Source organism: Dunckerocampus dactyliophorus, chromosome 8, assembly GCF_027744805.1.
Source record: "Dunckerocampus dactyliophorus isolate RoL2022-P2 chromosome 8, RoL_Ddac_1.1, whole genome shotgun sequence".
Taxonomy (NCBI): domain Eukaryota; kingdom Metazoa; phylum Chordata; class Actinopteri; order Syngnathiformes; family Syngnathidae; genus Dunckerocampus; species Dunckerocampus dactyliophorus.
The window spans coordinates 7,659,176-8,235,891 of NC_072826.1; the positions used below are offsets into that span (position 1 = coordinate 7,659,176).

Genomic DNA, 576,716 nt, shown 5'->3' on the forward strand with positions numbered 1-576,716 from the left:
CAAACCGAGACACTAATGTGTACTGCATTTCTGGTCAGACATTCTGTTGCAGTCCATCCAAATGAGTGGGAACCACACACAAAGATGCATGAGTATTCTACAGTATAGTGATAGAATGTCAAGTTAGGAATTCATTAGCTTCATGTTGATGTCACAACTAAGTTTGTCATCCAGACTTTGATATTTTAGGTCTATTGAAGCTGGGTTAGTAGGACTCCACTGAGTTCGAGGTTATGCACCTGAGACCACACTACTGCAAGCTGCTGCTACGTCAAAACGCAACTTTTGTGTTTTTTGACATCCAGCACCACGTCGGATCTGCTGAGCTGTTTCTCTTGAGCCTTGTGATAGTTCACTCTTTCAGTGGTATCCTCTACTGAACTGTATCTATCTTTCTGTGAATTGCCTGCATGTCAGACGGGAAAACACAACATTAGGTACACCTGCACCGGCACAGTATACTACAAAAAAAAGTCAGTTTACAATATGTCTTTACAATACCTGTCAACCCTCCATTTGTCCCTAGGAAAGTCCCGTATATTGCCCTTCTTTCCCGTCTTACTCCTGTACAAAGTGTCCTGTAGATTTCCTATATTTTAACTTTTCATCAAATATTTGTTAGAAATCCTCTCCGGCACTGCAGATGACAATGGTGACTGTATCCACGCTCCCCCTCCGGCTGGAGAATTGATCTTGTATCTCTGGGGGAGGAATTTTCCAGAAAATGTATTGTATTTTCAAATGCAAACGCTAATAGGTACCCAACTGTAGTAATACTGACTAATATTTTTGAAATTATGGGGCTTTACTGAACCCATGACACGAAAATGTGCAAGGAGAACAAAACAAAATTGCAGAATATCATTATGTACACAAAAAGTATTTTTACCTCATTAGAGAGTATGTAAAATGTGTCATTTTTATTATTGCAATTTTAGTTTGCCGTGTAGAACTGCCCAGCTACAAAATGAGATGCATTTCTAATAAATGCAAACAACAACCAGGCATCGTTACAAACATTGTAAAACTAAAGCAACTGTCGTTTCTGCAAATTTGCTTCATGTTTAATCCACAAATGTGCTTTCTGTACAAACCTTTCTGATAGGTCATGTGTGTCACAGCAGAGTGTTACCATGACGACTTAAGGCCCTGGCACATTGAACCCTCCCATCATGTCTGAGTGTAAGACAGCAGGAAAATAAATGATCAGCACTGCTCTTCAACCTCCACTCAAGATCAACGAAGATGCGAACCCTTGCACCTGAAGCGATCCTGCTGGCTTGGATCCTTCTCATGGCATATCTTTGGACATCAGGTGTGCACATCACTGTTGTCGTCATATACTCTTACATTTCTCTGTGTTACCGCATTCAGGAACCTTAGCGTGGGAGCTATCATGCTAAACGGATGTTCAGATATTACAGATACTGCAATGTGGTGTCCTTATGACAAGCCTGAACACAGTCAAGTGCAGTTTGATCTAGGACAATACAGCCTTGGTTTTATGTGGTCAGACTATAACAGGTTATTAACTGGTCATTTTAAAACTGTTTGTTAACAGGATGGCACAAATTGCCAGGAAACTTTGTAGAGGAGTGGTGCACGGGCCATAGTAGAATCTATCATTCATATACATTCTCCTTAATTTCTAATTTATGTATGAATTTTAATGATAAAATGCAACCACATGTATGAAATGTGTATTTGTGAAGGTCTACAGCGAGGCTATACAACAAGTAGCTGGGTTTTGTGTAGCAAAGGGTCAAAGAATGTGTATTTCTTATGACAGTTTACCGCAAAAAGTTGTTACGTTTAGTGTTTGAGTGGAGATCAGCTATGTAAATATAGTAAATGTTAGCAGTCATCCCTCAAGGCTTCATTTCATCATTCAGTAAGAGGTTAGAAACCCCGCTCGGCAGTTTGGTGCAAATCCAAATTTGGATGCCCAGCTTTGAAGAAAGTCTGGACTCTACTGAGTGCCTTTCAAGGTGATACTTTTTCAGTTAGTATCATGTATAAAACATTGATAGCTGAATATGTGGTTACCAAGACTCAGCTGTGCTCAAACTGGTGTGTTTTCAAAGAGAATAAACTTGTATCAGTGCATCCAAATTATAGTTATCAGTTATCTATTTGTGTATAATTAAATATCACTGATTCATATATGAAAATATGTGAACCCAGCCACTTAATACACATGTGCTGCAATGTTCAAGCTTGTGTCCTATTATCTTGTCTTATAGGTTCAGGACAGATCCTGCAACATAAAGAAGCTGAATTCCTCTACCCAGAGCTCCACAGTACACAGATTATTCAGTGTGACTGCGTTAACATCTCCTGCGGTGCTATCTTCTGGTTCCGTACTCTTCTCAGCAATAACAAGGTCCAGTTTCTGGGCAGGATAAACAGCGCCAACCGTGATTTTTACGGAGACGATGTGGAAATTACACGGTTCAAACTGAGCAAAAAGAACAACGAGGCTTTCACGCTGCAAATCATCAATGTGACAAAAGATGACGCAGGAAGTTATTCTTGTATTTTAACAAATAGGAGAGGCCAAGAGTTGTGGATGCCCGGTGTCTTTTTTCTCCCAGGAGGTTTGTATCCTTCCTCAACTTACGTTAATGACTCCATGTTATTTATTAGCTGGCCGTGAAATTCGAATAATGGAGGAACACTCATACACCTCCTGGTTATGACTTTAGTTACACCTGCATGGGAACTCTAACAATATGTTCATTACTTATACAAGGTGATGAGTAACTGCTAATTTTCAAATATTTTATTAACTATCCTGTATATACACACTTATCTCTCGCCACTTCGCAGTTAGAATTTCGTGGCTTCATTCTATAATGGTTTTCCAAAAATACGGGGTGGACCCAAAGTAGGGTTGCAGTTACTTCATTATCTGTTTCACCTTAACAATGTATATTAAATAAATATATTAACTTTTATGGTTGAATGGCCTACTAGTAAAAAAATATACATATTTAAGCAAATGTTATGTATTTTTTTCTTAGATCATGCATTTTCGAGGATGAAAATGGCTAAATGAATTAAAATACAAATATATTAAAAAGATGCATTCAAAGACGTTGAAGATATGCAGTATTTTACAGTGGTCACTAGTTGTCAGTAATGTTACTGTAATGTTTTGGTGAGACACACACATACCAAACTCGATCGCCGAAACAACAGGCTTTTATTGCAGGTTTGCAACACATTTATAGCAACACACGGGAGCATGAGTCTTATTTATGTCGTACATGGCTCATTTTCTCTTATGTCTACTATACTGGGTAATACAGGTGCAAAAGGTGACGATCAAGGTGTTAGTTCCTGTCCAGGGGGCTCTAATGATATTAAAAACCCGTATTTAGAAGATCGTAAACAGGTTTTCTATGCTCTAACTACGAAAATATTTGATTTATAAATAAGGAATCCTACTTTGTGGAAATCCACTTATCACAGTTGGGTCTGGAACCAAATAATCACAGTAAATGAGAAATTACTGTACATATATACACACATAAATATATATATACTGTATACTGTATGTATATATTATTATTTTTTGTTTGTTTGGGGTTTTTTTAGGTTTGATTTGAAATTTGATTTGGGCAACAGCTTCCTTAGCCACCCAGCAATCATGCCAACTGATTCAATCACTAACTCTTGTGAGATGGAAGACATGACTTCTCATATTCGTGCTTCGAGTTCCTCCAAAGTCTTTGGTTTGGTACAGTGGACTTTCTCTGTTAACACCCCCCTCACCCCCCTAAAAAAGTAACAAAATGTCATAATAGTTCAAGGACAAACACAAATTTTAGAGAAAATTACAAGTATTTTAAAGTAGAGAATTGCTTTTCAGTCACCCTGTAGTTTGCACTGGTGTAGATTTGTGTATCTAATCTGCTGCCGTGCTCATGTAGCTCCAGTATGTATGGTCATTTATAACTGCAGCAACCAAATTAACTGTTAGATTAATCAAACGTGAGCACTATTAACTTTGTAAAGGCCTTGCGTTTAGGGATGGGCACCGAACCTCTTGTGATGTTGCACAAGTAATGTCTTGTAAGCCTCGACAGAGGAACACTGACGCAACTTTTAGACTTTATTGCCGAATCTTAATACGCCAACAGTAGTGCTCAGTTCCAACACCGCACGCACGCTTCACTGTAGCATTCTTCACTATAGCAACACGATACTTCCAAATTACCCACCAATAACTATCAGTTTGTTGTGGTATTATATTTCATATTGGTGAATTTACTTAGTTATCATTTTATTCATATTATTGAAGTATTTAAATGACTATTCTGTGGACATAATTGATGCGTTTTCTTTTTTAAACCAGCTAAAATGGAATTGATACCCATTCCTACTCATTTTTGATATCGCTCTATAGCAAGTGTCCCCCCTCTTCTGCCAAGTATTGGCTCCACTTTGTTGTAAAAGCAAAAAAAGAAGAAGAATGCTCCTCAGTTGCTTGTATTCGTCCAGAGCAAAGCTTGTTGATGATGTAATGGGTAGACTGATTCATTCCTCAATGAACTCTTCTTAAAATGCTTATTCCAGCATTGCTTGTGTTAAGTCGTCTTTAAAGTTGTTGTTTATGTGACAGTAACCCTTCCAACGCCTGAAGCTAAATCGGATTCACCACCAAGTCCTGACTGTAGCTGCACTTTCCAAGGTAAATCGCATTTTGTATTATTTTATAGTTCATTTATATTATAACGCGCTGTAAAATATATGTGGTGATGTGATGGCAGGTTCTAATGAATATAAGGTCATGAAATCATTTGTTTACAATAAGGTACACATAAATACAGTAGTTAATGAGGAACTAATGACTAAGGCACATAAATGTATACTAGTTAGGGTTAGGATTGGTAGGTTCGTTCCTCATTAACTACTGTCATTTTGTGTACCTTACAGTAAAGTGTTACCTTGTTTAGTAGTGTAGTTGGAGCACAACAAGATTAACTAAAATATTGTATATTTCTGTGCATTGTGCGCCAGGTGTTTGTGACTCACTCATCTTGTGGTCATTGGCTGGACTCACCGGCGTCATGATGTTAGCACTGATCTTCACTTTGTACTATTTCAGCCGTGAGTATTCCCTCATTTTCAGGTTCCAATATGTTGCTCACAACCGACAATCATCTCCTTGAAAATGCTATATTGATGTCACGTGTTTCTGCACATTCTTGCTCGCAGGACTTCCCAAAAAATGTCGCCACCACTTGGTGAAGTAAGTATATCACGATACAGCCTTTTATCATTTTAATTGAGAGTTTGATTTCATTCTAATCATGTGTTAAAGGAGGAGGTAGAAGACACAAAGCGCTCCATGAATAAATATGCCTGACCAAGTATGTGCCGTATACTGTATGTGCATGTGTGTGTTATGTAATATTCATAAATATCCATGTATCTATGCAGGCTTTTCCCCAATTACATTGTAGAACAAGCACTGATCACATGCATAAGTTCAACCTTATTTGTTTTTGATATCATTTCATATTGAATATAACCTTTTTTGAAGTGAAATTTGGCATTTTTAGCATAGCATGTCTGCATTTTTGGAGTCCTTTCATGTTCGGGCATAATACGGTGCTTAACTCATTCATTCAGTGATGTGTGGTGAGGATTTTTTTTTAACTTGTGCTCAAATCAATGTTGGCCCATCACATACAGGTTGCTCATCACGAGGACAATAAAGAAAACAGACAATAATTCACTTTAGGTAAAAACGATGTTTTCAAATACTTAATCCGATTTATTTATTTATAAAACTGAAAACCATTTGTGGGCTTAACTTTATGTGTATGTTCAGCGGTGCCTTGGTTAACATTATTAATCCGTTACAGAAGGTCCGACTCAAACCAAAATGAACTTTAACCAAGAAATAACAATATAAATCCAATTAATCTGTCCAGACACCCAAAAATGCTAACAGAAAACACATTTTATTGACAATAATTATTGTTTTACTTCCAGAAAATGATGCAATTATAATTACAAATGACAAATGAATGGACAACCGAACATTTAACATCACTTTTACCTAATTTTGTTGGAACCCCCCCCCACAAAACCATCAATTAACAAAATAACAACAAATAAACACATTATTCTGCTGCTTACAAAAATGCATGATCACATGCAAGTATCTCAAGATTTCGTCTCGCGCACCTCTCAGCCGCTTTTCCTCTCAGTAGGAGGACAACAGTGACAAGCACCTGCCAGCTCACGTACACCCCAGAGTCCTGTGTGCCGTCTCTTTGCAGTTTATTGTCCGATTAGCAAGAAAGACATTACACAGGCTGTCAAAAGTCATGGTGTATAATAAATGTTTCTGCAACATTATATTATTGGCAAAATGCTGAGAAACAGAAACAGGCACAATGGTATGCAAAGGTTTGCGCCCTGAGAGGTTTGGCTCGGCTCGCCTCATCCCAAATTTTGCTCTGTATTTGACCAGGAAATGTGGCAAATTCAGCAATTTTTACCTCAAAAAATGTTAAGAAATTCACAGCACAGTTCAAAGGACAAATTCACACTTCATTTTTTGATTTTGATGCTCTGCCTCCCCTGACCGCTCGTCACTAGTATGATTTCTACTCAATTTTCCCAAGAACCCATCGATCTATGTAACCAGAGAAAAATGCTTTTGGGTTCAAACAATCTAAACAGTAAATACTGTGTATTCTGGAAATACTGTATATGTAAATGTATCTATGTTCAAATGTTCCTATAAGAAAGATCTTTCACTTTGGCATGTGCCGTTTCTGTGACTACAATGTTGAAAGTGTACCGGAGCAGCACAAAATGTACACGATGTAAATTGTATGGATGACAGATTCAGAATAACGTACCTTTCATAATAAAGCTTCAGGGATCCACTGTGTTGACAAGGGCTTTATTAAACATCGCATCTGTGATATACATTATATACTTTGTACTTAGTAAGCTTTGTTTTTAACCTACATTAAAATAAACCACCTTTCTAGTTCAGCAGATTTTAAAAGCACAGTTTAGACCAAGGATGTCCAAAGTCTGGCCTGGGGCGCATTTGTGGCCCGCGGCACAATTTAGAAATAAAATTAAACAACAAAAAATGGAGAAATAGAGCAAAAAGGCAGAATGTGAAGACAAAAAGCTGCAATGTTGATGGTAATAACTAATAATAACATTAAATATATACAGGGTGGGCCAGAAGTAGGGTTACTGTTACCTCATTGTTAAGGTGAAAAAGATAATGAGGTAACTGTAACCTTGTACATACCTGTATATCATTTTTAGGGCTGTGACAAATAGCACGTTAATGGTGGTAACTAATTCATTTAATTAATTCTGGATTTTATTGGCGTAATTAACGCATGCGCACCATGTCAAGCCACACCTTCACATTCCATCACACAGAGGCACAAAGGTTTCCCCACAGAGTGTAACACTCTTTTAAAACTTTATTCTGACCCGAACACATCAACAGCAGTGCAATTCCAACACCGTATACTCACAAACACATCTCTAGTCCTCCTCGGAGCGACACTTTCTCATTGTCACAAGGCAACAGCGAGGTGCATTCAGGGACACTCGGAACGTCACCATAACGTCTTCATGATGCATGTACGGTTTGTGTGGTCTAAATAAATAGAATGACAAATTAAAACAGTAAGTGGATATTGTTACCACTGCCTATTGTAACTCCGTGGAAGTATTTTTTTGCATTTAAGTATGCTAGGAAACCCCAGAAAATACATCTACACTCAAAACAATGAATTCAAGGTAAAAGATTCCTTGATATCTTTGAACGCAACCCATCATGGCCCATAATAACACGGTTAAAGTGTGATGCAAATGTAGCGCTAGTATTAAAGAAACTGGCGTTTTAGATTTTCAGACATGTATCGTTTCTTTAAGCATGATTTAAATGTTCAGTTTATTTGGAGCTGTTAATGGATAGAAGTATATAAAATTGTGTCCTGTGATTTACTTTTTGTTCAGAAAATACGGTAAAAAGGGCATGTTTCACACATAGTTGCAAGTGGTGATTCATCATGATGAATTAATTTGTAAACTCTGATTAATTTGATTCAAATTGTTAATAATTTGACAGCCCTATTAATTTTCATTATCCTTTTTATATATCAATATATCAAAGTGGCCCTCGGTGGAAAGAGTTTGGACACCCCCGGTTTACACAGACGAGCCAAAGGAACCCACTTGAACACACCCCTCAGTAAAAGAAAATGGTATTAGCTCATTGACGTTTTATGCACTGTAATTTTAATATATCTAATAAAGTCTGTTTTTGAAGCATTCTGATGATATCCCTGTAGTGTACAACAGAATTAAAAATGTCTAAAAATGATTCAAATGTTTCCAATCCAGTTACGGCTGACTTGTCAATATTTATGTGCGTTTGAACAAAAGTATGCACTATTTAAATAACCAATTTCTTTTACTCATAACCTCATTGTTTGTATTACTTGTAAATAAGAACTGCTAGATCACTGGAAGTGTTTTAATGTGCAGAAATAACCGACTGACTAAATGATGCGTATGTTCCAGGATGTACATTTAAAGTATTGTTTCATTTTCATCAGTAAACTATTGTGGCGGATCACACACATGGTTTATTGTGTGTGTTGGCTCTCTGTGGCTCCCCTCACACACACAGACACACACAGCTGTATGAAGAGCATAGAATATATATAAAAAAAAAAACAAAAAACAGTGAACGAGTGAACTGGTGGTTGCACGAGGCGTGTGTGCGTCTCTTTCCTGTGTGCAGGATGGAGCTGTGTTCACCCTTTGAGCTCCTCATCTCTGGAACAAAAAGACCACAAAAATACCACAGAGTCAACCACAAGCGCTAGGAGGGCAAAGAAAGAGCGTTACAATTTTGAAAAGAAGGCTTTGACAAAACAAAACGATCATGACTTCTAGTATTTAAAAGGTTTATTTTGGTACACGTGCTGTATGGATGCATGTTTATTACGAATAATGCATGTATTTCAATACAATATAATGACTGGTAAGTAAACCACGTACTATAATTCAGATGTTTTCTATACCGCTCGTCCTCATGGGAGTCATGCGTGAGCTGGAGCCTATCCCAGCTGACTTTGGGCGCCAGCCAATCACAGGGCACATGAAGACAAACAGTCACACTAACTTTCACACCTATGGACAATTCCAAAGCCAGAGCACCTGGAGAAAACCCACACAAGCACGGGGAGAACATGCAGACTCCACACAGGCAGAGATTCAAACCAACATGAGGCCAACATGCTAGCCCAGCGGTGTCCATGCTTTTTCCACCGAAGGCCGCATAGTGAAAAAAAAAATATAAATATATTTTTTATAATTTTGTAATAAAACAATATTACATATTTAGAGTGTTCCCTCGTTTATCGCGCACCCACAATGTAGGTTCCCAAAATAGCCTGCAATAAGTCAAATCCGCAAAGAAGCCGACTTTTCTATTTTTGTACAATGATCATATACTGTACGTGTGTTTTAAGGCTAAAACCCCTCACCATACACTTAATACACTTTCCTCAGACAGACGTTGACATTTGATCACATGTCTCTCGTGTTTGAACACTCTCAAAGTTCAAATTTTGTTTGAATTTCATGATCAACTCACAAGATCGGACACAAGAAACTAAGTGACTCGCTTCTCTGATCGGGGCTTGTCCTGGCGCCCTTAGGCTGTAGCGTTTTTGTATCCTTGTCAAAACACATTCCTCCTCCTCCTCATCCTCCATGAACCGAAGATTCATTTACAGCACGTGTGTCAAACTCGTGCCCTGGAGGGCCGAGACGCTGCAGGTGTTCTCTCCAACCAGTTTCTCCAGCAGGTGATTTAATTGATGAGCTCCTTCCCTCAAACTGAAGGTGTTGATCATTAAAATCACCTGCTTTAGTGACTGGCTGGAAAGAAAACCTGCAGTGAAACTGAAAATGAAAAGTAAATGAGCAGAAGGCAAACACATAAAAACAAAAGAATATTTTTTCTTCTTTGGTCTTTGAGCACAAACACTTCGCAGTCATTAAAAACAATAAGAGCAAAATAAAATGTTATCTCCGTTCAATGTCTGATGCTGGGTGGAAGGCCAGGTTTAAGAATGGATAATAATGGATAATAATGGATAATAATGGGTAATAATGGATAATAATGGGTAATAATGCATCTCCTCTGCAGAAGTAGCAACATCGTGTCATAAATTGTTGTCTATTGTTTTTGGCTTCCTGTAACTTACTTAAGGAGGAGCTAAACTTCATCTTGTTACTGCACAAAGAATGCATCATCAGTCTCTGAATTCCCCGTTGTACTTACGCCATGTTGTCCTCTCCTGGTGTCCCGTCCACAACTTTCTCCCATCATGCCATGCCAGGACAGCTTCATTAAACATATTCGAGGACCTTGCCGTGTTAGTCTCTTATCGAGGCGATGCACAGATTTGAGATTGGGTATCGGGCATCCTCACTGTGACTAAGACAGGGAAGCCCATGGAGGTGTTTGCAAGTGACTCACAGAGGAAACATGTCGTGGGCTAAGTGAAATCGATTTCACTTTGGGTCTTCCCTCCAGCAATGAAGCAACGAAGCCTGCAGAAAAAGCCAACGATGATTAGTTGCTTTGTAATTTATTTGAAAGCAGACTAAAGTGAAGGTGGTTTAAAGTGAACGCCACTCTCTGCTGACGCTACAATGCTGAATATATTACACTCGTGTAATCGCTTTCCTTCCGCGCATGGAACAGATCAAAAACCACAGCGCTGCCCACTGCTGAACTCATGCGTTTACTTTCCATCAATGAAGAGGAAATATGCGCCCTGCTGATATAAAGACGCAATGCTTCACATGCAATGGAACGTTGACGTTTGCTCCTCGGATCTGCACTTATCGTATTTGATGTGTCAGTTGATGACGAGGCAGGGTCACCGTCTAAAATAAGACCTTGTCATCCGTTACATGCTTGGCTGATTTATTGCAACAAGCGTCCACTAGCACACTTTGTCACTGACGCAAAAGTCTCTTTTAAGTCCTCGTCTGTCTTACGCTGTGAATCAGGTGCTCCAAACGCCTGACCTTATACGACTAAAAATGCTCCACAGTGCGGGTCTCCACAGTCGCCCTCCAAACGATGCGACCCCTAATAAATTCCAAGTAGCAATTTGTTATGTTCTTTTCTATTTATTAATTGTATTTATTTTGATTGTATTTACTCTCAATACATTTTCTATTTCTTATTGATTATTTCGTTTGTATTCTTCTTTTAACATGGCACAAGATATAAAGTAATCCTTCATTTATTGCGGTTTACTGCTTCCACACCCGACCGTGATACGTGAATTTTTTTTATTTATACATGGAATTCTTTTGTGTTTAGTAGAGATGTGCAGATCGAGACTGAAATATCGACACTTCCCATACCAGCTCTTCATGCGCTACAATCGATTCTCACTTTTGGTCCTTCAGTCATTTGAGGCAATGTAAGTCACGTTTTGTTACGTTTGTCTGTTGAAGTGATGACCAATTGTAAACGGAGCCATGTGTGAATGAATCGTTTATTTTAATGTTTTTTTTTTATTTTATTTGACTTATTTCCCTTTTTTATTGTTTAAAATACAATTTTCACAAATTTTATATGATTTTGTCCTTGGTTTTTCACCCCGCTACCGCAATGCAGCACTGCAGTACTAAAATGAATAAATAACTTAAGATCAACATGAATTAAATTATTATTCTAATTTAATTTCTTGCATTCTTTATGCTATGAAATGAAATACGCAACTTTTTCAAATTCGGTATCGGATCAATATTGTGAGGCACACTGATCCCTCGTTTGTCGTGGTTAATTCGTTCCAGACGCGAAGTAGGATTCAATATTTTTGTAGTTAGAGCATAGAAAAGGTGTTTGATTTTCTAAAAACGATTTTACCATCATTAGAGCCCTGTAGACATGAAATAACACCCCTACAGTGACCTTTACACTCCTATCATGCTTAATTTAGGCCAAGAATACATAACATTTGCTTAAATATGCATTTTTTGCACTAATAATAGGCCGTAGTCAACCACGAAACAGCGATCATTTATTAATATTTTCAGAAGTTCTTCAAAATAGAGCAAGGGAGCGATGTTCGAACCGCGCTGTAGAAAGTGATGACGGTAATTCAAACCTGCAATAAAAGTCTGTTGTTCCGGCGATCAAGTCTAGTGCTTGCGTGTCTCACCAAGCATTACAGTAACATTACTGACACCTAGCGACCAGTGTAGAATACTACATGTCATTCACAGAATGCGTCTTCTGAATGCCTTGTGTTTGTATTTTACTTCATTTAGCTATTTTTATGCTTGAAAAGGCATAATTGAATAAAAAAGGATGCAACATTTGCATACATATGCATATGTTTTGCCTAATAATAGACCATATTCAACCACAAAACAGCATGATATGTTAATTCATACATTTTGGATCAACTGTGATAAAGTGCAGTTCCACAATGGTGGCAATGTGACTGACTGGTGACCAGTGCAGGGTGTACCCCAACTCTTTCCCGAGAAGACTCCAGCCCCACGACCCTGAACAGGACAAGCAGTATGGAAAAAGAATGGATGGATGTTTTTAAATGTGATTTTTTCCCGTATTTTCTGCAACAAAATGACGTACATTGAAACAATATTTTCCCCTTCAGTGTTATGTTGCTTTTTTTGGATTTGGTTGTGACAAAAACTGGCATTTTAGTCAAATGGTGTTCGGTATGAAGAAGCCCCTCACGCTCTCACAATCAGCGTGACTCACTATAGCCTCTTGTGGTGGAAAATGGTATTACAAGCACGAATTCTGCTAATGCTCAGATGAACACCGGCCAATGCTTGGCTGAAAAAAGTCATATTCCACAAGGACTTTTACCAAGAAACCCAAAGTAAATGTTTTTTTAAATATAATTAGACACTATGTGTCATTTGCGTCAAGCCAGTCAGTTTGAATATTTGGGGGCTGCAGATAACGATACAGTCGGTAATAATGAGGCTACAGCAGGCAGGTTATTCACTTCCTGCCGCCATGTGGTGCAGTGTGTTTGTGTGTCAGTGCATGGAGGATAAAGTCGTACAGAGATGTGACATGCAGATCAGCGAGCCCATCCTCAAACACTTTGTAGTGCGCAACCTCGATGCAGGAGGCGTTTGCAGCATATGCGCTGCAATGAGGCTCTTTTAAGCTTCGGGGGGGGGAAGGGCGTAGACACATGACGAGCGGACCCCCTGTGCCACACAGACAGCATCGCTTCAAAATGGATCAGCAGTGGATTCACGTTCTGGCAACGCTGTTGTTGTATCACAGTAAGTTCTTTGTGCATCTGACAGGAGGCCTTTGCGCTGCCAAGTGGCAACTTTTGTGTCATCTTTTAGGATTAACCCAAGGCGCTGTTAGGGTGCACACGGTCAAGGAAGGCCAGCCGTTTGACATAACGTGCAAGCCCTCCGAGATGGGCTCCATGACCATCTGGTTTCGAGTGCGGGACACATCAGGCGTGGAGTTCATCGCGTCTTTCTCCAACCATGGCATGATAAAGGCAGAGGGCGTCTCCTACACGTCCACCTTCAGCGGCAGTAAAATGCCAGACAACATCATGACCCTGACGTCCTTCAGTAAAGGTCGTGACAGCGGCCTCTACGGCTGCGCGTCTCTCAAAAACAACCAACTGTTGTTTGGTGACGTGACCCGACTGGCGGGGGGTGAGTTTTGATTCAATTGATTCCAGCGCGCGCGGTACGACGGGACGCCGTTGAACTGCTTTTTCTTTTCCTGAGAAAAAGTTGAGGCGGCGACAAAAGCAGCCGTGGCCCCCACCGTCAAAGTGCATCCGTCCATGACCTCCTTGCCGTGTGTTTGTGAGCGAGTAGCCAGGAAAGGTAAAGCCTCTTCTTCCTAACTCACAACCTGCGGGCCGAGAAAATCATCGACACCTTTTCCGTCAGGCGACGCCCTGCCTTGCAGTCCCATCATACTCATTCCACTGGCAGGCAGCTGCGGCCTTCTTCTCCTAATCGTCCTCATCGTCATCGTGTACTGCAACCGTAAGGCCCTTTTCAATACGTCCGCCCTACGTGTGTCATTTTCATTTCATCTTCTATTTGAATGTTCGGTTGCAGAGGTGAGGACTCGCAGATGCCCGCATCACTACAAAAGGAGGTGTGTTGTTTCACTTCTTCCACTGGCATGTCGTTAAATACGGAGAATTATGAAATACATACCATCACATCACATTTGAAAAAATGTATTTGTCATAAAAATCTAAATTGGAGTTAATAGCTTCCTGTCGTCGTTAAAAAAAAGGACTTCAAGACAATAAAGCATGTGTTGTACTTCAAAAGCTTCATAAACACAATATGGTTGTGTAGCAAATATTGTAATATTTTAAACTAGTGGTTCCCAACCGAAGTGGGCCACGGGTCCATTCATTCAGCAAGTCAAAAATGATGTTAAAATATCTAATATACAACTGATTTGTTCCAATTTTTTAAAAATTTTATTTTAAGTAAAATTGAGCAATATTTTAGTCATGGGCCTCGTTGGTATGCCTTATTTAACCATTATTTCCTCGTCATTTCCTTAGTAAATGCCTTTAAAATGCAAGCTGGACATGTAATCACACGTGTTAATGTTTAAAAAGATGACATAGTGAATTTAAAAATGACCTTTGTGTTCATTTCAAAGTGGATGGTGACTTAAAGGAAAACTGTACTTTTTGGGGTTGGAATTTTGCCCGTCATCCACAATTCTTACGTGACACACGAACACATATGTCTTTCTCGTTTCTGTGCATTCTAAAGATATAAAAACAGATAAAAAGAGACAGCTCGAGCTGCACGTATTGCCGCCGAGGAAAGCCCGCTATTAAAACACTCCGACAAGGTTATATGATTTTATTTCCATGTAATACAGTATTTTCCGTTTTTTGACCGTTACCGGAATGTCCTTTCTCGGTGCATTGATTTCACGTAGCGGCAGAGAAACAAACACCTTCACCTAGCGTTAACTTAACAAACTCAAAAATAAAAACACAACAGCACTGGCGGCATCTGGAATATGCGGCCTTACCTTTGGGTGGTGTCCTGAGGCGTTGCGAGTGCGCCGCCGCCGACACGCTGTGATGAAGCTCGTCGCTACACGGTTAGTAGCGACTCGGTGTGGTATGGTGAAGTGTAAAAGCGCCAGTAATATAGTTTGATTGGCGTAACAATGTTAATAATAATAATAATAATAATGTTGCTGTAGCTTGGTTAATATGCACGTCACATTATATGCAAATGGAGCGTTGTCGGCACTTTATAGGCGGAATAAGTAAGCCCCATACGTGCAGTTACCTGTTTACCTGTTTCTATATCGATACAACACACAGAAAAGAGAACACGTGTTCATGTCTCACATAAGGATTGTGGATGATGGACAAAATTCCAAGAAAAGTACAGTTTTCCTTCAATGGGTATTGGAAAATGTGGGTCCCAGGTTGAGACTTTGCCTTTTTTTTTGTCTTATTCAGGCCGCGGAAGGTGGCACCTGGAAAACAACAACAGCACACTTGATAATTGGATAAACTGGAATAGGACACACAAAAACGATTCAACACCTCCCTTTTTATGAGTCTTTGGTCTTTCCTGCAAATTTGCAGCCATTTTGTTTTGCAGTTTGTGAATTTTTTTTTTTTTTACCAAACGCAAATTGTCATTTATCACAACGAATGTTGATAGTTTCCAGCTAAAGACAAGTGTACTTGGATGTGGCTTTTTAAAAGGATATATATAAATATATTTTTTATTTTATTTTAGTACCATGTGTGCATGTGCATTTCCTAGTTATTAAACATTGCTTTGAACTTGGGCAACTTTTAATGCGGATTTTAGAAGATTATTGCTCCTTAGTCTGTTTTTGCGCAGACATTTCTACAGCTACAGAATTAGCACTGAATGTTAAAAATTGTTTTTCCAGAAAATAATTTTCACTTGTTGGCTGTCACAAAAATATATACATACACTGTATGTAACGGATGCCAGCCTGTACGTTGGAAACATCTCACTCCCTCTGCATCAAGAGCTGCACTGACACGCGCTCGACAGTCCGGGTTTTTAGCCGTGTGGTCAGCGCTCTCGCCTCCCGTTACGTAGGTCGAACGTTCGAAACCCAGTGCGGGCGATGCGAATCAGAACCGATCACACTTACAAATGTTGCATTTAATCATTTTGTAGTCAATGCAATATTATGCCGAGCATTTTAAATTTTCCACGTTGATACAACTGACATTCAGTATGATCAGTATGTAAAATAAAAAAAATACTCAAATGCCATGAAATAAATTTGTCTTTATTTATATGCTCATTGTTTTGTCACTTGATGAACCGAGCACATCAAACCCGCTCATTTGCGTCCCCCCCCATCAGTCATTCAGGATGTTGGCTAAATGGTAGAAAACATTCAAACGTTTTAGCAAAATAAATGATGTCGTTGCGAAGCCCCCCCCCTCCAAGTCAACAGGAAGTGGGCTGCTGCGCCTTTTTGCAGCGTGAAAAACCACCAAGTCAGGAGTTTTTTGTTCCTGTTCAGGTTTGACACACACACATACAGATCCCCCTGCACCTTTAAGAAAAAAAGTGTTCCCAGAAGCCTTTCCCCACACATCAGTTCATGTTTGAATCATTTTTAGGCACAAGCGGTGAGGCACGTCGGCTTATTAGACTTTTCATTCAATTAGTATTAGTCAAATATCTCCCATCTCGTGATGCACGCCCACACGCGCACAGCATCCAGGAGGGAAATCATCACAACGTCTTTGTATTTACTTTACATATCAAAGCCCTTTCTAAGTCATACAGTGTTTCCTTATGCAGAGTAGAATCTTCTTTTGTGTGTGTTTTTTTTTTTTTTTTTACAGTTTCTCGTAAACGCCACATTGGTTTACTAAGTGCAATTGTACTTTTTACAAATATATATATATTCCAAAGAGCCTCCTGGTGACAGATATTTTTCGAATTGCAGGAAAAGTTGAAAGGATACTGTCCAAAAAAAGCAACAAAACAAAGTGACCAAAGCTGTACACTAGTGTAATCATGGCACGTCATGATAGAAAACTCATTGGATTTCAGCATTGCACAACATCTTAATACTATACACTCCTGCGAGCTGCCGTTGTGTTACGAGTGCGTCGCCTGCAGATGTAAAACTCCAACATGATGGACAACATCTTTCTTCTCTCGCTTCACTCAACACAGCGACCGGCAACTCATTTGAACTCGTTGTGTCTCCAGCATGTCTCTCCGCAAACAGAAACAGAAAGCTCCTCATCTTTGACTGCAAGTGAAACCAAGCAAGAATGGCATGGTTTGATGTGTGTGTGTGTGTGTGTGTGTGTGTGTGTGTGTGTTTTATGGGTATGTTGAACTAGTGTACATCATTGATGATTTAGAAAAGTAGAATCTCAACGCAGAGAACGGGTTCCTCACTGGTGCTTCGTCCTCCCTGGCGTCTGAAGGTCAGACTGCACCACACAACAACCTGCAACACAAACGTGCATTCACAGCATTGTGCAATCTGACGCTCCTGTACGCAATGCATCGCTATAATGCCCCCCTGCTTCCCACAATGTGACTGGACTGCGATTGGTCGGCATTTCATGGATGGTCTGTAGACTGTGATATCAGGTCCTCTCGCTTTTAATCACTACTGTCTTGACCTGATCTGAAGCTACTGCACACCCGCTCACAACTACACCGACTACGACGACGCTTACAGTGCAGTGAAAAAAGTGTTTGCCCCCTTCCTGATTTCTTATTTGTTTGCATGTTTGTCACACTTAAATGTTTCAGCTCATCGAGACGAATTGAAATCTTCGTCAACGACAACACAACTGAACAGAAAATGCAGTTTTTACATGAAACTTTTTATTGTTAAGGGAGCAAAACACATCCAAAGCTACATGGCCCTGTGTGGAAAAGTGATTGCCCTCCCCCCCACGTTAAAACAACAAAAATGACCCCCAGAGCGCAGCGACGACTCATCCAAGAAGTCACAAAAGACCCCACAACGACATCCGAAGAACTGCAGGCCTCACTTGCCTCAGTTAAGTTCAGTGTTCTTTTTTTTCTCTTAATAATAAAAAGTTTCTTTTAAAAACTGCATTTTGTGTTCAGTTGCGTTGTCACTGACTAATATTTACATCAGTTTGATGATATGAAACATTCACGTGTGACAAACACGCAAAACAATATGAAATTAGGAAAATATATTTTTTCACATTACTGTATATGCTGTATGTACGTATTTTAATAATATTATAATTATAGATATTAATAATGAAAAGTTTCACTTAAAAACTGCATTTTGTGTTCAGTTGTGTCGCCATGGACTAATATTTACATTTTTTTGATGATCAGAAACATTCAAGTGTGACAAACATGCAAAAAAGAAAGAAATCAGGAAAGGGGCAAACACTTTTCCACACCGCCGTATTTCCTCCTCGTTACGTGAAAGAGTGGATAGGATGCCACAAACCTGACGTGCAGCTTTAGCTCTTCCTTCCCTGCTGTGTCGCCACGACGTCTGAGCTTTTCTTATGAGAGAGCAGGTCGGCAGCAGGAGGCCCTCCAGGATGTTGTTTCTGGAAGACAAGTCAGTAATTGAGAACGTCTCCATGCAATAATGAAAGCCAGTGAATGTGCTTGTGTGTATGAGTGAAGCATAGATGGGAGGGTGCAGCTGAGTCATGCATACACAGGCCAGCGCGTGGTTTTATCTGACTTCATTACAGCACTGATGAATTTTGCGCATTATATTGCACAACGTGCTCTTCATGCAGCAGGCACTTTGCTTACTTTAGACCTTGACTTGGACTTGCTCTTGCTCTGGAACAAAGTTGACACCTAAGTTAGGCTACGCAACCTCGGCTTCATAGTTAGACTTAGTCTCGTTCTCATAGACCCGGGTCTTGCGTATCGTCTCGTTTCGTGAGCCGAGTGTCTCATGACACCCCTGATAAACACTGATACAGTACATTTGTTTTCACCGTCATGAATGATTGATGGAGAGTGGGAGTGAGGGATGTTACTTTAGCAACTGTTGAAGGTAAATGATGGCTCCTACCTTCAGGCGCTCCGAGTCCAGCACAGGAGGTGTCAGCTCGGTTGAAGCAGCAGCAGCAGCAGCGGCAGCAGCAGCAGCAGCGGCAGCAGCGGCAGCAGCGGCGGCTGATGGGACGGGTGTGGTGAAATCACTGGAGAGCAAGTCCAAGGCTGTCTTATCGTCCATAGACTTCAACAGCGGAGCAAAAAAAATAAAAATAAAAAACCCCAAAAAGCAAATGAACTCCAACAGGCACATGTTATCCATCCATTATCATCATCATCATCATCATTGTAATGTGCGAAGGACTCACCTTCTTTGGTGTGGCAGCTGCGTTGGCCTTAGCTTCAGCCATTTTCTTCAAAATAAAGACATTGTATTATAGACTCTGTTGTTCTACATTATGTTATGCTATTTCTTCACACTGTTGCCAGGAGGCTTTTACTTTATAAAAAATGTCTTATAATGATAGTTATTATAATTTTGTATTATTTTAAGTTATGATCCCACAAATAAACAATTCAAAATAATACTGATATAATACTATATCCAGTATATATGTAAATAAATTATGAATAATAAAACAATTACATAATCCATCACGTTTGATTGTTTTTAGCAGCTTTTGTTCAGGAACGCTCCACACATTTCTCTTGAAACACCGCCGTAAACTTCAGCTTTACAGATGCCATGTCTAGTGCATGTTTCGTCAAAAACACCCACCTCAACGTATCGAAAGGTAATTACAGCCCCCTAGTGGCAGAACCTGTTTTTTTTTTCTTCCAGAGGAAATTGCGGCGTGTATCACCATAAATAAACACTATTTGAGGAAATAGTGAAGTATGTCTCCATGGATTGCTAACTGAAGGAAACCATGATGGCGTAAAACACCTTGAGATCCTCCTCGGTGGGTCTGTACTCCGGTGGCAGTGAGTCGTCTCTCTCCCCCATCTTAATTAGCCTCTCCTCAACAGCCTTCTTCTCCTGCACAGCAAACACACACATCAACACTCGTGGGAATGACAGACAGACGAGGGATGGCTTCATTTCTTTTTTTCTTTCAGATGCATACAAAAAGGATTTATAAATATATTTGAGAATATAATACATTTGAAACATGTATGCACAAAATGTGCTTTCTGGGTGCTTTTTTCAGTGCAACCCACCTTTACAATGTCTTTCGGAGGAACGGGAGCAGGCTGAGGGGCGGGGGTGATATCCTTCAGAGTGTCTGACAGAGCGTCCAGAGCGTTGTCCGCCCCTGCTGACAGCTGAGCGCACAAAGACGCACAATGACGAGAAGTTGATATATAAGAAGACTTTGCGAAGAGTTGAAATGTGTTGTTGTTACCTGTGCTGCTGTTTCTGTGGGGGGGCAAGCAGAAGATTTCACTGTGGGGGCAGCAGAGGATGAAACTAAGTCTCCTGCCAAGGCATCCAGAGCAAAGTCTGCAGAAGACTGAAGGGGAGACATCAACTTAGGACGCTTCCGTGAGGATTTAGATCAGGGGTGTCCAAAGTGCGGCCCGGCGGCCATTTGCATTACATTCTAAAATATGATTGAACCAAAAAACATCAACAACAAAAAACAGCAGCAGCAGCAAAAATGGAAAAATCAGCAGTAAATTTACAAGAATAAAGTCAAAATATTAAGAAAAAAAAGTTGTGATCTAATGAGAAAAAAATATTGTTTTACCAGAATAACATTGTAATATTATGAGGAAAAATAAGAACATTTTAGTGGCATAAAGTAAAATATTAAAGAAAAACATTATTTTTTTTAAAAACAAGTCGGAATATTATGGAAAAACAAACAAAATAGCAAATAAAGTTGTAATTTTTGCAAAATTAGGCTGCGGAAAAAGTTATTATGTTACAAGAATAAAGTCAAAATATAGTGGGAATTATTATGGGATTTTTAAAAAATGAAATAATTGGAAATAAAAAACAAAAACAATAGCAGAAAAGAAAAAACAGTTGTAGTTTTATGAAAATAAGAAAAAAAATAATTTAAAAAAGTTATAGTCTCACAAGAAAAATGTTGAGCCTTAGGAAAATAACTTGTAATATTATGAGGAAATATAATGTCATTTTGGTAGCATAGAGTTGAAATATTAAAGAAAAAAAAATCCAGTTTAATGTTAATATAATAATAAATAATAATATAACACAACATAACAAAATAAAGTATTGACTTTTGGAACATTGGGTTGGGGGGAAAAAAATCAAAATACTATGGGAATAAAGTCATAACATGGCAAGAAGAACATTTCCGAAGACTATTTAAAAAGAAGTTTAAATATTTGGAAAATTAAAGACAAAAACGACAGCAAAAATGGTGAAAAAAAGAGCAAAGTGAAGTTGAAACTAATAATAGTCTTTTTCACCACAAAGATGAGATGCTTGAAACACGTGCATACAGTGTATACAGTCATGTGAAAAAGGATTCTTTTCCTGATTTCTTATGTTTTTGCACTTTTGCCACACTTCAATGTTTCAGATCATCAAACAAATGTAAATATTATTCAATGACAACACAACTGAACACAAAATGCCATTTTTAAATGAAATGTTTTATTATTAAGGGAGAAAAAAAAATCCAAACCTTCATGGCCCTGTGTGACAAGGTGATTGCCCCCCCGTTAAAACAACCAAAATGACCCCAAGAGCACAGCGACGACTCATCCCAGAGGTCACAAAAGACCCCACAACAACATCCAAAGAACTGCAGGCCTCACTTGCCTCAGTTAAGTGCTCATGACTCCACCATAAGAAAGCAAAAACGAGTTCCAAGACGAAAACCACAGCTGAGCAAAAAGAACATTAAGGCTCGTATCAATGTTTCTCCCTTAATAATACAAAGTTTCATTTCAAAACGGCATTTTGTGTTCAGTTGTGCTGTCATTGACTAATATTTCAATTTGTTTGATGATCTGAAACATTTAAGTGTGACAAACATGCAAAAAAAACAAGAAATCAGGAAAGGGCGAACATTTTTCACACCAGTGTAACATCCTACCACGGCTTTACAAAATTCTTCCTTTTTCACCATGTGCCACCCCGTGGAAAACATTTGATTTAGATGTTTTCTGCATCGCAATGCACCAGGAGCCCAGGCGCAACAGAACAAAACTTACGTGTGCGGGGGCAGCTGAGGAAGAGACCACAGGAGCCTGCACAGCAGGAGCAGCAGAGGAGGTCAACAAGTCTCCAGATAGAATGTCCAGGGCATCATTGGTATTCATTTTGGGCTGCAGGTATGGATTATGATGACAATTAGAATGAAGACAAGATGTCCGTGTATTAAAGTGAGTGTTTTCCAGCCTCTGACCAGATCCAAACACATAGAAAGCAAAGGAAGGTAGTTGAGAGTGAAATCAGGTGACGCTGATTCAGTCTCACCTCAGGTTTAGGAGCAGGCAATTTCTTAAGTTCCTCCTCATTAAACCTGTGCTCTGGAGGGAGGGTGTCATCCCTCTCTCCTACAAGCACACCTTCCTCCTCCTTGTGCTTTTCCTCCTATTAAGAGGCACGTACATGCAAAGAGCACATTAGTAACAGGTGGATTCACACTCACATAGAAACAAGTAGATACAATAGTTTCTTTGCGACCAATGAAGCAATGGGACATTAACGTGTGTCTCTTACTGAGACTATGTCCTCAGGTCTGAGTTTGGGGGGTTCCGGACTTGGTTCTGGTGCTGCCAATGTGTCACCAAGAGCACGGAGAGCATCCAGAGATATGGAGTCACGCTGAAGAGAGAGAACTTCATCATCACCTCAGACTTAAAAAAAAAAAAGCTCAGAAAATGATGCAAGGTCAGAGAGTTAATAATTATTAAAATAAGAATCAGGTTTCGTCTTCTAGCTCACCTCATCTTTTGTAGGCGCTCCTTGTGGCGGTAACACTGGAGGACAAGCAGATACCTGCAGGCAGACATGCAACACAGTCACTGAAAACTTAGCCAGCAAGTAAGCATTAGAAGGCACACATTAGTTTTACCTGCGGTGTCTTGTTGGTCAAAGGAGGAAGAGGTGCGTGAAGTCCGGACGATTTAGTTGAAGACAAAACATCCTGAGCGGACACATTCTCAACTTTGGTCTGGAAAGATGACCGACAGCATTCAGTGGACGTGGGCGTTAGTTCCCGTTAAGTCTAATACCAGGTTACACTGCTTGCACAATATACATATTAACATATACTGTATCACCCCACCCCATCAATATGGGTGGCAGCATGTCCAGCTATCCCCAGCTCGCTAAAACAGGGCACCTCCTGCTCTCTAAGCCTGTCTGTCTGGTTCCAATGTGACGCGGGAAGAATATTATCTGGACCAGTCCGTGAGAATCCAATCTGTGAACGATCATCATCCAGTGTGACGGCGTGACGCCCGAAACAAGATTTTATAAAGCACCCCGCTTCATCTGCGATTTACATACCCTTACAAAACAAATACAATTTTATTTTGTAAAAGAACGTGTCACCCAATTTACATGGTTAACAAATAAATACCAAAAAAATATGAAAAACAACATAAATATCCTTAACACAAAATAAAAATCCTGTAAATAAGTGAATACATTATAATAACAGTAATAAATTCTAAATACCACAGTAACCATAATACAATTTAAATAACCACCCAGTTTGTACACAATAACTCCATATATAAGATACGTTTACACTATGTAATAACTATATGGAAAAACAAAATAAAATACATATATACAACTATATGCAAAACTATGTACGCAATGACACTTATTTGTTATCATTTGTAGTAATATTAATTAGGAATTGCTTTACATTTGAATCAATGTTAGTTTTTCCATTTCAAGAGTTAATGGCAATAACTAGTTTTAGTATAATTATATTGAAGTGAATTTTTTCTCATTTTTCTGGCACCCCCTGGAGGCCACGCCACACTTAGCATCCGCCTAGAACAGGGGTGTCAAACTCCAGGCTAAATAATAAATAATCCAGGCTAAAGAAATAGTCGTTAGTATGGTCAGATTTTGAGAAAATGTCTCATCGGCACTGACGACTAGATACGTAAGCAGCCTACACACCTTTTATCCCGGTTCCCCGCGCATGCAATGCCAGGATTGGAACATACCAATATAATGCACCCCTCTGGCTGCGTTTTCAGGTTGGGGCAAAATGTGCATGAAAGCTGGTGAATGTTACTTTATGTGGACGTACTTTTTTTTTTTAACTTCACTTCTGTGTTTGTGTCGGTGTTTTTTTGTTGTTGTTTTTACATCAGAGTAGGGGACATGTGTGTTTTTTTTCATGTCCGTTCATTCCTGCTTGAAATTTCTACTTTCCGTTCGTCTGCGGATGTACGACTATGGTTGTTTTGGCGTGCTTGTGATCGTTGCTCAACCACCTTTTGGTCATTCTCTCAATGTCCGGGCAAAAACTACAGTATTTTATGGGAACACAAAAACATCACAATCGGTGAGATGTGTAACCTGGAAGAGTTTGCAGCTGTGGAATGGGCAGATCAATGCATTTCCCAGCATGCTTTGCTGTAGTTAAAATGCTCACTTTTGACTGTCTTATGCCTCTTTAAGGTGTTATTTTGTACAGACAGGGTGTAATAGTTAAAAGTGACGCTGTTTTTAATCATGTACAGTTAAATTATTTCGACTTTTGGTCCGAATCTGGCACACTTATTAAGAATGGTTGTGCATTTTGTACTATATAGAATATTGCTTCCATTTTTAAAATGCAAATGCTTGAGGAGTAGTTTATACCGAAGGAATCACTTAACTACGCAGGTCGCTGTAAGCGCTTTGTTTGATAAAGTCCGTGAGGCGGGCTAACTCAATGATATTCGTGCCTATGGACAATTTAGAGTCGCCGATTAACCTAACATGCATGTTTTTGGAATGTGGGCGGAAACCAGAGTACCCGGAGAAAACACATGCACTCACGGGGAGAACATGCAAACTCCACACAGAAGGAGATTCAAACCCAGGTCTTCCCGATCTCCTGACTGTGACTGTGTGGCCAGCATGCTAACCACTAGACCACCGTGCGGCTGGCCTGGACCAATTAGACCAATTTACATTTCTTCAGTAACATCTACTAGATATCCTCCTTAAAATAAGCAAAATAATCTGAAATCTATTAATAAAATGTCTGTACAACAAAAAGCAATAAAGTAATTAAAAAACAAAAAAAAACCTCAAACCAGAAATATCACTTTAAAAAAAAAAAGGCGTGTTTGCTTTGACATTTTAGACAACGCCTAAATTAACCGTGATAAACGAGGGATTACTGTATGTTTTTTTTTGGCCTTTGGTCCCACGGCTAATTTTGTTGAACTTTAAAGCTAAAACATGCTGCAATATTTACAAAATATGATAAATTAGATATGTGATTTTTGAAAATATGACTTAAAAAAATATGAATTAATAGGACGATGTTGAAAAGAGGAGACGTTTTATAATCAGTGTTGTATTCAAAGACAATTCAACAAATACATTTAGAAACCATCCTGTGCGCCCTCATCTTCTGCAGCGTACCTGTACTGGGGCAGCTGAGGAGCTGCTGAAGTCTCCAGACAAAAGCTCCAAAGCCTCGTTAGTATTCAAGGTGGGCTGCATGAAGTACAACAAGGACGTGTGATGAAAACATCAAGTCTTCATTTTAAAATTGCTTGAACGTGTTTTAAACCTGATGCAGGCCCAGTCCTACCTCGGGTTTAGGAGCGGGTAGTTTCTTAAGTTCCTCCTCATTAAACCTGTACTCCGGAGGAATGGTGTCCTCCCTCTCCCCGACAAGCACACCCTCCTCCTCTTTGTGTTTTTCCTCCTTTTTCACACAGAAAAGGCGGAAAGTACGTCAATTACACTCTTGTGAGCGTCCACTGGAGATGTGGTGATGGTTGGGAGCCTACGGAGACAATGTCCTCAGGTCTGAGTTTGGGGGGTTCAGGATTTAGTTCTGGTGCTGGTAGAGTGTCGCTAAGAGCACTGAGAGCATCCAGAGGCAGGGGATCAGCCTGAGCAGGGAACAAGAAATGGACTTTCACCAATCAATCAATCAATCAGAGGATTCTGACCAACAAACCTACGGAAATAATATCATTTAGTGATGTTATGAAAAGAAAGAAATAGTCCAAATACGGACCTGAGCAGACTTGGGTGTGGCAGGAGACACAGACACAGTTGGGACAAATGCCGGGACTTCAGCTTTCTACAACAACAGCAGAGAACAAAAGTGTTTTAAAACACGGTTTGCTCTTTTTGGTCCGCTGTTGTTGTGAGGTCTACCGTGTACCTGTGTCGGAGCAGCTGAGGAGGTCATCAAGTCCCCACACAGAAGGTCCAGCGCCTCGCCTGTATTCATGGTGGGCTGGAGGAGGACAGGAGCAACAATAACATTTGGCTGCGTCTACGTGCAACAAAGCAGCATTTAGGCCGCCATGTGACGCAATTTCACCTCAGGTTTCGGTGCAGGCAGTTTCTTGAGTTCCTCCTCGTTAAACCTGTACTCTGGAGGAATTGTGTCCTCCCGCTCTCCTACAAGCACACCCTCCTCCTCCTTGTGTTTGTCCTCCTGTCATACACCAAAGGAATACGGACGTGGGTACCAGCATAGTCACCGTCCAGCCTGGATACTTGTGAACGTGACACATTTAGATGTTTTCCTACCGACACAATGTCTTCAGGTCGGAGTTTGGGTTCAGGTTTTGGTTCTGGTGCTGCCAATGTGTCCCCAAGAGCATTGAGAGCATCCAGCGACATGGAACCCCCCTGAGGAGAAAACAGTGAATGGGGGTCCCCAACTTTCATCACTATTAAAGCTACGTGGACACAAAGAAAGGAGAGGTGAGCCATTTGTGTTTTACTGATATGACCGGCAACATTTCAACTGTACTTTATTTACAGCAGATCTTGACTCAAATAGTGTGGTCGTTGACGTTTTGCTATTTTGTAGTAATTTGTCCTTACATAGCGGCATCGTGTCTGAATTGAACAGTTCTAAAAATACCAAAGAGTCATCAATCTGGTGGCGAGCTGCCTGTTGGAGAGCCGTGTACTAATGTATCCTACCAGGTTTGGAATTTTTGTATTTGTAAATGCACCACAAATCGTAAAGTGTAGAAAATGTTAACAGTCTTTTGCATGACATGGGATCTATGAGACTTTGCATTTTTGAGACCAAAAGTACTGCTAGAAAGGCGCGAACTGTGTTCTGTGCAGCAAATTTCCAATGCATCGTGGGAAACAATAAGTCAAGGTACAGTGAATGCATGGAATGACATGAAACGAAAGCGGCCACTGACCTGATCCGTCTTGGGCTTTGTGTCCAGTCCAGCCTTCAGAGAGAAGTTAGTAGAGGCTTTTTCCATCTTAGTTTCTTGATCAAGTGGAGGAACACATACGGCTTTCTACACCAAGAAACACCAGACAATGTTTGAAGCTCGGGTGGGTGGGTTACACTCGCATGAGGTAATTGTCATTATCACCACCACGGAGTGTAACAATTATTTTGGGAATGTATTTTTATGATTCGCGATCAACAACATTATTAACACATGAACTAAAACAACATTTTGGGGCATATCTAAAGGAAGGTGAGTTTATTTATGATTGATGGAAGCCTGAATTCTGCGGAAAACAAAAAATCTTCTCCATTTGCTTTGGCTGTCGGCAACCATTTTGTAATGTGCATTACTGCCACCTACAGGAGTAAAGCGAAACTGATTTGTTATCAGACACGATACAGTAAAGGACTTGTACGTTCAAATTAACAATGGGAAACTCGGTTCCTTTTACTGACTCGAGTTCTTATGAGTCACTCACTGAAGTGAATCAGGTACTCGCAAAAACATGCGCAACAAGTTCCACCCCCCATCCCTGACTTGTTCCACATTTATCATCATTTATCATCTGGCTCCTCTCAATGCACAGGAGCAGCCACCCTGCAGAGGAAACTCGGCAGAAATTTTGGCCGCTTGTACTCGCAGTCTTGTCCTTTCAGTCACTACCCAAAGCTCATGACCATAGGTGAGAGTAAGAAAGTACATGGACTGGTAAACTGAGAGCTTTGCCTTTCGGCTCGGCTCCCTCCTCACCACAAGTCCACAACCGACCAACGCAGAATCTGCATCACTGCAGACGCCGCACAAATCCGCCTGTCCATCTCGCGTTCTATCCTTCCCCCGCTCGTGAGCAAGACCCCAAGGTACTTAAACTCCTCCGCTTGGAGCAGGATCTCATCCACGAGAGATGGAGATGATGGACGGCACGCCACCCTTTTCTGAGTGAGAACCATGGACTCTCATCCCAGCTGATTCACACTCTGCTGCCGACCAATCCAGTGAAAGCCGAAGCCAGCAGGACCACATCATCTGCAAAAAGCCCAGACCCCAGTCCTGCAGGCAGCACACCGGATCCCCTCGACACCTTGGCTGTGCCTTGAAATTCTGTCCATAAAAGTAATGAACACAATCGATGACAAAGGGCAGCCCTGGCAGAGCCCTCACCCTCTCTGAAAATGGGTGAGGCAATGCGGACCGAGCTCTGACACCAGTCATACGGGGAGCAAACTCCTGGAGTACTCCCAACAGGATCCCTCGACAAACACGGTCGAATACATAACATATTCAAGTTACAGTGGTATTGTCCTACCTTGAAAGGAGCAGTGGGAATTCCAGTTGCCAAGGAGAAATTATCAACCTCCATCTTGGCTTTTTTATCAGCTGGCGGACGCACTGCTACACAGGGATCAGCCGCAGGAGCGTCAATGTTCTGCAAACACCAGATCAGATGAAGATGTGAGGCAGGATGCAAAACAAGCATAATAGCAAATCTATTATTTATCTGTCTTTACAAGTGGAGGTACAACGTGACAAGGGGCAACAGATGAGATGCTGTCCTTTGTCTGCGTGCAAGAAAAGTTTGTCTAAAAAAAGTTAACATACGGAACCTGCTGCATACTGCTAGGCTCAGCATGTTTAAAAGGTACCCTTGTTATGGATGCTGATCTCGCAGCTGAGGACTATGTGCTATACTACATTCCTGACTGCAGTGCTACAGCATAAAGACTGACCTCCTGCATTTTGGGTGCGGATGGAACAGTCGACGTCATGAAACCTTCTGAAAGGGAATCCAGGGCCTCGTCTGTGGTCAACGGTTTCTGAGGAGAAATACACCACGTCACCATCAGCTAACCAAGACACCAAACTACACAACTCTTTCCTCAAATAACAGCCTTCACTTGCCTAATTTGAGGAGAAGCCCTCAAAACGCTCCTCAATCAGAGCAATACAACCCTCCACTAGAGGGCATGTCAGACCAATTCCTCACAGCAAACAAAAAAACAAAGAATAACCCAAACCAGACCAACAGAGAACGAAAGTACAGACACACCCATTAAATTCCATCAAGAGGCATGAAATACCTGGAATTACACATGTAACATAAAATTGCTGAGGCCGACATATTAAAACCACTAAAATCAGAACTCACATCGAAGAAGGAGGAACGGAGAAGGAGCGGAAAAGAAAAGAGGACTTGCAACACAAGATGACAATGACAGAGTGTGCTGCACTGGAAATGGAAGGCGTGATGACGAGGCGTAGTTAGCTACGTAGAAGGTGAGCAACAGAGTGCATATGTGGACAAAAGTACTTGGACATTTGGCCAGTACTACTCTAGGATGTAGACATGGGAGAATATTGGAAAGTTCTGGTTTAGTTCATCCTAACGATGCGTGACGGGTCTGGCCCAGTCAACTTTTTCCACACCAAACTGCGCTGAGGCACACGCATGATGGAACAGAAATGTGGCATCCCCAAAAAGTTTCATAACATGCATAAAAACATAACGGGCATGCTTTTAACACGATGAGACTTCAAGGAGCGTATGAAGGAGTCTTCCCCAACCGCTGATGGGTTAATGAGTTGATTACAACACCTGAAGTCTGACTATTTTTGTTCTTATAGTGCATGTTTATGTTGGACAAGAGCCAACGAGATACAGTACAGCAACAAAAGGCGGGTCCTGCCCTGCCTGCTTAAACATCCAACACTGTAATGCAACATTCCTCACACTATGAGTGAGTCCTTGAGTAGCAAAGATCAACAAATAGGCAGTAAGTAAAGTTCACTTACAGGAACATCTTTGGGTTTGCCATCTGCAGGAAGTGGAGCCTACAAAAAAAAAAAAGATATTAGGTGAACAAATAGAGCCTGTATATTATGGTGCGACACAAAAACTGATGAGCGTCATCTTTCAATATTAAAGTAAATACGTGATTTGTGCTCATGTAGAGATTAAGGAAGGCATTATACAACTGTGCAGTCATCCCTCGTTTAGTAGCCCGCGTTATTAAAGTGATTATTATCATTACATTATTAGATAGATTATATTATTATATTGTGCCTGTTGTCAGAAAATTCAAACCTGCAATAAAATGCTGTTGTTCTGGCGTATGACAAGCGACACATATTTTAGTTCACTTAGCCATTTTTATGCTTGAAAATGCTAATTTAGGCCAAGAATAGGTAAAATATGGACCATGAAACAGCGATCATTTATCAATTAATACATCTCTTAAAAAACGCGATATAGTGAGGGCACAATGTTCAAACTGCGAAGCGGCGAGGGATGACTGTATATTTGGCTTTAAATCTTCGTCCAGTAACAAACACTGACGACTGTTCAACACACTTTGTGTTGTGTTTAAAGGATTACAGGATTACACATGCAGACATAAACAGTACACGTTGTGCATTATTCTGTACATAGAACTGACCATAGCGTCAAATCTGTATTCTGGTGGCAGCGTGTCGTCTCTTTCTCCGCACTTGTTAGCCTCCTCGGATGTGACGTCATGCTGTGACGTGCAACACACAACAACTCACACCACAGCCATGCAATCACATACAGGATCTGATCCCTTTGGAGCGTGTCTTTCTATAGAAAATATAACATTGTACCTCTTTGACCTCTGGACCAGTAAATACAGGCTCTTTTGGGGTGAGAGGATCAACTGATGGGAGTGTATCGGCCAAAGCGGCAAATGGATCTGCTGGAGGTGCCTGAACATGCCACACGGGTAAGCACAACGGAGCAAGCAGCACGCTGTCATGCCTTCCACAGCAGAATAACACATCTCTACCTCTTTGGCTCCCGTTGATGCTGCCTGGGGAGGAACTTCCACTTTCACCTTCAAGAATAAAAATGCGTCAGAAAAAAGCATAAAAACTCAAACCCAAAGTCATGACTATGTTGCTCCATGCATGCTGCATAAAAGTTATTTTATTATTTAATGATGTCGTCACAGTGCTATACAACACTGAAGCATGTGTGCGTTGTATTGCAAGGGGTCAGAGGTGAACTCCTCACAAATACAACAAGTCCAAGTGTGTTTTGAGCTCCAAAGGTCCATTTTACGTCTGCCTTTCACAACCCAACAAGCGAGAGTAAGGAGAAGAAGACAATTTAACTAAACAGAGAGCATCAGAGGCAGAAAAGAAAGAAGCAGTTGATGTGAGAGGTCTACCTTGGCTGGTGCTTTTGGTGACTCTTTAGATGTCGACATGGCAACATTAGCAGATGCTAGTGAGGTCGCCGCCGTTCCAGAGGCGGGAGCAGAAGGCGTTCTACTGGGGACAGGTGAGGTCTACAAACCAAACCCACATAATTACTCAAACGCACACGTCATCATAAACTCAGTCAAAACAGAAAAATGCTTTTGAAAGACATTGGATGCCTAAAGCAACAAAACATGAAGCCTTCCATCCCCTGCTGAGCTCTGTGACGAAACGGTTACCTTTGACATCACTGTGGGAACGCCCCTCGTCCCAGTTGATGTCATGTTGACAACAGTAGACCCAGCGGATGACATGTCAATAACAGTGGGCTTGGTGTTAGTCTACAAACCAAGGAGCAAGTGTTTAAGGGATGTTTTGAAATTATTTGTATGGTTAGAGCAAAAACTTTGGTGAAAGGTCAGGACACGGCGATAGTTGAGGCGACACACATGAAAAGGAGTGGTAGTGAACAATGAATAGCCTCCAAACGAGCGAGCAACACTGCCACCGGAAAGAGGAAGCAGGAAGTTCCCGTCACACCAAAGCCAAGCCCCTCCACTTTCACTGTCAATAGCCGGCGTCGGTCTACCTCAAGTTGAGCTTTAGAAGCCCCTTTTCCTGCTGTCCCGATGGAAGTACTTCCAGTGGTGCCACCCGTTGCTGTGCTAACCCCCTTCAGCTTTGTATCCATGGTAGAATCTGACTGTGTCTTCTATAAAGTACCAGGAGGGAAGATGTTCATCATGTGCCTGTGTCATCTGTCCATTATCTATTGTGGATGGTTCTGAGCTGTGATTCAGGGGTTAGGCTATAGGGGGCAGTGGCACTTGCCTGCTGGTTAGCTGTAAGTTGACCTGAAGGGGCATTAAGGGGGATGCAAAGGTCACCACCCAATAAGAGTCACTTGTAGCATCAAGTTAATGAGCATGTCTATAAATAACAAACTACGTTTCAACCTTCGTTGGCAAGCCACGCACCAAAAATATGTCATCGTTATTTAAAAGGAAAGGAGGCTACCGATGTCCAACACGTGAATTCTAGCGGTGCAACGATACATGTATCTGTATCTGTTTGATACAGTGGCCTCGATTCGATACCACTATGAATTGAACGATACTGTAACCCAAGTCAAAAACGTCACATGACATCAGCCAGCTGACATTAAAGTCCCCTCACTTGTTATTGTCGCTATTCTTTTATGAATTGAAAACATCTTCTAATTACTTATGTATTTTTATGTTTTGCCTTGACTTTGTCTGTATTGTCATTTTGATAATTGCTTTCGTTTTATATTTATTGATGTTTATGAATTTATAATGTTTAATAGCAAAGTGGATGTGTACATGGACTGTGGAAATAATGAACACTACTGTATGTAGTTTGATTGAAATATTATTGAATCTATTGATGAATTATGTGCAATCATCCTTGTTGCCATGTTGAACTGAATTGTGAATTACTTCTTTTTTTCATTTTATGATGCTTTTTACAGGGTGCTGATTGTGTTTTATATGGTTCTAACTTCTAAGTGTGCACAGTAGAAAATGAGGCAGATGTCTCTGCACCAGATACATTTCATTTCAAAACTGTACTTTGGAGATGACACATGGAGATTTGTTTTTTGCACCAAAAGATATCAAACAATGACACTAAAGTATCATTATTTTGTATTGTTGCACCCAAAATGAATACATATGAAAATCTAAAAAAAATTATAAAAAGTATACAAAATATTATACCCTTCTGTTGCAAGTGTATGAATATATTAGGCCACCCAAGGCCATTCATTTATTTAAAAACAAGTAATAAAGGGTCTGTGTAGGCTCTCAGTCGTACAGGAGTTGTCCATCGAGGAAAAGACTTCTTGAGACGTCATCTGTACTTCTGTGTAGAAGGTGTCGGACGTTTCGCTCCTCATCCGAAGAGCTTCGTCAGCAAACTAATAAGTGCTGGTAGCTTAGGCCTTAAATACAGTAAGAGTGGGCGGAATTGGTGTGCCAACACCAACTAGTGCTGAGGGAAAGAAAAAGGAGACACAACATGTCCAGAGAGCGCTCTCAACCTGTGGGTACCCACGGTGGGCTTTTAACAAATGTCAAAAGAAGAGAGTAGGGAAAGAAACCCAAAAGCCCACAGAAGCAAAAAGGAGAGGAGTGGTAGTCCCTTATGTAGCGGGGGTCTCCGAAAAACTCCAGAGGATCTTATGGCAACACAAAATTCCTACCTATTTCAAACCAGTAAATACCCTGAGACAAAAATTAGTGCATCCTAAAGACAAGGCTCCAAACCAGAAACAGAGCAATGTGGTCTATTCCATCCACTGTAAAGATGAGGAATGCAAAGAGCACTACATTGGGGAAACTAAGCAAATGCTCCAAAAAAGGCTTTATCAACATCGCAGGGACAATGCTAGTGGTCCTCAATCAGCAGTACATCTACACCTGAAAGCTACCAATCACTCTTTTCAGGACAGCGAGGTAAAGATTTTGGCCAAAGAAAACAGATGGTTTGAAAGAGGAGTAAAGGAAGCTATTTTTGTCAAACAACAGAACCCATCATTGAATCGGAATGGTGGTTTGAGGTTTAATTTGGACCCTGTGTTCAGCAGGTTACTGAGACCAAAACCCACAGCTCTTAGTCTTGCAAATGAGGTGAAGGCAGGGCCGAGCCAGAACAATAGATGCTAACAAGCCAGTATCAGAGTCGTTCATACCCAATTCAGGGAGCGACACTTCCCTTTTATCGTAGGTGTGAATAACAGGATAGGATTATACCACTGCTCCGCCCAGGCTTAGTGTAACGAACCAATAGGAGGAGGGTGTTGGCACACCAATTCCGCCCACTCTTACTGTATTTAAGGCCTAAGCTACCAGCACTTATTAGTTTGCTGACGAAGCTCTTCGGATGAGGAGCGAAACGTCCGACACCTTCTACACAGAAGTACAGATGACGTCTCAAGAAGTCTTTTCCTCAAGTAATAAAGGGTTAAATCACTCCCCACTGGCTGGGAAACTGGGCGTCATTCAGGCTTAACTATGAAAAAAAAGAACATCTCAGCTAAACGTCTTCCTTCTTTCAGCTCTGCTAACAAAACATCTCGTGCTGGAACAGGAAAAGCAGTAACAGCACCACTCATAGTCCACCCAACTCAGGGGTTAGAGGTTGTCAAGACAACAGAGACAAAACATGGGGGAGGGGGCCTCTTGAGATAAGAGGCTCATGGTTAATAAAGACAAACGGTTCATACTGTACCTCGCACGGCACAGCGGAGACCTGGGCTGCTGGTTTGGGCGTGGTCTGTCTGTGCTGCGACTGCAAAGACACACGACACACAGGCAAGTTAGACAGACGAAAACCCACTAACAAACAAAACAGTTTTAGGATTCTGAGAAAATAAACATTCAACGCAGTTCACCTTTGGAGCAGGTGGACAATATTCCCATGATTTTAATGTGAAATATGATGCAATGCAACAAATCACAAGTATGCACAAAGACATAAATCATACAGCAGGCAGTTATGGTTGATAGTAAGACATTCTCACAAGAGGTGTGACTGTTGTTTGAGAGGTAAAGGAAACGCAGTTCGCTCTGTGGTGATGCCATAGCAAGCAGTCATTGTGTGTCTATACACTGTAGTCTGAACTGGGTGCATATTGAGGAGCAAGGGACGTATCACTGTCATTCAGATGAGTGCGGTATGGGTGTAACATCAATGCAATGCAATCGCTGTGTCATTGTCATTTAAAAAGGTCAGATGCAATCACATCTTAGCTCACTTACGGTTTGGAGAAATGTCTAGTTTTTGTAAGTCTTGATACCGGTTTTTAGTTTTGCTGCAAAAGTGCCAAGTTTGCTGCAGAAAGGTTACAGCCCGTATGGTAGCGTCCACACACATTTCAAAGAAACAACAATTGGTGACAGCAGTAGAACGCAAACAAGCAGGCTTTCACAAACTTTGCCTTTGAAGACATGAAATCATTTTTGCGGTGAGACCTTGAAGCAATATATCCTCTATATTATTGTAGTTTTACTATGACTACAGTATATATAGTCATTTGATTGACAGCATTGCCATCCTCGATCACACACCCAACACAAATTAACTCGTCCTTTTGCCCACATATCATTTCATGAAAAAGAGTGCCCAAGCAAACAATCCCACGTTGTTAGCGTTGTTGCACATTAGCTGCCCTCAACTCCCACCCACAAGTCATTGTCCCCCAGCTCTGTCACCCCTCTATGACATCATCACCAGCTGACTCTGTAGTTCCTTGCTAACTAACACAGTTAAACCACAAGTCTCTGCTTTAAAAAAAATAAAAATGATTGAGTACGTCTGCAAAATAACCCACCGTGGTGCCAAAGAAGGTTGCAAGTGCCATCATTTTGATAAGGAAGGTGAGAAACACTATTGAATTCAAGAAAGAAGTTGTAGCAAAACACAAAAGGTGGTGTCTGTGTGGCTCACCTTTCCTACGATCCTACGGTTTTCCTACGATTAGGTTTTTGGCGAACGGATTAACAACAAACACCGAGGTACCACTGTACTTATAAAATAGTGTCTGGTTGGTCATTAATCAGATTTTTACTATCAATTACAGGGTCTCAATTTCAACACAATGAGCTGTACGCATGGAAATAATTGACAACAGGATCCAAAAACGGTTCATGAAATGTCATCTGTTCAGTTGTCTACATACAACACATGAACACTTGTCATGGGTGGGTTATGTAATATTAATAATTAGAATTTCTACCATGATTTATTTAATATTAACAGGTGTAAAGCTCAGTCTCTAGGTGGAGCCCAGTAAGAGTGCGCGGCCCGGCCCAGTTCTTTCACCCTGCGGACGCCATAACAGTATCGGTGCAGTCCAACCCAGTGTATTGTCAAAAGACCTAACCCAGCCAGTTAGTGAACATTATTACACTGTTGTCTCAGCTCTTTGCAGAACTTGTTGCTAAGCTTTGCCAGGTGCTCTTTTGTGCCTTGCAAAACAAACAGACTGTCAATCATATGCTGTACTTAACAATTAAAGATGAAAATACTGTTTTTGGAAGATGGTACTGCATATGAAGAATTTTCTTTCCAAAATTGCATCACTTACTCAGCTGTAAGTCCTCGAGTAAACGTGCTGAGGACTTTTGCGTGTTTTGTTGATAAATGTAACCTGTGTGGGCAGGTGCGAGAGACAACAGGGAACTTCCACATACAGTAGGTGCAAGACAAGTGCCAATTAGGGACCGTAAATATGAGCAGTTCTTGCAAAAATAATTAGAATTGTACACCTTTCAGATATGCTGAACTGTGCAAGTCTTTATGTGATGTATCAGGCTTCACGAAATATTAGGAATGGGCTTTATAATCAATTAATTAATTGTAAAAAACTGCCAATAGTGTCAACTGCTCTATTGATTTTTGTTTAATGATTTCTTGACTCGAGTGCACCATCTTGTCTGCAACAAGCAGAGGTGCTGTTGATGCAGACGCTACTCGTTTGCAGTCTAAAGAAGAACAACATGACGTCAGCTACGGGAAGTTGCGCAACATCCATGCAGACCTCCGCTATGACACAAGCATTAGTCTGCTCATTGGCATAGAAACAGGAGTTAAGAACATTCAGATAGAGATTTCTCCCAGCCATTATGAATACTATTTTAAAAAACAACAAACGATCGATTAATCGATTGTTAATTTTCTCCCATTTCCAATTTCAATCTCTTTTTTTGTTTGTGTATGACAGTCCATGACTGGAAAGTTTAACCTTTCAGGCTTTCTGTTGCAATATCGCAGACATCTCAGGGAGTTTTCGGTTGGTACAGTGTCACACTGTCAGTGATTGCCTCACAGAATAGCGCTGCATGCAATACAAAATGGGTCACAAGTCGGATCAGAGCATACAAATCACATGCAATGTTTGCCTCACACACAAAAAAAAAAATCAGTATTGTTTGTCACCGTTATATTTATCAAGAGACAAAAGCAATGCTGTTAAAAGAAGTAAGCCAACGAGAAGTGAGGTCACTGTTGCCTAGGGTATGACCCTGCCACATGGTTAGTCATGTGGTTCTGGTTACAGCAATAATATTGTTGCTAAGTTAACAAAAATGTGCTGACGAAATTTGAATGCGAGTCTCAACAGGCTGTGATGTTTTCATTATGATGAGTTAATGCTGAAGAAAAACAAATCCCATTACGAGTACCTCAAGTGGATATTTAATACTTCAGTGCTATTCATTTATTTTCTTTATGCTTTTTGGTGCATGCAACCATTTTCTATGATGGGTAATTTTTGAGAGTGTCCCAATAATTATCGCAAAAACATTTTGTAATGGGCATAACTTTAAAAACCTCAACAGTTGTATATACTTGATTATGTGTATGCAGGGCAATGAAATAGATGTGCATGGAAAACCCCATAAAAATCCCTTGCATTTAAGTCTGAACAGAGGTCTTCACTCTGCAACAGTGTAACAAAGTGTTAAGGTAGTTCTAAACACTTGCATCAAGATTCACTAAATGTCAGCAGAGCACATGAAATTGTACTTTCAATGCCTTGCTAAAAAGGCACCTCGGCATTCTGGGAGGTGTCCTGGTTTGTGCACTTCGGACCATAGCAGGAAGCTTGCAGGTTTGACATCATCACTGTGTGCTATATACTGGACGTTCCCTTTCCAACAAACGCACATCAAAATGAAAGCCCACTAAAACCACTTGAAACTTTCTTGTATTGGTCCCACTCAAACCAATGGGAAGTTGGCCAACAGGATTTGGTGATTCATATCTTAGTCATATGAGTGTAGTGTACAAATAAGGAACTCTGCTAATGCGTGGAAGGATGAGACCAATGCTACCATCTCAAGCTGCTATGACAGTCCTCCGTGCGTGCTCTTCTGTTAGAAGTAGTTGCGTACAAAAAAAGTGTGCATGCAAGCAATACCTGTACATGCAAACAGAACATTCATTACATTACATTTGCTATGTCATGAAATAAAATGAGCACAGTCCAGTGGAATCACGGTTCAACATGAAACACGCATACAGTAAATGCTGGAGGTGTAACGATTCATTTGAATAACGATTCGATTCGTGTCACGATTCATGGCTGCCGATACGATTCAAGGATGGTATTGGTTCATTTAGAACGATACGATCCGAAACAATTCAGTAACCTTTTAGCCAAAAATTCAACCAGTATGACCGTGAAATAAATATCAGGATAATGGACATCTTCCTAGATTCCCATTTCCTAGATTCCCGTTGTTTTTTGTTAGGGAGTCAGGTATAAATGATTAATAATGGTGACATACTTAAGAATAAATTATCAATGAGTACAAAAAATGTGTTAAAAATGCAATACAAAATCAGATCAGGATGAAACAGAGGGTGGTATAGCTTCCCATGATTATTTACTTTAAAAAGTGCAATGCAAACCTGCACCTTGCGTAAAACGTAAGGGACATTATGCAAGTTTCTCAGCAAATGAATGTGGTATGGTATCTTCAATTACCTGTACGGGCCAATGGAAGCAGGGGCTTTTTTGTGCTGATAATCCTCCGGATCAGAGCAGCCATTTGAAAGAATGGTGCAACAACTAGAAAGTAATGTGGCCTCCTTGTACTTTTTGCCGTTGAGAGGGCCGGGATGGGTCATCCGTCTTCATGACGAGCTTAACAGAGACACTGAACAGGATATCGTGGTGTGGTGGGTTTATGATTGTAAATTTTGATAATGATGAGACCAAACCGGGAGAGCAAACAGATACTTTGCATGTGAAGTGATGGCCGATGGCGTGCAGCAGTGTAAGAAAACATGGCAATGCAAAAGAAGAATACATAAGAAAGCGTAAATGTGTGACAAAAGCAATAAACGGGCAACAAACCAGCCTTTCCTCTCTCCTCCTTCCTCCCCGGCACAAGCAAGTGCGTGGCATTTATTGCTTCCGCGTATGTAAGCATATGTTTTGACCTGGACACGCCGCGCTGGATGATGACATCCGTAAACGACCGTCTATAGGCGTACAAAACGTGCCTACTTTGCATATTGTCCCCACAAATGTCACTTAAAACGAGTTTCAAATCAGGACAGATGAGTTCAATATGAATACTGAATCAACTGACCTGACCAAAAGTACAAAAATCGAGGTCCACGACAACTGCCATGGCGACCGCATACCCGAAAGACAATGACGTCGCTGACAAGCAGACTGTAACGTTTAACCTCTTGATCATTAAAAGTGCTAAAAAAAAGCACATCCATATAAAGCCTGCTGCGCTTAAATCCAATGCTTCATTTCCTAGTATCGATTCAATAGATTGATTACCTTTTAAACGACGTTAGATCGATACATCCTGAATGGAACCTTGAGAATGTACATGAACAACCACAGACATGTGCGCGGCATTCACCGATACACATTAAAATCATGCTTCAGCTCTATACACAAGAAAATGTATACCCTCCAGGCTCAGTCTGATATGGAAAATGTTGAAAAAGTCCACGTGCACCCCAGCTGTCACTGCGCGTGCGTGTATGAGTAATGCCAGCTCACAAAAACCAGTTGGACAACATCCACAGTCAACCTCTAAAATATCTGCAAACAGAGAAACAAACAAGCTGATTTCGTTTACAGTCCAAGTGGACAAGAGTGGGATTTGTTTTCACCAGTTTCACTTCAAAAACATCACCTAGGGTCACCATGAAGACAAATTAGTATATGTTTTATCTGTAAGTCACTAACAATACAAGATGAACTGACTGGCTTTACCAAGTTGCTGAAATGAAAAGAAAACATCAAATATATCTGCAATTTCCCATTAAAATCCCACAATCCCAGTACATTTATATGAGAATCTTATAGGAAATCTCGAGAGTCTGTCAATGCGCTTCACACTGAACAAGACCATGGCAGAGATGGTGAATGGCGAGTGCAGATGACCTGGAAGTACAAACTTCATCAGGGAGCTTCATCACTGTTGTGGTCATGCAAAAGACAGGACACGCTGCAGACCATGAAATGCTATATTTTGCCGTAATCCATTTAATTTCTTTTAGAACTGAAGCTTGCCCACTAAAGACTTGTAGTCTAGCCAATCCCACTAAATTTACGTGTGAACAGGCTCACACACTGAACATTATCGCTTGAGTTGGTTGCGTTCTGTATAATAACATCAATGTCATTTGCTCAGATAGGTCAAATATCAGCCGTTCTCCTCTTGAGATAACATCTGTGTTATGCACGGGTGTGTTGCGCTCACCTTAGACACAAATAATATGCTTCATGGAGTGGCGCAACTCCACCTGCAGCGGTCCTACATTCCTATTCTTTTGCACAGAAATATATTACCATGTAAAGGAGCATGCTGACCATCCATGCACTCTCTTGCAGCACACACATTCCTTGTTCAGAATGCAGTTCTGCCTGCAGCTACGGCCAACTGAGCTCGGTCACTGACCAGTTATGCTCCCAGTGAGTTACACAGAAGCAAAGCCTCGCAACAGGTCAAACCAAGTCCACCAAAAGGACATTATGGTAGATCAACTAGGATGCAACAGCTATACAATCATGCAGCGAGCAACTACTACATGGTCAAACTAACCAGAGAATTCAGCTGTGCTCTACTTGCTCTAAATAAAAGATATAGCAAAGCTACATCTTAACGGCTACATTATTCAAATGTATGGCGTTCCTGTTAATCTGACCATGCCCCTGTGCACAGACAGACTAGCAACAGACATTTGTACCTGGTAGAAATTTTGTATGGGCAGAGGGAGGGGCCGAGAGTGTCCATGTATCTGTTTCACCAGGAAAATATTTTGATAGTTAGACCACAAAGTTCTCATCGGGCTGTCGGAATGTAGAACCTCGGAACTACGCTACATAGCAACTCTTATCCACAAAAAAACATAAAATGCACACAGTAAACAATTCCAGCAGTAAATAGTCTGATAACATACACTTACTGGCTACAAGGTAAGGTATGTACAGCAAACGAGATCCAGAGAAGTATTGATATAAACATTGTTTATTATTGTGGCTGTAGTTTGTAGTGTTATATACTGCTCTGTATCTTACTGAGACACACCTTTAATGTACTGGATTGTCCACAACTTTATTACAAAAGCAAATGAACAGACAAATGGGTGAAAATTATTATAAAATGAGAAGTATATATTGATATTTTTTTTGCCTCATTCAATATGCCCCTACAGTAGATCCCTACTTTTCGCGGGGGTTACATTCCACCGGGACCAGCAGTGAATGGCAAAAAACCATGAGTAACTGACACACATACATTTTACAAGTATTAGCACGCTTTTTAAAAAATTGCTCTATAAATATTTACAGACTTAAGGTGAATGAGATGTGTTTTCTGCGGAAACACTGCCTATTTTTGTAGAAAAACTACAACATTTTAACCAAAAATCCTCAAATTTGCTGGGCCGTGAATGCTGAATCGCAAATGTACGGCGATCCACCGCATACGTGCACAGGTAGCTGCAAGAAGAGCATCAAGACGGCACTCGGTTTCTTGCCATGTCTGCTGCATCATCGTCGCATCAATGGTGGCAATGGCATCAGTGATCTTTTGCTTCAGGTCGCCGATGTCTCATTCAATACATGATACCGTATCTTTAACATAACCCCAAAGAAAGAAGTCCTGGGGAATGATATCTGGTGAACGAGGTGGCCAGAGAAAGGGGTCATCCCTTCCGATCCACTGGTCTGGAAATGATTGATTTAGGAGCCTGGTCCCTCATGCTCCATTGTAGATGGGTGTGATGCACATACTGTATGACGCCAAATGTCACCTTATCCCAGTGCGAGCCATCACATGCATAACAGCAACATGACATCAAAAACAATGCAGCAGTCCCAGGCCTTACACAGCTATGCAGTTTAAGCTGGAGCCTGTTTTGAAAACTGATGACTAATCTTAGACCCCACCTTTCAAACCACAGACTGACACATGTGAATTTGCATGGCAGCAGCTGCTTCTCGAGCTCCTGCTATGACTTTAAAATAGAGCTGGCGGCGCAACCTGATGGTCAGCAATCCGCCGAAATGGTGGAAGTGAGGAATGCAGCAATAAGAACAGCAAAAGCGTGAGAGCAATAGAGTTATCGATGCAGTATCTGTGTGCCGGGGTGGGGAATAAATACACTGCAGCTGGATTGCACTTGTATCATCTTCTCGCTGAGGACACTACAGTGCACCCTGCCTTGCTGTGCACAAGGTAAATGTGAAAGAGCTCAATGTCTATACTGTACAGCACTGCAATCCACTTTACATGTTCAAATCTCTAAATCTCTAAAGTTGAACGCCCCGAGTTGAATGTACAGATCAGACAAAACTTCAGAGGTCAAACTGCTGTTAAGCATGACATCACGCAAGACTTCTAATAAAAGGATTACGGTAACTCCAGAAGTGTGTTTTGCTTTTTCTTTGGCTTCTGAGGTGAGTGGTGACACTGCAGAACATAACCAGTGTAGCAAAAATGTGAAAATGATGACCATAGAGGTAGGATTTTACTGCAAAGTAGGAAAAGTGCACACACGTCTCTGTCCCGGCTGCACACTCAACTGTGACTAAAGCAATAAGAGGGTTAAAAGATGCTGCATGTCGTTGGCTCCAAATTACAATTTCCATTTCACCACCACCAGCTAGCATATGTTACCAACAGTGGCTTAAAAAGTCGTCGGCCCGAAAAACACGACTGGTCTCTCATCGCTGCCCTGTATTCATGTTCATGTCCGTCGTGAGTGCAAACTCACAAAAGCAGCCCCAGGAAGGCGATCAACAATTTGAAGGCATGCTGTTGTTAATAATAATAACAACAATAGCTAACATTAGGAGCCAAACTTGGTCAAATCGCTACCATGGTGCTATGTTGGGCGTAGCTTACGTACGCAAAACAAGAAGTGGGAGGGATACAATGCTTGCCAAACATTTGAAGGTGGGCGCCTGTGGGCAGCCGCCTAATCAAGGGTTAATGTGTGTTTTGGTTAATGTACAAAATTTATGCCAAAATTTTGCCTCGGTTTGCTGGCGCTTGCAACTTTCTTTAGCTCCATTTTGGATTACTGAGGTGAGAAACATGATTGAATTCTAGAAATAACTCATGACAAAACAGGAAGGTGTTGATGTCGCTGCCACATTGCGTCTTCGGGAACAGTCGTGTCAAGAATCACGTCTTCAGTGAAGGTAAAAGTAACCTTAAATGTTCATTTATCCCTTTCATTCATCATTTGTATGTACTTATATGCATTTCAAAATGCTTTCCGCAATAATAAAAAAAGAATGCAACGTACACCACAGAGCCAGCTGTGTTTAGTCTTTATGTGAGGAGGCTTACATCATCATTTTCTTAAAAGATGCATTGTTTCTATTCGACAGCAGTTAACTTTCTCTTACTTTGAAATTTCTGTGCACTTTCACCCTGGAACAGATGCAGTGTTTCATTTATTTTCTATGAAAAAAAAATCTTTTGTCCCCGCAAAGGGCGCGTCTGTACAGCAGTGGATTTCTATCCAAGGAGTTTTCATTACCATTGTGTTAGTTAGCTAGTAGGATTACTCAGTAGATAGTATTCCATATTCAGAGAAAAAGATAACTTTCTTTTAATGGTGTCCAAATAATTATTTTCTCATTTTAGGATTGCTCAGCTTTTGTTGATATCTGCACTTGTCATTATGGACGTGCAGTATTAGATTGACGCCAATGACACTCATTAAAAGTGTTGTGTGATACATTTTGTGAGCTGCTTGATGACACATGCATCATATTAATAGAACAGTAGTGTTGTTTACTTCAACAACAACTCCACAAAAGCCTCTTTTTTCACTCCTTATAGCTCAATATACCGCAAACTTCACTGCATAGAAAGCAACAGGCTGCTCAAGCACACAAGCGATCCTCCATACGACAACCACAGAAGTGTTGACAGGTAGCAGTCAGGAAGTCCTTCCACGCACACGTCGACAAAAGAGTCAGTAGTGCAGTTCTCATACATACCATAGGTTTGCTTGTGTGATAGTATCCTCTATATATGTTGTTCAATGCACTCCTGAGATGTTATCTTCAGGCTGGGTCACCTTAGATCCTTGCTAAGCCAAACACTTTTTAATCCACATGCATGCATATGCACATATACACACATGAACACGTCTAGAAACACACGCCCAGCCGTGCACAACTTGCTGCTCCGCCCTTTAGGAAGTGCACAACAAGCTGGCATGTCTCAAGCACCTCCCCTTCCCCCTGAAGCCAGCTGAGCAGGCTCAGTCAGATTGGACGGTGGGGTCAACGCAGAACAGCCCACTTTTCATTGCCTGCCTGGAAAATAAATAAATAAATCACCCTGGGCTGGTTGGGGGACACTTTGGGCTGGGCCTGGGCAAGTTATATAAATAGGGATGTGGCAGTAGCAGTAGCAGACATGGCGGCCTACATGCAGGGGGAGGTTTTGTGTCGGCAGATGAGAGAGAAGAAGTGGACAGGGATAAAGATGAAGAAATTGGTCTGGGTGTGACTGATAGACTCACTGCTCTGGAATCTAGACTGCACAGCCACTCCAACAGAGACAGAGTGTGTGCGGTTGGAAGGAAAAGAAGAGAAGGAGGCGGAACACATCACATGTTGTCCCTACCCCACCCAAACACAACACGCTGAGAACAAAAAGCTTCGTTTAAAGACACCAAAAAGGACATAACGCGACCGAGGACGTACACACAAGTTCAGACATGTTTCCTCCGGCCTTTGCATATCTTTAAAGCGGAATGTACAGGAAACACAACATCTGGACGGCAGCCAGATGTTACGTAAGAATGACCAGCAGGGAAAAAACACAGTTTGGGAGGCTTTCTCTGTCTCTGCACGCTGCCTGCTTTTAGAAGCTAATCCTTTTAGCGACTTTCAAGACATGTCCTGTGTTAGCAAGTGTGCTCAATTGAAATGGAGCAGCACCTCCTTGTGTCTATTAATACTCACAACACTTAAGTGACAATGAAGCTGCACTCTCCAGTGAGAGCTTAGTGTGTCTGTCAGCTCACACTTTAGTGCTATTTTCTGCTTCATAACAAACACTTTACGCTAGTTCAAATGTGGCTCGCTGTTGTTGTGTCTGACAGGCTTTAAGAGACATTATCTGTCAGTGTGTATCAGTATACACTCACAGTACCAGAAATATGCATACGCTTGCCAAATTTGGGTTAGTCTCTTACAATTGGAAATGATCCAAAAAAGTGGCAAACGACTGTGAGAATTTGTGTTCTAAATATTAGTTAAATATACAGTGGCACCTCGGTTCGCGTCCGCCCTGGTTAGCATGTTTTCCTTTTACATTTTTGCTTCAGTTTGCACACATTTTTTGGTTAGCATTCAATGTGACCCTCGTCTTGTCATGTTAGTAACACACAGCGTGAGTCCAACTGTGTTCTTCATGTATTTTTATCACAAAACTTCCTGTTAGCATCCTTAGCTTGCTAACAAAATGGCAACCAGAACAGGAAGTCAGCTACGTCGCCCACATATGATGTCATCAACAGTTGACGCTCAAAAATTGTTAACACATAACATTTTTATAGTTTTACATGCATACAACTATTCTGAATGAATATAGATGGCAAATGAAACGGATAAATGAACATTTAAGATTACTTTTACCTTCATTGAAGACTGTTGACCGTTACCAAAGACAAGATGTGGCAGAAAGATCAACACATTTCCTCTTTAATACCACCTTCCTGTTTTGTCATGAGTTATTTCTTGAATTCAATAGTGTTTTTCCAATTCTTCATCAAAATCGTAGCACCTGCAAGTTTCTTTGGGTTTTTGAGGTGAGAAACATTACTGAATTAAAAAAATAACACAAAACAGGATGGTGGTGTTGAAGAGGAAGGTGTTCATCTCGCTGCCACATCATGTATTTGGGAACAGTCACGTCAAGAATCACGTCTTCAGTGAAGGTAAACGTAACCTTCAATGTTCATGTATCCCCTTCATTAATTATTTATATCGATTGTTAATTCTTTTCTGCATGTAAAACTATAAAAACCTGTTTTGTGATAACATTTTTGGCCTTTTGGAACGGATTAATTGGATTAACATTATTTCTTACTGAGAAAATTGATTTGGTTAGTGTCTGTTTCAGTTAGAGCCGGATCTTCTGGAATGAATTAATGACGCTATCCAAGGTTCCACTATTTTTTCTGTATTTGGTTACCTAAAAATCATTCATATTCCAGTGTTTCCCTGCCACAAATACATTTAGACTGCCCTCGCTCACATACAGTCTGTAGCTTGTCATTAAAACTCCGGACAGTAGATATAGTAATAATTCTGCTTCTTAATACAACTCATACGCACTTATAATAAAATTGAATAAGAAAAATAGAATAAAAAGACGTAGCAGGAGGGATCAGCGAGTATTCAGACCCCTCTAGATTGTCATTTTCAAAAAAGCGACAAATCTAGCAACTTTTTCGCTTTTTCTAACTACATTGTGCCTTTTCACTCAATTTCTTTTTCTCCCAGCTCTCCAAGCCACGTTGCACAGATGGCCCCTGGGCCACACTTTGGCCACCAAAGCGTGTTTCGCCAGGAAAGCAAGGTGCTGCCATGCGATGGAGGAATGTGTCCAAGCTCTGCCTTCTTGGCTCTGTCGCTGGTCAGGGGCTGGGTTGCATTGTGGAAGGGTTTATGCCGCATTCAGACCTGCATTGCACGGCGGTACAGAGGTGGAGCTCCACTCACGCTCACCTGTGCGGCAGATACTTCATCATTGTTGACCGCTGGTATTTAATTACCGAATAAATGCATGACGCGAGAAACATTTCCGGCTTTTCACTTTTAAAGCGCATCCTTTCTCGCTAAATATAGCGACCATGTCGCTAAATTGTCAACGTGGATCTCTTTTACATATGAGGTATGGTTTTGTGTTTTACGGTCACCACAGTGCCATTATTAATGAAGCAAGACATCCACTTAACCCTTAACCCCTGCACCTGACTTTCATTTGAGCTACTAACTTGGAGCATTGATGCTGGGAACACCGAGGTAGGTTGGATTGCAAGGTTAATGGTGTGAGTAAAGCCCCGGTCACAACCCACAGTGCGTGTTTTTAGTCCGTAGGTTTTTTGGGAGGCCACAGCCACCACGTTTTTTCTGAAAACGTGGGGAGGGAGTGGCAAGCAGGGAGGGAGTACGTCACTCACACAGTTGCGCACGGTGTAAGTATGCGCCCCGCACGCCACGCCTGGCCGTGAGCAGTTGCGTGCATCGTACGTTGCGCACGTGGTAAGCGAGTTGTACGTACTTACATCGTGCTTGCAACGTACGATCTCCGTGCGATTGCAATGGAATTGTATGGAGGCCATACTTGCTGCTTGCTGCTTACACGTGTTGCTCACTCGGTGTCCTTACTCACTCTCAGGCCCTCTCATCTTCCGTGGTCCGTTTCTGTTGGGCCTCTCTGACCCCTTCTTCAAAATGTCGGCACTCGTCCTTTACTAAGTATGAAATCAGTGCGCACAGCGTGTGCTGTAAGTGCGGAGCACGTGCTTACTCGGTAAAGTCCGCAAGTTCTGCGTGCTCGAGACAGTTTTTCTCGTCAATTTCGTCAAGTTTTAATCTTAACACCCCTATTAATTAATATACTTTACAAAACCTTGACAGAGCGAAGCCGCAAAATGGAAGCGTGATGTGGCGGGGGGACGACTGTATCCCTAATCGGCAAGTTTGCACTTCTATGTGAGCCACACAGAGAACTCCTGTCTACTCCTTCAAAGCATCACATGAACAGACTTGCCCCAAAAACAGCAAGCAGATGATTATAAAACTCAAAATTATAACCTTGATTATGGTTACATGAAACGTGGAAAGGAGTGTGACTCCACCAGAGAGGCTCCACTTAGTGTCCTAGCATTAATTATCCTAGCCTTTTTATCTCCAAATCCCCTTAAAAGGACAGAGATAGATGGGCCAGCCCCGTCAGGGATGAAATATTTGGGTCTGTTTTTGGACCTTTCTGTGTAAATCTTCTTTAACAACTTGGCACCACTAACAGAGCATCTCATTCTACTTGACGGTGACAAAGGGCAAATGCAGCATTGCATGCTCGTACTGGATCCAAATGCCTTACTTGGTAACCCCTGGCAACACTTATCTGTGTTGTCAAATACTGAGCCAAAGCAGACCTTGTTTCTTCTTCATGTGGGAGGCTTGTTTGTGTAAAATGTTACTTGCATGCTCTTTCAAATAGCTTCGCTGGAAAGTTTATGCACTGATCTACAATTTGAACAACCAAAAGGGATTGTGTGTTGAAATTGCAAATAGCCTGCTGCTGATATGTTGATAGTCTGTGCTGAGTGAACAGGAAAAACTGCAATAATCTTCTGAAGATCGGGAGAAACATGGAAAAAGTGACACATGCAGGCTTTGGTAACTAACAATCGAAACCCCAGCAAATACATAGCAGATGCCACCAAGTGGCTTTATAAAAAAACACTGCAATTTCCTGTCAGGAAGACCTAACTTGAGGTGAACAGGAAGGGAATATTTGATACGAGTGCGCCTGCTGTCATGTATTGCCAACCTCTGCAGTCACGGCTGGCATAGTAACATCCAACGTTGTCATGTTTTACATTCAAACCTGAGCAGAAATCATTTGTCCTTTTTAATTCATTTTTATTCATACGGTGCCAAATCCAACAGAAACCGGTTTCAAACCTCATCTAATTTACTTAACGAGACAAACAAATTGCCGTGAGCAAATCATCTCTTTCAACTGGATGTGCTGGACTACTACAGCAAGCTGATAATATAAAAAAACATGTCATTTTGTCTGTTTAGAGCCTCACTGACTCATTTCGACAGAATATTAAGCAACACATTCTAGTGCACCTGCCAGGGAATAAGAAGACAGAGCAGGTGGGATCAGCATTGCTATCATAGTGACTTTGTCACTATATTTACCAAGCCATCAGCCCCTCTAGATATTAGCGACAAGTCTAGTGAAGAGACTTTTCTGACAAGAAAATACATATTGCTCTTCTCAACAAGCAGCAACTGCTGCTGAGGGCCCCCTCCCCCATGTAACCACTCCCCCCCATGTAACCACCGCGATTCCTCGAGGCAGAAAAAAATCCTTGATTATTTTTTGCAATCGAGGTACTCGAAGTATTCGAGGAATTGTTGCACCCCGAAGTCATTCATTCACTTTCTATGCCGCTTGTCGTCATTATGGTCGCTAGGATATGCTGGAGCCTACCCCAGCTGACTTCGGGCAAGAGGCGGGGTACACCCTGGACTGGTCGCCAGCCAATCGCAGGGCACATATAGACAATCAACCATTCATACCTATGGACAATTTAGAGTCGCCAAGTAACCTAACATGCATGTTTTTGGAATGTGGGAGGAAGGCGGAGTACTCGGAGAAACCCCACGCACGGGGAGAACATGCAAACTCTGCCCAACGGAGATTCGATTCGAGATTCTTCCCGATCTCCTGACTCTGTGGCAAACATGCTAACCACTAGCATGCGGCACAAAATATCATATGAAAACAAAATAATCCAAATAAAATCGCAAAAATGGAGGAAAGCAATGTCAATAAAAGTGCGGCAGGCTCAAAAATCATTTATAATCGCCGATTCTCACGTGTGGGCGAAAGTCACAAGCAAATGTGCAAGCAATTGCACATGGAATAAAAATAGACAACCATTCATGCCTATACTCACACCTACGGGCAATTTAATTCCATACAGATAAGTGCAACCATACATTTTTAATCATCAACATAACTTCTCCAGTTTCAGTGTGCATCCATGTCCTTGTGCTTTAGGTGTCCTTTGCTCTGCCATCTCTAAATTTAGCCCTGTACATCCCCCTTAGTTTGTTGCCCTTCGCTTCAACTAACCCTCAGTTTCTCACCCTCTACTACACCAACTTTAGCAACATCGCATTCTCAAGTTAGAACTTTGTCAGATGCGTGTGTTCATGGGAAAAAGCGATACCAAGAATCTTCCTGGTTATAGAGAAGGATTGCTGGCTGGTCTTCATTTCCTCCCTTTTCATATGAAGAAAAACAGCTGCCTCACATCAAGCATGGCAGATGTACACAGACAGGAGGAACAAAAACAGCATCGCATCAGTGAAGCACACTGACAGGTGAGCCCTCCAGCCTGTCAACCTGATTTTACAAGACAGACAGACAGACAATATTTGCAGTCACACTGAAGTCCTAATTATACACAACCACATCCGAAACACGGAATTACAATCATTGACTCCGTAAGAAAATGTATGTACACCAGCGTGCTTACCATTACATAATATGCTGACTATTCAGCAGATTCTTTTGCCTATTTTAAGCATTGCATAACAAACATGCTCGTTTGACATATGTAGCTCCAAATAGCAGGTTATTGATGACTTCAGTGCTCGGGTATTACGTGACAAATGTTCAGTGACCCGCACATGAGGCACTCGAACCAAGCTGAGCTAAAAACACAGAATAAAACACAGAATAATGGGATTTCCTAGCATACATAGTGAATTTATATTTGTATTTATGACTTATGAGTCATTTTAATACATTTGTTCACGCTATGATGCACAATCAGTATTTAAGTGCACCAGTGTTATTATACCATGTACCATATATACTGTATTATACAACATATTCATATGGCAAACTAGCATATCGCCATTGCTTGTGATGCAATATATAAATACACTTGAATCAAATATATGGGGCTCAAAAACGATTCCATTGCAAGACCAATCCAATTGATTAAGACCAGCTCATGTGCACAACAGAGAAACATTTGAATATTTATATTAGATTTTTTTGTGTCAGGTAGCGCAGCAATCGACAACAAATTTTTAAAAATATGTAGAATTTTTTAATATATCATATATTTAAAACAATTAGCACATTGGTTGACCGTGAAACATTGGTCAGTTTGAGCTTCTGAGTGTTTTTGATGGTTTTATAAATACTGTGATAATAAAACAACATAAATAGTAGCTGGTCGTGCGAGAATGTCATCCGTGATTCCCACCTCTAAAATATTATGTACTAAAAAAAAATAGTCGTTATTAAAATATTTAGACATTTAAAACACTAACCAAAAAAAGTTATTGCAATACATAACAATCCTTTTTTTTTTTTTTTACATTTTGTAAGTATTTTGAAATATATTATTTCAATATTGCTTACCAGTTTTATATACCGTACATTCCTTTTATTATATTTCAATATATTTAACAGTGCTATTACTATCATCAGCAGCATCATTAGCTTTCTTTGCTGACTGGCTGTTGCCTTATAGTTTGACTAAAGTTACCAAATATGGCTTCCTGACCTTTTAAGTGTTTGGGGCATGTGCGACGTATAACTGTTTCCTCTTATCATCTGTGGACTTTGTTCTGATTCTTGTCCATGTGATATCGAGATATGTCTTCCTAAGCATGCCCGTAATGCAGCAGGGCCGCTGCTCTTTTTGGTCAATGAAAACAATTAAAAACTCTAATCCCACATCAGAACATTAAAAAAAAGGTTTAAAAAAAAGTATTGTGTATGTACAGTATGTACTGCAAACCACGCAATATAAAAAAAATGATGATACTGCTGGGCCTGCGAGCGACAGAACTGACCCCTTCCAGTAAAAATCCTAAACACGGCGGTCCCAGTGTGCATGTAACCTGCCAAACACCAAGCAAACAAACACAGCCCCGATAAGAAAGCACTGACAGCTAAACAGCCAAAAGTGGATGCTAACATTATCCCAGCACAGTCACAAAAACACAATAAGAGAATTGCACCGAGGTAAAGTGTGTAGAATTCTAGACTGGACAAACAAAAAGTAGTTGAGTCCAGCAACACACCCTTTCAGATTGCTCCATCGCAGCTCACATTATCACATGAGAATGCTATTTGGGCGAGACGCAGGAAGTCTCTTAAGACTCGAAGCCCTTTTCCTGAGTATCAACAATCTGTGCAAAATGGACGAAAACAAAACACACACCTGCTTGTGTGCCTTTAACACTGTAGCGAGCACTGTAGCAAACACTGAAGGCCTTGTCCCGGGCTTGGTTTAATATCTCACTGCTTGCGCACACACACACACACACACACACGCACACACACACACACACTGAGCTCACAAGGGCTGACCAGGAGCTCCAAATTCCGCAAGCAGGGAGAGAGGTCTGCCTTGGAGCGGTGCCAGCACAGTTTTCCTCCGTGAGAGAGTTTCTCTTAGTGGGCTAGTACAAGACAAACGGCAATGCCTTTCTTTTTACACGGTGATTTACAGTAACAAAACAAAACACACGTGGATACTTTCACTCGGTTGCTCAGCACATTTCATCGCACTCACACGCACACACGCTTTAACACACACCTGCTCCTCCACGGCAACATCCTGCAGGGTTGGGGTCTCACGGGGGCCTCGGATCCAGCTCAGTATCTGGCCCATGTTGGCTGATGGTGCCTCTCTGTGTGTGCGTGTGTGTGTGTGTGTGTGTGTGAGTGTTTGTCTGTCAGCTGCTGGCGTGTCTGTCGGCTCGCAGCAGCATGTTTCCAGCACGCAGAGAGAGAAATGGGGAGGTTTCAGCGAGGAGGGTGTGGTCTGGGAGCACAGTACAGTCAGGGGGGAAGGCTCACATGCACATAAGTCAAACTGGGCTTTAACTCTTAGGGATTAAAAGAGAAGCGAGCGGAGCCACCTGAGGAGCCTGCACGCAATCTATCTCATGCATACACACCCACGCATAAATACGTGGATGACGTTTTTTTCAAACATTCTCATGACCTGGGAGAGCATTTTAAGACTATAAATAAATAGAACTGGTAGTGCACACCCGTTTTTATGATCATATTCATGCCTTAAGCACACACACACACACACACACACACACACACACACACACACACAGGTAAATCAACAAACTTAGGTGCTCTCAAAGAGAGCTTATGTAACTTCAAAACTAACAAAACAATAGAGAGTAATTCCACCTGCATCCTTTATGGTGACATTAAATCTATTATCCTACGTGCAATAAAAAGCTACTTCTGCAAAATTGAGTTTTGAAATGTTTCAAGCGTTAACAATGGGAAGTTCTTTATCTCTACTGTTTTTCAGCTTATTTTCCAAGTTAAAAGAGGGCGGGTTCATAGTTTGTAAACACTTGTGCTCCAACATCTAATGCAAACAGTAACGGACAAAAAAAAGAGAAGAATTTTCAAGCTATTGTTTTTTACTTGTCACCGTAAAGCGCAAAGTCTGCATTCCTGTCCGCTGCACCTCACCCACAGCTCGCAAGCAGCGTGCGTCTCTTCGGGCCGTACTTGGGTGGAGCGTGTGCAGACAATACGGCCTTTGAGTGAGTCACTGTGATAGAATCAGCATGTTAAAGATGTTAGCTTGCACCATTAATGTCTTTAAAAACTTGCTACTCCTGTTTGTGCAGGCAGCACAGAGGCTGACTGAAACTTTGAGACCAGGACTTGCTTTCCATATATCGTATAATATTTTATGGATGCCATATATGAACGAGTGTTATTGCACTTTGTGATCTGTGGAACATGCGCCAAGAGTCGCTAATTAAAGATAAAATGTTAAAACAATCACTAAACCTTTCCTAGATGTTGTATATTTGATATTATCTTTGAATGTTACACTTCCAGCAAAGAAGAACTTGTCATACTTTGATAGAAGGACAATGCATGTTTTACACATGTCTACATGCATGTTACAACCAATTTGTCTTCCGTTCCTGTCACGCAGACACACTACTGACAGCGTGAAGTCCCAACTAACCCAGCTCGTCCAACTAGCTGGTGCGCCATGGGAAACAACACTACGCCTGTAGTTAGTGTCTGTGTCGTCAACTGTGATGATAGACGCTCCAGTCAAGAAGATTTAATGAGGTCAGCGTTGCATGAGAAGACACAATTAGATGTATTGTTAGAATAAAAGATAATTGTGTTCTTGTACCACAGATGCATGTGCCAGGACTCTCTTACTGCTGCTGCTCATCTTTATATTTAACGTGAAGTCACTGCGTGTGTACCTCCAGTCCATCAACAACCTCAGACATCACTGTGTGGCATTGTTAGCAGCACTTAGCAAACATTCATTTCACTCATTGGACATAAACATTGTGGTGCGTGAAGAGCTACGCTGAGAGAGCTAAAAATAAAAGGGCAGACACGTCATAAATAGCGTCGGGCATCGTTTCCATACTAGCCGATAGCAAGTCGGTACTTTTGAAAGGGTAGATAGTGAGAAAGTGTTGTGTTGCTGGTGTGGAGAGCGACGGAGAAACTTGTGCAGGCTCAACTGTTCGAACTGAGCACCGCTGTTGGCGTGTTAAGGTCGGCACCAGGGGTGTAGCGATTCGTTGTGATAATGATTCGATTCATATCACGATTTGCGGTTGCCGATTCAAGGACGATATTGGGTCATTTAGAACGATACGAACTTTGCATTGATTCAGTAACTTTTTAGCCAAAAATTCCACCAGTGTAACTGCGAAATAAATACCTGGATACTGGACAGTGCAGGTGAAGTTTCCTAGATTCCCGTTGTTTTTTGTAAGGGAATCCGGTTTAAATGAATAATAGCGCTGACATACTTAAGAATAAATTACCAATAAGTACAAAATCAGGATGAACAGAGGGTGGTATAGCTTGCCATGATTCATTATTTACTTTAAATAGTGCAATCCAAACCTGCACTTTGCACCCAAAGGTGGGGGACATGCAAATGAATGGTATGGTGTCTTCAATTAGGTCTTCAAACTTGTACGGGCCGATGGCAGCAGGGGCTTTTGTTGTGTGATAATAATCCTCCTGATCAGAGCAGTCATTTGAAAGAACGGTGCCGCAACTAGCAAGAATACACAAATGACAGTTTTGCAGCGCACACGTGTTTTGACTTGGTCGCGCCGCGCTGGATGATGACGTCACTAAGCGTCACTGCTACGAGATCGCAAACTGCCGCCTGGAAATGTACAAAAGGTCCACACTTTGCGTATTGTCCGCATAAATGTCACTTCAAAGGAGTTTCAAATAAGGACATATGAGTTAAATATGAATACTGAATGAAGTGAATCAACTGGCCAAATGAAGACCATCTTTATCATTAAATGTGCTAAAAAAAACCACGCATCCATATAAAGCCTGCCATGCTTGATTACCTTTAAAACGATGTTAGATCAAGATATGTCGTACGGAATGGAAACTTGCTAAACACAGATCGATGTAGTTGAATCATAGGAATATAAATCGATGTAGTGGATGAATTGTCACACCCCAAGTCGGCACTAAAGTTTAAAAAGAGCGTCAGACTCTGTGCTTCTGTCGGGATGCTAGGTTACTTCCAAGACGTTACTTGCTAAATATCACCTTCAAGCACTTGTTACAGGTGCCTGAGTCTGCGTCTTTTGCAGTACAACCAAACTTTTGAGCGTTTCGGCCTGAGCATTTTAGCTGGAGGCTCACTGTCATCTGTGCAGGTGGAAAAACAAACGTCAGGCGTAACGTTGTCACGGCAGTGCGCATTTAGCAATAACTATACAGTCGTCCCTCATTTATCGCAGGCAATTGGTCCCAGACCCGACCGCCATTGGTGTATTTCCGCTAAGTAGAAGATTGTTTTTTTCTGGACAGTGCTGTGGAACGCATACGTAAACAAGATGGCCGAGGCGCTGCGTCGCGGAAGTAGATGTCTGTATGTGTCTTCGTCACATACACATGAACGCACAGGCGACAGTACGCAGGGATACGGCGGGAGACAAATATATAACACTGAGCGTTTTGTGAGGTCTGATTTTTTTGAGAAGGCATTTTTGTGATGCAAATGTATCAATCTTTTGAACGCATATTGTTTTGAGAAGCCAAAGTCTGTACTTAATTGTCCCCAGCAACTAAGTGGAACTACGTTCTTCATCACGGAAATCTGACCAGAACTGGACTTCGGAGACCAAGTGGGGGTAAGTGTCTGTTATTGGACTGCAATGCTGATGGGGATGTCATACAACTTCATGTCAAAAAATCCAAACTATCCCTTTAAAACCCATGTAGAGTAAGTACTGAACCGTGATAATGGCGTACTGTTACACCCCTAGTGTAGAGGATTTAATAAGAATGTGAGGGTTCTAGTCACTTTTGTGAGATACTGTACACTTCCTCTCTCTTTCTGAAGGGAAACACCTTCTGGAGAGGCGGGTGTGTCCTTCCCACATTGTGCATTTGATTCTTGTGGTATCTGCATAGTTACGGGCGTCACAATAGCTAATGACTCAGTCTACTTCGCCGTGGACTTCATTTGAACCGTGCAGAAAAGCCTAATATGCTCAAAACTGCCATTTTCCATGTTTTAGCGTTGTCTCCCTCTATTCAAGGCCACACACACACACACACGCGACACAATCTGTCATTTGAGGAAGCAGCCATTATCAGCCTGATCTTAAGCATGTGTGCAATCGGCAGAGGGAGACAAACACCAACTGAAGAAGACGCATGGCTGACTCAGTCAGTGATTTAGACATTTATGACATTTGACACATAGATAGATCATCTTAGATAGCGTACACAAATGTGTTTTGCTGGTTTTCACTCATTTTCAACAATATCATTACCAGTATATTTAAACCATTTCATCTCCGGGGAATAAATGTGATGGTTGTATTAGTCCGTTGGATACATTTTGCATAAATATTGCTTTTAAAACAAACATTGCTTTTAACTGTAAAATGTTTTACAAGAGGAAGGAAAGCTAAAACATTAAAAACTCCCATCACACACGCACGCTATGGTTGTTTGGCTACCGACTGGGAGAATATAACAGTAAATTCAGGGGAAGTCAACAGGATGAGGGAGGTGTGCCTAACCTATTGTTTTCCCTTAGTTATTCATGTAACATCAGAAGAATAATTGATTGAACACGTTTACAGGCTAAACACCTCAAAACAAACTCTTAACATATAAATGCTACATGGTGGACTGAGCAAGTCAAGACTTAGCAGGGTGTTATCCATCCTCGAGGAAGCCCTTTATCTATAAATATGGTACCCTGCCTGGCAGAATTTCCAATAATTCACACAAATGCAACGTTTTCTTGTAAAGTAGGCACGTTTCAGTCTGGTTCTGATGGTTTCCAACTGTGAAAAAGCACTTCCAGCTTCAACATATGAGCCAATGAGTGAACAAAACGTGCTATTGCCAAGATTGTCAAGCAGAGCGTGAACTCAAAAGTACTTACAATGTAGTAGTGGTAGGCTGCATACGCCATGAGTGAAGAGGAGGAGAACACACGGCTGGAAAGAAAGAATCACTGGCAACTGGAGCTTCTTTTTCTTACATGAATTAACTCTGTCGTGCCACTCCCCAGCACACTTGGGCAATTAACACACACGGCTGTCTGTGCTGTTGCCTTTTGACTCCCTCACTGACTTGCATCAAATTCTTTCGTTTCCAGCAGCCTCTTCCGCTCCCAGTAAACAATAGTAGAGAATTGACCTCTGTGTGTGTGTGTGTGTGTGTGTGTGTGTGTGTGTGTGTGTGTGTGTGTGTGTGTGTGTGTGTTTTATGCACCACCCCTCACTTTCATCACAGTGCATACTTCCAAAGAAGTGGCTTGCACATGTCTTGGCTCACATCTTGTCAGTCAATGTATGAACAATACTTGATGGAAAGAGTTGTGCAATGCCTCAGGATGTACAGACCACTGTTATTATTAGTGTACTCCACATACACTGTGTATACACAAAAAAACATTTAAACGTCATCCATGCAGCAAGACACACTTTACGCAGAGGACAAAGTTTGAAGTTTTGCTCGCTTGAGGAATTCCTGTCATTGTGATAATTGAGTCTTTAGCGTAAAAAAAAAAAATAATAAAAGCTCTCACCTCTTTTGTGACCGCTGTGTGTTTCTGATGACCGTGGTTTCTCCTTTTATGTGGCATTTTGATGAGAGTGGATCGACTTTTTCACTTCGCCGCTCGCCCAAAGTCAAAAATGCGTACGAGTGAGTCCCTTGAAGCGGAATAAGTTCGCCCCTCCCGCTGGCACCACTTTCAGCCTTCAATAGTTTAAAGATGTTGGCACAATAGCAGCGTGTTACTGTGTTACTATGTCACTGTGTGTGCGTGTTACATTCTAAAAACACATTAACACTATTATTAATCAATATTTCTCACATTTCATTTCGGTTGAAACCACTTGCACAAGCAGCGAAGTCAAAGCCAACGTTAGGGGACACGCCCACATCCTTGTGTTTGGATTTTTTCTCCCCAATCAACTTCAGCAAAAAAAACGAAAGGACAAGGTGACTCATCAATGACGTCACCATGCGGCCATAAGTAAATCTGCATTAACTCAATGCTGCCCTCTAGTGGGCTAAATAGTTAATTCTGTTCCATCAACCCTCATTGTAATCGTAATTTTACATTTTTTTGCAAAAAGCATAAACTTGCAGTCGTAAAAATAAAACAAAAAACTTTTAAAATAGATCAGTTAATTTAATATCGTTTTTTATTTTTTTTATTGGCCATCCATTGATAGTTAGTACAGTTTCATTACATTTGCAGTGGAGGTTGGATTAAATGTACATGGTCAGATATTTTTTCACACAAACATGTTGTGCCCTCTACAGTGCACCTTGACGAACTGACAGCAATATTTACATTCCATGCCATGACAATAAATTGAATATAAAACTAAGAAGACTTAATAAGAATGAATTAATGTTTTTTTTTCATTCCCACTATATTCAACTATATTATTGTTTTTTATTTGTATGTAATAAAAACAAATTAGACATGTGTACATATAAATTCTAATAATTTAAAGAAAATGTTTAGGTTTGTGTCGATAGTAAGAACAATGAATGATACAAATATTTTTTTCTAAAATGTGGATTTCTTAACCATGCTGCATAAGCGTGACAACCTGTTGAAAGAGCTCTTTAAATACTGCGGTGAATAAAAAAATAAAAAAAGAAATAATAATAATAATAATAAAATAAATAAATAAATAGATAAGTAAATACTGCGGTGTAGTTGTATACTCCAAAGTACAGCTACAAAATGAAACATTTTGTAAAATGAATACCTCGTTGACAGTGTTAATAAAAACTGTGCAGAATTTGAAATACGTCTCTTTTGTGATTTCATTACGTTGTCTAATTCTGTGACTGGTAACTCTATGTTTATCTTATCCAGTAAAGTATACATGGGTCTAATGCCAGTTGATGCAGTGGGATACAGTCAACACATGGATACACTAACGCTTACTGACTCACACACACACGCAATCTAAATCCTGCTATCAGATGCACACAGCATCCGAGTGGAAACAAAACCGTCACCCACAAAAATCAACCTGGTTGGTCCAACTGACCTTCACGCTTCTCGATAACGTACACGTCGCGTCATATCAATCATTCGTCTCCTCCTCCTTTGTGCAGCGAGATGCCAGTCCGAATGACATCTGCTTGACATTTGCTGCTACATCCTTTGATGACGCATGACATTTGTACAACATTCAGCAGCTTTAGTGACACAAGAGATTGAAACCTGTGCGTAACCTTTGTTCAATTTCCCCAGCACCGTCCTATTTGTCACAAGTGAGACAGAAATGTAGAGAATAAGCCACTGATATTTACGTTGGTGTCTTGTTAGCTACAAAAAAGTCAACAGGGGTTGGATAGATGGTGTTTAGTCATCACAGACAATACCTCATGTTGTTGTAAGGCCCCAGTTGATGTCAAAGGCTTTATTTTCACATTCACATGGCTTCACAACATTTTCTTGTGTCTGCACATAAGCACATGGGCATTTTCACCTCTGAACTCTCCTTTGTAGTCATGATATATCAGCCAAATGTGTGAATGCGTACATCCATATGTCAGGATGGTGACTGATAAGTGATGACATTCAGTTTGTATACATGCACAAAAAAACAAATGATTGCATGAACTGGTTTAAAACTAGCTTTTAAACATGCATGTAAACACTTTAATTAGATCGTGTTTGGCTTTTTAAAAGTCCAATTACCGTACCTTGATTATGAAATTGTCTCTTGCATGTCTGTGCTGCTGGAGTGGAGTCGGCGTTCTGTGCACACGCCAGTCTCCGCAGTGGGATGTAACCTGGAATGAATTGGGGCCGAGTGGGTCATGATTGCGCAGCAATTGCTAAATGTTTGCTTTATGCACATTGCTAGTAGTGTTTCAAGCTGTTATGTGTCACTGTTCAGTGGTCGTTGCTTGTAGCTTTAAACGCTAATATGTGTCCACGTTGGGTGGATGTAACCTTAGCTACAATCTAAATTGCTGCCCGGTCGCTTGTGAACGTGGAGAAAAACAGACAGCTGTGTCTACCGTTATTAAAGACATGGCTATTAAAGACATAAAGTGCAGTACGTATGAACGAAGGATGCAGAATGGTTGTACTTTGTGATGTAAAAAAGTAACCATCACACTGCTGCGACCGGTACTGCTTCTGTGCAAATTGCTACCCATCTAGGTCAAGATGCTCGTCATAAATTAAATGGAGGCTGGCAGGTAACTGTTTTGTATAATCACTTCAAGTGAGACATAATCGATTCAGTAGCACAGCCTAACGTAGCTCGTAGAATTCCTTCTCGTGCACATTTGCCGCAGAGACACGGCTGTCAGCTCTCGCAAGAGAAACAAGTGACGAGCACTCTGAAAACAAGCCCAAAACAACAAAAAACAACAAAAATTCGCAAGCGACTTTCAATCGCAAGTTCAAAAGAAAAAGAAACTTGAAAATTTGCCAGCATCTTTACAAAAAACAAGCCCAAAGTCACTTCCCGAGATGCTTTGTTTACAGTATATGTGACGTAACAGGTCAACCGGAAAAGCCAAACTTCTATCCACATTGAAAGGAGCGTAAGCGCCATTTAGTGTTTTGGAGAGTTCATGTAAACAGGGACGTCATTCTGAGGTTTGAAAACTGGAGAAACCAAATTATTTCTGTAATCTGAATAATTTATTGCATGGAAACGTACTGAGTGTAATGGCTGACAGACAGCTCAAGAAGTCAGTTGTGATCAATATAGCGGCCCCTATAGCGACAGAAAAATCAAGAGGAAGGAACATAAGATGACAAAATAACAGGGGGTGAAAACAGGAGCTTCAGAAGGTAAAGAAATTAAAGGCAACAGTCAGATCCCAAAATTGGGTACTTTGCTCCAGCAAATACTGGGAAAAATACTGGAGATGTAGTGTAAGTGCCGAGGACTGTGCAGTAATCCCCCCTTTATCGTGGTTAAGTGGTTCCAGACCTGACCATGATGAGTGAATTTCCACAAAGTAGGATTCCTTATTCATAAATCAAATATTTTCATAAGTAAGGTTTACGACCTTCTAAATACAGTTTTTAACATTATTAGAGCCTTCTAGACATGAACTAACATCCCTATAGTCACCTTTACACTTGTATTACCCAATATGGTAGACATATAAAGAATAAATAAGCCATTTAAGACATAAATAAGACCATGTGTGTTGCTATAAATGTGTTCCCGATGTGAGATGAGTGGCGGGCAGACAGGAAATAACGCTGGAGTTCAGAGTTGAGTTGGGTTACTGCAGCAACAGTATCCTGAGTTCATGTTAGGGCTTTTTATTAGGTATTATTTTCCCTGTTGTGAGATCATTCAAACCTGCAATTAAAAGCCTGTCAAGTCTGTGCCTAGTGTCTCATCGAACATCACAGTAACATTACTGACACCTAGTGGCCGGTGTAGAATACTACATATCATTCACAGCATCTTGGAATGCTTCTTCTGAATGCCTTAGATTGGTATTTTAGTTCATTTATCCATTTTTATGCTTGAAAATGATTAATTTATGCAAAATATAAATACATAAAACTTGCTTCAATATGCACATTTATTGACTCATAATAAGCTGCATTCAAACAAAAACAGCGTGATTTATTAATCCATGTATTTTTGACAAACATAGAGTGAAGCCATTTAACTGTAAAGTGGTGAGGTACGACTGTAGCTCTTTTGCCAAGAGGCCGTGCAGAAACCTAAGGGTCAAAGGTCTCTCTCTAGTAGAAGACCACACCTTGGAAGAGGAAAACACCCACGTAAAACGTGCTACATTTTTCACAGCATGCCACAGCTTATTCTGCTGTTGCTTTTGACTCTTGTCTGGTCTTCTCTGATAGACTGGATGATTTAAAAAGAATCAATAACAAGGAAGAAACAAGATACATTAGACATGTTGGCACCATCTGCATTTTTATGGAAAAAAAATAATGAACCTGTCCTATCCAGCAGCTCAGTCATGTATTACAGGGTGACTGTATGTTTTCCCAGAACAGGAAGTGTGCCTGAAGTCTTCACTCGCATTTTAATTGATGTTGTGAGCATCACAGTCTGCTGAGGTGACTCCTGAGTCCCTGCAGCTTCATGTGCGTCATCCCCATTCACTCAGAGCCTCAGAGCTGGAAAAATAATTAGCGGACCGAATGCAGCTGCACCTCTGACCTCGTCTGATGTTTTTTGTTCTGTGGGTGGTCAGGGGAAAGCCACATGAGCGCATTACTGTGAAAGGCGCACTCGCTCATCAGGCAGGAGGGTGAGGCCGCAATCAATGAGAAAGACACACAGCTCAGTGAGGAAACCACAAACTGCCGCAAACACCGGTGTCCATTGTGCTGTTGCTTTCTGCTGCTCCTCTGTGTGTGTGTGTGTGTGTGTGTGTGTGTGTGTGTGTGCCGCCTCTTCACAAAGCAAACAGTTGTTGCTAGGTAAGGGTGGATTATACTGCTGATCTGGTGCCGAGCTGTTTGCTCAAGACCAGATGACCAAAGCTAATCAGTCAGTATGAGTGTAAAGACGTAATTGAAAATGATGGAGAAACTCACTCTATTTGAACCACATCTTCCTCCTTTGTCTTGTGTCGTTCATGTAAATTACAACAAGAGACCTTTTTGTGTAACCGTGCCCATGTCAGCCATGTTTGTTTGCTCTCACTACACAGTTTGTCTGATTTGGACCACTCATCCACATCCTCCATCGCGTACAGCATCCACGCCCACAATTGCATTCTCGTCAGTGAAGCGCACTGCCTCTCCTTCACCTGAACAACGTCACAAACGGACAATGATATCGGAAGGCTAAAATAGCACATTTTTATACCATGTTTTAATGGATTCCACTGGTTAAATGAATACAGATGTTGGTTTGAATAGACTATTTCACATCATATTAGATGCTATGTATGTTAAATCTTTAATGACACTGATTTAAATTGCCCATTTTATTACAGATCTAGATCATTTGTTTCAAAATTGCACTGTTACACAATAATGTCATTTATATCCAGTTGTGGTTAACTTGCTGTGAGTCTACGCTTCACATTGTGGCGTATAAAGGCATAATCCTAAAAAGTCAGCATGTCATTGCCCAGATATCTAACTATATAACACATACTGAGTCAATGTTTGGCCATATAGCATGTCAGCCTCACAGTACAGCGATCGAGTGGCTTTCTCCCACATTCCAAAAGCATACAAAAGCATAGTACAAGTTAAGTGGAGGCTCTAAATCAGGGGTCACCAACGTGGTGCCCGTGGGCCCCACGACCGCATGAGGTGCCCGCAAGCCTGCTTTTCATTCAGGTTTTCAGTTAATAATGACAGAACAGTAGAAAGAAATGCATTCTGAAATACAAAAGCATTTTGTTAATGTTCTGATAAAACAAGCATATTCGCTTTGTTTGGGTTTAAAATAAGCTCTGAAAATAAATGTTACAAAAATGAGTACCTCTTGGCCATTTTCATTTTGTAAAAGTAGCTCTCACAAGGAAAAACGTTGGTGACCCCTGCTCTAAATTGTCCATAGGCATGAATGTGGGCGTGAATGGTTGTCTATATGTTCCCTGAGCTTGACTGGGGACCAGTCCAAGATGCACCCCACCTCTCATCCGAGAGTCAGCGGGCTGCAGCTCACCTGTGACCCTAATGAGTATAAGTGTTATAGAAGATGAATAGAGGGATGGAGTCAATGTTTGCATGACCGTGAAACTTGTTTTCACCGTGGGCCACATCGCAATACAATTGCATGCAATACAAATTTTCTGTTGAAATTGACAGAACAAATACATTTAGAGGAAAGATGGAGTGTCTTTTTAACGTGCATTATTTCCTGGCTTTTGTGGGCCCCATAAAACCCCATAGCAGGCCTTGACACCTGTGTTTTATAGCCATTCAATTCAACAAGCAGAAAACCGACCATCATTCAAAACACTTCTGTTATTGGTAGCATATGACTAGCATGATGTTTTAAGGTAATTGCTGTTTGAATTAATTGCTTCTTAATTATAGATTTCGCCGACACTTAAATGAAAGGTTTTGAATATTACTACAGTATGTGTTAAATGTCTTATTTCTTTCCTCTAAATAATATTTGTCTGACATGTTCGTTTTCTCATCATCCCTCCGTGATGTTACTGAAAACAAGGAACTGTCCTCGCTGCTGAACCATAAACTGGTGGGGGAAAATAAGATAGAATATATTCATTATATGATGTATTATTTATCCATACATGCATAAAACACACCCATGTTACTGTCATAGGGTTTATCTGAGCAGATGAGCGAGGATTTGTATTTCATTACTTGACGTATTCCTTTCCTGCTCCTCCGTTGGGATATTTTTATCTCACCCCCACCCCCCACTTTCTTCCTCGAGGGACAAAAAACTCACCTATTTGACTGAAGGTAGACGCCGGATTGACGTCATAGCAACCGTAATTTGACGTGTGAACGTCCACCAGTCGTGACCGCACACACACGCGTGCACGCACACAACCCTCAACCACCAAGTGTTTCCTTGACGGAGCAAAAAAGGCGACTTTTGTTCCCCACCGGGAAAGAGGAATTGTTTATTATCACTAATAAGAAGTGATTTGCAGTAGTAGATAGTTGAGGAGCTTCCAAGCTGCTGTGGGTGTATTTTTTTTTCTCATTTGGTTGAATTTCCTCTGCGATGGAAGTGAGATGTCGTCCCGCGGTGATGTGCTGTTTTCTCGCCGTACTCTCCTCCGTGGTTTCCCGCTCCTTGGGCTCGCCTTACGTGGACAGACAGTATCTGAACGAGTGGGCCGTCGAGATACCGGGTGGGCAGGATGCTGCAGCCGAGATCGCCCGGGAGCTGGACTACCAGCTGGTCCGACAGGTAGGGACCAGTCCCATGGCTGATGGTTTAAGACTTAGATTTTGTCTTTAGTAATAGTATAATGGGGTGGGATGTCACTTTTCCCATAAAAACACGTATTGGAAAACGTTAATAAGCTGCAGCATTTAATAACATTTGGAGAGGAAAAGCACGAGCAGTATCAATAATTCTGCTTTATCACATTAGATAAGTGGAAAATAATATATTTAATCGTAGCCCAGCTGCTAAATGAAGGATTTTCATCAATCTATGACTCACATGAGCACCGTTGCCTTGTCTTGTCCAGTATTTCCTCTCCCATGCAAACACATTACAGTACTTGCATGGGAAGGACGTGGTTGGCCTATGGATTTGTATAGCAGTGACATCTTAATGTTCTTACATATTCTGCTTTGTTTAGTTTGTCTGTTCCATGTGACAGGGTCCTAAGGTTTAAATTCCCCCCAAATGCTGCCTTTTCTTGTCCGTTAGGTATACACAGTATGGAATAATAATAATTTGTGACTATTGCTGTTGAGGTACATGAGGTACACCTGGACAGTGGGATCAAACACAATTGTTCCAAAGATAATAGCGGTAGTTTATTTGTTTCTAACATGCTCAACAAGTTACATTGAGGGACATCACAGTTACCCTTGCACAATTCAACATGTTTGAAAAGCAGTAGGAAGAGGCAGAGCTCAATTAAAAAAAAAAATAAAAAAAGGTCATTATTTCACATATTGTGATTATAATATGTAGCGCATCACACTGAGAAGTGCTTCTAATATTTTGCACACCACATGGATTCATTCATTTTATATGCCTCGGGGGTATGCTGGAGCCTATCCCAGCTGACTTTGGGCGAGGGGCGGGGTACACCCTGGACTGGTCGCCAGCCAATCGCAGGGCACATACAAACAACCATTAAAGTGACAAATAAAAGTTAAGAGAGTTATTAGTGAAAAATATTCTCCTTGTTCATTCTTTGTTTATTGAGAAAATGTTACATTTCGCACCATTCACGAGTAACATCTGGCATAGAACAATCTAATCCACTCTAAAAGGGGAATACTGAATATGCATGTATTTCTATCTGTGTGAATAATTATGGTCGTCTTTTTATTAGTAGTTTCAAGATAATGATTTTTTCTTTCAATATAAAGATCATCTTTTGCCACTTTCTTGTGCCATTTCAGGATTAAAGACAAGGTAACCATAATATTAGAAATAGTCTGATGCAGTACAGCTCTACGCCATCACTGCAAACTGCGACCACATAATTAAGATATTGTTAAATGAATACCTCCCAAGGTCAAAACAAGCATTATTATCTTTGCCGTGTACTGGATCTTATTCAACTGGGCCTTTAGCCGTGGCCAGTATGTTTTGCTTTTGTCTGTGTATGAATAATTCGTTATGTTTTTACCTCTGAATGCTCCACTTGAGATACATTGGTTGATATTAGGCAGATTTCCACTACCCGGTCTCTCTTATCTCTGCAGATTGGCGCCCTGAAGGACCATTTTTTGTTCAGACATCGAAAACATCCACGCAGAATGAAGCGAGGTGCAGAACACATCACCAGGCGGCTGTCGGAGGATGATCGGGTGAGTGGCTTCTTTAGTTTTCATTTCGTCCTGGTGCACCTCGAACACAAAGTAATCCCACCGTTCTGTGCAGGTGCTTTGGGCAGAGCAACAGTACGAGAAACGGCGCAACAAGCGCGCATCCCTCGGGGAGTGCAGGGACTGCCCGGTGGACAAGTTGTTTGACGACCCCATGTGGAACCAGCAGTGGTATTTGGTGAGTCCGCAAGAAAGCTGGAAAACACTCAAATGTCATCTGTGCAACTAAAAAGAATGATTGATACAGTTTATTACTAAATATTTAAAGAAAATATGTTTTTCTGCTGCTCTCGTCACCTAGTATGGGCCTTCTGTTTGCTTCCTCCTTTCTTTTCCCCTGAGGTGGTTATGAAACCTGTCATGTTGATCCCAGTTTTGTTCTCATTGTGCTAACAATGGCACTAAAATGGAAAAATACAAACAAACAATAATAGAACAGCATACAATGAAGCAATTCTGGCCAAAAGAGCCATTAGCTTAATTGGTTACAGAGTCCGAGTCGGGATGAGAGTAGTGGAGAGACTCTAATCCAGCAGGATGGAACAGAGCAGAGCACAATTCATTAAGTCCCAATTTATCCCAAATGAGATTTTTTTTAGTCCATTGAGGCCAAGTTGGAGCAGAGAACTGTCAGTTTTTACAGCTGTGCAGAATTAGATTTTCCTTAGGGCCACGCCTTCTATCTTAAAAGGCAGCAGCTGTACCATTACACCACCAAGGACTGACAAGTGAAATGGTGAATTCTGCCATTTTGTGTTCTTATTCTGCTGCGTGCTGTCAATCATTGTGGCAACGAGTGTGGTGTCAGATTACTCATCTCTCTTTTTTTTTCTCTCTCCTGCCTCGGGCTGACGTAGCGATGTGCGTCCTTTGTGCATTTGCTGAGAATGCGCCACCTTGCACAAAATGGGTTCCCCAATGGATCGTGGGGCACTGCATTTAGGGAGGGGCAGCCCTGAAGGCTTGATCCCTTTAATGTTGTTATGCAGGTCAGGGGAAGTGATGGTGATTGGGCCCATGACTTACAGAGGCCATTCGAAAATAGTAAATCATGAATATTTTTTTAGATGGGGCCCAAAATAATATTTTTTTTTTACACGGCCACATATACTTTAGCTTCCCGTTCTGGGAAACAAAAACAATGAACTTATTAGTTGCGTAATGTTTAAATGTGTATTGCCTTAGAGTGGTTTTGTGAAAGATGGAGCGGGAGTCCATTTATCTCCCGCTTGTCCACACCTGCGGTGACCAAACATGAGTCACACACACAGTTTGTGTAGAATGAGAAAACAAAATTTCCCAATCATTTTGTCTAAGAAGGGATGATGACTACCTTAAAGTGGCACTTAATGTATTTCCACATCAGTCCACCACTCTAAAGCATCATGAGTCATTCATCAAGGATAAAAGCTGTGCGGAATGAAGTACAATATCACCTGATAAAAACCTAATTTGTCAATTTTGTGATGTGTGCATATGTGAATGAAGAGAAATGGCGAAGAGGGTGGCGTGACGGGTTAGAGGACGATGACGTCGGTTGATGTTTGCTTACATTGGAGAGGGCTACATGTGTGACGGAGCCGGATGAGCAATGCTGCAAAGCGACAGAGTGGAGAGTTGAAGAAGATGACTGCCGTTATCTAACATGAGTGGCTGGATGCATGAAAATTACACCAGGGCGTGACTCATCGCCTGCACGGCTGTGTTTGCATGCGTGCATGAGGGTATGCTTGTGTCAGATGTGCATATTGTTTTTCTAACACTATGGAAAAAAATATGAGAATATGTCAAATGCTGCCGACGTTAATAAGTCAGTCATTACAATCACTGCTGCGCATTTGCATCGACAACTGGGATGCAACTGCATTCTCAGGAGGTGGGGTTGCACAAAGAGAACCTGAGGAAAAAAAGATAGACAAGTATGAGTCACATGTTGAGGTGGCATTCTGCAGTGTCCGTGAATACTGCACAAAGAGCAAGAAAAACACGAGGGCTTTGGTGTCATTTTCTTCTCCATTTCCATGTAATTTCCCAGATTATATCATATCAGTTTTATACAGGGGGGAATTAACATGACAACACGTCTTTATGCAGTGCTTTGACTGGAACTTGAGGGTTAAAAGCATCACACATCCCAGCAAGTGGCTGCAGGAGTGGGCTTATCCCTGACAAAACAGTCATGAATTTCTGTGAAGGTCACTGGATGAAGCTGAGAGACTCTTAATGGCCTAACCTTTTACAATACGCGATAACATTTAAAGAGCCTATTTAGATGCATATTGTATTCTCAACAAGTCATCATTGACTTTTCTTCTGGTCTTGCAGCAAGACACAAGGACGTCGTCCTCGCTGCCCAAACTGGACTTGCACGTCATCCCCGTGTGGCAGAAGGGCATCACTGGGAAAGGAGTGGTCATCACTGTTCTAGATGACGGACTGGAGTGGAACCACACAGACATCTACTCAAACTACGTAAGATACTGTTTCCATGGAGACAGCCCCGTCGTCTCAGTCTGCTGTTGCCATAGCAACACTGGTGGTGACACTTCCCAAGGCAAAGTCATCTTCTGCCTTGATTTTGGTCCCTTATTTTTCTTTTTCGCTCCAATGGTGGCTTAGCTATAGTAATTATACTTCGGCCTCTTTAGGAAGAGATTTGTTTTTTGTTTCTGTGACGTTTCGACAGGAAAGACTGATGATAATTACATGCTTGTGAATTAAACGGCATCCAGGAATTTTCAAAGGTTGATAAGTTGTAGTGTTGCCGCTTTTACCACCCTCATAAATTAAAACAAGCAGCCTATATTTTCAACTTTAAGTCAATACAGTCACCATTCTCAAATTGTATTCTTGGTGCTTATAACACTGTACATATTGTAAAGTTTTGTTGTGTCTTTGTAAGCATTTTTGATTATCCAGACAAGCATTACATTGCAACATAAAGGTTCTCATCGTTCAAACACCCTTCCAGACAAATATGCATGTGTTGTTTTTGTCTCAAACTGACATCCTACCAGCTTTTGTAAAGAAACGGCTACTCAAATTCTGTATTTTTTTCCTTTAAAGGATGCAGCAGCCAGCTACGACTTCAACGACAATGACCCAGATCCATTCCCCAGATACGATGCCACCAATGAAAACAAGTGAGCTGACCGTGCCGATTAACCCTAATCGCTGCCCATTCTATGATTTTAGAAATGTAGGCGTGCCATTGCGCTTAAAGACACGTGCAAGCATCATATTACATGGTACAGGTGCCATACAGCTGTGGGGGGGTCTAGTCTTTATTTTTTATCCCAGTAAAAAGTACTTTGAGACATATAAGAAACACAAACTGGCAGCGCTTCAGCGCTAATAACGTATGCCCAGGTCATAGTATATACAATAAGTTCATGCTATAACTCGACTGCATATGTTCAGTGTTGTTGTGTTAAAGACCTCAGTGACAGTTCTGATTTAGCAGTTGTGATTGAAACACGTGATGGTTATTGTTTTTTAGGCATGGGACCAGGTGTGCTGGTGAGATCGCCATGCAAGCAGACAACAATAAATGTGGCGTTGGGGTGGCCTTTAACTCCAAGGTTGGAGGTAAGAGCCTTTTTTGTTTTAGTTTATCTTGAATGAAAAATAAGAAATCATATTGCATGTATGTAAAAGGACTCACTCTATGTTGTACAATGAGAAAATACGTATTCTTCTAAAAGTGAGAGGTTAGATTATGAGATTAGATTTAAAAAAGGTTTGCGTCCACCCACAAAACATACACGTGTTGTCTACTCTGGTTGTAAAACTGTTTTATCTTCTATATTGACAATTAGAATGGAAGGGATGGAGGCCCTATGCACTATGTTACATAATGTCACTCTCCCAAATGACACAGATCCAATGTTGTACATGCAGTATTAGTGCTGCAACACCTGAATGGACAGGGTGACTAGCCAACTTGTTCGGACAATGAGCATATTAAAAAAATCTGTTACACTTTTAATTACATTTACCGTAATGCTCTTGGCTCTTTTGTATTCAGGCATTCGCATGCTAGATGGGATTGTAACGGATGCCATCGAGGCTAGCTCCATTGGCTTCAATCCAGAACATGTGGACATCTACAGTGCCAGCTGGGGACCCAATGATGATGGCAAGACGGTGGAAGGCCCCGGTCGTCTGGCTCAGAAAGCATTTGAGTACGGCATCCAGAAGGTAAATTATACATCTGGCAGCTTTTACTCAACTGGCTGAGCTTCCTTAAGGGATGCATTTTTTGCCTCTGTTGGGATTCAGACAGAACACAATCAATAAGGACAATGCACTTAGCTTCCGGGAATAATGCTCCTAATTACAATTGAAATTAACTCTTACTGAACTCTTACTGTCGTAACTGTGAAAGCAAATACATGTATTCACTGCATGCACAATTATTATGCAATTGAGCATTTTTTTCTCATCCTTAAATGTGTGCACGTTTTCTATCTGCAGCCAGAACGCTTATTTTATTGAACCATTCTTAAGTGCTACGATTTGTCAGCTGAGTACACAGTGTGCCTATTACATATTCCGTGCTTTCGAAGGCCATGTAAAATGACGTTGTGGCCTGCAGGTTTGAGTTTGAAACATGTGATTTAAGCAACATCAGTAATAACGACTGTACGCACGGGTTTAAATGTGTTTTCAGCATTAGCAATATACTGTACCAGTATTTGACACAGAAACAGATGTCTCATTTCATGCTTCACTGCTTTCTATCACGCCTTTGTGCAGGGCCGAGGCGGGAAGGGCTCAATCTTTGTTTGGGCATCAGGTAACGGTGGCCGCCAGGGGGATAACTGTGACTGCGATGGCTACACAGACAGCATCTACACTATCTCAATCAGCAGCGCCTCCCAGCAGGGCTTGTCTCCATGGTACGCTGAGAAGTGTTCCTCTACTCTGGCTACAGCGTACAGTAGTGGAGACTACACCGATCAGAGGATTGTAAGTCGATATACGCTACATGAACATTTTCCTTTTCTATTGAAAACTCCAATCATTTTCTGACACGTGCTTAAAATGTTGGATTTAAATTGACAAGGATAGACGTTTCATATGTTTTCATGTCATTGTTGCCTGCTTTTCTCCAGACCAGTGCTGATCTCCACAATGAGTGCACTCAGACTCACACCGGAACGTCGGCCTCAGCCCCGCTAGCTGCTGGAATATTTGCCCTGGCACTGGAGCAAAAGTATGCAAGCGTGCAATTGAAAGACCATTCAAACTGACACAAATTTTAATAGGTACTCACCGACTTGCCTCCTTATCCACTTCTCCTCTGCAGTCCAGACCTAACATGGAGAGACCTGCAGCACATTGTGGTTTGGACTTCAGAGTTCGATCCCTTGGCTAATAATCCAGGTTGGAAGCGGAACGGAGCAACACTGATGGTTAACAGTCGCTTCGGTTTCGGACTGCTCAATGCCAAAGCCTTAGTTGACCTTGCTGACCCTGCCACCTGGAAGCACGTGCCTGAAAAGAAGCAATGTATAGTGAGGGATGACTCCTTCCAGCCTAGGTAAGTGAATGGAATAAAGCTGCACTACTTGCACAATACTTGTAGCTGCCGCCTCGTGGGGCCCGTGCAGCTACGCAACGGCGTCATTTTAGACATTTTAAGAGTCTGACCCAAAGCGAGAGAACACGAGAAAGAGTTTAAGGGTGAACAAAGCTCAGCGATAAATCCATCTGCATTGTCAAAGACACATCTGTTGCTTTCTGAGGGGAGTCGTGACAATAACAATGAGCGCATTACTGCCATGAAAATGATTTTGAAAGCTTATTTTTAAGCCAGGACATGTGGGATCATTTTAATTCTAGGTCATTTTGCTAATTGCTAATATCCAAACATGATTTTATTATTGATGGGAAATGCAAAGCTGCCATGCCGCTATATCATTGTCTACATAGACGTTACATCAACTGCTCTGCTTGGAATTGTTTTTGGATTAGAGACTCAAATCTTGCAGCCTTAACCTTTTTCCTTGCAACAATCTGCGCATTTTCTTCGTACCATCAACAAGGAGCATCTTTGACCAACCACATCCAATAGCCCACACTGCATGGCCATTTTGTCTAGTTTGTTTTGGATTATGGGACTCAATAGCACCAACAACTAGTTGCCCCATTACCTTGCTACATGTTTAATCCGGAGGATTTGGGTCTAAATTTCCGTCGATGGTTAGTGGTCTACACCCCCCTCCTGCTGTACGCCAGCTTGAACACGGAAATCCTTTCATTCTTGGCGGGGAGAGTTCAGGATTAACTGGTTTTGCAACTGAATGAAAGGCTGGCAGACAGTGGGATTTCGGGTTTTCCTTTCTAATACGAATTTATACTTAATAAAGAGCAGTAATTTAACTCCAAAATTAATCTACATTGAGAAACTGACTCTCTCTACTGCTCCCGTCAGTCCAACTTTTCATCAGTCCATCGAGCAGTTACGCTAGACATCTTGAAACAAGTGGCCGTGCAGTCATATAACCAGGAAAAAGAATGTGAATATCCAAAAAAAAGTGATTTTTTTTTTGCATGTTTGTCACACTTAAATGTTTCAGATCATCAAACAAATTTAAATATCAGTCAATGACAACACAACTGAACACAAAATGCAGTTTTTAAATAAAACTTTTTATTATTAAGGGAGAAAAAATATCTAAATTTACATGCCCCTGTGTGAAAAAAGCCCCCTCAACCTAATAACTGGTTGAGCCATCCTGAGCAGCAACAACTGGTTGGCCGGCCACTCGTGACCACTGTTCCATGTTTTTGTCATTTGTGGATAATAGCTTTCACTGTGGTTCGCTGGAGTCCCAAAGCTTTAGAAATAGCTTTATAACATTTTCCAGACTGATAGGCCTCGATTACTTTATTTATTTACTTCACTGTTGTTTTCACAAGATTGTTCTTGCTAATTAGAACGCATCAGGACACAACGGAACAGATATGAGAGCCTTTTGTCATCATGGTGAGGTGTTTGTGAGTAACTTTCCCTGCTATTTTTAATGCATCCCACAGGGAGCTGAAAGCCGCAGGGGAGACCACTATAGAGATTCCAACTAAAGCCTGTGCAGGGCAGGAGAACGCCATCGGCTCACTGGAGCACGTGCAGGTGGAGGCCAGCATTGAATACACTAGGAGAGGAGATCTGCACATCACACTCACCTCGCCGGCTGGTGAGGCATACACACACACACACACACGCATCCACACGCAAAAATGGATGTGAGTGTAATAACTAAATTCAAAGTTTCTTCCTTAGGCACCAGCACAGTGCTGCTCGCTGAACGTGAGCGGGACACTTCGTCCAATGGTTTCAGAAACTGGGATTTTATGTCAGTCCATACATGGGGAGAAGACCCTTCTGGTACCTGGACCATCACAATCACTGACACTGTGAGTTGATGACAAAATATCCTCATGTGGCATTTACATCTTGGAGAATAATTGATGTTGAAGACCTCAAACACTGGGCACATGCATCAAAATGTCATCTCTGATAGTGTTCCTTTCACAAACGATTATCCAATAATGTGCTTCCTTCTTCCTGAGTCTAATCCATGTGTTATCGTGGCAGTCCGGACGCATGGAGAATGAGGGTCGAATCTTGAACTGGAAGTTGATTCTTCACGGAACATCGGAGAAGCCAGAGCACATGAAGAAGCCTCGGGTGTACATTCCCTACAATGCTGTGCAGAATGATCGCCGTGGTGTGGAACATATGGATGACATGATGGAGGTGAGCGTGAGTGCATTATGACTTTGAGTGTGTTGCTGCAGGACTTTACTTTGCAAGCATCAACTGCTTGTATTGTTGGTTGAAATCGCTCATCTTAGTGCACTGTTTGAGTTCCTTGCTCAACCCGGTCCATAACTTGATTCCACATACTGAAATGCTGGAGGTTTTTAGCGTTTTTCTCGCATGTAGGTGTTTTAAGTTTTTCCCTGAGGTTTTATTTCTCCTCTCTCGTTGAGAAGAATTGCATGACATTTTTGAGTAGCAGATTATCGTATGCTTTATGCGTAATTTTAGCAACTTTTAATAATTGTCATTTTAGAAATAGAGGATTTGTATGTTCTCTATACGCGGCATTATGGATTATCCTAACTGATCTTTTTTGTAGTACATTTAGCGAGTGTAGTGTGCTTTTACAGTTATTTACCCATATCTCCACGCAATAAGTTAGATATGGTCATGAAATAGAGTGTATGGAGTGATTTTTGATCGAGGACGAATTTTACTTTAGTCAGTATTGATGTATTTCTCACCACATCATTTTAGTAGCATAAAGTGGAAATATTAAAGTAAAAAGATGTTATTTTTTCATAATATTTGAATATTAATACCTCGTAATATTATAAGAAATGAACAAACAATTTTTTTTTATTTTTTGAAAATTGCGGACAAAGTTATCATATTATGGGAATAAATTGAAAATATTATGGAAATAAAGTCATAATATGAGAAGAAAATTTAAACAAAGTTGAAATATTTGGATATTAAAAAAAAGAACATAAAAATGGAAAACAGTAATTTTACGACAATAAAGTCAAAATATTAAGAGAAAAAAGTTGTATTCTCACAAGAAAAAAAGTTTAAATTTTTACGAGAATAAACTAAAATAGAATAGAACTACTAAAAAAAAAAGAAAAAGCTATAATATTATGGGAATAAATTCAAAATATTATGGTAATAAAGTGATAATATTACAAGGAGAAAATTTACCAGAAGAAAGTTGAAATATTTAGACATTTTTTTTTTAAAAACACAGCAAAAATGAGGAAAAAAAGAGCAAAGTTCATACTAATAATACACTTTTCACCTATATCACAAAGCTGAGATGTGTTTTTTTTCTTGAAATATATTTTACTTCTTAGCATATCTTAATGTGTTGCTGTGGCCATCCTTTCATTTTTCAGTATGTGGTCCTTGCTGGAAAAAGTTTGGACACCTCTGTCTTAAATGAGTAAAATGTATAAAAAGCAAACACAGCAAATGTATTATGTTAATATTATACACCATATGTTCTTTACATAGAAATGTAATCTACTAGTCATGTGGCTTCTCTGTATTCTGCTAATATTGTGTTCTATAATTCTGGTACATACTATGTCATATGTTCTCCATCTGTTTGGTGACACAGGAGCCCACTGAGGCCCATCCACCTCTAAAGACAAAAACACAAGCCTCAGCTCCTTCTAACACAGAGAAAGAACCCCGAAAACCAGCAAACACCCCCACACAGGCCTTGCTGCGTCTCCTGCAGACAGCTTTCAACAGGCAAAGCTCCGCCTCCCAGGAGCCTAGGTCAGCCTGGAGGAAACAGCAAACTGGAAGAATGTCCTCCCTCCCGGCAACACGAACCCCACCGCAGAAGCTGTACCAAGCTCTGGACATGATCAACAAGTATGGTGGCCCAGAGGATAGCGTCTACAGTGACTATAGCGACGGCTTCTACAGCACCAAGCCTTACAGGCATAGGGATGACCGCCTGCTGCAAGCTCTGTTCCAGATGATAGATGGTGAGGAGCGGAAGTGAGAGAAGAGAGAACAGTGTGATTTTGTGTTGGTTGGGAAGCAGAGGAACAAGGCAAAAGAAGAAAGAAGGAGAAAATTGGCAATGCGAGAAAGTGACATCTAAACTCTCATTCAGTTCTGTGTTGTCCCCCAAAATGCTGCATAGCTGATCTCCTTATTTTCATTTCAAAACTTACTTATTTTTTATGCAGATTGATTTGGTTCGTTGGTTTGAATCCAAGTGGAACATCTTTGCTCTCGGTGGTCACTCACCTCTTTACTGCCTGCTCAAGCACGCCGTCATTAGAATATATATTTTCTCAATACATACAAAGACAATGATTGTAGCATGGATTTGTCAACAATAATCCCTAGTTTAGATGCTGATAGTCCTGTTTTGAGTCATATGCCAGTACTGTGCAAAAATCTCGGGCCACCATTAGCTTTGTTGCTTTAATGACTTTTTTCACAGCGTCCACTCCGACGTAGTAAAACAGTTAACAGATACAGTTAGCAGCGATCTCATACTGTGTTCATTCTAAAACGTTGCAGCGGAATTATAATTTAGTGTTTTCCTTGTTTGAGTCACTATGAATGTGAATCGTCCATCACTTTTGCACAGTATTGTAGCTCTCGAGTGCATCTCACACTAACATATTAACTTTAGAGGGAAAAATCATCTTCAAATAGTGAATATCAACATTACTTTAAATCAAGTGAGCTTACACTTAAACCTCGGAAAACATTTTTTCACAGATGATTGATTCTCAGGGTGTCTGCAAACCACGCTCTACAAAAAATAAAATACAGTGTGGAAGATCATACAGTGACAAACTATAAACAGTGACGTGCGGTGAGGTTCATGGCTGGTGCGGCACTGACTCCTTTGGAGGGTTTTTTTACGTTAATGCAGGTGTCTCATTAAAAGGATAACAACAAAAAGAAGCGCATAATTCACTTTTGTTTAAAAAACATGTTTTCAAATACTATTTTTTTATTAACTGAAAAACATTTGTACTCTTACCTTTTATTTGTAGCCTATATTAAGTACTTGCAACCTATCCTTCTCCAGGAAAAGCTCTGATACTTTGTTGTAAAACTCTGATCACCTCCTGGTGTGTTTAGATGTATGATGCTACGTCTTGGCAGTCAAATACATTCTTTCATTCAGCAGAACATAAATACAGGCAGCTTTCTGGCTCTATGGTGCAAAAAAACACCCCAGCTTTTCCTTTCTATGGAAGTACACAGCAGTGACAAGCACCTTCCAGCTCAAGCATGCCCGCACACCTTCAGGATGAGGCATGTACTGCAGCGCCTCAGCGTATGACATTTGACATGTATTTTACTGTCCGATTAGCAAGAATAATGATGCCACGCTTACATTAAAGAAATCACACAGGCTGCAGAAAGTCATGGTGTGTAATAAATGTTTCTGCAACATATTATAAGCGACATGCTGACAAACACAAACTGGCAGGTGCCATGTCTACTCAGATGGCAGGCTGGTCTTGTAGCTGAGAAGAGGCGCTCGTGGCAGCCTCATCTTAGCTTTCTGCCCTGGAAATTTTCACACAGGAAATACCCTTAGAATATAGTTCAATGGGCATATTAATATTTACTTTGCGTTATCATTATTTTGTTATTTTGATGCCCTACCTCACCTACCTCCCCTGACCGCACGTCACTGAGTGTAAAGATAATCCAACTGTACTGTCACGCTCTAAGAATATCTTTCTGCATGATAAGAAAAAGTACTGTGAGAGAAGCTACATGTTTAAGTTAAGAAAAACACAAAAACAAAGTGATCTTTTTATTTTGCAATTTTGTTTGATTTTGTATAAGTACTATGCTGCATTAAAGGAAATATTTTTCTAAGAATCCTCATAGTTTATGAAATAATATATGAATCCCTCAAAGAGTTTATTCTTTCATTTGATTACTGCAACAGAACACTGCCAGTTTGTTGTCAAGCTTCTGTGCGTTTCAATGAAAAGTATTGGTTCTTTACCTGTCCCATGTCAAATGTAAGCCGTTCCTTTAAACGTTGCAGTATTGATTTAGTGAAATAACTATTCTGCTCTTAATGGATGTGTTAAACAAAGGCTCTGCATGACAACCTGCAGTCACATTTGTGTTAGATGATACAACAGCATACTTACGTCCACATATTTCAAAGCAAGTTTGTACGTAACGAATGATCATAAAGCCTCTATGCAGAGCCCCTGTAGTTCAGTGTGAAACTGCCAGCCCCGCTTCTCTGCCAACAAGAAGACAGGATAAGGATGATGTTTTGAAAAATGCTGCACCTTGTAATTTATTCATAGCGTAGCCTATATTATAATCTTTTACCTTTCTTTGTTTTGGCTGATGCTTCAGTTCCGAATTGTTTAAACAAGCCAAAATTATGTTGCAAATTCTGTATGGTTGTACAAAAATTAGAGATTTGTCGTAATAAACTGCAAAGTGACCTCTTGAGTCTGTGGATTCTCTTGCTGCTTGTACATGTGCAATAACAACCACAGTGGCGGTGGAAGCTTTGGGCAGTTATGATTTGTTATTATTACAGTCAATTAAACTTGAAAAGCACAGGTTTAATGATTAAGGCCTAAATATCGACACAAACACTTCCTTTTTCACTTTCACGTTCTATATCCAGTCCTAAACTAGGCCTACTTCATGATTTCTAAATATCGACACAAACACTTCCTTTTTCACTTTCACGTTCTATATCCAGTCCTAAACTAGGCCTACTTCATCATTTGGCTTTCCTTTGATCATTATTTTGGACATACAGATTACACCATGTCAGCAAATAATATTTTCAACAATGATATTTAATTCATGGAGACCCGGGGTGTGTAAATGTGTGTTTTCTAATTATTTGTAAGTCTCCAGTAAGAGGACCTGTCATACTGGCCATTGAAAATCCGTGATGTCATCTACCACCTAGTGGTCAGAAAAAATATTACACGCTGAAGGCGTGGGGGCAGCATGGCTCAGGTGTTAGAGCGGTCGTCTCCCAACCTGAAGGTTAGGAGCTCCATCCTCAGTCTAAGTGTCCTTGGGCAAGATACTGAACCCCCAGTTTCTCCTGATGCTGCGTCATCTGTAGGTAAATGTGCTAGCAGTGTCAAGAGAAATTCCTTGCGTATTTTATATATTTTACTAGTCTTCCTTTATCATTTTAACATCTGGTTCTGGTTGGTGTACAGCTTGTCATTGCCCAGATTGCACACATCGGGTTGCTTTGGTTTCGCCCCAGAAGTGGAGAAGAACTGAGGGGAGGAGAATATACGCAAAGGGGGGAGTGGAAGAGTAAAAGAAGAGGAAAAAGAGACACAAAGACGGGGTGAAAGTTGAAGAAAATAACCCGACATCTGTGAGTTTTACAGCACCTACCATCCAAAGTGAGAGTTTGACACCGAGAGTGAGGGAGTGAGAGACATTTGGGCAAATTGTTTGTGTGTTTATCCAGCAGCAGCTCACAGCATGGCGCTGTTCCCGTTCTGCAAGACACCAACAGGTCAGTACAACATGAGCCACTGTGGGGCTCCACCTCCTCTCCTGCTGTCTTTGTGCATGCAAGAATGCACAAACACGTCATTTGACACTGAAACATGCCAATGAATGTAATTAGAATCACTGTGCATCTTGTTAAATAATTTGCCTGGTGAAGTACTGTACACGTGCCTTCACTTCATTGTGCTTTTACTTATGTGTTCTTGTGCACTCCGCAACAACTGAAACATTAACCCTTAACCAAAATGAAAACGTCAATAAAATATATGGTAATTAAGCTGTTTCATAGCATCATGCATTGCAGTCTAATGCAAAATAACGTATATTTATGTGTAGAAACCGCAGACTGAAGCACATAAGGAGAACATGTGCTGTGATGGTTATATCATTTGATGCAGCGTGCCACAGTTTCAAGAGGAGAAATATCTTGAGAAGCACATTCTGTGCATTCCATTGAAGACCAGAGTGAATCCCAGCAACTATCACTGTTTTCATTGCAGGAAGCTCTGAGTATAAGTTGTGTTTATCGTCCATACAGGAGCAGTCAGAGTGTCCAGGATACATCTACTCCTGTACTTCTTTCTACTGTCTCTTATCATATGTAAGTGTACACTGTACAGGGAAGTTTGTCCTTGTCTGATACTGTGCCAGCTCACTAAATGATTAATTAAAAATACATTTTAAGGTCTAAATTAATCATTAACATCTCTTTTTGGGACATAAGTATAATTCAATTATTTAGCTCCAGCCCTTTATCAGCCATGGAGCAAGTTGTAATGGAGTCAAATGCTACGCAAGTAAAAAAATATGCCAAACAAAAGCTGGCGTTGAAGCTATACCATCGTGCGTGATGACATGTTACTGTAGACGCAAGAAAATCCTGTCAGTCTCAGGTCAATGCACATGTGTTTTGTATTATCTATAGCTTTTTGTGTTTTGTGTCATGCCACCACAAAGAAAGGTATGATGACAACATTAGACCCGGAAATGGAGCTCACTGCCACGTAGAAAAGGGTCTGGCTGCTCGGTGCAATATGAGACAGTTACATTTTATTTTACAGTAGTTGACTTTCCTTTATATTGTATTTCTTCCTAGTGTAGGGGTTTGCAGCTTTCATCATGTTTAGAGCTACTTTGACAAAGCTATTGAGCTCATTGTGTTTTATTTATGTGACTGGCAATATTTAATTGTACTTTATTCACAAAGCAGATGTCAACTCAAACGGTGTGATCTTTGTGTATTCTATTTTGTGGTCATTTGTCTTTAATTAGAGGAACAATGTCTGAATTGAACACATAAAAATACAAAGAGTTTAAGCAAATATGGCAAATATTCTTTGACTCTTTAGTGAGCTACTCAAAATCAACATGCGAGTTACTGGTAGCTCCTGAGCTGCTGAGACGCCCGCTTTAAAGTATTTCTAATGGGAACATTTGTTTTGAAACATGTCAACTTACGTGATGGAACATATTGTTGTGTTCAAAGTTACCTACAGTCTTGTAATGTACTGCAGTCATTTTCAAATATTTAAATGAGTTAAGGGCAGCGGTTTGCACATCTGCCACACAGCCAGGTGGTTCTGGGTCAGAATCCGTCTCAAACCACCGTGTGTGGAGTGTGCATCTTCTCTCTATGCTTGCAATAAAAAAACATGCATGTTTGGGTATGCATGTCCTATGTTGTCCATAAGAGTGAATGTGAGTGTGAACGGTTGTCTGTATGTACCCTGTGATTGGCTGGAGGCCAGCCTAAAATGTACCCCGCCTCTCACCCATAGTCATCTGACGTAGTCTCCAGTCCATGTGACCTTAAGCCAAATAAGAGGTAGTAAATGAATGAACCCTATAATGGTTAAAGATGTTATATGATTAAGTGTGAGTTGTAAAACAGATGTTTTATTTTGTCAGACTTCCTCCATGGGCGTAAGGCCAGCACCAACATGAGGTCCCCTCATCCTTACTTTCACTCCATGGAAGCAGCCATCGGAAGAGGAGAGACAGACATGATCAACGCCAAGGCAGGATCACTGCAAACGTCTTGGGGTGCTCCTTTAGTTTGGGGTGACACCCGCAACTCAGTCAAGCGAAGAACTGAACTTGCACAACGAGAAATTCGAATAGGCCTGCTGGCCCTCGTGGTGGGAAAGTATGCCCAATTTGTGAGACGTTTTATCTCATCAGCCGAAGAGTACTTCCTTCCCAGTCAGATGGTCACTTACTACATTCTCACAGATAATCCTCACACATTTGATCCTCCTATGAAGTTGGGGCATGGGCGACAGCTGACAGTGGTTTCTGTTGCAGAGTTCCCAGGCTGGGACAAGTTAGTCTATCGCCGTATGACCCTGTTGGCCGACACCATCAAAGATCAAATTGGCAGGAACGTTGAGTACATTTTCTGTGCTGACATTGACCAGGAGTTTGTGTCTCCTGTCGGAGAAGAAATCCTTGGTGACCTGGTGGCCACCTTGCACCCGGAACTCTATGGCAAGCCACGGGAGACATTTCCTTATGAAACAGATGAGGTGTCGTCAGCTCACGTGGAGAACACCGAAGGTGACTACTACTACACCTCAGAGTTGTATGGTGGGCTGGTTCCACAGATGTACAGACTGGCTCGAGGTTGTTCTATGCTGATTCAGAAGGACCAGGCGAACGGCGTAATGGCTCGCGGCCGTGAGGAGAGCTACTTGAACCGATACTTGATCACTCACCGACCAAGCTGCGTGCTCTCACCGGAGTACAGCTGGTGGGACTCGGGCCTGGCTGTGGACGTGCCTGTGAAGAGGCTGGTGTCGTTGGGAAGGCAATGTGAGGCTTTTGACGCTGAGAAGAGAGAAAAGCACCGATGTTGAATTAATGTGTGTTAATAATTCATATCTTCCTGTTGCAATTTATGCTGCATTGGAAACTGCTGGGGAGAAGGAAATATCCAACTTGGAGCTTACAACCTTAGAGTGTTCCAGTCATATGTAAACCAATAACACGGAAGACAACTGTGATATGATGGTATTTGTTTTGTTTGGGAAGTGGCCGCCCGTAGTCAGACGACAATCCTTGGCAGTTACAATCTTTTCTTTTTTAGTTTACCAAATAACGTGATTAAAAAGATGATATAGGAATATATCTACTAGGGCTGCAACTAACAATCATTTTCTTAGTCGATTAATCTGATTGTTTTCATTAATTGAGATAATCTCATCATCAAAGCTGATGTTTGTGAATAGGGTTGGGCATCGGGTCTCGAGCATCGTTGGAAACCGGAACTCACATTGCGATTCTCCCCGGATCGTTCAAATATTTTAATTTCGACTCCTAGTTCTGATACCCAGTTCGGCGACCGGAAGAAATGCACCATAAGAAGCACCAATGAAGAAGAAGCAGCTCAAAAGTTTAGCTCAATCTCATAAAAAAGAGCAGTGAGCTCAGTGCAACATTTGCAACACAGTTATATCACGCAAACGAGGCCGCACGACCAACATGATAAACACCTCCAGATTCACGGTGTGGAAATAACAGTGCCCCATCTTTGATGTGCTACATCGGACCTCCTCTAAGCGGCCAGAATCAGGGAAATCAAACAATAAATGATGTAGGTCTCATGCCAATTTAACAGAGGCTTTTAGGATGCTCGCTCATGTCGTGGAAGTTCAGTGTAAATAAAGGACAGGAGTTACGGTTAGGCAAGTTTATTCATGTGCACAGTCTGTCTCTATTAGCAACAGGCAAGATACCTTCTCAACCCACACAACACACTTCTGGCTTTCAAAATAAGAGCCCTTTAGGCTACATCCTGTTTACTTGTGGTAACAAAATAAGGGTGTCATAAAAAATAGCTTACACCAAAACTGAGGCAGCAAACAAAGTATACTGCTGAAAGTAAACATCTTTTGTGAAAGTGTACTCCTGTAAAAATAAGTAACATTTATATTCAAGTTGAATGGTTTGATATACAGTATATACTGGTTCATAGTAAAGTTGATCAGTTCATTTTATGAACATATTCATGGAGAAGTTCAGACATTTCATCCAAACAGAATTCTGGTTAGCGCCCTCATTTAAACCAATGCAAACTTTGATGACCCTGCCTCTTAAAAGCATCAGAATTGAGAATCGAAACGAGGAATCTGAATCATTCAAATTGAAACGATGCCCCACCCTATTTGTGAATATCTTATTACGCAAATAGGTCTGATTTGATGGATGACTAAGGAAATAGAAAAACATTCACCTCTCAGAGGCTGAAATCACAGGATATTTATATTTTTTTATTTAAAAAAAAAAAGATCAAATTCCAAAATAGCTGTCAATGAACTGGATAATCAACTAATCGTCAGTTTGATTAATTGCTGCAAATCTAATATCTACACATACATTTCCACAAAGAACAGTAAATATTGTTTTTTGGTTATAGTTTTTTTTTGGTGAGTCTTTGTGGGCGCCAGCAGTCCTGTGTGACATCTCGGTGAAGTCGGGTTTCATTGATTTGCCCAACTTAGCAAAAACTCCACTGCACTTTTCCTAGTGGGAGGTCTGAAGTTCCCAACGTCCCAGCATGCAAATAGAAAAGAAAATCACACATTTGTTTTGTCTTTATTCAACTCCTCCTTGTATTTTTCTATCCACTAGTCAATAAATAAAGTAGCCTGAAACTGACTCTCAATTATAGACCCATCTATGTGGACCGTGTCGGCACAAGTCTGTTCTTATCAAGCCCAAGAGGAAAAAAGAAGAGAAATTGGCCTGTCTCTTTAAAAGAAGCACTGGGCTCTCCATTAATGTCAGCCTCACAGATACTCTTCGAGCGGCTTTGTGGTCAGCAGCGATAAGAGTCAACAATTTCAGTGCACACTTTCCCCCTCAGCGGACAATCATTAACTGGAAGCACTGCTGTTTCAAGGTCTTTAAATACCAAGTGTGGAGGGGGGGTGCACACAACATGGTGCTGATTCTCCAGAGGAACACGTGTTTATCAGCTGCTATGTTTTGATTGAAGCAAAAACAATAATACTTCTGATGGTGATACTGCAATGCTAAGTCAAAACTAAATGGCTGTCAATGACTAATATAAATGTGCTCCTCTTTCGTTCACACACATACACACACACACGCACTCCCACATCCATGTGCGCGATGGTCATAATGGGAGGGTTGAAACACAGCAGATGGCTCCTTCTCACTGCCAAGAGAATGTGTCCTCAGGGCCAGATCGCCACGTGGAGTGAAGTTGGAGGTGAACTTCAGATCACTCCAAGAACCTGATTCTCATTTGTCACACACAGCATTTTATTCGTGTTTCAGGCTGTTGCTAGCGCTACCCAAGCCATACTGAGTACACCCTTTCATCGTATAACACAAAGCAGGTTTAATAATTATTGGTTTAATCTGTCATGTGGTTTCCTGAGGCTTCAAGTAACCTATAGGCAAGTAATGCCAGACAGTATGGTGCATTCAGTACCTAGTGGGGACTTAACCGACACAATCCACCTCTTAATACCACCACTGTCGTGATGCAATTATACAAACCATCAATAACATTACAAGGCGTGGAATTATAGTGAGCGAGGCATTTCACGTGTTGGGATTGAACACCATTATTAATAAAGCACAAAACGATGCCGATGAAATCCAGTTGCGATCGATTGAATGCCCTGAGAATACAATGACCGGGATGAATGAGAATATTCACAGGCATCGATGCCGATGCGCTTGAGTTACATTTCTGCTAGTAACAAGCATTACGTAACTTACACTGGTGATCACAGGTGGAAGCTGCCAGACAACTCCAAACCGCTACACTACAAAATCAGAATCAGTATTTAACTAATAACATAAAAACTCACCAGAGTATGCTCTGTCTGTAAGCCAATTGTACCGTTCCTAAGCACTGGTCTAGAAGTCTTGAACAAACCCTTTCTCAGGCTCAGACAAGCTAGCTAGCTTCCGGGTTGGCCAACCTATCCTTATGATGTGTGGCTTTTTTGGAAAAGTCTGCCTTAAATTTCCTCCTCCATCAGCCATTGTGGGTGTTATTGTGTTCTAATCACTACAGACTGTTCATCTTATGAAACTTGGCTTTGTTTTGCTCTGATCAACCAATCAGAGGACAGAAAAATGCTGATGTTATTATGGTGTGAGGTGGATCTGGAATCTGATTGGTCAAAGAAACTGCCACATAACAGAATTTAAGTGACATCCTGCCAGCACTAGTGATTCTGAAGGCCCTGGGCAACACACACAAAAATATAACATACACATACACGTGCTAGAAGCAGTGCAGCCAAAAAACACATTACAACATAACAATTAAATAAACAGAATTTAAGTTGTACATGTAGGTCAGTGCTTCTGATAGTGTTTAGGCCAGCAGAGAAGGCTTTGCTGGCCCTGATGGCACAATACTATATATATCTATATATATATATATATATAGCCTCCGTATAATCACTATTCCATTCATCCATCTCCTATGCCGCTTATCCTCAGTAGGGTCGCGACTGTATGCTGGAGCCTATCCCAGCTGACTATGGGAGAGAGGTGGGATACACCCTGGACTGGTCGATCGCCGGGCATATATAAATAAACAATCATTCACACTCACACACACACCTATGGACAATTTAGAGTGGCCAATAACATGTAACATCACGATTCCAAATAAACAATAAATAATGCCAATTAATGACAAATGCTGTGTTGAGGGGAGGGAATATTGTTATGTACACTAGCCAAGTTGAAAACATTGCAATAGCACTCATTTTGATATTGTGCAATAATGTCCTCCCCCGTGTGTACACAAATCTCAAAGCCTACCAACTATTACAACTATTTATTATCACACTGCCAAATAATGAGCTGAGTGTTTTTGTGGTCAGACAACACATCTTGGCTACGATAAATAATTTAAAGGGGACAGTTATTTCTGTGCAGATATTGAAACTGCTAGCTGTTGAAAATGTGGCCAACGACAGAATGGGTTTTGAATGTTTCCTCCATGTCTGTCATGCAGTAATTTTAAAAAGAATTCCACTCACCCAGTGGCCTTAATAAATCACCCAAATTTTCAGAATTCTCCTTCCTTACTTACTGCTTTGTAACAAGTTTCAAGTCATTGTTTACCTGCCCAACTGGTTCAGTCTCACGGCTAAGGTCACAGCAGGTTGTGTCTGTCATCATAGATAAGGCCCTAGGAATCTTTTTGTTGACCACCACCTGGGCATCAAATGGCAAAAGAGTAACTTGTAATTAGAGACTGAAGAAAAGACACATTTTTGCTTTAACGTGTTTGCAATTGGAACTGCACTGTAGCATACTGAGAGGTGGTTCTTAAATTTCTGTTTTCCTTTAACTAGAACTACCAAGAAGGGGGCCATGGTAGGGGCCATGGTAGTTCTAGTGTTAAATATTTTCAGTCAAAACTGAGCCTTATTCATTCGTAAATGCAAAATGCTTCTTGTACAGTAATGGCCAAAATCTTTGAGAGTGAATACATTTTGTGTCTCAATAACTTTGCTGCTTCAGCATTAAAATGCCTATTTACTGTAAAAAAAATAAAAAAAAAAGTTTATGTGAATCACGAACATGGAAATTGTTAAGTTATTCAAACACAAAATTTAAGCTATCTTATTCATTTAATATTTACATTTATTTAAGTAACCTTTGGCCATTACTGTAGGTCTTGTATCAGATCTGATTACAGTAGCTAGTGCAGGGGCACACCATGTTATAACTTTTGATAAACTTCAACCCACGTAAAAACTAATACTGGTATTGGTATTTTTGTTAACGTCTATTTTCTAAAAAGATAAGGTTAGCTATAAACCTTATTGGTGTCCATTCATGCTCATTAAACAAAATTGTAATGTGTGAAAATCTGTCCCTTTGCATATGATTCATTTCTTAATTGGCCAGATGTCAAAACACTTTATACTTTATGGCACTGCATAGTACAAGGGTGTCCAAACCTTTTCCACTGAGGGCCACAAACTGAACTTCGAAAGATCCGGGGGACCACTTCGATATTTTTATGTATTTTTTAATTTAGCAAAAAGGTTTAAAAAACTAAATTTTTTGCTTATTTTTTTGGTTTAATTTTAATTCTACAATGTGCGGTGGGCCAATAAAAAACAAGCAGCGGGCCACAAATGGTCCTAATACCCCTGATATAGTACAGCCAAACAGTAGGTTTACAATTGATTTGCCCACAGCCTTCCTGTGCTTAATTCTTAACCTTAAACAAAGAGTGTGTCAATTTAACGTCTGCTGTTAAGCTTCCATCAGGTGACACCTTAGGGCTCCTTTAAATACAAAAGCTCTAAAATCAATGAGACCTATATAATTGTTTACACAGCAAGCAGCCTGTCAGACAAACCGGAGGACCCCTGGTATTAAACAACTCGAGTTTTCCAAATTAGCATGTATTCAAACAAAGACCAAGCGCACAACAGGACATGCACTGCTCTCAGGCTATGCTGCCAACACAAGGAGCTGAACATCACCCGGCATTTATTATTTACTAACAACTCACATCTGTTAACACAACCACACAGTCTTTAGGAACAGAATAATGTAAGTCCCCGTAGCCTAATGTAAATCCTCACATATCAGAGTGAATGGGATTACGTTGTAGTAGGTGTAAGTCTTCAGGAAATAAATGTAAGTCACTTCCCTCAAGCGATGGAATGGGTGGGGTGAAGATCCATGTTAATCTGTTGGATTCACAGAGGTCTTTACACACCCAGTTTGAGGCTCTGCCACACCAAAACATGCTGGCCTAATCTCCAGCAAAGGGGGGCTGCTACTTGAAGATAGTGAAGGTGCAACTCACTGGATGGGGGGCTGGTATCCATTGTGCTTACTGCGGCGGATCGATCCATATATTATCAATGCCAGCGTAGTATCAGTAGCAGATCTTTTTTGTTTATTTTCACGAATATATGTGTGTTTTTTGTTGTGTTGTTCAAATATATTGGTTGCAAATGCAGACGAAATAAGTCCTTGGACACAATAGAGCTTTGGTGGCAAAATGGCAAAGGATTTAGCCAATAGTAGTTTCTGTTTTTGTTTAGTTATTCTGACTTTATTTTGGGGAAAACAGTTGCATGTGATAAATAATGTCATGTAAGTAATGAAGCACTTTGACAGATGCACACAGAGTCTGATGCTTTAAACTTTAATGCCGACCTTAACACGCCAACAGCAGTGCTCAGTACCAACGCCGCGCACACATTTCGCCTTAGCACTCTCCACAACAGCAACACTTCCTCAATGTCCACCAATCACGATCACGGCGAGCCAGGTGCATTCACTCAACATTACAACACAAGCAGGCCGAATCAGACGCCGACGAATCGAATAGTCAAATAGCAGACCATTCTAAGACACCCCTAGCTGTCACACAGAGTTATTTGGCATTGCCTCAAATTCAAACAGCACTTAAAGGGACGTTTTGAAACTGACGCTAAATTACACTGCCATGGCTTACCCAAGGCTCCTGCGCAAGTACGTATGTTACCTGTTGCAAACAGTCTTTTTACATTTCAAATTTAAATGCATAAATGCAATTCATTAAATAAATAAGATGTTTGAAAAGTTTACGTTACACAATTTCGGTCGCCGCTTGTGATTTGGTGGGTCCCGCAGCCAAACCAGTTTTGAAGCACTGATGTAGAAGAAACTTAAACATGTATACAATATTTGTAGTGTCGCATACCTCTAGTGCTTACCTCATGTTGACATCTATGTCACTAAAGGAAAGCACATCATATCGCATCATCTGTCATGCTCACACAATTTAGTGGGTGTACAAATATGACAATGGAATGCATAGGTGCGTGACTTGGCTATAGGGGAAAAACAGATCAAGTTCAATTACCTCATGCTATAGCAACTTACATGTGAGGTGATTCATTTATAAAGCTTGCTTAACAAACTAAAAGTGTAGTTAGCGAGGCCTATGATGAGCAAAGGCATCCCTAAGCAGCCCCACTAGGCTAGAATTAGTTCTACCATGTCAGCAAAACTCAGCGGGCAGAGACAGGTTTACCAAGAGGTATATTTGGGAATGAGTATTTAAACTCGCACTATAGGGAACTACTTCTTATCAATTCAAAAGTGTTTGAAATAGCTGAAAAAGACAGATGACGCTCCCTCATGAATAAAATCACTTAGCAGTGTTAATGTAGCCACTGTAGCAGGGTGAAAAGTGAAAAAGTAACAAGCTAGCACGTCAGGACCAATCGAGAGGAGCCAGGCCTGTCAGGAGCAGCTGTAGTCCCTCCCCGGGCCGCTGAGGGCTGAGAGGGGAGCAGGCCTGCTAAATGCTCCTGCCTCAGAGCGACGATGGTGGAGGGCTGCTAAACATGGCGGCGCTCTCTGAGGATGGGAGGTACGGATTACATTGTGGCCAACAGAGCGCAGACAGAGTCACCGTTTTGCACGTCAAATTGACCGAGACCGCACTGAGAGCCATCGAGAGGTACCAAAACAGCACGGTGAGTCGTCTCTTTCTACTTCAAAAATCAGACTAAAATCACCACCGGGCTGACATGACACTTAGCTGGGAAGCCCAACTGCGACGCACTGCTAAAGCTACCCAGTTAGCTGAGCTGTTGGAAGCGAGAATAAACAATTTCTAACATTTTACTCGTGTGTCGTTCAATTCATCAGCATGGAACGAAAAAACAGGCTTCACACTTTTGTGGAAGACCTGTTTTAAGAACTGACAAACTGTTTAACCGAGAAACTCCTGTTAACCAGACTCTCTGAACACCTTTCGTTAGCATTCTGAGAAGCTTTGCTGCTTTGTTGGACAGACAAGTTACATTTTATTTTCTTTCACTATTTCCCCCTTCTCGTAGCGACTCAGGGAAGTCTCAATTTCATTAACAGGGTGACACCAGTTTATGTTAATACAAACTTGGGTCCAAAAGAATACTGACACAGAGTGTTTACCTATGTTTATGTATTTTGCTCTGGGTATAAATAGGTTCATTATGAGGTAGGAATATGCTCATAAAGTATGCTAAATGTTATTACAAGTGCAACTGGTGTATCGATTGACCATTTTGCCATATGGTTATTGATAGGGAACACTTGCATATACATTTTTTAAAAAACTTTTCAGCATGGAGGGGCTTAAAACCAGACTGCTCGTTTCCAACTCATGTCAAAGGGTGAAGTCTGTCATTTTTATGAAGCTGTATGAGCAAGAGCCTCCAGAGTTTACTTACGCAGGACAGCTTCATTTTGCAGTGTTTGCTGAATTATTGAAATTCTGTCGCATGTCAGGGGAAGAGAAGGCTCTTTACTTGCAGCTCCCTTTTTGAAATTTGAGCAAAGTCAGTGTCTCCACCAAGCTTGAAACCTTTAAAACTTAGTGTGCTATTAAGGCACTGCATAAGTATGTGTGTGTGTGTGTGTGTGTGTGTGTGTGTGTGTGTGTGTGTGTGTGTGTGTGTGTGTGTGTGTGTGTGTATATATAACTTGTTAATCTTGAACTGTACGCCCATAGAGGTGCGACGCAGGTAAACTAATCTTGAGAGACAGGAGAGTGACTGGTGAAGGCCTGAAGTCAAGTTACCTGACCTCAACTTTGCCAACAACAATGCTGTTACATAACACTGAGTGAGCCTCGGCTCGTGTCAGGACCAATGGACCCAAGCTGAGCACGGAGTGTTCCGAGGTCTAAAAGTGTGCTTTGTGGCACATAATGTGTGTCACGGATGACATGCACACTGGCTTTTGCCTCCAGGGTCTAACAATTCAACATTCCATTCATTTAGACGTGACTAAATGTCAACTGGCAATTCGGGTCATTGCTAAATTGAAGGAATTCTTTTGTGGCTGCTACTGCTACAACCTAATTGGACGTGGTGATGTTGGTGTGCACGCCGCGTTGGAGCAGCTTGCCATCTCTTGCTGACTGAGCAGCCAAAACTGCCTGCTTTTTGTTTCTCGCCCCCCCGTCCGAACCAGTCATCGTGCTACGGAGGCTGGCTATCTTTGTCTTTCTGTGGTGATCTGAAATGTGATCAGAACTGTGCGTGCGTGTGCGTGCGTGTGCGTGTGTGTGAACTGGTTGGTGTGTGTGTGTGTGTGTGTAAAAGTGGGGGAGGGAGTCAGTCAGTGGCTTGGGAGTAGTCAACTTTTAACAACCATAACATGGTTCGTTCTGTCCTATTTAAGGTGTACATTTTATCTTTGCTTATCTCCACGTATGAGTTGGCAAGTCATGTGGAAATGCTGTTGTATAATAAAATACAGATTCCACTCAAAATATGTTGACGTAACGGTTTTAGAAGTCCTTTCTCCAGCTGTGAGGGAGCTGGAAGTTGAATGCTTCTCTGCCCTAACGTTATGTATAATGCAGCAGTCAAGCCTCTGCATATTTTGCGGTAGTCAGCACCAGCTCAATTACACATGCAGCCCAACACGAAACAACAATCATTTCAAAAATAGCCATTATGAAAGTTAAAGTTCAACTGCATACTATAATGATATATGGTAGAGTCATGTAAAACAATAAACGTAAGGCTTTTCTTGATTTAATTTTTAACAGCAGAATATTTCTAAATATGGTTGGTTGCTATTTGTCCAGTCCACAAGGTCTTCCTGGTGCAACAGGTCACTAAGGCAAACAGTGTGGCATGGTTTGCAGGTTTTTAACAGTGGTTTGTAACGCTGGTCCATGACTAACGTGACTCTCTCAGTAATCTTGAACATTTGCGTAGTATTAAACTGTGGTTTCCCTTCATTTGCAGAATGTACCTTCTTTGCAGCCAACAATACAATTCAAGGGACTACAAGGGGTAAGAATCATTTTCCCCTCATTTTTATGACAAACTCGGGTGATGGCTGTTTATATTATTGACTGTTCCTGCCATTTATTTTTTTAAATACCTTGTAGGGCCAAAACATCACTTGTTTATTATTCCCCTCCATAGTCAACCTAGGCTATGTTCACACTGAGGTCAATTCTGATTTTTTTTTTTTTTGCTCATATGTGACCTGTATCTGATTTTATTCATGTCAGTGTGAACAGCACAATTCAGATTTTTTTTCAAATGCAACTCAGGCCTTATTCGTATGTGGATATAAATCTGATATGTATGTGATGCAACTGCAGTATGAACGATCAGGTCACAAACACGACCAGGAGCGTCAACACACTGCAGTAATCATTACATCCGTAAACACACGGAAAATAGTGTGACGTAGTGCTCTTGCGCATGCACGTCACTTCCCAGCCGCTTTGCGTTCACATTGACAAGTCTCATTTTTTGGTAATATGAACGACCACAAAAAGTTCTGAAAAAAATCTGAATTGGGCATCATACCCTGCAGTGTGAATGTAGCCAAAATCAGCTACATAACTCAGGGCTCCAGACTGCGACTAGATGGACGCATTTTGCGACTAAAATATGAGACATTGCAAGTGAATTTTTAATTTACTCTCGCATGTGCGACCAGATTAAAGTACGTGCCCCTTATTGAGTTGAAAAGGGACGTGCCTTATAACCGTGAGATTGCAAAATAGTCTGAAATGCGTAGTCAATTGACGACAGCCTGTCACAGTATAATGGGCGCCACACACGGGAGGCGACATCGCCTCGACTCCATTCATTTTAAATGGAACATGCGCGATAGGGCGATTATCGCGTGTAACCATCCAGCCAAGCGACACACGAAATTCGTGCGTGTGAAAGTTTGTGCTCGGGCGTGTCTTGCGACGCGATCCCAGAAACTTTTCATCGCTGTTGTCCAGACGAGGACCAATCAGCGGGAGTTTCATTGATCGACCAATGAGCTGACAGGATGCTAATCGGTACGCTATACTTGCCGTGTCAGATTTCCCGGAGCTATTTGACATTTCTAAAAAAAAGAATATAGAGGTATAAAGAAAAAAGCAGCGGCTTGGGAACTCTGGAATTTACACGGACATTTATGTCAGTTTGTCGCCTCCCGTGTCATGGTTTCGTACACGATGGCGATGAATTTCGCCAATCGCGGTAGGAGAACATTTGTTTCACACAATTAAAGGCAAAAAAACCCAAACAGTTGGTTGGCCATGCCAACAAGGTGTCCCTAATTTATTTTTCCAGAAGTAGGCAACCTTACTAGTTAATTTGCTGATTTTATTATGAGTGAATATTTTTTGTTGCTAACAAACTTGTGCTCCACACTTCAGCCCAGTAGTTGACAGTAAACGCGCAAGTGAGCTAGTTTGCCAACCCAAATTAACTCCTAAAGAGGAAGAAAAACACTAAAAAGAAGGAAAGACGGCAAAATTGGAGTTCTAATGTATATGATGCCACCTATGAGGCCTTCCAGAAGCTAAGGACAGAAAGAGGGTGGATAAAGAAGACAGTTGTCATTTATTGTTTTGAGTATTTATCCATAATACATTGAAAATGAGAGAAAATGTGAATATTTACTCTGTCGATTTCGGTGTGCGCCCCTAAATTTTCAGCTTGTGCTCCTAAAATTTTAAGTTAATTTTAAGGGACCACTGTGCCCTGTAACCGTTTCTCTTTTACCACTAATCTATTCTATTAGGAGCGAGTGACTAAAATAGCGGGAGTTGTGCGTATTATGGAGTAATTATACAACATGTGGTCTCATGAGAGTGCTCGGGGAGGTGGGGGGAAATCAAAAATCAAAAAGGCATAAACTTGGGGGATATCACTGAAGTACATGAAGGCATGAACATCACCTGAATGTTTTTTTTTTTTTTTTTTTAAATTAAGGGCCAGATGTAATCAAATTCATATGTCATGATGTGAGAATTTGATTTAGAAAGGACATTTTGCATCCCGCCAAAAGTTTTGATGGAGAGCGACGAGGGCACTTAGCCCCACAAGTAATTTTAAATAATCTGTCAATATTGTGGATAAAATTGGGTTTAAATCAGACACTTGTTAACAAGTGTAAAGGCTGAGCCGAACATGCGTCTACAGGGCTTTAAATTCTCAGATTATGACTATTCTGTATTCAACTACCGGACAGGGAGGGGGAAGGATGCTTAAGCATGGCACTGCATGGATGTGCCTTTAATTTATGAATGGAGATGACCAATAAAATAGCCTGGAAGAAGCAGCCATTCTGTCTCCTTTTTCAACAAAGCTATTCTTTGTTTTTTTTTTTTTTTTTAATTATTCATATTTTTTTTTTATGCAATTCTCAATGGGATTTTCTGAAATAATAATTTATCGCTCCTCGTGATTTATTTTTTTTCAGCGCATTAAAATACCTAAGACAGATTCCTCCTCAGACGCCGCCCACAATTTTGATTTCTACCTGTCTAATGTTGGCAAAGACAACCCTCAGGGAAGCTTTGAGTGCATCCGTCAGTATGTTTCGAGGTAATGGTTGAATCAACTCTTTGTGATCTCGTTGTCTACCTTTACCTCACATGGCTCATTGTCTCCAGCTCAGGGGCCTCTCACCTGGCTTTGTTGGCGACGGTACAGGACAAGGTCACAATATGCGCCACTAATGACTCCTACCAGGTGACCCGGGAGCGTATGACCCAGGCTGTGGAGGACACGCGTGAACGTGGGACCAAAGTCATCAAGCCTGGGGGCCAGTACAGAGGCAAGGCTATACTTACCCTTTATCGCACTCTCTAAAAACCATCAGGCCTTTGCAGCTCCCATAGTTGGATGTCAGATAGGCCAAACATCTGCTATCGTCTGTTCAAATGCTGCCCCTTTTCAGGGACTGAATAGGTTAAAGCTGACCTGACTGACTCCATTTGAAGCCATTATGGCTACTGACTAAGCCATTCTGCCAGTTTGGTCTTTTCCAGATTACCAGTTTGACTGATAATGGCCCAAGGTAGATTGTGATTCAGTGACACACCTGTCACATGTTGCTTGTTTTAAGCACTTATCGCTCACTACGTTTACATGCAGTCAATTTTCGAGTTAAGGTCAATATTCCGGTTTCTGAAACATTCGGAATAACCCGTTTACATGCGCGACATGAAAAAAAACCTGCACGGACAAGGTCTCCACGGAAAACGTCATGACACAATGCGCGTCATTTCCGCTTCTTCTTCCTGTTTCCAAAAACAACAATACCGGCACAGCGGATAATGAACGCTTTTGTTTGCGTTTTGGTGCGAGTACTGACCCACCACCAGTACTTGACACTATTCTGTCTCACTTTCTTCATTAATTGAAGGCGAGAATGTGAAGAAATAGGAAATGGAGCCGATGCTGTGCCATCCACATCCATGCTATATCCCCAGAGACACCTGGACACTTTTGAAGATGCGTTCGTACAAACCCTGCTTTGCGTAACTGCTTGCTCACCTTCTGATAGATTTCGCTTTTGCGGTACATAATGTTCCTGTCTTTCACCACACTAACGAGGTGGCTTTTTTCCCTCTCGCTCCGAAAGTGTGGAGTTTTGCGTGTCGTCCTGTTTACAAGTAGTTCGTGCCAAAGACAAAAGATTCCTTTCGAATAGAGAACATGCGCAGAACACATTAATGTTCCTTTTGATCGGGATTTCCCGATAGAGTTAGAAAAAGAGTAACCCAGGGGTAATATTCGGGTTTTTAAAAAACGGAATATGAGTATATTCCGTTTTTTCAAAAGGGTTATTGGTGTTTACATGCGCAACCGGGTTATTGCTAATATTCCGGTTATGATAGGGTTATTTGACTGCATGTAAACGTAGCCACTTACAGTCATCAGGAATGGTCTTTGTGGTACCCTCCCACTTTATACACGTCTAGACAAGTTTTCTGTTCACCTCATCTGGGAGTAATAAACACCTTTGATAATCGTATTTTGCTTGTTGCACTTATCAAATTCAGCACAGGTAGGTCAATAAAACAAATTGCTTATGTCATTTTACAGGCGAAGTGTGTGTGCGCACCTTTCTAGCTTTACACCCTTATTTTTATTTAGCATGTGCTTTTTTTCCCTTTAATGTCTTGACACATGATGTTGACCTTAATCCAGTGATGAGAAGTTATATATATATACAGTTGTCCCTCCCCACTTTGCGATACTTCCTTGACGGCATTCCATACATGACATGAAAATCATTCTTCAAATGGAGTAGAGAATTTCTATGCAGTCTTTATCGGACTGTGTTGAACCACAGGATTTTTGAACAGAGAAAATGCCTACAGATTGTAACAAAGTTGATCACACATATGGTAAGGATAAAGCTCATTATTTACAGCCACTTCATGGTGAAACCCGTAACCCTGGCTCATAAAATCTGTTCCACAAGCTTGAAAACCTCTCTGGCTTGTTTGTCAGGGCCCCGGGGATAGATTTGCATAAACTATGTTAGATAGAAACGAGCGGAACCGCAGACAAAACGGGTTGTAAAAAAAAAAAAAAAAAAAACCTTGTTAGCAGCCAGTTGTGCCGTGTGAGCATTTAATTAACAATTAAAATAGAATTTATGTTGTATTTTCTGGATACATCTTAAGACAAACAGAAGCTTATATTTTTCATTTGGTCATTTTTTTTCATTACAAAAATTTGTGGTAATGAGCTATCTTGGGGACGCAATGGGTTTCATTCTGTTATATTTATTTTTGATAATCTAACAAAACACATGTTACAGGGGCTTATGCTCCCACATGTTGCTCAGGGTATGTGCTTTTTGACACGGAGTGTTTCCTTGCACAACCTTAATCTTATAAAGAGCTTTAAAATTTCATAATGCCCAAGAAGCTGTAAGGGGACATGTGCAAACACTTACTTAGCACATGGCTCAGCAACATCACCTTGACCTTTTTATTCCAATCACTTTTCTTGACCAAGTCACTGCAGTCTATGTGATGGTGTTTGACTTATTTGTGTCAAATGCTAGCGAAAAATAGTTTGCATAAAAAGGCAAACTGCTGATAAAAGCCACCTTCATCTAACCTCAAGTGTCGTCTTTTTTTGTTATTGCAGGGCTTGGGTATGATAGGAGCTGATGCATTTGCAGCTTTGGATTTGTAGGTGGCTCTGTTGCCTACAGTGATAGGAGCAAATTAATCGCAACTCAGAGTTGAGAAAGACCCTACATAACTCTACTGAACATACAATAATGGCCGTGAGAAGACCACCGTGCTAATGTCATGCTAGGTGATTCATGTGACACTCCTTATGTCTCTAGGAAAGCAAGTCCATGTCCGTAAGCCGGCGCTGTCAGCTCCTGAGGTTGTCCCAGAGCGCAAGCGATCCACACCCATCAACCCAGCCAACACTATACGCAAGTGCCTTTCCAACAACCCTGTATCCCAGCGGCCATTCCGGGACCGTATCGTTCACCTTTTGGCACTGAGGTCCTACAAGAAACTGGAATTACTTGCCCGTTTGCAGAGGGATGGAATCAACCAGAAGGACCGCAACTCCTTGGGGACCACACTGCAACAGGTATCTTAAGTGTCAGCAGTTGAATAGCTTTCTTTGGCTTTTGCCACAGTTAATCGTTGAACACTATTTGCATGCACAGCTGCAGTTTCTTAACATTTTGCACACTTCTTGTGCAGTCATAGTAGAAATTGAAACTGTTTTTTGTGTGTTCGAAACAGGTGGCAAACCTTAACCCCAAAGACAACACATTTTCACTGAAAGACTTTGTTTATCGTGACGTCCAGAGAGACTGGCCTGGTTACTCTGACGACGAGAAGACCCAGGTGGAGCGGGTCCTGGCTCGGTAATTTATCTACATGAACTGTTCTTCTGGTCTTGAAGCATTTCTATTTCATAAAGTGGAGCTACACTTTGACAACTAGTTTAAAGACTACTGGCAAAATAATGTAGCACATAATTCCTGTTGTTTTCCTTTCTTCAACAGCAAACTAGGTCTTCCCGCAGAGGCGCTCTCATCAAACAGCTCTCCTAAAGATGGTGTACCTTCCTCCCCTCTGGTAACTTTGCATGTCACATATACATATACACAGACACAAAGCCAGGATGCTATGTAAATCTTCAATTTGTTTTATCACAGAAGCGCCAGCCAGATTTTGATTTCATAGATCCTTTGGCGCCAAAGAAAGCCCGCATCTCCCACCTCAGCAATCGAGGACCAGCCGCGTCATTATCCGCGTCCTCCTCAGACCGCCGTGAAGATGAGGAAAGTCCCAGCAATAAATGCTCGTCCCTTCCCTCCCACGTCATCTTGGGCCCTCCCAGCCATCTCCCAATTTCATCTCACCCGCCAGCACCCTCTCACCAGCAGCCCAGTCCAGCCTCCACCTCCAACTCCCCCAGCACCCCTGAGGGCTGCGGCACCCAGGACCTGCCTGTGGACCAGAGTTCCTCCTGCAGGGACCCTTCCCCAAGCTCTTTGTCTTCTGATAGAACCCTTCAGGAGCGTTACCAGACTCCCATCCCAGTCACCAGACCAGCTGTCTCCCCAAGCCCTCCTCCTCGTACCTCACTTACTGTTACCTCTACTGTGATCAGCAGCCCTCCCTTGTCCAGCAGTGACAACAAGAAGTTCAAGAAGAAGTCCAAAAAGCACAAAGACAAGGATCGCCAACGAGACAAAGGGAAACTGACAGAAAGAGGTAGCAACAGTTCTCCAAGCGTAGCCGAACAGACTGTGGAGAGTCTCAAATCTAAAAAGAGGCACAATATTGAGGACGATAAAAGAGAAGTTCATGACAAGAATGCTGACACGTATCAAGGTGCGTTTTTAATGTTATCATCAGTGAGCCAGACTTCTTACTGTTTTTCATTGCATATTTAATTCAATTCCATACCTGCTACATTCATCAGCCCTTTTCCTTTCCATTTGTCCCTGCCTCTTTGCGAGAAATGTCCTCACATTTTGTTTGAACGTATTGTTCTCTTACTTTCAGTACTGTACGGTACATTTAATGATTAACTTTTGAACTTGAGTTCAAATTTCCTCATGTAACACCAGAGACAAGTGGCTCAATGTTGTCTCACAATGTTGGAATAACACTTAACGTGTGACAGTTTTCAATTTCAGACATATGTCAAAAAAAAAAAAATCTTACTTTAGGGGGGTAGGTCACTGTTGCCGTAGTACACTGCTGATGGGAATGTCATACAATTTCATGTCAAAGTCTGAAGTATCCCTTTAATTTAATATAAAGGGCTGTACACAACAGGTTTGACACGGAAATGGAACATTCTACACACCTATTGGTATATACAACACATCCCACAACTTTCCGACATAATCTATTGTTCATTCTTATACTTTAGATAGATTCGTACGGTATTTCAGGGTAAATGTGGTGTATACTTGCGATTCAGCAAATACAGCATGATTAATTTGTACCTGAACATGATGAGGAATTAATATAAAGCTCCTCTTGTTGTAGTCTTTATTTAGATACAGTTTCTCAGGCTGATTAAGAAAAAAAAGTAAACAGAAAGGATGTTATAGCAGTAATGTTGTATTGATTGAATTACATCCAGGTATGCCTGTGGTGCATTTGGTGCCTAGGCCTTCAGTAGGCCGGCCAAATTTTTTTCCGCCAGACACAACGTGAGAGCTACTATAAAAAAAACAAACAAAAAATGATAGTAAATATTCGCCATCACGGGGTTTCAAACCACGGTGTCCCATGTAGAGAAATAGTGCTGCGCCATACAGGCATTTTGTGTGAACGGCAATCCAACACACATAAGTACCCTTATCTTCGAATACATAGTCACCAATACACCTGACTTACATTACTGCTAGTAACTTGAAGTTGGTGACTAATTTCCACCGGTGATCTGCGGTACACCGGTGCTTGTAAAGTTGGTGCTCAGCCAAATGTGACGATTGTAACTAGAAAGGCTTGGTGATTAAAGTTCAGACAACTCTAAACATCTACACTACAACATCATCTGAAGTAGTTCACTGTCAACGTTTATCTAATAACGTGACAAAAATATAACACCTTTTAAATAAAATACATGTAGGGTCGTCCCTCTCAATATCGCCGTTCAGTTATCGCCTCCTCGCTAAATCGCCGTTTTACAGAAATGAATTAAATGACCGCTGTTTCATGATAGACTATAGTCTATTATTAATCAAAACATGTTGAAATACAAGTAATGTGTAGTATTCTGGTTACGAGGTGGCAGTAATGACATAAAACATTCATTGACATTACTTTACATTACATTACCTTAACATTGAATGAAGTCAGTCACGGCATGGCCGACATGATAGCGTGAAAAAAAAGTTCTCCTCCCATTCCGTGTGGAAGTGGTAAGTTTTTGGCTTCTTAAGTTTAGAAGAAATAAAGGATTACTGATTAACTTGCTAGCTTCGTAGCTCGCTAGCTAGCAGCTGTCTCGAGTGCCTGCAGCATAAGGGTTGCGCAATGTGGTGTAAACAATGAATAATAGGGGTGTAGAGGTGACTATAGGGGTGTTACAGTATTTCATATCTGCAGGGCTCTAATGTTAAATAACGTATTTAGAAAGTCAAAAGATTTTCTATGCTGTCACTATGAAAATATTGCATTTATTAACATTAAATTCTATAGCGCGGAAATTCCGCGGTCGGGTCTGGAACTAATTAACTGCTACAAACGAGGGACGACTGTACTCACCAGAGATGTTTAATTCCACCCCACCGGTCAGCAATTGTGGGCGTGACTTTGCTTGTTGAACAGTTTTGCTCTGATAAACCAATCAAAGGACTGAAAAGTGCTGATGTCACTGTGGGCCAGCTAGCTGGCCCTGAGGTGCGATTCTGAAGTCTGGCTCATTTAAAAAAAAAAAAACAGCCCCATTGCTAATAGTGTGCATGTGACATAGGCTAGCACTCCTGATTCTGAAGGCCCTGGGCAGGTTACACTGATATGGCAACACGTACAAACTGAAATCTGATTGGACAAAAAAAATCTTGCATACAAACATACTGGAAGCAGTGCATCCAAGAGCTACTAAATGAAAATAACTGACTATTAGAATAAATTAATACAATTTCATGGAACAAATACTACAATTTAAGTTGTAAATGTAGATCAGTATTTCTGATCGTGTTTGGGCCAGCAGAGAAGGTTTTGCTGGCCCTGACGTCACGCCACTACTCCATTGTAATTGATTGGCCACAGTTCTAGGTGTGAGACTGAGTATATAAAAAGGTTTTTAAGAAGTACATCTGATTTTGTATCATGATAATCAGCTAATTCCCCAAGTCTTAATTGTATAGCTTTCCCCAAAAATATTCTACTGCGAGGCTTCATCATTTTCGAATCTTCATTGGCGTAGAGTGATCACTTAGTCAGTTATGATCCCAAATAAAAAAACAATTCATTTAGGTAAGGGTTTTTAAAACATATTTATATGAGGTTGCTTCCATAGAAACCAATCAATCAAATGGGAGCAATAACAATGAATATTCAGGAAAACCTGTTAACAATTTGCTCTATGTTCTCAGACTGCCCAGAGAAAGAGAAGAAGCCGGGCCAGTCTACTGTATTCTCAACCACAATTGAGGTGCCTGACTATGAAACGTAAGTTACCAAGATTAACATTACTTTTAAGTGTATCCTCCAGTCAAAGTAAAGCTTGTGTTTTCAGTGTGCAGTGGAGGGACTAAGTACTAAACAAGCTAGGACAAAGTGCACAGAGATCAGGAAAATGAGGAGTGCAGTGAGAGAGAGAGAGAGAGGTTCCATTCCTCCTCTAACCATCAGGGAACCGCTAACAAAAGCAAACTGCTCTCAAACTGCACATTTTAAATTGTAAAAACACATCTGTTTTTAATCTGTGCAATCTGGTTTTTAATGTCAACCAGGACTGTCCTCCACGTCAACGTCACAGCATTAAACCGCACCGTTTATTCCATATTGCTTTGTATGTAAAACAGTCCTTTCTCGTCATTGTAATTAGGGATGTCCCGATCCACATTCTTTGGCTTCCGATCCAATTTATTTATTTTTATAGTCTTGCCGATCCCATCCGGCACCAATCCTTTTATTTATTTATTTATTTAATTAATTAATAAATAATAATCTTTTGTTACAAACATGAATTTGTGGAATTGAATATGGTTATGTAAAAATAGCTCTTTATAAATAATGCAACCAAAGTATTGCTGAATTTACATTTTTGTTACACAGCATGACCAACAATATTGTTTGGCTTTTGTAACAAACCTCTGGACGTCAGGTCCCTAATCCAATAAAAGATCCAAAAGTCCATCCAATAAAAGATAAAATAGGAAAAAAAGGACATGCAAAATACTTTTAGGTAGGACTAATCATTCCACATGGTTATAGATCAATTTGTGGTGTTTTTTTAACAAACTCCCTTCAGCGCAATAGTAATTTGATGATCCCTAGTATCCAACAACCAGCAGTTAGAGCAGCACTTCCTGTGCAAGCAGTGGCACAGCCAGAAATTTTTCATTTGGGTGGCCAAGGTGAGACTATTACTCACATAGGGGTGGAAATAAGTTGATACCTGAAATGTCTAAATGGCCAGTGGGGTGGCCGGAGAGTGACTAAGGGTGGCCACGGCCACCACGTAGCTCCGCCACTGTGCGCGAGCTCCACGCACCATGACACGCAGGTCCGGGCACAGTGAGGGGGAACTATCGCTGTAGCTACGGAGACGAATATCCAACGTCCATCGTGAAACTAACTTCACCACGTTATACCGCAGACACGTCTGCATGGATGTATTGCGTTTTCTTCTTCCTGCGGGTGGTGGGAGTTGAGTGGCAGCCAGTTTTGAGGCGCATTACTGCATCTACCACGTTGGAGTGTGGCCCAGAGTTACGAACATGATAACGGCCCGATCTCGTGGCGGAAGTCTATATTATTCGATCTTCAAAATACAGCGGATTGGCAGCCGATCCCGATCCTGAAGATCGGATCGGGACATCCCTAATTGTAATCTCTGCGTTCACTAAGCATGTAAACTTTGCATCAGACACCATCATTTCACGTGTGAAACCACTTCCAGTGAATAATCAGTCTTTTTTTTTTGTTTGTTTGTTTCTAGGAAGTACACGCCGTTGGTGTCCATGGACCAGCGACAGAGCTACAAGAACGACTTCAACGCAGAGTATGATGAGTACCGTCTGCTGCACGCACGTGTAGAGAACATCACTCGCCGCTTCACACAGCTGGATTCACAGTGCCGGAAGCTGACTCCTGGCACCAAAGAGCATCAGGTCTCTCTCTCTCTCTTTTTTTTAAACTGAGTATAACACCCACAACTCACTAGAACACATGAGAAGTCAAGGTGTTTTCTTTACATTATTTTCTAGAAGGTGCAAGAAGAAGTCTTGAAAGAGTACAAAAAGATGAAACAAGTAAGTACCCTCACTGACCACTCTTTCCTCAAAAGAGTGGCCTCCACTCTTAATACTGTAGATGTCATGCCTCTGAGTGAATAAACACCTTACCTCCAAAATCCCTCTCAGTAAAGCTAATTACAGTGACCTGTTTGTCCCTATGAATTATACCCCGTACAATGACTGCAATCACTAGGCACTTCATAGACGCTGATGTTCTCACACACACACACACACACACACACACACATTAAAGTAAATGGTCATTTAAACTGTTGCTAATCAAAACAGCAGCACGTACTGAAGCATGTCAATTGTATTGATCAGCTTATCCAGTTTAACTTGTCATTTATTGTAGTTTATTATTTTAATGGGTGTCATTATTTGTTGAAAATATTTTTTCCAATATATAACATGAAATATATTTATTTAATATTACTCAAATTCGGATGACTGACAAACTGTAAATTAAACTTTTTACCTCAACATTTAAAAATGTTTGTACAGAAAGGCCTGCCGCCTAAAAAAAAAAACAAAAAAACTTACCCCTAATTGATACCTGATTCTCTGTGAAGTTGAATAAACAACCGCCATTTTGTGTGCCACTGAATCGGTGTTTTAACTTGTGCATCCTAGCAGTGGTTGTGGCCTGACAATTTTACGTACATGTTGTGATTCCAGCACAGCCCCAACTACCACGGGGACAAACAGCGCTGTGAGTACCTGCACAACAAGCTGGCGCACATCAAGCGGCTGATAGCAGATTTTGACCAGCGGCGCGCCCAAACCTGGTGCTGAGTTGCCACGTCACTGATCAGTATTGCGAATGGAGTGTCGAAAATTGCTGCCTCGCTCTCCCTTCCTTCGCTCTCCCTTCCTTTGCCCTCCTCCCACTCTTTTTTTTTTCTTTCATTCCTTCCTTTTCCAAGCTTTGATTCCACCGGCTGCATTATGGCCTGAGATATTCTGACTCCTTTCCCCCCCCCCACCTTTTTTTTTTTTTTTCCCCTCTCTCTCGCTCTGAGGTCCTGTGGATATTTCCACCAGTGGGGGGGGGGCTGCATGAGGAGTGAATGGCTTTTGGGGAAAACATTTCCTATGTTTGAAGGACTTCATCTTGCAGGAAAAAAACAACAAAAAAGTATTTTTGAGCTTAAGAGAAACTATTGTATTTAAGAAAAATAAGAGGGAGATCTATTTATTTTGGGACTCGTAGTGAAAAGGGGTCCAGGATTTATTCACTTTTGTTAAACAATGCAAAAAAAACAAACAAAAAAAAAACACCAACAATTTACCGTGGGCCTTATGTGTTTCGACATTGTGAAGCCATTTTGCACATAAGATGCAGATGTCATCTCATTTGGCAAAGATGTCTTCTGCCTCATTGCAGACTTCTCATGCTGCTGGATGTCACATGACAAGGGGCCGAGCATGAGAACCAACTGCAAGGGTGTGAGACGACGATATTAGTGAGCTGATGTGTGCATGGATTGTAAACAGTTATAATGGCCATGTGGGGTGTTGAGGCAGGGGGAACTAAAGGTAAACTATTCCCTGCTTCAACAGTGTCGTGTCCATGGTGCATTATGGGTGCCTTAAGGAGTTTACACTCAATGTTGGCGTAGGTTGACCCTTATGGCGCATAGTCTATACAAAGGAACTACAACTGCCTGGAAACAGGTTGTGTTTAAATGTTGCGTGTGTGTGTGTGTGTATCAGAAGTGGGAAAGAAGGGATGTGAAGCATGGAAGGTGTGTTACAAATCGTATGAGTGTCTGCCTCAATGGTCGTGCTCCATGTGGTGTGCAAGATTAAGAAAACAACTGAAAATGTGGATGGGGGGGAAAAAAAGCAACGTGAAAAAATGAAAGGGGTGGGGGGGCTGCAATAGTGTCTGGCCAGCCAGAGCACTCAGGATCAACCTGGCTGGAGTAACAAAGACGTTTGACGGTCCAGACTCGCCTCTTCTCTTGTGTGTTTATGGTTATTTACCAAGGTCATCCACCACAGGCAATTGTATCATGATGTCAAATGTATTTGATCAGTTTGAGTTCTGCAGAGCATTGAAAGACTTCAGAGTAGATTTTTTTTTTTCTTCCAACATTGATGCTTATTGGTAGTATGCAAAGAATGCATTCTGAGAAATGACAAGGAACATTTGAGTCTTTATGTTAACAAGGGAAAAGTTGTTTACAAAGCCTGTGTCAGAATCTCGGCAATTAAATTCTACTCTGGTAAACTTCCCTGGAGTAGGATTTCTGATTGGTGACTGGACTGACTTAGGAGAGGTTATACCTGAACACACATCTCATTTTAATCACTCGGTTCTTAAAACGAGCACCAGTATGCATTCACCAGTGATGAGTGGTCAGAGATGCACCACGGCTAGTAAACAAATGTGAGTCTGGACAAACGCAAATACACCATTTCACAGTTCTTCACTTTACATTACCTTTCCCCAGGTTTCGGAGACACAATCACTGTCCAGGATCCACTCAATGAGCTCAGTATTTTGGTTCATTGATGCCGCCGATATTAGCCATTGCTGATATAGTACTGGGTCCCATTGTACCATCTCTAATGCAGGAGTGAAGGTGTATTACATTCTGAACATGAAGTACACCTGTGTCACCACCGAGCCAAAGATGGAGCCTGTAGTTGAATTTGTCTCATGACTGGGGTTAATCAGACGTCTTAAATTAGATAGTGGAGAAAAGGAAATACAAATAACCTGCCAGTATTCAGCCACTGACTTAAAAAAGGAGAGAGAATCCAATTAATATGAAACTGTACAAAACATTTCAATAAAAATCCACTTGGCTTAAACTACATGAATTCTGTCTTCTGTCGAGTACTTGCAAGCTATTTGAAAATGGTCTAATGTGGATGTGTTTCTTCTTCAGCTGTATGTATATAATATTTTACATAATACGATACGCTTTTAAAAAGAATAGCGTACCAGTGAAAGATGCCTTCAGGTTCCATGTAATTCAGAAGTGTTTATTGAGACAGCATCCATATTAATTGCTCCGAGAATACCGAGGTAGTCAAGAAAATTCTATAGAAATGCTCTAATGCAGTGCTTCTTAATATTTTGGGGTCATGACCCCGAAATATGTTGGTGTTGGCAACCCATATGCCACTTTATATGAAGCTTCTGAGGCTTTAGCAAGGATAAATCACAAATAGAAAACAAGTAAAACTACTCCGTACTAAAAAAAAAAGTATTTTAATAGCCTTTCATCCATTTTCTACCCTAATATTTTGTGAATTCAAATTTCAACAATATCCCTGGTGGTGCTGAGGCCTTTCCAGCTGATTGCAGTGTTAAGTGTACAGTGCTGGTCCCAAGACCAGACAAATGGGAAGGTTGTGTCAGGAAGGGCATTTGGTGTAAAAGCCAAGCCAAATGAAAACATGTTTGACTCAATGTGGCGACCTCTAATGAGAAAATGCCAAAAGACAAAACAAAAAACAGTTTTCACAATCTGGCGACACCCTCAAATTATCTTGTGACTCCCACGAGGGGATGAGCCCCTTATTGAGAAAGGCTCTTGTAACGCCCTCTTAATACTGCCCACAAGCACCCTACATGCCTATCTGGAGGACTTCTATTATATGCTATGAGGTACTAACAAATAATTTTTAAAATGTCCACTCTGACTCTACAACAGCATTTATAGGGCCTGTGGTGGAATGTATGTTAATGCAGCAATGCTTTTGTTTTGGAGCTTATTTTGCACTGAATAGGAAGTCGTCTGTACGTTTTCATGCTATGTAGCTTGACACGTGTTATGTTGCTGCTCCTCTTGATAGTGGGAAAGTAAAAAGCCACCAAGCTTCATCTACCGTCTCAGTTATTCAGAACCCATACACGACTGAACAAGTAAGCGGAATAATGTTTACTTTGGTGTACACGAACACCAGTGGGGCCAGCAGAATGGGTAATATAAAGATATTAATAAAACATACCCTCGCTCCTCCTCCTCATTCTCTCCCCACTCCAGCATTGTGTCTCGCCTAGTTCAAGATGGCGCAGCAGTTCGTTCAGGCCAAAATCAAAGGCGACAAAGTGGTTGTCTTCATTAAGCCCACATGTTCGTACTGCATCATGGCCAAGGATGTTTTGTCCAAGTACCAGTTCAAGCCGGGACATTTGGAGTGTGTTGATATCAGCACGCACCGAGACATGGGCAGCATGCAGGACTACTTCCTGGAACTGACCGGAGCTCGCACCGTGAGTCTGGAAAGCTTCCCAATTCTCTTTTTCAAATGATTATTGTTGATCGAATGTGGCGGCGGAGTCAATGAAAGAAGAAGTGTCTTACGTTTAGTGTGTGTTGTCGTTGAACACAAGTTATAATACGCCGAACAAGAGCATAACAATGAACTTGTAGTTGGCTACTTCATGTTGCAGTATTGTCACACAATTATTGCTATTGCGCATGCTAAGTGTGACGCAGCCTTTTGACGATAAACGCTTCAGCAATTTCATGACTGTACAATGTGACGTCACAAATTGAAGTCTTTATTGGTGTACAATATGAGTGCATGTTTGTACTTATATTTTGTCCTCCTAATATAAATTATAGGGCTATAATTTATTAAATTAACCCACCAAATGAGAGTAAGAAATGTATGTGCCGTAAACTGGCTGCCGTATTTACGTCGTACTGTCGCAAAATGCTGCGGTTACTATTAATCACTTTTTTTTTTTTTTACCCACAACCGTGCTCGTCATAGAAATTCCTCTTTCAGTAGAGCCAGTTCTTATGGCTCGGCTGGCTTTTAGTTGTTGCTTAAATCAGTTTATTCCTCCAGATCATGTAAACTTACATAATGTACATTGTATCAGATGTTGAATATTTATTGGAAAGGAGTCCTACAAAAATTAAGTTTATAGTACAAATTCTCAATTTCACAAGAATATCCATTTAATGATTGTATAATATTTATTTGCAAGAGAATCAAAAGTTATGAAGGGTAGCTCTTTTTCTCTCTGTGCTTGTATTGTGTCTGTGTCCCCCTCCCCTCCTGCTCAGTGCAGTACAAACGAATGCTGGTTTTGTAATTGAGCATCTGCCCCAATGCTTGCGCACATCAGCCACACAGCTTTCATTATTGGCAAATAAGGGAGTATTATTATTTATTCACCAAAGTCATTTCCTCGTTGGATTGTAGGTCCCACGCGTGTTCATCGGGGAGGAGTGTGTTGGAGGTGGCAGTGATGTGGAAGCGCTACATGACAGTGGAAAACTGAAGGGAATGCTGCAATCCATTGGGGCCCTGCAGTGACCTTTGCTGGACCTGCAGGTAACACACAAGTTTAAGACGGAAAAACAGTCGTTCATGGGAGTAGAATCTGTACAAATCTGTAAAAACGTTTGTGCTGAAAGCGTAAGTAATGCTTGGTGTGAATCAGCTTTGTGTTTTCTGCGTTGTCCCACGGCAGCCGTGGTGACGTTGCTTCATCAAAAATCCATGACGAATGAAGACACACCCAAACGGCGTGGAATAAAGGAAAAAAAAAAGCAACTTAGCAACTTTTTTCACATGACCACACCCCAAAAATTATAGCCAGTACCAAATCAAACCTTTTTTATGAAGCACTTTTCATATAAAATGCAACCCAAAGTGCTTTACAAAGTTAAAAACTGTGCCTCGATAACCCCCTCTCCCATACCCCCGTAGTAGTCAAGTATGTGCACAAAAAATGGAAAAAATAAATTAGATTGCCATTTACACAAAATGCACACTCATTTTGAAATATCAATTTTTGTTTTTTTGCATCACAAACGCTGCCATTTCACTCATTAGCATGAGCGCCAACCCTTCCTCATCACTCTCCGCGACCCCCAGCGAGCCTCGTCAGTTGGGGTGAGTTGGCTCCCCTGCCCTGGCCTTCGAGACTCGCTATCATTCATCAACTCGTGGAAGAAGAGATCACATTAATTATTAAGAATGGACTTTTCTTTTGACTTGCCTATTATGCCCGTGGATGTAATGTGGAATGAGCGAGCATGCCATGTTTTTTACTTAATGGATTATTTTCTCTTTTTATTCCTTTTTAATAAAAAAAAATAATAAATCGACTGTCCATTCAGGGCCTCCCAACCATTGGAAGTTTCCTTAAAGCAGAACCTGAATGTTGATAATGAATATTTTGTGCAAATTCACCTAATGTGTCTGGAACGCGAGATCCACAGGCGCATCGGTGCAGCTCCTGCAGTGATGCGGACTCTGCGTCGGTCCACTGTGGTGAAGAGGGAGCTGAGCCAAAAGGCAAAGCCCTCAATTTACGGGTCAATCTACCGTACGTTCCTACCCTCACCTATTAAGAGCTCACACTACTGTAAGAATGAAAACGATTCAGTTCAGAGTTCCCACATGGCTCCGTTTACCATCGATCATCCTTTCAACAGACAACAAATGACCGACGTATCGATATTTCGATTTGAGAATGTATTTTAGAACATGAAGAGCTGGTATCGGCAGTATCGATGTTTCCGCATCGATCCACACATCACTAATCAATACAAGACTACTACAATGTTGTAGTTTTCAGGGATGCACACAATACCCTCTTCTCACATTCTTAATGAATATACAGTAAGAGCTCATCCAATCGAGACCGGATCCTCATCCGCATCGATGTCAGAGCGTGATGTTAATTCAAAAACAACTTTATTTAAAGTGGGAAGGTTATCTGCAGTGTGTACAGCTGGTCCCACACAGCCGCAGGTGGAGTCAGCATTATGATGCAGTTGGTTTCACAGTCCAGTGTTTCAGCTGCTGTTTGCTGATTGACTTTTCTTTCGCGAAAAAAGATCTGGCTACGACAATCCTTCTTCCCAGACACACACACACACACAGACAGACACACAACTAATCAATTCTATGGTGAACCAGCATCGTCTTCACTGTGGTTAAAGGTGCTATGTAAAAGCAACTCCTGTAGTTGTACTCCTTATAAGGAGCGCTTTATTATTACCAAATGGGGAATGTGGAAAACTGTTTGCCCCCTTCCTCATTTCTTCTTTTTTTTGCACGCTTGTCACACTTAAATGTTTCAGATCATCAAACAAATGTAAGTATTAGTCAATGGCAACACAAATAAACATAAAATGCAGTTTTTAAATGAACTTATGATTTAGGGAGAAAAAAATCCACAACTACATGGCCCTGTGTGAAAGTGATAAGAAAAGTGATATCATACCAACAGTTAACTATTGTGGTGGTAGTGTGATGGTCTGGGGTGGTTTTGCAGCTTCAGGACCTGGAAGACTTGCTTTGACAAATGGAACCATGAATTCTGCTGTCTACCGAAAATTCCTGAAGGCGAATGTCCGGCCATCTGTTCGTGACCTCAAGCTGCAACCAACTCAAGTTCTGCAGCAGGACAATGATCCAAAACACACCAGCAATTCCACCTCTGGATGGCTGAAGAAAAACAAAATGAAGACTTTGGAGTGGCCTAGTCAAAGTCCTGACCTGAATCCTATTGAGATGCTGTGGCATGACCTTAAAAGGCGCTTCATGCTGGAAAACCCTCCAATGTGGCTGGATGACAACAATTCTGCAAAGATGAGTGGGCCAAAATTCCTCCACAGCGCTGTAAGAGACTCATTGCAAGTTATGGGTGGCCCATCCAGTTATTAGGTCCCTTTTTAATAATAAGTTTAATTTAAAAACTGCATTTTGTGTTCAGTTGTGCTGTCATTGAGTAATATTTATATTTGTTTGATGATCTGAAACATTAAGTATGACAAACATCCAAAATAAAAAGAAAAACTTTTGTCACACCACTGTATGTTTATCTAAGCCATTGTACTACCATTACGTTGTTCATTGACTTCCTGGACTCACTATTGCCTCATGAGGCAAAAAGCAGTAATTACACCCAAAGGTGAGCTAGCATTAGCTGGCTAGCCTGCTAATCCGAAACAAACTCATTTACTTCCTGCTGTTTTTGTCAATTTAATACTGTCATGCTTGAACATAGCACCTTTTTCATGAACAGCAAACAGCTATTATAATCGCTCTTAGGAAAATTTCAGTGAAACAGTACAGTTAAACAAAACCAAAAACGTACTCTTGTTGAAATATAAAATAATCATGTATGTGTAAATACAGTATATATATTACAAAAATAATTGCAGCACCAATTAATCATAAGTTATGGTAGAAACAGATCAATAAATTGAGGATCTATCCAGAGGCATTGTGGTTTTACCAAAATATTCAGGAAAATGATGGGATGTTTGTTGTGTGTGAAAAAGCTACAGCCTTTTTACATTTACCGTATTATTTGCAGTCTTCTTCACATCCTGATTATTATTATTTTAGATTTGGTATGTATCGCACCTGGTTTTATTCATTTTATGATTTATAATGCAATGACCACATCAGAGACAGACTACAAGCCAAATGAATGCAATGTCATGTAGTAATCAAATCTGTTCTGGTATCGGTCAGAACCAATCCAATTAATGTGAGCAAACTCAATTGGAATAGAATCCGTCTTGCCTCCTGTTACGGATAAGAATGATGGCTTTCATGCTGGCAGTTGTGCCACTCAAAATCTCTATGTTCATATCCAGCAGGTCATTGCTCCTCAGCTGAATGAAATGCAAGTGGAGCCACTTGACAGGTTGATGCTCTGGTGTTGTTAGCTGCATTTTATATATATATATATATATATATATATATATATATATATATATATATATATATATAGTTTTTTTTACCTTCACCGCGACACACCGATAGATGCATGGTATGCAGATGTTTAATGGTGTCCAGTACACATCCCGGCATGGCAGGTGTTGGGTAGAAAAAGAAACCACAACAGCTTCCTGCTGCTTGTTCAGCATGAAGTCAGGTCATTGCCCAGCACTGTTTGAAATAGCAAGCACATGACCTGATGAGATGTCCAACAGATGGGTGCTGGTTTGTCCACATACTGGAGTCATTTACATCCCCCAACTTGAAATAGAATCTTCCACGGAACAGTCGGTCTATATTCTTACTGTTTAGGGGTTAGTCATTTCGTATTGCCCTTGATGGAATAGTCATGATACAAATGATGTGCAGTCACGCCTTCAGGCTAACAGAGTGAGTGGAAAGTAACTGCTTCCTGATGCTTTTCTTCCAGTAAAGGGACTGATGACATTTCCTCTGCAACCGTGTCTCAGTAAAAAAAAAAAACAACCCACGACGGTGTTTCTCATTGTCCTTGTTTTTCCCTGCATTAGTCTCCTTTTGTGTGCAGGTGATGTCACATGACCATACAGCGGGACTTGCGTAATTTGCGTCGCCGCTGCTGATACTCGCTGAGCTCCTGCAAATATCCTCTGGACGGCCAGCGCAGCCTCTCCACCTGCTCCCGCTCCTCCTCTGGAAGACACCCACACATACACGCATAACTTTCCTGTACTGTACACAATTTCGCATCCTCAATGCTGGAATGGATGTTGTTTACTCTTTACATACTACGCTATTGCGCTTGACCTTTGGCCTTTCTCTTGTGCCCTTCAGTGCCCGTCCGATGACAGTAAAAAGTCTTGTATGCATAAGGGATGACAATAAAATATGCTAATGATACAAACTTGCACCAAGTTGATTTACTCACCTGCAGGAAGTACCAGGTCCTTAGTAGCGGCAGCATGTTTATTATAGGGGAGGCGAGGCCTGTCCTCATAACAAATTTTGCTGGACCATAATTGTCCGAGAAATTATTGCCAACAACCGATATTGTCAATATTTTGAGACCATTTTTCATGAATGTAATGATAATATATGGCATAATAATGCGAGTACACCGTATCAAAAGCAATATACTTTAATTTCTCAAGAGTATTTAACATTGCAATTGGAATGTCCCAAGCTTTTAAATACAATAAATCCTAAAGACAAAAAAAACAATGAATATAAAATGGGACTCTCAGTCTCTCTTGGCAAAAACTGCATTGGAAATAAAAGTCACAATCGCAGTATTTCTGATCTGAATCAGTGTCACTTTCGTTATTGTGGGAATTGTGTTGGGGAAAAAACGGGAGAAATAACCCGAAAATACTCCAAAGTTCACATCGTGTGTCAATACAGATGTCTGCTCATTTGCATGTACACTTCCTTGCTTCACTTTTAGAAACATTGCGTGTGGAATACGCTGTTTACGTTTACTGAGGTGTAACGTTTTGTCGGGAGTTTGGTCAAAGTACATGTTTTGGATGCAGCAAAATGCGTTTGGTGCACAAAAGTGTTATACTTTGGGACTCACGGCAGCTAAACGGAAGTTCCCACCGTTTTGTATTATTTATTTCATTGTCTGTGTCGCAATCTTTTTCGTGTCACGCAATGACGATGCGCAATCGGGCTGAAATTGGCATCGGATCGTGTTTTATACACAACAGACACGAAGAGAGTATTCAACACTTTCTCCTGTTTATTCAGTGTGTTTGCAGTATATTGTCACATGGCTATGGCTTCAAATCACTGTAGTCTGTACGTCACTACCCTCGAAGTTACTGCACTGTCGCTGGTACCGCTTTCAGGAGAATCACCCGTTTGCGTCACGACACTCACTTGCAGCACACCGTCTGTGCACTCGCTAGTAGCCCCCCACTGGGTCAAAGAGGCTGAATGACTGACAGGAGAGTTCACTTTCTCCGTTCATTCCGCTATAGAACCAACGCGCCCAGGTGTTGAGACGCACAGAGTGAACTCTCTTGTCATCCAGCCTGCTTGGTAGAGAGAGGAGGAAAACAAACACGGATCCACATGCCAATATATCGAGGCCGGCAAAATGATCCAGTTTGTTTTTATTTATCGTGACAGGCCTAGGGGAGGGAGGCATCTATTTATACAAACATCGGTCATGAAATGTAATATTATTGATATACACTCCAGTTGAAAAATTCAAGAATTTCCATTTTGCATTGCTGGATCTTAAGAAGGTTCTAAGTCAGGGGTGTCAAACTCGTGCCATGGAGGGCCGAGACACTGCAGGTTTTCTTTCCAGCCAGTCACTAAAGCAGGTGATTTTAATGATCAACACCTTCAGTTTGAGGGAAGGAGCTCATCAATTAAATCACCTGCTGGAGAAACTGGTTGGAGAGGAAAACCTGCAGCGTCTCGGCCCTCCAGGGCACGAGTTTGACACATGTGTTCTAAGTGGATGATGCGTGTGATTGAGTCATGGTGTCTATTAGAGCAGAGGCCGCTAGTTGAGGAAATTCATAAACATAAACCTACTACACTCACACTCGAGCATGCACAGTAATCAGTGACTAGAAAAACCTCCATCTGCCCCCTGGACTCCAAGCCTAAGTGACACCAGAACATTCTTATTCACTGTTTCCAGAATTTGGACTTGGCATTTGCACATTACCACATACAGCAAAGTTGCCTTCAATAGTTCTTCAACTATATCGCATTGATGACTGGACTAATGAAACAAAGCGCAGCAAAGTGTGCGTGCTGATTTAATGATCAGCAGAAATACGACAGGCTGCTTCTCTGATGTCTGTCTTACATGGAATACTTAACACACACTGACCTGAGAGCTCCAAGAAGTCAGGTTTGTGACTGAAGATCAGGTAGTTGTTGGCGATGAAGTGGAGGAGCCACACATACAGCTGCTCTGCATTGTGGCACTAGCAGTCAGAGGAAACAACAATCATCGTACTGACCAGAATATAGGGACAACACCGAATACAAGACATTATAACACTATTGGGTTTTCAATATTAGTGAAATAACTGTTTTAATGAATTTATTTCTTAGCTGCTTGAGTTGGATGACTCTGCGTCATTGACTCCAATGATCTTAAAATCATGTTTAAAAGCGTCGCTAACGAGCAAAAGCTTTGAGACTTTTTTTTGACCTCACGTCATTGGCATTGTGTGAGTGTCAGGAAGAAAAGCTCTGACTCGAAGTTGTTTGGCGCCACCTGTTGATTTGCATGTGTAGATCACAAGATTCCGAACGTAAGACGATCATTTTCAGATGTTTTTCTATGGAAAATATACCGTTTTATATCATGTCAGTACAAGCCAATAAAAAAAAAGCTGTGGTCCGACAATGGTCCCCGGGAATTCGCCTGCGGAACATTCTAAAAATGCAGTTTAGCAAGAAAACTTAAAAAAAAAAAAAAAAAAGCAAAAATCAGCATTAATTTTAGAACAAAGTCAAAATATTAAAATGTTACATTAAATATGAAAACATTAACATTTTATGAGAATAATGTTGTAATATTATGATGAAAAATAATGACATTTTAGTGGCGTAACATTGAAATAAAGAAAAAATATATTTTTTTTAAGTTGTAATATGAGAAAGAAAACAATGAGGTTCTAACTTGTGGAAAATGGCATTGTGAAAAAAGTTATGATGTTACGAGAATAACGTTAAAATATTACAGCAATAAAGTCATAATTAACTCATTAAAATTAGATAATAAAAAAACGAGATGGAAAAAAACATGGAAAAATTATTAAGAGAAAAAAAGTCATATTCTACGACAAGAGTATTTGGGCCATGTTGGAAAAAAATTGTATTTTCAGATTTTAAGAATAAAGTCGTAAATTTACGACAAAGTTGTACATTTACGACTTTATTCTCTTAAGTTTAGTTTTTAAAAAAAGTCGTAATATTACCTTTGCCCAAGGCAGCTTTACATAGCTGTCTCAGGCTGTCAAACCTGCACTGACCTTTGCCCGGCGGAGCAGACGGATCACGCTGATGCCCGTTGACGCCAGCTCTCTGCTGGGCATGCTCTGAAGGTAGGCGCACACACACACCTCACACAGGTGCTGCAGTCGTTTCACCTGGTACATCTCCGCACACACCAGCACGGCCATGGCCTGCAACACACTCGCTGCAAGCACACGCACACGCACGCACACACACACACGGTTTGGCCTCAGTGTGAGTGCAGTCTGTTTTATGCTGCAGTGAGGTGACGCGTTTAAAGGGAAAAGCTGTGAGGTGAGGAAACAGGATCACCATGTTCTCATCCACAGGGCACAACAGGTGACTAAATGTTCTGTTGAAAATAACTAACGGCGCTCGCACCTCACAAATACACTTTATGCTTCGTTTCCCTTTGAACTGTCACCAGCCGGTGCTAAGTATAGACTCGCCACATTAAAGTCTAATATCACACAAGCTATACAGCTTGTTATGCTGCCCCCAAGTGGCCAATGTATCATATGGCTTCACAGATACTGTGTAAAGCAGTGGTCCCCAACCTTTTTTGACCCACGGACCGGCTTGTGTTCCCACAAATCTCCCGTGGACGGAGGGGTTCGTACATTATAGCGATCTAATTTATCTTATTTATTATGTATTGTGTCAAGTTCCAGCCAAGTTTTTCCAGAGAGATTATTACATCGCTGTTTGACGTGTGTGGTAAAGGCAGTGCGCTAGCATGAATTAACTTGAGACAAATGTGCACATTAGCACTCCATAAGTCATCAAAACTTACCTTTATGCATTCCCACATAGTATCAGCATTTGAGACCAAATATGAGGTGAAAGAAAAATGGTAAAAATACAGCAGTAGTCTATCTGTGCGGCATGAGATAGTTAGCACACGCACAATGGGCATGCGTCAAGTGAGACAAATGTAACGGAGAGAATCCGGCCACTTTTCAAAATAAAACATTAAAAAAATGAAATAATGTAAATTATTTTTTCTTTCTGTGTGGCCCAGTACCAAATGACCCGTGGCCCGGGGGTTGGGGACCACTGGTATAAAGGAAAGACGCAACATACTTGGCGTTTTGTTTTTTTTCTTATTCTCAAGTGATTAATAATCCTTTCATTCATGAATCCATTAATGTGCTTTTATTATTACTACATCACATGGAGAACAACTGCATTATGCTTGTTTGGGCTCAGGAGTCAGGTCACATTAACCAAGACAGTAAATACCTTGTTGCTCTTGCCAAGCAGCACTGTCGCCGCTGTTATGTAATGTCACCATGTCAACAAAAATGTCTCCTGATGTAACCTGATTGCTGTCAGTCAGATCCTCAGCCCTCAGCATGCTATATTTCCTACAACAAGAACGGATGCATCTCTGATCTTTCATTACTGACTGGCTCACTAATATTGTGCGGCAGGCGTGTCCAAAGTGCAGCCCAGGGGCTGTTTTTGGACTGCACCTAACTTTTTTTTTTTTTTTTGACCCTCAGCATATTCATGCATTCGTTTTCTATGCCGCCTAATCCTCCCTCAGCATATTGTAAATTCATTATTACTGAGATATTTACAGATGTTACACTGATTTGCTTTGTTGTCTTTAATGCACAAACCGTATCAATCTGTATGCAGCCCTTAGGTGGAAAAAGTTTGGACACCCCTGTTGCACGCTATCAAATGAACACTTTCCATATGTTTTACCTATACGGCTGCCACTAGAAGCTACTGTGTGTAAATGTAGGTGCTGCTGTTACAATACCTTTCATTTCAAATCATGGTAACCTTGCTTTGCCCTTGAATTCTGGGCTTTTTACACAACAGCCTCTGGATTTGTTTTTGCGTAGCTTCTATCCCTGATTGTCGTAACTAAAAAAATGCAGCTCCATGTTTGGAACCGAGCCTTCGCACGCTCCTTGTGCCAGATCTTTGTTGGGCAGCTTTGATTTTGTTACCCCCTCTTTTGGTCACGCCTCATCAGCCGATGTATCGTCTGATTCCAAAACAGTTGACAATAATTACTGCAGCAAATGCTTACCCTGCATTTGCCCAGATTGTCACAATTTGTCCGAAATGTGTCTCACTTCAGCCATAGCAGTGTTAAAATACTGCTATAATATTGTTTTCGGTCGCAGGTGACCCTCAGTTGTCCTTAAAAGCGCTTCATGATCTCAGCGTCATCACTGGAGAGAATAATCATCTATAATTACTCTGAAATGCAAAACGAAGTGTGACAGATAGAGAAAGAGGGACAACAACAACACGTCTCGTGCTGTGATCTGGCACGGACGCAAGCAGATGAAGCAGCTATGCCACGGGTAGATGTTGTCGTGGCTAAATCTAATTTCATATTAAGATCAGTGCTGTTATGTGTGTGCGCCCCAGGGGAGCGACAGAGGCAGCATGTTGCAGTCACACAGATGGTTGATGGGACTTGTCATCTGCGCTTGTGTTGTAGGCTGCATGCAGTGAAAAGACTGCAGCAGCGCTCTCAAGTGCTTTGTCATCTGGCACTGTTGCTTATTAACGGGCTACTTAAAATTAACAATGTCCTCTGTCCTTCGAAAAATGTAATGAACTCATCAGCATATACCGTGGAAACTCTGAGGTTGAACCCCAGGCCCAGTCTGTTCAGATTTAGATTTATTTTTTCCCCCCATAGATAATACTGGAAATTCAATTGCAACTGTAGCCATCACAACGTATTGACAAACTGCACAGGTACTGTATTTTCCAGACCATAAGTCGCACTTTTTTTCATGGTTTGGTCCTGCGACATATACTCCGGCGCGCCTTATGTTCTTTTTACACACTGACAGCCACGAGAGGGCGCTCTCGGCTTGTGTGCCCGTATCTGCTACTCCTATCACTCCTGTACCAATGAAAATTTACAACTTATGAAGACAACTGAGAAAGACAGAACACAAGAGCCCCCCCCAAAAAGAAAATCATATTCTGCAGATTACAAGTTGCAAGTAAACTAGTTATGTTATGTTGTTTAGGCTATAGTTATCTGAATAACTTAATATGTTAACATACCACCTACACGTTACGTTAACAAACGCCTATTTAGCCTTTTGTTCTCCATTTTATTGTTATTATTATACCTTGCCTTTCAAGATGAAATGCCCGTTCTTGGTCTCTGATTTTATAAAATAAATTTCCACCCAAAAATGTGAAATTCAGTGTGACTTAATAGTCTGGAAGATACGGTAATTTATATAGTTATACAATTTCCCTCTGCAACAGTAGTTTTCAAGTCTTTCTTTACAGCTGTCACAGCTCTTTCCTTGGTCTACCTGTTTGACGTCACTTGTTACACCAGTGGATTGTGTCCTCTTCAGGACATTCCAAATGGTTGTACTGGCTATGTTTTTCACCCATAGACAGCTCCCTGGTTTTCATGTTGTTTTCACCTCTAAATGCAGTCTACACAGGCAAAACCTATCCTGCCCCAGACTGAGCGCAGACATTCAGTGCTATTTATTGATCGAAATAGCAATGCAATAGGACACACCTGGACAACAAAACACACCTGTGTCAGTCACATGCTCCAATACCTTTGCTCGCATGAAAAATCGGTGCGTTCACAAAATCGGTGCGTTCACACTAACAATGCTGTCTTCTAAGTTGTGCAGCCAACCCAGATGTAAACACTGTATATGCATCACTATTATTAACACAGTTGTACATGTTTTTCTTTGCCTTCTGTTGTTTTCAGTACTATGCAAACACTACATCACCGATTTGCGCAAGAGCGGCGCATGGAGCAAAAAAAGAGGCCATTCAACTTAGCTGTGCAGCCAGATGAAGGTGTGTATGCAGGATTTGACAGTGAGTGAATGTCTCACCATCATGCATACTCTATTGGATGATGATTTTTTAAAGGGAAAAAGGTAGTTGTCAAGCTGCATACATACCAGGACAGCAAGAGTCAGTGTAGAGGTACTCCAGGAATGACAGGAAGGTATCTGAAGAGACGCCATGGATGGGCACCACTCTGCTACGGGCCTCTGCATACTTCCCACTGAACATGGCCGCCATGACGTCACAGCGTGCTACCAGGACTGCTCGGTGAGCTGGCAATACGCTCCCTTCAGCACACACATCACACACAGAGTAAATTTACGTGCCAAGTAGTGTCAAGAGATGTATCACTTTTCTGTTATTAATAGGTTTCTTCTTTCAAAGGTTTCATGTCAAACTCATTTGATGCCAAACAATCTAAATATATCAACTTTTCCTGGGGCTTCATTGCCGTGGTCGACAGGGGGACGTGTGCGCCAACGTAGCTGCAGTTATGAGTGTCATAAAGGGCCATTTAAATCAATGGGAAAGGGTAACACATTAAGCCTGTACACAAGCCGAATTTGCCATTTATAGCCACTGACAGCGCTGCCGGCACTCCAGCTGCAATTATTCCTGCATAAAATGAACATATAATAGCCTTGTAGCATTTCCTTGAACTTATTTGAACTCGAGAGATGCAAAGAAAATGTCCTCGTTATCATCGTGTATCATCTTGGGATCCTTTTAAAAGAAAAAAAGATACGGTGGGATGAACCATGAAAGAGATGGAAGGACGCCTGCCCTTTGGACCATTTTATCTTATTTTATCTTCATATGGATGACCAAGTCTCAGAATTCAATCAAGCCTGGCAAAATGTGACCTTCCTCTGCCGTGTGACTGTGCATACGTTTGTGAATGATGATTACAACGTGAACACACCCTGCACCATGAAGATGACATCCGAGTAAAGAGGGGAATTGAAGAGGTTGACGAGCGTCTGGGGGCCGAGCTGGGCTGCCCGTGCACTCGGGGTGTCTCTGGCTCCCTGCACACAAACATGCGCACAAGTACTGTACAGAGAAAGGCAAAACGTAGGCACACATTGGGTTAACACCTGCGCTGGATGTCAAGTTGTGACGAGGCAATTGTGATTCTGAGCGTTTATTCCGCATCCCCTGTGGAATATGCACGGCGCCTCTCTGATAGTCCTGCGTCGTGCTGGCTAAACACCCTTGGATTGCAATGCCAAGAGCATTTATAAACAAATGCATGTGCTGGCAGCATCAGGAACACCCAGTCTGTACAAACATAATAATACCTTGTGTCATAGAGGTATTGTTTTACGATATCTAATATCCATTATTGTGGTTGTAGTTCATAGCAGTGCAGAACAGGGATGAACATTTGACTGACATTTGACTGACTTTCCTTGATGGATTATGGGGAAAATTTACTAAATGAATCAGTGAATCTCTAAGTGTTTTGAACTCCCGTTTCAACACCAGGCAGTCTGTGTAGATGTAGCTCAATTTAGCTGACTCACAAACTACAAACTACGTACGACTGAATCAATAGTGCCTCTCCTGGTCGCATCGAGTAGTGCACTCCATTTTGCTTTTTGCTTCATGACACAATTAATCAACAATATGTTTCCCATTTCAGATGAATGAATGAATGTTGTTATGCCCACACTTAGGAGTAGAAGTGCACTGTATTGCCTGAGAATCACCTTTAGACATCGCACCCCCTCTCATAATGCATCTTAGTTATGATACGGTGTAGTTGTACACCTTGAAAAAGGGCTAGCATTGGATCTCAACTACTTGTGGTCAGTGCTTGTATGAAATGTAGGCCCGTCATGATAGCAAATTTTGCTGGCGATAATTGTCCTAGTGAGGGTTGGACTCGCCAGGGCTGCCCTTTGTCACTGATTCTGTTCATTACTTATTTTGTTAGCGCAATTAGACAGGCAGTGGCAATCTATTTTAAGGGCCGGAAGTGTATTGTGTGTGTTGAGAATGTTTGACGAGCTGGAAGCAAGAATAAACGTGCCTCTCGTCTTATTTCACTCAAAACTTGCGGGCATGGTAAAACGCTTGATTACATTAACAAGCGGGAAAAACGGTAAAAGCATGAGTCTCACACACACAGCCGCACTAGCATGCTCTGCTACACTAAGCTAACCGGCTAGCTTCTATTCACGCTCCCTAAGAGGAGTTTTTCCTGCCAACCTTCGCCGGTGTTTTAGGCCAGCGTATCAACCCGTTTATTTCTAGACGGGGGTTAGTGTTTTTTGATGACATTGCGCCACGATTGAGCAGTTCGCTGAGGAAATACTTCCCCACAAAAATGCTCCTTCTCGCATGCACAAAATGATCAAGTTTGTTTTTATTTATCGTGCGATTAATTGATTATGGTGACAGGCCTAAGGAAATGCTTCACAGGATGTTTCAGAAGCAGCAGCTTCTGATTGTGGTACCTGGGTTTTCGTTATTAGTTAAGTTTCACCTTTGCTTGCCTTCTCCGACTCTTTATGTAGTCTGTTCCAGAGGTCCTCTTTCCAGCTGGAGGCGGGATAACTGGGCACCCCTGCAGCTGATTGGCAGTCTGGCTTCTTAAAACGGATTGATTGTGGCTCGGAGACACCGGTTCTGGCTTCCATGCACAGAGGATGCGCTCGCTTGGGCGTCGTCTACTTTTTGGACATTTAATAGTTGTAGCGTCTTCTAGTAGGTTGTCATGGTGCCTTTTGCCAGCTCAGCCAGTGCCTGCTGCTCCCTCCTTTTCTGGCTTTGTTGTACTTTGTGTGACTATCATTAAAGAGAGTATAACTGTTTTTCGGCCTTCCACCACTGCATCTGGGGTCCAGACCTACACAGAATGTGACATTGTTCCAAAAGGTTTGACAAAAACTATGAAAATTGAGGCAATACTTTCTAATAGGAAGTAATGTAAATCCAATGAATCCATTCTAGACACCCAATATAGAGAATAAAAATAATTTTACATGCAGAAAATAAGTGAAGTAATTATAAACTATAATTGTTGTGGATGCTGACTTCCCGTCCATCCTGGCGAGATCAAATTCAATAGAGTTTCTCGCCGTCTTTAAGTGCTGGCATTTGTAACTTTCTTTGGCCCCATGGCGAGTTATTAACCAGTCGCATTCAATAAAAAATGCACGTACAGTGACTCAGCGACACGTAGGTTGCTTTGTTTGGCCACTCGATTTTGTGGAACAATACCGTACAGACTCGGTTTTTTTTTGTGCAATATTGTACAAAACCCAAAATTTTGCTGAAAATTTTAGACAAAAACCCAGTCATACGAAAACTGAGGCATACAAAAAGTGAGTGTTGACTGTAGTTATTCACAGTGATCATCAGGAAAGACATCAACATAACTCAAATATGTTTTTTAGGGAATTTTTGCAGCATGAAGATAACATATCAAGACTGTATGTCTCACCTGATTTCTTCAAAGGCTTTTTAGGAGAAATAACTGAGGAACATTTTGAGACAAAAGAGAAACTAAAATGATGTCCCCTGAGATGTAGAAGAGCCTGCCTGGAGCAACAACATTTTCTTCTGGGCGTATGTCTCACCTTATTTCTCTTTATTTCTCTGCGGAGAAATAACTGAGAAACATTTTGAGACAAAAGAGAAACTTAAATGAAACTGAAATAAGAATCTCAAAGTTGTCTTTTGAGCTGTAGACGAGAAAGCTCTGAGCAATAACATGTTCCTCTGGGTGGGCATTGACAGGGTTTCATCATATTGAAGTAACGTGTCAGCTTGTCCTTGCATATCGTCATGTTCTGTCCAAATGGGCTGGTGGACCGAGCACGGTGCAAAGGCCACCCGTCACCTCTCTTAATCGCTCACTGATGAAGGTCACGCCTGATGTCCTGCGCTGTAATCAGCATTTGCTCCTCTGAAGAGTCATGTCTTGTTTATTTTCTGTTAATTCCCTCGGTACTCCAGAGTTGATTACTGCGACTACTGTAATTATGCAAATATGCTAATTATAACAGCACTGTGTCAAAACAAGATCTCACTAATTAAGGCCATGTGTTACAATATCAAAGAGCAGCTTTCTCACATCAGAGATTAGACTTACTTAACCCTTACTTGGAAAGGGCAGAGGAAGCAAATTACGAAATAAATACTTCCGACTTGCAGTTGCAAGATGATGTTGTTTTTTCGTTATTTTGCGGATATGAAGGAAGTAGCAGAGTGGTCCCACGTGAGAAGACAAACTCGGAACTCACCCTCTCTCTGCCAATAAGAGATCGTATGCGCTCCATAAGTTGAGCCACGGCAAGTGAGTTCTTCAGCTTCTCTTCCAAGGCCTCCTGGAGGTGCTCCCACTCCCACGCTCCTACGAAGCATCAACAAACAGATTGATTCTGTAACACGTTCTGTAACACGTACCCCAAGAACGTGATAGCCACTTGGCGCTTCCCTGTGTGACAAAAACGAGCCCCGAACTAACCGCATTGCTCGTATGTTTTACAAACAAAATGTCACTCTGGTTTAAAAAAAAAGTCACATTTGGAGTCCAAAGACCAGAGGTTAGGCGGAAAACTAGCTCTCTAGCTAGTTGCCACCATTGAAAAGAGGGACAGCCAGGCAAAGTGTGGAAACAAAGACGCCAGGATTACCCTGTGACAAGCTGTCATCAATTGCCTCCACATTTTACAGATTATTTATCATTCTCACAGTAATAAGGGACAAAGTGCGTCAACTCAGTACGGGACACGTACTTTTATCTGGTTGTAGATGAAAGTAGATGAAAAACTTACTCGCACTGTCTCAAATTTTAGCCGGAAAATGCGACCATTTAATCGCGGTGTGGAGCCCTGAATTGTAGATTTACTGTCAACAAATTCTGCTGAGAAGAGTGGCCAAATATCCAGTCGGAATTATGCCAGAAGCCATTAAATTTAGGCTTGGCAAAGTTTATTTTCTCATTCTGAGTCATAGTGGAACAGCAATTTCCACCACCCAATTTAAAAAAATGGTTTTGAAAAGAGGGTACAGTCCTGCACCAAAGAACATAAGGCAACTTTGTTATCCTTGGTGGAGGTCTATGCACGTTCTACAAAAAATAGGGTAATGTAAGAATAAAACATTGAAATGTGAATACCAATAACAATTCACTTTGTTACCTGTAATGCAAAGCTGAGCTGCAGGTTGTTATTTACTTTAAATATATTTTAATTATATTAACGTCTTGACGTATCCATTGGTGTGGTTGATTGGTTTTTGGCCTGTTAAAATTACAAGTATCAAAATTTGTGCACCCCTGCATTACTGCATTGCATCGTTCTGAGAGATGTTTGTAGGTGTATGACAGGTACACAATATTGGAAGCAGTATAATACGTTATTGTATTTCAGTCTTGCTTGCTGCCTGTTGTTTTTCTTATATTCTGTCATATGTAAGTTCTTCATATTCTTCAATATTTTAAACACTAGATGAACACTCATGTAAAAAGCAATCAGGAATAATCAATCCCCTTTAGGCTGCTCTTCAGTTTTTAAATGTCTCACTCGGTTGACATCAGCCCGTCATGGATGTCTTTATAGATCATCTGCTCCATGATGCACAGCTTTTATGGATGCGGCCTTAAAGAGACAGGAGCCAGAACGTCTTGTTTGAGACGGGGAGCGACAACTCGGGGACACACGTTCGTAAGCAAATCATTCGACAAACAAAACTTAACAAAAGCATCTCGGCAGTGTTTTCTTCCTTTAAAATAACCCGCTGAGCAGCTTGATTGGGGTGCTGCGACTCGGTCTCACCGGGACATAAATCACACTGTCAAGAGAAGAAGTGAGGCGAATCGGTGGGGATTTATCTCCATACTTTGGCTCATCAGGGATTACCCCGGCACAGCGTTGGCTAATACCAGCAGAGATACCTTAATGTCATACGGTGCTGACAGACAGTATGATACGCAAGTACATTGGAGCAAATGAAATGAAATAAATAAAAGTTGATTGCTTCTAAAGTAATAAATACAGTTTGGACCGAGTCACACACACACACACTCATCAAACCTTTGCTGAGATTCGATAGCTAGATCATGTTTTACATGTTTCAACTAAAAACACTCTACTGCTGTGCTGTCTGAATGCCTCACTGGTTTGTTTACAAACATACAACAATCCCTTTGCGCACAATATGTGATACATGTGCATATAGACACAATAGCAAGCCATTGACAAATCAAATAACTCAGCAGCACACTACACAAGGAGACACAGTCTTACAGTGTTAACATCACCCTAGTAAAGTCATGGCCTCTGTGACTGCGCACACACACACTCATGTGACAAACCAGAGCGTGAAATTATTACACGAGGGGGATTTTTTCCTCCCAGATACGTGATATTGTTATGGGAATGTGTTCTGCTAAGAGAAACGATAAGTCAAAATGGAAAAGTATTGCTTTGTCTTCAAGCAAATGAACATCAAACAATAGCCCCCAAAGCGCTGAGCGTTTCCTCGGGCAGAGGCAGCACACGCAGGCATTTCCACAAATGTAGCGCAGCATGTGTTGCATGAGATGTCGGAGATTCAATCAAACGCAACATGTTCAACGGTACAGTTCTCTTACAAGACTTAACATTGTCTCCTTGCAGTGTCATACTGTACATGGAAAAGTAGCATTTGTATTCAGCTCCTGCTTCCTCTCTCCACCGGCTCCGAAGCAACACACATCCATCGTCTTATCCTCCGAGCAGCACCCCCCTTCCTCATCCTCACATTTTTTTTTTTACCTTCTTCACAACTTTCTCCGCCTTCCTTTCCCCATCCTCATCCTCTCCCACAAGAGAAAAATCCACAATGCACGCTGCACCACCCGTCTCTCAAGGAGTGAGCACTTCTTATTCTTATTCATACACTCCCTCAAAGATACTCACTCTCACCCTGTAATCTTCTTTCCTTCTCCACTCACACTTCATCAGCACACGTACGGCACAGCTTATGTGTTTGTGTCACAACTGCAAGTGTGATAACAAATGTGAGTGTGTGTTCATCCGCACTATCAGTTCTATACTCATAAACACAGGAAAGCAGGTTCTCGCACGACGTCTTCAATGATACGCACTGCAATCTTGACATGCAGCGAGCACAGCCACACTCTGAGAAGATTTTCACTGCGCTGCTGAGTATATCACACGCTTCTTAAACTAGGCTTCATGCGCTGGAAGGAATGCACTGGCTGAAAATACAATTTACAGCTTCTTTAAATGTGATGGGTTACATGTCTTCTGGATGTTGGGGTAGTCGGGCTTAACTCATTCATTCATTTTCAACGGCTTAACTTGCTCAGGGTGAGCTGCAGCCCATCCCAGCTGACCTTGGGTAAGAGGCAGGGTGCACCCTGGACTGGTCACCAGTCAATCACAGGGCACATATAGACAACCAATCATTCACACTCAAATTCACACCTATGGACAGTTTGGAGTCTCCAATGAATCGGTGCAATCCGAGTTACGCCGCATGCAAGATAAATGGCTCAGCAAGAAGGCGGACAGGCGCCTTCCGTAACAAGGACATCGGTGTCGGCTTCCGGCATCGTACCAACGACAAACTATTAAAACCACGGAGACTGCAAGAAAAGACACAGGTGCACGACATGGCCTTTGCTGACCACTGCGCGTTAAACGCCACCACACAGTCTGACATGCAAGGAAGTAGACGAGTAGGAGTAGGGCCTCTCCTCCCAAGCCTGCAACGACTTTGGTCTCACGATCTCCACCAAGAAGACCGAAATCCTGCACCTGCCTGCCACAGAAGCTCACTACACAGAGCCCCACATAACGGTCAACAGTCAGAGGCCAGCAGTAGCAGACAAGTGTGTCTACCTTGGCAGTACTCTTGTCGCGATTTGTCACCATTGACGAGGAAGTTGCATACAGAATCGCCAGCGCAGCCTTCGGCGGACTGAAGGACAAGGTCGGGAAACGCAGAACAAAACCTCTCTACTTCATGGCTTTAGAAATGTGCAGCACAGTGACTTGACAGCCTGTTCCTTTTAGATCGCTGGATAAAACTACTCGACATTATTTATTTTCAAACCTACTGTTTGAGTAATATCACTGGATCAAGCACACTACAAAATAAGTAATACAAGTATGTATGATACTGATTTCGGTCTTAGAGGAAAGACTAAAGTGAGCATTAAACACCTCTAATTTGACTGACTCCTACTCAAAGTTCCTCTGGCATAATGTAACATTGGATCTCACCCAATAACAGGCCAACCACTGTCTGCTGCCAGCGTACACTCATTATTACATCTAACTGCAGCTACTTTGAATGCAGTTTTCTTTACATTCCCATTGGAGCTGACATACTACAGCAACAAGTATTTTGTAACACTTGGCAGGATAGAACACAGCTAAATAATAATTCACAGTCCTATGAAAATGTCAGGAAATGGGAGCTTGCAGGGAGAACTGTGGAGGTTCACAAGTAGCCACAGATGCTTTTCAGTCAATTAATCATGCGATGTGTCGTCACAAATCTCAATCATGGAAAGAAGAGCACAAGCCTTCAAAATATAGTGACTGTTGCCAGACACACTGAAAACAACAGCAAAAAGCAGCACACTTCCTCAGAAGTGAGGCAATCTTTTTCCGGCAAGCCTGGTGATTTCTGCTCTGAAGAGAAAAATCCACTGAATGGGAAAATGTAATTGAGACTTCTTTGGGTCCTGGTGCGCCCAAGACATACCCGCATATCAAGAGTCTGTGTGTATGTGCGTGTGTTAACAGAATAGGAAAAGCAAAACCTGTGAAATTGTCTGTTTTGTGGTTCATGTTATGAATATGATATCAGTTTGGCCTGACAGTTTGGTTTGATTATACACTGTATGAACAAAACTATTGGGACAACTTTCTATTAAACACTCAGCAGGGAGTGAAAATGGAAGAAAACACGTTATTGGTCTCGATTCCTTTTGCTGCTGTAACAACTTTCACTTTATTGGGATGACTGAGAATGTTGTGCATTCATCAGAGGTGATAGGATTGAGATCGGGGCTGTCTAGGTCTTCCACACCAACTCATCCAAACATAGTATTATGGTCCTTGCTTTATGGCAGGGGTCCTCAATTACATTTGCTGCTTCAGGACCTGGAAAACTCGCTGTGATAAATGGAATCATGAATTCCGCTGTCTACCAAAAAGTTCTGAAATAGAATGTCCGGCCATCTGTTTGTGACCTCAAACTGGCCAGCAGGACAATGATCCAAAACACACCAGCAAGTCCACCTCTGAATGGCTGAAGAAAAACAAAAAATGAAGACTTTGGAGTGGCCTAGTCAAAGTCCTGACCTGAATCCTATTGAGATGCTGTGGCAGGACCTTAAAAAGGCATTTCATGCTCAAAAACCCTCCAATGTGGCTGAATTACAACAATTCTGCAAAGATGAGTGGGCCAAACTTCCTTCACAATGCTGTAAGGGACTCTTTGCAAGTTATCGCAAACGCTTGATTGCAGTTGTGGCTGCTAAGGGTGGCCCATCCAGTTACTAGGTTTAGGGGACAATCACTTTTTCACACAGGGCCATGTAGGTTTGGATTTGTTTTCTCCCTTAATAATAAAAAGTGTCATTTAAAAACAGCATTTTGTGTTCAGTTGTGTTGTCACCGGCCCTTGTTCACTTTCAGCCCAAGCAATCATAGTTCGACCACTAGTTGTAAGTGTAGTGCCATATTGCTTCTTACAAATAATAAAAAATATATGATGAATGTTGATTATTATTTTATTATTTTATTTAATAAGCCCTGTTTGTATATAAACATGTTTTCTGTTTTTTTATTCTGTTTAGTTTTAGTTAGTTTCTAAAGTTGGGTTTATTTTTACTGTATTTGTCATTATAGATTTTTGCTTGTTTGTTTATACAGTGTTCCCTCGCTCTATCGCGGTTCACTTTTTACTGTTTAGCTCATTTTTTTTTAGTGTTTCTCTTTTTTTTTGTATTACAGCGTTAAAGGCTGTTAAAGGCCGAGCCTGGCCCTTTAAGAAGAACTGTATTGTGGGGAGTGTCTATCGCTCCCCCCTCTGTCTGTCTGCACCGCCCATTGTTTTTTGTGCCCTGATTGGCTGTAGACCATTGTCAATCAATCTCATTCGTGCCATCCTCCCGTGTCTCCTGTGTCATCGCTAGCTTGCTTGCTTGCTAGCTTGTAAATGAATCTTGGGTTTACATTATTTGGGTGATGTTTGATGATGTCTATTGAAAGAGAACCCCTGCTTTATGCACTGGGGGCAGTCATACTGAAACAGAAAAGGATCTTTCCCCAAATCTTCACGCAGTAAGATGACAAATTGAGATTCAGGGGAAGTAAGGAGCAGACCGCAGCTCCAGAATGATTAAGTAATTCATTCAGGTGTGTCCCAAGATTATTGTTCATGGACTGTATGTTTTGAATAGTATGATCATATTTCACTGTGTTGTCATTTACCTCTGTAGATGAACATGAGAGTCTCCCATAAGCACATACACAAAAGGGGGTCCTTCACCACCAGACGAGAGAGGCGACCAGCCAAGTGTCCGTCGGACCTCGGCATGTCATCAATAATTCCCCCGTCCCAGGTGGAGAGTAAAGAATGGGGGGCTCCATCCCTCTCCCTGCAGACACAGCGGGACTGTGGTCGTTCCCTGTCAAGCCAGACAAAATTCAGCACAAACCAAAGTGGTGTCTGCACACGGAGGTAAGCACCTGGCGGCAACAGATGGCGATAAAGCTTGATAACATACAAGAATATCTCTCCTACCTGGTCTTGGGCCCCAGGAGCAGCTGTCTGAAATACGGGCTCACAGCGCAGAGCACAGACGCATGGGCCCATCCCAGTTCTTTCCCAGTGTCCCCCGCGTAGAAGGCCACGTCGGCGAACTGCACGCCACGTTCCAGCAACCACTGCATGTCTTGGGAGAAGCTCGACTCCTCTACTCGAATAGGAGGAAGGCGAGCTGAGCAGAAGGTGAAAGAGGAAGCGTAGCAGGTGAGAGTGCATGTTATATTTGCTTTATTTTATCTATTCACTTAGTGATGTCAAGAGTTTTGGGCCACAATAAATAATGCCTTTAAGTAAAAAAAAAAAAGTATAAATATTACATCATCTTGACTTTGTTCATACTTGCATAAAAATACATTGCTCATTTTTTATAGACTGTTTTGGTTATGTTTAACAGCAATAAGAACAGAATGGACACAAGAGGGAAGAGTGGTTCAACAGAATGAATGATAAATCATAAATCATTGTCCTATTAGGCCGCCATTCATGCAATATGTCTGCTCAGCATTTTGGTGAAAACAGACCATTCCCTAGAATGAGAGCAAGTGCCACCATAAGTAGATTGATTTTGCTTTGGAGTGTTCCTGCGGGCTTTTTTGGAGGGATTTCAAACTGTCAGTCAGTATGTCAGATTTACTACCACAGCAGCAAAGTGGACAGATAAATGTACGGCTAATGGAATAGTTGACGTGATTATTTAAATGCAGCATTCTGCTCCAAATGTCATCCAATTTTAAGTTATGACGGAATATTAAATTTCAAGTCTAATTACAACAACGTAACTCGCGTGCATGCGTACGTGCGTTTCATCGTAGCTTACGCAGTCAAAGCAGGAAGAGGGTGGGGTACAATGACTGCAGCGCATTCTAATGCGAGCGCCGTCTGGGCGGCCACGTCATCAAGGCTGACGGCAAGCCTACAAACAGTATCTGTGAAAGGGATAGTACTGTTCTTGAACAAGACAAACGTTTTATTGTATTGTGTTTGGGTCAAATTCCAACACTGATTAAATTAGTTTGGTCAAAGATAAGATTAATAATAAGTAATCCTGTCTAATTCCACAACAACAGTTGTGATGGAAACAGTCCAGACTAAGATTGATTTAAACATCAGCCCAGGAAAGCAGTCTACCTCGCACTTCATTTCTCCTCTAATTTTCAGTTTGGCAAACGCTGTATTGATCTGGGACAAACCTTAGTGCTAAGCTTTTTTATGGCTATGTAAGCTTGAGAGGGGACTAGCTATTAAGTTCCGCTGGATAAAAAGGGCTAACAGTGAAAATACAAAAGAATAAAACTCAAATACCACTGCCATAAAAATACAATTATTAGTTTTTAGATGCTCTATTAGTCCTCTGACCTGGTTGCTCCAAGTGAGGCGGACGAAGCTCGTTGACTTTATTTCCCCGCCTCTTTTCTGGCTTCTCTTTGATTTTGTGTTTCAGACACTGAATCATGAAGTACTCCAACTGAACAATACAGAAGAGACACACTTGTTCAAAAACAAGGTACAAAAATAAGTGTTGTTATGTCATCGGTTCTTTGCTTAGGGAACAAATTGCCCCCATCATCATAAGCTGCACTATCTTAAAAATGAAGAAGCCTGAGGTGAGATGCGACTCAACATCGTTAGACAGTATGTGTGAGTGCATGTGCGTGTGTGTGTGTCTGTATACCACGCTGCCAAAGTAGCGACCCACGAACACATGGTTGAGCGAGGGTAACTCCAGGTAGGTGGCCCCCAGGTCCCGGGACAGCTGCAGACCTTCACTGTGTGGCACACAGCTGCTCCAGTCAGACGCACACAGCGGGCACGTACAGGGAGGGCCCTCGTCTGAGTGCAGGCATGACAATTCAATTATTGGCCAAGAATGACTGCAGTAAAGGGACTGGAGGCAACATTTTGTTCAACCCCAAAAAATAAGAATACGGCTAGCATATGTTAAAAGAACAGATTGTACAAAAATGTCTATCATTTTCACAATTATGAGCTAAACTGCATAAAAATTGTTGTTAATTTTCATTCGGCCCGAATAAAATAACGTTCATGGCTGTCACTCACGGCTGTCTGTCGTAAGCATGCACACAAAAGCTGTCTCAGCGAGGCAACAAACAATTTACATTCATGTTGTTGTTATGAAAGGCTGTTTTGCCACGTTGCGCTTTGAATTTTGCGGCTTCACTCTATCGCATTTTTCCACAATATAAATTAATAAATGAGGCTGTTTCGTGGTTGAATACAGCCTATTATTAGCCAAAAAAAATGCATATTTAAACCAGTTTTACATATTTTTTGCCTAAATTAAGCACTTACCAGTGTAACATTTCTAAATGAACTAAAATACAAATATAAGGCATTCAGAATACGGGTTCAAAGACGTTTCGATGATATGCAGTATTATACACTTGGTCACTCGTTACTGAAATGTTCTGTGAGACTCGCTTTTATTGCAGGTTTGAATTATCTCACAACAGGCACAATAAGACGTAGCACCTAACAGGGGCTACTAAACTAAAACCCAACTCCTAAGCTCCTGTCCGCGCCACCGGAACACACACAAGTATTGAGTCTTATTTATGTCTTATGGCTTTATTTTCTGTTATTATGTCTACTATATTGGATCATGCGAGTGTAAAAATGACTATAGGAGTGTTATTTCATGTCTAGCGGGTTTTAATAACCCACGCCAAACTAAAACTCAACTCTGAACCCTTGACGTCACTTCCTGTCCCCTACTCACTAAGCTCCCCTAGCAATGGGAGAGATTTACAGCAACACACACGAGCACGAGTCTTAATTATGTCTTAAATGGCTTATTTTCTGTAATTATTTGTACTATATTGGGTAATACAAGTGTAAAGGTGACTATGGGGTGTTATTTCATGTCTAGAGGGCTCTAACAGTGTTAAAAACAGTATTTACGTAGAAGGTTGTAAACAGCTTTTCTATGCTCTAACCATGAAAATATTAGATTTACAAATAAGGAATCCTACTTTATGGAAATTCACTTGTAGACCTATGATAATCAATAAATCAATTAACCACACAATATATAAAAATGAACATGATCATTTTTCCGGTCTCGATATATTGACTTGTGCATGCATGTTTGTTTTCCGCCTCCCTCACTACCAAACAGGCTGGATGAGCAGTTTACTCTGTGCATCTGTGCACCTGTCTCAACACCTGGGCACGGGTGGTTCTATAGCGGAATGAACAAAGTGAGTGAACCCTCCTTGTCTCAGTGGGGAGAGGCGGGGCTGGTAGCGAGTGCACACACAGCAGCAGCACTCTGTGTTCACTCGCTAGCTGTGTGTCATGTGCTACACGATCGAATGCTTTCTTCGTGACTGTTGTGTATAAAACACGACCTGATGTCAATTTCAGCCCGTTTGAGCATTGTCATTTTGTGACCTGAAAAGGTTTGTGACAAAGACAATTAAATAAATAATGCGAAACGGTGGAACGTATGTTTCAGCTGCCGTGATTCCCCAAGTATAACAACTCATTGTGCGCCAAACACATTTTGCTGCATCCAAAACATGTCAAACTCCGACAAAGCGCTATACCTCAGTAAACGTAAACAGCGTATTCCACACACAATGCTGCTAAAACTGAATCAAGGAAGTTTCAAATGACGTCTGCATTGACACACAATGTGGACTTCAGAGTATTTGTGGGTAATTTCTCATTTTTTTGTCAATACTCAGACAATAAAGTTGTTCAACATCAGAAATACGCCGTGACGTCCATGATATGCATTACGTTTCTGTTTTCTACTAATCTATTTTTTCTCATCAACACACTTTGGGGAACTATTTTACACCATGTTTCCACATGTGTTGAATTTATTTTATTTATAAGCTCTTGACATTCTATACCATATATTATCATGAAAATAATGTTGACAATAATATCGTTTAGCAGCAATAATTTGTAGGACGATTATCATCCAGCAAAATGTGTTATGGTGACAGGCCTATTCGCTTATCATGGAACCAATTAACCACAATAAAAGGGGGATTACTGTGCATTCAATGATTGCTAATGTGAGAAGTTCAACTTTGTCAAATCACTATCATTAGCTTACAATAAAAAAAACAAATATATAAAGTGTGTATTACACTTTGCGTACTTTAAGTTGTCACATCAGGAAGAGGACGGGATATAATGCTTGCAGCACATTCAAATTTTGCCGCCCTCTAAGCAGCCGGGGAACCTGTTGCATACAGTCCCTTCAACACATGCTCTTTTAAAACCATAAATGTACTAAATGCCACTGGAATCAGAGTCTGATCCACAATGCAGTGTGCATGCAATGAATCAGTGCAGTGGGACCTCAAACACTTCAAAAATGGGTACAACAGGGATGTCAGAGCTGACATCCCTGTACCCATTTTCCCTCTAATAATGTAAATATAACTAGACCAGTTCCGGGGTCAAATAGTTTTGCCTTAAATTGTGAAGACATGTATTTAAAATATTTGCTATTTGTTTGGTCTGTGCCCCGAAAGAAACGTCCTTGAGAGCATATTCTTACAGAAATACACAAAGTGCTGGAATTAGTAGGGAATACACTTCAAAAAAAGCTTTTGTCTTTTCATTAATGAATCCCTAACTCTATCTGCTATAAAACCATGGCAACGTACAGCATTTCAGTGTAGTTAGTGTTTTTAATGCAGCATTCCCCTCAGGTTTTTGAAGTTAGTTACTGCAGGAGTTTGCACATGTGCGTGCATAGCTCATGTTGATACAAAATAGTCCAATTTGAACTTATTCCAGTGATTAACTTTAATATCCTATTAAATTTCCAAGAGAACACCTTGAGTATTTTGTAAGAGAACTCAACCAAAAATACAACTTGATGTCTCGTTTTTTCCAAATGCCTGTAGACATCAGGGGGCAAAAAGATAACAATTAATGAATGAAGACACTGATGTCGTATGCGATTTCCTATCATGTAATGTGTGCAGCGGTATCCTGGCAAGGACCAGTCATGCTGAGCTATGTGTGCATGGGGAGTGAAACGACAGAATCAGACATAAAATTAACAGGATTATCTTGCAGGAGGAAAACTGCCACAGAGAGACAGAACAAAGAACAGAGCCAGAATGAATGAGCAGGACACAGCTAAGTGCTGAGGCATTTGATAAATCATACTGCTAATAACCTACAGGCACTCAGCCAGAGCGAGTGTGTGTGTGTGTGTGAGAAAATAAAAATGTGGGTGCGCGAGCGTCTGTCAGGCCGTGACTTGGCACATCAGTGTTGTGTTTGTGTGTGTGAGCGCGTGCGTGTGCCCTTGGCTGAATCAGTGCGCTCGACGCCGGTTTAATGGCCGCGTTAATGCACGTACCGCAGCAATGTGCGCCACAGCTGTGCCTAAGGTGGTCTAAGTCGAGCTCAGCCGTCACTCTCTGCAGTCATGACGGCATAGCGTCGACATACTCGTCACGGCAGCGGCAACAAACTAATAGACAAGCGGCTCTGGTTCACGGCTCCCCCTCCTCTCTGCCCTCATGCACCACCACAAACAAACCCCCAAGCTCCCAGGACAACTCGACTTACACTCTGATCTTTCTGCAATGCTGCTCTGACAGGATCTCAAAGAGTGTTGAGCAGAAAAGCTAAAAATACAACTCTGTGCATTGAGTGGCTTGTTTACACAAACTGGATTCAATGAGGGTCACTGTGTCTGTGTATATCCGCTCACTTGTCACATTCGGAATAAGACTCTCATGAGATCCATAACTAACACATCACACTGAGAGATGTTTGTACTATTTTGCATCAAAAGTAAGTAACACACTGTTGTAGATGGTGTGTATATTGTGAGTTAATTCAAAGTGCACTAATCCGACATCACGGACAAAGCAAGCATAGTGTTAATCACTCATTGCTGGCTTTTTCTTTTCAAGTCAAAACTGCAGTAAAATATGAATATGTTAATTTATTTTAGGATGTGCTAGAGGCCGCAAGGAGAATATAATGAGGAGTCTCTCAAAGTCTATTTTTGCTGACTAAAAGCAGAAGCAAAGCCCATCAGTTATTAAAAAGCTAAACTCTAATCCTTTACAAACGCGCACACAGCCTCACCGTTTAGCCGTGCTCCAACCGCAACCAGGATGACGGGCACACCCCAGTGCCTCAAGAGGGGGCGAAGCCTTGGGGCGTAACCATTCCTGACCTGTTGGAAGGCCAGCTTGTCTGTCACGGAATACTTAATGACCAGGATGTCTGCCTGCTCGAGAACTTTCCGTACGCTGGCCCAGTCGCTGTCCAACAGGTCCTGATGAAGAAGAATAGGACAACAAATCGGAGTAATCATGTCAGTGATGACCATCACGGACCTGACCTCAGTTCCCCTAATGTCTCATCTTAGTATGAATTAGGGTCAAATTACTTTTTCCTCAATGTTTACCTGCGAGAGCATACTGTTTAGCATCCGGTCCGCTCATTGGTCGATCAATGAAACTCCTGCTGATTGGTCTTTGTCTGGGCAACAAGCATGAACAGTTGAACATTTTTCAACTTCCTGGGATCGCGTCGCAAGCCAGCGTGCGCACGATGACACGCACGTGCACAAACTTTCACACGCATGAATTTTACGTGTCGCTTGGCTGGATGGTGACTCACAATAATCGCCCGATTGCGCGGGTTCCATTGAAAATGAATGGACTAGAGGCGATGTCGCCTCCCGTGTGTGGCGCGTATGTACTGATAAAATCGATAAAATATATATATAATTGATAAAATATTGATAAAATATATATTGATTTTATTGTCCATATGCATGAATGGTTGTTGGTCTTTACGTGCCCTGCGATTGGCTGGCGCACAGTCCAGGGTGCACCCCGCTTCTCGCCTGAAGTCTCCAGCATATCCTATTGAAAATAAGCGGTGTAAAAAAAGGATGGATGTGATTCTGTTGTTGTTTGTCTTTTTACTTTATTTTTGCCAGTGTCTTTCAGCATGATTGGGGAAATGCCGTGGTCTTGAAAATACTGAAAGGATGTCACTTTTATAGAACTGGCTTCTTTATTTAATGATGTAAGAGTAATGTCTACATCAACAAATGTCAACCGTACAATCCTGTCTAATCAAGTCATATTGTTCGCACTCTGTATCGAATTGTTGTGCTTTTAAAACATAGCGTTTTTGAATCGTATCGTAACCCGTTTATCTAGATGCGTATCACAAAAAGATGTACAATCCTAGTGTGAATAGAAGCCCTTCAGTATATGAGGCTAACAGTGACTGACCAACTTCAGCTCAAAACGCGGAAGCAAAAACCTGCAGAAAGCTTGAAAATCATTTGAATAAACACAAAGAAAGTAGTTAGTTACAGTGACAGACATTTGCGAGGGAAAGACAGCCCTACAATAGCACACTAGAGTGATGCTGAAAAATGAAAACGCTTCTCCATTTCATATGCTGTTAAGAACAAAAGCTTTTGTTCTTTTTTTTTTTTTTAGTAAAGTGGGAACTGCAATCAGCAGTTGGAAAGCCAGTGGCCTTGGAATTAGAAATGATGAACAACCTGTTGGAAGTAAGCAGCGTGCTAAGGAACCATATCAGTGTGGTGACACCTTTTTATTGTACTGTGGTTACTTCCGCCAAGGTGACTATCTTTTTATTGTAGTATGTATCCATCCAGCCATTTTCTGTGCCGCTTATCCTCATTAGGGTCGCGCGTGTATGCTGGACCCTATCCCAGCTGACTTTGAGCGAAAGGCAGGGTACACCCTGGACTGGATGCCAGCCAATCGCAGGGAACCGGAGTTGTAGTGTGCATGAAAACATTTTTTTTAAATATTCTTTTACTGAGAATAATTCATCAAACCACACTGACTAGAAAAAAATCATGCATATGTCAAAGAAGGTTCTGAGCCATTTGCCACAAGTCCAGTTATTAATATTCGTTGATGCTATAATCCCTGCTGCTTTCTGAAATGAAACACTAAAGCGCAGTCAACATTTTTGTTGCAGTACGCACCTTACAGCCCGAACACCCATCTTTCATATACATACATTATAAGACAACATAACTCCCCTGAGGTCGTACAATTCGGAATTCAACCATAATATGAGGAAAACGCTCTTCCGAAGTCGCAGAAAAGTAAAAAAACCACCAGGAGAGTCGTCTGATCATGTGCCATGTGAGACTTCATCAATCAGCGAGCATCAAAAGTTTGGCTTTTCAGTAGTTTTTGTGATGCTGCCACAGAAGGGTAGCAGTGATGGCAAAATAGAGCAAAAAAGGTCGGAAAAGAAATAAACATGTCTCCGTCCTGGCTGCTCAGCACGATATGGCTATAAGCAACGCAGGAAGAAGCAAAATTGTCATCAAAATCAAGGGTGAGTCCATGTTTTCTTGCTTTTATGCTTTATTGTAACAGCAGTGAGCTTCATTTCAGCCCTTTATGGCGCTTCAGAATGAGTGGTTAACTTCTTTTTTGCACTGACATGACAGTTAATGTGAAAATGTTCCGCATGAATTCCATTTCCATTATTTCCTAATTTGATTCTAAATTCCAACAGCGTGTCCCAGCAACAGCTCATGTTCCGCTGCAGCTATTAAGGCTCCCTTCATCATTTACCCCTCAATGTATTAACCTAATACCCAAGTCCAAAAGCAGACATGACTTACCCAGCTGGGACAGTCTTGGACCACAACAGTGACATCTCCAAAGACACGTGAGGTGTACTCCATGAAGGCTGGGTTGTGCAGCCTGCTCTCCAGATCACTGGGACCCACCAGCGCCCCGTGACCCAGGTAGCTCCACAGCAACCCTCCTTGTAGCTGGCCTTGGCCCATGATCTCTTCTCCTGGCCCGACTCCACCAGGACACTCACTCCCCAGAGCCACAATGTGAATGGACCTGTGAGGTGTAAGCACATGATGCACTTGAGGATCAGGGGGCACCATGCACTCTTCATACATGTTTATGGAGGAGCTACAGAGACAAGAGACGCTTAGCAGGGCCCCTCGCTACACCTGACTGAGTGGCTTTAGTGATGTTTTTTTTTCTTTTCAAAATGACACAATACAAAGCATAAAACATAAAAGCGTCCTTATGTGACGCCTCTTTAATGAGTTGTAGGCAGACAATAACTTACATTGTGGTCACGGTGCTGTTGTTCTTCTACGCTACGGAGCGTGTCCTCCTCACGGTGCGTTTACACGCCAGTCTGCGGCAGTCAGGCTCGCCTTTTTCCGCAGTGAGCCAGCCGCGGCTCCGCTCCGCCGTTAATCGCTCTCATCGGCGGCTGGTCCCCGTGGAGCCCGGTCGCGCTAACTGGCGTCCCCACCGCATCGTTATTCATTCATAAAAGCGGAGCTCAGCAAGTAGACGACCCACAGTGTTCTACTAACAACAACACTCAATGCGCTTAACGAGAACAAGTTGGCAGCAGGCAGCAGACATTAACGGCCAGAACGGGAGAACAGCCTCGGCAACCGATGTCCAGATCACATTTATGACGTAGGGCGGTAAAACAAAGTCTTATTGGCAACAAATCACCAGAGAGAGAGCGAGAGAGAGAGAGAGAGAGCAATGGAATGAACCATCAGCCTGACTCAGCACGCATACGGATGCTGACGTGCAGAGCTCCAATTTACTGATCGTTTCAACCAGTCAACGAGACAATGTTTTAGATAAATATAATCGGTTTTTTTTATTGTTTTATACAGGGTAGGCGATACTGCAAAGTTTGGTATCGACAGCTACTGGTATTCTGGGCCCCATGAAAAAAAATCACATTGGGCAATATATTATGGCAATATGTCACTACAGTTACTAATTACATTTTGCTTCAAAATGATCAAGAGCATTGAAAGATGTTGTTATTTCTGCCTTTAATATGTTTCTCATTATTATAATCAAAATACTCAAAAGTATTTTGGAGTAGACGAGACTAGTCAAAATTTCAACCCTGGTTTCACTCCAAAATGACTGGTCCAAACCAAAAATGCCAACTTTCTGTTTGAATTTTCAAACATGGGTTCTATAGACTTTTTTTGTACTGTATGCCCTTCCATGACGTCTCCGCCAAATTTCATGACAATTCATGAAACATGCCTCCACACTCCTTTGGCTTTTTTGCCCCCGAAGCCCTCACTGTGTCCTAAGTTTCCCCGAGTTTGGAAATAATTTAACATTATATATCGTGGCAAACTTTAAGGAGATTGCTCTTTATTATGTGGAAATGGACAGGGGGGGTCACAGTATGCACAACAATAACGACAACATATATCAGGTAGGTAAAACAAACATTACTACTACGGGGAATGATAAACAACAAATAACGTAATGCTAAAGACTAAATGTATGGATGTAGGGGCATTGTGCTCAAATTAAGCGAATGGAGGTCAATATATGCTAAGATATCAAATAAAACATCATCTTAGCTTTGTGTTATACGTGACAAAACAAATAATGTAATATGTCATTAATAATGCATTCATTTTATTTTTACAGTATGTCAAGGGCCAATGAACAACGAGCTGCAGGCCAAAAATTGCCTCTGGGCCGCACTTTGGACATCCCTAAGCTAAGCAAATAAGTAAAATAGGTAAGAGCCTCCTATTGGCAACTCACTAACTAATACAATGAGTAGCTTCTCATTTGTTAAACAACCACATTGAAAGACACATCGTGTGGTCGTGGAAAAGATGTCCATCTGTTTCAGAAGGGTGAAGTTGTTGGCATGCGTCAAGCAGATTTCAGATTTCAGAAACGACTAAAACGGTGTTAAGAGCTGTCCAAGGCATAAATCAAAAGTGAAAGGACAGCGGGAACGCTTTGCGAATCTCCCATCATCAATACAAGAGCTTGGTGAAAAATGAATGCTACTCTGGACAGAAATAAATGTTGTGACATTACAGAAACGTAAGTGTTGGCCAGGAAGTGTGTAATAATATCAGCATTGTAACAATATGACCAACACAACAAAAAACAAAGATATTTGTGAAAACAAACTATCGATCTCAACACGCTAGTATCGATTGAGCCAGCCAGTAGATTGTTCGCACGGGGGGGGAATGGGAAAGATGTCATGGACAGCACAGCATATGTGTGCCCGGTCCCCACATGCAAATAAAAGTACGCTTTTACTTTCTAGTCTTTGTTATTCAAAAACATGTCTAATGTTTTGCATACACACAGCAGTGTTGTCAAACCAATAACACTGACCCACAAAAAGGCGTGCAAGAACAGCAGTTCACTGTCACTTTGTAGAAAAAAAAAAAACACTGCATGCACGCCAGCTGTCCTCTCCGGTCTTATCCCAAACAGTTTTGAGTATCCTTCGTCAGCATTCATTCATTCATTTTCTTTCTATGCCGCTTGTCCTCTCTAGGGGTCGTGGGGGTATGTTGGAGCCTGTCCCCGCTGACTTTGGGCGAGAGGCGGGGTACACCCTGGACTGGTCACCAGCCAATCGCAGCGCACATATAGACAAACAACCATTCACCTTCGCATTCATAACTATGGACAATTTAAAGTCGCCAATTAACCTTTTTTGGAATGTGGGAGGAAGGAAGGAAGCCGTAGTTGTAGAAAACCCATGCACGCACCGGAGAACATGCGAACTCCACACAGAGATGTCCAACGGAGATTCAAACTCAGATCTTCCAGATCTCCTGACTGCATGGCCAACATGCTAACCACTAGGCCACTGTGCAGCCGTTCATCAGCATATGTTTGACTTTTAAATTTGATGTACTCACTGAAGTGAGTACACCCCTCATATTTCAGCAATCATTTTATTACAATTTATCGTCTTAAGGGATTATAGAATAGAACACTGCTGGCATGCAAGTGAATGGCCAAACCACGCGTATCCAGGTCTGGGCTGTGGGGGTAGCACAGTCTAAGTAGGGTTGCCAACTTGGGTAAAAGGGTATTGTGGAAATGCAAGTTTGTAGCATTTTAGGTCCTTACAGACAAATAACAGATTTTTAAAAACTTTTTAAAAATATATTTTTTAAAACATGTTTTTTAGGGGAGTTTGTGGTGGGTGCAGCCACCACCCACCCTTTTTTTTTTTTACAATGTCAACCATCAGTTTGTCACACATACTGTACTATAGAAATCCACTGCCCCTGTGTGTTGCTAGTACTGTATAATTGCATTAAAAAAATTTTAAATAAGGATACTAATACTACATTTCTAATACTAATATTATATTTAAAGAGCCAGCACTAGTCTCTTTGAAATGGTGTCTTTTCATGCCAATTAACTTTGTGGCCCAACCATCTGAGGACATCATCCCACAATGCATTGCATGCTAGTAACATGGCAACACCCATGTCTTTAACATCCCCACTTCTCTATATCTGTGACAATATACTGTATGTGGTAAATCTCTTTAAATTTTCACGTGTACCCATAAATTCTATTCATTTTGTCCTGACTCATTTTTAGACACGAATAAACACAAAGGAAATGGCGCAAGGGATGCGATGTTAATACACATAAATGACTTTTAGCTGATAATGGAATGAAATGTAAATTAAATACAAAGTTCTGCATTTTTTGTCATGCAGAAGAATATTTCTGAGGTCAGAGATCACTAATGTCGGCTGACAATTCTCAAAAAGTTCATCCCAAATGTGTTTGAAGGTGTTGAGGTCCTGTTCTGGGCTGTATTTTATACACCTGTGGCAATGCAACTAAATGAAAGACTTCTATTTCAATGTTTAAAAGTTAAACCCCATTCCCCCCCATACCATGCATGATGATTTAATGCTCTACAATGGACCATCAGAATATCACAGCGTCTCCAAATCTATTACCCAGCAAAATTGTATCCATGCTGCTTCCCAGCTGTGTAATATGTACATCAGCCCCGCTGGACACCTTCCCCAGGCAGTGCTCTTTAGCATGACAAATTTTCTCTTGACCAACCTCAAAAGACCACCCAAACATTACAGCCCCTGCATGGACTCTCAATTTGACTACATAATTACATTTTAATATTTAACAAGCATAACATCTCACTAGAGTTCACCACACGCACCCCACAAGCTTGACTGAATTCAAAGTGTCGCAATCTCAGTGCTTTTAAGTTGTTTATAGTTTTGCTGTGGTACACACTTACTTACTTGCGCTTAAGCGTGAACACACACGGTGAATTGCATAATCTTCGCACGGCACTTGAGAACCTGATTGATTGTTTAATGGCAATATGTTTTATACCTGAGAAGAACTGAAATGCGTTGCTTCTCGTTCACATCATCAATAACAAGCAGCGTTGGGAGAAACTCATTAGAAAAGTAACGCAATTCCAATATACAGTACATCACTTTTTGATGTAAAGCAATAATGAAAAGCGTTACTCATAAAATGTTTGTAGAAACTGTTTAATGACAACATGTTTTATACATGAGGAGAAATGAAATACATTGCTTCTTGTTTACATCATCAATAACAAGCAGCGGTGGGAGAAACTCATTAAAAAAGTAACGCACTTCCAATATACATCACTTTTTGCTATAAAGCAATCATGGAAAGCAGTACTCATGAAATGTATGTAATATTATACCTGTTACAACCTCAACACAAGTTATAAGGGATTTTAACTGTGTGGTGACATGTCCACTGTTTAGAACCTATAGAAAGCATGCTGCTGGATTTTAGTACAATTCCTCTGACTGCCACATGGGTCCGCCTTCCTGCACTGTCATTGGCTGGCTTTTCAGGAACTCTTGAGGAAATGGATCAATCATTTAGTGACACCAAATGTTGAATAAACAACATTTTCATTTGATAATAAATATCTATCTTCTGAAAGTAGGCTAGGGCAAACCATCATTTATGTTTCTTATGTTCTTATTCTTTCATTTGTTTTCTTTCTTTTCTTGGGAGAATGAACAGAATAAGATTTTCATTGCATGGTATAACTGCTGTTTTACCATGCACATGACAATAAAACTCTCTTGAATCTTGAATTCTTTTATCTACCAACGTTTGATTTCAATCTCCAATGTTAATGTTAATTTTTTAAATGTTTAAAAACATAGCTAATGTTTTGTTTTGTCAATGTGTAGAAAAATTCAAAACACAGTCGGCCCTGTAGGAGTAGTATGATGTGTAATCTGTTGTTTTGGCATTGTTGTTGTTATGACTTGTGGGGCTGTCGACTGCTTGACCCCCGGCATGCAGGGACACAGGCAGCAGCGTGCAGATAAAAGTCCTTTAATAATCACGAGCTGGTGCAGGTACTCACAGTTGTGCAGGAACAAACAACAAAAAGCGACAGAGGGAAAAGGCTCTGTGAAAACACAACACGTAGCCCTGGAAAGTAGCACCAGGCAGGAAGAATATTCAGGTGACAGCATGGGTAAGAATAACAGAGGCAATGAACCAGCGCCGTCCCTGTGACCACGCTGGGCTTATAAACCCGCCTAATTGCAATTGCCAACAGCTGCACACAATTCCACTGGGGCAAAGCGGCTGCATCTTACCCCCAGGGTGGGGTTTTTTCTTCATTTTATAATGAATAATTATAAATTTATTTTTCATGCTGCCTTTTGCCAGCTCAAGACGAAGCTCAGATAGTCCCTGCTGCTTCCTCCTTTGTTGGCTTTGTTGTACTTCATGTCATTACCATTAAATAGATAACTGTTTTTCAGCCTCATACCTCTACATTTGGGGGCCACACCTTCACAGCACGTATTACATTTTGGAAATAATTTGCCCAACACTGTTACCAAAGAGCATCTCTTTTATTCAAATATTAGTAGGTGAACTACAACAATCATACACTCATCGGACAGTGTGTAGTGACACCTAGATTCAATTTATGTAACATAAATACAAGAATTTCACTTGACTTCTGGAGGATTATAATCAATAAAGAAAATTACCACTGTGTGGCATTTGCACTGAAAATCATCATTATCATATAAATAATGTAAATATAAATAACCATAAATGATTCATAAGCACATAGTAAATTGATTTATAATTGTATATACTCAGTGTTTCCCACAGAACTCCAATCTATTTGTGGCGGGGGGGATGGCGGTATAATGGAGTCATTGTCTAATTTGCTTACGTAATTGGCCATGATGCATGTGCATGTGATTTTTATGGACGCTGTGGGAGACAAAAAGTGAGGAAAAAACATGAAAAGCACAGCAAATATGTTTAGAAATACAAATTAACTTTCTTTTGTCACTTCTTTTTGTGTTTTCTTATGTCACCAGCAAGATGGATCCACAGCAGCACCTGCTGTAACTGGTAACTGTGTCTCAGACCAAATGGCTATGACCCGTGGAGTTCCTCAGGGGTCAATCCTGGAACCCCTATTGTTTAAGCTATACATGCTTCCTTTAGGCTAGAAAATACACGCAGCTGCAATGCGCCCTACCACAACTATGCAGAACATGGTCCTGCAGATTTACTTAGTCACTGCATTAAAAAGATCGGTGTGTGGATGCAAAACAACTTTCTTCAGCTAAACTCAGACAAAACTGAAATCATTGTCTTTGGCTCACAGAAACAAAGAGAAAGTGTTATCAGTCACCTTGAGAGTCTTTCTCGAAAACCTAATCGTGGGGTTAGAAATATAGGGGTAATAATGGATCTGAACTTTAACACCCACATTAAATCAATAACATCATCAGCTTTTTATCACCTAAAAAACATTGCCAAAATCAAGTGAATAGTGTCTAAGCCAAATTTAGCGAGACTAATCCATGCCTTTGTGTCCAGCAGGCTAGACTACTGTAACGGCCTTCTCACCGGGCTCTCTAAACTAGCAGTAAAACAGCTGCAGTACATCCAGAATGCTGCTGCTCGAGTCCTGACTGGAACCAGGAAATATGACCATATTAGTCCAGTACTCAAGTCTCTGCCAGGGCTTCCTGTAGTCAGGGAATAGACTTTAAAACAGTTCTGCTTGTGTACAGGTCTATTCATGGTCTTGCGGCAAAGTACCTCTCTGACATGTTAGAGCCACATAAACCATCTCGAGTGCTGAGAAGCTCAGGTGGTGTTCTCCTGCGAGTGCCCAGAGTTAAAACTAAACAGTTTTATGCTGCCAAAATCTGGAACAGATGAAAAATTAACTTGCCTTGCCTTGCCTGCTCGTTGAGAAGAGCGATACATGTTAAGAGTCTCCAACGGTGTCCAGTAAGACCAGAAGAATTTGCTAAATTTGTTGCTAGAGTTGAGATCTTGTGCACACAATTCACTGTAGTTGACATTATAATGACAATGACAATATATCTGAAATTTTAGTTGCGTACAGTTGTCCCTCGTTTATCGCAGTTAGCTGGTTCCAGACCCGACCGCGATAAGTGAATTTCCTCAAAGTAGGATTCAATATTACTAAATGGAATATTTCATAGTTAGAGCATTGAAAGCCTGTTTAGGACTTTCTAAATATGAGTATGGACATTATTAGAGTCCTGTAGACAAAAAATAACACCCCTACTGTATAGTCACCTTTACACACCTATTATTATTTTTTTGCATCACAATGCGGCAGGCTACGGGATCACTGCAGGGACATAACAGACGGCTGCCACTAGTATAGCAAGCTAGCGAGCTAACTAGTTAGCCTCTCCAATTGACTTATTCTAAACTTGAAGTGTTTCAAACAGAGTGCGGAGGAAGGACAAAGCCAAAAACTGACCACTTCCATGCGGAATGAGAAGAGAACCTTTTTTTCCATTCGATCTCAGCCATGGTATGTCCGTCTCAGTCATGGCATGTCGGCTCTGCTCTGCTGGCTCAGTAGCCAGTCTCCATGCAGTGTGAAAGGTAATGTAGTCTAACATCATGTGTCATAACATTACTGATGCCTAGTGATCAGAATACTGCATATAACTTGTCTTTTAACATTTTTGTACTTACAATAGGCCATGGTCAACCACGAAACAGCGATCATTTATGTTTTGAAAAAACGCAATATAGTGAGGGCGCGATAGTCGAACTGCAATATAGCGAGGGACAACTGTATATAGAATCTGAGGTTTGGGAGTACGCAATGTTTTGGGATGGAATCCATGCACAGTTTTCTAAACGAGGCCCTGGGTGTGTATGAACTGTGTTAAGAAGCAGCATGTCAATGCTATCTACTGTTTGGCGTTGGAACCACACGCTACACTCACAGTCCCGTTATGATGTGTTTATGAGCAAGGGCGAACAGGTAGTGCCAAATCTATTTGTGGTGGTTCAAATTGAGTCCTGGCTGGCCGCCACAAATAAATGAATGTATAGGAAACACTGATGCTATTGAACCTGAATGTAATTTTAAGTATTTTAAAAGCTGTATCATTCAAACAGACTTGCTTGTAGGCCACTATAGGTCTAAAATGCTCTACGGTATTTACAGTCTTCATGGAAACACAAACATCATGGAGAGGAGGTCAGATGAGGCAAGAGGATGGCGTCGTGCGTCACTTATTAGGTAGATGCCATCGTCTCAAGGGCCTCAGCCCTGGCCCTTTCCACTTTGCCCTTCTCTCCTTGGAAGTAGTCAGAGTCGATCCATGCTGGCTCCCTAGAGAGCTTTACATAGATGTCCCCATTGGTCTCTGTTACTGTGTGGACTCGCTGTTTCACTCCTTTCGAGAACCATTTGGTCCTAGGTGTTTTTTGTGTGGGGTCATTGCCTTTGTATAAACCTTCACCTTTGGCTAGGGAAATCTTGTACTTGTGTTTGGGACAAATTATGCACAGCTTGCCATCAATTTCCTGCGTATGCATTGGAGAAGACACAGGTAATCGAGCTCATTGATAAAGAACAGCAGGACATTTCAACACTTTTGCGCGGGTTTGATGGCAAAATTAATCACCAAAAAAATGTTCTGCTTTTCTTTGGGACAAGCAAAAAACAAAGTTCAAACCTCACCTCGATGTCCCCATTCTGCAGCATCCCACCAGCATCTGTTGGAAGGGGTAGATGATCACTATATTGCAGAATATGATCCCAAATTCATGTTTAAGAGTCGGACGCATATCAGAAATGCCCTCCTCCACTGTTATCACCCTCTATGACAGGGATCCTCCAGCTGTTTTTTGGGTTAAGTAAATCAAGCACATTATGGCATGAATATCTGTTATAACCTAATGAGTGTGCCAAATATTATCAGATTTTGCAATGGCATCTCTCAAAGCAGCTTGCTTGATTGCAGCACGGCAAAAAAGGAACTCACGATGACAGTAAGAGTCCATAGCATAGAAGCCTTCCTGGTGGTAGATGATCAGTATATCCCGATCCTCCACTGTTCTGAAAGTGCGCTTTGCTTCCATCAATTCTTCTTTCTTCCCCACAAAATAAAGCTCTCCCGGTGGCCCCTTCTGCTCCATGGCACTGTGAAATTCAGCAAAGATTATTTTAGTGTTCATCTTACCTGTAGTTGCACCAATCTAACCTGAATTTTGATGGACAATAATTTATATTCATACCTTTACTATATTATATCATTGGGGACTGATAAAACTAGAGTTGCTCGATATTGGCTTTCTTACCGATATCCAATATATCGATATTGTGCGGCACCAATGCTGGCAGCAGCTCTTCCCTCAGACTAATGTCGTGTCATGAATGAACACATTATGCTTCTTTTACTGTGATGCCACTGAATGCATTTCACATATAAACACTGTTTGTACAAAATAAGACAAATAACTCCAATATACAATGCAAGTTCTAGAAAAAAAGTGCCATATTTATTTTATACTTTTGGCCTCAACAAAATAGTCATTAAAAAAAATCATGACCAATAGTCAACTATTATGCCGTGTCCTTCTACTATCAACAGCAGCGATACACGTTTGAAACTCTCCCCTCATATAAGCAGTGCTTAACAGTCATTGCAAATTGCATATTTACAAACAGAAGGCGAAATTTGGAAATAATTCCAGACCGTGGACATACTGAGCCAGCGAGCTTTGCTGTGGTCGCACTCCTGCACTGATATCAATATCGGCAAAAAAAAAAAAATGACACCCATATGGTCCAATATATCATTGTATGTCAATATATAACAATAAAATAATAAACAATATTTTAGAATATATAACAATCATAAATAATAATAATAAAAACATTTATCAGACTATATTACAACCTGAATTATATAAAAAAAATACTACAGTTTCTCAGTTCAAATAGCAAATAACTCCAGTACTTTGAGATCAGGATTTGTGACCTACATAAAGCGACAAGTAGGCTAAACCACATTACATTTGGCTGTCATCATTCCATCCAGAAACTAAAATCTGACTTGTCTCCATGTGCAATCTCTGTGACAATATACTAAAAATATCTTGATGCAAGACCCCAAGAATGAGTCATGGAGTGGAATAATGAGCCCTTCAGTGCAGGCTGAGTAAACACAGTAGTAGCAGTGTAAGTCACATGTAAGGAAGCCTCCAGCTGATTTGTGAGATGATTTCCATAAGATGAGGGAAAGAGCAAAGACGAATAAGGTTTTTTGTCAATACCTGTTCATTGGCTGTACCAAAGTGCAGGTAAATTGCAGAATCCACTGTACATATTCTCTCAGCTTATCTCTGTCAGTTACATATTTGCTTGAAAATGAGAATGTATCGCATGTTTTGGGCTTTACCTTGAATAAGAGCTGCAATGTCCTCTCTGTCAAGCCGAGCAAATGTACTGCTCACAACTCCACACTGTGTGGGAAGGAGGCCTCGTATTTTATCTTCAGACACAAGCTGCTTTCAGAGGGTCTTATCGACGCCCTCCTGTTTCCCACATGCACAACAGCTTTAACTACCAATAGTTTTCCATTTGAAAAACAACAACAACCCCATTCATATCATTCTCATAATCTTAAAATGTCTTTGTTATCTTATTTTGAGACATAATCCTGTCATTATGCAATAATGGAAAACAATTAAATAGTTTTTTTTTTTAAATATCTCATTAATATAAATTAATTAATGCAGTATAAACGATTTATTAGTAATTTATTAAACAATATAAAAAAATAAATACAATCATTATAAATGTAATTATCACTTAGCAGAAGCAGCATTGTTGTTACGAATATTATTATTTGCAGTAGTTGTAATAGTGCACCTCCATATAAAGTCAGTGCATTTAACTTACACGTTTTTGTACAAATGCACAAATCGGAACCTTATACAGTTGTACTCAATTTAGCCCGGACTAACTTCATGATGCAACGGTGCTCAGTGTCTTCCCGCCGATGAGGAACAAACTAAGAACCTCAATAACGAAACAAGAAACAAACGATAGTTAAACCGTGAGTTTTTATCTTTCTCCAGTCACTCATAACTAATTGAGCAGGCATTTTCATTTCGTTAAGTGTGAAGGTCACAACTAAGCGCGTGGAAAAAGTCCGTGCTGACTCGTGCGTACATTTATCAAGTAAATAATGGCGCGTAGTAAGAACGTTTTTGAAGGTATGCCGAATTATTAAACAGCATTAATGTATTTCATTGTAGCGTTGATATAGGTTGTATTATCGTAGCAATGCTATTAGTAATGTCATTGTAGGGCTGTCCTTGCAAGTACTGTTAAGTACAGTCAGTACTTTTAGTAGCGTTAGTTTCCCATCTAAACTTTAAAGCGTTTAACTTCGGGTTGAAATTTATCAGTCCAACATATTGTCAGATACCTATTTATGAAACAAGATTTCGCTTCTGCCTTTTAATTGTGGATTAAAGTAAGGAAGTTCCCGTTTCTCTTGCACAATTGCACCTCTGTATGTTTATTAGCATAACTCAGAAATTAAAGAAATGACCAAATTACTGGACAAAGTTAGAAATTACTGATAATGATCGGAATCCTTAATTGTAGTGCTGAGTGGTTTGGCCTTTTAAAGGTCTGTGTTGATAAGTGCCTACAGTTTACACGCTCTGTAAAAAGTTTGAATTGATCTTTAGTAGAGCGTCTCTCCTACAGCTAACCCATTTGCTTCCTCTCTAACATAAGATGGCGCTCCGTGCCTGTGGGTTCATCGTGTTTCGGCGTCTTGCAAACTGTCTTCCTCCACAAGACAACATTGAGTACCTCCTCTTGCAGACCTCTTATGGGCAACACCACTGGACCCCACCTAAAGGTATAAAACAGTATATGACTCTCATAGCTGCTCCCACTATGACATTTTTTTTACTCAAAACCTGTTCACCATCAGGCCATGTGGACCCAGGTGAGGATGATCTCACCACAGCTCTTAGGGAGACTAAAGAAGAGGCAGGGCTTGACGCAGAGGACCTTCAGGTGGTTGAAGGCTTCCTAAAGGAGCTGCACTATGAGGTGAGAGGTCGACCCAAGGAGGTTCTGTACTGGCTGGCTGAACTGAAAGACCCAGGGACGCAGGTCATTTTGTCTAATGAGCATCAGAACTACCGCTGGGCCCGGCTGGAAGACGCATGCACTCTTGCCCAGTACAAAGAGATGCAGGACACTCTTAGAGAAGCACACAGACACTTAAAAACTCAGCAGGACAAGAAGTGACACATTGGGGATTCTTGGGTCTGACATTTAGGAGTATCTAGTTCCTATCAAGCTAGTACTCACCTGGAAGTACCTATCACACTGTCAATCATTGGGAATTGGGATTTTTACAACATTAGTAATGGAATTGGTTGCAAACGTAGTAACCGTTTCATCTCAGTCAGTTCAATTATTACTTTAAAAATCTATTTAGATCTTTTATTGTCCTAGATGCCACTAACAACTTGTGTCGTTTAACAAAAAATAAAAGTACTGTTTTTCTATTACTGGCTACTGGACCACCTCTGTTGTGAAGTAGTCAGTGTTATATGGACTATGATTGATCACATAGTTCCAGTAGTAGTAGAATGGTAAAAGCAGACATATCTGTTTGCATCTCTAAGTAGTATGAATTAGAGTTGGAATAAATATGTGTATTGCTGCTGTAAGGGGAGCGCATTCTCTTGTTCAAGTAAAGAAACAGTCAGTTTGGCCACAAGAGGGAGACAAAAACAAACATTTTCCCCACAGCTACAACACACCATAGGTTTCACCAATGGTTCCCTGGTGTACTACATCATGATGTTATACCTGGTCTTGTGTTACACAGCACATAGTACGAAAAATACACCATTATCCTATTTTCAGATAAAACGGTGAAACCGTAGTATGAGTGGCATGGACGCCGCTGACAATCATTACTAAATTGTAACGTTTAATACTGTTGTAATGTTCAATCAGGTCATTGTATTCTCAGGGCGTTGAATCAGTGGCAACTGGACTGTTCAGGATCACACTTGAGCTGTCCTATGGAACTCTCTAGCATGAACTGGTTAAGCCTGCTTGTGAGTCTTGAGAGTTGCGATCAATTCAATGCCCTGAGGATACCGTGTAGTAGTTTGTGATAGCAATTTGAAATAACACTGACAAAGTTATTTATGCCTAAATGGCATGTACTGCATTTTCCCAACTGTACAGGGCAGCAGGGCAAGCGGTTTCTTGGGAAGATTACTTTTTAGATTACCTTTTTAGCACAAATAATTAAAATAGCAAATTATATTACAATTAGAACAATAAATAATATCCTGTTTTGAAGGATATGAATTATTCTAATCCATGGAATTCATCCATGGAAGAGGAAATTCCAAAACAAGACACAATTGATGAAGGGATTGATATTATCGATAGGAATCTTAATTCTATGTTTCTCACTGCTGTAACCAAAAAGGAGATCACTGACATTGTTAACCATTTTAAGGCAAAAACATCAACTGATTGTCATGGAATCGAAATGGAAACAATTAAAAGGGTCATCAATGAGATCGCAGACCCGTTAACATATATTAGTAACTTATCATTTCAGACTGGAATATTTCCAAGCAAAATGAAAACAGCCAAGGTGGTTCCAATTTTCAAAAAAGGAGACAAACACCAATTTACAAATTATCGACCAGTTTCCTTGTTACCACAATTCTCGAAAATTGTGGAGAAGCTATTTAATAATAGGTTGGACAAATTTATTAATAAGAATGAATTATTGGCAAGTAGTCAATATGGTTACAGAGCCAACATTTCAACTTCTATGGCACTGATGGAAATCACGGAGGAAATCACTACTGCCATAGACAACAGAAGATGCGCAGCTGCAGTATTCATGGATCTGACAAAAGCCTTCGATACAATTAATCACACTATTTTAATTTCAAAATTAGAAAGGTACGGAATTAGAGGTTTAGTCTTAAATTGGGTTAAAAGCTACCTAGCAAAGAGGAAACAATTTGTAAAGCTAGGAGAATATACATCTGGGAGTCTACACAATACGTGTGGAGTACCACAGGGGTCCATACTGGGACCAAAACTGTTTAACTTGTACATTAACGACATTTGCAAAGTAACTAACAACTTAAAATTGGTCTTATTCGCCGATGATACCACTGCTTTCTGTTCTGGTGAAAGCACACAAGAACTCATTAAAAAGGTCAAGGATGAAATGGTCATATTAAAGTCATGGTTTGACAAGAATAGATTATCTCTGAATTTAAGTAAAACTAAAATAATGCTATTTGGTAATAGTAGAAAGGACACGTACGACCAAATACAAATTAATGGAACGGATATTGAAAAAGTGGAAGAATATAAATTCCTTGGGGTTATAATAGATGAAAAAATGAGTTGGAAATCTCATATTAAATATATACAACAAAAGGTGGCGAGAAATATCTCTATATTGAATAAAGCAAAATATCTTCTTGATCAAAAATCACTCCACACTCTGTACTGTTCCTTAGTATTACCATATCTAACGTATTGTGTGGAGATATGGGGAAATAACTACAAAAGTAATCTTCACTCACTCACTGTACTGCAAAAAAGATCTGTGAGGATAATTCATAATGCCAAGTATAGAGAACATACAAACCCTTTATTTTTAAAATCACAGATATTAAAATTCACAGATTTAGTACACTTTCAAACCGCTAGAATAATGTATAAAGTTAATAATAACTCGTTACCCAAAAATCTAATCAAGTATTTCTCAATCAGAGAGGAGAAATATGATCTTAGAGGAAAATTAAACCTAAAACATTTATATGCGAGAACAACGCTGAAAACCCATAGCATTTCCGTGTGTGGAATTAAATTATGGAACGGATTGAGTAAAGAACTCAAACAATGTACAGAGATGAGCAAATTCAAAAAACAATACAAGCAGTTGATGTTTGCCAAATACAAGGCAGAAGAGTCCTGATTGTTCTGTCAGGTTTGTTATTTTATTTTATTTATTTATTTTTTTATTTTCTATTTTATTTTATTTTATTTTATTTTTTATTTATTTAATTAAATTTTATTTGTTATTTATTTATTTCTATTTATTTATTTATTTATTTTTTAATAATTTTCTTTGTTGTGTTTAAAAAAAAAAAAAAAAAAAGCTTTGTTCTTATTTATTTATTTATTTATTTAGTATTGTCATCATATTATCATTATTATGAATGTTCTCTCTTTTTTTGGGGGGACGGTTATCTCACCGTTATCTATTATGTGTTATCCTGACTATCACTGAAAACATGACATGGAATCCAGGAAGTGAACTACATGTACTGTACTAGATGTAGAATGGATGGGGGGTAGGATTAAATAAGCTTTGCTTCTTCCTACTCCTTTTGGACATGTGGAACTGTCAAAAAAATGATTCACGAGATGTATTTCATTGTAACCTTCATGTTCAAATAAACTAAACCAAACCAAACCAAACCAAACCTCAGTTTTCAAACGCCCCAGTTTATGTAAACTGTAATTCAGTTTTCGACTGTCTCGGTTATTGTACGACATTGCTTGTAACAAAATAGTCCGTTTGCCCTGTACTGTATCCGCGGAATTGAGTGGCCAAACAAAGCAGCCCGTGCGTTGGTAATTCATTGTCCATGCTTTTGTTATTGACTGAGACTACTAAATAACCCGCCATGGAGCCAAAGAAAGTTGCAAGTGCCAGCAATTTGATAAAAAAGGTGAGAAACACCTTTTATTCAAGAAAACTCACCGAAGATGACCGATCTCCTCAGGATGTACGGGAAGTCCGCATCAACAATAGGTTCCATTCTTGTGTGGAGATGAATCTTCTTCTTAACACTCCTCTCTCGTGTAAGAAACAGCAGCTATGCGATATCATACGTTTTCCCCAACCAATTTTTAAAGTGAGTTTCGGCTTCTAGAAGTCTATTCTATTGCGGCCGGAGAACAGGGCAGGACTTCAGGATGTGGTCCGCCATCTGCTTAAGAAGCAAGCAGCTTTGCTATTGCTACTACAGCCTCCACTTAACAAGGAAACAACACGTCAGCTACAGCTCATTCTGCATGCACACTCGTACCCTGGAAAGGTAAAACCCTTTGGTGAATGTTTTTAACTGCTGTGGATCACCACACTGGCTAAGGTGTTAATATTGTTCATTGAAGACGCTTGTAGTGATGCTTGTAATGTAATGCAGCATCACAATAGTTTTGTTTTTGTTTTGTTTGCCGTAAATGCCTACAACTGCATCCATTTATGTACTGTAAATAAAGTCTGCTCGCCTTGCCGCCAACAAGAGTTCTCAATAAAGGTGATGTTAAATGTTCATTTATCCATTTCATTTGTCATTTATAATTATTTTGCATTGTTTTCTGCATGTAAAACTATAGTTATTCCCTATAAAATAGATTTTTTTTTGTTACTTGGCGTCTGGAATGGATTAATGAATTTAATTACTTCAGTTATTTAATTGATGAATTATTTCCAATGGTTCTCGTCTGCCCTTATGGAACGGATTAATGACGGAAACCGAGGTTCCACTGTATTTGCATTGTTTTCCACAAATCATATGTTATTAAAAATATATATTTAGTATATTACAATATATGTCGTAGAATGGTAGATTTTATAACAGTATCAATCGTTCCCTGAAAGGTTTTCCTGATTGGTTTGCTTTGTTATCCTCCTTGGTTGCCCCAAATGGAATGAATCCACAAAATGCTTGCTATACAACTCATGGTTGACTTTCTTTCTCATCAAGATACTCTTATAATCAGTCTGTACAGTATTATATGTGGTTTGTTCGGACGGCATTGTTTTATCCTTTTCTACTGCAGGTGGTCTGTTATGGTGAAAACTGTTATAGCAAAGCCAATTACAGCCACCTGTGATTTTTATTCCTTTTGAGGTATGGTGTGTTTATTATTTAATTGGGATATGGTATCTATTAGAGATGAGGTCACAGTTTGAGGAAGTATCTAATAAATGGTGGACCAGCTGCTAATACTGCTAAGAGATGCATGCAGTGTTTACAATGATGGCAATCCAATTCATCCATTCTAATCCTCCATGATAACATCATAGAGCTGATGGATGTTAAGACACCTTGCGCTCCTCCACATTCCGCTTGACGACGTCCCGCAGGTTCTCAAATGGGTTCACATCTGGAAACATACTTGGCCACTCCATCACCTTCACCTGCCTCAGGAAGGCACTTGTCATCTTGGAGGTGCCAAGAGGCCCATTTACAAACAAGGGCATCATGTTCTGCTTCAGAATGTTTCCTTCAATGAACCACGGCTGTCAAGTGCTGGCAGCACTCATGCAGCCCCAGACCATGATGCTGCCACCACCATGCTTCACTGTAGGCAAGACATAATTATCTTGGTACTTACTTACTTGTGTTGCGAGCAATTTAGACAATTATGAGTATGTTTTTTTTCAGTGGATAGTAAATCTTTACTAATAGTAATATTAATAATAACAGAGGTTTTAAAAAAGTGTTTGCCCCCTTCCTGATTTCGTATTTTTTGCATGTTTGTCACACTTCATCATCAAACAAATTTTAATATTAGTCAATGACAACTCAACTGAACATAAAATGCAGTTTTTAAATGAAATTTTATATTATTACGGGCGAAAAAATCCAAACCTAGGTCACAGAGGTCAGGCCAGAGGTCACAAAAGACCCCACAACATCATCCAAAGAACTGCAGGCCTCACTTGCCTCAGTTAAGGTCAGTGTTCATGACTCCACCAGAAGAAAGACACTGATCAGATGCTGTCCGGCCATCTGTTTGTGACCTCAAGCTGAAATGAACTCAAGTTCTGCAGCAGGACAATGATCCAAAACACACCAGCAAGTCCACCCCTGAATAGCTGTAGAAAAACAAAATGAAGTCTTTGGAGTGGCCTAGTCAAAGTCCTGACCTGAATCCTATTGAGATGCCTTGGGATGACCTTAAAAAGGCGCTTCATGCTCAAAAACCCTCCAATGTGGCTGAATTACAACAATTCCGCAAAGATGAGTGGGCCAAAATTCCTCCACAGCGCTGTAAGAGACTCATTGCAAGTTATCGCAAATGCTTGATTGCAGTTGTTGCTGCTAAGGGTGGCCCAACCAGTTATTAGGTTTAGGGGACAATCACTTTTTCACACAGCGCCATGTAGGTTTGGATTTTTTCTCCCTTAATAAAAAAAGTTTTGTATTCCCTTATGTTGTCATTGACTAATATTTAAATTTGTTTGATGATCTGAAAAACATAGGCTCCAGCATGCCCCCGCGACCCTAAAGAGGAGAAGCGGTATAGAAGATGGATGGATCTGAAACATTCAAGTGTGATAAACATACAATAAGAAATTAGGAAGGGGGCAAACGCTTTTTCACACCACCGTATAAGCAATAATAATCGAATGTAATAAAGTTACTCACTTTTGTGATACTGTATATTCTGTAAAAACTAAAACATTTTTCTCTATGATGGTATAAAATAAGGTGATTATATTTCAACGTGGTTCGATAGCATACTGCTTTATTGATGAACTCCAAATGTTACCACATCAACTGTGCCTCATTGAGTATGTCACTCCATATTTCAACGCCCTGAAAAAAACAATGTGTTTCCTTGACCTGCAGGCTTCACTCAAAGCTACCTTGCAACAAACTTAACATTTTCAACAATTACATGATGTATCCGTGGAACTTGCATCCTCAAAAAGACAGCAAAATAAACACACCTGTGGACAAAATTATGAAAATGCCAACACATACAGCAATTAACATCGATAGGAGTGGACACACTCACATATGCAGTCTTGTTAGGTGTGACCATGTGACATCCTCAAGAGAATCATGTGTTGGCTTGGGGAAAATTAAATGACACATCCCGACAGCATAAACAAAGTCAATGATTCATTATTTTTCTGCAAAATAGTTTTGAGATTGATTTCTTCATCCCTTGAAGAAAACTGACAAGCAAGTGTCAATGTGCCTGTCATGAGTACGAAAAGCCGTCAAATATGGACAACACTGAGGGTTACTAACCAGCACTGTTGACTCATGCTTATACATTTCTGTAAAATTTGGAGGATTTAACTACTACCAAGAGTCAGGTAACTGTCACTGTCAAGCACTGGCTACTCCTCCACATCCATGTTATCCTCATTGTTGTTTTAGTCGTTTTAAGACAGAAGCAGGCAAGCTGCTGAGCAAGTGATGGTGGCACAGTTTGACTTTCTTATTGTGGCCTTTCTACAAAACAAAACAAAACAAAAAAGGGACGTCCAGAACACGTCAGGCAGGTAAATCCTGTTGTGCATCTAAATGAAGTGTCCGTAATCCAAGGTGATTTCTTCTTTCTGTCTCAGTGAGTTTCCAAAGCAAAGGAGGAAGCTCCTTTGGTTTCACATTAAAATGAAAACACTTGTCATAGATCATTCAAATAGCATGTTCCTCCACTTTCAAATGAAATGATTCTGCTGTACTTTTAATTCCTTGGCATATAATCCGTCGGAGGCCCAGGTGTGTTGAACAAGTCAACCTACATGGGGTGGATCGCTTGACGTCTGCAACAACACACTGTTTTTTGTGTTCAAAAGTGTAACGCTCCAGGGGTGACTTAATCACATCCTCTGGCCTCTAAACACAACTTAAAATGTCCCACACTGCAAACACACTCAACTGAACAAACTCAGAAAAGGTCATGTGAGCAAACTCAATGGGGCCACGGATGTCTGCACCAGCTCTGTCAAGGCATGAACACCAAAACTCTGACCTTGTCCTGTTCATGTAATCACACACACCACTCGGGCAACAGTGTCATTTCCATTCAAATGCAAGCTGACTTTTGTCCTGATTGACTGGATGTGGTGTAGCAGCACAGTACTGGTGTCAGATTTGTACTCAAATCGAAATGTAACTTTATCACATCAATCAGAACATCATGTGAGCAGCCTCTTATTATGTCAGGATTCTGGTGATTTGGGAGCAAAAAGCAACAGAGCCAACATCAATAATTGTAAACATTCCGACGGTGGGATTGAATACTTTCAAGCCACCTTTTGCCCCTCTAAAAACACCAGTGACACAGAAAAGAAGCAAGAACACAGAGGTGACGATCAGTTTGTGTGGGTTCCTTGTGTTTTCCTCTCTCAGTCAACGTCTTTAGAGGCCCTGAGGTTTAAGAGGCAGAGAGAGGTGTAGGAGGCAAAGTCTTCAACTTGCTCGCCCCTTTGAGGGTTCAGTGGTGATGGATGCTGTGGTAGACAGTTCACAGCAGAGCTTGTGTTTACAAAGTTTTGTTGATTGCATCAAACACAGGCGTGAGCAGATGTACTGCCTTCAGACACGCTGCGCGGCCTCCTCGTGGCCTAGGTGTTTGCCATCAGTTTCTCCATTTGCCAGACTTCATATGCTCATTCATATGCTCAACACACACACACACACTTAGGACATAAAAAAAGTGACAAGGAGAGATGGTGGATAGTGTTTTAACACAAGCAGACAAACAGTGGGGTTGAAGAGAACACCACGAGGATCGGTATTTTCATCATTTATCAAATGCTAAGCTTTGCAAAATCAGCAGACAAGGCATTACTTTGAAGAGATAAGTCAGTTCTAACTTTGGTAAATACACTTGCAAAATCTAATGAGAGTCAATACATTAAAAAAAACTGCCATGATCAGTCAACGCTGTTTTTACAGTGCCATTCGAAACATCATTTTTTATCCTGTACTGAATCTCAATAGAATGTGCTATGTACTTCATCAGTCAGCGTATGAGTTGGGAGGGCCATCAAAGAGCAAGTATGCTCTTCTGCGACAGTGCAAGTATTTTTTTTTATGTATTTTTAAAAAGTTTAATGTTTGGAAGGCTGGATTCCATCCACCTCAATTGCCAAACATAACCCAAATTAAAACCACTCCAGGGGCTGCTTTCGAGTAATGCTGGAATCTTTTCTGCAATACATTTGTACCAGACAGAGTGCAAGCTGGAATTAAGGCAAACGGTGGGAATATAAAATTCTGACTCAGCAATGAACCTTTTAGTGAAACCTTACATAAAAAGTATTGGACATTATTTGACTTACTTGTTTAATAAATGATGAAAAGTTTTTTGGCAGTAGACTATTGACCCCACTGTATACATACACACACACACACACACACACACACACACACAAACACAGAAAAGTAGGCAGGGGCATGGGGGAGTTGGCAAGGAGCAGTTATTATCCAGATCATCATGAGTCTTCGTTGCCGGAGTCGTCTTGGTTGTCATAACATCTGGTGGATGTCTCACCGTCCTCCGCAGTGCTGGCCCCTCCAGCTTCGCCAATGGACTCCATCTCGCTCTCATCGTCATCGTCCTCATCCTCCTCCATGTCGTCGTCATAAAGGTCATCATAGAGAAGGTCTGAGCTGCTGTCCTGGGATGGAACCCGGGTCTGGACGCAGTACTCCGCCAATGTGGTCGGCACTTTGACGCCATCTCGCTCTGCGTCCGCCGCTGTGGATATCACCTGTTTCCTGTGGTCAAATGGGAGCACCTGAAAAGGTTAGGTCCTGTTCTTACACTTAATGAGTCACAGAAGCGAGGAGGCTCTCAGTGACATTTTTATACTTCGGCTTTGCTGCACTCTGCATGCATCCTATTTAAATTGTAATTTGTCTATCAATGGCAGTGTTGTAAATCACGTACGCCACAGAAATGTGGTTCATTAAAAAAAAACTTAAGAACAGAAACTAATTTTCTGTCAGGCGCAGAAACCGTGATTGACAGAACTTTATTACAATGGATTGTAACACTCATACGCACGTATCACAACTGACTTGGTCATGCATTATAACGCGTCTGTTCATGGATATATTGAGATATTAGATGATGTGTAAATTAGCAATAAAATCTTACATCACACTTACATGGAGCGCAGGAAACACCGTCAATGTTCCCATGCACGCATGTCTACTGCGCCACAAAATGAAACCCATAAGTCAATGACTTCATGTTCTGTTAAATACAGCTCAAAAACACAAAATAATGTCACACATTTTTTAGGACGCAAACACCAAGTTTTACCCGTCCACACACAAACACTGAGTTGGAGTTTTTTGAAAATCTCCACTCTGGGCGGAGTTTTGCGTCATGGCCTATCATGGAAATCACCCAGCATTCAAGCATTCACACTCACGTTCACATGGTCAATTTAGAGTCTCCGATGTAACTAACATGCATGTTTTTTAGGATGTGGGAGGAAGCCAGAGTAACCCAAGAAAACCCATGCACACAGGGAGAACATGAAAACTCCAGACTGTGAGGCTGACATGCTGACCATTCGGCCACCATGCGGCCCCCAACAGTTCTTGTGATATTATTCCAACATTTAGATCATTTAATATCTGCATAATAATGACTATACAGATAATTAGTGCATGTCAGAACATGGATGACTTATATGAAACACTACCTGATGATCTCAGCATACTCTTTATCTTTGCCCTTGCTGTCCCTCCATCTGCGAAACATGACAGAAGCGTCCACATTCGCAGGCGAAAAGGTGTTTGGTTCATTGAGGAGAGAGATGACACTAAGCAGGATTGTCCTATTAAAAGAAAAACACGCAATCATGAGCACACCATCCACAATTAGATTTTGGCAACGAAGTCCACTTTTGATGCCTCCTTGCTAAAACAGGCAAAGCAACAACACAAACGAGCACTTTGACCATTCACGCCAAAATGCAGATTTCAAATAACTGGCAGGAGCGGCACTCATGTTGCACGCTGCACCAGCTCATCTCCTTCAAGGTTCATGACATACAGTGACTTCTTTTACTGAACAGTTACGGAGTTATGTTGTCTTTCTATTAGCGCAAACCAGTCTGGCCATTCTCTGACCCCTGTAATCCTCAACAAATTATTTTATCATATATCATATTATACAGGTATGATTGTGTCTGTAAATGTATATGTGTATTTGTTTTATCTTTTTATGGTTTTATGTGTTTTATGTGTGGTGTCATTTGGAAATGTGTGTGTTTTATGGTGCCTGCCTTAAGACAACAGATGAAATTTAGCTATTGCAGCTAATTCTGGCATTTTACTGTGATGCTTTTGCTCATATGTTGATTCATATGCACGGTCCTAATCAAATAAATAAACAAATAAATCATCATATTCTAATGTACACATTGGCTTATTTGACAGTACAATATTTTACCTGACATTCTGGGTGGGATTCCATCTTTCAGAAGGCAGCTCACCACTCTGAGGATCATCAACTGGAGGGTGCAAGATAGAGATGCACACGTCACCGTTCTGGGGATGGGGGAGGAGCATCATAGTTAGTCAAACTAAGCAATTTAGCCTACACACAGAAAGAGGCACAAGATCCAACAGATGTCATAAAAGTGTGTTAAACTAAGCAAAAAAATTTAGGGGGCAATCACTTTTTCCACACAGGGCCATGTGGGTTTGGATTTTTTTTTAACACTTAAAAATAAAAAGTTTCATTTAAAAACTGCATTTTGTGTTCAGTTGTGTTGTCATTGACTGATATTAAAATTGTTTGATGGTCTGAAACATTTAAATAAGAAATCAGGATGCGGCAAACACTCTTTCACACCACTGTAAATACCAAAAAGGCTGAAACACAAACAGTGTAAGACAAGTACCTCATAGATGTTGGGGTGCCACATCTTGGTGATGAAACGGAAGGTAGGTGGGGAGTACGGGTAGTCAACTGGGAACTTGATGTGAGCCTGGAGAACAAACAGTCACAGTCTGAGCCCTCAAGTCTGCAGGTCAAAATCTGTGTTGTGTAGTTATGTGACAAATGTCACAAATGACACTCTATAACCCCCTTTTACATTGATGGTTAAAGCCAGGATTTATCTGCTTTTTTTTCATGTCACTGTTCTGTATAAATGGCACTGACACTGAATCGGGAGATGAAGGTGTCTTTGTTCAATGTTGTTTCTTATCGATGACCAGATTACAGATGTAAAATAACCAATTGTGTAGTGAATGGCTTGTAGGTTTGTGTAACTGCCACCTTCATGCTCACTAAACTGCTTTACATTTCCTTAACTTTAACTTAAACTATGGATTAGGACAGATTCACTTATCCGATTATTGATTACACCAGAACCAAGGCATTCCTTGGCTTGAGTACCAACAAGATCCAGACAAGTTAAGTTCTGAACTGCTGTCATAAACCTGTTTTGACAAGAAAGAGCACCTGGGAAGTCTACAGTCTCATTCAAGCAGTAGGCTGTGAGCCAACTGTGGCCTCCAGCCATTTACAAACTTACAAGTGATAACATACACTATAGGCAAGATCTATGACTGATGCTTATTTGCACAGCAGAGCATAGAATATCTATGATTGGGTGCCGTCTCCTTTACAAATATTTCCACTATGTCTGTTGATGCAGAAAAACTATTTAGGATTGTATGAAAAAAGGCCATTTGTGTATCAACAATGTGTTGATCAATATACACCTAAATGCCAAATGAGACAAATGAGCGTTTTTGTTGTTGTTTGTGTATTGCCGTCACTTCATGTGAACCATCCACCTCTACAGCTCTCTCATGAGCTCTCACATTATTAGCCTGCGTGTCAGAGAAGCAATGTTGATTTGTGACATTAAAGTATGGGCCTTTTTTTACAGCTTCTGCTGTCAAAATCCTCTTATGTACATGACTGTAATTACTGGATGAGATTCAGCTCCAGAAACCCCCCCTTCCCTCTTCAATTGCCATTGTTCACTTGTGGCACAATCCAGGTTTGGATTGAATATGCCTCACACGCTTATTAAATGCATTATAAAGTATAAATTGTATGGGTACTCACCGCTAATGAATGATAACGTAAGATAATCAATGATCAGATGGAACTGGATTCATGGTGTAACCTTAAGCCTGAAGGTGTTTCTCCAAGCCACGTCTATTTAATTCCCACTGCTTGCTTGTTGTAATTACAGTAACAATATATACTGTATATTAACGAATGTATTACGGATGCGTGATTTTTTTTCTTCAAGTCAATACTAAAAACTTCTTGCTTCTCGAGATAACTTTTTATATCCACTATTTTTTACATTTAAATTGAACTGTAGTTTGTGCACATTTGGAGGACGACTCAAAGAAAGTTGGATTTGACAAACTGCACCTGTAGATTTGTCCTTACCAAATATCACTGCTAGCAACAAAACATTTAAAAAATTGTGGCGGCTCAGAAGTACAAGCCCTGGCTCCAAGGGGTTTACCAGCCGACAAAAGCCGGTAGCTTCAACGATGGTCATGCAGCGCCTTCATTTCCATGATAAAAATCACAGATCGCTTTAGCCCTGGGGACGTCTATGGCAACCTTTTTTCCACTTTTCAAACACCGCGGCGTTAGGAACAAGTCCCGGGCATCGTAGCGATGCTGGTGTTTCAGGTGGCTGATAAGGTTTGATGTGTTGAAGTTTTATGTATTTTTTTCCCCTCATCATGGATTGCTTGCAGACCATTTGGAGCAAAGGCGAAATGTCTTCCTCCGAAACAGTGAGAAGTCCCACACGACCGACGCAATGTTTGTTTACAAGTGAGCTCAGGAAGTTACGTCAGGCTGTTTGCAGCACATCGCAGAGAAAGAGCGCTTGATTTGCTCACTCTAATCCACTCACAGCACAGTACGGATAATCTCGTTTCATTGGAACTTTTTTTTTATCTGTTATCAGCGCTATTTTTTTAATGTTATCAAATTTATTGGTATGACATCATAATTCCTCGCGTCGGCCTGATAATTATCGGCCCAATAAATATTGTGCACCCTAAGAATATATTAACTTGTGCTCATCTTGATGCAAGTTTTGAGGCCGGTTTGACTGTCGAGGCCAGTGCTTCCACAGCCAAACAAACTTTTAGGTCTCACACAACTATGGTGCATTCAAGGACCGCCAAACAAAACCACAATTTCAACGCTTGATGAAAAAACATTATCAGTGACACATAAAGATATAAACAAGTAAAAATCGTGGGCCTTCTAACAGTGGTACAAGTATAATAACGCAAAACTGTGTCCTGAAATATATAACTATAACATCTTTCTTCGCCTTTTTACATCATTTAAACAATATATAAAAATATCAAAGTGACCCCCTACATCTTTTGATTTTTCAGTATGCGGCCCTAAGCGGAAAAAGTTTGGACACCCCTGCGCTAAAGGCTAGACAAATGACGAGCCCTAATGATGTTACTGTTACACTACTGTTGATCTAATACTTTCACAGCTTTGTCTTTGTCTTTACACAAAACAGACAGTTGTTTTTCCTCTCTGAAGAAAGTTCAAGCCATTTGAATGCAACTTTGATAAACGGACAAAAGTTATTGCTTCCATAAAACATAAAACAAACAATAAGAGAGTAGATGACAGCAACACCCACTCAGTAATATTGAAGCATTCCGGGAAGCCAAACGGCATTATCTGCGTTGTCCCAACTTGAACACTGTCTCAGTATACTGGGTTTTCTTAAACGCAGTGAACAAAGTAAAAGAAAGATGTGCCTTGTCTCGCTCATTCTCTGTACAGAGGTACTACTTAGATCAGCACATGTAAAAGTCCTCAGTCTTTGCTGTAGGGGCATTCCAGCCAAGAGAAATGTTTTAGCAACATGCACACGGAAACAGATACTCTGGTGGCCCATCCCTTCTGTCACTTAGAGTTATTATTCGACATGAACACACCGCGTTACGTTTGACCTTTGAAATAACTCATCTAACAATAGCTAAAATAAGAAAATGCAACCTCAAGTGTATTCTGTTATCACAATCTGCCCAGGATTTGCCTTATAGAAGCACTTTGGCAGTTTTATCTCGGTTTCAGCAACATTATAATCATTATATTACTAATCTTCATCTATTAAATACAGATATGGCAGATGCTCCCGTGTTTAACATATAGTGCTAGGCTCTTTCAGCAGTAAGCTAGCAGTAAATGTATGTATCTACTGGCTATAAGTTATCAGTGAAGTTTAAATGCTTGTAAACAGCCTGTTTACACATCTTTTTTTTTTTTTTAATCTACCAAAGCTCCCTTGAGTGAAGCAGTAGTGACTCATCCCTTAAATGTTTTAAAATCAAAGCAGTATTTTTGTGCGTCTGAGTGCACATAACAGTCAGAGCACAAGTTGCGCATTTTACAATCTGAATAGTGTGCTTTGTAAATGGCAGGAACTCATTAAAACGGCTTTGATATCACAACTGGGCCGCACGGTGGTCTACTGGTTAGCACGTTGGCCAACACAGGAACAGCCTGGAGATCGGGAAGACCTCGGTTCAATTCTCCCTTGGGCATTTCTGTGTGAAGTGTGGAGTCCCCGTGTGCGTGTGGGTTTACTCCGGATGCACATTGAAGGCTATAAATGATAAATTATTATTAAGTGCAAAATGGCTGAAATATTATCCTATTTCTGTGCATCATATCTCTAAGTTTGAACTTATAGCGACTTTCAACAGCAAATGCCATTGTGCTAAGAGAAGAATATTGTTTGGTAAGTGCATTATTGCCCTGAGAATGTTCCCATTTAATTTTGATGATGTCAATATTTACATCTCGTTTGTATAAAATACCTTAAAGTAGCCTCCCTCATACAGGGTGTTTGGGGGCCCAAATATTGCCACTTCCCAGTTGTAGAGATCAGACTCCTGCACAAGCGTGATACGGAAGCCCTCCACCGGCTGCTCCTGCAGGGACTTCAACTCCATCATCAGGGCCTTTTGGGAGCTAGGGGTTGCCTGGTGGGCCATGTTGATCCCACTTCTGACACCAGTGGCCATAGAAGAAAATTGGGAAATGACAGAAACACTATTGGCTTTATGGTACTTCTGGAATGTTCATACATATCAACATATTGTTGACGTTGTAAAGCAGCCATCAGGCTTCAGTGCCAGTGGAACAAAAACATACAAATTGATAACAGTTCAAGAAGAAAAATAAGCAAACCATTATATCACACAACAAGAAGGGTATTATGTACACTGCAAAGGTAGCTAATGTCTGTAGTTTGTTTCTCTGGCCATTCACTGTGCCCAATAAAAAGCCAAATAAAAAAGAAACATTTACCTGTACTGTTGCAATGTAATATATAATCGTTTGATTATTGGTGAAAACTGGAGGACGAAGTCATTGGTTGACCATGCTAGCCTGGTAGTGTTTGGCCAAAGTGACAGAAGCCGTGGATGTTCTTCTACAGCTTATGGCTGATCCTCGTGTTGTGTTGCTGAAATTCTTTGTGTGCCACTGTTGACAGTCTACATGGAGCTAGTTTCAGTGGAAGTCACCGTCTCCCGTGGGTCATTCTTGGCTCAGAAAAGCAAAGCCGCTCTCCGTGACATCTCCCCGCGCTGCTGGTTCGGTTCAGACAGCCGCTCAGCTGATTCCAGCTTGTTTGTGTTTGTCTATCTGGTCCCTGGGTAGTCTCAACTTCTCCACACGTCAGCTAAACCAGTTAGCAAGCAACTTCGGTCAAACGAGACAGTTTTTCTGCTCCCTGCCGTCCCCTCCGACAAAGTGGTAGTGTTAGGAGCCACCAGATGCGAACCTTCGCTGTGGAAATGACAGCAGGTGACAGAGTTTCCCTCAAGAATAACAAGGGTTTTGATCGATTTTTATTTTCCTCTCATCGATGCTTCCGGTTACCATTGCGCGTGTCTGCGGTGCGTCATCGACGTCCGAAACGTGACTTGCGTGCGCGCACTCGATACACCTCATGGACTGGAACTAAACTACATGTCGTAAGTTTACAGTAAAACAGTGACACTCAGATGTTTTTTCTTTGTTAATTTCAAACCCGTGAGAGAGTTAAGTTATCATAAAACGGCAATAGAAATAGAAATTGATATCTAAGTACTGCAGTAAATACAACATACATTCATTATCTGCATGTTCATTCACAACATATTGCATTTTGGCAGTGCTTTTTAGTTTTATTTAATAGAGATGTGATTTAACGTATTCTCTTATTGATGTTACTGAAATACTAATGCCTAGTTACTTTCCCACTGACGAACATGGGTCTTTGTGTCACACCCTTGTTACAAATACAAATGATATTGTAAGCCATATTGTTTGTGTATTTAATCTACTTAATACATTTCTGTTAAAAAAACAAACAAACCATGATCTTCCGGGAAGTACAGTTTGGCCATGAATGCGACGTCATATGGGTCTGTGACGTCAGACAGGAACCTGCGATCCTGACAAATCAAGATGGCGTCCCACGGCAGAACAGGAAAGAGATTTCATAATAAATAAAACAAATTCGGCTGTAATTCAAATCAAAGCAGCATATCAAATTGAAACAGAGTCACATTTGTAAGAGCAAGACGGAGCGGATACAGGTGAGTGGAATATTTCTATATGTATTTGCTCAGTTTCGTTACGGGGCGGTGGCAACAGTATTAAGTCAGGCCACTTGCGAAACCAAATCGCTATAGTTTTCCCCTAAAATGTTAGCCACTAGATAGTTTTTATGAATAGAATTTTGTATCCCCTATTAAAATAATATTCAACAGTGTTTTGTTGACGTCAGCGATTTCAGACTAGAGTGGTTAATTACAATATATGATAGCTTAGCCTGTTGCTAATCAATAACTTATCTGTCTTGTGCTAATGTTGTCGTTCTTTATGACACGGTGATATACGACGTGACCGCGTTCAACTTACCGGAGACGTTGGAACTGCAAATACTACTGTCATGGTTTGTATGGTTGAGTTAAAGGCAACGTCTCTCCTAAGCTGTTTTTATTTGGAGTGGTGTTGTTATTTTGTTATGACTAACTCCCATCTTATCTTTACCTAACGTGAGCAAAGCAGGACTAGTAAATGTCAATCTTTGAACGTGTGTTGTCATACAGCGTTAGAGAAAGTGATGTTGGGTATGTTTTCTGCTTGAATCAAATCAGACCAAATAAAGCTCTTTTTGTTCTCCAAACTGATGACTTCTACCAGTATCTGCCTCTCCAAACTGATGACTTCTACCAGTATGTGCATATGTGTCAACGGTGGTGGAAAGTTTTATTCAAAGTCATCTCAACTTCCTTTGTTGTTATTAAAAAACAAAAAAAGACCAATGGCTTGTTTTTACATTGCTGTAGTTGAAAGTACTCTTCCACCAATTATCTTTTGCCTGTATTGTCACATTAGCAACCCGACAACAGAGAAGAGCATCTTGTGACTGTTATCAGTGATTATCAACCTTGAATTTGTACAGTAGTTGCAGTCCCTATCTCTAGTGGTTCTCGGGGTCTTGTATTCCATCGATATGCTAAAAATGATAGATTTACTTCCTCTGATAATTTTAGGTCACTTTCTGAAAAGCACGTGGCTGTGTATTGGTGATCATTTTGTCCTAGATTGATACAAGTTAAGCAACTTTGCTGCTGAGGATTGGTTGGCAGTGATCTTTGCTATGTAGAATTTTAACGCAATATTATAGTATTTTTGTGTAAGTATGCACGTGGGTAAACAATGGCTTCTCTGTGTTGATCAAATCAGGCTTTGTTGTGCAGCATGACTAAATAAAGGATTATGTGAGCTAAGATTCAAAGCAGTGGAAATGTGCAAAGCCGCAAAGCCAAATGAAAGAACTTCGAATTCAAGTAGTGCAGACCATTTGTACTGACATATGACAAGTATGTCTGGTCTTTGAGACTCGCTTTGTCAATTACAAACACTGGAGCTCCTGCTGTTACACAAGTGTTTTCTATAAACAATCACATGCAGTAATAAGATATCTTTTTTTCAGTGTATCTAAATGGCTACAAGGAAGTCTGTATCGGATGCATACAACAATGGTAAGGGTTTGTGTATTTGAGCTGTCAATCATACTGTATGATTTCTGCTAGCCTTATTGATTCCAATGGTAAACTAACTATCACTGTTTTTTGTCATCCTTGGATGTAGGACCCATCAGCTACCTTGATGATGTTCCCTTCAAGGTCAATGAAAAGTTTCGCTGCCCTGCCAAAGTGGGTCTGCCTGTTGGCTTTTGTCTGCCAGACTGCGGCTCCTTGTTGGTGGAGACCCGGGTAAGTCATGTACAGTTTCTATTTTTGTTGTTGTTTGTAACTGGGGATGCACTGATCCACATTTTTTTGCTTACGAGCCAACCCCGATATTCCGATAACAGAGCTTTGTTTGCTTTATTGTTATTGTCATTATTGTTGACGTTATCTGAGGCTGTAGTAAACTCTCTACAGGCAAGTATGATGATGTACAAATACTGAATATACATGTATGTCCCAAAAAGCAACTTGAGGTAAGTATAAAGTAAGAACAACAGGAAATCCTGTTAACAGGAAAGTGTAAAATATTTCCACACAGTGGACATGTTGTGTTAAGGATGGGCGATATGGCCTAAAATCCATATTGCGATGTATATTGCAGCAATTACAATATATTTTTTGGCATATAAATTATAATATAAAAAACAGGTTCCAGGTTCCAAAGAATCCGCTTTTGGCTGCTGACGTATGTGGTAATGTAATGTATAATTTCCGCTTTTCGGACATGTGAATTCACAATGTACTTCCATCTTTATAAATGTTGTATTATTGTCTCTCTAAACTCTTATTCATCTACTTGTTACTCTCCTGTTAATAGCTGGTTACTCACCGCTGTAAAGCGGTTCCGACTAGAGCCCGACCGATGTGGGATTTTTGGGGCCGATGCCGATATTGCGGGCTGAAAAAAGCTAATATACGATGTGTCAGCTGAAATGCCATATATTGGCCGATAACCAATATGTTGGGCGATATATGAAATAAGAGCATTGACATACACAGAGTATGTACTATACATGAACATAAATTCTTATAATACCCAAAATACGATGGAACATAAAGAACCAGAAGACTACTAAATTCCCAAAAACACAATATAACTTAGTCATATTTACTAGCGATTGAAAAGTTGTATCTGCAGCCACTGAGTATTTGCAAATAGCTCAAAAGCAAACATTAAAAAGTAGAAAAAGACGTTGACTACAAACAAAATAAGAAATAATCAAAACATGCATCATGTTACTAGACTTAATACAAGAGACTAAACTACAATTTATCTAACAATGTAGCTGCTTTCAAAGCATGCAATATAAATATATATATAATTACAACTATTGTAATTTCCCTTGTATAAGCTTACTTTTTTCATAAACTTTACACAGACAGCAATTTATGGCTCAGTTCTAATCTCATGACATCTTCTTTACTTCAGAACTACTGCTAACCGTTTAAAGTCTGCCATTCGCAAGTCAGTGAGGAAACGGTAGCGCTTTCTTTGGCAGGAGCCAATCACAAGCGATCAATTAATTCATGACAGGCTTGTCAACCCATTGGAAATCGCAGGAGGTCATTGCTCAATATAACAGTTTGACTCACAGTGTCATCTTACAAAGAACGCTAAACTCATCACACAGCAACTCAACACACAAAAGGTAGCTAGGAAATATACAAGTACCAATACGAGTTTAAAATAAACAACAATTTTAACGTTTTCCCATAATGCATTGTTTCCAAGCACAGCATTCATTAGTGCCTGCAGAGGCGCTGCAATGTCAGCCGCCCTCTGGGCTCCTCTGGCTCCCTCTGGTGGACAGAGGCATCATTGTAGCGCCATCCATCCATTTTCTATGCCGCTTGTCCTCAAATTAAATGCTTTGCTCAGACAAAATACATTATGGGAAAACATAAAAATAGTTTGGTTTTTTTTTTCATTTTAAACTCATATAGATACTTGTATATTTCCTAGCTTCCTTTTGGCTGTTAAGTCGTTGTCGTCCGCAAAGACGGGGGCACTAAATTGTAGTGTTACATTGTTTTGCAAAGTCACAGCTTACCATGGTGTAAAAAAAAAGTGATTCCTCTTGCCGTTTCTGTCGTCGCCCCCTCTGCTGCAGCCGAGTGAGTGCGGCAGTGAGAGATGTACCTTGCCGGTCTGCGTCCGTGTGTGACGGGGAGGGGCCAGGTACGCAGAGTGTAGCACAGAGAGACACAGGAACAGAACAAAAGAATCTCCACGTAGCAAAAAAAGTTTATATATTGGTAACATATTTAACGATGTTTATTAATTCGTGATATGTCATCATCGTCCCTATGAATCGATCGGGGGGGCTCCAGTTTCACTGGACTTGTTTTAAACTGTACTAAGCCTTATTCTTCAGTTTTTGCTACTTTACATTCAAGTTTGCTTAGAGGTCAGCATTGCTTGTTTGTCTTAGTTTAGCAATTTCTCATATTCATCCAGTGATAATGTACTTGTACTTGTATAATTTACAGAAGAGCGCATTTTGCAGCCATTTAGCTGATAGCCGGCAGAGATACCAGCTGGATCGGATTTTTCCAAAGGTTGTATGGGCAATTTCCGTGAATTAAGATCAATACTGGATCTGATCAGCCTGAAGTATTGAAGTATTGCAAAACCATGCAAAAAATAGAGTACAGTGAAAAAAGTGAGGTTCTACAGTCTTCATCTCTACACTGTTACCAAACTGAATGTCACTAGGGTGCTTTCACGTGTCGTACTCAAATTGCTCAACTAGAATCAATAGGCTTTTATATTATAATAGGCCATTTGAATGGACGGCACCTTAGACAACCTTCCCAGTCTGTCCTGCTGCTTTCTTTATTTTTGTTTTTGTTTAAGAAATGAAGAACATTTTGTGAATATAATTGCTGATGTATAAAGCATGATGTAGAATCATGTCTTTGCCAGTGTTTGTGTACTCAAAAATTATTCAGCTGATTTTCCCAAAAACATAGTGTTCCACTGAGTAGACAGTCAGTGTCAAGTAATATGTAAAAGAAATACTGTATTATGGTGTTCTGAATGACTGATATTTCCCATAATCCATGTCCTGTCAACAGTATGACTTTTCTTTGGAGAATCGGAGTGTTCGCTGGGGTATTGAACTGGGTGAGGCCCAAGCAGCAGAGGCTCGAGCAGAAGACACCGCAGCCAAACAGGAGACAGAAAACGGAGAAGGCTTGGCTCAATCACAGGACATTAATGGTAGTGCAGGCAAGAAACGGTCTGCTATTGAAGACCAGGACCCTCCCCCACCAGCAATGAACCCTGTTCTGGCAGGATTGAGCCATGATGCTATCCTAACTCCTCTGCCTGCTCCAAGTTTTGGTCCAAGGAAAATCCAACCAAGCATTCCTCAGCCACATTGCCTCAACCTTGCTGACTTTGAGCGGGAAGAGGACCCCTTTGACAAGCTGGAGCTTAAAACATTGGATGATAAAGAAGAGCTTAGAAATATTCTACAGAGCCAGCCTCAACTTGCACCTTCTGTATCTCCACCAGAAGTTTCCCAGCTGGGGCCTACTTCACGTGGAAACAGCCCGTCTCCTCCCACCAACACCAGCCTCCCAGCAAAACATGGCTTTGCCCATAAACCCAATGGTTTAGTTTCTTTACTCGATATGGACAAAGTTGGGCATCATGGGAGATCAGGGTTTGAAGCAGAGGATCGACCCTGCAACATACGCTCTCTGACTTTTCCTAAACTTTCGGATTCTGGTGATCCTGATCCAGTAAGATACAGCCCAGTCCCTGCACCCATCCCTGCACCCCGACACAACCTACCCAATGGCAGCCCCCCGATTATACCCAAATCCCAAGTCATTGTTGCCCCTGAGCCGCTCAGCCTCAACAAGGGTGGTGGACCAAAACCGGTGAGAACAAAGATACAGACATGGCTGACTCTGCTTATTCAGTGACAAATATTTCCATCTGACTTAACTGATGTTCTTATTATATTGATTCCCAGGGAAACTTGTTGTCGGGTTCAGCAGGTTTGCCATGTGGGGGAGCCCTGCTTAGCATGACCCCCAGTGAGCGTCAATGTGTGGAGACCCTGGTAGGCATGGGGTATTCTTATGAGGGTGTTCTTCGGGCCATGCAGAGACAAGGGCAGAATGTGGAGCAGGTGAAGTAACCCCACGCCCAAATCACGACCTACACATTCATGTATCACTTCACATTTGAAATGTGCGCATACTGATGTTGGCTGATATTATACACGCCCTTCATTAAGACCAATCAGTGTTTCCCACCGGACCACAAATCTCCAAAGCTGTGGTGGTCCAAACAGGGTTTGAAAGCGTCAAAGTTACGGTAAACGATGTGTTCTCGTTGTCTAAGGTACTGGATTATCTCTTTATCCACGGACGTCTGTGTGAGCGAGGCTTCGATGCAAGCGCAGTGGAGGAATGTTTAGAGATGTACCAATGCTCAGAAGAAAAGGTGAGTACTTTTGGGCAGTAGGTTATGTTGAAAGTTTACCATAAAACTAATCAAATGTTCAAAAGTTGTCTTTCAACAAATGTGAATCTTTAAAATGACAATGTCGTATGTTTCTCTTCGTCATCAGGCATTGCAGTTTCTTGAGCTAATGTCAAGATTTGGTGAAATGGGATTTGAGCGGGAGGCCATCAAAGAAGTGCTGCTCGTTCACAACAATGATCAGGACAAGGCACTAGAGGACCTGATGGCTCGGGCCACAGCTAGCTGAGCAAAGCCAATGAACCAACTACTGCAGGACCTGACTCCTGTTACCACCCTACACAGCCCCTTTCTTTCTTCCCACCCTGTCACACCATGCCCTACGACATGTGCTTGCCTTGGCTGTGGAAGGGACAGCTGAGAGACAGTTGTGTTTCTCTGTGCTAAACTGTATTGTGTCTCAAGCACTTCTTCAAGACTGCGTGCCAAGAGTAACAATACTTCCAGCAGTGTTTATTTCTAATAAAGCCTAGGGTTTAGTCCCGCAAACTGGTACTGCTAGGATATTGAACAATGCTAAGGGAGACTTAGAAGAATTTGGGCTGTGGCACTTAGATGCCGTTTATATTTGCTTCCTCTTGGAAGTGTTGAGATAACTGCAGGTATAGCTGCAAGTCAGAAATGCGAGGAGGCGGTCACAGTCTTGGTTTAAACTAAAAAATAAACTGCATAACAGCTAAGCTGCCATCTTCCACTGCACAGTGCAGATTTACAGTAATAAATGGTAGAAGGGCCTTAAGGAGGCTTTCCTGAAACTCCGACACAAATCAACACATCACAAGTACAAAGGCATAGTGGCCAGACTTTTGATTTTTGATTTACTCATAATTTTTCATTGAAACCTTGAAAATAAGCGATACTACTTTTGCTAGTTCGCTTTTCTACCTGCACTGGAATAGCCTGTTCAAAGGCCCCCTCTAGATGAAATAGTATATACTAAAACGTATACCCTACTGGAATGGACCTGTCAAACTGCACACACACACGATTCTTAATTACGAAGATATTTAAAAGCTACACTGACACTTTCTTTTGAACAGAGTTCTATATAATGTAGGTATAATTACAAAAAATTACTCTTGTTTGCATACTGGAAACGTGTTCATTTTCATTTTCCAGCAGCATCACAGTGCAATAGAGACATTTCATATTCTGTAACCGGAAACTGCCGCTTTGAGCCGCTCTAATTGTTGGGCGATATGAAATTGTCTTCAAGTCTTGCTGGAAATTTGGATGTGAATTGGAAATGTTTCAGTGATTATATCATTCCATCATTGGATTCTTCTAATCAAACATGGCTTTTGTTGGTTGACTTATTCATTTGTTTTTTTTAACATGAAATGAGTGATCATCTTAGTGAGTTTTTCACGTCTTTTAAATGCAAAAAGTTACAAAGTCATGTATTTTGATTGATTTAAATAATTATGCAGAATAGAAGTGAGGGGGCATTCGCTGTGGATATATCCGCTGCATTGTCTTCCCAATGTACAGTAACATCCTGTGAAGGGCTGCTACTATTTGCACAACTGATCTTGTATTGTGTCAAAGCAAGAACCCCATTCATCTTTAAAAATAGCCAACACTATGAAACTAGGCTCAAATTAGTAGACACCCTGCCAATGATTTGGTAAAAGTCCTGGGTCTATACATTTAAAAAGCTTACATGACCATGTATGGGTGAAGTAGCTACGCTAAAAGATCAGTTGGCAAATTATTGTCACTCCCATTTAGTCACTTTACAGGTTGCAGATTTCAATGTTTTTTTTCTTTTTCCTCACTGCTCATCAGTGATTGCTGGGGTGACCGTCTTCTCGTTTGAGATCAACTGTGGCATTGCTAGACCTCCATTGTACACCTTGGTTTCAGAACATAATTACCAGGTTTGATAGTCATTTTTTTCTTCTGTCGTTTATACATTTTTCTTCAAGTGTATATGCACCAGCTGTTTATCTTACTACAACCTGAAGTTGAGGTCAACACTTGTTTTTTTTCCTTAATTAAACTTAAAAACAATTTGTTTATCACTAAATTGACATAGACACAATTAGGTGTCCGTGGGATGCACAGTTGGTTTTGGGTCGTATCCATCAGTGTCTCACCATGTTATAGGAGCAAGTTTAAGGGTTTGCAGATAGTTCTAACTTATCACCCAGAGGACCGTGTCGGTTCTAACATATCTGGTGACTAATCTTAGTAGGACATTATAAACTGAATGAGTTCCTTGATTGTGGGTTACAAATGTTGAACTTTCTCTTCTCTGACTTTGAAGGTCACAATGATTAAATAAGCAAATCGTTTCATCAAAAAACATTTAAGTAGTGAGAGTCTTACTGGTATGATTTGTGAGAAACGCTCCACACTGGCTTTTTTGTCCTCCACTGCAAATATACCCAGAGTAAATTCAGTTCAAACAGCAACAACAGCAAGATGATTGTACCTACAGTAGATGGCTCGTTCTCACATAAACAAAATCCAGGTGTTTTTCAGAAAATTAAATGAACACGTGTGTCATAGGGCCGCACGGTGGCCCAGTGGTTAGCATGTCGGCCAGACAGGTGTGTGCGAGGGTTTTCTCCAGGCACTCCGGTTTCCTCCCACATTCCAAAAACATGCATGTTAGGTTAACTGGTGACTAAATTGTCCATAGGTATGAATGTGAGTGTGAGTGATTGTCTATATGTGCCCTGCGATTGACTGGCGACCAGTCCAGGGTGTGCCCCGCCTCTTGCCCAAAGTCAGCATTCCCATGACCCTAGTGAGGATAAGCGGCATAGAAAACAGATGGACGGATGGATCTGTGTCATGTTTGTGTCACAATTTCTTAAAATAAGCTTTAAATGTGTGTTACCTTCTCAAGACATTGAAAATGTGATACATTAGAAGTGGAATTCTACAAATGTTTTATTGAGCTACTGAGGTAGGTGTTCTGCGACAATGCTATAGATTACACAGAGAGGGATCAGTGATTAATATACGCTTTTTCAAAAGTGGCATTCATATAATGCAAGTATTCTTATGTATTATACAGATATATTTATTGTAAAAAGTTTGAGGAATAAAATATAGATGGATAATTACAGTTTAAAAGCGGTGAAAGGTCAATTGCTACCTAAGTCCACTAAAAGTATCAATGGCAGTGCGCAATCGTCGTGAACGAGCACGTTTAACGGGCGCGTTCACAGACGACCTTGTTGATGTTTAATGAGTGCGGCTGCGCGATAGCCCAATGATCTCGCTGTAGCTGACGCTACTCTTGGAGGAAAAACAAGAACCCGCCGACTTAAGCTAGCGGCCCAACACTTTGTATTGTTTAATATCGATTTGTAAATTCATAACAGGCTAAGGCGAGACATTCAACAACAATCCAGTCAGCGACGAGGCAACGTATCCCGTATGTGATCGTCCTTGTCATCGGACGCCGTTAGCAAAGGCCAAGCGACAAAATCGTTTATCTACATTATATGATCCAACGTCCCGAGTCAGGTATACCCTCCATGTGGGTGAGGGAGCTGTGTGTGTCAGACTATGGCGAGAAAAACAGTTAGCAGGAAAAGAAAGGCAGGAGAGCCCAAGGACCAACAACAACAGGTAGGCGGAAACCAGAGCCGTAAACTGTGATGTTAGCATGCTAATTAGCATTGTGCTAAGCAACCTTTGAGTGAAATTAAGCTGTGCAAGGAGCCAAAAACCTTGTTGACCCTGGAACGAACTCTGTCAGAAAAATACTCGGCAGTCAATGTCAGATTTATCTGAAAGTGAGTATGGCGTGTAAGTGTGCAGCCCTTAATATTAGCAAGCGTTTAGCTAAATCTTCGGAACAGCGACTGTAAGGTTAGCCGAATGTGTAACTCAAGTTTTAACCCCTTCATTGTATAAAATAAATACTTAATGTCGACTTCTGTGGTCATTGTTGGCGTTTGAATACGACGGCGACCTGGTAGCCGGTTAGCGAAGGATAACGTTGAGAAATCTAACATACAAACTGACATTGCAAAGATAAAAATCCATATCATTTTGTTTTCGATATTTATTGTATTCCGAATGCGTCCTTTTAGTTTGCACATCACCGTTTCTATGCATCTATCTGCATATCAACAAAAATATATGGGAGGAAATCGCAATGTATACAGTATCCAGTAATTGTATAATCCGTTAGAAATTATTTATTTAGAGTCTTTTAGCCCCTGTCTGTTTTTTTATGGAAAGACAATTGAAATAATATGATGAAATATGATGAAATAACACCTACACACCTCTCCAAGGTATTATTTTTTCTTGGTGTCAATTTGTTTTGCAAAACAAGTGTATTTTACCAGTGTGTGTTTTTTAGTGTCCAGTGTAAATAGGTCTTAAAGTATATACAGTCGTCCCTCGCCCCTTCGAATTTCACGGCTTCATTCTATCACAGGTTTTCAAATATATATTATTTAGTAAATTATGTATGAATGTGAGTGTGAATGGTTGTTTGTCTATATGTGCCCTGCGATTGGCTGGCGACCAGTCCAGGGTGTACCCCGCCTCTCGCCCGAAGTCAGCTGGGATAGGCTCCAGCATGCCCCCGCGACCCTAATGACGAAGAAGCGGTATAGAAAATGGATGGATGGATGCTGTTTTGTGGTTGAATACAACCTATTTTTAGTATATAAAAAAATGCATACTGAAGCAAATATACATATTTTTTACCTAAATTAAGCATTTGCATGCATAAAAATGGTTAAATGAAGTAAAACACAAGTATATGGCATTCAGAAGACTCAAACACGCTGTGAATGATATGTAGTATTTTATACTGGTCAGGTGTCAGTAATGTTACTGTAATGTTCTGTGAGATACATACATGCTTGATTGCTGGAAAAACAGGCTATTATTGCAGTTCTGAATTATCTCACAACAGGCACAATAATCCCTAACACAGGCTACTGTTGCAGCTGTAACCCTAGCCAAGCAAAAACTCAACTCCGAGTTCCTGGCACTTCCTGTCCGCCCGCCACTCCGCTCCCCATTTATAGCAACACACACGAGAATGAGTCTTATTTATGTCTTAAATGGCCTATTTACTCTTATGTCTCCTATATTGGGTAGTACTGTTGTAAAGGGCTGTTGGTTCATTTCTAGAGGGCTCTAATAATATTTTTTAAAAGTATTTAGAAGGTCGTAAACAGTTTTTCTATGCTAAAATATTTTATTTATAAATAAGGAATCCTACTTTGGGAAATATTGACTTATCACGGTCAGGTCTGGAATCAGTTAAGCGTGATAAACGAGGGATTACTGTATATTTCCAGTGTATATTTGAGTTTATTTTTGTACCTTTCTTGTGTCAGCAGGGCTGGTGTCAGGCACCATACAAGCGGAGCCGTGTCTCTTGTTCATCGCGTCATGTCCAGTGGTGGTGCAGTAGACACTCAGTGGTCTGTGCCCTCCGAGGCCGAGAGTTCAGACCTCAGCAGCAGCATGAATTGCAGCTCCAGCGGAGCCTGCGTGGTTTTGCTGCCGGCAGGCTCCCTGGCATCCTGAAGGAGAGGGAGTTCTCTCTTGGGCGTCTCAACAAAGTATTTGCCTCACAATGGCTCAACCAACAGCAGGTTGTGTGCGGGACCAAATGCAACACGGTGAGATGTTTTTCCTGGTCTTTCAACTTGCACTTGGGGGGCAATCTGTTCTTTCAGGATGTGAGAGTACATGATCTGATGGAGCTCCAGCAGGCCCAGGTAGAGCATAGGTGGGCTTAAGTGAGAGAGCAGTCTGCGAACCAGGTGTCTTCTATCGGTGAGAAAGGCTGGCCATGTAGTCCTATTAATTCAATTATTTTTCAGGTTATTTGCTTAGCCTGTGCCTGTGACGCACATATGGGCGAGTGTAGTCCAGCGTTTTTTTGGCTGTGTTAGCTGCCGTTTGACTGATGATACAGCATGAGCCTCGAAAACTCACCATATTCCGGCAAGTGTTTTAAATTGAAACTTTTTAACTTGCCACCCCCGCAAGATATTTTTCATGCCATGTTTTTCCATTTTATGTCACTCTCTCAAATGGCAGGTAAGTTCCACATGGCAGACATGTTTGTTTTTGCTTTGGCACGTCTGCTCAGTGTGAAGGAAAGTGGGCAGGGGACGCTTCTCCAAGACGTTAGAGCAGGACACTGCACACGGGAATCACGACAGTAGTACTAGCCAGAGGTGATCGGCGTTGAAAGGCATTTAGCGGTGTGTGCTGATCACATGCTTTTCCACAGAAATTGGCCCCCATCGGTGGCCGTACACCATTCGCCATACTATTAGAACGCATTCACACATCGTTTTTGGTTTGTTTAAGACAGACTAGAGTCAGTTTGCTCTGCTAGTAGGTTGATCAAGTGTGAACACAGTCCGAACAGGGGCTGTGACTACCTGAGAGGTAGGTCTCGGTCTGTCTGCCAGTGGACTGTAGTCCTGCGTGAGGAAAGTGTAAAGGTCGACCGCATCAATGTGCCAAACCAGTGGATATAACGTTACCAAAAGTGACCGTAACCAGCCGATCAAACTCATCAAAAACTTAGTTAAATGTACAGGTCTCTTTTCAACAAAGGGGTCGTGTTGGTGATTACTGTGGGAGAAGTTGTCAGAAACACTGTCTCCTCACAGCACATCTCCAAGAACCTTTTCGATGTCTTACTGATATTCTGTTCATTATGTCACACCTGGTGAAATGTCAACTGGAAAAAAATGTGCCATAGAAATTAAAGGTCTACGAGAGTGTATTGTTGTTAGTGTTGTTGGACAATGTACACTTGACATACGTACGCCGTCCAATCGAGGCGCAACTGAAAGCATTATTTGGTCTATATATCATTATTATTACATATAGTAACTACTGTAGTGTTACTACTGCCCAGATGCTGTGCTGCCCTCCTTTGTGTCATATACTGTATGCAGTTCTTATTGTCGATTTATTTTGAGTTCTGGCTCTTTGTGTTGTGTAATCCAATTTCATTTTTGGGCTTCCTTGCAGCTTTTTGTAACCAACGTCATGACTGGGCAGATAACTCGCATTCCCATGCTCAAGGACAGGGTATGTCATGGTGGAGGTTCCGTGGTAGGAGCAGTGCAGCATTACCACTCCACCGCAAGCTCTCATTCCCGGCTGGACCAGCAGGGTTGTGGGATCCATGCTATAGAGATCAACCCCTCCAGAACACTCCTAGCGACTGGAGGAGACAACCCCAACAGCCTCGCCATCTACCAGCTGCCCACACTGGACCCAGTCTGTGTTGGAGATGTGAGTTTTCAGTTATTTCGTGACTCTTAAACTGTTACTGCGGAAGCCCCTTGCCTTATGTTGTTACAGCCGTGACTTTGGTCGAAAGGAAAGAACTTGTCATTTCTACAGAATAAAAACACTTTTCCATAGTCCTGTCCTTGCTAATTTACTCAAAACCATTGTGAGTCTTGCTTTGCTTTTACATTGAAGTCATTTGTTTGTTAGGATGGCCACAATGACTGGATCTTCTCAATAGCATGGATCAGTGACAGGATGGCTGTTTCTGGTGAGTTCTCTATATGAATGACATGTGTTTTGGGGCATTACACATGCGGCACTACGATGTTGGTTTTCTTTATCCTGCAAAGGCATCTGAAAAAGCCTGTTGGTATGGTACGGTTTATTTGTTTCAGACATGCTTTTAACATGTTACATTAAGCAACATTGCATGGTTACATTTGCACAATTCAACATGTCTGAAAAGGAGTAGGAAGAAGTGGATCTTAATGAATCCCAACCCTTCTCCATGTCTGTTACTGACAATTCATTGATACCATAACTTTTGTATGTTGACACTTGCAATATTTAGCTTTTTTTAAGCTTTATCATTTACATTTTGTTCACTTCCTGTGTGAAAAGAAAGGAAGGTGTTAAAAAATATATTCTGTCGTCCCTCCTTTATCATGGTTCCAAACCATCCATCCATCCATTTTCTGTGTCGCTTCTCCTCATTAGGGTTGTGGGCGTATGCTGAGCCTATCCCACCTGACTTTGGGCGAGAGGCGGGGTACACCCTGGACTTGTTGCCAGCCAATCGCAGGGCACATAAAGACAAACAACCATTCACGGTCACATTCATATATATGGACAATTTAGAGTCACCAATTAACCTAAAGCGCACATTTTTCCGAAACTGGAGTACCGGTTCCAAACCTAATCGTGATAAGTGCATTTCTGCGAAGTAGGATTAATTATTAATAAATTTTATATTTTTGTAGTTAGAGTATAGAAAACCTTTTTACAACTTTATAAATGTTTGTTTTAACATTATTGAAGCCCTCTAGACATTAATTAACATCCCTATAGGCACCTTTGCATTCGTATTACCCAATATAGTAGACATAATGAGAGTAAATAAAACATTTACTGTAAGACATAAGACTCGTGCTCGTGTGTGTTGCTATAAATGTGCTAGGGGAAGCGAAATGGGACAGGAAGTGATTCCAGTGTGATGTCAGTGATGTCAGGGGTTTAATTTTAGCTTGGCGTGGGTTACGGCCACAACAGTAACCCGTGTTCAAGGGGTAACCCGTATTCAACCTGGGACCGGTGTCCTCCTGGTGGAACTAGAAGAGCTGTCTGGGGACCGGTAAGTCTAACCTTCCCTACTGAGACTGCTTCCCATGCTACCTTGACCCGGATAAGCAGAAGAAGATGGATGGATGGATAGATTGACTTTGTCTTTCTTCACCACTCAGTTTCAAACGTATTCTTAAGTTTAGAATAAATAAATTGGAGGCTAACCAGTTAGCTCGTTAGAGTTGTTAAAGCGGCGGCTGTCTCTTGTGTTACTTCAGATATCCTGTAGCCTGGCATGTATGGCATATTAATGTTAGACTGCCTGCCCTGTATATCAATAACGTGACAGAGGATAATTATCTTTTTTTTTAATGCCATGTGATCGACCCACATTACATTCGAGATACTCTCAACAGCAAGGAACTTTCTCAATGCTAACGGTGAGTTGTGTCTTATTGCTTATCATGTCTACTATATTAGGCTATATTATATTATTTATAAAGGTGACTCTAGGGGTGTTATTTCATATCTACAGGGCTATAATAACGTTAAATGTTTTTAGAAGGTCATAAGCAGGTTTTCTATGCTCTAACTACGAAAATATTCTATTTATTAATATTGAATCCTACTTCACGGAAATTCGCCTGTGGCGGTCAGAGCTGGAACCAATTAACCGCAATAAAGGAGGGACGACTAATTTGCTTTAGCGAGGAGCACTGTGTGGCGTTGCTGTGATACTGTGGCGTTTTCTCAACTCTCCTAAAGTCGTCGTCCTTGGCATAACCTGATGGCCACCACATGTTTGTTAGCCTCTACCGATGCACTCAACACTTTCTTTATATGTCTTGTAAAATGTTTGAATTTATAGGTTCCCGGGATGGCTCCATGGGTTTGTGGGAGGTAACGGAGGAAGTAATGAGCCAGGCGCAGCACAGTCAAAGCGAGGGGGCTGTGCCCTCTTACGCCCATATCTCGCACCGTGCACTCAAAGACATCCCAAAGGAATACACCCACCCATACAACTGCAAAGTCCGTGCTTTGGCCTTCAATAACAACCATAAAGTGAGTGTTAACATCTTACACAGGTGCACAGAAAGGAAATATGATTGGGTTTTTATGCAAGCTTTAATGCTGTTTCACACCGTTTAGCTTCAAAGAGTCGCATCTCATCATTCAGATATATTTCCTTTCAGGAACTGGGTGCTGTATCTTTGGATGGTTACTTTCACCTCTGGAAAGCTGAACACACCTTGTGCAAGGCAAGCCTTATTTGACATTGTTTTTATGTTTTATTCCAGCTACTTTGAGTCCAAATATCTTCTTTAATTCTATCCCAAGGTTAGCCTTGACAACTGAAGTCTCTGCGGTTTGGATATTGTTACTTGGTTGTCACTTTTCACGTATTGCTTCCCTGCAGCTTCTGTCTATCAAGCTGCCTCACTGCAAAGAGAATGTGTGTCTGGCCTATGGACAGGACTGGTCAGTATACGCTGCAGGATCTCAGGCCCATGTCTCGTTTTTGGATCCGCGGCAGCCGACACACACAGTCAAGTCGGTCAATTCCAGAGAGAGAGGAAGTGGTGAGTGATTTAATTAATTTTTTTTTTTTTTACCCCCCAAAGGTTTTTAAAATACAGATGTAACGTGCCATGGAAATGTGTGTGTTTTTGGTTATGTGCAGGGATCCGTTCTGTGAGTTTCTATGAGCACATTGTGACAGTCGGCACTGGTCAAGGTTCGCTTCTCTTCTTCGACATCAGGGCCCAGAGATTCCTAGAGAATCCTTTGATTCCAAATGGAGGCTACCGGAAGTGCTCGGGGGATGGCATTCTCAAGCTCACGACAGGGAAAGGCTGGCTGGTATCTAACCTATGGACCTTTTTTTTATTAAATTTAATGTGCATAATCAAAGAATTTGCTAAACTGAGTCCACTCTTATTTCTTACTCTCAGAATCATGATGAAACATGGAGGAGTTACTTCTCAGACCTTCATTCTTTTCCTAACGCTGTGTACACACACTGCTACGACGACTCCGGCACCAAACTGTTTGTAGCAGGCGGACCGCTCTGTTCTGGACTCCATGGGAACTACGCGGGACTGTGGAGCTAGCCTTGTCATTACGATATGACATCCTTGTCCACGTTTTTTATTAAACCAATCCCTCCATTCCTCCCCCTCTTCGGCAAAATCACTGTCTCTGATGGACTCAGGAGCATGACCTCGCACCATCATATCACAGCTTTGATTATGCTGCATCTTCGTGTCCACATTTCAACATCCTGTCTCCACTATTCCTTCACTCCTTTCACCAAAGCCAATCTTTTTTTTTTTTTATTAACATGTCTGTCATTTACAGTCGTTTTAAGAACTGCAAAGTCTGCCACTGACGAACACAACGGAGGCTTTTAAATCATAACCAACATTTCATCAACTTTGATTTCTTATTGGCTTGATATAGTACGTCTGCTGCTTCCTCTGTAAGATATAAATGTTTTTCACTTTCTCACTGAAATGAATGGCAATACAAAAAGGGGGGGGAGAGGAAGGACTGAAGAGACAATTTTGAAGGACTGGAGTGGTGTGCCGTTTTGACTTTTAATAGGGAATATTTACTGGTTGGAACAGTTTCAGATTCTGTCCCAAAACAATCACAACTTGTTCTCATCTGCAGCAAAAGGAAGAAAATAGCCTATCCATTCCAAATGGGACTTTTGATGAAAATATTTGAGGTTGAAATTATGTAAAGGTGAAATATTTAGATCGCTAAATACAATGTTCTGCAGTGACGCAATCCCTCTATTTCCATCTCTGATTTGACTGACATACACCTGCTGTTATTCTAATTTGCTTTATTTGTATTTATTGCCCCCATTCACTGTCACCCCGCATTCCAGTGGTTTGGGTTGATATGGAATTTTTGAAGGTGTAATGTCATATTTTGTCCCCCCTGCCCCCTCCATGCTTCTGTTCAATCTGATCAGAACGCTTTCTGCAGATTTGCACACTGTTGGTGTTCAGATGCTAAGTCTGGTGTCACAAGAGAAGTGACACTGATTTTGCTTTTGTTTGTGTTAGTGCTTGTCAAATAATACACAAGCATTTTTTTCTTTGGCTGACACTCTTGTCATTCTGAGACCCCTGTGGGACTAGGTTGACGAACCATGGTTGCTCTGTAAACCAACAAGCCACCTAGAAGGATAAAAAAAACAAACATTGTTGGGATTTACCCAGGATTTACATACTGCATACAGTTTTCATAACTTCCTTTTTGTATCAAGGCGTGTTCTTTCTCATGTCCTTGTTTGGTAGAGGCAGGGTAGGCTTGAGTTAAGCTTTTGCCTTGCTCAGGTCTTTCTGTGAAAGACTGCCATAGACGATTTTAATTTTATTTTTATTTTTTTAAAACATCTGAAGTTTTCATGACTGATTGAAAAGATAACACCCACAATTTGGAACAAATAACATCACACTGAAGTGTATTTTATAATATAAATGTGTATATGTATGTGTGAAATACATAGAGACACTCGCATACATTTTCTGTACATTTCTGAGGAAGTGTGTGGTTTGATGTGTATGCCCTGTTCTTTTTATACACACCACGTGAATGTTTTTACTGAATCTGGGAATACAAGCAACTGCATTAGGAAACGTAAATAATAAAGAGAAATTGTATATTGAAGTGTTTGTTGGGGTTTTTAAGGAGCAGCATGATTTACGGAAGGAAGACTACACTACCATTGTGGTTGGTGTCCGGAGAGGAGAGCCGAGCATCCACCTCGGTAGCCTTAACCACGTGACCACCGATTCTGCTGCTGGCTGAGTGAAGCGTGTTAGCAGGTAATAAAAAACACAATTTTACTCATGTTTTCTCGAATTTCGCCTTCATTTCAGATCGTATTCAGTGCGTTGTCATAGGTCACCCTCATGTATGTACTTAGTCCATGGCTCCGTTGTTTCCCTTACTCGGGGCTGTGAGCGGTGTCTTTCGCAATTTTTCTGTTGTCTTGGTTCCCAGCGAGCAATGTCGTGATGGGATTGTGTTCCGCTGAAAGGCCTTCTTCTTTTAATTCGATGAAGCTGAGTTGTTTGCTTAAGCCACTGACGTTAGTTAATTAATCCTATCTGAAAATATGGGAAAGATTTGATCGCGCTTGTTAGGCGGTCGATTATTACCAACTTGTACCAGATTTAGGTAGCATCTTTTGCTAACGTTAGCTTCCAGCTTCATCTCCTCCGAGACTGTGTCGGTATTAGCATGTTAGCTACCCTAGCTCGGACAAAGCGGCCCTTAATATTAACATAATCTAATTTGGAATTGGTTTGTTTTAACTGCAACATCACGACAGTCCAATTTGCCATTGCAAGACTTGGTGTGAATTAATCATCACACACTTATGTATACCAATTGACTAACGTTAGGCGTTCCGCAAACCAACACTGCTGTCTCTTCGCAAATAAAAATGGTATTTTGACAAATGTTAAAGGCATGTTGGAGTGTATATTATCCAGAATACCACCCTAAATGTATATATGTTTGTAATACATGTGTAATATCCGTGCTGCTAAGTAAATAAAACTGATCCTCCAATGAATGGACTTTATTGTCTGGACGAAGACAGTTGAAATGTGTGATTTTGGTCATTTGTAAATGTTTTATTTGTCAATGAAAGTTACAGTTACCAGTGTTGTTTTGAAAGGGTTTCGTTTAAAATGGGATTTGTGACAGTATTGAAATCTGCCACTGAAATCGAGCCAGGTCCTTGGCATTAGCTTTGTTCAGCCCAGCAGCCAATGGTGTCGGCGCGTTCGATGACGTCACTGGGGCAATGTCAACTGCATTGCTATTGTTCTCGGAAGAAAACAACCGTGTCAGTAGGAATATCAGCTTCTTACTCTAGGGATAATACATGGCGTGTTTGCCCGTCATCTATACTTGGACAGTTTGTAGAAATGTTCCTGTTCATCTAGGCTCGCAATTGTTTGCACCCAAAATAAATGCATTTGTCTCGTTTGCAACTTTTGGCAGTGTAGTATGGTGTGCATATTTTTGCCATTCTTTACACATGAGAGGATGCATACTGAAGCTGTGTGGTGTTATTTTTTCCTCCTACACGCACACACGTCTTTGTGGCATGTAAGCGGACACCGGGTCAATCTCCGTCCTCGACCTAGATTTTCAGCAAAACTGTTGCATCACTGGGAAAATTATGACTACTAATAAGACTTATATTAATAATAATGTTGTAAATGTATAATTCTGTTATTTAATATTAATTACCTCCCAAGCACAGACACAATAAGCCTCTCATGGAGCAGTGTGTCTATGATCATATTTGTGAGCTTTCTTTGTTTCTTGTTTCTTTGGCAGATTTTTTTTTATTTTGTACATACAGAGTTTTGTATATACTGTATAAGATGAGCTCGCTGGGCAGCGAAAAGGCCCGGGGCCCCCGTGAAAAAGCCCCACCAGCTGCCACTCACACATCCCAACCACAAAAACAGATACAGGTGAGACTCCACAGCCACAAACATTTGAAGACCAAACACACACACACACCTCACAGCTGCAGATGTTTTTAAACAAAACATCAGTGACCCAAATACTCTTGCCAATAAATTAACATTTCACAATGTCAGGAGTCGTATAAACTGTAGTTAAAGTATTTCTTCATTTAGTGGTTTTGGTCGGTTATTTACGTAACTGCAGAAAGTGCCAGACGTCTCCCAGGTTAAGGTGTTTTTTAGGAGGATGCTAATATATGAAGAAGTATGATAATTTTAGTCCAATACTTACTTTTTAATTGTGTAACAGAAGACCCTGCCAAATCTGGTTATTTTGCATTCACCCAATGTAAATCAGGACTGAGTCAAGCTCTGTCAAAGCACATCAGAAGGTTTAGCCACGTTTTTTATGCAGCGATTCAGACCTGTTTTTGTTTGTCTGAAACAAAAACAAAAACAAAGTATTTTCCCTTTGTTTGATACGTGATTCCTACCCAACTGTACCCGTACAGGACAATGGGTTAGCGTTAGTTAATTGACAGAGATCACGTCTAAAACTGTCATTAAATTACCTGAGTTTACACTACAGACATCCAAATGTCACATTAATGTGCTGTGAGTTTACAACATAAAAGATGCTGTTCAGTAGTAGTAGTAGTAGTAGTAGTAGTAGTAGTAGTAGTACTGTTGTTCCACGCCTATACTGGGGTCCAGTGTGTTGATTATTGTATTGTAATATTGACCAATAAATAATATAATAATAATAAAACTTCCCATAAGCTTTTAAATGTAGTTACATTCCAATTTTGTGGGAAACCGTGTTCGCAAATTAGAATGTTTGTGTTGCAGGCAACTGCTGAGCAAATCCGGCTTGCCCAGATGATCTATGACAAGAATGATGCTGACTTTGAAGACAAAGTTAATCAGGTACAGGTTTGCTTATCCACTGTTCAGTCTTTTACATTGTGTACTAAGCTGTTTCAGGTGATTAAAAAAATGTTTTATGCTACTCTCACACTGGTTTTCATGTCCAGTTTGGTCAGAAGTCCTCCGTATTATTTGCCTCATAACAACTGAGGGTTGCACTCTGGAATTGACGGACTTGACTGTGTGTGTCGGCTGCCGCGGATCCACTTTTGCAATTTGGCTGCACCCGGCTTCAAACTCAGTGCGAGACTCAACACACACAGTATGGTGTCATATTTGGAAATCACAGCAGCGACAACCGAAGCTCCACCATTTTGTATTATTTTTTTCATCGTCTTTGTGACGTACTTTTGCATGTCACAAAATGCCGATGTGCAAACGGTCTGAAATTGACATCACATCGTGTTTTGTATACAACAGACCCAAAGAATATATTTGACAGTGTTTCCCCTGTTTGTTCAATGTATTTGCAGTATATTTTCATTTTGTTATAGCTGCAAATCACTGTAGTCTGTGCGTCATGACCCTTGATGTGACAGCACCCTGTCTGGTACCCCTTTCAGGAGACTGACCCATTATTTGGCTATTGGGAAACATTGATTTGGGGGCGGCATGGCTCAGGTGGTAGAGTAGTAGACGTCTCTCAACCTGAAGGTTGCAGGTTTGCTCCTCGGTCCTCCCATGATCATGTCGAAGTATCCTTGGGCAAGATACTGAACCCCCAGTTGCTCCTGATGCTGCGTCATCAGTAGGTAAATGTGGTAATAGTGTCAAACGCTTTGATTACCTTAAAGGTAGAAAAGCGCTATACAAGTGCAAGTCCATTTACCAAACACCACTACAGTGTTTTCTGCTCCATAATTACACCACTGTAAAGTGGGATACTTGAAGAGTATCTTCCGTGCCACAGCTGATCTCACTCACGGTGCATGAAACCTCTGTAATAGCAAAGCACACTTTTGAAATAGCATAAAAACTTCTTACATGAAACCAGGATTTGGCTGCAGCACTTGAAAAGGTTTGAAGGAAAATCAGAGGCACAGTGGCTTGAAGATTTTAAATCACACAGTTTCTGTACTTCTCTCATAGTATGGCATACAGGCATCCATGCAGATGTTGCTTTTTATCACAAAGCATTATGGATACAGTTAACATCACTATTATTTTCTAAATATTTATACACTTTATGTGTGTGTTGAGCTTCAATTTGGAGTGTGAGTATTTATGTTGGTGTTATGTACATGCATATCGAGTGTGTGCTTGGTGTTACCCTCAGCTGATGGAGGTGACTGGCAAGAACCAGGATGAATGTATGGTTGCGCTTCATGACTGCAACGAGGATGTGAGCAGAGCTATCAACTTCCTTCTGGAGAGCACCTCGGACATGGTAGGTGTTGAGCAGTTTACATGTCCCATTTAACCTACAAGGCAACACCGACATTTTCCAGTCATCCGTGTCCTCTTTGTCAGTCCGGTGATGATGGCAGGCTTGTCAGGCTGTGTGTCATACAGTGGTCGAGCTCAAATATTAAAAGCATGAAGAAAAGCACATAAAAGTCATTTATCACTGATTCCATTTGTGAATGCACACATTTTTATTTAGTATATACATTGTGTTGCATGCATTACACCAAGTCCAAATCCCACAAGTGCACATTGTTTGCTCACTCTCCTTTTTTTTGGTTTCCCTTTCTGTCGTTTTGTGTTCCGTGTGGAGACATCATGGGAGACTGTAGGGAAGAAGAAGCCGCTGACAAAGGAGGGTGCTTCAGAAAGCAAGGAGAACAAGGAGAACCGAGAGAAGAAAGGCGAGAAGGAGGCCAGCAAAGGTCGTGCGGCTCCCAACCGCAAGGGCAAAGGGGCCAATCGAAACCGACAGGGTACATCACCTTGATAGACTCAAGTTGTGATTCATGGCATAATTTTGCCACCAATGTAATGTCTAGATTCAGGTGTGTTTGCAAAAGGCGCAGTTCGTCCAGAGGAAAATGGCGTAGAAGTGACACCAGTGGACCGAAGTTCTGATCGAGGACGCAGGGCAAAAGGTGGCCGAGGTGAGATTATTGTAAAAAGTCTATGCCGACTTCTCTCTTTGCTTGGGTCAGTGTTAAAGTGTGTGTGAACTTTATGCAGGGTCCGGGGGTCGAGGCAGAGGGAGAGCATCAACAGCGAGCAGATTCTCAGCCCAGGGAATGGGGTGTGTACTGTACTGTTGCTCATTTATCTATAGGCCTTCATCTATCGACTGCAGTCACACTCAGCCAGCTCTTTGTCATGTTATTTTCAATTTTCCAGAACCTTCAATCCTGCAGACTATACCTCAGAGGCTGGGAGAGGGACCACACAGAGTGAGGCTTGGGACACAACGGTGAACAACAATACAGATGAGATGGGTTAGTTTTGTGTCCATGGTGCACAAAGCAGGATTGTATTTGATGCAAATGTCCTCTCCTCCAGGCATCCTCCACATATTTTCCTCTTGTCTTACTCTCCTTTGACTCATTGTTTACTGTTCTATAGCTAACTGGAGGAACCCCATGGAAGACTATGGATCTGAGGAATGGAGTGAGGATGTTAGTGTGAGTTTTGCATTTAAAGTTTGCAAGTAAAATGATTGTGTGTGTGTACTTATAATGGAATTTTGTGTATTTTTCTTCTTTTGTAGCTCTCTGAGACCAAAGTGTTCACTTCCTCATGTGCACCTCCTGCTGAGAACCACATCACTCCGGGGCAAAGGTGAATACATTAGTTGCTAAATACTAATTTTAATTGTTGTCTTGCAAACATTCAAACATTTTTCATTATTTTGTAGTCTGGACCTTGCCTCCCTGCTGCAGAAGCCTGTGGTCGGAGGGAGAGAAGCACCTGCCTCCTCCTCCTCTCCGCAGAGTCTGGTCTTCACTAACTCTCACCACCACCAGCCGCTACAGCAGCAACATCAGCAGCCTCCTCCCAACCGCAACACCACTAGCGGCACCAGCTATGCTCATGCTGCTTTGGTAAAGAATATGTCCTTCGCTTCCTATGAAACAGTTGGTCAGAAAGACTTACTCTTCCTCCTCCTTCACTGTGCTAGTCGTCAGTTCTGGGAGCAGGTTTTGGAGACCTGGGCCAAGCCAAGAGGTCTCAGCCAAGTGCTGGAGCTCAGATACTGGAACAGCTGAAGGGTCCTGGCTTGGGTCCTCTGCCATCATCCCAAGTGGCCCCTCTTGCCAGCACCCAAGGAGGAAACCCTTCAATTGGTCGTCTGCCAGCCCTGGGAGCACCTGTACCTCCGCCCTCCTCCTCCAGCTGGGACATGAAGGTGCCAGAATCTAACACCACCTCACTATCCTCACAGTTCAGCCGTAAGTATTCATGTCAACTCAGTCAGTCATTGTACAGTAACAGACAAGTGTGTCTCTTATTTACATGTTCATGGGTTTTGGCATATGTGTAGGTGAATTTGGCCTCCAGCCAGAGCCTTCACTTGTGCTGAGCCAGCTCATTCAGAGGCACACGGGCCCCTCATTGCCTCTGGCACGTCAGCCCAGTCCCCCATCGCAACAACAAGCGCCCCCTGCATCTGTCTCCTCTGCTTCTCAGCACAGCGGCTCGTCGACACAGGCAGGCCCGGTGATGGCGGCTGCTGGTGCCAAACATTCAGCCCCTGGTGCAGGGCTGGATGCTCAGGGCTGCGGGACACCACAGCAGCAGCGGGCACAGCTGAAAGGCCAGAAACGAAGGATACCTCCGACTTCAAAGGTAATGGTTACAGCGCTACATCGCCGTTGTGCTGGAACTTCTTTATAGGAAAAGTAAAATGCTGAATAATACTAAACTGTCATAAAACCCCACTTTGTGGTTTTGATTACCTTATTGACATCAGTCATTTTGACATGAATTATAGACCGATGCAAAAATTTAAAACCAATTTCCACAAAGAATAGGAGAGAACCTAATGCAGATACACAAATGTATCCACCCCCAGAATCGCACTTTATTTTTACGTTGGTTTGTAGTTCAAGCCTGCTGGAAGTCTGTACTCCACTGAGTGCTATTTTAGGTACATATGGTCATTATACATTGCTTAAACAACAAACCTAATGTCAGACTTTAGTACCTCATAGTTTTTCCAAGAATTTAACATCAGTGTTGACCAAAGAGCCACAGGGTATCCTAGTGGTCAGCATGTCAGCCTCACAGTCAGGAGTTCAAAATCTCTGTTGGAGCATCGCTTTGTGGAGTTTGCATGTTCTCCCTGTGTGTGTGCGTGGATTTTTTCGTAGTTCTGCAGTATAGAAAATAAAAGTGTTGTCTAAATGCATTCTGTCTTTGTGGCAGATCCCCTCCACAGCAGTAGAGATGCCCGGCTCCACTGATGTCCCCGGTCTGAACCTTCAGTTTGGAGCACTAGACTTTGGCTCAGAGTCTGCTCTGCCAGAGTTTGGAGTTGTGGACAGCTCTGTCAGCGCAACATCCAGGGATTCCTCTTCGGCTCCTGGCCCCGTGCCACCTGCATCAGGACCAGGGACGCAGAGCCAGACAAGCATATACTCCAAACCACTCAGGTACCGTGAGATCTCTTTAAATTTAAACGATACATAGGTTCAAGTTAAGAAAATATCCAAAATAAATGTTATTTCTCTTCTAGCGAGTCTCTGGGGAACCCTCTCTCCGTCGACCTCCCTCCACCTCTTTCATCATCTGAGCCAGTGTATCACTCTTCCTCAGCGACGCTCCCCAGTCTCACACCCTCTTCATTAGGGACGGCCAGCTCCGCCAATGCTCCCTCTTTGTCACTTACCACATCCACCACCTCCTCATGCTCTGTACCCTCGGCCTCCCCCTTCTCTGCAGTGGGAGGAAGTTTTGATGGGCCCATGCCTCCTCACACTCGACTGTCTTTCTCCCAGAGCAAAGAAGCCCCCGGGCCAGTTATGGTGAGCCAAAATGAAAAACAAAAGAAGTTTAATATTCCTTTTATTCAGTTTAATATGTATTAAGTTACAGTAAAGGGACTTTTTGCAAAGGTTACGTGGCTGCCTAGAGGGCGCTAACTTTCAAATGTGCTGTGAGCATTATATCCCGCCCTCTCCTTGTTCCAAGCATGTCAACTACTCCCTATGTAACATACACACACAGGCATTATTTATGTTTTCTGTCACCAAATGATAGTGATTTGACTAAGTTTAGCTACTAACATTAGCTATTATTCAACAACAGCAAGATTGTAAATCGGTGGTCGCGTCTCTGAGGCTACTTTTGTGTATGTGCACGCACTACGGACATGTACGTGTGGACGAGAAAGATGTGAACGACAGCCATGAACGCTAGTCATCTTATTCAGGCCGGACAATTTTTATTCAATTTATTTTGTAATTGTGGAAATTATATACTTTTTTTTCCAATCGGTTCTTTTAACCCACTAATTGTGGTGTTCTTATTTTCCAATCGGTTCCTTTAAACCACTAATGGTGTTTTTTGGTTTCAGACAGTTGCAAACAGTCCCTTTAAGTAAATGTGTGAACTTTTTTCCTTACTAGAATGGTCTGAATGGAGTTAGGACCTCTGCAGCTTTAGACAGTAAGTAATCTTGGCCATGTTTATTCACTGAATAACCACCAATAAACTTGGATTATATGATATAGTCAGGCTACCATATACTAGTTTGTGTTAAATTTCAGGTAGATTTGTTTTTTGGGCGTAAAGCCTTAAAACGATGGATTCGGTTTAGTTTCACGCATTATTTTTTTCAAAATTCCCTTTGATTCCCATGAATTCCTTTTAAATGATCATATACGTATTCTAGAAAGAGAGTTTCAAATTTGAAAAACTGGAACTTTACACACACAGCACACAATCAGTAGTATATTTAAATGTTTTTTTTCCTTTTTTAAACTAACTGAGTTTTGTAATACTCTTCTCAGTTTCCTCAGCATCTTCCACACCAAAGCCTGAATCTCCGTCTCTTAATGTCAACACTAACGGCGCTCCGACCCCCTCCTCCCACTTAGCCCCTCCAACATTGCCTGCTCAGAGCTCTACCACGCTCTCCAGCCTGGCACCGGACCTTTCCTCTGCCAGCCAGCTCAACTCACTCAACAGGTGAAACGTTCATGTATAACCAGACTGGAAAAAACAGACTCTTGGAAGTGCTTTTTTGTCTGCAAATTGTTTGGCTGTCTTAAATTGACAGCTATCACATTTTCTTAATGTATTTTCTAAATTAATAAATGCATAATAAGTGAGTGTGTGGACTAACTACAGGTTTGAGTGGGTAGATGGGTGAAAACTTTGAGGAAACTCATCATAATTATGTTCTTGTGCTGTGTCTGCAGCCATGCAAGCAGCCATTCCTCAGCCCTTGGCTCCAGTGCCCTCACCGTAAGTACTTCTTAGTTTGCTAAAAGTAACAATGGCTGAAATCATGTTTGTTCAGTGTCAAAAATTTGACTACCTGTATATGATTGCCAAAACAAACATATATTGGCAAATAATTTGCTTCTGTCGCTCCTCAGTACAGCAGTGTTGACAGCAACAGTGTGAGCTCTCTCACTCCCTCGTCTGGCTCCTACACGTCATCGCAGCAGACACCATCAGCCCTCCACTCAGCACACAACAGCAGCAACAGTAGCAGCAACAGCATCAGCCACCTGGCTAGCATGTCCAACATGGGCAGCAACATGAGCAGCAATGTCGGAGGTATCGCCGGCACCAGCGGACTTCACTCTGCTGCCACCAGCTCCGCGCTGGGACTTGGCTCCAATGGAGCTACTGGCATAGCCAACCTTTCCGCACCAAGAGCCACACCCTTGCTCTCCTCCTCCACTGGTACACGCATAAACACAACCAAGCAAATTGTTTAGTTGTTGTTGTTGGTATACATGTATTCCATGTTTGGTGTATGTGTTTTTCTTATTGGCTAAGAATGCACTTTAAAATGGAACTTGAAGCATATTAGTTTATAGAATGCAATCCTAGCCAGAGAAAGTCCTCCTCGAAAAAGGATCTCATACGTTTGGTAACTGAAAGTAATGTATATGTTTATGTATAGTCATGTATGCTGTCAACAGGTAAAGCCCCTCCTAACCTGTCCCAAGGAGTTCCTCCTCTGCTGCCCAACCAGTATATCATGGGTCCAGGGGGATTACTGCCAGCATACCCAGTAAGTAGTCAGAAGTAACTTGCCGACTGTTGAGTTGCTTGAGTGAAGATATTTATTCTTAGAAGATGATTTTATTTTACTGTTTATGGGCAGTACAAATAGACGACTTGATTTGTTTTCACAGCAGATCTACGGCTATGAGGACCTCCATATGCTCCAGTCCAGACTGCCCATGGTGAGCCTTAAATCATAATCCCCTTACTCTTTTAACACAGTTTTTCTTTTGGGCAGTTCCCAATTCTCTTTGTGCCCTCAGCCGTCTCTGCAGGATTACTATGGGATCACATTCCCTGGCCCCACTGCCACTCTGTCTAGCAGAGATGGGAGCCTCGCCAACAACCCTTACTCAGGTAAGACCACCTAGCTTGGTCACTGGCTACATCAGACCTCATCAGGAATCCTACCCGGCTCTGACTTCACATCTCTCCCTGTCATTCAGGTGAAGTCACAAAGTTTGGAAGGAATGACTCCACCTCTCCAGCACCACCCACAAGCCTGGCAGCTCAACAGCAGCCCCCACAGGGCCAAAGTCAGGGCCAGAGCCAGGCCCAGCCTCAACCTCCTCAGGCCCAGCCTCAGCCACAGGGCCAGCCACAGCACCACAGCAGTCAGCAGGCCTTCCTGCCTCCCGGCTACAGCTACACGGGACTGCCTTACTACGCCGGGGTTCCCGGTGCCGTACCGAGCGCTGCTGCATTCCAGTATGGCCCCACCATGTTTGTTCCTCCGGGGGGCCCGGGACCAACCTCAGCAAAGCAGCACAGCATGGGACTCGGTCTGGGTAACCCGTCTGCGAGCCCCTTCCAGCAGCAGACACAACAGCAGCCCAGCGGTTATGGCCAGCACACCTTCAGCTCAGGTCATTGACAAAGCCACACTGAGTCTGGAAAACCTATTTTGATACTTGATTTTCCGTGCAAGAATATGTACTGTATGCTGTGTTACTATGTTGGTGTTCTCCTTTACAGGGTATGAGGAGCTGACAGCCGGACCAGCTGGAGTGGACTACAGTAAAGGCTACAATTCCTCCTCTCAGGCACAAGCCAAAACTGCTGCTAGCGGGCCTGGCAAAGGTACTGTAGGTTGCAGGAAATAACTCATCATGAATTATTGTGTATATATTGATCTTCTTCTCTTCTTCTCTCAGGCGTTTCAGTGACATCAAGTAACTCTGGTGTGCCAGACATCAGCGGAAGTGTTTACAATAAGACCCAGGTGAGCATTAACCCCACCCCCACCTTAGCGAGTCGAGTCCACTCTTGGTACATGGTGTACAGAAGCAAATAACTGCCGAGGTCTGAAATTAGCGCCAGGTAAAAAAACACATTGGCATTAACAGCTGTGGCTGTAGACAACATAGTTGATGTCGTTTTTTTTTTTTTTAAATCAACTCTACAACATGGCAGCAGCTGCATTTGAAGTAGTCAGCCTCCAGTAGCTTTATGTACTTCAGCGTGCGCTTTAAAACGTTGGTTGCACTACTTAGCTGTTGGTGTGATCCTAATGCATGTTACGTTTGCTGTACTGCTGTTTACAATGAACTCCTCAGCGTTGTTAATTCTGGCTGAGCAGTTTGCTCCTTGCCAGTATTACAACATTGGTTCTGTTCCTGCTTTGTTGTACAATATACTTAATAGTAATGAATAGGGAAAAAGAAAACTAATGAATGAATTAAAGCATTTTCTTATTGTATCATCTTTCTTTCATTCCATTTAAATTTTTGTCATGTTTATTTTTGTCCTGTTTTATGTTGTATTTTTTTACTGCAACAGTGGAATTTCCCCAATGTGGAATAAATATTTTATCTCATCTTATTTACTGTAGGTTAAGTGTACGTACATAATGGGTTTTGGACCAGTACCTGTGGATTGAGGTACTGGTCCCACTGATCCCACTGAGTCTATCATGTTTAGCAATGTTATTCTGATGGATTATGGAAAAAAAAACAATTTTCAGTAATGGTCGACTAAAAGCAAAACTATTTTTTTTTTGTTTCCTTGCTCTCTTAGTCTTTTGATAAGCAGGGTTTCCATGCAGCGACCCCCCCTCCCTTCAGCCTGCCATCTGCACTGGGAGGTCCGGGGCCCCTGAATCCTGGAGCAGCCCCTGGAGGTTATGCACCGGCCCCATTCCTTCACATCCTGCCTCACCAGCAACCACATTCTCAGCTGCTGCACCACCATCTGGCTCAGGATGGACAGGTAACACATGCACATGTGGCTAGGCAGTGGCCTTCCTATTCCAACCTTGCACAAATGTAGTGGGACAAAATATTGATGCATTCTTTATTTTCATTATCTTTGGTGACACATCATCATTGTGATCATCTTTCAGATGATGTACAATAAACATGTTGTACAAATAGAAATATTTTGACATAGAAGCTGAAGAGAAAATAATCAATCAATAAACCCAAACATGGAAAAAACTACTCTACTGTACAATAAACACTTAGCCTCTTAGCTTTTATGATTTACTGTAACTAATTCGAAATAAAACAGTCAAGATATGATTGCAGGGTAGACTTTTTCAGCTTAAAGTTTTCACAAATATGGCATTTACTATTTTTTACAGCCATTCTACGCAAAATAAGTCTTGCATGCGGGGACCGTGATCGAAGGAGTCCATAATATAATGTATAAACAGTAGCGCATATCAATAAATTACACAGAAATGCCTCATTTATTGCAATTAATTGGTTCCAAACCCCACTGTGATAAGTGAATTTTGCAAAGTAGGATTCTTGATTTATAAATGGAATATTATCGTTGTTAGAGTACAGAAAAAAAAAACCTGTTTGCGACCTTCTGAATATGTTGTTTTATTAGAGTCCTCTAGACATGAACTAACACCACTATAGTCACTTTTACACTCGTATTACCCAATATAGTAGACATAACAAGAGTAAGTAAGCCATTTAAGACGTAAATAAGATGCATGCTCTCGTGTGTTGCTATAAAAGTGTTCCCTAGGGTAGAAGAGCGAGTGGCGGACAGAAAGTGATGTCGGTGGTTCAGAGTTGAGTATCATCTTGCCGTAGGTTACGGCTGCAACAGTAGGGATATAAATATCTCCTGTTGTGAGATATTTCTGACCTGCAATAAAAGCCTTGCTGTGTTTCACCGAACATTACACTAACATTACGGACACCTAGTGACCAGTGTGGAATACTACCTCAACGTCTTTGAATGCGTCTTTTAAATGGCTTTTATTTTATTTCATTTAACCATTTTTGTGCTTGAAAATGCTTAATGTAGGCAAAAAAAATGCTTAAATATGCATACGTTTTGCATATTTAGGCCATATTCAACCACGAAACTGCATGATTTATTTATTCATATATTTTTGAAAAACGAAATTTGAACTGCAAAGTGGCACCCGACTGTAATATCTGTGAAAAGTTCCTTTATTTCAGGAGTTCAATTGAAAAAGTGAACACGATTCACTACACACACAGTGAAATATTTAAAGAATGTATTTCTTAAGTGTTAAATCATTTTGATAATGATAGCTTACAACTAATAGAAAACCCAAATTCTATGTCATTGTCAAAAAATTCTAAAAATAAAAATGGTCAAAAAGATAGATATTGTAAACTACTGCTCAAATCAGCAAATAGTAAAAAAAAAATAATAATAATTTAAAAAAATAATAATAAAAAATTAACTAAACTGGCATCCTGGCATTCATTGACTTTTGCACAATATTCTAATTGATGGAGATGCACCTCTATGGATTATGCATAGTAATAATTATGTATTTTAATAATGTATTTAATCATTTCTAATTACATAATCTAATACTATATTAATAATTAATTAAATATGCATATTATATACAGTATATAGTATATTATATACAGTAATAAGGATTCTTATTTATATATTTTTTATTTAATATTGTTTTCTTATAGTATAGTGGTATTATGTAGTTTGTGGGGGGGAAAATGATAAAACAATAATTAAAAATGTATTATAAAGTCCTCCCCTTGATAAATGCGTGAATCATATCTTTAGCTGTGTTAACCTGTGTGTGTGTGTGTGTGTGTGTGTTTGTGTATGTGTGTGTTCAGGGTGGTCCAAGTCAGCGTGGGCAGTCCAGCAGCCTGCAGCAGAAGAGCCAAGTCAATAAGTCGAGCTACGGCACCTCTCCCTACTGGGCCAACTGAGCTTGCTACTCGGTGTATGTGTGTGCATGTGAGTGTGTGACAGGATGTTTGTTTGTGTGTGTGTGTGTGTGTGTGTGTGTGTGTGTGTGTGTGTGTGCGTGCGTGCGTGCGTGGACATGCACCACACTCATGCCTCTGACTGACAAAATAATGGAGGGACAAACCATTTTACAACACATGCTAAAACATACACACACACAGACACACTACCACCGCCTCCCCTTTGCTCTGTATATCCCCCTTTTCAAATTTATGGCTGTTGTATGTAAAATATATTTATGTATGTATTTATACAGTATATATGTATTGGTAGAACATGAAATGTGGTTTTCTGCATTTTAGTTTTTATTTTGAGGGCATTTTATTTTGGAAAAAAAATGTGGAAAGAAGAGAATGCTAAATCATGGAGATGAAGTTGTTGAATATACTTGAACACAAGCATCATGTGATGTGGATTCCTTTTTGTATGCATACATGAACTGAGAACGATGTACATAGATTCTAAACATGATTTTCATGGCTCAGGCCGTTTTTTTATTTTTAGAAAAAATATGTTTTTGTAATTTTGGTCTCCTGCATTTGTGAATCCTTATTTGAAGCGTGACTTGAGTTGATAGCTTGAGTTTTCTTTGTTGCCGTTTTCCCTCCATCTGTCTGTCATTCCTCAACTCTTACTAGTTGGCTGGTCATCAGCCAGGCCTTGATGTCATTTTAACATTGGTTTAACCCTTGTTGTCCAGATTAAAACTTCAAACAGTTTGTTTCTGTGCTAGATCGAATTGTCTTCGCAATTATATCCGATATACTGTAGCTGTTAAAAGACAAGCAAACGGTAAGACCACAGTTCTCTGCGGGTTTCAACAAGTCAAATGTCAGAGTTTTTAATACGATGCTACGACGGACTATTAAAGCCACATTTCGAGACACAGTCTTAGGAGAAAAAAGTCCTTTCCTTAGCAGCATCTCACTTCCGCTTTCCTGACCTCGCCCCCTCAGCATAAGCCCCCCCTTTCCATAGCTGTCTCAGGCAATGCCTGTTACAAAGTTACGACTTTATTGTCGTAATATTGCTTTTTTCTCGTAAATTTACGACTTTATTCTCGAAATCTCATTTTAATACTCCGTTGCGACAGGCATATTGGTAAAAAAAAAAAAAAAAGTACAAGAAACAAGAGAAAAACGGAGGCCCGGAATTACTTGCTAAGCATATGAATTTTATTCACAGCTCTTTCACATTGGAATACAAAAACGCTGCTGCTGTCCTTACAAAAACCTTTAAACGCGAACATGAAGTCCATGCATTTTGTTTTATATGAAAGCAATACCTTTCAAAATCGTATTTTAAAGGCATTTTAAGGCCTTAAATTCATCGTTAACTCATTTTAGAACCTGCTGATAGTGTAGTCATTGAAGACTTAAAAATAAAGACAATGATTTTAAAACAAGAGTGAGGTGTTAGTATCAGTTAAAAGTTGTGCAGCTGCAGACGGGACAGGGAAGACTGGTGAAGGCAAGGATTACGGTCAAAGTGTGGTCTTGATAGAAAAGGTTTACCTTTGCCAGCTGCCGTAGGTGGAAAAAAACCTGGATTTCATCACTGTGGCAATTTGTCGATCCAGTTTAAAATCGCCACCAAGCCGAAAACCCATGTTAGTAACTGTGGGTTTTACGTACAAAGCCAAGGGCTTAGCTCAAGTCTAACAATGGGGGAAGCGGGTCAGAACTGTAAAATCATTGTAAAAATGTTGAGACATCCAAGCTTTGATGTCATCCAGACATACTGTACAAGGAGAGGTTGGGCTGAGGAGGCATCTTTACTCTTCAGTGCGAAACACATCTGGGTATGGACAGCATAACACTGAAGAGATATATATCATGCATTCTTAAAACAGCAGAGTGGATAAAGGGAGAAGAGCAAATGTCCCAAAATTGAGCCCTGTTGAACTCCTGGATTCAGCACCATTCTGTCTACTACGTAAATAGGGCCTGGACCACTTTAGCTGTGCCACAAATGACCACTTGGATGCTGCAAGCAGTGAATTAAAATATCGCAATCCACTCTATCAAAAGCTGGTTTACTCGAGCAGGACCAGAATTACGCGAGAATGTTATTAAATCTATGCAACACTAATACTATGACGGACTTTAAAACTGGATTGATGCTGCCAAGATACCAGTTAATCTTTACTCCGATACAAAAAAAACAAATGGACTCGAGTGCATCCTGTAGCTCACCCATTGTCAGCATGAGCAGTGATGGAATGGATGGTGATATATTAATGCAAAAAATAGACCTTTGATTACAAAAGGTTTGCATTTCCTGTGTTGATGTATTATTTCTAAGGCTACAATACAAACCCCGAGGTGCAACTTTAAACAGGATTTTATATTGGACCAGCTTTTTGGGTGTACTTAAACGCCATGTCAGTGTCGATCCTTTCTGTTCAGGTTAAGAGGTTTAGCTACATCAAATCATAAGTAATCATTCCCGTTGTAGTTTGCATTGGTGCACAATTACTCCCCAATGAGAACAAAAAGCATTTACTTGACTAAATAGTGACAATTTATTTACATAAGTACAAGAACATTTCAGGTAAATTGAAGGCACAGGTAAAGTATCTCTGTATATTCTCACCTGCTTTCAGGTACAACATAAAAATCAGTCAAACTGAGTGAAAGAAAAAAAAAAACTGTACACAAAAATAATTCAGTCTCTGACTCATTCTTCACTCCGCATTTTTCTTCTTTTTCTTCTTCTTCTCAGACACTGGAGTTACTGGTGTAACCTCTGCTGGCTCCGCATCAGCTGCTTCTGACTTTCGCTTCTTTTTCTTTTTGGCAGGAGCATCGGCCTCCTCTACCTCATCAGCCTCCTCCGCCTCAGCCTTTCGCTTCTTCTTGGCAGAAGTGTCACCTCCATTTTCTGCAGCAGGAGTTTCCTCAGCCGCATGTTTCTGTTTCTTTTTCGCTACAGGCGTCTCAGCATCTCCGTTGACCTTGAATAAAAGACAGCCAATTTTAGAGGTTTGAATTGAAGAGAACTGAACGGCCTTTTGTCAGTGCAATACTAGAAATTGTATGACTCGCTTCAGTGATCATGCCCACGGTGTGAAGCATGCCAATGGTTCGGAGTCAGACTGATGTAGCATGTCGTACACTGAGACAGGACCACAGGTCAGGGTCAGATCCCAAATCTAAAACATGCACAGCCATTTTAACATTGGAGTTTTTACCTCAGCATCGCCATTTGCTTGGAGCTCTTGCAGCTTCTTTTCACGCTTCTTGCGTTTCTTCTCCTGTTTGTCCAGCTTGCGCTTCATCTCAACAGCAACATCAGTAGCCTGTAGGGAAGAGCAAAGTGGGTTTGATTGCAGCAAGGGTAAAACATTGGCTTGTCACCTCGGCTCCACGCTGCATCAGGCTCATTAAATCAGCTTTCACCCTCAGTTATTAGCATCAGGAATAAACTTGTCATCATTGGCAGCAGACTGCATCAGGGCCATGCTTCATAGAGTATGTGCTCACCTCCTTCACAGCCTCTTTCATGACATCAACGTTCTTGCGTGGTACTTCGCCCGTCTCGTAGAATGACAGGCGCTCTTCCACCTGTTCACGCAGTTTGTCACCAAAAACGCTGGACGGCAACTCTGAAGCAGGAAACAATCCAAATAAAAATCTCAGAAGGCCAAAAAGTGTATGACATCTCCACACACATTTGTGACTTAGCTCAGGAAATATCTATCAACATCAATCCAGGGATTGAATGCTGTTGACGAAAAATATGAGCATCACAGCAAAGCCCAAAGGACACGTGTTAGAAAGGAACATTTTAGAGTCTCACCAGAAAAGCAGTCGATGCGAGAGGCAATGGTACACTTGTTGGCCAGGTATCTGGAAATGCGGCCCTTGTTCTTGGCGGCAGCGCGACCGATGAAGGTTGAGTGGAAGATCAGGCCGTATTTGGGGGTGTTGCCGCGAGTCTTTAGGGCTCTGTGCAAAATTACAGCGGCTTTCACACTCAGGCAGAGAAATTACTATTCCACATGGTCAGTAATAGTCTGCCTGCACCAGAGACTACATTAAAAATGCTGTTCTTCTCTACCTCAGTGCTGCATGCGATTGCTCAGACATTGGGGTGCAATGGGGGGAGAGGGATCACTCCAGACAAGACCCACAAGCCTTCTCGGGTCACCCTGCTCTGCTCCAACCCAGCCCTGCCAGCCCTGCCATCACTGCAACCACAGCTCTCCCCAGCAGGGAGGGGGTCACCCCAGTACCTGAACAGGGCCTTTTCGGCTCCCAGGATTTGGACGGTGGACGCGGGGTACTTTGCCAGGTTGGTCAGACTGCCAGCATGGGAGATCAGACGGGCACCCACCTAGAAGAATAGTTTTAAGAATGTTATCCACTTCAAATGTTTGTCATGAAAATGGTTTCATGGCAAGTTGGACCATCAGCACCGAGAATGTTTCTCATCGCATAGAGTCAGTGGATTGACAGATATTTGGTAAAACATCATTGGCCCTGCGAAAAGGGGAGGGGGGACAAATCCCAAGTGCTCACCACATCTCCAATCAAAGCAGCCAGGTTTGGAGCCACTTGGCCCATCTTGGAGCGCAGATACTCCTGCAGCTCCAGCCGATAGGCAGCCAGAGACACCACACGATTGGAGAACCTCTCAATATTGATCAGGTCGATGGGGGAAATATCCATTCCTACACGCAGAAACAAGAGTCGTCAACACCTTACACAGCTGAGCTAACACAACATGAAGCAGTGTTTCTCCCGACAGGATCCGCAGCAAGGTTGTGAGCCTCTACCACAGGTTTATGAGAGGGATTCTCTTCCCCCCTGTGTTAGACACCAGAGACAATTATTGGTCTATGGTGGGCAAAAAAGGGGTGTGGTTCAGCCACACTAAGGCCAACAGACAGACAGTCATAGGGATTCAATGTAAAATTCAGACAAACCCATGGAGGAACGGGATGCCTCTAGGATGGCCTGGGCCTTGGCGTTATCCATGACCACTTCCTCCAGAGTCTCTACACTCTCATCCGTCAGCTCCTTCCTGTTACCAATAAGCTGAGCCAGGCGGCAGTACATCGAGTTGTCGGGCACGATTTTGACCAGCTCGGGGAAATGGTAACCGTACCATTCGCTGAAGACACAAGACAGATCTATTAAGAACGCTGAAAGGTTAACACACATCCAGTGCTTTCCTTACACAAGTGGGTGAGAATGTCTCACCCAACTTTGGTGCTTCACCAAACAGCAGCTGATGAAACAGAGTGGCTGGGTGATATTTATGTACCTCCCGTTTCTATACAGACTGCACTTTAGGTGCACAGCCTGTGGTAAGCATTAGGAGGATACAGACAGATCACCCCTAAAAGGTTGAGTAGTTTGATTTAAAGAGGGACCCCCATGACAATTATAGTACCCTTACCGGACACGCATGGAGAAAGTGTTGATGTCCTTGTCAAGCTGATCCAGCAGAGCAATAGACTGGATAATCATGTTGTCCGCCCTGTTGACATTGAATTTGACCTTTGCTCTGGAGTAGCTGTGACCTAGACCCAGTTGGGCCTTGGAGGCCGCCTCAGAAGTCAACCCCTTCACCAGCAGGTGGAAGTGCAGGCGTATTCCTGACAGCACAGAAGTAAAAGGAAAGTTTGGGTGGAGTCAAGTGGAGCTACAAGTGATCATGTGACCAATCAGCTGCTCAGATTTTCAGTATGAACCGTCATGAGTGTCAGGGTCAAATAATCACATCACAACAGCCATTATGGCATGGTGCAAGCACAAACCACACACAAAGTAGTTACCCCTTATTATTTCTGCCACAACACCGCTGGTCTGGATGGAAAAGCCAAATTCTTCTTGTAAGGCAGCTCCAATTTTGGCATCTCCCACACCCAGCACAGCTTTCTTCTTGCCAGAGTGAGGAAGGTTCGTCTCAAGGAACAACTTCAGGTCTGCATGAACTACACCTAAAACAGAGCAAAAACAAAATGTTTGGTCCAGGGAAACATAATCTGTTGCGTCAATTTCAGACACTAACCTCACATTTTATGTAAACACAATTCACTTATTATGACTGCATGCGTTTCATACAAGAACAGGATACAAAACTACAAAATGGTACACACAAACATCTTGACATCCAAATCACTATTATTCCATACATACATATTCATATACATACATACTATTCCATACCTACACTTCAGTATGTACAATGCATACTTAGTTCCTGACAGTGTTGTGCTGTTGCAAAGGGATTACTGCCTTTGTGCACTTGCCGAAAATATCCACTTTATCCATTTGATTACACTACACAATAGTACATGAAGTTATAATTGCGGTACAGGAACTACTAAGACACCTTACCTTCAGAAATGGCATTTATGTTCTCCAGGGCACCCTGGGCTGACTTGAAGGGGAAAAAGGCAGCCAGGCTCACTAAACTGTTGAACTTGCCAAGGCTCAGCACACTACTCTCAACCTAAAACACAAATACACAAATAAGCCTTCCATGCAGAGGACCAAATGTGAACCAAGTCGTAAGATAAGACCCACCTGAGGCAGTAGCATGCCGATCTCCTCCACCTCCTTAACAGCAAACAAGGCATATCCAGACGCGTGCTCGTACAACACATGCAAAAGCACCTATGGAAATACACACATTTGTTATTAACACAAAACATAATAGTAAAAATGGTTGTAAACAATCGAAACCAATAATGCACCAAGTGAAACGTAATGAAAACATTAAAAGAAACATACAAGACCATTTTAAATTTCATACACGTAGCAGTTCTTTACTGCACCACGTGTTCTTAGTGAACCCACGTGCTACAGAACCGTGAGGGTGGACTAGCAATGAGCTAACTTGTGCTAATGGTGCATCTTTAAAGCAACCTTTATACATAATTCTACCAGAACAGCGATTTGGTGTATATTATTAAAACGTACAAAGTTGTTCGTTTGCTATCGACGGTAGTAAATGTTCGTTTTCCACAGACGTGACGCACATTCACGTACTGCTAATGCTAGCCACATGGGTGGATAACTACTTAGCTCTCTAGCCAAGGCCTGTACCGGGACTATCGAGTACATACGAAACGTCGTATTTGTACATTAAAACGTGCGTACTGTTCAGTGCACTTTCGTTACAAAGTTGAAATAACTTTATCGCTAAGTACATACAAGTATAGTTCTTACCATGATCTCTCTGCACCAGCACACAACCTGCGTGTGCTCCCGTGCTTCTTCTCAATAAAAAAGACGGCGCAAGTCCCCTTCAACGCAATGCTACGAGCCAAAATACCGCGAGACCTCTCACAAAACATCGCGAGACTCAGCAAAGGCTCTGGTTTTCCTCCGTCGCTCTCTTCTGGACATTAAGCAGAACAACTACAAGACGGTTTTTTTTATTACCAAAAAAATACTGATATTTTATTGTAATTCAGTTAAGTAGGATTATTGAATTTAATTTGTGTAAATCATTAAAGCATATGTTAGGATTTACAGATTTGCTTAACATATACAGTATGTACAGTCGTTCATAGCCGATTAATATGGTTCTCAAACTTTTTGGGACCACCGACCCCTTGCAAGAGGGAACATTTTCCAAGGACCCGCTTAAATTAAACTAACCCTAATTTTCTTCAAGCTGACACAAAACAAACTGGAACATGACTTCAACTGTCCAAATGAACCCACGATGTTTTAAATCCAGTTTAAAGTGTAGTTAACTGGTTTACCTTGAACATAATGATAACAATATTATTACTTCTCGCCTCCTATTAAAATTATTGTCAGAAGCGTGAACTTTAAAGTGTGAACAGTAGCTATGTTTGGTTTATTGTCCTAGTGCAGGGTTCGGCAACCTTAAGAGCCATTTTGCCCCCTCTTCCTCTAAGAAAAATAGTCCGGTTGCGCAAAACATAACACAGCATATATCAACTTTTAACAGTTTTAATCATTTAAAAAATTGTACCCGCTACAACAGCAGAAGATGTAAGATGTCACTACTTTGATTTTCACACAGACCTGTAGGTTCTCATTTGGGAATTTTCTTTTTTGGGATGTATTCATGGTTAGCTTACTACCAAGCAGCCGGCAACATGACTTACAGTGCTATTGTGGCACGCTTGAGTCGCCAAATAGTCAGCTGCAATCTCAACCTTGTACGAAAAAGTCATCCAAACAACGCAACCCGTCAACACAAGATGAACAAAGTAACCTATCTACTGCACCATGTGGGCATACAAAGAAATATCTACACACAATACCCATGCCAAAAAACCCCACATATATTCTCGCCGCAAGGTATGCTGGGTATCTTTCTCCCAATATTTTGCCACATTTTTGCTTGATTGCAACTTATGTTGAAGAGGTGGTCAGAGAAGTAAACAAGGAGGCGTTAACATACAGTACTCTCAATATCCAATGTTTGATAGTTCATAGTTCATATTGTCGTTACAGCTGGACTACCCAGCATGCCTTGCGGGCATTTGGAAATAACGGTTAAGTTACATGTTACGTTTAGTGCTTAGTTGGTGTTTAGGACAGTAGTTGATTTATGTGATGCATTAACTTGCTGTGGATGTGTTGTGTTTTCATTTCGTTGCACCGTGAGCAAGTATGTCGTTCTATTTGACGGCCCCTCTGCCAATAATTTTTAAACCAATGTGGCCCACAAGTCACCCCCTGCTTTATGACATTAAAATGACTTGTTATTTATTTATTTTTTGTTTTTTTTATCGTCGATGTGAGTCAAACCTCTACAGTATGCAATAAACATCCAATACGTCAAAGTGATTGACAAAGCCATTAAACAGATAAAAGGTCTATCTGAGGTGCTGGAAAAATGCAATTAGAGCTTCTACGTCATGCTGATGTTATATTTAGTTCTCCACATGACTTCCGCTTGAATCATCAGCAGCCGTATGTTTAATAGTCCACTTCTCAAGAGTGGTCTAACAGTGCAAAGCCAACCTGCGGTAACATTTCACCGCCATGCAGGAACAGAGTCAAGTGCTGGATTTGGGGGAAAGCATCATTAAAGTTCTTTAGCGTTGCAGGGTTTCTTAGGAGCACATGCATGTGAGTTGGTGCGCGGGTCATAAATGTCACATCGTGTTGGCTCATTCTTAAAAACAGACAATTTATGGCTGACCTCTAAGGACGGAAATCCCTTCTGGGTACAACACAACTACACACACTGCACACAGATGAAGTGTGGTATGTAAATAACAATATTGTTTGTCAGTATTTGAGTTTATCAAGAAGCTCCTATCACCTTGTCAACCTCCTTAAAGGCCAAAACATATGTAGTGTAATATCTGTGTTTCCAGGAGCCTAGATGTGAGATAGGCTCCGCTCGATATAAAGGCTGGCTGGAACAAGCTGATGCTCAGACTCGGGAAGCTCCGCTCTTCTTGAAGCACACCTCTGGGAAAAGCTGAGCGAGGCTGAAACAACACGTGAGCATGCAACATTTGGCGTCTTCCTCTTTTGTCTCTCGAGCTTCCTTGCGAGCAGATGCGTCTTTTCTATTGTAATGTGTAGTCATTTGTGTGTTGTGTGTGTAGCAGACTTGTGGATTCCCACACACTTTTCTCTCCATCCTGTCTTTGTCAGCATCTGCTTGCATAATAACCGACAATGTGTCATCCGACTACTATTTTAAATGTTTCTCACTGCCTAAACTCACTGGTCACAACATTAGGTCAAATTCAACTCAGTAATGAGATTATATAAGGCAGATTCTACCTTTACAAAGATAATTATGTTTAATTAAGTTTACATTGAACCTTGTGTTTATAGTGTGCATTGGAATAGAAATATACTGCATTTTATGTGTTTTTTTGGTTTTATTTATTTGTTTTCAATTTATATATTATTTTAAAAACATCTGAATATTATATTATTATGATAATGATGTTTATAAAATATAAGAATTAATTTGATTTATTTACATTTACAACAAATGCCTCTCAGTGTGGTGTAGCACATTAACACAGACCAAACTACAATAACACTAAGAAGGTGAGCTTCTGTACTGCGTACATCCATTTGTCATGGGTTTGTACAGGAGCGGAGAATGAGCGTGCGTGGAGCAGCAGCTGGTTGTGTCGTGCTGGTGTGCCTTGTGGCACTGCTGGCTGAGAGGACTCAGGGACACATCACCTTCTTCAGCCCAAAGGAGATGATGCTGATGAAGGTAAGCCGCGTGAGTTGGATAGCACAGTGTGCATGAAGAAGGCCTGAACTGGGATTCGATTGCGCTATTGAGTCCCTTTTCCAGGATTTATAGTATTTTAGAGTCAAATTGACAAATATAAAGCAGTATGATAACATTAAACATAATGTTTTTTTGGATAAAATATAGAAAAGTGGGCTCCATCATAATGGTACCCTTTTAAAGGCCTTCTAAATGATTTTAAAGTAAGTATCAATGATCTTATACAGCACTTTGTAAATCATGAAGATTATAAATAGACATACAGTATATAAACTACTGACTATACTTTTCAACACAGGTTCATGTCAAGCTTCCACATATTTAAGGAAATGAAATACTTTATTATCAGCAACTTAACACACAGTTACAGTATAAGTTAAAAGGGTACATTTTTGTAATGGTACCAAAAAGTGCATAAACCCTGATTTGTCCCACTTTCTAATAAAGTCCTGTGAGTAACTTCAAGTTCAAGTAAAGTTTGCACAGTAAATAATGAACTGATGCAAAGCTATGTTTTTTTCTTAATTTAGTTCAATATCTGATGTCTAGGTCAAATGAGGACAACTCACACCTCTTTAGCGCCCGAAATCCTACAATTTTGACAACAAAATCGAGAAAATACTGTTGGAAAAAAGTTGGCCGATACAGTGGATTGCGCATTCGCGATTCAGCATTCACCGCCCCGAAAATGTGCAGATTTTTTTGTAAAAATAAAAAGATTTTCTTGGAAAATAGGCTGTTTTTTCCGCAGAAAACGCATCTCATTCACCATGAGTTTGTAGATTTTATAAGTCCATGGCCCACAATTATTTTTTCATGATAATGTTTTCCGTAAAGCGTTTCACACTTTGTTCGGCGGTCCTTGAAGGCACCATATAGTGTTTGGCTACGGAAGCTCAGTAATCAGTAATCAATCTGGCCTCAGAATTTGCAGCAAAGTGAACACAAGCAAGCAAAAAAAAAAGCTTCATTATGAGTTTGTGTGAATGGTCTCTGTTCTCGGGTGTTTGCTCTGCAGGAGCGAGAGGGTAGAAAGGACATGGAGCCTCGGTCGGAGGATGGCCAGCTTGAAGAAGTTACTATCCAGCAGCTTCCGCAAGCTGAGCGTGGTGGCAATCCGGTGTGTGCACACAAGCACGAGCACCCTCACAACCATTTGGACACTTTTTGTAATTGGAGCCAAAATGTTCATTTTCTGTGTGTGTATGTCAAGGATAAAACAGTCGACATCACAGTGCGTCTTTCACCCGAAGAGCTGGACCATGTGGCTCCTGTGCTTGAGGAGCTCATCCATGAAATGGTGGAGGAGCGACAGAAAGGTACTCCAAGTAAAAGCTTTGTGGACAGAGTGACCTAAGGTTAAATGATCCAAAGATGGCTAACATCAATTGTGCTCTTTCATAATCTTTGTCTCTGCAGCCAAGTAGTGTGCTGGAGGACAGAAGAAGTTGGAAATTCTGTCTGAATTCTTCAAAAAGGACTAAATGCTCTTATATTTTCTTGCGTTTCACTGAATGACTCAATAAAGGGAAATGATTGTATACATTAGTGGAGCCTCTGTTGTTCTTTCCGTAAAGAAAGACTCTACCCCACATTTCACTCATTGCCCTCATGGGATGTATTTTCGGGACTAATTCACAAAAAAAACGACCAGAAAAGTAATAAATGTTGAGCACACTCACTCTCATATCAGACATTTTAATAAAAAGGAAGCAAAAAAAGTATACATGAGAACATAAAATAAAGATATTTCCAATGGTGTTTGCTCTGCTCACATAAATGGCAGTGTACTTTTTTTTACCCGCATAAATACAAGTACTTTAAGAAAAAGGAGCACATGGAATTTGACCCCCTTTCCGTTATCAGAGTTTTTCACAGCTTGGAAGTCAGCCGCTCGCAGATCTCAAAGTCCTTGACAGCGAGGGCTGTGTCTCGCGCTAACGGGGCGGGGAGGACCAGGGAGCAGTCGCTGTCAAAATACTTCCCGGTTATCCCTTCTGCTTCCTCTGATACTGCACAGTAGATGGCGCTCACTGCCCCTTCCTCTGCAGACTAAGAAGATGGGAGACTATGGTCAACTAAAAACTAGAGACACACCTCACTGCTAGCGTGAAAAGAGAAAAAAACATTTGCATTTGTTATTGTACATAACTAATCTGTTAACTGACAACAAATGAATGCTTGTACCGTGAGAGATCATCGGAGAAATTACCCAATTTCACTTACCGTATTTTCCTATACACTTTTTTCATGGTTTGGCTGGTCCTGCGACTTATACTCAGGAGCGACTTATACTCAGGAGCGACTTATGTATGTTTTTTTTCCCCCACACTGACAGCCACAAGAGGGCGCTCTAGGCTCGTGTGCCAGTATCTGCTACTCCTATCACTCCTGTACCACTGAAAATCTACAATGTAAACACCAACTTATAAAGACAACTGAGAAAAAGACGGAACACAAATGTCCCCGAAAAGAAAATCATATTCTGCAGCAGGATTTAGTCAGTGCACAGAAATGTAATCCACAAATTGGTTGTTTGTCCTTAAACCAGAACGGACGTTTTTAGATGCAAACAATGAGGCAGAATCAATGGGAAAATACGTACGTTGTCTCGCAGGAAATTACATAATAACGACTACGTTCGTTGAATACTTTGAATGGGACACATTTTACTCAACATACTCACTGAAAATCTCAAGTATTTTCCGAGGCATTGATGTCAAAGTCCAAGTCGAGTTGGAAGTCTTTGATGGTTCTAAACAGTTCGTTATTACAGACCAGAGTTGGTTAGTTTTTCATATCGTATGAATGATAGACCAAATGAACCTCATTGGACTAGTCTTTGATGATAGTCAAGTCGAGTCCGTCCCAAGTCATAAAAATTGTGTTGTGTGACTCGCGTCCACACCTTTCGCTCTTTCTGCACAAGCGTCTGAAGTGAACTCCATAGATGAACTGAACAGCGTGCTCACCTTGAAAAAGAACAGTCCAATGAGGGTGAAGATACAACGAAGCCAAAGAGCGTAGTGCCTCATCATTCCCGTCATGACAATACCGGGGTGGACTGAGTTGGCGCTGACACCTGCATAAACATTTTTCACACGCACATGCAAACAAAAAATGAACAGAATGATTGTGATATTCATATAGAATCATACCAAATTTTAGGTGACCTGTTCCCTGGAGCCTGCGAGCGAACTCATTCGTGCAGATGATGTTGTGCAGCTTGGTGTGGTTGTAAACCCGATCCATACAGTAAGTCAAATTCTCCCCTTGAAAATGAGAGAAGTCCACTTGACCATTTTTATGGTTGCCGGAGCTGACGGTGACAATACGTGCTGGAGCTGAACTCTTCATCAGGTCTGTAGGAGGCAGAAGGGGGCACCGCACAGCCAATGAATACTTAGCTTGCCGTGAACAAACCTTTTTGGCCGCTCTAGTTTTGTCGTTGACACAAGAAAGGAAAGCGATAAATGCCATGTGAAATGTCGTTAGATTAAACTGATAAACATTTTTATAAGAAGGACACTAAGCGTACTGCCAAAACGCAATACTTTATCAAATATTACAATCGTACCAATCAGCAGGTTGGTGAGGAGGAACGGCCCCAAATGATTGGCTGCAAACGAAGCATCGAATCCATCTTTGGTAATCTGACGAGGTAGACCTAATGGGAACAAAGTGATGAAATCATGAATAACAAAAGCACAGATTCCTCTAACACTCTGAAATAAGCATTGCGCTTGAACGCCTCATCAGTTCACGGCTTACTGCTCGAAAGAAGGAAGGAAGGAGATAGACACAGAGATGTTTGTGGTTCTGTGTGTATTCTATGAACAAATAACCCGCCCACTCTAAAAGAACCACTATCCATCCTTGGCTGAGACTGACTCACTAATGCGTGTGTGCTTTGTTTGAGCACTCGACTAGTTTGTTAGGCCCGCTGTTTGGCTGTACGTTAATGGAGACAGTGTACGGAAACTGAGACATATTTGTGGTAGTAATTATCGTCGAAAAGCCAAAAACCGGGGTGTACAACCAAGTTTCCACTGCAATTTCCTTAAAATGTGTCTGTCTCTAGTTTGCCATTCAAAAAGGTTTGGGTGCGTGGCTTTCCTTTATTTCATTGGCCTTAGGCTTGAACTCAATGAACTCAGGAAATGTGTGACGTGGCCAGGAAAAGAAATCAAAAAAACTGTGCTGTTCTACATTTGAATTTGCTGTGAAAGTTTTATAATGAATCCAAATGATTTGTGCTTCCTGCTGCTAGTTATAATGTTGTTTTTGAAAAACAAAGAAATTAAAACAATAGTTTTCTGCAGTATACATACAAATCTTCACATCTTGGCATGTTTAAGCATGAAATAGAAACAATACTACTACGCTGTAGTGTGTCACCTGACACCGCAGCGTTGTTGACGAGGATGTGAAGGGCTTTCTCCTCCTTTTGAATCTTTTCAGCAAAATCCCTGACAGAGTCCAGAGATGAAAGGTCCACCTGACGCACGTGGACGTCAGAGTTTCCCGTTTTGGCATGAATTTCCTTAGCCGCCTCTGACCCCCGGGACACACTTCGACAGGCCAGGAGGACACGGGCCCCACGGCGAGCGAAGTCCATGGCGATGAACTTTCCGATACCTAGCAGAGAGGAGTTAACAGTGACAAAGTGCTCCAATTTGCAGAGGTTTGAACTAGTCATATTTCATGACTAAGTATGTAAAATACACTAACATTGTTCCAGTTGAAAAGTCTATCTAGACGCATCGGTGCTAAAAATCTTCTTGCCATTCCATTGTAGTGGTCTTTACACACAGAATGAGATTAAACTTCACATAAATCCTCCTTGTCAAATGATCCAGTATACAACATCAAAGGGCAACACTATTCCAACATTCTTCCACAATGGCCATCATTTCCGTTTTCCACAGTACCAGATGTAAGACAACTTAATGAACACAATTCCTTGTAAAAAGACAGATGTTGCTTTGCAGGGTTAGCTGTTGTTTGTCCTTGCACCAGTCTATTATTTGTTGAAACTAAACTTTCCAGGCTATCATTTCTATGCAGCTGTCCATAGCTGCTAGTAACCGCGGCGTATTTCAAAAATTACTCATAGCTACATGACAGTGATGTCACAGGTCAGGTTGTTTGCTTTTTGTCAATAAAGTGTACTAGACGAAAAGCAGTACAACCTGAAATGGGCCTGTGAGGAATTTTATCTTAAAGAATGAAAACGGCTAATCTGATAGAAAGAAAAGAGAAGCAAAGGGCAATGTTAATGATGAGACTCGTTTGTGCGAAAGAGCAGTTTATAGGTGCAACAATGCTGAGGCTACAATACACAAAACATTAAGTGTAACTAGCCTGCATGAAAGTAACCGATTATGCAACACCGCACACTGCTGGAAATAAAATATAGTTAACTCCGAGACTAATTTATCACTGTTGTTTGGCGCTATAGCTAATATGCAAATGACTATAGTCACCTTTAAACCCAACGTAACATTATTTACAAATACTTTGTCTGAAAGTTAACTTTAAGATTGGTTTATAGTGGCAAAAATAGCGCATTAGTTATGGTTTACGTCTCTTGTGAAAAATCCACACATTTTCACACGGTAGTAAAGTAGTAATACATGTGTTCAATGAAGACTACGCTGCAGTAGGTGCAAAGGCTTATCCGTCACACCCGTGTTTGTTTGTGTCCGAAAAAGATCGCATTTGAGTGTGTGAATATTCACATGCCTGGTGACAAATACTAAATGTTAAAATTCAATTTATCAGGATTGGTAAGTTTGTACATGATAGGTATGAGTTAGGTTCTCAGGAAGATGGTACCAGAAAAAAGCTCCCATTACTTAGCGCACTTCATCAAACACACTAAAGCACGAGGACGTAGCAGACCTGAATTGGCTCCGGTCACTATTGCGGTCTTCCCTTTAAGCTGCGTGGGGCATGAGAGTGGGTCCCACCGTCCTCTCCGCTGGAGGCGCACCACCAGACCCAGCAGCGCCGTGGACGCTATCCACAGTGGGCTATAGATCACATCCAACCATTCCATGGTGCTACCAAGGTGAGAGATGACAGATGACTCCTGGTACTGCAGGCTCGTGTGTGACCAACGTATTGTGGCAAACGTGATTCAACCTACTATACGTGGGCGTGACCAGAGTTTAGTGGGCGTGGCCAGAGTGCTCGTATCTCATGGAACCCCGCAGCCGTGGTGCTGATTCATCAACGTTATGTCTAAAACTTCTGACAGGGGAAGCATTAGTCTTCTGTTACTTTTTACATAGATTCACTACACATAGAGAGATATTCTAAATTATTGTGACACAGCCATGCATTTCCCAATGCACCGCTTTATTTCAAATGCAAAACACTCTACATGATAAATGATACTTGTGCTCTCCACTGAGACTTACACATGTGTTTAATCAATAGTTTTGGGGTGGTTTCTGTAGCATGTGGTGCTGTTTAAGACCCTGAAGAGCACACGTTCGCAATGTTCTCTGTGGTAGACATTACTACTACAACTACTTTTTATATGAAATGAACAACAAATACAAGGCGTACAAAAATGCATGGGTGGAACCAATGTGAGGAAACTTCTTGTAGGATCATTCATTATATGACTGATGACGACTATACCAAGAAAAGTTCAAGTTAAATAACGTTCACCCTGTCTGAAAGTCTTACCAGGAGAGTGCGTGGTTGCTATTATAGCTGCAAAAATCGAATGTGTCCTTCATGCTCTTTTGTGAGAATCTTGTTTTTCCTACCTCTTGCACCAGAGGTCGCTATTCAGATACATTTTTTTTTACAGCGGAACCTCAAAGTTTTGTGTGCCTGCCTGTACAAAATTCCACAGTAAGCATTTACAGGCCTTTAAGAGACAGACACAAAAATTATTAAACCAAAAACTAGAATCATCACCGTTCAATGCAAATAACTCGAAGCATTTATCTAACAGCTCATCCATCGTCAGAAGCACAACTATCTACTTTCTGAGGGGTGTGAAGACACTTTACAGTCGCCCCACCCGCCCCTGATTAAAAAAAAAATCACGTTTACGTGTACAAATCTTGGACTTACAAAATCTAGGACTATTATTTGAAGTTACATAAATAGCAGCAGCAGCATAAATAGCATAAATAACAGTAGTGATGGAAATTTCAGATCTTTTCAGAGAGCCGGCTCTTTTGGCTCAGCTCACTAAAAAGAGCCGGCTCTTACGGCTCCCAAGTGGATCCTCGGATTTTGTTGTCTTAAATTAATTTATTACCAAATGATGTGTATTGTGTAAAATGAATTACTAATGTAAAAAATACGTGATATCAAATGTTTATTATTTAAATCGATTTATTTAAACCTCAATGAACAGAATATATTGAAATGAAATGAACATATTATGATGTTATATTATAAAATACAAAAACTAAAATACGAAAGTCCCATCTCGATCGGCAAATTAGGTCAAAATAGGTCAAATCTCTTTATGCACATTTCTCACAAGCCAATCAGCTCTAAGAACACCACAGCGTGTCAACCCTGACCCCCCCTGCTCAGTGTGGACACAGAGACGCCGCCACACATCTTGACCAATGACATTTACCATTTAAGGAAAAAAAAAAGACAAGTAAACAACTAATCCCGACAATGCGAGTCGACTCTTATATCCAATTCGTTCATGACCGACACATCACTGCTATACAGGGCTGCATGGTGGCCTAGTGGTTCGTTAGCATGTAGGTCTCACTCAGGAGATCTCTGTTGATATCTCCAATGGAACGCCACTGCATGGAGTTTGCATGTTCTCACACACAATCCAAAAATATGCTTGCTAGGTTAGTTGGTTAACTGGAGACTCTAAATTGTCCATAAATGTGAACGCGAGTGTGAATGGTTGTTTATATGAATGCTGTGACTGGCTGGCGACCAGTCACACAGAAAATGGATCTTACCTACTGTCTAGTATGCTCTCACTTTACTAGCAATAGCTTGAGCTTCACTGAATATTCACAAGCCTCATCTTGATACACTGACGTACCTTCAACTACTTTGAAAAGGTTTTTTCTTCTCTACAAAATCTTTCTCCTTCCTGCTCTTCCGTTTTCTGTTTTGTGCCCCCGAGAGTGTTCTTTTCTGCCTCTCCATCTTTAGCTCCCTGTCATCAGATGACAACACGATTCAAATAAAAAGACTTGTGCTCGAGGGGGAGCGCCTATAGTGTGTGCGTGTGGGGTGGGTGAAGGAGCGGGGGGAGCATAGCCGGTGACGTGCCTCTGTTATTGAGCGTATCATTTACACATGCGCAAACAGCTGTTTAATACAGAAAATTCCGCCTCAAAATAATTCCCCCCGATAGCGCCCCTATGAGCTACATATGCTGCATACCCACTTTTTGTGCCTCTGCATAGCAATCTACAGAGGTGGGAGAAAGTCAGTGTCTTGCAAGTCTCATGCGTTTAATCCCAATTCTCAAGTGAAAACCTGCAAATCCAAGTCAAGTCTCAAGTCAAGACAGGACAGACTGAGTCAGATCCGAAGTCTTAGGCTTGGAATTTTAGAGTCCTTACAATCATAAGCACTGTTAGATGTTTAACAAATAAAATACCATGACTTTGTAACTTGCTAATACAAATTTAATTCTCCTCGTTGACACATCCGGGTGTTAATCATTGCCACTCTCTAGCAGCCCGTCACTCACAGAAATGCAAGCCCACACCCTTGTCGTCTCTTCTTAAACCTGACTGGACATTAACAGATGCATTCAATGAGGCAGTTTCTGTAGGAAAATTTGGTGTCTCGCTAGAAATGACATAATAACAGTCACGTTAGCTGAATACTTTGGATGGGAACACATTTTAATGTACACACTCACCAAAAATCTCAAGTGTTTTCAAGTCATCAGACTAAAGTCCGAGTCAAGCCCGGAGTCATCGCCGTCTAAGAGTTGCAAATCTTTGATGATACGATCAAGTCGAGTCCAAAGTCATCAAAATTGTGACTGGAGTCTGACTCAAGTCCAAGTCGCGTGACCCAAGTCCACACCTCAAGTAATCTGTAAATAATAGCCATACCCGTTAACCCTCCCGTTTTCAGAGTGAACATTTCCCTTATTTTAGAATGCGAATGTTGACAGGTATGCCGATAGTCATCACATACCAGTGGCAAATATTCTCCAACACTACATGTCTCTTAATCTCCACCACATTCATAGTCATTTACCTTATTTGAATAACAATTCAATTCCAACATAGCATCCAATTTTATGGTCATCACAGTTCTCGTCTCTGCCGGCACAGGCACTCTTCTGTGATGGCATCACGTAAAACTTTGTTACTCTTTTAGATGCTGACTGAGCTCAAGTGTGAAAAGATGAAGATGATACAGAAGTCCGCAAGAAGTCTTGTGTGACGTCCGTGTGAGTTTTATGGCCTATTTTGGCTAATTACTTATAGTATGAGCTTTGGGACATTAGAATGTTTCAGTAGTTACTTCCTCCTGCTTCTGTCCCACTTTACCTGAGCTTTTATAGTTTCAACGTCTCTAAATGTCCCCATTCTTTCTTTTGAGAGCTGTAATGCATGTGGCATGCATGTAATTTGAAGCCTTTACGAGATGCTTACAGTGGAAATATTTCGATATTGCAAACGTTTTTGACGAATTTAAATGTAATTTGCCATGTTATACTCAGTGCTGCTTCTCCACTGATGTTCAAAAGATGTTTCAAATAACTGCTTCCTCTGTGGCCAATACTCTTTTAAGGGAATCAAAGCTATTGGAGGATGTAACTGCCTGTGTTGTGTTCTGGCTTTAACATATTCAGTGGGAGGGGGGTTGTGCCACGGCTATAAAATGTGGACAAATCCCAAGTGGGATGCATGATAGACAGCCAGAGGAGAGCCAGAGAGAGAGGGGGTGTGGGCAACATAGGAGGAGTGAAATCAGATGAGAGGACGGAAGGGTCTGTCGGAAAGACCATTTCTGTTTGTGGACTAAGTGGGACAGCACATTCATTTTTCAAGTCTGAACTCAAGATCTCTCTGGATTCCAGTTTCACTTATAATAATTATATCAATAGCAGTGGAAGGTTAAGTGATCCCTTTGACAGAATCTGTCATTCCACAAGGACTGGAAATGAAGGACTTTTCACAGTCAGATGTAGGGGTCTCGCAACGACAAGGAACTCTTGTAACTCGATCCATTCGTTTAAGGAATGAATTTGTTCGCGTGGGACTTGCTGAATGCCTTTGCACATATGTTATGATGGTAAGAAATCATTTATTCCAAATTTGTGGCCATAAGATTGACTCAAAATGAAAAAAAGAAGTGTTTTGGACATTGTTTATATGTAGGCCATGGATCCATTAATGTGTAACAATGTTACCCTTGTGATCGAGACAAAACACCAGCATGGCTGTGGTAGTAGGGGAGGATTCAACCGCAGGACGGGTCAGGCTGTGAGCCACGTGGAGGGGGCTGCAACAGTCACATGTTTGTCTGCTGTCATAATTGATCCCAAATTTAGAACGGGAAGATACATACAGTAAAGGCAGTGCAGCGAAATACAGTGTGTACATGTCAGCAAACAAACTTACTACAAGTAGAACGCTGTTTTACTTTTTAACTTCAAGGTGCATGACTTTTAGACAAAGAACCACATGTTTCCTGTACCCCAAATGAATAGCTCAGCGTCAGCCTTTTTCACTGCTTTCACAGTCTGTTAGTCTGAGTTGGCCGGAGAGTTTAAAGTTCAGACGCCTCTGTTTTTTGCCCGTCTGTTGGAATCCTATACAATTTGGTGACTCATTAAAGAAGGTTTTCACTGTCTGTTACATTTTTTGCTAGTTTGCACGGCCCGTGTGTTGCCAAATACTTGTTTTAATCAGTCATGCCGGATATTTTGTCTGTCTTTGATCGTTACCCATGTGACCTTGCCAGTGAACTACAGTATAAGCATCCTCTGTGTGTAGGTTTTTGGCCTTGGTTCTGTGGCCCAGGTTGTGACAGGACAAGGATCTTTCGGACATTACATCAGCATCAACTTGGGCTTTGGGCTCGGTGTTGCAATGGGGATTCATGTCGGAGGAAAAGTTTCAGGTACAAAATGTACTTAAAAAAAATGAATCAGCCAAGAATCATCAAAAGTGTACTGTATCTTACATGTGTGTCATGCTGTGCCCTGCTACGCCACCAGGAGCTCATATGAACGCAGCTGTGTCCTTCGCCATGTGTACGTATGGCCGCCTTGTGTGGAAGATGCTCCCTGTCTATGTTTTTTCACAGCTGTTAGGGTCTTTTTTGGCTGCGGGGACAGTTTATGCTGTGTATTATGGTAAGGACACACTGCACGTGCAAGAAGATGAAGTACTGACCGAGATGGTCTGATTGCATATTGATGTGTATGTTTGCAGAGGCAATACATGACTATTGTGGAGGAAACCTGACTGTAACTGGTGTCAAGGCCACTGCTGGTATCTTTGCCACCTATCCTGCACCATACCTCTCCTTGTTGGGTGGATTAATTGACCAGGTGTTCATAACAATGGATTCATGAAACAACTTCAACACAATTGGCTTTGTTGTACTGTACTGTCTCACACAGAATTCTGTGTTCATTGTCATGCCCCTCACTGTGCTTTTGGCAGGTTTTTGGCACAGCTATGCTGCTGCTGTGTCTGATGGCTTTGTCTGACCAGAAAAACAAACCAGCGGCAGCAGGCAGCGAGCCTGCCATCGTGGGTCTCTTGGTGCTGCTCATTGGCATTTCTCTGGGCAGCAACAGCGGATACGCAATCAACCCCACCAGAGACATCGGACCGAGGTTCTTCACTGCTATCGCAGGCTGGGGGGCTGACGTGTTTAGGTATTGAAACCACTAAACTCTCAATCCTCAAACCTTACAGACTACTACTGCCGGCCGTATATTCCAAAAGTGCTAAATTGCTTTTTGAGAACTCAGAGACAAAAACATATTTGACGCAAATATGTAAAAATGCTTTCCTTGATGGCCTACTAGTGTTTTGTAAGCTTTGCATTGTCTTTATCTGTGCAGGTCAGGAAATGGTTGGTGGTGGGTGCCTATAGTTGCCCCAACAATTGGAGGTGTGCTGGGTGCGGGGCTTTACAAAGTCCTGGTGGAACTCCACCACCCGCCAGACTCTGAAACATGCACTGGGCTTACAAAGTTAGAAGAGGAGACAGCGCCGCTGGAAAAACAAAACATCGACAATGATGTATGTGTGTGAGACCTCCAAATGCTAATGTGAAGCCGTGTGCACGCGTGTACAGTTGAAACATTCCAAAATTGCTGTGATAGGAGGGCAGACAAAGAATGTACAAATATGTGACTTGTACTGTATCATACAATTTTAGATGCAATTTGCAATACTCAAACACAGTTACTGTAATTGAGAACAATTTAGAACCGGCAGTACTTCAAATAGAAAGGGCTCTCGGCCAAGGTTACTAGCCTACTTATTATATGCAAATCCCCACCATCCTGTTTACAGATAGGAGTGAGATGTTGGCCCAGGTTGAAGTTGAAACCTAAAACAGATGTTTTCATGAACAGAGGCTGCAGTGTTTTAATGCTGGTGCAAAGCAGCTGGTCTCACTGAATATCACAAGCAGCATACCACTTACATAAGCTTCAGTAGTATATTCATTTTATATTGAGGAATAGGTGCCATACATTCATCAAGACAGAAGTCTACCGGGAAAATGTGCAAATCTGACCTAGGTGTTGGAACTACTTGGAAAATACTTGAGCCTAAACTTGAATATTGAAGTCTGATCAAGCACGCTCAACCTCACGCTCTGGGCATTACACTTCAAAGTGAATCATCGACATACAGTATATCTTTCCTTATGACTACTTGGAGCATGTTAAGTGAGCTATTTATTCGAGAAACATATCTTGCTTACTTTCTCGATGGCCTCACATAGTTTCTGTCTCCTGTTAATCCACTTGTTTCCTGTATTGACACAATGTAAAATGTGTCAGCTCTACAATTTTAAGTCCTTCAACAAACTGTTAAAACACACTCCCCAGGGTAAACTATTCTCCTGCAGGATTATTTTTAAAATTTTCTTGCTGCCTTCACTTTACCAGTGAACATTGTTTTATTTATGCGGTTATCTTCGTCGGATTACTGTGTTCTATGCCATTATTTATATATTAGATTAAAAAATTAAATATCTACAACGACAACATCAAGCCTTGTAATATAACTACATACGCAGTATATGGAAATGCAGCAATCACTTACGTGCTTCTGCTAGTTTTTACCATAGGTGCCGCTCACGAGCATGTTAAAAGTAGCTGTGAGCGCTGATTCTTCGGGTGAATTGGCCAAGAGCCTCACTACTAATATGTAGTGGTTAAATACTGGATAAAAACTACAACAATGCAGTACAGTTGATTGTTTAGCGACCTCAAAAGTACCAGTTTCATCGCTTTGCTACACTGGGTTTCCCTCCACTGCCTTGGCTTTTAGCATTGCTCACGAGGCTGCACGGTGCTGATGGCTTCTTTTTGGGGGTGGGCACCTTGGCTTTGGCTTTAAAGGCCTTAATGGGGTCTAGCTTGTTGAGGTGGGAGTCTCCAACAGAGTCACTCAGGCTGAGATCATTTCTGAAAGTCAGCGGCTGGTACAGCGATGCCCACTGCTGCCGAGAGAGAAGATTGGTTAGAGAGACAACAAAAACATCTGTACTATGCAGTATAATATCCATGTGCAAATGGAATTAAGATCAATTATGCATTTCAATATAAAACATTTTTGCACTGTGCGATCACACTTTGAATGCTGCATCAATTTTATCCACAAACATTGCATTATGAATGGCAAAAACAATAAAAAAGTGTGTATTCAATATTGTATTGACCTTAATGTGTATTACAAATACCTGTACTATTTATATAGAGGAACTTTGTTACCTTTGCGTGGGGGCTGGGACCGTAAGGTGTAAAAGAATACTGCCACTCAGGCAGGCCCAGGTGCGTGATCATGAGGCGGTAATAGGAGGAGAAGGTTGCTGTTAGGAAATGCCAGCACAGAGAACGGTCCAGGAACCAAATTTCACTATGCTGGGCTACCACACCTTCAAAAAGACCAACACAAATATGTAAGTGAATGTATTATGAGCGGGTACCTAAAAATGCAAGAGAAATCCAGGAGCACCTGGGCTGGAGTTTTTGTACACCAAGCACACCTTGCCATTCCCACCACATGAATCCAACTCGAAGATGCAGCTCCGAGAATCAAAATGTGGAGGAGGAGGACCCTTCCCCAACACTGATGAAACACGACGATCAACACTTAATACAATAATTGTTGAATTCACCCCCAATGAAAGTTGAGGTGAGCTTTACCATATTCTGAGCAGCTGTCATCCCAGTCCAGGTCAGCCAGAGAAGGTGCATTTGGGAGAGAGAAAAGTGATGTTGGCTGGACGAGAGGCCGTAACTTGCCAACGCTGTGAATTGTCATCAATCCTAAGGGGACACATTCATCTGCAAGAGACAATCAAATAATGCTGGACAATAGCCATTTGCATTGTAACTTCATATCTTCAATAGATGTAGTGTTCGATGCACGAGACTAACTTTAAGAAAAGTACAATGAAAAAATATGACTGGACAAAGTTTTTTATATAACCGAGTCATGATGCAGGTGTGTTTTGAAATGTTTATTGTCCCACAAATTGACGCTAAACGATATTTTTGTCAACATTTTTTTAGACCAAATAAACCACAGTATGATAGTTAATAATAATAAAAAATAATATATCATAATAATGTAATATTTCCTTTATGTCATCTTTCACTCTGTAAAGTTGCAGAATTGGCGTTTGTGACGTGAATTTCCTCACAGGCAAATTCGCACTGTCTGTCATATTAGTTATTAGTATCAACATTTTAGCTTTTTCTAGTTACATTATGCCTTTTTGCTCCATTTTTCCACTTTTGATGGGTTTTTGTTTATTTTATTTCTGCACTGAGCCACAATCCACAGATGTCCCCTGTGCTACACTTTCGACACCCATGCAGACTTGGTTTCACCAGGAAGGCGAGGTGTTGCCAGGCGACGGAGGAGTGTGTCCAAGCTCTGCCTTCTTAGTTCTGTCAAGCAGCAATGTGGAGGGGTTTATGCAGCTTTCAGACCGGCACTGTACGGCAATACTTATGTACAACAGGAGGTGCGCGCAGCCGTGATTGCTGATGCGCTCAGCCAAATATAACGAGCGTAGATAAAACCGCTCGGTGATTAAGTGTGCAGACAAGTCCGAACATGTACATGTTTTGATCTGACAAATCCTAAGTAACTTTGATCAAATGTAGAATTACCACAGCTTCTACTTGGCGACAGCTGTCCCTTATAGCCATTTTGGGTTCCTGTGACATGTGAAGATGGAAAAAACAGCCACACGTCACTCGCTGATGCTGGGAACAACGAGGTAGGTTGGATTGCAAGGTTCATAGTGTGCGTTAAGCACTTAATGTGTGGTTCCAATAATGCCTTGTAACAATGTCATAGATCACAATCTGCCCTGTTCTCGCGAGATCTCATGACACCCCTAGCGTTCTGTTGGTCACAAATACTGTAATAGGATCACATACTATCTAGTTTAACGTTCCAAGTTAGTGTAAAGCCATCTGTTGTCAGATAAAAATCTCGCAGGTCCTCTGGTAAAATACAATTGTTTTTCTGGGGGAGAAAAAGAAATGCTTTGTTAGTTATGTGACACCAACTTATAAACATTTGCAGTCTGTGTATTTCTTTACCTGCTCCCACGACAGCAGACTCCTTTTCTCCGCAGGCTCTTTCTCTGCGAGACGCACATCGACAACACCAGGCATGTTCTCTGACACAACATGTACACATATTTATTTAAGTGCCTCCTACCTAGCTGAAGTGATCCTCAAGGATGTTTCCAGTTTTAAAGCAGAGATCAAAATACTCACCAAGGATTCGAGTAATGCCGAGTGTTAGTCTCTCAGCCACACTTTTGAACGCTACGCTTTCTTTTGTCCCTTCCATCATTTTAAATATAAAATCAGAGGTATTTATATCACCGAAACAGCATCCACTCCGAGTCATTCACCAAGATCCATAGCCCCGGTAACAGTTCTTCTTCTGTGAGCTTTTACAGTAGCTAGCATCCATTACGTCGCAATACTACCGCCACCTACAGGGGTCACCTGACTTCAACATTAAGTTGATCATGTCTATTGTGTATATTGTAAACTTTATTCTCATTTTATTTAAAATTCCTTCCTCTATTTTTTATATTTCGCACCAGACAACGGTTTGCACTGTTCATGAAGATTCTGCATCTTCAGGAGAAACAATACATGATTGAGCCAATAGAAAGTCGCCTTTTTGAGACTTTACCAATCACAACCATTGCTCTATCTAAGAGGCGGGACCACCATTCCTTAGCAACGTTTGGTTCCTTGTCTCTTGCGGCGGGTGTTTCAACATGGCGGCTGCTGCAACAAGCAATGGGAAGTCTGGAATATTTTGGACAAATAGTGGTATGCTTACTTTTATCATTCAATGCAGTCGTTCAAATACAGTGGTTTGACACCATGGATCCTGAATGTAGAACTTTCAGGGTCTGTCAAACTGCACATCTTATATTAAGTTTTAGAGGAAGTTAGCTGGCAAACTAGTCACAGCTAACTAGCAAAACTAACTATATCTCGCACAACTATAATGATTGTGATAGTTTGTTATTATGGCTATTTTAAGTAAAAGTAAAGTAACGTTACATGTTTACATTAACCGACGTACTTACTTTTGTGTACATTATTTTGTCACACGTTGAGCTACAAGGGAGAGGTTAACAATAGAAACACTTCAGACTGACACAATCGACTCGTAACTTGTAAATAATACGTCACTTGTAACTGTGGCACTAAAAAAAGTATCTATAAAGGTAGTTTTTGTTGATGAATATCCTGTATTTGATTGTGCAACTGTGATTATTGTTTGAGCTGCTGAGCCTAAATCAAGTTCGCCACTGACATATCGATCTTGTGTTTTTCACTGCCCACTGCCCTAAGAAATAGAAAGTGGACAAATCAGAAAATCATTAACTTTTATTTTGTATTAAAATGCTAATAACATAATTATTTTTCTCCCGTTTTCTTTTTACACAGTATCAGATGAGGAGGAGCCTTTGGCATTTGTTCCTGGTGAGACTACTGTAGCTGTTATAGCTGGGAGTACTGTATTTCTTGACATATTCTCAGATAAAATTGTCAGACTTACAGTGTGCTTATGTGGAATTCTCTTCCTCTAACCTTTTTTTCTATTACAGGAGTGGACAAAGTAGTCTCTCGCAAACCAGGCAGCACAAATATCACAAGTAAAAAAAGCACCAAGATGCAAGTCAGAGTCAGTACCATAACGAAAAGTGGCAAGAAAGCTTGCTATTTAAATAGTGATCAGTGTTCTTATTTAAATAAAAAGGCACTGCCCCTTGCCAGTGCTTCGGCAGCCACAGACAACAGCCTTTCATCAGGTTCTATACCCCCAGTATACCAGGTGAGGCCCCCTATTGGATATACTTGTAATATGGGTGAACTGACTCCAACTCACTGTTTTTGTCATGTCTCTTAGGTTATATCTGACATTAGCAGAGCCCAGAGCCAGGTCTGCCTGAAAGACCTCTGTCCTGAAGACAAGCGACGCATTGCAAATCTCATTGAAGAACTAGCCAGGTAGTCAGCTGCATGGGACTAATTCATGTTATGAGTCCATGTCAAGGGAATCCCAACCACTGACATGAGATATTACATTTTTCTCCTGTTTGATTTAAATAGGCTACTTGTGCAGCAATTTAGCACTAAAATAGTACTGTGTTCTCTCTTTTTATCAGAGTGAGTGAGGAGAAAGATGAGTCGGTGCAGCGCCTTAAAGATGAACACAATCATTTTGAGCGCAAGATCCAACAGCTGGAGCAACAGAACCTGGTCATAGCACATGAAAGAGAAAGTATCCTTTTTTTTTTAAAATACAAAATAATTGCCAAAACAACACTGGTGCAGAGCTTATGGAAGGTCTTTGTAGATTCTCTGTCATCCACGTCTGAGTAATAATCCTCAAAAGATGAGGGCCAGCTTCCTTTGATTCTGAGGAGGAGGAGGTTTATGGAGTGCACTGAAACAATTATTTTAAACTATAATGATTACTAATCACTAACAGTTTCATTTAATTTTATGTAATCATTTCAGTATTCTCACAGTTTCATAGCCAGAACTGAAGGAGCCTGAATTATGGAGATTACAAAAGTTTTGTGCACTTCTATAGGAAACCAGGGGGTCCTCGCTTGTAACTTCCGAGTAATGATGCTTCTACCAATTTGAAAAAATCTATTGCTATCTCTTAAGATCCCTAGAGTGTGTATCATGCTGTGCTAAATTTGCACTTTAAAATTGGGTTTGTGATGCACTACCTTTAATCTCTTCCTGTTTAAAGGGTAACTCAATTGATCTTGTACATCTGAGTCTGTTTACAGGTCGGGCGGCAGTGCGGCAAATATATATATATATACAGTCTTTTATAGCTATAGGATATACACTGAGTCTTATAAATAAACAGCCTGTCACTTGAGGACGTGCCAGTGGGACAAAGAGTACATGTTTCAAATGACAAAGGTGTGGGGTGGGAGAAAATCAAGGCTCATCCCTCACTCACTTCACCCACCCACTTCATTATTTGATTAGGAAAGTATTGATGACCTTCTTAATAGTTGTGAGGCTATCTGTTGTGAGTGCGACATGGTAATAGCACTGCAGTGGGTAGGTGTGATTGTTTTTTTTTTCAGGCCTTGGAAGAATTATTTTTAATTTTAAGAAATGTGTGTTGTTGGCACACTCTGGCCCCTTATTACACTGAGGTGCAGGATTTACAATCAGTGGTCATAGGTATACTAATACATTCTTTTACAAGGGATGCTGATCAGTATTATCTTTGTGAGGGCAGAATTTTTGATACAACGCTTATATTGAATGGCATTTCACTGTACTGATGTACCTATGAAGTTTGAGGTCTGTGGTAACTGTGGCGGCATAGAAGGTGTCTACAGGGGGCAGTGTTGTCTTAGTTAAGGCCTGAGCGGCTCTTTTTCTACCAGAGGCTGACAAATGGGGAGATTCATTTCAATTTTTTGACGCCTGCCACAGTTGTCTTTTGTAAATGCTTGCAGCTTATTTGCTGTCGTGCACAAAATCAATTTCACGGTTGGAGCAATGGCCCAAACTCCAAAGCATCTATTAACTTTGGTATTTGCTAAGAAGACTGTTGTGTGTCTTTTCAGAGTGTTTTTGTAACCTTTCCTATACGCATAGGATGTCAATTCCCCTCACACAAACTAAGCCAGCACATTGTTTATTCAGTAATTTGTGGCTAACAATGTTATAATGTTCTTGTGCACCCTGCTGTCTTCTTTAAAATTCTACTCAGGTTAAACCACAGCAATCAGTTGAGGCTAAATTGCTGCGAAATATGAAGAGTAATTGACCCTGCTGGTAAATTGTATGATTGGAAATGGAAGTGCGTTAAATTAGGAAGGCACAGCTCAATTAAATGTGCTCTGGCTTGCAGACTTGGCATTTACACCAAAGTTCTAAACTCCATTAAAAGCTATTTGAGAGGGAAAAATGTTAGGTTCCAAGCACCTCTGGGGGGGATAACGTAGTCTTTTAAAGTGTGAGCAAGAGTCATGAACCACACTTCTTGGGGATAAGGTTCTGGCACTTCACAGAAAGGTTAAGGAGACACCAAAGGCAAACACACTGAATGAGAGGCTTGTCAAATGTAATTCCTTTACGCCTTAGCTTATCTTATCTAACCAAGGTTTAGGGTTTACAGGGTGTAAGAAATGTTGGGTGAAACTTTAGCTCTAAGCCACTGAGGATGAGAGGCAAAAGGTAACCTTGATATTTCGATGTTCAGCTGACATTTGGAGCAGATTTGAGTTTGTTTCAGAGGGTTTTGTACATTAAAGCACAAGCACAGCAGGAACCACAACTAATTCCATTTAGTGTAATCTTTTGGAGAGGTGGGAAGTCTTGTTTGAATGTGCCCCTGAATAATTTTTCACGTTGTGCTCCATGATTACGAGAACTAATCCATTGTTGTCTTGTTCTCTGACAATAATAACGTGGAAATGTGGATAATGTGGAAATCTAGTTTTATCCATGCTTTCTGTGATAAGCATCTATCAGAAGCTGAGATTGAAACTCAATCCATCAGTTTTGGATGAACCCATGATCAAATTAAACCTTGACATTTGGATCTCTAACAAAGAGTTTTTTGTCCTTTTAAATTGGTGTTTTAATGGAAGGTATATGTGATACAGCGTATAGTTTAATCCATCATTTAAAGTAAAGGCAATAGCTTGGCTGAAAACTGATTTAAACTCATTTTCTCCCTCGGTCCTGTCAAAGCATCATGAAACAAGAGTCCCTTGAAGATACTAAGGTGTAGGGGTGTCACAAGATTTCGTGAGATTAAAACGTGACAAGATTTCACGTTCTGAAAAAAAACTGTCTTGTGAGCACAAGGCCTGGGGATGATGATGATGATAACTAAGTAAATTAATCACAATAAATGAAAATAAACTTGATAATTTTGCAGGCCTCAATAAATTGCCATGTGCATGTGTGTCTGTTTTCCTCGTCTCCCGCCTCCAAACAGGCAGGAAGAGGGTTCACTCTGTGCGTTGGTTTTACCACCTTGGCGTGTTTGTTTCATAGAATGACGGCATGAACTGAGTGAGCCCTTTTGTCAGTCATACAGTCTCACTCTGTTGGTGGAGGCGGGGCAGGGAGCATACACACAGAGTGCAGAAGAGGTTATGTAATATAATTAAATTAGTAGATTGCAATATATTTTCATATATATTTTTTTATTTTTTCATTGTATGTTTCTGAAAAGCAATGTTAAAATCATGTCTCGTCTTGTTCTCAGACCCAATCTTGTGTATTTTCTTGTCTCAAGAACGGAGTGTCCCGTGACACCCCTACTAAGGTGCTATTTAATGCAGTTAAAGTAATATTTCATTTTTTTTCCTCAATAATTATCATAATGTGATCAGTTGTAATTTTATTACTAATAACCAAAATAACTGAATTCCCAATTTTTTCGTACACAGGCTGAATGGAACGGTTCTTGGGGTAATGGGGCTACAGGTCGGCGCGTCATTATTATTTATTTTTGACTTGGTAAATTGTGTACTTAGTGTGTGGTAGATCCGGTCTGCAATATAATTTAGCTTTCAGCGCTGACGAACATTTTGAGCACCACAGGGATTTGTGGTTTAATTTATTTGTGACCCGAATGGTTGTCATTTCCTCATTATTTGTAGCTACTTGATGCATTTTGTTTACATTTACAAGGTACTATAAATGCAGCATTTAGCATTTATTTTAACCAAATGAGATCTTAATTTGAAATGTAAATGACTGAAATAATGCATTCTTTACTAAAATAACCCCGCATCACATTTTTAGGATATTTGGCACACCATTTTTATGAACTGGGATATTTAGCTAGGGTGTTTTTGGCTTTGTACCTGTGGACTGCAAGATACATTTGGAGTAATTATTTTCTTATTATTGTTTGTATTTGCTTTGTTTCTCTAGTTTTTTTTGTGTGTGTGACTTTGATGCAGATGACTTTTCTTTAGGTTCACTTGCACTTACAAGGTTATGCAAGCTGTCAGCTTCAATTAATTCCCCATCATTGCTTCCTTACAAACACATTTCTAGTCATCAATCTCTCTCCCATTCTGCACTACACTCTGCTTCTGGCTCAATCTGTTTGATTCTGTGAGCTAAAGTAGGCTTTAAAATATTCTCTCCCCCTCCTGTGCAAATTTGTTCCTCCTTGAAGTGGATTTCATAATTTCATTTGAGTCTCAGCCTGACAGGGAAGTGAATCAGTTTGACAGGCCCTGTCTAAAGCCTCTTCAACCCAAGCCCTTGATTCTAAGTATTTTGGGACCAGTGGGGAGGAGTAAGTCATTGTTGGCAATTCGCAACTCTGATGTAAACCATGGGCTTGTCGAGCACTTGGCCCTTGGCTGATGTCCAAGGCTGTAGAGAAAGCATGTTTTGTGTAGCATCTGGCACAGAAGTAGAACATTATCAGTATTTCTCCTCCTTTGGTTTAGATTGTCTATAGTGCTTGCTGGTACTACATGTCCATGTCAACCTATAAGCATGCTTTAGCTTCATGGTAATGGTAATGGTTTAATTTGATTTGAACATGCATACAAGTTACAGTGGACTCCATCACATAGTTCAATTCGCCGTTCCACATGTCCGAAAGGAGTAGGAAAGCTTATTTAATCCTACCCCTCGTCCATTTCACATCAATTGCAATACATTTATTCACTTGCTGCATTCCAATGTAGTCCATCCATCCATCCATTTCCTATGCCGCTACTTCTCATTAGGGTCACGGGGATATGCCGGAGCCTATCCCAGCTAACTTCGGGCAACAGGCGGTGTACACCCTGGACTGGTCGCCAGCCAATCGCAGGACACATATAGACAAACGGTTTAGTTTACATACATACATAATGCTCCGGTATCAAGGTGTAGCAGACGCTACACCGGCTCTGTCCCCCCTTAGGAGACATTTGCGGCCCGTGGCTCATTTTTTTTCAGCCCGTGGCACATAGTAGAAATTAAAAATTTAACAAAAAAAAAAAGAGCAAAAATGGGAACAATAGAGCAAAAGGCACAATGTGACAAGAAAAAGCTGAAATGTTGATACTGATAACTAATACTAACACAAAGCTCTGTCTTCAAATATATGTATAACTGTTTTTACAAAATTAAAAACATGTCTGTCCCCTAGGGGATGTGTAACAGAATATAATTGAGAACCACTGACGTACAGTAATAGAACATTGATGCCCGACAAGCCATTCTTTATTGTGTATTTGTTTTAGTGTGTGGTCCACAGCCATTTGTATTCAATGGGATGTATTGTATGTTTTTGTTTTAGGGGTAAGAACTCCTGTGGAAATTATGTTTTATTCAAATACAGTAGGTTGACATATGAATAGCATGCATTTTGCAGCACACAACACACTCAAGCTTGGGCTGAACTGAGTGTGTAGCTGGAAACGCATATTCAGTATCTCCCCAGCAAGACCCGTCCTTATTCATGCTGCATAAATAGACCTCCCAGCAACGGTTTACATGATGTGATGTCCTTGTGATGTCCTTAAGCCTTCCATAGAGCAAGACTTCCATAGACATTATCAGTGCCGGGGGGAGGCGCCTTAGTTAGATGGGGGGTTCAATCAAAGTGTTTCCTCACATTTCTCAATGTTTATGGGAGCTGCTGCATTGCATTTGTCTTGTGTCTGGTCCTCATTTCAAAGTTGTCTCCCCTCTTTTCCCTTTCCCTCCATTTCATTTCCTCAACCTGATTGAAGTCCTCTAACAACCAAAGTGTGTTTCCTTATGGAGTGCTCTGCCAACTATTTCTTCAATACGACTCTACTTTGAACTTTGATTTCCTCTTAATATCTGGGCTTTTTTTTTTAAACGGATGCTGAGAAACTCATCAGCTGGGGTAGCAGGGCCACCATAATAAAAAGATATGGCCTGGAGGAAACACACTTTATGGTCAGCTTGGGTGGGGGTGTGTGTGTACAGCTTGCTTTTATTTGGGAGTGTAAGTGCAGGTGGGGAAATGGTGCTCTCAGTGTGTGTGTCCTAGAAAGACAGAGCAAGACAGAGGTTGATTATAGAATATGTATGAGTTTGTCTGTGTGTAGCTCATGCTCATTATCTTTGTATGTGCTGCTGTGGTGCGGTGGTGCCACTGTCATTAGTGGGCTCCTGAGGCGCAGCAGTAGTTCCGCTCCAGATTAGTTTTCTTGTGTCTGCCAACTCTCTGTCTGGCAGACAGCCGGGCACGGCGCTGCACAGCTCAGCTCAGCACAGCATGGATCGAACCAGATGGTGAAAATTCTGTGCCATAACAGAAACTCTGATTTTTCTGGCCCCTTTTTCGATCTGTCTGTACATTCCCAATCCTGTAACTGATTGCAGAGATGCCAACACTCCTGATTTCTACAGGAGGCTCCCGGGAAAGTAGTACAACTCGCAACATATTTGGCAAGATATAAATGCTCCTGATTTATTAATCAGAATATGCCATTTATCGTCCACTTGCTCTCTGTGTCCTTTCGTCATCATGAGTGTGTGTACGCAAAACGCTACTGTCAATTCTGAAGTCCTTTGCACACTTAAGTACCTTCACTTGCAGGCACACTTATGACATAAATTGATGTGAAAGTAACAAAAGCTATCAAGAAATGGTACAAAAATTCACAGTCAGAAAAGAAATGATTGTTTCATGTATTTTGCCCTAATCAGTCCTGGTATACACATTGAGCATGGAGGTCGGGAGGATGTGCAATGACATTAGTACAAATAAGTATGTCGACATTACAGTATGAATGCTTGTGTTTTGTTTGTTGTCAAATTATTTTGAAGATGTTAATAGCACTGTGTATGCAATGCCCTGCTGACAAAAAAGCCTCTGTGATTTTGATTGTCAATAGTTGGCATCTACAGTATGTGATTGAAGAGACAATGGTTTAATTTGACTTGAAATCTAGCTGCTGTTTTTCTTTTCCCCCAAAGAGAACCTTTTCCTTCACAAAAATGGCTGATCTACATAGAGTGACCTTTTTAAAAGCAGACACTTTTTGAAGCAATGTCGGCATAATAACTAAACACACTTTTTATATGAACAGCGTCCATACTATTTCATCAGCTATGTTGTTATTTTTCGACCTCCACTTGTCATAGTGGCTCCGGTCAGCTCAGTACTGTAACTGAAGACATGTTTGATTGTGTTTATAGTCTTTTTCTTAACCCTTGGTACCCTAGACCTTCAGCAGCAGTACAGAGAGTGTCAGGAGCTGCTTGGGCTTTACCAACAGTACCTTTCTCAGCAACAAATGAAGCTCAACCAGTCCATTGCTGAGCTTAGCCAGGCACAAGCTCACTGCAAGGTAGAGTACAGTATAGGCTTGGTGTGCTGCTAATGCAGTCACTGAGACCTCATGCAACAGCTCATTTATGGCTAAGTGCCAAAATAATGCATATCAATTGACTGTAAAAGTCCCCTGAAGTCACTTGGTTCGATATGATTACACCACAGTAAAACTCTTTCAAGGTCACACCTAAGAAGGGAAGACACTCTTCAGCCTAAGCATCTGGAGATAGAATAGATGACATGGCCAACCTCATTGTCCCGCTGTGGCTCTGAATAATGTGTGTTTGCCTGCTCCCTGACCCTCAGCAAATGAGTCACACTCTCTCTACCCTAGTCAACTCTAAGATGGGCTTTTCCTCCTTATGTTTATCTCATAATGTGCCTGACCTTGGTTTACCTGCCAGTAATGCTCAGTTGAAAATTGGCCTCTTAATCTTCTGCCTCTGTCAGGTCTAAACAGGATATTGTAAGCGTAATAGTACGGCGCACGTCATTGTAATTGGGTGCATACACTGTAAGAAAGTGTACTTAAGGCCTAAAAAGATTCATGTGGGGAACATTTTACTGCACAACCGTGGGCATGAAGTCTGTGAATGGTGCATAATTCAACACTGATAAATTCCACTTTTGGCATGGTGTATGGGTTATGAAGCAGTCTCATCTCCTGGCTGAAAAACACACATACATTTTTCAGAGACCTTCCAAATTGGTCAAAAAGCATTAATTGTCCTTTTTGTTCTGTGTCCAGGTGCTCAGCAGTGAAGAAGCCCCCAGCAGAACTACTAGCCAAGCTAATGGCCTACTGTTTGATGGCTCGTACCTCAGCCTTGCTCCTACTCGAGCGCAACAGCCACAAGCGCACAGGAGAAGTAGTGGAAGAACGAGAGCCTTGCAAACTGTCAGTATTTCTACCCCCATTTCCTATGATGTTGAGGTCTGTCCCCCTGATGAGCAAATCAATCAGCATAGAATTCAGACAAGGGACTATGAATTGCAGCCCAATCAAGGCACTTTCCAAGACAGTGGATGTGGCACCCAGCAACGCAGAACTAATGGCCATTCCCTTGACAGTAGCTGCCAGAACACCTTCATCCAAAGGTACTGTTGATCTTATAAAAGTGTGCACTCACAACTTTATGAAGTTTAAAGATGTAGTGATGGCATTAAACAATACTGTAATAACTTCCACACAGGCACCATGGTGAGAATAACTTGGCTGCTGAGGCCAAGGAAAGCCTTACTAGCCCTCTACTTGGTCGAGAGGACTGGGAGGAGAAGAGGCACCAGCTGCTGCTGCAGAAGATGCACTTGGAGATGGAGCGAGAGAAGCTGCAGGCACGGTTGGCTGATCAGGAGGAGAGGCTCAGCAGACAGAATGAGCAGTTGTGCCAGTCACGCCTTGATTGTCAAAGGTAGGTAGAGCCAAAAACCTAAGGTAACAATATTAGTTACTATTGACCTTATGTTGATACAATTAAAATATCAATTATTATTCTTAAATATATTAAATAATTGTTTCACTTGTTAACAGAGGTGTCACGAGACATCCAACTCACGAGACAAGACGATGCATGAGAACGGGTCCATGGGAACGAGATGTGATGAGATTGTAACATGAATTTGAAGAAAAATACAATAAAAAAATTGACTGGACAAACAAACTGTTACTTAACTGAGTCACAAAACAATGCAGGTGCATTTTGAAATGTTTATTGTTCCACAAATTGAAGCTAAAGGGATATTATTGTCAGGATTCCTTAGACCAAATATACCACTAATGTTATTGTAATATAAAATAATAATAATAATAATAATATATCATAATACAATATTTTTCATCTTTCACTCTGTAAAGTTGTGGATTTGCTGCTTATGACATGTATTTTCCTCACAGGCAATTTCTACTGTCTATAAAGCATTTGCAGCATTTCTTGGTATGCTGGCTTTTCAGCTGTATTAAAAGAGCAGCATCTCGTTTGCGATGTATTAAACTACACTCTTTGTAAACCCACATCATTTCATCTAGGCGCTGAAACCAATGCACAGAGTGAACTCTCTTCCTTCCTGTTTGGAGGCAAAAGACAAGGAAAACAGACACGCATGTGTTACCGGTTAGGGGAATCTGGACCAGTAACGAAGGATACACAGGCTAGGGAGCACTGTGTAGCCAGTAAAAGTGACTGTGAAATTTATAGAGAGATCAAAAGTTAGCCTCTTCTCGTGATTGAGCTTGTTTATTGATCGCATGGCTAAAGCGAACTTCTCGAGTCTCCTTACTGCTGGCATGAACATGTCATTACTTTGTCAAAATGAAATATAGTACTGTGCATAGAAAATAGTAGTTGGTAAGGTTCAGTTATTAACAAAAATTGTGTGGGGGTGCCTGTTTAATTTACAATTCTGGATGTAGCATTTCCGACCTACTGTACACATGCACATGGCAATATATGGAGGTGGGCAAAATGATCCAGTTCATTTTCATTTGTGATTTATTTATTTATTTGTTTGTTTATTACCATGAGACAGTTTTTGTCTTTTTTTTTGTGCTAGGTTTCAAGAAGCTTGTCAATCTAAACTCGGAAGCTCAATTGCAAATAAGGAAACTCCACAGCCAGACTCTCCTCACCACCAAAATTTACCCTCCAGGTAGACACACTTAGCCATGAAGCTCATTCACACAATGAAATCCACACGTGTGCGATTGTTTAGGAAAATTGCTGCTTTTGGGTCTAATGTCTGCAGTGTTCGTGGCACAGAGAATCGTCCTGTAAGACGGCATTTACAAGACAATGGTTCACAAACTGCACCGTTGGACAAAACTCTTCACTCTTGTGGTGAGTTTTTTCACTTGATAAGGAATGCAAATTGATACTTGTCTCGAACTTGACATGGCGCATAGTTCATTTCACCAAATTTATTGAAGTATAGAGCTGAAAAAATGTTTGTAAAAAGGGCACCGCAAGAAAAAATAGAAAAATGTTCTGTAAGCTTTTATGGGATAATCAGACAAATAGGTGGCACCACTGCCAAGGTATGTTGTTTGAAGCTTTTTAAGATGCATTTGGGGCTATACATACCTATATTTTAGGTTAACTTTTCTCAGAGGCAAATAAATGCTCTCTTGCATGTGTTACAATGAGACTTCTTACTCTTACGTTTTTTTTTTTTGTCCTGTCTTACCATTGGGTCAGATAGTATTGTTGATTTAGAGGCTCTTATTTGTTACTTTGGCTTCTTTACAACCTCTATCTTGCATTGCTGAACAGAAGCCTCGGTGCAATCAAAAAAGGACACAGCCACATCACCTGTAGAGTTGCCTGTAAGTCCTCTGAAGCTCACCACGGTCCCCGTGACACAAAAGACACCTGAAAATAGGTAAGTACTATGAAATCTGTATCCAGAAATTTGCACTGTCAAATGCACGAAAAGATGCATAGGCCTACATAAAGCTGGCAGAAACATTGTGCCAACTGAAACGTTTCAGTTAGCTCAAACATAATTAGGATTATTTTATAATGCATATAATTACACCTACACTAACCATATTTAGGTAATGCTCAAAGGAAGTTCTACTTAAATTAAGACATCGTAGGTATTTGGATTATCGTTTTCTTATTATAGAAATATGTAATTTGTCTGTGTGTGTTTTTTAAGGATAATATTACGGAACTGCAGTATGGCAAATACTTGATGGCATCTGACCCATTTTTGTTCTTCTTCCCTAATAGTGAAATTCCTATATCATGAGTCAACACAAATTTGTATTAGAAATCAATGTACATCATAAAGACCTAGAGGGACTGTATGACTTAATGACTGAGGCGGTCATTGGACTCATCTTACAGGAAGAGTATTGAAGTGCATTTAAGTAACAGCCTCGTGTTTTAAACAAGATTTTGCAAAGATTACAATTTTTCCAAGGCAAATTATGACACATCTTAGTTCAGCTAACTTTTTGGCTGTAAGATGCTAAATGAAGCTTTTACTGGGCTTGCTAGCACTGCGGCCAGCCTGTCAGGAGACATGCTGCGTTCCATTAGTCCGCCTGGCAGGGACCTTGCAGCAGGTGTAATTGAACAGACTTCTGGATGCACACACTGCCCTCCCTCCTCTCTCTGCAACAGTAATGAGATGGAGAAGGCAAGAGGCAGTGATGTTAAAAGTAAGTTTGGGGGGGTTGAGGGCGAGCATTGCATTGCAATGGGAAAAATGCAAGGCCAAAATTGGAAGCTGGTTTAAGACGGATACAAATGGAAATTGCGTGAAAGATCTGAGAAGGGTATTGAGAGAAGGTGTTATTCACACAAGCATCAGACTTTACAAAACATAAATTAACTTTTTTATGCCCTCTACTTTAAAGGAAAACCACTTTTTTTTGGAATTTCAACATTTTTGGGAATTTTTCCCATCACCCCAATCCATCCCACTGTGAAACATGAGCACGTCTTTCCCTTTTCTTCCATCCATCCATCTTCTATGCCGCTTATCCTCACTAGGGTTGCGGGTATGCTGGAGGAAACCAGAGTACCCGCAGAAAACCCACGCATGCACGGGGAGAACATACAAACTCCACACAGAGATACCCTGATCGAACCCTGATCTTCCCGATTTCCTGACTGTGTGGCCAACATGCTAATCACTAGGCCACCGTGTGGCCCTTTTCTGTCCGTTCTAAAGAGAAGAAAACAGTTAGCATGAGGGAGCTAACAATGCACGTCATGGGACACACCTATTTCCACTAGAAAGCCTTCTAAAAAACCTCCAACAATGATTTATCATTTTATATACATTCTGTGGCTATGCAGTAACATGGCTATGTGTGTTCATGATAACACACAATACTTACAGTATTTTACCGTATTTTGATCATTTTAAACATTACCGGAACTTCTCTCCTGGGCGCATTGGTTTCACATCTAGTGCTACCTCCGTCAACAACAGCAGCGTGTCAAGCGCAACAAATGAAGAATTGTTAGTGCTAACAATCCCTGCAGTGATAGAAACATTTTTCCACCTACCCAAAATAAACTGGAAAAGACACCCCAGACCAGCTGGACCATCAAGTAAGTCACCATGATATTGATTCTAATACATGGAGCACATAGTGCTAATACTAGGGCTAATACTTTGCAGATAATATGGTTGTCTATTTGTACTTGTTCATATGCTTGTTCTTGCTTCCTAGTCAGTACAGATTGGTGTCCTATCTGGTTGTTTTGAACAGCGCTGCACAACTACGCCAACAAAATAGTTATTTGGTTAGCTGCTACAATAGCAATGCCGCTGTAGCTTGGTTTATATACAAGTCAGTTATGTAAATAAGGTTTTTTTTTGCAGATTTTGTTTTTTAAGGGCTTTATAGTCAAACTAAGTGTGTCCTGTTGCGTGCATTGTTAGCTCCCACATGTTAGTTGTTTTTTTTAGCCGTTTTTCTCTCTTTAGAATGCACAGAAAATAGAAAGACGTGTGGTCATGTTTCACATCAGGATTGTGGATGATGGACAAAATTCCAATACGTAGCTAAAGTGTGTCTTCCCTTAATGTGGAAGCCTATCTTTATGCTGTGGGAGGAAGTTGAATGCAGTGCTGATGCAGATCTGTTTTGTTGCATTTATCATCTTTAATTAAATTCCATTTGTCCTTCTCATTTATCAGATTTTCTGGAATCTGCTAATGGTAGTGCTAGGTGTAAAGAGATGCAGTATTGACTCTATGATGTTCTTCAGGACAAAGAAGGGTAGAGCTAATTCTTTTTTTTTTTACAGTTTCATGTTTACAGCTTTTAGTGAGTAACTCTTAAACAAAGCAGTGCATGGGCCATATTAAGCTGTGAGCTCCAGCAGATGCCTATTAATTCCAGTTGGGGACCCATGGTATCACATCTTATTACCACCCATTTGCACTTCTAACACCTATTAAAATTGTTGGACTTTTAGCTTCAGACTGTGTTTTTTTTTACTACCAGCCATTAGGAGGTCTGTCTCTGACTTTTAAGATTCAGGAAACATTTATTTAGTCAAAATGTTCTGGTTTGGCCGAGATATTTGTATTTTACTTACAGAAGAATAACAATATCTGAAATACAAGTTATTTTCCAGGAGCACCGGCAATGGCACAAAACTGAGAGTAATTGATACGCCCACAAATATATTTATTTTTGGCACATGGCTCAAAAAAAGGGGGCAGCACGGTGTCTATGTGGTTAGCATGTTGGCCAGTCAGGAGATCGGGAAGACCTGGGTTCGAATCTCCGCTCGAGCATCAGTGTGGTGTGCAATGTGCATGTTCTCCCCGTGCGTGCGTGGGTTTTCTCCGGGTTCTCCGGTTTCTTCCCACATTCCAAAAACATGCATGTTAGGTTAATTGGCGACTCTAAATTCACGTCCAAAGGTATGAACGTGAGTGTGAATGATTGTTTGTCTATATGTGTCCTGCCATTGGCTAGGCACATTAACCAGTCCAGGCTGTACCCCGCCTCACGCCCAAAGTCAGCTGGGATTGGCTCCAGCATACCCCCGCGACCCTAATTAGTATAAATGCATCGAAAATGGATGGATGGCTAAAAAAAACAGTGGTACAGGTATGCTGTACATTTTACCTGTATTACCAGGTATTTATAAATTATTACGGGCTTACGGTGAATGAGTTGTGTTTTCTGTGGGGAAAAAAAAAGTCCTATTTTCGAAGGAAAAAATACAATAACAAATTTTTTTCACCAAAAATTTGTGGGTCCGCGAACGTACGTGATCCATGATTGGTCTGGAAATTGACATGCAGTATATATGCAGTGGCCATTATAGGGTTTTTTTCCTCCCTCTGTCGTACTGTTTGGACTGCAAATGAATGAGGGCGTCAGGGTGAAATAGCTATCTTTAATGAAAGAGTGCAGTCAGAGTTACAAGCAAGAAGGCATGCAGGGGAGTTCTGTGGATGTTTTTTTTTCAAACTAAATGAGAGAAAAACTGTAAAATTGCATTTGCTGAATAAAGCCTGCCATTTAATTGTGCTTAAAACAGTGGTTCTCAATTATTTAGAATATAATATATAATATTATAGTATATAATATATAATTATGCAATTATATTTTCTGTCATGCCCCTTGTAGGGTTATTTTTACACCATCTCTGATTTGAACTACTATTGATAACCTGTAATATTTATTTATCTTTGCAGACCTCTGTATGAGTTGCTGGCACCAGCATGCCTCTGCCCCCCCCGAAAGACACACTATAAACCTTGCAATCCTACCTATACTCGGTGTTTCCAGCATCACTTGTTCGCTCTGATGAGTGAGACGTAAGATGCTTTTGTTTCCAAGTTCAAAAGCTGTCGCAGTCCAAGTAGTCCTAGCAGAAGCTGTAGAAGATTTTGTCAGATCGAAACACGATCGCTGCATAACACTTCAAAACGTGATTTCAGCGTCCACGTCACTAGTCCAATTCACTACTTCCTGAATCTGCACTCTAAGCATAATGGGAACTGTAGTTATTTTAGCCGTTAATTAATCGCATCTCTGTTTAAGCCGCAGAGTTCAAAGTGTGTGAAAAAAGTCGCAGCTTATAGTCCGGACTTTACGATAAGTGGAAGGTAACCACTATGATTAAGCTAAATACTAGAGCCCAACTCAACTCATGAGATGAGACGATGCGCGAGGTTGGGTCCACGAGAACGAGGCGAGATGTTAACATTAATTTTTAAAAAAGTACATTGAAAAAATATGACTGGACACACAAACTTTTTTTATTGAACCAATTTTGGCTTTGCAATCATCTTTTTTTCCTGGTAATTTCTACTACATTACCTTGCATTGCTCCTCACAAGGCTCCTTTGCTGCACTGCTGTGTGTGTATGCTTGTGGCCCTGCCTCCCCCACAGAGACAAAGTGATTGTATGACAGACAAGAGGTCTCTCTCCATGAAGCATCCTGGTGCTGAACTAATGCACAGAGTAAAATCTCTTCCTCCCCCTTTAGAGGCGAGAGATGAGGAAAACAGACACGCATGCATATGGCAATATATGGAGGTCGGCAAAAGTATTGATTTCATTGTCATGTATCGCGTGATTAATTAATTTTATTTATCAGCGCGAGACATTTTTTTTTGAACGAGAAATGTTGTGACACCCCTACTAAATACGATATCTGCAATGACAGCAAAATAAAACTACTAACCCTTTGATTATGGACACTGTGTTTAAGGAAGTGGAGAGGTAGGTTGGCTGATGGCATTCGTAACTGTCATACACGTATGAAAAGAAGTTAACTGCTATATAATAAAACAAAAACAAGTAAAAAAAAAAATATCATCCTTTGACGATTGGCACATTTGACTGAACTGCCAGGACAGAGACTTGCAATAAGTTCAATTTGCCGTGCTATGGTCGTCATCATCACACTACTTCACTTCTACATATTTTTGCTATTAATGGTAGTCCATTAAGTGCGGTGGCATCATCAAAACAAACAAACAAAAAAAAAGCCCCCACAAAAAGCCAAAGAAAAAGCAAAACACACTTTTGAAGTTAATCATGCTTCAAAGGACTTCAGTGGAATTTGACCCCAGGTTTGCCACTAACATAAATGCTGTCTGTAAACAACAATGTCTGTCTTTGCTCACAAAATGAGCCCGATAGTATCTTTTTCTCACATTCTGCTTCTGTTGAATTTATTGTAAATACATGTTGCAGTGACGTAGATTTACCAGAAGTCTCGTAGGTGATATTAATACCTGGGTGCACCTCAAACTGTAACCTCACAAAAGTCTCTGTTGCACAGTATAAACCATCTGAAACTCTATTGGCATTCTTTCCTGCCTTATGCCACCCCCTTCACCCCCACCCACGCTCCCCTACCACTTTGACCAAACTGTACGCATACCCCCACCCACCCACTCTCCCCACCCCTTGTTATAGATTGTGACCGCCGTTAAGTGATGCATTATTCATTACCAGCATGTCGTTTGTTGATGGATGGCTGTTTGAGAGCCCTGTCCGTTAAATAAATCAACAAATAAAAATGCAAATTTTCACATTTCGCGAGACGGAACTCAGCCAAAGTCCCTCCCCCACCTTCCCTCACTGCCTTCTTCTATCCACAAAGCTGCACTCGCTTCCCAGCTCTCCATCTCTCTCCCTCTGTTGGCCACTCACTCTCACTTTTGCTCAGTCTCTCTTTTTGCCTGTTGACAGGCAGGAAACCAAATGAGGAAAACACATTAACTTAGTGAGCTTCCATCTGTAGGTTTTGTGTAAAGTTATCCTCCCTCACTTGACTTAACCCTCTTAAAACATTAGTACAATTTCCAAAACACTTTCAAGGCTTTTGTGCAACTTTGAAAGCAAGTTGGAAAACAGCCTCTATAAAGGTGTTTTCATATGCACATTGAGTGGGATGCTCCACCAGCATGTCTTGTCTGCTGACCATACACATGCATATCAACAAGTGCATACCAAGCGTGGTCCCATGGGAGAGCTGTGTGCAGTGCTGCATGTGATGCAAATGTATGCGGCTTTAAACTAGCAGAGAATTATGTTAGTAACTTCAGTGGAGCATGCTTTGAAGAATTCATGTTTTGTATTTTGAATGGCCATCGTTCCAGTGTGTGTATACTGAATAATTTAACAAGCCAGACAGACTGAGGGATTGAATCTCTATTAGCCTAATCTCCTTCGTTTTGGTTTATTTATTTCACTGCACAGTCCCTTTTTTCTGTTCCAGGCAAGAAGGCACCAGGTTCTGTTGCACTTTTTCCTCTCTCGCGCCGACATTAAATTGTGTATTTCTGCTAGGGTGCACCGGTGGTTTTAGCTTTTTAAAGCTGCTTGTTAGGGATCAGTCCATAATTGAGGAAGCAATAGAGTGATTTGGCTTTCTATTAATGGTGTTTACAAGCGTAAGATGAGCTGTGCACATTAAATGCCTGTGCAGAAAGAAAGTACTGTATGTTGAATCAAACAGAAACATTATTTTTTCCCCCTCAGGTTGGACTTTTCTTTAGTTGAATTATTGGACATCTTTAGTCCGGTCCCGGCATGTGAGCAATGCAAACCGTCAGCCCGAAGGGCCAAAACATCGCAACGTGGACCAACCCTCACCACCCCCGAGTCAGTCTGCAGAAGTGTGCGTACCCCCGCAGTGCCTTATCCTCTGAGTCACCGACAGGACTTAGAAGAAAGCCAGATGTTGGAGGATATTTTCTTCATTTGTTGACAAGAACAATACATTTTTAACTTGTTTGATTTTGACTTAGTCTTATGCGACTTTTTTCTCTTGATTTTAATTACAAATGAATATGTTTTCAAGTGAACTACTGTTATGTTTTGAATATAAATAAACTTGAGCATTGCGTTCCCTGGCCAGCTATGACACATAATCCCTCCAGCGTGTCCTAGGTCTGCCTCCTCTCCCCAGAACACCTCACCAGGGAGAGGCGTCCAGAAGGCATCTGGAGTGGATGCCTGAGCCACCTCAGCTGGCTCCTCTCTATGTGAAGGAGCAGCGGCTCTACTCTGAGCTCCTCCTGGATGACTGACCCTATCTCTTAGGGTGAGTCCAACCACCCTATGGAGGAAAGGCATTTCGGCTGCTTGTATCCGCGACCTCATTCTTTCAGTCACGACCCAAAGCCCATGACCGTAGGTGATGGTAGGAACGTAGATGGACCGGTAAATTAACTCTTGACCGCGACCGTCTGGTACAGCGACCGCATTACTGCAGACGCTGCACCGATCCGCCTGTCGATCTCAGGCTACAGCCTTCCCTCATTTGTGAAGAAGACCCTGAGATACCTGAACTCCTTCACCTTGGGCAAGCCCTCACTCCCAACCCTAAGGGTGAAACCCACCCTTTTCCGCCTCAGATTTGGAGGTGCTGAGTCTCATTCCAGAAGCTTCACACTCTGCGGCAAACTGCCCCAGTAAACGCTGAAGGTCACAGCCCGATGAGCCCATCAGGACCACATCATCTGCAAATAGCACAGATGGACGCTCTGATCTCCTCGACTCCACCTAGAAATTGTGTCCATCAAAATTATTAACAGAATCGGAGACAAAGGGCAGCCTTGGCGGAGGTCAACTTTCACCAGGAACGGGCTCGACTGACTGCGACAATGCGAACCAGGCTCCTGCTGCCACCAACCCTTTGAATTGAATTCCTTTTCCAAGTCCACAAAGCATGTGCGAACCGGTTGGGCAAACTCCCATCGTCGAGTACCCTCGCAAGCTGGTCCAGTGTTCCACGAAGAGGATGATAAGAAAAGTTTAGTTCGGGTCATGAAAAATGAGACCAAAAATAAAAGTATTGCTTGTGAGTGTAATTTCCAGCAGGGTATGTTCTCAACATTCAAGACACCACACAAGACACGTTCTTCTAGACTGTGCTTTATTATTGGCCTAAGCTGAGACGCATCATTCATTTCAAAATTACAAAAAAGGAGTCAAGGGAACAAGAGAATGGTGCCGTTTTGAAAGTCAGGGACGGGAGCCTAAAGCGCACTGGCCAATCAGAAGCTTAGTTCTTCAGGAACCTGGCAAAGCTTGATTATGCAACATTCATTTCCCCACTCTCTGTGTGCTGAAATTGGGAAATACATTTTCCATGATCCCTTTTATAACACATGACGTCAGATGTTTCAGTCACTGTTGAGTTTTTTGAAAATAAAAGCATGTACTGTATCCTAGTACATAAAATGACAGGAACTCACATGAGTTTGGATGGCAAAGTACAGATTTCCTTGACTTTTGCTCTCAGTTGAACAAGATCAGAGCTCTGTCAAACGATACAAAGCAAGAAAATGGAAGGAGGGGAATGAAGTTTTTGTGACCAAAATTCTGTTATATGTCACTAATTTTTTTTACATTAAGAATTTAGCACTTTACACTGCAGAAGCTCACTGTGACTCCAAGGCAAAAGTTGTTCATATATGTTTGATTGTACAGTTAATTAAAGAGGGGGTGCTAAACTAGGGTTTTTTTTTTTGTTTTTTTTTTATAAAATCAAACCCACAAAATCGATTTACATTTTCCAAAGGGACCAAGTATGATTATTTCTGGCGCTATGTATCTACTCTGAGCAGGTGGAAGCCAGATTTGATATGAGCATTACCATTATATACATTATACTGCATAAGTATAATAATGCAAACATCATAGTTCCCCTTTAAACCGACAAAGCCAGCTTAAATAAGTTATAAACAGAAATGTACATAAGGCTTAGAAACACAGTAGCCAACTGCATTGCTCTCAAACAGGAAGTAGACTATTCCGTCGTAGATATTTTGGAGTTTTCCAACATTAAAGAGGTAAAGTGATGGTGATACAAAGTGGCACTTTTATGCAAGACCCCTCAATGGCAATAAAAGAGCTCAGATCTTGGATCAAACAGCACAAATAAATAAATACACTTTGACAAATAAATAAACAAACAATCGCAAATAAAAGATTAAAATCTGTTTTTGACATCACTTGGTCAATAGGAGCTGTTTTCTCCGTCTTCTAAGAAGTGCTGAAGGCATGGTCCTGAAGACAGGAACAATGATCATCTGTGGACCACAACCCGGTGGCCCATGCATGTCATATAAAAACTATTTGGTCACGTACCAACTCATAGAAAAATAATGTCATGAAAGCATGCATATCATCTCAGACATGACTTGTAAATAAATAGACAAATGAAAAGAACCCATTAAAGTATTTCTTTTATAAAATAGGTCAACGTGTGTCTAAGCTCTAACTGAGGTCAATGCTCTCCCTGACTGTTTTCTGGATAAATGCCTTGGTCAGGTCCTACATTTTGCACTGTATCCTAGCAACTTTTTGTACCTGGTTTTAATGAGCAATATCATGTTTTCCTTCATATATATATATTTTTTGAGTATTTAAAGTACTTTATCCAGTCCTTGTAGATAGAAGTAAAAGTCCTATAAAATATGCAAACCTATGTACAGAGGAAAACGGAGCAAAAACAACAAAAAAAAACAATTTACAGTATATTCATCGGTTTATGTTTACATTTCTATATATATATTTATATTCAAACTTCTGCTCTGCCTGGTGTCGTTTTTAGACTTTTTTTTTTTTTCCCTCATGTAAACTTGCGGTCGAATGAAGATGATGTGCTCGGCATTCTACCACCTGTGACTAGAACAAATCCACGTCAACACGCTCTTCTTTTTTTGTCTTTTGTTTTTGCAGTGCAGTCAAAGCGGGCTCACCACATACTCAGCTGATTTTAGCTTAAGCTGTTACTGCTGCTTGCTCAAAGACAGCTTGGGCACCAGTCACTGCTTGCCATGCTCGGGACATTTATTATCAGCGCACCCAAGCCGTGCACAGGCGTCCTCTGAAGTCTTAACAAAAAACATTTTTGCCTGTCTGGTTTTAGCAGTTAAATTATTCAACAAGCTAAAAAGGTTCAACATAGATGGGGACATGGAATAATGAAGAATTTATAGGAAAACTAGTAACACCTAACAGGAAGCGTGGTCTTCCGAAGTGTCATATAGCCCTATAAAAATTCACATAAATAAGTATAAATATTCATTGAGTAATCTCCAGCAGCTGAATGAGCGTGGCCAATAACTCTGGTGACCTTTTGTATACGTACTGCATTTGTGGCTATTACCACAAATTGTATTCGAAAGTCATACAGTATGAAACCTGCCTCAGTGGCTATGATGGATACATGTTTTTTTCATACTTATTGCTCCACTCTACAGTTTTTTTAAATATATCTAATTACATCAGAACGTAGGCCGTACGGCAATATAGCATCTTCTAAGAGATATGCATCATGCCAAGAGTTGTCCGTAGATACAACCGGAAGCGTAGTATCGCTTTAAGTCAGTAGCAGAACAGCTTCCTTGACATTTATTGCCTACTTCTAGAATCTCAGTCCCGACCTTTGCTTTATTTCTAATTTGGACTTCGTCACAGGTGCCTTGCCTGCAGCTTTGATAGTTCGTAGCTGTGCTTGCAGGTGTGCTAATGCCCATTTTTAACTGAAGTTTCATCATGTGACCAGATGTTGCTTTATTCCCCCCAAAAGACATTGATGGATAGACAGTGTTCAGTTTGTTCCTGTAGACATGCATGCTGAGAACTGATATGGGTCTGCTTGTAGTTTTGACATCATAATAGTGCGCTGGCTGCTTGCAGAAGTGTGTGTGTTTTTTTTTTATTCTTTTGTGATATTTTTTGTGGGGAGAGCACAGTGTTTGATGGCAGATTCTGCAGGTGACAAGGCACACCTTGACATGGTGACAGCCCGTACGCTACATGCACTTTACTGAATGCAGAAGAGAGCAAGGGTTGTGAGACGTATTCATTTTGGTTCAAGTTTCAAAGAGGTTTGTGTGTGTGTGTGTGTGTGTATGCGCGTGCGTGCAAAAGCATAAAAGATATGTTTGGAATAGAGTCGAAGATAATTGTCCTTTTCCTCTAAAATACTTGAGCCTGATTTTTCTTGAAGCCTGCTACTGAGATGTGGCTTTTTGCATTTTCAGACAATATTTACACCATAATGTGCATTGTCACACATGTATCTTCTAGCAATACTGTATACTGTGTGTCAGCATATAGGTAATCAGAGATAGGAATGCCTGCAGTTTTTGGGAGCTGCCAGTTTTGCGATTCATCCCAAGCAGAGCAATGTTTCAAACTCCAGCTAAAATCTACCGGGGGGAAAAAAACGACAGCTCAACATAGTCGGTAGCCGTTCTATATACAGACACACATATATCAAATATGTGCATATAAGTACATATATTTGCTTGTGAGTAATATCTGCTTATCCATATATGCTGTATATATGAATACATTTTCTTGAATGCTTGTTATACATATATATGTACTGCAAATATAAACAAGTTCATATAGTTCAAACGTTTCTGATGTTACTCTATCTATGAGGTTAGGATGTTAAGTTAAAAAAGATAAGGCTGTGATGCGGAGCAGCCCCTCCCATGCACTCTCCATCCCTCCCAAGACAAAATGAGAAGAGAACAAAAAAATAAACATTTGGAGTAATTGTAAACTTAACAACGTGAGAGACCCCATCAGGTCATCCGAAATAGCTTTGCCTGTATTCCAAAAGCATATTGGCAATGTTTATGTATATACACACGTATACAAGCGTTGTGCGTGTGTGTATACATATATTGGAAATGTACACTTCTTTTGAGTCCAGCTCTCGTCGAGCCAGTTAACGCTGACTGAAAGAGATGGAGTGGTCCAAGTATTTTCGCGCTACAAGTCCTCAGCAATAAAAATGTTTGGTCTTTTGGTCCCTAAAACAACTAAGGAATGACAGGTAAGACTCCCTGGAGACCGTTGCTATGGTTCTCCTTGGCAACAGTATCCCCTGGAAACGGACAGGCACTCCGAAGCTAAAGACGGCCATCCCATGTCGAAGCCAATTTGTGTCCTGATAATATCACATTCCCTACTTAAGGTCCCTCTTCTGGAATTTGTTCCTTTGTGTTTCAAGTCTCTTCAAAGTCAACTGGCCCAAACGCAAAGCATTTTACAGAAAACATCTCCTTGGGCAATCCTCTACTCAGTTTTTAAAAAGTTTATGTTCTTGTTGGACTTTTGACATCCATGTTCCCTTTAAAAGTTCAGCGGGGTTGGTCATTGAAAGTTCTTTAGATTTTTTTTTTTGTCTTTTACCCCTCCCCCCCCTTCATTGCTCAAGTAAAAGTTGTGGTGGTCCAGAAAAAGGTAAAGTAGCTGTCATTCAAGCAGGGTTCTGAGAGGAAGGAGGTGTGTTTACATGTGCAGAAGAAAAGGTCCAAGGGCAAACCAAGGTGGTACAAATTCTCACTGAGTTCCAAAGTTTTTTTTTTTGTTTTTTTTTTAGTACATCCAAAAGGAATTTTCCATGACTCTGATTGCTCTCTTTCTCTCTCCCTCTTTCTTTCTCTCTCTCTCTCGATGTCCTCTCCTTCTGAGGCAGCCTCAGCGTTCCAGATGTTGAGTTTGCGTTCAGTAGCGGGTAGCAAATAGTCAACATATGAGATTCAGCTCTACAAAACCTGGAAAAGAGAAGACAGAAAAAAAACACCGAATTAAATCAAATATAAAATTATTCATTCATTTATTTTCTGATGTTTATCCTGTTCTCGGGCGAGCTACAGGGTACCGAACCATTCACACTCACATTCACGCCTACGGACAATTTAAAGTCCCAAATAAACCCAGTGCTTCTCAAATAGTGGGGCGGGCCTCCCTGGGGGAATGGCGGTGAACTATCAGGGGGGCATGAGCGGCAGGGCGTACTTTTAATGTTACTGCAGACATGCCAACATGTACACATTTATTGTACTCAACATGCAATTTCCATTCATCCATTTTCTATGCCGCTTCTCCTAATTAGGGTCGCACGGGTATGCTGGAGCGACAGGCGGGGACACCCTGGACTGGTCGCCAGCCAATCGCAGGGCACATATAGACAAACAACCATTCACACTCACCTATGGACAATTTTGAGTCGCCAATTAACCTAACATGCATGTTTTTGGAATGTGGGAGGAAACCGGAGTACCCGGAGAAAACCCACACACGGGGAGAACATGCAAACTCCACACAGAAATGCCCGACGGAGATTCGATCCCAGGTCTTCTGACTGTGACTGTGTGGCCAACATGCTAACCACTAGACCACCGTGCGGCCCTCAACATGCAATGTGAGTCTTGAATATGCTTGTATACTTCACAGCTCTCCCTTTTGTTGCATTTTCCTGGTTTCAGTTTCGAGTTCAGTCTGTACAGTACAGATAAATAAATGGATTTTATCAGTTTCTCAATAGTATTTCAAATTGGGGGGGCAGGGAAAACATTTCTGTCTCCTGGGGTGTGGGAGGCATGACAAAAATATTAATTGAGAACCACTGAATTAACCCAATATGCATGTTTACAAGATGACTACAGTGGAACCTTAGTTGTCATAGACCCTGGTTTTCGTAGGATTCGGGTTTTCGTACATAATTTCGCTTATGGGACGGCCAGACAGTGCACCTAACAAACTATAGTCATGCCAAAACAAAGCATCTGCGCACTGGTGACTCAATCTCTGTGGAGAATGGATCGTAGTTCTTTTAGAGTTGGGACACAATAGGACTGGGAATCCTTTAATCATCTTTAGTGTGTGTGTGTGTGTGTGTGTGTGTGTGTGTGGTTTATTTATTCAAAGAACGCACACAGAATGATGAACAACTCTATCCGTCTCCTTCATTCCTCCTTTCGAGCATGCCATGCACTGATGAGTGCACTGTGTATTTCTGAGTGTCGGAGGAGTCTGTGTTTTTCAAAAAAATTTAGGACAGCTGCAAAAAAAACGTTACGAGTGGCAGAAGTTAGATAAAGAAGACGAGAAACACTATTGAATTCAAGAAAGAACTCGTAGCAAAATACGAATGTAGCGTCTTTTACGATAGGATTGTAATGTAAAGGTTCCTAGTTAGCACAGGTTGCAGCAGTGTGTGTAATGATGATCGCACCTGCTGCTGAAGTGTACCATAAAGTTCAAGTGAGCAGGTACGCAGCTCTAACCGTCACCTCTTTAAAGTTAAGTTTGTACATTTCAAAATTTATATTTAAGCAAATAGTCAGTATTCCTGGACTAAATTCAGCATGCATCTTGTAGCATAAAAGTGTCTAAATGAACGAGAGCACAAATATAAGCCGTTCAGAAGCTGTGATATGTAGCGTGATATCTGTGACTTGTGTGCTCCTTTTTGGGGGGGGGCACGGGAAGTCACATGTGCGATGTCGGCTAGCTAGAGTTGACAGTTGTGTTTAACTGATTGTCAGCAGCAGTGTCTTGGGTTAGCAGTGTGGAGAGAGCAGAGAGTTGTGGCCGACAGCAGCTCTTGTGTGAATGTTCACTGCATATGTGTGTTCTCTGCTGGTCAATAAGCGACTGAAGTGCACTGTGAGTCTCTCCTTAACCACAAGCAGTATTCTACACTTGTCACAAAGTGTGTCTGTAACGTTACATCGATGCCACCGCAGGAAGTACGCTCTCAATGCTAACGTGTGAGCCTATGTTATATCTTCTATTTTCTATTATTTTCTATTATTATTTCTACTATATTGGGTAATATGAGTGTAAAAGTGACTATAGGGGTGTCATTTCATCTCTTGAGGGATCTAATAACGCTAAAAAGTGTATTTAGAAGGACGCAAACAGGTTTTGTATGATCTATCTACAAATCTATTCAAGTTGTGAAGAAGGAATCCCACTTCACGGAAATTCACCTAGCGCGGTCGGGTCTGGAACCAATTAACCGCAATAAACGAGGGATTATTGTATTGAAAATAAATTAAAATGTATAATAAATGACAATAGTCATTTATAATAAAATTAAATACTTTAACTTATTTTATATTAATATTTTATTAAAAGTAATTGCCAAGGATGCTAATATACTAATATAGCAGGCAATATCTAAAGTGTCTTGGCCGGCACAAAGACCGCCTTATATTATTTTGAAAAACAAGTCACACCAAATCATTTGTATTTGTTTCTTTTTCGGAATCCCAAAGTGTCTTCATAGTGCTTTTTGACTATTTACGACTCATGATGAATGACAAAAGCCTTGTGTATTTGCTGAAATGCCAGCAGCACAGCAAACTATTGGAGCTGTCAGAATAATTTGGAATATTTCTGTGTATGAGAAGCAATGGCGCCACATATGTGGTGGCACATTCATATGAGTTTACCCTATTTTATTTTTTCCCCCTGCGGTGCTTTGCCTTAGCACACATTCTTTGTATGGTTCACTTCGTTTGTGAGTGGGTGATAAGTTGCCCTTGAATTAAGTCATCAGCACTGAATGAACGACACAGCCTGAACTCTCCATCACGCAGATGAAGGGAGGAGACAAAGAGGAACGGCACAATTACTCGCCTTAGGGGTAATAAATGCCTTTTCCTTGGGAGGCAATTCCTTCTCTCTGCAACACGCTGAACCATTTACCAATTATCAGTTACCTACAGTGTAACACACTGGGTCACTTACTGCAGTCTCGTACAAAATTCCTTAAAAGATTGCTTGTTTACATAAGAATGACTCGCTCACACAGCAGGTGACTGTTGAAGCACGGAAAGGGCATGTTTTTGTCCTTGCACATCATAGGGGCAAAAGTATTCGGACAATTAGCCATTACACCAACAGAAAGAGGTAAGAGTAGAAAAAAGGAGTTGGTCTCCCTTTTGTAGATTATACAGCTTCTATTTTGGCCCATTCATCTAGAACAGGGGCGCGCAAACTTTTTGACTCACGGGCCACATTGAGTTAAAAAAAAATTGGCCAGGGGGGGACCAGACTATGTGATACACACACACACACTATTATACACCTGTAATTCTTACAGGAATTATTTGTTTTATTTTATCTGTAAAAGTGTCCTACAATCTGCCATACTGTATGTGCATGTGTCCCTTTTTTCAGGAGGACTTTAAAACATCAGACCACATCAAATTCCAATGAAATTCGATTTTAAAGTTTCAAACGTTGACGATTAAAAAGTATGTCAACGTACCTCCTTTTTTACTTCCCAGACAGTGACAATGGGGAGGTTAAGTTGTGTGTCACATACTGTACGTGTTGACATGTTTGGCCCCATGAGGTAGAGGTCTGGATGGCTGCATGTGAAAAGCTACTTAAAGCATCAAAGGTTGCCTCAGATCGACACTGAATACTTGCAAATCATGTTGCTGGCTTGTATGTTAAAAGTTTATATTAAATACTGTACTTTGGAAGCATCTGGCGGGCCGGATTCAAATGCTTGGCGGGCCGGATGCGGCCCGCGGGCTGTAGTGTGACCACCCCTGATCTAGAAGCACACCCCATTTCCCTTAAACACTTTTTGTGCCCTGAAAGCATTCGTTGGGGATTGTATTATTTAGTATGTATTCTTTTCACCTGGGACTCATAATTCTCTTTCGGTCCTTCCTTCTTGAAGGAAACCTTCGTCATAGATGGAATATTTTCATAGTTTGAGCATAGAAAACCTGTTTACAACTTTCTAAATATGTTTTTTTTTAAATCATTAGCCTCTGGACATGAACTAACACCTCTATAGTCACCTTTGCACTTGTATTACCCAATATAGTAGGCATAATAACAGTAAATAAGACATTTAAGACATAAATAAGACTCGTGCTTGTGTGTGTTGCTATAATTGCGTTCCCTGGAGGGCAGAGTGAGTGGTGGACAGGAAGTGATGTTGGGGGTTTTGGCCGCAACAGTTTATTCTTGTGCCTATTTGGAGGTAATTCAAACCTGCAATAAAAGCCTGTTGTTCCAGCAATCGAGTCTAGTGATTGTGTCTCGCCAAACGTTAGAGTGACATTACTGACACTTGGTGACTAGTGTAGAATACTACAGCAACGTCCTTGAATGCATCTTTTGAATGCCTCATGTTTGTATTTTAGTTCATTTAGTCATTTTTCTGTTTGAAAATGCTTAATTTAGGCAAAAATGCGTAACATTATTTTAAATATGCATGTTTGACTAATAATAGGCCATATTCAACCACGAAACAGCAGGATTTAATAATCAGTACTTTTTTGAAAAACTGCGATCAAATGAAGCCGCAAAATTCAAAGCGAATTCGAGGTTGGCCGGTCTACGCGCCTGTCTTTACAGGCAGCATCAACGTTTGGACGCTCCCATGACGCTTCTACGTATCACCAGTGATTAGCATCAGCTCCAGAAAGTATCGGTAAGATGAAGAATTAAGATTAAGCGAAGAGATGTGTCCCAGTACTTTTGTCCATATAGCGTACGGCACATGTGGTGTCACACTAACTCATACAAAGCAGCTGGCGGATGCGGCTTATCAGGGGACGACCGCAAAGCTTTAAACAGTCATCAGTCCAAACGACGATAGTGAAATTAACATTTACAAACGGCTGCTTGAACTCTCAGCGATGCTGCATCACTGTTCTTTACAAGCAATTTGCAGATGATCCGCTTTTTATTAGGCATCTGCAAATGTTTATGGCATTTCGGAAAGGTTAGTGAAACCACATCAGGCGGGCTTGCCGTTTGATCATCCGTCAATATGATGTGCGTCGGCTCAGTTAATCACCCATCAAACTAGCGTGACCACAAATGTTTCCCCAGTGAGTTCAGGGTCTGACCTGTCTTCCCCTGTGTGCGACAGCTACCCCGGCCGCCATGGATGGCAGCAGCTGGCTGGGGCCGGGGCTAGTAGGGGCGGTTTGCATCCTTCGGCCTCTTCAGCTGCACCTTAAGTCTTTTCATGCCGATCTGGAAGCCGTTCATTGACTGGATGGCAGCTTGAGCACTGCCCGGGTTATCGAAGCTCACAAAGCCTGAGGGAGGCGTAAAAAGAAGAGCGCAGGTTAGATACTGATTTGAGGATGACTGCTTACAAAAAATGGCATGTGGGTAGGGATGGTCTGATACGACGCCGGCCAAATTTACTGGATTGTATATGGAAAAAAAACAAACGTCCAAACTATCACGTCCATCAATTTAATGTTGCGCGACGTGCCGTAAACGGACGCGTTGTGGTCGCTAAGTAGGTAACACGGTTGCCACAGCGTGAGTCAATCTGCTTAGCGCCGTTCTCATCTCAACTATGTGGAGCTGCTTTACGTGCAAAAAAGAGAAAAGTAGCGGCAGCAGCATTGGACGTTTCAAAAACCAAAATTTGCTATAACATTTGCAATTGCAAACATTTCTGTTTTGGAAGATTTCTCTGTGCGCCTGTGAACAGCAACCAATCAGCAAAGTAAAAACAATCTGTCCCTCATGTTGAAGGGACTACATTTATTTCAAATTTGTTTATTTCAAACCGTTGTGCATTTTCAAAGTGGATATCCTGTGCTAGTCATTACATGTCAGTGCGGTATCGACCGCACTGAATGTGAAGTATCTCATTGTACACTGGAATTACAATTCCTTTTTCATTTGTTTTAAGACTCAGACTTAAACTTTTGTACAATTTCACTTTATTAAACTTTGTTTGACCTATGAAAAATGCTCTTAAAAGCTATGTGTGTTTCAAGTTGAAATAAAAAGCTGCAACACTGGTAATGCATAACTTGAGTCATGTTGTGGGCAATTTAATTTCATCCTGCAGGGAAGCAGAATATTTGCTACACAGTTTGAACATGGTGTTTTTTAGGTCTCCATTAGGAGTACATGGATCACTATATTCGACGTTGCAGTATCTGTATCAAACATGTGGTATCGGACCATGCCTACTTGTGAGGTTCATCGAGTGACAGTAACTGTAGGAAGTTATTTGTGCATGTTACATATCAACATTTCCACATAAATCAATATCTATAAGCAACACAATATCATCTTACAATGCTTTGTAAATAACAACAACAGGATCACAATAACAGGAGAGTAGCATGCAACCAAAATCACAATATGAGCTGATGGGGTTTAAAACCAAAATATTGCCACAGTTGTGCTATATTTGAGTTTTCTTTGAAATCACAAATTAAAATCTGTATCTCAAATTTGGAAAACAGTGACTGGGCACATTATTAGGTACACTGGCACAATCTAATGAGCTCCAAGAGGTGTATCAGCAAATCTGCCTTTGCAAATATACACAATTGAGGTATGAAATGAAGCATATGTATTGGTAGAAATGCACTGCCTCATACTGAGATGTGTGGAAAACATTGCAGCTAAATATGGTAATCAAAATGAAAAACCACACTACAGTCAATTCCTACCACAATTAAAAACAATGCTTTGTTATGTGTTTAAAGGCAGGGTTTGTGATACATTAGATTTCATTAGATATTGCAGGTGCATCATATGTAGGTGCTGGTTAGGGTGTATGTTCATTCAGGAGCCAACTGACTGACTCGGTACCAAGTACTCATCACGATCCAATTTTGAGTCAAAATCATTTGTCATCATGACTTATCAGCGAGATAGCCAGCAAGTTCTAAACAAATGTCATCATTTGCACAACTCTACGTAAATTTCTCTTATTTGCATTTGGTTTGAAACAGGGAGGTGGCTGGGAGGTTAGCAAGGGGGCTGCGGTAAAGAAGGTGATTAGTAAAAAAAGAATAATCAGAATAAATAATCAATAATCTTCTGGTTCTGTTAATTTTTACCCACCAAAGCATTTACTTTGGTTTGTCGCCCGATCCACAAACACTTTGGAGGAGATGACATTACCGAATGGCAGGAACATCTGCATCAGTTCTCCATCCCCAAACTCCTGAGGGAGGTGGTAGATGAACAGGTTGCAACCCTCTGGTCCTGCACATGGAGACAGAGAGACAGAGACAGAGAGGAGTGGGGAGACAAACAGTGAGAGTCAGGACATGGGAAGTATGAGAGAACAGCAAGGAAATGCACAACATCAACATGTTTGAGTAGCTAGAAAAGCACTTCACAAAAAGTCTTGGTTTATTTCAGAAATGTGAGGTATTGCTATCACTAAGGCTGTCAAATTACTCCAATTTTTAATGAGATTAATCCCAGTTTTCAGAATCAGAATCGGCTCTATTGGCAAAGTATGCTTACGCAAACAAGGAAATTGACCTCGGTTAAATTAGGTCTCACTGTACATATACACAACACTTAAGAGATGAATAAATTAGGGGTGTCAAAGATAAAAAATAAATTAAATGAAATTAACATTTTAATTAGGATTAATCACCATTAGCAACTATGTCTGAAACATGCCCATTTTGACTGTATTTAATTAACAGAAGTAGAGAAGCACTCGGAGAGCGCAGACCTCTGCCAAGCGCCATAATTCCCCCCATATTGTGATTCACACCAAAATAATAATCCTAAAATATATTTTTTGATCTGTCTTTTGTGGACCCTGTTGGAAAGTTGTCCTTTTTTCGTGGAGGTATATGCAAAAATGCCAAAAACGGTCCTATCTCGCAATGTTAAAGAATCCTTGAAAAAAATTCCGGGATCCAGACGGTGATCCGGATCACCCCCAAAATGTAATCAGTTCTTCCACATCCCATTTCCGACAATTCCTGAAAATTTCATCCAAATCCATTCAGAAATGTTCAAGTTATTTTGAACACAGACAAACAAACAGATAAACGCCATAACCTCCGTGCTTGCACTTGGCGGAGGAACCCCCCCCCCCAAAAAACAGGATTTACACTCAAGTGATTTTTTTTTGGGTCAACCATGTCTGCAATATTCCCATTTTTACTGTATTTTATCAACAGAAGGACAAATGACAGAACAGCATTACATACATTTGTGTGTATTAAATGAACTGACAGTTTAAATCAAGCTAAAAGATACCACACATGTCTGAATATCGATTTGCCCAACACTTGTCGTGTTATTATGAGCAATGAGGGATTAAGTTCAAAGTTAAGCAGTGCCCATGAACGCATCATCATGTGAACAGCGCCAGTTAGGTCCTGCTCTGACACCAAGATAGACAATTGAGGTGTTTATCATTTGTGTGCTATGTGAACTAATGAGCGAGTTTAATGATTACCGTAGTGCTTTACCTTGAGTGTTAGTGACAAGAATATCCACTTATTGTTTTGTTTGTCTTTCTGTTTATTGAGATCGCATGCACATGCATAATAAAGGCGTTGTTGTGATGTTCGGCATGTCCGTGAATGCACCTTGGGCGAGTGTGGTGGAGACTGGAGAATGATAGAGGTGTGTGTGAGTTGGAGATACATATATAATGTTGGAATTGCACCGCTGTTGATGTGTTCAGGTCAGACTCTGTGTGACTGCAGGGACGCTACACTGTGCCGCCGTCACCACAGAGATCTGTGGCTTGTCATTACTGTATGTGCATTCGTTAATTACGCTAAAAATGTTAACGTAATTAATTAAATTCATTAGTTACCAGCATTAACGCTTTATTTTTGACAGCCCCAGTTATTATTATTCTTATTATTATTAAAATAGGATTATGCACAGAAAACAAACTGAGAAGAAAATAAGGACAGAAATGTGGAATTTTATTTGAGGATCCTGAAAAGTTTTTTGGTATATTTTCAATTAATTAATGAATTAATTTATTTTTTAGTACATTTAAATTAAACGGAAGCAACACTTCAAGCACAAAAGAGGTTTTGGCAGCATTTTCATACAAACGTGCAGGATTATGATTTAGCTCAGGTGATTTTGGTAAAGTTGATACATTCCTGATTTTTTTGGACAATTTTTTATTGACTTTTTAAAGGCATTGTGCTTGCATTGATCGCTATTGTTTAAATGCTTGTTCCATCTTTGAATAACACTTTGCTATGAGACATAAACAGGAGAGCATCTCTGCTCCCAATAGCTGACTTGGTGCTGTCAGGGCAGCTCAGGGTCGCACAGCATATGCATAAATCCTAACATTCACAGCACGTGATGCAATATATAAATACAAAACATTGGGTTTCTATACAAGCTATTGCAGTATTATGTTTGTATTCCACAAGAGGGCAGCAAGGCCACAGTCCTGAATGCGCTCTTGGCTTGCAGTCTTTTTTTTTTTTTTTTTTTTTTTTAAATGCCAAGATCCTTGTTATTGCAATGAACATGCATACACACAATTTCACCTCTGCATTCGCCCCCCAAGAACAGGGCTACAGCTCTTCTGCTTATCTTGTTCAATGGAATCAAACTTGTGGCTTTTCAGTCATAGGACACTCACACACATTGGAATTCAACCAATACTGTCTTCAGTGACACAAATACTGCATACATGTGAAGACATTTGATCAGAAAGCGTTGCATGTTGCGTGTTACCTTCTCGTTGCTGCTGTGGGATGATGGTCGGAGGGTGGGGGAAGGCCTGGCTGATCTGGCCGTATGCAGCTGGGTAGGCTGCTGAGGCGCACACACACGAACACACACAAACGGATCAGATAACAGTCGTGACAGTGCCACACAGACACACACATATAAACAACATGATATACACCGCGGCACAGCAGGCAATCGATCAGATAACAGACAATAGAGTGTACATGTTGCACACACACACACACACACACACACACATAGAGAATAAATTGATGTTGCACAGCCGTCACACTTTTTCTACATGGGGAAAATTCAAATGCAAACAAACAGAAATCTTTATCTCCCTCACCACCGCTCTCTCACACATGCACACACATGCACACACCTGCATACTGCTGGACTCCCGTGTAAGCCTGCTGGAGAGGATCAGCTGCAGTGGGACTTTGAGCTGTTCCAGAAGAGAACACGAAGAAAGAGGTGGAGGGTAACATGGATGGATAGACGGATGGATGGATGGATGGATGGATGGAGGAGTGGGTGTGTGGAAGGGTGAAGAAAATGAAATGATACAGCAGCGAGACGGAGTAAGAATGTAGATGGAGGGGAGGAGGAGGCACAGAGGTAGGCGAGAGTAATATATAATAACAGTGGGGGGCGGGAGGTGGAACGTGAAGCCACAGAGGGAAGACACACAAGAGGAAGAGCGGTCAGTTTTTAGTGTGTGAACTGTTGACCTCTTTCAATGTTCACCAGCTTAATTGTTTCCCCGAAGTCAAACCTACCAAATACTTGGAAAGAAAATGCATTCCAACTACCATGTCCTCGCTTGTCATTCAGGTGAAAACAACTCATGGCTAGCCGAGATTTAATAAGACTAAAGGATGAAGGCATAGCTGGAGATAAAGGTACAGTAAGCGCATTACCTTCAGATAGAGAAGAGAGGAAGCAGCCACCCTGAACCCCAAAACAACTCCTTGGAGCTACACCCAGGCCATTTTTCTCAGACTCCTCCCGAAAAACCACTTCCTGCAACACTGGGAAGACAAAAGAAACATCTTATTAAAACCTAGTGAAGGATAACCACGGCTTGGTATCCAATGCATACTCTCATCTCCTCCACATGCTTTCTGTCCTTGGGATGAGCCCGACGAGCACATGTGAGCCTGCCTTGACTGAGTGTACATCACGGCTCTACATAACCGTGTTTCTAATGCACAAATAGTTATTTCTTATGTCCTGTCCTACCATCTGACTAGTAGGATTTTGCATCAAAAGTCCTGTGCACAATACTGACAGCTTTTTGAATTATTCAAAACATATTTGATTGTTATGAGAATATTATGCTCTAATCTTAACCGTAATAATGACAATGTATTGCCTTGCTTGCTTATGCGTAAATGTAGAAAATGCAAAAGCTTGAAACGTAATTTAAAAGTTTTAAAAAATATTATGCATGAATGCTATGAAAATGATATGCTGTAACCCCAACTCGAAGGCTGCTTTGAAATGATGGCAAAAATATCAGTTTCCGTGTGTACATTGGCCTTGCTGCAAAAAATGTGCTTCTCCCTGCGGAAGCAGGCTGCATCATAGCTCAACGTAATGGTGTTTCTAATGCATTGAGAGCATATAATTTAACCTTTTTTCCCCCCCTGTTGCTCTGAGTGTGTGGTTGTTGTTCCTGTTCTCACAAAAGAAAGATGCCCTCCACCCTAAATGCTTTGAAATTATGGCAAAACATATGTAGTTGCATCTACATTGCCCTGGTTACAATAAATGAACAAATGTGCTTATATTAGTAAGTGTGCTTTGCCAAATATAATCATGTTTATCATGCATATAATCCATCATTTTTCTTTCCATACCTCTGGAGTTCATGCAGTAATCCGTTTTAGTGTGGTTAATTGGTTAAGTGAATTTCCGTGAAGTAGGATTCCTTATTGATAAATCAAATACTTTTGCAGTGACAGCATAGAAAAGCCTGTTTACAACCTTTTAAATATTTTTTGAAACATTCTTAGAGGTCGCTAGACATGAAGTAACACCCCTATAGTCGAGTTTACACTCATATTACCCAATATAGTAGGCATAATAAGAGGAAATAAGCCATTTAAGACCTGGGTTTCCAAAGTGGGGTATGCCTACCCCCACGGATACACCAAGTGTCATGGGGGTACGTGAAAAAAAATGAAAAACAATTAGCGCCTAACACTCACAATTACGACTGTGCCTGAACGGCTCACGGCGCAGAAAGGAGACACAGCATCACGTTGTTCATCGCTCCGTGTGCGTTATACGAACAAATAAGTCAGTTTGATGATTAGTTTTGTGCATTAAGAGAGTTTCATCTTGATGATTTCATTCATATTGGTGTTCCCATCCCCGCACGGCGCAGCGACGAAAGCGGTGAAAGTGGGGATTAACTCCCGAAAATGAGGCTTTATTGTTGGTTGTATGTATTTTTGTTCTTCGGATACCGCTTTAGCATGATTGTTAAACTTTCGCCTTTAGTTTGGTATTAAATGAATATGCAGACCTAAACCATAACCCTCGTGAGTGGACAAAAAAAGCAAATTCAACCTAGTCACACGGAAAGATGCCAACATCAGACTTCATACTGCATATAGACGTCATACTTATCTATTTACCAGTGCTCACATGAAACTTTATCAGAATGTGACCTTGCAAAATACACATTTTTGGCCTGGAATTACTATAAAACGACGTAACCAAGTTTCTAGTTAATTAAGGTAAAAAGGATTATGTTTTTTAAGCATGCAGGAGTCGGGGGTACCTGGCTTCAGGTCAAATGTCTGAAGGGGTACTCGACTGTCAACGTTTGGGAATAACCGCACTAAGGGAGCAAAATGCATAGCTTCGCTTTTGTGTCAACAGCTTTAATCTGAGCTGGAATTAATTCTAAAAAAATATACTGGTATAAAAAAATATATTATCATTACAGAATAAAAAAGTGGACCAATAAATCCAAATGCAAAATCCAATCCAATAAATAAAGTTCTCAAATAAAAAATAAGTTAATTAAAAAAAAAAATACAGTAGTTGGTGGTGGATTTCTGTTCTCCCCCCCAAAAAAGGATATGGGACTGCTAGTGCTACTGTGGAGTGATGCTGGAAAGTAGTCCAGCTTGAATGTAACACGGTGCTTAATTGTCCGTATACTTTTCTGGTACATCCTCATGGATACACACGGTGTTGTTTATCAGACTTACCAGGGTAATGGTGTATCCCGTTGGTGAAGACAGCCTCTGCAGGGGGCTGTCCATTTGCTTGAGGGGGTGGCATGCCAGTAAAACCATTGACGCTAATGGGGGAAGGGATGCTGGTCACTGTGGGGGCGCTGATGCCTGGAGGGGTGCTGCCGCCTGCAACCACGAGGGAGTAAAATCAGAGAGTGTAACAGTGAGTAATTTCCTATATTTCCCCCCGAGACATTACAGAAAGTTTTACTTTGACTGGACACCAAGTAACTCTTGCAAATGTCAGAGGGGGCGGTCCAGTGGTCCAGTGAAGACATTAAATGTCAGGGCTGATTTCTTATCTCACTCGAATCCATTGTGTGATACAAGAGGACGCAGAGTTTAGATGTAGACAAGTCAACTGTGTCTTTGATGATATCACATGGTGACTAATCATGGATTTTCCTTCTTTTTTTAATCTAAGAATCTTCTAAAAAATGTGTTCTATATAGACGTATACTGTCTTTTACGTCTACTGTGAAGTCACGATGGAAGTTTCTGTGTTTTATTGGCTACACTCTGCTTTGCAGCTGTTCCGATTTGTTAAAGTCTCCCATTTTTAGCTGATATAAAATAAATGATATATATATATATATATATATATATATATATATATATATATACATATATAACTTTTACCCCTGTTACCTGACGTGGGCGTGAGTGGAGCTCCAGGAAGGCCATTGATGGTGGCCATGTGTTGCATCTGGGCAGCCGCAAAGGCGGCCATCGGGCTGAGGTAGCCCCCCTGGCCTACTGATGCCATCAATGCGGCCTGCTGCTGCACCTACAGGATGGCGGACATTCGCAATTACAATCAGTGTTTCCCAAACTTTCATTTATCTGTGGAATGCCACAGATACTTGTACACTTGCCGCTACCTGCTCACGCTCGTCCATTAACGCATTATAATGGGACTAGGCATGGGCCGCTATGTAATTCTGACGGTATGATAACCTTAGGCAAAAATATCACGGTTTCATGGTATTATAATTACAGCTGTAAAATGTGTCATTTTGGAATATCTTTATTGAAAAGAAGATCATTTTCTTTCTGTTGAACAGTCATTTTTAAACTATAATAGAACACGATGGAAGTGGAACATGTGTATTTAAAAAAAATAACAAAAATAGCGGAATTATTTCTAAATATATGATAAATAAAATGCAGTTCTTAAATGGTGGCTCATCCTGCGACTCATTTTATTTCTAAAAAAACAAAACAAGATGCAAATAAATGCAATCACTGGCTCAATCAGGGGCTCAAAAAGGTCACCTTGAAACCAGTAACCGGTCCACGCCTAAATGGGACTGTCTGTGCTGCATGTTGTTACAACTCCGTACAGTAGAGGGCATCGCTTTTTTGAGTCGCAACTAGCGACCAATTTAGCAATTGTTTTCTGATCTTATTGCACACTTTTGGAGCCTCTAACATGATAGAAAGTATCTCTCCTTGGGTCCTGCTGTGGGTCCCTCCAATATAAGGCCATGACCACATGATCATGGAAACTTAAAAAAAAAAACGTCATAGAAGCCTTAAAAAGCTACCACAGCTGACATGGCCGCGCATTATAACGCATGTGTGCATCAATACTGAGGTATTAGATGTACAATAACATGTAAACTATCTTTAAAATCAGCACATACTTACACAAATCTCAGAAAACATCATGAATGTTTTTTTAATCGCCAGTGTGCACGCACCTACTGCATGTCTACCAGTGCAATAAATGAAACCAACAGCTGGAAGTCAAAAACTTCACGTTGCGTTGTTACAAAAGGTTGGAAAAACATGAGCTAATTTTTTTTCATGGCCAGTTATGAAATTAGGCGGTCCCATGGGTAAGACTGACAGCGATGGTGAATGTGAATTAAAAGGAAACAGGAGCAAGACGGCTGAATTAGTGAGTTGAAGGGTAGGATCACAGTTTGTCAGGGGGTCCAGATTGAAACCGGCTTTTCTTGCTGTGATAAATCCACCTGCTCACACTTGCCATCAAGAGATCTACTCCTCCTATGTTAATCATGGGGGTATATCTTCTCTTTTAAGTCACCGCGGTGAGACGTATCAAGGTTACAATCTTTTGGAACACCAAACTTCATCTTTGTGTCACTATGTCTGCAGTGCAGCTCATGCACAGATGCACAAACAGTGCAATCTGCACTGTAACCGTCCCATTTCCATTAACTACAGTACTTAAACATTACTAGCATTTAGAAGACAATAGTATTGTATAGTATAGTGAAGTGTAGTATGGTACAGTATTCTTGGCACAGAAAGGTGATTTTTGTACCTTATAACAGTAAAAATTTTAATATTTGAAAAAATATTGTACCATGTAACAACAAAAATGTACCCTTTTGAATGTTTTTTTAAAAGAAACTTAAAAAAAAAAAACTTTTGCCCATCATCTGCAATACTTAAGTGAGACAAGCACACACATCTTTCCCTTTTCTGTGCGTCGTGCCGGCAGATTTCACTTGCCATGCACGTAAAGGGGATTCACCTATTCCGCCTATAAAGTGTTTGTCATGCTCTGTGTTTATTTTCCATTATTGTGCCTCTGTTCCTGTTTCATGCCTTTATTTTGTAGTTTCCCGTGTTGCCCGGTCCTGTGTGCTGCTTTTGCGTCCCTGATTACACTCACCTGCTGCTAATTTAAGCTTACCTTTATTTGGTTCAGCCGGTGGCGTCATTCCCTTTTCAATGTAATGGTCAGCGTGACTGCGCGTCGTTGGTATCCTGCACTGCACAGCAGCTATTACTATTAAAATATACTTTTACCTGCACTTTGGCTCTCATCTCTCGCATCCTGGAGTCGCCGCCACAAAGACCACAATGCCAAAACGTGACAGTTTGGCTGTTTTGTAGACATGCTGTGATCACGTAGTAACAGGCACATTTATGATAACATGTAATACTTACAGTATTTCGAACGTCTTTCCTGGGCACAATGATTTCATATGCCGCATAGCAACTAACGCTACTTCCATCAACAGCAGCAGCATAGAGAGTGCGTTCTGTGTTTGCCGCCACTAATTATGGCAGACTTAGGTATGTTTGTTGCTTATTTAACAAACCAGGAACAGCGGTGTGCAGCAATACGTAAAAACTCGACATTTACCAATGCGGACTTCATGGAAGCCGCCGCCAATGACTACTTTGGGACAAATGAGGATCCAGAACCTTATCTTTTTGAGCCTGAATATAAGGAGGATGAGCTTCAGGTTTTAGAAACTGAGCGGGCAAGAGGAGAGGGTGAAACATCGCAGCAGCCGGGGGCGAGAGTGTCAGGACTGGTGCCGGCATGTGTAAATGTGGAGCTTGCCAAGCCATGCCGACAGAAATCGAGTGTTTCTGCTGCACTGGGTGGCACACAGTGTTACCATCGATGGAACGGCTTCGTGTATCTGGCGAGGACGACATTGCTCCAAGAGACTGCATCACAACAAACGAAGAATAGTTAGTGCTAAAAAACCCTTTAATGGTAGAAACTTTTTTCCACCTACCCACAATCAACTGGAAAAGACGGCCCAGGCCAGCTGGACCAGACGGACAACTGTCCATCGAGTTAGTCATCATGATATTAATTCCGATACATGGAGCACATGGTGCTTGATATCACAGCTATATATACTGTCCATCTACACCAGAAAAGTAGTTCCTTTGTGTTTGCTCCCACAATAACACCATGGCTGTAGCTTGATATTAGGTTAATATGCAGGTCACGGCATGTAAATGCAGTGTTGTTGGCGGCTTTCGGTGTTTTTTTAGAGGGTTTTACAGGCAAAATAGGTGAATCCCCTTTACGTGCATGGTTAGTGAAAAACTGCCACCATGAGGCAGCTATTGAGAATGCACAGAGAAGGGAAAGGCTTGTGTTCTTGTGGATGATGGGCTGAATTCCACAAAAAGTGCAGTTTTCCTTAAAGAAAAGGAGTTTTGCATACTATTCAGTCTCTGTAGATTACTGTCCAGGATAGGCTATGTTTACATCGTAACGTCCTCTGACAAGTTGATGAATATATGACTGTTATGTGTATGTTAACACAGACTGAGAAGACTGTAACATGTACGCCTTGCCAATAGTTAGCAATGTCACTTTGATTTTCCTCCCAGGTTTTATCCTAAGCCTTCTTTCGAATACCCTTTGTTGACTCATATGTGTGGTCAAGCTCTTGACTAGCAAAAACGACTAAAGTTTCGACTAATACGGTGTCAATTTCAAAATGACAGTCCCTAAAAAAGATGCTTTGTGAAGGCCTTGCCTGAGCGTAGGCTCCGTAGGCGCCAAACTGCAGGGCCATAGGGTTGAAGATGCCCATCTGACCGGCCATCTGCTGCATGCGGCGAATGGTGCGCTCCTTATCTGTGTCTGCGAACTTTACCACCAGACTGGACGAGGCACCCTGTGCATTCACACACACAAATGCGCACACACACACCAGGCAGTAGGTTAGTGTGTACAGATGGACGCATGACATCAGCTTGTGTCCCCCGTGGCACACAAAGCATGCATATATTTTCGTCCTATACAAAGAAAGAAGGATAAATGATAGAGACAACTCATGCTGAGGCAGTCTCTGTGTTTACTTCTTTCGTTCTACTTCTACTTCAAAGCTTTACTTCACCCCTGATGTAGTCGGGATGGGTCAAAGGCAGGGGACACTTTTCCACAGAGGGATTAATAAAGTATAACTTTATAACTTTTAGAAGGTAATTAAGCTCGTTGTGATTCACCTCTGCAGTGACTCACCTCTCTCACACAAATCTACAAGCTCTCACGCACAGCTACTCACCGGCATTGTCTGACTGCCGTGTAGTGCACCGATGGCCGCCTGAGCTTCGGCATGAGACGAGTATTTTACAAATGCGCAGCCTAAGAAGAGAGAGGAGACATGAGCAGCGTGTTAAACAGTAGGAGGAAAAACATCACGTACAAATAATCACCAGTAATAAGTAATGCTTCTGATAGACAAAGCTCTCTTTGCAAGGAGGCTCAGCGCTCAATAAGCAGGCTAAACATGGCACTCCGATACCGTTAACAACTTTGAGATCCTCGGATGGGGGCTTAAAATGCCACAGCGTTGCAGCGTCGCTTAATATTGACAAGGCCCGTTGATGAATTTGAATGATCAAGTTGCCAGTAATTATCGAGCTAAAGCCCACTTACGCTGGCTGATGGAGTCTTGTTAATGGAGCTTCATGGGAGCATCAGAACGATCAAGCCCACTGTAATCATCAGGCTTAGTTATCGACAGGCCACAGTGTTGGCCGCTAAGCCCCGTGATAACTTCAAGCACTGTGGCACTCTGACAACATTCAGAAAGGCCATTTTACTGGCATGACACACGGCCTGATGGCTGTTAGGGAGGTTGACTTAGTTTGTCTTTTTCTCCATGCGGGTTGACGTGGAAGGTTAATGGGGTTCATCTACAATGACTTGGTGCTTGATATTTCTGCTCTCAATGGACAAAGCTCACTAATGACATTTACTGTTGGAATTGTCCAAAAAAATAAATCTGACGTAACCTCTCACTGACCAATAACTTTGCTTTGACGTGACTCAACGCGGGGTGCTTAAGGAGAACTTTGCAAAGTCACCAACTCTGAAAGGCCAAATCCTTTCTGCTCAGTAGCCTGTGACAGAACCCTGCTGACCTCAAGTCATAAATAGCTAGAAACTCACCTTTACTGTTTCCATCAGGACCTCGCAGGATAGTGCACTCCTCGATGCTGCCGAACGACTCAAAGAGGCGCCGCACGTCATCTTCGGACTGTTGCTTGTTGAGCATGCCCACAAAAAGTTTTCTGTCTTCTAAAAGGTAAAGTTTCACAATCAGAAGATCAAAGATGATTTTTGAGACTTGTGTATTTTTTGAAAATAAATTAGACTGTTCTTGCTAGAATTGAATATGGTTTCAGACCTTGTAAAGGTAGTGAACTAAAAGCTTTAAACATACTACTAGGGTGACCAAACATTCTATTTTCCCAGGACATGTCCTATTTTTCACGTCCTGTCCTGGCTGACCTGTTTTTTTTTGTGATGAAAATGTCCTGGTTTTCATTGTTTTTCATTAAATTGAGCGGCATTAGGGCACTCTGCTGCATGTGACGTAATCCCTTAGAGGCTGCCGTGTGGGCGGCTTTTTGAATTAGTGTTGCCAAAAAGCCAAAGGAAAAGCACAACATACGCACGCGGTTAATCCTCGTAAAACGGGGACGTCACGCACGACGGCGGTTAAAATTCCGAGTTCTTACAGCTTTAGAGGGCGCATTTTCCCCTAAAATATGACATTACAAAACTTAACAAGCATTTGACCTCATGTTCCTGTGTCGATCTGTTTGTGTAATAATTTTTATGACGGTTTTTGAACATTCTTCCTTTGGAATGGGTGTCTTGGTTAGAGGTAGTATTTTGTAATATAACAATAGCACTGAGATCGACTGGCGACCAGGCCAAGTCAGCCGGGATACGCTCCAGCATACCCCCGCGAGCCTCGTGAGGATCAGCGGCGTTGAAGACGGACGGATGGATAACAGTAGTAAAGGCACACTTAAAATGCACTGAAATTATAAAGTATCTTTGAGTAAACTTCCAGTATCATTTGAGTATCTCATTGCCTTGCCAAGTGTGCTGGTTTTCAGTCATCAAAATATGGCCACCGTACGACTAATACTAAGAATTTAACTAAATCCTTGTATTCAAATAATGTTTTTAACGGCTTGGAAATTATAGCAACATTGTATTTTTGTGGCGATATATGGCGATATATTTCGGCACAGCATTCCTATTGTTTTTGTGTGTGGTGGAAAATATTTTCAATTATATGCCTTGTTTACAGTTAGCATGTGTTTTAATTGTATACTGCAATAAGCACCAAATTATCCTACAAGAAGCTTTTTGGTACTTATCTTTTGGAGTAATAGTAAGAGTATTGGGGTAAGGTAAACGTGTGTAGGGTAATCTTCACACTCCAAAATACCTCCTTACACGATATTTACAACACACCGCACTGTACCACGTCATGTTTATCTTCTTTGTTCAATTAACAGGCAAATTACACACAGTCTGACCGGTATGATATGATGTCACCCTTAGCTGATGCAGCAAGGCTGATCAAGGTTTGCCTGCTCTGAACCGAAACGTGGTGATATGAGCTGAAACGTACTGCTTGACATCATACTGTGCTTTTTTTTTTTTTACAAGAGTTATTGCTTTGTTAATATGAGACGATGTACTGCATTAATTATCTTGAAGGCTGTCTTATTCATTCACAATCCCAGCAAATTCCAAGACCTCCACTTTTGCTGCTAATTAGATTTAAAAAAACAATTCCACTTCCCTGTTTAATAGATGCCTCACATTATTTTGCGTTCAGTTTTGGTTACTGACACAAACTGCACGCCTCCTGCTGCAAAAGCTTCACCATGTTCATGAGAGTATAACAAGTTGAGGGTACAGAAGATCCCCGGTTTTCATGGAGGCCCATAAAAATATCTATTTTTGACACCCCTCCAAGCCCTACTGCTCGTTTGACATTGATATTCTCCAATAGCAGATCAACATTTGCAATAACATTGACTGTTGCAATTATTAGATTACAGTCAGCTTCAGAACCCTCTCTCGCCTCTCGTCAATATGCCTCACACACTTATTAAACACATTGTAAATGTACAGGTACTCACCACTAATGAATGGTAATGTAAGATGATCTTAGATATACGTTTCACTTTTGCGTTTCACGGCAACTATGGTGCATTCAATGACCGCCGAACAAAGTGTGAAATCTCAACGCTTGATGAAAAAACATTATCAGTGAAGCAAAAAGACAAACATGTAAAAATTGTGGGCTTTTTTTTTTTGTTGAAACAATGATACATGTATACTGTATTATCACATGTTGTAAACTACTATCGTCTTAGGGCGAGTTAAATGATGCCTATTTTTAGAAAAAAAAAACATTTTTTTTTACTATAAATCTGCAAATTTGGGAGGCCGACTGAAGCGCGTCTGTGTAGGGATCCACTGTATTCCATCTCGTCAGGTTATATGTACAATGGGAACGCTAAAATTGTAAAAATGGAGGTAATGGCAAAAGCCAATAGACTGTGTGGACTCAAACTGTACTGTGGCATGTTTTAAACACAAAGCAAACAGCTGCAAGAGTGTGGAGGCTTTGTGCGCAGGCATTAAGCCGACCAGATGTGTTTGTCCTCAGGTCAGGATGTGATTAACATTTAATTGAAATTCAAGTTACATTCCAAATTAGCCTTTCCGGGGGAATAATTTATATTGAGCAACACATTATGACTGTCAAATGTGCATAGACGGGATGCCAGCGCTTGTTTGTTATAAACAACATGTCTAGTTGCTAAGCGAAACAAATACATCACATATGGCTGCTACACACAACTTTAGTCAAATGTCTACGCAGTACAAGTGACTTGCTTCATAACACGCTATCATTTCCAATTTATAAACACATCACATGCTATCCTTCAATAATTGTGCTAACATTTGACAGCATTACCAGTCCGTCGACTTGATGCATTACTAACACTTTTACTGATTCATTTTTAGACAAATAAAATGCGAGTATTGTGAGTTTTGTCTTTGGCACATGGATATAACCAAACCATGTGATTGAGTCAATGAATGAGTGTTTGAGGAAAGTCAGGAGGCAGACGGTGAAAGTGTGTTAGTACACAACACGAGCAGATGGGTTGTGCGTCAGCCAGTCTGTTCTAATGTTACATTCTAGAATCCGAGCTTTGTGGAAATGGATGTATATGTTGGGAAATTAATGAGCCTTGGTGCAATTGCCTCTGAGTGCGCCCTGCGAATTAACGTGCGTGTAGGTGTGTGCGTGCGTGCGTGCCGGCGTGCTCACGGTCCGTTCCCCACAGCCTGTGCCTGACAGGGTGTCCTTGCCGAGTCAACAAGACTAATCTGAGCTCTGGCCTTGCACCGGGGGGAGGTGGAGGGGACGGGGGGGGGGGGGGGGGGTGTTTACAAGAGCGGGGTGTGCAAGACGCACACATATATGCACACACGTCTTGAAATGTTTGCCTCTCTTCTTACACTCTCTCACACATACACACACTGCGCACACGTTCATTGATGGCCAAAGCCGTCAGTTCCCTAGGGAAGGCACCAATAAACATTACATCTTTCTTTGGAAAAGGGCTGTTAACACACGCTCACACACATTTACACACACATATTCGGCCGGAGAGCAAATCAATATACACCAGGAAGACTTAAGAGTCTTGATGCAAAGCTCTTTCTCGCTCTCTCCTCAAGCACACCCAGGCTGCACGGCATGACAAAAACTCTCATTTATTTCCCTCTTTGTTACTCCAGGCAGGAGGATTACCAATATCACCCAACAGTCATAAAAATAGTTGTAATCTGCATAACACAATCTACAATTTGACACTGTCAATTGCTGTCTTCTTTCAGAATTACTTTGCACCTCTACCAATTCACAATTCAGACGGAGTATCACGCTTTTTATCAATTTGACTGCATTTATTAGAAAAATCTTTACTTGTTCCTTTCAGACGACTCGTAATTGAGAATGTGTTGGAGTTTGCATACCTCCCAGAGTAATAAACAAGACAAATAAACAAGGGAAATCGATGAGGAGGATTGGGGGGGTGGGGGTGGGGGAGCTCGACTCAAAAACAGAAGCAAAAGTGTAGAAGTGCGATCGCCACCTGTCCCTCCTGCTCCATCAATCAGACTTGGAAATGCAACAAGCCGAATAGCAGATGACGTCCAACTTTGTTTTTCCAATCCATCACACGCTGTAATTCTTCATTTTTGTCTGCTTGTTTTATTGTCCTTAAACAATTTCTCTGCAAGGTTTGAAAGCTGTTCAATGACGTCTGTCAAGCGCACAAGACATATCTCAATCACAAGTTCATTGCTTGATGCAAAAATTAAGCTAGCCCCCCCGCCCCACGGGTGTATAGATGGGTCACCATGTACTATGTTTGTAAACTAGGATTTGAAGAGAGCGCCACTGAAGGACAAAAAGACGTGACCTGTTCCCCCTCCTCTAAGCTTAACAAGGCACACATGCGTGTATGTGTATATGTGTGTGCTTGTGCATGCATCCTTGCATATGATGAAACTCCAAGAGAGGAGCTGGAGGCCACGCTGGCCAACATTGGCGAGGACAGGCTCTGTTTACATAATGTGTTCTGAATTCTAGAGGGTCTGGCCAGGCTGCGCTGTCAGCCTGCGTTGAGGTACAGGCCATTGTGTAATGGGACAAATAATGGTGAGGCTGATATGCACAGGCAGCATGTTTGTGGGGTCAGAATAAAGGCAGAAAGTAGCAAAGAAAGGCAGGAAAGCAAGGAAGGAAATACACTACCTCCTCGACTCTCACTGTCGGCTGGCTTCACCTGGATTGGTCTGTTCATCTGGGAGAAAAAAGGGGAAGACGGGGAGAGAGAAGAAATGAACCAGTTAGCAGTATGAAATCATGTATTGGCACACATTTTCCGTTTTTCCCCATCACACCCAAAAATAACTTTTAGAATCACTCAGCCAAATTGCTGGTAAAGTGTATTAAAAATCTCCAAAGCTGTAGCACTTATAGCCATTGGGGGAATAGTTGGTAGGGAATATGGGTTGCAAATATTATTTGATCTGAGATGAAAGGCAGGGGAGGGTTGGAAAGAGGGATGAGCTGAGGGATGAAGGGATTGATAGAACGGGATGCAAGAAGGCTCGTAGAGAGGTAACTCTTGGTCAACCGAGCTGTCGTGAGTATCATCACTGTGAGGGCTTCTGCCAGTTTTGGGTAATCACACCTGCACAATCTAATGAGATACAATGCAATAGCTGTATCCCAAATATGCCTTTGCAGAGATAATAATGTCTACTTTTGATTGACACTGTCAGAGAGGGTACTCATTACCTCTGCTAAGGAGGTTACGTTTTCACAATCCATTTAGCAGGATTGCACAAAAACCTCTCATCCAATTTCCTTGAATCTTTGCAAAGGAGTTGATCAAGGAATAACGTAATAGATTTGGATGTAGAGCCTACACTTTTCTTTTTGTTAACATTGCAGATGTGGCATTTTTTGACATTGTTCTTTCTTTCTCAGTGAATATTGCATCATTGTAAATGACAAATTGAGGTGCAACCTTTAGGGTATGTTTCGAAGCGTTGATGGAGTTGTAGGTGTTGTATTTAGTCCCATTGTAGTTTACCGTATTTTCCGGACTATAAGTCGCACTTTCTTTCATCGTTTGGCTGGTGCTGCGACTGAAAGTCAGGTTCAACGTATATATCAAAATCGATTAAACTGAAACTGATGCTGAGTCCGACAACAGTCCCGCAAAAGAGGAAACATCACTTCATCTTCTTCCAGAGTTGTTCTGAAGCAACACAGAGGCAAAAAAGGTACCACAGAGGATAAAAAATTCAATGGATTCAGTTATGTGGGATGAGATTGAGAGCTTGGTGAACTTGCTTGTTAGACTCGCTGGCTTGTTGTATGTTCTTTATGCTACTGTGTAGCTGGATAACTGCTAATGTCTTAAGTTAACCAACCGGACACCTATTCAGCCTGTTTTTCTGTGTGCTATTGAGTTGTTGAATAACTTTCCTTTCCAGATTAAATGTCTGTTCTTGGTCTTGAATTTTGTGAAATAAATTTCTAAATGTGACTTATAGTCCAGTGCGACTTTTACAGTAATCCCTCGTTTATCGTTGTTAATAACTGAATTTCCGCTGAGTAAGATTTCTTATTTATAAGTGAATTTTATTCGTAGTAAGAGCATAGAAAACCTGTTTAGCACTTTCTAAATATGTTTTTTAACATTATTAGAGCCCTCTCTATATATAGTCACCTTTACATTTGTATTACCAACTACCCATCCATCCATCCATTCATTTTCTATGCCACTTGTCCTCACTCGGGTCGTGGGGGTATGCTGGAGCCTATCCAGGCTGACTTTGGGTGAGAGGTGGGGTACACCGTGGACTGGCTGCAATCCAATCGCAGGTATTACCCAATATAGTAGACATTATAACAGAAATTAAGCCATTTAAGACATAAAGAAGACTCGTGCTCATGAGTGTTGCTGTACATATGTTCCGGTACTCAGGGCGCTGAGTGGGGGGTGGACAGGAAGTGACGTCACAGTTGAGCTTTAGCTTGGCGTGGGTTACGGCTGCAATAGTAGCCCATGTTAGGGATTATTGTTCTGCAATAAAAGCCTGTTGTTCCGGCAATCAGATCTGGTGCTTGTGTGTTTCACCGAACATTACTGACACCTACTGACCAGTATAGATTACTACAAATCATCACAACGCGTCCTGTGTTCAGTTTATGTTTGAAAATGCTTAATTTTGGCAAAAAATACGCAACATTTGCTTAAATTTGTTTTTGCTCATAATAGGCCATATTTAAACACAAAACAGCATGATTTACTAATTAATACATTTTTGAAGCCGCAAAATTTCCTCTTCATGATGCATTTTTTGCCTGATAAGAATGTATAAAACAAGCACATCTATAATATTATAAGTTCACATAGTGGGATCACAGCGATTATGAGTTATCAAACTCCTAAGTCGCTCAAGAAGAAAAATGGGATCAAAGAAATAGGCAGACACACACACACACACACACCAGACACGCACACACATAAACACATAAAGTCTGTCCCCCAGTGAGACCTTTCCACAGTGTCGGCCCTCCTGTCATTTTACTCCTGCCTGTCAAACATTCCCTCTTCGCCTCAGCACCCAGCTAAACGCTCGCCTCCAATCAATTTTTAATAATGCCAATCGCTATGCTGCCGGGAGGAATGGCGAGACGTGGGGTGAGACGAGAGCAGAGCAGAGGATGCAGAAAGGGAGAAAGGGGCGGTTGATGTTGAAGTGGGAGGAGGGAGGTAAAGGTCAAGGTTCTGTGTGATGCAGCATCAGTGTTTTGTTAAATGTCATTAAATCTTTTCTTTTGAGTTTGCTGATACACTCATCATTGTAATGAATGGTTCAGATGATTCAACAAAGCCCAAGCCTTGGGCCGCGGAGGACACCGTGTCACGATACAAACACAATTAATGCTTGGACCTTCACCCCTTCCTTTTGTCACTCTCTGACTAATATTAAATCACATCATTCATCATAACATTTATTTAAAATAGAGCTAACCGTCCTCTTCCACATCTCCTCCCTCTGTTTAACAGCCAAGAGAACCCGTCTAAAGTTTTTAATGCGCTGTGATGCATTATTTATCAGACTGGCTGTTGATATGGAAAACGAACAAGAGGGGGTAAAGAGAACACGATCGGAGGGAGTAAGTTAAAAAAGTGTCAAAGAACTGGATGGGAAAGAAAGTGATCATAAGAGGGGTGATGGGAGACAGGAAGCAAACTAATTGTAAGCGGTGGTACGGAAAGTAATGATGAAGAGGAGAAAGAGGAGAGACAGTGGGTGGAATGAAGAGAGAGGACAATGGGGGAGATGAGGACATAGATCAGCGTGTGGGACAAGGTCAACGTGGAGCTCCCAGGGGGGCCATAAGCCTGCATACATATGAGTGCTTTTACCGTGACCCATACCAATGATCTGGCCTCAATATGACCTAATTGTGTTCCACTTGCACTGGTTTTAAATACAAGCTGGTCTTCATACAACATGCGACGTTTTGTCTTCAACAGTTGAATCTTAATTTAATTCAGAATCCAGTAGCGTGACTTCCAAGAATGAATCGGACCATGGAATCCCTTTATTTTATCATTACTCTTTACACGAGCAGCAACACTTCCGCTCTTTACTCATAAAGTTTTACATACAGTTGAAAACAATGTTAAGTGGTTCAACTATTATTTTCTTTTGCCACTGAAAGCTGAGTGGTGTTTCATGGCCTTGCTACCATTATCTCAGCACCATAAACTGCTTCAAGGTCAGTTTTATCATCCTGCCCATAATACAGGGAGAGTGAGCACCAGCCCACTGGACAACTGATCCCAAAACAGTTGTTAAACGTGGACGCTGACTTGCACTGATCGCTCCCGCAGGATGACTGCAATGGTGCTAGCTGAAGCCAGATGGCACCATTGAGCAGCACAACCGACGAGAACCATGCAAATCCTCAGGCCAGGGTGAGAACAGATGCACACGTCCATGCACAAACATATGAACACATGCAAAAGAAGCTTACATGAGTACATATGCGTGCTTACACACGTAAGCCAAAAGTGGAAAATCACAAATGGGCTGATGCATCCAAGCATGTGAGCAAACATATAATATGTAAATATTTCTATACGCACAGGAAAATTGGCACATCTCTCAAGCCGCACGCCTTATGCCTCGCATGTTCTCTCCTCTTGCCTTATGCATGTGCAACAACCTTTGCATTCATGCACATGCCTAGCAAGCTGCACACATGGACGCACACAGGCAAGCTGAGCTCCATTGTTGCCGAAAGTCCAGCTCAGCAGCCTTGTGTTCGAGCGGCCTTGGAGCTGCGCTTGATCGACAGCTCAAAAAGAACTGCGGCTTCACAAATGCGTGCGCGCGCGCACGCAGACGCGCGCTTCACTCCTCTGTTGATTATGTAACTCAATGACAGCGCTCTGCCTCAGTGCTGCCATAGATTCCCTGCTAACTAGAAGCTGAGGGAATACATGGTGTGCATGCAGTCTGCACTGTATCAAACTGGTGAGTCATTCTTCTGAATCAGTCTAGTAGGGCCAGCAAGGCCCAGATGATTAGCTCCAAACAATGTGGGATTATAGAATATGGGGTCTGCCTTGAAATGGGGAACAATTACTGTAAGTCCTTGATCTGAGTTCTGCTGCTGTATTGAATTTAGTGTGTGTGCAAACCACAATTAGGTTCGAGAGTAACTTTTTCTGTCAAATGTGCTGTTAAATAGTTTTGCTGTTTGCATCCACCCACTAACGCAGTAATACACATCATTCACAAGGACACCGAGTGCATAGTCACACACTATCAAAGCATACTGAAAGTAAGCTTCGCGAAACTTTGGACAGGAGGTGGGATTTTCTCATTTTCACCCGTGTCTAGCAGATGTGTTTTTGAAAGAGAGAGAGAGAGAGAGAGCGAGAGAGAGAGAGAGTGGAGCAGCAGTGCAGGCCAGGTCATTTCATTATCACAGTGAGAAAGCACTCCATGGAAGTCTCCAGGGGAAGCAAGCAAGGCTGCCTTCATAATATTCCTTCTCTGCTATTGTCACAACTTACTCTGTTTTACATGCTGCAGCTGACTGCTGCTGCTCTCTGCTCTTATATATACTGTCTATTGACTGAATCGTAAGTGGATTATAGGTGATAGCATGAATATTGAAGTTGGGGCGCTCCGGGTGTTGCGGTTCTCTGCAGGAGTCACATCACTGGCTCAAATCTATCAAACAGACCATGGGACACAACAGACCTGTCAGCATACACGCTCATGGAAATCTGCCAGCAGAAACACAAGATAAACAGTTACAGTGGCTCGCCGCATATTCGGAATTCTGCATTTAAGACCCTACAAATCCACAGATTTTTGGTCCAACAACTTTTTAATGGCCGTTTTTTTCACAGAAAACACATCTCATTCGCCCTAAGTGGGTAACAATTTATAAATATGATAATACAGGCGTACCGTATACATGTACTACGACTTTACGCTTCAAGGATCATGCTTTTTCACCAAGCATTGAGATGTCGCACTTTGTTCAGCGGTTCCTAAACGCACCAAGTTACGTGAGGCAAAGTGAAAGTGAAACTAATATACAGTATACATCATCTTTATAGATTCACACACAGCGCCAACATTTGGGAACGAGTATAAGGTGACATTTCTTTGGCAGCGTGGGAGAAAGTTATGTACGAGTAATCCCTCGTTTTATTGGTTAACTGGTTCCAGACCCAACTGTGATGAGTCAATTTCCACGAAGCAGGATTCCTTCTTTATGAATGGAATTGTCACAGTCCACGAGTTAGCCTCCGTGACAGTGTAGCTTGTTTCCACTTTTGTGCCCTTAGTTCCTGTTTTACGCTCTTATTTTGGTAGCTCTTCCTGTTTTGCCTGGTTTGTGTCCGCCTGCTTTGCTTTTTCCTTTATCACCCGCACCTGCTGCTAATTTGACTTCTCCTTCTATTTAGTTCAGGTACGTGCACCTTAGTTTGTCGTTGCATTGTTTGTGAAAGCCTGACACGCTACTGCAAACCTGTCCATCTTGAGTTCCCGCCGCTGCACTGCGGCTATTATTAAAAGATACACTTTTCCTGCAATTGGTTCCTGCTTTCTGCATCCTGGGGTCATCGCCATAATGCCAAAGCCTAGACGTGACAGGAATATTTTTGTAGTTATGACATTGAAAACCTGTCTATGACCTAACATTATTACAACTCTCTAAACATGGAATAACACCCATATAGTCACCTTTACACTCGTATTACCCACTATAGTACATATAATCACAGAAAATAAGCCATTTAGACATAAATAAAACTCATGCTCGTGTGTTCCGGGTGTGTAGAGGACAGGAAGTGACGTCGGGGGCTCAGAGTTGAGTTTTAGCTTATCGTGGATTACGGCTGCAACAGTAGCCCGTGCCTTTATTATGATTATTATTATTCTGTTATTCTTAATGTGACTGTTGTGAGACAATAAAAGCCTGTTGTTCCAGGGATCAAGTCTGCTGCTTGTCTCAATTGACAATTACTGACACTTAGTGACCAACACTACATTCACAATTTGAATGCATCTTCTTAATGCCCTGTATTGGTATTTTAGTTCATTTAGTCATTTTTATGCTTGACAATGTTTAATTTAGGCAAAAAATACATACAGTTTGAATAAATATGCATATTTTTCAGCAGGCTTTTGTACAAAGGCCCAAAATTTTGTGCTGCTAAAACATCTGCTCATCAATCATTTTACATAGACCCAATACAATTTATACTTTAAAATACATTTAATAAATGTGGATGCAAGTGCATTTCAAGTATTAATTTCTTTGCCATTTGCTGGTAAGTCTGGAACGGAACCCGCTGCGAAAAGTAGAGTTCTACTGTAAAAAAGCATCCTTAATCACCTTGTCCGAAAGATGAAAAACCTCAGTGCTGCAAAAATGTCATTTTGCAGGGAATGATTACAATGCCAACATGAGTCCATGCTAGCTGCAACCATTGGAGTAACAGATATATTTTAGAGCATTTGTTGCAAAAGGGCGCTCACCCCCGCCCACCGGCAGAACCTCTGCAGACCGCAGAGAGAGAACAGCCTTAATGTGACTAATGGAACTGGAATCAGCTAGTGCAAGACTGCAAGTTATTTTTACCACACACAAGATGTGTTCATCTGTCAGTCAAATGGCTCCACTTCACCTCTCAAAGTGTGTGATCTACTTTGAGTCCCTACTGTATGTGACATGTTTGCCATCAGTGAAGTCACTCGGCTTAACGGGATTAATGGCAACATTGGTGGTTCACATAGCGGTTCACGTAGCTGACATGATATTGACTGCCATTCTGTTCCAATACATGTTTCACTGCGTGTGCTTTTTGGTTTACACAAAACGGTTTACACATTTAATTTTGAAAAATATGCTATTGTGTATAATATCGTCTGTATATTACTATACAGTAAAAATGAGGCGAATACTACAACCGTTAAGTCAACATCAAACACTTGAATTTATTATAAAGTTATACACAGAATGGTAGCTATGCTAAATGGGTCTGCAGTGCACATCATGTACAATCAGTGTAACATATAATACTAGTATGCAGTGTGTACTACTTTTTCTACACATTAAACTAGGTCAGAGTGGCTATTTCAGAGTGTGTGCTCTTGTAACCTCAACTGAACTTTACTTATGCCCTCCGGCATTTCTTCCACTGCTGCAATATTGTATTTCAAGCTCTAGAATTGTGAACTTCTCTTAGAGATGAATAAAGTGTACAAAATATCTGAGAAAGTAGCACCACCCATCCCTGCAACATAATACTGTCCTTACCAGATTTAGCAGAATAATAACATGCAAAATGCCGTCGGTATTGTGTTTAATTTTCGACATATTTTTAAAAGAACACACAGTCTCTTGTACTGTACTCATGTCAACTTAACTCTTATGCATACTTTCAGTCACTGTGGCCTCGATGTGATGAATGGAAAGCCAAATGAGAATGTAAGACATTAGGAATATACAGACCTGATCAACATCTTAAGACCAGTTGAAAAATTGCTAGAATTTGCATGTTGCACATTTGGATCTTAATGAGGTTTTAAGTAGAGCTATGATATGCAAAAGCAAGAAGGGGGAGTGAGACAAAAAGCACTTTGAAAAAGTAATTTATTGAAAACAACAATTAAACTGAAATAGGCTGTTTATCAGATGATCAAAAGTTTAAGACCATCGCTCAAAAAATAACAGAAAACTCTCCAAATCAGAACAAAAAATGTTCTCAGTAGGACTGAGTAATGAGTAGCTCCACCGTTCTTGTTAATCACTTCAAAAATGGCTTTGGGCATGCTTGATGCGAGTGTTTCCAGGAGGCTAGTGGGAACATTGCTCCAAGTGGTGAAGATGGCTTCACGAAGGGCATCGACTGTCTGGAACTGATGGCCATTTTTATAAACTTCCCTTGCCATCCATCCCCAAATGTTCCCTATGGGATTTAAACCAAGGGAACATGCAGGATGGTCCAAAAGAGTGATGTTATTCTCCCTGAAGAAGTTCTTCATCAAGCGAGCGTTGTGAACTGCAGCGTTGAAAAGCCGAGCTGTTACCACACAGACGAGGGCCCTCAGTCATGAGGGATGCCCGCTGCAACATCTGCACGTCAGCATCCCCTGCACCACCTGAAGCTCCAGTGTTCCAAGAATGAAAAAGCACCCCAGATCATGATGGACCCCCCCTCCACTGTGCCGGGTAGAAAACATCTCAGGTGGGATCTCCTTGTCATGCCAGGAACGTTGGAAGCCATCTGGACCGTCAAGGTTACATTTTTTCTCATCAGAGAATAAAACTTGCAATGTCCCATGTTTGATGCTCCCTGGCAAATTCTAAACGGGCAGTTTTGTGCTGTTGAAGGACACGAGGTCTTTGAATTTGTTTTTTTAAACCCTTTTCCCACAGATGCCGTCTGATGGTTATTATTAGTGAGGGCCTTAATTTGGGTCGAAGACCGCCCTGTGTCTTCATGGACAGCCAGTCAGTGCAGGTGTGATTTTTTTTTGTCCCATAATGCTCAGGATCTCTCAAAAAATGTAGAATGGCTGTTTTACTGCACCCAACCTCGGCAGCAACGGAACGCTGCGAGAGGCCTTGCTTATGCAGCTCGACAATCCGACCACGTTCAAAAAGAGAAAGCTTCTTAGCTTTAGCCATCAGGAGGGCATGACAGTGTGAATGCCTGACAGAAAATGAACATTTTGAGCAGATTTTGGCTTTTATAGCCTGTGAGCCTGTGGTCTTGAACGTTTGATCAGGTGATAAACATCCTATTTAAGTTTTTTTTTTTTTAATTACAAATTCCAAATGTTTTTTGTGTCACTCCCCCCTCTTGCTTTTGCATATTATAGTTCTGCTTAAAACCTCATTAAGATCCAAATGTGCAAAATGCAAATTCTAGTAATTTTTCAACTGGTCTTAAGATTTTGATCAGGAGTGTACTTTACCACTTGCATTCTGTTACTTGAATGGCAAAAAGGAAAAATAAGATCCTCTGTACATTTTATTTTGGTACATTTTGTACTATAATGAGATCGCTCTTTTTCATGTTTTTTATGATAACTGACACAATTCATGATATAAATAAAATACAAAGAGTCAAAATGGATCAAACGTTAAACCCACAGCGCGCTCACTCACGCGCAACTACATTCACGTGTATAATAAATAATCATTTAATTAATGCGATCGCTGCTCTTGCAAGCAATTCATGACAGCCTTCACCTTCCACAGTATAAATAATAAAAATAACTGGAAATAAGACTGGAAATAACCCACAAAGTTGGATACATTGCAGAAAACCGAAGTGTAGAAGTGATGGGACAAGCAAACGGGCTGTGGATTGAATGCACAGTGGGAGCTCAGGCCAGTCGGGGCCAGGAGAGGGAGGGGGAATCTTGCCCAAGTCCAGCACGATACGAATGGTCGGCACATTAGTCACCCTTCCGCAAAGTTTCATGGAAATTGCTTGTGTAGTTTTGTGTAATCCACAAACTAAAAATAAAAACAAGTAAATAATGATGGAAATGTTACCGCTTGCCCTTGCACTTTTGTGCTCGCCGGTGGTAATTACGGGGAAACAGATTGGGCTGTGTCAGGTAGAATGGAGGAAGAAGAACGTTTTCCGACTGGATCGCAAGAGAGGGCTGGTATTTTTTAGTATGGTTGTGATGGTTGTATGCCGCAGTCTGCATGAGTGGCCATGATCCAGATAAATACTTTAACAAATCTAAATGAATTATAAATTGGCACAGAAAGTAATTTCCTTTCCTCCAACAAAGCTTCACTAAAGGGGCTTGTGGTACAACAGTGTGACAGGAGTATGCATCACGGTAAACGAGACCTCTGGTGAACGTCGCTCATTTATCTCTGCTTCTTCACATCCACAATCAGCAAATGGCCTGAATGCACAAGCAAAACATTTTAATACCGAAGAATTAGCATGCATGCGAAATAACGCCAAAGCCGATTTGCTGCTAAAATATCACAAATGATGAAGAAAGATTAGCGCATTTTTATGTATTTCATATCCGTGCGCACTATGTGTCTGATGAGCTTCAATCAGAACACTTTACAAAAATAATCATCATTTTTGAAAGACTGTCAGTTAGGTATTATTTTCCTATGCAGGCCTTTCTCGCGGCTTCACTCTGTCACGGTTTTTCAAAAATAAAAACATCATGCTGTTTTGTGGTTGAATTCGGTCTAGTATTAGTCAAAGCAAATGCATATTTAAACAAATGTTACAGATTTTTTGCGTAAATTAAGCATTTTCAAGCATAAAAATGGCTGAATGAACTAAAATGTAACACATTCAAAGACGCTGTGGATTATATGTGGTATTCTACACTGGTCACTAGGTGGCAGTAATGTTACGGTAATGTTTGATGAGAGGCACAACCACCAGACTTGCTGTACTGCTTGTCCTCATTAGGGTTGCGTGGCTATGCTGGAGCCTATCCCAGCTGACTTCAGACAAGAGGTGAAGGGGTACACCCTGGACTGGCAACCAGCCAATCACAGGGTACATATAAACAAACAACCTATCGCGCACTCACATTCACACGCATTTCACATGCATAGGTTGCGCGGTGGCCGAGTGGTTAGCATGTTGGCCACACAGTCAGGCAGGAGATCAGGAAGATCTGGGTTTGATCTTCCTTGGGTTTTCTCCGGGTACTCCGGTTTCAAAAACATGCATGTTAGGTTAATTGGCGACTCCCATAGGTATGAACGTGTGTGTGAATATGTGCCCTGAAACTGGCTGACCAGTCCAGGGTGTACGCCGTCTCTCATCCAAAGTCAGCAGGGATAGGCTCCAGCTCCCCCATGACCCTAGTGAGAAAATGAATGGATGGATGAATGGATGGATAACATGCATATTTTTGGAATGTGGGAGGAAGCCAGAGTACCGGGAGAAAACCCACACAAAAGTCGACACAGAGATGCAAACAGAGATACAAACCCACATCTTCCAGACCTCCAAGCTGTGTGGCCAACATGCTAACCACTAGGCCACCATGTGGCCGATCGCTGGAACAAAAACCTTTTCTTGCAGGTTTGAATGATCTGTAATAAAAACACGGGCTACTGTTGTGGCTGTAACGCACACCAAGCTGAAACTCTACTCTGAATTCCCATTGTCACTTCCTGTCCTCCCCTTACTCAGCTCCCCAAGGGAACAAAGTTATAGCAACACACACGAGCATGAGTCTTATTATGTCTTAAATAGCTTATTTATTCTTATTATGTCTACTATATTGGGTTTTACGAGTGTAAAGGTGACTATAGGGGTGTTATTTCATGTCTAGAGGGCTCTAATAATGTTAAAAACCGTATATAGAAGGTCGCAAACAAGGTTTTCTATGCTCTAACTACGAGCAACACACACGAGCATGAGTCTTATTTATGTCTTAAATAGCTTATTTATTCTTATTATGTCTACTATATTGGGTTTTACGAGTGTAAAGGTGACTATAGGGGTGTTATTTCATGTCCAGAGGGCTCTAATAATGTTAAAAACCGTATACAGAAGGTCGTAAACAAAGTTTTCTATGCTCTAACTACGAGCAACACACACGAGCATGAGTCTTATTTATGTCTTAAATAGCTTATTTATTCTTATTATGTCTACTATATTGGGTTTTACGAGTGTAAAGGTGACTATAGGGGTGTTATTTCATGTCCAGAGGGCTCTAATAATGTTAAAAACCGTATACAGAAGGTCGTAAACAAAGTTTTCTATGCTCTAACTACGAGCAACACACACGAGCATGAGTCTTATTTATGTCTTAAATAGCTTATTTATTCTTATTATGTCTACTATATTGGGTTTTACGAGTGTAAAGGTGACTATAGGGGTGTTATTTCATGTCTAGAGGGCTCTAATAATGTTAAAAACCGTATACAGAAGGTCGTAAACAAGGTTTTCTATGCTCTAACTACGAAAATATTCAATTTATAAACCTGCTAAGGTAACAATGAGAGCCATGCCATCTTGACAGCAAGCAAGCCAAAACTTGGAAATCTGACATTAGATATGAACTACTGAAATGTGTAAACAGTATTGTCAATGCCTTAAAGCAAATATTGGATGCAGTATTGGATGCCATTGGGTTGTGTATCTAATGAAGTATCTAGTTAGTGTATACAAGCAAAATTTTGTACAGTGGAACCTCAGTTTTCATCATTATTCCATTTAAAAAGGTCAGACTGAAATCAAAACATCCAAAAACTGAATCAAATTTTGCAAGAAATAATGTAAATCAAATTAACCCTTTCCAGACACCCAGAAATATGAAGGAAGGAGGCAGATACAGAATAGTTCACTGTTCTGTGTGTCTTCTATGAACAAATAAACCACCCAAACACACATAACAAAGGTGATTAAAGGATTCCCTGGCAGAAATCCGTGTTTGGTTGAGTTTTGCAGTTTCTAGCCACGTTATCCCAGTGTTTTAAATTACCACACATTCCCAAAGCAATACAAATTTGTTGGGAGGCTCTCTTCATGTTCTAACCCTGAGAATGCTCTCAGAGCAACTGTGTGAATGAAAATTGCAGCCACCGCCATTGTGGGCCTGTTTGTATATGCTGCTGCTCGCTCTGTGCTGCTGCCGTCCCACATCAACGTGTCTCCACAAAGGCGGATGAAAAGGAAACACAGAGAGATCAAAAAAGAAAGCCAGTCTCTCAGTCCAGCCGTCTGATCATTGCTTATTCCTTCATCAACGTTGCTTTTTTATGCAGCACAACGCAGACCACAAGAGCAGGGAATGATTGACAGCCATACGCCTAAACCAGTGGGACTTCCTGACTTGATGTGCGACAAAATACTCTTTAGCGCTTTTTAAACTGCGCCTTGCAAACTGGAGAAATGTATTGCATTACATAACATCACTGGTAGTGTTGTGATACATGCTGCTTCATTTCGTGCTCTATGCGCTGGTTTCAATTCTCAGCCAAACACAAAACCATTGGAGCTCTTCAGTCCGAGCCCCGAGCCAGGATAAATGACAAATCATTCCAAGACTTCAGTAACATTTTATGAAACTTCAACCATTATTGTGGCATTGCAGTCTTCTACTTATTGGTGTATTACAGTGTTCCCTTGTTTATCGCGGGGGATGTGTTCCCTAAATAAATCCGTGAAGTAGCCAACTTTATTGTTTTTTACAATTATTATGTTTTAGGGCTGCAAAATCCCTCACCATACACTTTATACATTTTTCTCAGACAGGCAAGAACATGTTCTCAGATTTTTTCTCTTGTTTAAAGACTCTCAAAAAAGTTCAAACCTTTGTTTGAATTTTAATCAACCCTAATGATCAACACAAGAAATGATTACGTCACTCACGCATATTTCACTCCTTTGACCGCGCCTTTTCGTCCTGGCGCCGTTCCGCTGTCCCGTAGCGTGTTTGTATTCTGGTTTAAACATTTTTCTGCAGACGAGCCGAGGATTCATTTACAAGCTAGCAAGCCAGCTAGCTAGCGATGACACAGGAGACACGGCAGGACGGCACAAAGGAGATTGATTGACAATGGTCTACAGCCAATCAGGGCGCAGAAAACAAGGGGCCATGCAGACAGACAAGAGAGGGAAGAATAAAAAAAAAAAGAAAAAGTAAAATAATAGTAACAATTATTGTAATAAAAGTAATTAAATAAATAAAGAAGCACAAAAAAAATGTGCGAAACAGGGAATCAGCGATAGGCGAGGGAACACTGTATACAGTGTCTCTGTCAATTGTTGCTCTATCTATTTTATCTTCCATTTTTGAAAGAGTGTTGCCAAAAAGGTGCAAAAAACAAAGAAAAAGCTAATCATATGCATACGAGTTAATCCACTGACACTTGCCGTGTTGAAATCTTGTGAAATTCCCCAAGTTAGGGGACACATTTTCCCCAAAAATGATGGTTACATTCCATAACTTAACAAGCATTTGGCTTCAGGTTCCTATGTCGTTCTGCTTTGGGAATCATTTTTGTGCCGATTTTTTAACATTTATCCTTTGAAATTTGTGTCTTTGGTTATAGATAGTATTTTGTAACAGCGTATAACAATTTCCGATCCATACAGTGGAAGCATGTATTGAACTTATAAAAAACCTTTGAGTAAAGTTGGAGTATCATTTGAGGATTTCAGTGCCCTGGTTCTTTAGTGGAATTACACTTAAAGGTATTTTAATGTGTTGCTCCTCTCATTTAGCTGCAAAGCCAAGCCAAAATATTATCTCAACGATGCCGTTCAGTTCCACCCCACTAAAACAACAACCACAATAATAAACCAACTGTTAACGCCTCCATATGAACTTAATTATCGGAACAATATTATCTTATTTACGGCTAAATTTGATCCTCATTGAATCGTGCAAGTGTAGTGACCATATAGTGACTTACTGTAGAAAACACTGTCATTTGAAAAGTTATCACACACCCCCGCTTCCACCTCCGCTTTTTTCTCTTTTTCCTGCATTTGGTTGAGAACAGCAATGATTTTCTCACATCCATTGTTTGATCCATTTCACACCGGCCCACCTCTTCTTTATCTCTTTCTGCTGGCTCCTTCTTTCACTGCCAGCAAGCCTCAGTACGTTCACTAGTGGGACGCTCTGGAGCAGTTTTCAATGAGAGGTTAAAATGCAAATGTAGCTCCCTCACTGTTTTCTTTTCTATTCTTGTTCCACATCTGATTATTCTCTCTCCTTCCTCCTCTTCCTCTGTGCAAATTTGCTGTCGAATAGAGTAAATGAGTGTGTGAAGTTTTTTTTTTTTTTTTTTAACAGCAAGCTGATGCATAAACCAGTGCTTTCCCTGTTTGCTTCAAGTTTTCAGAGTCAGGATGGAATGTGAACTGACGCTTTAATCGCAAAAAGGGGGTAGAAAATGATGTTGTCACACTGCAACTGGACAGAAAAAGACATCGACAACACCCACAGAGTGATTTTACCCTGACGAAACCTATTAAAGCTTCACTCCAGCCTGTGTCGTGCACTCTGACATGCACTGCACCCTCACACCAGATGGAGTACGCCTCATTTACAGTACATGTGCACACTCATGAATAAACAAAACATAAACTCCAACCACAAATTTAGTTAAACCTGCACAGGGCCAATGCTATCCTGCTTAAAGGGACTGTATGTGACTCGCTCCAAATTACATTTTTGGAAATCAAAAAATATAACAACAGCACCACTGGCTAGCACATATTACAAATAGTGGTTTAAAAGAATATATTGTACAAAAAACTGTAAAGATGAGGAATGCAAAGAGCACTACATTGGGGAAACTAAGCAAATGCTCCAAAAAAGGCTTTATCAACATCGCAGGGACAATGCTAGTGGTCCTCAATCAGCAGTACATCTACACCTGAAAGCTACCAATCACTCTTTTCAGGACAGCGAGGTAAAGATTTTGGCCAAAGAAAACAGATGGTTTGAAAGAGGAGTAAAGGAAGCTATTTTTGTCAAACAACAGAACCCATCATTGAATCGGAATGGTGGTTTGAGGTTTAATTTGGACCCTGTGTTCAGCAGGTTACTGAGACCAAAACCCACAGCTCTTAGTCTTGCAAATGAGGTGAAGGCAGGGCCGAGCCAGAACAATAGATGCTAACAAGCCAGTATCAGAGTCGTTCATACCCTATTCAGGGAGCGACACTTCCCTTTTATCGGAGGTGTTAATAACAGGATAGGATTATACCACTACTCCGCCCAGGCTTAGTGTAACGAACCAATAGGAGGAGGGTGTTGGCACACCAATTCCGCCCACTCTTACTGTATTTAAGGCCTAGGCTACCAGCACTTATTAGTTCGCTGACGAAGCTCTTCGGATGAGGAGCGAAACGTCCGACACATTCTTCACAGAAGTACAGATGACGTCTCAAGAAGCCTTTTCCTCGATGGACAACTCCTGTACGACTGAGAGCCTACACAGATGTACAAAAAAAGGCAATATTTTTCACAATTACGTATTAAACTGCATAAAAATAGTTCATTTTTGTTCATGTCATGCCACTCCCGGTCTGTGGTGCATAAAAGCAGTCTCAGAGGGGATCAACAATTTACATTCACGTTGCCATTACGATAGGCCATACAATAATCCGCCAACACTTTGCGCTATGAATTTCACGGCCTCACGCTATCTCTATCTATTTGTCAAAAATAAAAGGCTGAATACGGCCTATTATTAGTAAAATAATATGCTTATTTATGCTCATTTTAAGTATTTTTTGCCTAAAAATACAACTACAAGGCATTCAAAGACACTGTAAATGATATGGAGCGTTCTACACTGGTCACTAGGTGTCAGTAATGTTACTACAATGTTCGTGAGGCACATAAGGACTCGACAACAGGCTTTTATTGCAGGTTTGAATGATCTCATAATAGGCACAATAATCCCTAATAAAACATGGGCCACTGTTGCGGCCGTAACCAACATCAATGTAAAACTCAACTCTGTTATTTCCTGTCCGCCCGCTTCTTTGCTCTCCTAGCAGTGGAACACATTTATAGCAACACACATGAGTCTTATTTATGTCATAAATAGCTTATTCTATGTTGTAATGTCTACTATAGTGGGTAATACAAGTGTAAAAGTGACTATAGGGCAGTTACTTCATGTCTAGAGCGACAAAAAACCCCACAACTCGTGCACTTGCATGTGTTACGTCGGTGTGCTCGAATCGGGAAGAGGCGGGATACGATGCTCGCAGTACGTTCCAGTGTTGCAGAACCTGCTGCATACAGTCCCATTAAGATTGTATTTCATCTTATTTTTTCCAGTTAAGCGAATCATCTATTAGTCTCGCTGAAGACACATTTACGGAGAATGCTCAAAATAATGAAATAAATATCCAGTATTCCAATCTTACAAAAGCACTACTATTGTGCAAATGGACTATTCTGTCAAATTTAACTGGAAATTCTGGTCAGTTTGTAGTTAGATTAGATTACTGTAGATTACTGTAAATACTGTATATGCAAATGCTCACAATCAACACGAGATAATATTATATATTATAATTATGCGTAGTAAAACAACTTTTAGTGCCCGTTAGTTCTACACCACTTCATACCAAAATAATGGACTCAATTAGTTAAATTAATACAGCTCTTTACCTCTCTTACATTGTCAATCAAAATTGAACATTACGGTCTAAATTGCCAGTGCAGGGCTCAGGCGGGATGCCATGAATACCTAATGTTGTGGAAAGTGCATGAATATCAACAATGCCAATTGTGAATGTGTTCAGATGTTCTTCGTTTGACACCAAAACATTGCAGCTGAAGTCTGAACAAAGGTGTATTGTCTCGCCACAACTTGATCCCTGCCGCACGAGAAGAGACACAGCTAATGGAGGAGAGTGGCGGGGTGAGAAACAAATAGGCTGCAGAGCAAACACACTCACTCTCGCACAAACAATACAACCCCTTGCGTTGGTTACATAATTAGACGTGCAGCACCTTGGCAATCAACAACTCCACCGGCTTATAGCTTTGACTCTAAAAAGAAAAGATCTATGCGTGGAGGTGGACGAGGGCGGAGGTGCCGAGCGAGGCAGTGAGAGAAAGAAAGGGGCGAAGACGCAGAGAATGAAGAAGTGTGAGAAAATTGGTGCGAGAATGAAGGTGTCGCTGAGGGGCTCAGCAGCTCGCACTTTTGTAGGTGAGTGTGTGCGTGTGTGCGTGCAAAGAGCACCTGCATGTGTGTGATTACAGGAGTTGAAACCTTCAGGGCGTGCACCTCAGTGTGTGTATGGATGGGTGCTGGAGCATATGTACACTTGCAAGGGAACAAACTACAAGGACAAAATGTGATAGAGTTGGCTAGTAATTGAGAGGAAGAGAACGAAAAAAGAAAAGCTAACTAGAGAAAGAGAGCAGAGGACAATTTTCAGCCTCTAAGCTCACTGCATTGCCTCGGCTTTGCAGAATATAGTGAAGATTAGACCAGATGAGAAACCCATAAATTCTACTTTTCTCTTTCCAGCAGAGAACATAAATCATAGCTGTTACTGGCGTTCCATCACTGGCTTTTTGCTTTTCACTTATCTAATGAATACAAGAAAAGAAAAAAGAAACTAAGTTCAAAGCTGTCATATTCTGAACCGTGCAGTCTGCTTCCACTTACAGCTCCATGCAACTTTGTACTCTTCTGCAGCCATCACTGAGGTGCACAGATGATGATGATAGGCTTCCCCTTAATTGCTGCAGGAGTATTCATGAGGTGCTTGGCTGTGGTGCATGTAGTGGAAGACAGTAAGGCTGACTTGAAAGGTATTATGAAGGATAACTTAAAGCATATGCAAATATACAGGAAGGAAAACCCAACCACTATTACGCTTGAACACACACGACAATGCATGCATGCATTCATAAACGCACACATGCAAGCATAGAAGTTGGATCCAAAAACTCTCTGGGCTGTTCTGTGACAGGAAGAACGTAGGAGAACTTGGCAGGAGTCAGTCCAAGTGTCCCCGGCTATTCGGTTCCGCTGGGTGGCTATACAGTAGATCGGCGCATGTGGTGTCAAGTCACATCACTGTTCTTAAAGCTCTGGAAAGCTGAGCCAAAGCCAGTGAAGCATGAAAACAGAACAGAACCTCAAGAAAGAAAAAGACGCCTCTTCTAAACATCATATTGCATATTGAGTGAAGAAGGTGCAGAGCGGCGTGACAAGATCACATTGCAGCATAAATCTGCAGCCAGGGGGCCGACAGAGGGACTTTCTTAACAGCTGATTTGATTATAAAAATAAATGTGTTAAGCTGTTTATATGATAGCATCAATCTGACTTGCGGCGCAGTACCACTGCTTTGCACATTTTAAACGCTCAACTTTGGTTACTACGAGCACATTGCAGTGACTCTGGCATATTTACAGTGAAAATGCTGGGATTGGCCTCTGCGATTCAACATAAACATGTAGATTTAGAATAGTTGAAAGGACAAAAATGTTCAGTTTTGAGTGATACTGTCAGAGAACTTCACTGAACGCTGAATGTCGTTAATATTGTGTTTGTGCTGCATCTGCATCATTGTGCACTTTCTGCTTAATCTGCATGTGCACATACGGACAATGTTTCTTATAAACCATTAGGAACCAACAGTTACAGCGAGAACAGTGAAATGTATATCATTTAATATCTTCTCCAGAAAATTTTCATTTTGCATAAATGTTTGATTTCCTCAATTCAAGTCATGTTGTATTGGACAAACCCACTAAGAAGAATTTAATGCAGTAGGAGGTCATACTGAAAACAACAGACGCCATTTAGATAAAAATGTTGCATATTAATATTGCGTGTGTTGACAATCCATTAGACTTAAGCCTCATATCGGGATTTTAAAACATTTGGCATTTGGTAACCATGACTACGAGGTAAGCAGTAGAATATACACAGCTTATGTTTCTTAAAAGATTACAAAAAAGACACAATTTTGTTCACTTTTTTTTAGCAGAGGATTCTCAACAGTCACCCACGAGTCAACACAGCGCTGGTCTTTTTTTGAAGAAGTGCTAAATATGTTGCTAACATAATATTTAGTGTGGCAGACTAGACAGATTAGGAGCATCAAAGTGTGATGCACACATAATGGAGTGGCTGGGACTTAAATACATTGGACGGAGACATTGAAGGGCAGACTCACATGCCCAGACACTCAAGGCTATTTGAATCAGGTGATGAGCATGTGGACGATTTCTACACAAGCAGATGAAGAAGGCTAAGGACATCATATGACAGAACACGAGGACAGCTACTAATACATTTTCTTTCCCTTGGAGATCAATAAAGTATCTATCCATCCATCCATCCATCCATCCATCCATCCATCCATAGCACATTGTATTCACTATAAGGACAATTTTACTTCAATTGTTGATCCAAAATCGGAGGACAACAAGCATACACAGAGATCTAGACGAGCACCCTCACACTTGCACACACAGGCACCCTCTCGCTGGCAAATTTCCATGAAATAATCAGTAATTCCACCCTGCCTGCTAGATTAAATATAGAAAAGACAGGAAAGGAGGAAGAGGGGAGAAAGAGATGAGGGGCAGATTGAGGCAGAAGAGGCGAATAAGTGTGGAAGAGGAGGAGTATGTCAAACCTGCCTTAACTTGTGCCAAACAAACAAACAACAGGGAGATGCTGAGAAAAGCAGCTCCGGAGAAGCCAGGTGGGCTATGTGAATGGTCTCTCACTCCCACATTACCCAAGAGACAAAAATAAGAACATGCACGTGACTGAATGTATGCAACATTTGCACAAAGTCACACTTTGGCACTGTACGATGTAAAAAGTCCCTTTGTTTCTTCCTGTCCTCCTTTTTCCTCATATCCCTCTCTTCTTATATTCCACTCCTTGGAAAGGGAAAGGTTTAGCTGAGGATAAGAGGAGCGTTGAGAAGTCGACAAAGAAGTGTAAGAGAGTTTCATGTTGCAGCTGTACCAAGTTCATTCCGGGGGGAAATATGAGCTCATTATTAATGGAGGAAAACTTCCTTCAAATTGAACGTGTATGGGATCACCCGCTTCATTTTATTTCAAAGGAGAACCTGGGACATGCAGAGAAAGGAAGTGAACCAGAACCAATACTTGGAAAAAGTGCGCAGTGAAATGTATCAAAATGTCTCACTTTTAATTTTTCAAAATTTGTTTATTGAGAGAGCTGGACCTAATATATTGACTTTTTCATGAGCATTATTGTCTTTGCCATTACTCCAGTCCAGAATGTCCAACTCTAACTGAAATGTACTCGAACCAAACTTTTCCCGTAAGAAATAATGTAAATCCATTGAATCCGTTCCAGAAAGCCAAAAAACATTTTAATAGTTTTACACTTGTGAAGTGATTTGAAATGCATATTTGTACATATAAATGACGAATGAAGAGGATAAATGAACATTTAACGGCACTTTTATCAACGACGTGACTGTTGACAAAGACGGCGTTGCGGCGGTGAGATCGACATGGATACCACCTTTATGTTTTGCTATGTGTTATTTCGTCAATTCAATAGTGTTTCTCACATTCTTTGTCAAAATGCTGGCACTTGCAACTTTCTCTGGCTCCATTCTGGGTTATTTTGCAGCCGTGATCAAAAGGAAAGCAGAGACTAGTTAGCAAAGAATTACCACTACTGACATCATAGATGGGTGACGGAACTGACTTGCGGTTCCTGTTTCCATGTAGTGGCAAGGTAATGGTAACAAAGACGTTTTGTGATAAAAAAAAAAATACATTAAGAACACAGTTGGACACAGTGTAATGACATAAAAAGACAGTTGCAATATTGTATGCTAACCAGAAAAGGTACACACACCAAGGCAAAACTGACATTAACCAAAAAACATGCTAACCGGTCTGTACGCTAAGCGAGGTTCCACGGTAGTGCCAAATCACGTGTGCCAACCAGCAATCTTCAATCAACTGCAGTGTTAATTTAGTTGACAAATAATTTTCATCACAGTTTTTGTCCCTGATGAAAAACAAGACTAACCAAAACAAATGCACGTCGACAAAACCTACAACGACACGAACTGACAGTTTTGTCAAACAAGAAAAATGAGACGAAATGAAATCCAATCATATCCATCCATCGTCTTGCAGACAGTCGGGACAAGTTAGGAATATATCCAATCACAGCTATTTTAGCTGCGTGTGTGTGTGTGTGTGTGTGTGTGTGTGTGTGTGTGTGGGGGGGGGGGGGGGGGGGGGGGGGGGGGGGGTTACGGTGGCCATCCGATCAGAACTGCTGTCTTTGAGAGGCAGGGCTGTTGGAGTTTCCACCTCAAAAACGACACCATCTGCTGCAATATTGTAAAAAGTTACACGCTGCAATATAGCTTCGCCTGGGAGAAAGAGAAGTGTAGACATATGGACACATTTCACGTTTGACGCTAAGGAGAACAAGACACTGTGGTAAAAATGCTTTCAAAGAAACTTTAAAGATGCCTTATCTTATGCTTTACATTTTTGTTGACTCATTTTACTGTCATTTGTTGTGACAATGTTTTATGTTTTAAGTTAGCAGACTAAAACTAAGTACATTTAGAGGACCTTCAACTAGAATCCGTTTCAAAACCTAAATTAAGGACTTCTGTCAAAAGTAACACTGATCAGTTGTAAGGATGCCACATGATTTGGCACAAGTTCCCATCTCTCCTTGTACTGTATTTATTCTTTTTTTGCTTCTGCTGAGAGGGGGCTCTCAAAGATCGTGCAACCTTGGTGTTATTTTTAGTCCTATATGCTTTGATGCACTAGACCAGATTGGTGCCAAAACACAACAGAGCTTTATGGGCATGGGATCTTGTGCACCGACCCATTTACACACGACTTAAAAGACTCACATAAGCTTGGATATCTTCCAGTTTAACACATGAATATAAATGCACCCAAGGAGCTCCAACATGCCAAATCAGCTTGGAAATGCATTTGGCCACAATTACAGTGACTGTATTAATCCAGCACTAAACACACTGTCAAACAGGGGGTACAGGAGGAGTCCATTTCTGCCCCTGAAGAAACGTTAATGCTCCCCATAGGGTTAATTACTGCACTTCAAGGTAACTGTTTGTGCTTTTCCCAGGGTATACACATGTTCCCCAAGCTGTGCAAGTCATGTGTTAGGGGTGCAAAATCTTTGTAACTAAAAAGCAACTGAAAGTGTTGCTATTCTACTGTCACATGAGTCCCGTTCTTGATGTAAATCAAGAGTAACAGTGCTTTGCACTGCTTAACTAGTCCGAATACCTACTACTTTTGACCGTATACTGTTTTGGAATGAATAAAAAGAGCAAGCAGCATTACAACTTTCCACGTGTTTGAATGGTTGTGTGCTTTCTCGAGGGAGGACTTGTCGAGCTGGATATGTATTCTTGTTTTCTCTGAGGGGAGAACATATCGATTCGGTGCGGATCACAGAGATGCATTTCAATGAAATGCAGAGTAACATATCTATATCAAGGTGCCACACAGTGCAAGAGTTCAATTTGTTTAATGAGAACTGGGATATGAATCAACAGGATTTGTTCCAGGAGAGACAATAAATAATAAAAATGCATACTGTAGTTACAAAAATAAGGACTTCCCGCTGACATTTGAGTGAATTTATCATCTAATGCTGTGTGCACATTAAGTGAAAATATAACACTTGAGGTTTGGTTTGATTACAGCAAGCGCACAATATAAATAAGGGGCTAATGTTAACTATAGTCAAGACCATTGGTGAGTTAAACGTCCCACTACCCTGAAATGTTAGCACGTGCAGGATATTCCGTATGTCAGGGCCAATGTTTTAGGTTGTACGCCAACATTACAGCGCTTATGCAACTCAGCAGTGCTGCCTTTATTTTCATTACCTGTCAGGATAGGTATTATGTCATTCTTATGACAGCGCTAGCCAATATGTCAGCCTCTTTAGGCTGAGTGCATCCATCTGTGTTACGATATATCTGGCTGTAATATCTTACTGGCTGTTAGCCAGCTGAGAATTGGCCAGCGAGAGTTGCTACTGTATCTCACCATATCTCTCCCGCTCACTTCCACTTCACTCTCCTCCCCCACAAACCGAAAAACCATCGACACAGTGGCTCTAAGAACTGACCGTTCTTACCCTTGCGAGAATTTCTGATTCTCTCCATCTGTAAAGACAGTGAGGAGGAACAAAAATCTATAGCTATCTAAAGTAGAGAGTCTGCCCAAGTGGCATGGGAATGCTGAGGTAAAATGACTGATTTGTGGCGATAGCTTCTCGACTGCAGAGTTTAAGAGGACCTGGTACCTCTTGGGACCAGCCTGTCACAACTCGAGAAACTCCTGCTGGGGCCACTCTGTTGAGGTTTTCAGCCGGCTCCCAGGGGGGTTCCCACCACCACTTACCCGGTGAAACAAAATCAATGGCTTAATGATCTAAAACAGGAAATAGAATGAGAGAGAGGGGAAAAAAACTAAGTGCCTAAAACAACAAAATGTCTTTTGGCAAGGGACATTCTGTCCTGGGCTTTCATTTATTTGTTTGTATGTGTGTGCTGACAAGATTTTGCTGGAATAGTAAGTGTATGTGTGTGTGTGTGCGTGCACCGGCAGCTTTGAAAGAGTGAGCTTACCCTAGCTTAGTGGCGCAAAACATATTGATTTATTGATTGCCTGTTTCACCCCACGCCATCTCTCTCTCCTCCCTCGCTCGCTTGCTCGCTCCCAGCCTGTTATAAAGCCTCAGAGGACCAGAGGCTGCAGTGGGAACTTAGAAAAGGAGAGGAGAGAGAGTCAGCAAAGGAGACAGAAAGCAAGGAAAGGGTGTCCCATCTTCGAGTTGATCCAGCAGCCTTTTAACCAAGGACCCTACATCATTCAGATTTATGAACTAAGGTCACGACCAAATCAAAACCTTGACCTATCTGTGAAGATGCCGATTTATAAGCACCCCGTGGTGGGGAGTGGTGGCCACTTGGCAGGGGCTAGTATTCTTCTCCTTGGCCCCCCGCTTCCCTGTGGAGAGAAGTGGATCAGGGCCTAGGAGAGGCTGGCTGTAATTTGTGATTAGCAGACAGGTTGTGCTGTATGATATACAACCGCCGGCTGTTTCAGCTCCCAGTTCAAAAGAATGTCACTGTCCCATGCCACATAAAGCTTGCTGTCTCACTAAAGCCAACCGGAGGAGGTCAAGTTCCAGCCTGTACAGTAAGGCCTTTTTCTGCTAAGTCATAACAGTTGAGAGCATGAGTGAGTTTACATGCACTAAAAAAAACATTGGATTATTGCATGATTTTGCTTGAAATCAGCTTTTAAAAATGCATATAACCACCTTAATTAGGTAAAGTTAATTAAATTAAATAAAGACTGTTTAATTGCGATTTCTTCTGAGGAGCACCATAACCATGGAGCCCAAACAGATGCCATTTAAAACACACATTAGCAATTGAACGTAAAGCTTCTACTCGTGACAGCTATTAGCATGTAGCATTCTTTTCATCTACCGACACAGCTAAACGAGCTGAAATGACCACTTTCGCCCCCTAGTGTATTGGAGGCACACAGCATTTGACCGACAATTGAATTTGAGTAATTGTAAACAGGGACTTCACATTGAAGTATGAAAAATTGAGAGACCAGATTTTGGGAATCTGTTTTAGTACATGTAAACATGCTGAGTGTGAACTAAATACCCTCCAACGAGCTTTTAAACAGCATTGCATTGCAATATACAGTTTAGGTGAGTCTTAAAGGAGGCTTATCTGCAAATGTCTAAAGATGTAAAAAGCGGGTGTGTTGTGTCGCAAACAGAAACATGTGTCAGCATCGATTTGTACCCTCTCCACTTGCTTATGTCTCACAGGGGATGTTTATGACAAGCACCCCCACCATGTTAGTGCAATGTCCCTTCCTAAACCAAGTCCCTCCATAAATTATGGACAGGATGAAATACGAGTGCCATTCGACAGGCCTTCGTTTCCCCCTCCCAGAGAGACCGGGCACACAGAAACATTTGCTGTGCTTTTTGTTTTGTTTTCCAAGGGATTGGCAGAAATGGACCAAAGCTCTTTTAAAACATTAAGAAAATGTGAATATCAAAGAGGAAATCTACAAGAAAAGACGGAGCAAAGGAGCCTTTCCAATTTTCTTCTCCCCGGTTACCGCCTTGCTGTCAAGTCAAGTTCTTATCCCAGAGGTGGGGCTGCTGGGAAATTAGGCAGAGGGCGGAGGGCCTGGGACCAGGAGTGTTCTATTCTTAAACGTGCAGCATTGGGCAAATGCAGTTACAAACCAGAGGCGGCAAAGAGTCTAATCTAATAAAGCAGAGGTGGTCCATGTGGTGAAAGCCACTCCCCTGAGGAGGCACATCTGGGCACAGAAGCACCACGGCGCCCCTGTGGCAGCGACTGACCCCCACTGCCTTTAGCTGCACTGCAGGCAACGGACTGTATTCACATTTATACTGAACCCAGCTGGCGTAGTTGTTTTAGCTTTAGTTGCCAGCCTGTGATTGGAACAGGTTGTGAGTGATCGACTATGACAAAGGACCATAAAACAGTCTACTAGCTTGGCCGTATGTAACGCTATATTTGCATACAGCGCATGCAGTAGCAGGACACTTTTGGATTCCTGTGTCATCCACGTGTTTGTGGGTCTTTTTTGTAGGTGTGCTCCATCCATACCATGCACGTTAGGTTAACAGGACGCGCTAAATTGTCCATAGGTGTGAATGGAACTATGAATGGTCATGCCATTTATCTATACTTATGTGCTCTGTGATTAACTGACGAACAGTCCATGGTGTACCCTACCCCTTGGCCGAAGTCAGCTCGGATAGGTTCCAGCTCAACCCTAATGAGGACAAGCGGTATAGAAAATGGATGGATGAATGTCGGGACACCTAAAAGAGCTATACTATTTTCACCATTGCAGTCTTAACATTCCGGCGGAGGTGCTTTTGTCTTGAGATGTTAAATCAAATCTGTCTACACAAAGGGGTTACAGAGTCTGAATGCTGGCCAACTCACTCAGATTATAAATGAGAGGCTGATGAGCCAAATTCTTCTAATTCTGATTAAAATCACAATAATTGGAAATAGCGCATCAATGCCTTGTCTTTGCTGAGGTTTGCCGACTTTGCCGTTATTGAAGGAAATATAGAGATGTGAGGTTAATAGCTGTGTGACACCAGGACAGGTATAATCCTATTAAGTGGAGTACATAACACAGCTGTGGGCTATGATTTATATGCCGGATATATATATATACTGTATATATATATATATATATATATATATATATATTACATACGTGATGATATTACAACTCTGCCACTACTTTACACTACTTTTTCCCAGCGACGCCTCAAAAACTGTCTATCTCAGTTGTTCTGCTTTAAGGAAATGGTGCGGGAGATTTATGTTCTTCCCATCGCTCGATAAAACCAAAGAGCTGGGAATACTCCTTCCTGTAGTGAGACACATTTTCTGCAATTTCTCATCCAAACTGCGGTAGTCAGTGCCCATTAATGTCAGTGGTCAGGATGATAATTCATTATGATGAAAATAAATCATTACGTGGTGTTAAGTGGTAATTAATGAGTTATTTACTTTAAGTTTCATATCAGAAAGGAGGTGTAATGGCTGCAACAAGTGCAAAGTACAAGTACAATAATATTTTTACTGGGGATGCTCGGATCAGGGTTTTACGCTGCCGATTCCAATACCGATCATCCATGAGTGAGATCGGCCAGTACCGATACCGATCACATGGATTAACTGTAGATTTTTAGCTAGCAAGCTAGCTAGCTGCTGCCAATGACAGGTAGGCAAAGCGTGTAAACAAAGATGCAAGATAAGTCGAACGTCAATACGTTTGATAAGGGAGTGATCAAACACGCTGGCATCGATTGGCGTAGCCTCTGTCAAGCTGTCAAACTGGATCCATGAGGTTTTACAGACTAGTTTTGATTCTCGCGGCAATAAGGGACAATGTGCGTCCGTTGTCAACTCAATACGGGGGTTGGCAACCCTACATGACATAGCGCACATGTAGTGTTTGCGCCACATGCCACTATTGATCGGTGGCCATCGATCGGAGGATTCCTAATTTTTAGCACGTGGTTCGCATGCCTGCATCACAGCCAGGTGGTACTGGATTTGTGTGTGGCGTTTACTCCGGTTTCCTCCCACAGTCCAAAAACATGCAAGATACTGGAAATTCTAAATCGTACAAAGGTGTGAATGTGAGTGTGAATGGTTGTTGGTCTAAATGTGCCTTTTGATTGTCTGGCGACCACTCTCGCCCAAAGTCAGCTGACCTGCGACCCTGAACAGGATAAGTGGTAAAATGAAGAAGCGAATGAACATTGTCACTAAATGAATATCTGGAGTATCACATGAAACAATCACCAGGGTATAAACTACTACTTGTACACAATCAATCAGCAAAAACAAACCATCGCATGCTCTCACAAGCTATTGTAACACATCCGGGCTGTGGTATCCACTGTGGCCAAGCAGGGTTTCAGCATGTTTAACGAATATTCTGGCAGCTAGAGTTCACTTTGAGCAGAGCTAAACCACAAATTGCCAAGCTGTTGCTGTATTTCTTGCATAAGAGCACAGTGTGGTCATGTAATTTTGTTTTTTACATTTCAAAGGCCAAACTTATTACATAGTTTTGTTTACTATGAACCAAAAACTGACTTATCTAACCAGGGTTATGGGTGAAATGTGGCCTTAAAGAGAAAGTGGGGTGATACGCGGGTCAAGGAGCATCATCTTCACACTAGAAAGTGAACTGCTGGACTACGCGATATGTTTAACATAGTGCAAGATAGTACTTGTATGTGTCCGGAAGGTGAACCATATTCTTGTTGCTTTAGATTTTATGCTGATGTCAGGCGTTACTCACAATTTCCATTTTTTTTCCAACTCATCAACACGTACAGTACAGTATCTTTGCATTTATTCAACTACTACACGTCCTTGTCATGTGCTTTTTGGCAGCAAACGTCTAGAGGAGGCTCAGTACGCACTAAGAGTTGAGTCATCAGCATATACAGTTAGTAATGGAGAATCTTATTAACATTGACTGTGCCATTACTGGAAATGATAGAGAAAGCTCTGAAAGCTGTTCCTTCCAGGATAGCCTTTACTGATCAGGTTAGCTTCCTTCTGCATAGCACATCCAGTACAGTGATGTGATGTCAGTCTTCATCTGTGTGTGTGCGTATTCATGACAATGCCACACATGATAAACTTGCAAGGGCTGCTCAAGGGCAAGGAAGGGGTTATTGGTCCTTGAAGATATTACTACGGACGTCATTTTTTCCTACTACCCTTCAAGCATTGGACCCTTAATGTATGTACTCAATGGCCACATCACTTGGTACACCCGCACATCATCCCATGATATTCAATACAAAAACTGGATCAAAAATGATGCCATTTGATGGGGACGGCAGTGGCTCAAGAGGTACAGCAGGTCGTCCAGAAACGGGAAGGTGGGTGGTTTGATCCTCGCTCCCTCCACCCAGTCACTGTTGTTGTGGCCCCGGGCAAGACACTTGCCTCCAGTGCTGCCCTCACTAGTGTATGAATGTTTGGTGGTGGTCGGAGAGGCTGTAGGCACAAATTGACAGCTACGTTTCCGTCAGAATACCCTTACCCTACAGATGTAGGTTACCACCACCAGTGTGTGACTGAGGAGTGAATAAATAATGGGTTCACTTCATTGTGAAGCGCTGCGGGTGCCTTGAAAAGCGCTATATAAAATGTAATTAATACAGTAGAGCCCCGCTTGTTGGGGGTTACGTACCAGGAACACTAGTGAAAAAATGCCATAACGCCCTCAAAAACGTTATCCCAAAAAACCTTCGACAACGTTTTGGGATCAACATTTGCAATCAAAGTGCCTGTTGTAATTATTAAATTATATTTTGCTCCAGAATCCTCCCCTTCTCTTTTCAATTGGCATTGTTCACTCACGACACAATCCAGATTTAAGCCCTAAAGTGTTCATACTTACTAAACACATTTAAGGTACAAAATGTATAGGTACCACCAGTATGTAAGATGATCGATGAACAAAAGGAATCAGAGTCACAGTGTCGCCTTTTGCCTGGTCGTCAGAACGTTTCTCCAAATCCACACTGCTTGCCTGTTGTAATTCCAGTAACGACTTAGGATCATATATGAACTTGTGTTCACCAATTGCTGCAAGTTTTGACGCATGTGCTTCTGTAGCCAAATACTTTTGCGTGCTGGTCGTGTGTTCAAAGACTGCTGAGCAAAGTGCGAAACCTCAATGCTTGGTGAAAAAACATGATCAGTGAAGCATAAAGACATAAAAATGTAAACATTGCTTGGTAAAGTGTGGTGGGAAGTGTCATATGTTGTTTTGGTGTGGTATTCCATGTGCTTGTCTGTTTCGTCTGGACTGTGGACGAATTGGTAGATGGGTTCCTTGGATTTTAATTGTATTTTTTAGGACAATATGTCTTCTTTATTTTTGGATAATAAAACAAAGGCTGCGATTGGCTGGCGTCCAGTCCAGGGTGTACTACACCTTTTGCCTGAAGTCAGCTGGGATAGGCTCCAGCATACCCCCGCGACCTTAATTAGGATAAGCGGCATAGAAAATGGATGGATGGATGGATGGATGGATAAAACAAAGGTAAATATCGTGGGTTTTGTAACCGTCGTCCATGTAGCTGTACATTTTACCTTTATTATCTCATATTCACAGACTTATAGTGAATGTGATGTGTTTTCTGCAGAAAAAAATCGGAGAAAACAAACATTTTTTCAACCAAAAATGTGCAAATTTGCAGGCCTGTGAATGCTGAACCGTGAATGTGCAGGGATCCACTGTCATGCTCGGTTTTGATTGATATTGTCAGAGTTGTAATAAATTGAATAGAGCCACGCACGCCTGGCATTTAAAATGTATGCACTTCCTATCCTTTTTTTTGAAGCTGTTTACCATTTGGACCAATGAAAAAAACAAAAATATAATGTGATGTAACAAGAGCCACACTGCCTGCAGGAGGCCAAGCGGCCAAAAAGCTCTCACCATGTGAAGCTGCTCTCTTGGACCCTTGCCTGAGCAAGCTTGTAAGGTGTGTGCATCAGCACACTTGACACCAACCAGGACTACATGTGCATTTGGCAAGCCATGTGCAAACATAACATCACATCATATGGAGTCTGTCCTACTTTTGTGTGCACCTCTCATTCTAAACACAAGGCTCAGCACTCGCCGCTTTCTCTACAAGCACTCATTAACAACGCTTAAGTGTCAACAAACAGCAAGTACCTGAAGGATTAAACAGTCTATTCACAGGGGAACAGATGAGCACTGAATCATCCCCGGCTGCCACCACAACATTTTCCCTGAGAAATTAGAGAGCTGTAACTGCAGTTGTGTGCTCCGCAAGTAAGACAAACTCATTATGCAGAAAAACTACAAATCTAGTCTCTAAAGATAACCTTGTGTTGTGTAGCTCGCAGCACGTCAGGATGCAAAACTACTTTTACTTCCTTTTTTCTGCCTGTAATGAACACTTTCTCCTGTATGGCTCACACATCCCGTCTCATGATGTGACACTGTATCCACGACAGATGATGATGATGAATTGACCCGCAGCTTTTCTTTTTTGAAAGCTGCAGTAAGTAATTTTTGTGAAAAACCATAAAGGTTTCAATTTATAATGGCAAGTGCTGTATTGAATAGCAATTTCTCTTGGAATATGGATTGTAAATCTCAGCAACATCTAAAGATTTTTTTTTTCTAGAAAGATCAATAAAAGAAATGCTTAATAAGAGATTGCAGAGTTACAGAAGCATGAGGTTTGCCCTCGTGACTGCAACCATACTCACTTACAGTACATCAGTAACATGCTGATGATAAACTATGCAAGTTTAATATACAGATTATTCACACTCTGACTTGGGTTTTATTTGGTGAATCGATCTTTTGGCTGGTAATGACGCAAGAAAGCAATACTTTGATGAGCATATCCAACTAGAATGTGTTCTTTTCGAAAAGTCATAATCCATCCATCCATTTTCTATACCGCTTCTCCTCATTAGGGGTATGCTGGAGCCTATCCCGGCTGAGTTCGTGTGACAGGCGGGGTACACCCTGGACTGGTCGCCAGCCAATCGCAGGGCACAAATAGACAAACAACCATTCACGCTCACATTCATACCTATGGACAATTTAGAGTCGCCAATTGACCTAACATTAATGTTTTTTGGAATGTGGGAGGAAACCGGCGTACCCGGAGAAAACCCACGCACGCAATGGGAGAACATGCAAACTCCACACAGAAATGCCCAACGGAGATTCGAACCCAGGTCTTCCCGATGTCCTGAGTGTGTGGCCAACATGCTAACCACTAGACCAGCTTGCGGCCCTAAAAGTCATTATATCAGAAAACAAAACAAAATAAAGTTGTAATTTTTGAAAAATTAGGTTAGGGAAAAATTCACAACATTTTGGGAACCAAGTCAAAATATGACAACAAGAACATTTACAAAGATTATTTCAGAAAAAAAGTTGAAATATCTGGAAATAAACCCCAGCAAATATTGGGAAAAAAGGAACAAAGTTTGTGCTAATAATGCACTTTTTCACCTATACCACAAAGCTGAGATGCACTTTTTTGTTGAATGATCTTCTTAGCATAGTAACATAGTAACTAGTAACTTCTTAGCATGTGTACTCAACACCTCAAAGTGGCCATTGCATCCTTTCATTTTTTAGTATGTGACCCTTGCTGGAAAAGGTTTGGACACCCCTGGCCTGGACATACCAAATGAATATGAACCAAACACAAACAGTTAGTGGTTTGGTCTGCAACATATCAGAAAAGAGGCAAATCACTGTTTTCCAAAGTCAGACTTGATGTGTTTTGTCTAAAACACAGATAGTAGGCCTGCTTTCATGGATGATTAAGGACATAAAGAAATATTCGCATTTGAGAGGCTGAAATCAGAGGACATTTACATTTTTAAATCAAAAAACGATTAATAGAATACCAAAATAGTTGCTGGATACTCGATTAATCTTGGATTCATCAATTAATTGTTCTAGCTCTAATATAAAATCCTATGAATAACTGGTGAATTATCTAACTGCCGATAGTTTTTGCCTAATTGCAATTTGCAGGATTCCAGTCGGCAAATCAAAAATCAGGTGTCCTCACTCCCCCGTTGACTAATTACGCAAAACCTTTCTGAAACGGAAAGTCTGACTTCACTGACAGCCCCCCAGTCATCCACACACCTTCTACTAGTATATGCACATCCAGTGTTAGATGATCCTCCAACCTTCTCACCTGTTCTCCCCCAACTCCCCCGTTTGCTCTCCTCCTCTTTCCCCCACGTCTTCCCTCTGCTAATGAGCAGGGTAATTACGGCTGGCCCGGGCCAAAGGGAGGGAGGCAGCATGAGGAAGAAAAGACATAACAGGAGAAGAGGACAAGAGACTATATACTGCCTGGTTTGGTCTGCTTGCTCTAGATAGCAATAGTTCTCTCTCTCTCTCTCGCGCTCTGACACATAGCCCTACGCTTAATTAAACATGCCTCAGAGGGATGCAGAGAGAGAGAGAGAAAGAGAGAGGTGATTTCGTGCTGGCAAAGAGTTTGAGAAAGGGAAAAGTGAGAATGATGCAAATGCAGAGAGAGAGTGAAAGATAAGAAGCTGTTAATGCTCTGTAGTTGGTGTGGGGTAGAGTTGTGGGGGTGAAGGGGAAAGGTAGGGAGATATGGTGAGCTGGGTGGACAGGCAAATGGTTAGTGAGCCCGAGAGATAGAGGTAGACTAACAGGGGGTTGGGACTGCAGAAAGAGAGAGGCAGATGAGGACGTTTGAAGAAAAAGAAAAGAGCGAGGTCTGACGGAAACAAGAAGAAATTAAACACCGTGGAGGAGCGCATGAGATGGGATTACTATAATGTATGAAAATAACGGCAAAAGAGCTCCCAGGAGATGATGGAGTAGCAGCTCTAAAGAAATCAAAGTATCGAAAATGGTGCCTAGAAATAATAAGAATGGTAATACAGTACATCCTCATTTTGCAGAAGAAAATAAGAGGGAAACAGGACTGCATTTAAGGCCTGACCACCACTGAATACAATACAGAGGATGCATTAAGAATGCAATAATGTATTTTACATTAAAAGTAGAAGCATCATTTAAAAGTATGCTACAACCAAACATCAGCACAGCACACAGTGAAGAATAAGATACGACCAATATTAACATAAACTGTATAACAATAATGCAGCTTTAGCGCTCTTCTGAAGACTTCGTAGGGCAGCTGTTGATCATCCAGAAGAACATCTGTGAGCAACGTTCCCTCTAAGATGTGCGTGTGCGCTCCAGAATAAATAAAATCATAAAATAAAATCCAACCTGAACTATGTTGTGACAAACTTTTGCATGTCACAAAACGGCGACGCGCAAACGGGCTGAAATTGACATCAGGACACAAAGAAAGCATCACGCACCTTTCCCCCGATTCTTCAATATGTTTGCAGTATATTTTCATATGTTTATGGATACAAATCACTGTAGTCTGGGCGTCATGCCCCACGAAGTGACGGCACCCTCGCTGTTTAAAAACACAATTCTGTAAATGTAAAGGCATAATATTCCTTGAAGACAGAGATGAAATGACAACATGCTGCCGTCCCGTGCCAATTACAGCCATGCTGTTGTGAATAATTAAGCAGGCTAATAACAGGACAATTAGGGATGTGTAATTACATTAAGAGGACATGGGGACTAGTTTTCAACGTGGTACTGATGGCATGCAATTAGTGCATGAATGTTATGTGCAGGATCATATCAATAATTCATCACCACACCTATTTGTGTGGTCCATAGATGACGTGTGATGACTTATAACTGGATACGTGTTAGTCTATTTGCTCCGCAGATAACATCGCCTCATTAGTCCAAGTTCCGTTTCAGGTAAAAGTTTTTCGACTGATTCATCGAATCGCGTTCATTTAGGAATTTTAAGCATGTAAACACATGTGCTTAGTCTAGTGAGTTCAAATATAGTCACATCAAATAGATAATATTGCTGTGTCAAAGAAGTATTAATCTAACTAGTTTAGTTATTGTATATTGTCACTATATTGTGTTATTGTGGGTGTAGCTCCTTGTGGTGTACAACTACACTGCATCATATTGAGCTGCTCTGATCCTGGGTTTTTTGGTCATTATAAAATGCTCCCCGCAAAAAGTAAACACTTGCCACCTCACTTTAATCAATAAAAAGTGAAGAATATTAATACTGTAACGGGACAGTGTCAGTGTTATTGATCACGTTCTGCTTCCAGAACCATACATATTATTATGTAAGTTTAAAAAAAGCACCCCAATTGATGAGTCAAGTTCATTTTGAGCAGTCACATGACTCTGAAAAAACTGAGCGCGCAGCCGACAGAGAGTGAAAAACAATACAACATTCAAAAGGTTTAATTAAAGAACAAGAACACATTTATCAAGAGTCAAGCACAAGTCTCAACATCTGGGCTGTGTTGAAATACAGCAGTTTAGTGCTTGGAGCGCTTTCGGGTTTCCTCAGTGGTCCAAGTCAGTGAGAAAAAAGAATTTTCTTGTCCCCAGCATACCAAGCATACAGGAGACAACAAAGACAAAGAAATGACAGGCGCAAACAGCCTGGGACCCGAAAACATCTTTATTGTTCACTGTACTTTGACTTCGACAGTGCATTGTGTACTTTCAGACTACTAACACCCTTTAATTCTGCTTGGAGTGAAATCATGAAGTTTGAAAATACACGCCATGTTATTAATGATGACAAAGTACTCCTGGAAAACTACATACATGGGATGTAAACTAAATTCACCAAGCATAGAAAGGTTTAACTCCACATACAGGTGGTCCTCGGGGTCCGTTCCTACACTCTGTAGGTTTTAGATTTTAGGAGTCGATTTTTTGTGTAAGTCAGATCTTATACCTAAATTATACCTAAATTAACTCCTAAGGCACTCACACTGTACACAGAACATATGAAGGACATAAAATACAGTAACAAAACACTAAATACAAGAATTAAATGAAAGTTAAAAAAAAAAATAAAAACACTAGTAACCTTTCCATCTCAATAACAAGACCACCACACTGCTTTGTTATTACTGTCGCATTCAGAGGATCAGCGACCTGGCAGTTATGTGTACTGTAGTGTTAAAGCGTGTTAATGAGTAGAGTGGAACCTTGGTTAGCGTCCTTAATTCGATCCAGATCCAACTCTAACCAAAACGGACGCTAATCAAATACATTTTTCCCATAAGAAATAATGTAAATCTAATTCGGTCCAGAAAGCCAAAAATGTTAACACAATTTTTTTTTTTACTTGCTGTTTTACACATTTTTATATAATAGTTTTACATGAAGAAAAAAAATTCAAAATGCATATAAATACAAATAAATGATGACTGAAAGGGTTACTTTCACCTTCACTGAAGACGTGATTCTTGACGTGATTGTCCCCAAAAACAAAAATAGCAACACACACAAGCATGAGTCTTATCTATGTCTTAAATGCCTTATTCACTCTTATTATATCTACTATACTCGGTATAGGGGTGTTAGTTCATGTCTAGAGGGCTCTAATAATGGGCTCTAGTAATGGTAAAATCCGTATTTAGAAAGTCGTAAACAGGTTTTCTAGGAAAATACTAAAATATTTAATTTATCAATCAGGAATCCCACTTTGCGGAATTCACTTATCACGGTCGAGTCTGGAACCAATTAACCGCGAAAAACATGGGATTACTGTACATATCTATGTATCCAATAGCATGACACCATTTTATATCTCTCACATTATGAGACAATAATTCCTATATGACTGTACATAAGGAAGAGTCTGATGGATGTACTCACTGAATACATGCCATAGCATTAAAATTGTTTACGTCAGAAGTATACATTTTGAAAAGCACAATTCAGCAAAATGTTGAGTTGTCATTTGTCCTGCTGTGTTAAACACGTGGCTAGTTATCATAATTAGCATGGTACCATTCAGTTATGACCATATTTGTATTCTGAACGTCTGTTTTTCTTACGAAGCTCACTCCAGCAGAGATGGAGAACACATCATCTACAGTGTGTCTCCCACCATCACTGTCACCCACATGGAAGGTTATCTATTGTTGTGCTAATAGACTGCACGCATGCATTGTAGCCACCGTCATGAGTCACAAATTACCTGACGATTATTTGAATGGGTTGTTACTTCCTGGAAAATAATGTTCGGGTTCACACTTCATGATGGCAACAAATAAAAGACCAACTGTGTAGATTGCGTGAGATGCGACAGTCACCGAGACAGAACACATAAAATAACAGAAGGCCATCTGCAGGAAAGCTTACTTAAAGTATAGGAAGGCATTATCCATAGGGAGACAATTATGCTTGTTGGAAAAACAGATGTCTTTGAGATTAGGGAAGATTTAACAAACCTTTTCCAACTGCAGTGGTGTTTGAGCGATGCAGATGTTTCCCACTTGGACTGAATGTACTGTCATTTATTAGCTGGAGTTCACATAGACCCTCGTTTTATTTGCATCCCGGTGCATTGCAAAGAGTTTTATGTGACAACTACTACATCAGGTAGATTTAGAAGGGAGGTGACAAATGCAGCGGTGTGAAAAAGTGTTTGCCCCCAACCGGATTTCTTATTCTTGTTTGTCACACTTAAATGTTTCAGATCATCAAAAAAATATTAGTCAATGACAACACAACTGAACGCATTAAAAAAAGCCAAACCTATATGGCCCTGTGTGAAAAAGTGATTAACCCCTCATACCAACATCATAGCAACAGTAAAATATGGTGGTGGTAGTGTGATGGTCTGGTGATGTTTTGCTGCTTCAGGACCTGAAAGAAGAGGAATTTCGGGAATACGGGGTACCGGTCCACCTAATTCAGGTGGTTCGTCCCCTGTGTGACTGGTGTCAGAGTTTGGTTCGCGTTGCTGGCAATAATTTGGACCTGTTTCCAGTGAGGGTTGGACTCCGCCTGGGCAGCCCTTTGTCACAGATTCTGTTCATTACTTTTATAGACAGAATTTCTAGGTGCAGCCAAGGCGTTGAGGGGTTCCGGTTTGGTGCCTGCAGGATTAGGTCTGTGCTTTTTGTAGATGGTGTGGTCCTGCTGGCTTCATCGAGCCGTGACCTTCAACTCTCACTGGAACAGTTCACAGCTGAGTGTGAAGTGGCTAGGATGAGAATCAGCACATCCAAGTCCGAGTCCATGGTTCTCAGTCGGAAAAGGGTGGAGTGCCATCTCCGGGTTGGGGATGAGATCGTGCCCCAAGTGGAGGAGTTTAAGTACCTCTACCTCACGAGTGAGGGTAGAATGGAACGGGAGAATGATAGGCGGATTGGTGCGGCAGTGATGTGGACTCTGCATCGGTCCGTTGTGGTGAAGAGGGAGCTCAGCCGAAAGGCAAAGCTCTCATTTTACCGGTTGATCTACATTCCTATTATCACCTATGGTCCTGAGCTTTGGGTAGTGACCAAAAGGACACGCTTGCGGGTAAAAGCGGCCGAAATTAGTTTTCTCCGTAGGGTGGCTGAGCTCTCCCTTCAAGATAAGGTGACAAGGACTGTCATCCGGGAGAAGCTTGGACTAGAACTGCTGTTCCTCCGCATTGAGAGGAGCCAGATGAGGTTGCTTGGGCATCTGGTCAGGGTGCCCCCTGGACGCCTCCCAGGGGAGGTGTTCAGGGCACGTCCAACCGGTAGGAGGCCTCGGGGAAGACCCAGGACACGTTGGAGAGACTATGTCTCTCAACTGGCCTGGGAATGCCTCACGATCCACCGGGAGGAGCTGGACAAAGTAGCTGGGGAGACTACACAGGTTCTGACTGCGTTCTGACTGCTGATTGGATGATCAAGGGGAGAGGGGAGGGCTCAGTTTGTTCAGTCAGTGAGACACAAAAAAGACGTTTTGACAGTGTGTTACCCCCACGGTAAGCTAACCATGAATATGTCCCTGAAAAGAAAAATATCAGAAGAAATAGAGTTTAATTCTGAATGGATATATTCCTTTGCCTTCATGGCCAATGACGCTGACTTACCCAACCGTGTGCTTGAAATGTGGCGATAAGTCAGCAAACAACAGAAACTGTAACGTTTTTAAAACAAGCACTCAGCTTTTTCTGAAAAGTACCCAACTGCCGATGGCCGTAAGGGAGCAATTTCGGAACTACTACAGAAGGTTGAGCAGAACAAACATACTTTCAGGAAGTGGATGAAGGCTCCAAACTGTACTACAGCTGCTAGCTTTGTGACTGCACTGGAAATCGTAAGGAGGAGGAAGCCATTCACAGAAGGAGAATCAATGAAAGAATGGTTCATAAAAGTATCACACCATCTATTCTCCCATCTATTTAAATGAATACATTAACTACGGTTTTCTCGCATGGTTTACATGTATAACTAAAGTAACATTTACTGTGGCAAAAAAACCCATTTTTTCCAGTGTAGTTCAGTGTTTAAATTATTTCAAAGTAGTCCTACACATGCACTCTGCACTTCTGTTAGTTGAATTCTGTTGTTGTAAAAAAGCTAAAATTTGAAAAAGATGAAAACTTTTAGGAGTTTAGAAACCTTTGTCATGTTTTATGGCTCCAGACCATTTTTCTTTCCTGCAAAAGAAAGGAAAATTGGCTCTTTTGATGCTAAAGGTTGCCGACCCCTGCACTAAGTGGCCCTGCACGAGTTATGCTGAACTTTGAAGGCCTTTACTGCCCAGGAAGATGTGTAACAGTAAATGAATTATTGGTAGACCTGGATCCTCGCCAAAGACAACCTCGATGTGGAGCATGGCTGTTAATTGAGACTGAACGCGCTTTAGGCCTAACACAACTGCACATGCATCACATCTCCAAAATCCTGCTGATAATACTCCACTACGTCCTTATCTCTCCTTACTTGAGTAACTTTACAGCCGTTCTCAACAATCACTCAAAAGGCTCTGCCCTTGGCTTTCTTATCATGACTTTTTTTCTATCTGGAATTTCGACTATTCATCTATCCAATGTGGAATACAGGTAGTCCTTGGGTTACAAAGGAGTTTTATTCCTGTATTGTTGAGTTTGAGGTAAGTCGGAACTTAACTGAATTATACTTAAAGTAAATCACTCACAAGGTACACAGAATACATGGACATCCAGTAATAAAAAGATTAAATCCAAAAAGTAAACAAAACAGTAATACAAAGGACAGAACTTCTTACTTTTATCAATGTGGTTGACTTACACACTAGAAGGGGCGTTGCAAGGGAGGAAGAGACAGGCTTACTAAGAAGAGGAATGCTCAATAATGAGACCACAACTTTACTTAGTTATCACTGTCCCTTTCATAGGCGCAGATCCGTTCACATGTTGGAAGATACCATCTTTATCCTTTATGATAGTTGTGGCGTTTGAGCGGCTTGGCCCGTGCATGCAGCCAATGTTGATTTCTGCACTTCTCTATTGAGCATTTTATGACATCTAATTTCACTTCACTTTTCACTTTCTTTTTCTTTTTGTTCCGCCTACGTATTCTTCCGACGTGTGCACGTAACCACTTCTCGGTTTCTTTTTGTACACTGTTAATAACTTATGGGAGTGTGTTCGTAACCATGAAATGTCGTAACTTGGAAAAATAAAAAAAAAAATGAGGACTACCTGTGAGGACTACCTGTAATGCCAATGAATAGCAGGCTGTCATGTCTTGCTACAAGGCGCTAATATGTTTATACATAAAAATAATTTTTTCATTGCCAAAACTGTAGAAGGTACCATAATAACTGACTGATTCAATACCAATTTGTAGCCCACCCTCTATTTATCTCTTTACAACACATACTGGTTATAATCACTTTTCAGTTTGATCTCATTGGATGTTCTGAATATTTTTGAGTTAGTTTAGGGGTCTTAACTCAGACTGTACCAGGACAAAGTGAACTGTAATCCTTGGTAGAAATATGGCTTAAAGAGTGTGAGCCCATGCCTCGCTGGCCATCATTCATTTGACAAACGCAAACGGCACAGGCCAAAAGACAGGACATGGCAGAACCACACCTCCTCCCTAAATCACAGGTAATAGTTAGTTCATCATCCAGGATCAGCACAGATGTCACAGCCAATGCACATCTAGTGTGACAAGTGGATAAGAAACACTGACTCATGGCTGTAACAGAGGATCTGGTTAGAATCCTGTCCGGAAACGTTAATAAAGGTTGTCTCAAAATAGCTATAATCCATCAAAGTGATTTTTCCCTCTTTTACCTACACCCTCCTGCTCTGCCCCTCCCCTACTTTGAAATGTAATCACTTTTCTCTCACGGGTGTGACATTCATAAAAGATGCTTGTCCAGGTGTATTGTCAAAGTTTGGCATGAACTTTAGAGGGAATCAAAGAAGTGAGTTAGTTAGTTCCTCAGTGGCGAGAACCATTGGATGTTTGTTTTGGCTTCTTTTTTCTGGCCCATATATGATATAAAATGACGTCTAACAGATAGTCCTTGAGGGTGAAGGTCATAATTGAGGAGCCTTTTATTTTATATTATTTATTTATTATTTTAATTAGCGAGAATGATAGTTGCTTGATGGCATTTATCTTGTTTATTTAAGTTTCATGTAGCAGTTCAATGGTGTAGGGTTCATGACCTTTTAAGAACATACGAACGTACCATCAGACTGGGATTTGTACCATAAAACAGGACCACAAATGGAATATTCCACGAAAAATGTTGACTTTCTGTCTTCCCAAAATATGCTAACAAGCTGTCTTGACATACAAATGTTATTATCACACAAACGGCATGACAAAGTCAGGCTGTCAGTCTGCGCCCTCCCTCGACACTATTTTAATAATGACGCTGCATTTTCATCCGGTCGACGCGCAAGCACGGTGCGTGTCACTGCACTTTGTCAAATATGGCGACATAGCTGGAAAATATGCATGCAGGAAACAGAGGTACGCAGGGGTGGTTAAAAAACAAAACAAACATCATTTGACTTGTTTGGGGCACATTTGGTTCAGACAATGCGATTCCCCGGGGATCTGGGCGAGTACTGGCGAGGAGAGGGAGCGTGGGAGAGAGCGAGGGAGGGAGATAGAGTGAATGCTGTCAGAGCAATTGTTCTTCCATGTGTAAAGGTGACAAAAGAAAATAGTGGAAAGGTCCATGACAGGAGGATGTTATGCAAGAGAGAGAAGCGTCAAAGTGAAAAGAGAAAAGGTAGGAAGAGAAGCTCTATGCAAGTGACTGAGCAAGATGTTGCAGATTTAACATGCTGGTATCAGTCAGCTACTTCCTGCATAAATAAAGTTAGTAGGATTGGTTAATGTTACATCTTTCACACGGCATGTTGCTGTGCGTTGACATATTATTCCATCGTTGAGCTCCAGCTCATGGATGATGGTGAGTGTTCATTTATTCTTTTTTAAACATTAAAAACATATTTATGTTGCATATATACAGTATATGGCACGTGCACGTGCGTGTGCATGGAATCGTGCCAGGCCTGAAACCACCTCTTCCAAAGGAGGGGAGGCGTGCCGCCCATGAGTGCGGCTCTGCGCTCACACGAGCTAAACATCTCAAAAAGGCACTGCTTTATTATGAGTACTCCCTTGACTCCCTTGACAAAACATTTCTCAAAGATTTGAATCTATGTTGTTGCAATTGCATAAAAAAGTTGCTTTAGAATTCTGCATTTCCATTATAAGAATCTCCTATCAAACTTGACCAGCTGACCTTGACCATATCCACATGCCTAAATGAATTGAGTGCATGCCATGGGATTGGTTGATGAGATGTGTGGTCGTAAATAAGCATTTTGACACGTGTAAAACTCTTGCTGTATTTTCATTTAACCAAATTAATCTTCCTCTTCTTATTGTTATCATTATTAATAGTATTAGGAGTAGTTGTAATAGTCTTAGAAGTAGTACAGGTGGTAGTACAGGTGGTCCTCCGTTTACGGAGTTTTGTGGTTGCGTATGCACACCCAGCCGCACTACTCAACACCAGACTGCCCTGACCATCATTAAGGATAAAGATCGCATCGTAACGTATACCCGGACATTGCAGAGATGATGAGGAGGTGGTTGACAACAATCTCTTTATTGCAAAAACAAAACATGCTACCGTTGGTTGAACCACGCCAAAACAACATCAGCAAACTCAACTATCGTCCCGGCACACAGCCACATACACAGTCACGACTCATGTCGCGTTCAAAGATGGTCGGATATCACAAAACTCTTTAACGCTACACATAACTGCCATGTCGCTGATCCTCTGAAAGCGACAGTAATAATGCAGTGTAGTGGTCTTATGATTGAGATGGAAAGGTTGCTCGTGCTTTGCCTTTTATTTTTTTATGACTGCTTAATTTAATTTTGTATTTTGTGTTTTTTTGCTGTATTTTATGTCTTCCATGCATTTTTTGTACAGTGTGAGTGCCTTAGGAGTTCATTTAGGTAGAATTTAGGTGTAAGATCCGACTTAGACCAAAACTCTCACTTACATCACAGTCCAGAGACAGAACTCCTATGTCACTCCAGGACCACCTATAGTAGTAGGACTGAAACTGAAAGAAACTGAAATCAGTTGTGGAGCAAATAAAATTTATTGGTGGATTACTAACGCGATCCTGAAGCCGAAATAATGTTTTAGTCGCGTTTATGTCCTGAGGTGGGTGGCACTGATAATGGATGCAACTTATTACATAACAAAATGCTGTAGTCTGACCTTTAAATGCATCATCGGAGTAAAAAGACAGTTGTGATGAAGATGACTGCTTGTATTAAAAAGGAGGCGGCAGCAGAGAGTTGAGAATATGACACACTGACAGTTGTTATGCATTCAGTTCTTTGACAGGTGAATAATAAAGAATGGAGGCCAGAATCATGAGGCCAGTGAAGATTCACACACGGATGACTCTCTGTGGCACACACACGCACGCGCACACACGCTGGAGGGTGAGTCAGACCAACACTCCTATGTCTCACACACACAAACAGTCTCCCAGCAGAGCCCCTGCCAGGTTATATGGAGGGATGGAGTGTTCTGAGTTACTGCCTGCACAGTGCAGCCACTCGCCACGGCAGCACCATACAGAGTCCATAAAGCATGATGGATGGCCTATCATCATTTACCACTTTGGTGACTTCTCAATGCTGTCACACTCCGCCAAGCACATGCAAAAGGGGCGATGCACACAGCAAAAGAGACGGACACACAAAAGGCAGAACATAACGGTGAGAAGCAAAAAAGGCAACGCGGACAAAGCGATGCTAAAAGGGGTATTAGAGAGTGTGACAGAAAAGAGAGAGAGAGAGAAATAGAAGGTGGAGCGTTTGATGAAGGAGCATTTTTCGATGTTTGCTCAATGAATGCACACTGGGTCACGTGCAACACATGCACATTCATGCTCTCTCACAAAAGAACACTTCCTTGTCCCTGCTCCCTTTGGATGACAGCAGCCCACACACGTCCAGGCTGTATTTGGAGCATGTAAAATCTACTGTCTCCTCTACTCTCCTCCTCGACCGTGCCACAGCAGTGGAAGGCGGCCAAAGGGAAGGGGGAGAGAAAGAGAGCAGATGTTGCAGGTTAGATGCCGATGCAAGTGAGATATCACATATAGAGGAACATTTAAAGTTGGTGAGGTTGTGCCATTTGGAAATCGACACGGTTCTCATGAAAACTACGCCTCTGAAGTCGTAGAAAACATCCAAGCTTGAACTGATAACATGACGGTAGACCTCAGGAAATCATGCAAGACCTCAGCATGCATTACAAGACTTTGGCTCAGCTAGCTTTAAAAGAGTAACTCTTTGCTTATTCCAAAAGAAGAACCAGCCTCAACAAGACAGAAGAAGACACACCAGAAGTTAAGTGATGTAAGCACACTGAGTACGTTTACATGCGTTCAAATAACCCTATCATAACCAGAATATTAGCAATAACACCAATAACCCTTGTTGAAAAAAATACACTCATATTCCGGTTTTTAAAAACCCGAATATTACCCCTAGGTTAGGCTTTTTCTGACCCGAAAATTGGGTCATGTACACGCCTATCGGGATATCCCGATCGAACGGAACATTAATTTGTGTTCTGTGCATGTTCTGTTCAAAATTAATCTTGTGTCTTTGGCAGGAAATACTTGTAAACATGGCGACACGCAAAACTCCACACGTTTGCAGCCAGGAGTGTGGTGAAAGACAGGAACATGATGTCTTTTATTGACGGTAGAAAGTACCGCAATAGCGAAATCTATCAGAGGGTGAGCGAGAACTTACGCATAGCAGGGTTTGTATGGACGCTCCTTCAAAAGTGTACGGGGGGGTTCTGGTGGATGTAGCACAGATATGGATGGCACAGCTCCGGCTCCATTTCCTATTTCTTCACGCGCTCGCCTTCCATTAATGTAGAAAGTGACACAGAATAGTGTCAAGTACCGGTGTCAGTACTAGCACCAAAGCGCAAACAAAGATGTTCATCATCCGCCGTGCTGGTGTTGCTGTTGTTTGTGTGGATACCGGTTGCTGTTTTTTGTTTCGATACAGGAAGAAGAACAGGAAATGACGCACATTGCGTCATGACGTTTCCCATGCCTCCATGCCGTTTACTCATGTAAACGGGTTATTCCGAATGTTTCAGAAACCAGAATATTGACCTCAACCCAAATATTGACTGCATGTAAACGTAGTGGCTGACTTTCAAAGCAATAAGACTCCAGCCCATAAGGCCCATAAGCATAGTCCCTTGCCTGCGAATATTCTCATTCATCCAGGTCATTGTAATCTCAGGGCATTGAATCAATTGCAACTGGACTGGTCAGGTCGTCTTAGAAGACGATTCGCCTCTCAACCGGGCATGCTTGATCAGTTCACGCTCAATGACTAGGTGGGACAAACACTAGTCAGACTAGATAGGACAGCGCTAGTATGAGAAATTGGTGCAAGAGCATGTATTTATCCTCTGTTACCTCTAAAGGAGGAAGCATGTTCAGACAGGACCATTCCTGTGTAGATACTAATGGTCGATAAGTACATTAGATCTTGCACCAATTTCTCAGACTAGAGCTGTCCTATGTAGTCTGACTTGTGTTTGTCCCAGCTAGTGATTGAGCACATAGTGAACTGACAAAGCCTGCTCGGATGACTAGCAAAACATCTTCTAAAACAACCACAACAATTCAGTCGTGATTGATTCGAAGCCCTGACAAAAGTAGAGTCTATCAGAGTCCATCAGAGTTAAGGTAGAGTGTTTTGATAAGTTTTACATTTTATTGTAGGGGTGTAACGGTATGTCATAATCACAGTTAGGTACGTACCATGTTTTAAGGTCACGGTTTTGTTGATTTTCAGTGCAGTCGGAGAAGAAAATATAAAACTGCTTAGCTTTTGTTTAAACAGCTTTCATGACTGCAATACGATTACATTACGATTACATTATTTTATAGTGTACAGAACGTATTTAGATTTTTACATTTTGAAATGAACAGTGTTTATTATTATTAATGTTAGCCATCTACAACAGTATTAAAATGTTACATTGATCATTTCTTCTTTATTCGAAACCCAAACAAATCGAAAGTTGACCAGTGTTCCGGAGCAGATTCTGTTTGGCCTTTTAAGGTTGCACTGTAAGACAGTGGCACTTGCGTTTGTTGAAGTTGCGTTGATACACAAAAAGAAGTCCCATGAGAGTAAGTGCACCCACAGAGCCAGAGGGGCCATCAGTTTCTCAGACTGTGCAACACTGCAAAGTTAAGTACTTCTCTATTAGAACTACATCTACCTGAGGCTGCCTCCTATTACATGTCAATTTATCCTAGATAGATATACTGTACAGTATGATGCATCAACATCTGACACTCTCATAATCAAGTTTACACACAAAAACCTACATGAACGATTGGTAGTACTGGAGCGACTCTTTTCACATTATGGCAATTAATCTAAACATAGCCCAACCAAAGCTGTGATTGTGACATATACAGCCATGTGAACACGCTAACTGATGCCTTTGCAACAATAGTGGAGGACAGGTTCTATGTTTTTTAAATATAGACCATATAACGCTGACAAAACACTTAAAAAAATCTTTCAAATATCTTCCAAACCAAATGTCTGCAAGGCCATGTTTACAGCACATTATGATGTGAAATTAAAGCTGGACAGTGACAATGAGGACAGAAATATCATGAAAAACATTCGATTTTTTCTTACTGTCAACATCTTTTGTCCAGTTGTGCTGTTTTCCAATGACAAAATGTAGGTTAAGCTGGCATCATTAGTGGCATAAATAATGAAACAGCCTTGTCTTGTCTGCAGGGTTTACATATACAGTGTGTGCCCAAAACTGGGATTTAAACCTTTTTAGGAGGACTTCCCCCATTGTAGGTCACTGAAGTAAAATGTTTCCTTCACACAAACAGAAGAGAGGAAGGATGAGGAGGACGGAAAGACCACATCTTGGGACAGTGCCTATTGATCGCTACCCAGAACACATCAGCACAACTTTCCCAAATTGCTATTGAGAAGTGACCTGTAATGCAATTACTGGCCAATGCTGGGCCTTGGCTGCCATCAATTATTAAAAGCTGCCTGAGTCGTGGCTCGCTATCTTGACTTCGCTGGCGTGTTGTGTCATTATCACATCTGCCGGCTACAAGCTCAGCAGCTGCTACAACCCAGTCTGGAATAAGATTTTTTCCAGCAACACTTCCCTCCCTGTCCAGCTTATCATATCAGCTTGATACGGCCAAATGAAGAAAATTAAATTGCGGTTATATTTTCCAGTATCACCAGTAAAGGTGTGTTGATGAAGGTCGCAGAGTAAATGGGTTTTCGTTGAAAAACTGGAAGCTCTTGGAGATAATCAGAAGAGTAGATTGAACTATTCAGAACATTTGGGAGTAGAAAAGCCACATTAATACAGCAATTATCGTCATCATTTTACCATTTTAATGGTGTCTACTGGCAGGAGTCAGTAAACTTGAATGTGAATATGAAATCATTTAGATGAATTTGTAAAGGTAATCAGTTTCATTCCAGTCGACCCAATTGAGTTTTGGTTGATTCATCTGCTACCTGTATTTATTCTTATTAAAGAGAACTTTTATTCATTTCCATGACTTTTGCTCTATTGTTGCCTGTGCTTGGGCCCATTTGCTTTTGTTCCACAAACCCATTTGTGTGCCCAATTCCAATTTGGCCCCTACAGTATATACAGTGAAACCTTGGTTTTTGTAATGAATCCGTTATAAAGGGTCAGACGAAAACCAAAACATATGAAAACTGAATCAATGCTTTCCATAAGAAATAATTATAAATACAATTAATCCATCCCAGACACCCAAAAATATTAACACAGAACAAATTTTACATTCTAGTCCTTTACAAACGTAACTTTAAAGAGTGGACGGTTAGAGCTGTATACCTGCTCACTTGAACTTTATTGTAAACTTCAGCAGCAGGTGCAATCATCATTAGACACACTGGCTTGGCTTACTCTCTCTTATGTGTCTCCGTTAAACCCTTCCTCCTGCAACATGTGTTAAAGGCCCCTACCTTTACATTACAATCCTATTGTAATGCTGCCTTCATACTTTGCTACGAGTTCTTTCTTGAATTCAATAGTGTTTGCTGTCGTATTTAATTTTAAAAAAAGCACAAATTCCTCTGACACTCAGAAATATGCAATGTGCCTGAACACCTCACCAGCCATCAGCGCACTGTTGCATATTAGAAGGACGGAAAGAGACAGATACGGTGTTGTTCATTGTTCTGTGTACGTTCTATGAAGAAAACTATAGAATCCAACTATAGTGTCCCAAAGAACCAATATCCAGTCTTAACATCAATATCCAAAGACTGAATACAAATATCAGGGGCGTACAAAAACCAAGGTTCCACTGTACAAAAACCTTTCTAGTTATGTACATTTTAAAATCACGCATGTATGAAACATGAAAAAACCTGTATGTGCACATGCCACAAATGAAGCTGAGTGACAACATGGCAGCAACAACATGGACTTAAAATGTTTTGATTAACTGTAGACGTGCTGTTTGTTGGACACATTTACGATGTGTGTCCACCATACAGCCAAGCGGTTTGTTTACATTTGAGTCATATCTTTCTCCTGATACGCCGATATCAGGGATACGTCTCCATGTTCCTTGTACTAAGATAGACTCTCCTGTTTTCTCACTTGATCTGCCATCCATCCCTCTACTCGGTTAACCCGACCGGTCGAGATAGACGGCCGCCCCATGGAGCCTGGGCTCTGTTCACGTTTTCTTCCCCAGAGGGAGTTTTTCCTTGCCTCTGAGCTTGCTCATGTGGGGTTTCAGTTGGGTTATGTTTTCATTTATAAGGGGGCTCATAGACCTACCTCATTTGTAAAGTGCATTGAGATGACTTTTGTTGCGATTTGGTGATATATAAATAAAATTGAATTGAAATGAATTTATTTGTACGATCTGTTCTTTTAAACCGAACAGATGCTAGCCGGTGAAGTTCCTCTTATATTTTTTTGGTTGAAAAAGATGTTGTTTAGAGCCAAGGAGGGACAGCACCTTCAAGTGTTTTTCCATCCATCCATCCATTTTCTATACTGCTTCTCCTCATTCAGGTCGTGGGGGCATGCTGGAACCTATCCCAGCTGACTTCGGGCGACAGGCAGGGTACACCCTGGACTGGTCGCCAGCCAATCGCAGGGCACATATAGACAAACAACCATTCACACTCATATTCATACCCTATGGACAATTAAGAGTCACCGATTAACCTCACCTGCATGGTTTTTTTTGGAATGTGGGAGGAAACCGGAGTACCCGGAGAAAACCCACGCGCACACGGGGAGAACATGCAAACTCCACACAGAAATGTCCAAGGGAGAATCGAACCCAGGTCTTCCCGATCTCCAGGCTGTTACTGTGTTGGCCAACGTGCTAACCACTAGACCACCGTGCGGCCTTTCAAGTGTTTTTATGGAGGTAATTTCAGAATGACATACCACTACTCGTGTGTGTTTCCCAGTGTGGTCTGTACTTAAAAATATGTTAAAGAAATCTGTTCAACGTGCCACTGCAGTACACTTGTCCCCATGGCAGGCTGTGAATAAATTGTTAATTTAGAATGTTGACACCGGGGAGTCTATGCCCATACTGCACATTTTCCTCTCCTAATGCGATTAAAAAAATCTGTCTGGATTATATCATTACATATTCTGTGTATGGCCCTGTAGTTTAAAGGTGGAATGTCATATTTGGGTCATCAATCTATTGGCCGAAAGGGTACAATGCACCACTTTTGAAATGAGTTGGTGCACTGGACTAAAGAGAATGGTTGCCTTGAGTCAGATGACTCTTTCTTCATTTTTCTCATTACAATCTGTTCAAACTCCACTTGGGTAATGGGAAGTTGTAACATCAGGCCTAAAGCCCAACCATAATGAGGCTATTCAGACAGGACACGGTGTGTACTGTACGATTGCAGTCATCTTTGTCGCTACGATTGCATCACCCCGATCACTCCCTCCTGCATGAGTAGATTTAACCAAAAAGAAACTCTGTAATATACAGTAGCTTTTGCACTTGGATACCTGGCCAGTACACTCCTACCTTTATGCTAGAACTTGTGTGTTGAACATTATTCTGTCCTTATGTTATGGATGTTACATTTTGTGTTAACAGTGGGTGTAGTACTTAACAATTGTGCATACAGAAATACAGTGTACGCGTTTGCACAATTGTTTCGCGGTAATGCATTGTCTTACACCCGTTTGTACAGATCTTTTTGAAAGATGTAAAAACACAGAATCTATCCTCCATGGCTTCAGAGAAGTGAGACAACAAATAAATAAAAGATAAACGAAACCCAAGCATTGGCCATATAGTGGCTTGTATAACAGAATGCTTTTCCTCTGGAATACTGTATGCTCCTGGCTTTAGGGATTTGCTCCCGTTATGCCACAAGATCATAATTGACAATTCTAACTACTGCTGTGCCTTTTGGGGCCTGCCTCATCTGTGCTTCAATTTATCCCAGTGGTGTTGTACGAGATAGAGGTCACAGCTACTGTATGTGCAAGTCACTGAAGTTCTTCCAACTCCAAACTTAAAAAGACATTATGGAGCTGGTCCAACTATATGGTTGTATGCTGTAATACAAGACAGAAGTAAGGGTCTCTGTCCAAACCGTCCCAAATCAATACAATCAATAAAAAAAAACAAACTATGTGCAAGTAATCTGAAACATTATTTGTAAGTCATAATTGTATTGTGAAAATGATGGTGTAATTAAAGCATTAATAAGAAATGAGTGTGTTTTCCAGCACAATTTATTTGTCAATCACAAATAAACAGCATCGCTCACAGGTTGAACATATAGCACTGCCTACTTTCGCTGTCAAAAAGGCTGAAACATTTCTGGTAAATTGCCATAAATATTCTATATGTTCAGCAGGGGAAGTTTGGAAATTAAGGTTCAAAATCTGGGACTTGTGGGACTGAGGCACGCATAGTGCAGAATTGCAATTCAATGGACTTTAAATGTCTAAGATAAAATGGTTTAAATGTCATGTGCCAGAGGGTGTTTTTTTTAAATGTAGGGTTACCTGTTTTAGACTAATATAAATCATTTAGCATATATATTGCTATTTATTGTTCATAGGTATGAATGTGAATGTGAATGGTTGGTTGTCTAAATGTGCCCTGCCATTGGCTGGCAACCAGTCCAGGGTGTACCCCGCCTCTCGCCCAAAATCAGCTAGGATAGGCTCCAGCATACCCCCACGACTCTAGTGGGGCCCAGCGGCATAGAACATGGATGGATATTGCAATTTATTCCAATGGAGAGTTTTCAGATTTTCAAATTCCCAGCGTATTGCAGGTGCTAGTGCCGCCCATCAATAATAATAGAAGACCAGCCCTCTTGGCAATGTTACCAATAGCATCAAAGTTTATGGATGCATGGGGTGGACTTATAACATTTTTTTTGTTATTTCAAGCATGTGATCTTTAACATTGAGGCTGCATATTGCTCCTCTTAAAAATGTCGCTCCTATTTGGAGTCTTGATATTATTTATTTGTGAGCTCTTGGCAGCGCTCTTAACTGTTGACTGGTAATAAATTGCCCATTAAGGTATTTGGGTTTATAAGGATCTGTGTGTGTTTTTATAGAGCATGTAGTCTTATAGATGCCAAGTGGAGCTGTGTTTTTGGCTGTGTGCTTTACTTATATCACTCCTGCGTTCTGTCAAGGACCGGCTTCATTAATTGGAGCGTTTCATGTGGCAAGCGGTTTTCTTTTGGGTAAGGGTGATTAGGATAGTTGATGAGGTGATGGTTGGGAGAGAGGCAGGGGATGATTTAGCGCCGAGGCCTGCAGCATTTTTCATGTGGACGTGCCGCTATGACTCCTGAACACTGCGCCACTAATCTACATCGACAAGAGGGAGTGTGTTACTTGTGCTCACTTGGGGAGGGAGAAACAAATCATAACTCAGAACCACCAAAACTTCCCTCCAACCTGTTCACCCACTTCACCCGAGGAGCCTGGCAGGTATCGACCAACGAGGGCGACTTATTGAGAAAAGGCTGCCATGAAACTGGGTCGCAGGAGCCAATCAATGTCATAGATTTGTTGCCCTGGCATTATCTCAACTGGGAGAAAGGCTGCTGGTGGTTTTGAGGGGGGGTTGTGTTGTAGAAAATAAGCAACAAATCAGTCGTTACAGAGGCACCACGACTGCATCTCTCCTCCCACTCCTTCCCATTTGGCTTCATCAACCTCTTTCCTGCTATTCATTTGCTTTCCCATCTTTTCTGGTGTTTGTTTGCCCCTGGGCTGAAGCATGTGTGCTTTATTGCATGTGCGTTGATTGCTTGTGGGTGTGTATGTGCTCTGAAATGACGCATTGATTCACAGTGTTCTATATTTTTTCATTGGGCTCACTATTACAGTGTGAGTCAATCGACGTTGTAGTTCTCTCTCCCTCTCTGTGCTCTCTTTCCATGAGTATCAGGTTGTTCAATGAAAGTGTTGGGGAGGAGTTTGGTATTGCCGTTACAAGAGAAGTCTTTGCGGTGTGGACGCTTGCGTTGTTCGCATCAGCGGTCTGCCTCGTGTCAATGTACAAAATATTAATTGCACTTCAAGTATGCGACCCCCCCCCGTGCACTGTGTGGGAATGTGGTTAAGGCCTTTGCCATTGTATATGTGACAATATGTGTGAGTCAATGCCAGATTTGTGTGTGTGTGTGCATGTATATGTGTGAGAGTGACCCACATGTACACACATTCACACACACTCAGGTTTATGCACAAAAACATAGCCTCCTACTCGTGGAGACTTTTTGCCAGAATCAATAAAGGCGTATCGCTGTTGTACAAATATGAAACTGGATCAGGGGATCACAAATATGGCAGCAAGGCCCTGGTTTTTTGGATGTATTGGATTTGCGTCTGCCTTTCATCACTATCGCTCAAACTCCCACATTTATCAGCGAAATCGCTCTGCACACTTTTGCACACACAAGGACACACTTTTTTGGGTTGCGTTTTAAGATTAGTTTTGTGAGGCCACATTGCCACCGACATTGTAATTGTTTATCATAAATCTAGAATGATGCGGTTTACTGGAAACTGCACCCATGTCTTTCTGTACTCATATGGCTAATGCTAGGGCTGCACAAATCTGCAATTAAAGTGGAATCAACATTTTCTTGCTTAGATTTCCGTTGGCCATTATCTAGGATGGACGCATGCACGCACACCGTGCTCCGGGTCATATTCTTACGTTTTAAAGAAATTATTGTAATTAGTATTGGACTCCTCATTGTTATTTTTGTTCTGTTTTAAAGAAACTTTCTTTCTTCAGGAAGGGATTTTATGATAGAAATCAAAAGAAAAGCCAAAAAGTCCAAAACATGGCACGCTGGGCAGTACCTTCATGTACAGTACATAATAAAGACAGGTCAAAAGAACAGTCGACTAATTCATCCGCTCGCTCCTCTCACGTGCTGATGACGGTTATCGGCCATCGGCGGGTAAACCCGGGGAAGCTGAGCCGTGGGGAGGAAGTGTCGAGCGGTCGTACCAACAACAGAGCAAGTCCTTCAGTAAAATTGCAGAGTTTGTTTGTGATTCAGCTTGTGTGGTAAAATTCACACAGAAATCATTGTTATTTAGAAAATAGATCGTATCTTAGTGTGAATTGAGGTTGGAATGTTTGTCAGATTTTTTGTGCATCCCTACCTAACACAGATGAAAAGTTTGAGTGAAAAAAAAAATCCCCTCCGATGTCAGTTTAGTTTTGTCCTTACAGCTACGCTGAAGAAGATCCATTTCATGGACTGTTTGACTATTTGGAAGAAAATCTACTTCACAGCCAATTAATAGAAACTTTCAATATTCCAGATTTTCTGTGTGTCGACACCCACACTGAAAGTTTTCAAGGAGCCTTGTTTTAATTATAGTAGAACGTTCAGAGTGTATTGTTTTTTGTTTGTCATCTTTTTATGCACAGAGAGTATGCTGCGTCTCTCGGGAAATTTAAAGAAAGTCAATCATTCACAGGCACACAGCGAGTGCTGTTTAAATCAGTATAAATGTAGCAGTATCGTTGAATATGAAATGGTTGGGGCAAGACTGATTGATTCTGCATTTTGAAGTCAGGAGCCTCCCGTGATGCTATGTGAATAAATACGTCTGTGTCAGTGAACTGACATGGTTGTGTGCTAACAATTATCTGCCCCTGATGCTGCTGCTGTTCCGTGCACTTGCATATCGTTGATTAAGGGTTGCTTGTTTCTGCTTTTACAAACAGAATCAGAAGTCCTCTGAAATCACACATTTTAAATCCTACTTGAGTTAATAGACAGGCTACAACTATGAGTTGCATTTGGTTGGCGCACTTTCTCTGTATTGCGCTGGAAAAACATAGAAAATAATAACAGAAAGAACATTTGGTTCAGTGTACCCGGGAGTGGCAAATGGAAATGAAGACAGCCCAGCACTATTTTTGTCGAAGTTTTATAAGAAGCTGTGATATTACGAGGAAATATGTTGTCCACTGGCTCACAAGCTCTGTTGATGGGTTGAGGTCAGGGTTCTGTCCACGTACTTCCATATCAACCTCATCCAAGCATGCCTTGTTTTATGCACTTCTGGAACAAAAAAGGGCCGTCCCCAGATGGTTAAGATGTCTTATTTATTAAGATTCAAGCGGAATTAAGGGACCTGGTTAATTAATTAATTGATTAAGAACTACAACCGGATACTTTTGTCTAAAAAGTATTCAATCATCCAGGTCATGCTAATCAGAAAAGGTTGAATCAAGGCAACTGGACTCTTGTTTGTTGAAGACGTTTCACCTTTCGTCCAAAAGGCTCCTTCAGTTCTAAGTGTTTGAGTGTGGAGTTCACCCATTTATGACTCTGGAGGGTTTTTCTAGTTGTGGCTAGTGAAAAACCGTCATGCATAACAATAGGTCGGGCACCTGCCGGCCTGGTGGTCACTATTCCTGCTGAATGAGACAGTCTTTGGGGGAGAGATGATACGACATTGCTATAAGCAGACAATAGGTGATAGCGCAAGCCTCCTCCTCTGTTTTGAGAGACCTTTCTAATTTGATGTTCTTTCATACCTATTTCCAACCAGAGGTCCTCGCTATCCAGAATTAGGACATCTTTTATTTTTGATATGCAAACAAATTGCTGAATCTGGGTCCAAAGTAACTGCTCTCCTATGTTGTGCCATGCATTGGTATATGGGTTGTTTGGTCTCTCCAACGTACAGGTCATTGCACTCCTCACCACAGTGCCCTGCATAAACAACATTGCTAAGTTTGCTCTCTGTTTTTTGTCCTTGGTGTGAACCAGCTTTTGTCTGAAGGTGTTGGTGGGTTTGAAATGCATCAGTACGTTATGCTTCGAGAAAATCCTTTTAAGTTTCTCCGACAAACCAGCCACTTATGGGACCACTACATGTTTCCTGTTTCTATTCCCAGGCTCGGGTGTAGTGGCCCTTCTTGTCATGCAGGACGGTAACAACACCTCTGTTGTGACTACCCCCCACGGGACACACCTACCACAGACATAAATAGGGAAACTCTGCATCTACAATTTTCAGACTAAAGAAGCCTTTTGGATGGTGAAGGTGAAACGTCTTCAACAACAAAGAACAGTGTAGTTGCCTTGATTCAATGGAGTGATCAATGTTTTTGCACATCACCATTGCCAGAATGAGCAGTTTAATGGGAAATCTGTTTCTACGAAAAAACAACACAAAGTCAATTGATTTGCGCAATCATCTAGCTTGAAGTGTAATATTTATTGAAGTTACCCAATTATTATAGGACAGGTCTCTGGAAACATGGCAGCTACTGGCCTTAACAGTGTGGTGTTTAAGATTTTAAGGGAATTTTGACTTAAAAAAACTAATTTTATTGGCTAAATATTTTTCTGTGCTTTTCTATTAGTCCATCTTAGTGTTACTTCAGTAAATAATACATTTTGTTCAGACAATTTGCATAATCCTGTGTTCAGTCACTGTCTGGCAATATAACTGGCAATATAACTGAAAGAGGGATTTCAAACTTGTACTGCCATAGTGGAAGTATTAAATAGTTGTTGCCTTTTTACCTTAAATCTCACCTGATACCACACATACACACACACACGCACACACACAGACCTCACGACTTTGTACTGAGCTACACCAACAGCCTACAGCCATGCTTACAGGGCATTTCCACTAGGAAGTCTAATCCCCTCTTCTCTCGGCTCACCTGGCAGCCAGAGAAAGAAGACTCTGGAAAACTTTTTAAAAATAAGGGTTGGGGAGCAACTTTGATGATAAAAAGCGCATCAGGACGCGAAGTGAAGGGGAAAGAAGCTTTAAGGGGGAAAAGGGGATTTCATTTGCAGGGTTTTGGTTATGTTGGCCTGTGAGAGGGGGACTGGTGGAGGGTGGAGGGATAGAGAAAACAAACAAGCTGAAAAAAACAAAACCTGGTGAAAGTGAGTGCCATAAAACATCACACTGCCTTTCTTAGGCTGAATCCTATTTATTAACTTTATTACTTTAACCAAGGAGGTAATGAATTGCTTTGCAACCGCATGTGTTCCTATGCTTGTATGTTTATTAATTGTTGTTTATAACTGTATTGAAATTATACAATTTCAAAAACATTTTTGGAGGAGTGGTCCATCAGCCCAGAGAGAAAGGATGGACTATTTTTTTTAATGAATGTGAAGCTCAGAGGAGACATTTGACCTATTTTATACAATGAAACCGAGGCCATTTTTCCCATTGCAAATCATGTAAACCCAATGAATCCGTACAGCAGGCCTGCCACGGTAACAAATTTTGCTGGACGATAATTGTCCAATAATTTGTTGCTGTTATTATTGACAACATTATTTTGAGACCATTTTTCATTAATGTCATGATAATATATGTATGTAATATTGTCAACATTACTTTGAGACCATTTTTTCATTAATGTCATGATAATATATGGCATAATAAAGCGAGTACACCGCATCAAAAGCAATAAACTTTAATTTCTCATGAGTGTTTAACATCGTCATTGGAATGTACGAGCTTTTAAAGTAAACAAACAAACCTAATAAATTAAACAAACGAAAAAGACGAAAAAAAACTATGAAAATAAAATGGACTCTGAGTCTCTTTTAGCAAAAATTGCAATTAAATAAAATTTCAAAAATTGCACTTAAGTAAAAATCACAGTCACTGATTTTGATTCAGTGTCACTTTTGTTATTGTCTGAATACTGACAAAAAAACAAGCTAATTTGCACATACACTTGATTCACTTTTGGCAACGTGTGTGGAATATGCTGTTTACGTTTAATGGGGTGTAACGTTTCGGTTGGTCAAAGTACATGTTTTAGATGCAGCAAAATGCGTTTGGTGCACAATGACTTGTTAAACTTCGTGAATCACTGAAACATAAGTTTCACCGTTTTGTATTATTTACTCAATTGTCTTTGTCACAAATGTTTTCATGTTACAAAATGATGATGCGCAAACGGGCTGAAACTTGACATCAGATCATTTGTTTTATACAAAACAGGCACAAAGAGAGATCGTGTGGCACATGACACACACAGCTAGAAAGTGGTGCACTCGCTAGCGCCCAGTGTGCCTCTCCTTACTGTGATAAAGAGACTGAGTGACTGACAGGAGGGTTCACTCACTCCGTTCGTTCCGCTATAGAACCAACGCGCCCAGGTGTTGAGACGGATGCACAGAGTGAACTCTCTTGTCATCTAGCCTGTTTGGTAGAGCGAGAGGACGAAAACATACACGCATGCAAATGTCAATATATCAAGACCGGCAAAATTATTGAGTTAGTTTTATTTATCATGCAAATTGTTTGCTAATTGTAAATTTATTGATTATCGTGACAGGCCTACTTTACAGACACACAAAAATATTTACAAAAAATACATACACAGTCGTTCGTCCCTCGCCATTTTCGTGGCTCCACTCTACCACGATTCTTCAAAAATATATTAATTAATAAATCATGCTCTTTCGTGTTTGATGCATATTGAAGCACATTTTACATATTTTTGCTTAAATTAAGCATTTTCAAGCATAACAATGCCTAAATGAATTAAAATACAAATACAAGGCATTCAGAAGATGCATTCTACGGGATGACATGTAGTAGTCTACACTGGTCACAAGGTGTCAGTGATGTTACTGTAATGTTCGGTGAGTCACACAAACACCAGACTTGATTGACAAAACAACAAGCTTTTATTGCAGATGTTAATGATCTCACAACAGGCACAATATCCCCTAATAAAAATCCCAAATAAAAACATGGGCTATTGTTGCAGTCGTTAGCTACGGCAAGCTAAAACTCAACTCTGAACCCCCATCATCACTTCCTGTCCGCGCCACCGGAACACAATTACAGCCACTCACACAAGTCTTATTTTGGCTTATTTTCTGTTCTTATGTCTTACTATATTCGGTAATACAAGTGTAACGATGACTATAGGGGTGTTATTTCATATCTAGTGGGCTCTAATAATGGTAAAAAAACATATTTACAAGGTCGCAAACCTGTGCTCTAACTGCGAAAATATTCCTTTTATAAGTAAGGAGCCTTACTTTGCAGAAATTCACTTATCACTGTTGGGTCTGGAAGCTGGTAACCCTAATAAACGAGGGAATACTACAAAAGTTGTAAATGGCTTGGTTGTTTTCGGCACAATAAGTTGTCTCCTGCTCCATTTCTCTTACAAACATCCAAATATGTTTGAAAGAATCACAGTTATTTACTTAAAGCGCATCCTCCATCAAATGCAAACTGTCCTCTGCCGGCAAAGCATTTGGCATTTCAAAATGACAGTATGTAAACGATGCGTAATTTCTATGCTGCCAAATCTATGAATCCTTAGAAAAAGTTGTTTCTCTGTGCTGTATAAACTAGTTTCCTCAAACAATGATGACAAAGGCCAACACATCAGTTGCAGCAGATTTTGTGTGAACACAACATTGCATTCTGGTTTTGGCCAAATATTTAATCTCTCCTCATCAGTCTCTCTCCCTCTCTCTCTGTATGTGCATCTGTGTCTGCCTCCATTTTTTTTCCTGAACTGGGAAGTAAAAAAAAAAAAAAAAAAGGATCCCCACTCCTCCGCTCTTTTCGCTGCACGTCTGTGATGTCATAATCACTCACATCAAAGGCTGTGCGCTCAACACGGCGACTGTCAGCTTCCCTAGAGGCGTCATTAAAAAACGAAAACAGCAAAGCGAGCCGGGCCTGACAGAGACACATCAAAACTTCCTGACACACGTGTGTACAAGTGTACGCGCTCACATATGAACTTGGCTTGCATTTATGCACACAAGAGGCATGCGCATTCCGGTGCATGGAGTCTCTTGCACCTACAGTACAAACTAACAGTACTGAATTTCAGCAAATACATGCACACAGTAATAACAGTATAAAATCAGCGCACATGCTAGAATAATCCCTCACACACGCAAACATATTGAAATGAATATCTTCCCTAAGACAATATATATATAAAAAAAATCCCATGCATCAGTGGCAGCTCTGCGCTGTCTGCTTGCATGTGCACGCTACATGTGACAGCCAACAGCTACAACACGTGAACATCCGTCCTGAAGACGAGCTACATTCATGATGCACACTTCACCGTTTCCATGATGCAGAGCATGCACTTACATGTACAAATAGCCGTCATCCGCACACCCACTGGCTTCTCATCCCTCTCTCTCACACACACTCGCCCACACACGACTGCTTGCGCACATACACACACAAACAGGCGCACTCATTTACACAAACTGGAGGAAGGACTATAAATAGTGTGCCTATGATGTGACGCTGTGTGTGTGGTTTCTCCCTATGGGTTTATATGTGTGTGTGACTGTCAGAGTGACGAGAGAAGGAGAGCAAGAGGACAGATATTTAAGAGAAAGGATGGCTCTGCTCATGTCTGGTGCACAGCCAGTGATAAACACAAAGTGACAGGCATGGCAAAGATGGCGAGTCCCCTTTGATTTGAAATAAATGTCAGGCATTATATCTGCAAAAGGAATACATAAGTGCCACCATGAATCTAGCATTTCATGTGTATGTCTTGTCTTTGCTTCCAGGCCAACATGGCGCTCCTCGTGTATGACTTACCCCCGGCAGGGTCTTCTGCTCATGCAATGCATTCTGGGCTTTCAGGGCCGACTCCCTGGCACAGTAGGTGAGGAAGGCACAGCCTGAAACACAGCAAAAGAGAGAAATAATGATATAATGTGAGCTGGGGACAAAAGAAGAAGAGAGAGGCACAGGAGGGGGCTGCACCAATCATCAGCAAAGAGCTAAAAACAACACAGAAACACTCACAGCGAGCCTGTCGCCATCATTCTAATCAGGAATTTGGGATTTTCTACATAATGAGCAACACAACAGCGGCGGAACATTCATATTGGCATAAGCGCAGTCAAGTCTGCATGGAAAAATTAAAGAGGCCAATATTTGCTGGCTTGCAGATTTGTGCAATATGCTGTGTGAGAGCTCCTCCGCCTGAGAAACACGTCAAATGTGACGGAGCTTCCTGGCTGCCAGTTATCCATTCGCCTATCACACTCTTCTGGCTGCTGTGACACAGATAGACATTTTCCCTGACAACCCCCACTTTTTTCCCTTCCTCTTTTCATTTCTCCATCTCTCTCTGCTCCATATGTTCCAAGACTACCCACAATCCTCGGGTTTGTTGCCACCTGGGCTGACATGAGGGGGTGGAAGGAAGATGGAGATGCAGGAGGAGAGGCAGAAGAAGAAGCCGTGGGGAATGTGTAAGCCTCTCCCTCGCCATCCCATGATGACAGCGAGGCGCACGCCACTGTCAGATGGCTGACAGACTGTCAATCTCCATATCGAGGGGAAATGATTTATGTGGGTGACAATTTACTGAAATGTTTACAAATGGAGCATCACCATGGACAGTGACAGAGAAGAAAATGCACAACTAATATATTTTTTATATACGGTCTATTTACTTTTGACTTCAGTTGAAGCCAATGAATGAATAAAAACATAAGATATTTTGAAAAAGGGGTGAGGATGCAGTAGACCAGAATAGTGGTGTGCAATGAGCACCAGCACAAAGAAACATTTTGTTCTGGAACAGCAAGGACTGAACAAAACACAATTATCACAGATTTCTCCCACGGAAAAAACACCAATCCAGTACAGATCCTCATATAGCTCATCCCAGTTGCTTTGATTGTTTTGCCTACTGGGGGTGGTTTGTTGTCGAGGTCAGCTCTGTATAGTGCATGTGGAAACCGCATCCATCCAGCCCTCTGGATGCTTCGTCTTTAACCCCAGGTCTTCGTAAAGGTGATGCGCTAGGGAGTTGCGCTTGTTGGTGTTTTTAATTAACAGCCTCTCACTCATTAGACAAAGTGGAAGCTGGCTGTTGACAGCTCGGCTACCTCCTCGTCCTCTATGGGCCTGACGTGTTAACGCTAACATGCATGTGCTGTCCGCCAGGAAACACACATGAGCTTCCTTTTCACACCGAGTGCAGGCAACAAACCATCATGCCCATTATGCTTATGCAAAAACATCAGCCTCAACACGAAAAAATTGCCTCTTGTCATAAGAATGTAATGGAATGTTGCACAAAAACAACGCACGTGTCTGAAAAAGGACTTATTGTGAGGGTATGAAAGTGCAGATTCATGTTACTGTCAAAATATCAAGTTTGAATGTAAGATGTTTACATTTTTTAAAAAAATGTATTAAATGCATGGGGAACCCAACAGTCATAAACATACAGTTCGATTCTAGCATCTCAGGCAGTGTCACATTTTTGCCTTTATTGAGACAGAATTTATAGATCGTAAAAGCAGAGTATTTACTAGGCATGGTTCGATCCAATACCAGTATCGGTCAGATAGTGGCCGAATTTACTGGATTGGAAATCGGAAAAGAAATAGAACTCCTCAGAGCTGATCCAAACCCCCAAATGACCAATAAATGCTCCATTCAACATTGCGTGACATGCGCTAAACACAGAAGCAGCGGCTGCAACCCATTGTAGCACAGCGCTGTGTTTCTTCATATGACTACGATGAATGCAAGCTTCATTTCTTACACCGTATTCTTCTCTCGGCAAACTCCTGTAGACCAGTGAGATTCCTGTATGATCACAATTTGGCTCAAAAGCAGCACATGATCAAATGTACACATGGACAGGAACAGAGTTACAAATAGTTACAAAGTTATGGAATATCATAGTTAAAATGTGATTTTTCTATGTTACGAACTCCCAAGTTGCCAGCAGTTGATGTACTCAAGTGAATAATGTGACACTGCATTATTGCAGTTTTTATTCCTCATGTTAAGATTTGAGCTTCAAATACTTGCAGTTTCATGTTTATGTTCCATGTTTTAATGTTCCATTTGCATGATTTCAGAGATGAGATAGATCGATTTGCTCCGATTGTGTGAATGTGCCGGGTGTGTTGCATGAAGACATAAAATAGTTGGAAACATGACGATGAAACAGCAGTGAAAGCTTATCTTGCACCTCATACATAGTGAACGTGAACGTACCAGAAGAAAATAACGCTTCTGACATGTCTATCTGCATTATTACACCAACTCAGTCTACATGAATTCATTCTGGTCTGTGTCTTTCATCATTTCTCTGCTGTTTTTCCATGGAGTTGTTGCGTATGAACATTAATTTATTGTAAAGTAACGTGGGTAACACGTCTGCCTACAAAGCCTGGTCTCTTGCAAGAAAACAAAATGGAAAGGTAACCTATAAAAGAGGGGAAAGAGACCCGACTTTGTAATCTAGGCGGTATATTTATCGTGTCTATTGAATAATTGGGTACTTAGAGGAAGTTGGAGCATTTAGATTATGCGGAATGAGGAAATGATAAACCTACAGTTTTCTATAGTGAGGCAACTTGTTCTGCATTTCCCATTTTCATGAGTATGAGTACAATTTTTAACTTGGTTTAGTAGAAATGTTGCTTGTTTTTGGTTCAGCAGCCACCTTTCTCTGTGTTTTTTGTGTCTCTTGAACTTTTTTCCTTTATGATGGACTATCTTAGTAATAACATTTTCCGAAATCCCTATTTGATCGACTTCCACAGGATTTCCGCATGCGGCATTTTTGCTGATGACTCCAACTGGGTGTGACGTCACATGCAACCCAGCAATTAGCCTAGTGCCGTCGTCATGTCATCTGTGTGGAGTTACTTGGCGTGCAATGACGAGAAAAGTGTGCAAATGTGCAATTTGTGTAGAGGCGGCAGCACCACGTTCGTTTCAACACCACAATTGTGATTAAACATTCCGTAAGGAGAACGCCGAGTTTTACAGTCAACTAGCGGTAATAAAAAAGGTGAACCGCGGCAACTATCATTCAATGTGCCGCCGTCTTGGAACATTTCTCTGTGCTCCTTCAACAAGTATGGAGAGAGGCACTTCAGCTGAGCCTCCATTATTGCTGATGGAAAGAGGAACAGACTGACAGTTGTGAAGCCTGAAATGTTCACCTTGAAGTGGAATTTATTTTTAAATGTCTCAATGCCTTAAAAGGGCAGGTACTGTGTTCCATTTTTCAAGTACATTTTCAACTGAATGTGCTATTATTTTTTTCATTTATTTTAAGACTCAGATTTAAACTTTTGGTACAAAGTTTCACTTTATTCAATTTTATTTGTAATTTCTGAACGGTGCGGCTGAGTCTGGTGAAAAATCCAAAGTACTATTAAGCGCAGTGGTAATGGTTTAATGTTATTTCAACATGCATACAAGTTAAAATCAATTCGCAGTTCCACATGTCCAAAGGGGGTAGGAAGAAGCAAAGCTCATTTAATCCTAAACCCCGTCCCCATCACATCTGTTGCAGTACATTTATTCACTTGCTGTATTTCATGTGATCTTTTTAATACATACAAAAGTGATAAGTACTGTATCAATGTGGTAATAAAATGTCAGGGATTTTCCACAATCACAATAAATAATAATCATACATAAAAATCAGTATAATAATAAATAAATAATATTAAATACAAATAGACATACCAGAACAAGTTCAAGGCTCCTTTTCCTTGTATTTTGCAAACATCAACTGCTTCTTGAAATCGCTCATCTCAGTGCAATGTTGGAGTTCCTTACGCCATAATTTGATTCCACATACTGAAATTAGTTTGAAGTTTAGTTTGTCCCTGAGATCATGATCCTCCTCTCTTGGAGAAAAGTACTGTATGACATTTTTGGGTAACGGGTTATTGTTTGCTTCATGCATCCTTTTTAGCTGTTTGAAAATGTACTAAATCAGCCCATTTTAATATTTATGATCCATCCATCCATTTTCTATACCGCTACTCCTCATTAGGGTGGCGGGGGAGCCTATCCCAGCTGACTTCGGGCTGGTATAGACCCTGGACTGGTCGCCAGCCAATCGCAGGGCACATATAGACAAACAACCATTCACACTCATGTTCATACCTATGGACAATTTAGAGGCGCCAATTAACCTAACCTGCATGTTTTTGGAATGTGGGAGGAAACCGGAGAAAACCCACGCGCACACGGGGAGAACATGCAAACTCCACACAGAAATGCCCAGGGGAGAATCGAACCCAGATCTTCCTGATCTCCAGACTGTTACTGTGTTGGCCAACATGCTAACCACTAGACCACCGTGCGACCCAATATTTATGATTTTAGAAATAAAAGATTTGTATGTTTTCTATGCGCGGCATTATGGATTATCCTAGCTGATCTTTTTTGCAGGACATTTAGCGAGTGCAGATTGCTTTTACAGTTATTACCCCATATCTCCACACAATAACTTAGATACGGTAACACCAGAGCGTAGGAAAGAGTATGGAGTGATTTTTGGTCAAGGACAAATTTAGCTTTATTCAATATTGACATATTTCTATAAAACGATGTGCGTTTAAAGTTGAAATACAAAACCGCAACTGTATTTCATAACATAAATCATTTCATTTCTTTCTTTAGGGGAGCTGAATATATGTGACACAGTTTGAACATGTCGTACTTTAATGTCCATATCGAGCAAAGTACATGCATACAAATCTATTAATATCACAAGAAAGGAGAAAAGAGGGTGGATCGGTCGATATACAACGTTGCAGTATCGGTATCTGACATGAAAAAGTGGGCTTGTGCCATTCCCAGTCTTCCACAGTCTTCAGCGCCATTCGATTTGCTTTTCTGATAATATCACCGTGACAATACATGTTCATGTCCAGAAGTATTTGGACAATGACATATGCAGACAAGATCAACTTGTATCAGAATGAAGGCTATAGAAAAATATGCAGAAGAAGAGGAATAGCTCGTGGCGGTCGTGTCATGGCGTGGGTATGTATGGCTGCTAATGGAACATTGATTGATGATGTGACACGCTGTGAATTGTAAGATGTACAGTACACGGCCGTGGCTCAGGAGGTAGAGCAGGTCGTCCAGAAACCGGACACAACAAGCACTGTCGTTGTTTCCCTGGGCAAGACACTTCACCCACCTTGCCTCCAGTGCTGCCCACACTCGTGTATGAATGCCAATGAATGTTTGGTGGTGGTCGGAGGGCCCGTAGGCGTGAATTGGCTGCCACGTTTCCATCAGACTACCCCAGGGCAGCTGTGGCTACAGACGTAGATAACCACCACCAGTGTGTGACTGAGGAGTGAATGAAATATGGGTTCACTTCATCGTGAAGTGCTTTGGGTACCTTGAAAAGCACTATAAAATCAAATCCATTATTATTATTATACAGGGCCACACTCTTGGCTCACGTTCAGCCGAATGCTACTACAATGATAGGATGGCGCTTAACAGTACAGCTGCGGAAGGCAAATCAGTTGAATATTCTTCAGCGGAAAAGTCATGTATTAGAATAATAACAATAAAAACAACTACTATAAGAAAGTGTCAAGTATTTAGTGTGACCTCCACACAATGCTGCCTCTCTTAAAGCTAAATGGAATGGAACCCTAATTATTACCTGTGTCTATCTGACTATATACAGTACAGTACAGCCAGAATGAGTGTTGTAGTAAGTACATACATATATTTACACTTAATATTAACCATAACATTTTCTACATTGCAATCTAACAAACATTTGTGACGCTGTAAAGCGTAACTACTCCCATAAAGCTGCTAAAAGTCGCAACTATAACTAGAAACTCAAGCGCATTTGCGCCTCTCACCGTATTCCAATGCGCTCTAATGCATCGAGGCTCACCAATTCTCACACATACACACAAAAAGTGAGAGTCAACAAACGTTCAATAAATCATCATTGTCACAAGTCCGATGCTGGCAGGGCTTTTAGTATCTGACTAAGACCAATATTGGCCCACGAGAGAAAGATAAGATGTTTGTTTTTCTGCTGTCATTGTTGCCAATTTGGTTTCCCATCACTTCAAATTCAAATCAACAGCAGCGCAGAGGGGATCTGAGAGAATGTATGCGTGTGTGTGCGAGGGAGAGGGAGCAGAGAGTAAATAGGAATGGGTAGAAGGAAGGGCAAGGAAGTAAAACGAATGAAGGAGAAAGCGAAGAGCGGGATGGAGAAACAGTGAGGGATGCTCGGTATGGGAGAGGGAAAAAGGGGGAAGAGAGTGGAGATAAGATCAGCTAGCTTCTGTGAACACCATCCCCCTGTGTCCTACACTCGCGTCTTATCTCAACTGCTGCAGACACCCCAAAGGGACACACACCCACTGAGGGGGGGAGACAGCGAGGGAGAGAGAGAATATGGGGACAGGAAAAGAGAGGATGAAAGAGAAGAACAAGGGGATGTTGGAGACCATGAATCCTTACTGTTGGGGGACGTGAGAGGGAAAAATGGGTTGAGCTTCTGTGGTGAAATCCACCAACTGTGCAAGACTACACTGAGGTTTGACCCGCAGCTTTGCAGGATTTGGTTTTCTATCGACTAAGTTTTCGTCACCAAGTACTTTTAACTGTTTTCCTTGTATATAATTGAATTTTTCATGATGTATGCTGTTCTTACATGGGGAAAAAAAGTAAGGGGACCGACCGCTTGCAAGTTCCATGTAATGTTCTTCTTTCAAATTTGAACATCTCTCCCAGTGGCATTAATGATTCATTCTAAAACTTCACAACTGGAATAACCATCCATTAGAGAGTAACATAGATCAACTGAAGCTGGGTTATTTTTTATGGCTACGTCATGTGTGTCGCTAGTTGCTGCTCGGACTTCATAGTGTTCAATCATAACTGCCATATGAAACTGCCATAGGCCGTCCACACGCTAGATTCTTTGAATGGCAAACAGGGGGTTGGAGGCACAAAGACAATATTCCAAAAAAAGACCATCAATCACTGAATCACTGCTCTGTATTAAATATGAAAGGCAGAAAGACAGGGCGCTGACTTGGGGCACTGCCTCCGCCCTGAAGGCAGCGTTACCGTTGAATTAACAAACTTGTATCACCATTCAGCCAGAAGCGCTAGCTAGCACTGAAGACTAGCACCTCCCAGCAATGTCCTACGTTGGTGTCAGTTGGCAAATGATCAGTTCAGATGAAATGGCGTGATATTAAAGTTTGTTTTATACTTTTATTTCAAAATATGTTATACTGTATGTTCAAATGATAGAAAGCTGCTAAAATCAATTTTACCGGGCACACTTCTTCACTGAGGTGATGATTGTCTTATAAGTCACATGAATCACAAGGCATCTTTCCCCCCGAATTACTACTTCACACTGTTACTGGACACATGAATTACTTTTTGCCAGCAGAATTCGCCCGGCGCCACCCAAGACTAGAAAGCTAAGGGACAAGTTATTGCTGAGAATTCTCTAATTATCTCGCACCCATTAATTCAAGGATTGTAAAAAGCCTGACATAAAAAAAGTTCCCTCCTCACGCTCTATCCTTTTATTCCCACCCACAGATGGGGAGAAACTCCCAGTGATCATTTAAATATTTCAGAACATCTTGGTAAAAGCCTCAAAAGAGTCAATAGCATTAAAAAGCTTTATCCTCGGCACAGCTGAACCTCAGTTTTGCACGGCCCTGGATCGCTGCCCTGGAAAACTTTGGCATGCAACTTTGTTAGATGCTGTCCAATTTCAGGCATCCAAACAATATCAGATTCAGTTTTCTTCTGTTCGCTTCCATGCTGTTTCGAGGTTGAATACAGCCAATTACTGCATACTGAAGCAACTTTTATGTGTTGAGACTGTGAATGACATGTAGTATTCTACACTGGTCACTAGGTGTCAGTAATCGTACTGTAATGTTTGGTGAGCCACACAATCACCAGACTTGATTGCCAGAACAGCAGGCTTTTATTGCAGGTTTGCATGATCTCACAACAGGCACAATACTCCCTATTAAAAATCCAGAATAAAAACACAGGCTACTGTTGCGGCCGTAAACCATGCCAAGCTCGTCACTTACTGTCCGCATGCCACTCTGCACCCCTATGGGACACATTTACAGCAACCCACACAGGCACAAGTCTTATTTATGTCTTAAATGCTGCATTTACTCTCATTATGTTTATAATATTCGGTAATACAAGTTTAAAAGTGACTATAGGGGTGTTATTTCATGTCCAGAGGTGTCTAATAATGTAAAACCGTATTTAGAAGGTCATAAACAGGTTTTCTATGCTCTAACTACAAAAATATTCAATTCATGAATAAGGAATCCTACTTCGCAGAAATTCACTTATCACGGTCGGGTCTGGAACCAATATATGCCATAAATGAGGGATTACTGTAGTCCTCTTACGTTATTGGTTAAGTTACCCCTGCTGCCACTGGATCTACAGGGCGTTTACCGTCAGTCAAAAGTCACCCAGGCTCACAGACCAAAAATCGACCGCTGTAGTGCAAAACATTGAAAGGTTTTATTATTACCATCATCACAACTGCATGCGCATTTCGGCTGAATAACCTCTCTTGAATCCGGATTCAATTGAAAAACAAGACAAGAGCTTCTCACCACAGCCTCTGTGAGGAATAGTAATTCAATAAAGTGAGCAGCAATTCCTCAAATCCCCTTCACCTATGCTGACCCCTCAGATCATTACTCACAATGGTGAGGAGAGACAGAAGATGGAGGCTATTTCAGGGGACGTGAACACTCCTACTTTCGCTCCGTATCATCGGAAAATCTTAAATTGTCAGCTGTAAAGCCCGATTTAATAAAAACCCACTTTAAAGTCCACAATATGAACTTGGTGGAGAGCGCTCTACTGTGGGTGGACAGGGAGCTCAAATAAAGAAAACTTCAATTACTGTTCAGTGCACATAGCTTTTTTTCTTTGTGTAAAACTTTGAAAATTCTGGAGTATTAATGAATGCTGCTCGTCGGTATGATATGATTTCAGCCGAGGCAGGCAGAACTAAGGGGCAGCATTATGAAAGAGAGGGTGAATACATTTATAATAGAGTGTAATAGCAGTCGCAGCTCTCCTACAGTCGCCTTTGCAGATCGTTCAGACCTTGCTCCAAGAAGACATTGTAGGCTAGAAAGACAAAGCAGCTAAGCCACCAGGGGAGAAAAAGACAAAACATTAATATCCAGGTGATGAATGAAATTCAAAGGGACAACGTTTCCACTTCCATGCTAATCTGGAACTATAATGGAACTAGTCATTACTAAACAGCTCTCTTGGAGGACAAGTTGGATGGTTATACTATTATCATCATGTGGGGCCGTAGGTCTGGTCCACCCGTGGGTCTTTTGTGCATTTGGGACATTTCTGCAAAAAAAGATGACTATAATAACTTCTATTACATATTTCAGCTATATTGAACAAAAATGACTTGCCAAATTCCTCCCCCTTTTCCCCGCCAAACCCGCCTGCTAGCTTGACATTGACATTCTCCTTCCATTTCGGATCAACATTTGCAATAAAAGTGACCGTTGTAATTATTAGATTTACATTCAGCCCCAGAACCCTCCCCTTCTCTCTTCAATTGCCATTGTTCACTTACGACACACTCCAAATGTAAGCCCTAAATACTCCTCACACACTTATTGAATGCATTGAAATTCTTAAATGTAGAGGTACTCAACACTAGTGGATGACAGTGTAAGATGAATTTCAACTCTTTCAACTCCAAAAAACATTCGAAATTTGCACGGCCATGAATCCCCTGCACATGCCTGAATAAAGGAATAAAATCAAGTTGCGTATGTAACACTTTTTGACATTTCTGCAGCGTACCATGTGTTGATAAAGACAAGCTCACCGAACACAGAATAAATACCTATAAATTATTTTAGTCAGTGGGCAATCACTAGCAAAACTGCAGCTCACTTCTTACATCACCAATCCTCCGTTTGTGCCATAATATTACACATATCCCCTCCTATTTGGTCCGATGGTTTTAAAGGTCGGGATTTCTCCTCGTAAATATCACCAGGAAATAGCTATTTAATTAGCTTAAAGGTAGCTAGCAGCAGATTAATGGGAAGTAATAGTTTGTCCAAGGAGCTGATGTCCCATTCAGTGCATTTAAGTCGCCGTAATCCCTCAGAAAAGTGGCCTATTTCTGCTGCGAATGTGTGTGCGCGCTGTGTGTGTTTTGTACAGAATGTGTGCATATGTGCTAATGTGTCAAAATCTGAGAGCGGCACAGCAGTAGACGCAAGCAGGAGACTTGCAAAATAACATAAAAATATACTTTTTGTATTCATTTTACAATAGTGCTACTGGTCTACTTTGGAAGCGCCTTGAGCAGCTCTTACTGGTTAATGTGGACTTTAGTGACTAAAAGAAAGAAAACACATGCGTAACCTCGATGTTGACGCTCATGTTAGAGTCTGAGTTGAAACAAAACGTTAACATTTACAACAGATTGAAAAAAACCCCCCAAATATCCATCAATCCATCCATGTTCCTGTCCAGGGTCAAGGTAGGGGGTAACAGAAAATGGGACATTTATTGGGAATTAATCCCATGCCAGCTGCACCTAATTTAAAAGTACGCAATCTAGATCAGATAAGTTTAAAACATATTTAACAAAAATGTATGGAAACATCCTTGGAATAAAAAACAACACAGAAACAGTCAGAAGTTCCACACAAATAAACCAAGTGACCAACAAACCGAGCCGGGCTATTTAAAAACACACAAGACAGAATAAGACCCTTCGAAATGTGTGTGTGTGTGTGCGTGTGTGTGTGTGTATGTGTGTGAGCAAGAGAGAGAGTCCCTAAAGATAACAAGTGGCATCTCTCGCCCTGCTTCCCAGAGAGGCTGTCTCTAAGCTGTGCTAATCGATTGGCGAAGGAGGAAAAAGGGCGAGCTTTAATGTGTTGCATGTGAAGGATTTACTGGAGAGCAGAGCCTCGGAATCAATGGACTAGAAAATGCATCATTAGGACAGTGTCAAACACACACGCTCACACACACTCTCACACTCTCCCACCGCCCTGAACCCCTTCACTCCCCACACCCTCACATCCAGTGAGGGTCGGACCAGAAAACACACAAACTGGACTTAGATTAGAGTCGATGAGAAGTTTGCGCTTTAATGTGGAAAAGTCCAACAGCACAAAGCTCTCGAAGACAAAGACTCTCCTACACATACACACCACACTTGTTAAAAGCGCCCTTGGTAACACCCTGTGTGTGTGTGTGTGTGTGTGTGTGTAAATGTGTGTGTGTGTGTGTGCGTGCGTGTCCCAAATATCCAGTGGGACAAATTGCCATATCTTACCTCAGCCATTTTGTCATGAAATGTCTGAATGACCCATTTTTAGCTTTCTACAGTATGATATGAATAATTAAACGCGGAATGACTTCTAAGGTGAACTCCTAACCTCGATGCACCTGGCCACTACTGAATAGTTTAACAAATGTACACCAGATAGTAAATGGAGATTTGTGGGCTTTCATCGTTTTCCTGCCAAACTCATTAAAGCTGTTTAGTTCCCACTGGAACATTTTACTGATCACATCTGTTTTTGCCTTCTCAGAAATAAATCATCTTCCTATTTGGACATGATTTCTCCAATAGGCTGGCAGGGAGAGTAAAAGACCTAAATAACACACGCAGTATAGTAGAAACAAAGGGAAATGTGAAACATTGTTCATGAAAAGTGAACTGTATGGTTCACTCAATCATGGTTTTTCCAAAACATGTGTGCCGTGGTTGAATACGGCCAATTATTAGTCAAAACATAAGTGCATGGCTCGGATCAAGGGTACCCTTTGCTGTCTTCAACTTCACTTGAGTAGTATTTTAAATTGTTGTTCTAACAATGTGTACTATCCCTATCACTCTGACGTTTGTAGAGTGAGGACGCTTACCAAACCATAAATGAAGCCTGATCATGTTTTTATTTTGCGCTAGCACGGCTATGTTGTAAAAAAGTGTCTATATTTGGACATTGAAATGTTACATGTAAAGCATGTCTACTTTTGTTGTGAAATAAACAATATTTTCTCTGATAATTTTGTGATGATTTCTACTTAGAATTAAAGAATGATGTCTGAAATTTTATTCAAATATTCTCAGTGTAAAAAAAAAAATAACTGTTGTGTAATCATTAGTGAAACGTACATAACCTTTGTGTCCGCCTGCCGATGAAAATTTTGAAGAACATAATTCCATGGAAAAACAAACCCCATGATGATTACAATGGTATATATTCATGGAATAATTACTCAACTCTGCAACTAGAGTGATTTTTTTGTGTATAAAAGAGTAAAATAAGATTATTTGAACAAAAGTCTAACACCGAGTGGACACCGAGTTATGTACTTTAGATTTAAGAAAGAGTGAACTTCGGAGGGTTTCTATGAGAAATAGAAGATGTCTCAAGCTCTGGTATGTTGGGTGTGTGTTTTGCAATGTTTGAAGTTTGTGTTGATAACATTACCAAGGTCTATCCACCAGTTTAAAATTTTAAATGTAACACTTGTGTACCCTTGATCTGAGCCATGCACATATGCATATTGCAGCTAATTTAAGCATTTTCAAGAATAACAACGGCTAAATTAATTTAAATCCAAATATAAGGCATTCCGAGGAACGCATTCAGACGATGTAAACAATATGTAGTACTCTACACTGGGCACTAGGTGTCAGTCATGTCACTGTAATGTTCATTGAGACACACAATCGGTCGGAACAGCATGCTTTTATAGCAGGATGAATGATCTCATAGCGGGCACAATAATCTCTCATGACAATCCCGAATAAAAATAAAAACGAGTTACTGTTGCTGCCGTAATCCCTGTTGCTGTCCGCCTGCCACTCAACTCCTTTAGGGAACACATTTGTAGCAACACACACGGCCACGAGTCATATTCATGCCTTAAATTTCTGTTATTCTGTCTACTATATTGGTTAATACGGATGTAAAGGTGACTTTAGGGGTGTTATTTCATGTCTAGAGGGCTCTAATAATGTTAAAAACGATATTTAGAAGGGCATACAGATGTTTTTTACACTCCAGCTACAAAAATATTCAATTTCTAAATAAGGAATCCTACTTCATGGAAATTCACTTATGATTGTTGGCTCGAAAATGACGGATTACTGTATATATTATGTTCTGTATATCTGGCATAAGTGACACAAAATGAAAATTGGGCACTAATTTACATCAGTTCATCAAGAATCCTGGTTTTTATGTGTACCATTCAGAAGAAACCAAAACATAAAATGCAGACTCCTGTATCCAAAAGAGATGTCTGACACTAAAGAAATCAAACACTAAATATATATCTGCATGTTAACAATAACAAGACAAATAAACCCACAGCGACCGAGTTGTCTCTTGAAAATAACAACAACATGACGTTTGCTAGCATAAAGTAATGCGCGTAATACTGTATCCACTCTTTTTCTTCCTCAACTTGTGGTTGTAGTCTGACTTGGAGCACACTACACAGTCAAGGGATAGGACTTTTTATGAGCCAGAAGAGTGAGTGGGCAAGTGTGCACTTGTATTGTGTCCTTGCTCATCCAGCTGCATGCAACGCATTTAGGTCAAACAATTGCAACATGGCAAACATGGCATCAAATTACTCTAAATGTATCAAAGTGTATTAAAGACTACTTTTTTCTTAATTTTTAAAGATCTTTCCTCTGTTTTTGTTTAATTGTATTTCTACAATGTACCGTGGGCCAATAAAAAAAATGAGCCACAGGCCCCTGGGCCACACTTTGGACACCCCTGCGTTTATACGTCTTCGTCAGGGTTGATAGAGTGCAGCGAAGCATACAAGCGTATTCAAGGGTCGAAATGTGTGCCGAGTACAAAAAATGAGTACACGTTGGCAGGCGTGTGCTCTTCTGAATGTGCCTTATTCCAAGCCTTGGATGTTTTTTTTTCTGAATGGCCCTAATCGTCTCATTCAAGAAGCTGTGTACTGAACAGATGACTCAGCTGCTACCTGGACTTTTGACACCTTCTGCAGTGCCATATTTCCACTCCCCCTATGGCCTGAATCTGCCAAAATGGGATAGTAAACTAATAAAGAACCAGTCAGAAACTGACATTTTTGGCAAGTAGCTACATTTTGTTCATCAGCGAAATAATTGGCAACATTCATATCGGCATATGTGAGTGACTTTTGATCCTTTTTTAAGAATATATGTTAGTTATTTTACTTTTACTTTGGGTGCAGCTCGGAGTCTGAGCATTTGAAAGTGCTGCACATTAAACCTAAATATCATTCCTGGCTTTGTATGTTCTTTTAAAGGGCATAATACACCAGCCCGGTTTCTTTTGCAAGCTGGTCCATATTGGACACTTCTTGTAACCTTTGCTCAAAGCAGGAAGTTGCATTCAATTTGCACAGCGAAGTAGGGAAATGTGTATATGATAGCAAAAGATAATTTAAACAAGTCTGTTGCTGACTTCTTTGCTGCCTTTAAAGAATGGTACCTGATGTTAGGTATAGCAAAGTCATTTCATTCTCAACCAGTGAAGCAAAAAAGTGAAAAGAACCTAAAGCGATGCTTTCTGTTTGCTTTATCTTGCAACATTAAAATGCAAAGTCCATCTCCGACCCAATTAGAGATGAAAAGATGGATGAACGGTATATGTCAGAAAGACATGTCGGAGGTCGGGTCCATTATTCAAAAGTCTATCTGCGGAGGAATCAAGTGTGTGACAGAGAACACAAAGTCTGCGTTGCGGGAGAGCTCCCATGTCTTGTCCCCTGGGTAAAACACTTACAGGATAAACACTCCCATTAATATTCTCCTGTGCACCTCTCCACTCGGTTCGCCCCTCTTCTCCTTCCCTTTCCCTGTCCTATTATCCTGCCTCGGCGGACATCCCGTCCTGTCCCGTCCGCCTTGCCAACCTGCAAGATGGAGAAGAGAGGACGATCCGATCGCGGGAGGGGGAACATGAATCATTACACTTCCTGTTGTTGCATGCCGTCCGTGGGAGGAAGAGAGACGATGCCCTCGGGGCCCCGATTGATTCCGGAGATTTAATTGGGTTTATTAGCCAAGATGTTGGGCCCCGCAAGGAGGCTCCCAGAGGCCGCCGCCTCCCTCCCGTCCTCCCTCACCCATTCCCTCTCTTCTGAAGGAGAAATCCTACGTAATTGTTTTCCCTCCATCTTCTGTGTCATTGTCAGATGGGTCCTGCGGGATTATTAGCAACCCCAGGTCCCTCAATAATTCATCCAGAGCTATTTATACACAGATGGAGAGTCCTCTAAAGTCTCCCCCAGTGAGCTTATCTGACGCTGAGACAGACAGAGGGAGAGAGAGCGAGCGATGGAGGGAAACAGGGCTACAAAGGGAATGCAGGCGAGAGATAGACAGAGAGAAAATGGGAGTGACACACAAAGACAGTAAGAAGGATGGAGAGAGGCAATCACAAAAAGAAATGCAAAGAGGAGCAAAGCGAGTGTGACAGTGAATAAAAGAGCGAGCTCCAGCGACAGCAGCAACGTTTTAGGTAGACACAATGACAATGTTTGTGGGGTTTCAAGGAGAAACTCTGCCTTGCCAAAGTGAACAAAAGCACCATCCCGGGAATAGCATACCCGCACAGAACACTTTAATGGATTTTAATCTTCTCCCCCCCGTTTTCCCCATTTAACACAATTAGGATGTTTGCAAAGCTAACATGGACCACTAGTCACTCGCCATATAGGAAGGACACATGAAAGACACTTAGGGATTTCCATGCACGGAGTAAACACGTTTATCCGTCCTCTACAACGTGTCAATGACTTAAACCAACAAACCATCAGCCAGTCATTTCTTAAATCACATAATAATATGCCAACACACTATTAGCAGGTTAGCTTATTAACATTAGTGCATTAAATAGCCTCTAATCCCAAACAGCAGAGCTCGTACAAGCCTTCAAGATAGCTGAAATTTCCAGACTGTATATTGTGGACTGAATCATTTAACCTCTGTGTACACACAGTTGATCTTTAAAACTCCCTTTCATACATACGTCATACATACCCACAGTCTTTCCTCTCAACCAGCTCATTTAGAACATTTCCTGGACAATTCGGGGCATTGAGAGCCATTTATAACTGACATCAGAGGCCCAGAGCTGTGACATCACGTTGCTTATGTATTTAATAAATATACGATATGATCAGAAGAAAACAGTTGGTATTGACAGGCTTACCCAAAGCAACAACTTTACTGTTTGTTTTGGTTTTGATCATACATTAGCGGCCGCACGGTGGATGAGTGGTTCGCACACAGGCCACACAGTCAGGAGAAGATCTCGGTTCGAATCTCCGCTGGGCATCTCTGCGTGGAGTTTGCATGTTCTCCCTGTGCGTGCGTGGGTTTTCTTTGGGTACTCCGGTTTCCTCCCACATTTCAAAAAAACATGCTTGTTAGGTTAATTGGAGACTCTAAATTGTATGAATGTGAGTGTGAATGCTTGTTTGTCTAGATGTGCCCTGCGATTGGCTGGCGACAAGTCCAGGGGTTACCCCACCACTCGCCCAAAGTCAGCTGGGATAGGCTCCAGCATGCCCTAATTGGGATAAGTGGCATAGAAAATGGATGGATGGATGATACATTTGCATGTAAATCGTACCCATGTCACTGACATGGTAACTGCATATTGCATTGGCAGTAACCGCTAGAATTTACTGTTCAGATGCTGGTGCAAACATTTATGTTATAGCATAAACATGTTTTAAAAACAAAACGAAAACAGACAAAACCAATGGCTAAATTACACTACACAACTGCAGGGAGCGCCCCGGAACCACAGTATTCTTCCTGACTGCTACTAGGGATCACTTTAAAGCAGGGGTGTCCAAAGTGCGGCCCGGGGGCCATTTGCAGCCAGCATTTGTTTTTATTGACATATAGAAATTAAATTAAACCAAAAAGCCCAGCAAAAATAGGAGAAATAGAGTAAAAAAGACATAAATGTAAAAAGAAGAAACTGAAATGTTGATAGTCATAAACTAAAATATATATAAATCTTTTTTTTTTAGCCTTTCTACAAAATTAAAAAATACCTAAAAATGTCAAAGTTGCCCCCTGCATACAGGGATTTTCAGTATGCGACCCTCCAAAAAATATTTGGACTGCCTTGCTTTAAAGGTGACTTGAATTTTGCCATCTCACATTTCTTTTTTCCGAGTGCAGCAGTTGCCGGATGGTGTTCTTCATTTAGTGGTGCATTGGATTTGTTAGTTGATGGTCTTTCTGAACAGTTGTGGGAGCAATATTTTGAAAAATGACACTGGAGGACATCTTTTTTCACCTCTGGCTTTTTTCTTTCATCATTTTTGTTGCACTTCTTGATGAGAGAGTGTGTCTACATGGTATTGATGAATAAGCTGTAAAGGGATCTATTGTCTTTCCCTCACAAACACACACACATGCACACACACACACAGGGTTGCTCCAGGGGAAGCAAAATTTATCAAATAATGGATGCTCACAGAGTGATGTGGGCATGAACACACACACACACACACACACAGGCACACGCCTACGCACACACACACACACACACACACACGCGCGCACACGCACTTCTCAGTCTCTCTCTATAAACTCCATGAAATCATTCCACAGCAAGTGAAGTGCTGGAAGTGTATGACCAGGATTCCCATCTCCTGTTCTGTGATTAAAGAACCAGCCTAATAGTCTCTGTCTCGTTGGGAACCTGTGTGGAGGAAAGGCAGAGATCTCAGAAGCCATTAAATTGCAAATCTCCAATAATTTGCTGAAGGCTTTCTGTCCAGATCATTCCCTGGCTGATTTGTGCATTGCAGAAGCACTCTGAATGGCTGAGCACTAACCCAGCTGAGCCCACCCACTAGCCAGCCAAGTTAGCCCACCAGAGGGAGAATGCAGATATACAAGGCCTTGTTTATTTTCATATAAACCTGCAGAGTGGATTTTCATGCCGTTTCCTTTCACCCGGGACGCAATACGAGCAAAATGAGTGCCTGGGTGGAAAAAAACACTAAACAACTCAAAAGATAGTTAAACTGAGATTGGGGAGTCTGTGAAACTTGACTGTTATTTTGCATCATCAGCACCAAAGAAGCTCTGTCACGCACGCCCACAATTCAAGGGGAACTAAGGTTCGTTACTTGATTAATAAAGAGGTCTGTCCCAACATTTATGTCAATAGAGTCTAGTTTACCTCAGCAGTGAAACAAAGACCGTCCAACTGTCAGTTGTGATCGACCTGAATGGTTATCTGCACTTGAATAGAAGCAGAAAAGCTTTCCGGAGAGACAATGACAAATGAAATATCCACACCCTCCAATGCTTTTAGAATGTTCATGTTAAGAAGAAACTTGCAAGGTGTTTCTGCTCTGCTATCCATTCCCATTGATGCTGAACCAAAAGAGCTCATGAAAAAAACTGCATGATCTAACATTTTTTTAAGTGACCAAAGTTGTGTTGCATTAATGAGTTGTGTAAGATCCTGCTAATATGGAGGGCACTCTTTGCTCCTGGGGTGGCTGAGAGCAGTGGGGGTCTAATTCAGCTCCCTTCCAAGGAAGGTCATTCTCCTTTCTTTGGCCCATGATGGCCAGAGAGTAGAGCACTTAAAACTCTGCCTATAAATTACAGCAGAGGGCGGAGGGGTCAGAGCCTGGCATGGAAGTGGGCCAGAAGCTATCAATCAGCTGGGGCCAGCGAGGGCCACATCTGTCTCTGGGACTCCCTCAATCTCTCTATACCTTCCTAGCTTTTGCTTGCCTCCTTCTCTTCACAGCCATTTCCTCCTCGTATGCTCACGGTGTGCCTGTCATTGTGCACAGTCTGTGGTTTGGGATGCACCACTTCTCACAATATCCTCACTCGCTCTTTTAGACTGTCTGCTTTTTTTGATATGCTGTCTTTGTGTGCACCCTCGTCACCCTATCTCTCCTCCGTGGATCTCCCTCACCTCTTTTCACGCATTCTCTTACATCACCCTGTTTCAACATCTCCCTCCGTCTCGAGCTCTGTGTCGTTTTACGCGCTCTTGCACCATCTCCCTCCGCAGCGATATGTTTTGGTCTATCTGCTCCCCAACCAGCATAATAGGATAAAGCATTGATGTGCCGAGATGGCTCGAATGGTAATGTCTGATCTGCAAAATGTTTTTTTTTGTTTTGTTTTTGCAATGTAGAAACAAAAAGAACCTTTAAAATACCCATTCAAAGCCGACTCCTTAGCTAACTGACAAACATCACATTATATTTCTTGGGGAAAAAAATGTACAGTCGGCCTAAAAGGGAAGAATTAGAAAGCTGTTCTGAGTTGCTAACGTCAGATGTTCTTGCATTTGCTAAGGAGAAGTCATATTTTACATGAAGGCTGCTGACTCGGGAGTGAAAAGCTGCAACGTGTTCTTACTTGCAGTGATAGGACAGGCTATAATAAGTCAACGACCATATTTCGCTGAGAAACTCGCGGCATGATCGTGTAGCTGGACCTAACTCCGCAAACACTAGGGGCGTGCCGCAAACATGTTTCAGAGAAAACGCTATCCCGTATTTCTTCATATAAGGTGACTTGGCACGCATTGCTCTCCCAGAACAATGCAGCGCCTGCACACGAGCTTACTAATCACCAAAGAAGATGTTTACAACATCCCTTAAGACGCTACATTTTCATGCGTCTGATAGACTGTTAACATACTTGGGTGCTGCTGTTTTGTTTAGCAACAGATCCAAATGGAGTCGGCAATTAACTCGGTAATATCGGTATATGATCAACCCCATCTATGAGTTTACTACCCATTTTTTTCCATACCGCTTCTCCTCATTGGGGGTACACCCTGGACTGGTCGCCAGCCAATCGCAGGGCACATATAGACAAACAACCATTCACACTCACATTTATACCTATGGACAATTTACAGTAGAGTCGCCAATTAACCTAACATGCATGTTTTCGGAATGTGAGAGGAAACCGGAGTACCCGGAGAAAACCCACGCACGCACGGGGAGAACATGCAAACTCCACACAGAAAGGCCCAAGGGAGAATCAAACCCAGGTCTTCCCGATGTCCAGACTGTGTGGACACTGTGTGGCCAGCATGCTAACCACTGGACCACCGTGCGGCCCCATTTTTTTTCCTTGGGGGGGGAAAATGATTTGTTTCCCTGAAAATGCTTTATTTTCTGCGATGTACTTCCTGTGGTTAGCATTACAAGGTTAAGATATTTAAAAGTCATATTAAAAGTGGAGTCGGTATGTTTAAAAAAAAAGTTGTCTTTTTTTTACAATGTGTTGCTTTTTAGTAACGACTTATAAATTGGGCTGAATAATGTTTCTTCTGGGTTTCATTACATTTACGACCCAAATCCTGGGATACTTCTGCCTGACTTGGTATTCCTCCTCCATTTTTCCAAATCACATTTTCAAAATGCCTTGAATAATTGAGCGGGATCTTTGGGAAGCCCTAACCCTCATCCCTACCTTCCTTTTACAAGTCAGCGTGGTGCATTTTTAATTGGAAACATGAAATAAGAATGAAGGGAGACGGTAAGAAAGTAGACGGAATCAGGGAGGGTTAAAACTGAAGGCGATGCGTCACATGGAGGAGGGCGTACGTGCATTCGTAGAGGGCTGAACATGAGCGTGGACTGACAGGTTGCACATGCACGAAGGTCTCTGACACGCATTCTGTCTGCGACAAAGTGTACAAGACTCACGTAATCCCTGATTTAGAGCATCCCAGCTGACAGACCCAGATATGCCACTTTGAGTTACGTTTTACCATTTTGGGAAGAATAAACATCAACTCAGCATTCTCTAAATGATAAAACATTTCAGCTCATGACGTTTAAATAAACGCAAGTCAAACGAAAGTCAGGGCTTTCCAGCAAGGGAAGACTTTCCAATGAAAACCGTGTGAAAGACAGATATTGGAATAGAGACAGACAAAAATGGGAATACATTAGGTGAAGTTCAAAACAAATAAATGACATCGGGGCAGAGAGTGCAACTTGAATTATTACGGACTGGACGTGAATTAATGGGCCACTGTCACTGTTAGCGGTGACAAAATTAAGGTCTATTTTTCATATTGCTGCTGTGTCACGCTGCTATTTCCTCATGCAAAGCTTCTGCAGTGCAGGACTGCAGCAAGCCTTAAATTCATGTGCATAGTGAGGGCTCCATCCCCTTTTGCACGTTAAATATTAATATTACTATTGTATTAAGCATAGACAGTTACAATTGAGCATTCCTTTTTAAAGGGAAGGCCTGCACGGTCGTATTCTCTGTGGTATAATCACGCATATATTCTGAGCATATGCATATAAATAGGATGAACATACGTGATAAATGTCAAGGGAAAAGCTATATTACTATAAACGTACTGCGCACACACAAATACTGGCGACAGATTGTATAACATTTCCTCTTATAAAACCTCCTGAATGTATAGTGCTAGATAAAAGAAGGCAGTGCCTCTAATCCAAAGGGCAAAACAGCCGTTTCAGAGTCTGAAAAAAGAATATCTTTTTAAAGGAAGGCAACTATCCATACAGAGAATGAGACAACAGCGGCGGGCACGGAACAACAAGTCAAGAACTATCTACAGCCAATCGTGCAGCTCTCAAGAAGCCTCTATTTAGTTGTCTTGATATGTCATCATCTAAAATACTTAAAATACAGTGCAGGTTTCAACTGCAATACAGACTTAATGAATGCAATCACACAAAGAACAAAGGTACAGTTCAAAAGCAACTTGTAAGACTTTCCTACATTTCAGAAGTATTGCACTCCCCATTTCAACAACCGGCCACTGGTGCCACGGACGGGAGGAGTAGAAGTAGTATTAAGGAAAAAAAATCAATATACCCAAGGTGTCAAATTTTTAGAAGTTAAAAACAAAGCAAAGATAATATATGTGATGCAAGAGCCTGGGAACAGAATATATTTACGTCTTCAAGGCGTAGCTGTTAAAAATGCTGTGGAATTCTGTGGAAAAATGTTGGGTTTTTTTGTATCCAGGCAATGGATGCAGCAATGGGAAAGCAAGACTGGAAACCATATGGAAAACTAAAGGCCAAATGTTGATGAAACAACGATTTCATTGTGAACTCAGATCTGGGCTATTGGTTGAGCAGTTTTAGGTGAGCATAAAAACAGCTTACCATTTGCACAGTGGGCTATATAAAACTAATAAACTGGTAGGGGAAAAAAAAGGATCTATCTATCTATCAGCATCTGCTCTTCTCCACAGGTCAGAGCTGCCGTCCACTGAGAGCCTCGCCTTGCCAAGTAGAGCCATTAAGTACGCACTAATGCACAAGTATACACTCGGACACTGCGTGATCTCTGAACTATTAACATTAAATGTTTTCTGCGGGTAAATTAAGTGGCTTCCGAGGATAATGTAATTCAGAAATTCCGTCTTCAGCAGCACTTTAAAAAGCATCAACATGTGGCCACCCGGTCTTCATTCTGCGTCGCCAACCAAAGGTAAGTCTCCTTACCACATTTCCATCAAGCGGTACAGTTCAGTTCGCCGTGTGTAGTGTCCTCACAATGGAACTGGGCTTTCGACGTGTTTTGAAACCCCCGACATTAGCTTCCTTGTTAGCATTGACCTGCGCCGGTACAATGGCGCTGTTGTTGGTCGACATAGTACTCACGTCGAGGACACCAAATGTGGCGATGTGATTCAGAACGAGACAGGCCTCGAGGATAAGTGGTAGAAAGCGTTTACTCTCCACTGAACAACAAGCAGCAACCACTTAACAACGTCTCAGTTGCTTTGTGGCACAGTGTGACCTGCCACTATGACGAAATAACATAACATTACAAGTTTTTAAAAATGATTCATGTTGTGACCTTCTTGAGCCACTTGATTGCATGCATTTGCATTTTGCCTAGTTTTTTTGTTTGTTTTTGTTTTATTACTAACAAAATATTTGTTGTGTTGTGACTTGAGTTGCAGGATTGGCCACAGTAGGCTGCATTGAGAACTACATTTTATTCATTTATTATTTATTTAGAAATAATTCGGTTGTTTTTCGTTTGTTTTTTAAAATACATATGTGATATTTTCGTCCTAGGTTATCATACCATCAGAATCTCATACTGGCCCATGCCTAATGATGATACCGATACATAGACTAGAACAATACTTTGAATCCTTCTATTTCTTTTTTAATGTCACTTTTCGAGTCTTTGATTGATCAGTGGCGTGTCGAGTGTCTGACTGCATCCTGACACTTGTTTTCCGTTCGTAACCCATTGGAATGGTGCCAAAAAGTGGTATGGTATGATTAGTCTATTGTGGTAGCTTTCACGTACTGAACGGTGCCAAAAATGTACTACGTGCGGCAAACATGTCATTCATAGAACTGTTATTATAACTGTTTGCCAGATGATCCACTTCCTTCTGCGAGTACAGTTTGTTCTATCAAACTGGCCGTGTACTGAGGCTGCACAACTGCTGGGCAAAAAGATGTGATCAAGGATCGGGGGATTTGAACAACAGTGCTGATATAGTTATAGTCAACTTGCATTAAGGCTAAGTGGGGCAGTGGCTAACCAGGTACAGCAATGGTGCCTTTACATTGTGCACACTACTTTTCTAGTTTTGCAGATGTGGGCACCAAACTTGCCAGTGTTGACAGTTTGAAAAAAATGGGGGTAGATGAGTAGACTCAGCCATCCCTGTGGAATGTCTCTCTCTGTCCATGTATACACTATGTAAAGGTCAGTGGTTTTAATGAGAGGAGCACTGAGGTCAGAGGGGTAGGAGGGTCCCTCCTCCCTGACAGGCTTCATGACTCCACTTCTGCTGTTAGCATGCTAATCCTTGCTTGAGCTCCTATGAGCACCGCCTCCTTCCGATTCCTCTGCATTTCTCATGTGTCTAACTGCCTCCGTGCTCGGGCATCAGGCGGCCCCCATCTGACAGCTCAATGCAACAACAATGGACAACTGAGGCACTTCTCTTCCTTACAAATTAGGCTTAGTGTATTTCAGTTTTGGCCCCATCCCTTTTTGCTCTTTGACACGTCCGTGCTTTTCCGCGATGTGCCTGGTGAGTGCAGGGTGGCGCTGCTGGTCAATTTTACTTTGGTGAGGAGAGACGTCCCCTGGGACACATGTTGCAATTCTCCCCACAAAAACACCCCAAATCGATAGTGAGGCATCTTGATAGAAACTGGACACAATGTGGGGCCTGAGCGTGCATTGTAAGAGAAGCTGAGTGTAGTATTCTGGGAGGAGTCCATAAGCACACACACACACACACACACACACACATACACACACACACACAGATCCCAAAGCAAATGCAATAGGAGACAGAAAAAGATCCCACAGAGAGGATGATGCAACTAGAGTGAAATTTTTCGTCCGGAACGCATGCTACATTAACGTAGACCTGCAGGACAAAAACACACACACACAGTTTTTGTTCGAAGGCAAATTTGGTTTTATCCCTCTTTCTGCAGATGGTACTTCTCTAATGGTAGCCTGTAACGTCTAATTGCTTGCAATAAAACACAGCGTGAGTCTTTCATGTTTTTGGCATCGTGACTTCCTGGTCTTACCAAACATGTTACACACCATAGTCAGTTTTCAGCCTTCTTTTCTGGAGAGAGAGGCTAGGATAGGAAAATGTTGGTGATCAGTGAGAGAGACACAATTCACTTTATGACCAGCGCTCATTATGGCAGCTGTAACATAAGCTGTCTGCAGTATGGATAACTGTCACTTATTACGTTGTCTGCCCACTATATCAATTTCTTAGGAGTCCATATAGTAAAGTGATGGTTTCGCTGAGCTCTTCTAGCAAACCCTGTCCCTTTGTTTTCATCAGTCATCGGGGTCAACATTAAGTTTATGGCCGACTTTATCCAAGTCATTTGGATCAAATCGCTCAACTATAAAAAGAATAAGTAGCCCACAGTTGTGTTTACATGGGAAAACAAAGATGTTGACTGGATAATATGACAACATGCTCGGCTCATATTATCACATCTCATCATGTTTTCACGAGCGCAAGCTGATTGGTGCTTTCAATTAGATCCGCACGTTCCCCTTGTTGAATAGATGTTCGTTACCAAAGAGCGACTGGGCTGACTCTGTGTGCTAAGTGTGTATCTCAGCCCGTTGTTCTTGGTAGCTGCAACAGCAGCAGCGGCAGCCGGTGACCATTATAAATGGCCTCTATTAGCATGGCTCGGTCGCAGAGGGGAGAGAAATAAAATCATTGAGAGAATGGAAGCCTGCACTGGTGTCCCAACGCTTGCTTCCAGGCTCTGCAGACCTCTGTCCCCCACAACCCTCCTCCCTGCTACCCCCTTCCACTCAAGCCTCTGTTGCAAGGGGACAGAATCCTAAAGACTAGATTACCAGTGATACATGGAGTCATTATGGGGAGGGTTATGGCAATAGTATCACAGGCACAGTTGACAATGGCTATAATAGGGGTCTCTTTCTTCAGAGGAAGCATTACCATAGGGAAGGCTGTTTCTTTGGGCTTGTTGATACTGTAGAACAGGATAAGCAACATTTATTACCTGCTGTAGCAGAAAAAAAGCTCTGGATCAGCGAGCTGAAACCAAGCTTATTTCTTTGTGAAAGTGCTTCTTTGTTAAGTTAAAGGACCAAAGCAGTATCCCAAAGTGAAGCACTGCATTGTTAGTGATGACAGCCACTAAGTACAGTCCATGTCTTTTTTCCCTCAGTTTTTTTTTTTTTTTTTTAATAAAAGAGGCTGAACACAGTGGAAACACTCGTCATTTATCTCCAGTTTGTGGCTCATGCTGAGATGTGCACTACGGGACCACAGTCATAAGGGAACACGATGATGTAAGTAAGTGAAGACAAAGGGATGAGTAAGGAAAGCTAAACAATGAATGAGTGAGGGTATAAAAGACAAAAACTAATTGGGTGCTCTGGTGGGCAGCTACATAGACTTTTGTAGGTTTTTTTGTAGGCAAATGTAATCAAAAACAACTATGTGCACAATAATGATAAATACAAGTAAGGAGGTCCAAAACATCCTGTTCAGAAGTATTTACTGCCTCCGACTCTTACTGTCTACTTCAAATAAAACCGCAAGAGTCAATTTGTTGCTTATTTGTCACATAGTAAGCTCTCCCTTACTGCTAATTTGGAACACTTCGTCTATAGAAGGTGGGTGGGTTTTTTTTAGGTCTGTGCAGGGAATGTGGAGTGAGTCAGGGAGTAGCTAGTGCCTCCAGCTAGTTAAAATATGAGCGCAGCGGGGACTCGCTAATGAAAGCGGGAAGCAGGGCCGTATATCGCGGTGAGGAGACAGTTCTAAGAATCAGCTGGTGAGCCATACCTATAGTTCTGAGGCCACTGGTGATAAACTGTCCTACAGGGGGTCGCTACTACTGCTGTGCTATTAATAAAATATACCCCTTCCAACACACACTTTCTTTGGTTCCTTCATGCTTACAAACCTCTGGAATAATTTGTCATGAAAATGTCATGAACATTTCCTACCGTATGAGAAACAATGCTTACATGACAGTTTTAAAGGAGTTTACAGTGGGTGATGTGTTTTTCCTAATGTACTTTGCCCCCGTGGGAGATGTCCTGCAGGTACAGTGGATCAATTACTGACCTCTCATTAAATGGTGATTTGCCTTCCCTTGAGAGGAGGAAATAAAGTGCAAGAGGGAAGTATACCATCATTCCTGTTGCACTAAAGAAAGGCTGGCCATTAATATTACACCTTATAGGCCGTGTCCAACCACAGGGAGACATTTGACTGATTTGATTATCTAAAGATGCCTTTAGCTTAATGAATGGCCACCGTTTTGTTTGTTATTTAATTCATGATTGCACTATACCATGAACAGAGGATTCAAGTTTTTGAGATAAAAGAGTGTAATTTTAGAACTGCTTCAGTTGTACACATACACACACGCGCGCACACACTGATGATGAATAGTGCTGCGGGCAATCAAACACAGCCTCCGGCTATTGCAACATGAAAACGTGAGTTTAATGGAATGGATTTAGCGGCGTGAATGAAAGTGCGTTTACAACTAGACTGGATGCGTGCACACTATCCAAAAAAGGAGCACTGCTGCTCCTATCAGGCGACACAAATCCATGCTGTCGTGACTCTCATTTCGTGACTCTGATGCTGGGGTGTCTTTGCTCATTATGTGGATAATAAAAAACACATTTAGGAGAGTCCTGCAAAAGACATATTGTAGAGCAACGTGACAGCCAAATGCTTTTTTTGACATCTCACCCTGCACGACTGTTAGCTCCAGGTGCTGTCAAACGTGTGACATGTGACACAAATGGGTCTCGGCGTGCATCACCCACCTTTGTGCATGCCCGTGAAGCGGTCCTTGAGCACAGTGAGCTCGTAGATCTTGCCAAACTCCTCGAAGAGGGGCCGCAGGTCCTTCTCGTCCAGGTTGCGGGGGATCTGGCCGATGAAGAGTTTGATGGCATCGTGGTCCTTCATGGGGATGGTGGCCGGGCAGCCCGCCGGGCTGTGGCTGTGGCTTAATCCGTTCACGAGCCCGTTGGTGCTGGCGGAGACCACACCGACACCGACACCGACACCGACACCGACACCGACACCGTGCACCGTGGCGTCCACCTGCCCGTTGGTTAAAGTTGCCATCTTCGTTCGGACCGGCCAGCGAGTTGAAGCTGGGTGCAACAGCAGCAGATGGTGATGATAGTGGTGGTGTAAGTCTTGGTCACAATGTGTTTCCGAAAGCAAGCCGTACCAGAGCTGATTGGGCTCTCGTCCTATCACAGCCAATATTTACATGGACGTGAAAACACATGTAGCGTGTGGCCAAGTCTCATATCACAAGCGCGCGATGCCGTTTTGGTCCCGATGGAGGCTTTTGATTCCGTTTGTTTAAGTCCTACTCAATAAGTCGTTCATTGATACAATAAAAGAGAGGAAACAGAGGGAGAGAGAAGGGAGAGATAGAAGAGAGAGGAAGAGAGGAAGCGAGAGACCAAGCGTGTTGACTGCCTATTTACACCCACGTTCACTCGTCCCAGCGTCTTGGCACCCTTTTGTTTTTTGCATTTGAGTCGCTATGGTTGTCTTCTCAGTTTAAACGAGCAGGATTGGCTCAACCTCTGCCACATTGGTGGGGAGGTTTCAGTAAAGAGGACTCGCTATAAACTTGGCATATGTCAAAAACAGCCTTTCTGCTCCCCCTGCTTTCTTATGGGAAGAGCGAATGGTACATTCCACCGAGGGGAGAGGGTCTATAAATAGAGAACTATAGAGAAAATCGTCCTTTGTGCTCCTGCTCAGCAACTGAAACCTATACACGTTCACACTGTTGCTACATTAATTATACAACGTTAAATGATATTGTTGTACGCAACATTGGTGGCGTGGTTGGTTCTCAAGAGGTTTGATCGTGTTTACATCCCATTTCTGTGCCTTTTAGACGGCTGCATGCATCCTCCATGCGCCGGGATACTGGACAGTTCCGCGGTGCTGAAATTAAAAGCCATGTACAGAGGAGGGTTTTTTTGTTGTTGTTTTGTAATCCCTTCAGTGTTTGCCTGGCATCGCTCTAGTAACACATGAACGTTTTGCTCTGTATGCCTCGTGTTGTTATTCCAGGAGTCGTGTGCATTGGCTCGTTTGGCTCCCAGAAAGAGAAAGTCTGTGAGCACCGCCGAGTGGCGTTGAGAGGGGGCACATAAGGGTGGGTAAGAATAATGTGATGAACAGAAATTTCCGTTCATTAATGGCTGTTTTAAGGTGATCATCAGCCCGTTAAAACGACAGAAATACACATCAACATTAACAAAAATAACTGTGAAATGTTAATTTGGGTTTAATTAATGTTACATTAAAGGAAGTGACTAAAGGCTAATTTGTGGTGTTTACAGTACTGACAGCCAAGGTCAAACTCCTGTGTAAATGCAGGCTTAAAGAAGCTTCAGAATATCTAAAATATTGCAACATTTAATCCCTGATTGTAACAATACATAATGTCAGTGTATATTTATTATTGTGGCTCTAGTTTACAATCATATGAAACAGCATATAAGCATCACATATAAGATCATTTGAGAAACAGCTGTCAGCATGATGCGGTGCAGTTTTGCATCACTGCAAAGTGCACCCACAATATGACCATATGGTTATCTTAATCAAAACACAGCATTAATATGTTTGTAAAAGCAGAGTTTGTACACCTGCCGTTTTGGATTTTATAGTGTGCAGGTGTTCTTAATATTATGAACAGTAGTCGTATCAACTGAAGTCTTTCAGCAATATAAAAAGAGTCAACTTATAATCATGCAGTATATTAGTAACATACCAAACCCGTGAACATGCAGTGTAGTTTACAATCCCGATCTCCGAGCCACCATAGCTCAGGAGCACATCAGGAGCTGAACACATCTGTGTTCATGGATATTTCAATGAATAATGAAATGAATACAGGCGTGTACGTCACATACAGAGGACTGCACTTGGAAGATGTGTGAAGATGCGTTGCGGTTCCTGTATGCTGTATTTATATTTTGACGAATATGTAAAGTGTTCATAGACATTGAGCCATTATTCAGTCATGAGCAAAATGAACTTGAGCGACACTCATGTAATATTCTTTATATTATGAAGCCCCCCCATCTCTGCTGACACATAGTCAACCATTATATAACAAAAGCGACACACTGGGTGCCTCTCTCACCTCCTTCTTTCTGCTCTTCCGCCAGCTAAATGGCCCGGTAATGTCATCTTGTTCTCACGGCATGACCGGGCCCCAGTGGGGCGGGGGGAACTTTGCTTTCTTTGGCATGACACTGTGCTCTGCTCTCCAAGCTTTCCCTCAGGGCCTCTATCCATTCACCATGCACGGCAGACTTGCCTGCATGCATGCCTGACTTACTATTGGCAATACTTTACATACAACGTGGTACAATGGGCGGACCCATGATTGGAATGATGCACTGTCCTGATGACGATGTTGGTTATGGTGCCTCATGGTGTGGCTGTTCACAGGAACTAGCTTGAATAACCTAGACCATAAAAAATACATGCAATTAACAAGCATATTTTGTGGCAATTCGTGTTTGCATAGCCACATGAAGATTCTGAGAAATGTCTTTGTGGTGTTGCATGATTTACAGTCATGCCAAAGATGCCAATGTTTTTGGCCAGAGCTGCATAAATTAGACTGATTTGGTTGTATTCCATACAGGCATGGCTGCAGGCTAACAGCATTGGCATATTTGGCATGCCAATATTTTTGCCCATGACTGCATACATAGTTTCTTTGGCCTCCTCCTGCAGTCCAATACGTGCATGTTTGGTTGAATACAGTCTTAAAACTGCCACTGCATTTGAAATGTTAATGGTTGTCTATGGAATGCAAATAGATAACAGTGGATTTGGGGAATTTTGCAACCACCTCAGCTTCTTTTTCTTAAAAAAAAAAAAACATGCATGTTTGCTTGCAGGTTTAATAGAAACCCTACATTGCCGTCGTGAATGTGTCAGCCATGTGATTGACTGGTGATCTTTCCAGTAAGTACTCCGGCTCTCACTCAAGCACAGCTGCAGTCCACAAATTGTATACATTTCAATACACACAAAAACAAGAGGAAGAAAAGACCTCATCAGGTGTGCTGAAAGCCCAATACAATCAGTGAACCAACAGTCAAATACATTTCACACACACTTTTCAGAATGTGAACTGTCTGTTTTGTAGGAAAACAGATGGAACAGAGGTGGCTAAACCCAATATATCTGTCCATGGTGCTGCAAGACTACAACGTATTCTGTCTGTGGTTCTGGAAGAAAGAGGCTGTTCATCTGTCCATGGTTCTGAAACAAAGCACATAGCACACAAAGAACAAGAGTGTGTTCCTCTGTTCATGGTGCTGAAACAAGGCCCAAATGAATCCCTCTATCCGTGGTCCTGAATTCAGGAGAGCAAGTCCTTTGGCTGTTTTAATGCAATCGAAGGACTTCAGCATCGGACATACACATGTAGATGACCACACGTGGGCAGTTTAGGAACCCCAAAAGGCAAATACAAATTATGCATATAATAAAATGTTAATTTACACAAATAGATTTATAACCTAAGAGCTTTGAAGCTCTGGTGTTCAGCGTGATCTAATCTGCATAGCAATGTTGCTGCTCACCTTTTCATCATAACAGACAAAGTTCTGAATCTCCTCCAGCCTTAGGACACTTTGGCTGTATATCATCTCCCAGTAGTAAAAGAATAAGAAAGTAGCAGATGCATAATTGAATGCTCAAAACGTTTTGAAGAGAGGTCGACTTTAACATGAGCTGCATCCATTTGAAAGAGACTGAAAGAGGCGAGCCAAGAAAACAAATGACTGCCATGTGTTACTGTACGTGTGTAAAATGTCTATTTTTACGTTAGCATTACATGCTGGATTATACATTTTGTTTAATGGAATTTTTCACTGTTATGCACTCACACACCACTTTATTAGGCACACTTGCACAATCTATCAAGATCCAATACAAGAGCTGCCTATACAAAGAAAATAATGTGCAGATATAATTGGCACTGTCAGATACTGTAGGTATTACATTAACTCTAATTGTTTTGTTATTTACCAAATATGTTGTCTGAGCATGTCTTACTGCTTTTATTTCCATGTGCATCACGATGTTCACCTATGAAATTAGATTAGAGCACATGCAAAGAAATTTGCAGGCCCATTACGTGCTCCTTAACATAAAACAAAAATAATATTGAAAAAGAAAAAAAGTATTTTGTCATCACATTGACACGTACATACTCCTACAGTGGAGATATTGAGATTGTCCGTAAACAATGTTTACATCACGTGTGGTCTGTTTTTAATAAAACAAGCAACAGCTGATGTCAAACCAATATTGAAAGGTTGTTATGGATTTCATTTGACGAAAGCATGCCGGTTTAGGAGGGCAGGGTTTGCTGGGAAGCTCATCGTGCAAAGCAATGAGCTGTGTCTGTCTCTGGCCCCTGCGGTTATAGCAGGGCTGCATTGGAAAGAGATTAGTGCTGTGACATTTGACATGGGTGGGCGTCTCTGCTTGTGCCGAGCCCTGGCTGCACAGATCCGTCGTGCTGACAGCTCCCCTCCTTGACTGACTCTGTGGCCCCACAACACAGGCCTCTTGACAATCACACACTTCTATGAAACGTCCTAAAGACACATAAACAAACATGCATGTGCACTTTACGTGCGTAAGTGGGGAAGAGGACAGCTAATTACCCTAATTAGACTGCAGTTCCTTTGTGTCCGATGTCGTGAGCCATGCGGTCACTCATACAGGAGACTGAAAAAAAAGTGTCTGGCTGCTGTCTAAATCATGTAGCTCAAAAAACCTATTTCCACAACACAGATCAATTCCGCACAGAGATCACAAGGTGAGATGACCCCTCACCCCAGGCTTTGTTGGCGCACACTGATGATACTCCGACGGCATGACCTGGTTGTCAGGGTGATGTGACACCTCCATTCTAGATAGGTGGCCATTTTGGGACCAGAGTGTCTGACTCAAAGGAGCCATTAATTGCTCCAGGGAGGAAAGTGGGTTTCACAAGGGAATGTGTCAACACCTGGTCCTCTGCAATACCCCCAGGGCAAACTAAATGGCTCCAGTAAGGATGAAGAGTGGCACTTATGTCATTTGTGAGGGCTTTATTTTGTAGTTTTACACTATTGTGTGGGATAGTTACACGTGAGGGGAAAAAATACTTTTTTTCAAGAAACACAGTGATTCCACTTGCTGTGTCAAGAACATAATGACTGAGAGTCCAGTCATTATATATTTAGTCAGTCATAATATATATTATATTTAGGGCTGTGAAATGATTCAAATGTTCAAATTAATCACAGTTTTCAAAATTAATTAATCACCATGTGCAAATCTGCCATTTTTACTGTATTTTATTAACAGAAAAATAAATAACAAGACACGATTATACATATATATATATATATATATATATATATATATATATATATATATATATATATATATATATATATATATATATATATATTTTTTATGTATTAACAACTCCAAATGAACTGACAATTGAAATCATGCAAAAACATACCACGTATCCCAAAATCTACTTGCCTAATAGTAACAGTAGCAGAACACTGGAATCACACTAACAGTGTTACATTACATTACAATTTCTATGCTGCTTGTCCTCCGATAAAATGCTTTGCTCAAACGAAATGCATTATGGGAAAACTTTAAGATGCTTTTTTCAATTTTGTATTGGCACATGTTTGTATATTTATTAGGTATGCCTTTTGAGTGTGAAGTTGCTGTGTGATGAGTTTAGTGTTGTTTGTAAGATGACACCGTGAGTCAGACTGTTATATTGAGTAATGACCTCCTGCAATTTCCAATGGGTTAACAAGCTCGTCTTGAGTTTTTTCATAGCTCATGACTGGCTCCTGTCAAATGGTGACCAGTGCGCACCACAAGCTGCAATTTTCTGACGTGGACACGTGCGGCTTATACACCCGTGAAGCTTATATATGTACACATCTGGTTTTTAATCTAAATTTAATTGGTGTGACTTGTACACCCCCTTCGCCACTTTGCAGTTAAAATTATGCAACTTCACTCGATCACGTTTTTTTTCAAAATATATTAATAAATCATGCTGTTTTGTATTTCAATACGACCTATTATTAGTAAGAAAGATACATATTGAAGCTAATTTTACATATTGTTTGCCTAAATGAAACATTTGGAACCATAAAAATGGCCAAATGAACTAAAATATATACATAAGCCATTCAGACAAATTAAAAGATGCTGTGAATGACATGTAGTATTCTACACGGGTCAGTGGGTGCCACCGATGTTGCTGTTTGGTGAGACACACAATCACCAGACTTAATCGCAGTATCAACAGGCTTTTATTGCAGGTTTGAATGATCTCACAACAGGCACACTTATTCCTATCAAAAATCCCTATAGTTGCAGCGTAATCCATGCCAAAATGAAACTTAACTCTGAACCCCCAACATCACCTCCTGTTCACCTGCCACTCAGCTCCCTTAGGGAACAGTTATAGCAATGCACACAAGCACAATTCTGCACATGAGTTGTATTTATGTCTTAAATGGCTTATTTTCTGTTATTATTTCTACTATATATTGTCATATATATAGTAATATATACGGTATAATATATATGGTAATATGGTAATACGAGTGTAAAGGTGAATATCGGACTGTTATTTCATTTCAAGAGGGCTCTAATAATGTTAAAAACTGTATTTAGAAGGTCGTAAACAGGTATCCTATGCTCTAACTATGAATCTAACTATTTCTAAATGAGGAATCCTACTTCACGCAAATTCACTTATCACGGTCGTGTCTGGAACCAATTAACTGAGATCAACGAGACATCACTGTTCAGATTAAAAAAAAAAACACTTTTGGGACTACTGTATTGGTCAATAGCACAGTGCTCACTGAATATGAAACACATTGCTGTCAATAAATGCAGTAATGTGACATCAATATTTTAGAAATGATCAATGCATGTGATGGAATACACAGTGCAAGCAGAGGTCGCGGCCTCAAGGTTGGTGAGATGCTGTGCATGTGTGTAAGGGAGGCCAAGTACAACTAAGTGTGGGATCACGCCTAGTCTACATTCTCTGGTCCGTATCAGTAATGGCGTTTGTAAACATACACACTGAGAGTTTCCTCCGGTGCAGTTCATATTCGCAAGGTAAAAGGTCCAAGCAGAGCAAAACGCATCACTGCAAGCCACGTGACATTGCTCTCTCCTCCAACCGGTCAGCGGTAAACATAATGAATGTAAACACAGGAAAAGGATCGCAGTAGTGAGTGAAATAGCGCTGATAAACCCTGCATGGAGTAAACTAGTTGGACAATTGAGCAGGCAACATTGCACCAGAAAAATAGATGAGTGAATTTTAAGAGGACGTTACAAGCAAACTATCCTCTTTACTTAGCTGAAAAGATGCTGCACTCGAGCATGAATGGAAAACATGCTAAAATGCTAAACTGAAGACACGTCACTGCTTAATACCTGTAGTTACATCAACATTATATTATTGGTTCATTTTCCAGTCGGAACAGATCAAGGGCGGACTGCTTTGTGTGTTTGGAACCGCACCACCTCTTCGATTTGGTTTTGGATCGATTTGGTTCTTGTTTGGTTGCTGTGTTCACAACTAAACAAACAGACTGCGCCAAGGAGGAAAACAAAACAGAGTTTGATTAATTGGACTAAAAGGTACTTGTTTGACAGCAGTGGCGGAGCCAGACATTTTTCATTGAGGTGGCCAAGGCGAGACCATTACTCACATAGGGTTGGCAATAAGTTGATACCTGAAATGTCTCCACGTAGCTCCGACCACTGGTCACCATTGGCCACCACGTAGCTCCGCCACCGGGTGAGTGCACCCTAAACCTGTATTAGATCTGGTCGCTGTCACCATAGTTGTTTTGATAGAGTAACAAGCAATTCAGTTTAATTTTGTTGCCGTATGGAAATTTCCATATATTTACCTGTGTTTAGTTGTCATGAAGAGTTTGCAAAATGCCATTATGGATGCCATTATGGATGTCATGTTATATTCTCTTTCTGTAGCTCTTAAAAGTTACCATATTGAATGTTGTTCAGTATATATATATATATATATATATATATATATATATATATATATATATATATATATATATATATATATACATGCTTTGTGAGCTTTGTGGAGGTCTCACAGCACCAACGCTGTCTGCAATCTTTAGCTGGGAGGGCTTTATGGAGACTGAGGGTGGAGTTAAATCAGTTAAGGAGAAAACTCTATAACTGCAATTAAATATGTTATCTGTAAAACGAGGCCAGATGAAAACATACAATATTTCAAGCCTTGGAGAGAAAAATGGCAAGTCCTCGCAGATGTTTGACTCCACAACAATAACAGTTAGTCTTATCGACCAGAAAAAGCAGAATGACATGTTACAGTCTCGTCTCCAAAAAGAACACATGAATAGAGGCAGATGGAAAAATAATGACAGATTGATGCAAAGGGGTTGCAAGATAAACAGACAGGTGGGGTGATGAATCGCCCCATCCACTGTTCTGGCTAGCAGTGAAGTTTGAATGTACTTAGCAGAATGTCTTTCACAGTGTACTGATGATGTTAGGGTGTAACCACTGTGAACAGAGCAGCGAGCATGGATGAGCACATTTTAGGCGATCATTCAGATTCACAAACACACGCATAGAAATGCGCCGCATGCTTGGTTGGTCTTCGAGTTCAATTAGCATGAGAATGCTTTTTGATGAGATCGAGAGCATTGAATACAAGATGAAGAAATGAAGGCAGTGGAGGACGCTGTGTACCACATTGCCTGTCTTCCTTCCTGCCAGGTAGTGACGGACAATTCAAATACCACAACACCAATCTTCCCTGTCTGATCCCTAATTGTTTCCAGCATGCCTCTCTGAACTTTAACACCATGCCCACATATGTTCCTACTATTCTTTACTCAGCATGTGGACTCAGCAGGACAAATTAAACAGTGTGTGTGTGAAAAAGACACATACCGAGTGGAGAAATCCATCAGGCAACAAGTCTGAACAAGGCTGGAGCGCCTGTCCCCCAGCTTCTGGCAGGCTCAAACACAAAGGGGCTTCCTGGCAACAGCTTAGCTCAGGTAGGGAAAGGTCATTAATAATGAATACCAAATCAGCATCTGAAAAAGGTTACCGTTTTCAGACGCTGCGCTCTCTTTCTTGTACCTCTCCCGTAGCATTTATTATAGCCTTTTCACTTTCTCTTCACTGTCACCTCTTTTGTCAGTGAAAATGTGAGCTGAGGTTTTCGCGCCGCTTCTGTCGCAGACAAGAAAGGAGATGAGAGGGAAATGGTCGCCCAGTGTGATTCATTCACACACCGATCAAGTGTGATGGCTCTAGGAAGTGCTGCTGGCTTATTTGGGCGTCCCGGACCAGGTGTCATTGTGTGCGTGTTTCACGAAATGTGATGCAGTCCCAAAACTGGCACAATGCTGCAACAGACACATCCGTGATGGCATCAGAAAGGAAGAATATTGTTTCTAACAATCTTCTTATACCACTTCAAGTCTGTGTTGCTTTACAGAGTTCGCTTTTACAGCCATGGAAAAAAATATTAGACCACCCTTGTTTCTTCAGTTTCTTGTTCATTTGAATGCCTGATACAACTAAAGGTACCTTTGTTTGACAAATATAGCAATGACAAAAAATAGCTCATAAGAGTTACATTTTTTGGCAGTACAATGCTATAGCTATTCTTGTAAGAACTGAAGTGATTTTGGTTATCATCAAGAAAACCATGGAAGTTGCTAGATCTCAGCTCTTAAATGAAACTCTTATGAGCTATATTTGTTATCATCATTATATTTGTCCAAACAAACGTACCTTCAGTTGTACCAGGCATTCAAATGGATCAATAAACTGAAGAAACAAAGGTGGTCTAATCATTTTTCCCATGACTGCGCTTCCTGCAGATGTTAATAAGCACCGTTATGTTGTCACATGAAGGGAGCAAAAAAAGAAGCAGGCAGTCTTACAAACAGACTTTCACAAAGGCATTTGAGCAGAAGGAAGGAGAACGCAGTGACAAGTGTGAGCTTTCAAAAAGGCAGCCCCTGCTCCCTTTGTCTTCCTGTTTGTGATCATGCTGCACTCAGAAAGTAAACCCCGCACATTCTTTTGTAAGTCTTCATCTTCTAATACATCGCTGGAAGATGCTGGAACGTTGCTAACGGCTTCTCATGATTCTTGTGGAGGACTCCTGGAGGACACTCGGGTGTCATGCAGTGCGACTGCTGCCACATATGTGTGCACCACATGGTTGCCCTCGGGGAACCGTCTGATTGGATATGGGTGTTGGAGCCTGTCGCCTATCTGTGAACTCTCCTTTAATCTGGATATAGTAAGCCCAAAGGGAAAGACACATCACAAGGAGCTGGGTTCAGTAATGCCGCCCCTCTCCTCCTTCTCAACTCATTCATGCAGATGACAAGAAGAAACTGTACTTATAAAAAAAAACTTATAGTTTTGTACTGATGATATTTCAATTCACAGCATTTTTGTAAATGTTTGATTAGTCTATGGGAGCATCTTTGATACCACTGCAGCGTAATGTTTCCTCAATGTAAACTGTCTTTAAATGAAGGCTGGGAAAAGGTGTGAGAATGATGACAGATGTAAAGCTTGCGTGAGCACGCGTGTGCATCACTGCACTCAAATGGACACAGGTGTCCGGCCACGCTAGCCAGGTGACCTTTCCCTTTATGGTAGAACCTCATGTCATGCAGAGGCAGAGACAACACTTCCCAGGGTGCATCGATCTCCTCGACACTGCACTATTCGGCTCCCCTGTCTCAAACACAAAGGCAATACACCTGCTTGGAAGTGCAACTCTGACACAAAGCCTGCAGGGAACAGATGTCTCTGAAGCGTGTGCCGGAATTGATGCTTCCATTCCCATTTATGTATATCCAACAGGAAAGAGAGGTGCAATTCCACCACATTCATGTGGAAATTCCACATTATGAAAATGATGAAGTGGAAAAAATGCTGATGGTAAATCCATGTTTTAATGACAATAAATAACTACTGTTAATCTCACTTTGGAAGCACATTAGTTGAGCTGGAAATATCTTTCAGTTGTTTTCTGCAGCTTCTGTTCAGGGCCAAAGGTTAGCTGGAGCCTACCCCAGCTGGGCAAGAGGTGAGGTATACCCTGGATGCGGTCAGGAGTCTAACATTCACAGCTATGACAAACTTGAAAGTCTCAATTTAATCTAACATGGATAACATGAAAACTCCACGCAGAGAGGTCAGAGCTGAGGTTCAGACCGCCTGGCTGTGAGGCCCTGAACTGAACAAAATGGATAAAAAAACATTTAGTCTCAGCCAATGGTTGCTTATCAGTTATGCTTAGAAAACGCGTACTGTATAATTTGTTCAATGCGAAAATGTATCACTGACATATGGCTCCGAAAAAGGTGACCGATGTTTTTCTCGTCCATCAAACATATACATTACCAATCAACATTTTGGCATGTATTCGCACTTTTACTGGTATTGTATGTCCTGCTTTCATTATCCTGATAAGCTATTCAACAAACATGTTGATGACATACACTATCTGTAAAGCCTAACTTCCCGGGTTACAGGAAAACTAGAACCTGTTCCCGTTGAATTAGGATGAAAGGCAGGATATACCAGAGACTGGTTGGCAGTCAAGACGCATGCATTAACATTTGTACAAAATGCTAAATTCAACAGCCTGTTGTGTTTCGTATGACGGCAGGGGGAAGAAACAGTCATTGCAGAGCCCTTGCAGAGTCCAGGACTCATTTCAAACCCAGTCCAGGACTCATTTCCAACCCAAACGAGGACATGATCAAGATATAGGCCACATATTGTATGCCAAACACATTTCAGATGGGAGTTTTCAAATACTCAGAATACTCTGAGAAGCTTTGACAGCTTTGATAGACCCTGTCAGCTATCACTGTGATGGCTTTCCTTAAATATTTAAACTAAATTGATTTTAGAATGAGCTGCTTAATCTTACCTTCACATGTAACAAGAATTATTTAATGAACATGCTCCTACCAAGCTCATTAGGCGTTCAAAATTAACATCACGCTTGCCTTAATACTTCTTGTGAAAGTAAAATTAGGCAAGCTAATGTGGTCGTCAACAAAACATCATTAGCTAAGTGATAACCTGTCATATGGGATGTGGAGATGTATTTATATTAATCTCTATCATCTTTGCTAAATGAAGTGAAACTATTAGGGTATTAGGGATCACTATTTTGATTGAGAAATGATGAGAATGACCTCCATCACAGAGCGATAAACACACAAAAAGAGACAAGGACAAGGTAATCCTGTCCTTCCTTGTCCCGAGCAATCCTGCAGATACACAGGAAGAAAAGATGATGGGTGCAGCTTAAAGTTAACAAAGGACAAAGAAAACAAAGGCTTCTAAATCACCATGGAAAAACTGCTTCATTGCCAGCTGTCAGAGTGATGATTGGCTGTTGGTTCTTCATATTAATAAAATCGCAAACAAGGGGAACAAATATTTCTACGAGTGCACCAGCAGGCTGCCCGTCTAACTGGGCTGTTTTATGTCCACCTTCCCTCCCTATTTCATCTTTCTAATACAAACTCAAATGTCAATAGCCATTTCAGCCTGAAACGGGGTGAAATTGTAAGTGTATGCACCTTTGTGTGTGTTCACGTACAAGTGGATGTGGTGTTGGAGGGCTGGGCATTCGTGTGCGTGCTGCTTGCGCCGTGACAGCCATGTGGAACAAAAATGAACAATGCCTCCAGCAATATCTAAGGTGTCGATGGGAGAAAATTTGAATGGCGTGTCGGAGGAGATGTTGATTATTACTCACGTCAATTGTTGGGATGATGGGCGCTCTCGGGCATCTGTCTCTTTCCTTCTGTCTGTTTTTCATGTCATATTCTGGGAGTTTCAGGGTTGTCTAATGTCGTAGTATGACCATGTGATCACATGTGAAAGTCACCTAAAGGAATCAAACAGTATAAGTAACTTTACGTACATTCCTGCTCATTAACAGACACAACAACGTATTTGTAAAGTTTTGGCAGTGACGCTCATTTTGCGTTTGGCTAACTACGTATTTTTTGACACACAGCACACTATTAGGGCCACACTGAAAAAAAAAAGTATAATTACATGAAAAAAGTTGCCACTCGCCATGCGTCGGTCGTGAATAAAACAGGTCTTAAATTCGGCTCTTTGAAGTGAAGGAGCCGTTGTTTTATTCTGGTCTTTTTTCTGTTAAAGCCGCACGTGATTGATCAAAATGTGTGTGGACCCTGAGCAGAAGGGGGAGGAAGAAGAGGTTACACACGCAAGCAAGTTGGAAACATGAGGAAAATGAGCAAGAGAAACAAAAGCTGAGGTATTTTGTGCTTCACTAAAGACTAGCAAAACAGATATCATGTAGTGTAATCCCTCGTTTATAGCGGCTAATTGGTTCCAGACCTAACCATGATAAGTGAATTTGAAGTAAGAGTTCTTATTTATAAATGGAATATTTTCACAGTTAGAGTATGGAGCAGTGTTTACAACCTTTTTACCTATTTATGACCCTTCCGCTCCTATAGTCACCTTTACACTCATTACACTTACCCAATATAGTAGACATATTAAGAGTAAACAAGCCATTTTAGACTATGCTCATGTGTGTTGCTAAAAATGTGTTACCTAGGGGAACAGAATGAGTGGTGGGCAGGAGGTGATTTCAGGAGTTCAGAGTTGAGTTTAATTTTGCGGTGGGTTACGGGCGCAACGGCAGCCAGTGTTTTTATTAAGGATTATTGTGCCTGTTGCGAGATCAGTCAAACCTGCAATAAAAGCCTGTTGTTCCGGTGCTTAAGTCTTGTGATTGTGTGTTTCACCAAACATTACAGTAACATTACTGACACCTAGTGACCAATCTAGAATACTACGTCAACGTCTCTGAATGTGTCTTTTGAATGCCTTGCATTTGTATTTGAGTTAATTTAGCCATTTTTACGCTTGAAAATGCTTAATTTAGTATACATAATATTTGCTTAAATATGCATATGTTTAGATTAAGGATAGGCTGTATTTAACAACAAAACAGCCTGATTTATTAATTAAGATAACTTGGTGGCCATATCTATATAGAAAATAGCTGAAGAAAAAAATCACTATGATATAATTGGTTATAAGACTGATTGGTAAGACAGTAAATGCAAAAATGACAACACACACACACACAGAGTAACATATATACAGATACATATGCACAAAGGGCATGCAAAGCAGCTCTGGGCAGGCAGACAGGCAGCACCAGGACTGGGCCTGGGCAGAAGATAAGATTCCAGGGTGGCTTCACTGTGGGCACTGGTCTGCAGCGCACAGCAGCAGCCTGCAGCAGAGGGAGGAGTTGGGGAAGGTGGCAGGAGAAGAGATGGGAGGATGGGATGCAGTGGGATTGGCGTTATCAAACTGGTCCAGGGGACAGTTTAGGGAATAACACTTATATTCCTCTCTCATGATTCAGCTGCAATGGTGTGGCAGAGGTAGGAAGACAGTATGAAAATAAAACAGAAAAAAGGTGCAGGATTTAAATTCCCTGCACCTGCAGCATTTGCAAAAGCATCATGTTAAGGAGCATGCAGAGTTTTTACATTCATCCGGTGTTCCGAAAGAGGTGAGCCCTACACGTTGGGTCTCTGTGTTGAAATGCAAACCTACCTCAGTGAGTTGTATTGGCCAACACACAATGTTGCAGTACTGGTATCAGGACATCCCTAGTTTCCGTTCTACACAGTGTTAAGTTTATGCCCCCCGGTGCTAAAATGGTGATACTATTAAGTCATCTTCAACAATAAATTATGCATGTATGAAAATGATTTAAGGATGCAGACAGGCGGTCCTTCCATCTACATGCTTTCCCACTATGTCTTCATCTAGCAGCACTGATGGAGGCTCCTCCGCCAAACACATGCCCAATTACAAATTAGCCAGTTTGTCGGGGGGGAAATCGTAATCAGGCTTCAAGAGGTGGAGGCCCTTGAAGATTAATTGGAAATGGGCCCCAGTAAATGTCAATGGCAATCATGGGTTTGCACAGTTCTGATTGACTCTGTACACAGATCCCCGTGCCCAGGATAACCTTACTCTTGCAGTGACATTGCTGGCACAGCTCCCTCACCCTCTTCATCTTTGCTGCAACAGAGAAGCACAAAAGAATCAAATTACAAAAATGGAGTAGCAAAGAAAAACAAAAGAGTTGACCTGTTTTACAACAGTCTCATGAGTAGCTGTTTGGAAGCTTGGCTTTTAATTACACACTCTCTACTGTAGGCATTCATAGAGGCAATTACCTTTTCTTCATAAAATAAAAAAAACAGTTACAAGGACTCCTTTTCACTTTTTGCATTAGTGTTTTGACTATTCATGGGTAATATCTAGGGATGCGCCGATCAATCAGCCACCGATTCCCTTGAAAAAGCACGTGCCTTTCAACGCCGATCACAAAAGCCGATCACCTGCCTGTCATCATCCCTGTGTGCAGAGTCTTGCTCTGTCGTCTCCAACGTCCCACTTCCCTTCACACCGCGCGGGCGCGCCAAAGCCAAAACAAACGTGGAACTTACCTGCCGTTTGTGAGAGTGATATAAAGTTTGCTGACTGCAAAACATGCCACAAAAAATATCTTGCGGGGGTGGCATGTTAAAAAGCTTTAATTTAATGTGGCATTTGAAGAGCAAACACTTGACAGAGTCTGGTGAGTTTTCAAGGCTCACGGTGCCGCATCATTCAAACAGCAGCTAACTCAGCCAAAACGCTGGACAACACTCATTTGTATGTGCGTGACAGTCAGAAGGCTAAGCAAATAACACGAAAAATACTTGAATTAAAGATGAGCAGACTTTCTCAGCGGTGGAAGACACCGGGTTCGCCGACTGGTCTGCCCACTTATGTGTTAACTGGAAGTCCTGCTAGAGCTCCACAAATGTACTCCATCTCACATCCCAAGTCTCCTTAAAGAAGTCGTCTCATCCTCTCTACGTTTCATGAGTAATAGATGTTCTCTTGAAACAGTAAGTAAAATGTTTTTGTCTAAAATAAGGTGAGTTTATGGTTCCTCTTTTCAGATCATATAGCCAACGGCAGGGGTGCAGCTAGGAATTCTGGGGCCCATGAAAAATAAATCACTTTGCCCACCCCGCTTTTATGTTTTAATAATTAATTTGGTAACACTTTACAATAAGGTACACAAAATTACAGTAGCCCTAACCACTACTCACTAGTTCCTCATTACTTCTGCATTACTTCCTCAGTAACTACTCTAAATGTATGTGCCTTAGTCATTAGTTCCTCATTAGTTCTTCATTAGTTCCTCAGTAACTACTGTACTTTTGTGTACCTTATTGTTAAGTGTGACCATTAGTTTACAGTTAATCAATGTGATAGGTATCTGCATCAGCCGATTTCACTCATGGGTGATCGGTATCGGAATCGGCAGCATAAAAACCTGATCGCAATCCTGATAATGTTAATAATATCAATACAATAATATCAGTCCTGAGGACCACTCATTAAGGAAATGATAACTAAGGGTGACGCTTTTTGATTTAATCAATGAGAATGATCACGTTTTACATGAATATAACAACCTGTATCAGTAAGGGAAGAAGACAGAAAATCTGCATGAAATGAATCTGCAATATAATCATTAGAATAAGAAGAATGATTCGTTTTTGATGAGTGGGCTGTAGTGGATTGCTGTTCTCACTGCTCACAGAGGTCTGTTTTTATGTCTGCTCTGAACCAGACCATGATGGATGTTTACAAGATTCAATGACTGCAGACTTGAACTGGCTAGACTCGATGTTGTGTAGTAAAGAACATTTCTGTCTTACTTCCTTCCCTCACACCAAGCACCCTCCCCACTGGGCCTTTCCTCAGAAAGCATTTAAGCTTGACCTCCCAATCAGACTTGGGTTATGCCAGAAAGCTTGTCGATTAACTCAATTTAATGAAGTTTACTTCATTATAGCCTATTTTTGGTTGAGGGAGTACATTCAATTTATAGCTCAATCCCTGCTAAGTATAAATAAAGTTTTTTAGCCCCAACCTTTTGACCTTTCTAACACAAGTTTTCAGGCACACATTTTACCTGAGAGCATCTGAAAGGTTTGAAGGAACATTTTAAAGTGTTTGCAACAGCTAAGAGGATGTCTATAAGTATTAGCCTTTCGGGCTTTAGGATTTTCACCTGCCCAAAGCCATTGTGACAGTGAATCGAAGCATGACAGGTCACCTGGCTTGGATGGCATCGCACTCGTCGCGCCAAAGCAGCGCTGTAGTGACAAACAGTGTCAATATATTGACTGGATGTCAAAAACTGGGAAAACACATTAGCTTACACAGGCCTTGTCACACATAATCTCTACAGCACATTTAATTCCACGGCTGTTTCCCCGTAGCCCTGCAAATTTCTGTTACTGAGGCAGAAAACATCCACTTCGGACGATTAGACGCCTCGACTGACAGCACGCACAAAGTCAACTGAGCATTGAGGCAAGATGACTAATGAGGAGGGAGTGACAGAGGAGGAGACTGAGAGCTACGTCAATTATTTCATAGATGTTGTGACAGTTCATCAAACTGAAAAAAGTGTTATTATACAAGATACTCGAGCTAAGCAAGGCGAGAGGAGCCTTGTCTGAATGCACTCATGACCTAATGCTGTTGAACTCCTCTTTTGGTAGATCATTGCATGGCCATTTCCTCTGAGAAGTGCCATTTTCTCTAATGACTGCAGCTCTACAGGAGCACAGAAAAAAACACGCAGGGTTATATTGAAAACCCAAAGTTAGATGTTGAAAGAAGAGCTGGTTTCTGAAAGCATACTTCAAATGATTCTTAGTGAAAAAGGTGGATGTCTCAGAAATATGCTTGCATACATGCATCATAATTCAAACAGCATTGAATGTGCGAAAGTGCAAAAATCTTTGAAAGAAAGTGCGTGTTAGAAATAGAGATGACTCACTGTGCTGAAATACTTGGTAAAGAGATGGATCATACAAAAAAACAGTCTACCAAGTATTTTGTAACATGACTTGTACATGAGTATTTCCAGAAGCAATGATGGTCATGTTGATGTAAAATAATCCAGTTCAGACACGTACACTACCGGTCAAACGTTTTAGAACATCCCAATTTTTCCAGTTATTTACTGAAATTCAAGTCGTTGAAGTCCAATGAATAGCTTGAAATACTACAAAAAAAAGGTAAGGTTACCGAAAACTGAAAAAATGATGTGTATTTCAGAATTATACAAAAAGGCCTGTTTCAGGGACCACAAAATGGGTCAACAATTTAAAGCTGTTCTGTAGAGATGGCGATTGATCAAGCCTTCGCAGTTGCTGCAACTAATTCCTACAGGTGTTTCAAGTTCTGGAGTACTTACTACCTCCTATGTCTGCATAAAAACAGTGCTCAGAACACACTGTGTTGTTACTCCGGTGTTCCCTCGTTTATCGTGGGGATAGGTTCCCAAAATGGCCCGCAATAAGTGAAATCCGCAAAGGAGACAACTTTATTTGTTTATAATTATTATATATGTTTTAAGGCTGTAAACCCCTCACCATACACTTTATACACTTTTCTCAGACAGGCAATAACATTTTCTCAAATTTCTCTCTTGTTTAAACATTCAAACTCAAAAAATTTCAAGCCTTTGTTTGAATTTTAATGATCAACCTTAATGATCAACACAATAAATTATTAAGTCACTCATACACCGTGTGTGCGGAGTCGGAGGTCTAAGGCGGATAGCCCGAAAAGCGTTTGGCTTCGTCGGACTGGATGTCCGGCCGTCGGCGGCGGTGGAGGAAACCGGGATTGCCGACTGCCTGGGGGTCCTGCTGGAGCGCCATCAAGCTGTGTGCTCTTGCATCCAAAGTCTCCTTAAAGAAGGCGTCTGATCCTCTAAGTTTCACCAGTGATTTTGAAAAAGTAATCAAAAATGTTTTGTCTAAAATGAAGGTGATTTTATGGTTCCCTTTTCATATCATATAGCCCAGGGGTCACCAATGTGGTGTCTGCGGGCACCAGGGAGACAACCCCCAACCACATGAGGCACCTGCAAGCCTGCTTTTCATTCAGATTTTAATAATGTAATAATTTAATTTTAATAATGTGAGAAAATTAGAAAGAAATGCATTCTGAAATACAAAATGTGAGTTGTGGATACCAGCATTTTGTTCATGTTCTGGTAAAACAAGCATATAAAATAAATGCTGCGAAAATGAGTAGCTTTTGGACATTTTAATTTTGTAAAAGTAGCTCTCACAAGAAAAAACATTGGTGACCCCTGATATAGCCAATAGTCAATTTAAAAATGTACACGATTACATGATGATTAGTTTTGCTATCAGCAGCATAAAACCCTGATCGGAGCATTCCTACTTATTATAGAAAAAAAACCCTCTTTCTATCTGCGATTAATTGCAATTAATTCCAATTAACTGTGGGTACAATGCAGTTAATCATGATTAAATATTTTAATCGATTGACAGCCCTAACACACACACACACATTTATACATATATATTTTTGCCACGTGATTTTGTTTTCAGTTGAATTGTATGGGTTGTTCATATTCATATTTATTATTCATATTTAAAAATTATTTATTAAGGTCTCTTTTAGGTGTTTTAACAAGTGTGCTTATGTTCTATACCCACTGTAGTCCTTAAATTGAATCAAAATAATTTCCCCCATTGTTATTATTTCGCTTTATGGGAAAATCCAGACAAATGTTAACAACTGGATGTTGGCTGCAAATGGACCAACCCAATGTGTACATGTGAAGAAGACAGAAGAGCTGATAAAAGGATGTTGAGTTTGATGGTTTCCTGTCTGCCGCAGCTGTGTGTCCTTCTAAGATTAATACCAGAAAAAGCACCTGCTTGCACACCAAATAAAATAGCGGTCTAATCAACTTGATGTGTGCAGGACAAATTCCAAAAGCAGATGGTAAACAACAAAAAACCCCCAACAAATACCGGTACTTTGAAATCCTTTTTCCTTTGATATTCCGGATGGAGCTTCACCGTCAGATTTGTGAGCCGGTGCCAGCGACATCTGCATTTTAGAAATGCTGCCAGATATATTACAAGGAGGAACTGGAGCAGAACAGCTCTCTGGCAATGCACCATGGACATTATGCAAATACCGTAAGAGAACATATTAGCTAGTCTATCGGCTACCCTCAGAGATGCTTCCACCAAATTGTCTCAGAAGCTCAGCGTGAGCCCCCACTGAGCTGTGGGATGAGTGAATTTAAATCAGGGTGACAGAGCAGTCTTTTTGACATTTCACGTGGCTCTCTAAACATATAGGATGCTTATAGTCTAAACAGCAGCATTTGTATAACACTGTATATCTCAGAAGTTGTTTGGTGCAGACATCGGAGTCCGAAATATGCCGAAATGAAGATGCATTCATCGTGAATAACCCAGAGCAGCTCATTGCAACGCATTTGCTCTAATGTCCCATAACACTTGACGTGCGTAAAAAGAGCATGGGAGCACAAGTCAGAATGGTTGAGGTAACATTGTTGACGACAGCATATATTCCCAGTAATAGCCTTGATGTTTGTTTTTAAAGAGGCTTTGCTCCTGCATGCCATTACGGAGCTAATGATATACGATTGTCATCTCACACATTGCAGAGCTAATTGGGCCTCTGTGATCACGCCTAATGGCTTTACCAGGGAATTACTGACACAATGATGTGGGCTGACATGCTACAGGTAGGTGAATAAATAAATAAGCAACCCCCCCCTTGCCGTACGACACCCTCCACCCTCTTCTCCCCATACGCAAGGCTCGTCAATCTTGGCAACTGCCTCTGGAGCAACCCAGTCAGTTAACATTTTAGAAAAAGGCTGGCCATTAATAATAAAGGCATATTAACATAAGTTAATTCTGCTGCAGTGTGGGACACGGTGGAACAGTTATTAAAGTCCAATTTGGCCCCATTAATAATGCATCCACCTTTGACTTTCTGATATCCAGATTATGTGGTATTACTCTGGCTATACATTATTTATAAACCACTTTCAATTGGGGACCTTGATGACTTCTAATTGGTTGATGGTGGTGCCATTAAGTTATCCCTGATGAGACTTGTCAATCAAGGTGCATTCTCTCGACCTCAATGTCCAACACACACACACACGCGCGCACACGCGTGCGCAGCTGCAGTTAAAGGCAGGTGCCAACTGTGCCAACAGTGCCACTGCGTGGGACAGGGCCACAGTGCTCCACTACACAAAACATGGAGGTGGGTGCTGTCTTGACTCCTGTCCATCACAGTCATTTGAAGTGTTGCGGAAGCGGAGTCTAAACGGCATGGGGCCTGCTGTTAGCGAGGCTCGGCTTTAAAAGTTAATGGCTCCTGTACTATGCTGAATGTCACTGGAAGGGTGAACTATTGTCATCCTTTCATCGTCTGGGGGCCTTTTGTCAGTCAGTCACTCACTCAGACAGAGAGAAAGTCACACATGCTCACTCATAAAGATATACTCAGGCACGTGCGCGTAAGCAGGAGCGCGTCACAGCGCACAGCAAAGGTTTGTGCATATGTAAGCACATTACAGAGAGAAAAAACAAGGCTTTCCTCTTGTAAAGCAGTGTGTTGGAACTTTTCTGATGACACATGATGAGCTGTACAGACAGCAAGGACACAAGCATCCCTCTCGTGTCAGGCTGAAAAGCATGTCATTCTTTCCGCCATGTAGAGCTCGCAACCCGAGCTCATTTTGAGCTGAATGACTTCCCGGTGCGTATTTAACAAAATTCAACAAAAAAAAAGAATGAAGCATTTTTCAACTTCACATCTTTAGTAACCTAAACTTGATTTGATTCATTAAAATGTAACCTGGGCTCCATGGAATTAAAATTTGGCATATAAAAAGGGACCTCATGTTGAAATTGGCAAGCGTTGCATCCCATGAGCAGCAGTGATAGCAGCTGTGCATGACTCAGGGATATTCAGCAGCTCTGATAACAAGCAAGTGTATACTGTAGACTAGAGCATAGGTCTCAAACTCAATTTACCTGGGGGCCACCGGAGGTAGAGTCTGGGCGGTGTCAAGTACTGGGAGTCCCAGCATGCTTTGCAGTACTGCAAAAAAAAAGTTGCTAAAGTTACATGTTTAGAGTTAACTTAGTTGTTTATTGTTCCCCATAGTATAGTGATCCTCACCTGTTACATGTTGTAGTTAGTGTTATGTCCAGTGAGTCCCCTGCTCACTGAGGGTTTACCGTTGGCTTGTTATTGCCCCTGCAAGTGCCTATGAACTTGCCCAGGCTTTGCGGGTCGTACTTACACAAATCTTTGATGTTAAGTAGGGGTTAACAAATGATGTCCCGGCGGGCCTGTGGGGCGCAAATTTGAGAGCTGCTGTAGCATTGATGGCCACCAAAATCACGTAGTCACATAAGTCTGTCACCATGGTGACACTGAATATTAAAAAAGTCTCCAAACCGCTCATATATATCAGATTTGTATGTAGAAAAGACAACTAAGAAGCACAGAACGTCAATTAGCAGACTTTAGCATATTACAATTTGCTATGTAAGCAGTAATACTTTTTATAAGCGGATGTACCAGTACAAACAATGAAAGACTGACATCTGTGACACAAATGATGCATTAATAATTCCCATGTATATTTAGTATGATTAATGAGCATTTTTCATGTTTAATCAATCAGTAATAGTTTGTTATGGTCTTCGTGGTGCCATTCTGATAAAACGTTAGCATCAATATTCATAAGTACTGAATATTCATGTCCATCCTTTCCCATCAGTATGCCTGCTCGGCTCCAGTAGAAGGCCAGCACTTATAATTGGCAATCTTTCCCTGTTGCTTGACAGTACAGACGAGTCATTTCCTTGCATTCAAATCTGCGAGTCGCACAAAGCCGGCTTGTCAACTTTCCACTTCATTACAGGTCAAGCAATAGACTCATTTCTCTCAGGCGCGTCGCTCCCATAATTGTTTTCCACCTCTCCTTTCATAGCCAATTTACATTTGCTTCCTTGCCGAGTGTAAAAGAGACAGAGGAAGGGGAGATGAAAATGCTCCTGCTTTTCACTTCCACTCACCGTCCATTAACGACTTGACACATGGAACGCAAAAAGTAATATGAATTTGGCTCCCCGTGCTGTAGCATTTGCTTTGAGGCATATGATACAGTATGTTGTAACTGAGGCAGGAATTCGATAGGAAATTATGGTGTAGAACAGAAAAGAATGGCCTGCAGAGGAAAATAGAAATAGGCTGCATTGCGCATAATAATAAATATATAAATCTATATACAATCGACAAAACTTGAGATGAATGCATTTATTGGGTAGCTATTTTTGTAGCTAGACTAGATATGCTGTAACAATTGTACATAGCACAGTTTATACCCACTTCACAGTTTCTAGCTTAGGAATGAAACGTGAATCAACCTTGAATGACAATGCCAGTCACCATAAAGTATATCATGCAAAACATTTCCATATTTGATGTCAGAATACTTAGAGTAAGTAATCGGGGTGCGATTGGGACAAAGGGTGGTACTTCAACATGACATCTCTGGCAATTAAGAGCAGATAAATTAACCAATTCACAAATGTGACTTGTCTTTTTCAGTTTTTGCCTAAATTAGCTGTGATAGTTAATAACACCCCGCACAACGCTGCGCATGCGGGCCCTGAGTGGCTCTTTCAGCAACAGACTGTTGCATCAGCAGTGCAGGAAGGAGCGCTGCTGCAGGTCATTACTCCCGACAGCCATAAGACTTTATAAGGTACCTTTTTGAATAATCTGTATACAGTGTCAATCCTGTCTTTCTGGTGTGCAATACAGTATGTGTGTTATTATAGTCTTATTATTTATTATTTTCCTACTCTTATTGTATTACTTTCATCTTTTTTTTCCAGTGTATGTCAATTTATTTGATACAACAGTGGAATTTCCACAAATAAACGTTGCAAATAAAATAACTATTTACTACTCCTGTTTACCACTTGACCAAAAAATAAAAAAAAAAAATAATAATTAAGAAACAAGACACAATTACAAGTGTCATCACACACAAAATGTATGAATTAAAAATTCACATGCCCTCTGGCTTATACCGCTGAATACAATATGAATTTAAATATTCATAATATTTCTGGGAATGAATGAACTGCAAGTACTGTACTGCATTTCTATTAGCTACGGTATATAATCACCGGGCACTTCATTAGGTACACCGGCACATTCTGATGACATCAAATGCGACATGATGCAGTGCCGCTCTACACCAATGTAAACTACAATTAGAATATAATAATAAACACTTTAACGTATTTACACATGCATGCGATAAGACAAGATAAATAGATTCTATTTGTCTTATTATTAGTCTTGTCCTCGACATGTACAAATATAAATGGTAAATCTGTCAACATAATATTTGCTAAGAGGGCAACTAATTAATCAAAGTACTCATTTTGTCTTTCTCAGAATGTCAAGTCTTCATCAAATGATCAGTTTAGAAGCGTCGTGATGTTCTCCTGCAGTGCCTTTATGAATTACCATGCATCTGCAGTTACGGTGCTGCGATGTGCCCCCTCACCTCACAAAATCTCTTTCATCCCTTTTGCCTTCCCACACTCCACCTCTGTGCACCCATTTCTTCACGCCAACTGGCAACTGCAAGCACAGAAGTTTCTCCTATTTTAACCAGAGCTAACGATGAATAATAATACTAATCCATCTTGACAGCAATTTGGCATATATGACAATTAGCTGTAAAGCAGTCCCTGTCAGACTTGATGCGGCTGTCACGGCATGTAGGAGACACTTTGCTGTGGCTGACATACTGGATGTGCGAACATATTAAACAAACAGACTGACACCCAAGGTGACCACGTTTACGTGCGGGAAGGAGCTGACAAGCTCTAAATACAATGCGGACAAGCATTACCTTGGATTACATCAGCAGCACAGACTTAACTGCAGCGCGCCTCTTAAAAACCAAACCTGGCAAAGCACGAGCGACATTCTAGGCAGCAGCACCTCCGCTTTTAAAAGATTCCCCTTGCCAAAATGATTGCTCGAAGGTTTCAGCTCTTGGAATTGCAGAGTTACTCTTCAGGTTGCCTAAAGTGGTACAAGCAAAACTCCATTTTCTAAGCGTTTTTGATGTCAAAGACTTGCTTTCATTATATAAATATTCATGCGTGAGAGCCCCTCACTGCACACGCTTGTTATTCTGGTGAACGTGTGACAAACTACTTTTATCAAAACACTGATGGAAGCTTTTCCTTTTACCATCGCGACCGACCACATGGCTGTTTTTCTGGTTGCACTGCTGAGAGACCTTCACAAGGCCGAGCATTTAATTGCTTCTTTGCAGGGGGCTCGTCTTAACTGTGCCTCAGCCTCACACCCTTTCTTCCATGGAAGAAAGAGGGAAATCTTAGAGACAGTGGTAAAAAGGATTTCTGCTTATGCTTGATCTCCCCTGCCGAGTTTGTCAAACAAAAGAAGATCCTTTAATTTGGTCACTGCAGGGGCTTTCCACTATACTCAGCATCTCAGAAATTCTGGTAAGAAAAGTCATTTCTCCCCCAAATGTCCCAAATGAGTTGTGCGACCTCACAAGTTGAGATTTGAGCCTTTCTGTGGGCGTCTTCTTCAAGCCAATACATGGTGACCAGACTTGGCAAACCAGCGGCGGGCGGCGCATTTGGTACTTGGGCTTTCAGTGGTGACTTAACCTAGCAGAATTTTTCTGTCTGCGCAGACGCTGAGAAGGCCACTAAACAAAATACATCTACTCACCAGAGATGTCAATTTATCCTCCTCAGACAGCCCTTGTGGGCGTAACTTGGCTTCTGAAACAGTTATGCTCTGACCAACCAATCAGAGGACGGAAACATTCTGACATCACTGAGGGCCAGCTGGCCCTGTGAGGGGAATTTGAAATCTGATTGGTTAAAGAAACATGTGACATGTGCCTGCTCTACTGAATCTGAAGCCCTGGGCAGATTAGAAAGACATGGCAACACATAGAAGTTGAAATCTGATTGGACAAAACAAATAATCAAATATATGTACACTACTGGAAGCAGTGCAGCCAACAAACAGATAATTTAATGGTTGTAATAAATAAATACCATTTCATGGAACAAATACTACAATTTGAATTGTAAATGATAGAAGGCCCCTAAAATTTAATATATATAAATAACCACAACACAAAAAGCCGATTTGTATTTCATACACTAATAATATTGTTCAAAACATGTGCATTAACTGCTGACTTGAAACAATTCATGTTAGGAGTCTCTGGAAACATGGTTGATGTAGGAAGAAAGCTGACACTGGGTGTTGGACTTGGGAATATTGACTACGTAGGGGTGACTACTCACAGAAGATCGAGTTATGCGTGCATTTGTTGTTTCATCAGGCAGGATTCGAGCTATTTCAATGGATGGTTTCATGCTGTTTTATTTCTGGCCCTGACTGCACACCGCTGCCATATACAGTACACTCCAGATCAAGATTTTAAGACCATGTGAAAAATTTACGTTTTGCACTGTTGGATCTTCAGGAGGTTCTAAAAAAATGTTGAATAAACAATTTATCGCAAACAACCCTTAAAATGAAATAGGCTGTTCATCCGCTGATCAAAAGTTTAAGACCATAGCTAAAAAAAAACCTGATGTCCTCCTGAAATAGAAATACAATTTTCAAAAAAGGACATTAGTGAGTAGCTACGCCATTCTTGTTAATCATCTCAAAAATTGGTTTGGGTATGCTTGATGCTCGTGTTTCCAGGAGGCTAGGCCGATGACATTTTTTGGGGTCTTCCACTTGACTATTTTGTTCCATAACCCTCAGGCTCCTTTAAGAACTTTCAAATGACTGTCTTAGTGCGTCCAACCTCCGCAGCAATGGTGAGCTGCGAGAGACCATTCTTATGCAGCTCAGCAATCTGACCGTGTTCAAAGAGGGTAAGCTTTTTTGCCATTCCTATCAGGACAGTGTGAATACCTGACAAAAAATGGCAATGAATCCACATTTTTGCCAATATTGTGGCTTTCAATGCCTGTGGTCTTCAACTTTTGATCAGCTGATGAACAGCTAATTTCACTTTAATAGCTTTTTTTTGTCTCACTCCCATTTCTTTATTTGCATTTTGAAGCTCTACTTAGAACCATCTTAAGATCCAACAGTGCAAAATGTCAATTCTTTCAACTGGTCTTAAAATTTGGATCAGGAGTGGATGTGTCATCTGTTGGCAGGGCACTCCGACCCAATCGTCTTCACCCCTATCGGCGTGGTGAATTGTTATTTGTGATATTAAAACAAAAATGTATTATTTTTTTAGTTGCACTGAAAGAAAAGTGAAACATTTGTTATAATATTATTATGGCTGCCAAAAATAGCACGTTAACAGCGGTAACTAATTTATTTCATTGATTAAGTTAACATTTTTAGCGTACTTAACGCATGCGCATCATGTCAAGTCACACCACAGATGGCAGATGGAAGCATTGTGTAGTGTTCCCACACAGTCACACAGAGTCTGCCGCTCTTTAATAACTTTACTCTGACCTGAAAACATCAACAGCAGTGCTATTCCAACACCATATATGCATCTCCGGCAACGACACTTCCTCATTGTTACTTAGATGAGTTGCATTCACAAACACTCTGAAAATCACGTCTCCTTTATGTGTGCTCTAAATAATCAGAACGACAAAGACAAACAACAAGTGGATATTCTTATCACTCTCTACCGTAACGCTTACTGCAGAAGTACAATTTGATGCATTTAAGTATGTGAATTCAACTTGAATTACTTGGTGTCTTTAAACGCAACTCTTCATGGCTTGCAGTAACATGGTTAGCGTGTGTATCAAATGTTCTGCTATGATTAAAGAAACTAGTGTTAGGAAAATAGATTCTAAGACATGCGTGGAATCTTTTAACTTGAATTAAATGTTCAGTTTATTTGGAGCTGTTAATACATACATAAATCTAATTGTGTCCTGTCATTTATCTATTTACTCATAAAATACCATAAAAATGGTCATATTTCACACAGTTGCAAATGATGAACATGATTAATTAATGTGAAAACTTTGATTAATTTTATTAGATGTTTTAATCATTTGACAGCCCTAAATATTATACGTAACACATTGTTCTTTCAACTTCTATGAATTGTAAAACATTTGGCGGTAAGAGTTTGATCCTCAAACAGATTGAAATCAGAAGTCCAACGTCCTGGAACCGTTGTGTTGAACTTTCCACCAACTCAGTTCTTATAGGCAAACTCTTAGAAGCGGCTTTGGAATTAGGAGCATCCCTTCATCCATCTCATCCAGAGTGAATGACAATGAAAGTCCATGTACAATGAACTGTGATGTTGCCAAGTTCTTAAAGGTGTCAAAAACTGACTGGCCTTTTATCTTTTGAATGTGCTCTATGATATTCACTTCCACGTGCCCAGCAGGAGCTGATGCTCTGTGGGGAGTTGGAGGTCTCTGTATCTCTGGAGGATGTTGATCCCCACTCATCCATCTCCACTTGCACCCGCGCGCTCACTCGTTCAAAGCCCCTTCCTGACTGTGCAGAAAGCCAAGTGGATCCTGGTTAGTCCTACTCTGGGGCACGCCTTTGCCATGTGAATCTTAAAGGTTGAGTATAGGGAAGGTAAATCGAGGCGTTACCAAACTTCAATATTGGGAAAAAAGCTCCTGTGTGACATTCAGAGGTTGATGCTCCCTGCAGCCTAGTCAGAGTGTCTAAGTAATGTCCTCTTGAACATAGTAAGTTATTGTACCTAATACAGTATGTTTTTTTTAAACAGTCAAACTTCGGTTTTGATCTCCCCGGTTTTCATATGTTTCAGTTTTCGACAAACATTTTTGCCAAAATTTTCACCTGGGTCTCAATTGTTATAGAATATTGCGCGTAACAAACTAGTCCGTTTGCCCTGTACCTGTGATCTGTATCATTCTTCGAGATTGAGTGCCCAAAAAAAGCAAGGTATGCCTTGGTGACTCACTGTCCGTACGAGTTTTTTAGTGATAAAATAGCTGAAAGTACCATCGATTTGATAAAGAGAGTAAGAAACACTACTGAATCCAAGAAAGAACTTGCAAAGTACATCTTCGCCAACAAGAGTCCTCAATAAAGGTAAAAATAGTTAAATGTTCGTTTGTTGACTTCACATTGTTTTATGAATGTAAAACTGTAATTTTTCTCTATAATGTGTATTTTTTGTTAACAATGTTGGTTGTCTGGGATGGACGGTTAATTAGATTTACATGGTTTCTTATGGGAAAAAACTGCTTAGGTTTTCGTATGTTTTGTTTTTCATCAGATCTTTTGGAACTAAGTAATAACAAAAGCCGAGGTGCCACTGCATATGTATACATCTTAAAGTTAATTTTTTTGTTCCCTGTACTGTGACAATTCAAAATGATCATCAAGATTTGAATGATTGAGCTTTTCTTCTCCAGGGCTGTTCAACAGCTAAGAAGCTATGATTTACTTTTAAGGCACTAAGGTGATTAGTTACTATAAAATGGTGGTGGTAACAATGAGTTTATGAATTACTCAAGGCAAAGTCAGATGGTGAGAAGCCAAGCAAAAAAAAAAAAGCTTGACATAACAAAATAATGTCAGTTTCATTGTGTTTTTGCGTGTTTCAAATTTGTTCAAAAGTTAGCAGTCCCAAAACGGCCCTCATTGTTCATGATTATTAATGTAGATGACCCAGGGATTCCATGGCAATGACAAGGACACTATTTTCCTTAACAGCAAGCGTGCCTTCCAAATGATGTTTAATATAAATGCTACCAAACTCATTCAACTAATTGATGTTATAATTGACTTGCAGGGATACAACCACACAAGCAAGGGACCTCATTCATTACAATCATTATGCATACGATTACTGTCAAGCCAAATTAATTGAAGATCTAGAAGAGTCCTTTTGAGGATACCTGCAAAACAGTATACATGTTATATTTTAATGTTATATAAACAAGCCAAACGCTTAGATTCCAGTCACAACCACGCTATTCTTCTCATAAAAGCAACGTTTCAGACTAATTGACTTTCCCATTTCATAGCACATTTCAACACTCGAGCTCATGTGATCTATACAACAAGAATCCCGGCTGGCTCAGGTTATCTCGCCAAAACAGCTGAGGGGATTTAGGTCTTTATGACAATGACAAGGTATGAAGATGGAAAGTGTAATTTGATTTCCTGTGCGGTACATGCTGTAGTTAAAAGACAATTTGTGGTGGCTCTAAGACAAACAGAGACAAATGAAGTTTGCCTACTGATTCCTGCAGGTTGGCCTGCTGGGGTGTTGATGGAAGTACTTCTCATTCTGACATGAATGGATGTTCCTCTTTATACTTTATTCATCTTTTATTTTTTTTTTTTTTTGCTTTAGGGTAATGTTGATTGTTTTTTAATAAACCCACAGCCCCAGCAACAAAATCATATAAAATGTGAAAATGGTGTTTTGAACAATTAAAAAAAAGAACATAAGTAATACAATTGTCAAAGTAAATAATTAATTATTCAGAACTACTATAAGAATGAAAATGTATTCATACAATCTGCCTTTGTTTCAACAGAGTGACTGACTGAGCAGAGTGCCGCTGTTCTTACGAATTACACACTTACCCAGGCAGAAGGAAAAAGTTACCAACCGTGTATCATTTAGACAAGATTTCAATCATCCAGGTACTTTCCACGGTGTTCCTGTTAATGATATACACCAGAGGTCCCCAAACACCAGGCTGCAGCCTGGTACCGGTCCGTGGGCGTGCTGAACAGGGCAGTGGAAAAGAAAAAAAAACACAAGTTGTTTAAAAATAGTTTTGTCAGTAACTACAGTGGTATGAAAAAGTGTTTTTGCATGTTTGTGACACTATAATATTTCCAATCATCAAACAAATTCAGATATTAGTCAATGACAGCAAAACTGAACATAAAATGCAGTTTTTAAATGAAACATTTTATTATTAATGGAGAAAAAAATCCAAACCTACATGGCCCTGCGTGAAAAAGTGACCGCCCTCCCTGTTCAAACATAGCTGAGATCAATTGAGATCTATCAGTCTGGAAACGGTTAGCCATTTCTAAAGCTTTGGGACTCCAGTGAAACACAGTGAGAGCCATTATCCACAAATGGTGAAAATATGAAACAGTGGTGAACCTTCCCAGGAGTGGCCGGCCAACCAAAATAACCCCCAGAGCGCAGTGACGACTCATCCAAGAGGTCACAAAATACCCCGCAACAACATCGCCAAGACCTTTGGGAAAATAATCTTTGGTCTGACGAGACCTGCGTTTGGCTGGGGAACAGTCTAGGGTGTACCCTGCCTCTCGCCCAAAGTCACCTGGGATAGGCTCCAGCATACCCCCGCAACCCTAATAAGGATAAGCCGTATAGAAAATGGATGGATGGATGGTTTGACGAGACAAAAGTGTAACTTTTTGGAAGGTGTGTGTCCCATTACATCTGGCATAAAAGTAACACTCACATTGTGAGTAACATTACACCATACCAACAGTAAAATATGGTGGTGGTAGTGTCATGGTCTGGGGCTGTTCTGCTGGTTCAGGATCTGGAAGTCTTGTTGTGATAAATGGAACCATGAATTCTGCTGTCTACCAAAAAATCCTGAAGGAGAATGTGTTATTAGGTTGACAGGGCAATCACTTTTTCCTCACAGGGCCATGTAGGTTTGGATTTTTTTCTCCCTTGATAATACAAAGTTTCCTTTAAAAACTGTATTTGTGTTGTCATTGACTTATATTTGCATTTGTTTGATGATCTGAAACATTTAAGCATGACAAACATGCAAAAAAAGAACAAATCAGGAATGGGGACAAACACATTACCACACCACTGTACATCAGATTTGTTTAAATGCATATACATTTTGGAAACAAGGACTATTATTTTATATGATAAAAAAAATAATACACTGAGGAGAAGCGGCATAGAAAATGGATGGATGGATGTTTAAAAGCCACAGCTTTTGTATCTTTATGTAGTTCTGTTTCATTGTTTTTCTCCAAGCATTATTCCCGCATTTTTTGGCGTCCTTCAACACAATAGTTGTGTGCTTCGAGTGAAAGTTCCGCATATCTTTCTCCGATGCTGCCACAAATAGTCTGATATTTTTCCTGATCTTCTTTCACCTCATTGTGGTTTCCAAATGCTGATGCTGTGTGTGCAGTGAGGTTTGATGATGTTATGTCTGTGTTGAGTTTGAGCGGTGCGTAACCTCAGGTTTATTCATGTTAGCGCATTACCTGGCACCTCCATATCAAAGAAGGATGTGATTATCTTCTCTCTGGAAAACAAACTCCAGGCTCGTGTTAATGGTGAGTCTGTGTTCCTTTAGTGCTTTTAATTCGATGTTGTTTTAAGCTATTTTTCTGATTTTGTTCAGTGCAGTCAGACATGATGAAAGTAACTTTTAACATGACGGTCGGAAGTGTGTTGTAACAATGCTGGGGGGGGCGACTGATATACACCTACTACCTACCTGGAATGGCTTATGTATTAAAGTATCGATATTCTGACTTGAGTAGCATAAAGCTCTGGTATCGGAGGTATCGATATTTCAGTATCGATCAGAGTTGAGGTGACACATCTTCTTTTGGCATGCACTTAAAATCCTGCAAAAACATTTTTTACACCCCAAGTCAGGGAAAAATAGTTTTGAAAATACCTGTATATGTGTAGATATATCCTGAGTGTGCAGTTCTGCATTCTCTTTGGTCTTCAACACCCCTCACTGTATTTCATCTTTTTGCTTTTGTTCCTTTGCTCTTCTCTCTTCATCTGATGAATATGATTTTCCATGGTGACTGAGAGAGGGGATAGAATACAATGTTTTCTTCAGGAAAAAAAAAAAGTCTTAATGTATTCTTTTAAGAGAATTGATGCAGTGGCACAGGAAAAGATTAATTTATCACGCCATCAAGCACAGGAACAGCTGCATAGAAGCACAAGTGTAAATTGCAAGTCGCTGACAATGCCTGCGTTACAGATGGATTTCTCTGTCTGCGTCTCATATTGAGATGTGGCGTGCGAGAGAACTTGGAAGGAGGGGGGAAAGGATGGCGTGGTGGAGAGAGTAAAAAAAGCAATTTCAGTCAGCTCTCGTCAAAGTTTGTGACAGGGGTAATTTTGATCCATTAGCTCTCAGCTGCTCGCCTTGGCCAATTTTCCATCATTCTCAGGATCCGCCCCAGGGAGAAATTTTAGCCCTAATGGAATCTATTCTCATTGTGACATAAGGATACACTTGTTGGACATCCCACAAACCCATCCTGCAGTTGTGTAGACAAAATATGTGTGTTTATTTTTTTACATAAAAATTTAATGGGAGTTTTCAATGCAGCCTTAGCTGCTTGTGACAAAAAATTATCTGGAAAAAATCGGGGAAGAACAAGAAGCCGCTCAGTATGCACTTGGGCTCCGAGAGGCGGAATGAAGGGAGACAGGGCAAAGGGGAGTGAAATGCTGGAGAGATGCACCTTCCAAATCACATCACTGAGTGAAGGAGTATGACCACATTTGCTGCGTTGGCTGCTAACCTGCACATTCACCAACAATAAAAACATGAGCTCTGCTCCATTTTGATTGAGATGTCCTTGTCCTCGGACCAGAGCACAAACATCCCAGCATGTAAGCTTAGTATAACCAACTATTTTGTAGATGGAGGCAATAAACCATTAAGCCCTTTCACGGTTTTCTCTGAATCATTCCTGCCCTGCAGCATCGTCCTTGGAGCAGCTCTTCTGGGCCGGGTCTCTTCAGATGGAGACGATTGTATGACCACAGTCATTAAACCAGAGAGCTCTTTTAGTCCGCAGCTGAAGGCTAACTTCTTCGTGTACCTTCTTGAGGAAAAACTGCCCTCCGACTGCTGACCACCCACGCGGCACACAACTGATCTCCACTCCGGCCCTGTTGCTGATTCCTCCTGACAGATTAGAAACGACAATTATGTCTTATCAAGATTGGGGGTCAATAAAATATTGAAGCAACAGTGTTTACCAAGAATAAGCCTCCAAGTGCCAGATGGAGATTATGGCCCAGTTCAAATTGTAGTTCGGCCAGAAATAGGGGCACTGTTGAATTATGGATCACACAGCAGGCTTCTGGGAATGCAACAAAAGATAGCGAGGTAATCCCAGAATGCTGACGGCCCTGAAAGGGAGGGAGACGGTGGTGTTGGTGGGGAGGTGAGCTGATAGGACAGGGAGGGAAAATCTGTTGATGGATGAGAGTTTGGCCTCTTGGCTAGTGTACTTTTTGCTATCAACAAACGATCTGTAAAAAGACCCACTTTAGACACCCTGCTCCCACGCCTGTATTTTCACTACACAATGTGTTTACTTTCAGATAACTGATGGTTCGTTCCATTTTACATGGCGGAGAATGACTTATTTAACAAACAATCTCATCACAAAAAAAAGCACTGTCTCTGGGCAAGTGTGTGTCAAACATGACTTTGCAAGGGGATTAGTTTCATGTGGCTATAAAAAGAAAGGTAAACGGTGAAGAAGCTGATTCAATAAATAACACATTTTGTCAGCAGACAATCTGTCCTACTTCAAACATAATTCAATTTCCCCCATGAAAGGAGATACCATTTTTAATTAAATTTGTTTTAGCATCCTTTGAAGGTACCATAGGTGATAGACCTCAATTATAACGTACTAATTAAAAAAGCAGGAGTAAATATTCAGTTATACTGCAAAAGTGTGTACCTCATGAAGCTTGTGAAGTTCCTGCTATCTTATCATTCGCGTTAAAAGAAGGGGGAGCAGCTAAAATTGAAAATGATGGTGGAGTCTTTAGGAGGCAGCCTATGATTTCCAAATTATCATATTTTCCGAGTCAATAATAAAAAGCTTATGATAGTGCTAGCTATGCTGACAGCCTTTAATAAGATAGGGTCGCTGGAGCGCAGCAGACCGAGGGCCCACGCTGTTCGATGCCTTTGCTCATGAATGTGTGTGTGTGTGTGTGTATGTGTGTATTGTGCACCTTCTAAGGCTATGTGTCCAAAGTGTGTGTGTGATTGTGCATACTTGCTTGTTGTGTGTTACATACTGTATGTATGAGTCACCTGATAACATTTATTGTTCATACAGATGGAGGGCATGTTCATAAGGTCAAACCAATAAATTTGGAGCTCTGTCACTTACCTTAAGGGTTTACTACAGCTTAAGTCTTGGGACAAACCCACTATCTGTCAGGGACATCTATACCATATCCTGAATCTTAACAGAAGAGTAGAGGGGGAAATGCGTTGTTATATTATTCCATTCTTAGCTGAACTGGTCGCCAGTCAATCACAGGGCACAAATTTGTAAAATTCTGACCTGTCACTGTGAATTTACTGGTTGTTTTCTTGACTTTTTACTAGGGGTGCAAACTTACATGTATCTGTATCAAACCATTCGATACAATGATCTCTTTGAATGGAATGATACTGTAACCCAAGTGACAAACAACACATGACATCAGTCAGCTGACATCAAAGTCCCCTCTTGATTGTCGCTCATCCACAACAAAGATGTCCAGAGATATATCCAAAGATTGCATACCAATACCATACACAAAGTTATGATGACAACCACACTAATTCATTCACTCATTTTCTACCGCCTGTTTTATTCAGGTTCACGGGTGAGCTGGTGTCTATCCCGCCTGACACCACGCAACTGTTCTGGTCACCAGTCAAACACAAGACACATAAGTAAACAACCATTCACACTCACATTCACGTGTAGGCACAATTTGTCTAATTAGCCTAGCATGCATGTTTTTGGTCTGTGGGAGGAAATTGGAGTATCTGGAGAAAACCCACACAAGCATGGTAAGAACATGAAAACTCCACGCAGAGCGGAACGTATCGAGATTCACCTGGCTGTGAGGCACACGTGCTCACCACACCATCACCATGCTGCCCATTCATAGGCTTTGCTCACACTGCAGGGTATGATGCCCAATTCAGATTTTTGATTAAAATCCAATCTTTTTATGTAGTCGTTCCAATTAAATGCGACTTGTATTTATTTGTAATGTGAATGCAATGGAAGAGATGCACATGCACACAAAACACAATGTTATCACGATGTTATACAGGGTGCCGTGTGTTCACAGAAGTAAACATTGGCCCAGTTTGTGGTCTCCCTGGCGCATTTGTGACAATTTCAAGGATTTCGTGCAACTGGAGTTTCTTTACCAAATGATTTCACATAGGAGATTAAGAAGACTTGTGGCTATGGCAGTTTGAGACGTCTGTTCCGAGGAGCGTGGGAGCCAGGTGTGGTAGGACACTGATGTGAGAAGCTTCACTGACACAGATTTGCCTACATCTGTGAGTACCTTTCCCCAACTCTCGCACGGCAAAACGTGCCTTTTGATGACGTACTGTAGGTCGGTATAGGCCACCCGAATTTTCAAACTGTAGTAGCATCGGATACATATCGGACTGATATCTACATACGAAAGAGGCCTGCGTTGCATTTGAAAAAATCCGAATCGTACTGTTCACACTGTCATGAAAACATAAGATACAAGTCACATATGAGCAAAAAAAATCTAAACTGACCTGCAGTGTGAACGTAGCCATAGTTGCCCAAGATGACCAGGTACCCTAAAATAACTAAATCCATTTAGTGTGTAATCCATGCAGGCAAGACTGTGGATCTGCAAGCTTATTGTATTATTTCAGCAGGATAATTTGAACAACTGCAATCATCATAAAATATCAATCATATTAAAATAAGGATATTATACTAGACTGAATTCATAATGCAATCATTTGCTATTTTTATGTTATTGCCTACATCCAATTGATGTAATGAAATCCTTTCTCGTTGTGAAAGCAAGTACAGTTTCTCATGAAACCAAGCCTTGAGCTGATGTGAGGTGCAATGTACTTCTAAAAGCAACAAATTCACAGGTTTAAAGTAAGCATTTTCCCTCACGTAATAAATGGCCACTTTGCTTCTTTGCTTAATTTCAACAAATTCTGAAAATTAACTACACATACAGTATGATCCACGAACACGACTATCTGGGGACCTCAGAAGAAGGCAGAAGACTGTCGGGTCCATTCGGCATGAGTGAAGATCATTCATTAGGGCTAGGCTACTGTTCATTTAGTTCACTCTTCGTTACCTCCAGTGATGAAGTGAGTGGGTACATAAATGCATGCCCCAGTGATTTCTACTGACTACATCCCACCTACTGTCAGCAAGCATTGAGTTTGGGAGGAGCTAATTGTGAGGTGTCACTCGGAGGTCATAAGAGCCATCCACCAGACTTAGAACCAACTTAGTGAAAATGTGTGAAGATTGTGTGTGTGAACAGGTTATAGATTGGGTTCACTGTATCAAGCGTTGTAAACAGACTTCCCACCTGCAACTGCATCCATTTATTTGTCATAAATCACTGCAAAATCGACCACTACTCCCAAGGATGGGATCGTGGTGCCGTCAGCTTTATTCTGTACATTCCCCTCATGGTCAAATAATCTGCTGCCATGTACTTCAGTATCGCTGCTTTGCTGACTACTTTCAGATGTCATTGCCACCACTCACTCTAACCTCACCAAATGTTTTATTGAAATAAAATGCTCATTCCTTGCAAAGTGTCTTTGAGTGCCCAGGAAAGCACGATGTAAAACTAATTTATTATTTGCTATGAGTCTGAGTGAGGATTGAGACAAAGCAAATTTAGGATTGGTGGGTGGTTCTACATCAGAAAGGATTTCATTTCTTCATATTTCCTCAAAACTGCCAGACATTTCTATGGTTTTCCAATATTATATTACTGATGGTGTCTCACAATCTAATTCACATGATTGAAGCTCTATTAATGGCTCTGCCACTTTGTGACAGCTCCTAGTTATGAAAAGCAGGTGCTGCCCTGTGTGTTCAGACAAAAGGGAGAAGGGAGAAAGAGGGTGTAAAATCAGTAAAGAGGCACAGTGCTTCCCTTTTTTGGTTAAACAGTGTGGAGGTGGGCTGGAAGAGAAGATTTGGAAATGGTCGGTGGCATTATCGTCTTCAAGGCTGACAGGGAGGTCTGAGTCTAAAGCCCTCTCTCATTAGGTATGCGTGCACATTAGCGGGGATGCCTGTCTTGCTAAAGGTCAGGGTTGGTGGATGCTGGGACGACAGTGAATCGTGAAGCGCTGAGCGTCCAACCTTTGGGCTCACCTCTTTGAACTTCAATCATTTTGGCCGGGGCTTAATAGGTCCCTGGGGAGGATCAGAAGCAGAAAAGGCATAGGGAGGGGAGGGGAACCTTAATGGGACATCACGCCACCTTGACATTTTAATTAAGACTCTCAGCCATTAGCATGCCAGGAGTTGAACTGTTGAGCTTATGGAAAAGCAAATGACAGGATGCCATTTTTTTTTAGTTCATGTGATGCAATTCTAACAGAATTACATAATTACTTGCTGATTTTAAAGATGCTTACATCACTTGATCATTTTTGTTCCCAAGGCACACACTTCAATAATGACTTAACGCTGCTAATGGTCTTTACCTTAACTGTGCAACAATTACGTACGGTTTCCCCTTTGATTTTCAGCACTAAACTGAAGTGACTTCATGAATACTTGATGAAAACACGTTAGCTGCAGCCCCTACATGTGGTAGTACCGCAGATGTTGTTAATTCCTCTTCTGGTACAACTTATTACTACAGTGAACATGTTTCCATGATGCTGATTGACTTCCAATAAAACGTTTTCCACAAGAAACAATTAGAGTTAACATAGTGATGACGAATAGCGATGTGCACAGGGGGATTACTGTTTGTGCCTGGGAGGTGAGTATTTTCAAATTTACACGACTATAGACGTGTGAGCTGATTTCCTATGTTTTAATAACTTTCATTTCAGATTGTATGGTCATCATCACACTTTTCATCTTTACCGTCACTGGTACCCGTTTTTGGAGGCATCACAAATAAGCAAAAATAAAAACAAAAACACACTTAATGGCTGTCATTTTTTGTAACTGAAAGCATATGTTTCCAGTAACTGTTGGTTGAAATCCAAACTGTATACATTCAGGGACAAATGGACTAAGCTGCATTTTGTATGGCAAGAAACCATCGTGACATAAGTTTAGTACAGTGTAAAACAACACCATTTTCTCAAGACATCAGAAATGACAAATGGTAATAATAAAGTGCAGTTGTAGAATAATGACATTCAAATGATCACGAATTCTTAAAACAACTCATGTACACTCTTTTCTGTACTTGTATCTTGTTTGTACTTCAAAGTATTTTAATGCCATAAAGGCTGAAGGTGACCGTACACAAAATCAAATACTAAAGATAACAGAAAGCCATAAAAATGTCATGTTTGCCAAATGGACCTAGTGATAATTTACTGGGAGAACACTGCCCGGGATTTTACGCTACCTTTAAAAAAAGGAATTGCCGTAACATGTTATCTTGGTCAACCGGTAATCCAGTGTGTTTTTCAAAACACAACTGATTTGTCAAGAATGATTTCTTTTGGAGAGGTTGAAAATGTGACAGAGATTGAAGGGGAGTGATGGACGCTCAGAGAATCATAACCTGACTTGTGATTTCCCTCAGTTCTACAGACTGTTTCACCGCCATTCAGCTCCAATGGTGTGATTTTATAGCCTTCAACTTTAGTGTTTTGGATCAGCCCTACCAGTTTGTTGGACCCATTAGTTTTGACAGAGAAACAATGCATGTGGACATAGTGGATTATTGTCAAAGGCTCCACTTTCCCCCTCGGTGATATAAAAATAAGACATTCTACTACTATATTGGATGTCAAATGTGGATGAGAATATTTATTTTACAAGTTTCACCTGATGCTTAGTACAAGTATTACCATATCTCACACCCACATACTCCGCACAATGTTTTAACATCCAGTCATTGTGATGGACTCAATGGACTGTTCTCTTATAGTGTACTATGAAGAAAAGGTAATATTGATCTGCAGAGCAGCCTGATTTATCACAATGCCCACAGTTCCTATAGAAAAAGAATATTTGACCCAAGGGTTATTCAGTGCTATTTTCTTTCTGAAAGTGCTATTCTTCTGAACGTTGACAGGTGTCGGGAGAGGGTGAATTGTTACAGAAACTCTCCCTCTGTTACCTTTCGCTTCTGCAAGCTTCATTGGCAGCATGAATTCTCTCCGGGCTCTCTAACCAGTGATTTACAGACCAGAACATAAGTTTTTTCTTAGTTACTGACTGCAATGAAACACAATACTCAACGGAGGCGTCACTAATGCGGAACAACAGTAGTTCCTAAATCTCTGGCCATAGACTGCATCTTCAATTAAAAAAATAACAGATACATAGATCCAAATAGAGCACTTTTCCCCTACACAGTACCAGCTCTATTGGACTGTACTACTTTTCCACCTCATGATAGTACTGCAGGAAACTGAAAATAACATGCGGCATTGAATGCAACTATCAGAATGGGACATGCTGACAAAACAGCTGCAGAGGAGAACGAGGCTCTGCTGTATTTATTCCTGGGCATACGGCTGTTGGTCAGAGCAAGGAGATGAAGTTGAGAACATCAATAAAACAGACCAAAACCTGAAGAAAATTGGACACTGTGGAGTACAGTGAATACCCGTACACTCGTAATTCAGCATTCATGTCCCCACAAATATGCAGATTTTTGGTCCAAAAAATATTTTTTATTTTCTCCGAAGAGAAGCTGATTTCTGCAGAAAACACACCTGATTCACCCCAAGTAGGGAATGATAAAAATAAATAAAAATGTAATAATACAGGTAAGATGTACAGCATTTGGTTTGTTAGTTTGTTTGTATACATGCCGTAATTTCAAGTAAAATCAAGTGTAGAATTACTACAGCTTCTGCAACTGTCCACTATCACCAACGGGTAGGAGTCCTTATTTATAAATGGAATATTTTCATAGCTAGAGCATAAAACTGTTTATGATTTTCTAAATACGCTTTTTTTTTTAACATTATTAGAACTCTCATAAACATAAAATAACACCCCTGTAGTCACCTTTACACTCGTATTACCCAATATAGTAGAGATAATAAAAGTAAATAAGCCATTAAAAACATAAATAAGACCAGGGGAGTGGAGTGGTGGACGGACAAAGGGTTTTAGCTTGGCGTGCGTTACGGCAACAACACTAGCCCATGTTTTTATTAGGGATATTTTTAGGAATTATTGTGCCTGTTGTGAGTTAATTCAAACCTGCAATAAAAGCCTGTTGTTCTGACAATCAAGTCTGGTCTGTGTGTGTCTCACTGAACATTACAGTAACATTACTGACACCTTGTGCCCGGTGTAGAATGCTACAAATCATTCAGAGTGTCTTTGAATGACCCTTCCGGATGCTTGATAATGCTTAATTTAGGCATAAATTACATACAATTTGGTTCAATATGCACATTTCTGACTAATCGTAAGCCATATTCAACAGCAGGATTTATTATATATATATATATATATATATATATATATATACCGTATATATATATGTATATATATGCAGGTATATATATATATATATATATATACACAGTATATATATATAACCCATCATATAACCTTCATGTTCATGGCATTGATCCCACATCCTTTGACAGAGTCCAAAGTTGCCCACAACACACCAAGTTCACATAGTAATCTTCATAAGTGCATACGGAGAACATTGTAAGGGCACTGACCCTGCTGAGGACAGGGCACTAAAAGCAGTACCTCTCCATATATGTGATAGCATTTGACAAGCCTCATCCTTTAGGGCTTCCTTTCACTGCGTTGCACATGCCCAACATAAACATCAGGCTGGACCATGTCTATCGCAGTCACTGCGTTGCACATGCCCAACATAAACATCAGGCTGGACCATGTCTATCGTAGTGAATGTGGCCCAAAGTGTATCTTAATACCATGGGGGGAATTATGAATGATCCCCTGCCGATTTTGTAAGTATACCTCCTTATAAAGACACGATCAGTTTACGATTTTCATGGTAGTCTATAATTTTTGGTATTTGCATGGGCAGACAGAGAACATGGACAAAGACATTAAATATAAAAATGCAAAATTCTTCAAATTCTTAAAGTTTTGAGGCTGTCGCTTGGCAACTCAAAGTTTCAGCTCTTTCCACAGTCTCTATATGGGATTAAGAGTTGGAGACTGGTTAGGCTACTCCGGGATCTTCTTGTGTCCTTGTCATATTAGAGGAGCCATCCATTAACATTCTTCAGTGTTTTGGTTGCGATCAGGACATCATCTGTGATTGTACGGGACGGACTTGGCCCCATTCACTTCTCCCCTCATTCCAGTGAAGTCTTCCTGTAACTATGGCAGAGAAAAAGATTCTAAGCAGAATGTTTGACAGTGGGGATGGTGTTCTTGTGATGACATTCAGCATTTCTCTGCCTTCACGGCGAGTCGAGCTGATGCCAGAGAACTACACTTTGGTCTCATCTCCCTTGAAATCAAACTCCTTCCGTGTAATTCTGGGCTGATTCCTCACCTTTCTAAGAATCATCCTTACCATACAAGGTGAGATTTTGCACGGAGCTCCAGAGCAAGGGCGATTAACTGTTATCTTGTATTTTTCCATTTTTTAATTATTTCCCAAACGTGGTCTCTTTCTCACCAAGCATTTTCCCTCAAGGGACGCGTAACTTGTGCGCTTCATGTGTTCTGTTGGTGATATCATGAATTTCTCCCCACCAGGAAAAACAACACATAGAATGCTCTCTGCACACTGAAATCTGAGTGAAAGTACAGCTCCCAATTTGAACAGACAAGCTTTGACATATGTTTACTCCTTGGCACTAATAGTTGTCTGTTAGTCAAGTTGACATTCACTTGTTCTATGGAAGGTATTGAAGTGCTGTGCTGTGCGTCAGAATCCTCATCATACGTTGCTTGTCCGAACTGTCTGCAACAATGCCGCAATGTTATTATCTGAGCTTGATAAAAAGTTGTCTGGTACTTCTCCTCCATCAAGTCGTCTGTCCCTTCATTGCATCCTGTGTCCATTGCCATACTCTCAGTTGGGGACAGAATTCATGTTGGTTGGTAGGGGATCAAATACTTCAAATACAAATTAATTCACAAGCTTTATTTAATGTTTAAGTATTGACTTTGTGTTGATATTTTGTTGCACTCAGTTAAAACTAACCTAGCATATCAATTGTACAGTTCATGCCTTTGTAAGGGGGTAAACTTACAAGTCAGCAGGGGATAAAATAATTATTTCCCCCACTGTTTATGTACAACAGGAAGACATAGTTTAAAATTAATGATCCAAAGTTTATGCATGTGTCAGTGGGGTTAAACACTGACTATATGTTGACCAGTGAGCCTGAAGGCATGGATCAGAACATCACATTTCATGTTATCATCATATATTAGTGTGTGAACGTGGAGTGAATAAATAATGGTCTCAAAGTACTGTGACTATCCTGGAAAAGAAAAGTCCATTATGATTATATGTACATTTTTTATTATTATGCCATTTTGATGAATTTTTTAAGCACTCCCTGTATTTTGCCAACAATTTAAGATCTCAAGCCAGCAGACTTGTCATCTCAAGGATAAACCCCAACAAAATATGTAAATATTTGAAAATAGGACACACTTTCATTGTTATATATTGCGAATCACTGTAGTTTTTTTTGTATACGTGACTCAGGAAGGGGTAATTAGCACTCTTCTGGAGGTCTGTTTTCCATTGTGTATTTGGTAGGTTAGTGTCTATTTATGGCAGCAGAACAATGTCAATGAGAAGCATTAAGAACAAACAATATCTACCACCATAAGGAAGAAGCCATTACCGCTTCCCAGCTAAGGGGAGCTTTTGCATGACAATCAAAAATAAATTGTAAAACCTAAAAAAAACAACATGCAGTAGAAAACTAGACATTAAAGGCACTAAACCGTGTCTATAAATTTTGCATAACTGGCTTTTACATATTAAATTAATGTCAGTTTTACAGTCATGAAAGGAAGTGATCAGTGTCCACATGCAGTATATGGAATTACACAAAATGACTAAAACCGCTTTAGTTTTGGACCCTTATTGGATTGATGATATGCTGTAAGTCAGTCAACATCATCTTATTTGGATCTTTGGTACAATATAATAGTCCATTACATTGGTTAAACTTGTGTCACCATTTGGAATAGGTTTATGTACAGTACCTTCCCACAGTAGGCTATATTAGTCTTTTGGATATTCTCTTCTGGCATAAGTGGATTGATGTGTACCAGTGGGAAGCTACTTTGTTTCCTTGCAGAGTGTTAAGCTATCAGATAATGATGAACCTGTGACAGAAGCAGCAGCCAACCGCCTCTGCGCAGAGAGTTATGATGCCAGCTATTAACGGATCAGCAACACAGTACAGAAGATAAGTCTCCAGGGTGAGGTCCTGTGGCACACTTTTCTGTTAATGTCCCCCCATTCCTCCCTGTCTATTTGGTGCCTCTCACTAGCCCAAAGCACAAACAAACACTTTCTATATGTAGAAGTTTTGTGCTACCACATAAAAAGAGAGCAGTTCATTATTTTTTTGTCCCTGTAGTTCAAAGCAGCATCGTGACCTCTGCCCCTTTGTACTTGCTTTTACACTGCAGCACGGCTCTCTGAATTCTCGCATCAAACCGCATATTGCATCTCATATGCTCTTCTGCTGGTTTTATGCTGAATTCTTGAGGTTAGAGCTGAGGCTTATTTGGTGAGGTGTAGCCTTGTTCTCGCCGAGCAGTACAACTCTGTTCAGATAGTTGCCTTTGGAACAGTCTTGTGTGCATATCGACCACTGCGTGGGCAAGCTATGTCAGTAACAATTATCACACACTCCTGGAAGTTGAAAAATTGCAAAAATGTACATTTTGCACTGTTGGATATTCAGGAGGTTCTAAGTAGAGCATCAGAAAGTAAAAAGAAAAAATGGGAGTGAGACAAAAACATTTTTCAATAAGTAATTTCTAATTTATCGTGAACCGTCATTAAAGTGAAATAGGCTGTTCATCAGCTGATCAAAAGTTTAAGGCTACAACCATCAAAAGCCAAAATCTTGGCAAAGATGTCGATTCAATGCCATTTTCTTTTCAGGTATTCACACTGTCATGATCGCTTGATGGCAAAGGCGAAAAAGCTTTCTCTCTTTGAACGCAGTCGGATTGTTGAGCTACATATGCAAGGCCTCTTGCAGCGCAGCGTTGCTGCTGAGGTTGGACGCAGTAAGACATTTCAGTCATTTCAGTCAGTTAAGACAGTCAAAAAAGTCACGTGATAGACCCAAAAAATTGTCACCAGCCTTGAGCCGGAGGATGCGATTGGCTGTGCGTCAAGACACGGGACGATCCTCGGCCCAAATGAAGGTTGTTACTGGTGCTCAGTGCAGTCCAATAACCATCAGATGATTTAACATAGTTGTTATTTGGTATCCTCCACTAGTTGTAGTTGCCCTCTGTGTATGTGTTACCTACCTGTTACCTGTTAAGTTGCTGTGTGATGGTTATAGTGTTATTTCTTTTAGGGCACCCAGAGTCAGACTGTTATGTTGAGGAATGACCTCCTGTTTGTTGACGAGTTACTCACAGCGGATCTGAGTTGAGTTGTGTTTGAGACCCCTGCTTTAAGGTCACAATCCATTCCGGGGTGCTGCTCAACTTCCAAATTATAATGTTTTGGATTATGATCATATTCATCTGAGTTAACTGTGGTATTATATTATTGACATTGGAGCTATAGGAGTGATCCATCTACAAACCTACACACAAGGTGGCCCATTTAATTGCTTTAGTTTAACTAAAGTCAACAGGCAATGTTGATATCAAAATGATTAACAGTACTTTCGGAGTGGATATTTCAAACATAGTGTATTAGTCTGAGCAGTCATCCATTAGCGCAACTAATTGCATTGTTTCATCCCAAAGTTAAGGACTATAAGCTTGAACTAATAAAAGGCATCAACACTCCAAAGAAGTCAGTTTAGATTTGTTCTACTTAATCGTTTTCCAATAGAGAATTGATGAATATTTTTACATATTTTAAGAAAGACATGCAGCGATTCAATACTGCAATTTGCTGAAAGGCGGTGAAAATATTGTTGCAATACAGTACTGTGTATTCTATCATTTTATTCATAATAAAACTCATTTGAAACAGCAGTCCACCTTCAGCAAAGAAGAAACAGATTTATAATCTAGTGTCAGAACTGAAAGTCTCAACTAGCTTGGGCTCCGGTAAACGGGCTTAATCAAACACTTCACATCTGCTGGTATCCACATTGCGATGAAAGGTCATTACCAGTTTGGGGTGCAGCTGAGCAAATCCTCATCAAAAATGAGAAAGTAATTAGTTTGCACAACAAACAAAAAAAACAAAAGGGCTAAAACATGGCTGCACTGCGGGCTATCTGCTAGATAACTCTCTTAGCCAGACACATTTCGTAATTAGTTTTTCCCCTCTGCTGGGATATTCAATAACCTGCAGTTGGAGTGATGCAAGAAAAGATATTGATACTTATCTCAAATGGCTCCAAAAAAAAAAAAACATTCAAAAGGAGAGGATTAAAGCTAGAAAGAGAGAGTGTTTTTTGCAGGTAAACAGGTTACGAGGGTGGGACGTTCCCTCTTGAATTGATCTGAGAAGCCTATTTATTCCACTTGATTTCATTTTCTCTGATGTTCCTTTTCATATGCTGGCTTGCTTGAAAGAAACCTAAATATCTTTGAGGGAGTAGAATAATGAACAGGAAAGACAATTATTCAAATGAGTCAAGGGAAGACCATTCAAGATTTTATCATGAAGCGCTTAATAAAGTCAGAGTTACGGTGGTTTAAGGAAGACAAAATACAATCATCACTGGCACTTTAGATTTTTATTTTTTTTTTAAATAAGAAGTTTATGTATTCCTAATCCAGGCTGATTCACCTGCTACAGTTCTTTTATCTTGGAGTGTATTTGTGGACTGAGCACTGTAGATCTTTCTGTCTATTTGGCCAGTTCAGTCAATAAAACAACCACAGTCGGAATCAGAGCCAATATTTCTGTCTGGATGTGTTGTTTGTGGCTCTGCATGGGCCAAGACAATGGATCTTTTGGGGGCTGATGGACAGATATGTTGGTGCATTCTTATGTCCACAGTCTGTGAGATGAGATTACATTTGACAGCTTGTTTGTTCTCATTCCACCTGGCTGGAGCAAGCCCCTGGGCCACCACATGACAGAGCTTCCAACACATACACCTTAATAAATCTAGTTGAAACACAGCTTAAATAATACACACTGTTTAACTCACTTAATTACACAAACATAAATATTTCAATATGCTTCTAACAACCCCTACGTCATGTAATGTATCTTAAATGAAGACCAAAAAAGAGAGTTAACTTGTTTTGAGTAATTGCATGAGTAATTTTGCATATCTATGATCATTTCGGTGTCGAGCTTTGTTTTAGTGTTGTCATGAATGCATGTAAAGATTATATGGTTTTATATACAGTACATGCTGTGACCATGCAGTGACAGGCACATTCATGATAACATGTAATACTTACAGTATTTTGCCGTATTTTGGTCCTTTAAGCGGTACCAGAACTTCCTTCCTGAGCACATTGATTTCTCATTGCAACACAGAAACAAACGCCAACACCCAGCATGAACTTTTCCAAACGCAAAAACAAAAACAACAGCAGCAGTAGCGGCAGCTCCGATATGTAGCGTTACCTTTTTGGTAGTGGCCTGAGGCACTGTGAACGCGGTGCTAACGAGCCACAGGCGAGTGTGTAGTTAAGCTAGTCGCTAGCCGGCTATATTAGCTAGCCGGTGTGTTGCGGCAAGGTGTCAATACGCTACTAACGTAGTTCAATCCATGTAACAATATATATTATATAAAATGATAATAAAAACAATGCTGCTGTACCTTGGTTAATATGCACCTCGCTATATACATGGATATCAGGCTTTATAGGCAGAATAAGTGTTTTCCATTATGTGCATTATTAGCTGCGTCTTTTTAGGTGTTCTTACATCTTTCGAATGCACAGAAAAGAGTATGTTCGTGTCTCACATAAGAATTGTGGATGATGGGCAAAATTCCCCAAAAAGTGCAATTTTCTTTTAAACCGCAGAACTCTCTTGAGTTGAGAATAATTACCACAGGGCTAATGTGCTGACCTGAGCTTACAATATGGAAGGCAATAGAATACAGTTGTCCCTCGTTTATCGCGGTTAATTGGTTCCAGACCCGACCGCAACAAGTGAATTTCTGCGAGGTATGATTAAAAATGAATAAATAGAATATATTCGTAGTTAGTGCATAGAAAACCTGTTTATTACTTCCGACGTAACTTTTTAAACATTATTAGAACCCTGTAGACATGAAATAACACCCTTATAGTCACCTTTACACTCCTATTATTCTTTGTTTACATTGCACAGGCTACGGGATCACTGCAGTAACATTAGAGACGGCCGGCGCTAGCGTAGCAAGCTACCGAGCTAACTAATTAGCCTCTCCAATCTATTTATTCTAAACTTAAGAAAGTGTTTCAAATGCAGTGAGAAAGAAAGACAAAGACGTCAAAAGCTTACCACTTCCACACGGAAAGGGAGGAGAACTTCTTTTCACTCTGTCATATCGGACATGCCATGGCTGACTCCATGCACTGTTAAGGTAATCAAATCTAACGTCATTTCTCATAAATAATGTAAAATGACTGACTCTAGTGACCAGAATACTACATATTGTTGCCTTTCAATATTTTTGACTAATAATAGGCCAACGAACCACGAAACAGCGATCATTTATTCATTATTTTTGGAAAAAACACGATAGAGTGAGGGAGCGATGTTCAAACCGAGATGTAGCGAGGTACAACTGTGGACCAGAATAAGCTATTGCACGTGAGAAACGCACCTCCTTGATTTTGAAGCCGCTTTATACAAACCACTTTGCATGAAATCAGATGGCTTGGCTTTCCTTTATACACGCTTAGCTTGTGTTCTTCTCTTGTTTCATAAGCACATAGACGGTGCTAACATCCGTGTCTGATACCATCACCACTGCCAAGTCAACCAGGATAAAATCGTGTAGAACCACAAGGCAAGCTCCAGCGATTTCATACTTTATCCAAGAAGTAAGGTGTGTGGGAGTGGGATTGTAAACAGGAATTAAACTCATCTCTCAAGCACTCCTGTCATTCACGGTGTTTACAACCAAGTACAATATGTAACTCCCATATTAAAGTGATTATTACATCACCTGCTCTCTCTGACAGCCCACTTTTCTTTCCAATTCCAAGCTGTTCCCCACAGCTTCCAATGTGACAGCACGTCTTTCAACAGCAGCTTTTTTTAAAGCTCACCTTGGTGCTGAGATAAATCAAGAAACATCAACGACATCTTATGAAATTTCCCCAGCGCCTCAGCTCAAAATGTTCAAAAATACGTTTTTGCGCGGGACGTAAACAGACCTAAAAGATTAAAGGTCGTTTGAGTAATAGAAGCAACCAAAAAAGATTAGTGTAGACATGGCCACAGTCTTCTACTTGTGGCTGTGGTGGGACAGTTATGGATGTAAAGAACATTTTCTCACATCCCAAAGACTGAAGATGCCAGCCCTTTTTGTCAAACAGTTTCTCCTTCTTTTGGGAACAATATCATCTTGTGTGTCACCAAGACATGCATCTTTTGGGAATTGCGATGACTTTTAGCTGCAGTCAACGATTGACTTTGGAAATTTGGAGGATTGTGTGTATGAACATCCAGAGGAGTGAAAGAAGGACTATGAGCAAAATGACTAATGTGTTTGTTTCTATCATCCTGCCAAGTATGCATCTCCACAAAGAGACATCAAAGCGAATCAATAGGCTCTGAATAGACAGGTCATTAAACACTCCCTCCCTCATTAAGTCACACAGCTCAGATTGTAGACGCACAAGACCACACTACAAATGCAGGAAACATGCAATCCATACAAAGGCTGCCACCAGCTGTTCTCACCTTTCCTGCAAGGCGCATTAGAACATCGACTACTATGACAAATAGGATGTATCACTCAATGAAAGAAAGCCTCAATGGCATGTTACCGAAAGGATGAAATTTATGAATGATCGTTTTACAGTAATGCTCCAAAGTAGATGCAACATCAAAGTCACACCTGAGTCTTTCCAAAAATATTTGAAAGGGATTTTTCAGAGGTTTAGATTAGCCCGACTAAATGCAGACATTTTTGTTGACTATCTCTCACTCCCTTTTGAGAGAAGATATAGCGTTTCAAACCATTTCATCTGCAATACGTGCACATATAAAAGTGTGCACACACACACATAAATGTTGAAATCCAGCATAGAGAGGTGAGGCAGCCTTTAGAAGATGCCCCCTGAGTTGCCGACCACTCTGCACTCATGCACATTCACAAAGCATATCATTAAACATAATAGGGTTTTTATCACCGACTGTCAAGGAATACCGCTGCATTTGCATTCAAATTTAATTTGCCATACCAAAGCGCACGCATCCAAGAAATCTTCCTGTGTGCACCTCTTTTCTTTCCCTCTCCCCCTCACACACACTATGCGTGTATTATTTTTAATATTGGAAAAATATGGGAGCATAAATTGTTTATAGCTTTGCAGCTCTATGTTCTTGGCTTGTTAATTCATGGTACAGTTCGATCGCATTATCACATAAAATTTGTTAACACTTTTTAGCTTTTGCAGAACTTGCAGATATCCTGTTAAGTGCTTTGCACCATTTTGTATCCATGCACTGTTTTAAAGCATTACAGTACGCAGTGGCAGGCATTGGTACCTGGCCAGTGGCCAGAATTTGTTTTGACAGAGACTGATTAAAATTTTTTTAAAATAATAAAAAGTGCAATTCCGGGATTTCAAACCACGTTAGAACGTGTTAAGAGCCAGCAATATCACCATTGTGCCATGCCGGCACAATGCGCTAATAATATAAAGCACCTTATCTTTGAATACATCATCAGCGTATGACCTACATTATTACTGCATGTAACGTCGAGTTAGTAACGTCGGTAATCTGTGGTACACCGATGCTTGCAAAATTGACGCTCAGCCAAAGGTAACAAGCTTAAATAGAATGACTCGGTGATGAAGGGTTTAGACAGCTCCAAACATCTGCACTACATCACTTCAAAATCAATATTCATTTAATAACATGACAAAAATATAAAACCTTTTCAGTAAAATACATCTATTTTCACCGGTAATCGGTGGTACACCAATGCTTGCAAAATTGGCGCTCAGCCAAATGTAACAAGCTTAAATAGAATGACTCGGTGATGAAGGGTTTAGACAGCTCCAAACATCTGCACTACATCAAAATCAATATTCATCGAATAACATGACAAAAATATAAAACCTTTTAAGTAAAATACATCTACTCACAAGACGTGTTCCTCCTCCTCAGTCAGCCATCGTCAGCGTAACTTGACTTGTTGAACAGTTTTGCTCAATCAGAGGATGTAAAAGTGCTGATGTCACTATGGGCCGGCTTGCTGGCCTTGAGAAGCAAATCTGAAGTCTGATTGGCTAAAAAAAACCAGCCCCATTGCTAATAGTGTGTATGTGACATGGACCAGCACTCCTGATTCTGAAGGAACTGGGCAGATTAGATTATAGAAGCGGAAGAACATAGAAGCTGAAATGTGATTGGACAAAAAAAATAAACATACAAATACACTAACGGAAGCAGTGCAGCCAAGAAACAAATCTACAAAATGAAAATAACTGACTTAATTAATACAATGTCATGGAAGAAATACTGCAATTTAAGTTGTAAATGTATGCCACTGCTTCTGATGGAGTTTAGGCCAGCAGAGAAGGCCTTGCTGGCCCTGACTGCACACCACTATTAACTAAAATCTGTATGTATTGTAATACAGCTTGACTAAACTTGCAGTGTCAAAGCAAATTTGAAAAGACAAATTGAAAAAGTCTCAGTTCCTTTTCTCCTCCATTTCTTCCTCCCCATTGCTAAAATCAGAAGAAAGGAGTTACGAGCTTCTCTGCCTCTGTCTGCTTTCACCTGCTGTAATGTAAAACGCCATTTCACAGACAAAATATCCTCTGTAAAAGCTGTCAAAGTGTTTACCCACAGGCCTCCAGTTTCTGTCTGAGGCCTGACATCTAATAAAGAGAACTGGCCTGCAGCAGCCACTACCTTTCCTGCCAAATGTCCACACCGAGATTAAGAGAGAAAAAAAAGAGAAGATGGGTCGCAAAGGGATGCAAAGCCATGAAGCAAAAGGGGTGAATGTTACTGACAATTAAAAGGGAGAGATTTTTGACTAAAACATCTTTTGTCAGATGTGGCCACACCCACTATTCTAGATGAATAAAGTAAAACCCCTAAACTCTGATGCCCCTGACTTTTTACAATTGCCATACAACAAAAATCTTGTGGAGATTAGCCCTTTATACTTGCAGAAAACGATGGAATTTGAACCACCAATATGCATGACATGACTTTAGGGGTCTTTTTAAGTTTGTGTGACACGTTAGACTGTTAAGAAAATTGGGACACATATTTGCAAGAGGCCTTCATCATTCCACATTGGTGAATCATACCGAATACAGTGAAACCTCACTTTCTGTGTTCGATCCGTTCCAAAGGGTCCGTCTAAAACCGGATTGTACAAAAACTGAAACTTTTTTCCAATTAATCCGTTTCACAGACCCAAAAATGTTAACACAATGTTAACAAAATGTAACAATTATAGTTTAACATGCAAAAATATATATATAAATGAAAATAAATGAACATTGAACATCAATCTTCCCTTGATTGAAGACTTTGTTGACAAAGATATGAGGCAGCGACACGGGAGGAAAGGAAGAGATCAATAAAAATCTCAGACTTGTGGTTTGTAAACTTAGTAGTGCGAGATTTGGTGTTGGGTGTGTGATCCAAGATGGCTGCATAAAACAAGCAGTGCTCTGCATGGCTGTTAGCACATCGCTCCATCACTCTATCGCCATTTTTCAAAAATTAATTAATTCATACATGGCCACTGTTTTGTTTCGTTGTTTATTCGTAAAAAAAATATTGAAAGACAAGTTGTGTTCTGGTCACTAGGTGTCAGAACAATGTTCTCCTCCAATTCTGTGTGGAAGTGGTCCTGTAAGTTTTTGGCTTCTTACTTGGTCGTTCTTCCCCACTTCGTTTGAAACACTTCTAAACCAACTAGTCAGCTCGGTAGCTTGCTATGCTAGCAGTGGCCATCTCTTATCTCCCTGTGATCCCGTAACCTGCGCAATGTGATGTAAACAAAGCATAATAGGAGTGTAAAGGTGACTATAAGGGTGTTATTTCATGGCTACAGTGCTCTAATAATGTTAAAATATGTATTTAGAAGTCATAAACAGGTTTTCTATGCTCTAACTATGAAAATATTCCATTTATTAATATTGAATCGTACTTGGCGAAAATTCACTGATCACGGTCGGGTCTGGAACCAATTAACCGCAATAAACTGCAATAAACTGCAGTCTGACAAGATCTTTATTAATACCACAAGATTCAACGAGCCAAAGGGTAGAATTACAACAGTTTGTTATATAATACTAGAACTGATACAGTGGCTGTGTCTAAATCCGTTGTTTGCAGCCTACTAGTCCGCATTTGTGGGCTGCAAGACGTCATCGCGCCGCCAATTAGAAAGTCCGCGAAGGCTCCTCCAAATGCGGCCGACAAATGTATCCTCCTTCTCCATTGAATGGAATTCTGCATTCAGACAATCCTTCGTGGCCCATCATACCCCCAGATTCTTTGCACGCTTCCATCCAGCCCTTAAAAAAATGGCAACATTACGGTGCACATCAGGGAGAAGCGTAGGCGTATTGATTAATTAATAAGTATTGATTTGTTTGTAAGTTGTAAGTATTGATTAATTTGTGCAAGCAGCCAGTTTGATGTGTGCAGCCTTTGGATGTGAAGTCTTAAATCGTTCTCTGACGTGGGAAGGTTGACTTTGATCTCATACTGTGATTATGTAAAGACATAACACTTAATATTACGAACATAAATGGAACAAGATGAGGTCATTGTTTGTGTTTTGTACATAACGTACGTGTTTTATTGTGAAATTTTGTGTGTTTACTTTCATGACTGTTTGTACTTGTGTTAATGTGATGTGTTTGCATTTCTCCTGCTTCTTCCTTTAGAGCAGTCGTGGAAGAAATGCATGGGTTCACAAGCACATACAGTAAACCGACAGTAAAAAAAATAGTATGCGCATGTTCAGATGATAATTTGGCAGACAAAATTTGGTTTTTAGTGTTTTTAACATGTAAATAAATAAATATTGTCCTGGAACTACTGCTGTGATTGTGATTTTCATCTTCCGTATTAATTGCAAAGATTCAGGGATTGGAAGGATATTCTGCCTTACAACTGATTTATTCTATTCTACTTCATATTTACAAGTACAAAGTAAAGTACAACTATTTATAACAGGCTTAGCAAATGGCAGCAGGCGCTACATTTTAGACATGAATGACAATACAGTGACTATTGTAAAACATGCATTTCAAATAAATATTATGAGTATGACTGCGTGGTGTTGCTGTTCCATTAACAAAGACGACCTGTGTCTGTCACCGTGGCGTCATGTGGACTGGTGCACGTTGCCACTGACCTCAACATCATCCATCAAGTGGGTCTGCAAGGATGATCTACACTGCCGTGTCACTTACCCTTTTCAAAGAAAATACTCTTCCTCAATTATGTAAACACAAAAGACGTCCACCATAAACTTTCTGAACAACACGAATAGAATAGGATAGCTTTAAACTACTAAAGATAATCATGGTCAGAATGGAGCTTCAGGACAGCCAGACATGTGGTACCACCATGGAACATCACTGACGGCCTCCACACCTTCTCCTCCTTTGGCTTCCTGCACCTCATCATTATTTCACCAGTCCTTCAGCTTGATACTGTGCAGGATGCTACGTTACATCAGCCATGTGATCAAATAATACATACATTAAAACTTCTAAATACTATGCAAGTATAGTCGAGGTATTCAAATGATCCTTAAATACTCATATATTTAAACACATTTCAAAAATAATGTGTTGCTGCTGATCAGTCTGGTAGAAATGTAATAAATTAATTAATAATCTAGCTATTAATATTACTATTGTTTAATATATCAGGTTTAGCTCTGATTTGGAGATAAATCTGCCAATGGAGAACCTCTCTTCTCTTTTCTGTGAAACGTACATTTAAAAAACAAGTAACTTTGCTTCGATAATGTCACATTTTGTTTGTTCTCCTTCACTTTAGTTATGTTTCCGTTCTCTTTTTGCAATGGAAGGCAGATATTAGTGTGTCATACTGTCAGGGTAAACCAGGAAGTGTGAGGAGGGCTTGATCATCTAAATTCGCAAGGCTGGCCGCGGCTGGAGGAGGAGCCTCCAAACGTCTACTGGCGTTGTCGGCTGCAGACCCTTAAGTTGGACACAGCAAATGTACAAAAACCGAGGCAAACATTTTTAATGGTAACAGTGTATTTATAGTTCATAATATTAATATGTTCCATAAAACATCGCCTCTACAGTTTATAAAGGTTTAATGATGCCGAATATTTGACCCTGATTTGGATGATTATAAAGTATTAAGGATTTTACCTTTTCCTTTTACCGGTTAATACTAAGAGTTCCCACCTACTGTAAAATTAACGACGGTTTTATGATGTGACTTTACACTGGAACAGATTCATTGTGTTTCCATTATTTTTAATGAGACAAATAGTTTGCCATACAAATAAATTCAGTCGGCCAAATGTGTTCTGCTTTGGAGTTTCCACGAAAATTTGAAAAAGTCTCTTTTAACAGTTTTGCTTCATGGAATGATTAAACAACTCTTGATAAATATTAGTGTTTATGCAGTGAATGTAATACGTGCTATGTGATATATACAGCATTGTGTCTTTGGGGTATGGGGGTTGAGCAAAGGAGGATTTTACAGCCAATAAGCAAGACATTTCTACTAAATAGGAGTTGGCTCTTGAGCACTATCAAGTTTTATTGTCATCTTTAAGTTGCACAAGGAGAGTAGGATTTAAACTGAACCCCCGTCTCTCAAACCAGAAAACATACATGCAGTGTAATGCAGACAAACGTGTATGGGCTATACTATGTGCACACACACACACGCGCACACACACAGAGTGCACATTGACTGCACAGCGGGGGACCTCAATCCAATTAACGTGATTATTAATTAAAGTGTGGGCCCAGAGGAGAAGCGGTGCTGGTGGAGGCGGCCCAAAGGGGGCGTCTGCTGAGAGGGTTCTGGACTCACTGTGGCAGCAGGTGATTAGGCTGCACACCTAACCACGTTCCCTGCATGCACGCACACACACACACACACACACAAACTAATTTGCACCACACGCACAATGTATCTGTACATATTTACATTCACTTTCTTTTCTCCTCTCTGTTGCTGTGCGACACAAGAAAGTACACATCAACTTTATGCTCACATTTGCACAATGCAAAAAAGACACTCATATCCTTATTACACATTCACTGCTAATGTGCCTCCGTGTTCTATTATCTATAGCAAGAACGATAGGGAGATATGGCTGAGGGGGGAAATTAAGAGGAAAAACAGCAGTAACTTAGACGGGCACCCTCAGTAATGAGTTGTGGCAACTGTTTGCGGGAAATTTGCGTTGACATTTGCCGCTTCCATTTGAGTTATCTCACTTGTATTTATATCATATTTCATATAATGGGATTACATTTTCGAAACAATGTGTACTTTGGATGTTAATCTGTCCCAAAGTTACAAAAAAACCCCAAAAACCATAGAGTATATATACAGTACATGTACAATCCATATACGTACAATATACATGTAAACTGTATATGCTCGGGCTGTGAAAATGATCACGTTAATAACGAGTTACCAGAAATTCCCTTTAATGCCACTAGTTTTTTGACGCGCGATTAATGTGAGTGCATCCTGTTTGACACTCGGCCCACACCGTATTTGAGAAAATGTGGCGGTGTGGCAGTTAATGTTCAGCCACAAGCAGGAACAAATATTGAGCAGAAATGGACAAAAACATAGGTATTTTGAATGTAAGTTTAGTTTCAAAGCCCTGGCAGATGGCTCTCTCGGGAAGACCAATGTCATTCGTATCTACTGCCGCTGTGAGTTGACTTATCACGGAGTACGTCGAGTCTCAAATGCCACTTGCTGGACTCAGCTGGAGAACTCCATACTGGAGCACTGCAGGTATTTTTTATTGTCATTTGTACCGTGGTACCTTGGCATACGAGCGTCCCAGCTAACGAGATATGAACTGTCTCCCGGCTGATTTTTTGTTTCGTGGTGGGCGGACAGGAAGTGGCGTCGGGGGCTTAGAGTCGAGTTTCAGCTGGGCATGAGTTATGGACGCAACAGTAGCCCATGTTTTAATTAGGGATTATTGTGCCTGTTGTGAGATAATGCAAACCTGCAATAAAAGCTTGTTTAGAGTGTCTTTGAATAGCTTTTGTATTTTAGTTCATTTAGCCATTTTTATGCTTGAAAATGCTTAATTTAGAAAAACAATATGGAAAATGTGCTTTTATATGCATATTATTGACTAATAATAGGACATGTTCAACCACGAAACAGCATGATTTATGATTTATGATAGTGTATTTTTGAAAAACCCGTATACATATATATGTATATATACATATATATATACAGTATATATATATATATACTGTATGTGTGTGTGTGTGTGTGTGGGGGGGGGGGGGGGGGAATTTGTTTTACTTTAATTATGCTAACTTTCTTGAAATGTCCTTGTCCAACATTAGACATGATTGCATGTGATGAGCATGGGACAATGAAACTGCTCATCTTTTTATCCACAGTGCTGAATTAATGTGTTCAATGACCCCCTGACCTGCTGATTTACATTGCATTACAAAGAACACGGGTTGTAATAAAACGTTGACCAACGTCTCCGCTCCCCTGACTAACCAGCTAATGCAATACGCAGTATGCAGGTCTCCAACTGGGGCATTTAATGAAAATGAGGAAGCGGAGAGAAAATGGGAGAAAACCTTTCTGAAATTAATCGAGGAGCGCGTTAAAAGAAACAAAGGTGGAGGGAAATAAGGGAGTAATTGAAATCCCACTCAGAAGAAGTCATTTTTCTTTAGAGGTCTATGACAAATCTGCTTTAATAGCTAACTTTTTGACGTCGGTTTCCAGTATAAAATATACGCCTTGATTTGCTTGTTTGCACTGACATCCAAAAAGCTAAACACAATAAACAACTTCTGATTTAGTTCAAACAGGACCTGACGCTACCTCTCTAGTCCGTATAGACTGCGATACTGCTGGTCAGCATTTAAAAATAAATGTCTGACACTCACTTCATTAAGCAACATAATTGCTTTCAAAACAGTGTGACTAATGATGTGCAACTGTTCCACAGTTTAAAAATACATTCAGTAAAAATGTAAATTTTCCCCAAAAAAACAACCAAAATTACACAGTGAATGTCATCTTCCTGTAATCATGTAATTTTATGTGTCACTCAAGAGTGAACGACCATCATATTAGCTTGTTTAAATCTCAGCATAATGAATGTGTCTACGAAATAGAAAAGATCTGTTTTTAAAAAGCATCGTTTGCAGGACTCCCCTTGTAATTTCACTGTTGAAAGTTTGAAGAAAATGCTTGTTTTGAAAATGTCATTCAACGTTGTTTTTTGTTGCAAATGTTTCACAACAAATGAAGCATCCAGGTAAGCCAGCGTCGTTGGCAAAGGGATCTGATGTAGAATTAAACTCTCTATTTTCTTCTAAGATGTTTCATTTGTGGCATTCATGATTCTCTTACCGTGGTGGAAAACAAACATCTTGCTAGTAGCCCACCACACACACACAGGCAGGCACACAACTGCTTCTACTAGCTGTAGCATTGTACTGCCAAAAATATGAACTATTTTGTTGTCATTGTCATATTTGTCCAATAAAATGTACCTTTTGTTGTACCAGGCATTAAAATGAACAAGAAACTGAAGAAGCAAGGGTGGTCTAATAATTTTTTCCATGACTGTATAATCACCTGTCAGAATTCAGCCAGGATACATTCACGGATGTACAAATAGGCAGATATTTTTAACTCATTTAAAGAATGTGCATTTTCCTCACTCGGATGCGAGAAAAAAATATTCGAGCTCCGCGAAGGAAGCCACAACAAGGAGGCTTAAGAGCCGCATGCGGTTCCAGAGACATGGGTTGTCGACCCCTGCCTAGACAGACCAAATCAATATGAACCAAACATAAACAGTTAGTGGTTTGATCCGCAACATATCTGAAAACAGGAAAACATGTTGATCACTTCTCAGGGCATTCAACTGATCGTAGCTGGACTGTTTAGGTTGTCTTAGAAGACGCTTCGCCTCTCATCTGAGCAGGTTTCATCAGTTCATGCTCAAAGACTAGGTGGGACACCTAGTCAGACTAGATCGCTCAGCTGTAGTCTGAGAGCTTGGTGCAAGATGCTATCTATTTATCCTCTAAAGGAGGAGGCAGGTCCAGACAGGGATGGTTGGCTCTTTAGTGGTGTCAAATGACAGTCATTAGGATACAATGGAGTGGGGCCTCTGCCCGCCAATGATGGTCGTTTGGGTGGTATCACCTACGTTAGCATCCCATTCAGATGTAATGATGGTCAAAGGTAGCTATGCCTTGTTTATTTCTTCGAGTCTTTTAGGAAAGGATGAAAGGACAACATTGTATGTGGGAGAAAGGTGTCTGTACCAACCTCTGTCTCAAAGTGTAGCCATGTTTGAAGTGTACTATGTTATGTTTGTTGAAAATCCACCTTGCTTTCGTTTGTTCTGGAACGAGATTCACTTTTTACAAACCACCAGCTGGGGTAACCACAAATTTTGAAGGCACCCGTCAGGTGCTTATGCTCTTTCTCTTTGGCCTGTGGGCTGGTGGGAACATTATCAGCTCTGTTTTGTAGGGTTCTGATAACGCCCAGTTTAAGTTCCGGTGGGTGGTGTGAATCAAAAAGGAGGTGTTGGTCAGTGTGTGGGGGTTTTCTGTAAACACCAACATGGAGGACCCTGTCGTCTGGAATCTGGATGTCATAGTCCAAAAAAGCCAAGTGATTGTCTTGGACATCCTCCATTGTATCCTAACGATGGTCATTTGACACCACTAAAGAGCCAACCATTCCCGTCTGGACCTGCCTCCTCCTTTAGAGGATAAATAGATTGGATCTTGCACCAAGCTCTCAGACTAGAGCTGTCCTATCTAGTCTGACTGGTGTGTGTCATCTTACACTGCTTTTTGTGAAATGTATTTTCTCACAGGCAAGTCATCCTGTCTGTCAAACGTTTGGCTTTTCAACTACTGTATATTAAAGAACAGCATTTCTTTTGCAGTGACTTTCTGCGAATGCACATCATTTTGCGTTATTTGTGTTTACTTTGCTGACCAAACGTCTCAGTGAGTGTTGATGGGCTCACCACCTAGATCATTTTTCTTCATTAGAATTGATTAATTATCTTTGATAGCATAATTGTAACGGAGATCACACTCACACTAGGCCAATTGTACCGTGACTGGGCCCACTTGACACCTAAAGCATGAAACGTTTGACTGGTGTGAGCGCATTCAATTACGCCCCGCAGGATTCCATGCACATGTGCAGCATGGCGGTGATTGACTGTATTGCGATCGCTCACAGCAGATTCTTTAATGACAAATGACACAATTCATAAATAAATAAAATACAAAAAGTCAAAATGATCTAAAAGTCAAACCCACAGCATGCTCGCTCACCCGCGACTATATTCATGGGCATAATAAAGATGTGTCATTTAATTAATGTGGCGCTCCTCTCGCGAAAATTAATGGCAGCAGCAACCTTGTACAAAATAAGTAATCACAACAACTGAAAATACCTGTGGAAATAGTCAACATATTCAGAGAAAATGTAGTGATACAGGAGAATACTGCATATCATTTAATTAATGCAACTGCCCCACTTGCAAGTAATTAACTACAGTGGCAACCTTATACAAAATAAACAATCAGACCGAGTCCAAATAAGTCTCACAAAGTGAGAGAAATTGCAGTAAAACAGCAGAATAGAAGTGATGGGACAAGCAAACAGGCAATGATACAAATACACAGTGTGAGAGCAAGCCAGGGTCCAGGAGACGGAGGGGAAATTACGCCCAAGTCCAGTATAATACCAAAGCCCTACTGTGAGTAGCGCTAATTCACTCTCCAAAGGCCAATAGTTGGCGCCCCCTGGTGCCCCACAACAGTGTCGGATACAAAAAACTTGGATTGGGGTGATTCTCCTGAAATGAGTTCCAAGAAGAGTGCCATCACTTTGAGGGTCGTGGCGCACACACTACAGTGATTTGAAGCTATGACCAAATAACAAATATATAGCAAACACATTGAATAAGCAGGGGAAACAATGTCGAGTGTTTTCATCGGTTCTGTTGAGTGTAAAACACGATCTGATGTCAGTTTCAGGACGTTCGCGCATCGCCATTTTGTGACATGCAAAAGTTTGCCACAGACACAATGAAATAAATAATACAAAACGGTGGAACATACGTTTCAGCTGCTGTGATTTCCGAAGTACAGTATAACACACGCATTTTGCTGCATCCAAAACATGTACTTTCACCAAACCCCGACAAAACATCTTAAGTTTACGTAGCCAGCGTAGTTTGCACCCAATCTAGCTCAAATTTAATCGAGGACGACTATATGACCCGACATCGCCGGTTGTTTTGTAAAAATTCAAACAATACGTGAAATTTTGCATCGTGTCCATGATACACGATACAATACGATTTTCTACTGATCTATTGTTTCTAATCAATACATGTTTGGGGAACTATTGTTTTACATCATGTTTCCGCGGAAGGTGAAGTGCTGAAGAACACAGTCCCATGGAGTTTGAAGCAAGTTCCATCCACTACCTCTGTGTTACGCGAAAGAAACGACATCATTACGTCACGTCTTGGTCTGCCCAACAGCACAGAAAATGGTAAGCTGTGAAAAAAAATACTTCACAGAAAAAGCCTCACTGTCAAGAATTGTAATAAATACAGTCGAGCACACCATAGTGCGCAATATTGTTTTTCCATTACTGGTTATGTGTATGCACACTGAAAAACACGTAAAAGTGCCAAAATTGTTGTTTTTTTTTAAATTTGACTTAAAAGTCATGTACAGTATTTACCCATAGAAAGTGAAAATCAAGTGTTTATCAAAATAATAATAATAACAGTAAGTAAATAAATTAGAGCATTTTTTATGTAAATGCTACCAGTGATATCAGTAAACAGTGCCTTCCTCTCATAAAACATAGCAACATGTGATATTTTCATGAACTGAAACAGAACAGGTGATGCTTTATTTTAATATGCAAATTGGTTAGAAAATAACAACTTGAATTTTTGCTTGCAGTATCACACTTTTGGTACTCCTTTCAGGAAAATGACCCTTATAATAGCCAAATGTCGAATGGCCATTGAAATATCCCTATTTGCCCACCAGCTGACAGAAATGGACCATAATTTTTGTCACACCCAGCCAAACTATAATTGCTTCAACTAATACATTCTTCTGTTTTAGCCACTGGTGTCAGCCCAACTCTTCCTTTGCCGCAGATATCACTGTTGCTGCTTTAATTCATTGCAGATCCATAATGGAGATGTGTTGTAATTCACCCTCTTGTTTATTGCTTTCTGTTTGTTGAAAACACTTCACCTTTCGTCGAAAATGCTTCTTCAGGTCTAAACTTTCGGTGTGGCGTTTCCCTATTTGTGTCCCGGGGGTGGTCACAATAGGGTTGTTGTTGTTAATGTGGCCCGGCATGGCTGGTGAAGGCTGAGAATTTCCGCAGACACCTTTTTGTTTAGTTCATAAAACGAAATGATGAAGACTATTTTTAAGTGAAACACATTTTTTCTTTTATCGAAAAAAGAAAACAAAAGATGAACAGGCTCAGTGTGTTGCTAAGTCAGAGAGTAAATAAGACTGGATAACAGCTTCTGTCTGTGTGTCTCTTTCACTTTGTAAACAATGTGACTGAGGTTTGGGCGGGACCCTGGTTCCCAAGGTTGAGGGGGTGTGTGCTGATTGGTGTGGACACACGCGCACGCACACACACCCCTCATACACACACTCTCCTCTGGGAGCAGGTGGCACATACCGTACATTGGTGATGCAGCGACCACAAAAGTGATTCTTTACTGCCACCCACCATCCTATCTGATTCAACAAGATAACCTTTGCAAAGCAAGGACACAGAAACTGTCTGACCACATCAACTTCTCCTAGATGGCTAAGGTCATTTGAGGAAGGTTTCACTGAACATGGAATTATTTCTCGGCATTAATTCGAATAGTTGCACTCTTGTATCACTGACAACCTGTTTGATAAAAAAAGGAATAGTATAACATCAAGTTTTATGATTTGGGTAATACATGGAAAATTACTGCACAGGAGGTTCCTCTTCTCACAAGTTAAATAGGATTTGTTAAGATCACAGATGCACAGTAATTAAAAATATTTGGGTTTTTTGGGGAAAACTTGCTTTTTTGTGATGATGTCGAGGAATTTAATGAATGTTATAAACCTACACCATCCATCCATCCATTTTCTATACCGCTTCTCCTCTTTAGGGTTGCGGGGGCTTGCTGGGGGCTATCCCAGCTGAGTTTGGGCGACAGGCGGGGTACACCCCGGACTGGTCACCAGCCAATCGCAGGGCACATATAGACAAACAACCATTCACACTCACGTTCATACCTATGGACAATTTAGAGTCGCCAATTAACCTAACATGCATGTTTTTTGGATGTGGGAGGAAACCGGAGTACCCGGAGAAAACACACACACGCACGGTGAGAACATGCAAACTCCACACAGAAATGCCCAGGGGATAATCGAACCCAGGTCGTTCCGATCTCCAGACTGTGTTGGCCAACATGCTAACCACTAGACCACCATGCGGCCATAAACCTACACATCCTAACTAATTTGAAATGATTGCAAAATAGCTAACTTATGAATGCATAATTGTGCTTAAATTTGTATTTTTTGCTACATTTTTGAGAGAAGACATTTACTGCAACACTTTACACTAAGTTGTTGCACTCCCCACTGCTCAGACTAGTTAGTTTCCTGATACTGTCTTGTGTAAAAGGTATCACAGGGGTCATTTTCGACAAGTCAGTTCGATAAAACATGCATAGTGTGGATTTGTTTGGGAAGAATACGCATGGATGGGAAGGAAAATGTCATCTGTGAGCTGACATTCAAATAAGACTTGAATATGTTATTCAACTTATGACTGAGCTCCGACTTTTAGGGGTGTAATGATTCATTCACTACTGTACGTCGATGCATCGATTTCTATTCCTACTATTCAACTACATCGATCTGGGTTCTCAATTTTCCATTCAGGACGACATATATAGTGATCTAACATCATTTAAAAGGTAATCAATTGATTGAATTGATACAAGGAAATGAAGCATTGGATTTAAAACTACAATGGGAATCTAGGAAATTGGCCTGCACTGTCCAGTATCCAGGTATTTATTTCACAGTCACACTGGCTGAATTTTTGGCTAAAAAGCTACTAAATCAATTTAAAGTTACTGAATCGTTTCGGATCCGATCGCTCTAAATGAACCATTATTGTCCTTGAATCATATCGGCAACCACGAATGGTGATACAAACCAAATCGTTATTAAAACGAATTGTTACACCCCTACTTGTTTTATTTTTTTTTTTTACAGAACAAATATGTCAAACTGAATAAATGTCAGTGAAATCGTGAATCCAAAGTCAACAGAAGTTCCACTGACATTTCAGTTTAGAACTTCTGTATTTGTATTTCCACAGACAACATTCTCAATTGAGACAGTCCAATGTGAAATGCAGTATAGCTATCTTGGAGTAAAAACATTGAACACACTGACAATGGCTGACAAAGGGGGGAAGACATACGAGTCTTTATGATGATTGGAGAAATAGTGCATGAGTGTGTGCTGCATTGTAACAATAACACATAATATAACTGCCAGTGGCATTTATTTCATGCTGTGTTTAATTCTGCAGGAATAATGACGAAAGGGAACAATCAAAATGTGTGAACACAATAAAGAGAGCAACAGAATGGGCTATTGGTCCCCCACAGGGAATGATTGAGCCCTAACTGAGGATTCGCTGAATAAATCACACGACCATCTACAATCGTTTTTGACCTCCAGCAGCTCTTGGAAACTTACAGTTCTTCATGTTTGAGAAAGGCTGAGAGATCAGATCTGTGATTTGCCTGTCTTTCACGTCTATAATAGGATATTTTCTTGTCAACTTGTATTTGTTCATGTACAGGTGTTGCCTGTGTGCGTATGCTTGTTCTTATGCATTTGTGCTACATCCTCAATTTCCATGGAAATCACAAGCAGCAGCAGCAAGTTTACACATTTGCCTTGTTTTGACTCCATTCAATCAACTGTGTGCATAATTACCCCGGTGCAGTATGGTAATCTATTGGGACCCAAATATTGCAGTTTGACAAATCCTTCATTTGTATTCAGTTGCTACACAAAGCATCAATCGTGCTTTAGCACACACGCAGCCCACCAACCCCCAGCGTCCCTCTCCACAACCACACACACAAACAAACGCCACGCCTCAAAGCACTCCCCATGGTGCTACACAGAAGTGAAATCCATTTGATTAGAACAGCGAGAGTTGTCAGTAATATTATGCTTTCCAGGAAGCTCCTCCCATAGAGTGAAAAGTTATCACCTCAAAAACAACAGATTGGGAAGGACCTTGTTTTAGAGGCAAGGACAAAATCAAGATAGAACCTTCAATTTGGATGTCAAATGTTGGTACAGTGGAACATTGGTTCATGTCAATAATCCCTTCCATCCATCCATTTTCTATGCTGCTTATGCTAAACTGGAGTCTATCCCAGCTGACTTCGGGCGAGAGGTGGGGTGCACCCTGGTCTGGTCGCCAGCCAATCGCAGGGCACATATAGACAAACAATCATTCACGCTCACATTCATACCTATGGGCAATTTCGAGCCGCCAATTAACCTAACATGCTTGTTTTTGGAATGTGGGCGGAAACCGGAGTACCCGGAGAAAACCCTCACACGCACGGGGAGAACATGTCATCAAATTATCAAATTATAAACCATTAAAAATCCCTTCATCGGCAGTATCCACATTTTTAAAAAATCTTATATCAAAGATGCTGGATGCAATAGTGGCTTGTCAATGTCAAAAGCGCAACAGTGATTGTTCAGATTAAATACAATATCAAGAGGAGAAGATCCACCAAACAAATTCCTTGAGGACTTTCTGCTTTCCTAATCCTCTAAAAAATTGTAAGCACATGTCATCATTGCTCACCCGCCAGTATACAAATCCCACAATGCCCCACTGCCAGAGGGCGACTCTTTGAACCAGTGACATTTTGAGCCTTATTACATGCTCACAACACAGCACAACAAACAAGAAGACAAATTTTGATTACATTTCGGTCTCTCCCATTTCTGCATTCTCACTGTCTTCCATCCATCCCTCTTTCATTGTGTTTGGGATTGAAAATGAGGGTTGGGGAGGAAGGCTGCTCTATACAAGGAGATTAGCACCATCTAATAATCTCCTCTTTCAACAGGGGCAGCTTCATATTGCCAAATTAAAGTGGAGTGCACAAAAAAGGGGCTTATAAAACATTAAACTGCCTTTGGCACCATCATGGTGTGCACATCCCACTCCTCAGTCCTGCCCCCGTGGGGCCTGCAGAGTACTGTGGGATTTGCAGAGCGGGAGTAAACTAAAGCCATACATCACCCAGCAGATCAGGCACAGGGAGAGGAGCCCGGGCCAATCATTTTGAGGTTAAACAATGTAATTTGGATCTTGTAAGTGCAATTTATTTTGCCTGTCAGACAGAGGCAATGAAACATTTTCGTTTTTCCTCTTTCTTGGTTAGATAAAAAGGGAATGCTATTTGGGAGTGAGAGAGCAGAGGTGAAATGTCTGTAGCTATTTGCTTGTTTGTGACAAAAGACAAAATTGGGAGAGCGATCGCATAAAAAGATATGTTGAGAGTTCATGTGGAGGCAATTACAAAAGAGCATTCGGCACTGGGTGTTTTAAAAAATAATGTTTTGAGCAGGCAATACAGCTAACGTGCTAGTGTTTGAAATGACAAGTTCGTTCTACGCATCATTTCATAGTAAGTCATGGTTGCATAATAGCATAGAGCCATAACAAAAGAATCGGCATGAAGGGGACTTTCCCTGTCACCCTTCTATAGAGAACAGTAACGTATAAAAAGCCAGCGAAATGCTGGTACTGTATGGTGTCCTTAATTCAACAAAAACGGGTGTTAAAGTATTCAAATGATCAATAGGGGTGTCACTAAATCTTGTGTCGCAAGATCTTTTGAGATTAAAACGTGACAAGATTTCTCTTTGTCTCATGGGCACTAGCAATGGGACGATAATAAATAAATAAATTAATCACACGATAAAAGAAAATTAATTCGATAATTTTGCCGGGCTTAATGTATTGCCATGTGCATGGGTGTCTGTTTTCTTGGTCTCCCACCTCCAAACAGGCAGGAAGAAGGTTCACTATGCATTGGTTTCAGCACCCTGGCGGATTTTTCCCATAGAACAACGGCATGAATGTCGTGAGCTCTTTTGTCAGTCATACAGTCTCCTTGTCTCAGTGGGTGGAGGCTGGGTCGATAGCATACACACAGAGTGCAAAAGAGTGTAACATGGTAGACATTAAATTAGCAGATTGCAATATATTATCATTTTTTTCTACATATACAGTTGTGGAAAAATGATGAGACCACCCTTGTTTCTTCAGTTGTTGTTCAGTTGTTCATTTTAATGCCTGATACAACTAATGGTAACTAATTGGACAAATATAACAATTATAACAAAAATAGTTAAGAGTTAATTTTTTTGGCAGTACAATGCTATAGCTATTCATGTAAGAACTTAAGTTATTTTGGTTATTATCAAGAAAACCATGGAAGTTGCTAAGATATCAGCTCTTAAATGAAAGTCTTATGAGCTATATTTGTTCATATATCATATGGCATCATTATATTTGTCCAAAAAAATGTACCATTAGTTGTTCCAGGCATTAAAATGGATCAATAAACTGAAGAAACAAGGGTGGTCACTTTTTTCCATGACTGTATTTTCATTGTACTTTTTCTTAAAAGTAATGTTAAAATTTGGTTCTTGTAGACCCAATCTCACGTATCGTCTCATCGTCTCAGTGTCCCGTGACTCCCCTAATATTCAAGCAAGCTGTGATCGACTGGCAACCAGTTGATGGTGCACATGGCCTCCCAAAGTCAACTAGAATAGGCTCCAGTTACCCACAACCTCAGTGCAGTGTAGAAATGGTTGAATGGATGGATGATCAAAAAGTCCATCAAGGAATGTTACCAACTTTAGAATAAGAAAATATAATGGAACCAATAAAATTGAACTCAGTTGTTGGCCAGTTGAAAAGTTCATAATCTGAATAAAACTTAGGACAAATAGTGTTCTACTGTCATACGCGCTGGTAGTTTTGTGATCCATGCTACTATCTTTTCGCAGACGGTGCAGGTTTGATCCCTGACAAGTGTGAGTGCAAGTGTGGGTGACCATAAAAGAAGAAATGTAACTTGTGAAAGCGCAAGATATTTCAGTGTCTCAAAAAACTCACCAAGCAGCTGTCAATTTCAGATTCAGCGTCTTGGATTTATTTTACAGTGTGATTGATTGAAGCAAAAAGATACAATTCCAGAGTGGCTGCCCTGGAAAGGGAGACATCCTGTCCTCTTTTCACACTGCCTACCTACACTACTGCTCAGAGTGTCTGCCAACTTCCAATCATACTTTTTCTGTAATCCCTGCCCCCCTCAGATCAATGAAGTTTTTTTTTTTTCAAATATCTCCTTTTGGCACCTCTTAGCATCCTAGTGTGTTGTTGACTGTATATGTGCTTTGTATACTATTATTATTGTATACTATTATTACTAATTATGGCAAAAATGGGGGGTGGGAGATCAATATATTCATTTTCTCAAGTGTATGTAGCATACATGTGTGCTAGCAAGTGTGTGTGTGTAGTTAGCATGCAAACATTTACAACTAATTTAGTCCTTCACACAAAGTGGGGAAGTGGTACAGTCGTCTATATCCAGGCTGCTGAGTACAATATAGCAATAAGTCAACAATAGCAAGTTGACCATAATAATAAAGGAAGAACAGAATGTACACAGGTGTTATCTGTACAGATAATGGTTGAATACGACCTATCATTAGTTAAACAAAAAGCATATTTAAGCAAATGTTAAGTAAAACAAATGAAAAAAATGGCTAGATGAATTAAAATACAAATATGAGAAGTCTAAACGCTAGTTACCTCGGTGGTGCAAGACCCCACTCCTCGTGTATGAAGCAGGCGCACCTCCCTACCCGACTACTTCGTCTAACGGGCAAAATCTCCCCCGATGAGGATGACACCTCTAAGTCAGATCGCGGTGTGTGATTGGCCAATCACAGAGTGTGAAGAGTGAACACATAAGTGAGGATTTTCCTGAAGAGGTGTACTCATTTCATGCTCGTACTCTGCAAAAATGCATTATCAGTAATGGATACTCATCTAAAATGAGTACCTGGCTCAGCCCTATCACTTAGTACTTAAAGCGATAGTTATACTAGGTTGACGATGCTAGACTGTTCTCTGTTCTCTGACTGTTTTCTTATACAACGGTCTTTTGGATCTACTTTGTCGTTCGAATTCATTTCTACTATATCTACCTATCTAAAATGTGCAAGAACTAGGGATTTAGAACTGCCATGCATGACGTCCCAATTGTACGAGACTTCACCTAGGCCAGCTTCAGAGGGTTAACTCTAATTGTATGTTTTGCCTTTTCTTTGGCTTCTTTTCTCGGCTTTTCAGCAAAACTAATTCAAAACCTTGCCCACATGGCAGCCTTTCAGTGATTACATGCAGTGCCCTAATGCTGGTCAGTTTAACAGCCAAAACCAATGAAAACCAGGACACATCCTAAGAAAACAAGACGTTTGATCACCCTACTCTCAAGTGTTTAATGGAGACATAACTCTAAATGAATTTTAAAAAAACACTGCTAGATGTGTAAACAAGTGACATGCTAACAAGCTGAAAGAATTTTCATAGAAGGCAATCATTTTGTGTGGCTTTATTTATTGTTTTGTATTACCTTAAATTATTCAGTTCAAGCCGATTTAAGGGAGAAAAAAAAACCTTGTGTACACCCATGTTTTCTAATCCAATCCCATCAAATGGAATCATTTCTTACATAGCTAAAACATCTAAAACCCCTACAAAAAAAAAAAAAAAAAAAAATCCCTTACTGACCACCCGAAGCAGATGCCAGAACTAAAGACAAAACATATGCCGCTATCTCAATGAACATTACTGGTCGTCTCGAAAAGAATGAGATTAAAGACACTCTGAGTCACTGTGGGAGATATGCTGACTGCAAGAAACAAAGCCATTTTAATGTTCCCTCCAATAAGAGCTGATATCCTCTTGAACATATATTTTGGTTATGTCTTTTAATGTTCTGCTGGGGTGGCTGCTGGTCAGGAAATCTCCTGCAGTTTAGAGGATTAAAAGATACAAAGTGCTGCTGGTGGAAAGAAAGCGCCAGCTATTTGAGTGATACAAGTGAATTAAGAGATTAAAATGGTTTAGAAAGACTGATTACAATACCAGAGGGGGTTGAAAATGGAAAGACAAACCCTGAGATTGTTTAAATCCCTTGTACTTTTATCTCGTGTGACGTCTATTACGCAGAAGAAACACTCATTCCTCCGACGCTCGCTAAAGATTAAACATGGTTTAAAATTTCTAACCTAACTAATTATTAGTTATTTTATGTCATTTAAATTCCATAAGACATACAGTACCAATAAAAGGCACTATTACTTGCTGCTACAAATGAGAAGGTGTGTCCATACTTTTGACTGGTACTGTATATAAAAAAAGAAAGTGGTCAGTCAACCCAACGCAAATGTAGACTAAGTGTGGACATTTAGGTGAATAATGAATTATTCAACTAAATGTTCAACTCCATGAGCCACAAGCCCATCTAAATCCTGTCTAAATCTAAATAGCGTCTTGATCATTTTAAAGAAACTACAAAGAGTAAAAATGTAGAGCTATTCGGTGTAAACATGCTACTTATTCTCGAGTGTCAGTCTAAAGGTAAAAAGTACACTTTTATGTATTTTTGCTAAGCTTTATCTCCCCTAGCTGAATGTCACTGTGGAGATTACGATATACAACTAAAATATACGGGACCCCTGATGCGTAGCATTATTTTGAAACGCAGACATTTGAAATAAATAGAAATAAAAGCCTCGCTTGCAGTCTTCATCCTGCACATGACCTCCTATTCCCATAGCCGCTATTACTTCCTTGAGGTTCACTTGGTGTATGAACACAAATTACAAATAGATAATACCATATTTTCCATATTTCATATAAGACGTAGGAAATTGATGAATGAGAAGATAAAAGCCCTGCCAAAATTCCTGCAAGGTTACACAATGTCTTAGCAATCGTAATCGATAATCAATCAATAAAGCAATCAGTAAAAGAGGCAATAAGGATGCTGTATTTTGAATTATAGTGATGTTTTGTCAACCTATTCCCTCTTTCACACTACTTGTTAAACCGTGAATCATCATCCTTTGCTACTTCACACTTCGAATTTTGCGGCTTTACTCTATCAAAAATACATTAATTAATAAACCATGCTGTTTTGTGGATGAATACGGCCTATTATTAGTAAAAAAAATATGCATGTTGAAGCAAATTTCCTGTATTTTTTTCTCTAAATTCAACATTTTTAAACATAAAAATGGCTAAAAGATCTAAAATACAAATATAAGGCATTCAGAAGATGCATCCAAAGATGCTGTGAATGATATGTAGTATCCCACACTGGTCACTAGGTGTCAGTAATGTTACTGTTAGGGATGGACACTTTTTGTGTGTGTGCGTTACCCTTCTTTTTTCTCCTTGGGTTTTCAGGAAGCAGTTGATTGGCCCTCGGTTTTGTTATGTGTACTATTGCAGTAACCCACGCCAAGCTAAAGCTGAACTCAGAACCCCCGACGTCACTTCCTGTATACCCGCCACGCTGCTCCCCTACCACCGGAACACATATATAGCAACACACGCAAGCACAAGTCTTATTCAAGTAAATTGCCTATTTACTCTTCGAGTCAATGACATCCATAAAAAACTTCCGGTATTACTATATTCCTGTGTAGTATATTGGATAATATCACTGTCAAGGTGATTATAGGGCTGTTGTTGCATGTCTACATTGCTCTAATAATGTTAAAAAACATATTTAGAGGGTCGTAAACAGGTTTTCTATGCTCAAACTACAAAAATATTTATTTTATAAATTAGGAATCCTACTTTGCAGAGTTTCATTTATCACAGTTGGGTCCGGAACCAAATAACCAAATAATAATAAAAATAAATAAGGAATTACTGTATTGTGCCTTTTCCTGGGTTGCTGTTTGCATCAGAGGTGTAACAGAGGCGGGATGGCAGCTGTGTGAAAGGAAATACAGTGTGATGGAACAATTGCGTAATGTCTGACACTCAAAAGTAAGATCTCCAGCCCTTTTGTGTTGAAAGCTATCGCCTATGTTGCCTTTTTTTCTGCATTAATGTGCCTCTTATGAGATAATTCAAACCTGCAGTAAAAGCCTGTTGATCCGGCAATCAAGACTGGCGCTTGTGTGTCTCTCCAAACATTACAGTAACATTACTCACACCTGGTGACCGTTGTAGAACACTACATAGCATTCAGTGTCTTTGAATGCGTCTTCTGAATATCATTTGTATTTTAGTTCATTTAGATGCTTGAAAATGCTTAATTTGGCAAAAAAATTGCTGTAATATGCATACTTTTTTGACTAATAATAGGCCATAGTCAACCACAAAACAGCACGATTTATTACTCCGGTTTCCTCCCACATTCCAAAAACATGCATGTCAGGTTAATTGGCGACTCTAAATTGTCCATAGGTATGAATGTGAGTGTGAATGGTTGCTTGTCTATATGTGCCCTGCCATTGGCTGGCTACCAGTCCAGGGTGTACCCCGCCTGTCGCCCGAAGTCAGCTGGGATAAGCTCCAGCATACCCCCTCAACCCTAAAGAGCAGATGCGGTATGGAAAATGGATGGATGGATATTTATGAAAAACGGTGATAGAGTGGAGCCTCTAAATTGGAAACGCAAAGTGGTAGGGGACGACTGTATTCCTCATTGTCGATCAAGAAAAAGTCGTCAAGTGCTCCTCCCTAGATCTAACTGTCCTGAAATCTTAACAGAAAGGATAAGGCATTTTGTGGCTGGACCCTTATAAAGAATAATCATCCATCACTGGTTCTCATTCATAGCCCATATTCCTGCAGTCTAAAATTGTTCAAATGAGAAGCAACTTTAGGCAAAGCTATACTGGCGGAGATTAGTCTGTAACAAATTGATCCAAAAGTAGCTTGCCAGGCATTGCAATAAGAACAAACGGAATGAAAAAGAAAATGAAAAAAAAGGAGAACAGATAGAGGGGATAGAAAGTGCTAGCCACTGCAAACTCTCCAAACAAAGAGGATATGTGAGGCATGTACCTCAAGCCTTTTCCCTTACAAGAAGAGCCAGTAAGCACTTTTCACTGCACTGAAAAGCTAGCGCTCGCTCTTCAAGTCACATCAGCACTTTTTAGCGAAGCTCCCAAGCACCATATCCAGGTGAGGGGTGTACATTCAGGATTTTTTTCTTTCTCCTATCAGTCTCATTCACCACTCTCTCCTACGCTCGTCTTTCGAACCCCGCCCCCACTTCTCTGTCCCTCTCATCCTCTGCCGATGTCTCCTCCACATTTCCCCTCTACTCGCATTTTACAATTCTCTTTCTGCATCACTCAAGATGTTTCAAAGCCCACAGACCTCTTTTCAATAACTCCATCTCCATTTTCACACTTGTTCTTTACTACTCATCTTCTGGCCTATAGTATATAGTTATTTTTGGATCCATTATTTACATATATAGTCATGTATTTAGCCTCTCACAATAATCCACAGTAGTTCCAACCTCCTTTATCTGTCCATCCATCCATTCATCACTTTTCTAAAGCTTATCCTGTTGAGGGTCGCAGAGAAACTGGAGCCTATCCCAGTTGACTTTGGGCAAAAGGCAGGGTGAACTCTGGACTGGTTGCCAATGAATCACAGGGCACATATAAACCAACAACCATTCAGACTCTAAACTCTAATTTTTAGAAGTTGATTACATATTTTGTTTAATGTATTTTTTGGCCAGCTTCTGTCAGTCTGCTTTGGACACTGAATATGGAACACGTACAGTGATTAGGGCCAAAAACATGGTAGGTCTGGACAATGAGTCGTCGCTTCTTTTTTAAAAATCCCATTTAAAGAAAACTGTGGTGGTCACCATTGTGTCATTTCAATGACATAGTTTATGAATAAAGGTAATACTTGGGTTACGTACAGTTCCTTTCCTAGACTGTGATGTAAGTCAAATTTTGGTGTTCTCATACCTAAATTATAGTCGTCCCTCACCATTTCGCGGCTCGAATTTCATGGCTTAACTCGATCATGGTTTAATAAATAAATCATGCTGTTTTGTGGTTGAATATGGCTTATTATTTGTCATATGCATATATAAAATAAAGGTACCTTTTTCTAGCCCAAATTAAGAATTTTCAAGCATAAAAATGTCTAATTTAATTCAAACACATTGGTGTGGTATTCTACACTAGTCACTAGGTGTCAGTAATGTTACTGTTATTTTCCGTGAGACACACAATCACCAGACTTGATCGTCAGAACAACAGGTTTTTATTGCAATTTTTATTTATCTCACAATCGGCTCAATAACACTAATAAAAACACGTGCTACTGCTGTGGCCCACGGCAAGATGAAACTCAACTCTGAACCCCCGACATCACTTCCTGCCCGCCACTCACTCTGCTCCCCCAGAGAACACATTTATAGCAACACACATGAGCATGACTCTTATTTATATACAGTGTTTATGGCTTACTCTTATTATTTCTATGTCTAGAGGGCTCTAATAATGTCAAAAAAAGATATTTTGAAGGTCGGAAACAGGTTTTCTGTGTTCCAAATATGAAAATATTCAATTTATAAATAAGGAATCTTACTTTGCAGAAATTCACTTATCACCTGGTCTGGAACCAATTTAATGCAACAAACAATGGATTACTGTATACTGCACCTAAATTACCTACTTAGTCGCTTACACTGTACACAGAACACATTAAGGACACAGAATACAGTCATAAAACTCCTAAATACAAAAATGAAATGAAACAGTAATAAACAAAATAAATGCCAAAGCACAAGCAACATTTTCATGTCAATAAGACCACTACACTGCTTAATTATTACTGTTGCTTTCAGAGGATCAGCGACCTGGCATTTGTGTGATTTCCGAGCGTCTTTGAATGTGACGTGTACTGACTGCATATGATTGCAGGAGGAGGACAGTTGAGTTTGCCAGCAGTAGTCTGTTTTGTTTCTGCAATAAAGACATTGTCGATCGACCACCTTCTCGTCATCCTGACAACGTCTGGGTAGACGTTAAAATATGATCTTTATCCTTAATTGTGATCGCGACAGTCCATTGTTTAGAGTAGTGTGGCTCACGTGAGCCATAGCGTGTATTCTTCCGCGGCTCAGCGCGCTGCTCTCGAGCGAGTCTCATGTTTACCAACCAAAATGACATTTTTTTTATTAATTTGCGGGAGAAGCGTATGTAACCACAAAATGACGAAACTCGTAACGCCATAAACCGAGGACCACCTGTGCTAACGAGGACCAAGTATTACCATATGCTATGTTTTTTTTTTTTTTGCTACTCACACACAAGTTCCAGTTATGCTCGGAGAGGTAACATTGCCAGGAGTTGATGTTTGCAGTGCATGTAACAAAACTGATGGCAAGCAAACATATACTCCCTGAATGGCTGCACAGCAGAGCTATTCAAGCAACTTTAATACCCCTGACTGCGAACACCACTTTCTGCAGAAAGTGAGGCGGGGCACAAATCACATTTTCTGCACAATTAAAGCAGGGCTGTGTCTAAGTGTATCAGAGCCTTCGCCTCTGTAGAAGCCCAGGGAGTCAGCAGCCCTGTCCGCTGTCCATTCCCATGATGACAAAGTGATAAGATGGTTTCTCTATCATCATTTTCTGAAAGTTCTCATACAGTGAGTGAGACCAAAATGACAGCGAAAAGGGCCACTTTGCTCTGCAACCCTGCATTTACTGTGCCAACCCTCTTAGACAGGAAGTTGAGGACGAATCAAACTGGACAGTTGCTAAAGAGAACACTGCATCTCTCATCATTGCTTCAAAGCAGATACTACCACATCATTTGAAAAATGTGCGCTGAATGCTACTCATCCAAGAGTAGACGTAAATATCAACATTAACATCTCCATCTCAAGGCATGAGCACATAGTATGAGGACAGCGGATTTGTTACTTGTTGCTTTATGTGCAATAAACATTAGACTTGCTTACTTAGAGATTTCAGTTTGACAGTGGGCGATAAAAGCCAAGATAATTACCGCATACTGCCCTATTTAAACACTTCCTGTTAGTGGAGGCTATTCATATGCTCAATGTTTCTTTGGAAATTTGTACAAACTTTGTTGTGGCTGAAATGCAATTAGAAAGCAACCTATCATCAATCAGCAATAGCCCAATTTTCTAAATTGAGTCATGATGCTTTTGCTTTTGTGGAAGATGCTGAGGGAACAATTGTCAGGAGCACTGGGACAATGTGATGAAGGACCGGTTAATTGCAAATACAAAAAATGAAAAACAAAATGATTAGTGATCTATCCCCATGCGAAGAAGGGACTATTTTAACTGTATTATTAAGTTTTGTTTTCTTACATGATAAATGGGAGAGAAAATACAAATATAAAAGGATATAATACAAATGAATAATTGGTATACAATCTAGGTGTATCTGTTAGGCGATTATTCAGGCTGTCAAATGATTAAACAATTTAATCAGATTAATCAGTTTTCAAATGAATTAATCATGATCATAATCACCATTTGCAACTACAGTATGTCCAAAATATGACAATTTTATTAATTTAATAATATTATTAAAACAAAGAAATGACAAGACACAGTTATAAGCTATACAGTAGTTCCTCGTTTATCGTAGTAAATTGGTTCCAGACCTGACTGTGATAAGTGAAGTTCCGCAAAGTAGGATTCCTTCTATATAAATGGAATATTTTCATTGTTAGAGCATAGAAAATCTGTTTACGACCTTTTAAATATGTTTTTAACATTATTGGAGCCCTCTAGACCTAGACACAATAAGAGTAAATAAGCCATAAATACATAAATAAGACTCATGCTTGTGTGTGGTGCTATACATGTGTTCCCTAGGAGAGCAGTGTGAATGGCGGTCAGGAAGTGATGTCGGTGGTTCAGAGTTGAGATCATCTTGTCCTGGATTACGGCCGCAACAGTAAGTTACGTGATTTGAGTCATGTTTTCAGTGTATTTTTTGCTAAGAATATCAACTCATTTCTTTGTCTGTCTGTTTTAGACCACACATCACATACATGCTTAATAATGACGATGTTGTGATGTTCAGAGTTGGGAGTGTCTGTGAATGCACCTCGAGAATGAGGAAGTGTTACTCCCAGGATGAAAGGACAGATGTGTTTACGAGTCATTTATGGTGTTGCAATTACACTGCTGTTTATGTGTGCAGGTCAGTTTAAAGTTATACATTTTGTGAAATAAATTAGTAAATAAAAAGAAATTAATCACTGTTAATGCATTATTTTTGACAGCCCTAGCTTATTATTGTTGTTAAATGTTCATAGAAAGAAAATTCTGAGCCATTTTGCAGCTGTAATAGCCTAGCATTTTATGTTTTTTTTTTTTTGATAACATTTCCTTTCATGGATAAAGCCTTGTGTGGAAGTTTCAGGTTACCAGGAATGCAATGCTGAAAAAGCTTCTCTAAATGTGTTTGAGTCCAATGCAAGTGTTCAATACGACATCTGCGAAGGGGGAGATTAGAGCACAAATCACAAACACGTCTCAGTGCTGCCTAGGAGAGCCCTGAAGAAAATGCATGTGACCCAAGCATGAGGAATTCTCAAGAGCTGTCAGCCGAGATCAAATTCATTTGCAGACCACAAGCTTTGGCGTGCAAACGCACGCCCAACATGAACACAGTGTCTGAGATTGGATTGTTTCTGCCTGCTCTCGTCCTCTTATCAGCTTGGCTCAATGTATATCCACAATTCTGTGTTGTCGGGAACAACAACTATGCATATCAAATCATCAAGAGCAGAATGGACATGAACAAACAGCTACTGCAACTCTTTCTGTGTTGTTACTTAACTGACTTCCAGGAAAGTTTTTGACACTACACTTGAGCATGTTAAAGAATCTTCTCCTATGAAAGTGACAGTTATAATTAAACAGTGTAGTGGTCTTATTATTGAGAGGGAAAGGTTACTCGTGCTTTGGCTTTTATTGCTGTTTCGTTTATTTCTTGCCTTTTGTGTTTTAGTACTGTATTTTATGTCCTTCATGTGCTCTGTGTACATGGTGAGTGACTTAGGAGATAATGTAGGTATCATTTAGGTATACGATCCAACTTACATTCTTTTCGGGTACTGTGGCTTCCTCCCAGATTCCAAAATTATAGATGCTTGGTTAATTGGAGACTCTAAATTGTCCACAGTTGTGAACGTGAGTGTGAATGGTTGTTTGTCTATATGTGTCCTGCGATTGGCTAGCAACCAGTCCGGGGTGTAACCCACCTCTCGCCTGAAAACACAGCTAAGATGGGCTCCAGCAAACCTTTGACCCTAATGAGGACAAGGGGTATAGAAAATGGATAGATGGATCCAACTTACACCAAAACACGACTTACATCACAGTCTAGGAACGGAACTCGTACATAACCTGAGATCCACCTGTACAGTGCGTTCGGAACACAAATGGCTTAACCCATTCATCCATGCATCCGTCTTACTCAGGGGCCTCAAAAGCTAGAGTCTATCCCAGCTGACGTTGAGCAAAAGGCGGACTACACCCTGGACTTGTGTCAAACACAGGATACATGTGCTTGTTGAGACAAACAACCATTTACACTCACATTCACACCGTCACTGAGTAGGTCCTGAACACAAGTCGAACTATTTGGCCTAAAATCTCAAGGATAGCCATTGGTATTGAAATGGTTCAAACATCTGACGTTGTTGACGTTTATGCAGCTGTGATGGGATCGATTTTCACTTAATGGCCCACTCACAATTGCAAAAAGTGCATAAGCATAAGGTATGGCAATGTTTTTAAGTTTCATTATTAACAACAGTCACTTGTATAAGTGGTTTGCACTTGTATATAACAATAACGTTCTATAAAAATATTTAAAGAATTAGCATTATAATACTTTAGATGTAATACTCAATAATAGGGATGAGCCGGGTACTTGTTTTAGACAAATATCCGTTAGGGATAATGCATTTTTGCCAAGTACGAGCATGAAACAAGTATAGCTCGCCATTAACCGTACTCGGGCTGAAGGAATGTCCTCAATGGGTAACTACTTATGTATTCACCCTTGACGCTCTATGATTGGCCAGTTACACAAAGCGACCACCACTCCCTAGACAGACTTGCTGCTGGCTGCAGCCAGAGAGGAGCCGAGCATCACTCACATACACGCGGTGTAATTGGCAAGACGGAGTTGAAAACGACTCGTGTCGCGTTGGTAACTGCCTCCACAACGAACGGGGTTTTTTAGGTTTTCCTCAGGTCGCCTCTGTTTTGGTTTGTATCTAAAGTTACTTGGTAAACTTTTATCGGAATGTACACGGTGCAGACAGAGCTGTAAACGGCTCGTGTTGCGTTGGTTACCGCCTGTTTTTTGGTTTTGTTTTTCCATTTGCTTGCTTCTAATTTGGCTGGTGATATAAAGTCAGTTGGCAAACTTTGCTCGTCGTACTGAACGCGGTGCTTTTGAGAAAAACACAATCAACAAGGCTGACAGATTAGTTCCGTTTGCCATCACTGGATGTTTGCATAAATCACCCACTACATACATCATTAAAAAATAAAACAAAGTCTTAAACAAAGTCTTACAGATTACTTACACACATACACAGTACACATATAGCTGAATAATAAACAACAAATACAGCGACTTCTGATCAACTCATGTAAATTTCAGACTTAAAATAATGCACCGATTTAAGCCCGACCCATTTCCGGTTAAACCACATTTTCTGGTTTATGCCCTGCTCACTCCGAGTACAGATACGGATCCAGATAATTTAGGTGGGTGAACAGATACAGATAGTGGTGTACTCGCCTGTCTCTACTTAATATGTTTTATGACAAATTTTATGTTTGATTCCTGAAACGAATGTATTCTATTTTTATGATTTCTTAAGAAAGTTATTTAATAACCAACTGCCACAGAAGGGCCAATTAATACTGCTTATTGGCCATTTACAGGTTTCTTCATGTATATGAACATGCTTTTATACCACACTGAGCCGATGCCCTGATTAAGCATATTCAAAGTCTTATGCAGAAAACCAATTCGGTCCATTTGTCCTTTGCTAAGATGGACTCCATGTTGATTTGAGACACACCTCCTCTCCCCTATTAGCTGTAACCCCAATGACCTATGATCATATACACACATACAAATATGTAGACACACACACATTTTCTCCTCAAAGACAACCAGAAAATCCGGTGCACAGTATGAATATACATACAATGTCTATCTGTGCTTGTGTATACTGTAACTCCTCTGTCTGGTCTCCAAGGATGACAGTCCACAATATGGGGAGCATAGCTTCTAACCTCTTTACTTTTTAATATTCTTCCATCTTTACCAGGCTAAATCATGTCCTATTTCACCTATTCTAAGTGCACACTGTAGCAACACAGCAGCTTCTGCCCTGAGAGGATACACAGCACACAGCCATGATGGACGGTGTCATAAAGTTGTGACTGAGGCTGCTCTTTTTTTTGCAACCAAGCCTGGAGTGGAGGGACGAGGCAAATGTATGTGGCTTGTGGAACCAACGATGGCCACATGTTGAAAGAGATGGAGTGCAGGGAAAGAGTGGAGCAGGTAGAGCCTGCGGCTTGGCAATAATCTCAACACGCACCGCGCCCAGAGTGCAAAGCTGGCGGCTCTCGGTTTGTGCGGCTGCGGCTGTCATGTTTCCACCACCTCCCAGCAAAAATAACCAGTGCTGGCAGAGTTGGTGGCCGGATGCGAAGAGGTGCCAGTGGCTATAACAGCAGATATATCGCTTATGAGATCAGATGTCTGCAGGGCTAGAGGAGCCATGAGAGACTGTGACGGGGGGGAGAGAGAGAGCGAGAGAGAGAGATAGAGCAGTCACATCAGGAGGAAATTGCTTTGCTGCCACTAGCCCTTCGGTGGTAAACACAGCGAGTTAGTGTGTGTGGCAGAAAGTGGATATAATTGTCTTGACGTGGACATTGTTTCGATGGACACAGGGAGTGAGGAAGGAAGAAAGACGGGTAGGCGGGGGGTTGAATTGGTGGCTGTGAAGTATGGATTCAGGAAATTGGCATGGCGTTCACACAGTGCCTGGGTAAAAGTGGCTCAACGGCAAGTAGAGAAAATTGTTTATGAAGCTTTCCATCCCTGAATCTAAACTGAACACTGACGGCTGGGGTTGGGGAGGGGAAAAAGCATTCGATGGGAGAGAAAATTGGATGGGAAAGTGTCTTGGGGAAAATGAGTTGAATAGGAAGGCAGCCAGTTGAATATATGAAGTGGAAATCAGATCCAGCCCAAAAATGAATGACTGCAGCCTATAGGCTAATCCTGCACCAGCACAGGACGATCCTCTCTACTGGCACTTCAAAACCTATGGTTGTGCATATAACCTATTAAACTTTCATAACAATTACCACTATAATTTACATGCTCAGCCATTCAAGCTTAATTCATATCACCACCTCTTTCAGTTACAAAAAATGACACTGTATAAATATGCAATTGTACCGTATAGTGGCCATTTGGCACTGTGAGAGCCATATTGCCTTGGTGACAAACAACGTGGCATGGTTGACAAGCTGGAAAGTCGTAGCAATCACAGCTTAAAACAATAGCAGCTATTATAAGGAAATTGCTTCATGACCGTAAGCGGGGTTCCCATGAGGGTTTCTATCATGTTTCATCTCTTTGGTGATGTGACTCTTCAGGGTCATCTGAGTTGAGGGTGTGATGTGCTGTGTTGCATTGTGAGTGACTATGATGTTTAAACCAACATCTTGGTTTGTTTCCCACACTTTCGGCTGACAATGGGCTTCAAGAAACTCCTACGTTGTATCATACGTTTCTGCAGATTTGGACACAATATTTTTTCCAATCACAAAATACCTATGCATTTAAAACCCACCAACACCCTCAGACAAAAGCTGGTTTGCCCAAAGTACAAAATAGCACAAAGCAAACTCAGCAATGTCGTTTCTGTAATGTAGTGGGGAGTGGAATGATGTCTGGATTGGTGAAACCAAACAACCTCTAAACAAACGCATGGCACAACATAGGAGGGCAGTTTCTTCAGGCTCAGAGGCAGCTGTTCATTTGAATCTGCAAAAGGAGGGACATTCCTTTGAGGATGACATCCACATTCTGGATAGGGAGGACTGGAGGAGAGAGGATTTACATCATTTGCATCACCAATTGTCTGCTTACAATCACGTCCTGACATCTCTCCCCCAAAGATTGTCACGTTCTACGGGAACAATGGCCACTAAGAAGTTGTTTTGCTACCAGCCAGGTGAACAACATATTTCTATGAAAGAGGGTCGCTCACAGGCCACACACGCACCAGTGACCTATAAAGAGGGGAACTGAACACCTACAATTTAGAACTAAAGAAGCATTTTGGATTAAAGGTGAAATGTCTTTAAAGTGTATCTGTTCACCCATCTAAATGATCTGTATCTGTACTCCGAAGTGAGCGTGGTTTAACTGAAAATGGGTGGGGCTTAAATCTGCAAATTATTGTAAGTCTGAAATTGACATGGATTGATCAGAAGTTGCTATATTTGTTATTATTCAGCTATATGTGTACTGTGCATGTGTGCAGGTGACCTGTAAGACTTCAATTATTTTTTAATGATCTGTGTGAAGTTGGTGATTCATGCAAACATCCAGTGATGGCAAACAGGGAAATAATCTGTCAGCCTTGTTCACTGCCATTTTCTCAAAAGCACCGTGTTCAGGGCTACGAGCAAAGTTTTCCAACTGACTTTATATCACCAGACAAACTAGTAGCAAGCAACGGGAAAAAAAAAACAAAAAACACTGGCAGTGACCGACACAACACGAGCCATTTACAGCTCTGTCTTGTCAAATGCAGCACATACGTAATGAAACAAGTTTACCAAGTAACTTTAGATACGAACTGAGCTGAGGAAAACCTAAAAAAACATTGTGGAGGCAGGGTAGGAGTAGGAGTTGAGAACAAACCCAGTTGGTGTCACACAGCGTATTGCTAACACAACAGGGTTGAGTCACAAACACAGGAGATTTCTTGTGTGGACAATCGATTCCGCGGAATGATACTGAAGCAAAGTGACTAGTTTGTGAGGTGCAAGGTTTGGCTGTAGGATAACTGGCAGTGTACAAAAACTAAGAAACATTTTTTGGCAATAAAAAAACAAAACCAAATCCTACGAGAACAGAGCACACGAAAAGCAAGTTACTGCTGTGCATACTATTTCATATGATCTATTTTAAATATCTACAGTATATATATATACACATATATATTATGTTATGTAATATGATTGGAATTACTAACATGATTCATAGTTTGCATAAAATATTGAATGTCCTTCTCCAAAGTAACTTCTGTATTTTCTTATTTGACCTCTATAAACACTTCAAGTTGAGAGAATGCTCTGCATATGTGATTCCTCGCCCAGGATGCAGAAGTGACTTCAAAGTCCTTGTGTTGATTCCTGTTTTATAAGTGTTCATTTTCATAGCGCCACCAGATTGATGAAAACATCAAGGTGTGAAATAAATAACACGATGAGAAATGTGTAAATACTGAATTTTCTGTGTGCGGACCACAGTACACACACCCACACACACGCATACACACAGACACAGCACGTCCCCAGGATGAAAGCGGTAACTGGCATCTGAGATAAGCAAATGCCTTTGAGCGGCGTCCCTCACATCCACACTGATGCATTATTGATCGTGACTCCTCATAGTATGGGAATTTTACCTCAGCTATACCCTCGTTGCCCCTGGGTGAGCATCATCAGATGAGCTACTGCTTGTGTTTCATTTCAAGTCCCTCCCTCTGCTTTCACTTTACTGTGATTGATCTAAGAATTACTTAATAAAGGAAGGTGGATAAGAGCATATGGAGGCTTTAGGCTTAAAGACATCCGGCTTCCCATAGATCCCAGATAAATGTAGAAAAAAGTCACCATTGTTTGGTTCGTCTCCCATAGCCCAGATGTGATGTGACACAGTAGGTGCAGGAAAGACCTTCACAAACTGTACTGCTTTTGATGTGGAAAAGTCCCAGCGGGAATCATACAGGAGAGCACATCATAAGGTATCTTTGATTAAAGTAACTTTTTCAAACAATGAGTTTTTGAACATTTGCTGACTTTGCAAGATAGAAAAGCCTTCCAAACCACTATTTAGCATTTGTAGAATTCAAAGAGAAGTTTGACATGAACTCGTTGTTCAATAGAAGTCTAGTCAACATGAGGCAACTGCAGAAAAACTATTTATACCATAATCAGAGCAGCTATTTAATATTTGGTGAGCTTAGATCAGCATCTCAAAACAACATTTAGAGAATATCCTTGACAGGCCTCACACTCAAGAGGCTCACACCTTGATTATGGAATAATAGAATAGGCTCACCTTCACCTTGCACAAGTTACCGGTAAGTGGAATAGATGCTGGATGGAGTTACACCAGAATGCACAGTACAGGTGCAGAGTGAACACTGCAAATACATTTCCAGGTATCTGAGCAAATATCATATATTTATCAAAGGTTGCAGTTTACATTTTCAGGGCACATTTAATATGTTATCATCTCTAAAATGATAAAAAATGACTCAGTGAATGACTGAGTGATGATGGCTGCATAGGAGCTCTTTGTAAAGTAGTGACACAGCATTGTTTGTAAAACGTCTGGGCAATTTGTGTTTGGATGTGCTGGCTATCAGTATCAAATGTGTTCTGATGGCAATTTACAGTCAGAGTCAGATGTCTGCCTAGTGCCACTGCAATTGCATGAGCTGCAGCTTTGCATTCCAACAATGGTGGGTCCCGCCCGACAAACAAGATAAGCATGCTGAGCTGATAATGCATCAGCATCATGATTTTAAATGAAGTGAATATTTTCTGTGTATTGTTTTTCACAAATATAACTACATATTATTCATCTAAAGTAACCCTTTAAGTTGGTTAGTTATATCTAATCACTGCACATTTTGTGACAACCTTGTCCACTTTACCCCCCTGCAGAATAGTCAATGCACGGGGGATACAAGTTATAACTAAACATGTTTATGTGGTCACTCTTAATCAATAAATTACCATACAGTATTTTACTCATTGTTATTCTGTTGTTTTGTGCATTGTGATTATTTAGTATACGTGATGGCTCTTTAAGGCTCCTATGAATACAATGCACTATTATTAGTATTATTATTATTACTGTGAGAGCTAGTGATAAGTCTAACTGTGAGGTGTTAGAGTGAACCACTGTAACACTATGACGCAGTGTGCCACTGTTGATAAAGTCGGTGTAAACAAGCAGGGGCAGCATAATGGTGGACTCATTGCTCAGTGGTTGTATATAAGAGGATTATGACAAACACACATTTTCTTAAGCCTCTAAATTGAGTACATCCACTGCAAGGCTTATCATCCAAAAGCCTAACATTTTATTCAGGGGGAAACATTGTTTAGTGGGTGATTTCATTACTTTGTATGGCAAAACAAAATCATTAATGCATTGTACTTGCAATACTTTGCACTGTAGTTATGCGAAAGATGGAGAGGTCAATAAGTGCTTAGGGCAACACATGAATTTAGTCAATGATTTAATTCAATATACCTAAGCCTTTTTTATCTCTATGAAACCAGGTCATATGCAATCATCCAATTTATGCTTATTGCTTCAATACTGCTCTTCTCCCTGCAGCCGTTTTCACTTGCTCTTGGCCCACTAGGACCCCTCCCTGTCCTTCCAACAGCTTCTTGCTATCTTTACCAGTCGGGGTAATCCACTCCTCTCCTTTGGTTGCGATGCCTGCTCCACTCAGTCAGCCCAGGATTATCTACCAGCAGCCCCTGTGGCCCAGTGATACAGCTAAAGGGGGGACCTAACGTTAAGGCTGGTTAGAGTCAGATCACCCCAGGACAGCTACACTTGGCATGACGGGTTTTCAGTGCGGTGAGTTTCTTGGCTGGTGAGGCACTGAGCCCTTTGGAGCTTTTTTATGTTTTTTTATCTACAAGTTGCTCATTAAGAGGAATTAAGAAATAAATAATAAAATAATAATAATATGAATAATAAAAAAAAAAGAATAACATTTTTTCACAATGTTTTCAGAAACTTCTCAGACCCATTTATTTATTTTTATAAACTGAAAAGCATTTGTGTTCATACCTTTTTATTTGTACATGAAGTACATGCAGCCTGTCCTTCTCCAGGGAAACTTCTGATAGTTTGTTGTACAAGTCTGATCACCTCCTGGTGAGTTTTGGTACATAATCCTCCATTTTGGCAGTCAAATTCATTCATTCATTCATTCAGCAGAGCAAAAACATATATCGAATGCATTTGATTTTCTGCTAGCTTGTGCTACCACAAAGGAAAAAACAAAAACAAAAAATTGGCTTTTCTGCTGTGTCAGTGAAAAGCACCTTCCAGTTTACGCATGCCCCCACCCTTTCAGGAGGCAGCGGTACTGCAAGTGCCTCCTGTATGACATTTCTATGTGTTGTATTGTTTGATCAGCAGGAATAATGACGTCACACACTAACGACATTACACAGGCCATTGTGTATGATAAATGTTTCTGCAACATTATATTATTGGCGACATGCCGACCAACAGAAACTGGCAGGCACCATGAGCCAACTCTGTGTGCACTCAGACAGCAGTCGGGGCTTGCGCCCTAAGCCGAGAAGCCAAGCTCACGGTGGCTTCACCTTAGATTTTTTCCGTGCATTTGATGAGGGAGTCTGCTAATTCAGCGATTTTTACTTAAAATGTGAAAAATGATTGTTTACGTGCAAGTTTGTGCCTGGCTGTGCATATGAGTGGGGCTCCTTTCAGCAGCTTTGTGAGGACTCATGAGCTCCATTGTGTACATATGGGTAGTCGCATACCGTGCATATGGAACATTCTTAAGACAGGTTTCAAACCAAATCTATAGCCATTGTTGCAGCATATGTGTTCTCCAGGAAAATAAGAAATCGACTTAAGTATAATGGGATGCTCCTACCTGAAAAGACGGTGTAGGTTGTCTGCATATGGCTGTGTTGTGCAACTTTTATTGATCAGGTCAGCTGCAATACTGTCAGAAAACACCTGTAATAGATCTGAAGGTCATATTCATACTGAAAGATGTTTCTAATATTTTGGTTGGTCCATACAGTACACCAGAGCACAGTAATACATATGGTACATTTTGATATCAACACAACTGTAATTTAAATTTAAAAAATACAGCAGAAAATACATCTCTGTAAAGTGCCCGTATTGGATGTCAGGTAAGCTAATCTAATGTTGTGGCTGGTAAGTGTTTAAAAAAATGGCTCCAGAAAAGATTTGGTATTTTTACAAAAGTTGCTTGTGGTATAGTTTAAATGAAACAGCTTCCTTTTGTGACCTCCTTATGCTGGTTAATAAATTACACACTGCAATAAAACAAATCACTTGGACTTTTCCTCAGTAGAAGAGCAATCAAACACCACATGCAAGAACTCCTTAAGCGCCCTTTTAACGTGCACGATAATTACTACTGTGGTGTGTCAGTATGAGATGCCATTGTGAGCAGTGAGCTATATGCTGTATGTCAAGATTTGCAAAAACAATACCCAAGCGCTGTTCTTAAAATTGTGCATTTATGCCACTCAAGCGATAGAACACTGTCGTGAAATATTTGTTGGCATGCACTTGGAACCCATTTGTGAGTATTGTACTTTCAATATCTTATGTAAATACAATAAATTATACGTTGACTGCAAACCACTTAAGGAAAAGGTAAGCTGACATGAATTTTATGCCAGCATTTTGATAGCTGCATCTGTTTTTGAACAACTCCAGTATATGCTCCACGCTTTTGTCCATATTTTTTTTTTATCCCCAAATTAATGTAGTGTGCCAGGTTACAGTTGAAGGTTAGTAAGGGATGTCAGTTGATTTTAGGGTTGGTGGTTCAATTTTGCTTTATGGTTTTGAACAAATACGGAGCTCCACATAGAATGCAGCATCATTGTATAAAGTGTGTGTTTACATGGGGAGGATTTAAAGCATTGTTAATTGCATTGTATAATGCTGTGCACTGCTCCCAGGCACTATATAAGTGCACTCCATTAACCATTTACATGGTAGAAGTGTCCACCAATCATTGTAATCTTAAGGGAATCTAGGACCAATGTGAGCTGCAATAAAGAGCTGATAAGAAATCTGTGTCAAATGTATGGCTGTCCTTTTAATCCCCCCTGTCAAAAAAACAATAGTCTGATGCACATGACGCATTCGTTGAACCTGCAGAGAGCTTTACAAGGGTTGTTAGTCGTAGGTGAAATGGAAATTCCATGGCTGTGATTGTTACACTATTGAGGTTTAGTGATGACAAAATGAATCTTGGAAAAAGTTTGGTCTTTTCTTGATTGGGGTGGTTTGGGAGGGGGACACAAAAACCTGACAGGAATATCATGGTTTTATTGACTGGCTCTGATATTATGTAACCCGGGTAAAAATATCATTTCCTTTTCCTCTTATTATATGCACTTCTATTGCACATTTATTAATAAGTAATTCAATAATATAAAATGATTCCTTCATGCTTGTAAGTTCAGCTTCATGTGATAAGTTATGTGATGCTATACAACCAATCAGCGTATCAGCTTGGGTCACATGACTCACGGTAACCAATGAACGAACGGGAAGCCACATTGATGTATAAGCCACGTCATAAACGAGTCATTGAGTACCATGCAGATCTTTAATTGACAAGAGCCAATCAGTCATAAGTTATGAAAAAACTCACGACGAGCTTGTCAACCCATTAGAAATTGCAGGTGGTCATTACTCGATATAACAGTCTGACTCACGGTGTCATCTTACAAACAACATTAAAATCATCACACAGCAACTTAACACTCAAAAGGTATACCTCAGAAATATACAAGCATGTACCAATACAAGTTTAAATTGAAAAAAAAAAAATTAAAGTTTTCCCATAATGAATTTTATTTTATCAACACATTTCATTCGAGGACAAGCAGCATAGAAAATGGTGGATGACCACCAGAGGGGACGAGAGGACCTGGAGCCCAGAGGGAGGCTGACGTCATTGCAGGGCCCCAATGAATGCGCTGCTCAGACGCAATGCGTTATAGGAAAACTTTTTGTGATTTAAACTTGCATTGGTCCATGTTTGTATATTTCTGAGGTATACCTTTTGAGTGTTAAGTTGCTGTGCGATGGGTTTAGTGTTGTTAAAGTGTTCTTAGGAAGAAGACACCGTGAGTCAGGCTGTTATGTTGTTATACTGTTATTCTGTATAGGTTGACCTCCTGCGTTTTCCAATGGGGTGACAAGCTTGTTGTGAGTGCACTGATAGCTCGTGATTGGCTCCTGCCAAACAAAGAGCTACCGATTCCTCACTGACACGCGGGCGGCAGAGTGTTTAAACAATTAGTAGTTCTTCTGAAGTAAAGGAGATGTCACAAGGTTAGAATTTAGCCATAAATTAGTCGCACTGCTGTATAAGTATTATGGTATTAACATTTGTGCATTGAATGCATTGTAGGCGCCGACGACTGCTACCGTTAGCATTGCTGCTAGCATTGGAAAGAGCATTGCATTCGTGTGTGTATATTGAATGGAACTGGTAAGTGTTGCTAACGATAGCTGCACTTAACCGGTCCCATTCGTTTGCATGGGCTGGTAAGCACAAACAGCTATGCCTTTTGAGCCGAATTCATTGTGATTTATCAATGCTTTTGAACGAGTCAATACATTGAACTCTTGTATAGCATTCGAATTCTAGAATTTTGAATAAGTAGTACAGCACAATATTATATCGTAGATTGAAATATATTGATTGTTATATTCTAGATACATTATGCAATTAGTAATTCATGAATCCTGATTGTGTGCACACTGTAACACTAGCACTGATCTATGTCTACTACTGTGAAACTTTGCTTTAGTAATACCAGTTTCGTTTGGTTCGCACAAGCAGTGTTTGGAAAAAAAGAAATGATATCGCTGTTAAGGATTAAAAAAAAGAAAAATCCTAAAGACCTTCTGTTTTGCAGTGGCTATGGCCTTGACTAGTGGGCGATACAATACAATAGTGATTAATGACGGATGCCTTCAGTAATCACGGGTTCAACAGTCATAGATTAAATACTCGGATGGCTGTATTTGGATGGGCTAAGAGTGATGGGCCAACGATAGAATTCCTAATGACATAAATACGTTTTGTTACTTGATTTATATTGTTGTTTTTGGAGAATGCACTTGGTGCGGGTTTAAAGGGGGTGAAGAGAGAAAAACACTGTGATAGATCACAACTGTGCACACTTTCCCCACTTTTAATGCGCGCATGTCAAAGTATTCTATATTCAGACCACACTGTTTCTTTACAGGATCCCAACATTATCTACTCCGCCGTGTAAAATTTTGCTATCAGCCTTTTTCTATGCAAACCAATCATCATCTCTGAAATTGGATTTTCTTTGAGGTGGGCTACTATTTGTTATGACACTGTTAAAAACCCTCGTAGCTCAGCAATGGAAGGGGAATTCTTCTGTTGAAGCGCTTAACTGCAGCTTTCTCCCTGTCTCTCCCTTCACCTCCCTCGCAAATGGTTAATCACATCTCTCAAAGCCAATGAGCTCAGCAGACAGCCTCGGGGAATATGCACTAAAATACTCTAGATGTTGTTTCACACATTAATGTATGTGCTACTTGCAAAGTCTGTGTGTGTGTATGTGTGCGAGACAGAATATAAGACTAGATGTCATATTTTGTTTGCCTTAACCAATGCATAACCTTGCACAGTGCCACACACGCACTCACACAAATACGTGCACAAGAATTCCTCCCCGTGGCAATGTTTGGTGAATCAAAACCAAGGTCAAAAAGAGTTCACTGTGCGCTCACACAAAACTGCACGGACACACACACATTCCTAGCTGATTAGCTCCATATTTGTACTTGGTCACAGAGTTTGCAACCCCTGCAGTCAAATTTCTTACAGCGGAGCCATTTTTAACCACAAGGATAGTTTTCACTCTGTTAACTGTATTTGGCATTCAAAGGAATTAATGGGATTGGAGGGGGCTGTTTGGCTAATGCTCACAAGCAACATAAACAAAAGGGGTATAAAATATTCATGCAGATAAAACAAGAAGGGAAAGTACAGTGTAAGCAAATCAGCTAAATTTATTTGCTTTTGGGCTTGCCTGTATAAAAGTGCTAATTGCGAGGATTAAGTTGTGCTCGATGTAAGCAAAGTTTCTGGCCTATTGAAAACTGCAGAACAAAGGGAGAGACACAACTTGTGTAGCAGACTGACAAAAATGCACACTTTGCGAAGTAGAAACAAAGAGAGGCTTAAAGGGGTTGAATAAATGTGTGACTAGAGAAACATAGTCACAAAAAAAAAGAGCCCAAGTGAAGAAAGAAGAATGCGACACAGCACATTGATCAGCTTGGATTTGAGAACAAGCTCGGCTCGCTGGCTCAGTGTGACGTGGGCCGGGGCCCAAATCACTCATACAACACCTTTGAAATTCTCAATAGCTTCCTTGTGAATCAGCCGTCCCCTTTCACGGCTGCCTGGAGCAGATAACAGGCTCAACTCTGTTAACAATCTCACCTAATAGACTTCTTCCCTGTCAATCACATTCAAAATATCAATACAGCCTAGGAGCTCACACACTCATGCAGACCCACACTAACAAAACATACTGCAGCAAATGCACACACTCAAACTCACAAAGCTCACTTCCCATGCCTGCCTTTCACTTTTCAGCCAACTCACTTTGGATTACACTTTCCACGCTTGGATTTTCACTTGTGAAAGTCTCTCCAAAGTGTGCGCGTGTGTGTGTGTGTTCTTCTTTTTCTCCAAGCTGCAAAATACTTACGGTACAACATCCTTGACTCAACTGTTTCTCAGGAATACCAACGCATAAAAGAGCCTGTTTGTAATTTGGAACTATTCAAGAAACGCATACATTCTTCTTACAATACAACACATTCAAGCAAAGAAATCACAGTCAAGCCGCAACATTTTAACAAGGATATCACATGCTTTCAAGTATCGCTCATAATTTAACGTAATATCATGAAAAATATGTTCTGTCACTGTCTTGCATCTTACATCTACAGTGGAACCTCGGTTAGCATACGCCCCGGTTAGCGTGTTTTTCAGTTTACGTCAAATTCACACAACAATTTGGACTTTGTTTGTGTACATTTCCTGGTTAGCGAACAATATGGCGTTTGTCTTATCATGTTATTACTACACCGTGTGAGTCCAACTGTGTTCGAAACATATCTTTATTACAAAGCGTTAGCATGTTAGCATGTTGCCAAACGGGAAACCGGAACCCGAAGAAGTAAGCCACAATGGATCCGAAAAAAGTTGTAAGTGCCATCAATTTGATAAAAAAGTTGAGAAACACTAATAAATTCAAGAAATAAGTTGTAGCAAAATACGAAGTTGTCGTCCATGTGGATATCTCTTCTCCTCCTCCCTCACTGCTTGTCAGCGCCGTCTTTGTCAACAATCAAGTCTTCAATCAAGGTAAAAGTGACATTAAATGTTAATTTCTCCCTTTGATTTGTCTTTTATGTGTATTTCAACTTGTCTTCTGCATGTAAAAATATAAATGTAACGCGATGTAAAGCGGTGTCCCGACCAGATTAACTGGATTTGCATTATTTCTTATCGGAAAAAGTGTTTCCGTTAGCCTACGTTTCGGTTGGCGTACCGTCTGCAATGAATTAATGACACTAACCGAGGTTCCACTGTGCTTACATCAACATACACACATAAAGCAATCATTTTGAGCTGTGCCAGTAACAGCAGAGATTACATTAGCAATGTGCCAGTACTTTCCTCAAGGCTTTACATTGGCTGTAATTCTCCCTTATCACTGTATTTGCACTGAACTCCCATCTTGTCAATATCACTGACACACAGCTTGTCCATGTCCTTTGCAACATTTTTTTAAATGCTTCTTATTATTGACTCTTACCTGATGATGCCTATCTATGCCAAAACAATAAAAAGATGGAAATAAATGCTGAAAATGAAATAATATCCTACCATTGATAGTGTAGTGGTGCACGTGGTAGTCTTTCATTCAGTTGTCTGTCTCACTCTCTATGTGTCGTGTGATTGACTGGCGACCTGTCCAACGTAGTGTAACATTCGCCCAGTCAGCTGGGATAGGGCCTAGCTCGCCCGACTGAACACGACAAAAAATTATAGATGGACAATACTTTCACTGTGAGTACGGAATCATCATTACAGTTTTGACATTAATACAACTAAGTGACTTTCATGGCATACAGTATAATACTGCATGATACAATTGGATACAAAACAGTGTAGAGGCAGAATCGTACAAAGTCACTGGTCTATGGGAGCCACGTGAAGCAATGTCTGTAATCTAATTTTCTTTGATTAAATGTGCGCGCTTTGTGTTTCTGGGTGTGCTGAGTGATATCTTGCCAACCCTTTTGAAAATATGCATGAAAGACCGACAAATAAAATACCGCTTGTTGCAATTCCTTGTCTCTGTTTGATGAGCATCACATGAAAAATCCAGAAACTGGCCTCTCCCTACAGCAAAGCACCAGAGTCTATCATATTGATTTTTTGCCTCTTTTTCTGAAGTCAGTGAAGCTTGAAGCCAAACATTTAAAAGTCTGCCTTTCTGTCTTTTTTAAACCATTCCTGATGAAAAAAACATCATCAGGCACAATGTATTACATGGTAACTACCCATGGTAACTACTATACAGCTGTGTAGCCACCTATTTGGCTCACTTTAACAATGCCAGTCAAGTAAAAGTGAAGAATACAGTGGCCTCTATGGTTAAAAAATGTAGCAAAATGTGATGTGAGTTCATTGTTATAAAATCTGTGTTTGAGCTTTTGCAATGACAGTTAGCATAGCCTATATTGTGTAAAAATGTTTAATGATCAGCTGTGCAGAAAATGAGGTAAAGAACATATTTTGAATATTTACTGTATGTCGTCAGTGTAGATTTGTTGTTTAAAAATGATAAAATAATTTTAAATGACAGTAAAAATGAAAAAAGACATAATTTCATGTCTGAAAGTCCCAATTCAGTCATCCCTCATTTATTGTGGTTACTTGGTTCCAGACGTAACTGCGATAGGTGAATTTCAGCAAAGTAGGATTCAATATTAATAAATTGAATATTTTTGTAGTAAGACGGTCATAAACAGGTTTTCTATGCTCTAAGACGTGTTTTTAACATAGTTACTGCCCTGTAGACATTAAATAACACCTCTATAGTCACCTTTATACGCGTATTACCTACTATAGTAGACCCGATAAGCAATAATAGGACATAATAACTCGTTATTAATAACACATAATAACACGTTAGCATTGGAAAAGATTCTTGTTGTTTTAATATCTCTCAAAGGTAAAGTGGGTCGATTGCACACATGGCATTAAAAAAAAAAAGATGTACTTGATGTGCCTCACTATGACGTTTGTACACGCTGTACACGCCGACAGTACTGCTAGCTTTGTTTACAATACATTGCGCACTGCTTATCAGGCTACAGAAGTCTCTGAAGTGACACAAGAGACGGCCGCCGCAACAGCACTCTACCGAGCTAACTAGTTAGCCTCCATTATTCTGAACTCAAGAATAGGTTTGAAACTGAGTGGGGAAGAAGGACAACGTACGAAGCCAAAAATGTTCCACTCTCATAGGGAGGAAAACAGAGCGCTGTACAATGATATCAAGGTACCACAGGATGATAACGCTGCTGTTAAGGAAGAGAAAGAAGGAAAGGGGAAAAAAAATCATTGAGCAAATGAAGAATACAACTGATGAGATTGATCAGAATGCATGAATGAACGATATGATACTGACGGGGCTCCGACGGGCTCCAGGTCAAGTGCCAGTTATTAATTAACTCTGTTAACTTTGTTAGTTTGTACTAAAAAAAATAATTATTGAAGTGTTTCCATGTAATTGTACGACTCCAAAACATGCATCAAATAAAATTCAGGTTCAAGTGAAATAGAAGTGAAATAGAATGAAATTTCGGACATATGCATGTTCGAAATAAATTAAACCAAACCAAACCAAATAGTATAAAAATAGTTTCACTCTTTTCACAATAAAAAAAGGCAAAAAATTAAGAAACCACCACGCCACCACCGATAGGGTGAAAGCAATTGAGTCGGGTGGCGCTGCCAACACTTTGTCCCTTATTTATTTTTTAGAGAACTGGCAACCATAACCACCCCATGTATTTCACAATCTGCGAATTTCGCCTTCTTCTAATGGAGTCGCAGTCTCCATCGTTCCCTCAGTGACAGTCCAACACATGCTCATTAAAAGCATCACCATATTCATAAGCGATTAAAAGCGTTGACCATTTATAGATAGTTGTGGGAGGGCTAATGGGGTGACACTGGGGTGGAGCTTTTCTGCACACAATTCACTGCAGGTGGGATTTATAATGAGGACTGCGTACAAGTGTTTATAGATCTCAATATTTTCTTGCTTTCGTGGATTCTGAAGTTTGTGAGTGTGCAGTGTTTTGGGATGGAATCCATGCACAGTTTTTTAAATGATGGTCCTGGTCCTTCCCAGTCCCAACTTTTTGTCCCAGTTAGTTCCTGACTAAATTACACATTGCTATTCACTTCTGGATCTACTGCAATGTGGATCCGATCACTCAGAACCTCAGTTACTACATAACGAGCACACGTACATAATAGTAGTTAGAAGCGTCACAGATCTGTCTATTCACACAAACTGTAAGAGTCAGTTTGAGAAAAGTAACCCTGGAACCTGCAATCTCATAGCTGACTGTGGCCCCGATTGTGATTGGAACAAATGCCTTTACACAATGTTTGCAAAATGACCACACACATGCACCCACACGTACACACTCACGCTTTCTTTTTCCTCTCTCTTTTTTTCCTCTCCCAGTTTTGCGTCAGTGCTAAGACCACTGGGACGGTTGACATTTCACTCTGGCTCCGTTTCCATTCCCTGTGATCACAGCCTTGCTGGCTCGCCTCTCTTAAAGGTCACTGTTGTTGTTTGTCAAAATCCCAACAAAAACATACCATACAATGCTGCTTGTGTGTGTGTGTTTGTGTGCATATTTGTGTAAGAGATGAGGGGAAAAAAAGAAAGTGTGTGTGTCTTGTGAGGTTTTACAGCAATTGTTGTCAGTCAACTCAGTCATCAGACAATACTTGATGTTTGTAAAGGCTTCATTATGCTGCAGTGTTGTCACTAAGCTGGCCCTTCTGATGGAGTCTCATCCTGTTATAGCTCTTCGGTAGGGGCTGAGCGTGTGACGTGCAATTTTCTGCCAAAACGCACAGGGCAGTGTTTTCCCGAGAGGGAGCGACCACAGCTCTCGTTGACTAGCTATTCAGCTTCCTGTTTAGCAGGCGTGAACAATGGAGAGTGACATGACTGAAGCATCGAAATCATTGCTGGAGCTGGTTCTTATCCATGTGGAATACAAATGACGTCGATACATGCTGTAAAAATGTACAGAAAATGTAACGTAAGCCTACTTCTTTTCACGGTTCCTACAGATTTGACATTTCAAAATGTCATACTTTTTTCAGAATTTTTCCAGACTCTATAAATAGATGTACACCACTATCTGTATCTGCATCTGTATCAGTTCACCCATGTAAGTGATCTGTAACCGGAAGTGGATGTGGTTTAACCGGAAATTATATCTGTACATTATTTTAAGCCTGAAATTGACATGGATTGATCAAAAGCTGTTATATTTATTGTTTCTTTTGCAGCTATATGTGTACTGTGTATGTGTGGAAGTGATCTGTAAGAGTTTATTATTTAATTATTTTTTTATGGTCTGTGTGAAGTTGGTGATTCATACGAACATCCAGTGATGGCAAACAGGGAAATAACCTGTCAGCCTTGTTCACTGCAGTTTTCTCAAAAGCACCGCGTTCAGGACTACGAGCACAGTTTTTGGACTTCCAACTGACTTTACATCACCAGCCAAATTAGAAGCAAGCAGACGAAAACAAACAAACAAACAAAAAAAACACTGGCAGTGACGAACGCGACACGAGCCGTTTTCAGCTCTGCCCTGTCAAATGCACCGCTTGAGTAACGAAACAAGTTTATCAAGTAACTTTAGATACAAGCTGAGCTGAGGAAAAACAACAAAAAAAATCATCCGGAGTGAAGGCAGTGACCAACGCGACACGAGCCGTTTTCAGCTCTGTCTTGTCAAATGCACTGCAAACTCCCCTCTACGGCTGTAGCGAGTCTGTCTAGGGAGGGGCGGTCGCTGTGTGTGACTGGCCAATCACAGAGCGTAAAGAGTGAATACATAAGTAGTTACTCAATGAGGATTTGACTTCATCACGATTATGGATAATGACGAGTTGTACTCGTTTCATGCTCGTACTCGGCAAAAATGCATTATCTGTAATGGATACTCGTCTAATACGGTTAGCGTCATGAGGTTCTACTGTATTTGTTTTTTGTATTATGCATGAGTCATTTTGATGCATAAATATCATTGAAAAAAAATGTAAAATAGTTGTGAATTGTTCCCTCTCCTGTGTGACGGTATGAAGCTTATTATTGATTATATAAACTAATTATTATTGGATTATTTAAAAAACATTACTGTTATTTATCATGTACATACTAGTATTATCAATAGAGAGTGAGGTCATTTTACATGGTATCAATATTAAGGCAGTGAAGTGGCAGTGTTGATGGACAAAAAAAATCCATGAGGGGTCATATTTCCAGCATTGTAATTTAAACTCAAAGATGATTGCTTGTGTTTGTAGCCTGGGGAAAAAAGAAAAAAGGGGAGAAAGGCAACTCTGTCCAAATGGCCTTGGAAAAAAAGAAGAATACGGAAAAACAATGATGAGTGATTGACACAATGTCCGATTCATCACAGTGAACGATGTCGAAAGTATCTGACAAGGTAAGACGTGAGGCACACACTGGTGTATCTGGAGTGCAGGATACACACACACACTGCAAAAACAGCCATACTTGAAACAAGCACAGTTGTTTTAAAATGAGACAACTTTTCTTATTTCAAGAAACACATTCTGCCAATGGGGTAAGCAAAATTTGTTTTTCTAGAATTCTTACAACTAGAATATTTTTCGTGTGGGTTTTAAGAATACAATGAGAAAATAATAATACAATAATAAAATAAGAAATGATGTCTAGGTTTAAGAATGTTGCTCTTAATCAACCATTCAAACCTGTGGACAAGTTTACAGTAAAGAATCTCCAATTAACCAAACATGCATATTTTCGGAACGTGGGAGGAAGCCAGAGTACCCACCAGGAGAAGACGCTCCACACAGAAGTATTCCAAAAAAAAGGCCGACACGCTAACCACTCAGCCACCAACATTGGTTCTTGTCTGCATGTTACCATATTTGGTTGCTTGCACGTGTTCACTCATTGGCCGATCACCAAACTCATTGTTTTTTACCATCTGAGCTTTTCAACAAGTATGAAACATATTCAAATTGTATGGATTGGGCATTCTTTTTTTTTTTAAAGTGTGATTGTGTCTAAAATTTGCTTAATTTAAGAAAAAAAAAAATATATATATATATATATATATATAATTGGCTAGATCTACTTTTTCAATATTAAGATTATTTTTGTCATTTCGCAATTGCTAGACAATATTTTTTTTCTTTTTTGGAAAAAAATAGAAACTGTTGCTTAAAATGGGAAATTTTTACTTTCTTGAAATTTGTCTCCAAAATGTGAGCGACGTTAATCAGCTATTACCGGGTGCCTTTGAAGAAATTTGCCATCAAAGGATTGGTGGTGTTTGTGGCAAGCAAAGAGAGGTACAACTGTTGTTAGCGTGTGCATGTATACGTGTGTATGTCTGTGCGTTTGCGCACGCATGCCGCAGCCATCTTGTGGGTCTCTGAATGTGCAAGTGCCACCACCTCGTCACTCCTCCCCCTCAGTCGCTCACGTCTACAGCCATTAGTGAGGCGGCCGTGGAGTCTGCCTTGTTTTGACAGATGCTCACTCTGTCCAAATGCATCTCAGAGGACGTTATGTCGCTTGTCACACTACCCCGTGCACCCCCCGCTGCTCCCCCCGTGCTTTTATTCCATTGCCACCCCCGTTCTTTCTTACTTTCCCACTGCTGCACCTTGATGCCGTCTGCTCATGCATGACTTTGGATACAGTACTTTTGCCAAATACAGTTATTCCCATGCGTGGAATAATATGAATTACATAACAGAGCATATCGCTGATACAAAGCAACACACTTTGTACCGTATTTATAAGAAACTAAACAGTGTGCGACATAAAGCTAAATTGTAAATTTTCCAGTCATATGAGCATCACTGCACGTGTACTAGCTGAGCACACATGTTCAGACCTCTGAGATGCATGCAAAAAAAATGATGAGACACGGCCTGTCACGATAATCAATAAATTGATTAAATATAAAGGATAAATAAAAACGAAGTTGATCATTTTGACGGCCTCGATAAATTGACAAGTGCATGCTTGTTTGTTTTCCTCTCACTCCTCTCTCTCTGGGTTCACTCTGCATCTTTCTGGGCACATTGGTTCTCTATCGGAATGAACCCATGAAGCCATTCAGCCTCTTTGTCCCAGTAGGGGGAGGTGGGACTGCTAAGTCCACCAGGTTAGCATTAGCACAAGTTAGCGTCCTGAACTAACTTGAATATGAATGAAGGCACAAAAGCGATGATTTCTAAGCACAAATGCCACGGTCCCAGTGTGGGAATATTTCACATTTAAACAGAATGAACAGGGTGAGCGTATGAACACCGATGAACTGATTGGAAAGTAGTGACGATGAAACTCAACCATCCTGTCCAGGTTTCCCAACTGGGAAAAAAAACTACTGCTGGAGTTTCAGAGCTTTCGTGCCGACAGTCAACGCTTACTGAGGCGTTTGGTGAGCAAAGTCAATGCTGTATCTGCAATTTTTTTGCTAAATTGCTAAAAGACAAAGAGTCAATTTTATTTTCATTGGGTTTCTTTGTCTTTTTTGTTTAATTCATTATGTTGTTTAATTTATTTTATTTAAAATCTCTTGACAGTCCAATTACAATGTTAAATACGCTTGAGAAATTAAAGTTCATTGCTGTTGATACGATGTACTCACATTATTATGCCATATAATTAATTTAAAAATGGTCTAAACAAATGTTGTCAATAATATCGCTTATCAACAATAATTTGTAGGACAATTATCGTCCAGCAAAATTTGTTATGGTGACATGATCTGCACATCCAGCCAATGTAAAAAATGGTTCCCAATTTCCCCAGTGATAAAAATGCATAACAACAAGTACAAAACAACTTAAGCCTGAAATAGCTATTTTAAATTGTATCCCGCTGGGATAGACTGGATTAATTGCCATCCATGTGGCATAGATTGTTTTATTTTAATCACATAATTCAGTGTCTTTGTACCGTACTTGAGATATTAAAGGAAAACTGAACTTTTTTTGGAAATTTGTCCATCATCCACAGGCCCTATGTGAGACAAGAACATACATCTTTCCCTTTTTTGTGTGTTCTAGATAGCTACGAACCTTGTGCGAGCAGTTTTTCACTAACCAACCAATAAAGCATTCTAAAAAAACACAAAAAAAAAATTGCCTGCAACGCTCGATTTACATACCTGCATATTAACCAAGCTATACCGATGGTGTTATCGTAGGAGCTGACACCAAGACACTAATTTTCTGTCATAGTCACCCGGCTCAATCGACTGTGTATATAGCTGTTATATCAAGCACTATGTGGTCCATGTACAGTATCATATGGTCACTTACTCGATGGAGTAAGTCCATCTGGTCCAGCTGGTCTGGGGAATCTTTTCCTGTTGATTTTTGCTATGTGGAAAAAAAGTTTCTACCACTGCAAGGTTTGTTACTGCTAACAATTCTTTGTTCGTTGTGATGCAGTCTCTTGGTGGAGCCTTCTCCTCGGCAGATACACAACACCTTTTCATTGATGGGAAGTAGCACTGTGTGCCACTTAAAGCAGCAGAAACAGGTTTTTTTTTTGTTGCCATGACTTGGCAAGCTCCACCAAGTCATGCCGGTCATTCTAACTAAAGAAATATGTTACGAACGCAGTTGGACTCACGCAGTGGATTAATACTGGGAACTGTGTGTGAACTGAGGTTCCACTGTATCTATCTATCTATCTATCTATCTAAAAATATATATACGATCTGCAAAAGCCAGGAAAAAGTCACATACAGTAAATAATTAGTTGTGTACTGTTTAGTAGGCAAAGTCTGCACATCTGTTCATTTTCCTACAGTAATGAAAAAGGCTGTACATGAGGGAATCCTGTTTTCAGCTCAAGGAAAATCTGCAACTGGGAGAAAAGTTGTTGATGTGCATGAGAGATTTTCCTTTTAAAAAACCCACTTTTAACACCATGTGTGTAGTCGGCCTGTAGAGATGAATGGGTGCTCAAGCATGAATTGAAATCCTCCCACTGAACAGCACCACCTGAAAACACATACTGTAGCACTACACACCACTAGTGCTACTTTCAACTGACTCAGTCAATGAATACATTTATGTTAATCACGCTGAGATTGTTTGGCCTGACCGTCTTTAATTAATCTCCTCCAGGCCCAGCCTGGGAAGTTATAATTAGAAATACAGGCCTATATATACTGTGCTACATCTGATGAAAATCATGAAATAATATTAATTCGGTGGGATGATGGGTACTTGATGAAAAGATTGCCTTTTGAACCAGCTAACAGAAGGTTAGTATATTACTGTCTCTTCCTATTCACACTGATTAAAAATAATTTCTCTGATTGCAGTGCAGTCTTTTCAATTTCAAATATTGGATCGCGGCTTCAGGTTTTCTTTCGTAATAATTCGGAAAAAGGTTGACATCTTGTGTCCCGCTAGTATTTACACCGAGCTACAAAGCTTTTGTTACATACAGATACCAAATTCTCAAAAAAGAAAAATGCCTTTAAACTGCATTGCTTATGCCCCATTCTGTGATTTGAGAGAGATCTCCCACTAAATCATGCATGCAATTCTAAAAACATGATGCTTGCCTCATACACATGTAGATCAATTTATGTGTTTGCCCTGAAGGGAGTTGAATGTGCTTCAAGGGAAGTTTGTTAGAAGTCAGCGTTAACCTGTACGCTCTCCACGCTTCATATCTTGTCTGCATGCTTGGAGCCAAGCGAAGGTGACCTTGCCTTGAGGCTTGAGTATCCCCCGTCCACTCCTCGTCTCTCTGCCACCCCTTCAGTGGAATTTGCTTTGGTGACTGAGAGAGAGTATGCCAGTGACTTTCTCTGAGAGTATGTGTGTGTTGGTGTGCATGTGAGTAAGAGTTGGCCAGGCTTCAGGAGGGCTGAATCACACCGTCTGGGCTCTCTGTTGGATGGACAGGGCTTGGCTTTGGGCTGAGAGGGTCCTTTACGCCTCAAAACACTCTCTCTCGGGTATGTACACTCTCCTCCATCCTCCTAACAAATGGTTGGGTGATGAAAGGAGACGTTCCAATACATCCAAGATTTGAACCTCTGCTGAAGAAAAGAAGATGGAGTGGAGGGAAAAGTAAGAGAAGAGGCAGCAGAAATGAAAGTGAAAAATGTTCAGGAGTTCATGTTCATGTGAGCAAGCAAGTGCTGGTTTGCGCGTACAGAGACAGGAAGTGCAAACACTGTGCTTTAGACAGTGAGTTCAAGAGAGCAATGAATCACAAGGAAGACAAGTGGGTGGAAAAAAAGAGAGAAAGAACTGAAGCGACTCCTTCTCCACACGTGGAGTTACATTTTGCTCCACTTCCTTGCCCAGGAAGTGCCTGCAAGGCTGAGCACAGAGTGAGGGACTGGGAGTGGGAGGGGAGACAGAAATGAAAAGGTTGGGGTCAACTTCATCTCCCCGCTCATATTCTCCACTCTATCTCACCTCAATCTGGCCAATACAGAATCAGCACTGGCCCAGAAAGTTTCCCCATTCAGGTTGCAAAAACCAATCTGGTTTTTCCATTTCCGTTCCCCATAGCTGACCACAAATGGAGTTTGAGGGTAGTTGAGTTCAATATGTTGCATCAACGCATTGTTCACAGGAGCCTGTGAAAATGTTGATTTTTTTTTTGTGGAGGTTTGCTGGTGGAATCACACTTGTCACCATCTGCTGTCACGGGGATCTTAGATGTTATATATCAGTCTGCATACTCACACATGCAGAAGGAAATTATAAATCCATTTTATCTTACAAGCCAGTAAGAATTACAAGAAAACATCTGACACAGGTCAACATGTACGATAGACACCAGTAGTGGGACAAATAAAAAGATAAAAACGTACGGAATACATAGAGAAAGATCCATTTTTATATCTTCAGTCATTTGCCTTTCCCAGAATGCTTTACTGTGATGGGTGACTCGCTCCCCATTCCAGTCCCAGAAGTCGTCTCTCAGAGGAGAGGAGATGTCACTGGAACAGAGAGGAATAGAAATCTGATCTGTTTCAACTGAGCGGGAGCGAGGGAGAGCGTGCCAGAGGACAAGGCAATGATAACGGATTAAAGAGGAGCAAGAGAAAAAGAATGATATTTGAATTATGTAACTCAGCTCAGGGATGATTTGGACCATCCCACCATTGACACCAACATCATTTCTCATTACCTGAGAGGTGGGAGCGCCCGGCGCTTTGCCTTGTGAGTCATCACACACTCAGACACACGAAAGCGAGGTGAAATGTTTGAAAGACAAGGGACTCTCGAGAGGAGTCTTTCCTAATTTGCGCAGAGAAAAAAAAACACTTAAAACTGCATCAGCGTTCATTGTCATCAGGATCATCAGCCAATTATTTATTGTGGTTTATTGCGGTTAATCGGTTCCAGACCTGATAAATGGATTTGCGCGAAGTGGGATTCCTTATTTATAAATAATATATTTTCATAGTTACAGCATAGAAAACCCGTTTACGACCTCCGGAATACATTTTTTTTAATGATTAGAGCCCAAAAGACCTGAAATAATACACCTTTTACACTTGTATTACCACATATGATAGACCCAATAAGAGAAAATAAGACATAAATAAGACATGAGACATGAGACTCACACGTTAGCACTGCGTGAGTTTTTTTCACTTCTGGTTTCTGTAGAGGACTTCCTGCGATGACTGTTGACTCATCAATGTAATAACATTACTGACACCTAGTGACCAGCGTGGAATACAACATGTCTTTGAATGCGTCTTCTGAATGCCTTATATTTATATTTTAGTTCATTTAGCCATGTTTTTGCTTGAAAATGCTTAATTAAGGCCAGAAAATGCATACATGCATGCTTAAATCTGCATATTTTTGGAATAATAACAGGCCGCCGTCAACCACGAAACAGCAAATAATATATTAAAATAATAAAATAAAAAAATAATATATTTTTGAAAAATCGTCATAGAGTGAAGCCACGAAACTTGGAGCGTGACGTTTCAAAAATTAATTCATTAATAAATGATTTTGTGGTTGACTATGGCCTATTATTAGCCGGAAAATATTGAAAGACAAGTCATATACAGTACTCTGTGTACGAGGCATCAGTAATGTAACATTGATAAGACATTTCTTTATATTACTGTACATTATCTTAACTTGCAGCCATTGGTCCTTGCAGTCCAACATGACCTTATTATCCTCCTATTCCGTGTGGAAGTGGTACGTTTTGGCTTCTTACTTCGGCCTTCTTCCCCATTCCGTTTGAAACCCATTCTTAAGTTTAGAAAAAATAAATTGGAGGGTAACTACTTATCTCGTTATATTGCCATTGTTGTTGATTGACGGCCGTCTCTTGTGTCACTTTAGGGATTCCGAAGCCTGCGCAGAAGCGGTGCTCAATGTGATGTAAACAAAGCTAGCAGTATTGTATTGGAGTGTACGTCTATGTATGGCAGGTAAACGACTACAGTATCCATATTAATACACACACACACGCCACACACACACGCACATGGTCAAATTTGATGGTACCCTTATGTTAAAGAAGGAAAAACCTACAAGAAACACTGAAATCCTTTTGAAGTCCTATTACGACAGAAATCCAACCACATAACATAAACATTAAAAGACATTTACTGTATCTGGAGCTTACCTACTGTACTTACCTGGAACACATTCCTGTCACACCTTGTATGTTCAAACACAGTGTATTTACTTTTAACCATGGTTTTAACCGCAGTTGCTGACTATATTGTCACTGTATAAAACTTTATATTTCATTTTCCAGAAAAATAAACATAATCTCTATAACATGACGCACTATTAGGAATGTCATGAGGCTGGTTAGATATTGATCACATACCTAAAATGTTAATTAAAAGTTTTCAGTCTACAGCACCGTATTAATTGAATAGTAACCAACTTTGAAAAGTAGCAGAGTGGAGGCAAATTAAGTCAATAAAAGTCTTTCTCAGAGCATACCCTGTGTTAATCCTTTTTTTTTTATTTCCAAAAGCTATCTAGACCGTGGCATTCTGTCTTTGTGGTACAATTAGAGACATTTGAAGGCTTTACAAAATAATCCCAAATTCCTCACAACCTCACCGCTTTAACGACAACATACTCAGCAAAGGTAATTGTGACACGCAGACTAAAAGTAATGGTTTAGTGGTAATAGTTTTATTTATTTTGAACATGCACATGGTACAATTCACAGTTCCACTCGTCCAAAAAGTAATGGTTTAGGTCAGTGGTGTTTTTCCACCAAGGGTCATATTCTGCAAAATAAAAGAATGCAAGAGCCACTTTGATATTTAGTAAAGGAACACATGTCTATATGCTAAGAAGTTGTATACAGTATGCTGTATTTCAAGAAAAAAACACACCTCAGCTTTATGATATAAGTGAAAAGGTGTATTATTAGTATAAACTTCGCACTTTGCTATTTTTTCCCCCCATTTTTTCTGTTTTTTTATTTTTTTTTAATTTTGAAATATTTCAATTTTTTCCTTAAATAATCTTTGTAAATTTTCTTCTCGTAATATTATGACTTTATTCCCATAATATAACTTTGTCCTCAACCTAATTTTCCAAAAATTACAACTTTATTTTGTTTTTCTTGTAGTATTACCACTTTAAAAAAAGAACACTCTTTGATATTTCAACTAAATAAAATTAAATTATTTTTCTTCATAATAAAACAACTTCATTCTTCTAAAATTGCGCCTTTTTATCTTGTTTGAATAGAAAACGATTTCAGCTTTCTTGTTGTAACATTTCTTTTCCTAGTTATGACTTTATTTCCATAATATTTTGACTTTATTTTCACACTATTATAACTTTTTCAGCAACCTAATATCCCAAAAATTACAACATTATTTGTTGTTTTGTTTGTTTTTCATAATATTACAACCTATACACTTACTATATAATACTATACTATATATAATAATAATAATAATACAATTTTATACTTACTACATAATAGGAAAAGGCTTCTTGAGACGTCATCTGTACTTCTGTGTAGAAGGTGTCGGACGTTTCGCTCCTCATCCGAAGAGCTTCGTCAGCAAACTAATAAGTGCTGGTAGCTTAGGCCTTAAATACAGTAAGAGTGGGCGGAATTGGTGTGCCAACACCCTCCTCCTATTGGTTCGTTACACTAAGCCTGGGCGGAGCAGTGGTATAATCCTATCCTGTTATTCACACCTACGATAAAAGGGAAGTGTCGCTCCCTGAATTGGGTATGAACGACTCTGATACTGGCTTGTTAGTATAACTGTATAACAGGATAGGATTATACCACTGCTCCGCCCAGGCTTAGTGTAACGAACCAATAGGAGGAGGGTGTTGGCACACCAATTCCGCCCACTCTTACTGTATTTAAGGCCTAAGCTACCAGCACTTATTAGTTTGCTGACGAAGCTCTTCGGATGAGGAGCGAAACGTCCGACACCTTCTACACAGAAGTACAGATGACGTCTCAAGAAGCCTTTTCCTCGATGGACAACTCCTGTACGACTGAGAGCCTACACAGACGCTTACTACATAATATTACAACAAATATATATCTTTAATATCTCTCCTTTATGCTACTAATATTTTTCCTCAAAATATTACAATATTATTCTTGTAAAATGACTTTTTCTCGCTAGATGACAATTTTTTTCTAAATAATTTGACTTGATTCTTGTAAAGTTACCAGTGATTTGACCATTTTTGCTGTTGTCTTGTTTTGTTTTGGTTTTCTTGCTAAATTACATTTGCAGAATGTGCCGCGGGACAATGAAAAACAGCTGCAGGCCGCAAATGACCGCCAGTATGCACTTTGGATTCCCCTGGTTTATGTGGCTGGTGTGTGCAGTTGCACCCTCATCAAGCGTTAACTGTGCCAGTGTTCTCCTCCGAGCTGTGGCTGTGTGGGGGTGGCCGTGAATGGTGCATGGCACATCGCTTAAAATAGATATTCACTCTCTTTGCAAGAGCTTGACAAAGGAGTGAGAGGGGATGAAAATGCACAAGGGAGCGTCAGAGTGTGACAGAGAAAGACAAAGAACGGAAGCGGCAAGGGCCTAAAAACTACCTCAATGCTTGCAGGAAGCAAACACACACACCTTTGGGAGTAAGAAATGAAGATGGAGGGGAAAATGAATATTTCAAGTGACGAAGAACAAGACAGTGTTTCAGGAAAGTAAATGGAGACAGATGCCAGCAGCAGCGATTTAAGACTGCAAACCTTAATGCTCGCTCCTGTGATGTATAAGACTGTACAATAACCAATATGCAGGAATAAATCAGCCTTCAACTACAGTACTGTATGTCAGGGTCTTTTAATACATTTCCCACTGGGGAACTATTTCAAAAAACCTTTTTAGATCCCTGTTGAGGAAATGAAAATCACACAATTAATCACCGGTATTGACATCAAATGCCTAATGGCTCTTTATTAGATGACAGTTAGGTTGACATTTGAATGGCACAAGTGAATCATGCTTTACTTTGGATGGATGTTCGTACATCCCAGCACTGTTTATCTCGACTAAAAGTGAAGCAGTCAGCAGAATGGAGTTGGCTTGTGTGCCATCTCTGCGTCTCCCTCCCCCAGCGGCTCACATCTTCACAGCGCTTAAGATAAGCGACAAGTCATCAGAGCCAAAGAAGCGCTTTAATACCAAGAGAAAACTCTGACTGGGAGTGGGTGGATTCTTCCATCTGTGTTTGTGTGTGTGCGTGTGTGTGTTCATTTGTGTGCCCTACCAAGTATGTGTGCGTACATAAGTTACAGTGCAACTTTTACAGCATTGAATATTCATACGCTCAATATCCTTCCTTCCAAGAGAGTGCACACAGTTTTAGTGTGCGTGCCTCTGTGTTCTTGGTAAGGTTATCCATCACTCCAAGCGCTGAATGACATCACCAACGACCCCCATTCTGCAACTCTTACCCTTCCGCCCACCACCCATTCTCCACTCTGATGGCTTGGCAGTGTGCCACCACCTTCCTCCTCCTCTCTCATTTGACTCAACATCAGTGCTCCAGTTTAAGTGCTGAATCATCACTAAATACGAGGCTAACATGGGTCAGGTGTGTGTTGGCGCACGTGTATGTGGTGTATTTATAATCAATAGCTTGTCACTTCCTAGTCCCTTTCCTCTTGTAAGGCTGTAGTTGAGTTAATGAACTGTGATCCACAGGGGGTACATTATGACAGCCGCTAACTTTATTATTAAGCCCTCAACTCCTGCCCTAAAATAGACTAACTGTAGATTTCCAAGTATTGTAAATGTCAAATTCCCTAAAATGAGTTCAACACAGCAACTCTTAAAGTACGAATGTAATAACATTAATGACCTCTTACATGAGCATAAAATTGTCAGATTTGCTACAAACCTATTGGATGATACCCAAGGTCTGAAGTGACACTCAACATTTTACAATTACACCGATATAAAAGGAAAACATGGGTCAGCAGCAGAATTGCAATACAGCTCGGGCCCTGTCTACAGGTTGAAAAAATAAATCGCAGCCACGCTGTGTTAGATTGGTAAACATTCACATCCAGACGTGCGCGGACCACTGGCTGCAAACGATGAACATAAGGCACATCTACATGATTTGAGACACAATAAGAAGAAAATAAGACTTAAAAAAATATAATTTGCTGTATCAAAAAATGATTTGATATTTGGAAAAACAGATATAAAACTACGGTAATTATAATTGATAGCACAGTGGTTAGTGTGTCAGCACTTACAGTCTGGAGGTCAGGGTTCAAATCGCTGTTGGGACAGACCTCTGCAGAGCTGAAATCGGCTGGGATAGGCTTCGGCTCACCCTTGACCCTAATGAGGACATAATATCGTAAATTCCGTCTTATTGACTATTGACTATGAGCCACAGGTGTCCACATTGTCCACGTTGTGGAAATATTCCATGTAACTTGAAATATTTACAAAGACACACTATAAACCTTGCAATCCACTTGATGTTCTCACCGTCACTCGTTGGCCCCAGTGATGAGACGTGAGAAAGAGAAGCTGGAGTAATTCTACACTTGATCAAACTTACTTAAGATTTGTCAGCTCAAAAGACGATCACTGCATAAGACTTCAAAATATGATATTAGCATCCACTTCACTAGTCCAATTCACTACTTCCTGAATCTGCATTCTAAGCATCATGGGAACTGTAGGTCATTTAGCCGTAAATTAGCCGCATCATTGTTTAAGACGCAAGGTTCAAAGCACGTGAAAAAAGTAAAAAAGTAAAAATAATTGTAATATTTAGAACATAGAACACCTATTTACGACCTTATAAATAGCATGCTCAATTCCAACACAGAACACAGTTCCCCCCACTTGTCTCTTTCCAACAACAACACTTCCTCCATATTCACCGATAACATTAACAGCGAGGTGTGTTCACGAACATCAGAATTTTGAACATCAACAGGTCGTTACAGTAACATTGTAGAGAACTGTAACAGTGTAGAATACTACATATCAATGTGTTTTCTGATTTTTTATTAATCATTATTGGGATTGTCCGATATTGGCTTTTTGCCGATAGCCAATATGTCGATATTGTCCAACTCTCAATGTTTGATTTCGATTTCGACCAATACCGATATGTATAACATCACATATGTCATGGAATTAACACTTTGTGGTGACCCACAATTTTGTTTTAGACATGTCTCTTGGAGATTAACAATCTATCTATCTATCTATCTATCTATCTATCTATCTATCTATCTATCTATCTATCTATCTATCTATCTAGTGTACTTCTGTTTCCGGGTCACGAGGTTGTTGTAGCCACTTAGCTATTGCTAAAGAGTTGTTGCTTGTGGTTGAGTTGAGTGGAGGGTAAACTGATTGGTGCCACCTACCTCAACTCCTGTCTTGTTGTGAATGGCATCTCCACATTTGGTGACCCTCGATGTGGGTAAAAATGTCGACAACAGAGACAACAAGACTGTGTCGGCGCCACTACAAGCTAACGAGTTAGCTAACGTTGGCGCTATCAACATATGAAGCCCAGTTCCGACTGCGAGAAATAACACAGGATGTGACAAAGTATTTCCACACATTGGCTCCGCTGGATGCCTCAATGACAAGTACGGAAGCCCGTAGGCCTATATATACAGTACAGCAGTTTATTATCGGTTTACATTTCAGGGAAAAACCTGATACCGATATAAACCGATATCACATTTTTATGCCAATATCGGGCCAATAATATCCATGGGCTGATATTATCGGACATCCCTAATTATCATATTTTGAAAAAATTGCGATAGAGTGAAGCCACGAAATTTGAAGCCCGATGTGACGAAGGACTACATGTTGCTACATATCCCACTAATAGAGAGTGTTTTTTTTACAACCCAGTGACATTCTACATTATCATTCATGTTGTTTGGATCGCAAAATGTAATTTAATAAGTGGGACAAGGTAATAGCACCTTGCAAGAATGGGCTGTCAGAACAATGTTTAAAATATCAAGCAGCATACATTGATTGCTTACTGATTCCCATGTGTCCCCATCATAATAGGGTGGCTGCATTCTATATTATGTTTATAATTACAACCGTCACGCCACATTAACTTAGTCGGTGTTGATGAAATTAATATCAGAAAATGAGCTTGGTTGGTTGAAAAACAAAATAGTTGTTAAAGAAGCAAGTCTCTGCTTGGGCAGCGGCAGTTTTTCGGGTGAAAAAGTGAAGGTTACATTTTCTTGTCGATGCTCATCTATAGGAACTAGAATTATAGGCTAATGGAATTGCCAAATAACATTAAACACTTACAGTTTGTGGCTAACGATTTACATGTCAGGCTGGCTTTTGCCTCTGAGCAACTCTGATCTTTAGCTGATAAACATTCACAAGTCATTCAGGGCGTTATCCAACACAAGGAAAAGTAGAAAGCAGCTTGGAGTTGACTTGCTGATAGAGGCGTTTGTCTTTGCAGGTCATTACAGAGGAACCTGATTCAAGAAATCTACTGGAAGCAAAACAATTTGTGAAGAACCTCATTTCATAACTTAATGGGCCATATCATTACATTGATTCTTGATTTGCTCACATACTCAGCTGGACCCTCACGGTTCACTTGACATGATTGCACACAACAAAGAGAAAAATGTGCAATGTGTAAATTGTTTGCGCTTGTCTCTTGAAATGAGCTCCTGTCCTTGCTACTTGTAACTTCCACGTATAAACATCAGGTTGTCCACGTACACTAAAAGGACAAATGTCTTGCATGGTATGTTTATTTGTTTCAGACATGCGTAAGGAGTTACATGAAGGAACATCATGTTGTTACATTTGCACAAAAATAATATATTATTTGGGCCCTCATATGTGGTAGGGTTGTTGTCCCGTAAGTACACGAGTGTATTTTGTAAATTCTTGCATACAAAACCTGGAGTGTGACTATGAGCATTTGAGAAAGACCAGATGTGCTGCTCACATGCATGTACTCTTTCAATGGTGTGTGTGCACAAAGCATGTTTCTGAACATTGCTATAAGTGCGTACCAAATGACCTTACTGAGTGTTGTCCAGCTTCCCCCCTGCAGCATGTTGCATGAGTGGGGAGTCGATGTGGTTGGGCGAGCAGCAGCTGTTTGGCAGTCTGGCCTGCATGTTCATGGAAGCATTTGTGCGTCTGAGTGGTCAAGCTGTTCAGGGGTCACATCTTCATTAGGTCATACATGAGAAGGCAATAGTAGTAACTACGATGCAGGGGGTACGCAGTGTATCCAGTCTAAAAAGCTGATGACTGATATTTTGGTTTCCTCTTTGCACTGACGCACTGTGAGCCAAATACTAATACAAACAACTAAATGAATGATTTCAGGCTTCAAGATGGACGTTTTTAAGCTGAAATAGCAGTTGGATAGCTTTGCACATCCATCTGGGAACAAGCACTTTACACCAACAAAAGCCTTTAGTGCTGTGCATTACTCTTCTTTAAATACGGTCATTGTTAATGAATGAGTGTTGTCCAACTCAGACACAACTGTTGTATGACAACATCTATATCGCTCTCGCATCTGAGAACACCATTGTTTACCAGATTACAGTTCATCTCCTCCAAGGCTGATTAGTCCCCTGGATTTTAGGGGCGCCAAACCTTGGCGAGATGGATTGATTGAGAGGATACAATTACAACCAAATTTTCACTGGTCCACAAGGCTAGCAAGTTTAGGGAAGCAATCGAAAGTATTAGGACATCTGACTGATGCACCTACTGAAAAAGTGAGCTGACCTCTTCTTTGCAGCGTCTACTCGATAGCATTTAGTGGGGTTGATGTCGGGACTCTCAAGTTATTATTCATGACTTTATGGCCATTGCTTTGTGGTCTGTTCACATGGTAACCTTTCTCTTTATTTGCCACAATTTAATCAAATCTATATTTGGAAAAATCCGAATCAACAAACAGTGGAATTTTGCAGTTCATTCATTTTCTACCTTGTATGCTGTTCAGATCATGGGTGAGCTGGAGCCTATCCCAGTTGACAGTGGGCATAGGTGACAATGAGGTGCGGCCCAACCTGGACTGGTCACCAGTTAATCACTGGGCAGATTAAAAATATCTCTTCATAAATACACAGGACTTGATGGAAAAAGTCCTTTGTGCCAATGGATGGTAATCACATGAGGCGTGGATGTTGACAGTGGCGTGGTAACTTTATCTCATCCAAACGATTGATATTTGTATCCCACTGTATGGCAGGAACAGCACTACACCCGTCATCATCGTCAAGTTTACTAAGAACTAGGATAGCGTCAGCGCTTTCAGGAAACATCTAGAAGAGCAAAGATGGGAGAGTGTCTACAGTGCAAAAGATGTGGACGAAGCATATGATCACTTTCGATGCACTTATATGGAGCTCTACGATAACAACTGTCCCTGGCAAGAAAAGTCCAAGAAGCAAAAGAAAAACAACCAGCCATGGATGACAAAAGTACTAAAAAACACCTTTAAGAAGAAGAACACATTATACAGGAAATGTATCATTCAACAAACTAAAGAAGCACAAAAAATATATAAGACTGGACAACAATCTTGAGATTGAGGGAATATTACTAGACTATTACTAGTCATTTACTAGATAAGAATAAAAATAATATTAGAGCAACTTGGGGCATCTTAAATAGTATTATAAGGAACAGCACTAAGAAAGCGGAATACCATGACTATTTTATGGTTGGAAACACTACACTACACTATATGAATGAGGTTGTTGAAATATTTAACAATTATTTAGTAAATATTGGACGAAAACTGGAAGAAGAAATTCCATAACTCTGGACAATGGACGAATGGAATGAAATCATAGATAGGGATCACAATTCCATGTTTCTCAGTGATGCAACTAAAAAGGAAACAGTTGATGGTTTCTGAATGGGATAATATTTATCAATTTGTCTCACACAGAGAAGAATGGAGTATTTCTCTATCGTTCTGTGCCCACTTGCCCACTGAACTCAAGTCCCGTGAGATTTTGCTGGTCTCATGAGCTGCCTGATCTCACAGCAGTGATGTGCGTTCAGGAAAGGCAGGTGAGGATGATGAAAAAATAATAATGGATTGGCAGACCGGGGTGGTGGTCCCCTTTTTAATAAGGGGGACAGGAGGGTGTGTTCCAACTATCGTGGAATCACACTCCTCAGCCTCTCTGGTAAGGTCTATTCAGGGGTTCTGGTGAGGAGGATGCGCCGGATAGTTGAATCTCGGATTCAGGAAGAGCAGTGTGGTTTCCGTCCTGGTCGTGGAACTGTGGACCAGCTCTACACTCTCAGCAGGGTCCTTGAGGATGCATGGGAGTTTGCCCAACCAGTCGACATTTGTTTTGTGAACTTGGAGAAGGCATTCGACAGTGTCCCTCGAGGAATTCTGTAGGAAGTACTCCGGGATGGGGTATCAGATCAGCTAATTCAGGCTGTTCGTTCCCTGTATGACCGGTGTCAGAGTTTGGTTTGCATTGCCGGCAATAATTCGGACCCGTTTCCAGTGAGGGTTGGATTCCGCCAGGGCTGCCCTTTGTCAACAATTGTGTTCATTTTTTTTATGGACAGGATTTTCCGGTTTGGTGGCTGCAGGAGTGAGTCTCTGCTTTTTGCAGATGATGTGGTCCTAATGGCTTCATCGAGCCGTGAACTTCAACTTTCACTGGATCGGTTCGCAGCCGAGTGTGAAACAGCCGGGATGAGAATCAGCACCTCCAAGTCCATGGTTCTCGCCCATCTCCGGGTGAGGGATGAGATCCTGCCCCAAGTGGAGGAGTTTAGGTACCTCAGGGTCTTGTTCACGAGTGAAGGAAGGATGGAACGCGAGATCGCCAAGCGAGTTGGTGCGGCATCTGCAGTGATGCGGACTCTAAATTGGTCTGTTGTGGTGAAGAGAGAGCTAAGCCGGAAGGCAAAGCTCTCAATTTACCGGTCGATCAACGTTGCTACCCTCACCTATGGTCATGAGCTTTGGGTAGTGACCGAAGGGACGGCCGAAATGAGTTTTCTCCGTAGGGTGGCTGGGCTCTGCCTTAGAGAAGGTGAGAAGCACTCTCATCTGGAAGAGTCTCAGAGTAGAACTGCTACTCCTCCGCATTGAGAGGAGCCAGATGAGGTGGCTTGGGCATCCCGGACGCCTCCCTGGGGAGGTGTTCAGGGCAAGTCCGACCAGTATAAGGCCTCGGGGAAAACCCAGGACACTTTGGAGAGACTATGTCTCCCAACTGGCCCAACCGCTGGGAGGAGCTGGACGAAGTGGCCGGGGAGAGGAAAATCTGGGCCTCCCTGCTTAGGCTGCTGCCCCCACGATCCGATCTCAGATAAGCGGTAGAAGATGGATGGATGGATGGATGGATAAAATAAATATAAAATGTTGTCCATTGAACTGTATTCTAACTGTATTTCTGAATGATTCCAGTTGTTTTAAACATTGTTTTCACATGTTATCTATCTAAAAGTGCTTTTATCAAAATTTGACCATGCACAATACATTTTTTTTAACCACAATCACTTACTATAAAATTAATTAAGCAATTAATCATCTTTAATATTTCAATTTAATGAAATGTAAAAATTGGTTAAGTGTGCAGCAGTAGGGGGTACATGTCTTCAAGTTAAATGTCTGAAGAGGTACAAGACTGTAAAATGTTTGGGAACCACTCACATTGACATATGTTACAAAATGTATCTAGAAGGTTGTATACAGGTTTTCTGTGCTCTCACTACAAAAATACTGTATGTATAAATCATTATAATAATTATAAATAATTCAGAAAGATGCACTGCAACTTTACAATGTCTCAAAGCAGTGAACAAATTATTAGCAGGGCAGGCTGTGACATCATGGCTGATTCTAAAGTCAGTGCTTTCATTGTGGTGGAGTATTAAAACACACTTCATAAAAGCAGCCACGTTAAAGGGCTCAAAAAATGAGGCGAGAAAGCTGTGGACTCTCCACATTCGCGCAATAAAATCATCTTCTGCCTCAAGTCATTTCATAAAATGGCAGCGATAAAGAGATAGACTGCTCTTTATTGTTTTTAGATTGCCGGCACTTTGCAAACTCTCCTCGCCTGTGTCTAGAATAATGTAAATATTTCACAGCTATGTGCCCACTAATACATTAAACAGATATATAAGTCAAATAAAGGTGCATAACTGTTTGTGCTTGGCTTCCCCTGAGGGATGGAACACTTTAGCAAAAGGGAATATTCTCCACTCAGTTGACGGGTGTGTGGGGGGCACTAAGGCTTCCCTGATGAATGGTGCACACAAGCTGGGCCTCAGAGACCATCTGAGGCACACATCCAGCAGCCATTAGTAGCACTGAAAAGTAGCATTAAGTGTGGCAGAGGTCCAGGTTCTTAACAAAGGAATAACACCACACAAGAGTATTATATTTTCTCTACAGCTGCACAGGTTTATTAAATAAGGCTACAGTTTAATTAATTGTGGGTAATACTGTATAAATGTACATGACACAACCTGAATGCCTTATTTGTCCTGTGTGGCTTTACGTGAACACATGCAGGCTTATGCAAACAAAAAGAAAATGGTAAATTAGTTTATGGAGGATTTTTTTTTTTGTTCTTCATAAATGATTTGAGCAGCTCAGACAAGAAAATGATTGCCTGCTGTGGGTTGCATCCACCAGGAAACCAAAACCCCCCAGCACAAATAGCAGCCATCAAAATACATGCCATCTCTTAGCTGTACTTTAAATGCTAGCAGCAGACAAGACACTCATTAGACCGCTCACGATGGAGCGGAATATTCACGTAGACTTGCGGGATGCAGACAAAACAATGGACCACAATTGAAAGGCTCCATTAGCATAGATCTCAAAGTCATTCGCTTTATCTTGTTTTGAAACCATAACTCTGACAATGACTTGTGAGGTTTCTAAACTATTTTTATATTATAGTCCTTTTGCAATGTAATGCAGGTCTAAATGTGCATCGTTGTCACGTTGTGCTTTTTTAATTGTTAACGTTGTAGACTGGGGGCTTCCTCTTTATAGTTATTCTTGAATTAGTCAAATTTAATAATCAAAACAAATCTCTCTACCTTGTGATCGTACAATTCCCAAATTTTCAGGAAAACTACGCCTGAGAATCATCAAGCATGAGTGTGAGTATCTCACCAGCTCAGTTGCGTTGAATACAGGAAGTGCACAAATGAATGTATTAGCAGTTGATGTCAAATAGAAAGGGCGTAGGATTAAATAAGCCTGGCTTCTTCCTATTCCTTTTTGGACACGTGGAACTGCGAATTGTAAAATGAGATGTATTCCAATGTAAGCTGTATGCATGTTAAAATTAGAATTAAACCATTACCATTTTTCCTGTGTTAGACGTGTGCTCGAATCTTGAAATACATACCATTTTTTTTACAATTTTTGTCACTTCTTCCAGGACTGGAGGAGGAGGAGCAAGTGACACGATTACACCAGAAGTTACCACTGAAAGGTGTCGTCCACCCCGATGCTTCCCCATTGCTATGGTCCAGTTCTAGATGAATTTCTGTTGTTTGTTGTATATATTTTTTATATTATGTTAGCTTGTTGTGTTGAAGGCTTTTGCTGGAACACTAGAGGAGACAGAGTAAGCTTGTTCACATTTCCAAAAGACACCATTCGCCACATCAGATGCGTCGCAAACTTTGTGGGATAAAAGTTTCAATGCTGCCCGCAGATGGAAATAAAGAGTCAAAAACCCACAAGACGTTGGACTGTGGAAAAGCGTGCTATGGTGGCAGTAAGTCAATCCACAGTTCTTCTACTAATAATCTCAATAGTAGCCAGCCTAGTGCCGGGCTAATGCAGTGTTGGTTCCGAAACGGCTTGGTTATGACGCGCTAGGCAGCTAATGTGCTAGCTCTTGTAGGACGCAACAATATATCCAAAGGGTCGTCTTTGACTGCAGTCTTACTACAAATTTTACAAATGTATTCATAATTTAGGAATCAAAATAAATTTGAATGATCCTGGGAGAATTGCAATGTTCATCCTGGTTCCCATCGATACTCAAGACTCCATGTCCAACCCTATGAATATGTTTACGCCTTGCTATAAACAGTTGTCTGCTGGCTGTTAGTCAAGTTGACGTCCACCTGTTGTACGTCTGCAAGTTTCAATCTTCATCATGCGTTGCTTGCCCAAACTGACTGTAACAATGCCACAATGTTATGATCCAAGCTCGATATAAAGTTGTCTGGTACAGTTTTCTGTCCCTTCATTGTGTCCCGTGTCCATTGCCATACTGTCAATGCAGTGTTAATGCAGTGGTTCTCAATTATTTTCTGTCATGTCCCCGCTGGGGGACATAAATGTTTTCGCGCCCCCCAGATTTGAAACGCTATTGAGAAACTGATAATATCCATGTATTTATCTGTACTGTACAGACTGAACTCGAAACTGAAACCAGCAAAACGCAACAAAATGGAGAGCAGTGAAGCATACAAGCGTATTGAAGAGTCAAATTGCATGCTGAGTATGACAAATTCATACATGTTGGCAGGTCTGCATTAATATTGAAAGTCTTCCCTGCCTCTCACGCTGCCCCCCCCCCACCTCATGGTGGCCCACTATTTGAGAAGCACCGAGTTAATGTAATGTTAATTTTAAAAAAATTTGTAACATATTTTTTTTTACTTTACACTGTAAAACTCCTATTTGATGTGTCCATGAAACACTTACACTCGGGATGACCCAGTTTAATGACTGTCTTCGGGTTCAATAAAAACTAATGATGAAAAACATGAAATTCCACAATCTCCACGTGCCTTCACCGCATTTTTAAATTGAACCCGGCCGGCAGTCTTAAACGATTGCACAGAAATGAAAATACACAACAGGATTTACAGGCAAACATCCTGACCTGCCATCCATGTTACTGCTCATGAGGACTTATTGTGACCCTAAAATTGCCAATACTGAAGCTCAATGGGATGAGTTAAAGAAGAGGAGAGGGGTTAAAAAGACAAGCAGGCTACAGCTGTGTTCTGCTCTTGCTTCAAATAGACAGAAGAAGTGGGGGAAAATCATAATCTCACGCTGTCTGATGCAAGCTTAAATGCTCTATTGCTTTGCCGATCACGTTGCGCTCCCATCATCTTCCCCTGGCGTCTTGAAGACAAATCTGGGCTGCTGCCGCGCACTCACACACAAACCACTACGCACGCAACAACAGCGGCTGAGGCGTGATGAATGACACTCTTGTCCCGACGGGTCCCTGTCGATGCATGTTCAAGTGGATGGGATTGAATTTAACCATAGAAATGACAGGCCATTCTTTTTTTGGGCACAAGGCTGGCAACATGAATGGTTTGCAGAGACGAGGGGCTTGGTGATTGATGCCCCGGGAGGAAGAGCTGGCAAATTTCTATAGAAAGACAAGAGAGAAGCACCTTTGTCATAAATTTGAGCGGCTGCACTTCCTGGGATTGTGGCACTTTTCCTCAACCTACACACTCCTTATCCTCTTTAGCACCTGATCCCTGTTTGAAGGAGCTTACACCTCTAAACTAAAATCAAATGGTCCTATTTATCACATCCTGACATTTCTGTCATCAGTGGCTGACTGTGTTGTTGGGTGACACACTCAAGTTAAGCTCCAGCGAGACTCTGTGGAACATGTAACCTCTTTTTTAGTCTCCAGGACTGAAACGTAGCGCCAGAATTTAAACCACATTTTGAGTTTAATTCCAATCCCATTTAAAACCAGCCCCCTATAATTAATTGTTGTCACTTGTCAAGGTGAGAATAACATGCAGTTTCCAGTTGCGCAGGCAGTAGATTTATCGTAGTTTGTCTCCAGTAAAGCCCCCTGTGTGCCATCTGGATGGTGGGGAAAAGGCAGACTTGGCGGACGTGATATGTAGTTCTCTTCTTGTTTTTTACTCATTATAGGTTGAGTACTACACGTTAAATGAATAAAACTTGTCATGTGCAGCATATGTTTCTCTGGAATTAAGTAGGAAATGAAAGTAGAATATTTTCCAGTGTGAACCACAGTCACAAACCACCTGAGGGTACACCTGAAAATACATATTAGGTAAAAAAAATAATAATAATAAATTAACTATGCAATTCTACAGCTTATATCCACATCAATTTACTAACTATTGTTTGTTCATATTGTTTGTTTTTAAATGAATGCAAAAAATGTTTTTCTTGCTTAGAATTGAGATCAAGATTCTCTGAGATGTTGAGGGCCATTGTCATTATTTTTAGACTCCACATTGTCTTGTTCTGCACGCGAGGTCCCGGAAGTATAGTTGACTCTCTTGATAGAAGATTACATTAGATTAGATTAGATTGATTGGCCCACTAGGGGAAATTCGTCTTCATTAACTGTACATTACAGAAAAAGACAACAATGGACATCACATACCACAACAGTAACATCAAACAATCAACATGACGGTAGTGACAACAGTACAGTGACAAACCGGACAGAGACATCAACAGGGCCTGCTATTCAGGTATGGCTGCAGGATTAAGGCTTTTCCCAAGACAGGAACTCCTGAACTTAATTGTTCTGTATCTTCGCCCTGAAGGTAGTGGGACGACGTATTGGCACAGTGGGTGGGTGATATCCTGTGCTATGTTGTGTGCAAAAGATGGACCTGTTTAATTCTGTGAGGTTGGGTGTGGGGGGACCGATTTTAGCAGCTGTGTTTGTGATGCGTGTGAGAAAGCATAGTGACAAAAAGCATAGTGTGGTAACATGTGGAACAGTACAGAAGGATGGGTTGGATGATGCTTAGATAGAGTGACATCAGGAGGTCGAGTGCAACATGGATCAGGTGTTTCTGCAGCCAGATGAAGGTGGAGCTGAAGTCCACAAAAAGGATCCTGGCGAAGTTGCCTGGGGAGTGCAGGTGCTGGAGGAGGAGGTGCAGCAGGCAGGCCACAGCATCCTCTGTGCCCCTCTTTGACTTGTAGGCAAATTGAAGGGGGTCCAGGTGTGGGGTGACAAGTGGAAGGATGATGTTCAGCAGCAGTTTCTCCAGTCACTCCATTATTATGGATGTTAGGGCTATGGCACGGTAATGGTCAGGTTCTGTCGGTCGGGATTATAGTAGCGTATAGTAGCGTATTGTGGCAGTCCGGCAAGATTGACAGAGGAGTGAGTGCAGTATTGGAGCGAGCTCTATAGAAATTAATAGAAAGACTGAAAATAATCCACAAGTCAAAAACAGAGAAACATTGTTGACTCACGCACGTGAAAAGACAACTCAAAAGAAAAGCCGGTGGATTCATGTGATCGCTCCTCCTGCAAGCTGATGAATGACTGACATCGAGCATCGCTGGTTGCGTCGGCTGTCAGCGGGTAGACACCGGGGAAATGAATCTAACTTGCACTGGCCGGCGAGGCTCGCTAGCGGACGGGGAGAACGAGGAGGAAGTGTCGGCTGTCATACCTTTTTGAATATAATACTACTAAATTTAAGTGGAAACAAGCTCGGACAAGTGGAAACATATCCAATGTACAATTATAGATTACCCACGGTGTTATTGTGGCTTACCAACTAAATCTTATTCATTTCGATGAAGAAACACCATTGCAGAAATCTCATCTCCCCAAACAATTACAAGTGAACCTGGCATTCCAGCATTGAGACTCCAGCGTTCACAAGGACATGCTAAAGCCTCCTGCACAATGGAGGGGTTAAGAGGGCCATACCCAGGGAAGGATTAGGCACATGTTTTCCTCCATCTTCCATTCTGCAGGTCTCTCTCAGGCCCAGCAGCCCAGTTGAGCTTGGCTCCATATTTCAGTCCAGTCAAGTCCTGGAAGCAGCAAAAACAGTAGGAGTACCAGTCTCCAAATCCACTGGGTTGACTTAGAAGAATGCATCATGTCCCCTTGTGTAATCCACCCACATCTTATCCCCCAATCCCTCTCTCAACGACACATATAGTATACACACACACACACACACACGAGTACTGGTAATTCACTTCCATCACAGTAGAGACGAATGCAATTTAAACTGCTCTTGATAATTAAAGCATATCCATCTCCAGCCCCATCTCTGCTGATTATACAAATGGCCATAACCAGAGAGTTATGAATATTCATGGTTCGGAGTGCTTGTCATTTTATCTTGTTGGGTGGGTGGAAATGGTGCGTTGCCGGGCGCATTGTGGAGGGATTTGGCTGAGTCTGATTGCCACACATGTTAGCGCCTATAATCCATGACTGCAATTTCAAAGCGGTTTTGCTGCTAATAAGCATTTTTGTTTTTACAGTGTTTTCCCCCTCTAATAAAGGGTGGGGGTGTTTATTCACTCAACTGCACACAGCACCAGGCAAAGACCTACAACTTTGCGTGCTACTATGGTGACACTACAGGATGGGAGGACAACAAAAGAGTTGTGTCATGATGTCACACTGTTTACGGAACACCTGGAGCACTGTGCAATGGTGATCAGCAATCAGCCGCACATCCGCCCGCGTTAGAACCTCTAACCAAATCAGAATGGCACCACACAGCAGCGGCTACTGGAAATGTTGCTACAGTACTGATAGCAACATCCACACAGGTGCACCACCCTTTATGGAGGGGAAAGGGAAGACAAAGTGTTAAAGCTTCTCACATGACCCATATTTACCTTTACTGGGTAACTTTTATTTTTATTTTTTTTTTAAATCGCCTATCTGTCTGATATGTCAAGATGAGAACTGAGTTTTAACTGCTGCCAGACATAAGCTCCAGCACATTATAAATGGTAGGGAGATAATCACTATTGTGAATTGTGACTACAATTGTGTCAAAGCTGTGATTTTGCCATAAGACTTGAGCTGCAACAAACAGAGCAGAACAGAGAAGAGAAAAAAGGCTGAGTGGGAGCAAAGGAGCAGAAAAGGGAGCGAAGGAGGCAGAGAGAACACTTTCATGATAAAAACTGCCCACTCACAGTGCGATAAATTGGGAGTTGACACAAGTCACAGCACAACAATGGGGGAGAACATTGGATGGGGAGCCATCACTGAAAAACTGATGAGATCAAGCCTGAGAGAATTGTCTCTGTGAGCCAACATTGGGGCTTAGCTCCCAAAACACTCCAGGATTAAGACAACATCCAAGTGGAGGTGGAGTTGGCAGGAGCCCATTAGTCTCTTGTGATTTCTCTGACATTTTCTTCACTCTTTTGAAGCCACTGATACCTTGTCTCATACTTGGCACAGCACTTTATGGTACAAAGCACAGAAATACAATAACACTGATACCGCTGCTGCTCACGTCCAAAAAATGGAATCCAAAGATCAGCTGTTCGTTTCGATGTTTTTTTTCTCCACCACTGCATTCAGGTGGCTCTGCATTTAAAAAGAGAATGAATGTTGAACAGCTCATCACCTGAATTCCACTTCCCATCTGATAAAATCCGCGATCCATTTGAGATTATTGCCTCATATAGCAGCTCAGTGCAGGTGTTTGCACTTGGAGACATGCTTTTCTTATAGGGGTTTCTAAAATATGAATATTAAAACCTTGATATGGTCTATAGTTCTGTCATTTCTGCTAAAGGAATCAAATAAAATACCACAATGCAATTTCATTTTAGCGTGTTTTAAGAAAATGATGGAAAAAGTTGGGAACTACAATATATAGCATTTAAACTACTTTTTCTTTTTTTAATGACAGCGTGAGCTCTTTTCACGTGTGCAATCCAGTGCAGCATCACAAGACAAAAAAAAATGAAAGGTGCTGACTAGGGATGCTCCGATTGATCGGCCACCGATCAGTATCAGCAGTTTGTCGTGAAAAATGCCTTTAAACGGCAAACACAAAAGCCAATCACCTGTGGCGATGCCTGTGTGCAGTGTTGTGTCTTGGATAGCGTCCGTCATGCCTTCACACTGCGCAGGCGTGCCAAAACCAAAACAAACATGTCTGCTGTGTGGAATTTACCTGCCGACACATGCCATGAAAAATACCTCGCGGGGGTAGCACGTTAAAAAGCTTTAATTTGATACAGGATTTGAAGAACAAACACTTGACGGAGCATGGTGAGTTTTCAATGCTCACGGTGTGATCATCAGTCAAACGGCAGGTGAGCCAGTCAAAGCGCTGGACGACACTCACCTGTATGTGCGTGACAGTCCGAATGCTCAGCAAATAACCAGAAAAATAATTGAATTCCAGAGATGACCAGCCTTTGTCAACGGTGGAAGACACCGGGTTCGCCGACTGCTCTCTCACTTGGAGCCCACCTTTGTGTTGCCTGGAAGTCCTGCTGGGGCTCCACCAATGTACTCAATCTCACATCCGAGGTCTCCTGAAAGAAGGCGTCTCATCCTCTCTGAGTTTCAGGAGCGCTCAGGAAAATAAATAAGTTTTACAGAACTGATAAAAAAAGACCCTGGAACTACTTTGCATCCCGACCTAGTTTGGGAAGGTTGTCTTAAATAAATGAATATTTAAAAAAAAAAAAAAAATATTTAAAGTAACCAATTATCAGCTTCCTGTTAGTGCACATTACTCTGGGTGTTAAACCCAACTGAATTGTCTTTCAAAAAAAAAAAGATAATGAACACAAAAACAGTGATGCATTTGAATCCCATCTGTGTGCGGACTGACGCTGTCAAGAGGTCAGTGTGTCTATCACATCACGAACAGAACAACATCTGGTGTTTACTTAGTGTTCCACCACATCACTGCTCTTGTTTACATGGAAAGTAATAACACCACTACTATTGACTTTATTATCTTCGACCTGAGAGGTTATGTTTTTATCAAAGTGGGTTTGTTTATTTTGTTCGTTTGTGGGGAACTTCTTGCTTGTCAGCAGCTTGTAATATACTGTACTGTGTCAACCTGCTGGATGTTCTCTGTAGATTCGTGTAACAGACAACACAATGATGTCCTACAAATATGTTTTAAATTAAGTAATCCCTATTCCTTACAATGGGCATGAATTTAAAAGAGCTCTGTCAAATCTTATCAGCATTGAAAGGAATTTTCCATGCGTTTCATTCAGGACTGATCCCAATTGCTTGCTCATTGTTCACAATTTAAATTAAAATTCAAACATTAAGACCCAAATTGTGATTTATGCTAATTTGTGTACAGTTTTTTAACAAAAAAAACAACAATTTTGATTAAAAAAATTAACTATGGCTGTCAAAAATGTGTTAATGGAAGTAACTTCTTTAATTAATTACGTTTTAGCGTAATGAACACATGCGCATCATGGCAAGCCACACCTGTCATGACAGGAGCATCCCCACACAGAGTCTGACACTCTTATAACTTTATTCTGACGTGAACACGTCAACAGCAGTGCAATTCCAACACCATATATTTATCAGCAACTTTCACTCGGTGATCCGTCCCCGTTACTGAACCGACACAGTGTGGACGTGAATTTTTTCAACCCGGCAAAAAAAAAAAAAAAAATCTCAGGAGCGTTCCAGTGTGGACAGGGCCTAAGTGTGCTTGGAACTTCCAGAAAATTCACTCAAAACATGTGAATTCAATTTAAATTACATGGTGTCTTTGACCGCAACCCCTCCTTGCTGATAACACAACTGAAGTGTGATTGAAATGTGCTACCATTAAAGAGATTTGAGTTAGCAAATAGATTTTCAGACGTGTGTGCACGGTATCTTGATTTCAATTTGCTGTTAATACACACACACACACACACACACACACACACCCACACACATATATATACAGTATATATATATATAATCCTGTCCTGTCATTTAGCTTTCTTTTAATCACACATCCCACTTGAATTGCATTATTATATCAATTATCCCCTTTGCACATCTTATTACTTTTTAATCGTTTCTTTTTTTTCTTCTAAGTGTTTGTGTAACATGTACATTGAGACGTAATTTAACCGGAGTCAAATTCCTTGTTTGCGTAAGCATACTTGGCCCATAAAGATGATTCTGATGATTAATTCATTTGAAAGCTGTGATTAATCAGATTACATTTTTTAATCATTTGACAGTCCTATTTTTTTTTTTAAACAAAAACAACATTTGGATAAAGTCTATTTTTCAACAGGCAATGCAGTTATTTATTTTAAAAGCTAAAAGGAAGTATCCCTTGTGGGCAAAAATATCAAAATCACAGTCTTTTGCATGTGACAGGTGTTTGAGCCTTGTAATGCAATGCAATTATACACCACATTAAAACTAGCACAGGTGACATCAAATGATTACTCTACTGCTGTACTGCTGCCAGAAACATGCCACTGTGGTGTATACGCTGTATAAGTGTCTATAGTTACATTTAGTGCATTGAGATTTTATTGCTTACTCAAAATATGACTTTATTTAATCAAAGCATTACAAAATCCCCAAATACATTTCTGTATTCTCTATTGTTGTTTGCTGTTCCAAAAAGTTTATACTTTCTGTTACATGCATTCTACAGTGTACAAAATGTGCTGAATCTGCATTAAACACTGCTTTTGCATCCATTAGTAGCTGAAACAGTCGGATGACAAGCTCAATATCTTTGAAATCCCAATAAGACGAACGGAAAGGTCTGTCTAATGTCCCTAATTTCATTCTCTCACAACACTTCCATCAAATTATTCAGCAGATGAGGATAGCCACATTACACTGCATCGCTAACACACTTGGTTGACTGACACTCCCAAAGATGTAGATTAATTTAGTCACATATATGATGGGGGTCTTAAAGCCACTGGAAAAGGAAATGAAGACGTTGGAGTCAATTTTTCTGCCAAATGGAGGAGACACCATCATGTCAAAATTCAATCTCACTGCGTGTATCTGTTTATCTTTTCTTCTGATAGCATGAGGGAAAGTTAAGGAGTGTTATTTTTACAGAGTTATTACACAAGCAGATATAGGAGAAAAGTGGATCAGGACAAGTACACCTGCAGCATTTAGCCCATCTTCATCCAATATCTATCTCTCCCTGTCCATGATTTATCTATCAGTCTGGGCCGGGATTGACTCTCTGCTGTACAGCAGGCCATTAAAGCCTGGGGGAGATTCACCTTGCCGTGCAGTAGGCTCAGATGAAAAGCTAAAAAGAGCACATTAACTCATCAATATGAGAACATGAAGATGAAAACAGTTGTCAAAGGCCTGCCAGAAATAACTGATCGCACTATTGTATGTAAGCGAGGTCAGGGGAGTCAAACAGCATCCAAAGCCACAAAGAACACGTGTCCCGAGAGACTTGCACTGAAAATCCTTTGTAAAAAATATCGCTAGGAGTCATCATGAAAAAAAAAAAAATGTTAGACAATAACTTTCAATCAAACCAATCACCATTTTGAACTCTGTTTCATACATATAGTATAAAAGACAGAAACTTCAGAATGTGGTCCTTCTTTGTCTGCTGTTATTTTAAGCACGTGTTGCTGTGCAGGAAGAATCACTGTGCAGAACACATTGTTGGCTGTCCCAGAATGCATCACTCAATACCCGTCACAAACCATTTACCACAAGGGGGTGGGGGTGGGGGAGGGGCATCTACTGCAAGCCATCGCTCATTCTAAGTATCATGTCTCCATAAAACCTCTCATGGAAATTTCTTCCCACATAATTTCATCCATTTTCCACCATTAACCAATTTGGTTAATTGATCTGTAACTGAAAAGCACGAATGTGAACACATTAAATATATACTGCATATCATTTCATTCTAGAGTTCTTTAAGTGTATGTTTTAGTTGTCATTACATGTGCACCACAAGTAAGTGCGTCAAAAACCTTCACCCTTGGAAAAACATCGGGCATTTTTCCAAATGTTCCTTTCCAATCACTTTTTGAAAATGAATTACTTGAATTGCCTCCTGAGCCGCTGCCGTCCATTAATGATGGAGTCATGTTTTAATTAAAACATATTAAATACTGTTTTTAATGGCACGGGAGAATCTCCCTCAATATTCTGAACTCCTGTTTCCTTGAACTCCTATTTGAATCAAGAGTGCCTCTGCTAGTTGCAGCCAAATAGTACACTATTTTGCCTCAGTAGCTTCAAGACATGATCCATCACCAACCAATTCCATACAATTAGTCAAATTATTTCAATGAGTGAATACATTTCATTATAATATCCAGTGTTGAAGATTGTATCCTTGTTGCCTAAGTGTCAGTGCTGCATAAAGACTGGTTTATGCTTCTGCATCAAGGTGAGTCCACTTCCTGCAAACCCTGCGGCGCAGTGTAGCAGAAGCGTACTGAAACTCTGTGTCATGATGGCACTAGTGCTGATGAAACCTGCATGGATGATGGCGAGCGTCTATCTAAAATCTTAAATGTTCTGTAAAATTTCTCTGTTTTCCGTAATTGACCAGTTTTGGAACTATTTAAGCACCTTAAGTACCAATTTGGCACCAGTATTGGATAACATATAAACGACAACCAACCCTAGTGCTGTCTGACGTGATCCTCCCACTAAAGCAACATGGTCAATGATTGGTCGACTTTTACGACATCATGTCTATATGACTTATTCAGAGATTGTACAGCACACCTTCTTGGACGGCTTCTGTTTTCGATGTGGAATCAACATGAGCATAAAATGAGTTGTGACACTTCGATTAGTTCCTGCTCCAAGAACACTCTCTTCAGTCGCCGTTGTTCACTTGCGACGAAGGAAGCTAACAGGCTAAAAATACTCGATGAGTGTCATGTTTGCCTGTCGAGTTATCTGCACATTGCACATGCTCCACCCTGACGCAGAACTTTGAAAAGTTCGTGACGTTGTCGGAAATGGTGTTGTTTTGACTTACATACTAAGTCAAGCTTAAGGCCCCATTTTTCAACATGGTCTCACAAGAATTTGGAAATAAATCATACAAGAAGCCCTCTTACCAGTGATTGACTGGATAAGAAGGCTTAAACTTTTTACTGTTTGTTCCTGGAATGAGTGTGTGACATTTTGAGCATAATGAGACCCGCCTTATCCAGAACAGTCCAGCATGTTTGAGCGTCTGTCTAGGTGACAAAAAGCAATGACTTATTCTTGTTCTTTAAGCATGAGCCCCAATCAAAATCCATTATACACAGAGAAAAAACATATTGTAATTGTAACTGTTCATTTTAAGCCAAGAAAATATTTTCATAGAACTTCGGGCGAACTTAGACTTCAGATAGGCTGGTTTAGTCTTCCCTTCCCGCCCCCCCAAAAATTCCAGCGTCTCCTCTTTGGACTATAGGTGCAGAGGGAAATTTTAATGAGTTGATGAATAAATAAGAAGCCTTGAAATTCTGTCAGTGTGTGCTTCAAATATCTAAAGGGAGTGAGACAGAGATGGAGCAAAAGGGAAAGCGAAAGGTTGAGAGGGACGGCCAGAGAGAATTGGATGTAGAAGTAAGAAGGCCCGAGGCGAGGACTCGTCTTGTCAAAGCGGGACCTTTAACTGGGTCTTGAGTTCTGTCAACACCACTCTTTCACAGACTTTCAACATTTCTGTCTAGGGCCTGTTTCCGCGAGCGGCATAACTTGTGGTTGAAGAAGGCGGCTCATGGTCTTCAGAAGCTGACATTGACACTCGGTCCAGAACCACAAATCTGAGTAAGAAATATGGAGAAGCTGGCAAAACTATGCCAGACAAGTAGCGTGATGAAAGGTGGGAAATTAAAAAAAATAACACTTAGCATTTGGGATGGGTAGCAAAATTTAGTACCATGCTGGCCATAAACAGCAGTAACAAGGCCGAAAAACTACGGGGCTATCCACATGGAAATATTTTCAGGTCAAAACGGTTAAGTATTTGATCATTTCAGCCTTTCACCCACACAGCGTTCTGGGTGCCCTAAAACTGTATTTTTTAAAACAGCTTCCAGAGTGGGAACATTTGAAAACACCGGCTTGTCGTTTGTTTTACAAACACAATGACAGCATTGGTTAGTCGCCATGCCTTCGCCATCACGTGACCAGAAGTGAGCTTTGATGACAAGCCAACATAATATCTGAATATTTTGACGGACATGACTCATCCGAGTTAACATTCTCCTGATATTTTGTTGTCTCGCAGAAGGAATTCCACTTCGTCGTAAGTTTAGATTAAAACGTCCGTCGTCGGATTTATGCGCATGCCTTCTTTCTTCTTCTGTAGTTTGGTGTGTCACGTGGTTCCGCCTGTGTGTCTGTTTACAGCGCCACATGTACTGTAGGTGTTCCTTGTGTATTACATTGTTATCACCCAGTGATCCGTTCCCGTCTGGATGCAACTATTTACTAATCTGGAACAGTGTGGACGCAAATTTTTTTCGACCCGCCAAAAAAAAAAAAAAAATCTGAGGAATGTTTCCGTGTGGACAGGCCTTAAGTGGATATCGGGGCCTCATTTCGGTCTTAATGTGTCCTATTATGAAGGTAACGTCATGTCAGTAACTTCACTTAGCTCAATTAGTAAACGACTCTTGTGTGTAGGATTAACTAGCAAACACTCGTAACAGTAGTCTTAACATTGACAGAATTGTGTATCAGTCGTTCATTTCCACTTGAATTGCTTGCTTGAATTGTTTGTTCATTAACTTAAACACTGTAATGTATGCACTTAAAAATACTGTCAAATCTTCGGATTTTTTTTGCACATCCCCTGTTTCTGTATTGCTGTTGGTTTTGCCGTGATAATTATAAACATTTGTTGTAAACTTTATTTCACATTGCTGAATGAACTTACCGTAATTTACGGACTATAGAGCGCACCGTATGTAAACCGTACCCACTAAATTTAAAGAGAAAAAAAGATTTGTACATGGGATATTTAGTACACAGAGTTTTAAAAAACGTTTGATTAAATAAACACAACAGTGCGTGTAATGTGGCTAGTGAAATAGCCAACCAGAAAAGTCATTCATTGCCCCCCCTCCTTGTCCTCCTGGGAACTTAAATGACTAAAGTCATCTTCTTCAGCATTGCAATTGAACATCCTCATAATTCCTTCATCACACACTTTGTCAGTCTCTCTCTCGCTTTTGTTGTCACTTTTGTCTCGAGCCATTAGCCATTTTATTTCAGTTAAAGCTCTTCATCACGCAGTAGTCCAGCCTTTCGAAACCCATTGGTGATAGTGGATTGGTTGGCTGGTGGTCCGAGTAGTCCAAACAGAAAGTGTAGTAATTCTACACTTGATCAAACTTACTTAAGATATGTCAGAGATCGCTCCATAAGACTTCAGAACGTGATATTAGCTTCCGCTTCACTAGTCCACATCATTCTAAGCATCTTGGGAAATTTAGTTTTTAGCCAAAAATTTGCTGCATCACTGTACAAGCCTCAGGTCTCAAAGCATGAGAAAAAAGTTGTGGCTTACACACCAAAATTATGGTGGTTATAATTAGTAAAGTAAAGGCAAAGTAAAGGCAAATTTGTTAAGACTTTGACAATATTTTTGTCTGTGACGTTGTTTTGCTATTATTATTTGCTTGTGTGTTATAAGTGATAGGCCTATTTACTAGATGTAGGACAATTTTCAGCACTCTTATTTTGGTACTCTAATCCAATATCCAAATCTTATCCAATTGTAACACTTTGCCCTAACTATAATATAGTATTATATTAGAACTCATACTTGTCGAGGTTTTTCAGGTTCACTTTAAATGAAAAGATTAATAAAATAAATCTAGATTAAGTGCGCGAGGATATAACAGCATTACGAAACTGCAAAATAGAGCTACTTGGCCACAAACTGACAATTCTACCTTTCCACTTTTGTTTTGGTTTTTGCGTGTGTCCTGACAGTGTGCCATTTAAATGTTCAATGAGAAAATTCCGTCAAATAGTACAATTTTGTTTGGCTTACTTGTAATCCCCCTCATTTCTACACGGGCACACACACACACACCCACACTTAAAACGTTGTAAAGCTTAACAAAATTATTGACTCTGTGTCTGCTAAAAGAGGGATGAAAGAGAGGAGTCTGGCAAGGTCTGATAAGCCTCTGTAACAGTAATAATAATATTTTCACAAAGCTCATTAATTGAGTCTGGAGGTAATTGCAGCGTTTACTGCAAGCTGAGTATGTTGGTAATGCTGACAACTGTCACACTGGCAAACAAGTCGTGGAAGGTGGATTTTCGTCCGTGTTGGTGTGTAATAACCTAACTAACCTAGCAGCATCGACGGGGGATGATATTCATGTTACAAACTGAAAGTAAATTTCTAGATTACAGAATGCCAGATTATAGAAATGTTGTCCTGAAAAACATTTTTATGATGAGATATTTGAGCCACACTGGTTTTATAGAACATAGTAAAAAATGTATTGTATCCTCATCGGGATTTCCTCTCTCCTTTTTGCTGCTTATACATCTCATGCCAGTTGTCAAGATTTGTAATCACAGAAGCAATTCAATACACAGCACCTATTATCTTCTAAAGACAATACAGCATATTAAATAAACAACAATGTCACACAGAATGAAATCGCTGTCGATTGTTCCACATTATAGTCAGTTACTAATGCTCCGTATTGTTTAAAAAGATTTCATTCGTTAGTGGGGGAGAACATGACTCAAAATCATCTACACAACTAGATGTGTGACTAAGCATCTGTTATCAAGCAGTTTGCTGCACACCTGACTGCTTCAGTCATTGTCGTTTCATTTCCTTTCTCTCTCATGCCTCTACGGTACGTTTTTTCACAAACTCAGCAGTAAAGGTCATCGTCAGGGTCATCAACGCCATTGTAACCACAGTCATGTTTATCTTTATGATCCTACAGATGCCACCTGTCACAAGAGGATGCGGTGAGCATCGGGCGGCGGAGGCGGCTCCTGTGCGTTGACGATGTCGGATGTGTGTTGATGAGTAATGTCGTCTGACGGCTGATGTTGGGTGAAGCGTACAGTAATGGGGAGACAGAGGTCAGAGAAACCATTACCACAGTGGGGGTAGAGGGGAAGGGGAAATGAAAGTGGCGACTATGGTGTTGTCTTCTCCAACTGTCAGGCGTGGCGGCTGCCCTTCTGCCACGACAGAGTCCGCACGCCGGCTACACATTCATTACAGTGTGGACTGGCCTGACTATCATCATTAGTCCATGTCAGAGGTGATATGAAATAAAATGTGATTTGACTGTTAAAAGGTGGATTTTTTAAACTGCTTTTCGAAGAGACTGTTTGTCTTTTTGTCCTTTCTCTCCTCTGCTGGGTTTTTTCTCACACACTTTGCATCACTCAACAATGTGATGACATTGAACTCCAGTCACACACAAGAATCTATTAGATTATTATGCTCACACTGCAATCCTTCTTGTACTCTGATGACAATGTGCTGAAATAAAGCACTACATTTGCATTTATTTTCTCAATTCAATTGAGATATGAGTCGATCCCAATCCCGTCATGCTGATAGTTCTTGCATGGGAATAATAATAGCTCCTCAGATGAGGTGGCATGTAATTATTGTGCCTGACCTCTCCTTGCAGTCACCGACAACACACAACATGCATGGAACCGTTTAGTGTCTTCCATCTATCAACACATGTCACTTTGTTTTCCTCACAACAAGGTTACCAGAGCATCAAACACCAGCGCTCTTTGGCGAAGATGCCATGTAATGTTGCAAGGTTACAACTCAATGACAGTTGATGCCAGTGGCTTCCCCTTATTATGATGAGTTGGAACACCTTGCGATCCACTGCAATCTTCGCACGCCATCTGGAAGGATAACGTGACGTCCTCTCGAGTGGTAGGTGGGCCTTTGCAGCATGTAGCCATGTTAGCTGAAATTTTGTTCTGAAAACTAGCAAACAGGCAAACAAATGTGAAGGACATTGAAGCGCAAAAGGAGGAGGCAAGGGGAGGAGGGAGACCCTCAGATCGGAAACAAGGGATGACGAAGCAGGCAGCAGGTGGATTCATCACACAGCCAGGATGTCTTGTTGAGACACTAATTTTGGGCTGTGGGTAATGAACATATCCTGTGACAAATGGGGGAACTGTAAGAGTTGAAGCATTGTTGGGGACCAATTTGCATTCCGGCAGACAGGCGTGACACCACCTGGCGTCTGGAGACGAAGGAATGGCCGAGGGGAGACAGAAGTAGTGAATCACCGCTACTGATTAAAGTTCACCAGTCAGCAGTTTGTGAGGTCATGTGCGGCCTAAAATTGTCTTGGTGACAAATGCATCCATTTTCCATATAATGGTTACATACACTGAGTGGGTTAGAGTCAACAGAGGTTGGTGCCACAGATTTAAACCTGTGGCTTCATATTTCATGTGACAAGAACACAGAAAATTATTACCACAAACATCACGTCAGCACACTAGAATGTCTATAGGAGAGCAGACCATGCCTGGCTCAAACATTTACAAAGATAACTAAGCATCTTATAGCGAGTTTCATATTACAGCTTCTTACTGTAAACCCCAAAAAACATTTGCTTGAGATCCAAACTCTCAGAAATTTAAAAACAAAATGCAGCCAAACCAGATGACCGAAGACAAAACAGACATTCTGAATAGGGTTACGCATCATCAAATCTGATCAAATTTGAAGAAAAGAAGCCATTATTTGTCATATACTGTAACTAGGGCTTTTTAATTAGATTAATCCCGGTTTTCAAATTAATCATGATTAATTACATTTGCAACTATGTCTGAAATATGCCCATTTTTTTGTATTTTATTGAGAGAAAGAAAGAATTAACAGCTCTAAATTTAAATCAAGCTAAAAGATACACATGTCTGAAAATCTATTTACCTAACACTAGTTTCTTTAATAGTAGCAAAACATTTTAATCACACTTTAACCATATTAAGCAATGAGGGGTTGCGGTCAAAGACAGCACATCATTTACAGAAAGCTGAATTCACATGTGTTGAGTGTATTGTCTGGGATTTCCGAGCTGGACTGCAGAATATTGTACTTCCACATTAAGAGGTACAAAGTGAGTGATAAGGATATCCACTTATTGTTTTTCTTTATATTTCTTTTTGTTTAGACCACACACATACACACACGCGCACACACACACACAATAAAGTGTCCACAATAGAGTGTCCATGAACGCATCTCGCGGTCTTGTGACAATGAGGAAGGGACTAGAGATGTGTTTGAGTTTGAGATCCATATATGGTGTTGGAAGTGCTCTGCTGTTGATGTGTTCAGGTAAGAATGAAGTTATGAAAGAGCATCAGGCACTATGTGACTCTGTGGGGAGCTACACTGTGCCTCTGTCATCAGGAGAGGCGTGCCTTGCCATGATGCATTGGCGTTAATTACTCTAAATAAAATTATGTAATTAATGATATAAATTAGATACTGTCGTTAACGTGCTACTTTGACAGCCCTACATATATTATAAGCACAAGGGTTTTTGTGAAATCCATTTCCATTTTTAATCTCTGCTTCTTCCTGTTCATTTTCCTACTCACAAGTGTACACGTGATGTTCCTTCATGCAATTAATAATTCAACAATTTTTCATAACCCCTTTCCACTGCCAGAAGTTTTCTCACCCGGAACCTATACCGAAAATACCCAGGAGAAAAACATTTCCATCGACCTCAAACTTTCCCTGATAAAGGACCTAGTAGTGAGGTTGTACTTTTTCAATTCTCAGGAACTGCTTGAGGGGCAGGCTGTGTGCTGAAGAATGCTGATTGGCAGAACACATTTACAGCATTTCTGTTCATCCACCATGCTTGAACCAGTATGGGCTGCAAGCTTGGTTATTCCATTATTACAGGCATCATTTGGATTATTAAAAAATCAAGCAAAAGAAGGGAAACGAACGAACCACTGTTTTGAGCGTATCTGCCAAGGAAGCTATTCAGCGGGATTTTGAGTTTGTGACTGGAAATGACTAGCTGATAAGCTGGTGGCGCTAAATGTAGGGTCCAAGCCGATAAAAATGTGTGTATCAACCATCGTACCAATGGATCGGCATAGAATGGCAATGCAGCAACAAATGGCCCGTCCACCTCATTGCTTGAGGATATGTCCCAAATTACAGACTGAGAACCAGTGGAACCAACATAAATCTTCTAAAATACTCACTATTAACGTTGTTACATGCTATAGCAGTAGTCGTGTGTTTCGTCAGCCAAAAGCTGAGTTAACTTAATGCCAATGCTAAGAAATCAACAGATCCTACACCTAAAACACGGACAGAGAATTGGATGTATTAGTGTTGGTGCCATGGGATGAACACTGACATTTATTCTTCATATATTGTGTGTTCCATCTGAAATGAACTGCACAGACTCACCTTTTTATTATGTGTAAATCTCAGGGCCCCGCGTGTTTTACTTACTTGCGCTTTAATAAAAAAGTGCCAATGTAAAAATACACCACCTGCCCATACATCATCGTCCTGATTTGAATACATTTTCCGGAACGTTGAGGTGCATTGGAAACGCAAATCACACAGATGATCAGAAATTATTTTCCCCGGGTAAATACAGTCATGGAAAAAATGATTAGACCTCCCTTGTTTCTTCAGTTTCTTGTTCATTTTAATGCCTGATACGACTAAAGGTACCTTTGTTTGGACAAATATAACAATGACAACAAAAATAGCTCATAAGAGTTACATTTTTTGGCAGTACAATGCTATAGCTATTCATGTAAGAACTTAAGTGATTTTGGTTATTTTCAAAGAACCATGAAAGTTGCTAGATATCAGCTCTTAAATGAAACTCTTATGAGTTATATTTGTTATCATCATTATATTTGCCCAAACAAATGTACCTTTAGTGGTACCAGACATTAAAATGGATCAGAAAACTGAACAAACAAGGGTGGTCTGACCACTTTTTACATGACTGTACATTCCTGTGAATAAAGGAAATGTGGAAAAGGGGCTCATATGCAAATCCGTACCAAAATTTACACCTCTTGCATTAGGTTCAACATTAATGAACTTCACCACAGTAAGTCATCTAAAAGAATTAGTCACACTTGGCCAGGATGATAAAAATCAATTTAGTGTCCCATGATTATTAGCTTTGTGACGTCTCAAAGCAGATCAAATACAGATGTTTTTCCTCTCCACTCCCTGGCATCATGATTACACAGTTGTTGATGGCCACATGTTGGAGAGTACATACGCTGTCATTTCAACCTATTGAGACCGATGGCATTCTTGATCCAAGCCCTTTTCATTTGCTCCCAAAGATCCCCTTTTCTCATCCATTCAACCTTGATGGCTCCTTTCACACCACTGTCTGCACCCTCCCCTGGTACCACAATGAACACCAGTCGTCCGCCCTGTCTCCTAGACAGACTTTTATCTCTTGAGAAGCCCAAAGCTTGTGGAAAGCTTTTGTTACCTATCTCCGAGGCGGCTGAATGGGTTCTTCCTTTGATTTGTTTCTTGCCATTTTCCCTCACATTGAATGTTTCCTTTGCACTTCAGATGTGCTAAAAGTAAGCCTCAGTCTAAGATGCTGGAAACTTTACTAATTTTTTTTTTCCTTTTTACGGTTGGTCTCAGACACTCCAAATAAGGTAATATTTTGCATATGATTATACATGGGGCATAATTTCAATTTGATTTCCCTTCTCATTAAAGAAGACATCTGCTGTAAATATGCTGATATCCTTCTATAATTAGCTACATCATCACACTGTAATTTATACTTTTAAATATTCCAACATGTATATTGCTGTAAAAATTCTAACAATAGCATTTCTGGTTAGGTGTTAATGGTAAATAAATCCCTCTCTCTCGCTCTCTCTAAAATTATGTAAGAGTTACACAGAAGCTATAAAATAATTTATAATTTGTTACTGAACGTAAAGCTGCTGTATTTCTCCGGCAAACAGATTGAACAAAAAAATATGTTGCTAAACTTTGCCTAATCACTATCTTTAGTTCACAGCAAAAACAATGAATTTGTGTGTGTGTGTGTGTGTTACGTTTGGCATAGTTTACAACAAAAACGAAAAACGAAAAACACAAAATACTGCTAGAAAAAGTAATAGCAGGAAAAACTATGAAAACGGTAAGAACTAAAACGGTGCTGCTGAAAACCAAGCAGGAAAACAAACTAACACAAAGCGCTGCTGAGAACCAAGCAGGTCAGTATACTAGCAAACGACACTACAAAAACCACTGCTAGAGCTGCCACGCAGGGAAAGGCACGCACGGTAACAGGTAGGTAAAAAGACCAGAAAAATAACAGAAAACAAGGGGTACACTAGGCAGGGAAGCGTGGCGTTCAGGTGAGGAGCAAGGAACAATCTGGCAACGAGGGTGTCCAACAGCCATGCTTAAGAAGGCAGGTGAGAAATAGACTGCAGGTGTGTACCGGTGGCTCCGCCTCTGCTGGGCCAGCAGTGTGCTGCAAAAGACGGCAGACAGGCGGCAGCAGAGCAGCAAAACAGCACGTGACACAAATTAGACTTTGAAATGCTACTCTCTGCACTGTTATTTGGGAGAGATCAGACTGGATTTGTCGCATCCACACATCACAACCCCACTCGACATGCGGTGATTGTACGGAATACCAGCACGCGTGTGTGGCGCAAAAAAGAAAGGAGACACATCTGGCCAGGCTGCCGTTTCTATGGTGCGATACTGATGAAAGATTAAGGGCATGCAAACATCACGCAGAAACTGTTTTTTTTTGTTGTTTTTTTAACTTCTATCTTGTGATTGTGGAGCACAGATCAACAAGGCAAGGCAGGAGATGACAAGGAATGGGCACACACAAACACAAAAGACGGGAGTTCTGTTGTGATAACAGCCAGTTAACTGCTGGCGCAACACAAAATGCTGTCATTAAAACACAAGAAGTCATCAACATGCCGAACTAAATACCGCAAATCATATTGCGTGGCACCTTGCAGGACAAAGAGACCATTTTTTTATTCTATGGTGGGAGGAATGCTACGTTAGAGTGACCAGAATTGGCTTAGCGAGAACCACGACAATGAGATAGTTTACTAAGTTTACTCAAAAATGTCTTATCGTTTCAATACATTTAAGTTAAGCCTCCTCTGTAGTGATATCAAATTCCCAACCAGCTTGGTTTAGCATGTTGGCCACACAGTCACGAGATCGGGAAGATCTGGGTTCCAAACTCCGTTTGGGCACCTCTGTGTGGAGTTTGCATGTTCTCCCATGCGTGCGTGGGTTTTGTCCGGGTACTTCCGCCCACATTCCAAAAACACGCATGTTAATTGGAGACTAAACTGCCCATAGGTACTGTATGAATGTGAGTGTGATTGGTTGTTTGTCTATATGTGCCCTGCTATTGGCTGGCGACCAGTGGACCCCCGCCTCTCGCCCAAAGTCAGCTGGGATAGGCTCCAGCATCCCCCTGCAAACCTAGTGAGGACAAGCGGCGTAGAAAATGAATGAATGGAAATGATTCCAAAAACAGAACGACACAGGAACCTGAGGTCAAATACTTGTTGAGTTTTAGAACGTAATCAATATTTTCAGGAAAAATGTGCCCTCTAAAATCACAAGACGTTGGGATTTTGAGCCACCATACAGGACGTCCCAATTTTACAAGACTCACTTAACTCTAGATTACACTGTTCATATGTTTAGCTTTTTCATTGGCTTTTTGCAGCAACACTCATTTTTAAAAAACACCCGCACAGCAAACTCTCAGGGCCCACGTCACATGATGCAGCGTGCCCTAATGCCGATCAGTTTAATGGCCCAATAAAAAGCAATGAAAATCATGACATTTTCATCACTCTGTAAAAAAAACAGCACGCAGGACAGGAGCTGAAAACAGGACGTGTTCTGGGAAAACTGGATGTTTCGTCACCCTTGCTTCCATCATGACTTGGACAAAAAGAGAAATCATTTTGTCAATTGCAAGTTTTGTTTTTCCCGATAGCAGGCTACTTTCTGATCAGATGAAAACGGTTTTACGGTTTCTCTTTTCAACAAACGATCAAAGCAATTCCTCACCTTGGGACTTTTGAATGAACTATTATAAATGCAGGATACATGGACTAGTGAATTCATTACTCGGCAATATAAACACTGTAAACATAATGGACATCACCTGTAAAGTGTAAAGCTAAAATCAGCTTTTAAATCAAAGATTTTTTTTTCATAAAACTTTAAGGTGCACTGGAAATGCAAACCATACGATTACCAGGAATTATTTTCCTTAGGTAAATAATGTGCAAATTTGTACCAAAATTGACAGTCGTCACATCAAGTTTCACTTTAATGAACTTCACCACAGTAAGCCATCTGAAAAAAGCCAGTGTGACTTTTTTAGCAGCTCAAAAGTAAATGGTAAAGAATAAAACTTTTATATTCTGCCCTTTGAAGAAAAACAAAGTGTCTCTGCAACCTTCATCCCTAATAAAAGTCTGTGCCTGTCTCAGTCCGCTCTTAAGAGGCAGCTGTCAACAACCCTCTCCCAGCAGAGTGAGTAGCGGTGTCGGACAGGAATCAGCCTTTATATAGATTGTTATTGTTTCTCCCTGCTCACGCGTCCCTCGTCCCATCCATCTCTTGTTTTTTACCTGTTTCAGGCAGGTTTCATCTGCACAAGGTCATTGCTCTTAGGCAGTCGCAACCCGGCTTTATTGTTCAGGCAGGTCAGCAGGTCTGGCGCACATCACAGCTATTATTCCTCATGAACAAATGGCCATCCCATGCTTTGATCTATGGCCTTCCTTCTCACTTCTATAATACCCTTGACAGGGTTTCATTTTTGTCCTGTTGCCATTTTTGGCAATCTTTTTGTCTTAACTGTGAGAGTGATGTATAATTACACAGCCATGAGGTGATAGCTGACGTTTAGTTATTGTAATTGTATGCTAGATGACAATACATACAAAGCATGTCATTATGTTTCTTTTATGCATTGTTTCAATGAATGTTCTGTTTCAAACAGCACCTAACGTGACAGGAGGAAAGGAATGTGTGTTCAAGTGTAGTTCGGCCTGACATTCAGAATTTGTAAATCCTCCTGGTATTTGCAGGAAACAACATTTGTGTCTGAAGAAGGAATACTTAACTTTTAGCGAGGATTTCAGGCGCAATCACCCGCAACAGCATCATTGGCTTTCCTCTGATTAATGAGTTCAGTGTGGCATTTTGAGCCACTCTCATCACAAGTCCAACAGCAAGGATGGTATGGATGACCTGTTTTACATATGAATAGAAGGCTTATCATTTGTGACACTGCAGGCTGGGAATGGACAAAGAAAGGTGTGTGAGCAGGGTTGATGTACCACTGCCCGACAGAGGGATTTTTTTTTCAATTACACACCCATCAGCAGTGTTGCTCAGCTTGAAGCTTTGCTTTAAAACACTAGGAGCAACTCAAAATGAGCTAATTACTAGAAGCAGGCCCGAAATACATGAATAATGGATGGTGGTTACTCCACACTTGCATGTAATGTTTGATTACATGTAACTAGTCAGTGATGGATGCAATGACAAGTAAATCATGTTGCGGAGGAAAAAAATACATACATGTTTACATACATGTTTGTTATTGCACTATTAATCTGTTCAAAAGTGTCCAAAAATCGAATCGTAGAAAAACCAAAACAATTATTATCGTATCGGGACTAAAAGAGACAAAAAAAGATATGAAAAACAATGCAGCACTTGAATATTTCATCATTTTATTTTATAATCATGATATTATGTGTTCGATAAATATTAATTATAACAAACATCAAGTTGTCAATTAAATAATTCTATAGGGTTTAGCTTTACAAGACACAGAGCTAACATGTCCTCAGTGGTCTTTTTCTCACTTTTTTTTTGGACAATCTATCAAAAAGTCAGTTTTTCATTGCGTATGTCAAGTACGTCATCAGTTTATTTACCACGGCCTTTATTTGTGTGGCTGGTGTCAGGGCCGTGTGCATAAACTTACTCTTTCCTTATCCATAAATGATGGGATTTTATTTGTTTGTGCTTTGAACTAACACACAATAGTTCCTCATGAAATAATGTTAAATAATGTAGCAATTAGAAAAATTTAGAAACATGCTCACTAAAAGTGAAAATGTGTGTCTTGCTGTCGGACCTTTTTTTTTTTTTTTACTTTTTGCCTCGATTCCCCCTTCTCCGTTCGCAGCAATGACAGCGGACATGCTGTCACTCAATCTTTGTTTTGTCATGCCACTGCTGTGTCTTCCAAATATGACACTTTTTCCAGTATTTCCACCTCCATTTCCGTGAAAGTCTGCTTCTTCATCCTCGTCATCTTCCTACCCGTCGTGATTACAATGCAATCGAGGCTCTTTAAATATGGACGCCACATTCATGAGCCACTTTGCATTGACCTTCTATGGTGAAGTGGAGGCGGCGAAAGGGCGTAACATGGGGCAGAGTTGCGTACGCACACTTCTCAAGGTGGAATCTGGAATACGTTACTTTTTATAGGTCTGAATATTTTTGTCTGTAAACACATTTTGGCTTGCTGGCATATGGAGACTTTTAGTCAGATTTCAACGCACATTTTTATAGATGAGGCCTGGTCCTGGATGGTTGTCTTTGGTATGTCTCTTGTTGTGATCGTTAAGTTTTCTTTATTGTGCTGCAGAACAGGAGCCTGCTGCAAGCCTTTTAAAAAAAAAACCAAAAAACAGTCAGGCCTCATTACTGGGAACACAACTACTGTTACAGGGCTGGCACGGGTGCCAGGAGTTTTGGACCCCAAAGCAGAGACAAAAAATATTGGTCTCAAAAAATGAATTTAATGGAGAAGCTATGAAAGTACCAGCAAAAGACAATGGGGCAAAAAGGCAACAGAGAATCACCAGCAGATATGGCATGAAGGACTGACAATGGTCTGACTAGCCAGCACTGCTTAGGAAGAGGCTGATTAGTAACAGGTTGCAGCTGTGCTAGTCAAGGAGCTGCTAAGAGAATTCCTCTGCAGAACTGAAACAAGACAGCAGACAGTAACCCAAGCAGAGTGCAAATGTACACAACTATTGCTTTACATGTTTCCTGTTTAATGCATGAAATGAAATGAATGACTAGTTGGTTACACGCAGTGTTTGGCCATATGAAAACCGAGACATTGTGTAAAAACTGAGATGTATTTTTGACAGGAGTTTTCAAATACAGCCGTCCATCGTTTATGGTGGTTAATTAATTCCAGACCCGACCGCAATAAGTTAATTTCCTCAAAGTAGGATTTGATATTGATAAAGAGAATATTTTCATAGTTACAGCATAGACAGCATGTTTATGACTTTCTAAATATGTTTTTTAACATTATTAGAGCCCTGTAGACATGAAATAACACCCCTATAGTCACCTTTACACTCCTATTATTCTTGGTTTCTACCACTTTGCACTGCAGGGACATAAGAGCACAGTATAGCAAGCTATATAGACCTAACTAGTTAGCCTCTCCAATTTACTTATTCTAAACGTAAGAAAGTGTCACGCTCTGCATGATATCTGGCTTGGCAGCTTGTTGGTTTCTGTTTTCTCTTAAGTTCTGGTTTCTGTGCCCTTTTTAGCCACATTTCCTGTTTTTGTTCAGTTCAGTTTTGTGCTGTTTTTACTTTCCTCTTTTCTATTTATTTCAGCTCTTTCTTTCTTCCACTGTTGGAGCATTGCTTGTTTTGGCAAGTTTGTGTCTCTGACTCGTGCAGTGGATGTTTGTTTTTGCTACTAGCTTTGTCTTGTTTCTTTTTTCGGCTTTGCAAACAGTTATTAAATTACCTGCAGTTGGATCCTGTCTCTGCATCTCGAGGTCATGATGACAGAAAGTGTTTCAAACGGAATAGGGAAGAAGGACAAAGTAAGAAGCCATAGACTTTCACTTCCACACGGAATGGGAGGAGAACGTTTTTTCACTCTATTACGTCGGACACGCCATGGCTGACTCCATGCAGTGTGAAGGTAATGCAATATAATGGTAACCCTCATCAGTGTAACATAACTGATGCCTGGTGACCGGAATACCACATTTAACTTGTCTTTCAATATTTTTTGACTAATAATAGGCCGTCGTCAAACACGAAAATCATTTATTAATTAGTTAATTTTTGAAAGCGAAAGAGCGAGGGAGCCATGTTCGAACGGTGATGTAACGAGGGACGACTGTCATAGTCAACATTTTAATAATCAAAATCCGAATCCTGCAAAATGATGTACAAAAGAGTGTGAAAACAGAGCAAAGTCTGTTAGATACATATCCAACATGTTCACAGCTCAAAAAGAAACCTTGTTGGTTTTAATTATTTTTCTGCTAACGTGTAAAGACACTCCCCACAGAGGGCACAACCCTTTATATTGCATATTAATGTCCCCTTCATGAATAATTTGCTTGGCAGCAGGTGCCTGTTGAATATCCAATATCTGACTAAATTCAAACTGGAACAGTGAAAACAAGAACCAACAAAGACATAGCCCGAAGCTAAATAAGCCAACATTTAATTGAGATACTGAAAAGACACACTCAACTCAATAATAAACCTACTGTAACAACAAAATTATACTAAACTGTTATTTTTCTGTGGAAATACAGCATATTTTATGTTTTGAAACTCAGCCACACTCACAAATATGTACGTGTCTTAACATCACTTGAGTATGTCTGACCTCGAGAATGGCGTACATTTGGGCAACTGTGTAATGTTTAGTCCTTGAGAAAGATAGAGCGGGCTTATGATGAAGGAAAAGAGGAATTAAGAAGTTAAAATATGTAAGGGCATGCTTGTGTTTCTCTCAGTGGGAGGCCTTGAATATTGAACACCAACACAGACAAGTTCCCCCGTACCATATGGGCATTTGTGTTGTTGTAAGACATACAAACCCTCCATTATAACACAAGCATTATCTAGTGTCACCTGAAGTCCCCGCAGCCCATCCACATGCATAATAAATCCAGGAAATGTCAGCTGAGAGGCCTAAGGGAGAGCTGTGCCATTTATTTAAGCTCTGGCTTACGATACAGCCTAGTGCCATTGATGTTTGGATAGAAGTGAATGAATAAAGAACGTAGACTTTTGCATGTCAATCAGGGCTTTACAGAAGGCTGAACATAGCAGGCCTCAAGCCAACATGTGTTACTGACACACAATAAGAGCCGCAAAACAATACCACAGACGGATGTTCGGCATTTTGATCAATCTCATCATCTCACACGTGAGCGGCCGCTCTCACACGTGCACAATAACACATCTGTTAATGTGTCACCGCAGAAAGTGATTAGCAATTTCATTAACAGGGGGCAATAAAGGAGAATAACACAGACGCGGTATTGCCAAGACGCCATCCTAAGACACACAAACGCAAAACAAATCATTTGAATGTCGATGTGCAGTTGCGAGGCTTTGCTTAGCATCTGACAGCATACGGGAAAATGTAGCTGCTAGCTTTTCCTCTGTCCGACTGACTGTGGGTTTATTTGTTGCCGACTCCTGGAGGCCCAGAAGTTTGCACTGGCTTGTTTTTCATTCCCACAATCCTTTTCCCTGTGAGCCAAATCACTGAGCTATGACTACGGGCCTGGTTGGAAGTCCTTATCTGCTATCATTAAAGATGCATTTATTCCATCGCCTCAGGTGTTTGTGTGCATGTGTGTGCTTCCAAATGCCTTTTTTCCTTGTTTGCATGTGTGTGCACAGTTGATGTATGTGTGTGAACGGAGAAAAGGGGAGAAACAAAGGAGAGGGTATAAATGTTTTTGTGTGTCTGTGTGGGAGGCTTCAGGGGGGGTCTTGTGTGCGGTGTGGAAGTGGATAAGAAGTGTGTGTTTCCGTGCATCTTCCTGTGATGTGTTTGTGTATCCTCCAAGGTTAACACACTCCTCCCATGCTAGGCTGATCTAAATAGAGACAGAGCCAGGGTAAATGGGGATCAAAAGTCAAGCGTTGGCAACCATGCTAAATTATTGTTGGATATCAATGCTGTCCTCATTAATTACATAAAAGGCCGTTAGTCATTTCCACCCTCCTTACACCACTCAAACTGATGCTTCTCCAGCCTATTCCACAGTATATATACTCAGTCATACACAAGAAAACAGAACAAGGACAGAGATGAAAGGAGGATCTCTCTTTGCTGCTGACATTGGAGCACAGCAACCAAAAGATAATGTAGTCTGTGAGTCACGCTCACCTTGAGTTCTCTCCCCTTTTCATTACAGCTTCCATCTTCCACTAAGGATAGCTGTGTTGTTATCTTCTTCACAATCCCTTCAATAATTTATGGCAATGAAACTGAGAGAGATGTGCCCTGCATCCTATTGCTGACGACAGGTGAAGTGTCTTCATTTCACAGCATCACAACAATTTAACGTCTTTTTCTTATAGCCTTACAGCATTTGGTTTGTTCTCTCTTCACTACCATTATTAAAGAGAAAAATGTACACACAGTAGGTGCTCTGTCAAAAACCATTCATTAACTTGCTGTGGAGTATCAGCAGATGCTATGAAATGATTACATAAAATGTAATGATAAAAAATCCTACCCAGTGGGTTTGTGCACCAGGAATGACGCTGGATCCAATCATTTAGTTTGGATACAGAACAAAGAAAACAGTGATCTTGTTATGCTTTGTACTAAAAAAAACCCCTGCATTATTATATTGTGTCTTTTATGAAAATGTTATTTGAAAGTCGGGGATTTATAGTCACTTGTCATAAAGTGAAGTTATCTATTGAGTTACTTTTAAGTGTTTTTCTTCCTTGCTTAATTAGCAGACATGTCTATTAGATTTCTATATATAGTTTCAACCTTGGTGTCCCTTAGGGCTTATTTAAGCTGCGCTTTTTGCATTGACATGCATTATTATACATCCCTCTGGATGGCATGTGGACATTTTGTTGTGTAAGAATAACAAAGAAAAAAGAAAACTTACACTCCAGCCCACTGATCAAAAGAATTTGAGGACTGCAGCTCCCTCTGCACAGCTCCACCAAAAGTCTATTTTTTTTCAATATATCCAAAACAAAGTAGATAAGACTTTAGGGATCTTTGTGTGGTTGGGATCCACATTATATATAATCTTTGAGGTGTAGTTGCCCCAGTAGACTCCATGTTCTCTAGTAGTAGCATGTATCTCTCCCAAAATCTAATCTGCAAACCAGATAAGGCAAAGTATTTTTGCAGTTTTCTGTGCCTTAGGAACTCCAGCTTGCTGAATCATTTTCCCAGTTTAATTAGAGACTAAAAATTCACTTGTAAAGCCGCTCTTATTTGCTGATTGATGTTAAACGCTTTTATCCTCAGTTTTCCCTATCCTCTTCTCTTTCTCATATTTTTGGATGAGATTTTTTATATTTAAACATTACATAATTATATAAATTACAATCATTTTTTTTCTCTTGAAACTTAGATAAAACAGACACTTTAGGTCTTTAACTGTAAATTAGGCAGCCTAAGGACTCAAAGGCCATTCTTTAGGTTTTGATTGAATATAACACACACACATATACACACATATGTATATAAATGTAAACGTATGATGTTATCTCATGTCTAAAGAGCTCTAATCATGTTAAAAATCGTGATTGTAAACAGGTTTTCTATGTCATAACTACGAACATATTTTGCAAACCTGTTTACAATCTTGTAAATCCAGTTTGTAACATTATTAGAGCCCTCTAGACATGAAATAACACCCATACAGTCACCTTGACATCCATATTACCCAACACAGTAGACCTAATCAGAGAAAATAACGCATCTAAGACATAAATAAAACTCATGCTTGCATGTGTCACAGTATATGTGTTCCGTGTGGAGGACAGGAAGTGACGCCGGGGGTTCAGAGCTGAGTTTTAGCTTGTCATGGGTTACGGCCACAACAGTAGGCCGTGTTATAATTACGATTATTATTACTATTATGATTATATTATTATTGTGATCATTTATACCTGCAATAAAAGCCTGTTGGTTCAGCGATTCAGTCCAGTGTCTCACCGAACAATTACTGACATCTAGTGTCCAATGTAGAATACTACATTCACGATTTCAATGAGTCTTCTGAATGCCTTAGATTTGCATTTTAGTTCAATTGGCCATTTTTGTGCTTAAAATACTTAATTGAAGCAAGAGATGTGTACAATTTTCTTAAATAAGCATATTTTTTTTAACTAATAATGGGCTGTATTCAACTACAAAACAGCATGATTCATGAATTCATATATGTGTGTGAATAGAGTGAAGATACAAAATTGCTGGGATGTGGCGAGGGACAACTATGTTAATATTTTACAAAGTGTGGAACCATTACTTTGAAGTTCATGTTCAAGCATAATAAATAAATATTTTTTTACTTAACATGATAATACTGTATATTATACATCATATGTGCATATGATGGCCCAAAACTTGCAATCACGTAGTAACATCTAGAAAATGTTGTCATGCAATTCATTCAGATAATTACGCTTTTGTAGGCTTCAAAAGTTACAGCAAATGATGTTCAGTTTGGTTCACACTGCACACATCTCGGATACGTTATGATAAAATTGGATGTTGAAGCTGAAGTTGACTTGAAAGGTTTATACCACAACTGACGACATCAGCTAGTGGTGGTTTGTGTCGTCCATTTAATCGTCGTCCACGTTGTTGTTGTCGTTGTTAATCAGCAATGTTGTCAAGTCAAAAGCTGGGTTTCTGTCCCTACAGATACCCCATTTTAGAGCCCAAAGCATCCATACTGTACAATCTACATTTAAAGCCTCCTCTATGTGTGACTTGGATTTGTCATGCAAAAATTGCATGTCATGTGATTTTTTGCTGTTGACTTCATCAAATCAATTACAAACGTGTGGTTTTGGGGGTGGCAGTGTAAACAATGCCTTGGAGTACTGACCATGCTTGGCCGAAAACGTCGAAAGTGAAGATAAGTCATGGTAAGGAGTGTCTGAAGAATAATTAAACTGCATGCTGATATATCTGTTCAAATGAGGCTGTTGGGCTTTTAAAGAAAGCCATTCATTATTTCCCAGCTGAGCCGGATTACTGGTTACCGGGTGCTGTTTGACATTTACCGTGTGCATTTCATTATTGGAACTGACCTGGAAATTAACGGCTGCTTCTTGGAGCTTCTACTCCAAACCCCACACCCCCACCACCACCACCACTTGTGCAACTTGCAAAAGCATTGACCCTCTCCTCGTCTCCCTCCTGACCTTTCAGTACTGCATTATTTAACGCACACAAATCCCACACAGACCGCCGCTGAATGCTAGGAAAAGGTATTGACAGAGACATATGGCTGCTGGTGGATAACATGCATAATTGAGGTGTAGGAAAACAGGTTATATCATTGGCTGAGGGGTGTGAGTCAAAGACAGATCTTGAGCTTCTGCTTTGGGAGTCAACCTCTGGTGCAACACCTTGCACTAATGGTCCAATCATACCAAACCTCAAATTGTAACAACTCCATTAAGCATTTATTTACAACCCTTTTAATCTAAATTATTAGATTCTCATATATTTAATGTGTGTAAAAAAGCCAAATGACTTATTAGGTGAGGCAACACGTGTGCAGTAAACTCAACCTGATAGGTAAGTTGTTCCTAACTCATGTCAGTGCTTATTTGCACAAAACAAAATTATTAACTATTTATTTAATTTATCATCATTTCATCGCCCATTGCTGATGGTATGTCATTATTGGCAAATAAATACATGAGAATTGGTAGTTAGTGGCATACTGTCTCACATCAGACTTTTCCATTCTCTGGCATTTGATTTGATTATAATCTGAAAACTGACACTAGAAATAAAAAAAAAGCAATTTAATAATTAACAAGAGTCTACACAAAACCCAAAGAAAATAAATGATAGCATGGTTGAGGAGGACAATGAGTCGACATTAACAATCAGGTCTGCCAGTGAATAACGAGCTGGCCCTCAACATTTTAATTAGCAGCCTGCCGGACGGCACTGTGATTAATGAACACTATTTGATTCCAACGTTGCTTTGAATTAATAACAAATTGACATTTAATGAATATCACTTACCGCAATTGGAATTAAACTGTTTCTTGCCCCTTTTAGCACCACAAAATAATAATAAATACAAATCTTGTTCTCCCCAACTGATCATAAACATGCATTAAAAGAGATATCAAAAGTGAAGGGACTGAATTTTGCAAACAGCATTAACAACTCCAATTAACTTTTCATAGCTGCGGGTCTGGGAAACAAGACGAATCTCCCTCAGAGGTATATGTAGATTTTTCATTATTCTGTGTCTCAATTGAAAAACAAAACAAAGAGATAAGACCCCCATACACATAAAAATGGCTCTAATAATTAGTTCCATGTCTGCAGCTATTTCTATACTACCAAGTGCTACTACTATTGACCATGCAGTATAAGTATCAAGCAAAGCTGTAAAATATAAGGACGGACGTTAATTAGGATGGGATTCCCAGGTAGAATGAATAAAGCCTCTAAACTAACCTAACAGTACAATACAGTAATAGTACAGAGAATGATCTGCCAATATACAACAGTATCAGTGGTTATAGCATGTGTCCGGCAAAGCAAAGGTGTTTGAATTAAAGCCTTCAAACAGTGGTAAAAATGCTCTCCATGACGGACCGACGCAGAGTACGCATTACTGTAGGCGCCGCACCAAACCGCCTGTCAATCTCGTGAACCATACCTCCGTTCCCTCACTCGTAAACGAGACCCCAATGTACTTGAACTTTTCCACTTGGGGCAGCATCTTATCCCCAACCCAGACATGGCACTCCACCCTTTTCCGGGTGAGAACTATGGACTCGGACTTGGAGGTGCTGATTCTCATCCCGGCAGCTTCACACTCGAGCGATGGTACCAGGGCCTATATTGGACTTTGTACTGGAATTTTAGCATAATACACCCAAATCAATAAACAATGATGCACAGAAACAAGGCAATGAGCAACATTGTTTGCAAATATTAGGTTGAAGCCATTTGTTGTCATCAACAATATAAAGAAGCGCAGCCTTTAGAATGCATAGACCTTACCGAAGCCAATAGGAAAACAAATGCTTCAGAACTTTTGTTAAAAAAAACAAACACTATTATCTTTTCCCAAACAGATGGACATAGCAGATGTGCACTGAAGTTCAAGTTCAATGAAGAAAAACAGTGAAAAAAGTATTTATTTTCCGACTCCAGAATAGTTTTTCATTGCAAGCAGATATAACAGCTTGATAAATAGGGAAACCCAAGCTCCTTTCCTGTGAGAGGGTAAAAAGTGTTTACCACTGAGACCGCCGGAAAATGTATCACAATTGAATTTTAAAAAGTCCTCAGCCTCTGACTGGAGATCAAATATTTCATTCTTCCCACTAGGATTTGTGGCACAGCATTCACCAGGTGAGTGTCCCCTGAAGCAGGGTGGCCACCTGTTGTTGCCTGGGTCCACTATGCCTTCAATATGGTCATAGTAGCCCCAGGGTTCTTTTCGTCTGTGGTTCCTTGCTCTCTGGCTCACCACACACTGTCATTCATTTGTAGACAGAACCTCACTGACCATATAAAACTTCAAATCAATAGTTTTGCTCCTGTGAAGATCAAAACAGCATTTTTTGAGGGGGGCTGGGGTGTATTTTAGTGTGTGCGCTTCTGTATTTGAGACACCCCACTGTGACTGCTGCTTCATGTGGAGTCCTTAACATTCTTTTCTCTGCATGAACGTCTTCTCTCATCTTTACTGCTATGTCCTCAACTTCACGGCCTGTACGCTTTTCTTTTTTCTTCACTGGTTGGGTAAGATTATTACTTTCAATCACTTTTTCCACTTTATTTTAACACATCGAGGTTACGATTTTGAATATATATTGTATGTGCCTCTGCAAAGTCCATATAAACTCTGGATTTCTGTTGTCCTTCTTAAGAAATGCATTGCATATAGTGTATGACCATGTCACTTCATCGATATATCTCATGCTGCTGCTTTCTTCCAAAACAACAAATCAATGGATAAATGGCTGTTTTTGGTGTTGACTTGTAGCTCTACAGTATACCAACATTCATTGTCACTCTTTGTTCTTTTCACCTCCAAAAGCATTACATAGATTTAGCTGTCTTACTGTTACTGTCCTAATCCCACTTTTCGTAAATGGAATGAGGTCGCTGAATGATGTTCACTGTTCATCCATCACAATCTAGTTTGGTGCTGCCATAAAACCAGACTGTACTTTACTGCAATGATTGCAGAAAAAAAAAATGAAGATCCACCCTTACCCACTTTTCAGCAAACTGCAAGAATTTAGGAAGTGAGTGGGCAAAATCCTCTCAGATTTACCCCACACTGAACTTTGTGCAGCTTCTTCCCTTTGGAAGACACAACAGAACTGGGGCTTGGAATCTTAGTGTACCCGAGGTGCAATTCGCGAGACATGGTTCACAATAACAATAATATCTTGATACAGCAATAGAACGAAACAAAACATATATAGAGTATATATTTCCTAGTTAAATTTTGCAGAATATTTTAACCAACGTACAACAGCAATAGTGCAAAAACAAGGACGCTGTTTTAGTACAATATAACTGCAAACAGTATTTTATTTTGGGTGTCTGACAAACAGTGAAACTAATTTAAACTCATTCAGAAAACACAACATCTCATGTTTGTCTTTAGGATCAAATCTGTTAAGTAGAAGCATTACAAAAATAAATATAAACGATATAAATGATAAATATAAACATCCAGAATGCTGCTGCTCGAGTCCTGACTAGAACCAGGAAATATGACCATATTAGTCCAGTACTCAGGTCTCTGCACTGGCTTCCTGTTGTTCAGTGAATAGACTAGAAAACAGCTCTGTTTGTGTACAAGTCTTTTCATGGTCTTGTGCCAAAGTACATCTCTGACATGTTAGAGCCACATAAACCATCTCGAGCACTGAGAAGCTCCTGCTGGTGCCCAGAGTCAGGACTAAACACAGTGAGGCTGCATGTTCAGTTTTATGCTGACAAAATCTGATACAATATTCCAGAAGATGTGCAAAAATCCTCAACTTTGGCTATGTTGAAATCCAAGCTGAAAACACTTCTATTCAACTGTGCACATGGCAACTGAAAGTATTTTATCTGCACTCTTGATTCTTGCAAGCATGGTGACGAACGAGGTGGCTATGCATGTTTATCATGCTGCCTGTCTGTTGTATTTTCGTGAGACACTTCTTACATACTGCAAAGCCCTTATCCAGCTTTGTCCCATCCACTCTATAAAATCCAAAGTGAGTCTACGCCAGGGGTCACCAACGTGGTGCCCGCGGGCACAAGGTAGCCCCCCACGACCACATGAGGTGCCCGCAAGCCTGCTTTTCATTCAGGTTTTCAGTTAATAATGAAAGAACAGTAGAAAGAAATGTATTCTGAAATACAAAATGTGAGTTGTGGACACCAGCATTTTGTTCATGTTCTGGTAAAACAAGCATATTCGCTTTGTTTGGGTTTAAAATAAGCACTGAAAATAAATGTTACAAAAATGAGTAGCTCTTGGCCATTTTCATTTTGTAAAAGTAGCTCTCACAAGGAAAAACGTTGGTGACCCCTGGTCTACGCTATTTCAACTATGCTGGCGCATCTTTCCGTTAAACCTCACCACCCGAGTCCGTTATAGCACGGCGCTTGTTGTTTTATCTTCTGTGACTTCCGCCCAATTTTTTACCACTCCCATGGGGAGCTCCTCCAGGATGACATGTCAAATGGTGACTCCATTCACTGAGGAGGAACAGTGGAATAAGTTTACAACGGTTATATTTTAAAAAATTATCACGCTCCTATTATAATGGTCATGGTAAAGGTTTAATTTATCTTAAACATGCATACAAGTTACATTGGAATACATCACATCGTACAATTTACTGTTCTACATGTCCAAAAAGGAGTAGGAAGAAGCAAAGCTTATTTAATCCTACCCCCTCTCTGTTCACATCAATTGCAGTACATTTGTTCACTTCCTGTATTACAAAAAATGTACTCTTTGCCAATTTTAAATACAAAGGAAAATGATAAGACAATATAACTATGTGGTACAATAGGAGTCAAGGTTTATAATCGCTGTAATTAAAATATATAACAATCATAATAAATATATAATAGTAGCTGGTGAAAAGGTTAATTGCTGACAAAAACATAGATGGATGATGATGAGTACAAACAATGTACAGACAAAGAAATGAAGAGTTAGTAGTAAGTGCAAGAGTATTGTATGTACACAGAGGATGAGGACTCTTCTTCCCTGTACTTTGTAAACATCTACTGCCTGTACTGTTTTTTGACATCGCTCATTTTTGTACATTGTCTGAGTTTTCAGTACATTCCGTAATTTCATTCCACACACTGATATGCTGAACGTTTTTAGCGTTGTTCTCGTATATACTGTAAGTTCTAAGTTCAATATTCCCCTAAGGTCATATTTATCCTCTTTTGTTGAGCAGAATTGTATTACATTTTTGGGTGGCAGGTTATTGTTTGCTTTATGCAAAATTTAATCTGTTGAAAGTTTACCAGATCTGCAAATTTTTATAATTGTGATTTTATTAATAAAGGGTTTGTATGTTCTCTATCAGTGGCATTATGAATTATCCTAACTAAGTGAGTGAAGTGTACTTTTGCTATTTCCCCAAATCTCCGCACAGTAAGTTAGATATGGTAATACCAGAAAGCAATTGAAAGTATGGAGTGATTTTTGGTCCAGGACAAATTTAGCTTTATTCAGTACTGAGGTATTTCTTGACACTTTATGTTGTATATTTTAATGTGAAATCTACTGCTCATATTATCATATATTATGAACCCCAGAAATGTATTTTTATTCACTCTATCAGTGTCCACGGCATCAATTTGTATATGTGCATAAGTATCCTTTCTATTACCAAATAGCATTATTTTAGTTTTACTTTGGTTCAGGTTTAGTCTGTTTTTGATCAGAGCCATTCCTTTTAATATAGTCAATTACAGTAATCTGTGACTCTTTTCCTAAACAGGACACTCAACCATTAACCCCACTTGACAGCTGACCAGTTTGCTGTTTGATCACTGTGACACTGTGGCCATAAACACGGATATGTTCTAAAATGCACATTTCCCCCACTGCGGTGTTAAAAAAATCACCACCCACACAAAAAAAATCTCTGTCCACATAAAAACATACAATCAGAAGCCTGAAAAAGCAGCCACAACTCACTTGGTTGCATATTAAAACACCTCTATTCATCAATATAGTGACATATTACATGTACAATGCCGTTTCCATTAAAAAAAAAGAAATCAGCACTCATTTACAATGGAGCCCAGGAGATATCATGACTGTTTTTGTTATAAGTTGCATGCTTGTGTGTCTCCCACAGTGCAAAATAAACCAGAACCCATGAGTCATAACTTTGTTATTCATTTTTCATTATTAAGTAAGGTTTCAAAACTTGAGATAATGTTGCACATTCTTATGACACAATGTGTTTTTAAAATATCCATGTGTGTGTGGACATGGCCTATGGCATACTGTTAAGTTCTTTTGGATTTTAGTCTGCCTGAACTTCAAAAGACTAAGAAGATCGATTTCACAAGTATGATTTCACACCACTGTTAGCATACTAAGAATGATTGCGATTACAAAGTAGGTGCTCGCTGGCCTACACAGCAAACTTTTTCAGCTCAGTGTGGTGGATCTGTTGGGTCCAATCCAACAGGATCCTCCTCTGGCCTTGATGCAATCGGACTGTAAGGGCAAGTAAGCCTTGATTAACACCTTTGATCTACACTGAAAATTAAAATAAAACTAATTAACTAATGGCAATGGAAACATAACCTTATGCTTTTTGAGCTAGGCAGATGTAATTTTTCTGTAGTATTACAATACCCATGTAGTATTTACAATATCCAATATGCACAAATAGCCTGAAACATTCTTTGAGGCGTTCATCAGCCAACTAACAATGGCTCACAATGAGACGCTTGAAATCGCCCTAGGGAAAGAGATGTGTGGAGCAATAACAAATTAGACAGTGAAATAAGACAAGTCAATACCACAGCAGACAAATTGCAGACGAGGCTGATGCTCATTAATTCTAACTATGGGCTCCTCACTTGCATTGATCATATCCCTCATTTATTCCAGTAAAAGGTGAAAGAATGAGGATAGTTCCGTTGTCTCACACATTCCTGGGGTCACCACTGAATATTAAGTACAGCAAACTTTAAATGGCATTTATAGCCATTATATTAAACACACACACACACACACGATATATAAATGATATAATACTGCTTGCTAATACATGAGCTCTAATTTTATTGTAGAGGAGGAAAGCATAAGGATGAACTGAGAAAGCTAGAACAGAGGTAGGCAAACTTTAACTATAGCTAGGTAGCAAGCTGCCGCCAGACAGACAATGGAGCCAGGCAAAATGTGTAAACAAAGATGATAGAATGGTCAAACTTCATTGCGATGCAAACGTGAGCGATCACACACGCTGGCATCCATATGTGAAGGCAAGGGGTCACCAACCCGTCGATCGCAAGCTACTGGTCGATCTTTAGGACTTTGTCGGTCGATCGCGAGAATATTCGGAAGAGAATGTGTTATTACATCAGAGCCCTCCCCTGTTGGAGAGCAACCAACAGACATGCATTTATACAACTGAACACGCCCCGCCCGTTGTACGCCTCGCCGCCCTCCAGGCAAGCTCCAGCCAGGAGCCCAGTCCCCAAAACCCGACGAGAGGTATCAGCGCATGTACAGCGGATCGCCTCGCCGTAAAGTTAAGAGAGGGAAAGCGAGTGAGTGCACAGAGACATGCCTGAGTACACAACAGTAGCTATTGCACGTTAATATGGCTCCAAATCTGCCTTTGCTACCTCCAAATTAAGGCACAAATATAACTCCATAGACGTGGCACCTCCAAAAAAGCCTTGGAGCTACGGCTCGTTAGGGCTGCATTGACCAGTCTCCCTCTCCTCACCGTCGCTCGCCCACGACACTGAGACAACAAGCCGAGGAGTATTTTTCTCATAAAGACGACGCCACAAGCCTGACGAAGATCCACCAACGAAGGGGTGCCCAAAGTGCGGCTCGGGTGCCATCCGCGGCCCGTGGCTCATTTGTCATAGCATCACTGCAGAAACAAAATTAAATGTAAAAAAAAACAGCAAAAATGGTAAAAAATACAGCAAAAGGCACGATGACAAACAGCTGAAATGTTGATGCCAACAACCAATAATAACACAAAGCTTTGTATTTAAATACAAAGCTTTAAATATCTATTACTTTTTACTTTACTTTCTCCAAAATAAATAAATAATGTATATCCACACATATATGTATATATATTTTTTTTTTCTCGGCATATATACAGTATATATCTATATACTGGTTGGGGGGTAGATCTTGTGCTCAGATCAGGGATCTTGGTCTCGAAAAGATTGGTGACCACTGATGTGGACTGTGACAAGCTGTCATCAATTGACTACACATTTCACAGACTATTTTTCATTCTCACGGTAATGAGGGACGTCCCTCAAGTCTATAAAGGACACATACTTTTATCTGGTCGCACATGTTCGAGTGGATGAAAAAAATTCACTCGCAGTGTCTCATGTTTTAGTCACAAAATGTGACCATTTAGTCATAGTCAGAGCCCTGCATTGCCAGCACCAGCTTTGATGTTAAAGGTTTAAAAAAATAACTTGGAAACGTTCTGCAGGGCAGATTAAAAAGCCTGATGGGTGGTATACGGCCCACGGGCCATAGTTTGCCCATCTCTGATCTAGAATATACTATGACTAAACATGTCAGCTACAATCAAATGCAAGAAGAAATGATGATTACAGTCAAAGAGCTGAAAGGAAGTTGAGTGCAGTGTTGCACAGTGAGTGCTAGCACACTTATTAGGAAGTTAAGGGTCTATCAAGATATGGTTCAACAAGGGAGACGTCAATGTTCATTCAGCGTTGATGACAGCAATCACATCCATGCGCTCTCACTGCTGTGGGGTTTGGGTAATGCAATGTGTTATAGTGGTGCACGTTTCTAAGTAGCAATGGGAGCTGGAGACCTGACAAGGTTTAACAACCGACAATCCACCACTAGGGCTTTTTTAAAAATAATTTTCAGGTTATATGCACTGCGAGTGTGAGGCCATTCAGGGAATTTTTAGTGTGCAGGAAAACAAGGTATCACGATACCATCAAATTTACAGATGCTCTAGTCTTGTCTCTCGGCATACTTGTTTCATTCTAATACGATGGTACAGTACGGCCACCGCATTCTAACGTGATCAGAAGCCACATTCTAATATAAAAGCATCATTTCCGTGTAGCCTGAAGGCTGTTTTGGCCGACCATGAAGCATCAACTTGACCAGTGAGAATTTTATGAACAGGAACACACTGATGGACTCCAGTGCTTGCATCATCACTTTTGGTGCCGGGACTTTCTGAGGTTACAATTGGTTATGCTAGCAGGAGCAACTTACTGTGCAGGAGTAAACCTTGAATCCATACAGTCAAAAACAATATTGTGAAACACAGGACTACGCCTAAAGCTTATAAAAGAAAAAGTCCCCTCTACTATTTCTTCAAGCAGAACAATTTCCACTAATCACAGTTCCTCTTTAATGACATGCAATCTTCCTCCTCAGTCAGCAACTGTGGGCGTAACTGTGGACTTGTTCAACAGTGTTGTTCTGATCAACCAATCAGAGGACGAAAATGTGCTGATGTCACTGTGAGCTGGCGAGCTGGCCCTGAGAGGTGACTCTGAAGTCTGTGTAGGAAAAGAAAACAGCCCCATTGCTAATAGTGTGTACACGGCCCATGGGCCAGCACTCCTGATTCTGAATGCCCTCGGCAGATTGCATTGATATGGCAACACATAGAACCTGAAATCTGATTAGACAAAAAAATTAAAAATCTAACGTACAAATATACGACTGAAAGCAGTGCAGCAAGAGACACGGCACTAAATGAAAATAATTGACTGTTGGAATAAATTACAATTTCATGGAACTAGAATTTAAGTTGTAAATGTAGATGTGATTGTGTTTAGGCCAACAGAGGAGGCTTTGCTGGCCCTGACTTCACACCACTGATTAAGTGATGCAAAACATAACAAAGGGGGTTATGTCTCGTGGTGTCCAAATATCGCATGTTGGCCTGCAGCCTGATGCCTCCAGAGCCATGCTCATGTGTTGATGTGTCTAAATACAGAATACAACTGTGCCATTATGGAACATTTGTGCAGGCTCCCCGGGGCACACTCAGCTGTAGCTGGAGTATAGCTGTCCGCAGCTATTTTTATGGAGGGGTGCAGATACATATTGCGGTTGTGATGCCTGACTTTGTCAGAACAACATGTCGATTCACATCAACAGCTGCTCGCTCTGTCCAGGGTCCTGATTTGCTCAATTGAAAGAAAGAGGCGAGGAAATTGTTCTGTGCACTGTGAGGTGGGAATGAGGAAGTGGAGGAGCATTCGCACATCAGTGAACTTTACTCATTGAGAGGAAGTTAACTAGATTTCAGCTACAGTTGATAGGATAAAGTTCAATATTGTTCTGGTCAACAATGGAGAAAGATGTGCCTGCCATGTAGAGCAAATTTCAAATTACATTAATTTGCAAAATGTACTAAGGCCATTTTAAAATAATAGCGTGTTCTTGGTTTGTTGGTTAACTGCCAACTGGTGAGTTTGTTGTTTTTGCAAATAAGTGTAATTTACAATGTGGATACAATTCATTCTACATGCGAGGGAAACAAATGAGGTCCAATATACTGTAAGCACAAAACGATACAACTTTAACTGATGGAATGTGATAGAGATATGAGCATCTGAAAAACTTAAATGGAATGTGTCCAAAACGATTCAGTAACTTTAGCCAAAAATTCAACCAGTGTGACTATGAAATATATACCTGGATACTGGACAGGTGAAGTTTCCTAGATTTTTGTTGTTTTTTTGTAAAGGAATCAGAAATAGTATAAATGATTAATAATGGTGACATACTTTAGAATAAATTATCAATGAGTACAAAAATTTGTTAAAAATGCAATACAAAATGAGGATGAACAGAGGGTGGTATAACTTGCCATAATTAATTATTTATTTTAAATAGTGCAAAACAAACCTGCACTTTGCACTCAAAAGCAAGGTACATTATGCAAATTCCTCAGCAAATGAATGTGGCATCAACACCTAATCTTCAATTAGGCGTTGAAACGTTTTCACCTGTACGGGCCGATGGAAGCAGGGGCTTTTTTGTGCTGATAATCCTGATCAGAGTAGCCGTTTGAAAGGACGGTGCAGCAACTAGCAAGTAATGTGGCCTCCTTGTGCCTTTTTCCAATGAGAAGGTCGGGATAGGTCCTCCGTCTTGATGGCTCGCTTAACAGAGACACTGAACACGATACCGTGATGTGGTGGGTTTATGATAATAAGTTTTGATAACTTCACTTTGCATGTGAAGTGATGGCAGATGGCGTGCAGCAGTGTAAGAAAACATGGTAATGCAAAAGAAGAATACATAAGAAATGCAAGTGTTAATGTGTGACAAAAGGAATAATCCGTCATCAAAAATTACGGCTTCCCACCCTTTTCTCTCTCCTCCTTCCTCCCCGGCACAAGCAAGTGCGCGCCATTCATTGCTTCCGCGTAAGTAAGCACATGTTTTGACCTGGACATGCTGCGCTGGATGATGACATCACTAAGCGTCACCGCAACTGGACCGTAAACTACAGTCTAGAGGCGTACAAAACGTCTTTACTTTGCATATTGTCCCCCATAAATGTCACTTAAATGGAGTACTGAATACTAGCCAAGGCAAACAACAAACTAAGAGACCACACCAGTCACGTAAGTCCACTTTTTTGTTCTCTACAAGCAAAGTACTACTGAAGTGAAGTGAATTGATACTTTTGTGAAGGGTTTCTATAACTCTTTCGAAAGTCTCAGCATGAACTTTGTGCACATGACAGTAGTGTACCAGAAAGAGAGAAGGTTTGCGGACAAAAGTCTTGATTCTTCTTTGTTCCAAGTGGCTCACCTCTGCAAGGTTTTTTTGAAAATTGGTTTTCTACTTTTAGTTTAATCCGACAAACAAATAGTGATGAAAACATTACTTTTTCAGTGGAAATAATAACCAAAGGATCCTAATCCTTTATTGTCAACCATATTAATTTTGGGAAATACAGGTATGTACGAAACTGTTCCTTTTCAGCGCTCTGTTAGTCGAACAACTTTTATTTTTAGCAATGCATCAACATGTACGACCATTACTAATGCAAATAAAAGGGGAACATAATATTGCAAACAGTCAAGCAAGAGTAAGAAACGACAAGAACGGTACATATGTGCAGACCTCCAGTGTTTCCACTTTAAGAAATCCAATCTATGACCTAACTAGGTTGAGTTTTCTGTTCCACAGGCATGAACAGACTCACCTGCAGTGTAATTAAAGCTAAGCAAGCACCATCAATCAGCAGACATTACCCACAAGAATGAAGGAAGCTGGAGAACGTAAAAGGAAAAGAGGAACAGCTTCAGCGTGCACAAGGACAGAGGAAGAGATGTCAGATGAGTGTGCCAAAAATAAATAAAGAAAGAAAAAGCAGACAGAAGGAAATGGGTGACAATGTGTTGAAGTGCAGATGGGGAGGATTGGGTGCAGGAGCAGAGGAAAACAAAATGAAACAATCTGCTGAAATCAGGTTTGGAGTGGATGGAGTGATTACGGCAACTAGACTGACTCACCCAGAGAGAGGCCCTTAGGGAGAGGACACACACACACACCAAGCAGTACAGTGCACACTGAGGTTGGCGGGACAAGTATACCAAAACTTATGTTGCTTTCTAATATAAAGAAAGGAAAAGAAAGAAAGAAAAGATACAGTAAAGAGACAACTGCACACTACATGTATCAATTGTACTGTGCAAATCACAATAACCAAAAACTGCTAGACATGCCTGCAGTTTGGCAAAAAAGTTCTACCGGACTGATATAGTGTATATACAATATAACCATAGGAACATTGTAAAAAACGCCTGATGGAAGGACAAAATGAATCACAAGCAAACACAGCTTACACAGGGGAAGAGTCACGCAAATATAGCATGCGTAAGGCCACTTTTCTGTGATTTTTAGTTGTCTAAAAATAAAATAACCATGTTGTTGAAGGAAAAATGCTTCTTTGTATTGATTATTACAGTGCACGATGAGAGATTTCTTGCAAGTATGATTTTTTTAAACTAGAAAGCACAGAAATGTCTTTCAAATGCATGAACAGCCGTACTTTTCGTTCAGCCTTGAAAACCACAAGCAGTCACATACACATGCACATACATGCAGGCAGACAAACAAACCATAATTGCATTCTTTCTAGTGTGTTTGCTGGGCCTATGTGTTGCTTAGGTGAGAGGGAGCGCAACACTCTGTCGGAAACATCAAGTACTATCTGTGCTCTCGTGCTCCATACTCTATCTTCTGCTTCTTCCCAGCACCCTGCTGATTGGCGCTACCTGTGGCAGTAGTGCAATGAAACAACACTTCTTCTTTCATAATTTGAGCTGTTAGCCATCACATGGCTGCAGTTATTTTTTTTTTGTGTGTTTTTTTGTTGTTGGCGTTGTTTTTGGACCTAGTTACATTCATCGGCACAGTGTGGAAAGTTTTCAGATCAAAGTGTATGTAATTGTACGCACATGGTCAACATTGCTGGTACACTTACGCCAAAGAAGGAAAAACCCACAAGAATCACTGAAATAAAAACTGACAAACGTGATAATACAGAAATATTTACGACAAAGGAACAAATGGAAATTTAATGGAAATTTTGCTTTTGAATTGTGGTACCCTCAACCTAAGATTTTCTTGCATAACTAGTGCAATCAAGCACTTCCTGTAACTCTCAACGAGACTCCTCCACCTGTCGACAGGTATTTTGGCCCACTCTTCATGAGCAAACTGCTCCAGCTCTCAGGTTTGATGGGTGCCGTTTCCAGATTGCATGTCAGATTGCAGCTCTTTCCACAGATGTTCAATTGGATTTAAATCAGGGCTCATAGAAGGCCACTTGAGGAGATGTCTGAACCTTTTATCACCGAGCCGTTCCTTTTACGCTTGTTACATTTGGCTGAGTGCCAAATTTAGCTATCACGGGTGGAAGTGCTCAAAGTTACCAATAGAAATGTAAGTCAGGCTTATCGGTGACGATGTATTTGAAGACAAATGGTTAACTGGGTTTCTTGCTTTATTAATAATGTTGGGGGGGGTTGAGGAGGACGGCTGCTTGTTGAGAGAAAATACAGATTTTGCTGATGTTATTTTGGCGTGGTTGATAGTAACCACTTTTGCTTCAATAAAGAGTTTGTCGACCGACCACCTATTTGTCACTCTTACAACTTCTGGGCAGTTCCAGTGTTCATCCCCAATAAGCAGAATGCCTCTCTCTCTCTGTAATGTCACACCATGTTATATTGCTTTTTTTGTATATTATTGATGGTTTGTATACTGTAATTGTAGGGTGATGCTGGTGGTCATATGTATCAAACTCCCAGCTTGTCGGGACACAACTGAAATTTGAATTTGACCATTTGAAAATCAGAATGGAACTGGCCTTAGTAACTTAGTAAAAAAAATGGCATAACTAAGCAAAATGTATGTGTTTTTGGCCTAAATTAAGCATGGTCAAGCATAAAAATGGCTTAATGAATTAAAATAAAATACAAATACAAGGCATTCAAAAGGTATATTGCATATTGCAGGTATATTATGTCTATGGGGTGTTATTTTATGTCTAGAGAGCTCTAATATCGTTAAAAAAAAAACTTATTTAGAAGGTCGTAAACAGGTTTTCTATGCACGAACTACGAAAATATTTGATTTATAAATAAGGAATTCTACTTTGCAAAAATTCACTCGGTCGGGTCTGGAACAGATTAATCACCAGGTACGACTGTACACCTATGGTTTACCAACATTAAGAGAGGCCATAGTGTTATTGTAATACTAATTGCACTATCCTTGCCATCTAATGCAGCTAAACAAGGAATTAACAATATTAGAAACGCCTACTGTATCATGCTATACAGTTGTACACCATTTCTAATACTGTGTGGTTCTTTTGGGTGCAAAGGAGTGAGATTGTTGTTGAACTCCTCCGTTGAGGAAGATTGATGTTGTAAGTCTGAACTGGCAACACACTTGGCAGACAGAGACGCTGGGATCTTTGGCCGTGAGAGAGTTTCCACTGACAGTTTGCTGTAATGACCCTCTCGGCAGGGTGAAGCTTTTGTGGGGAGGGAGAGAGCGAATGCGGGGGTGAAGGGTGGCGGCGGCGGGTGACGGGTACAAAGGAGGGGGACAGATGCCAGCTGAAACTGTAGGAGGGGAACGAGCTTCTCTCCAGCCTTGGGGGGACTAACAATCTAGTTGCATTACTGTCATATTCGAGTCCATTCTGGCCACACGTTGGCCCATCAGCTACTTTGACTCCCCACTGTCTGTTCAGCCAGCAAGTGACAGCTTCTACTTGAGGCACTTTTAAAGATTCTAAGACAAAAAAGTCTGACTATATAATAAATAGTCCCTCACAAAATCATAATCTATGTTCTGAATCTTAAAAAAATAGTGCTGAGACATTTTTTGACTGATAACAAAGGATAAGAAAGATAGATGAGCAGCATTTCCATCAGACAATACATCTGGATGATGCATTTGTGCTTCAGGTGTGCAGTGTTGAGGAGGTGAATGACTGACCGAGAGAGGACCAAGCGAGCATGAGGGGAGCACGGCAGGGAAAATGAGGGCGAGTGAGAAAAAGAGACAAAGGAATCAATGCCGGATTGCCTGATAGATGCTGTCGATGGGGGTCATTATCGGCCAATGGGTGTCTTTGGCATGGGATAGTAGGAAATGTGACAGATAATTAGGAGGTGGTGATTTAAAGGGAGAAAAGCAAGCCTTGGCTACAGGCAACACAGTCGATAGACAGAACAAATAAGTCACTAAAATAAACAATGCCATCGTGCTCGGTGTACATATGCGCCACTACCTCAAGCACAGGACGAGTAGTGTCAAATCACGGTGGGCTCCACAGCCTGCATATGCATGCAACTTATGAGCTTAGAGATATTGGGACCACACATAATGAACCACTCCACCTGTAAATGTGTGTGTGCGTGTAAATGCTTTGCATTCATAATCAGCAAACAGTTGCATGTATTCACAAAGGTGACTGCTTAGATTTGTTTGTTTTTAATGGTGCACTGGATACTTAAAAAGCTATCCCCCTAATGTGTTTCTGATTGCCTTTTCCTCAAGACTAGGATAGGGATTGTCTAAGAAATTTTGAATACACTAGCATATACATATATATATATAGTGGAATACATTTGTGTGCCAAAACAGAGTATAAATATTTTGAGGCGGGGATGGTTGACTGGCTGTCATTTCAGATCAACCTCCTCCATATCTTCCCCAGTGCAGGTTTGGGATGTTTGTCTGTCTCTCCGCTTATCTGTCTAAGTGACTGTGGGTCTGTTTGCCTATATGTCTGTCTGTCCATCGGTCTGAGTCTCTCAATCCAGACAGACCTGGCACATTGGCTGCTCTCTGCCACATGATTAGCCTGGAAGTGAAATTGATTTGAAGTGGCCTCAAAGCAAACTGTATGAAAGATTGATGCCTCGCATCAAATGCAGCCGCTTGAATAGTCTAAAATTTCTCTCTTTTCCACTTACTTCTAGAAACCATATGTACTGTTTCTTATTTTGGTATGTGACGGTAATAACCATGTTTAGTAATAACCACCCAGCTTTAGTAAAGTCACCAAGATGGCTTTGATTGACATTGTATATCATCTGGGCAAAGTGTCTTTCAGGGCACATTACTCAGGAAAAGTGGACTAAAGTAAAATTAAATAGAAATAAATATCACACACCAAGTTTTCGTTCCATTCTTCATGTACAAAAATGAACATTTTAAAAGCCCTGGCTATGTCATCCTGCCCAGAACAGCAACATAAACTTGAAGATACTAAACTGCTGCACATGTGTGGTGCTTGACTTTCAAAATAAAACCATTTCCAACTTAAAAATCAGATGTGCAAAACTTTTTTTTTTTTTTTATTCTGTACTTGCTTTCCACCCACTTTTGGGTGACAACCCACCAGTATAGAATCACCGATCTAAAACGGTGTTACCTGGGGGAGCTGCCTGCATTATTTCTTTGCAATGGTTAGGGAAAATTAGCAACAATATAATCAAAATCAAAACTTTTATTTTTATGAAGTGCTTTTCATACATATAAAATGCAACCCAAAGTGCTTTACAGAGTTAAAAACAATGTCCCAATATCCCCATACCCCAACCACACACACACGCATGCACATTTACCCATCGAATTAAAATATTAGAATATGGCTGAGCACAGAGGAGCCAGGTGAGGAAACACTATCACAGGAACCGTCTGCACCAGAAGCCCATTAGACCACAGCCACCAGGACACTAACACAGGTGACCCCCAGCAAGCATGACCCACGTAACCCTCATGCAGAGGGTTCTCTCTGAGGAACACTGGAAGATAAAACTAATAAAACTCATACAGATAAAACGTAATAAAACATATAAATAGTAGACACTATTTGATTAAAAATGGAGAATACAGTAAAAGTAAGAATAACAATGACATTAAGATTTTAAATAAACAATGACAAAAATGTGATAAAAATAAAAGAAACACCGGATACCATTACAGTATAAACAGAAGGAGGACAATCAGCCCCAAGACTGGCAAAAGACTACACCCCACAAGGCAGATGGGCACTGGGGGCCACACACCAGCGAGCCCAGAGCTTCCCCCGCCAAAGAAAAGAAACCTGCCCACGACTGGGAGCAACAGCCACGAAGACAGGCGGTATAAAGTATAAAGTGCTATTATAAGGTTGGTTCATTGTAATAAAGTGGAACCTTGGTAAGCGCCATTAATTCATTCCAGAAGGTCCGACTCTAACATTAACCAAATACATAATTTCCCATAAGAAATAATGCAAATCAATGCGTTCATATTTTTTATGCCAAATTCTGACGCGACCAACAAAATATTGCAGTAGAAATTAGTAACGGGTCATTGGCAAACTACAGTAAATGGCTCTTTTAAGCGAACAACAGGAGCCAGTTCTTTGAAGTGAACAAGCCTTAATTTTATTGTGCCTTTTTTCAGTTAAAGCTGCACGTGATTGGTCGAAATGTGTCATGCCGTAGGCGTAGAAACGAAACAGAAAAGGGAGGGAAGGGTTACACACTGAGACACTATGTGCTTCTGAAAATCAACAAAATCCTATAAACTATAGGTATTCTATCGCCCAATTGTGGTAAGCCTGTTCAAATTGTGGACTGAGTCCTGTTATCTGACAGGTGTGGCAGCGTCCTCTGCTGATATGGCCCATGTTTGCCTTGACATGTCGATGTGCCTAAATTTCTTGAGCTGTTGCTGTGTGACGGTGTACATATTCACCTCAATGAGCAGTTCAACAGACGTACATAGTGAAGTGGCCAGTAAGATGGTTTACACGGTACTAAAGTAAATTATAGTCAAATAAATTGCATGTTCAGTAATGCACATTTATAGGTTTTATGCAGTTACAGTATAACAGTTTGTTATTGCAGCTAAACACATGAAGTGACACTGTTTATATATCATAAATATAATACTCTTTTTGCTGCAACATACATAAATCTAATTTACATAAATGATGTAAAGAAACCTTGTAATAAATATTGTAATTTTACTTTAAATGCAAATGTCTTAACTGCAGCTTGCACCATGTTGGCAAGTTTCTCTACAATCCCGCCCTCATTAAGAAATCGCCACTGGACTGCATACATCATTCCCACAGCATTATGGCGGTGCTGCATTTAACTCCCACAAATTGATCATGTACCTAATCCAATCGTGTTCTTATAGCCTTAAACCAACCTGAAAATGAGCCCGTGGGCCTTTGTCTCTGTGTGCATGACATACATGACTGCACCATATTCCCTAAAAAAAGCAAACCTCTTTTATGTATGCATGCATTTTCCCAGTATGTGTGTGCTTTGCATGGCTTAGAATGACTCATTTAAGTACTGCATATTGAAGACACTGATAACGGTCGCGTTTTTGAGTTGATGACATTTTATGATGATGAAAACAGACATGCATGCACACATAAACACTGCTGATAATCCCAAGCACCAAAAAAGGAAGAGCATCGCTGAAAGCGGGTATTTTGGGGCGCCAAGCCAGTCACAAACCATGGCACCACACAGTGGCAGATGCTCCCATTCACTCACAAATAAATAAGAACATTAAGCCGTATTTTAGCCTTTAGTTTTTAGCCGTTGTAACTTATTGACACGCCTCACTTGGAAGTGTAATTGATCATTCGGCTCAGCTAATGAATGATGAACATGATGTCAGCTGGAAAAATGTCCTTAAGTGCTGAGGATGTCTTTGACATCAGGTCACTTTTAATGCCAGCCATAAAAGTGCAGATCTCTTCTCTATTTAAATCAGATAGATACAATGTTAAAAATTCATAGCAGATCAATTAACCTTAATTAATAATGTCTCTTTGAGGAGAGAGTGTTTGCATAAAACAAGTAGGGCATCCAGCAGCGCGTTTTCTTTGGCATATTGTGTCTGCACTCACACACACACACACACGCAAATACACACATACACACAGTCATGACAGTATCCTGCTAATCTCATTGTGATGAATGCTAAAGGAAAAATCACAGATCCCTGGTTTAGCACAATGCAATCAGCCCCAGTCAGAAATGAGATTTCAGCCCAGGCTCCAATCTTTGAATCAATCATCTCACCCTGAATACACCAATCAACGTGCCTCGTTTCTGTGCCAACTAATAGAAGTCAGTCAAATTATTGCCAAAGAAATGTGACTTGGAAATGGGAGGGAGAAGAAAAGAAACAAATAGCAAACGAATGTCAGTTATTCTTGATGAGGACACACTGATTGTGGCAATTTCCCCAACCTAATGCCGCCTGTCAAAACTCAGATAAGAGGCTGCAAAATGGAGCAGCGAGTCGGTTTTGTTGGAGCATTTGAAGAGCACTTTGCTGTGACACGCTGCACCGTCTCCCCATTAGCCAAAGAAATGCCCTTCACTGGAACTTTGAAGATAATTAAACACATAATGGATATCACTGTCACTCTCCGACTTGTTTGCTCATTTGTCTAAGTGTGGCTGCTGCAATTGAGACCCTATTAAAAGGGAATAAATCGCTCGGTTACATTTCACCATCTAGGAAATGTGTGTGTGTGTCACTTTCATATAATGAGAGGTTCTCTATATCATGAATGATTAATTAATTTCATTTTTCAAAAGTCATTATTTGGACAACTTGCTAAACAGCTGAGTACTTTTAACAAGACCAAACAACAAGGAGTGATACACTTGTGTACTCTTCTTTAAAATTATCCATAAAAATGCAATACAAAACTATTGTGATGCCTGGCTATAATAACCAGAGGATGTCAAAATGGGAAAATATATGGGGTTGGTCTCTCCATTGGAGCTATAACAGCTTTCACTTTTCTGGGAATGCTTTTTTTTGTGTGTGTTTGTGGGGAATCTTTGTTCTAGTTCACCCCGATGTGCTTAATGGCATAAATTTCAAGTTCTTCCACACCAAACTTATCCAATCATGCCATATCATGAACATTTTTTGTTCACTGGAACACACAGACATGCTGAAGAAGGTGGCCTTTTTCAAACCACAAAGCAAAGGATTGTTTTCCATGTATTGTTGTCAAGAAGAATTATCATTCAGGAAAAACTAGACTACCGTAAATTGTGTATACAGGTGGATAAGCCGCACCCACTACATTTAGAGGAAAAAACAGATTTGTTCATATATAAGCCGCACCGGTGTATAAGCCGCAGCTCTTTATTTGACAGGAGCCAATCATAAGCTGTAAAAAAAAACTCACAACGAGCTTGTCAACCTATTGGAAATTGCAGGAGGTCATTAGTCAATATAACAGTCTCACAGTTTAATCTTTCAAACAACATTAAACTCATCACACAGCAACTTAACACGCAAAAGGTACCTAGGAAATCTACATGACATGCACCAATACGAGTTAAAATAACAGAGAGCAGCTATTTTAACATCTACCCATAATGTATGACTGCCAGAAGCGCAGTTCATTGGAGGACAAGCAACATAGATGGATGGTGCTGCAATGCTGCCTCTGTCCACCAGAGGGAGTCAGATGAACCCCAAGCACAGAGCCCAGAGGGAGACTGATGTATTGCTCAGACACAAAGCCTTTTGGGAAAACTTTCACATTTTGTTTGTTTTACTTTTGGTATACAGTTTAAGTGTTAAGTTGCTGTGTGATGAATGTAGTGTTGTTCTCAATAAGATGACACCAGTCAGACTGTTATGTTGTTATACTGTTATATACAGAAGTAGGGTTACAGTTACTTCATTGTTAAGGTGAAACAGATAATGAAGTAACTGTAACCCTACTTTTGGCCCACCTTGTATAATGACCTGCTGCAATTTCCAGTGGGTTGACAAGCTTGTTGTGAGTGCACTGATAGCTCGTGATTAGCTCCTGCCAAAGAAAGAGCTACCATTTCCTCACTGACTCGCGAGTAAAGGAGATGTCACAAGATTAGAATTTAGCCATAAAGCGGTTCAAAGTTTAAGAAAAAAGTAGCGGCATCTACACCAGAATTTACGGTGTATAATATAAATAAATAATCAAGAGGTATGCGTCTCAATTCATTTCTCCTCCCTCTGGTGCCCTGTCATCACCTCTGCTTTTACATGCTTTTCTTGCTCTTTTCTGCTTGTGTGGTCCAGTCAAACACAGCTTCTTCATGTCATAGTGTCTTTGTTTGGTATCTGCAGAAAGCCTGCGCGAGGTTATTGATGCACGGCCCATTCTGTTCTACAGTTTATGCATCATTTTAATACTTTCGAGATTTCTTAAGGGAGAGAGCAAGCATTGTTGGCCAAACCCACTCAGTTTTCATGGAAAGTCTTTCTGCAAAAGAATGTTTTTCTTAGAGGAAAAGTGCACTTTTGGAGGGGTTTGGGGGTTTTGCCATCATCCACAATCCTTATGTGAGACATGAACAAAAGTAACACTCTTTTCTGTGCGTTATAAACATGTGAAAACAGCTAAAAACAGGCAGCTCATTTATGCACGTAATGGGACACGCCTATTCTACCAACAAAGCCCTATATTAAAACACCTCCAAAAACCTCCAACAAGGTTTTACGGTTTTATATACATGCTGTAATCATGTAGTAACAGACACATTCATGATAACATGCAATACTTACAGTATTTTGCTGTATGTTGGTCATTTTAAGCATTACCAGAACTTCCTTCCTTGGCACTTTGAGTCGACATAGCAACATAGAAACGATTGCTACACCTAGCGTTAACTTTTCCAAACTCAAAAACAAAAACACAGCAGCTCCAATATGTAGCGTTACCGTTCGGTGGTGGCGTGATGCATTGTCAGCGAGGCGCTGTGAGTGAATGTGTGGTGAAGCGAGTCGCTAGCCGGCTAGTAGCTGTGGTGAGGGGAGGTGTCACTATACTAATAATGTAGCTCTTCTAACAATGTTAATAACAAAAATAATGACAATGTCGCTGTAGCTCGGTTAACATTATGTAAATGTTTCGCCACTGCCTCATGGTGACTTTCTTTGCTGAAGTTTTGTTTTTATTTGAATATTTGGATTTATGTCAAAATGTATACTGCATTTTATTTTATTTCAGTCTGCATTCGCTGTTGCTTCTTTGAATGAAAATCACATTTTGTTTTGAACCCTAATTAGGATGAGCGGCACAGAAAATGGATGTGTAGCGTTTCTCGTGCCCTTGCTTGTTGCCCCTGGCTCCCTTTTCTTTGTTTTCTATCCAGATCCTGGCTGGAGGCGGAGCTGCTGAATGCACCTGAGCTTGAGTGCCGACGCCCACTACTTAGGCTGACTACTGACAGCTGGGGAACGCCGGATTATTCCTCTCAACTCCACGCTTCAGCTGTATGCTACCCTTAGCCATGTGTACTTTTTCCAGTTTTTCATGAGCGTTCAGCAGCACCTGCCTTCAGCCGGCATTATCTAGTATTTTCTTTTCCATGGTGTACCTTTTGTTATCACCATCGCCTTGTGTTGTAGCCTAGTGACACAGAATAAATTCTGTACAGTCTTACATGCCTCCTGCCTCTGCATTCGGGGTCCAGAACCACGCCTTACCTCCCCGTAAGAGGATGGATATAACCATATATTGGCTTGTGATTTGTGCGACTATATTATACCTTTTGATTCATTGAAACATTTTTTGTGGCTCTTTAAGATTTGTATTTCAGTAGCCCTGCTGTAAATTATACTCGAAGTTACCAGGATCCAGAATATCATTTATATAAAAAAAAAAATATATATATATATATATATATATATACACACACATATATGCCATTTTGTGTTATTTCCAGCAAGAAGATACACAGTCAAATACATAAAAATCCACTTTAAATCTAAATTTTCCAAGGTATGAATAATTTTGTGTTTAACTGTACCTGTGCCTACAAATAGAAATAGAAGAAAAGCAAAACTTTGAAAAGTAAATTAAAGATCTGCTGAACCTGATTTCAATTTCCATTTCTATTTTCAATTTTAACTTTTCCAGGCTAATCTGTCCTTCTCATCTCTTTGCACTCGCTTCCTTTCATCCATTTATGCTTCTATGCTCCCACGGCCTTGGGACTCTGTGTCAAGCTTGTCTTTCCTCTTCTCTTTGTCACTTTCATCTCACCTTTTTCCCCCTCTCGTGCCCCACTCCCACGACTACCACTCCTCTCTCTGGTCTTGGCCTTCCACGCTCCGAGGAGCAGCGTGAAGCGGCATGGCCTCCATGCGGCTGACGGATTAGCGTAATTCATACACTTTAATTAGCTGCACAAACCATTAGCCACAATTAGACTATTACAGAACGTTCTGTGGCAGTAGCTAGCACGAAAATTGGCTTTATCACCACGAAGAGGGGGAAAAGTAGAAAAAGAAAGGGACAGTGGGATAAGAGATTAGAATATATATAGGAAAATGTCTAAATATAGGATCTACAGAAAGTAAGTTAACTTTTTTAAAATGGGATAACATGTTTTTAAGGATAAATTACACAGGTCATGCTCTATAATGATCTGTTGGAGTAAAAGTGTAACATCTTCATCCGTTATACCAGTAGTGTGCAGTCAGGACCAGCAAGGCCTTCTTTGCGGGCCTAAACGCTAAACACTTTTTTATTACATTGTATTAATTTACTCCCACTCATCTTTGCAGAATTGTTGTAATTCACACTGGAGGGTTTTCGAGGCACCTTCTTCAATTCTGTATTTGTAGCTGTTAAGGGTGACCCAACCAGTTGACAATAATGTTGTTTATGTAATACTTTGTGGGACAATATTTCAACGCGCTGAAAAGGGGAATTATTGAAGCAGGACAAACGGACACAATCTTTCCCTCAAGTCACGTTTGTAATGACCGAGAACTGACTTACAGACATTTTACATACACTTTACAACATTAGCAGCTTCAACATAGAGTGACAGTATTTGTGAAAAATGTTTCAACAACTCACACAGCAATTGGCAAAATATCCCTGTTATACTAATGCACAATAACACGTACTTATTTGTAATGCACACTTAAACCAAGAGCACATCCAATCACAGATACTGCAGCAAATACGCACACATACTGCACATATTAACAAGGAGACTACAACGCCATTTTTCACAGTATTACGTCATAAACATGGCGGTTCACTGAACATTAGCTTTAGTTCACTCGGCAGTGCCGTTAGCTTTAGCATTAGCTTGTTCAGACCTCGTTAACTTGAAATACACGCATACAGCGTAACACATACACATTCCATAACACCTTTAAACATTCAATGACACACTCATAAGCATAAACCACTCCTATGGAAGAACAAATACCTGAAAAGTGGAATTGTTGAATCAGGACAAACGGACACGTTCTTTCCTCAAGCCAAGTTTGTAATGACTGAGGAGGAGTTGGAAGCGAGGTGTCCTTAATATGACCCAAAAGCGCTAAGCGCCCCCCTGCTGGAGACCTCCAGTGCTACAATAACTCGTACTTTTTCTGTTAAAATAACATTAAGCCAAAAACATTTTACTGTACTGTACTCTGACTGCTGCAACTAACAATGATCATTTTAAGCATGAAACCGGTACCGTATAAATATTAAGGCAATTATGAGTTAAGGCAATATTAAACATTACTTCTGCTACACCCACATAGTGCATATTATTCTATCTGTCACAAATACACATTTCAAAACACACCTGCTTTGTTTTGTGACTCACTTAAATTAAGTCCGTTTGTCCACTCACATATTTTTTCATTGTACTGAAGGAATCACCAGCTCAATCGTGCCGCATTTGGGCCTGAAATGACAATGGTCTTGTGTTGTTGGTTCGAGGGTTATGTTTGATCTATTAGCTTGATCCTTTGCAAACTATACATCCGACCTGGTGGCTCTGCATGGTTGTGTGTGTGTTTATGACAATATGACATACAGTATGTCAGTATTCCGAAGGGTGTTGCTGACTGAAAATGGCTCTGAAAAGTCCAATGTAATGTTCTCAAATTTGGAAAGGAAAGGTTTCCCCTTGTGAATACCCACACTGCCCCTTGTATAGACTTTAAATGTTATGGTTAGGCCACATTGATTTTGATGTAAGTGAGGGCACAATGGTTGCGCTGATGGCTGAAAGAGCTAATGCCTCCAATAAGCTCCGCCATGCGAGAGGAAGCAGCCCTTCAGCACTGACGGCGTGGCTCTGTGCCTCCACCTTAGATCTATACATTTTATCTATAGGCTATAAATAGCACATGGTGGAGTTGAAGTCCATCCATGAACGCATTCTTTTGGAAAACAACCTCAAAGCAAACACACAAACAAAATCATGTATTTTGGACTTTTTAACGACTCACCCCACAAAAAGCCATAAGATTAGCAGCATATTGTTGCATCTGCACAGCAAGCAGCAGCAAATCAAACTTTTGGAAATGTTTGTCCAGCCTTTGGCATGATGTGTCCTGCTATCAAAACTGTTGGGTTTTCTAAGAGCCGTCAGCAAAAGTGACTCCAACTTGCCCTGTTCTCACATGGCTACACTGCAATTGCCTGCTCCAGTGAAGCCTATTGCAGTGTGGGAAAGGTCCTCTCTTTCATGGATACACACACACACGCACACACAAGTACACTTATACACATTCACTTTTGCATCTGGGTGATTCACTTTGCTGAAGCCCACAGACTGCATGATTTATCTGAGCCAATGAGTCGCACCGTTTTGCAAAAAAGCTCCTCCAACACTTCACTCAGTAGCGTTGCAGCTACGACTTTAGCAAGTACAACTTTTTTTTTTGAGAAACAAAAAAGACAGATTATGAACGGTGAAATGCACCACCATGGTAGAAGCAAATAATTCTTTGGAGCTAATGAGTCATTTCATTATAATTATTTCCATTTTAAATGACCCATATTTCTGTCCAGCATTTTTTTTTAAGAGTCTTCTAATGCATTTTGTGAAAATTGCATCCAAATCTTCTGGAACCACAGTGACCAATTTATCAAAGTCTTCAACAGTGTTTTAAGATATTCAATGCCTCAATGGAGAAGCAGCAATGGCTTCTGGCTATGTTTAGATCATCAATTTGTACATCGTGGATTACTTTTCACCCCCCTTGTGTGTGCTCTCACCTTCATCCCAGCCACCTGAGACACAAGCCAACGAGGGAAGAAGAGAAGTAACAAGCATCTAACCAAACAAGGCATCCGTGCTTCACAGCCGTCAAGTAGAATTGACATCAGTTCAGTATGAAAACAGCTGCATTGTCTGTCAGTTGTTGTGTTATGGCCTGCTGGCATGTTTTAGTATCTGTCAGAAGAGCATAACATTGTTTGGGACAAGTTAAATATTTACTTTTAATCTAATTCACAGTGCATAAGTACCTCTGAGCAAACTCCTAATTATACCTGGTGACACTTTGGTTGACACTTCGTACGTCACCAGCATCACGGCGTGAATAGCTTATTGTTGAATGCTGGTCTTTGCATTTCTGTGAGAAGTGAAATGATTCAGAGAGCAAGGAAATCTAGCAAGTACATTTTCTTTACTGAGACATGAGCACCAGACCAAAAGGGTCAACATAGACAGACTTTGGATTGATGCATTTTGAGTCTTTGTTTACTGAAATTGTACAAGGTGGTGTCATTTATAACATACAGGAGAATTAAATAATGCCTTTATTATACAGTAATCCCGCATTTATCGTGGTTAAAAGGTTCCAGACAGATTCTGACTCAGATTTCCTCAAAGCAGGATTCCTTATTTATACTGTAAATGGAATAATTTCATAATTAAAGCATAGAAAATCTGTTTATGACCTTCTAAAGATGGTTTAACATTATTAGAGCCCTGTAGAGATTAACTAACACCACTATAGTCACCTTTACACTCGTATTACTCAATATAGTAGACATAATAAGAGTAAATAAGCCATTTAAGACATAAATAAGACTTGTGCTTGTGTGTGTTACTATAACTGTGTTCCGGGGGGGGAGCTGAGTGGGTGGCGGACAGGAAGTGATGTCGAGGGTTTAGAGTTGTGTTTCATCTTGCCATGGGTTATGGCCGCAACAGTAGCCTGTGTTGTAATTAGGGATTTTTATTCGGAATTATTGTTCCTGTGGTAAAATAATTCAAACCCCGCAATAAAAGTTGATCAAGTCTCCGGCGATTGCATGTCTCACCAAACATTACAGTAACAGTAAGTGGCACCTAGTGACCAGTGTAGAATACTACATCATTCTCTTTGAATGCGTCTTTTGAATGCCTTATATTTGCCTTGCAATGTCTGTTTTTATATCAGAAGTGATTCTAACATCAAACATTCCGCAATTTGTCATTAATGGGTGATGGTGGGTCCCGCAGCCAAACCAGCTGAGAACCACTGAGTAGAGTACTCATATTTATTTTGGTTATGAAATGTGGAGGTTAAGAACTGGTGAAAAGTGATCACATTACAGTCATTCTATGACTTGGCTACATGGTATGCATGCATGTGCGTGTGCCTGACCGGTCGTGCCATGCCCTGTCCCAACTCTTTTCATCTTGCCAGAGTAATACAGAAGTTAGCCATAAATTAACATTCCGATCCCCCGTTCTGTTGCCGGCGTATATAAGCCGTGCTCTGTGAACCAACATTTTTGTCATCTGTGCTGTCTGCTGTTTGACCACAAGCTCTTCTATAAAGTTGTCTGGTACAGTTTCCCAATATTGTTGTCGGTCTAATCATGGTGTCCCGTGTCCATATTGCCATACTATCAGCAAGTGTATCAAACTTGAATTGGACAAACGTGGATTAGAGAGCTCCCATTAACCAAAAGCACTGTTCCATTGACCGTGTATGAGTGCAACCTGACAAACTGAAATTAGTTATTTAGATTAGGTTAGGCTATGTTTTGGTTATGTACAGTTATGATGAAATCACCAGGTGTCATTCAGACATACAGCATGAGCGATAAAGCATGCATAAAGGATGCTCGAGCTATTGTATTGACTGAATATTCCCATATACTTTAAACAACTACCAGGTAACTACTGATATCTTTTTTTACTCTCACAGTGTAAAACCTTCTGCTTTTGTGTCCTACAGAGACCAATGCCTTTGAATGTGCTATGACTTACAAAGGCCAAAGTTGTTAGTATTTGCATGATGATAAAACTGTGCCAATTAACTGTTCAGCCTTGGACTAAACCTTTGTCTCACCTTGAGTTTGTTATCATTAGATATTAGGGAAATTCCACCAGCTTACCATACATTAAGCGCAAGTTTCGAACCCAACGGTGGGCTTGCCACACATTAACTTTGCGGTCATTGGAAGGGCAGATGCTACTGAAGGGGAGATAATTGGTGGTGAGCTGTCTGAAATGTATAATTAGATGGGACAAGACACTCCCTCTCTTTTCTCTCTTCCCCCACTGCTCTGCCTGTTCACAGGGTGATCTGAGCACCTTACAATGAGCTTTGATCTGGGTTAAAGTTTTCTAAGCCCTTTCAGATAGAATCAATTTGCTTCAACATGCATCACTCTTTTGCTGTCTCATCTGGCACAGCGTGGCTGTTTGCAACATGCTCGATAGCACGCAGAAGTGCAGGAGGCATTGCTTTGCTTCCTATTTTCTTCCCGCTTCCCTAGCTCCGTCTCTTCCGAAGAGACTGTGTCTTTGTAATCTCTGAGCTACATTATCCCTTAACATCATTATTATTCCTGAGCTCATCATGGAACATCATCTCAAACACATAGAACGCCTGGACTCCTCCTCTTTGCAATGTGCCTTCATTAAATCCAGTTTCATGCTATGAAATGCGCGTCAAACATTGAACTGCAGCCATTAGATTGGAACCCTGTGATGCTGAACAGTTCATTGACCAAAGATGTTATTGGTGACTAAAAATATGCGAGTGCGAGTGATTGCTTCCCCGTTTCGAATATGTAAATGGCTTTCAAATATGCAAATGGTTCTCCGTTTATGATTTCTGGCAGAAAGAGGTCCACAAGGGTTTGATCTAAGAGTTTAATGTCATCAGATGTGGCCCTCGCACCATGGCACATTGCCATCAAGGCCTCTCCCCAGCCCCATAACCAGGAGGGTGAGTGTAATGAAGGAGATTTAGGAGAACTAGAGGTCATTTGAGCCATTACAAGTGGTCTCAACAAGACAGACGGGACAGGGATGATGAGGGTAAGGAGGAATAGCAAATATTTACATTTTGGTTTGGTTTGGTTTGGTTTAGTTTATTTGAACATGAAGGTTACAATGGAATACATCTCGTGAATCATTCTTTGACAGTTCCACATGTCCAAAAGGAGTAGGAAGAAGCAAAGCTTATTTAATCCTACCCCCCATCCATTCTACATCTAGTACAGTACATGTAGTTCACTTCCTGGATTCCATGTCATGTTTTCAGTGATAGTCAGGATAACACATAATAGATAACGGTGAGATAGCCCTCCCCCCAAAAAAAGAAAGAACATTAATAATAATAATAATAATAATGACCTTTTTTTTTTTTTTTTTTTTTTTTAAGCACAACAAGTAAAATTATAAAAATAAATAAATAAATAAATAAATAAATAAATAAAAATAAATAAATAAAAAATAAAATTTAATTAAATAAATAAAAAATAAAATAAAATAAAATAAAATAAAATAGAAAAAAAAATAAAATAAAATAAAATAAAATAAAATAACAAACCTGACAGAACAATCAGGACTCTTCTGCCTTGTATTTAGCAAACATCAACTGCTTGTATTGTTTTTTGAATTTGCTCATCTCTGTACATTGTTTGAGTTCTTTACTCAATCCGTTCCATAATTTAATTCCACACACGGAAATGCTGTGGGTTTTCAGCGTTGTTCTCGCATATAAATGTTTTAGGTTTAATTTTCCTCTAAGATCATATTTCTCCTCTCTAATTGAGAAATACTTGATTAGATTTTTGGGTAACGAGTTATTATTAACTTTATACATTATTCTAGCGGTTTGAAAGTGTACTAAATCTGCGAATTTTAATATCTGTGATTTTAAAAATAAAGGGTTTGTATGTTCTCTATACTTGGCATTATGAATTATCCTCACAGATCTTTTTTGCAGTACAGTGAGTGAGTGAAGATTACTTTTGTAGTTATTTCCCCATATCTCCACACAATACGTTAGATATGGTAATACTAAGGAACAGTACAGAGTGTGGAGTGATTTTTGATCAAGAACATATTTTGCTTTATTCAATATAGAGATATTTCTCGCCACCTTTTGTTGTATATATTTAATATGAGATTTCCAACTCATTTTTTCATCTATTATAACCCCAAGGAATTTATATTCTTCCACTTTTTCAATATCCGTTCCATTAATTTGTATTTGGTCGTACGTGTCCTTTCTACTATTACCAAATAGCATTATTTTAGTTTTACTTAAATTCAGAGATAATCTATTCTTGTCAAACCATGACTTTAATATGACCATTTCATCCTTGACCTTTTTAATGAGTTCTTGTGTGCTTTCACCAGAACAGAAAGCGGTGGTATCATCGGCGAATAAGACCAATTTTAAGTTGTTAGTTACTTTGCAAATGTCGTTAATGTACAAGTTAAACAGTTTTGGTCCCAGTATGGACCCCTGTGGTACTCCACACGTATTGTGTAGACTCCCAGATGTATATTCTCCTAGCTTTACAAATTGTTTCCTCTTTGCTAGGTAGCTTTTAACCCAATTTAAGACTAAACCTCTAATTCCGTACCTTTCTAATTTTGAAATTAAAATAGTGTGATTAATTGTATCGAAGGCTTTTGTCAGATCCATGAATACTGCTGCTGCGCATCTTCTGTTGTCTATGGCAGTAGTGATTTCCTCCGTGATTTCCGTCAGTGCCATAGAAGTTGAAATGTTGGCTCTGTAACCATATTGACTACTTGCCAATAATTCATTCTTATTAATAAATTTGTCCAACCTATTATTAAATAGCTTCTCCACAATTTTCGAGAATTGTGGTAACAAAGAAACTGGTCGATAATTTGTACATTTTCACACTTTAAGTAGCGCACTAATCACATAAAGGAACATATGAAACATAAATATGTATGGCATATTTGCATAGATGTGCTCTTGTCCTTCCAGTAAACTTTTAAAGCTGCACTACACACCATACTAGTTGGGTGTACAGTAAAGTAACTGTATACACCCACTCTTAATGCTTGTGCCAAGCTCTGAACAGGGAGCAATTTCCCTTCCTCTCCCCCTTTGCTCTCTTCTCTCCATCTGTTCGTGGGCCGAGGCAGGCTAAGGAGCCTGGGAGGGCTGCGAGCTGGAACAAGTCTATCTGCAGCAGCAGGCCCGGCCTCAGTAGCCACAGAGGAGGCTCACGCTGAATGCACGAGCCCTCTCTTCGCCCGCGCAGATGCAGATGACTTCGCTTTGCCGCTGCCTCTCTGCTTCACAATAATACCCTTTTGTAGCAAAAGGGCAGAGTCCCAGCTTTGTCCAGTCAACCTTAATTTATGGCACATGTTCTGGATGCACATATTGTTGCTCAAGCTCCAAAGGCATATGCTTTCAAAGAAGCAGTGAAGAAGTGATGCAGAGAGGCTTCTCGTACTTTCTTTGTTGGAGAAATTGTATAAATCATTCACCAGAACAGCACAGTCACAACTCACAACTCTGCGGGTACATTGATTTTTACAGCATAAAAGCGCAGCACAGAGTCAGAAATCTTTTTTTTCTTTCTATTGCTTCTTTCATCACCAAGTAATATACTAATACTTTATATTTAATGGGCTAAACCGCATACCCTCTGATGTAAATTCCAGAAAACACAAATACATTCTTGAACTATAGAGGCACATCATTGAAGGAGAAACTCAAGGCAAGGTCCAGATCTTATGTTGACTGTCATAGATTCCCTCCGGAACTTTATAATACAGTGGAACCTCAGTTAGCGTACACCAAGGTTAGCGTGTTTTTCCGCTAATGTCAAAAATGTATGCCATCATTTTGCCTCTCTTTGTGTACATTTTCCAGTTAGCATACAATACAATATGGCACGCGTCTTGTCGTGTTGTCAATACACTGCGTGAGTCCAACTGTTTTCCTAATGTGTTTTTATTCCAAAACGTTCTTGTTAGCATCCTATTAGCTTGGCATGACATGGAAACAGGAACCAAAGTCAGCTCGGTTGCACGTCTATGATGTCACCAGTGGCTGACGCTCAAAAATGTGAACACAAAACACGTTTTTATAGTTTTACATGCATAAAGCAATTCTAAAGGCATATAAATGACGAATGAAAGAAGACGTGACTGTTCCCAAAGACCCAATGTGGCAGCGAGATCAACACGACACACCATCTTGGAGTTATTTCTTGAATTCAATATTGATTCTCACCGTCTTTATCAAATGCTGGCACACAACTTTCTTTGGCTGCATTTTGGGTTGTTATATGAGAATTATGGCAAAATAGGAAGGTGGTGTCCATGTGGTGTCTCGCTACCACATTGTGTTTTTGGGAACAAGAATCACGTCTTCAATGAAGATAAAAGTAACGTTAAATGTTCATTAACCCTTTCCGTCATAATTTCTATGTATTTATATACATTTTGAATTGTTTTCTGCATGTAAAACTATACTGTAATTGTAAAACTATAAGAACATGTTTTGTGTGAACATTTTTGGCTTTCTGAAAAATGGCACGAACCAAGGTTCCACTGTGTATAATTGAAAAACTATAGATTTTGGAGAAATGATTTCCCGTTGTACAATTTAGTTTTGTTTGGGTTTGTGCAGCAATAAACTGAGATTGAGCTTAGATTTATGTTATGTTTGCATTGCTCCAGCATGCCATCCCTATATCACACCATACTAGGGTTGTAAACAATAAACCAATGGGACCGGATATCCTGTTTGACAAGAAAGAGGCAGCAGCCTCCTGGTTCACTAAAAATCTCCCATAAATCGTGAGATCAGGGGTTCCCATTACGTCGATCGCAAGCTACCGGTCGATCGCGAAAGTAGTTTGGGTTGATCGCATAAATGTCACTCTGTGGATGTCATATGACTTCAGTCAGCTGACATTAAACTCCACCCCTGATTCGCTGGTGCTCCCCCACGGCAAAGATGAAGTGGTGAACAGACGTGTCAAACTACACACGGAGATGCAACTTTCATCTTTATTATTCTGATTATAGATAAACTAACTAAGCGCTAAGATGCCTCTATAACAAAAGTTATCCGTTTAGTTGTAGAGGCGGGTTATGGAGGAAAAAACGTGAATTGTCTGATGGCTTTGCTTCGCGTGTTGAACTCCACTATAGAAATGCATGTTTTCTACACTTCCGCCTGCTAAACTATTTTTTCATGATGAAATGGAAAATGTGCCCATCGATGAAACCTTTTTAATGTGTTGCCATAACCCTCGACTGCATTGTCTTTTGCATAATGATTTTCATTTCTTGCATATCTGTAATGTTTGATAACAAATGCTAACTGCACGTAATACACAAACTGTGTGTTTAATGAACGCTACGTAGCTATTTTGACTGACATACCGCTCAGGTTGTGTACACAGCTGTTGAGGAATTATGTGTAATAATCTTTATTGCCATATCGCCTTGAATTGTGAGTTATTGAGTGATGTCAACTACTTGTAAACTTTGAAACCGTGAATGTGAAATACTAATCGTTTGTATTTACTGTAGTTTCTAAGTGTTATATGTTTTATAGTAAGGGGTAGATCATGAAACAGGTGCGGACTTCTTGGCTGCAACCAACGTGAGGCACTGTTAATTTGGCTCAACTCATTTGTGCCCTAAAGAAGAACATGATCGGCTAAGGCCCAGACAGCATGAATCTGCTCAATAGATGGATCCATTTACAAAAAGACTGAAAATTGTGTTTACATTTACTGAGCCAACTGTGTTCCTGTTGACACACTCATGTTTTCAGCAAGTAATACGAATATAAATTATGTTTTATAGAGATGCACAGTAACCGCGTTCTGTATGTCTCCTGTCGACAAGTTAATTCTTCTTGACCTACCATCCATAGTCTAATCTGAAGTGACTGAGTGCCCTCTGAAGCAGAGAACACAGAACAAGACCTTTCAGATTCCTGTTTTTACGGTGAACATGTACAGAGGACACAAAAGGCTCCAAGGGAGAAAATAAAACCCAGTGCTGAACGCATTGATATCACCTATGATAAGCAAGTCAGACTTTGCCTCACTGAATTGACGCAACTTGCAGCATTCTGATGTTTTTTATTAGTGGACTTGTAAGGTTCAAGTGACACAGTATGCCTGAGGTGAGGTGTGGATGCTGCAGGGCTTAGGTGGTGTGGGGGCTAAATCAATAGTTGTGTTCTCCATGTTTGAAATGATAAAACCTCTGAGGTGAAATGTGTTCAACTATTTTTTGAATAAGCAAAATGTCACGTGTTGTACTTTTTAAAGGGCAAAAACAATGATGGAAGCTAACTTGCGTAAATGTTCTGACAGCAGGTGTGCAGTGACAAGTGTTCAACATGAAAAACAACCACAAAAGCGGCACACTAAGCTCTGAAATCCTGATTCTGGCTAGCAGAGTATCCTTATCAGTCATATTTTGGACCTGAGCTGGGCTTTTAAAATCAATGTGAGCCTTCAAACCAATGCATACATAATAATGTTTTACATTGGATCAAACAGCTGTAAAAACACACTTTTAGTGCATACGCATAATGGATTATTGATGCATATCTAATTACATTATTCCTAAGCACTATCTCACATATACTATCCTCAGTTCTCATATTGACTGGAAAAAATAAAGATGAGTGGCTATGAAGTATGTTACTCTTGTCATTTTAAAACCCAGGTTCCAGTTTTATTCAAGTAACACCACTACCTCACTGTGCCAAAGGATTTGCAAAAAAAAATACTGGAATTTGGAGAGACAAATAGATTGTAAATGATGCCATGCATTATTATGTCTCCTCCACAGTCACCTAATGGCTATCTGACATTAATAAAGGGAGGGAATTACACTGGAGCAGATGGTGGGAGTGCAATGCTGGCTCAGGAGCTATTTATTAAATGCATTATTAATTATATTCCACATGATGTGCTCAGCTGGCTTCCTCCTGGATCAGCTCTGATAAAGTTCTCTGACCCCTAGAGTCTTAAGATTGGTCTTACACACACAATCATCAACTTACCATGCAATTTGCAACAATATAATAGTTACATACACAAAAAAAATGATGCTCGTTATGCGGTTGCCGGACTTGTTAGACCATGTGGCATCTAAGCTAGTTAAAATTTAGAAGGATTTTGCATGAAGTAATGCACTGCAAATAGTGTATATAGTATATAGTCAAGCCTATATGTGGGCTTTGTGTCTAAAAACATGTATGTTTGGTTCATTCTAGACCCTAAACTGTGTGAACGTGAGAGTGAATGTCTCTACATGTCAGTCCTGTGATTGGCAGGTTATCTGTCCAGGATATACAGCTGAGATAAAATGTAGCATTTTCAGGATGTGGTATGTCATTAATGTGTGAAAAGTCGTTGTGTGGGATTCATATTTGTTTTAGTTTCCTGTCACTATAGTGATAGAATAGTCCAGTCTGAAAGCAATTCCCATGCCTCTTGCCAGGTGTGTATATATATATATATATATATATATATATGTGAAAAAATGTTGGCCCCCTTCCTGATTTTTTGTTTTTTTGCATGTTTGTCACACTTAAATGTTTCAGATCATCAAACAAATTTAAATATGAATCAATGATAACACAACTGAACACCAAATGTAGTTTTTAAATGAAATTTTGTTATTATTAAACAAGAAAAAAACCTACATGGCCCTGTGTGGAAAAAGTGATTGCCCCCTAAACCTAATAACTGGTTGGGCCACCCTTAGCAGCAACAACTGCAATCAAGCATTTGCGGTAACTTGCAGTGAGTCTCTTACAGCGCTGTAGAGGAATTTTGTGCCACTCTTTGCAGAATTGTTGTAATTCAGCCACATTGGAGTGTTTGCCAGCACAAACCACCTTTTTAAAGTCATGCCACAGCATCTCAATAGGATTCGGGTCAGGACTTTGACTAGGTCACTCCAAAGTCTTCATTTTGTTTTTCTTCAGACATTCAGGGGTGGACTTGCTGGTGTGCTTTGGGTTATCATCCTGCTGCAGAACCCAAGTTGGTTTCAGCTTGAGGTCACAAACAGATGGCCCGACATTCTCCATCAGGATTTTTTAGTAGATAGCAGAATTCATGGTTCCACTTATCACAGCAAGTCTTCGGATCCTGAAGTGGCAAAACAGCCCCAGACCATCACACTACCACCAGCATATTTTACTGTTAGAATGATGTTCTTTTTATGAAAGCGGTGTTACTTTTACGGCAGATGTAATAGGACACACACCTTCCAAAAAGTTAAACGTTTGTCTCATCAGACCACAGTGTATTTTTACTAAGGTCTTGGGGATCAAGATGATGAGCCTTAATGGGGAGAATCATTTTTCCATGTAGGTTTGGATTTGTTTTCTTCCTTGATAATAAAAAGTTTCATTTAAAAACTGCATCTTGTGTTCAGTTGTGTTGGCATTGACTAATATTTAAATTTATTTGATGATCTGACACATTTAAGTGTGACAAACATAAAAAATCAGGAACCGGGCAAACACATTTTTACAGCACTCTACATAGCATAGGCTATGTATACATAGCTAAGAGAGATAGCAAGTGAGACAACCAAATGAACCAAAGTGAACAATGGCAATCGAAGAGAGATGGGCATGGTTCTGGAACTATAATCTAATCTAATATTTGCAACAGCCACTTGTATTGCAAATGTTGATCCAAAATTGGAGAAGAGTGTCAATGTCAAGTTAGAAGGATGGTTTGGAGGGGAGGTTCGAGTTGTGTGTCCAAAAATTTTATATGGGCGTATCAATTACAGTTTTTCACCGTTCGCAGGTGGTTAAATAGCGGGGATCGGGAGGGAGAGGACAGAAGATTGATGGAAGATGGGGGGGAAGCACTGAAACTGGACACTCAACGACACAAAATATATCAATGTGTGTGTGTGTGTATGTATATATATATATATTGTATTTATTACTGCTACCAGGAGAGGGTGTTGTATACTCGTGCCCAGTTCCTCTCAGTAAATATCCAGCAACAACCGTCCTGATTGGCGAAGGGAAAACCCACCCATTCTGTTCTGCGTTCTGATTGGCTGTAGACTATTTTCAATCAATCTCCTTAGTGCAGGACTGCCGGGTTCCTGTTGTATGATCGCTAGCTGTTAGTCATACATGCAATCATACATGCTGAACGAAGGCAGAAGTTACGCAGCTGTAGGGCGACTGAAATACTGCAAATGAATCTTCGGTTCATGGAGGACGATGAGGAGGAGGAATATGTTTTAACAAGGATACGAAAATGCTGCAGGCTAATGGCGCCAGGACAAGCCACGATCAAACAGGTGAAATATGCGTGAGTCACTTCATTCGTTGTGCTCAATCTTGTAAATTGATCATTAAAATTCTAACAAAATTTGAACTTTGACAGTGTTTAAACAAGAGAGAAATGTGATAAAATGTTAATGCCTCTCTGAGAAAAGTGAATAAAGTGTATGGTGAGGGGTTTTACAGCCTTAAAGCATATACAATAATTGTACAAAAATATAGTAATATAATCGCGGATTTCACTTATTGCGGGCTATTTTGGGAACCTTTCCTCCATGTTAAGAAGAGAGACAGAGACGTTAGATCGCAGTTTAATGCCCAACAATTCTTCTGGGGATAACATTTTCTTTACCTGCCACCTGCTGTGTTGTTCCAAACTGCCACATACACAGACAGACACACATACTAACAGACACACACACACACAGGCACACAGGTGGCTGAGAACAGGAGTGTCACGACTCCACATCTCTGGCAACTCAAGTTCATGCTCAGCTGCTCCCACAAGCAAAGTATCATCTCCAAACACCTTTCTCAGTATCACTGCTCGCTGTGAGTGATTTATAAAGGATACTGATTTCACCAGAAACTTTTTCTGTTTAAAGTGTTTTATGGGACATGCACGCTTGTCAATTCAGAGACACTGATGCGTGCTGCAAGGCTACTGACCTCATTGTATTGTTTTACACTTTTTGTTCAGACCACATTGATACACCCTTATCACAAGACAAACATTCATCTTCACATAAAAATATGTGACTATTTCTTGTAATATGTTCTGGATGAAGTCAACATCCTGTCAATCAATAATTTCTTTTCAGCAAGGATTTCTGTAAAATTGAAAAGTGGCATTTGTTAAAGTGGGACACTTGCACTGACATGTTTTCATATAAATGGTTTGAGCATAAAGATAAAACGATACTATTTTTCCGGCAGTTATGGCAGGAAAACAGCTATCATAGAGCAACGGCGAGAATGAGAAATGACCAAGGATGGTGATGAATACTGCGCATACCTTTTGTGCTTCTGTCTCTCTTTCAATCTCTCACCAAGCCACAGCCTGAACTGCAGTTGAACTGAGTCCCGTGGGATCCACGCTTGGCCAGATCGTTAGCTGGCTGACCCACCAGGAAAGAGAAAAGGAGTGAAGACTTAGATGGGCGAATTGTGGAGGAATAAAGGGAGCGATGGGCGATGGGGGTGACACAGGGGCATTACTTCAGAACATGACAGAAATGCGTGACCCTTGATGCAAGCAGAGGGAAAAAAAAATCTCTCAACTTGCTAAACCTCACTCGTCCATTCCTACTTATGAATACATAGCTGATTTTCCAGGGTCATTAATCTCCAAACCACTGCCATGAATAGCAGATTGACGATTACATATAATCCCTCTCAGAGAATCATCGACTAACATCGAAATAGTCCCCTTATGAGTTGGATATACATGTATGGTGTTGGAATTGCACTGCTATTGATGTGTTCAGGTCAGAATAAAGTTGTAAAGGAGCGGCAGCCTCTGTGTTGGGACACTACTGTGTCCCCTTTTAGCATCATAATGGAGAAGTGTGGCTTGACATGAAACGCATGCGTTAAATGTAATTCATAAATTAATAAATTAGTTACCGTCATTAAGGCGTTAATTTACAGCATTTAAAAAACATACAGTAAGTGGTAGTAGTTGTACCAGGAATAGGATTGGGACCAGTGTCACTTCTGGACTCCAGGCACGAAAAGGTGACATCAAAAAGAAAAAATGTGGGACCCGTAGTAAAAGTGTTGATGGACAATGTTTGGTTTGTTAGTTAATAGATACCATCCATGCTCTCTATCAATGAGTACAGATTGGGGCACTAAAAATCTTATTTGCACACATCCCCCATTACAAAATGACTCCGGCAACACAGAAAGGCAGCAGCTGTACCATTAGTAATGGAGCAACGTGACGTTTTATGCCTCGTAATTCGAATACATTGTGCAGCCTTTTGTCGTCATGAGTGTATTAAAAGAAAATATATATATTATATTATATAATTGTAATTATATAACCGTGCATAATTCTATAATATATCATATAAAAATTGTGTACATGCTTGATGATGTACAAGTAGCTTACAGCATTTTATTCTGACAATCAGCACAATACTAAGAAAAAAACTCAGCATTAGACTCTAGATGTATATCTTAATTTTTAATTTCTTTAATTTCTTTTCCCTTTCCTACAAACCTTGCCCCCCCCCAGCCACCTACACTGGCAAAGTGCACAGAAAACACAGCCTGCCTCTGTCAGGCCTCCACACCCCTTCTTCTGCTTCACAGGTAATTAAATGGATTTCCTGTCTCGTAGTCGGCAAGAGAACATGACCCTGCACTCTGCCGGAGCGTGTCCAAAGGCACTCCAGGGCCAGCTCCCTCCACCATCTGCATCTTGGTGTCCGAGCAGAGCAGTGGCCCTAAACAAACACACTCCACCCTGGTGACTGTCAGACCACAGGCTCCCTGACTAGACACAATCCACAGATACAGTGAGCAGTAATGAAGTATGTGTGGCGATGGAGCTGTAAATAGTCATGTAATAGTCAATAACACCGGGTTCTATTACCTTCAGTGGTATCTGAGCTGCTATAGTACTGCAAATACAGCATTGCAGTATTGACCATTTTAAAGCAAAAAAAAAAAAAAAACCACCTGTCTTCTCATTTGAATGTTAAACTGATGTTTACATAAATATACAGCACACTTAAAAAACAAAATTAGAATAACAAATATCAGACTCAAAAAGTGAATGTGTTGTGACGCAGGACAGCACATGGACTTGAAATGAGTGACTTTATTCTAAAAACGTGTCCTGTGAGTAGAAGGCAAAGGTTGTGGTTGATAAATTGACAGTGCAGTCAACAGTATGAAAGCCAGCAGCTCCCAAGGGCATTACCCTATTGTCTTATCCCACCCCTTCATCCTCTACTCACCCGCCCATGGTGAGAAACTTTGTCCATCAGCAGCAGGAGCCTGAGTGCACTTCAAACAGAGGCCTAAAGATTATCATCATGGGAGCACATGTTTTTCTCTGCAGCTCCACTTCTGGACACCAAGACTTCATAGCCGTGTTACGAAAGCAAATTGCACTTGACACTCCACCTTCAGGCCTGAGTCTACAGCCTGTGGTCAACATCAGTGGTCGTCGACCAAAACGGTTTCATTTGTGACAGTAAGCAGTCCACCTGTTTAATTATGTTGGTCATGCACCTGCCTTTTCGAGATGTAATTGTGTTGTACATGTTGCACTGAGCCGACCTGTCTTTTTTTTTTGTGCAACTATACTCTACCTCAAATTTAAAGTACCCACAAATGTAAATGACAGTTTGGTAATGTCTAACCAGTCTGATGTTTGGGTATAATTCAATGCAAAGGTAGATTTTGAGTGATAGCTTTCCCTACAGGTCACAGGACAATGCGCTGTCCATCTGCCGCAACCAGTGGAAGTAGACTTAGATATTTCCCTGGCCTTACAACCCCACCATTAACAGGCAATTGAGGAGAACCAATAGAAAGTGCCGGTCGTGTTCAGAATTCATTAATTGAAAGAGAGTGACGAGTCACAGGAAGCGCATTGAGATGGCGCAGGGCAGCACCGCTCTGCTTTTTTTTCCTCACCGTGACCGCTGAACATAAATCAGACAACGAGACACCGTCATCAAGACCGAGCACCCGTGGAGTCTCTCTACTAGTCAGGAAGGACTATGCAAATGAAGACCTTGACCCAAATCAAATTCCAGAGCCTGGTCGTTAATTGCAAATTATAGACCCCAGCACCCCAATCAACGGCCTTTTGAGGGAATGATTTCAGGCGCTTTTTTGCAACCCTTGGAAAAATATTAAAGGGCACAAAGTGGATGCACACAGCCGCATGGAGTGGAATGTGATCCTCCACCAAGACTTTGATGGTCATGTTTGCACATGGAGAAGTGTACAAAAGTTGCCTTGTTACCACATTAGAAGGGGCCAGAGCAAAACAGTATTCCTTCAGTATTCATACAACCTGACAGGCCAGGAGGCATTAGTTTGTTAAATGCAAATCTCGCCAGTGTTCCTCCATGTCTCTATTATTGCTTTGTCAAGTACCCTCCAGGCCCAAAGACTGCAAATGAGTCTCAAATCATAGTTTGTTTCCTATGTTTTGTTATCACCTCTGCTGTTTTCTAACAAACCACATTTACACATTCCCCGCAAAAGGTGAACTTTTTGATTTTGCAATTGGGATGTGCTCTGTCACCTAAATGATTGTGACAGGTATTTTGCTTCCATTATTACAATCTAATAAATCGGCAAAATAGCCTCATAGTGTCTCATAATGCAGCCAATAACAGGAGGAAAGATGCCATGTTGTATTTGGCACGACTCCAACCAGAGAATGACACAGGCATTCAAACACATATGCATGTCTGCATGGAAATATTAATTTCTTTAGAAATGCCCTTGCTTCATGATTTTCTCATTCCAAACTCACAAAGGCGCGCAGTCTCACACACTTACATGGCCGGAAATCAGGCAGTTGGGAGCTGTGAATGAGGCGATATTGTAACCTCAACCTATATGGCACTTTACCACTTTGGGTTCAGCCAAGGAATTATCCCCTCCAATAAATCCTGTTTGGGGGATAATCCTTTTCCCATCTTCTGGACAGACACTTTCTGTAATGAAATGGCCCCAGGTCCTTCCCTGTAACCCAGTCCCATCCCGGCCCTCTAACTCCGCCTGTCTCAGGGGAAAGGAGGGCTTACAGTGTGGCTCCAACCCCACTCAACCTCTGCTCAGCTTCAGTGGCTTCGTTACCTCCCCCCTGCCCCCACATCTAGCCCATCTTCACGTTGCCTCTTCCTTTCCTTGCTCCCAGTGCAACTTAATTTCCTGTGGAGCAACAGCTTCAAGTGCAGGGGAGTGGCAAGGCTAAATGAATAATTGAGGAAAGGAAGAACTTCACTGCGCTTCACTCATTACATGGTCCAACACCTTCCAACAATTGTATCAAGTAGACTGTAGCAAGCAGAAACTGACCAGGATGTCATTGATTTTGCAGCAATAATGATTATAAATAAAATTCAGACACCCTTTTTTGCTCTCACAGCAGTGTGCTGACCAGTTGGCTGATGTTGGTGCCTTGCTCAACGGTCAAACCTGGGGTCCTTCAAGTTGCATTCTTGAGTCACATAGTCAGTCACATAAATTATTTTACTATTGTTGTTTGTACATGTCAACCCCACAGTCAGGAGATCGAGGGTCCGGAGCATCTCTGTGTAAAGTTTGCATGTTCTCCCCGTGATTGTCTTTGGGGTTTGTTTGGGATCCACTCCTAATGTTGTACGGAGCTGATCCAAAAAACCTACTTACCTGGCTCTGAGAAGAAGAGTTGGTGATTGTCTGCTGGAATTGGAGGGGGGTGACCTGCTATGACTGGAGAATACGTCATGGAAAAGGAAGAGCATTAGGAACTTTTCCAGATTGCTCAGCAGATGAGCTTGGTGCTCATCAGAGACCCGTCAAAGCATTCCAGTGAAGTTGCAGAAGGGTGCTTTGAATACATCAACACTGTCATGTACAGTAAGGACCGTGATGATACTGTACAGTCTGATAGTGATGCTACATTATCAGTTCACATAGATGCAAGTGCAAAACTAATGTCCATACCTGTCACCTCCCCTTCTGCTGGGTTAACTCAGACAGCTACAGCTCACACCGCAGTAAATGTATCAGTTGATGCTGCATCCACTAGCTATTAGTATTTTGTCAGATAGTATTCAGCAATTCCTATTGACTTTTAGATCTGAGTAAAAAGCAACTTCATCTTGTGAACCTGCCTACTGCACAGGTAACCTCACAACCAACACCTAATAGCATCCCTTCTCATCGTACTGTACAGTCAAAAGTTCCAACACACCACACACCATAGCCATAAAAACATAACATAGTGTCCATAAAAACACTTCCATACCCACCGAGGTATGAGTTGAAAGTTCAGGGAGGCCAAATAGGGGATCACTCTTCTGACATAAGTTGCACAAATGTGTAGGCAGATGGAGGAAGCTGTAAAGGACAACTTGACAGACTCTTGAGATTGTGAGAGGTGTGCTTAGAATCATAAAGCCAGGAGATTTCAAAGACATGGTTGTCAACAAGGAAGACATGACTCTAGCTCATTTCAAGGGATTTCTGCAGTCACACTTAAAAAGAAATAGCAGAGAACTATTCTCAGAGCTATGTGCTAAACAAACTGCGACCCCTCAGCAATTTCTCTACAGGGTCATTGGGCTAAAACATAGGATACTGTTCTCATCAAAACAGGAAGCAGGTATGAGATATAACCCAAATACTGTCCAAAGTGTCTTTTGCACACTGTATATCCCTCTTCGCCACAAGTAAAGTAATGCAAACAATCCTGTAAACCCTTTTCAAGACATTTTGAGCATTTATAGAGTCACTCTTTTTTGGTCCCTTGGCATTTAGCAAGTGAACAGCTATACATGTAGTTCTTCTGCACGGTCTCTGCGAGTGAGTTAACCTGGTAAGTGACAATATCAATCAGGTTAGAGAGTTGTTTTGTTTCTTTGTTAAGTAGTTTGTTCTACTGTTCTACTAGTAGTTTGGCTGCTTTACATTTTCTGCCCCAACCTGGGCACTGTTACCAATCTCGTTCACTTTCATCACTTATTTTTGTAACATTTTTCTGGATTGGTTCATCAGCGACGGTGTGGTCTGAAAGTAATGATTTGTCACTATTATGTCATTATGTTTATGTCCTCTTCCTTGATATAAGAGAAACAGGAAATTCTTCAAAATTTTTTGGAAGGGGACAAATTAACCAGAATTTTCCCCAAGTCCCACCATGCTGTTTTAAGTAACCATCAACTCACCTGTGGAAACGATCAACAAAACACAGCCCATGAAACAGCTAAAACTCAAAGTCGTCGCAAGAAAATCCCAGAAATGACTGCACTCGACCCTCCACCCTCCCGCAAAGATCCATCCATCCATCCATCCATTCTATATGCCGCTTATCCTCATTAGGGTCACGGGGGTATGCTGGAGCCTCACCCAGCTAACTTCGGGCGAGAGGCAGGTTACACCCTAGACTGGTCGCCAGCCAATCGCAGCCAGCAAAGATCAGATTGCTAAATTGATAGGCAGAAAAGCCCTAACAAAACTTAATTGCCTGGCCATTAAAACCCTTGTAGACGCTGGCGCTCACGTCAATACAATCTATAAATCCTGTCAAGATAAATACAAATTTCCGAGCTCATAGAACTCATGGAGAGTAAAGCAAAGCTAGATGTTGAGTTTATTCCGTTTGAGGGATGGGTTTTCATTACTGTGAATTTACCTGGAAATAAAGATCGCAACTTATCCATCAATATAGCTTTCCATGTGAGGTCCTTCCCTCAGGATAGTCCACTGATTAAAGAAAAGCATTTAAGCACCATTACCCAGGCAGACACCATTTGACTTGCTTCACCTGACCGAAGACCAACAAAAAATTGAGACCAGGATTTTGTATGAGGAGTCATCTGCTTTTGCAAAGAATGTAAGTGATAGAGGCTGCATTCCATGTTTACAAATGTCAGTTAACACCAAAGATGACATTCCTTTACAGATCTTATTGCTGAAGGCTGTATCGCTAAGTCAAAATCTCCTTATTCAGCTCCTGTAATTTACATCCATTCATCTTCTACCGCTTATCCAAGGTCGGGTAGCAGCCAAAGCAGGGAAGCTCAGACTCCCTTTTCCCAGCTACTTCGTCCAGCTCCCCTTGGTGGATCCTGAGTGGTTTCCAGGCCAACTGAGAGACATAGTCTCTCCTACGTGTCCTGGGTCTTCCCCAACGCCTTCTACCGGTCCCCAGGGAGGCATCCGGTAGGCATCCTGACCAGATGTCCGAGCCACCTCATCTGGCTCCTCTCAATGCGGAGGAGCAGCGGTTTTACTTCTAATTTCTCCCGGATGACAGTGATTCTCAACTTATCTCTAAGGGAGAACCCAGTCACCATATGGAGAAAACTCATTTTTGCTGCTTGTACCTGCAATCTTATCCCTTCGGTCACTATCCAAAGCTCATGACCATAGGTTCCTGTAGTTTGCATACGCAGAAAAGATGGTTCACTGCGTCTGTGTATCGATTATTGGTTACTAAACCAGAAAACCACCCGCTACCCTGAATTCAAGCTCTGACAGACACACTTGGGGGCACCCTTAGTTCTACTACTTCTACTACTTAGTTCTGCTACTCTTAGTAGCATCCTTAATCAAGGCAAGCCCTACCATCACGGTTTTATCGCAGAAGGCTCGAGACATCTTGCGGTTGTTTTCGTAACTCCTTGGGGATTGTATGAGTGGGTAAGCATACCCTTTCGTCTCGTCAACGTCCCTCAGCGTTTTAGAGGAGCATGGAGGAAATGTTTATCTTGCTCAGAGACTGTGTGTAAAGTCCTGAGAGCTTCAAAACGGTTTGAAATTATGGCCTGAAAAATGTGAACTTGATTGTGTTTGCAGAGAAGTCAGATTTGTGGGTTGTCTGGTCTTATCTGAAGGTATGCCGATCAGTCTAAAATGATATTGAAGCTGTGCAGTCAATCAGCGCTGAAATTTGCAAGGTAGTTGATGATGTGAGGCAACTTTTGGAATTTGTCAATTATTATCACAGCTACTTCTCACGCATTGCAAATTCACTGTACAATCTTCTCAAAATCAAACCTGGTACCTCAAAGGTGTAGCCTCAAAAAGCAAACACCAAGGGTCTCCAGCTATCCTCCAGTGTAACAGGGACAGTGAAGCTCCTCTAAATATCTTATCATGTTATTTCTTACTTTTGTTACTTACTTTTGTTATTTCTTGGATTAGCTTCTTCTTCCACAATGCAAAAACACTGATTGATTGATGGGTTAAATGGAGACTCTAAATTATCCATGGATGTGAATGTGAGTGTGAATGCTTGTTTGTCTGCAGTGCCAGTATGTGCCCTCTGATTGACTGGCAGCCAGTCCAGGGTATACCTGGTCTCCCACCTAAGGCCAGCTGGAATGTGCTCTAGCTCATAAAGTGAAAAAGGTATTTGTTTTCCAGGTGGCTCCGTTTGCATAAACAACCAAAGAATCTCTCTCGTTTGTTAATAAAAAATGTTAATAATATTATATTGTAATGTGTTTTTTGTGATTAGGCAGCTGGCTGTTCGGAATGCACTGGACCCATGCTGCTTACATGGAAGCCCTGATTTCTCTGCATTATAGCGCTTTGCCCCCACTGGTTGCCACATGCTTGGAACCTTAGGTCCTCTGCAGTACATCTGCTACAGATTCCTCTTAGCTTCACTGACTGCTCCCCTACTTTTTTTATTTTCCCTCCCCCTCTCTTTTCATTTCTCTGTCCCTCCTCCTGTTTGGCAAAGACGATGGAGCCAAGCTCAAGCAATCTCTCCCTGCGTCTGATGATCTAAGCCTGGGCAAACACCAGCAGAAAAACTTCGACTGCTGTAATGAGATGTCGTGCTGCGTCACATTCACTGTCTTCATTTTCCAGGAAGACAATTTTGCTTGTGTGCTGGGTTCCTAGGCCAGCAGGAGGGCTGTAGCTTGCATTAAATAGCAGTAGGAAGGAACCTAAGCCATGGTGGTTTGGGAGGTGTAAATGGCATTGGTGGTGAGCTGAAAGAAAGCTCTCTGGAGCCCGAGACAGATGCAGGATGCAGTGCCGGGCTCTGGGAAGAGCAAGCCAGGGTTTTGCTCCAGTAATTGGGTAGCTCGGAGCAGCTGGCAAGCTGGCCAATGAAAAACTGTAAACAATGCTGCACATGGACCACTGTCAGGCCACACCGTTCTGTCTTTGTAACATGTTCAAAGCACACCAGCCCACATAACCAATTACACAAACTTCACGCAGTACACACATTTGTGATGATATAACTCATGAAATCTGATGTTTTTTTTAATGACGAGGCATGAAAAGACTGACAGTAGTTACATTTAAAGTGAATTTATGTTTTAGAGAATCATGTATGTTTGATCAATAAAGGGTCAGGCCTTTTATTTAAAAGCCTTCAAGACGGGTTTCCAACATAACTATTTACCTCTTACGTAAAATTTGTAGACTGGACTTAGTAGAAGTTGCTGCACCTTTCTGCCCCCACCGGCTCTCATTCATTCTCACACTCCCCACAGCTGCCCCATGGACACCTGGCTGATACTGAGGATGGGAGCCTGGAATCATCTCTCTACTGTCATCATCAATGTCTGCCAGGTATGTGGCACACTGCTGGCCTGCCAAGGTTGGGAGCGAGCCTGCCATCTCATTCTGTCTCTATGATGCTGAGTGGCATCCATGGTAGGTACGGATCTGCATATCATTTGAGGTAATGTCTTGACTTGGAAAATCCTCTTTGGCAAAGATGTACAAATCAAAAACAGCATTTCACTAAAAAAATATAGCCTGACCACATAATACAGTAAACACAGGGGTGTCCCGTGTTCTTTTACCACCTTTGAAACAATCAGAAAACATTTTCACTCTGATGTCTGTGTGAGTAGGAGTAAAAGGGAAACTGTTATAACTTCCTGTGCGTGCTATACAGGAAAATATATGGCTGCAGGGTTCAACTTCTGATATGTACGGTGCAAGAAGGGATGCCCGCATAAAAGACTGTCTCAGTTTTGATTCAAAGTCCGATACAACTTCATATGTCACACAAAAGGCTGTAAACCTTTAGGAGTGCTGAAGAGAACTAACAGTGACATGAGTAGCTATGGATCAAACTGCCCTCTGATTCACACATACAGTAAATGTGATGTCATTGAGGTATATTTTTGTAGGATGAATGCTGACGATATTCCAAATGAGCTCGAAGGAAAGTTTCAAAACACAATGAAGTCCCAAGCTCTGACAGCTAAGTTTACCAAACATCCACATATTAATTGTATATTAAAAGATACGCAGAGTAATCTATGTAAAATGTACCATAAGTAAATTAGCCTTAGGTTTTAAGATTGAGACATGATTTAACTTGATTTAGCTACCTAGCTACCTTGATTTAGCTATTTAGCTGGGAAAGTATTTACATTATATTAGGATGTAGTGGCTAATGAGTGCATGTTAGTGTACCTTTAAGCATACTGAACTATTCAGTACTATTTGACTTTCCAAGTACATGTACCTATTATCTTGGGGTAAAATGACTGTTGCTGGGGTTGGCAGGTAGTGTATCCATGCGCACACCAATACCGCCCACACTGCTCAAACAGAAGAACAGCTTCCTCAGTCAACATACAGTAGTACACACCGAGGAATTTAATGTGTCACCTGCCATTATTGTGACATCTGCAGCAAATGTGACAAAAATCCTCTGCAGATCACAGCTGTTTTCAATTGCTGAACAGAGTTTTCCTATTCTTCTCCACCAAGACATCTCATGTCTTTAATCACAGTGTTTCGGGAACTTTGGTCCCCCCCTCTGTTTAACCTATGTTTCCCTATTAATCACTAGAAGCCAAACAATGCATCAATGAGCTTTAGTTTAGGCTGTGATATCCTCGTTCCCACCAGCCCCTCTGAAACATTCTCCTTTCGTTTTTGTGGCCTGGAAATGTTAATGTTTGTAATGCACTACGGTTTTCAATTAATTGGCATCATTAGTGTAACGGTCAACCCATGGTGCAGAAAGACATGATAAATGGGCAGGTGGAAGGGATGCAAGCTTGTAAAAGAGATCACTTGTTGTCTGGCATGTGTATGAGAACCATACTTGTCAAGCCCCCCCTCACCACCACCACCACCACCATCATCACCCACACCCGCATGGATATCACCACCATTGTCACATACCGGAAAGAATCCAGAAACTATGCATTGAAAACACACTATTAATTGCTCTAATACTGTTGACTGCCCAAAAGCAGTGGCAGAGCTACGGAGTGGCCACGCCTGTTCGCTCTCCGGCCACCCCACTGGCCATCTAGACAATTCAGATATCAACTTATTGCCACCCGTATGTGAGTAACCTTGGCCACCCCAATGAAAAATGTCTGACTCCGCCACTGCCGTTAGGCTGTAGCGTTTTCGTATTCTTGTTAAAACGTATTCCCCTTTGTCGTCTATGAACCAAAGATTTATTTACAGTATTCTACTTCATTCAGCATAACAGGAAACCGTCAGTCCTGCAGAAGGAGATTGATTCGACAATGGTCTACAGCCAATCAGAACGCAGGACACAATGGGCGGGTTCTCCCTTAGCCAATCAGGATTGTTGTGGCTGGACACGTCTGGACAGACTTCAACTCTCACATGAGTATACAACACCCTCTACTGGTAGCTGTAGTAAATACAATAACGGACACATGCAAGAGAGCACCGATAGATCACTCTAATACACCACAAGAACGCAGAACACGATGCGCATTCATAGCTGTTAAAAAAAACCTGCAAAATTGCATTTTAAAAAAATCCGCGAAAGAGGGATGTAGAGAGGGGACACTGTACTGTATATAATGCATCAAATCATCATGGAGTTATTTGTGTATAGAAGCATTTTTTATAGCCAGTTGTCTCAATTCCTTCCATTATTCTGTCAAATCACACGTCTCTCCCCTCTCCACACTCATTTCACAGGTGTCATAAACGGAGCAGTTGTTCTCAGTGTCATCACAGCCCTCAGGCTACGTAGAGCCTGTCTGCCATCGAACAGGAGGAAGCAGCAGGAGAGTGACAGTAAATGTTATGTTATTAGTGCAGGAGAGCATTAAGTCAAAAGCTGATCTTGCAAGGAAAGGGTTGCCATTGTGCTCGTTAATGTCTGCATTGTTGCAAACCCTGCTTGAGAACATGCGCACTTAATTGTACAGTGTGTGAACTTGTCAGGCGACAGCAGATCATTTTGGACATCATTAATACTCCAGTCATTTCCCTGGCCGTTGCTGCTGGGGTCAGAGGTGAGCAGTATAGCCGAGGGAAAGCGACGGGATAGAGGGGGGATAAAAAAAAAATCTATGCACTGCTCCTTTAAGAGGAGCATTTGAAGATGCTGCCAAGTCAATAAGCAGGGGGTTTAGAGTGAGGAGTTGGGAGCCAGCATTTTAAAAGGTCAACAGAGTAGTCTTTAATGATTACCCTATTAGCTGTTTTAAGGGCGGGGACGGCTCATTTGGTACGTCTGAACTCATTTATGTAAAATAAATGACAGGCGGGAAAGGCGAGACTTTTCAGCACCAGCAAAAAAAGATTTAAGATGCAGGTTGTTTTGAAACCTTGAGAGTTGCTTTTAGTGGATGCAGCTATAACTCATGCATTCTGTTCGCTCACGGTTTATTTATTTTTTTCTGGTGATATATTTCATGTCGTGTTGCTAAATAAGCAAAACATTAGACATTTCCTGTATGTTGCAGTGTATATTGTTCAATAAACTAAGGAAATTATTAAAGTAATCCTTCGTTTACCTCGATTAATTGGTTCCAGACCCAACCGTGATAAGTGAATTTATGCAAAGTGGGATTCCTTATTCATAAATAAAATATTTTCATAGTCAGAGTATATATTGCATGTTTATGACCTTCTAAATATGTTTTTTAACATTATTAGAGCCCTCTAGTCATGAACTAACGTCCATATAGTCAACTTTAAACTAGTATTATTCAATAGAGAAGACATAATAAGAATAAATAAGCCATTTAAGACATAAATAAGACTCGTGCTCAAGTGTATTGCTATAAATGTGCTCCCTAGGGGAGAGGTGTGGTGGGCAGACAGGAAGTGATGAGTTTTAGCTTGGCTTGGGTTACAGCTGCAACAGTAGCCTGGGTTTTTATTCGGGATTATTGTGCCTATTGGGATATAATTCAAACCTGCAATAAAAGCTTGTTGTTGTTCCAGTGATCAAGTCAGGTGTGTGTGTGTGTGTGTGTGCGTGCAGGTGTGTGTGCGTGTGTCACCGAGCATTACAGTAACGTTATTGACACCTAGTGACCAATGTAGAAAGGTATCGTTCACAGCATATTCTGAATGCCTTTTAAATAAGTATTTTACTTACTTTACACATTTTTATGCTTGAACATGCTTAATTTAGGCAATAAATACGTACGATTTGCTTCAGTATGCATATTTTTTTTACGAACAATAAATTGTATTCAACCACGAAACAGGATGACTTATTAATTGATATATTTTTGAAAAATCGTGAAGCCGTGAAATTCGCACTGCGAAGTGGCAAGGGCCGACTGGGGATTTTTAAATTAAAACCACTCTGAAAATGCTTGGTGTATTTGATACAGGTGCAGTTTGGATGGAATTGACACAGCTCTCATACTGACCAAAGTAAACCGTGCATAATATTCTTTTAGTATAATAAACAGCATAAAGAGATAACAAAACACTCGACCTGCTGAACTTGCAAATTCCAAAATTAATTAGTATTGGAATATAAATGAGATCAGAATCCACATGGTTGAATTGGAGAACTTCCCTGTAGATTTTTGTCCCACATCAGTAAATTAACTAATTATTTTATCTATTAATATTTATGCAAGGGAAAAATTATTTATTAATGAAATGTCAGAACTGAACAGCTATCTTTCCTCTGTTTCATCTTGACATGTGCGTGTTTTGACAGCCCCCCTCTCTCATCTGGAGATCTTATAGGAGAAAAAACAGACTGCATATGAATATTGACATTTGTCCAATCCGGAAAATGGGAAACTTGTGTTGAATTATTTCAGCATGTCAAGTATGTATAGTTTCTGAATTGATTAAACAAACTTTAAAGATTTATCAACTTCCAAGCACATATCTTTCAGGAAACATCGCTTCGCTTATCTAAGTCCCGTTCAGGGTTAGATTTATATATATACAGTATATTTTATATGTATATTTTTTTTCCAAGCATTGCGGAACACTTTATGGATGTCCTGCTGATTAGAAAACGGCAGAGGGTTCTCATCAAATTCCGTTTTACCTGCTTATGCAGCTCCAACTGAAAAGCAAAGGGATAACAGTGTTCCCTTGTTTATCGCGGAGGATAAACAAGGGTTCCTATAGGTTCCCAAAATAGCCCACGACAAGTGAAATCCGCAAAGCAGCCAACTTCATTTTTTTACAATTATTATATGTTTTAAGGCTGTAAAACCCCTCACCATACACTTTATACACTTTTCTGAAACAGGCAACATTTTCTCACATTTCTCTCTTGTTTAAACACTCTCAAAAAAGTTTAAACCTTCGTTTGAATTTTAATGCTCAACCTACAGGTCGGACACAAGAAAGGATTAGTTCATTCAGACGTGTTTCACTCATGTGACTGTGCCTTTTCATCCCAGGACCGTTCCGCTGTACTGTAGCGTTTTTGGATCCTTGTTAAAACATATTGCTGCAGTACTCCTCCTGTCGCAGTCCTCCTCCTTCGAACCGAAGATTCATTTATAAGCTAGCAAGCAAGCAAGCTAGCTAGCATGACACAGGACACACGGCAGGACGGGACGAAGGAGATTGATTGACAATGGTTTACAGCCAATCACGACGCACAAAACAGCGGGCGGTGCAGACAGATGAGAGAGAAACTTTACTTCCCACATTGCAATTCTTCTTAAAGGGCCTCTCTGTCTGTTAGATCTCTCCATGCGAATGTTAGTAATGTTGCCAGTCTGAGCATTATATAGAGCATTATTTTTTTTACTTATTCATTTTGGGTTTGTTTTTTTTAATGTACATGTTCCATAGATAGATAGATAGATGTCTTCTGACATACTCAGTAGATAAACTAATCCGGTGGTGTGTGAAATGTGGATAAATGAACTGACAAGATTCTTCACTGAAGGAGCCAAGTACTTTTTTTTTTTTTTTAATCACAGTGCCTCATTTATGAAACAGACTAGCTTAACAGTGTTGCTTAATATTCAGGAAATACACATTTACTAGCTATACAAGATTACAGGCACTGAGATCCAGTCCTATTGGTATTTATTAATCAAGGCTAATGTGTATGTGTGTGCAATGTGTTCTCACAAGAATTTGGTAAGAAATTGTGCAAAAAGTATTCAAAGTCATTTTTTCTAATATAATCTGTTCCTCTTGGGCTTATTACACTGATAGCCTTGACTCCTAAGTCACTGACATTGTACACAGAACACATCAAGGGCATATAAAATACAGTAGTCGAATGATTAAATACTGGAATCAAACAAAACAGTCATAAAAAAGATAACTATGATTGTCTTGCACACTGAGGGGGGCGTTGCAAGGAAGGGAGAAACAGGCTTATTGGAAGGAGGAAGTCTCAATAATGAGACCACTAATTATGACTGTCCATTTCGTACTAGAAGACCCTTTCACACGTCCAATGCTGATTTCCCTCACTGTGCATTTTATGATGTCTAATTCCACTGCATTTTCACTTTCCTTTTCCTTTGCGCACTGCCCCCAGGGGACACAATGAAGTGCAAAAAGTAAACTCATAAGCTTAAAAAAATAATAAAAAAATAAAATTCAATAATAATAATAAAAGTAATACAAAATAAAAATAAACTAATAATCTTTTGTCTTCGTAGCTGCGAATCAGGCGAATCTCGTTGAAACGAGATGCATTCCTGCACTGTGCACAGTACGCACTCACCCGGGGTGCATGCTGTAACTAGTTCTCAGTCGAGTCTCGTGTTTATGGACCAAAATTAAGTTTGTAATTCATTTATAGGAACGCATGCATAACTGTGAAACGCAGTAACGTGGAGTTCTGTAACCCGAGGACCACCTGTACGACTTAACAAAGAAAAAAAAGTGTATGGTGGAGAAGGTGTTTTGTTCCATCTTGTCTTTATTTTGTTCTGGTTTTGTATTTTTGTTGAACATTTGCACCATAATTTACTTTTAGGACATTTTGCAGGTTATGAAACTGCCAAGCAGTACTTTGCTAGCAAAATGCAATACTTAAAAAAAAAAGTTTAGGCAATAGTATTTTCAAAACATTCATTTTAAATGAAAAAGAATGTCTAACTAACCTACACATACCGCCAGTCTGTCTTCCTAACGTTCGAAATCCTATAAACTTGTGAATATTTATGTGAATTGTTTGTTTTCCATAAAACTAATGAGTTAACCTCAGCCCTGTACCGCACGGAAAAGTGCAATACACCGCTTATTATTTCAGTGTCACTGCCACTGTCCAGGGCATCAGTGTGAAATGTTTGGAATTTTGGGCTCAGTCTGCCATTTCTGCTGCCTCAGTGCTGATTGTGCTGGCCATTAGTTCTGTTGAGGCACAGGAGGATCAACAGTGTGGTCAAGTAAGGTAGAGTAAGAATAGAGTAAGAATATCTCACTTCCTAAAGATTATTACTTAACCTAAGCTAAAAGAGAAGCTGGTAATTAAAGAGTAACCAGTCACAAAAGGCGGCGTCTGTTTTGCTGCGTAAGGGTTATTGTTAATTATTTCTCTTCAGAAACTCCCTTGCTAGATCCATTTCAGACAGCCAAGTGAGTTAAAGAAGAAAAGCTTTAGGGCAAGGTCATCATTTCTATCCATGGGGCTCCTACAGGGAATATCTCTGTAATGGTCTCGCACGGCAAGCGGTGTGTGCCTGTGTGCTCATGCATGTGTGTGTGGGACAAAGACACCAAGTAAGAAGTAAAAGAGCAACAGAAGAATAAAGGAGCGCGTGATAGAGATCCTCATAGTCATTTATAATGTGGCTGCCATGCTCGCTCCATCTCCCAGTGTGTGCGGCTCCTCGGCGGTGTGCATCGCCTTGAGGGGAACACCAGACAAGGACAGAGTTGGGTTTGTCGCTGACGCTTTACTGGAGAAGATACATCTTGTAACACAGCATGCTAAATGACAAAATCATATCTCATCAGAGGGCCGCCACACCTGTGCAATGGCGTACTCCTGTGCGTGTGTGCACATGTGTGAAACTGGAGGCAAGTCCCGAGATACCCCAATGTGTACATGCTTTCCTGGAGTCGCACTTTGGCATGCTACGTGTAGCATGAGCCACACAGGTCTAATGCGAGTGGAACCACTCTGTAGGCTGTCTGCACATCTGAAGAAGTGGAAGGAATTGCTGAAGAAGAATCAGCAGTCACGTCCACCCACTGGCCAACTTTGGGTGGAAATCCACAAGGCAAACCCATGCAGGACCTGAGAGCTCATGCAGTTAAACGAGATAACCAAATCATTAGAAACACCTGTCAGTATGATACAGTTTGTTTCGACACCACTGCAAAAAGCAACCAGTCTAACATACAATGAAATATAGTGCAACCTTGGTTAGCGTCATTAATTTGTTCCAGAAGGTCTGACTCCAACAGAAACGGACGCTAACCGAATCAATTTGTCCCATAAAAAGTCATGTAAATCCTATTCATTTGTTCCAAAGAGCCAAAAATGTTATCACAAAACAAATTGTTACAATTATGCTTTCAAAATCAATTCAAAATGGCATGAATGAACATTTAAGGTTACTTTCAACTTCGTTGGATACGTGATTCATGACATGACATGTTCACGAAGTCACGATGTGGCAGCGAGATTAACGCGGAGTTATATCTTGAAAGGAGTAGTGTTTGTTAAGGTAAAAGTAAACTTAAATGTTAATTTTCATTCATTATTTATATACATTTACAATTGTTTTTTTGCATTTAAAACTATAACTGTAAAAGTATAAAAACATGTTTTGCGTAAACATTTTTGGGAGTCAACCGCTGATGACATCATAGACAGGCGACGTAGCTGATTTCCGGTTCCGGTTGCTATTTTGCTAGCAAGCTAATAGGTTGCTGACAAGGATGTTGTTTGCTAAGAAAAATAAACATTAAGGACAAAGTTGGACTCATGCAGTGTATTAACAACACAACCAGATGCATGTCATATTGTACGCTAACCGGAGAACGCATGCAAACCGAGGCAAAATTGTGTTGTACATTTTTGACATAAACCAAAAAACAGGTAAACCGAGGCAGTTGCTAACCAAGATTCCACTCTAGTTTAATGAATGGTGTCAGTCAAAACCATTATGACGTATTTACTTTCTCCAATTAATGGAAGAAATACATCATGCCATACTATAGCCACCTTTCTACTGCACTGCAACGGCAACACAACTCGTGTGCCCTGCCTCTTGAGCTAGTACAGCACGCTGCTGTATTCATTTGAACTATACACCTGTTGGCCACGGTACTTGGTAGTTTAAGACTGACAGCGTGAAGAAAAAAATAAGGTTGCAAAGAAGAGGCCGTGGATTACGATAAAGCTGCATACGCAGGGTAAGCCAACATTAGCATGTGTGTTTATTGTGTTATTCTAGCTGCATATTCTCAAATCTGACTGTGGAAGGACACGGCAATGACAAATCTGCTTGACAATGAGCAGCTGGCAGTGGTTTATACCACTTGTACTGTATAGGTTGAGTTTGCTCAGTACCGTATAGTACTTTTTTTGGACAATGGAAACACGTCAATAACGGGTGCTGATGAGGCACGTAGCTAACTTTCAGCAGAAAAGTGCTTATTTAAATAGCTGATGTCAGTGGAAAGGCAAAACTGATCCAGACTGTACAGTGGCAAAGGAACCAAACTGTATTACTCGGTGCAAATATGGCTTGATTAACACGAAACATTCTATCTTACAGCAACGTAAACTGATATTGTATGAGTGGGTTTTGTGTCAGTCCCTCTAACACAAGTAGGGACTTCAAAAACTGTAACACAGTACGAGCTGTTGACCACCCAGCTCTGAAAGGTTGGAGCCGCTATCATGGTGGTACCATTAAGATCCACAGAGCAACCAGGGCAAAGGTACTCAAGGGGCGGACAAAGCCCAAATAAAGCTTTTAATGCGCTAGCTATTGATCCCTTCACTGAAATAAACTCAGGAGTATTGGCAGGACCAGAATCCCACTTTGAAGGGACTCCATAATGAAGCTGGTCAATGCTAAGCTGTATGCAATCAATCCCCCACATAACAGTTAATTACAAGTGAGGCTGCCATCAAGTAACAGGAGAGAGCTGGTGCAATGGGGTATTGAGTGGTTGAAAGCAGTACATATAAAAATGAAATGCACCAAAATCTTTGAGAGCTAAGACAGTGTAAATATGGAACGAGATGCAAATATGGACCTTGTAGTGAACACTGACTTATTTTAGCACTGAAGCCCTTTCATTGCTTGACACCATATGAGAGAAGTGGGCAAGGGAAGAATATACGCAAGTGTTAAATCAACACTTGCAGAGCAAGTCCGCTACAAAGGAACTAAAACTGGGCGATACACAGAAGTTGTCAGCCGTAAGGCTCAGAAGCATAAAAAAACATGAGACTGATTAGAGAGCAATGCATTAATATCTTGGCAAAGAATGAAGGAAGGTTGCTATAGATACACTCAGGGGTAATAAAGGAAAGTGGAAAGCAGGGGAGCATGGGGACTATGAAGTTGAGGTAAATATGTTCTTTATATAGTTGTTATCCTTTCATGACAGTTGATCTCTATGGAACATTTGAATAGCAGTGCCTGCAGTTTTTCAGGTTAAAAGTCATAATGACTTACGGTGCATCAAATTGATGTCAAAAGATTATGAAATTCCAACTGAGTCAAATGATGTTCAGGTACACTTTTGCAAACTGTAAAAATTGTCAATCCATCCATTTCCTTCCACTTATCTGGGTCCGGGTTGCAGGAGCAGCAGCCTCAGTAAGGAAGACCAGGGTCCCGGTCCCTGGCCACCTCTTCCAGTTCCACCGGGAGGACACCAAGGCGTTGCCAGGTCAGCTGTGAAACATAATCCCTCCAGCGTGTCCTAGGTCTGCCCTGGGGCCTCCTCCCGGCTAGGCATGGCCTGAACACCTCACCAGGGAGGTGTCCAGTAGGCATCCGGACTAGATGTCTGAGCCTCTTCAATTGGCTCTTCTTGATGTGAAGGAGCACCGGCTCTACCCTGAACACCCCCAGGATGACCAAGGTCCTCCTCACTCTAACTCTTAGGGTGAGTCCATTCTGGCCGCATGTATCTGCGATCTTGTTCTTTTGGTCACTATCCAAAGTTCCTGACCGTAGGTGAGAGTAGGAACATAAATCGACGGCTAAATTGAGAGCTTTGCCTTCCGGATCAGCTCTCTTCACCACGAGGGTCCGGTACAGTGACTGCATTACTGCAGACACTGCGCCGATCCGTCTGTCGACCTCGCATTCCAAACTAAACCTAAACCTAAAACTTGTAGTGGAGCAAATATCTACTCCGGCTGAGGCAAAGGATATCTTTCAAATACACACCTGAGGGCTATTGTGCATTTGCAAGGCTCTTGCCATTGACCTTTGTGGAGTGAGTTTTGCCTATCTGAATGTTTGTGCTACGAATGGATGGTATAAAATGCTAGCATCCACCTAATGCTCCCTTTCACTTCTTTCAGTGGGACGACAGTATCTGTGAAACGGGGGTCTAAACACCCCGATCTCGTGTTTGCATCTGTGTGAGTGTGTGTGTATGCATTTGTGTTTGTTTCCGAGGCTAATGGATTTACTGAAGATGGTGTTCGGTATTTATTACCATGTGTAATTGAATGCAATGATTATCAGTGTTGTGTAATGTGATTTTAATGTGGCAGCAATGGTTATGTATAAAGCCTAATGACTTTGCCTCCAAGGGAGAATGGCTCCCAATTTGAAAACAAATCAAAATAAAAATGAGCAAAATAGATCAGATTATGATTTTAATTTCTCTCTCACCCCCGATGAGAACAAAAAATTACAGCATGCAATGATTGTCGTTTGATTAAAGTGTCCTCTCGATAAGAAGCTTGTCCTTTTTGACTAATGTGGATGTTTTGTCTAGAATTTGAGCACAACTCTATTTATGTCTGTATCTATCCCTGCAGAGTAATGTATTCCCTATTAAACAAAACTAAAGATCAAGATTGAAAGCATATTTTACATTATCTGGCATCTGATTTTTTAATTAAACCAATAAATGCATGATTAATGTCAAACGTATGTGTCTGAAGACGGAGCGATCGATAACCACAAACTGACTAGGCATATTCTCCAAGTACGGTAGCCTTAAATTTATGCATAGATAGGAAAGGACAGTACATCAGCTGCTACAGCCATGCTGATTCAGCAAAGTGAGAATATAGCATTTTTAACTAAAAAGCTGCCACAAGACGTCATAGCGACTGATATCACAAATGCACATGCCACCTTGTACACACAAATGTAAATATCAGCATAAATCACTTCATCCACGCCAATGAACACACCCAGCTAACTTCTTTTAACTGCAACACCTTAGAACATACGCTTATCCTGGTAAACTACGCACACACTCCATCAGGCAGGGGCTTTGCTTGGCATTATTAGTTTTGCATTTGGGCTATCTGCCCAGAGTAACACTATGGATTTTTGCTTTGGGCTTGCTGGATGAGTTAGATTTCTCCATTCATTACATGTGCATCTGACCTCTGGACCCCTGTAGCTTCAGTGTTTTATTAGCACTCTCATCCCCTGATAATCGGGAACTCTTTACCCACTAACACACA

General features: G+C 40.8%; 21 protein-coding genes, 3 long non-coding RNA genes and 1 other non-coding gene across 57 annotated transcripts; 14 read left to right on the forward strand and 11 right to left on the reverse strand.

Annotated features, from left to right (window-relative positions):
• Window positions 1–1,053: 1,053 nt before the first annotated feature.
• On the forward strand, window positions 1,054–6,837 carry cd8b (cd8 beta). Its single transcript, XM_054784858.1, has 6 exons — window positions 1,054–1,315; window positions 2,244–2,597; window positions 4,628–4,696; window positions 5,026–5,115; window positions 5,224–5,257; window positions 5,330–6,837. The coding sequence occupies exons 1-6, from the start codon at window positions 1,246–1,248 to the stop codon at window positions 5,337–5,339; spliced, it is 627 nt and encodes a 208-aa protein (XP_054640833.1). The 5' UTR covers window positions 1,054–1,245; the 3' UTR covers window positions 5,340–6,837.
• Window positions 6,838–13,116: 6,279 nt separating this feature from the next.
• cd8a (CD8a molecule) lies at window positions 13,117–17,452 on the forward strand. The gene is made up of 6 exons (XM_054784468.1): window positions 13,117–13,371; window positions 13,441–13,767; window positions 13,849–13,944; window positions 14,011–14,109; window positions 14,185–14,224; window positions 15,576–17,452. The coding sequence occupies exons 1-6, from the start codon at window positions 13,278–13,280 to the stop codon at window positions 15,616–15,618; spliced, it is 699 nt and encodes a 232-aa protein (XP_054640443.1). The 5' UTR covers window positions 13,117–13,277; the 3' UTR covers window positions 15,619–17,452.
• cast (calpastatin) lies at window positions 16,373–58,992 on the reverse strand. 15 transcript variants are annotated; one of them, XM_054784453.1, is made up of 33 exons: window positions 58,918–58,992; window positions 58,627–58,799; window positions 34,954–35,013; window positions 32,291–32,413; window positions 31,941–32,042; window positions 31,671–31,790; window positions 31,287–31,334; window positions 31,105–31,206; window positions 30,921–31,001; window positions 30,277–30,315; window positions 29,214–29,300; window positions 28,793–28,912; window positions 27,445–27,549; window positions 26,810–26,911; window positions 26,598–26,714; window positions 26,436–26,510; window positions 26,286–26,351; window positions 26,053–26,157; window positions 25,851–25,967; window positions 25,679–25,753; window positions 23,148–23,246; window positions 23,018–23,071; window positions 22,793–22,897; window positions 22,547–22,663; window positions 22,282–22,395; window positions 20,496–20,603; window positions 20,311–20,415; window positions 20,036–20,128; window positions 19,458–19,502; window positions 19,166–19,333; window positions 18,898–18,927; window positions 18,578–18,683; window positions 16,373–17,581 (listed from the first exon to the last, which is right to left on the reverse strand). In XM_054784453.1, exons 2-32 carry the CDS (start codon window positions 58,681–58,683, stop codon window positions 18,591–18,593), a joined length of 2,832 nt encoding a protein of 943 aa, XP_054640428.1. In that variant the 5' UTR covers window positions 58,684–58,799; window positions 58,918–58,992; the 3' UTR covers window positions 16,373–17,581; window positions 18,578–18,590. The 15 variants fall into 15 exon arrangements, with proteins under 15 accessions (XP_054640428.1, XP_054640430.1, XP_054640427.1 ...); XM_054784455.1 differs by lacking the exons at window positions 58,627–58,799; window positions 58,918–58,992 and adding an exon at window positions 57,979–58,197; XM_054784452.1 differs by lacking the exons at window positions 58,627–58,799; window positions 58,918–58,992 and adding an exon at window positions 53,113–53,301.
• Window positions 58,993–65,454: 6,462 nt separating this feature from the next.
• On the forward strand, window positions 65,455–79,570 carry pcsk1 (proprotein convertase subtilisin/kexin type 1). The gene is made up of 14 exons (XM_054785901.1): window positions 65,455–65,941; window positions 67,426–67,530; window positions 67,604–67,726; window positions 69,874–70,020; window positions 70,615–70,691; window positions 71,048–71,136; window positions 71,576–71,748; window positions 72,307–72,519; window positions 72,666–72,766; window positions 72,860–73,093; window positions 74,593–74,750; window positions 74,837–74,970; window positions 75,152–75,313; window positions 76,719–79,570. Exons 1-14 carry the CDS (start codon window positions 65,753–65,755, stop codon window positions 77,112–77,114), a joined length of 2,301 nt encoding a protein of 766 aa, XP_054641876.1. The 5' UTR covers window positions 65,455–65,752; the 3' UTR covers window positions 77,115–79,570.
• Window positions 66,514–73,097, reverse strand: LOC129187043 (uncharacterized). Of its 2 annotated transcripts, none has more exons than XR_008572339.1 (3): window positions 72,827–73,097; window positions 67,846–69,445; window positions 66,514–67,743 (listed from the first exon to the last, which is right to left on the reverse strand). It is a non-coding gene; the product is annotated as an uncharacterized LOC129187043 (long non-coding RNA). The 2 variants fall into 2 exon arrangements; XR_008572338.1 differs by lacking the exon at window positions 72,827–73,097 and adding an exon at window positions 71,547–72,257.
• A 493-nt stretch (window positions 79,571–80,063) lies between the features above and the next one.
• Window positions 80,064–85,352, forward strand: LOC129187040 (globoside alpha-1,3-N-acetylgalactosaminyltransferase 1-like). 2 transcript variants are annotated; one of them, XM_054785907.1, is made up of 5 exons: window positions 80,064–80,207; window positions 80,308–80,474; window positions 80,571–80,618; window positions 81,153–81,215; window positions 82,523–85,352. In XM_054785907.1, exons 3-5 carry the CDS (start codon window positions 80,585–80,587, stop codon window positions 83,467–83,469), a joined length of 1,044 nt encoding a protein of 347 aa, XP_054641882.1. In that variant the 5' UTR covers window positions 80,064–80,207; window positions 80,308–80,474; window positions 80,571–80,584; the 3' UTR covers window positions 83,470–85,352. The 2 variants fall into 2 exon arrangements, with proteins under 2 accessions (XP_054641882.1, XP_054641883.1); XM_054785908.1 differs by having other exon boundaries at window positions 80,574–80,618.
• A 5,513-nt stretch (window positions 85,353–90,865) lies between these two features.
• On the forward strand, window positions 90,866–107,683 carry ell2 (elongation factor for RNA polymerase II 2). Of its 2 annotated transcripts, XM_054785902.1 has the most exons (12): window positions 90,866–91,107; window positions 93,376–93,423; window positions 95,852–95,976; window positions 96,045–96,208; window positions 98,747–99,006; window positions 99,165–99,289; window positions 99,431–99,503; window positions 99,584–100,265; window positions 102,992–103,067; window positions 104,563–104,734; window positions 104,831–104,875; window positions 105,539–107,683. In XM_054785902.1, exons 1-12 carry the CDS (start codon window positions 90,934–90,936, stop codon window positions 105,653–105,655), a joined length of 2,061 nt encoding a protein of 686 aa, XP_054641877.1. In that variant the 5' UTR covers window positions 90,866–90,933; the 3' UTR covers window positions 105,656–107,683. The 2 variants fall into 2 exon arrangements, with proteins under 2 accessions (XP_054641877.1, XP_054641878.1); XM_054785903.1 differs by lacking the exon at window positions 95,852–95,976 and having other exon boundaries at window positions 90,958–91,107.
• Window positions 107,684–108,685: 1,002 nt separating this feature from the next.
• glrx (glutaredoxin (thioltransferase)) lies at window positions 108,686–114,864 on the forward strand. Its single transcript, XM_054785909.1, has 4 exons — window positions 108,686–108,743; window positions 108,865–109,094; window positions 110,039–110,170; window positions 114,129–114,864. The coding sequence occupies exons 2-3, from the start codon at window positions 108,888–108,890 to the stop codon at window positions 110,150–110,152; spliced, it is 321 nt and encodes a 106-aa protein (XP_054641884.1). The 5' UTR covers window positions 108,686–108,743; window positions 108,865–108,887; the 3' UTR covers window positions 110,153–110,170; window positions 114,129–114,864.
• Window positions 113,632–141,716, reverse strand: rhobtb3 (Rho related BTB domain containing 3). 2 transcript variants are annotated; one of them, XM_054785904.1, is made up of 13 exons: window positions 141,290–141,716; window positions 140,820–141,051; window positions 138,266–138,458; window positions 133,845–134,002; window positions 133,529–133,637; window positions 132,149–132,344; window positions 131,836–132,032; window positions 125,620–125,729; window positions 122,289–122,394; window positions 121,480–121,653; window positions 117,568–117,734; window positions 116,415–116,511; window positions 113,632–114,253 (listed from the first exon to the last, which is right to left on the reverse strand). In XM_054785904.1, coding segments are annotated over exons 1-13 (1,860 nt in total). In that variant the 5' UTR covers window positions 141,292–141,716; the 3' UTR covers window positions 113,632–114,134. The 2 variants fall into 2 exon arrangements, with proteins under 2 accessions (XP_054641879.1, XP_054641881.1); XM_054785906.1 differs by lacking the exon at window positions 141,290–141,716 and adding an exon at window positions 138,591–138,664 and having other exon boundaries at window positions 140,820–140,961.
• LOC129187042 (uncharacterized) lies at window positions 118,078–124,356 on the forward strand. The gene is made up of 4 exons (XR_008572337.1): window positions 118,078–118,162; window positions 121,281–121,372; window positions 121,448–121,633; window positions 123,889–124,356. It is a non-coding gene; the product is annotated as an uncharacterized LOC129187042 (long non-coding RNA).
• Window positions 141,717–146,822: 5,106 nt separating the features above from the next.
• Window positions 146,823–151,804, reverse strand: rfesd (Rieske (Fe-S) domain containing). 2 transcript variants are annotated; one of them, XM_054784849.1, is made up of 4 exons: window positions 151,761–151,804; window positions 150,342–150,499; window positions 150,038–150,072; window positions 146,823–149,880 (listed from the first exon to the last, which is right to left on the reverse strand). In XM_054784849.1, the coding sequence occupies exons 2-4, from the start codon at window positions 150,493–150,495 to the stop codon at window positions 149,590–149,592; spliced, it is 480 nt and encodes a 159-aa protein (XP_054640824.1). In that variant the 5' UTR covers window positions 150,496–150,499; window positions 151,761–151,804; the 3' UTR covers window positions 146,823–149,589. The 2 variants fall into 2 exon arrangements, with proteins under 2 accessions (XP_054640824.1, XP_054640823.1); XM_054784848.1 differs by lacking the exon at window positions 151,761–151,804 and adding an exon at window positions 151,376–151,476.
• A 523-nt stretch (window positions 151,805–152,327) lies between these two features.
• nudt2 (nudix (nucleoside diphosphate linked moiety X)-type motif 2) lies at window positions 152,328–156,382 on the forward strand. Its single transcript, XM_054785841.1, has 3 exons — window positions 152,328–152,420; window positions 153,113–153,239; window positions 153,315–156,382. The coding sequence occupies exons 2-3, from the start codon at window positions 153,113–153,115 to the stop codon at window positions 153,635–153,637; spliced, it is 450 nt and encodes a 149-aa protein (XP_054641816.1). The 5' UTR covers window positions 152,328–152,420; the 3' UTR covers window positions 153,638–156,382.
• A 3,517-nt stretch (window positions 156,383–159,899) lies between these two features.
• ube2r2 (ubiquitin-conjugating enzyme E2R 2) lies at window positions 159,900–170,125 on the reverse strand. Its single transcript, XM_054784001.1, has 6 exons — window positions 169,514–170,125; window positions 169,021–169,210; window positions 165,078–165,164; window positions 164,624–164,721; window positions 163,872–164,006; window positions 159,900–162,933 (listed from the first exon to the last, which is right to left on the reverse strand). Exons 2-6 carry the CDS (start codon window positions 169,195–169,197, stop codon window positions 162,648–162,650), a joined length of 783 nt encoding a protein of 260 aa, XP_054639976.1. The 5' UTR covers window positions 169,198–169,210; window positions 169,514–170,125; the 3' UTR covers window positions 159,900–162,647.
• A 371-nt stretch (window positions 170,126–170,496) lies between these two features.
• On the forward strand, window positions 170,497–179,047 carry ubap1 (ubiquitin associated protein 1). The gene is made up of 7 exons (XM_054783999.1): window positions 170,497–170,790; window positions 172,197–172,245; window positions 172,355–172,479; window positions 175,315–176,127; window positions 176,223–176,381; window positions 176,597–176,698; window positions 176,826–179,047. Exons 2-7 carry the CDS (start codon window positions 172,206–172,208, stop codon window positions 176,964–176,966), a joined length of 1,380 nt encoding a protein of 459 aa, XP_054639974.1. The 5' UTR covers window positions 170,497–170,790; window positions 172,197–172,205; the 3' UTR covers window positions 176,967–179,047.
• An 803-nt stretch (window positions 179,048–179,850) lies between these two features.
• Window positions 179,851–188,927, forward strand: dcaf12 (DDB1 and CUL4 associated factor 12). Of its 2 annotated transcripts, none has more exons than XM_054783997.1 (9): window positions 179,851–180,325; window positions 182,062–182,349; window positions 183,725–183,991; window positions 184,199–184,259; window positions 186,141–186,334; window positions 186,466–186,531; window positions 186,690–186,852; window positions 186,954–187,132; window positions 187,225–188,927. In XM_054783997.1, the coding sequence occupies exons 1-9, from the start codon at window positions 180,263–180,265 to the stop codon at window positions 187,381–187,383; spliced, it is 1,440 nt and encodes a 479-aa protein (XP_054639972.1). In that variant the 5' UTR covers window positions 179,851–180,262; the 3' UTR covers window positions 187,384–188,927. The 2 variants fall into 2 exon arrangements, with proteins under 2 accessions (XP_054639972.1, XP_054639973.1); XM_054783998.1 differs by having other exon boundaries at window positions 179,890–180,325; window positions 182,065–182,349; window positions 187,225–188,926.
• Window positions 188,928–189,023: 96 nt separating this feature from the next.
• On the forward strand, window positions 189,024–203,780 carry ubap2a (ubiquitin associated protein 2a). Of its 6 annotated transcripts, none has more exons than XM_054783992.1 (27): window positions 189,024–189,114; window positions 190,646–190,785; window positions 191,629–191,706; window positions 192,983–193,093; window positions 193,424–193,586; window positions 193,653–193,760; window positions 193,840–193,903; window positions 194,002–194,099; window positions 194,227–194,285; window positions 194,372–194,442; window positions 194,519–194,705; window positions 194,783–195,053; window positions 195,146–195,450; window positions 196,030–196,256; window positions 196,340–196,628; window positions 197,232–197,271; window positions 197,616–197,793; window positions 198,027–198,072; window positions 198,207–198,519; window positions 198,762–198,853; window positions 198,981–199,028; window positions 199,110–199,203; window positions 199,293–199,712; window positions 199,822–199,926; window positions 200,001–200,068; window positions 200,863–201,054; window positions 202,926–203,780. In XM_054783992.1, the coding sequence occupies exons 2-27, from the start codon at window positions 190,693–190,695 to the stop codon at window positions 203,019–203,021; spliced, it is 3,816 nt and encodes a 1,271-aa protein (XP_054639967.1). In that variant the 5' UTR covers window positions 189,024–189,114; window positions 190,646–190,692; the 3' UTR covers window positions 203,022–203,780. The 6 variants fall into 6 exon arrangements, with proteins under 6 accessions (XP_054639967.1, XP_054639968.1, XP_054639969.1 ...); XM_054783993.1 differs by having other exon boundaries at window positions 193,659–193,760; window positions 198,978–199,028; XM_054783994.1 differs by having other exon boundaries at window positions 193,674–193,760; window positions 198,978–199,028.
• Window positions 203,781–205,544: 1,764 nt separating this feature from the next.
• On the reverse strand, window positions 205,545–210,349 carry nop56 (NOP56 ribonucleoprotein homolog). The gene is made up of 12 exons (XM_054784586.1): window positions 210,246–210,349; window positions 209,601–209,690; window positions 209,412–209,526; window positions 208,847–209,011; window positions 208,468–208,666; window positions 207,992–208,179; window positions 207,585–207,736; window positions 207,299–207,399; window positions 206,863–207,011; window positions 206,547–206,668; window positions 206,255–206,362; window positions 205,545–206,017 (listed from the first exon to the last, which is right to left on the reverse strand). The coding sequence occupies exons 1-12, from the start codon at window positions 210,246–210,248 to the stop codon at window positions 205,748–205,750; spliced, it is 1,662 nt and encodes a 553-aa protein (XP_054640561.1). The 5' UTR covers window positions 210,249–210,349; the 3' UTR covers window positions 205,545–205,747.
• LOC129187071 (small nucleolar RNA SNORD57) lies at window positions 206,435–206,504 on the reverse strand. The gene has a single exon (XR_008572346.1). It is a non-coding gene; the product is annotated as a small nucleolar RNA SNORD57 (small nucleolar RNA).
• A 2,064-nt stretch (window positions 210,350–212,413) lies between the features above and the next one.
• mlnl (motilin-like) lies at window positions 212,414–214,800 on the forward strand. Its single transcript, XM_054785451.1, has 5 exons — window positions 212,414–212,512; window positions 213,124–213,252; window positions 214,292–214,393; window positions 214,487–214,592; window positions 214,693–214,800. Exons 2-5 carry the CDS (start codon window positions 213,133–213,135, stop codon window positions 214,698–214,700), a joined length of 336 nt encoding a protein of 111 aa, XP_054641426.1. The 5' UTR covers window positions 212,414–212,512; window positions 213,124–213,132; the 3' UTR covers window positions 214,701–214,800.
• A 155-nt stretch (window positions 214,801–214,955) lies between these two features.
• On the reverse strand, window positions 214,956–219,384 carry zgc:64106 (uncharacterized protein LOC393348 homolog). Of its 2 annotated transcripts, none has more exons than XM_054784619.1 (6): window positions 219,178–219,384; window positions 217,672–217,911; window positions 216,851–216,940; window positions 216,447–216,635; window positions 216,246–216,355; window positions 214,956–215,325 (listed from the first exon to the last, which is right to left on the reverse strand). In XM_054784619.1, exons 1-6 carry the CDS (start codon window positions 219,332–219,334, stop codon window positions 215,146–215,148), a joined length of 966 nt encoding a protein of 321 aa, XP_054640594.1. In that variant the 5' UTR covers window positions 219,335–219,384; the 3' UTR covers window positions 214,956–215,145. The 2 variants fall into 2 exon arrangements, with proteins under 2 accessions (XP_054640594.1, XP_054640593.1); XM_054784618.1 differs by having other exon boundaries at window positions 216,432–216,635.
• Window positions 219,385–220,526: 1,142 nt separating this feature from the next.
• tpgs2 (tubulin polyglutamylase complex subunit 2) lies at window positions 220,527–229,451 on the reverse strand. Of its 3 annotated transcripts, none has more exons than XM_054784621.1 (7): window positions 229,250–229,451; window positions 229,070–229,149; window positions 228,905–228,992; window positions 227,657–227,797; window positions 227,466–227,579; window positions 227,222–227,385; window positions 220,527–226,947 (listed from the first exon to the last, which is right to left on the reverse strand). In XM_054784621.1, the coding sequence occupies exons 1-7, from the start codon at window positions 229,383–229,385 to the stop codon at window positions 226,732–226,734; spliced, it is 939 nt and encodes a 312-aa protein (XP_054640596.1). In that variant the 5' UTR covers window positions 229,386–229,451; the 3' UTR covers window positions 220,527–226,731. The 3 variants fall into 3 exon arrangements, with proteins under 3 accessions (XP_054640596.1, XP_054640595.1, XP_054640597.1); XM_054784620.1 differs by having other exon boundaries at window positions 220,527–226,950; XM_054784622.1 differs by having other exon boundaries at window positions 220,527–226,950; window positions 228,632–228,992.
• aqp7 (aquaporin 7) lies at window positions 223,221–227,124 on the forward strand. Its single transcript, XM_054784623.1, has 6 exons — window positions 223,221–223,548; window positions 224,253–224,379; window positions 224,477–224,614; window positions 224,694–224,812; window positions 224,928–225,145; window positions 225,335–227,124. The coding sequence occupies exons 1-6, from the start codon at window positions 223,417–223,419 to the stop codon at window positions 225,525–225,527; spliced, it is 927 nt and encodes a 308-aa protein (XP_054640598.1). The 5' UTR covers window positions 223,221–223,416; the 3' UTR covers window positions 225,528–227,124.
• A 206-nt stretch (window positions 229,452–229,657) lies between the features above and the next one.
• On the forward strand, window positions 229,658–250,280 carry kiaa1328 (KIAA1328 ortholog). 2 transcript variants are annotated; one of them, XM_054784612.1, is made up of 13 exons: window positions 229,658–229,822; window positions 230,450–230,485; window positions 230,611–230,837; window positions 230,913–231,013; window positions 231,172–231,287; window positions 238,217–238,341; window positions 239,074–239,223; window positions 239,323–239,423; window positions 239,519–239,737; window positions 240,876–240,971; window positions 241,068–241,159; window positions 241,592–241,700; window positions 248,304–250,280. In XM_054784612.1, the coding sequence occupies exons 1-13, from the start codon at window positions 229,768–229,770 to the stop codon at window positions 248,530–248,532; spliced, it is 1,656 nt and encodes a 551-aa protein (XP_054640587.1). In that variant the 5' UTR covers window positions 229,658–229,767; the 3' UTR covers window positions 248,533–250,280. The 2 variants fall into 2 exon arrangements, with proteins under 2 accessions (XP_054640587.1, XP_054640586.1); XM_054784611.1 differs by having other exon boundaries at window positions 239,074–239,423.
• On the reverse strand, window positions 249,686–366,805 carry celf4 (CUGBP, Elav-like family member 4). Of its 4 annotated transcripts, none has more exons than XM_054784616.1 (14): window positions 365,962–366,805; window positions 338,334–338,416; window positions 277,714–277,762; window positions 273,015–273,140; window positions 272,125–272,204; window positions 271,594–271,734; window positions 267,974–268,112; window positions 267,299–267,451; window positions 264,992–265,102; window positions 264,454–264,516; window positions 264,072–264,152; window positions 261,447–261,590; window positions 259,469–259,663; window positions 249,686–254,353 (listed from the first exon to the last, which is right to left on the reverse strand). In XM_054784616.1, exons 1-13 carry the CDS (start codon window positions 366,266–366,268, stop codon window positions 259,536–259,538), a joined length of 1,605 nt encoding a protein of 534 aa, XP_054640591.1. In that variant the 5' UTR covers window positions 366,269–366,805; the 3' UTR covers window positions 249,686–254,353; window positions 259,469–259,535. The 4 variants fall into 4 exon arrangements, with proteins under 4 accessions (XP_054640591.1, XP_054640590.1, XP_054640592.1 ...); XM_054784615.1 differs by having other exon boundaries at window positions 264,072–264,149; window positions 273,015–273,143; window positions 365,962–366,804; XM_054784617.1 differs by having other exon boundaries at window positions 261,507–261,590; window positions 273,015–273,143; window positions 365,962–366,802.
• Window positions 366,806–476,202: 109,397 nt separating this feature from the next.
• On the reverse strand, window positions 476,203–477,677 carry LOC129185839 (uncharacterized). The gene is made up of 3 exons (XR_008572144.1): window positions 477,570–477,677; window positions 476,433–476,520; window positions 476,203–476,284 (listed from the first exon to the last, which is right to left on the reverse strand). It is a non-coding gene; the product is annotated as an uncharacterized LOC129185839 (long non-coding RNA).
• Window positions 477,678–576,716: the final 99,039 nt, after the last annotated feature.

What these genes read in the sequence shown, in the direction of transcription:
- cd8b (XM_054784858.1), top strand. Translation starts at nt 1,246, where the DNA reads ATGCGAACCCTTGCACCTGAAGCGATCCTGCTGGCTTGGATCCTTCTC. An exon ending in CTGTAGCTGCACTTTCCAAG is followed by an intron (nt 4,697 to 5,025) that starts GTAAATCGCATT and finishes ATTGTGCGCCAG; the next exon opens with GTGTTTGTGACTCACTCATC. An exon ending in CACTTTGTACTATTTCAGCC is followed by an intron (nt 5,116 to 5,223) that starts GTGAGTATTCCC and finishes TCTTGCTCGCAG; the next exon opens with GACTTCCCAAAAAATGTCGC.
- cd8a (XM_054784468.1), top strand. Translation starts at nt 13,278, where the DNA reads ATGACGAGCGGACCCCCTGTGCCACACAGACAGCATCGCTTCAAAATG. An exon ending in AACGCTGTTGTTGTATCACA is followed by an intron (nt 13,372 to 13,440) that starts GTAAGTTCTTTG and finishes GTCATCTTTTAG; the next exon opens with GATTAACCCAAGGCGCTGTT. An exon ending in CCGCATCACTACAAAAGGAG is followed by an intron (nt 14,225 to 15,575) that starts GTGTGTTGTTTC and finishes TGTCTTATTCAG; the next exon opens with GCCGCGGAAGGTGGCACCTG.
- cast (XM_054784452.1), bottom strand. Translation starts at nt 53,187, where the DNA reads ATGGGCCAGATACTGAGCTGGATCCGAGGCCCCCGTGAGACCCCAACC. An exon ending in CCTCAGCTGCTCCGACACAG is followed by an intron (nt 26,352 to 26,435) that starts GTACACGGTAGA and finishes CTGTTGTTGTAG; the next exon opens with AAAGCTGAAGTCCCGGCATT. An exon ending in CCTCAGCTGCCCCCGCACAC is followed by an intron (nt 20,604 to 22,281) that starts GTAAGTTTTGTT and finishes TCTCCCCTTCAG; the next exon opens with TCTTCTGCAGACTTTGCTCT.
- pcsk1 (XM_054785901.1), top strand. Translation starts at nt 65,753, where the DNA reads ATGGAAGTGAGATGTCGTCCCGCGGTGATGTGCTGTTTTCTCGCCGTA. An exon ending in GGAACCAGCAGTGGTATTTG is followed by an intron (nt 67,727 to 69,873) that starts GTGAGTCCGCAA and finishes CTGGTCTTGCAG; the next exon opens with CAAGACACAAGGACGTCGTC. An exon ending in GCCCTGGCACTGGAGCAAAA is followed by an intron (nt 72,767 to 72,859) that starts GTATGCAAGCGT and finishes TCTCCTCTGCAG; the next exon opens with TCCAGACCTAACATGGAGAG.
- LOC129187040 (XM_054785907.1), top strand. Translation starts at nt 80,585, where the DNA reads ATGGCGCTGTTCCCGTTCTGCAAGACACCAACAG. An exon ending in GTTCTGCAAGACACCAACAG is followed by an intron (nt 80,619 to 81,152) that starts GTCAGTACAACA and finishes TCGTCCATACAG; the next exon opens with GAGCAGTCAGAGTGTCCAGG. An exon ending in TCTACTGTCTCTTATCATAT is followed by an intron (nt 81,216 to 82,522) that starts GTAAGTGTACAC and finishes TTATTTTGTCAG; the next exon opens with ACTTCCTCCATGGGCGTAAG.
- ell2 (XM_054785902.1), top strand. Translation starts at nt 90,934, where the DNA reads ATGCTCCTGCCTCAGAGCGACGATGGTGGAGGGCTGCTAAACATGGCG. An exon ending in AATTCAAGGGACTACAAGGG is followed by an intron (nt 93,424 to 95,851) that starts GTAAGAATCATT and finishes ATTTTTTTTCAG; the next exon opens with CGCATTAAAATACCTAAGAC. An exon ending in GTGTACCTTCCTCCCCTCTG is followed by an intron (nt 99,504 to 99,583) that starts GTAACTTTGCAT and finishes GTTTTATCACAG; the next exon opens with AAGCGCCAGCCAGATTTTGA.
- glrx (XM_054785909.1), top strand. Translation starts at nt 108,888, where the DNA reads ATGGCGCAGCAGTTCGTTCAGGCCAAAATCAAAGGCGACAAAGTGGTT. An exon ending in AACTGACCGGAGCTCGCACC is followed by an intron (nt 109,095 to 110,038) that starts GTGAGTCTGGAA and finishes GTTGGATTGTAG; the next exon opens with GTCCCACGCGTGTTCATCGG.
- rhobtb3 (XM_054785904.1), bottom strand. An exon ending in GCCTCACTTGGAGCAACCAG is followed by an intron (nt 132,345 to 133,528) that starts GTCAGAGGACTA and finishes CCTTCTGCTCAG; the next exon opens with CTCGCCTTCCTCCTATTCGA. An exon ending in GTCTGCTCCGCCGGGCAAAG is followed by an intron (nt 116,512 to 117,567) that starts GTCAGTGCAGGT and finishes TCTGACTGCTAG; the next exon opens with TGCCACAATGCAGAGCAGCT.
- rfesd (XM_054784848.1), bottom strand. Translation starts at nt 151,425, where the DNA reads ATGGAGACAAGTCAGATTTTAGTTTCTGGATGGAATGATGACAGCCAA. An exon ending in TGGAATGATGACAGCCAAAT is followed by an intron (nt 150,500 to 151,375) that starts GTAATGTGGTTT and finishes TGAATTTCACAG; the next exon opens with TGCCATGGAGCAGAAGGGGC. An exon ending in TGCAGAATGGGGACATCGAG is followed by an intron (nt 149,881 to 150,037) that starts GTGAGGTTTGAA and finishes ATGCATACGCAG; the next exon opens with GAAATTGATGGCAAGCTGTG.
- nudt2 (XM_054785841.1), top strand. Translation starts at nt 153,113, where the DNA reads ATGGCGCTCCGTGCCTGTGGGTTCATCGTGTTTCGGCGTCTTGCAAAC. An exon ending in CCACTGGACCCCACCTAAAG is followed by an intron (nt 153,240 to 153,314) that starts GTATAAAACAGT and finishes GTTCACCATCAG; the next exon opens with GCCATGTGGACCCAGGTGAG.
- ube2r2 (XM_054784001.1), bottom strand. Translation starts at nt 169,197, where the DNA reads ATGGCCCACCAGGCAACCCCTAGCTCCCAAAAGGCCCTGATGATGGAG. An exon ending in ATGAGGGAGGCTACTTTAAG is followed by an intron (nt 165,165 to 169,020) that starts GTATTTTATACA and finishes TTTGTTCTCCAG; the next exon opens with GCTCACATCAAGTTCCCAGT. An exon ending in GGCACCCCAACATCTATGAG is followed by an intron (nt 164,722 to 165,077) that starts GTACTTGTCTTA and finishes CCCCATCCCCAG; the next exon opens with AACGGTGACGTGTGCATCTC.
- ubap1 (XM_054783999.1), top strand. Translation starts at nt 172,206, where the DNA reads ATGGCTACAAGGAAGTCTGTATCGGATGCATACAACAATG. An exon ending in AAGGGCAGAATGTGGAGCAG is followed by an intron (nt 176,382 to 176,596) that starts GTGAAGTAACCC and finishes TCGTTGTCTAAG; the next exon opens with GTACTGGATTATCTCTTTAT. An exon ending in ACCAATGCTCAGAAGAAAAG is followed by an intron (nt 176,699 to 176,825) that starts GTGAGTACTTTT and finishes CTTCGTCATCAG; the next exon opens with GCATTGCAGTTTCTTGAGCT.
- dcaf12 (XM_054783997.1), top strand. Translation starts at nt 180,263, where the DNA reads ATGGCGAGAAAAACAGTTAGCAGGAAAAGAAAGGCAGGAGAGCCCAAG. An exon ending in ACCCAGTCTGTGTTGGAGAT is followed by an intron (nt 183,992 to 184,198) that starts GTGAGTTTTCAG and finishes TTTGTTTGTTAG; the next exon opens with GATGGCCACAATGACTGGAT. An exon ending in CCTTCAATAACAACCATAAA is followed by an intron (nt 186,335 to 186,465) that starts GTGAGTGTTAAC and finishes ATTTCCTTTCAG; the next exon opens with GAACTGGGTGCTGTATCTTT.
- ubap2a (XM_054783991.1), top strand. Translation starts at nt 190,693, where the DNA reads ATGAGCTCGCTGGGCAGCGAAAAGGCCCGGGGCCCCCGTGAAAAAGCC. An exon ending in TGCTAGCGGGCCTGGCAAAG is followed by an intron (nt 199,927 to 200,000) that starts GTACTGTAGGTT and finishes TTCTTCTCTCAG; the next exon opens with GCGTTTCAGTGACATCAAGT. An exon ending in GTGTTTACAATAAGACCCAG is followed by an intron (nt 200,069 to 200,862) that starts GTGAGCATTAAC and finishes TTGCTCTCTTAG; the next exon opens with TCTTTTGATAAGCAGGGTTT.
- nop56 (XM_054784586.1), bottom strand. An exon ending in TGTGGCAGAAATAATAAGGG is followed by an intron (nt 208,667 to 208,846) that starts GTAACTACTTTG and finishes CTGTGCTGTCAG; the next exon opens with GAATACGCCTGCACTTCCAC. An exon ending in AAGCAAATGGCGATGCTGAG is followed by an intron (nt 206,018 to 206,254) that starts GTAAAAACTCCA and finishes CTTTTATTCAAG; the next exon opens with GTCAACGGAGATGCTGAGAC.
- mlnl (XM_054785451.1), top strand. Translation starts at nt 213,133, where the DNA reads ATGAGCGTGCGTGGAGCAGCAGCTGGTTGTGTCGTGCTGGTGTGCCTT. An exon ending in AGGAGATGATGCTGATGAAG is followed by an intron (nt 213,253 to 214,291) that starts GTAAGCCGCGTG and finishes TTTGCTCTGCAG; the next exon opens with GAGCGAGAGGGTAGAAAGGA. An exon ending in CTGAGCGTGGTGGCAATCCG is followed by an intron (nt 214,394 to 214,486) that starts GTGTGTGCACAC and finishes GTGTATGTCAAG; the next exon opens with GATAAAACAGTCGACATCAC.
- zgc:64106 (XM_054784618.1), bottom strand. Translation starts at nt 219,334, where the DNA reads ATGGAATGGTTGGATGTGATCTATAGCCCACTGTGGATAGCGTCCACG. An exon ending in AGTGACCGGAGCCAATTCAG is followed by an intron (nt 217,912 to 219,177) that starts GTCTGCTACGTC and finishes CCTCTCTGCTAG; the next exon opens with GTATCGGAAAGTTCATCGCC. An exon ending in AACAGGTCACCTAAAATTTG is followed by an intron (nt 216,356 to 216,431) that starts GTATGATTCTAT and finishes ATGTTTATGCAG; the next exon opens with GTGTCAGCGCCAACTCAGTC.
- aqp7 (XM_054784623.1), top strand. Translation starts at nt 223,417, where the DNA reads ATGAAGGACTTTTCACAGTCAGATGTAGGGGTCTCGCAACGACAAGGA. An exon ending in TTTGCACATATGTTATGATG is followed by an intron (nt 223,549 to 224,252) that starts GTAAGAAATCAT and finishes CTCTGTGTGTAG; the next exon opens with GTTTTTGGCCTTGGTTCTGT. An exon ending in TGGGGGGCTGACGTGTTTAG is followed by an intron (nt 225,146 to 225,334) that starts GTATTGAAACCA and finishes TTATCTGTGCAG; the next exon opens with GTCAGGAAATGGTTGGTGGT.
- tpgs2 (XM_054784620.1), bottom strand. Translation starts at nt 229,385, where the DNA reads ATGACTCGGAGTGGATGCTGTTTCGGTGATATAAATACCTCTGATTTT. An exon ending in CGGCATTACTCGAATCCTTG is followed by an intron (nt 229,150 to 229,249) that starts GTGAGTATTTTG and finishes ATGTTGTGTCAG; the next exon opens with AGAACATGCCTGGTGTTGTC. An exon ending in TTGGAACGTTAAACTAGATA is followed by an intron (nt 227,798 to 228,904) that starts GTATGTGATCCT and finishes TGTCTCTTGCAG; the next exon opens with ATGAATGTGTCCCCTTAGGA.
- kiaa1328 (XM_054784611.1), top strand. Translation starts at nt 229,768, where the DNA reads ATGGCGGCTGCTGCAACAAGCAATGGGAAGTCTGGAATATTTTGGACA. An exon ending in CTCATTGAAGAACTAGCCAG is followed by an intron (nt 231,014 to 231,171) that starts GTAGTCAGCTGC and finishes TCTTTTTATCAG; the next exon opens with AGTGAGTGAGGAGAAAGATG. An exon ending in CAGAACACCTTCATCCAAAG is followed by an intron (nt 239,424 to 239,518) that starts GTACTGTTGATC and finishes ACTTCCACACAG; the next exon opens with GCACCATGGTGAGAATAACT.
- celf4 (XM_054784613.1), bottom strand. Translation starts at nt 366,268, where the DNA reads ATGGCAACTTTAACCAACGGGCAGGTGGACGCCACGGTGCACGGTGTC. An exon ending in TCCTGATGGAAACAGTAAAG is followed by an intron (nt 272,205 to 273,014) that starts GTGAGTTTCTAG and finishes CTCTCTTCTTAG; the next exon opens with GCTGCGCATTTGTAAAATAC. An exon ending in AAACCAAAGTAAATGCTTTG is followed by an intron (nt 259,664 to 261,446) that starts GTGGGTAAAAAT and finishes CGCCTCCCTCAG; the next exon opens with GCTTTGTGAGCTTCGATAAC.